General features: G+C 40.5%; 5 protein-coding genes, 1 long non-coding RNA gene and 1 other non-coding gene across 10 annotated transcripts; 3 read left to right on the plus strand and 4 right to left on the minus strand.

Annotated features, from left to right (window-relative positions):
• Positions 1-1,637: 1,637 nt before the first annotated feature.
• Positions 1,638-192,133, plus strand: itga2.2 (integrin, alpha 2 (CD49B, alpha 2 subunit of VLA-2 receptor), tandem duplicate 2). Its single transcript, XM_060822696.1, has 30 exons — positions 1,638-1,869; positions 42,616-42,742; positions 79,979-80,088; positions 82,871-82,962; positions 84,836-84,950; positions 90,610-90,737; positions 91,374-91,522; positions 93,761-93,911; positions 101,174-101,339; positions 105,256-105,335; positions 111,215-111,353; positions 117,444-117,589; positions 121,159-121,302; positions 122,231-122,437; positions 125,298-125,428; positions 133,119-133,282; positions 139,656-139,807; positions 140,460-140,570; positions 140,658-140,743; positions 150,601-150,724; positions 152,136-152,219; positions 153,625-153,701; positions 153,786-153,875; positions 161,864-161,966; positions 162,210-162,314; positions 163,310-163,411; positions 167,760-167,873; positions 170,948-171,034; positions 186,666-186,779; positions 190,358-192,133. The coding sequence occupies exons 1-30, from the start codon at positions 1,821-1,823 to the stop codon at positions 190,448-190,450; spliced, it is 3,540 nt and encodes a 1,179-aa protein (XP_060678679.1). The 5' UTR covers positions 1,638-1,820; the 3' UTR covers positions 190,451-192,133.
• LOC132820943 (5S ribosomal RNA) lies at positions 156,181-156,299 on the minus strand. The gene has a single exon (XR_009645259.1). It is a non-coding gene; the product is annotated as a 5S ribosomal RNA (ribosomal RNA).
• Positions 192,134-197,968: 5,835 nt separating the features above from the next.
• Positions 197,969-258,480, minus strand: LOC132818851 (molybdopterin synthase catalytic subunit). Its single transcript, XM_060829992.1, has 4 exons — positions 258,360-258,480; positions 210,394-210,547; positions 200,636-200,759; positions 197,969-198,762 (listed from the first exon to the last, which is right to left on the minus strand). Exons 1-4 carry the CDS (start codon positions 258,478-258,480, stop codon positions 198,688-198,690), a joined length of 474 nt encoding a protein of 157 aa, XP_060685975.1. The 3' UTR covers positions 197,969-198,687.
• A 4,629-nt stretch (positions 258,481-263,109) lies between these two features.
• LOC132818858 (molybdopterin synthase sulfur carrier subunit) lies at positions 263,110-276,259 on the minus strand. Of its 2 annotated transcripts, XM_060830004.1 has the most exons (4): positions 276,033-276,065; positions 268,853-269,031; positions 268,617-268,738; positions 263,110-263,236 (listed from the first exon to the last, which is right to left on the minus strand). In XM_060830004.1, exons 2-4 carry the CDS (start codon positions 268,868-268,870, stop codon positions 263,110-263,112), a joined length of 267 nt encoding a protein of 88 aa, XP_060685987.1. In that variant the 5' UTR covers positions 268,871-269,031; positions 276,033-276,065. The 2 variants fall into 2 exon arrangements, with proteins under 2 accessions (XP_060685987.1, XP_060685996.1); XM_060830013.1 differs by lacking the exons at positions 268,853-269,031; positions 276,033-276,065 and adding an exon at positions 276,151-276,259.
• A 24,199-nt stretch (positions 276,260-300,458) lies between these two features.
• On the plus strand, positions 300,459-476,397 carry LOC132833419 (sodium channel protein 60E-like). The gene is made up of 23 exons (XM_060852087.1): positions 300,459-300,466; positions 301,836-301,848; positions 309,383-309,531; positions 312,679-312,807; positions 318,897-318,982; positions 320,376-320,579; positions 325,639-325,699; positions 331,414-331,558; positions 332,710-332,898; positions 349,132-349,317; positions 359,308-359,475; positions 363,501-363,680; positions 368,825-369,080; positions 372,928-373,100; positions 378,986-379,363; positions 391,306-391,483; positions 395,909-396,021; positions 432,627-432,899; positions 437,711-437,764; positions 442,954-443,095; positions 448,256-448,359; positions 466,580-466,850; positions 475,313-476,397. Exons 1-23 carry the CDS (start codon positions 300,459-300,461, stop codon positions 476,317-476,319), a joined length of 4,467 nt encoding a protein of 1,488 aa, XP_060708070.1. The 3' UTR covers positions 476,320-476,397.
• Positions 476,398-479,234: 2,837 nt separating this feature from the next.
• LOC132811157 (uncharacterized) lies at positions 479,235-486,834 on the minus strand. Its single transcript, XR_009643248.1, has 4 exons — positions 486,661-486,834; positions 481,708-481,858; positions 479,779-479,832; positions 479,235-479,431 (listed from the first exon to the last, which is right to left on the minus strand). It is a non-coding gene; the product is annotated as an uncharacterized LOC132811157 (long non-coding RNA).
• fsta (follistatin a) lies at positions 484,024-490,265 on the plus strand. Of its 3 annotated transcripts, none has more exons than XM_060822734.1 (6): positions 484,024-484,203; positions 485,457-485,648; positions 486,059-486,277; positions 486,692-486,919; positions 487,986-488,213; positions 489,436-490,265. In XM_060822734.1, exons 1-6 carry the CDS (start codon positions 484,119-484,121, stop codon positions 489,534-489,536), a joined length of 1,053 nt encoding a protein of 350 aa, XP_060678717.1. In that variant the 5' UTR covers positions 484,024-484,118; the 3' UTR covers positions 489,537-490,265. The 3 variants fall into 3 exon arrangements, with proteins under 3 accessions (XP_060678717.1, XP_060678726.1, XP_060678739.1); XM_060822743.1 differs by having other exon boundaries at positions 489,457-490,264; XM_060822756.1 differs by having other exon boundaries at positions 489,243-489,524.
• Positions 490,266-502,607: the final 12,342 nt, after the last annotated feature.

The following is a 502,607-nucleotide window of genomic DNA, read 5'->3' on the forward strand; positions in this document are numbered from 1 at the left end:
ATCTGTACCTGATCTGTATGGAATCTCTCAGTCACGCAACTGGAAATATGTCAGGAGAGTAACCGAGGCCATCTGTGCACTGGTTCATTTTGGTTCCTGATGATGATGTCAGTGCTGTATTCTGGGCAGTATGATGTAGAGTAAGAACTGGCATACCCCAACTGCAGGATGCCATTGACTGTACACATGTGGCACTGAGAGGACTCGAGCACAACACCACAGAATTAATCAATATTCAGATGGTCTGGGATCACTATTACCACTTCCTGCCCACCAGTATAGTCAAGACACGGTTTGCCACATTTTCATGCCCAGCACAAACGGAGCAGGCAACAACACGATGCAGGATGCATATAAACTGGGGGAGCAGGGTCAGCCTTCTGAGGAGGAGCACAAGGACACTGGGAGGAGGAAGCTGACCTTGTCCATGACAAAACTCAGCTGAACTGGTTGCTTTAAACCAGACAGAGCCTCATTGACAGTCACTACCAATAAAAAAAGGGTGCTGCAGACAACTGCAAACTATTTTCATCATGATGGTGAAAACTGGTTGACATTTTAGGGGCAAAGTTCAGAGGAAGGGTCACTGGACTCAAAGCATTAAACCTGTTTCTCCCTACAGATGCTGCCAGACCTGCTGAGTTTCTCCAGCACTTTCTCTTTTATGTTTCATATTTCCAGCGTCGACCTTTTTAAAAATTTTATTTTAGTTTCTGTTCCCTTTTGCATTCTGTAAATAGAAGCTCATGCCTGTGTTTGTTTTATCCAATTGTTTGCCTGTGTGTGGTGTTCCATTAGTGGACAATGACAGGATTTGATTTTACAGTGGTGGGGGTAGGAGTGCTGACTTAGAGAGGTTATTCAGACAGGTCATAGCCACAGACAGGCCAACATGTAGCCTCGTGGTTAAACAGCAACTAAGGTGAAAGACTGGGATTGTATATACGAGGGAGTATCAGCCATGACAACATGGCTTCATGGCTGGCATGCCATTCTCTTGCCAGTGAGGGGAATACTGGCTTGCTAATGTTTCATTGGGTATGTAGCAACCCTTCAAAGATGGCACAAATACAAGGGATGGCAGAGTTTCAGCAGATTTCTAGGAATGGCACATTGTAAAATTGGGCAAAATTGGGCTTCAAAAATGCCATGGGGAGTGTAGATAGTTAATGACAGCCAGTTTAGTCAGATCTTGCTAAGATAGGATGAGAAATCTCACTAGGCTTCACGGTGAAAAAACTTTCAAAAACCCTGATGTAACTTGGACACAACCAAAATAAAAGATTCTGCCCTGAAATAGAGAAAAATAACACAAGTAAAACATGATGCTAAAGAAAAGTTGAGAAGTTGTTAGATAAAGATGGAAGAGAGGTAGTTCAAATAAAGGAATCACAAAATTTCTCATCTAGCCTTTGTCAAATAAGAGAACTGTAGTTCCTTAGCCAAGAAGAAGGAATACCAGTAACTGCACTGCAAAGGTATGTTTCCCCTCGAAGGAGGGGTTTTATGACCAGTCAGTGAAGCCACTAACTTCCAGTGGGCGGAGCCATGATACTAACAGGCTGAATGGATTGAAACATTTCCTGTGTGTACAGAAATGATTAAAAGCTTCTCAAACTTTAGTTTTCAAAGGTGTGCCTCTGAGTCAGGAAATAGCGTCATAGCCAGACAATAAACACTGACTTAATCAAGATAGAAGCTGTTTAACGTAGATAAACACAGTGTAAAAGTAGCTGAACAGTAATCAGCAACAAGTGATCATTCAGAATCTTTGTGTCAGAGGCAGAGGAACAGTTTGCATTTGAGTGAACTCACCAGTTATGGATTCCAACAGACAAGGAATTATTTCTTTCTTACTTCTTGTTCAAGGTAGGAATGTTATCAGTGTCAGTCTATATTGTATTTCATTTTTCTGAAAAGTTTGGGTTATGGAAATATCTGAGAAAGATATTTTTGGAGTGACTTGATTGTTTTACCTACAGTATTTGGGCATATTCTGCATTAAATATGATAATTAAAGTTATGAAAACTTACAGTTTTTAATGTGTTAGCATAATCTTAGTTTGTACTTTTATTGATCATAGATTTTGGTTTGCTTTGTTTGTAGAAAGCTGACCTCATTTTTGCACTGTTGGGAGAAGTGTCTCTGTGCGTAATGCTATTGTATGAGTCAACTTCAGTGTCTGTTTATAACTCCCATTTATATTGGTAAAAGTGACTAAAATCCTTAAAAAGTGACTACAGTTCAAGTTTTTAAATGCATATTTATTCATGTGAAAGTTTAAGTTTGTCTCCTCCAGACTGATAATCTGTTGGTAAATATTCCTAAAATAAAGGAGCAAACTAAAAGAATGAAGTGTTCTGGAAAGCTGATATCTTCAACTATTTTGGTAACATTTAAATTGTCTTCTAAATTCCACCAGAATGAATTGATTGTTCAGAGCTTTAAGAGAGAGATGTGTTTTATTTTGACTCCTTTACTGATTTCTCTCAAGGTTCACAAACAATAAGCATATAGCACATGGAAATGAAGAAAGACCAGTAAAGCTAAAATACAACTTTCCTACTACTTTTTGTACCTCAGTGTGAAACTTTCTGCGTACTTTAAACATGGAAAACAAGCTACCTTTTTTTAAATACTCCCAACTGCATGTGCACCATTGTACAGTCATTTACTGCAACCTAATCCTGAAAATTTACCAATGAACAGTCCTTTTGCATTTGTTAACTGAACCTGAATTAACAGGAGGCACATAGGGTATGACAAAGACACTCGCTTATAGCTCAATGTCATGTTTGTTCATGTTTCAAATAGGCGTGTTACTAGATGTTTCAATGGTTTGTTTGCCTTCAGGCAACGTTTTTTTTTGCAATAACGGGGTTGTGTCATTGTACTTTGAGTTTGAAACTATACAGTTGTGAAATGGTTATGTGATATAGGAATCAATCTGTAAGGATGAACTATTCATTCAGAGAATCCAGTCAGGATTTTATGAGCCCCCTGAAACTGACTGGGAGGTGGGAGAATAGTAAAATGGCATCTACATTTATTGGGAGGGATGCCCAGTGTCTTTCCGCCTCCATGACATTTTCCCAAAAGTGGGAACTGCAACTGCTCGGCCACCTGCCAACTAGAAACGCGTGGCAATGAAATCCACTTAGCTGTCCTGTTCATAGTTATTTTATCAGTGTTAATAAAGCAGCCATCTACTGTCTGGGACTATCAGCGTGGGGGGCATCAAGCTGACTTTGCAGTGGCTTTGCAGCATTGGGTGGTGGTGTGTGCGGGAAGTCTTCCTTCCCAGGGGATCCATGTCACGTTTAGGGTTCACTCTGACCACTCTGCAACTCCAACACAGCCATTGGAGAGCTCCCCTTCCTGGTTGCTCTGCCCTGCCTGACCAGTCTTAACACATTCAAAACTCTTCCTTCTCATCTTTAAGGATGCCTCATGGGCACCTTTTTGTTCTCTCGACAGTCTCAGAACTGTCATCTGGTAAGGTGGCAGGGTGAGGCTGGCACTGGTTGGGGTTCACCATTGACATTTGGAAAGGTGTGGCAAGCTCTGATGCTGACCTAGATCTCAGTTGGATTCTGGGAGTGGGAATCTGATAGAGTGCAGCAAGCCTGGCAAAAGCAAATTTGAGCAATTTCATTGAGCTAGGAAGAGTACTCTTGGTTTTGTTGGCTGTAACTTTTAAAAAGTTTCTGCTGTTTCTCCATTGATCTCCAGACAACTCTCCATGGAATGCTGGTGAGATCACCCAACACCTTGTACTGGGTAGTGCTTGTAGATCACAAACTCCACTCACTTGTACACATATCGAAGCTGAAGTCCTGAAACTAATTTTAGGACATTGATTTGTTCATGCAAATGAGATACCCGAGATAAATAAAAGGAACCCGATCCCTCAGGACCCAGCTCTGTTGCAGAGCTGCTCAGAGACAGGAGACTGACACATGAAATTTACAGCCAATCATTTCAGACTTGAAAACCAGACAAAATAATTAAAACTTCTCCCTCATTTTTCTCAGATGTGTCTTTATCTCACCTCTCTCCCACTCATGGCGTCACTCACTGAGACCTACTACATGTCCTGTACAATGTAAACTGGCAGCAAGTTCGGATTTGTACATTCCTGCAGTGTGTGCCTCTTCTGCATAAAATGCCTGTTTAAACTTCCTAATGAAAACCCCAATGATAGTACACTAATCTGCAGAAGGGAATTGTTGCTGGAACTTTACAAGTGTATGCTTCAAAAAGATAAGCAGTACTGGTATAGATTGTTGTGAGAGTTCATAATGTTTTTCCACTTTTCAAGGAAACAACGATTGTTTTGTGCTGCCTTTTCTGAGCCTTTCCATTCATGCTGCCCAGCATCTAAACTTCTGCAAATGCACAATAATCATTTCTGAATGCTTCATCCTGTGCCCATCTGCCAGGATAAAGTTTCCTTTGTCACCCTTAGGTTACCATTTTGAACATGGATGATTACAGACTCACTGTATTACAGAAATAGTCCTCAGAAAGTGACATTCGAAAAGGGAATCAAACAAAGGACCTTTATTGTTTGCTGTTCTACAGCAAAAGAAGGCTTTCTTTTCTGCAGTCACTAATGATTGATCAAGAACAGAGTGTAGTACAGTGGTGTCACAAAACAAATTCTGGTATTGCTTTCTTTGCACTTAATGCATTGCCACAATCCAAGTCATTTGGTGCTGGAATGTGGATTTTTGTTTCTTTTTGTAGACTAATCATTAGTATTTAGTAATTGTCCTTGCAAGGTAATATTCAATTACCTCATCCCACCCATTGTTAACTACCAATGAAGTACAGCAGCTGTGTAGGAGGATTCCAGCTAATTGTTCACTGACTGTTCGATGGAATGGCTGCTGGAGGCACAATGTCTCAAATCAAGGAAAAAGTCAAGTTCTTTCATCATATTATTTTGTCATACTATCTTCACTAATGAAACACGCAGAGCAGTGACCTGGTTCCACTGTAAAACCCACAATTTCTCATCTGTCAAAGCACAAAGAAGAAGACCCAACAAATACTTTGTAGAAAGATTCACATTTTAAGAAATATTGAAAGACAATGTGTCCAGCTGCCTGGGCTTTAAGCTGTGGACTACCCTCCATAAACCACTCCACCATGCTTTCTTTTTCTTCTGTCTTAAAAAACTCCTCAAATTATTGCTGATCTGTTATCTCCATCAGGAGCTTGATGTCAAATCTACTTCAGTAATGATGTGCTGATATAATGTATTACATCAGATTAGATTCCCTACAGTATGGAAACAGGCCCTTCAGCCCAACAAGTCCACACCGACCCTCTGAAGAATAACCCACCCAGACCCATTCCCCTACCCTATATTTACCCCTGACTAATGCACCCAACGCCATGAGCAATTTAGCATGACCAATTCACCTGACCTGCACACCTTTGGATTGTGGGAGGAAACCAGAGCACCTGGAGGAAACCCAGACACAGGGCGAATGTGCAAACACACCAAACAGACAATTGCCCAAGGTGAGAGTCGAACCCAGGTCTCTGGTGCTGTGAGGCAGCAGTTCTAACCACTGAGCCACTGTGCCACCCATATTATTATGCTAATTGCACTGTCCTATCCATATTATTTTATTGTTGGAATGATGTGGCCAATTTCTACACATTTATTTATGAAATAAAGGAATGTGGTGACGATCAGATTATCTGTTGTTCAGTGATATCTCATGATAAATAATGGCCAGAACACAAGTGAGAATTACCTCAAACAAAAACAGAAATTGCTGGAAAATCTCTGCAGATCAAGTAGTATCCGTGGAGTGAATCAAAATTAATGTTTCAGGTCCAGTGACTCTTCCACAGAATGGGATTGAGAATTTTCTGCTCACTTTCAAAATAGTGCCAAGGATTTTTTACATCCACTTGAGAAGGAAGAGAGAGATTCAATCTGACATCTCATCCAACAGCAAAGCACACCTAGTATTCTACTTAAATGTCAGCCTCATGATCCAAATCTTCCAGCATCTTAAACTTTGGAGAAGAATGTAAGTGGAAGTTGCGTGTCAGGATGTTAGGCCTGATACATGCATGTACTGAAACTGCCCAACAAGTTTACACTTACAATAACTGATACAAGTGACTGGGACACTACAAAAGTGCCTTTGACTCCGAGATGGGCCAAATAAATGAGACTTACCTCCAGTTTTATCCTGGAAATGTTATGCGGGTCAGAGATTAATTTAACTGAGACCACAACAAAAGCTCACCACTGATACCAAACATGACCCAACTAGTCCTGGCATACCCAATCCAATATCCAAACCACTATTCAACACCATTCCCTCTGACCACCTGATGACTTCCCAAAACTCTCCAACCATCCAGCTACCTCCTGAACACTCAGCAACCCACCAATCACCTGACTACTGCCTTTACCTCTCCACTACACATCTGCCATGGAACTATCTGCCAAGGGGAATGACATGGCATAATTATTGCTGTGAACTGGAAGATCTGGCCCCATGTGTTTAAGTCTCTGGAATGGGATTTGGATCGGAAACAAGGGTGAGAATAACTGACCCGCAGCAGACAGATGATACCTAATAGTTTCACAGTTCAATTAAAGAAGCTGTTGAATGTAACACAAAGACAAATAGAAACAGGATTAGGCCATTTGGCCCCTCAAGCCTTCCCTACCTGTCAATAAGATCATGGCTGATCTGCCCCAACCCTCAACCCCTCTTCTATGCCAGATCCTCATACCTTGCCATTCCTCAATATTTCAAAAATATATGTTAATACCTCCTTAAAAATGTTCAATGACCAACCCATCTAACTCTCAGGGATAGAGAACTCCAGGTATTCAGTACCACCTGAGAAGATCTTCTTTCACATCTCCATTTTAAATGAATATTGTCTTATGCTGTAGCTATAAGATTTCCCTTGTAGCAATTTCTTTTCAACAACTACCCTATCAGGACATCTCATAATCTTTAATATTTCAATAAGATCACAAATCATTCTTCAAATGAATAAAGACCTAACCTGTTTATCCCTCCTTTAGAAGTCAACCCTTTCACCTAGGAATTTTGTTTGAACTACCTTTAGTGTTAGTATGGTCTTTCATGGACACTGGGACCAAAACTGTACACAGTATTCCAGTTGTGTCCAGCCTGACATCCTTTGCAGTTGTGCAGGATTTCCCTGTTTCTCACTCACACTTCCAAATAAGAAAGGCCAAAATTATATTATTCTCTTAATTGCTTGCAGAAACTGCAAGTTATATTTTGATGTTTCATGTATTAGAATACCAGATCGAACTGTTCTGCACCTTTTTGTAGTCTCTCACTATTGAAGCAATTGTCTGCCTTTTGATTCTTCCTACCAAATTGCAAGACCTCACATTTTCTTATATAAAACTCATCTGCCAGACATTTTGCTCATTCAGTCAATCTGTTCAGATCCCCTTGCAGATTTTAATGTATTAATCAGAAAATTACCTCTCTATTTTTCAATCATCATTAAATTTGGATACATTACACTCCAACCCCTTCTCCTAATCACTCGTGTAAATAATAAATGATTGAGGCTCTGATTGATCATTGTGGCACTCCACTCAAACTTAGGGCCTTTCCTCCCATTAGCACCTTGCTTCTTTGTTACATTTTGGATGTTTATAGGGTTCTCTACCGTGAAGACTATGCACAATATTATGTTAAATTGCCTGTCATTTTCCTGTTCCCATTATAGATTCTCTGTCCTCCAAGTGTCCCACACTTCATTTAGCTTCTCTCTTTTTATATACACACAGAAGCTCCTGCAGTTTGCTTTCATGTTTCTTGCCATTTTAGTTTCATAGCCCATTTTCTCCCTTTTTATATTGTTCTAGTCATTTACTATTGGTTCCTTAAAAAAAAACTTTGTCCTGTCACTAGCTTTCATCACTTTTAATGTTGTAGATTTTGATTGGATACTCTTCTTGATTGCCTTTGTTAACTATGGACAGCTCATCTTTCTCATTGAGATCTTCTTTTTGCCAGAACACTTTTAGTATGAAATGTCTATTTAGATGCCTGCTACTACTCATCTTTTGATTATATCCTTAATCTATTTTCCCAGCCTGCTTTAGACAATTCTTTCTTCGTATCTCTGTAATTGCCATTATTTAAGTTGAGGACTGTGGTTTGGGGATTGAGTTGCTCCATCTCAAGCACAGGATCCTTGTCTATGAGATCCCCTATAAATTGTGTCATTACATGTTGATGGCACAAACAGAATAAATGAGTTTGACGTGATAGCTATAATAGACACATGGTTGTAAGGTTACCAGGACTGGGAACTCAATATTCAAGGCTATTTGATGTTTCAGAAGAATAGGCATAAGCAGGAAAAGGAGGTGGTTAGCTTTGTTAATATAGAAGGGTTTCAGCGTGATGGTAATTAGTGATATAGATGCAATAGATTGTGGAATCATTTTGTATGGATAGACCAAAGATATTCCTGGGTAGTCTGTGAAACAACTTCTGATATACTCCACAAATTTGTTTTCTATATTTCCATTGCTTATCTGACATGTCCAGTCGATATGCAGATTGAAATCATCCTTGATAACTCAGTGACTTGATAGTTCACACCTCCACTATTTTGTGATTTATATTTTGGCCTTCAGTGAAGCAGGGACCTGTGGACGATTCCCACTTGTGACTTCTTTCTCCTGTTATTCCTTATTTCCATCCAAAAAGATTCCACAATCTATTGCACTTGTATCGCTAATTACCATCACACTGAAATCTTTGTTCTTTAACAAAGTTAACCACCTCCTTTCCCTGTCTATGCTTATTCGTCTGAAACATCAAATACCCATGAATATCGAGTTCCCAATCCTAGTAACCTTGCATCCATGAATCTATTATAAGTATCAAGCCAATCTCATTTGTTCTGTTTGTGCCATTAAAGTATCCATCTTGTTACAAATTCTGCATGCATTCAGATAAACAGCCTCAAGCTTTGACACTTTCCCATTATTAGTTATTTTGATTCTAATTTCTGCTGTATTCATCCACTTTTATTGTAAGCCCCTTTCTGTTAAATTTGATTATTGCTTGCCTCTTCTCTGCCTTACACCCTGGCTCTCCTTTTTTGGCATTTTAAACTTCCCTTAATTAAATCCTTACCCTTACTAATTAGTTTAGAGCTCTATCCACCGTAAGTCATACAGTTGATGCTTTATTATTTTAAGCCAAAGTATAATTATTTACATTTATGAGACATATTTAACCTCCATCTTGTTTTATCATGCGCTAGCGATGATAAGTTATTTTCTTATTAAGGAAACAGTTAGAATCAACGTGGCAAAGGATGGCAATCAAAATGTAATATTACGAATGAAGGACAGTGTGATTAAAGACTGAAAAACACAGATGGCTCTAAAGTAATAACAGCAGAATATTGGTAGACAAAATAAAAGGAAATATATCATGTTCTAAAGTAGGAGAAGAGCTTATGCCCAAAACGCCGATTCTCATGCTCCTCGACTGCTGCCTGACCTGCTGTGCTTTTCCAGCACCACACTCTCAACTAAGATCTAAAGTAGTTTTACAGGGCCTGTATGTGAGCACAGGGAACTCACAAGTAATGTTGGTGAGTCCCAGGTGCAGAAACACATGGGCACATATGATGTTTTGACAATAATCTTGACTTTATTACAGGATGTGTAAGGCCAAGACATACAAAACTATGAGTGAAGTGCTAGAAAATGGGATTAGAACTGTCAGGTGGCTGTTTTTGACCAGCAAAGTCTCAATGGGTCAAAGGGCATTTTTCTGTGCTTTAGACCTTTATGACTCTATAACTAAGTCCTTATTATTTCTAAATACAATATGTTGAGGAACTATAGGAAATGAGGAGTGGTGGCTGTACTGATTAAAGAGCTTTTGTTTTAAGTTGTTTTTAGGATGTGAACATTATTGATATGACCACTATTTATTACCCATCCATACTTGCCCTTAGGAAAGTGATAGTAAACTGTGTTCTTGAACCACTGAATTTCATGTGGTGTAGATGTACCCACAATTCTTTTATCCATAGTAGTTTCAATACAAATAGGCCATTTCAGAGGGCAATTAGAAGTCAAGCACATTGTTGTGGATATGGAGTTGCAAGTAGACCAGACCACGTACAATGACAGATTTTCCTACTTTCAGGGCATTAGTTGAGAGATTAAGAGAAAATTTGGTCAACAAGGCATACAAAGGTCTGGGCTCTGTAAACAGAGACATAGGATACAAAAGTGAAGTAAGTTATGGTAAATATTAATAAAGCAAGGGAATACATGGAACTATTCTGTGAAACAAGTACCTTCTTAGTAAAATGAGCTGGCAATGCTTCAATGCTTTGCAGACCTGCATTAAATCCAAGCATGCAGAGTTGTATGCATGCCTGTTACATGTGTGGCTATAACAACCTAATAGTGAAAATTTTAGATGAATAAATCCCACCACGGCAAGATATTATACTGAATTCAAAGTGGGAGGCTTGGGTGTGTGCTGGGGCAGAGGTAGGAATTAGATATCATATAAATTAGTGAAATCAATACCATTGATACAGCAGTATCAGTTGGTGGCCCTGCCGTCCTGATAACACACATTTTTCTCCCCACTAGGATCTAGAGGTTTGTGCAGTAAACCCAGATAAATGACTATGCAAACTGCTGGATTGTCATAAAATCCAATTAGTTTATTAATATGCAGGGAGTCCCAGCCACCTTTACCCAGTCTGCCTAAACATTGCTGCGGTCCCATAAAATTCTCTGTCATCCCCTCCATCCGAGAATGCCTTACAAGCTGGCCGTATAAGCTTATGTATAATATTTTAGATCTGTGACCTTTCAGACTGTCATCTCTGACGCCTCATGACTTGTTGCATTTTTCCAGCATTTTAACTTTTCTTTTGGTTTGGGATTTCTAGCATGTGCAATATTTCACTTCTATGGTAAATACAGGAAGGGGCCTTGACTGACAAAGTTGATTATTATTAGTTAATAGGTGTCATTTATTACAGTTTTAATTAATAAAACTGATAATTAGTAGCTGCTGTTTGTTATCTGTGATAGTTATAATTGAGAAAACTGGCTGTTCTCGCAAGCTATTTCTTTCAATTGTGTCTATAGATGTTTGTCCCACACCCACTGTTAATGATTAGCAGAGAGCATTGGCCATCAGAATTGTATGTTGGAATTTCAACTGTTTCAATTAAGGTTTGTCTTTGTCAGTCTCACTAGTAACTACTGGAATATAATTTCCATGGTTACCATGTGCAGCTTGCAAGGCAAACACGACCTGAATACCAAGTAGCACGTTGCCTGTAGTTACACTGCAGCATGTGTATGTGTAAGAGGCGTGAACTGCTGATATTGTTGAAACACATGTAAAGAAAGTAACACTTCAGCAGGAAATGATTCCAAAGTTTCAAAAGTCAAATTGAACTGAAAACATAATCCCTAATTGAACTGAAGACAACCAGGAATGTTAAATACTATAATTGTGGCTGAATTTGTTGTAATTTTTTTTTAAAATTGTTTATTCTATAGATTTAAGTAATAAGCACTTACTGATTTTGTTTTTACTTTGTGACTTTCTAGGTTTTAAAACCTGTCTAATAGACTGTTATTTGATATACATTTTTCTGAAATGTTGTTATTATATCAATATGTCTGTGTTATAAGTAAATTATTAGTCATGCAAAGAAGTTTTAATTAAACAAGTCATTAAATGCTAAAACATTAAAAAGTGACCAATTCAAGCTGAAATTCATGGATTCATATAAATCACAACATTAGAATTCGATTGACATGGTGTAAGTTGATATTTCAGTCAACTAAGATCTTGTTTTCTAGTTCGTCATAGAATCACTGAGGTCTATAAAAAGAACATTTAGCCCATTGAGTCTGCGCCAGTCTAAAACAAGCATTTAACTATTATAATCCCATTTCCATTTCTTGGCCCATTGCTTTGTGTGCCTTGGCATCACAAAAGCATGTAAGATCCAACAATGCAACTTGTTTGGAGGAGTTGCCAAATGTCCTGGACATCAGATATTCCTCCAAGATCAGCTTCAAAAATAAATGAACTTGCCATGACTTATATTAATGTTTTGCCATTAAAAACTAGCTGCTGAATACAGTGACAAACTTCCACAAATGTAATTCATTGGTGGAGTTGTGGATAGTGAGGAAGGAAGTGGTAGGTTACAGCGGGATATAGATAAGTTGCAGAGCTGGGCGGAAATGTGGCAAATGGAATTCAATGTAGCTAAGTGCGAAGTCGTTCACTTTGGTAGGAATAACAAGATGATGGATTACTGGGCTAATGGTAGGCTACTTGGTAGTGTGGATGAGCAGAGGGATCTTGGTGTCCATGTACACAGATCTCTGAAAGTTGCCACCCAGGTAAATAGTGCTGTGAGGAAGGCATATGGTGTACTGGGCTTTATTGGCAGAGGAATTGAGTTCCGGAGTCCTGAGGTCATGTTGCAGTTGTATAAGACTCTGGTGCGGCCTCATCTGGAGTATTGTGTGCAGTTTTGGTCGCCATACTATAGGAAGGATGTGGAAGCTTTAGAACGAGTGCAGAGGAGGTTTACCAGGATGTTGCCTGGAATGGTAGGAAAATCTTATGAGGAAAGGCTGAGGCACTTGGGGCTGTTCTCATTGGAGAAGAGAAGGTTTAGGGGAGATCTGATAGAAGTGTATAAGATGATTAGGGGTTTAGATAGGGTAGATACTAAGAACCTTTTACCGCTAATGGAGTCAGGTGTTACTAGGGGACATAGCTTTAAATTAAGGGGTGGTAGGTATAGGACAGATGTTAGGGGTAGATTCTTCACACAGCGGGTTGTGAGTTCATGGAATGCCCTGCCCGTATCAGTGGTGAACTCTCCTTCTTTATGGTCATTTAAGCGGGCATTGGATAGGCATTTGGAAGTTATTGGGCTAGTATAGGTTAGGTAGGATTCGGTCGGCGCAACATCGAGGGCCGAAGGGCCTGTACTGCGCTGTATCCTTCTATGTTCTATGTTCTATGTTCTATGGTTGTAAATAATGCCAAAATATGTTGAGGATTTGTAATACTTGGTGGATATATATCTTAATTCGTGAAACAATCTCATGGAAATTTAGAACATGTTTATAGCAGTCTATTGATCAGAAATGAAAACAGGAGCAAATTGTTTTGTTTCTGCTTTGAGATATTGTGTCACTGAGCTGTGTTGGCTGGATGGCTGGTTGACAAGGTTGGGTAATGCTAACAGTGTGGGTTCAATTCCTGCTCTCTCTGAGGTTGCCATGAATGATTCTCCTTCTCAATCTATGCCCTCACCTGAGATATGGTGACCCTCTGGTTGAACCATCACCAAACACTTCTGTCTAACAAGACAGCAACCCCATGGTCAGGTAAGACAATAATAACTTTAACTTTATTGGATTAATTCTAGCTTCATCTTCATTATTCTCCTGATAATTTTTGTAATACGAACAAGTGACTGTGTTATGTTAGATTAATTATTAGTGATGAATGACTGCCAGCCATTTTGTTGCACTTAACTATATATTCACCCCACATTCAAAAACGAACTTAATAAAATACCTAGATACAAGAGATTTTTTAAAACTTTAGAACCTGCCTATGTTAGCCTTGCATTTTCTCTAATTCTTTCAACTATTCACTAGACAATTAAAGATTGGAAAGCTTAATTGCATAATTTGCAACACAGAATGAGGTCCTTGGGAGTATTGCTGTACAAAGAGACCTTGGAGTACAGGTTCATAGCTCCTTGAAAATGGAGGCGCAGGTAGATAGGATAGTGAAGAACACATTTGGTATGCTTTCCTTTATTGGTCAGAGTATTAAGTATGTGGATTGGGAGGTCATGTTGTGGCTATACAGGACGTGGCTAGGCCACTGTTGGAATATTGCATGCAATTCTGGTCTCCTTCCTATCGGAAGGATGTTGAGAAACTTGAAAGGGTTCAAAAAAGATTTACAAGGATGTTGCCAGGGTTGAAGGATTTGAGCTATAGGGAGAGGCTGAATAGACTGGGGCTGTTTTCCCTGGAGCGTTGGAGGCTGAGGGGTAACCTTATAGAGGTTTATAAAATCATGAAGGACATGGATAGGATAAATAAGCTAAGTCTTTTCCCTGGTGTGGGGGAGTCCAGAACTAGAGGGCATAGGTTTAAGGTGGGAAGGGAAAGTTATAAAAGCAACTTAAGAGGCAAGTTTTTCACTCAGAGGGCAGTGCATGTATAGAATAAGCTGCCAGAGGAAGTGGTGGAGGATGGTACAATTGCAACATTTAAAAGGATGGGTTTATGGATAGGAATGATTTGGAGGGATCTGAGCTGGGTGCTGGCAGGTGGGACTAGATTGGGTTCGACTGTCTGGTCAACATGGATGAGTTGGACTGAAGTGTCTGTTTCTTTGCTGTACATGCCTATGATTCTATGACTCGATGAACCTTCCTGCATCTTCCATACTCAGAAGTAATGGGTTCCAGGTCATCAACACTTACAGCATATAAAACATTCTTCATATTTACAATATATCTCTTGCTCAAAACCTTAATTCAGTATCTCTAGTACTTTTGCTACCACTTAATAGGGAATGTTTTTCATTGTATACCTTAACCAAACCTGGTCACAATCTTAAACATAGCAAATGCCTCCTCGAACATATCAAATACCTCCTCAACTTCCTTTGCTTAATTAAAAAAGATAGATTTACCATGCCAAAGGCAGGCCTGCAATGCTACAGCTGTGAAAAGAAACTAAGACGTTCAGAACAATTATATTGGGGAAGAGACTTAAATTTAATACTATCAAGGATTTAGTACTATGTACGATTTTAATAGACTTAATAGGGAAAAACTATTTCATCTGGTTTGGAAGTCAACAAAGCCAATTTAAATAATCAGTATGGCCCAGAATTTCTTGATGTGATTTTCATTGTTTTGGCATTGTTTAAGTAAGCATTGCATTACTGCTGATCTGGTGAAGAACATGTGGATATTAATTTGCATTTTCATGAACAAAGGTGCAAAATTTGGCAAACAGCTATTCTTGTGCAAAACTTCTCTGTTGTTTGTAACCTGTCAATTACTATTGCATTTGAAGTGAGATATGAACATTCCAGTGCTATCTGTGTCCAGCGTACAGCAAGGAGTGGCATTAAACCCAAAGAGAAGTATTTGTAATTTTGTTATTCCCTGGAAATGCAGACATGACTATCCCAATTGCCAAATGAAAGAACATCCATGCCATTCCAGCACCACTAACGCATCAGAAATGGTGAGAAAATTTAATCTCTAAGAGAAAGTGAGGGAAAAAAAAGATTGGGCAAATTTCTTCACATTGAGACTTGTGAAAGTGTAAAGATGATTTAGCAAATGGGTGGCATGGTGTCTCCATGGTTAACACTGCTTCCTCACAGCACCAGGACCCCGGATCCAATGCCAGCCCTGGGTGACTGTAGAGTTTGCAGGCTGTCTCTGTGTCAGTGTGGGTTTCTGCTCTGGTTTCCTCCCTCAGTCCGAACAATGTGCAAGTTAGATGCACTGGCCATACTAAATTGCATGTAGTATCTACTGATTTGTAGGCTAGGTGGATTAACAACAGTAAAGTTAAAAATCACACAACACAAGGTTATAGTCTAACAGGTTTAATTGGAAGCACACTAGCTTTCGGAGCGCCGCTCCATCAGGTGATAGTGGAGGGCTCAATCTTAACACACAGAATTTATAGCAAAAATTTACAGTGTGATGTAACTGAAATTATACATTGAAAAATTGATTGTCTGTTAAGCCTTTCATCTGTTAGAATACAGTGATAGTTTCACTTCTTCCATGTGTAAATCACAAAACCCTTTTTTTTAAAGTTGCATTCTCGGGTTAGCTGTTAACAATGATGATAGCTAGACAATATGTTGAGGGTGTTAGCCCCTGTGTTCTCTGTCTATGACCTGATGTTTAGATTGATTCCAATCTAAAGTGAGATAACAGAGTTTTACATAAATTCATGCAGTTTTTGAGCTCAGAGTTCTACATGAATGTGCAATGTAACTCAAAGTACAAATTCACCACACAAAATATATGTGTGCATGTGGGTCTTTGTCTGTCTGTGTGTGTCTATCTGTCTGGGGTGGGGGTTGTGAGTGTGAGAATGTGTGTGTGTGTGTGTGTGTGTGTAGTGAGTGCAGAGTGTCTTAAGTCTCTGAGGGGTGCATGTGTGAGTGTGGGAGTGTGTGTGTCTATAAGGGTGTGTGTGGGTGTGTGTGTGCACGTCTGTGTGTACCTGTGTCCGTGTGTATGTGACAGTGTGTGTGTGTGTGTAGGAATATCTGTGTGTGTGTGCAGTGCAATAATGCTCACCTGGAGTCTGACATGGACCCAAGGTCCCAGTTGAGGCCCTCCCTATCGTTACCGAACTGAGCTATCAGCCTCTGCTCGGCCACCTTCCTCTGCTGCCTGTCCTGAAGTCCACCTTGGAGGATGGTCACCCGAAGGTCCGAGGCTGAATGTCCTGGACCACTGCAGTGTTCCTCAACTGGGAGGGAACCCTCCTGTCTGTTGATTGTTGTGCGGTGCCCATTCATCCGTTGTTGTAGCCTTTGCTCAGTTTCCCCATGATTTACAAATGAAAGAAGTGAAACTATCACTGTATTCTAACAGATGAAAGGCTTAACAGACAATCAATTTTTCAATGTACAATTTCAGTTACATCACACTCCATCACCAGTAAATGTGAGATTAAAGGGATAGTGTTAGGCTGAGTCCAGATGGAAAGCTCTTCAGAGAGGTTGGTGTAGAGTTGAATGGCCCCTTTCTGCTCAGTAGGTATTCTGTGACCATCGAGTTCTGAGAAAGACAAGAATTTAGAAAACTGAATAAACATCCAAAGATGGAGAAGCCGCAGGCTTGTGGAAAGAGTGCAGGGGAAGAGAATTCATTTGGCATTACTCTAGTAAATAGATATAATGCTCTCCTTCTAAGCTGTAAACTTCTGGTGGTTTTCTAAAGAGCAGAGTAGAATAGAGTAGCTTTTATTTGTTGTTCCTACCATATACAACTGAAATGGTAAAAATGAAACAGCTTTCCTCCAGAACTGAAGATGCTGCATGAACAGCTCAAACTACAGAATCGTACATGGCATAAAGATTACACCATTCTAAGAGGGAAGGGAACATACACAAGGGTTAGATCTTTCCTGGGTCTTTGGCCTCACTGATCTTATACTGCTGTCACTATGATCAGACTTGGTGACATTAAAATGCACATGATACATTACTGGTGTATTGGAGATGTTAAGGAATAGTATTGACCAGCTTCTCCTGTGACACCATATAAACATTGACATTTAACAACTACTGACTTTAAAGCTAGTGTCCTGGATCATTTATTTTCCTCTTAGATGTCACAATGCCATGCGAAGTACGAGCAGGAGTTGTCTATTTTCCTGCTCTGCTGTTTCATATTATCATGACCAATGTGATGGTGGCCTTAACTTCACTTTCCACCTCATCCGTCAATAAGTCGTGATTCCCTCAAATTACAAATTTAAAGTTTCAGCTTGTTTGCTATTTTCTGAGTGGAAGTGGTTTCCAGCATTGCTGTTCACCTTGTATATTTCTATTTCACAATGTTCAAATGTGCTAAGAAGCAAATTAATTCAAATCCTATGTCTCCATTAGTGTTCAGTGTGGTAGCCAAAATGTGCAACTTTGTTGAAGTGATTTTATCGTTTTTCATCCCTTTACTGCAGCATTATTAAATGTGAAGTCCAACCACCATTAAAGGTCAGTGAGGTTCAGTAGTCGGTTTCTATGTTGTATATGTATGTTATTTTATGTAATGTCAGGACAGATTATGTGCACTACCACCAAATGAAGGAAGGATTCTGCCAGTCAAGCTGCAATTGTATCAGGACCATGTTACTTTCATGCCCCAAAATGCTTGAAGCACAAATGCCAGTTGGAGAGCAGTTGGGTTGAGTGGCTTATTTTTGTGTTCTAGATTCTTCACAGTGCTGTGCAACTTTGACCACAATGCTACCATGGAACTTAGACAGAACTTTGCCACAATCTGTCACCTCAAGATATATCTTTCTTGACAAAGCAGCACCAATTGCAATTAAGCCCTGTTACAGTACTCAGGGTTATGTTTGTTTTCCTCAGCATTAGATGAATTAGCAGTGTCCAAGATTTTCTACATGTGTTCTCAACTCATGCTCACCCTCCCAGCTATCAGAGAAGCATTGCACCTTGAGAAAAAGCAGTGATTAACATGATTTCACAACATCAGACATGCATGGTTGTTTGTGCTGGTACTTATCCTCTAGAACCTACAGAGGTTCCAAGAAATTAAGATAAGCAAATACTTGCTTTTGAAATGGCTTTGTGAAATACAATTGATAGTAGAAATCAGCCTTAGCTTTATTTTCTTGAGCAAACAATTTATTTTTCTGCTGGTGCCATAGAGCACTCAAGTAAAAAGAGTTAGAACCTTATGCTCATGCCCTCTAGTGAAAGTGGTTCTGGAAGATAAAGATAATAATTAAAAGCTACCTGCATTGAATTACACATATGGCAAGCAATGCACATGCTTATGTCTGTTTACAGGATTGATAACACACTGTATAGCTATATTTTACTTGGCTATCACATCCCAGAGAAGAAGCACAGAGGCAGAATCGTGATCCATTGCACTACAAGTCACAGGGAAGTAAATATTCAGGGATGTACATCCGATCAAAAAGACAAGCAGGTTGGCAGAGGGGGTGGGGTTGCCTTATTAGTAAGAAATTATATTAAATCAATAGTAAGACACAAAGTAGGGTCAAATGGTGTAGAATCTGTGCGGGTGGAATTGAGGAACCACAAAGGTAAAAAATACCATAGTTGGACTATTGTACAGGCCTCCAAACAGTAGTCAGGAGCTGGGGCGCAAGATACACCAGGAGATAGAAAAGATGTGTCGGAGAGCCAAAGTTACAGTGATCATGGAGGAGCTCAATATGCAAGTGGACTGGGAAGATCCAGTTAGTAGAGGATTGCAAGATAAAAATTGTGGAAAGTCTACCAGATGGCTTTTTAGAGCAGCTTGTGGTTGAGCCAATGAGGGAACAGGCAATACTGGATTTAGTGTTGTGCAGTGAGGCAGACTTGATAAGGGAGCTGAAGGTGAAGGAACCCTTAGGAAGCGGTGATCATAATATGATTGAATTTACTCTGCAATTTGAGAAGGAGAAGAGAGAATCAGAGGTAACGGTATTACAGCTGAATAAAGGCAACTACAGAGGCATGTAGGAGGAGCTGGGAGAATTGACTGGGAGAGGAATATAGCAGGAAAGACAATGGAACAGCAATGGCTGGAGCTTCTGGGAGTAATTCAGGAGACACAGCAGAGACTTATCTCGAGGAAAAAGAAGCACAGTACAGGGAGGATGAGGCAACCATAGCTGACTAGGGAAGTCAGCAATAGCATAAAAGCAAAAGAGAAAACATATAATATGGTGAAGAGCAGTGGGAAACCAGAGAATTGGGAAGCTTACAAAGACCAACAGAGAGCAACAACAAAAAAAGAAAAAAGGTGGGAGAAGATTAAATATGAAGGTAAGCTAGCCAGTAATATAAAGGAAGATTGTAAATTACGTACAGGCCTCCAAACAGTAGTCAGGAGCTGGGGCGCAAGATACACCAGGAGAGAGAAAAGATGTGTAGGAAAGCCAAACTTACAGTGATCACGGAGGAGTTCAATATGCAGGTGGACTGGGAAAATCAAGTTAGTAATGGATTGCAAGAAAAACAATTATAGACATATAAAGGACAAAAAAGAGGCAAATTGGAAGTTGGGCCACTGGAAAATGATGCTGGAGAGATAGTGGTGGGGAACAAGGAAATAGCTGAAGAACTGAACCATTACTTCATGTCAGTCTTTACGGTGGATCATGAGTTATATCCTAAAAATTCAACAGAGTGAAGGGGCAGAACTGAGTATGGTGGCCATCACCAAGGAGAAGATGCTTGAAAAATGAATGGCCTGAAGGTGGGTACGTCACCCGGACCAAATGGACCAAAGTTCTAAGGGTAGGGTTGGGTTCTGGCCCGAAACGTTGAATTTCCTGTTCCTTGGATGCTGCCTAACCTGCTGTGCTTTAACCAGCAACACATTTTCAGCAAAGTTCTAAGGGAGAGACAATAGAGGTGTTGGTGATGATCTTTCAGGAATTGCTAGAATCAGAAGGATCCCAGAGGACTGGAAGCTTGCTAACACGACACTCATGTTTTAAAAAGGAGTAAGGCAAAAGATGGAAAATTACAGACCAATTAGTTGAACCTCGGTCATGGGTAAGATCCTGGAATCTATTGTGAAGGATGAGATTTCTGAATACTTGGAAGTGTATAGTAAAATAGGGCAACGTCAGCACAGTTTCATCAAGGGAGGTCACACCTGACAAATCTGCTAGAATTCTTTGAGGAAATAGCGAGCAAGTTAGACCAAGGAGAGTAAATGGACTTCATGAAGGCCTTTGACAAGGTGCCGAACAGGAGACTACTGAGTAAGATAAAGGTGAGGCAAGGTGCTAGCATGGATAAAAAGGTTGTCTGGCAGAGAGCACAGAGTGGGTATAAATGGGTCCTTCTCAGGATGGCAGCCAGTGAGAAGTGGTAGGCTCAGTGTTGGAACCAAACTTTTCACTTTATACATTAACGATCTAGATCAAGGAACTGAGAGTATTTTGGCTAGGTTTGAGGATGATGCAAAGGTAGGTAGAGGGACAGGTAGCATTAAGGAGGTGGGGAAGCTGCAAAAGGATGTGGGCAGGTTAGGAGAGTGGGCAAAGAAGTGGCGGATGGAGTACAATGTGAGAAAGTGTGATGTCATGCACTTTGGTAGGAAGAATAGAAGCATGGACTATTTTCTAATGGGGCAAAAATCAGAAGTCGGAACTACAAAGAGATTTGGGAATTCTAGTTCTCTCAAGATAAATTTGCAGGTTGAGTCAGTAGTTAGGAAGGCAAATATATCGCTCTTATGTCTTATGGTCTTGTTGTAGAAACATACTTCATCAAAAATACCGCATAATACAATGGGGAGATAACAGCCTAGTGATATTATCACTGGACTGTTAATCCTGAGACCTAAGTAATGTTGATGGCATTTATTTTGAGACAACTTGAATATGAAAGCAGGGATGTACTTCGGAGACTCTATAACACTCTGGTCAGACTACATTTGGAATATTGTGTGCAATTTTGGGCCCCATATCTCAGGAAGGATGTACTGGCCCTGGAGCATGTTCAGAGGAGGTTCACAAAAATGGTCCCAGGAATGAAAATCTTAACATATGAAGAACATTTGAGGTCTCTGGATATATACTCAATGGAGTTTAGAAGGATGAGGACAGGATCTAATTGAAACATACAGAATACTGAATAGCCTGCACAGAGAAGATGTTGGGAAGATGTTTCCATTGGTAGGAGAGATGAGGACCTGAAGGCACAGCTTTAGACGAAAGGGAAGACCTTTCAGAACCGAGATAAGGAGAAACGTCTTCAGTCAGAGAGTGGTGAATCTATGGAATTGATTGCCACAGAAGGCAGTGGAGGCCAGGTCATTGAGGATATTTCAGGCTGAGTTCGATAGGTTTTTGAGTATCAAGGGGATCAAGGGTTACGTGGAGACAGGGGGAGAATGGGGTTAAGAAAATTATTAGCCATGATTGCATGGCAGAGCAGATTCAATGGGCTGAATGGCCTAGTTTCTGTTCCTATGTCTTTTGGTTTTATGGTCATAAGATGTGCTGTATAAACATATCACAGCAAGAATACAGCATAATACAACAGGGAGATGACAGCCTAGTAGTATTATCGCTGGACTGTTAATCCAGAGACCCAAATAATGTTGATCGAGAGACCCATACATACAAAAGATAGAACAAGTTGGATATTAAAAAAAGATCAACAATCAAGGAAAATAACAACCAAACTGTAGAGTGCTCTGACCAGACTGCAGCTTGAACACTGCAGCTAATTCTAGTCACTGAGCCACAAGTGAGATATTGAAGCCCTGGGGGCAGGGAGAGTAGAGGTAAAATAATGTATTCCTGTGTCAGATTGATGATACATTTCTCCGGAATGTGCAGAAACGAGTTCACAAAATACCTCAGTTAAGACAATCCAGTTGTAACTTGTTGCTCGTTCAGTGAAATTATTAACAACCTTAGTTTATCAAAAACACTCAGCACATTCTCATGCAAGTAAGTTTTTAAAATCTCCCACACACTATTACTGTGGTTAGACAAAACAGTCTACAAATTGTGATTGCCTAGCATTCTGCGTTGGTCAACACAATAGTGAGTTGCTACATGCCATGATTGAGTTGGTAACAAAAAGAAAAATTAAGAGAAAACTAATTACAAAGTTTTTTTTAATTGCCCTCTACAGTGGCTAAATTTTCCTGCCATTCATCTTATTCTTTATCATTTCCACTACTCAGTTAAAAATTAACTTACTTCTTCAATCATTTTACACAATTTAAATACTTTTAAATTCACGATTGAAACAGAGCAATCAAATAAACTCATTTTCCTCAACATGGTAGCAGAGAAATCTGGCAATGGATTCTCTACTGCTGTCCAGTGAAAGGTTATGTTCACCAATTGTAATTCCTACAGTTCCAAGGTGACCCTATCATGAAAAGAGTCCTGGCCATTCGCTCATCGTTTCAACTGAATGCAGATATAGTCAATATCCTGTTAATCTGAACAAAGGACACTATGAGTGTTTAAGGAGCAGGTTAGCCAGAAATTCAGAATAGGTAATGAAATACTACAATGTCTATGACAGATGTACATCCTTCTAAGGCATGAACACCCAAAAGGAAAGGTGAATTACCATATTCAGCAAAAATATTTGAAGATTGCTTTAGATCAAAAAGAATACAAATAAATGGAACATAAATGCAGACTGTAAAAACTTGTGTTGATATATGAAAGGAAAAAGATCAGTGTAGAAAAATGTAGGTGCATTACAAGGAAGGAAAGGAGAATTTATAGTGAGGAACACAGACATGGTGGAAAACTAAACAGTTATTTTGCTACTAACTGCATGGAAGAAGATACAAAAAATCTCCCAGACATACAAGGTGACTACTAGGTTTGTGTAATTGAAGAGCCAGAGAAATCTATATTTGTATTAAGTTGGTTAAAAATTAGTTGAAAGAATTAACGGGATTGAAGGTTCATAAAGCTTCTGAGCCAGATGAGCTTCATACCAGATTGTTAAATGAAGCAGCAATAGAAGTATTTGTGCTTATTTTTCATAATTCTTTAGACTCAGGGCAGGTTTCTGCTGATGGGAAAGCAGCAAATATAATCCTACTATTGAAGAAGACAGATATAGAGAGAATAGAGAACTACAAACCTGTTAGACTGATGAGCTGAGAAAATAGCTTAAAAGATTTGAGGGCTGAACATTTTGAAAATAATTGACAAAATTGAGACGTCATCGTTATTGACGATTTGGATAAGAACATACAAGGTAAAGTTAGTAAGTTTGCAGATGACACTAAAATCGGAGATAAAAGTTTGTGAGAAGATTTGTAGCTCAGGTGCTCGTTGTTGTGGTTCCGTTCGCCGAGCTGGGAATTTGTGTTGCAGATGTTTCGTCCCCTGTCTAGGTGACATCCTCAGTATCCTGTGAACCACTATAAATGCCGGAGGAAACATCACAGAAGTGCTTCGCAGGAGGCTCCCAAGCACTGAGGATGTTACCTAGATGGGACGAAACGTCTGCAGCACAAATTCCCAGTTCAGTGAACAGAACCACAACAAAATAGGAGATATCATGGATAGGGAGGAAGGTTATCAGAAATTGCAGCAGGACAATGAACTGCCAGAGGAGGTGGTGGAGGCTGATACAATTGCAACATTGAAAAGGCATCTGGATGGGTATATGAATAGGAAAGGTTTAGAGGGAGATGGGCCAAATGCTGGCAAATGGGACTAGGTTAGGTTAGGATATCTGGTCAGCATGGACGAGTTGGACCAAAGGGCCTGGTTCCATGCTGTACATCTCTATGACTCTCTGATTTTGATCAACTGAGGAAGTGGGCTGAGAAATGGTAAATGGAGCTTAATATAGATAAGTGTGAGGTCTTTGCATTTTGGAAAGTCAAATCAAGATTGGAGTTTCATGGTGAATGTTAGGACCTTAAGGAATGTAGTGTAACAGAGGAACTTTGGAGTTCAGATGCATGGTTCTCTGAAAGTGTAGTCACAGGTGGACAGGGCAGTGAAGAAGTTTTTGTCACACTGGCCTTCATCAGTCAGGGCATTGAGTATAGAAGTTGGGAAGTTACGTTGCAGTTGTACAGGACATTAATGAGAGCACACTTGGAATCTTGTGTTCAGTTTTGATCACCTTGTAATAAGAAGGATGTTATTAAACTGGAAAGAGTGTAGAAGAAATTTACAAGGATGTTGCCAGGACTCAACTGTCTGAGCAAGAGGGAGACATTGGACAAGCTAGGATGCTTTTCTTTAGAACACAGGAGACTGAGATGCGGGGTGGGGGAATCTTATAGAAGTGTATAAGATCGAAAGAGGCATGGTTAGTTTTTTCCCAGGGTTGGGGATTCGAGGACTAGAGAGCACCAGTTTAAGGTTAGAGGGGAAAGACTAAAACGGAACCTGAAGGTCAACTTTTTTGCACAGAGGGTGATACACATTTGGAATGAACTGCCAACACTTTGGTTGGCATGGACCAGTTTGGGCCAAAGGGCCTGTCTTCATGCTGTAGGACTCTATCAATCTATGATTCTATAACATGGTTTTATGAAGGTGAAATCATGTATTATAAATGTGGTAATTTTTTGTGGATTCAACTTGTGCTGTGGACAACGAATACCTGTGCATGTGGTGTACAAAATAACCTCGGTTATCTGAACATCAATTTATCCAAATTTCAGATTATCCGAGCAAGATCTCAAAGTCCCATAAAAACGTTACATCAAAGAGAGTCCCCACTATTGAAGCTATCGACGGTTTTCATGGAGTGGAATGAAGCAGCCAATAAGAGCAGTGACAGATATATAATAATACTAATAATATTCACCTCCGTTGCTGTTGTGAGCAGTTGTTGGTGGGTAACAGTTGCAAGGACTACGGCGCTTTATTCACAAGGCAACAGTTGCTGCCGCTGCCGCCCGCTTACGCATGCACTCTCCCTTTCGCACTCCGTCTGTGAGCCGTCCAATGGCCAGATGGCAGAAAGCTGGCCGTCAGTGTCATCACACACAACAGTGTAGTTGCGCAGTATTCTCTGATCAACTTTTGATCCTCGCATGATTTAAGGAGGCCTTGTGCGTGAATTCTGCCTGGTGCCTGCTTTTTGTTTTGTTTTCTGACATTAATTATCCTGATCTGTGTGCAGCGTGGACCTCTTCTCAACATTTCTCTGTCCTCTATTTCTACCTTTGCAGTACAATCAGTTATCCAAACAATCAGTTATACAAACAAAATACTCTCCGCCCATTTCGTTCAGATAATCGAGATTGTTCTGTATTTAGATTTTCAGAAGACTCCTCATAAAGACCCATACAGGAGATTAGTAAATAAAGTTAAAGCAGAAGGAATTGGGGGAATGTAAGAGTATGGATTGAGAATGGGTTGGTAGAGAGAAAACAGACATTAGTCATTCTCATGATGGAAAAGTGGTACCATAAGGTTCAATGCTGAATGCAATTCACAATTTATATAAATGATTTGGAGGTAGGGACCAATTATAACATTTCCAATAGCACAGGCCCAATCTTCTCAATCTCTCCTCCTAAGGCAATCTCTCCACACCTGATATCAGCCGAATGCACCAGGTTCTCCTCCACTGATACTTCCTGTTTTGAAATGATGTAGATTTTAGTTCTGTAGTAGAACTGGCAGCTTTGTTATGAAAACTGTTTGGTTATGAATAGTTGACTGAGTTTTAAAATATTCTGAAGAACTTTGAAAACTGGACCAGTTTTTATGAATAGAATAACTCTTTGGTGTGGTTTCATATTTGTTCACAAATCTAATAGTTGGTTAAAGGATTGGAACTTCCTTTCCCTTTTGGATGTTGTAGTGCTATATTGTTATGACACAGTGGTGAACACCTCTGTTAATTAAATAAAACACCCAGAAAAGTTCATCTCGCCTCATAATCTGTTAAACTGTGAGTGACAGAGAACTCTCAAATTCCACTTTTTAAAGAAAATAATATCAATTTATCCTTTAACTCTGAAAGTGAACATTAAATAACAACTACTCACAATTCTAAGTCCCCCTTTCTCTTAACTGCTTTATACCTGCCTCCAACTCTGTAACAATATACTGTTCCAATAAAACACTTAATAAAATTACACTAACTTAATTTCAAAACCATACAGGGGCTGTTGTCTTCGGTGTCTGTCTTCTTCTGGCTGAAGATCTCCCTGGGTCATCTTCTTCCTTTTTACTCTGAAGATGTTTCATATGGAAAAGTAACTTTGATAGAGAATATTTTAATGCCTTGGGTCTCTGTCTTGATCTCAGCTGCTGTCTTATTTTCAAAGTGCCTGCCTTTTTTTAATATCCCCAATATTGGTTCATCTCATTGGTTTGATGTTGGCAAAACAATAAATTCAAACTCGATTGGGTTTTACTGGCCTGAAGCATAGTTTAAACAGATTGGTTAATTTTGTATTGTTGTCAAAACAGCAACCAACTCAGATATCTATTTCACAGCCAAATGTTACATATTTTCAGTTTTCCAGTACACTCTGAGACTGCTCTTGTAAGCTCTCAGAGCAGAGTAATATTCACTGCCTCTTAAAGGTACAGTACTAGCCTTTAACTTCATAACAATGTGAATAATAATGAATTTGAGTTCAAGGTTTCCTTCGACCTTAGGTTGTCTAATTATGTTAAAATACTTTATAGAACATAGAACATAGAAGGATACAGCGCAGTACAGGCCCTTCGGCCCTCGATGTTGCGCCGACCGAATCCTACCTAACCTATACTAGCCCAATAACTTCCAAATGCCTATCCAATGCCCGCTTAAATGAACATAAAGAAGGAGAGTTCACCACTGATACGGGCAGGGCATTCCATGAACTCACAACCCGCTGTGTGAAGAATCTACCCCTAACATCTGTCCTATACCTACCACCCCTTAATTTAAAGCTATGTCCCCTAGTAACACCTGACTCCATTAGCGGTAAAAGGTTCTTAGTATCTACCCTATCTAAACCCCTAATCATCTTATACACTTCTATCAGATCTCCCTTAAACCTTCTCTTCTCCAATGAGAACAGCCCCAAGTGCCTCAGCCTTTCCTCATAAGATTTTCCTACCATTCCAGGCAACATCCTGGTAAACCTCCTCTGCACTCGTTCTAAAGCTTCCACATCCTTCCTATAGTATGGCGACCAAAACTGCACACAATACTCCAGATGAGGCCGCACCAGAGTCTTATACAACTGCAACATGACCTCAGGACTCCGGAACTCAATTCCTCTGCCAATAAAGCCCAGTACACCATATGCCTTCCTCACAGCACTATTTACCTGGGTGGCAACTTTCAGAGATCTGTGTACATAGACACCAAGATCCCTCTGCTCATCCACACTACCAAGTAGCCTACCATTAGCCCAGTAATCCATCATCTTGTTATTCCTACCAAAGTGAACGACTTCGCACTTAGCTACATTGAATTCCATTTGCCACATTTCCGCCCAGCTCTGCAACTTATCTATATCCCGCTGTAACCTACCACTTCCTTCCTCACTATCCACAACTCCACCGACTTTCGTGTCATCCGCAAACTTGCTTACCCAGCTTTCAAGTCCTTCCTCTAGATCATTTATAAAGATAACAAAAAGCAATGGTCCCAAAACAGATCCTTGTGGTACACCGCTAGTAACTGCGCTCCAAGATGAACATAATCCATCAACTACTACCCTCTGTCTCCTTCCAGCCAGCCAATTCCTAATCCAAACCTCTAATGTATCCTCAATGCCATACCTCCGAAGTTTTAGCATTAGCCTACCATGGGGAACCTTATCGAACGCCTTACTAAAATCCATATACACAACATCTACTGCTTTACTCTCATCCACTTCCTTAGTCACCTTCTCAAAGAACTCAATAAGGTTTGTGAGGCACGACCTGCCCTTCACAAAACCATGCTGGCTATCCCTGATCAGGTTATTCCTACCCAGATGTTCATAAATCTTATCCCTTACCATTCTCTCTAAGACTTTGCCCACCACTGAAGTCAGACTCACTGGCCTATAGTTACTAGGGCTATCCCTTCTCCCTTTCTTGAACAATGGGACCACATTCGCTATCCTCCAGTCCTCTGGTACTATTCCCGTTGACAATGACGACATAAAAGTCCAGGCCAATGGCTCTGCTATCTCCTCCCTAGCTTCCCATAGGATCCTGGGGTAAATGCCATCAGGCCCAGGAGACTTATCTATATTCATCCTTTCCAATATTCCCAAAACCTCTTCCCTGCATATTTCCAGGGCATCCATTCTAATTATTTGTGATTCCATATTCACATCAGCAACAGTGTCCTGTTCCTGAGTGAATACTGATGAAAAGTACTGATTTAATGTCTCTCCAATCTCCTCCGCCTCCACACACAACTTCCCACTACTATCCTTGACTGGACCGATACCTACCCTAGTCATCCTTTTATTCTTGACATACCTATAGAAAGCCTTTGGGTTTTCCCTAATCCTACCAGCTAAAGACTTTTCATGTCCCCTTCTCGCTTTTCTTAGCTCCCTCTTTAGCTCCTTCCTGGCTACCTTATAACTCTCAATCGCCCCTACTGAACCTTCACGCCTCATCTTTACATATGCCGCCTTCTTCCCTTTCACAAGGGACTCCAATTCCTTACTAAACCACGGCTGCCTCACAAGGCCCTTTACACCATGCCTGACTGGTACATACCTATCGAGGACACGCAGTAGCTGCTCCTTGAACAATCCCCACATCTCATTAGTGTTCTTCTCTTGAAGCCTGTTTTTCCAATCCACACAACCTAAGTCATGCCTCACTGCATCATAATTTCCCTGCCCCCAGCTATAGCTCTTGCCCTGCGGCGCACGATTATCCCTCTCCATCACTAAAGTAAAAGTCACCGAGTTGTGGTCACTGTCCCCGAAGTGCTCACCTACCTCCAAGTCTAACACCTGGCCTGGTTCATTACCTAGAACCAAATCCAATATAGCCTCCCCTCTTGTTGGCCTGTCGACATATTGTGTCAGGAAACCCTCCTGCACACATTGTACAAACACCGACCCATCTAATGAACTCGAGCTATAGCTTTCAATTTCCATTGCATGGCTACTCAGAACTATGCATATTACATCCAGGATAAGTGACTATTGTAGATCCATGGGGTCATAGAAAAATATGGGAAGGTAAAGGTGGCATGGGAAATGTGAGATAGCATGGGGTATGTGAAGCGTGATGTTTGAGAGCCTTTTAAATGATGTTGGGGAACCGAAGCTGGCATTGTAATTGGCTTGCCTCCACTCCCACACCAATTACAGATCTTAAAATGCAATGCAAACCTGTCATCTATCTGAAAAACCAAAAATATCTTCTATTTGGATATCCATTTTGCAAGTTGCGAAAATGCATAGGTTGGATTTTCCCAGAACAAGAGGAAAATTCAGCCTATGGCTACGTCTGTATAACATCCCTATTAATAATTGAATACAGACAGTTCTGATATAATGCAATGTTTCCATTCTTGTGCAATCTCGCATTATGAGAAAATCCACCTCATTTAAAGTAATGAGGCTGGAATCACATTATAGTCAATGCAAACAAGGAAAGTTCACATTCCGCAAATAGTGGTCTAAATTCTTGAATTGCTTTAAAGCCAATTCACATTGAAGAAGCACATGTTATAGCAGAACCGACTGTATGACTTCCTTCTTGGGATTACACATATTGTAGTAATTTCGTGTCAAGATGATCTCTTATATTGCTTTGTTTATCTTCAATGGAATCTTTTGCAGAGTCAGGAATTAAAAGGAATTGTGTATTTCCAAACCAACTTGAATATTCATTCACGCATAACTATGGCAAAGAAGATAACAAGCAATACATTATTAAAAAGATTCAATATCAAATATATTTATTCCTTATTATCTGAAGTAGTTTGTGTCATGTCTGTTGGGCTTGGAAAATTGAAGTTTACTCAATCGAACTGGAATGCTTATGTAGTAAAATTTAAAATTTGCTCGATACAAACTAATCTACAATAGTAGCCAAAAAGAACAGTTTTGCTTGTCTTCCGTGGGTCTGCAGTAAATATATTGATTAAGTTTCTAATTGCTCCTGTTGATCAAAAGTTAGAATGTAACAGGAAATAATCCCAAGTCATCAAAGAACAACTGAAGCCATTTATAATTGTGGAACTGTTGAGTTCAATCAGGAGAATAAAACAATCACAATGTTTCTTGGTTTATGCTAAAACTGGGGAATCCACAAAAATATGCAACTTTTGTGGGTTTCTTGAGATTGTGATGTTTTGATCAAAGTGTTGGCACAGGAAAAAAGCTGGTAGATGGTGGACTCGTCACCAATTAGAAATTACAGATATTAGTATTGTCACTAGGTGTGGATTAAACAATCCTATTGGATGTGTGATCATATTCATTATTGAAGTTAATATTAAAGGCGGGTGTCATAACTGCATTACATAAGATTTTTTAATAAAATGTTGCTCTTCAAGTATATGCTTCTGGATTGGAGGTAACATTCTATTGGGGTCAATATGAGAAAGAGAGAGGAAAAGTCGGCTGCATTATGAGACAAAGAAATAAATGAAAATCAACATGATTTTTGGAAACATAATTGAAATAATCAATCACGGTTTATACAGTAAGCTAATTAAAAATACAGATAAGAGCAAGACAGATAACAAAGTGATGGAAGTATTAAACTGCATTTATTTCAATGCAAGATGTCTTACAGGTAAGGCTGATGAAGCAAGGCATGATTGGGAACATTAGACTAGGAAGTCAAAGCTCTTGCTGAAAATTGGCTGAGGGATGGACAAGACTGGCAGCTCAATGTTCCAGGTCTCAGATGTTATAGGAAGGATAGAAAGGAAAGCAAGGGAAGAGGGGGAGTGGGTTGTTGATTAAGGAAAACATTACTGCTCTATCTACAGAAGATATTTCTGAGAAATTATCCAGTGAATGTATACAGGTTAAAATTAGAAATAAAAAAGGAATGATCACTTTGATAGATTTGTATTATAGGTCCCCCAATAGACAGAGGGAAATTGAGGAACAAACATATGTGGCGTCACAGACCCGGGTTCAATTCCTGACTCAGGCGACTGACTGTGTGAAGTTTGCACATTCTCCCCGTGTCTGCGTGGGCTTCCTCTGGGTGCCCTGGTTTCCTCCCACAGTCCAAAGATGTGCAGGTCAGGTGAATTGGCCATGCTAAATTGCCCGTAGTGTTAGGTTAAAGGGGTAAATGTATGGGCGGGTTGCGTTTCAGAGGGTCAGTGTGGACTTGTTGGGCTGAAGGGCCTGTACCACAGTGTAAGTAATCTAATCTAATCCAAGTAAGTAACCTAATATAGAGAAATTGCAAATATATGTAAGAATAATAAAGTTGTGACAATAGAGGATTTTAATTTTCCAAACATTGACTAGGACCCCCATTGTGTTAAAGGCTTGGATGGTGAAGAATTTGTTAAATGTGTTCAAGAAGGTTTTCTGTATCAAAATGTATATGTTACTACCAGAGAAGGAGCAAAACGTGACCTTCTCTTGGGTAATAAGGCAAGGCAAGTGGTGATAGTAGGGGAACACTTTGGGTCTAGCGACCATAATTCTATTAATTTTAAAATGTTTATGGAAAAAGATATGCCTTCTATAAAAGTTAAAATTTTTAATTGGAGTAAGGTAAATATTAATGTTATGTGTCAAGAACTTTCAAAAGTTGATTCGAGTAGACTGTTCATAGGTAAAAGGATGTCTCACAAGTCGGAGGTTTGCAAAAGTGTGATAATGAGAATTCAGAGCCATTTTGTTCCTGTTGGAGTAAAAGGTAAGGTTAGTAGCATTAGGGAACAATGGACGAATAAAGATATTGAGATTCTAGTCAAGAATAAAAAAGAATCATATATTAGATTCAGACAACTGGGTTCAAATGAATCTCTTGATCAGTATAAGAAATGTAGGGCAATCTTAAGAGGAAAATCAGAAAGGCAAAGAGGGGATATGAGGTAGACTGCGCTTTTCTGCAACACATTTTCAGCTCTGATCTCTAGCATCTGCAGTCCTCACTTTTTCCCATATGAGGTAGACTTGGCAAATAAGATTAAGGAGAACAAGAAGAGAGAGAGAGTAGGGCCCTCTTAAAGATCCAAGGTCTTTGAGTTGAACCTCAGGAGATGGGAGAGATATTAAATTAATATTTTGCATCAAATTTTACTGTGGAGAAACAAATGGTAGATAGAGAACACAGGAAAATAAATATTGATGTTTTGAAAACCGTTTACATTATGGAAGAGGGTATGATGGAGGTCTTAGAAGCTATAAAGGTGGATAAATCTCCGGGACCTGATCTAGTTTAGTAATCCAGTTTGGGACTGTGGTCAGCATTGACTGGTTGAAGAAGAGTCTGTATCTGTGCTATTTGACTCTATGATTCTAAGATAATAAACAAACTACGTGCTGAAGGTCACTGACTGGGTTTGGCGGTATCTGTGGGAGGGTGGAGAGAGAGAAAGAGAGAGAGAGAGAGAGAGAGAGACAGTTAATGTTTCCAGTCTAATGTGCCTGTTCTTCAAAAGTGCATTCTCTGAATAATAGATAGACAGGTCTATTGGTACCTTTTGTTGTAAATTTTGAACAAAACAGCTCTGAGAATACTCTGAAGATTAAAGCAGTTGGACTCAAATCAAAGAATGACGTTAATGGAGTTAATGATTTCAGAGGTGCTGGAAAAGCACAGCAGGTCAGGCAGCATCCGATACTGGCTGACCTGCTGTGTTTTTCCAGCATCACTCTAATTTTGACTCTGATCTCCAGCAGCTGCTGTCCTCACTTTTGCCAATACGGTTTCGGAGAACAGTGTAGTCCAAGAGAAGATATAATACTGAATTTTTCCTTGGGTACAGTGTGATTAAATGAAGAGTGTACAAGATGTCAGTAGCACTACCAGGTTTTCATGAGAAGGACTCAGCAAGCCAGTGATATCAAGGCAATATTTATCCAGATGTGCCACAAACTGTTCTGAGGAAAACTGAAAACACTTTGGTTGAGGTCATACCAGTCTCAATGAAAAATGGTTGTGGTTGTTGCTGACACATTGGCATGAATTTCTAAGAACACATGGGATTACAGTGGGAGATGCTTCCACCATTCCCCATGGTCCTTTATAACCCCTATGACAGCTTATCAATACATGCCCTTAGCTACCACTCTTTGCTCTTATATCTACTATTCTCACCCAATATTCATCACACGTAGATCTCAGGACCCAGGCTGAGTGTCTATTGACAAATTCACTATTTCAAATCAAAAAACTCGTTGAAAAACATTCACATGATTTATCTGAATTTAATCTCTTACAAAGCAAACACTAGAATCTATAACCCCACTATAGTATTTAAATCGTTTGGGATATATCAATCAAACTGTGTAATTCGAGGCATCAACCTATGATAATCAAAGGTTGTAAAATCAATCGTACAGCACACATCTAAATCTCTGGATTTATATCAATAAAGTAGGGAAACAGCAAACATTGATCTTTTAACAACCCTGCAGTATTTTAAGACCATAAGACATAGGAGTGGAAGTAAGGCCATTCAGCCCATCGAGTCCACTCCGCCATTCAATCATAGCTGATGGGCATTTCAACTCCACTTACCCGCATTCTCCCCGTAGCCCTTAATTCCTCGTGACATCAAGAATCTATCAATTTTTACCTTGAAGACATTTAGCCTCCCGGCCTCCACTGCACTCTGCGGCAATGAATTCCACAGGCCCACCACTCTCTGGCTGAAGAAATGTCTCCGCATTTCTGTTCTGAATTGACCCCCTCTAATTTTAAGGCTGTGTCCACAGGTCCTAGTCTCCTCGCTAACGGAAAAAAATTTCCTAGCGTCCACCCTTTTCACATATTTGATGGAGAACAGAATCAAGTGGCCCGACAGCTTGACTGTTCCTTTTGATATTTTCAATCAGTTTAAACAGTTTGGACAAATGTTGATGTTTACCTTTAACCATCCAAACTGGAGCCCACTTATTGTAGAGGGCATCTAACTTCGCAGAAAGGAAAGGATACCATAGCTCTTCCAACAGACTCCAGCCACTATTGACATTCTCTTACTGGATCAAAAGTGTTGTAGACATGCAACTAGTGAAAACTGGTTGAGCCTGAGGCTGTTTCTTTTTAACATCTGTGAACTGTGCAAATTGGAACCTCACTATTTTCCACTTTGTGAAAATGGAAGGGGGGGGGAGAGTGCTTGGAGATGGAATTTGATGATTCAGGCATCCAGAAATACTTTTGCAACAATAGAGAGGCTCTCTATTTTTGCTAAAATTCAGGCTAATTGCTGCAGTGTTTCTCAGGATTGTGTCCTAGGCCCAATCATCTTAAGTTGTGCTAACAATGACCTCTCCTTCATCTTAAGATCAGAACTGAACAGTTTTCCAATGTCTGCATTGTGTCAATCTCCAGTGGTAAGGTATCATTCAAGGCACAATGTTATAAGGTGATGATCTTTTATTATGAAAAATAAACTAACCACCTCCCACTGATGTCCAATTGCATTAGTAAGTTCCGGGGGGCCTGAAACACCTTCAGAGTTCCAATGCATATGGCATTTCTACAAGAGGACGTCTGAGACTGAATATTCTTCACCAAATGATATCAGTTTACATCAGGAGAAAGTGAAGTCTGCAGATGCTGGAGATCAGAGCTGAAAATGTGTTGCTGGAAAAGCGCAGCAGGTCAGGCAGCATCCAAGGAACAGGAAATTCGACATTTCGGGCATAGGCCCTTCATCAGGAAAACCTCACTCCATCTTTGTTAATGTACTGTGGGGCCATTCCTTTACTATTACTCAATCATAATACATTCCTCAATTTTACAATTCTGTCTTAGCAGTGAAAAACTTTACGAACCTCTGCTCATACTATTAATATTTAATCTAGGACCAATTAACAGAATCATGGAATTAAAGGGGATAGAAAGAGAAACCTTAATCTAGCATTCTTGTGCCTGTTTGTTGGCACAATAGCCCAATTGGAACCATTATCCTGCTTTCTCTATGTAATTAGTTCTCCTTTAATGCACATACACACACACACACTCTCACACTCTCTCTCTCTCTCTCTCTCACTCTCTCTCTCTCTCTCTCTCTCTCTCCCTCCCGCTTACACACTCATAAGTCTACAGAGTGAGCTTGCATTGCAGATTTGTATTTGGAGATACAGTCTATTTTGTTCAAAAAGCACACAATCTGTAGGCAGTCAGTTTTTGTGACATTGTGATCAGGCTCTCACTGACAGCTTTTCAGTTAAGAGGCCTTGTAAAATCATCATGTTTGTCTTTCTGCCACTCCCTGCCTGCCCCATCTATTGTTAAGATTTGGGGAGGGAGTAGTCAGATGAGAACTGAGTCCACCCAGCTGCCATTGTCATAACTGACGCACTCAGGTGGTTGTTATAGGAGGGAAGGAGGGTCTGAAATGCTTAAGAAACACCCACTATGTTGATGTTATATAGACCTGGTTATAAAACAGTTTAAGATCTTGAAAGGGTAAGATCTACTGTCCAGGTCTTCCCCATAGTCTCAGTCACAGTATCTTTCACATCAATGAACTGGTACAGATAGTCCCAGAGTTGGGAATAGGGTTCCATTATTGATTCTGTTCACAAATTGATTTGTAGGCAAGTCAGAACACAATATAAGACTGTATAAATAGCTGTTCATAAGTACAGAGATGGTTTGTATGTTATATATTTAAAATTACATCCCTGTATGGGATTGCATTCATAAAATGAGCATCCATAAATCAGATATTTGCAAATCTGTATTTAGTTGCTAAAATATAATAAGTCACAAGTTATTTAAGACACGAACCTCCTTTCATTAACTAGCAAGAAGTTTACCTCTACAAGACCAGAGTAATCAGGGACAATAGAATCATTACCATAAAATAGGAGGGTAGGAGATTAGTAAACAATGACACAGACAGCCTCATATAACATGGTAGTCAGTGATAAAGATTGATTAGCTTAGATTCCCTACAGTGTGGAAACAGGCCTTTTGGCCCAACAAGTCCACACCGACACTCCAAAGAGTAACCCACCCAGACCCATTTCCCTCTGACTAATGCACCTAACACTTCGGGCAATTTAGCATGGCCAATTCACCTGATCTGCACATCTTTGAACTGTGGGAGGAAACCAGAGCACCCGGAGGAAACCCACGCAGACACGGGGAGAATGTGCAAACTCCACACAGACAATCACCCTAGGCTGGAATCGAGCCTGGGATCCTGGTGCTATGAGGCTACAGTGCTAGCCACTGAGCCACCCTGCAATAGATTGCAGAATTCCTACAGTGTGGAAAGAGGCTATTTGGTCTATAGTCTGCTCCAACCCTCCAAGTATCCTACTGAGACTTGGCTCCCAATCCTATCCCCATAATCCTGAATTTACTTTTGCTAATCTGCCTGACTCACCCAGCTTTGCACATTCTGCCAGTGCCTGCATGTTTGCTCTGGTTTCCTCCCGCAGACCAACGCCCAAGGCAGGAATTGAACACATCCTGGAGATGTTACATAGTAAGGTAATGAACATCTGGAAATGAATCTTTCAGCTCAGCGAGCAAACCTATGTCCAAGAATTTCTGTTTTTGTTTCAGATTTCCAGAATCTGGAGGTCTTTGCATTTTTTGGCATCCTAACCGGGTCTGATCTACGATTGACTCCAGACCCACTGCAATTCAGGGCAGCACAGTGGCTCAGTGATTAGCAGTGCTGCCTTACAACACCAGGGACCCAGATTCAATTACTGTCTGTGTGGTGTTTGCACATTCTCCCTTTATCTGTGTGAGTTTCCTCCAGGTGCTTTGGTTTCCTCTAATCCAAGGACATGCAGGTTAGGTGAATTGGCCATACTAAACTGCCCATAGTGTTCAGGGATGTAGATTAGCTGCATTAGTCAGGGGTAAATGTAGAGTAATTGGGTAGGAGTATGGGTCTGGGTGGATTACTCTTTGGAGAGTCAGTGTGGACTTGTTGGGCTGAATGGCCTGTTTCCATACTGTAGGGATTCTTGATCATTCTGCTTTAATTCCCCATATCACCTCTGCTTCTTTTGACAATTACACTTAAAATTATAATTATCTTTAGCTAAGATAGTTCATAATTGTTTAATGCAAAGCCAGGATGAATTACTTCACACATTTACTTGCAATCAAACCAATGTTTCCTCAGTACTGTGAATCCTCACAGCTACCAAATATTCATGAGCAGACTGTTCACATCATTAAGTTGCCATGCAATCTTTTTTAAAGGGACCAGGCACTTGGGCAAATTGCCTGCATTCTTCAATAAAATGAATTATGGCTGACACCAGATCTGGTAATTGTTTATTGTTCTATTGATTCTTTATTAAAAAAATGTTTAAATTATACTTTACGAACACATTGTTCAGAATGGCATGGAGTCGTAGTGGTTTATAATATAGATGCATTTAAGGGAAAGTGAGGTAGTTATATAACGGAGAATGGAATAAAAGGCGTAGGTGGAGATACTCATGGAGTAGGTGGGAGGAGTATATAAAGGCCTATTGATGAGATTGGTTTCTTTGCTCTAAATTTAACATTTATTCATGGAATTCCAGAATATTTTTGATTATTAGGGAAAATGGTTTGACCTCTTCTGGATTTAGTTTCCTGGATGCTTGGGAATGAAGGATGCATCTAGTTGGTTATTGTAACATTTAGTTATATAACCTACATACGTTCAAATTCATCCTACTCATCTGTACTGTTCGGAGTTAGTACTTGAATGACAAAGCAGGCGGGAGCAGCTGAGCATGTAAACAATGAAAATTTCTCCATTACAGATTGAAGGGTGCAGCAAATGATTACTTTTGAATACACAGCTGATTCTGATATAAGTTCTTGTGAAGTGACATAGAAGAAGTTCTGCTGTCACAACTTCCTGAATAGTGTTTCCTCAGATATCATGACTAGCAGTTTACAACAGCATTTCTTGGAAATCTCATAAGTGTTATTCAGAATGTTAAAATAGGCATGTAACAACAGTGTAAATGATCAAGATATCAAGATGCTCAGAACTATTCCTTCATGTGCACTAGCAGTTGCATTTCCGAAAGTGCAATGCTTGAAACATTTAAATTTTTGATCATTTTGATGCCAGAGAAATGCGTTTAGAGATCCAGAACATAAAATGTAGTTTGCAAAGAGGAGAAATAAGAAAAAAAATCATTTTAGAAATTCACCTTAAATACGTACTATCCAAAATTTTTGCCCTAAATGTAAGCCCATTCAGAGCTACATGTATTGTAAATGCAAGTACATAACAGTCTCTTGTCTGTGCATACTGTGTATAATGTTGATAATTAGTCAAGGATTTCAATGGAAGCTTCATGAATTGATGCAAAAATTGAGGTGGAGTGTAAAATGATCCATTTTCTCTCACATTCATTTGCTTATCAGAATTCTTCGAAATGAATCATTTCCCTGCATAGACTTTGGGCTGTTTTTAAACAGATGGCCCAGTGGAAATTGTAAGAATATCAGGATTAGATAATGTGCATGAATTTATCATCGTGCTCTTTATTTGTTACTATATTTGCTCAGCTTTATACTGAGTGAGGCAAAAACCCACTTAAATCTGGTAAGTATTTCAAAAGTGATGGAAGTCTAGTTGCTCTGTCAAATAAAGGATCCATACAATATCAAGGGACACATGATTCTGCTTGCACTCTCTGCCATTTACAAACAGTAGCCCAAAGGAAGAGGTAACTAAAAGGGAAGGGAAAACCTGTTTATTTTTCCCTGAGGCCAGCAGGACTAGCGATTCTTCTTCCGGTTCCTTGATACCAGATCTATCTGCTCCCCAAGATCCACAAGCCCAACTACCACCACTGACCCACTGTCTCGACACTTCCTCCCACCCCATATCCTGCAAGGACTCCATCCCATATTCCCAATTCCTCTGCCTCTGTCGCACCTGCTCAGATGAGGAGACATTCCACTTCCAAGAATCCCAGATGTCCACCTATTTGAATAACCCCGTCCCCCACCGTCATCCAGACAGCCCTCCAGTGAACCTCCTGCATTCCCCGCTCCACCACTCTAAAACCACCCCTCTCCAAACACAATTAAGACAGAGTTCTCCATGCCTTCATCTACCACCCCACCAGTCTCTGCATCAAACGTATCATCCGTAAACACTTCCACCAACTCCAATTAGACCCCACCCCCAAGAACATCTTCCCCTCCCCAACCCTCTCTGCTTTCTGCAAGAACTGGTCCCTTCGCCAATCCTTGGTTCGCATCATGCTTCTCACCATTCCCACCCCCCCCCACCCCGAACCCTCCAACCCTGAACTCCCAGATACCTTCCATGCAACCAGAAAAGATGCAAAACCTGCTGGCATACCACCCCCTCACCTCCATCCAGGGCCCGAAACAGACATTCCAAGTGAGACAGAGGTTCACCTGCCTCTCCTCCAACCTAGTTTACTGTATCCAGTGCTCCTAATGTGGTCTTCTCTACATCAGGGAGACCAAACTCAGGGCAGGTTTCGTCGAGCATCTCAGCCAGACCTACAGGTGCTGACCTAACCTCCCTGTCACCGCCCATTTTACTTTCCTTTCGCACTCTCTTTCTGACATGACCATCGTCGACCTCCTCTATTGCCGCAGCAAATCAGTTCGCAAATTGGAGGAACAACACCTCATCTTCCGCCTGAGTAACCTACAGCCTGGAGGACTCAATATGGAGTTGTCCAATTTCAAAAGATCACCCTTCCCATTCCACGACTCTTTCCAGCCCCTCCTCTTCCCTTCCATTCCTCTGACCCACCCTACCTTCCAGCTACCAACCAATCCATTCCTCCCATTGAATAACCAGGCTGTACCCTCCACCAGTCTTCATCTATCCCTACCGCACCACTCTGCCAGTACATTTTGGAGAGGAGAAGGTTTCCAGGAGGTTTGATAGAAGCTTTAAAAATCATGTGGAATCTGGACAGAGTGGGTAGGGAGTTCCCACTGATAAAAGGATCAAGACATCAAAGGCACCATGGAATTCAGGAAAGAGAAAAGTGCAATCACTATGATGGTGTTATTTGCTAGGCTTCCCAATAGCCAATGGGTGACAAAGGAATAGATATGTAAGTCAATAACACAAGGATTTAAAAGCAACAGGGTTGTAATCATGGATGATTTTAACTTCCCAAGTATTACCTAGGCCTTTCTTCATGCCTGGGACTTACAGGGGACAGAATTTATTAGGTGCATCCTGGATGCTTTCTTGAAACAATTTGTAGATAGTCTAAGGAGAAACCATATTAGATTTTGCACTGGGGAATGAGTCTGGCCAGATGATTGAAGTTTCAGTGGGAGAGCAATTTAGGAACTGTAATCATGACTTTAGATTATTTAAGATAGTTATGGATAAGAATATGAGTGGACATTGGGTGAAAGTGCTAATTTGGGGGAAATCTAATTACAAGAATACAAGGTAGGAATTGAAGAAATTAGATTGGGGTGGCTGTTTAAGGGTAAATCCACATAGAACATGTAAGAGGTTTGCAGGTCAGTTGATCAGAATGCAGTATCAGCATGTTCTCAAGAGGATAAAAGATATGGATGACAAGATTTGGGATGCATGGATGACAAGGTATTGAAAATTTAGTCAAAAAGAAAAAGGAAGCACATGGATGGTTTTGGAAACTGAAAGCAGACAAAGCCTTTGAGGAATAGAAATGAAGCGGGAAAGAACGTAAACAAGGAATTAGGAGGGCAAAAACAATTATGCCTTTGGTAATAGGATTAGGAGAATCCCATGGCATTTTATAATATATTAGGAGCAAAACGGTAGCTAGGGAAATGGTAGGATCACTTAAATACAAAGAGGGGAGCTTACACGTGGAGCCATAAGATATGAGTGATGTCCTTAATGAGTACTTTCCATCAGTATTGAACAAGGAGAAGAACATGGAAGATGGTAAAGTTAGGGAGGGGTATCTTAATATTCTAGGACTTGTTGATACTGCTCTACATTCCATGTTCTTTTCAATTGTTTTACCAAAAACACAACTGCGAGGTTATAAAGAACTCTTTCAGATCATGAGTTAGTGAAAGAAATGCACTATCTAGAAATGTGGTGGAGGCAGGATCAATCAGGGCATTCATGAGCTTCCGGGCTCACTCCCCCGAATCACAGGCTGGGCCGAGGCTCCAGGTCCACAGATAGGCCCAGGCACCTGAAGGAGCAGGAGCTTCGGCAAAAAGAACGGATGGTAGATTGGTGGCAGCATCTGAAGGAATGTTGGATGAGGATCAGGAGGCATTAAAGCAATCATCCCCCAGTCCCATGACTCCAGCTTGGATACAGCAGTCATGGGAATGGTGGTAGCGGAGACTTATAACTGAGACCTCAGAGCTCATCACAGAGACCCAGCAGAGACTGGAGGAACAGCAGAGGAGGAACAAGAAAAATAGAGAAGGATGAGCTCTGCTGCAGTAAATCTTGCGTTATGGTCAGTGGTTCAAGATGGCTCCAGCTCATTGCGACAGTTTGTTAAGACATGTGAAAACTTTTCACCATATTCTTAAAGATGTGAGAATAAATCTAAAACAATGTGCAGGGTTATGGGGAAAAGGCTGGAGAGTGGCATAAAGTTAAAATGCTCAGAGAGTCATTGCAGACGCGATGGACTGACTGACTTCCTTCTGTACCTTAACAATTTGGTGATTCTCTGATACGGGTCACTGTTTCCTGGGCCCCACCTCTTCCACAAACACAACTCTTCCTACTGATGGATGGATGCACCATCATGCCTACCAGATCAACCCAATACATAGCAGGAAGTGAGCTGCAGTCTGGCACGCATTGGGGCAACCAGCTCTCCATAGGCATGGGAACGAACGGGGGCCTTCAAAAATGCTGGGGCCTCTGGATATCTGGATAAGAGAGCTGGTCCACATTTTCCATCAGCTGGTTGAGCAAGAGTAAAAAGCTGTATTGCCAAAGCAAAGACATATCTGATGCAAGAAGAGATCTCCAGCTCTGAAATTATTGATCAGCCCTCACATTTCTAAAGCAAAAATGTTTAAAAATAAAATAAAAATCTATAAAATGGCTCGAGTATCAGTTTTCAAATAGGCTTGAGAAATGCAGAATATTTGATATTGTAACAATTCTTCGGAAATATTTATTTTCTTCTCTATCTAATTGTGATGTTATGTTTTGTGCTTTATTTAGGTAGTCTTCTTCTTCAGCCATCCCAGGCCTTTAATGTTGATGTGTTGGATGCCAGAAGGTTGTCAGGCCCTTCAGATGTTCAGTTTGGCACCTCCATTCAACAGTACTCCAACTCTGATGGGCAATGGTAAAGTAAAATGTATTCTAGCATGTGTTTTGAGGACACTGTCTTTGGAAAATGATTCACCACCTCTACAATGTTCAATTTGGACACTGTTAACAAAGCAGAAGAATGGATGACTTCTTAAATGTATATCAACACATTTTATCATTCTAAAGAAACTCACTTGTTGATATGTAACAGAAATAGAAATCAGAAGTGATACTTTTCCATGATTTTAATTTCTCTGTTTTTTTTCTGGTCATGGCATTTAAACAGATCTTATCCGTTCTGGAGAGTTCAAGTTTACTTCATCAATTTGTGATTCCCGCCCTATAGGTTAAGGCTCTGCAAACAGCCATTAGAGACATTTGATGGAACCACTAAGCTCAAATGGACCTGTTGAATTGGGGTTTCCATCTTGCAGTGTCCATTTTCTCCCACCAGCAAAACGTGAATCTGTCAGGAATGTGGGCTAGTCTTCTGTTCCTGTACCACTCACTATTTTGAATGGTTCATAGGGCATTTCTGAATCAGCAAAAATTATGGTCCTCAGTAAAAACATAGGATAACCTGATAGCTGCACAAGAAAACATGCAGCAGAATCTCAATTGAATACATTCCGAGACAGGAGGGAGACCAGAGAAAATTGGGAATTCAGTTGTTGTTGCATCAAGCTTAGATTCTCAGGGGTTTTGAGAAGATTTGGAGTTCAGGTTGAGGTTCTGGATGTAGGTTTGCTCACTGAGCTGGAAGGTTCATTTTCAGGTGTTTCGTCACCATACTACTTCAGTGAGCTTCCGGCTTCATCTCGAAATGAAGACATTACCTAGTATTTTGATAAAGTATCTGAAAATGATATTTCTGCCCAGTGACCAAACCTTAGATTCTAAGGTTTCAGAAGCTACAGAAGTGGAAAGAAGACTTAGATGGTGCCCCACCCACCCTACTAGTCTATTGCTCTTTCCTATAGGCCTAGCTGTGGGACCTGAGAAATTAAAATCTGGATAAGTTGTTCAATGGATTAAGTACCTCAGGCCTCTAGTGAACATTACCTTGATAACCACTGACAAAGTGTGCTCACTTCGGTCAGAAGACTGCAGACGTTGGCTGTGTCCTACCATGAAAATTTACATCTCTTAGGGTATGGCTGCTCAGATGATCCAAGAGAGCAGATTTCTCTGCCTGCAGACTTGGCTTAAAAGTTTTATTTGCTTCCTGCTAAATCTCCATATCTCTCTTCATGTTCTTATGGAATGGTGTATGGATGAGGGATGACTGCTACTGCTGGTGTTGATGGGCTTAATCATAATGATGCTGGTGTTGATGGTTTTGATCTTAATGCTGCTGGTGTTATTGCTTCAGCTCCTCTTGTTCTTTACAAATGATTCAAGTTTAGAAATGCAGAGTCTGATCCCATGTGGTGGTGAAGGCTGACAATAATTTAAGACAGGGGACCTGAATTTCAAAAATTTGGCTAAGCAAGCTCTCAAATGAGGGTCTATCAAAACCAATTTCTCAGCACAGGATACTTCCAGCTCTTTGTTTTTATTGTTCAAGGTCTTCCCAACCAGTCATTTTCACAAATGAAGCAAACCTTGCGGTGTTCTTGCCTGGTTGGACTTGGCAACTCATAGAAAGCTGAGAAAACCTGTGAGCAGGCTATTAAATCCAGTAATCCTGAGATAACTTCATCTTTCCATATACAGATGAACCTCAATTATTTGGTATTCGATTATCTGAATATCGGATTATGTGGCATGATTGCAAGGTCCTGGTGCTCAGCTAAACTATGTTATAGCATTCAAGCATTTGGAATTCAATTAACCAAATGAAATACTGCCCATTCATCTCCTTTGGATAATCGATGTTCCTCTGTATTGATTATGGAGATTTCCAATTCAGCTTCAAAATTGTTCAAGTTAAACCTGAAGCTGGATGAGATCATGTCGAGTTCCTGACTTGAGGCCACTTTTCAGAGATTTAAACAATCTGTGCACCCCCCCTCCCCACCCCACCCCACCCCACCCCAAACCCACCCCTGCCTGAATCCCAACCAAATCCACCACTTCTTAGCAGTTAAGATTCTGCTCTCAGGTTGTCATCAGTTGTGTAACTTATATCTTTCTATCTATGTTTAAGAAGATTCTTTCCTGTATTTTCTCTCAAACATTAGGAGTTCAACAGCACTCATTCTATTTCAGTCTTGATCATGATAATGGTATGATACTGTGGCTTTATTTCACATTGGCATTGGTTGTATTCTCAATTAGCTAAGCCACAAGACTCAAAAGCAAGCCAAGTTGCTATTCAGATTAAATAATGAAATCATAATTCATTGTGAGCAGTGCAAAGCTCTGATCCTGGAGCTCTCCTTGCTTCAGTGGCTGATCCACAAATGTCTAATACAGTCTCAGGTAGACAGTAAACAAAAGAACTTAGATATTATCCAAGCTCTGTGCCATAATACTTTTATAATGATTGCCCAAATCTAAAAATCTTTGCATTACAATGCAACAAAACACCTCGGCACCGTGATTCCTATGACTCCGTGTTTTCCTGTGCAGAGACTTTCAACATTAAATAAATAGTCCCCTTTAAGAAAAGAAAATTGACTGAAAATTGGTTCAACTGAATCCAGTATTCTGTTCTAAAACTAGCCTAACTAACTCAACCCTAGCCAGACTGCACCTAAAACTCAGCTCAATGCTGAACCAAATTTTAAATCTAAACTGAAATAAGCCCAAACCTAACTCGGAAACTAAAAGCTGAAAAATGTGTTGCTGGAAAAGCGCAGCAGGTCAGGCAGCATCCAAAGAGCAGGAGGATCGACGTTTCGGGCATGAGCCCTTCTTCAGGGCTAAAAGTCGCAATCTAAACATTTTGTTGCACTCTTATTACCATAGAATCATTTGGCCCAGCAAGTCCACACCAACTTACCAAAGAGTAACACACTCAATCCATTCCCCTACATTTACCTCAGACTAATGCACCTCACCTACACATCACTGAACACTATGGGCAATTTAGCATGGCCAATTCACCTAACCTGCATATCTTTGGGAGGAAGCCAGACTACCCAGAGGAAACCCACATGACACATGGAGAATGTGCAAATGACACACAGACAGTCACCCAAGGTCGGAATTGAACTCAGATCCTTGGTGCTGTGAGGCAGCAGTGCTAACCATTGAATCACCATACCAAGGTTTCCAAGCAGTCTAAAGTATATGTTCTCAGGCGCGACTGAAGTTTATAATAGTCTCATAGTTTTGGACTTTTGACTTCAAAATTTGAGTTCAAAACAATTGCAAAGGTCCAGGAAAGGATAGGCAGATGAGGTTTCGCACACATGTAAAATTCTGAAGTGAAAATATTAAGTAGGCAAAATATTTCAGATGCTGGAAATCTGAAACAAACACAGAGGATGCTGAAAGAAACTCAGTTGGTTTGATAGTGTCAATGGAGAAGAATTATACCAGACTTAAAACGTTAAGTTTCTTTCTCCTCGAATGCTGAGTTTCTTCAGAATTCTCATTTAAATACATACAATTGGTGTAATCTGGTGACACTGATGAAGCTACTTTCTATTTTAGGAGTCAATTCCTTTAGTCAGTTATCTACTGACAAGATAGGGAAGAATTAACATTTTATAGCTATTTCCTGATTCAATGCTTTCACAAGCTTGAAAATTATTGATGTTTTTCTCTTAATTGTCCTAGCATAATCTATCTTTTTCCTCCTTTATGTCCTTTATTCTGAATAAATACATTCAATAGTTTCATTGTATGAGCTACTGGCAGCTTTCAACTTGCAATCAACAGAGCAAAACAGAAAAGCAACAACTTTTAAAATGAAGTCTCTATTTATCATATCAAGCGCAATATACACAAACATTGTACTAAAATTCAATTGTACCTATAGCTAACTGTAAAAACGTATGTTCTCATTTTCTGTAAAGTGCAGATATTTCATGTATATGCATTAATCTATATATTACAAATAAATATTGTACGGTTCTTCTTGGAACATCATGCACAATATTGTAAATAGAAATCAGCAGGAAGAACTGAATTCACCAGTCACTCAAATTCTCTTCTTTGTTCCTGATATTTGTCAGCTATATTAGAAACTAGAGATACCAATACAACAATCTGCAAATATGAAGTGACAGATCAGGGTATCACTGTTTTGCAGAATAATCATTCATCAGTGGTAAAACCAAGGAGCATTCATTGCAGTTCTAAAACAATACAACTGAGTTCTCTTGTTCATTGAATTCAAATCTTGATTCAAATACCTGTGGGGACATCTTAGATTAGATTACTTACAGTGTGGAAACAGGCCCTTCGGCCCAACAAGTCCACACCGACCCACCACCCACCCATACATTTACCCCTTACCTAACACTACGGGCAATTTAGCATGGCCAATTCCCTGACCCGCACATCTTTGGACTGTGGGAGGAAACCGGAGCACCGGGAGGAAACCCACACAGACACGAGGAGAATGTGCAAACGCCACACAATCAGTCGCCTGAGGCGGGAAATGAACCCGGGTCTCTGGCGCTGTGAGGCTGCAGTGCTAACCACTGTGCCACCATGCTGCCCATATGGCATCCCCAAATTCATTGATAAAGGCTCTAGCCCATATTAATTGTGATTTTTCACATCTGCAATATTTAAGGATTTTCAAGTATTCAATAATGCAGATTTTCTCCATTATCTTAACAACAATGTTCCATTGCCTATTACATGTTAATTCTATTGTTATGTTCACAGCTAATGGTAATACTGGACAATCCAGATTCCAAAGTGAATCTTAATTGCCATAAGTAATTCTTCTGCAATTTGTTTGTCTTGGTGGTCAGTCACCGAATATACTCATAACAGGCTGCAAGTGTATCTTTAACAAAAGAATATCAAAGCTTATTATGCACTAAAGGAAAGTAATCATGAAATATTGTACATGATATAATAAATACTTGAAACAATTATTTATTAATATCAGAAATAGAGATTCAATCCTTATATTCTCAACAACAACCTTACATAGACTCAACCCTCAGGGCATGGTCTCCCTGTTTTCACTTTAAGGTTTCTCATTCAGTTGGCATAAATGCACTTTGTTTCTTTTTGGCAAATGTCTACATTCACTCAATGTTATAATCTTTGGTTACTGTCTCTTCCTGAGACTCTTAAACATACTGCTAACACAACTTATCCTTAACATGTAGTTCTTAATTTCATGCTTTCAGTGTTCTAGGATGTCATCCTCTCTGAGATGTTAATGTCTTCTATTTCTCAAGCTTATCTCTTACAAAGTCTGACCTCAACGATGGTGAAACTATTAGGAGCCGTTCAGAGGAATAAAACAGCACGCAAGACTCTAGCTGTAGCCTAATGAAAGTTCTGTACAGCTCCAAAATGACCACCCTACTCTCTAATCTATGCTATGACTGGTAAAGTTAAGTGTCCCCAACACCTTATTAACTACCCTGTTAATCTGTCCTGCTGTTTTCAGGGATCTCTGGACAAGCACGCTAAGATCCCTCTGTTGCTTTGAGCTTCCTCGTGTCCTGTCATTCAGTGAGTACTCCCTTACTTTGTTAGCTCTTTCAAAATGCCTCACCTCACATTTGTCAGGATTAAATTTCATCTGCCTTTTAAGTGTCCATGTGAACAACCCATCTACATCTTTTTATAACCTATGGTGTTCCTCCTTTATGGCCAATCTTTGTGTCATCTGCAAACTTTCTTCTCACACCCCAGCACTCTCATTAGCATCATTTATATATTTATCACAAAAAATAAAGAACCCACACTGACTCACTGGACACCCACCTCAGGTCACACAAATCATCCTCTGTCTCTTACCATTAAGCCAACTTTGGACACATCTTGCCAAGTTACCCTGTATCCCATGTGCTTTTACCTTCTTCATCAGTCTCACACATTGAAACTTGTCAAAAGCCTTTCTGAAATCCATATAAATCATATCAACTGTACTACCTTCAATTATATAGCTGATCATGTCCTTGAAAAGTTTGATCAAATTTGTTAGGCATGAACTCCTCTGATAAAGCCAAATCTGGCCTCTCCAAATGGAAATTAATTCTCTCCTTCAGAATTTTCTCCAATAGTTTCCGTCACACTGATGTGAGACTTGCTGGTCTATAATTACCTTGCTTATCCCTATCTCCTTTGTGGAAAAGTTGAACCACATTAGCTGTCCTCCAGTGTTCTGGTAACTCCCCTGCAGCCAAAGATCATAGTATTTTTCTCCCTTGTCTCCCACAGTAGCCTGAATTCCAACTCATCCTCACCTGGAAATTTATCCATTTTAAGCCCGCCAAAACCTCCAATACCTCCTCACTGCCTATGTCCGTCTCTGCTTGAGATGCTCTGCACCTACATTCAGCTGCTGAGTGAAGACTGAAGGAAGGTATTCATTTAACACCCTATCAATATCCGCCGGCTCCAATACGGAATATTCCCTTTGTGCCTAATAGATCCTATTCTTTCCCTTGTTATCATCTCTCATTAGTATACTGATAGAATATGTTCGAAGTTTACCTGGCTTCTTTCATGCCCCCTCTTTTCTCTCCTAATGACTTTCTTCTGCTCCCCCTGCATTTTCTATCTGCCACCAGAGCGCCAATGTTTTTCATCCATGGAACTGTTCAAAGCCTCTCTTTTCCTATCTTGAATTACGAAGCCACTCAGCATTTGTTTCCTATTGTCTTGACTGTTTTGGAGACAGTTATATTGATTTAATAGTTACACCATTGATACTATGGGTCTTTTCTGCTGAGTGATTAGCTTAGGTGGCATGGTGGCTCAATGGTTACACTGCTGCCTCACAGCGCCAGCAACCTAGGTTTAATTCCTCCCTCATGCAACTGTCTGTGTGGAGTTTGAACAATCTCCCTGTGTCTGAGTGGGTTTTTTCCACATGCTTTGGCTTCTTCCCACAGTCCAAAGATGTTTAGGTTAGGTGGATTGGCAAACTAAGTTGCCCATAGTGTCAAGGGATGTGCAGACTAGATGGGTTGGCAATTGTAGTAAATGCAGAATGAAAGGGTAGGTTTCGTGGATCTGGGTGGGATATGTTTGGAAGGTCAGTATGGACTCGATGGGCCAAATGGCCTACTTTCACACTCTAAGGATTTTATGATTGTCTTCAAATTTCACCTACCCACTCACTGACTTTCTGGGATGATTCTGTCTTCTTAAAAGAAGCTCCTCCCATCTCGCTGTATGATGAGATCTTGATGCGAGGAAATAGCCTGTTCTTTTCTCTATTTTCCTAAAGTACTGTATTATTCACCTCAAGGGACTTCTAATACTTTATTTAAATACATGTGAATGCATTTACAGACAATTAGTGCCACTCACAGAACTCAAGTAAAATTAGGGATTAATCTTTTCATATTTTGGCAAGTGTCATTTTTATCAAATTTCATGGAAGGCCCATAAGGCCTACTGAGATGTCTTGTGTTATCATCCCAAACTCACCTCATTAATGATCTATCATGCATCAATGGCAATTCTTTCAATCAATGCAATCCTGATTCTATTACTTAGTGAGAGGTGGGTGTAGGAGCAGATGTAAAGTGAGTGTGAGGTGTCTTGCGTAAAGATGGTGGCACTTATTTTGTCAAGGTGAGAAGGTCATTGATAGCGAGTTTTGAGAAGATTTGTAGCTCAGGTTGAGGTTTTGGATGTAAGTTTGGTCACTGAGGTGGAGGTTCATTTCCAGATGTTTCATCACCCTACTAGATAACATCTTCAGTGGGCCTCAAGTGTAGCAGTGTTTATGATTCCTGCTTTCTATTTATATGTTTGGGTTGGTGATGTAATTTCCTGTGGTGATTTCATTTCTTGTGGGGATAGCATTTCCTGTTCTTTTTCTCAGGGGATAATATCACCATCCCAAAGAAAGCCAAACATATAAATAGAAAGCAGGAATCATGTACACTGCTTCACCTGAGTTCCACTGAAGATGTTACCTAGTAGGGTGATGAAACATCTGGAAATGAACCTCCCAGCTCAGCAAGTAAACCTACAACCACAAGGTCATTGATCTTCTTCCTGCACAGCTGGGCCTTCCTCCAGTCAGCTGAAATAGCACCAATCTAGGTGACAACCTTGGATCAGGCTGACATGGTCTAGTGTTGTGGCCTTCTCTGCTGGTCCTGGGGAAAGAGGACATCCTCCATTTGTACCACCTTGCCCAATGGGACCTCCAGGTCCCCATCACAAACCAGGATAGCAAATTTCTCTTGTCTGCCGTGTCTGGGGCAGACCTCAGAAACTATGTACAGCAGCTTCAGACTGTCAATGCTTGTACCAGTGCACAACAGCCTTGTAAAGATGGTGTGGGCAACAGGGATGTTATAAATTTGAGGATTTGATTTGGTCTTGGAATGTCACATGGTAAAACAGGGCTAAAATTGGATATAAGGTATGCCATAGGGACAGAATAATCATTTCTGAGGCCTGTTTGTAAGATAAGGCAAGAAATCTCATGAGACCTTGTAGGAAAACTGTTCCAAAAAACCTGATGCAAATCACACAGCTAAAGAAAGGTAAGATTCAGGCCAATGATTCCACGCCTTTGATTAAGGAGGCTCATCAGATCTGAAAGCTAGCTCATCAGATTTCCACTCTCTGCTGAATAAGTCTTCCAAATAGGAACAAAATATAAATCAGAGCTAACAAAATTGTAATTGCCTGAAAATATGTTCAGTGAAGGACTATGTGAATTTTTTAATGTCAGATTTTTCATGTCATTTTTTTGGTGGCATTTTTGTTGTGGGCAACTTCATCATCTAATGTTTTAAAAGGTCCAGACAAACATCAGATGTCTTGGCTGACCTTACCTTCATTGTTAACTCCACTTAATATATGTATCATTAAAGGAGCTGTTAGTGCATTGGTTGATTATGACATTTGAAGGCTTGTTTCCTGTTGCCATTCATTGAACAAAGCTGTGAGCAATTCATTGAGCAGCTGAAGATCCATGCTACTGCACTGAGAAAGCAGTCTGAACTGTTACTTTCATGTTAGAATTTATAATACTCTTTGATCACTTTCCTCTTATATACTTATAGTTCTGTACACTGTAGTTTGAGAAACAGATCTTTTAATTAATAGGACCTTCAAAATTACAGTGGTATTCTCATCCTCTTCTTGCCATTGATCCAGAGGAAGGAATTGTTTGATCTCATCGAAACAACACTGTTCAAAGTTAAACTTAACAAAACCTTAATCCAAAATTGTGGATTCAGCATCAGCCAAGAGAAACATGCTTGGGACCAGTTCAGTCTTGCTACATTACATTGATCCGTACTAACTCGACTGCTATGACAAGAAATATAGCTTTTCCACACTGATGGTTTTCAATTATTTTATTCGGATAGTTCAATTTTCAGTTTGAGGGCTTTAAGTTATTTTGCTTCTGTAACAAAATGGTACTGCAATATTAAAGAAGTGTCATAGGGTCATAGAGTCATAGAGATGTACAGCATGGAAACAGACCCTTCGGTCCAACCCGTCCATGCCGATGAGATATCACAACCCAATCTAGTCCCACCTGCCAGCACCCAGCCCATATCCCTCCAAACCCTTCCTATTCATACACCAATCCAAATGCCTCTTAAATGTTGCAATTGTACCAGCCTCCACCACATCCTCTGGCAGCTCATTTCATACACGTACCACCCTCTGCATGAAAAAGTTGCCCCTTAGGTCTCTTTTGTGTCTTTCCCCTCTCACTCTAAGCCTATGCCCTCTAGTTCTGGACTCCCTGACCCCAGGGAAAAGACTTTACCTATTTACTCAATCCATGCCCCTCATAATTTTGTAAATCTCTATAAGGTCATCCCTCAGTCTCCGACACTCCAGGGAAAACAGCCTGTTCAGCCTTTCCCTATAGCTCAAATCCTCCAACCCTGGCAACATCTTTGTAAAACTTTTCTGAACCCTTTCAGGTTTCACTACCTCTTTCCATTAGGTACATCCACATACTGAATCAGAAAACTGTTATGTACACACTTAACAAATTCCTCTCCATTTAAACCCTTAACATTATTGCAGTCCAGTTTATGTTTGGCAAGTTAAAATTCCCTACCATAACCACCCTATTTTTTCTTACAAATAGCTGAGATCTCCTTACAAATTTGTTTCTCAATTTCCCTCTAACTATTAGGGTGTCTATAATACAATCCCAATAAGGTTATCATCCCTTTCTTATTTCAGTACCACCCTCAGCACAGCTGTAATGCTATCCCTTATCAAAAAGGCCACCCCCACCCCACCACAACCACCCCTCCTATCTGCTAGGCCCCTTGCATTGAAATAAATTCAGTTTAATTCATTAGTCCTACCTTGTCCCTGCCTGCTTGACTGTTGACTCGCTTCTGTTCTCAACTGCACCAGTCTTAGATTGATCTCTTTCCTCACTATCTCCCTGGGTCCCAACCCCATCCCCCCTCCCCACTTTACTAGTTTAAATCCTGCCGAGCAGCTCTAGCAAATCTCCCTGCCAGTATATTAGTCCCCTTCCAATTTAGGTGCAATCTAACCTTTTTGCACCCCAAAAGAGATTCCAATGATCCAAAAATGTGAATTCTTCTCCCATACACCAGTTCCTCACCATGCATTCATCTGCTCTACCCTCCTTTTCCTGCCCTCACTAGCTCGTAGCACCGGGAGTAATCCAGATATTACTACTCTTCCAAAAGAACTGATTGTTGTTCTTCTGTTGTAATTTCCCAAGGTAGAAAGACTGAACACAGCTATGGATCATCTAGTGACTCTCAAACTTATCAAACAACCACTGATTAAGACTGAGAGATTCATTGCAGAGCAGAAACCTATCTTTCTACTTCAAAGCTTCAAAGTTGGGCCTTGAGGAAATCCTGTCTGTAATTTAAATAATTGTTTATAGAGGGCATAATAAAATCCATTTGTAACCATTTCTACCATGTAAGTCTGCAATCTATGTATATTGTAGCATTCAGGACACAGGCTATTTCATTGCTGTTTATATTTAATCCTGCCCAGGAGCAAGGATAGTTCTTACTGCGGGACTTTTTAAGTGAGAGTAAAACGTGAGGTCTGCAGATGCTGGAGATCAGAGCTGAAAATGTGTTGCTGGTTAAAGCGCATCAGGTCAGGCAGCATCCAAGGAACAGGAAATTCGACGTTTCGGGCCGAAACGTCGAATTTCCTGTTCCTTGGATGCTGCCTGACCTGCTGCGCTTTAACCAACAACACATTTTCAGCTTTTTAAGTGAGAGGCTAATTCAAAATTCAGTGAATACCAGTGACAGATCAGTCAGTTTTTCAGTAAGTCAGAGTCTAACAGGGTTATTTCATATTAAAATGCTGCTGTTTTCTGGCTCCATTCAGCTGGATGGAAGGACTGACCATGAGTAGCAGGGTTCTGCACAGAGCAGCCAGAGAGCTAGAATCATACAATGATTAGAATCCTGAATGCACACTTTGAGAAACCTAGTGGGATGAGATCTGGGGAGAAGTAATTGAATAGCTCGAAGGTGAACAGTAGTATGGTGGAGAAACAGGCACTGTGTATCTTGTTAGAGGCTAGAGAATAACCAGGCCAAAAGAGTGGAATGTAGTCAAAAAAGTAGGTCAGATCAGCTAGAAAAGAAGGCCAAGAATATTTTAATGGGTTGCACGTACTCTGTTTTTCTCCTTTATTCATGGGATGAGGACATCACTGTCAGGGCAGCATTTATTGCCCAGAGGGCAATTAAGAGTTAACCACATTGCTGTGGGTCCAGAGTCACATGTAGACCAGGTCAGATAAGGATGGCATCTTCCTTCCCTGAAGGACTTTAGTGAATTAGATGCTTTTTCCTGACAATTGATTCATAGTCATCATTACATTCTTCAATCCAGATATATTTTATTGTATCCAAATTCCACCACCAGCCATTGCAGGATTTGAACTTGGATCCTCAGAATGTTATTGGATTAACAGTCCAGCTATAAGGCCACTACACCATCAGTAGCCCCACATCCTGAGGGCTGTCCAATCAAAGTTTTCCTGTTAACTCATATTTATTGCATATTAATTCTGAAAGTTAGAGCATAGGGTTGTATAGTAAAGTTACTTTGTTTGTGATTGCATTCTCGTAGTAAGTAGTTGGGATTTCAAAGGTGGCTTCCAAGGAGAACGGCCCAGTTTCAACATAGCTGAAGTCCTTTATCCCTAAAACCGTTCTCATGAATGTTTCCCACACACCTTCTAATGTGCTCACATCTCCCAAAACTGTAGTGCTCAAAACTAGATGCAATACTCCAGGTGAAGTTAAACCAGCATTTTATATAGGGAGGGTTTAACCTTCATGTTGTTATAGACTATGGCCCTTTGTAAAAGTTAGAATGCTGTATGCTTTACTAACTGGTCTCACTACTTGTCTCATATACACATGAAATGCTTAGGTTCCTCTGCTCCTGCACCCCCTTCAGGATGCACACATTATTTTATATCGTGGCCTTGATTTTTACCACAATGGAGAAACTCTCTCTTGTGGCAAAAATAGCTGTTGAGCCCAGAAATTGCAATTCTCACCTCAGCCCATGGCACTTCCCATTTTCATGGTGGCAGGAACGGTGGTACATTGGGATTTACACATGTTTCATGGAGGCAGCTGACCATTTAACTGACTCCAGTCAAGGTGGATTTTACCATTCAGTGGTATGAAACCCAAAGTATGCAGAACAAACCTGGTAAGTGGGAAAAGGATACAGGACAGAGCTTTGCATGGTGTTTATGAGGGGCCATTCAGAATGAGTACACGTCAAAGATAAAAGTGCTTGGCATGGAGGATTTGTGATGATAGTGTGAGTGCAGGAGTTTAATTGGAATGGAGGATATGAGGAACATGGGGGTAGGTAAAAGGGAATAGGTTTGCATTGATGTTATAAAGGTATGTTATAGGACTTGATGTAGCAAAGATCAGCATTGAGGGATGAGTAGTTAGGAGTTTGCTAACAAGTTATGAGCTCGTATGTATGGGGTGTGGGGTGGGTGTGGGGTTTGAGGAGGAGAGGGGTGTGAGGGCTGGAGTAATGTGTCTTGTTTTATTCTGTCTTTAAAATAGCTGAAATGCCAGAGCCCTGAGGCAGTCGTTCCAACTAAACCACCTCCACATCCAGCAACCCCCTCAAACCAAAACTTGCAGATAGCCAAGATTACTTCCTATTCCATTTTCTTATTGCCAAACAGTCAAACAAAATGACCAGCCAAGTAACCAGTAAAGTTTCCATGAAGTAGAAGGTTGACATGGACGAATTTGTGTGTTTTAAGGCAAAACATCATCAAGCCCCTGAACTGAAAACCATAATAATCTGATTACTGTTAGTGAAAAATAATTGTTACTGCAAGTGAAGATGTAATTATATAGCTGTCAGTTTTAAACATGCCAAGGTTGTATGGTCCAGGCATGTACTCCCTTGGTTGATTCAGACACTTAAATGCCTGCTAATGTTATTTTTTTAACCTTGTCTCACCAAACTATCACAGGATGTAAGGATTAATGTTACTTATTTTCCTAGAATTCTGTGTATGTAGTTCAGGTGGCAGATTCCTACTCACGCTTAGCAGAGTAGTCTCTGCTGCCAACGAGACACAGTTGTCTTCTGCATGTGGGAATGTTGGTGACTGTAAGAGAATGGACTGACATCTAAGTGCAGAGTTGGTAGATTTGTGCTAATCTTACTCAAATGTGGTCCATTTAAATGCTCCAGAGTTACAGAGCAGAATGTGACTGCTCCTGGAAAGTCGGATCATATTAGGAGACTGGCGGGATCATGGGGAGCCAATTGTAATTGGCTTCCCCGTATGATAATTTGCTTCAAGCTATTGTACCATCAGTGGAACTGACTTTCATAGAATCCCTACAGTGTGGAAACAAGCCCATTGACCCAACAAGTTCAGACCAACCTTCCGATGACCCAACCAGACACCATTCCCCTACCCAATATTTACCCCTGATTAATGTACCTCACCTACACATCATTGCACACTACAGGCAATTTAGCATGGCCAATCCACCTAACCTGCACATCTTTGGATTGTGGGAGGAAACCCACACAGACACGAGGAGAACATGCAAACTCCACACAGTCGCCTGAGGCTGGAATCGAACCCGGCTCCCTGGCACTGTGAGGTAGCAGTGCTAACCACTGAGCCACCGTGCTGCCCTCTAAAAGTATCTGTACAACAAGGTGGAGGGAAGCAAATATAAATATTGCAATGGTCTATTGATAGTCATTTTATTGACATTTTTTCAAGAGCAGATCATCCCCTTGCTACACAGGTAGGATGTCAGTTGAATACCAGTAACACCTTTGTGAGGAGAAAATATTGTTTTCATTCAGAGGGCCCAAACAAGGCAGGTAGTCCCTGTGACCCTTGCAGTTGCTGCAGAGGGGTCTCTCCTCCATCAGTCCATTTTAAAGTTTTTAAACATTTTTCCATCAGTTTTGTGTAGGTTTCAGGTTTTCTGCATGTTTCTGCAAGCAGTGAGCACCATTCCTAGTGGGGCTCCTGTGCTGCCAACTCTTTAATTTGGTTGGCAGATCCCATGGGTGGGCACCCCTCCTTTCACCTCATACAGGACAGAAATGATGGTGGCAACTTATTGATGCCCCTGCTGAAATTAAAATTGAAATGTCCGTCCCACTGTAATATCAGTAATATCCTTCAGAAAAGGAAAATTACCATCCTCACCCAATCTCATCTTCATCTAACTCCTTAGCAATTGCCATGGGGTTGACTTCTAATAGCCCTCAGAAATGGATCAGAAAGCCACTCATTTGCATCAAATTTGAACAATAATTAACAGAGGATTCCCCTGCATTGGTGTGAGTGTTGGCAATGCCAAATGCACACCATGCCTTTACCAGCCTGCAAAGTACTCCTTGCTGGCACAACAGGCTTGTACTAAAATTGGGAGAGCAGTCTCACAGACTAGCCATGCAGCAGCCTGTTGCAGTTATATTCACTGAATCATATCTTACTGGCAATGGCCCAAAGTCCTGCAACACCATCCATGTCATATCCTTTCCCACTGGTAGGATGGGTCCATCAGATTTAATGATATAGGAGGGAGGGAGTGTTCCCATGGCATCAGATCAAACATGAGCAACAAAACATCCCACTTATTACAATCTACCACTACAAGCTCCTGACGTCTCTCCTGCCCACCACAGTTGATGAGTCAGTGCTTCTTTATATTGCACATCACTTGGAAGAAGCACTGAGGTTGGCAAGGGCATAGAATGCACTCTTGGTGGGTACATCAGTGTCCATGACTAATAAGTAGCTCCATTACTGATTGAGTGCAAAGACCTGAAGGACATATCAGCCAGACTGAGGGAAACAACAAGGCAGAATAATTTACTACATTTTTATCAATCTACCTCTTACAGATGCATCTGTCTGTGATATATTGGTATGAGTGACCATTGCACAGTTATTGTGGAGATGAAGTCATTAATTTCACACTGACCATAATCTCCATTGTGATAAATGGGATGCACTCAGAATAGGTTTAGCAACTTAAAATTGAGCAATAATAAGGCACTATGGGTCATCAGCAACAACATTACAATCTGTAACCTCATGACCCAGGCTATTCCCCACTATGCCAGCAAGTAGAGGGATCTACCTAGTTCTATAAAGAATGCAGGAGGGTATGCCTGAAACAAACTCCAGCCATACCATGTCAACAGGATGAAACTACAACACAGGGCAACTTGCATGTTAGAAAGTAGAAGCAGCATGCAATTGAGATAGCTAAGAAATCCCACAACTATTGGATCAGATCTAAGCTTTGCAAACCTGAATGATGGTGGATAATTATGCAGCAACGGTAACAGGATGTTCCATCAAAATACCCACCCTCAATGATGGGGGCTATTCATGCACATTAGTGCCACATGCAAGGATCTGCAAGCATCTTCCAGCTGAGGTACTGAGGTGCTTGATCCACATCAGCCGGTCCCCAGCATCATAAATGTCAGTCTTCAACCAATTCCATCCTCTCCACATGATAGCAAGAAATGGCTGAAGGCATTGGACACTGCAAAGATCCTGACAATATTCTGGCAATACTATTGAAGACTTGTAGCTAAAGCTAGCCACGCACCAGTAACGGCAATCTTAGCCAAACTGTTTCAATATGGTTACAGCATGGACACCTACCATATGGAAAATATCCCAGCTGCATCCTATCTACAGAGAAAAACAGGAAAAATACAACCCACCCAGTTACTGCCCTATTAGATTACTCTTGACCATCGTTGAAAAGTGTGGTACTGGAAAAACACACCAAAGTGATGGCAAGTGTTGTCACCAGCACTATCAAATAATATTTAGTCAATAATAACCTGCTCACTGATGCTGAGTTTGGATTCCACCAGGGCTACTCAGCAACTGACCTCATTACAGCCTTGATCCAACCATGGACAAAAGAGCTGAACTGAAGAAGTGAGGGGAGAATGATTGTGCTTGATATCAAGGCAGCATTTACCATAAGACTATAAGACTGACATCAAGAGATTCTTGATCAGCAGGGGAATCAAGGGTTACAGGGAAAGGGCAGGGAAGTGGACGTGAGAAATGTCAGATCAGCCATGATCCTATTGAATGGCGAACCGACTCAAGGGGGCTGAATGGCCTGCTACTGTTCCATTTTCTTACGGGCTGGAAGCGTTTGGTCCCAATTATTTATTTTATGGAGTGCAGACCTCTGAGGTGCATGCACAGCTGCAGCCTCTGAGTCTGGAAATCAGTATGTCAGCTCACTGATCAGCATAAATAAAACCAAGGAGTGACTATGTAGCTAAGCTCCCATGATCCCCCTACAGAAGATACTCACTTCAACATGCGCAGAAACATGCAAATTGCCAGAGAAGCGCAGATTAGTTGAAGGGTCACTTGGCTGTGTTTTTTTCATTTCAAAAATATACTTTATTCATAAAATTATTTGGATCTCTATACAATTGGTCATGCCATTCTTGTGCACACATTACATTGCTTTACATACAGACATCAAAATTTATTTTTCCTATATACAAGTCTGTACATTTACTATCCAGCTCTTCTGCTGCGGCGTCAGCAGAGCCTAAATGACTGTGTGGGCCCCCTGTTCTTCTTAGGCAGGCAGATGTTACACGGTGGTCTTTCCCCACCGTGCCTTGGCGGCAGCTGCCCCAAGCTTCAGCACGTCCCTCACCACATAGTCCCGGACCTTGGAATGTGCCAGTCTGCAACACTCAGTCGGGGTCAACTCCTTCACCTGAAAGATCAACAGGTTTCGGACTGCCCAGAGAGCCTCCTTCACCGAGTTGATGATCCTCCAGGCACAGTTGATCTTCGTCTCGGTGTGCGTCCCGGGGAACAGACCGCAGAGCATAGAGTCCCACATCACGGAGCTTCTCGGGACGGACCTCGACAAATACCACTGCATTCGTCTCCAGACTTCTTCTGCATAGGCACATTCCAGAAGGAGGTGTGTGACAGTCTCGTCTCCCCCACAGCCGCTTCGAGAGCAGCGTGCGGTGCGGCAGAGAGTCCGGGCATGCATAAAGGATCTCACAGGCAGAGCCCTTCTCACCACCAGCCAAGTCATGTCTTGGTGCTTGTTGGCAAGTTCTGGCAATGAGGCATTCTGCCAAATGATTTTGATAGTCTGCCCAGTGGAGCGCTCAACAGGATCCACCCTCTCCTTTTCCCGAAGGGTCTCAAGGACACTACGTGCTGACCACTTCCTGATGGATTTGTGGTCAAAGGTGTTTTTCTTCATAAACCTCTCCACGAAGGACAGGTGATATGCGATGGTCCAACTACTTGGAGCGTTCGGCGGCAGTGAAGCCAGGCCCATCCTTTGCAACACCGGGGACAGGTAGAACCTCAGTACATTTGGCTGTGTTGGATGAATGGATCAGATGAGAGCCATCATTTGATTGCTGTGCTGGATGGGATGGCTCAGACATGCCTCATCGTCCTGAAGGTCATTGCAGTGTGGATTGAACTCTCCTTCAGGGAGAAAACCCAAGAAGACAAAAAGGCTTCTAACATTGTTTATTTTATATTTCAATGTACAAGAATTTGTTTGCTGGTAAACTAAAATTCCTTTGCTGCTCTTCATTCCCCTTGCAAATAAACTGACCTGAATTTGCATATGGACATGTAAATTCAGTCCAGAAGTAGGCCAGTCAACTCTTGAGCATTGTTTGCCTTTCACTGAGTTTGTGGCTGAACTGTTTGTGCTCGGAATTCCACATTCCCAACTGCTCCTGCCAGCCCTCGATTTCAACATTGCTAATTCGGTCACTGCCATTTTTAGAAAGTTGTGTTGTACTTCCTGCAATTGTTGATTCCACAAATGATGTAGGTTTAAATCAATTCAGAGTTCAGCAGGCATATGTGATGCTGCAAATATTTGCTGCTAAAAGTTTGCCAATATCATACAAATGTTTATTTTTTTTACTAAATTCACAAATCACTTGAAACAAACCCTGAAATGGAGCTGGGATGGGAACTATTGATTGAACCATGTCCAGAAAGTTGAGGGGGGCATGTTGAGTCCACAATTTCCAAAGTGTATGTCCTATTGATCAAGCCTCTGTCCAGAGAGTATAGTGCTGTGACTTCAGTACATGTGGATTAGACTTAACTCTATCCGATTGCTGTTTTCTAGTTAATCACTCTCAAAGGAAGCTATTTAGTTCTTTTTAGACTCTTTACCTCCAGATTCCAAAAAAACTAAAGAGGGAAATTATTTCAAAATACTGCTGTCTTTTATATCTACGACTTGTTGCTTTAGACATGCAGTGTTGAATAAAGCAGTCACTTACTCAGTGCCTGTCATTAAATACATTGGTGTTTTTCTGTCTATTTCTAGAAAGCACAGTTTGTTCTGTACTCGATGAACTTTACAAGGGTGAGAGGGTGATTTCATTGAAACTTACAGAATGCTGAGAGGCCTAGATAGACTGGATGTGGAGAAGATAGTGAGAACGACTAGGACCTGAGGGCATAGCCTCAGTGTGAAAGTGTAATCCTTTAAAACTGAGAAGAGGAGGAATTTCTTCAGGTGGTTAATCTGTGGAACTCACTGTCACAGAAGGCAATTGAGTGTACTTAAGATTCAGATAGATAGGTTTTTGATTGGTAAGGGGAGAAGGCAGGAGAATGGTGTTGAAAACTATATCAGCCGTGATGAAATGGTAGAATATTCTCAATGGGCCGAATGGCCGAATTGTACTCCTACATTTTGTGTTCTTATGATCTAAGAAGCACCACTTAATTTGAGAAACATTGGTATATTTTTGCATGCACATTTTTAATGGAAGAAGGGCAGGCTTGCTTAATTATCAATAATATGATCACTGATGTTGAGTTTAGATTCTGTCAGGAACACTGAGCTCCTGCCTTCATTACAGCTTTTGTGCAAACAGAGGATGAACTTAAGACGGGAGGTGAAGTGACTATCCATGATATCAAAGTAGCATTTAATCAAGTATGGTCATCGAGGAGTTTGTGTAAAACTGAAGTAAATTCTAATCAGAGACAATTGTCCACTGTCTGGAGTCACAGCATGAAAGCAGGTACAGTCTAAATATAATTGTAAATGACTGGAATTGCAAGCTAGTTGCAGCAAAGGTGACATTGAAACTATCATCAATTTCAGTAAAAACCCTTTCTCTTCATTAATGTTCTTAAGGGAGGGAAATCTACCATTCTTACTGAGTCTGGCTGACATGTGACTCCAGATCCAGAGCAATGCAGTTGATTTTAACTGCCCTGTGAAGTGGTCCAGTGCTTTAATCAAACCAATTATGGATGGGCAACAAATCTGCTCACGTTCCAAGAAAGAATAAAGGTTATTGAAAAAAAACCTTGGCCTGAAGGAAAATGATTTTGATTGTTTGAAGTTAGTCTTGGTACTAAAACCACCTCCAGATGTTTCTCATTGATCTTCCCTCTATCGTAAGGTCAGAAGTGGGGATGTTCACCAGCGTTTGCACAATGTTCACCACCATTCATAATTCGACAGCTACTGTAAGGGTCTGTGTCCAAATACAGGAAGAACTGGTCAATATTCAGGCTTGGGCTAATAGCTTGCAGATACACAGAAGTACCAAAGAAGTACCATCTTACCTCAAAGGGAGAAGACAGACGTGGTAGTGGAGGTTTGTTTTTCAGACCGGAGTCCTGCGACTAATGGTGTGCCACGAGGATTGTTGACAGGTCCACTGCTTTTTGTCATTTATGTAAATTATTAGGATGCGAACATGGAAGGTATAGTTAGTAAGTTTGCAGATGACACCAAAATTGGAGATGTCATGAACAGCGAAGAAGATTATCTCAGAGTACAACAGGATCTTGATCAGATGAGTCAATGAGCTGAGGATGTGCAGATGGAGGTTAGTTTAGATAAATATGAGGTGCTGCATTTTGGAAAGGCAAATCAGGGCAGGACTTATACACTTAAGGTCCTAGGGAGTGTTGATGAACAATGAGACCTTGGAGTGCAGGTTCATAGCTTCTTGAAAATGGAGTAGATAGGATGTGAAGACGGCATTTTGTATGCTTGTCTTTATTAGTCGGAGCATTGAGTATCGGAGTTAAGAGGTCCTGTTTCAGCTGTATAGGACATTGGTTTGGCCACTTTTGAAATATTGTGTGTGTGTGTGTGTGTGTGTGTGTGTGTGTGAGTGATAGGTGAAGGAGACAGGATGCCAACTTGGGGAACGTTTCAAAGAACATCTCCGGAACACACGCATCAATCAACCTCACCACCCCATGGCCAATCACTTCAACTCCCCCTCCCACTCTGCCAAGGACATGCAGGTCCTGGGCCTCATCCATCACCAAATTCTAGCCACCCAACACCTGGAGGAAGAACACCTCATCTTCCACCTTGGGACCCTCCCAACCACACTGAATCAATGTCAATTTCACCAATTTCCTCATCTCCCCTCCCGCCACCTTTATCCCAGATCCAACCTTCCCACTCGGCGCCACCCTCTTGAACTGTCCTACCTGTCCATCTTCCTTCCCACCTATCTGCTGCACCCTCCCCACTGATCTATCACCATCGTCCCCAACCTTCATCTACTAATCGCATTCCCAGCTACCTTGACCCATCCTCCCCAACAGCCCCACCCCACCTTCCCATTTATCTCTCAGGCTACTTGGCAATCCCCCTCTCCCCAATATTCTGATGAAGAGCCTATGCTTGAATTACCAACTCTCCTGCTCCTCGGAAGCTGCCTGATCAGCTGTGCTTTTCCAGACCACACTTTTTGAGTCTTAGCTTTCTGGACATAAGTGTCAAAATCATAGTGTTGTGAAGAAGACCAACTGGCCTCAGTTAGTGTTCCATTCTGTGTTCACATCCCACGTCCATTTCAGGATGTTTTTTTTCAAGTGATTTGTGAAATTTGGTAAACAGAAAGAGTAAATCAACAAAAGGTGAATTATAGCATATTTCCATCTACTAATGATCAAGGAGGGCAGTCTAGATAGTACACAACCCCTTGCATTTGTCCCTTGGCAAGGTAATTTGTGTCTCATGTCCACCATGTAGTTTATCAATCATGTTTTAACAATGCTGATTTGAACATTGATTTTTTTTTATTAGGGACATCAAACAATGATCATCCACTGTGTATGTCATTAGAATAGGTTTTTTTCATATTTGTCCTTATATCTTTGATACTAAAGGGAAAATAAAGTTCTCACACAATGAAGTAGTGAATGAATTACCTGGGAATATAGTGGAGGCAGGTTCAATCAAAACATTCAAATGGAATGAGAAGAGATAGCTATCTAGACCGTGTCCAAAGGTGTGGCGCTGGAAAAGCATAGCAGGTCAGGTAGTATCCGAGGAGCAGGAAAGGCGATGTTTCGGGCATAAGCCCTTTATCAAAAATTCCTGATGAAGGGCTTATGCCCAAAACATTGATTTTCCTGCTCCTCGGATGTTGCCTGACCTGCTGTGCTTTTCCAGCGCCATACTTTTCAACTCGGATCTCCAGCATTTGCAGTGCTCTCTTTTTCATCTCGACAATGTCCGTCTATTACAATCAGCTTTGTAAAAGCTTTGCATGAATGTTTGTGGACCCAACTACAAAAAAAACAGGCTGTTTGTTTGACAGTCCTCCATTCAATCTGGAGAATGCAACCTAGGCATTCCTAATTGAATTTCTCAGTGCTCTTGTCTGCTGTTGTTGCATGGCCGACATGATAACTGCTCCATAAGTCAGGATTTCTGTTCACTTGTCCAAGTCTCTGTTGTCAAACACTCCCTGCAGTAGTCTGTAGACGTCTGAGCTGGCACAACTGATCCCATATTCGAGGTCCTCATCAATGTCACCTTTTGAGAAATACGACTGACAAGATACTGGATGTATCAGCAAATTGTAGAATCTCTCCTCCAACACCTGTGGGGTGGAATATTTATCTGCCCAGATGTGGCTTGATATATGAGGGTTATTTTGGCAGTGTTAAAGGACTGGGGAGTTTCTCAAAAGTAGTCTTAAAGAGATTGGGTGTGATTTGCAACTCTGGAGCAGAGTAGATGTTAATGATTATGGTCAGTTTTATTCTAGTAACAGACATTTGGGCTGGATCTTAACATGGGGATAGTGGCCCTGGTGGCCAGGTGGAAAGTTGTTTTAGAATGGGCTCTCCAGAAAATGAAAAAAACAAAAAGAAAAGAAGTATTCCTCATTCACTCTCTGTTCAGTCTCACAGGACATAAGGGAGGTACATCAGAGAGTGAGTCACTGAGGTTGCTCTGATGCTGTCACAGATCTCCACAGAGTAGATTACCAGAGCGCTAACAACCTGGGAGCAGTCACAGGCCCACACTTCAAGTCATAATATAGGTTGTGTTATGGAAAATTGAAAAGAGAAAAGGGAAAGAATTGTTAATAACAAAATGATCGGATCAATCAATAAAGAAGCGACTGTTACTCCTTGAAGTAAGAATTCAATTTTATTGTATTGATATTTTGTCAATAACTTCATAAAAGACATAGTATTGCTTAAATTTCAAAATCACTTACCTACACAAATATCATATTGTTTTGCCCATACTGCCACTTTTTTATTTATCAGAGTAACCATCAATGCTGTGTGACCTTCTACATGCCTCTATGCCAAGGACAGTTTCTTACGGAGCTCAGATCCTGGAAACTGGTGCAGCATTTATTAACTGTATTGTGGAGGTGGAGGAAGGAAATGAGTAACATTAACGATGAGCTGTTTCGTATGTGTCTTCAGCCCACTCCCTCGACTTCGTACTATGCACTACTATCTCTTCACAGAATGAATCACAGTGAATCACAGGCCATGGATATCAACTTCTAAGTGTTTACTTTTAGAAACTAGGCCTGTTTTCAGCTTTAGTAGGTGAGACCCCATCACTAGACTATGGATATACTTATTTTTTGTCTAGAATGAAATTAATTGATCATCTGTCTTAGTCAAAAGATTACAATGCACTACAAAGCTCATTGAATCCATGAAGGTGCCAGCTTAGTCTCACTATGTTTTATTGTGATTAAATAGTTAAGCACAGACATGAAAGAAAATCCTTAAGGAACAAGAATCCTTCCACTGGATGATTATTGATTGACATCCCAAATCAAAAACAAACCCAATGAGAGCTCAAACTCTTCTTTCGAATCAGCAGTGTTAACAGACATTTTTGCTAAATTATGAGTAGTAATATTTCTTGCTCTCAGCAGAAGATCTGGCATTCTGTACCTCTGAACCTTTTCTATTCTCCATCCCCACTATTTACAAAATGGGTTTTCACCTTAAATCTACCCATGAAGCACAGCAAAAAGCAGTGTTGAGAGCAAGTACATTCACGGTGTCCTGTTGCTATTTCCACTTAGACATGAACTGCAAAGTGATTTCCAAAGCTACAACTGTTATCCTAAGCATCTCAGATCTGCTTAAATTCAGGGGATTATGTGCTATCTAGACTGTCCTTCTTAGTCTTTAATAGCTGCATAGATGCAGTGGTTCTCCTTTTCTTAATTTATTTTTGCATGGGATGTAGACATTGCTGACCAGGGTGTTATTTCTGGCCAATCTTCAATTGTCCTTGAACTGAGTGATTTGCTAAGCCATTTCAGAAAGCGGTTAAGAGATAGCTACATGGTTATGGATCTGGGGTTATATGTAAGGCAAAGAGATAATGATGAAAGATTCCCTTTTTGAAAAGGACATTAGTGAACCAGATGGGAGTTTGCACAATATTCTGTTGTTAAAAATGAGACTAACTTTGCCATTCCAGGTTTACTAATTGAATTTAAATTCTACCAGTTCCCTTGGTGGGAGTTGAAACCACAGACCAAGAGAATTAGTTGGTCCTATGGATAATGTCAAATTACATTATCACGACATAATCATCTCCCAAAACTGGCATTGGTTCCCCATTTGCTGATGTAGGCTTTTGATTGTCCCTCAAGCTTCTTATCCTCTTGCCCACATTTCAGCCTGCCATTTGTGGCATCCACACCCACTCTTACAAAATCCCGTCCTTCCCCAAAGGGGCACACCAGGGATCCAAAACATTTCCTAAACTGGGATGTTGCACTGTCCCTGCTAACTGCCACTGATAGGCACCCCAGCAACTGTGGGGCCTAGTGTGACAGTGTGATCTCACATCTATATATATCTCCATCCCATCAAAAATTTACTCGCAATTACATCATTAATATGTCGGAGTTAAACTATTCAGGTCAATATTAGTGATGGCACCTTCTTCATTATTTATGAGTTAGGGCAAATAGTGAGGATTAGAATAACATCCATCAAATGTTGAGGAGAGTTATTTAGTCTGTCATTTGTGCTGGCACTTTCGCTAGATTATATGGGAGCTTCTGAGGTGTTAAAGACTTATCTTTCAACAAGAGTTGGGTGAAGAGATAGATTGGCTCTGTTGGCGCCCGATGTAATTTATGTCTTCAAGAACAGAACACTTACAGCATTAGCTGCAGTCTTACAACAAAACAGTGCAATTGTACGCTTCTTGTTTCTTAGTTCTAGCCAGGTTGACTTTATTTCTGAACCCTTTGTGCTGTCCTCTTTCTTCAGCATTACAATGCTTTCCTTAGCCGAAGAGTGTGGCACTGGAAAAGCATAGCAGGTCAGTTAGCATCTGAGAGCAGGAGAGTCAATGTTTCGGGCATAAGCCATTCATCAGGAATGTTTGGGAGGCGGTGTGGAAGGGGGCTAAGAGATAAATAGAAGGGTGAGGGTTGGGCTGGGGGCACATCCACCCTCCTGGTCTACAGTGTCTGACCAACACCTCAAAAGGATAATTAAGCCTTGTATGATACTCAGCTATCCTGTCATTGACTTGAACAAAATCTTCAGAACATGTCGAATCCAAATAAATGGTCTCCTGAAGTTCTAGATCTAACCCAAAGATGAGACAGCTTGGAGAAGAGCTGTTATATGCTCACAAGTGATTGATTGGTTAAATCTGTCATGAAGGGTGTGTTTGAATTATTTGTATTTTCTATAATTTTCTAGAAGGTTTGGTAGGTGCTGCCTGAGGATCATTGGTAAATGTCTGTAGTGCATCTTGGACACAGAACACACGGCTACTGAGTGTTTATGGTGGAGTGAGTGGATGTTTGTGGATGTGGTTGCAATCAAACAGTCTGGATGGTATCAAGATTCCTCAGTGTTGTTGGAGCTGCACACATCCAGGCAAGTGGGGAGTATTCTATAACACTCCTGACTTGTGACTAGAAGCTGGTGGGGAGTCAGAAGCTGAGTATCAGTGTATACCTAGCCTCTTACCTGCTCCTGCAGCTACAGTACTTATGCTGTGAGTACAGTGGAATGCTTGGTCAATGGAAAGCTCAGATTTTGATAGAGGGGGTTTTAATGATGGTAACCTCATTATATTTCAAGGGGAGGTTGTCTCACATTGAAGATGGTCATTGCCTGCAGTTGTATTACACAAATGTTACTTGCCACTTGACAGCTCAGGCTTAGTTATTGTCCAGGTCTTGTTGCATTTGAACATTGAGTGCTTCAGTATCTGAGGAGTCACAAATGATGCTCGACATTGTGCAGTCTTTGTAAACATCTCCATTTCTGACCTTATGATGAAGGGAAGGTCATTGATGAAGTAACTGAAAATGTTTGGGTCTAGGACAGTACCCTGGGGAACTCCTGCAGAGATGTCCTGGATCTGAGATGACCACAACCACAACCATCTTCCTAGGATCCTTGATGCCACACTCAGTCAAATGCGGCCTTGACGTCAAGGGATGTCACTCTCACCTTACCTCTGAAATTCAGCTTGTTTGTTCATGTTTGAACCAAGTTGATAATGTAGTCAAGAGCTCTGGCAATAACCAAGCTGGGCGTTACTGAGCAGGTTATTGCTGAGCAGGAGCTGCTTGACAGCACTGTTGATGACACCTTTCATCACTTTAATGATGATCAAGAGTAGACTGATGGGTTGTTAGGTGCCTGGGTTGGATTTGACTTGCTTTTTGTGTACAGAACATATCTGGACAATTTTCCACATAGTCAGGTAAATGCCACTGTTGTAACTGTATGAAAGCGTTTGGCTGGGAGAATGACATATTTTGGAGCACAGGTCTTCAGTGCTATCTCAGAAAAGTTGTCAGAACCCATTGTCTTTGCATTATCCAATGTTTCCAACAATATCTTGATATCACAGGAAGTGAATCAAACTTGCTTAAGATTGTGATGTTGGGGACCACTGGAGGAGACGGAGTTGAAGCACTTTTAACTGAGATCGTTCTTCATTCTTCAGCCTTATTGTTTGCACTGATGTGCTGAGCTCCACCATCAAATATTTATTGAGCATCTTTTTTAGATTAGATTAGACTTACAGTGTGGAAACAGGCCCTTCAGCCCAACAAGTCCACACCGACCCGCCGAAGCGCAACCCACCCATACCCCTACATTTACCCCTTACCTAACACTATGGGCAATTTTAGCTTGGCCAATTCACCTGACCCGCACATCTTTGGACTGTGGGAGGAAACCGGAGCACCCGGAGGAAACCCACGCAGACACGGGGAGAACGTGCAAACTCCACACAGTCAGTCGCCTGAGTCGGGAATTGAACCCGGGTCTACAGGCGCTGTGAGGCAGCAGTGCATCTTCTTCAATGAGTTCCTTAATTGTCCACAACCATTCATGTCTGGGAGCTCAGATCTGATCCATTGGTTGTGCGATCACTTAGCTCGGTCTATCACTTGCTATTTATGCTTTTTGGCACGCTTCTGTTTGGTAGTTTTCCTATCCATATGTTATTTCCTTCAATACTATGGATGAAGCCCATCTTGTCTAGGAGAATCATTAACCCTCAATCCTGCTAATTTTCCAAATACTACTGTTTTCTATTTTCCTTTAGCTTTTCAGTTACATATATTGGACACCTAATATTTCTGGGAATTTTCTATATCTTCTGTGCAACAGGACACAGTATGTTTATTATTTATCTGCCACCTTCTTACCCTCCAATATAAATCCTCAATCGTAATTGGTTCAAAGTAATCCATGCCAATCTTTAAATTTTCAAGAATTGTTAGAAGGTTTTACAGTTTGTCTCTGTGTTTATTGAAAGCTTGCTTTAATTTTCTTTTCTTCGCCCTTTTCCTATCAGGGTGTTTGTCCTCCTTTGCTGTGCATCAGTTTGTTGCCAATTCTTAGGTGCCACCAGCAGCTTTAGCATTCTTATAAGCATCTCCCTTTGATCTAATCTTTTATTAGCTATGGTTGATTCAGCTTTCCTTTTGGGTATTTGTGCCCCAAAGGAAAGCATATTTGTTGCAGACCTTGTGGTAATCCTTTAAGTACAAGCCATTGCCTGTCTACTGTTATGCCTTATTGTGTATTTTCCCAATCCACTCTTGCCAACCTTCCTCTCATGGAACATAGGTAACAATCACACAACACCAGGTTATAGTCAAGAGGTTTATTTGGAAGTACTAGCTTTCGAGGCACTGCCTCTTCGTCAGGTGGTTGTGGAACATGACTAATCAACACAGAATTTACAACAAAAGGATAATTTATATTTGCAGAATTATATTTTATTTTGCTCAAAAACTGCATAAATCCATGTAAGATTCTGTAAGCCCCACTTTAAAAGTAGAATTGACTCAACATTGGTTCAGACTTTACCTTCACACATTTAATGTATTTTCTGAGCTGAGCTGACACTTATTATTAGATAAGCTGATGCCAACTTGCGAATGTAATTCTGGGATTTACATATTAAAGAACCTAAACCACCATATCTCTTTCTAAAAGATGAAAGACTTCATCTAAATTTATTTGAGAACTGTAACCTGGTGTTGTGTGATTTTTAATTAAAGTTGTTTAACATATCTCTGCAACTCCATGACACTGTAACCCTTTTGCTATAAATTCTGTGTCTCATGGCCATGTTCCACAACCACCTGATGAAAAGGCAGTGCTCTGAAAGGTAGTACTTCCAAATAAATCTTTTGTACTACAATCTGGTGTTGTGTGATTTTTAACTATGTCCACCCCAGTCCAACACCGGCACCTCCAACTCATGCAACATAGAACACTACAGCATAGGAACATGCCCTTAAACCCAACATGTCTGTGCCATTCATGATGCTATTCTGAGATAATCCTATCTGCCTACACATGGTCCACCTCCCTCTGTTCTCTGCCTGTGTATGTGTCTGTCTAAATGCCTCTTAAACTTTGCTATTGTATCTGCCTCTACCACTTCCCTGGCCGTGCATTCCAGGCACCTCCTACCCTCTGTTTTAAAAAACTTGCCCCGCACATCTCCTTTAAAATATCCCTCTCTCATCTTAAACCTATGCCCCCTAGTATTTCACATTTCCACTCACTCATACCCTCACAGCTTCCCTTTCTCAGAATGTATTGCCCTATGTTTGCAATGAGTGATTTTGTGTAGTCTGCTTGAAGCTGCTGCAAAGCAGGTTGTCATGGGATTCGAGGATTCAAACCTGATACTTCTCAGCATTTGGGGGTTGGTTTTTATAATTGATGGTTTTTCCATCCTCGACAAATTTCCTCTTTCGTGGGTTTAGTCAGAGGAGGCTTCTATTCCAGTTTTTGTTTGAGGTTTAGTATTATTTAATTTTGAATCGCCCAGCTGTGTCAGGAGAAGCTGTACTTTCCAGTTCTACTTTAGTATGTTCTGGTCTAGTTGGCACAGTGCCTATTCTGCTTTCTGGGAACAGTAGCAATGCACGCGGGCAGATTTAACAGTCTGATTGTTATACTTCCATTTTGTTTTCTGCTCTTTTCTCACCAGAGGCATTTGTATATTGACTTTCTTCATGGTAGTCCATCCAAAGTACTGTTGATTAGGCCATTGATTTTGTAGTACTATTGAGAACATTTGAATTCCACGGCATTTCCCATATCTTACCAGGAAATGTCCACGATGCACACAATGGGCAACATGCAGTTCATTTAGTTTTCACATTACCCAAATGTGTCCTTTTAGAAAAGCTGATTCCTCTTCTCCTTAACCAGATTTTAATGTGATTTTTGACTGTGTTTGTACATCTAGAACATCTAGAATCCTAGAATCACTACAGTGCGGAAAGAGGCAGTTTGGTCCAATGACCCCCCCCCCCCCCCCCCCCCCCCCGCCCCCCCAGCCAACTTTCCAATCTTCAGGCTCTCTGCCTGTATTTCTGATGAAGGGCTTTTGCCCGAAACATCGATTTTACTGCTCCTCGGATGCTGCTTGAACTGCTGTGCTTTTCCAGCACCACTAATCCAGAATACACTTTGAAAATGAAAACCTGTCAAACTGCTTAATTGTTTGCAAAGTGCTTTGGGCATTGCTGAAGTCATAAAAGGTGCTATACAAACACATGTCTTTCTTTCTACATCTGCCGTTTTCCAAACAAAGGACTCCAGTGGCATCATCCAGTACACAAGGCTAGGAATCACACCAACATTTGATAACTAAGACTAAAAAGCATGTTGACTGTTGTTCATCGACGTGCCCTTCTACAAATAGGTCACTATTCGGTCAGTAATGACTACAAATGCAATAATTTGAGAATATTGTGACCACATCATGGGACAGGATTTAAATTCCTCAATTAGAACCTTAATATCACAATGAATTCCAGACCTAACTCCACATCATCATGTAAATGCACATGTGCAGTTATTTGGATATGCAAAGCATTCCACTGACCAGGAATCCCGTTCAATTAATACCTATATGAAAGAGACAAAACCAAAAATCAAAAACAACAATCAAAACAGGAATGGATCCAACTTAAAGGATGTGTAACAACTGTTACAGAAGTGCTGCTCATCAGGAATGTAAAGGAATACTCCTCACTTGTCTTGATGAGTGCAGTACCAGCAAACCTCAGCAAGCTTGTTGCCATCCAATTCAAAGTTTGCTTGGTAATACATCACAAACACTCACTCCCTCTACCATCACCAACACTCAGGAGCAGCAGTGTGTGTCACATACATGATGCACTGAGGAAATTCACCAAGGCTCCTTAGGCAACATCTTCCAAACCCATGACTACTACCATAAGGCCAGCAGCTACATGTGAAAACCTGTAAGTTGTTCTCCAAACCTAGAGCAGGAAAGTGAAGCGAGAATAACTATAGTGTATTTTTGATGATAGAAACTCGATGGACTGAAGGTCCTCTTCTGTATTGTATCATTCTATAATTGTATGATATTGTGAAGTCATTCACCATCCTGATTTGGAATTGTGTTGACATTCCTTCAGTATTACTAAACCAAAATCCTGGAACTTCCTCCATAGCAAAATGTGTAAGCATTCCTGGACAAAATAGGCTGCTGTGATTCAAGGAGGGAGCTCACTATCACCCTTTTATGGCATTTTGGGATAAGTAATAAATGCTGCCCCAGCTAGCAATACCCAAATCCCATGAATGAATAAATAACATTCTGTATTTTCCAATGTTATCATATGCAAATCCACATTCTGGCACTGGCATGATTAACAGATTCAGATTAATGAGCAATGAACACACTTCAGTAGTTGATTTAACTAGTTAGCACAGATACATCTGGAAATGATCCTATGTATTAAACAAATTGATACAAATTCCTCACCTATAATTTATTATTGATCATGGGGACCCTTGGTTCTTCCAATCATCTCTATAACTCTGCCTTACCTCAGCCCATCAAATGTTGAAACATTTATCATGTCATTTTTAAACTCAAATACACAATTGCTTCTACAAGTTAGATTCAAAAGTGTGCCCATCTCCCATTCTTCCAACCTTATAACACATCGGAATTATAAATGGCCAGAACATTTTAAAAAATTACTTAAATAATCAGCACCCATGGAAATTGCCAAATTTAAACTGTATATTTTACATCTTTATGTACAAACGTTGAAGTTTCAATACATTCAACTATGACTTGTGCAGATTGAAACACATGTGATCCATGATCCCAGCAATCCATAATCAAGTCTGCTTTTCAATTTTTAAAGTACAATAGAAGGCTGTCAGCCAAATGGACATTCAATTCTACTTGAGGCACTGGTCACGGGTTCAAATTCCATCAGTTGGAGGTCTTGAAATAAAAAAATCTTCCCTCAGGAGGTATGGAAATAGCGGGGCTATGAATTTTTTTTAATTTTTATCTCATAAAATGCATTAAAAGAAACAGGATGGTCTAGTGAAGATATACAGTAAGCACATAAAAGTTGAATTTAAATGCTAGAAAATATGGTCATTACTTTAAATAAGGCTCTGTAACATAGGAACAGTCAGTTTATAGGAACAGGCAAATGATCAGATGGTAGTCATATTAGTTCAAGGGTGTGTAGATTATACATGTGTAGCATGTTTTCACAATGATTTGCTGCTTAGTTACATGTATCTGTGGATTCAAACAGAGGAAATTCAGTGTCCTAATCATAAGCACACAGTTACCACTGTTATACAATTATCAATTTATTTTTGCGTGCTGTTGGAATCACAAGTGTTAGACTATTAAATAGTATTATTTGTGATAATTTCATGCTGATAATTAAATAAATTATCTGCCAAAATTTAGAAGACAAATGATCCATTTTCTATGACTAGATTCAGTTGAAGGGAAGATAAGAATTATGCAGTGGAGAGAAATGTTCTAACCTGCTAAAATTTCTTCAAGGAAATCACTTTTAGAGTGAAGGGATTTCAGATAAAAAGGCTGATCCTTAGATTGGGGGAGACCTTATGTAGCAAATTGCTGACTGTAAAGAGTAATGCTTTTATTAAACAGCTGCTCCATGCAAACTGACAGCTTCCTGAGAATGGCTGAACTCTGCTCCCACAACCCCAGCCCTGTTAGGAGTATCTCCATAAGAAACAATGGAGCTCAACTGTTCTTTAAAGGCAATGGATCAACTGCCATGGTAGAAGGTGAAGCAAAACATTAGGGGAATCTACAGAGCAGAATACTGCAGCTGTCTGGTACAAGATCATGCAAAGCCCCCACTTCAATAATGTTTGTAGGAGTTATATGGAATTAAGGACTTTAAACCGAAAGCACATCTGCAAACTTCCTCCTCAAACCTAATGATATTCCTGTATCCTGTACAGGAAACAAAATCACCGTATCCTGTTCAATAAGCCAAACCGAGCTACAGCAAAATAATGTCAAATGAATTGATGATAGTTTCCTGACAATTTATTAGAAGTTGTCAATCTGTTTTTGTTCAGTGATAAAGCCCATTAACTATTTATTGCAATTTTCCTTCTAGTATCCGATAAAGCAGCCAAACCACTTCTGTTAAATAGAAGATTCCTATTGGGATAAGTCCCTTCAGCAGGGTTTCCAGTCTACCACCTCACGATGTGCACTCCATATTTGCTTTCCTTTTGCTTGTTACAGTGCTTCTGCATCAAACTAGATAAATAATTGACAGCAAAAGTTCAAGCATTAATTTGTGCAGCAATCTTAAAAAAATCAGCAAAACCTCCATGGAATTTTTCATGAAGTCACTAAATAAATGTAAGTTATTTTTCTTATTCTCTTCTGTCAACAAGACTCATTCTTCTAAAGATTAGTAATTCGCTATTCATTTTTTTCTTGAAACTCCTAATCCACTGAAAAGAGGTGATTGATAAGGTCCAATTGTAGACACCAAATCCAATGAGAGCAGATGGGCAAAGGGTTAACATTCCAGTAGCAAGTTTCACCCCAATATGACATCTTCACCTCTTCATCATCAGAACAAGCAAGGTTTGAGAAGCCGTAGAGTTAATGTCTCAGGCAGACCATTGGAACTCACAGACATTCAAAATTCAATGCTTGATGAAATATTTCATGCCCTGAGGTAATGTGGAGAGTGAACAGTTTGAAGTTGGCTCTGGCTTTCTCTCAATGCTGCTGAGATAACACAATGCCGATAGGAATATAAAATGCCACTAAAGAAATGTCATAACTTTTCCATATCTCGAAAGAAACTAATATTTATATATTTTTTAAAATTTTCAACTTTTAGCATTGTTATCAGCTTTCAAGGACAGAAAGTCTGATTGTTCTTGTTCACGTTATTTTTGCCTAAGTGATCACCATTTAAAGATGGCAAAAAAATTAACTCTATAATCCACACATTCCTAAAAGAATTTTATCACTATAAACCTCTATCATTGACATTTTCAAAGTGTTACCTTTTAGTGGCTCAATGCACTGATTCTAAAAGTTATTGTGGCTCTGTCATATGTTCAGCCAGAAACTAGGGATTTCAGAGTCACACATTTCAGAGGAAGTGTGTTTAATCTTGAGTCTCTACTGAACAGTATGGTACAATTAAAGTGTTAGTAGAAACTTAACTAGCTTTGAGATTCCTGGTACATGTTGGAGAAACTTTTCCAGGTTCCTGCTCTTGGTTATTCTCCAGGGATTAAGTTAGAATGTGTGTGATTTTGCATGTGCGTGTGAGTATGCATGTGTGTACACACATTTGTGTGTGACTGTGAGCGCCAATGTGCTTTGATGTGTTTGAGTTTGAATTTGTGTGTATTTATCACTTATATTTTTCTATCGATTTGTGTAGGTGTGCATGAGTGTATGCATTTGTGTCTGTGAAGATATTACATGGCAGTATCTCCAAGGCAATTAGAAAAGTTATCTTAAATATTTTAATATCTTTGTTAAACATTATACTTGAATTGTGAATGAAGAGTCCGGAATTGGCTGCAATACCAGTGTGGAACCTGATGACACCTGCAGAGGTGGTGTTGGAGACAGAAACAAGAGGGGAATCAGAAATGCTCGTGATGTATCCCTGAGTTGACATTGTAAAGGGTTAACTTTTGAGCATATATGGACACAGAACTGGCTTGGAGGTAGAAGACAGAGGGTGGTGGTGGAGGGTTGCTTTTCAGATTGCAGCCCTGGGACCAGTGGAATGCCACAAGGATCAGTGCTGGGTCCTCTACGTTTTGTCATTTATATAAATAATTTGGATGTGAACATAGGATGTACAGTTAGTAAGTTTGCAGATGACACCAAAATTGGAGGTGTAGTGAACAGCGAAGACATTTAACACAGAGTACAACAGGATCTTGATCAGATGGGTCAATGGGCTAAGGAGTGGCAAATGGAGTTTAATTTAGATAAATGTGAGATGCTGCATTTTGGGAAAGCAAATCTTAGCAGAACTTATACACTTAATGGTAAGGTCCCAGCGAGTGTTGCTGAACAAAGAGATCTCAGAGTGCAGGTTCATAGCTCCTTAAAATTAGAGTTACAGGTAGATAGGATAGTGAAGAAGGCATTTGGTATGCTTTCCTTTATTGGTCAGAGTATTGATGCAGGAGTTGAGAGGTCATGCTACTAACACTTTAATTATAAACTAACACTGTTCAGCAGAGACTCAAGATTAAACACACTTCCTCTGAAATGTGTGACTCTGAAATCCCTAGTTTCTGGCTGAACATATGACAGAGCCACAATAACTTTTAGAATCAGTTAAAAAAATCACACAACACCAGGTTATAGTCCAACAGATTTAATTGGAAGCACACTAGCTTTCGGAGCGATGCTCCTTCATTAGGTGATTGTGATGATTTTAGAATCATTTTAGAATCAGTGCATTGAGGCACTAAAAGGTAGCAACAGGACATTGGTTAGGCCACTGTTGGAATATTGCGTGCAATTCTGGTCTTCTTCCTATTGGAAGGGTGTTGTGAAACTTGAAAGGGTTCAGAAAAGATTTACAAGGATGTTGACAGGGTTGGAGGATCTAAGCTGCAGGGAGAGGTTGAATAGGCTCAGGCTGTTTTTCCCTGGAGAGTCAGAGGCTGAAGGGTGAACTTATAGAGATTTATAAAATCACGAGGAGCATGGATAGGGTAAATAGACAAGTCTTTTCCCTGGGGTGGGGGAGTCCAGAACTCAAGGGCATAGGTTTTGGGTGAGAGGAGAAAGACATAAAAGGGACCTAATGACAAGCTTTTTAACTCAGAGGGTGCTGTATGTATGGAATGAGCAGCACAGGAAGTGATGGAGGCTGGTACAATTGCAACATTTGATTACATTCCCTACAGTGCGGAAACAGGCCCTTCGACCCAACCCAGTCCACACCAACTCTCCAAAGAGTAACCCACCCAGACCCATTCCCTCTGACTAATGCATCTAACACTATGGGCATAGAACATAGAACATAGAACACAGAACATAGAAAAATACAGCACAGTACAGGTCCTTTGACCCTCGATGTTGTGCTGATCCAAGCCCACTTACCTACACTAGCCCACTATTCTCCATATGCCTATCCAATACCCGTTTAAATGCCCATAAAGAGGGAGAGTCCACCACTGCTACTGGCAGAGCATTCCATGAACTCACGACTCACTGAGTAGAGAATCTACCCCTAACATCTGTCCTATACCTACCGCCCCTTAATTTAAAGCTATGCCCCCTCATAATAGCTGACTCTATACGTGGAAAAAGGTTCTCATGGTCAACCCTATCTAAACCCCTAATCATCTTGTACACCTCTATCAAGTCACCCCTAAACCTGCTTTTCTCCAATGAAAACAGCCCCAAGTGCCTCAGCCTTTCCTCATACGATCTTCCTACCTTACCAGGCAACATCCTGGTAAACCTCCTCTGCACCCGTTCCAGTGCCTCCACATCCTTCCTATAGTATGGCGACCAAAACTGCACACAATACTCCAGATGCGGCCGCATCAGAGTCTTATACAACTGCAACATGACGTCAGGACTCCAGAACTCAATTCCTCTACCAATAAAAGCCAGTACGTCATATGCCTTCTTCACAGCACTATTTACCTGGGTGGCAACTTTCAGAGATCTGTGGGCATGGACACCAAGATCCTTCTGCTCCTCCACACTACCAAGTATAATTTAGAGTCATAGCATGGCCAATTCATCTGACCTGTACATCTTTGGATTTAAGAGACATTTGGATGGGTCTGTGAATAGGAAGAGTTTGGAGGGAGATGGGCCAGGTGCTGGCAAGATTAGGTTAGGATATCTGGTCAGCATGGATGAGTTGGACCGAAGGGTCTGTTTCCATGCTGTACATCTCTATGACTCTATATATATATATCACATATATTAGAAGCTATGTTAATGATGATGTATTATAATGGCTTCACATTTCATTATATTTGTGAACTTAAGTATGCAAGGTTATGAATTTACTGGACATTTTTAAAAAATAAATGAAAAGACTTATTGCGATCTTTTTTGCAAAGCATTTCTTGGAAACCACATGATTCTGCCCTTTATAAATCTCTCAGCTTTGGCCATCATCTGTGCTGATTTAGCTCATGGCTCTGTTGGGCCTGTGGCCCCAGGAACCACTCACTTAATGGGATGGGGAATCTGAAGAAGTCTAATTCATTGGCAGTCTTGGGAAACACTTTCAGGTAGGGCCACCTCATGGATCAATGACAGTACTTCCCAAATTTTTCCCCAACAGGTAGCTATTTCCACATCAGGTGAGATTCAATCTATAGAGAGCTGTCAGTACAGCAAATTTTTTTGTCAACATGAGTTAATGATTCAGGCATGACAGGGTAAATATGCTAAATTCTTCTGCTGATGATTCAGATGAATGTGAAGCAATATTGTGTCACTATTTTCTGAATCACCTAACATCTTTGATTTATTCTCACAAACATGTTCCCCATTTACAGGTTGCTGGTCGGGTCACCATGGAGTGGTTCTCCTGACAATCGCACAGGAGATGTATACAAATGTCCTATCAATAGTGACAGTGCAACTTGCGAGAAACTCAACTTGGGAAGTAAGTATAATGCCACAATAAACGTGAAAAATGTTATATCCATTGGTGACATATCTAACAGCTGTAGGTAGGCACACACCCAGCTGAGTTGGTTTGAAAATTGTCTACTATCTTTTTCTGTTTCAATCTTTTTCCTCAATATCACCCAATACTGAATAGAATTATGTCCCATAATATTTTCAATTATACACGAACATACATCCTCTGAAACGCTTTCAATTACCTATAACCTTTAAACAGGAAAATGAAATCTGTTATAAAAACAGAAAATGCTCGAGAAACACAGCAGGTCGAGCAGCATCTGTAGAGAGAGAAATAGAGTTCTGATTATCCCTTCTGAAGGACAGTCATATTAGACCACAAGCATTACACTGTTTCTCTGTTGCCAGAGTGGTTAGCACTGCTGCTTCACGGGACCTGGGTTCAATTCCCACCTCAGGCGACTGTCTGTGTGGAGTTTGCACATTCTCCCCGTGTCTGCATGGGTTCCCTCCGGGTGCTCCGGTTTCCTCCCACGATCCAAAGATGTGCAGGTTAGGTGAATTGGTCATGCTAAATTGTCCATAGTGAAAGGTGCATTCGTCAGGGGGAGTGGGTCTGGGTGAGTTGCTCTTCAGAGGGTAGGTGTGGTCAATTCATCTGACCTGCACAGATGGGCCGAAGGGCCTGTGTCCATACTGTAGGGGATCAATTTAATCTGCTGAGTTTCTCCAGTGTTCTCTGTCTTTGTTTCAGATTTCCAGTATTGCTTTTCTTTTAATGTGGAGGCCACTGGTTGGATTCTGACAGGGCTGAAAGTTCTTTTTATTTTGCATTTGTCTCGTGGAAGTACTGTACGACTTGCCCAAGCTAATGAGGATGCCCCACAACTTTATCATTGTTGCTTCACGTTTCCCCAACCTCTCAGTTAACCTTGCAGTTAAACTGTGGTTTTGGGTAAATGTTAGACTGCTCACCTCCTCTATCTAAATGATCCCATGGTTCCAGAGACAACAAAGTATATCTCTATGGCAGGTAAATATCTTGCTCTTCTCCTGTGGGCTTGAGGAACAGACAGTTTTTGAGAATGTTTCCTCAGTTCTCACAGTTACAGCCTTCATGGTTGGATTTCATGGAGATAATATTGATTTAGTCGGACAATAAAAGCAGTCATATCAATTCAGCCATTGATGATACCTCTTCCTTGATATTGTATTGGGAGAAATGTGCACTGAGAGTTGCTGAATTAATTTCATCCAATTAACATGATTACACAAAGTCAGAATGATCCCCATGTGTGACAATTTTATCATTTGATTGAATTCATTGATTCATTTGTTAATGTTTTCCCGATTTCTGTTTGTACTCATCAACCACCATGCATTTTCTGGTATTTGCCATAGTAAACACCTCCCACATTTTACAATGTTAAATATTTACAGGTTGCTTTTCCAATTGGCGTCATGTCTGATCTGAACAGTCGTCTGTTTTGAGTCACACAATATTGGAACCGGATCTTGTTAGTTTTTGGAATGCTTTTACTCTGCATACTCAATATTATACCATTTGCAGTGTTTCAGGTGATTTCCATCCTACTTGCCTTTGTTGTTCCAATATCATTTTACCTTTCTATAGTCAAATACATGGCTCCTGGCATTACGTATTTTAAATTCCCAAATCATGTTAAATTTGTTCACTCTGCTGCTGCTATCTGTACTGATGTGTGAAACACTCAGATCCTAGAATTTATCAAGAGTTATCTGAAAACCTGTCAAGATGAACACTACCTCTTGTCTTTCTTGATGGACTGAATTATACCACAAGCCACATATACTGACTGAAGTTTTTTCAACTTTGTATTAGATTGATTCATGCTTCATACTCACAGCAATTATTTTATTTTTTCTATTTTTATAAACCTCTTCTGTCCCTCATTTTACTAGGAGAGAAAATCTCTCATTTTACCCCATATTTGTGGTAACCTATTTGTTCATGGCATAACTAGCAACACAAAGATTATAAGCTCAAAGTCATCAGAACAAGTTATGAAATTTAATTCTGGAAATCTAAACAATTTCGGGCTAGTTCCAGACAATATAACCATGAAAGCTGTTTGATTTTCTTATAAACATGGCTGTTCATGATTGCAGATCAGCTGCCCAGTCAATAGAGCTGGAGCCAAATTCTAGGCTGCTATTCAGCATGATTTTTCAAGCAGGCCTATATTTTGCCACCAGTGAAGTATCATCTCCAATTCTCCTCTTCGTGAGATTGAACTTCCAGCTCCTATGGACTCCCATCCAGACTGCTGCTGGAAAGGTGCCTTCAAAACCTCAGATCGCCAGATAAAATAGTGTGCAGGAGGAAATCGGAGTTTTCTCCTCCACTGAAAGTGGCAAACTTGACCTCAGTGGGCATAGAGGTACATTTTGCATATTAGACATTTTCAAGCCTTAGAAAGTCCAGAGAAATATCACATGGAGTCAGGAATGCAATTGAATTCCTCCAGGCCATTTTTATACTGAACACATCTCCACACCCAGATGAAAGTTTGATCCTTAGGGTATGCTTAAAAAAAACTGCACAATAAAGTTTAATTGTTAAATATATATTTGGTGAAGTTATTTACTTTGTTACACTGGGCATTTACTGATATCAAACACCATTTAATTGATTGAAAAGATTTCATTTCCCTTGGCTCTCAAAATGAACTGTCCCTCCACTACTGGTGAATGCAATGCTACTTGTATTGGACGAATGCTAAAATATAATATTTTATTAGATCTTTTGCTTGATTTTTCAGATATAATGACTATTCCAAATGTGACTGAGGACAAACAGGACATGAATGCTGGTTCCACACTGATCAGAAATGACAAAACTGGTGGATTTTTGGTAACTGCAAATTTTGAAACTGGATATTTTGCAAAATGTAATACTGTGATGTGATACTAATAACATACTTAACTTTAAACTTTGCACAATTCACTCAGATTGTGAGTACTCTTGAGTAGTATTAAGTACTGTTGTCAAGATCACATTTTAGAACCAGGTGAGAAACATAGAAAATAGATCTGCTTCAGTTCAGCTACTTTTGTTTAAATTTATACAAATATTGAATTTCTAAATTGTGGTCCAAATTTTCTGACAACCTGTCGTTATCACTAAGTAGATGAGAGGTAAGTGTGGGGACACTGCAGAATCCCTATCATAGCACACTACACTATGAAGGAATTTGACATTGGATTTCTATACCTCTAGCTCCCTGAAAATCTCCCATTTCAATTGGAGACTTCAGAGGACTCTAATAAGCAAATATTTAGTCAGGAGAAAGTAAGTTATGAAAGACATAGTCCTATGCCTAAGCAACTATTCAACTGACCCCATATTTACCTGGATCACCACCAACTACAACTCCCACAAATCCCTTACACCTCCACCACATGATTTGACACCAATAATCCCTAAGGACAACCTTTTCACACAGAGGTGGTGCGAGTAAGGAATGAGCTGCTAGAGGAAGTAATGGAGGCTGTTATAATTACTACTGTTAAAAGGCATCTAGATGGGTACATGAATGGGAAGAGTATAGAGGGATATGGGCCAAGTGCTGGCAAATGGGACTGGATTAATTGAGGATATGTGGTAGGCATGGATAAGTCGAACCGAAGGGTCAGTTTCTGTGCCATACATCTCTGTGATTCTACATCCAACTTGCTTGTTACCTCTACCATCAATACTCAGTAGAAGCTGCTGCTGAAATTTGTCAAAGATTATTAAACAGCACCTTCCAAACTCATGACCACTGCACCTGCAAGGACAAGGGCTACAGTCACCATCGTGTTCCTTCACTGTTGCTGGGTCTAAACCCTGGAATTTCCTCCCAAAGGACATTGTGTGTCAACAGGTCAGGCAGCATCCAAGGAGCAGGAGAATTGATGTATTGGCATGAGCCCTTCTTCAGGTTCATGAGCCTGAAGAAGGGCTCATGCCCGAAACGTCAATTGTCCTGCTCCTTGGATGCTGCCTGACCTGCTGCGCTTTTCCAGCAAAACATTTTCAGCTCTGACCTCCAACATCTGCAGTCCTCACTTTCTCCTAGAAGATTTTAACTTACAGACTGTGCCAGTTCAAGAAGACAGCTCACCAATACCTTTTCAAGGGTAACTAGAGATGGGCAGTAAATGCTGACAAGCCAGCGATGGCTATGTCCCACATGTGAAATAAATAAAAACACTTGACACACCATGCACTCCCAGGTCTATGCCAACCATTAGACCCAGGCATTCTTAATAATCCCTCACATCCTCTGTACTAATGCATGGCACTTCTATCCATCCCCAATAGCCCTTCATACCTGCCTGAGACTCCATAGAACTCACATGCTCATTCACTCTGTATATCCTCAGTACAGAACAAATGGACCCTGTAAGAGGAATAGCATATGTAGTATTTCAAAAAAATGCCCATTCAAAATTTTCAGAAAACAACTTTTGTTGCTAGAACCCCAGAAAGGTGTATATCAACCCAAAAACAATAACAGAAGCTTTACATACTTGACACCTCTTTCTCTTGTGAAAATAAACATTGAAGCATTGATTAAGGAGATTACAGAGGAATAAAAGCAGATTCAAACAACTGCAATGTGTCTTCAGCAGTTGGTCCACCTCCATGAAAATTGAGAGGTACCAGGTGTGGCCTACCCCTGGCTAGGTCAAGATTGCAGTATTTTTATCAACAGAATTAATTTATTTTTTCTTTCTTTCAGACTTGTGCTCCATTATGGGCACAGAAGTGTGGCACCATGAATTATCCAAGAGGGTTGTGTGCAGATATAACTTCAAATTTCAAAATATCAAACGCCTTTTCACCAGCTGTTCAACGTAAGCTTCAACTTCAGATGCTGAGTGTTACAAAATGTCAAACATTCTAGAAATAACATCATTATTATCACAGAACTTTTCAACTCTTATTTAGAGTCATAGAGTCATAAAGTTGTACAGCAAGGCAACAGATCCTTCGGTTCAACTCATCCATGCAGACCAGATATCCTAAATTAATCAAGTCCCATTTGCCAGCATTTGGCTCATATCCTTCCAAACTATTGGCAATCATATACCCATCCAGATGCCTTTAAAATGTTGGAATTGTACCACTTGCATCACTTCCTCTGGCAGCTCATTCCATACATGCACCATCCTCAGCATGAAAAACTTCCCCTGAGATCCCTTTTAAATCTTTCCTTTCTCAGCTTAAGCCTATGCCTTCTATGTTCCCTCAACCTTGGGGCAAAGACCTTGTCTATTTATCCTATTCACACCTCATGATTTTATAAACCTATATAAATCACCCCTCAGCCTCCAACACTCCAGGCAAAATAGCCCCAGCCTATTCAGTGCCTCCTTATAGTTCAGACCCTCCAACCCTAGCAACATCCTTAGAAATCTTTTCTGAACCGTTTCAAGTTTCACAACATTCTTCTTATAGCAGGGAGACCAGGATTGAATAGAATATTCCAAAAATGACCTCTCCCATGTTCTATCCAGTTGTAACATGGCATCCCAACTCCTATACTCCACAGACTGATCAATAAAGGCGACCATATCATATGTCTTCTTCACTATCTTGTCTACCTGAGCATATTCCATGGTTGAGTACCTCTAATAAACAATTCGACACAATGAGTTCCCAGAGTGTGTAAGCACATATCCCCTTAGATTTGTATTACCATGGCTGATTTCAGTCCATTAAGTGGTTAAAATCACTATATGATCCTAATGTGGTGTTTTCAATAACCAGAATGCAATGTGAGGTATAAGTTGTACACCTTGGGGAAAAATGCCAAATTTCAAATAATCTCATCAACTAGTACTATGGAAGAACAGAGTGCTAATTTATTGACAATTAATTCATAAAGAAATGTTGCTAAAATTACATAAAGCATAGTGGGACTACATCTGGATTATTGTGTCCAGTCTTGATCTCCTTACTTGAGGAAGTGTGTGGTGGTACTAGAGCCAGTTCAGAGAAGGCTCACCGGATTGATTCCAGGATGAAAGTGCTGTCGGATAAGGAGCATTTGAATAGCTTGGTCTTGGTCTTGCACTGGCTGGAGTTCAGGGGAATGGGGAGGATCTGACTGAGATTTATAAAATGCTAAAGTGGCTTGATAAGGTGGATGGTGAACAGATGTTTCCTTCTGTGGGAAGTCTTGAATATGAGGTCATAGATACAGAGTGAGAGAAGGTAGGGTTGTGAATCTGTGAAACTCACTGCCCCAGAGTGCAATGAAGGCTGAATCAATCAACAGATTCAAGAAAGAAACAGATATGTGTCTGATGAACAGTGCAACAAGGAGCTATGGGGTAGACCAGCAGGAGGCTGGAGGAACACAAGACGCCAGATAGCATCAGGAGGTGAAGAAATCGGCCATTTTGGGTGTAACGCAGATCTGAAGAAGGGTTATGACCTAAACATTGACTTCTCCACCTCCCGATGCTGCCTGGCTTGCTAAAATCTTCCAGCCTCCTGCATTCCTACCTTGGATTCCAGCATCTCCAGGTTTTTTCTGTCTCTGAAAGGTCTTTGGGGAGCAGTAGGAAAGTGGAGTTGAGACCAGGATAAGATCAGCTGTGATCATGTTAAATGGTGGAGCTGGCTCAGAGGGCTGAATTGCCTGCTCCTACTCCTAATTCTAATATTCCTGTGACAAGTCAACTATTATTGACAAAGTGCAGCCATGGAGAAATCAATATGCTCACCAAGATGCAAATGGAGGATATAAGCAAAAATTGCTGGAGAAACTCAGCAGATCTGGCAGAATCTGAGGGGACAAAGCAAGGTTATTGTATCAGGTTCAGATACCCTTTATTAAAACATGGATGAGACATGCAGAGAGGGTGTACATACATACAAAGTGAGAACATACTCTTCACATTTGCAGTAAAGGGGTCATTTCATATCAATGTCTGTTATTTCTAATGTAATGCAAGTGTAAATGAGGCATATTACAAGCTCAGCTCATTATCTTCAATTTCTCCTTAGCCACACAAATACACACAACAGTCCCAATAAACAAACTCTCTTTAAAACCCAGTACAAATAGAACACATACTTATAGGTTGAAGTTGAAGGGCAGAAAAGAGAGAGAGACTTTTCACATAGCTCCCTGTCTGAACTTCCCAGTTCAGGACTCAACTGAAAAACAGCTCAGTTCAGCTAAAGAGCTGACCACTTCCCTTTCTTTGTACAAGTCACTTCTAAAACATGACCACTTTGGCCTGAAGTCTCATCTGTTTACATATAAACAAAAAGCCTCTCAAAATCCTTTTCAACTCTGTGCCAAACCAGACTGATCGGAGTCCAGCTCAGTTTATTACCCTCTGAAACAAATCAAGGACAGAGACTTCTTGAGCCAAGGAACAGCTTTTAGAAAAAAGCAGCACACTCTCAACTCTGATCTCCAGCATCCACAGTCTTCACTTTCTCCTGCCAATGTTTAGGTCAACATTGAGTATAGGAGTTGAGAAGTCATGTTGAGGCTGTGCAGGACGTTGGTTAAGCTAGTTTTAGAATGCTGCATTCAATCTGATGTCCTAGCTATGGGAAGGATATTATGAAACTTCGAAAGGTTCAGAAAAGATTTACAAGGATGTTGTCAGGGTTGGAGGGTTTGAGTTTTGGGAGAGGCTGAACAGGCTGGGACTCTTTTGCCTAGAATGTCAGAGGCTGGGGGGTGACCTTATAAAATCATGAGGGCATGGATATGAGGAATAGCTAAGGTCTTGGTGTGTGTACGGAATGAGCTGCCAGAGGAAGTGATAGAGGTTGATAGAGGTTGGTACAATTACAACATTTAAAAGGCACCTTGATGGGTTCATGAACAGGAAGGGTTTAGAGGATTATGGGCCAAATGCTGGCAAATGAGACTATTTTAATTGAGGATATCTGGTTGGCATGGGCGAGTTAGACCGAAGGGTGTTTCCATGCTATTCAGCTCTATGACTCTACGACTCTATGAATAAGATCTAAAGCATGCATCCACCCACTGATCCTGAAGAAATTTACTAACATAATTTCTCTGGCCACCACGCATTGTCATTGGACTTGAGTTGTTAACTTGGCTCCTCTTACAAATGCTACCAAACTTTTTGCAAATGTGACCAAATCTATTGAGTTTCTCCTGCTCTTTCTGTTTTTGTTTTAAAACCATGAACCACCACTGCTTTTCCTGACCATCAGCTAATTTTTCTATTCATCTTATTCCCATCCCATTTATAATTTTTGGTCACAGATCTGTTGTGCAGTACTTTATCAGATCCTTTTGGAGGTCCATGTATATCACATCGATAGCATAGCCTTATTTATGTCCTTTGTAACTTCACCCAAAAAAGCTCACATAGATTCATTCCAACTTTATGATATTCTTTAGATTGTAAACAGTGTCAGTATCTGAGTGGTTGAATATAAGCTGAGGATGAGAATATTCATCACCATTGTATCCTTGTTGTTCTATTGCTATATGGATAGTTTGTTGTTCTTGTGTATCTGAAAAGAGAAAGGTATAGTGGAAGGGTTATGTTTTGTGTCCTGCTTCAGCTTGTAAACCAAAAGAAGCTCTGGATTAGGAAGAAAGTAGAATGTAAATAGAATTTGTGATGAAAATACCATTCTCCTTCCTGGCTTCAGCCCTGCTTCTGGCTATATCACCCACAACGGGCATCTCAATGATGGTAAGCACAGTCTCGTCTTGACAATTTAAACACTAGCTCCTTGTGGGTTGGCCTGCTGCATCTAATTGTGAACCAAAGTTATCATGCAAGAGAGGAAAGGAAGTGTGTCAATGAGTGTGGTTCAATCTGATAGATTAATATAGCTCTTCTGAATGTTACTTGGCATTGGTTCAAGCTGTGAAATGTATGCATGAGATTTGCTGAAATACCAACTGTGTATGGTTTTTGTTGGGCAACTGCATGTCAGGTACAAATCCTGATGGTTAGAGATGTGAGTAGGTAAAGGATGGATGTTCAGTGAATTGCACAATTTCTGGAACCAGGAGTGCAGTTGTGAAAATATTGCATTTGAAGGTATGGACATTAATCTTTGCCAGTCTAGAGAGATAATTGGAGTACTTGAGGCACTACATGCAGGTCCTTAAGGCTTGATACTTGGCATTGATCTCCATGGCTATCTATTTCAATTTCCATACAAGCAAGGGTCATGAAAGCCTCCTAATCCCTTTTAGTTCTAAGACATCACTATTCTTTCTACCTCCTTCCCACTAAGACCTTCACTGAATTGTCCAAAAGCCTAGGAGTGTACTGTAATTTGTCATTATTGATTGTTTCCTAGGTTGGATACACTTCTTGAACAGACTGTGGCCCAACCATAACACAGCTTCCCTTTAAGCTGTGCAGCCTTGCTTGGAATGATACTAATCATTGGCATCTTTGAACTCATATTTATACCTCCAGCCAATCAATTGCTTGGTTAGCACAACTGGATACTGAAATCATTGAATTGAGTTGACTGCATGAAGTTGGCATAAAAATGTAAAAACTAAGAACAGGAGTAGGTAATTCAGTCCTTTGAACATGCTTTGTCATTTGATATTATCATGGCTGATCACATCTTCGCCTCAATTCCACTTTCCTGTCCATTCTCCATAATCCTTTAAGCATTATTAATTTAAAATCTGTCTATCTCCTTCCTAAATGTATTTAGTGTCCCAGTGTCCACCACTCTCTGCGATAGTCAACTGTACAGATTCACAACCCTTTGAGAGCAGTCATTCCTCCTCATCTCTGTTTTAAATTTGCCACCACTTTTCTTAAAACTATGACCACTCATTCTAGATTGCCCCACAAGGGGAAACATGCACTCTACATCTATTTTGTCAATTCCCTTCCATATCTTTTATACATCGATTATATCTCTTCTCATTCTACTAAACTCTGACAAGTATAGGCCTAAACTGCTCAATTTCTCCTCATAAGACAAGCCTGCCATCTCTAGAATTAATCTTGTAAACTTTCTCTGAACTACCTGCAATACAATTACATCTTTCCTCTAGTATGGAGATTAACACTGTATGTAGTACTCCAGATCTGGTCACACTACTGCCTTGCACGTGTGCAACAATGCTTTCCTCCTTTTATTCCTTTAACAATAAATGCAAAAACTCCATTTGGTCTCCTTATTACTTGCTATCCTGCATTCCAGCTTTCTGCAACTCATGCATGAGGACAACCATATTCCTCTGCACTGAAACATTTTGAAGTTTCTCACCATTTTGATAATTTGTTGTTTTATTTATTCTTCCAACCATAATGGATAAACTCATACTGATCCACATTAAACTCCATCTGCCAAATTTTGACCCATTTACACTAACTTATCCATATCCATTTGTAAATTTCCTATTTCAACACTGCAATTTCATTTCCCATGCTGCCTGAATTAAAGTCAACAGGCATGGCTTAATCTCAAATCATTATGTATAAGTCCACAGTACAATTAACATTGCATTTATTCTATTTATAGGTTGTGGATCCTACATGGATCTTGTGATAGTACTGGATGGATCCAACAGTATCTGGCCTTGGGGACCAGTCCAAGATTTCCTGAAAAAATTAACAGGAAGTTTAGACATTGGCCCTAAAAAAACACAGGTAACTTCATTTTTTCAGTTTTGGTATATATTTGGCTTTCTAAAATATGGCTTTACTAAGGATATGGATTATAGTTTCTATTATGTACATTGTGCATGTCAGTATCTGTCATAAACTAAGAACAGTGTACGATGATTTGGAAGTAATTACATCTGCATACCTTTAAGTAACTAAAGAATTAAGAAAGGCTGAAACTAAGACCAACTCGTATGTGAAATAGCACTTCAGGCTTTTGGGCATGGCAAGGAGCTCTACTTCACACTGGACAAAATAGATGAGGTTTTAAATGAAACCCAGCTGCCAATCAGTCCTGTATCTAGCATAGAATAGTTCCAATATAAGAGGAAAAATGAAAAGACAGCTTCAATTCAACCCCTTCATTCCTTTTAGTACTTTACCTTGCCTAATAACTGATCCCAGAATCTTCCCTTTTGTACTTTGCTCCCATTTCTCTTTGAAAGACTGGTCTCCAACTTTTTCCAGATCTGATCAAACATGATCAAACTGGAATATGAACTCTGCTTCTCTCACCATAGACCTGCCAGGCCTGCTTCGCATTTTTACTTGCATTGAGTCAAAAAATGTCCTCCTGTCATTTTGTCCATGAAAGGTAATTAAAGTAATTGCTCCATATAGGTATCTGTTGTACAATATGGTGAAGATGCGAGATTTGAATTCAAGCTGAACACTTTCAAAACAACGGCTGAAGCTGAACAGTTTGCTGAAAACATCAAACAAAAGCAAGGAAAAGAAACAAACACAGCTCAGGGAATCAACTTTACAAGGTAAACTATGCCTCAAAACCAGGCCCATCAACTATTTCTGATTTGAGGGAAAGATATTGTCAAAGTAATTCCGAAGATCAGTGGCAGACCCGTTCAGCTGGGAACTTCAATTGACTTCGAAGAAATGGCTGATTGTCTGCAGTTGAGGTTTCTAATGAGTTGTCCCAATCCCCTTCAAAAGCTGCTGGTCAGATTGTTAGTTCTTCAGTCCCAGCAGAGTCACTAGGATGGGTGATTTCTGCAGAGATAAAGTAAGGCATAGACAGGACTGAATCAATGAGCCCTGGAGTGCAGGAAAGCCAACTTAGGCTCACCAAGGCCCACAGGCTAGCAGTGGCCAAGGCTCTCAGTGTTATGTTTTGTTCATTCATGGGATGAGGGAACCTCTACCTAGACCAGCATTTATTGCCCATCCCAGAGGGCAGTTTTGAGTCAACCACATTGCTGTAGATCTGGAGTCACAAGTAGACCGGACCAGGTAAGGATGGCAAAATCTTTCCCTAAAGGACATTAGCGATCCACGTCGATTTTTCTAACAATTGACAATGGATTCATAGTCATTATTAGAGTCTTAATCTTGGGCTTTATTGGATTCAAATTCCACCATCTGCCATGGCATGAAATGAACCCTTTACCTGGGTTTCTGGATTAATAGTCCAGTGATAGAAACGTTAGACCATCACCTCCCCTATTGGGCAAGATATGCAGCAGGAAGTTTAACTGCTGCAGCAAATGGTAATGAGCTGGAACTCCTTCCCAGGTAAGTGGTGCATGGGTTTGGGAATCAAGCAGGCTACTGGGATTGACAGGATTTCTTCATAATGGGCTACCATGGATGGTCTGGTCTACTGTGATGCAAATGACTTTAAGACTCTAAATGATGCAGTTTACCTATGGCTAGTTTTTCTGAGATGATGTTCTATCTTGCAGGCCTCCACCAGTGGGTTTGTGAATGGAGTCCTGTATAATTCTCCATGTAACCTTACTGTCACCCTCCCTGCTGCCAACCACCAAACTGCAATTGAAAAGGATTGGGCAAGGCCTACCTAATCCACAAACACTTGCCCAGCTGATGCTCTTCAGTAGCCAATTCATACTCACTTCCCCCAGACAGGTCATTCCACTTGGAAGTGAGGGATAAGGATTGGTGGGGGCAAATTATTTCCATCACTGGCTCTTTTTCAAGACCCAAGCTCCATCTCAAGTCCTAAGGTCTACCCTGGAAAAGGTGGTAATAAATAGCATTCCTGAACTACTGCAATTCATAGGGCTCCACCCACATTCAGTTAGGAAGATAGTTCCAGGATTTTGACTCAACAACTGTGAAGGAAACATGGTACATTTTCAAATCAGGTTGCAGTGGGACTTGGAGGGGAAGCTTCTGCTGCTGTTGGTAGAGTTATCATACATCCACTGCCTTTCTCCTTCCAGATGATGATGATTGTGGATCTAGAATTCTAACTGATCTCCAATGGAAGTTCTCTCAAGTCATATACTGCTGTAATATTAAGCAGTTTAATGTCCTGTTAAGGTTATTATACAGACCATTGCTTTGAGGAAGTGTTTTAAATAGAGAGCAATTATTGTACTTTCTGTCTCTTCTTATAGATTTGTCAAAATCTATTCTAGGCTACCTCAAAATCAGAAAAAAAATGGCAGAACACAAATGAGTTAGTCTCCCTTTTTGTATATATGTCCAAATATTGTTTAGTTAGCATCAATTGACTATTAATGAAAGATATTATCTGAAGTATTATAGAGTGTGACAGAAACTTGAGTTGTTTATATGAGTAGACAAGTAATGAAGCAACAAATTGTGGTCCTCAATGACAGCACTTTACTTTTGGGAAATATCATATGACATGGAAATACGGATAATTTAAATAAACAATGACAAAGCAACTATGAATAATGACAGAGGAGCTCATGCTAGGCTGTAGACCTTTACATGTCTATTGAACTAACTATTAATCGTAGATTTGGAAATAAATATTATTGGCCCCAGGTAAATACATACAGCCTATACTAGGTCTTGTACACCATATAATTCATGTTTAGTGTTATATATCCTGACAAATGAACTCACATAATGCTCAACTGTATGTTGATTGAAATATGTAGTTTGAAGTGATGTTAACTTATAGAATAAATTGGGGTAATTAACTTTGGCAGTATATAACTAAGAAGTGGATTAGTTCTGTTCTTTGAAATGTGTTAAACCAATTTGTCACATTTCAGGGAAAATGCATTCTTACCTCAAAATGGTGGAAGACCAAAAGCGACAAAGGTAATGGTTGTTGTAACTGATGGCGAATCTCACGACAAGGCCAAGTTGCCAGAAGTAATTCTTGAATGTGAGAAAGAACACATTGTTCGATTTGGGATTGCTGTAAGTACATTTTTAAATGTCATCAATGTAAACACTCATTATTTAACAAGTATGAAGTATTTTGTAAATTTGTGCATTGCGCAGTAGGAGCTTTATAATTACATGCTCAGGAATTTCAATTTATTGGGACAGTCAAAGAAAATTATTAGCTGTGGAGCCAGTGCTGGATATATCAGTAGATCAATATTCAACATAGAGGAGTGACAGTGCTCTGTCACACTCTTATTTTTCTTTGTTTATCACACTCTTTCCTATTAAATTGATGCAAATGTTGTTAAAATTGCAGAGTAAGTGTTATCATGCCAACATTAATATTCATTGAATGAAATGACCAACTTTAATCTTACATTTGATAATTTCATGAAGTCCAGTACAATGGGTTTTATTCTCAAATTGCTTCAGGTAAGTAGAATTTGTGTCACAAAACTAGAGCAAACGTAAACCTATATTGTGGATTAGTAGTGTTGAAAGAGCACAGCAATTCAGGCAGCATCCGAAGAGCAGTAAAATCGACGTTTCGGGCAAAAGCCCTTCATCAGGAATAAAAGCAGAGAGCCTGAAACGTGGAGAATAACCTAGAGGAGGGTGGGGGTGGGGAGAAAGTAGCATAGAGTACAATAGGTGAATGGGGGAGGGGATGAAGCTGATAGGTCGGTGGAGTGGATAGGTGGAAAAAAAGATAGGCAGGTAGGACAAGTCATGGGGACAGTGCTGAGCTGGAAGTTTGGAACTAGGGTGAGGTGGGGGAAGGGGAAATGAGGAAACTGTTGAAGTCCACATTGATGCCCTGGGGTTGAAGTGTTCCTAGGCGGAAGATGAGGCGTTCTTCCTCCAGGCATCTGGTGGTGAGGGAACGGCGGTGAAGGAGGCCCAGGGCCTCCATGTCCTCGGTAGAGTGGGAGGGGGAGTTGAAATGTTGGGTCACAAGGTGTTGTGGTTGATTGGTGTGGGTGTCCCGGAGAAATTTTCTAAAGCGCTCTGCTAGGAGGCGTCCAGTCTCCCCAATGTAGAGGAGACCGCATCGGGAGCAACGGATAAAATAAATGATATTAGTGGACGTGTGGGTAAAACTTTGATGGATGTGGAAGGCTCCTTTAGGGCCTTGGATGGAGGTGAGGGAGGAGGTGTGGGCGCGGGTTTTACAATTTCTGCAGTGGCAGGGGAAGGTGCCAGGATGGGAGGATGGGTTGTAGGGAGGTGTGGACCTGACCAGGTAGTCACGGAGGGGACGGTCTTTGCGGAAGGCGGGAAGGGGTGAGGAGGGAAATATATCCCTGGTGGTGGGGTCTTTTTGGAAGTGGCGGAAATGTTGGCAGATGATTTGGTTTATGCGAAGGTTGGTAGGGGGGGAAGGTGAGCACCGGGGGCGTTCTGTCCTTGTTACGGTTGGAGGGATGAAGTCTGAGGGTGGAAGTGCAGGATGTGGACGAGATGCGTTGGGGGGCATCTTTAACCACGTAGGAAGGGAAATTGTGATCTCTAAAGAAGGAGGCCATCTGGTGTGTTCTGTGGTGGAACTGGTCCTCCTGGGAGCAGATACGGAGGAGGCGGAGGAATTGGGAATACGGGATGGCATTTTTGCAAGAGGTAGGTTGGGAAGAGGTGTAATCCAGGTAGCTGTGGGAGTCGGTGAGTTTATAAAAAATATCAGTGTCAAGTTGGTCATCATTAATGGAGATGGAGAGGTCCAGGAAGGGGAGAGAGGTGTCAGAGATGGTCCAGGTAAATTTAAGGTCAGGGTGGAATGTGTTGGTGAAGTTGATGAATTGCTCAACCTCCTTGTGGGAGCATGAGGTGGTGCCAATGCAGTCATCAATGTAGCGGAGGAAGAGGTGGGGAGTGGTGCCGGTGTAATTACGGAAGATCGATTGTTCTACGTGCTCACCTTCCATCGTACCAACCTTTGCATAAACGAAATCATACGCCGATATTTCTGCCACTTCCAAAAAGACCCCACCACCAAGGATATATTTCCCTCCCCACCCCTTTTCACCTTCCGCAAAGACCGTTCCCTCCGTGACAACCCTCCAGGTCTACGCGCCCCTACAATCCACCCTCCCAGCCTGGTACCTTCCCCTGCCACCGCAGGAACTGCAAAACCTGTGCCCACACATCCTCCCTCACCTCCATCCAAGGCCCGAAAGGAGCCTTCCACATCCATCAAAGTTTAACCTGCACATTCACTAATATCATTTATTGTATCCGTTGCTCCCAATGCGGTCTCCTCTACATTGGGGTGACTGGATGCCTCCTAGCAGAGCGCTTTAGGGAACATCTCCAGGGCACCCGCACCAATCGACCACACTGCCCTGTGGCCCAACATTTCAAATCCCCCTCCCACACTGCCGAGGGCATGGAGGTCCTGGGCCTCCTTCACCGCTGTTCCCTCATCACCAGATGCCTGGAGGAAGAACGCCTCATCTTCCGCCTTGGAACACTTCAACCTTAGGGCATCAATGTGGACTTCAACAGTTTCCTCATTTCCCCTTCTCCCACCTCACCCTAGTTTAGATTAGATTAGATTACTTACAGTGTGGAAACAGGCCCTTCGGCCCAACAAGTCCACACCAACCCACCGAAGCGCTTCCCACCCATACCCCTACATTTGCCCCTAACCTAACACTACAGGCAATTTAGCATGGCCAATTCACCTGACCCGCACATCTTCGGACTGTGGGAGGAAACCGGAGCACCCGGAGGAAACCCACGCAGACACGGGGAGAACGTGCAAACTCCACACAGTCAGTCGCCTGAGTCAGGAATTGAACCCGGGTCTCAGGCGCTGTGAGGCAGCAGTGCTAACCACTGTGCCACCATGCCAGCTCAGCACTGTCCCCATGGCTTGTCCTACCTGCCTATCTTCTTTTCTACCTATCCACTCCACCCTCTCCCCGCCCCCGACCTATCACCTTCATCCCCTCCCCCACTCACCTATTGTACTCTCTGCTACTGTCTCCCCACCCCCACCCTCCTCTAGCTTATCTCTCCATGCTTCAGGCTCTCTGCCTGTATTCCTGATGAAGGGCTATTACCCGAAACGTCGATGTTACTGCTCCTCGGATGCTGCCTGAACGGCTGTGCTCTTTTAGCACCACTAATCCAAAATCTGGTTTCCAGCATCTGCAGTCATTGTTTTTACCTAGTAAGCATATATTGGTTTGTAGATGAAGAGAAACAACCAACCAACTCAGTAGTTAACACCCAAGTTAAAATAATTGGTGTTTGTTCATTAATATTCATTAATATTCATTAATATCGATGCTGTAGTCAATGTTTGATGCTGATGGTCACTGTTTCGGATGCTGACACGTCAGTAAAATATTTGCACTGACAGGACATTTTACAGAATATATGATCTTTGTTGCATTGTTATCACTGGTTGTCCCTCAATTTGAGTATCATTTCTACTTAGCAACATTGATTTCTACTCTGTGTCTTCATGTGACTGAATAGACTGACTCTCAACAAAGATCTTTGGGCACGTGTGACAGGATGTTCAACAACATAGTGGGATATAAAGTGCAGAATTGCATCCTTCTCTTTCCTTCTCTGCTAGCACTCTGCCTCATTATTAAGGTATTTAGACTTGAGACACAATGCAATTTGATAGTCAAGTTGCCACTATTTTGAAATATTAGTAGTAAGCTGTTTCTTGTCCTGGTGAAATGTTGGTCATTTGAGAGTTGAGTAACAAGAGTCAGTGCTGGGCCCTTTGCTATTTGTTATCTATATCAATGATTTGGATGAGAATTTACAAGGCATGGTTAGTATGTTTGCAGATGACACTAAGATAAGCAGTATCATAGACAGTATCAAAGCTTATCTGAAATTGCAGCAGGACCTTGATCAGCTGGGGTGGTGGGCCAAGAAAAAGCAAATGGAGTTTAATATAAATAAGTGTGAGGTTTTGCATTTTGGAAAGTCAAATCAAAGTAGGAGTTTTATGGTGAATGGTAGGGAATTAAGGAGTGTAATGGAACAGAGGGGCCTTGGGGTTCAGGTGCACGGTTCTCAGAAAGTGAAGTCATAGGTAGACAGGGCAGTGAAGAAGGCTTTGGCACACTCATCTTCAGTCAGAGCATTGTGTATAGAAGTTGGGAAGTTATGTTGCAGTTGTAGAGGACTCTGCTGGGGCCGCACTTATTGTGTTTAGTTTTGGGCACCTTGCTATAGGAAGGATGTCATTAAACTGGAAAGAGTACAGAAGAAATTTATAAGGATTTTGTTAATGGTCTGAGTTATGGAGAAAGATTGGACAAACTAGGATTTTTTTCTTTCGAGCATGGAGGCTGAGGGGGTTCTTAAAGATGTGTATAAGATCTCATGACAGGCATAGATAGGGTGAATGCACTCAGCCTTGATCCCATGGTTGGGTAATCAAGGACTAGAGGACATCAGTTTAAGGTGAGAGGGGAAAAAATAGAAGGGAACTTGAGGGGCAACTTTTTTATACAGACAGTGGTATGCCTATGGACTGTGCTGCCAGTGGAATCGGTTGATGCAGATACATTAACAACATTTAAAAGACATTTAGACAAACACGTGGATAGGAAAGGATTATAAGCATATGGGCCAAGTGCGGGGAAATGGGGTTAGTGTTGATGGACATTTTAGTCAGCATGGACCAGTTTCAGCCAAAGGACCTGTCACCATGCTGTAGGATTCTATGACTATGACTCTAAGACCTGACCGGGAAGACATTTTTCAGCCTGCAGGATAGACTATCCATTCAATCCTAGTATGTTTTGAAGGAATGTTACGTGAATGCGTATGGAGCTTCTTTCAAGAAGAACAACAGGGCTTGCTCAATGATGCTTCCATTTCACCTGGAGATATTACTAGTGCCCTCATGTGCTGCCAATACACAATTCATTTCTCACTGCAGTATAGCACTAAGGTGATGACAGCTGTTTTGTAGTTCCAAACTTTTGTTAGTTTGTGGAGGGTGTTGTTGTCAAACACACCCTGATATCGTTTGCAGATGGCAGAAGTAGGAAATGGATGTAATTTTGGATCTCCCTTTCATTAATGGCCTTTTGAGAGATGGCTGTCTAAGTGTGGGAAGTTCTCAACATATTCCTTCAACATGTATGGTTGGTGGAATGCTTTTCTGACTAAGTCTGGATTGATACGATAAAACAAAGAACCGCAGATGCCAGAAATAAGAAACAAGAAACAGATGCTGCTGGAGAAACTCAGCAGGTCTGGCAGCATCTGTGGAAAGAAAAAACTGAGTTAGCATATCAAATCCAGTGACCCTACATCAGCTCCAACATTTCCTGTTTTGTTTGTTTTATTTTAATGGATTGATGTGAGTTTAGTTTCAGCAATATTCAAGGATAACCAAGCTTTTAGTTTGCAGAAATGAAAGATGAAGAGTGATTTGCAAATCTGGTGCAAATTGGCAATATCAGTGCAGTCATCTGCAAATTATAGGCCTTGCATGTTTATGGTAGTTAGCTTAGTTTTGGGATGAGGTTAAAGAATGTTTTTTTAAATAGATGATATTTAATACTGACATCAGAAGGTATTTGATGTTTGATGAGGCAAATATCTACTGTCAGGAGAATTGAAAATATATGGGGCTATCCAACTACCTTCCTTGATACCACTCTAGATTTCTGAAGATGTCCCTTTCAGATCGCCATGTCAGACAGTCACAGCTTTATCATTTGGAAACAGTTCCAGAAATGAAATTTCTTGAACATTCAAATCTTTGGATCACAATCAACAAATATTGTAATATACTGTGCATCATGTATTGGCCAGATCGAGAGGTGTGCTGAAGAGTTTCTGCCGTTTTTCCCTGGCATTTTTTAAACCTTTGTTCCCAGCTAAATCCATGTTGGAAATGTATCAGAAAGGTCTGAAGCCACACTGTCTCTGGGAGGATTTCCTCATTTCAGAAAAGCTTGAATTTTCTCCAGGTGGAGAGGTTCGCCATTTTTCAAAAGTAGCACAAACGGCAAGGATGAGGAAAACCCACCCTGAATGCTGCCCCCAGGACTTTTTTGAGCAGATGAACAGTTCTAATTTGAACACCCCACTGTGGTTCACAAAGACAGCTGTACACGTTAATATACAACTCCCTTCAGTCAGAACCTATTTTCACTTCTGGGATGTCGAAAACATACATCGTACACTTTAGATCTGCTGGAAGAGATTTGAAGCTGCAAAAGGAGATTCGAGGAGATAAGGTACTCTTTGGAAATGGTCCAGGAATGCCAATGTGAGTGGTCATGTACTCTTTGGAAGAGGTTGCAAGTGTACTGACTCTGTGCTCACAAACTTGTGCAAAATCTCACATAGATGTAAGCAATTCAAAACATTTCATATCAGGATTTTCTCTGCTTCAGATCAGAGAGAAATTCCTCAATAGCTTTCATGGCTTCATTGAGCTCACTTGTTGAAGATAGCCTCATTGTTATAATCTTTAAAGCAAGAGAAAATTCCTTTTCCTCCTAAATCTGTAAGGTCAGTGCAAGAGTCTTGATGTGAGATTCAGTCCTCCATTGTCAACTGGAAGAGCATCAGGGCTGCAAGCTGTTTGTTTTTTCACTTATTTGATTGCTTGTTGCTGCTTTTCCATTGTTGATGGTTCACCTATGCGTTCTGCCAGAGACACTGGGGATATCAGCTGCCATGCTTACAGTGTTGTTGGAAATGTTTCTTCCAGTATTAATGGATGGCATTGTCATCCTTAAAAAGAAAGCACACCATCCTGCAAGTTAAGGGAGACTTTGTCAACATAGCCTTGATGTAGATTTGCCCTGTCCCTATCCAAATTGTTCCAGTATAGCTACAACACTGAGATCTATCCAGCAATGTGGAAAATTGCCCTGTTCACTAAAGGTAGGACAATTTCAACCTGGCCAATTATCCATACTCTATTTTCGGTCATCAGTAAATTGATTTCAGAGAGCAAAACAAAAACAGAGATCTCTTCACAGATGCTGCCAGTTTCTCCAGCAATTTCTGTTTTTGTTTCTGCTATATGTTATAGAGTCACATAGCACAGAAACAGACCTTTCAGTCCAACCAGTCCATGCCGACCATAATTGTTTTCATTTATTGATGGAACGAGTCATTGTCAGTGCTAACAAATGGAACAAATTGCTCAGACATAATTACCATGCTTAGTTTGTGTTCTGCCAGGACCAATTAGTTCCTGACTTCAAAACCTATCTGAAATTGGAGCAGTTAGTAAAATTGTTCATTTCACTATCATGTAATGGAATTCACCATTTTTATAACTTCTATAGGTTCTTGGATATTACAACAGAGAACAAATAAACCCAGAAAACTTAATCAAGGAAATCAAGTCCATTGCAAGTGATCCAAAAGAGAAGCATTTTTTTAATGTATCCTCGGAAGCTGCTTTAATAGAAATAGCTAGTACTCTCAAAGAACGTATCATTGGTATTGAAGGTAAATCTTTATTTCTGTTTTCTTCAAAGTATTCTGTTTTATTTTTATGTTGCTCTAATGGTCTTAATTTTCAAACTGTTTATCCATCTGAAGGGCTGCTACAATGATGCTGAGTGCAGTTTTGAACCATAGAAAGAATTTTGACAAAATAGTCAGTACTCAACATATAGTTTTCATGTGACACTTCCTCATTTCCGTTGTCAGGAATTAGAAAAAAAACTTGCAAAATTGGGGCTATTTTCATTAGAATAGAAGAGATTGTAAGGTGATTTGGTTACTTGGGGCTTGTGCCAAAGCTGAAGGAGATACAAGAAATCTTCTAGAATTAGGGAATCCACATGACTAGGAAAAAGGAGGAATTGATAGGAATTAGTATTAGTAAGAGATTATACTTGAGAAATTTATAGGGCTATATCCCAGAGTGTTAAAACAGCTGGCGAGAAATAATCAATGCATTAATAATCATCTTCCAAAATTCCACACAGTCTGGAATGAGTCCTGCAGATTGAAAATTTAAAAATGTCGCTCCACTATTTAGGAAAGAAGCAAGAGACGTTTTTCACAACCCATATCAATGATTCAGGCATGAAGGCAAAAAATCATATTTCCAAATGTGTAGATGATACTAGCACATACTGTGAAGAAGATGTTTTCAGGAAGATTTGGACTGCCTTCATGTATGTGCCAAGACATGGCAGATAGAATATAATGTAAAAAACTGTGACATTATCCACTTTGGTCAGAAGAGGTTGGTGCAGAGCATATATAGAGCCATAGAGTCAAACAACACAGAAACAGAACCTTTAGTCCAACTTGTCCACGCCGACCAGGTTTCCCAAATTAAACTAATCCCCTTTGCCTGTGTTTGGCTCATATGCCTCTAAATCTTTCCTATTCATATATCTATCCAAATATCTTTTAAATGATGTGAGGTTGGAAAGTGTAGATGTGCAGAGGGACTTTGGTGACCTTGTTAATCGATCACTGGAGCTGCAGTATACTTTTAGATTAGATTACATACAGTGTGGAAACAGGCCCTTCAGCCTAACAAGTCCACACTGACCCTCCGAAGAGCAACCCACCCAGACCCATTCCCCTACACCTAACACTAGGGGCAAGTTAGCATGACCAATTCACCTAACCTGCACATCTGTTGGACTGTGGGAGGAAACCAGAGCACCCAAAGGAAACCCACACAGACATGGGGAGAATGTGCAAACTCCACACAGACAACTGCCCGGGGCAGGAATTGAACCCAGGTCACTGGTGCTGTGAGGCAGCAGTGCCAACTACTGAGCCACCGTGCCGCCCTTTAGGAAGGCTAATGGAAAACTGACCTTTATTGTGGGAGGATTTGAGTACAGGAGTAGCAATATTGGTTTCAAATCAGAGCTTGGTTTGCCAGAAACGGAGTGCAATGAAGGCTCACCAGACTTGTTTTCAGGTTCATGGAGCTGTCCATTCAGGTTGATTGGTCATACTGATTGGGATATCATGTTGCAGTTTTACAGGACATTGGTGAGGCCACTTTTGGAGTACTGAGTGCAGTTCTGATCAACCTGCTGGAAGAAACATATTGTTAAATTGGACAGGGCTCAGAATAGTGATGTTGCCAGGAATGAATGATTTGAGTTATAAAAACAGGCTGGATAGACTGGGACTTCTTTCACAGGAGCATAGGATGTTGAGGGGTGACGTTATAGAGGTTTATAAAATCATGCCGGGTTTAGTTGAGATGAATATCAAGCTTCTTATCCCTAGAGTGGGGGAGCTAAAATAGGGGGCATATTTTAAGGTAACAGGAGGAAGTTGTATAAAGGATGTGAGGGGCAATTTTCTTACTCAGAGTGGAATGAACTGCCAGAGGAAGTGGCAGATGTAGGTACAGTTACAACATTTAAAAGATATCTGAATAAGTACATGAATAGGAAAGGTTTCAAGGGATATGGACCAATCGGCCAAATGCAGGCAAATAGGATTAATGTCTGTTTCCAGGCTGTAAGACCCCATGACTCTGTTTCTATGACTCTATAACTGCTTCATATTCTTTAGAGTTTCAAAGAACAAAAGCTGATCTCATTGAAACTTGCAGAATTTTTAAAGGACCGGACAGGGTAAGTGCATCTTGGTCCAAAGACATGCACATTAGGTGGATTGGCCATGCTGAATTGCCCATAGTGCCGAGGGGTGCGCAGGCTGAGTGGATTAGGCATGGGAAATGCAGGGATACAGGGATAGGGTAGGGGTGGGGTCTGGTGGGATGCTCTTTAGAGGTTTGGTAAGGGCCTGATGAACCAAATGGCCTGCTTCCACACTGTAGGGATTCTATGATTCTATGATTATATGGTTGGGGAGTCTAGAACTGGCATCAAAATTTTTAAAATTGAGATGAGGAGTCAGAGGGTGGTGAATCTTTGGAACCCTTTCCTCCAGGGAGATGATGGAGCCTCAGTTTTTGAGCATTCCTAAAGTGATGGTGGATAATTTTTTGACTATCAATGACATAAATAGTTATGAGAATGGTGGGAGTGGAATCAGTCACAATGGTATTATTACTGCAGCAGATTTGACAGACTGAATGGCCTACTCTTATTTCTATGTTCTTATGGAAGACCTATTTATCAAGCAACAGTTTGAGATTGGCTGTAAAATATGGTTCCATGAGTATGACTAGATGCCAGATCTGTCCCAATAGCAAGGCAGACTCACAGTGATATGCAATTAGTAGCACAGGTAGATGCAGGTACAGTTACAGGTAGCAGCACAGTGATATGCAATCAGTAAGGTTTTACTGGGAGTTCTCAACATTGACTCCAGACCCCCTAAATTCTCATAGTATTGGTGAAACATGAGCAAAGACACCATCCGCTGATTATTACCATCCACACCCCCCCCCCCCCCCCCCCCCCCCCCAGCTCATGACCCAGATTTTCTCCATGATAAATTCCACCTGGAGAAAGCATTAAGGGTGTCAAGGGCACAGAATGTACAACAGTTGGGGGGGACTTCAATCACCAAGAGTGGTTCAGTAGCACTGCTTCTGACCGAACAAGTCATAGCTTTTAGTATGGAGCTACATGAGCCTCATGGGTCATCAACAGAATTGTATTTAACCATAAACTGTAACCTCACATCTCAGCACAACTGCCAGTTTACCATTAACACCAAGCCATCATTTAATGAACAGTGCAGGAGAGAATACTAAGAGCTTTATCAGGCATTCATAGAAGTGAGGTATCAACTTGGTGAAGTTACAGTTCAGGACTAACAACAGAATGCCAAACAATAGAAACACAATGCAATAGTCATGGATCTACAGTCCATTCAGTCATAAATGTGGAGAATAATTAAACAACTAATACAAGATGGAGTCTCAACATACTCAAAAATGGGGGTGCTCAGCACATCAGTGCAAAAGGTGGAGCTGGAGCATTTAGGTTGGCATGGTGGCTCAGCGATTAGCACTGCTTCCTCACGGCACCAGGGACCCAGGTTCAACCCTACCCTCAGGTGACTGTCTGTGCCAGTTTCCTCTTACAGTCCAAAGATGTACAGGTTAGGTGAATTGACGATACCCCATAGTGTCCTGGATGTTTAGATTTACCTTGGTAAAAGATGGGATGTGGTAGGGGCTGGATCTGGATGGGATGCTCTCTGGAGATTGGTGTGGACTTGATGGGTCCAATAACCTCCTTCCACACTGTAGGGATTCTATGATTGACTTGTATATTCTTCATCCAGACATATTGAGTAGATGATCCACGACTATATTGTGGTGCCAATATTATTTCAAGAGCCAGGAAATCAAGCTGATTGATCAAAATTACTCAAAAGTATGAAAATAACAGAATATAGGGTAAGGATAAGACAACTTATAGTTGTGTAATTGTATATTTTCATGATCTCATTCTTCTAGGGACAAGCAATAAAAATGAAGATAACTTCCTACTGGAAATGGCACAAGTTGGATTCAGTGCACACTTTGTACCCAACCAGGTATTCATGGTTTTTGGGGTGATTTTTCAGTCTCTATTATCAAGGTCAACAACTAATTGAGGAAGTTTTGCTGAAAATAGATGCATGCATTATACGCATGAAGACTGAAATCACAAAATGATCAAATTTTAAAGGGAACAATGCATGAGAAGATGAAATTGATTGGTTGGCAAGTAGACTCTGATTGGGACACACCTTGCCAGTCCAGAAAGGTCAACTTTAGTCAAGGTATTGCTAGCTTTTTTTTCCAAAGACCCCGATGTACTTCCCATGTTAATGTCTCTCCCAGTCTGAGTTATCTTGCCAGGTATGAATTTAAGTAAAAGCTTGGCAGTTAACTGTTCCCTGCTGGATACTTCATGACAATGCCACTTCCAATCAGGTGTACTTCTGAAATTGTGAGAGTTTGAAAATGCACATGTCCAAAGGGTGCCCTTGTCAATGAGTCACTGAAGGCTAACATGCAGGTACAGCAAGCTATTAGGAAGGCTAATGGAGTCCACTTGCTGACCATCTGCACCCTTTCTCAAGCAATATAATTTGTTGTTCTTCTGATTCTATTCTAATGAGTGCAAGATTAAAAGCTTCAACAGCATATGAAGTGACTGAAACAAATTCAGCCAGGTGGACCTCAGAGAATATGAGTTCCCTTATTGGGGCTGTTAATCTGGTCCAATCAGGGAACTCTGGCTGACAGATATAAACAAGCATGTTGTAGGCTCTATTCATTCTGAAAGCTGACTCTGATGGAACTGGATCAATGTCAAGGACTTCCTACATGTAAATAAAGGGTGACTTGGTGATGGGATACTGGCCTCTGTGGAGTTATTCCAGTGGTGATGCAAGTAAAGCATGACCTGAAGAAACTCATTCGCAACAGTCACCTTTAAGTTGGAGTAATCATTGCTAGCATCATGACATTGTTTGGAAAGCTTGATTTATTTGATTCTGCTGCCGAAAATGTGTGGACCAGTGTGTGGAAAGAAATTTTTTCCAGGCAAATGACATTGGGGCAGATGAAAAGCGATGAGTAATTCTCCTAACAACTTGTTGACCTGCAGCCTTATCAATTATTAGGAGCCTAAGTTTCCCTGATGTGCCAGATACTAAAACCTTTCCAGAGTTGATGGATCTAGTTAAAGAATATTACGACCTCAATTTCATCTGATTCTGAAATGTTATTGGTTTTCCTCAGCAATTCGAGAAACAGGGAGTCATATCAGGATTTTTGACAAGATTAGGACTGGCAGAAATGTGTGACTTTGATTTAACCCTTAATGAGATGCTGAGAGAATTTGGTACGTGGAGTTAATGATACAACCATGGCCCACCCCCATCCTATTTAGCTGTCAGCCCCATTGTATCGCCCCACTCCCTGCCCCACCAAATTCCTAATGAAAGTCTTTTGCCCGAAACATCGACTCTCCTGTTCCTTGGATGCTGCCTGACCAGCTGTACTTTTCCTGCGCCACTTGTTTTGGCTCTGATCTCCAGCATCTGTAGTCCTCACATTCACCTACTTGCTGAAGCCCAACTGGATATCATGCAGGCACTACAATTGACTTTACCATTGGAAACTGTGGCAAGTGGAGCATATGAATTGCAATGTATTCCAATGGACGTGGACATACTCACCTGTCCGACTGAGCTTGGGAAACTTGAGTGGAAGCAATTGCACAGCCTCACTCAGGGCATACCTTGAACAGAGGGACTGTAGGTCATCCCACTGCTAAACCCCAAAATAAAACCAAGACTTGGCCAAATGGTTAAAATTTTCTTCAGAATCTGAGCCACCAAGCCATTGTAGTTGCTGCTGATATGTGAACTCAAAACAGGAAAACAGTCCCATTGGACCTAAACTGAGTAAGAGAAGTCTTAGGCTAGTACATAAGAGAATGCACATCCTACATCTGGTTTGGAACAGTTAAACTGCTTAGCAACATCCAAATCAGAACCAATCAAAATAAACATATGGTTAAACAGTCACCCAGTTCTTATGGTGATTGAAGCCAATATGGCCATTTCAGAAATCGCAGAACCAGTCTTTTACAAAATTCACTCTGGACTCCAAGCCTTAAGTTTGCACAAGACACCAGCAAGACTAAGAACCTATACCGAGGATTTTTTATGGATTAAAGGTACAAGTTCAGTTCCAGTCTCTTCGGAGAAGTGGCTGGTTCAGTTATCACTAATTGCAGTAAAAGGCTCGGGCTCAAGCTTAATGGGACAGAATTGGTTGAGAAAGTTTATATATTTATTGAAAAAATGTTACTCTTTTACAAAAAAGAAAACAAAAGGTATAAAAGTACAACAATACAGAGAAGTAGAAATAATATTACAGTAATGTGAACAATAAACCACCTACTACTCTTAGGGATACAATCATCTCATATTTATTTAACTTAACCCAAGTTAAAATAAACTCAAATTAAATGAAATAGTATTAAATTAAATTACAATCCAATAAAAGTAAATTACATAACATTACACTAATTTACTCCACTTGCCACACCTTCACTGAAGCTCCTGTACACAGTTATTATACCCACTTTTACTAGGCCTCCTCCCCCCGGGGTCCCCAGATCATCATATTACAGTCCTCACGATTATTCAAAGGCCCTAATCAGTACTGCCAATAGGCCCATGTCTATGTAACTTAAAAATGGCCGCCACGTCTTATAAAATTGCTCTGTTCCATGGTGCACCATACTCGTCACATAGTCTGTGCCCACACCGCAAAACCTGGAGGTTTTTCTGATATCCAGTTCATTAAAATGTTGTTCCTCACATAATGTGTAAGAATGTTAAATAACCTCAACCCGTGCTTACCCAGAGAGGCAGATTCATTAATCCTAAAAGAAGGGATAACAGATCCGCCTTATCTTCAATTCCCGGGATCTTCTCCAGCTCACTCACTATGGCACCCCAGTATCCATGAATCTTGTAACAGGATCAAAAGCAATGTGTGAGGGTGCCTATGTTGATTTTATATTTGGGACATTTCAGAGAAGATCCTTTCTTAGACTTTGCTAACCTCTCTGGTGCCATATAGGCCCTGTGAAGGATCTTCAAATGCATCGCTGGTGCTTTATTACATATTGAAATTTTCTTTACATTCCCTTACATGTCCTCCCATGTTTCCAATGAAATTTCATCCCCAATTCCTGATTGTAGATCCCATGGAGTCTCTCCATATCCCCAAAGCGCTCCCCCTCTGCATGGTATATGGTACTAACCGAGAGAACATTCCCACATCAGCACACTCTTCTCTCTATATCCAACTTGTACATCTGAGCCAAGAGCATGGTCTTTATCTCTATATAATCCCTAACCTGGAAGTATCGTAAGATATCCCTATTAGGAATCCAGTATTTCTGACTTCATTAGTTGAAAGACATCAAGACCTCTCCCTTGAATATGTCTCCCAAACAGGAGATTCCTTTACCCTCCCATGCTCGAAAGCCGAAGTCAATTGATCCCGGTCTAAATCCTGGCACTCCCACTAATGGGGTTAACGGCGAAGTCTTAAGCAAATTGACCTCACCCTGCCGCATTTTCCTCCATACTTTCACCATATTTAAGATAATTGGGCTCTCACGGTGCTCAGCCATGGGTCACACCTTGTCCACAAACAGTAAGTTGATGAGAGGACATCTCGCCTGCAAGGCCTCAATATCAAGCCATATCAGCCTTGAGTGGTTGGGAAGGATTAACCTAGATTGGCTCAATATTTTTCGATTAGAAAATGGTGCCTGAGTGAAGCCCTAATTAAACCCAGAAGTCTTTCAGGAAGGTTGAGGGACTATCAAAGGAGCCAAGGCCTGCTTGCACGTTGACCAGGAAGAATTCCATGATTCTGTAAGGCCTGCTCAGTGCCATTTGCCTCCTGGGCAAAAGTAGAGGCAGAAATCAGAAGGCGGGGAAGCGAAGGAATCATCAGACCAGTCTAGGTGGTGGAATGGGCAACACCGGTCATAATCATTGTGAAGCCCAGGGGTCGGTTCGCCTTTGTGGGGATTTTAACCAAATGGTAAACTGCTTTTTGCAGCCTGATAAATGCCCAACCCCTTGGATAGTGGATTTATTTGCAAAGCTGGCAGGGGATCTGTCCTTCACGAAGTTGGTCTTCATGAGCCATGTATACTTGCAGTTGCAATTACTTGAGGATTCCCAGAAACATGCTACAATGAATGCCCATACTATACGTGTCTGACATTTGGGGTATCATCAGCCTGTGCAATATTTCAGTGGATGACGGAGAACATTTTACAAGGTCTACCCCAAGTCACTATTTATTTTGACATGCCAATAAGAGGGAAGACTAATAAGGAGCACTGAGAGAACCTGGACAAAGTTGTTAGATGTTTCTCCCAGGTGGGCAAATGCCTCAGTAGCGAAAAATGTGTGTTCCAGGCACTCCAAGTGACCTACTTTGGCTGCAGAGTTGACCAGATAGGGTTACACCCATTGAAAGATAAAATGAGGGTGATCAAAGATGCCCCAGCTCCACATTTGTACCAGAGCTTAGGTCTTTCCTTGAGCTGGTAAATTATTACAGAAAGTTCATACGTAACCTGGCCTCCATCCTGGCACCTTTGCATCAACTCTTAAAAAAGGGCCAGCCTCGGAAAAGGTCACAGAGCCAAGCCATAGCTTTCAGGAAAGTGAAGAAACAGCTCTCATTCTCTAAGGTGTTGGCACAGTATAATCCCAAGCAAGATCTGGTATTGATATGAAATGCCTCCCTGCATCGAGCTGGTGTTAGCTCATAGGTGACCCAATGGAAAGGAACAATATGCATATGCAACCAGGATTTTGGCCAATGCAGTGTGGTAGATAGAGAAGGAAGGTTTGGTGGTCATATTTGGAGTCAGGAAGTTCCACCTGTACCATTATAGGTCATAAATGTATAAGAATAACAGATAACAAACCCCTGGTAGGCCAACCTAAAGAGGACAAGGCAGTGCTGTCCATAGCTTCAAGCCAAATTCAACGGTGGGCTCTAATACTAAGTGCAAATAATTACACATTGGAACCATGTCTGGGAGTCCAAGTAGCAAATGCAGATCCATTCAGCCACCTTCAGCTGGTAGGTACACCAGCAGTGGTACTGCCACTGGAAGAGTCTGTAATAATTACTTATTTTCTAGACACACTTCCAATCACAGCTGATAATATCAGACTTTGAAGACAGAAAGATCTGGTCCTGCCAAAACTGAAACAGCTGGTGGTGATGGGGGAAAACAAAAGGACTTCACAACCAGAATTAAAACCTTTTTCAACCCGGAGAGACCAGATCACAGGAGGGGAAGGCATAGTATTATGGGAGGCAAGGGTGATTGTCCTGAGCAAAGGTCACCACAAAATACCGGCTGAACTCCACCAGGGTCATCCAAGAGTCTCCAAAATGAGGATGTTGGTGAAAAATTTCATTTAGTGTCCAGGATTGGATGCAGATAGCCACATTGGCAAGGCAGTGCCCAGAGTGCTAACAAGGACAGAAATTACCACCAGCAGCTCCCCCCCACCATTTATGGGAATGGCCAGGTAACCCTGGACTCACACGTTGACTGTGCAGGTCCTTTCATGGGCTCAGTGTTCTTAGTCACTCAAAGTGGGGGTGCTGGATGTGTATGGAGTACATTTGTCAAACACGGGGACAACGACAGAAAAACTGAGTGCATTTTTTGCAATACACAGACTCCTGGGAGAGTGGATCACAGATTCCGGGCCATCGTTATCCAGCCAGGAATTTGAGTATTTACGGAAGTCAAATGGTATTTGACATATAAGGACAGCTCCATACCATTAAGTGTCCTGAACAACAAGTAATTTCTTAATGTTGCACTTTAGTCAAAACAATCATCTATTTTTTTCAGGATGTGCTGATGTTGGGAGCTGTAGGAGCTTATGACTGGACAGGCACAACAGTCCATAAATCATCTGACAAAATTACTATATTTGAAAAGAAGGTTTTTCAAGATATTCTGCAAGATAGAAACGACAGTTCATACTTAGGTAAGCTTTAATTTTATCCCACTCACTTTAACATCAAAGTTCTGTGTTCATTCTGACTGACTGACTGACTGACTGATTCAAATTTAAGGTAAACAAGGAGGCATGTGCAAAATTTATACCATTATAGATGTTGAGAAAAGTTGCCATCAAGTCATGGCAGCCCTAGTAGCACTGACATTTATAAATAAGATGAAATTAAACATCAAGGTGGGCTGCAAGTATACACTTGCAGATTCAGTGACACAAAATTTTCATGTTTCTTTGTTAAGCTCAATCTAGATATTTCCCACAAAAAAAAAGTCCCAAACTTCTTTCCCAAAACCTGTCACTGGTTTGATCTGGAATTACTCTGATCCATAACTTATTCAATTCAGTCATTACTTGAATCCTAACTTCTTCTTCAGAAATGAGGCAATTGTTCCTCCATTTTATCTGAGGAATGGTTTGTTCATCAAACATAGAATGTTACAGTGCAGTACAGGCCCTTTGGGCCTTGTTGTTGCACTGACCTGTGAAAATAATCTGATGCCCATCTAACCTACATCGTTCCATTATTATTCATATGTATGTCCAATGCCCATTTCAATCGCCTTAACATCAACGAGTCTACTACTGTTGCAGGCAGGCCACTCCACGCCCCTACTACTCTCTGAGTAAAGAAAATATCCCTGATATCTGTCCTAAATGTATCACCTCTAAATTTAAAACTATGTCCCCTTGTGTTCGCCTTTACTATCTGAGGAAAAAGGTTCTCACTGTCCACCCTATCTAACCCTCTGATTATTTTATACGTCTCGATTAAGTTACCTCTCAATCTTCTTCTCTCCAATGAAAACAGCCTCAGTTCCCTCATAAGACCTTCCCTCCAGACCACGCAACATCCCAGTAAATCTCCTCTGAACCCTTTCCAAAGCTTCCATATCCTTCCTGTAATGCAGTGACCAAAACTGAATGCAATACTTCCGGTGCGGCCTTACCAGTGTCTTGTACAGCTGAAGCATGACCTCATGGCTCCAAAACTTAATTCCCCGATCAATAAACTCCAATACTCATAAGCCCTCTTAACATCAACCTGGGTAGCAACTTCCACGGATTTATGCACCAGGACACCAAGATCTCTTTATTCATCTACACTGCCAAGAAATTTACCATTAGACCAGTATTCTGCATTCCTGTTATTTATTCCAAAGTGAACTACCTCACACTTTTCCACATTAAACTCCATTTGCCACTTCTCAGCCCAGCTCTGCATCTTATCTCTGTCCCCCTGTAACCCACAACATCCTTCGGCACTATCCACAGCTCTGCCTACCTTAGTGTCATCCGCAAATTTACTAACCCATCCTTCTGCACCCACGTCCAGATCATTTATAAAAATGACAAACAACAGTGGCCCCAAAACAGATCCTTGCTGCACACCACTGGTAAATGAGCTCCAGGATGAACATTTCCCATCAACCACTGCCTTCTGTCTTCTTTCAGCTAGCCAATTTCTGATCCAAACCACGAAATCACCTTCAATCCCGAAGCTCCGTATGTGGAACCTTATCAAATGCCTTACTGAAGTCCATGTACACCACATCAACCGCTTTACTTTCATCCACCTGTTTTGTCACCTTTTTCAAAGAACTCAATAAGATAGGTTAGGCACGACCTACCCTTCACGTGTTGACTATCTCTAATCAAATTATTCCTTTCCAGATGATTATAAATCCTATCTCTTATAACCTTTTCCAACACCTTACGCACAACCAAAGTAAGGCTTACTGGCCTATAATTACCAGAGCTGTCCCGACTCCCCTTCTTAAACAAGGGAACAACATTTACTCTCCTCCAGTCTTCTGCCATTACTCCTGTCGACAATGATGATGTAAAGATCGAAGCCCTGGCAATCACCTTCCTGGCTTCCCAGAGAATCGGAGGATAAATCCCATCCAGCCCAGGGGTCTTATTTATTTTTAGTACCTCCTCAGTGTCAACCACAATCCCAGAAGCTTTGGAGAGGGTGCAGAGGAAATTTACCAGGGTGTTGCCTGGAATGGGGAATAGGTCGTACGAGGATAGGTTGAGAGTGCTAGGCCTTTTCTCATTGGAAAGGCAAAGGATGACGGGTGACTCAATAGAGGTTTATAACATGATCAGGGGAATAGATAGAGTAGACAGTCAGAGGCTTTTGCCCCGGGTACAACAGAGTGTTACAAGGGGACATAAAGTTAAGGTGAAGGGTGGAAGGTATAGGGGTTTTGTCAGGGAGTGGTGGGGGCATGGAATGTGCTGCCTGTGGGAGTGGCAGAGTCAACATCAGTGATGACCTTTAAGCGGCAATTGGATAGGTACATGGATAGGTGCTTAAGCTAGGACAAATGTTCGGCACAACATCGTGGACGGAAGGGCCTGTTCTGTGCTGTATTGTTCTATGTTCTAATATAACAGCCTGTTTCTCCATTTTCTCACTAACACTGCCCTTTTCCAATGTGAATACTGACGAAAAGTATTCATTAAACGCTTCCCCTATATCCACACACAACTTTAAACTACTATCTCCGATTGGCCCTAATCTTACTCTCATCATTCTTTTAAACTTAATATACATACAGAAGGCCTTAGGGTTTTCCTTGATCCTATCCACCAACAACTTCTCATGTCCCCTCCTCACTCTTCTTAGCCCTCTCTTTCGATCTTTTCTGGCTAACTTATAACTCTCAAGCCCCCTACCTGAGCCTTCACGCCTCATCCTCACATAAGCCTTCTTCTTCCTCTTGACAAGAGGTTCAACTTCTTTAGTAACCCCTGGCTCCCTCTCTTGACAACCAGCTCCCTGCCTGATAGGTATATACTTATCAAGGACCTGCAATAGCTGTTCCTTGAATAAGCTCCACATTTCAAGTGTGCCCATCCCCTGCAGTTGCCTTCCCCATCCTATGCATCCTAAATCTTGCCTAATCACATCGTAATTGCCTTGCCCCCAGTTATCACTCCTTCCCTGTGGTATATAACTACCCCTGCCCATTGCTATTGTAAACATAACTGAATTGTGGTCACTATTGTCAAAGTGCTCACCTACCTCCAAATTTAACACATGGCCAGGTTCAGTCCCCAGTATCAAATCCAATATGGCATCACCTCTTGTTGGCCTGTCTACATACTGTGTCAGAAAATCCTCCTACATACATTGAACAAAAACTGATCTTTCTAACTTGGGTAGTCAATGTTGGGTAAGATAAAGACTCCAGAACGGCAGCATGGTGGCTCAGTGGTTAGCACTGCTGCCTCTCAGCACCAGGGACTCTGGTTCAATTCTAGCCTCTGTGTGGAGTTTGCACGTTCTCCCCATGTCTGCGTGGGTTTCCTCCAGGTGCTCTGGTTTCCTCCCACAGTCCAAAGCTGTGCAGGTTAGGTGAATTGGCCATGCTAAATTGCCCGTACTGTTAGGTACATTAGTCAGGGGTAAATATAGGGTAGGAGAATGGCTCTGGGGGGGGGGGTTACTCTTCGGAGGATCCGTGTGGACTTCATGGGCCAAAGGGCCTGTTTCCACACTGTAGGGAATCTAATCTAATAGCAACTACCCTGTCACTCTAGCTCCTATTGGGAATCATCTTTGCTCTTCTTTCCTCTACATTCCTGGAAAAATTTGGAGGCCAATAGAAAACCCCTAACAGGGTGACCTCTCCTTTCATGTTTCTAACCTCAGCCCAACCTAATTCAGTGGATGAGTCTCAAATGTCATCTTGGCTGCTGTAATACTACCCTTGATTAACAATGCCACAGCCCCTACCTTTTACCATGGTCTCTGTTCTTACTGAAACAACTAAATCCTGGAACCTGCAACAACCATTCCTGACCCTCCTCTACCCATCTCTCTGAAATGGCCACAACATCGAAATCCAAGGTACCAACCCATGCTGCAAGTTCACCCACCTTATTCCGGATGCTCCTGGCATTCATGTAGACATACTTCAAACCAACACCATGATTGCCAGTACCCTCTCATGACCTTGTAGATCTATCCCTGACCTCACTACCTTCAACCTCCGGTACACTGGAACTACAATTTAGGTTCCCACCCCAACTGCAGCATTAATTTAAACCCTTCCCTCCCCCCCCTCCCCCCACCTCCCCCCCCCCCACCCCCGCAGAGCATTAGCAAATTTCCCACCCAGGGTATTGGTACCCCTCTGGTTCAGGTGAAGACTGTCCTGTTTGTAGAGGTCCCACCATGGTGCAAAGAAGAAATTGGGGCAGATAGCCATTATTCCAGCCTTTATCTCACCCACAGATTTCTAGGGTTACTTCAAAAATAGGTGCCGGAGTAGTTGTACTGTCAGAGTAACGAGAAAGACAGGAGACAACTACCCTGCCCCTCCCCCACCCATTTCACCACTCAATCACCTGACCCCAGCTCAATAGAGGATATTTCTTTTGTTGGGTTTCCAGAAAATACTCAGAGAATGCATTAATTTATTGCTGTAAACATACATGAACCACAAATAGCAGAAAGTAAAGGCCTTAGAGGAGAAATGCCCCTTTTCCTACAGACACCACATTTAGTTCAAATAAATGTGATATCCTGCATTTTGGTAAGGCAAACCAGGGAAAGACTTATCATGGATAGGATAAATAGACAAGGTCATTGGGGTAGGGGAGCCCAGAACTGGAGGGCATAGCTTTAGGGTGAGAGGGGCAAGATATAAAAGGGGCAACTTTTTCGCACAGAGGGTGGTGCATGTATGGGATGAACTGCCAGAGGAAGTGATGAAGGCTGGTACAATTACAGCATGTAAAAGGCATCTGGATGGGTATATGAATAGGAAGGGTTTAGAGGGATATGGGCCAAGTGCTAGCAAATGAGACTAGACTAGGTTAGGATATCTGGTTGGCATGGACGAGCTGGACTGAGGGTCTGTTTCCCTGCTATACATCTCTATGACTCTATGATTATGACTTAATGGTAAGGTCCTGGGGAGTATCGCTGAACAAAGAGACCTTGGAGTGCAGGTTTATAGTTCCTTGAAAGCAGAGTCACGGGGGTAGACAGGATAGTAAAGAAGGCATTTTGTACGGTAGTCTTTATTGGACAGTGCACTGAGTATAGAAATTGGGAGGTCATGTTGAGGCTTTCTAAGACATTGGTTAGCTACTTTTGAAATACTCTATGCAATTCTGGTCTCCCTGCTATAACAAGGATGTTGTGAAACCTGAAAGGGTTCAGAAAAGATTTGCAAGGATGTTGCCAGGATTGGAGGGTTTAGGCTATAGGGAGAGGCTGAATAGGCTAGGGCTGTTTTCATATGGAGTGTTGGAGGCTGAGGAGCAACCTTGCAGATGTTTATATAATCATGAGGGGCAATGATAGGGTAAATAGACAAGGTCCTTTCCCTAGGCTGAGTCCAGAACTAGAGGGCATAGGTTTGCAGTGAGAGGGGAAAGACCTAAGGGGCAACTTTTTCACACAGAGGGTGGTATAGTTGCTATAATTACACCATTTAAAAGGCCTTTTGATGGTGTATGAATAGGAAGGGTTTAGAGGAATATGGGCCAAATGCTAGCAAATGGGAATAGATTAATTTAGAATGTCTGGTCAGCATGGACAAGCTGGACCAAAAGATCTGTTTCTATGCTGTACATTTCTATGACTCTATGACGCTATCACAGAAGCCCAGTATTCTTCTCTTCTTACAGGTTTTTATTTGGACAAAATATGCTTTAATGTGACTGTTAGCTCGGCTGTATCCACTGTAAATCAATGGCCTTTTCCATGTGCAAGGCCCTGACAAAACTGATACACAATTATTGTATATAACACAGTGGATTTTGATGAGAGCAGATTAAACAGGCTTCAGATACACTCACGCTAACTAGCACCAAGGCTTAGAGGCAAAGGGAGCAAGCCTAATAAGCCAAAAGTATTCTGATACTCTCATCTACAAAACACATGCTTTTAAATTAAGCACTTAAAATACAATCTAAGAATTTAAAGCATATTTATATCATATATATTTTATATATTTGGTTTATTATTTATACTTTAGCAACCAGCTATAACTTTTGCAGTAATATTTGGTCTGATATATGTATTTTTCTTTCCAGGTTACTCAGTGACATCCTTGATTACAAATTACTCTGTGCTCTATGTTGCTGGAGCACCACGTTTCCAACACACAGGACAAGTAGTTGTATACACAGTCGGATCAAATGATGAAGTGACAATTAAGCAGACTGCAAAAGGAGAACAGGCATGTACAGTGCTAACCCCTTATTTTCTTTATTATTTTGATTGGCCTTTGTATAATTGCATAGCCTTCTGTTTCTGTTTTTGAGGATAAGGGAAATGAGGGCACAAAATAACTGCATTTTTTTAAGGAAGAGAAACTAAGTTAATTCATCAGAAAGGAGAAAGTGAGGAGTGCAGATTCCGGAGATCAAAGTCAAAAGGTGCTTATGCCCGCAATGTTGACTCTCCTGTTCCTTGGATGCTGCCTGACCTGCTGCATTTCTCCAGCACTTTTTGACTGTAATTCATCAGAAAGCCGAGCCTTGCATTCTATGATTTATCGAGGGAAGCATTGACTTGATTCAGCCTGCAATCTTTGACACCATTATAATTTTCGAACAGGAAACTACTTGCTAAACACAATTTTAGCTCATTCATTGACGTACCATCCATAAGTAAAAAAAGAACTTGCCCTTGACATAGGGTCCCTCTCATTGCTGCAGGACAATAGGGAAGGATGTTATCTGCACATGTCTGTTTGACACAATGCATCTATTTCCATTTTTCAGGCACATGACAGTCCAGGCAGATGATATTTCTTTTTGACTGAGCAATGTGCTTCAAAAAATCAAGAAAAAAATCAGATGCTGTCTTATGTCCTATGTTTGTATCATTTTCTGTTTGATACGAAAGTAGAGCCCTGGGGAGGCAAAATTAAATAACAACTTATTGTTTTGCCACCATATCTTCAAAGTGCCCTTCAGGCAATTATGGACACTTCTGTTGACAGGAGTAAAGGGAAGATTGGAATACCAGTCATACAGCACGGAAACTGACCCTTGTGTGTACGCCAACCAAGTTTCACAAACTAAACTAGTCCCATTTGCTGCATTTGGCCCATTTAGCTCTAAAGCTTGCCTATTTATGTACCTGTCCAAATGTCTTATAAATGTTGTAACTGCACCTGCATTAGCCACTTCCTCTGGCAGTTCATTCCACATACAAACCACCCTGTCTGTGAAAACATTGCCCCTCAGGTTCTTTTTAGATCTTTCTCCTCTCACCTTAAAATTGTATCTTCTATTTTGAATTCCCCTACCTCAGAGAAAATATCTTTGCTATTCACATTACCTATGTCCTCATCGTTTTATAAAACTCCATAAGGTCACTGCCCAACCATCTACAGGTGGTCAGGGTGGTGAATAAGGCATTGAGCATGCTTGTCTTCATTGCTCAGACCACTGAGTATAAGTGCTGAGAATTATGTTGTGGTTGTACATGATGTTGGTGAGGCCTCTTCTGGAGTACTATGTACAGTTCTCATCAACCCTGCTATCAGAAGGATATTATTAAATTGGAGATTTACATTTCAACTCCACTAAAAAAAGACACAGCCTATCCAGTCTCTCCTTATAATTCATACCCTCCAGTCTCAGTAACATCCATATAATATTTTCTGAACCCTCTCCAATTTAATAACATCCATCCTATAGGAGGGCTGACCAGAACTCTACATAGTACTCCAAAAGAGGCCTCATCAACATCGTATACAACCACAACATAATTCTTAACACCTATACTCAATGGTCTGAGCAATGAAGACAAGCATGCTTAATGCCTTATTCACCATCCTGACTACCTGTGACACAATTTGCAAAGAACTGTATGCCTGAGCCCCTAAGTCTCTCTATTCAACAATACTTACCAGGGCCCCACCATTAATTGCGTAAGGTAAAAACAAGGATTGCAGATGCTGGAAACCAGAGTCTAGATTAGAGTGGTGCTGGAAAAGCACAGTGGGTCAGACAGCATCCGAGGAGCAGGAAAATAAACATTTTGGGCAAAAGCCCTTCATCAGGAATAGAGGTAGGATGCCTACAGAGTGGAGAGATAAATGAGAGGGGTGTGGAAGAGTGGAGAAAGAAGTATAGAGTACAATAGGTGAATGGGGGTGGGATTGGAGGTGATAGGTCAGAGAGGAGGGTGGGGGAAGGTAGCAAAGAGTACAATGGATTAATGGGGGTGGGGATGAAGCCCTGTCCTTGTTCATCTTACCAAAATACAACAGCTCACATGTATTTAAATTAAACTGCATCTGCTGCTACTTGGCCCACAGGCCCAATTGATCAAGATTCCTTTGTAATCTCAAATCACCTTCTTCACTGTCCACTGTACTACCAATTTTAGTCTCATTTGCAACTTATGAACCATGCCTCCGAAATTCTCATCCAAAGCATTTACATAAGTAACAAACAACAGTGAACTCTACTGTTTATGGCTGCTTAATTAATTTTAAGTGCCTGAACAACAGTTTCTGTAGAAAATAAGTCAAAAGAAACCTTTCTCTGCTTTGATCTAATACTGCAATGTAGGGCCCCCAATACTGAAGACAGGGCATTTCACTTTGTCCTACTTCATCCCCAATCTACCACTTTGCATTACAGTGTAGGTGGGAAGTGCTACCTCTCCTATCCTAATATTGCATTTTTTTTGGCCTGCTCCTATTACAAGGCAGGCTTAGTAGTATGCAAATACCTCAGGAAGCATCAGGCCGCAATAACAAATGAAGAGACCTGACCATGGGTCTTTGCTCCTTTCCCATCAGTGCTACAGCTGGTGAAAAGCAGAGGAGAATCTGTGGTAACAGAATAAAATTGCTAAAAAGAGATGTGTTGCCAAAGCTTTATATTTTGCATTCATCAGGCCGAAGAGAGGAATATCAAAATTCAAATAACTTAACAAATGAAAATGGTGGTGTTTGATTGGCAAGTCACCAAAATTCACCAAGGTATTGCCATGGAGAAAGCTAAGAAGATACCTATGCTTACCAATCTTCAGTGTAATTTAAATAAGGGTCAAGGCTTGTAAATATTCCTTTCACTCACTGAGAATTGGTCCTGTCATCTGAATACATGTCACATCTAGCAATTATGAATGTGGCATATAATGAGCTTGACTGATTATCTTAAATTGGTCACTTGTAAGGTAAGTAACACAGTCATGATTGTCCAACAAGTGCTAGCCAATCATGAATCCCAGCTAACAGGTTGCTTTTTGTATTGGGCTTTGTACACATGGCTGGTTGGGTACTTTCTACACTCCGTCTATTACAAACACCAAAGGGGCATTTGACTCAATCAGTCAATGCTAGGATATAGGACATCTTTATTTGACATCATTCCAACTTTTGTTTCACCATTGTAACACACTAGTCAATTAGAGTTGTCTTACCAACCAGTCCACCCCATTTTACCTACTGTATAAATTAAGGTATTTGTTTAAAATTTGGTATCAATGGGGACAAAAGGAAATAGAGCAAGTGCATAACAGAGATCTAATAAGTAAAGTATATCATTTATGGGGAGAAATGTCTTTGTATAGCACTTTTTCTAGCCGTGGAGATGTGCATTGCTATCATTGGAGTAGACAATGCTGTTCTTTAATTATAGTATATTAGTATGAATATAGGAAGTGCTTGCCACTGGGACATCAATGTAATTCTAACAGTGCTGTGCAAGCAAACATATCCATTTAAATTATGCCTATTTGTTTCATCATTTAAATTGACTGATCATCTGCTTTCCTTTTTAGCTTGGGTCCTATTTTGGAAGTGTATTGTGCTCTATCGATGTTAACAAAGATTTGTTTACGGACGTACTATTGGTTGGGTCACCTATGTTTATGGGTCAACACAAAAATGAAGAAGGAAGAGTGTATGTATTTTCTGTCAATCAGGTAAAAACAGCTTTCTGTAGAATCTAGTTGCAATTACTTGACCAAAAGCTGCTTTGCAGAAACACATTTTGTGCCAATAAAAATCATTCAGTTGACTTGTATTGAATTTTTTAAAAATCCTGTTGGAATAACTTAGACTATAAATATTTCCTAAACATTTACACAAGCATTTTATTTAGCCTTGCAAGCCTAATGACATCAAGCTGTAGCACAGCAGCAAAACATTACTCGATAAAAGAACAGGAAGTTTATAAGTCTGTAAAGATAAACTTAGATTGCAGCTCACAATGTGGTAAGTTTGTAAAGATCTATAGGGCCCACTTGGTCTAATGTGGGGTAGAAAAAATACTTATAGCTCTAACTAGAATAGGCTATTGTATTGAACAAGAAGTCATTTATTGCATGCTGGCAATTAGTAAAGGTTGCATTGTTGTGATAGACATTGTTACAAAGACTGTGTGGAGGAGCTGTATGTTAGGATGTTCTCCTTTGAGATCCTAAGCTGCTGTTGACCACAAGTCCCTGTGACATTATCATACTTGGTGATTTTTAAGGCATTCCTTCGTATGAACGTTTTCACACCATTATACCTTGTACAGTACAAGTCAAAACATATGTTATTTAATCACACTGAGTGGAAGTATCCTTACCAAAAATTAGTTAGTTGGCTCATAACATAGAGCCTGGAGCACATTAGTAGAATGGATGGCATTGATTCAAACTGCAATATTAAACTGAATAATACGACATTTATAATGTAATGAAATCAGTAATCCAGAAAGGCCTTTTTTTTATCTGAAGCAATGAAATGGTAAATATGCTGCACTAATATTAAAAATAGCATTATCTTTGAACCATGTATCATTTATTTGTGCAATGGATCAACACCAATGCAGTCTAACACAATACAGGTAATTGTGTCATGCAGCAAGGTAGCCTGGAAAAGCGAGGCATCTTAGAAGGGCCAGTTGATGGTAAGAACACTCGATTTGGAGCTGCTATAGCTGCTGTTGCTGACATCAATCTGGATGGCTACAATGACGTTGCAGTTGGAGCCCCTGTAGAAGATGAACAACATGGAGTCGTATACATTTTTAACGGAGACCAAACATCGATCCTGTCAAAACATACACAAGTAAGAACTTCCTGATAATCCTGATTTAAACTGAGATCTTGGCAGAAACATTTCACGCTATAACATTCAGAGGCCAATGCTGCAGAAGCTGGAGGGATTGAAAGTTGCAGGTACACTGCGTGACCTGCGCTTTGCAACATTTAGAGTCATAGAGATGGACAGTATGGAAACATGCTGTCCAACTTGTCCATGCTGAACAGATATCCTAAATAAATATAGACCCATTTGCCAGCATTTGGCTCATATCCCTCTAAAACCTCCCTATTCATATACCCATCCAGATGCTTCTTAAATGTTGTAATCATTCCAGCCTCTACCACTTCTTCTGGCAGCTCATTCCATGTCACCCACTGCATGAAAAAGCTGCACCTTCGGACCCTTTCAAATCTTTCCCCTCTCACCCTAAACCTATGCCCTCTAGTTCTGGACTCCCCTACCCTAGGGAAAAACACCTTGTCTATTTATCCTACCATGCCCCTCATGTTTTTTTATAAACCTCCATAAGGTCACCCCTTAGCCTCTGATGCTCCAGAGAACATAGCCCCAGACTATTCAGCCTCTCCCTATAGCTCAAACCCTCCAACCTTGTAAATTGTTTTTAAAACATTTCAAGTTTCATAATATCCTTCCTATAGTAGGGAGAATTGCACACAGTATTCCAAAAGTGGTCTAGCCAATGTCCTATACAGTGGCAATACAGCCGCCAACTCCTGTATTCAATGCACTGATCAATAAAGAAAAGAATACCAAATGCTGCCTTCACCATCCTGTCTACCTGCGATTTCACTTTAAAGGAGCTATGAACCTGCACTCCAAGGTCTCTTTGTTCAGCAACATTCCCCAGGACCTTACCATTAACTGTATAAGTCATGTTCAACATTTCCATTCCAAAATACAGTACCTTACATTTATCTAAATTAAACTCCATCTATCACTCCTCAGTCCATTTGCCTATTTTGGTAAGGACACAATTAGATGGGTAGGTCATGAGGTCAAACTGCATCAAACACTATTCGTCCTGTCAATTTTAATCACATGGATTCAGTTAATGCTTTCATTATTACACACAGCTGCCTATTCCCTTACCCTCTACGGTACACATCCAATTTACAAGTGAGGAGCTTTTGTCTTCCTGTTAATTTTTCAAGAAGTTTGGCTGTGTTTCTGAAGGGATCTTAGTGACTTATTGGATGTTGAATAGATTATCACTCTTTGCTGACAGGGATAAGGTAAGAGGGTTCTTTTATCCTGTTGATAATCCAGATTTAGTTTGTAGTATTCTCACCTTCGTGTGCAACATTTTGGATTCTATGTTACATTCCAGGAATGTGAGCACAGAATTCTTGACCTGAGGCACTCCTTCAGTCCTGCTGCTGTGTTAGTAATGCCAATTCATTTTGTCTGAGATATTAAAGCAAGGCCTGTGCCTCCCCTCCCATGACATGATTTCGAAGGAATGGTGTTCTGGACAATAATTGACCTTGCAACAAACTCAAAAAACAGGTTAATTGGCATAATCATATTGCTGATTTTGGGATTTAGTTGTACACAAATTGGCTGCCGTGACTCTTACATTGCAACCATGACTACAATTCAACAATGATGATTTGCCATAAATTGTTTTGGGAGATTCTGATGTCATGAAAGACTCTATGTAATCATCTGTTCTCTTACATCAAAATGTATTCTATTTTGAAATATTCATCTGTGTTATGAAATATCTGGATAAATTTCATGTATTTTTTGTCTCTCAAATTGTGCAAGCATGTGTTTACTGTTAGGGATGAAAAAAGTCTCTAAACATCTGAGGAAGGCATACTCTGCTATACATTAGTCTGGCACAGTACATGGATCAAATCGATCAGCTTGTAGATGCCATCAAAACTGGCCATGTTTGATCATGAGGATAGCTGTAGACAACAGGAAATTATCAATGGAATTCAAGTTTGCTGAAGATTGTTAAATGGAATTCATCTGCAAAGTGGTAAATGTGGGGAAGTAAAACAATGAAAAATAATATACTGTTAATGTTAGAATGTGACAACGGGCAAAGAAACTATGGGATCTTGCAATGAATGTCCACAGTTCCCTGAAGGTAGGATAGGTCAGTAAGTTAGAAAAGAAGGCACAAGAAATCCTTGCCTTTATTAACCAAGATACAGAAAATAAGAGCATGGAGGTTACACTGAATCTATATAAATCATTAGTTAGCACACAACTTCAGTGCCATGTGCAGTTGGTCATCTCATTACAGAAAGGACATCAGTGTACCAGAGAAGGCACAGAGACGTTCTATGAGGATGTTGCCAGGTCTGCAAAAAAAATTGCAACAATGAGGAAAGATTAAATTGATTGGAATCATACACTTTGGAACAGAGGTGTCTCAGGGGAGATTTAATTGACATGTATAAGATTGTGAGGTTCTTGGATAGAGTGAATGAGAGGGCTTAATTGCTTTAGCAGAGACATCAGGGACTGGGGGCAATTGATTTAAAATTTTTGGTAGAAAAGTAAGAGGGGAGATAAAGACAATCTTTTTCATCCAAGAGTTGGGGGAGGTGGAGGGGCATGGTAAGTAGGGGTCTGGAACTCACGGCAGAAAGGATAATAAAGATAGAAATACATAACTAATTTAAAAGCTTTCTGGATAGAGACTTCAAGTGGTATAAGCTGCAGGACTACTGGGCAAATGAGTGAAAGTGGGATTTGACTAGGTGGTTCATTTTTCACAGGTTACATATAAGTGACCTTTTTCTATGCTCTAAACTATCCATGATTCTATAAAATTGCATCCTTTATTTCCATCATACTATTCTATCTCCAAATAAACATTCTAAACATATTTTGATCTGGTTTCTAGAGAATACAAGCCTCAAAGATCAGCCGTCAATTGCAATATTTTGGATTATCCATTGATGGGCAGAAGGATTTGAATGGTGATACCATCACAGACTTGTCAATTGGATCCATTGGAAATGTTGTGCAACTCTGGTAGGTGACTTGATGACTCTTTTCAATTTCTGATATGTTATTTGAAGAAGTACCATGGCATTTTCTGTGAGTAATTAGGGCCATAGAATATGGTGTCTGATCGAGTTTTGAGAAGATTTGTAGCTCAGGTTGATGTTTCGGATGTAGATTTGCTCGTTGAGCTGCAAGGTTCATTCCAGACATTTCGTTACCCTAATAGGTAACATCTTCAGTGGGCCTCACACAAAGCAATGCTGAAAATCCTGCTTTCTATTTATATGTTTGGGTTTCTTTGGGTTGGTGATGTCATTTCCTGTGGTGAAGTCACTTCCTGTTCCTTTTCTCAGGGGGTGGTAGATGGGGTCTAACTCAATGTGTTTGTTGATAGAATTCCGGTTGGAATGCCATGCTTCTAGGAATTCTCGTGCATGTCTTTGTTTCGCTTGTCCTAAGATGGATATGTTGTCCCAGTCAAAGTGGTGTCCTTCCTCATCCGTATGTGAGGATACTAGTGAGAGCGGGTCATGTCTTTTTGTGGCTAGTTGGTGTTCATGTATCCTGGTGGCTAGTTTTCTACCTGTCTGTCCAATGTAGTCATTTACAGAATACCGTGCAAGGACTGAAACAAACACCCCATTGGAAAAAACAGGCAGAAAACTAGCCACCAGGATACATGAACACCAATTCCGAAATGGACTGAGGGGACCCAGGAGGGGGCATGAATACGGCTTGGCAGAAAGGATTAGGGAGAACCCAAAGGCATTTTACTCATATGAGAGGAATAAGAGAATGATCAGGAAGAAGGTAGGGCCAATCAGGGATAACGGAGGGAACTTGTACGTGGAGTCTGAACAGATAGGGAAAGCTCTAAATGGTTTTTTTGCTTTGGTTTTCATCAAGGAAAGGGAACTTGTTGCAAATGAAAACTTAGAGGAGGTGGGATACAGTCTTGACCAGATCAAGATTGATGATGTTGACGTACTAGAAATTTTGGAAAACATTAAGATTTATAAGTCCCCACGGCCAGACTAGATTTATCCTAGGCTGCTCCGGTAAGCAAGAAAGGAGGTTGCGAAGCCACTGGCGAGGATATTTACCTCCTCACTCTGCACTTGAATTGTACTGGAGGATTGGAAGGATGCAAATCTTGATCTGGTCAAGACTGTATCCCACCTCCTCTAAGTTTTCATTTGGAACAAGTTCCCTTTCCTTGATGAAAACCAAAGCAAAAAAACCATTTAGAGCTTTCCCTATCTGTTCAGACTCCACTTACAAGTTCCCTCTGTTATCCCTGATTGGCCCTACCTTCTCCCTGATCATTCTCTTATTCCTCTCATATGAGTAAAATGCCTTTGGGTTCTCCCTAATCCTTTCTGCCAAGCTGTGTTCATGCCCTCTTTTCAAGAAGGGTAATAGGGAAATCCCTGGCAATTACAGACCAGTCAGTCTTACGTCTGTGGTCAGCAAAGTTTTGGAAAGAATTTTGAGGGGTAGGATTTATGACTGCTTGGCAAAGCATAGTGTGATTAAAGGCAGTCAGCATGGCTTTGTGAGGGGCAGGTCATGCCTCACAAATCTTATTGAGTTCTTTAAGGAAGTGTCAAGACAGGTCGATGATGGTCAAGCAGTGGATGTGGTGTATATGGACTTCAGCAAGGCATCTGATAAGATTCCCCATGGTAGGCCCATTCATATAGTCAGGAAGTATGGGATACAGGGAGATTTGGCTATCTGGAGTCAGAATTGGCTGGCTGCTAAAAGGGAGAGAGTGGTTGTAGATGGAAAGTATTCTGCCTGGAGGTCAGTGTTGAGTGGGGTCCCGCAGAGCTCTGTACTTGGGCCTCTGCTCTTTTGTAGTTTTTATAAATGACTTGGATGAGGAGGTTGAGGGGTGGGTTAGTAAATTTGCAGATAACACAAAGGTTGGAGGTGTCGTCAAAAGTATCGAGGGTCACTGTAGGCTGCAGCGCGGCATAGACAGGATGCAGACTGGGCTGAGAAATGGAAGATGGAGTTCAACCTGGATAAATGCGAAGTGATGCATTTTGGAAGGTCGAACTCGAATGCTGAATATAGGATTAAAGATAGGATTCTGAAGAATAGAGGGATCTGGATGTGCAAGTACATCGATCCCTCAAATTTGCCACCCAAGTGGATAGGGTTGTTAAGAAAGCATATGGTATTTTGGCTTTCATTAACGGGGGATTGAGTTTAAGAGCTGTAAGGTTTTGCTGCAGCTCTACCAGTCCCTGGTGAGACCATACTTGGAATATTGTGTCCAGTTCTGGTCACCCTACTATAGGAAAGATACAGAGGCTTTGGAGAGGATGCAAAGAAGGTTTACCAGGATGCTGCCTGGTTTGGAGGGCTTTCCTTATGAAGAAAGGTTGAATAAGCTTGGACTGTTCTCTCTGGAGATAAGGAGGAAAAGAGGAGACCTGATCAAGGTGTGCAAAATAATGAGTGGAATAGATAGAGTCAATAGCCAGAGACTTTTCCCCAGTGCAGGATTATCTGTATGAGGACTCATAGTTTGAGGAATCATAGTTTGAAGATATTAGGAGGAAGGTATAAAGGAGATGTCAGAGGTAGGTTCTTTACGGAGAGAGTTGTGAATGCATGGAAAGCGTTGCCAGCTGTGCTGGTGGAACCACAGTCATTGGGGACATTTAAGCGACTGCTGGACATGCACATGGATAGCAGTGAGTTGAAGGATGCATAGGTTAAGTTATTATATTTTACATTAGGATTAAACCTCGGCACAATATCGTGCACCAAAGTGCCTGTTCTGTGCGGTACTTATCTATGTTCTATGTTCTATTTAAACAGGTCGGGGTCATTATGACTTTGAGTAGTATTAACCTGTTGCCATTATATTCTCCCTCAATATTTTTTCTATTGAAGTTAGTGTATAATGGAAGGATGAATCAATATCTCCCATTTTATATCATAACCCTATGTCCAAACGACTTGAGAACTATTTACTTATTATTGACTGAGTTTCAACATGTTGTTGAAAATTCTTAAAGCTGCAAAATCACATCAGAAAAACCACAATATCTTTCATAGGAACAAATGTCGACACTTTTACAATAAATTTTGCCATAGATAGAGAGTGCATAGACTTTTCAGTGCATTTTCTCATGAAATGTTCCACTGAGCTCAATGTTTAAAATATGTATGAGAGACCTTGGAATAAAATGGACAGTAACAATTTGGAAAGAAGATTTGGTGAGCAATAAGAAACTAACTGTGGTGGTGAACCATAGTTCTATTTTGAACAAGAAGAAGGTTTATAGTGGAGATCCCCTGGGATTGATGTTCAGGCATCATATATCATGGTCATGTTCACCTGAACCATTTGGGCTGCTTTGAGTAGACTCACAACCAGCAATCCTTTTTATTGGTATTAGCCTTATTTGCTGATACCATGTGGGAAAGGAAGTCCACATTCCATTTTTAGCAGAGAATAGGCTCAGTCTTAATGAACAGAATTACATGTTGCTTAACAGTGCATTATATCTGAGATACATTGGAGTCCTTGGTATGATTTCAGCTTCTACCTAACAGTAAGGTTACTTAATGTATCTGAAACATTTTCATACAGACCTGGCACTGAAGAACTGCTTAACCTTCCCAGGAACAATCCTTTTCATCCTGTAGGGTGGAACTTATCTCATGATATCAATTAACTCTTTCAGGTTTCATAGTCACCAGCCTGGGGTGACTATGTGGAGTTTGCACATTCTCCCTGTGTTTGTGTGGGTTTCCACCAAGTGCTCAGGTTTCTTCCCATAATACACACCTCTGCAGGTTAGGTGGATTGGCCATGCTAAAAATCACCCATAGTATCCTAGTGATGTGTAGGTTTATTAGTTTTTTCATTAGCTTGATTGCTCCCATAATTCCACGTCTGGCAGTCTCCAAACTGGTGTACTATCTTCCTGTATCCAGTAAAAGGTAAAGTTACCATAGTCTTACCACACCTTAGGACTGCTTTCCATTACAGAGGTGGTGGCTTAACCTGAGGGTTACCATGCCTTAGGCAAGAGGTTGAAAGGGAGAGTCCTTCATGTGAATCTCAGTTAGGGCAGCATTTGAACATGCACTGCTGGTGTCATTCTGTATCACAAACTAACTGTCCAAGCTAACTATTGTCTAGTATTAGATGCAAGGAAGACTCCTGATGTTTTTGATTCAATCAGAGGAACAACAGCTCTGAACCCTGAGCGGCGCCCCCAGGACAGGTGTTCACTGTTGTGACATACAGTTTTAAAAATAAATAAAGACCAGAGGAAACTCCTTCCCGAAGTTTGTTGAAGTGGGGGGCACTCCCTCCAGCTTGCAGACCTACTTATTGGGACACTGAGACTCCAGCTGTAAAAGCTGCCATCAGACAACTACCTACAATTAGTTAGCAGCCTGCTATCCCAAACATCAGTAGCCAGTAAAACATCATAACCTTGTAGGGTCACCAATTGGAGCTCTGTATTAACCAGTTGTTACTTCCTTGGAGCAGGTAATTGTGCTGCATGTGTATTTGCAGCTGGTAAAATGTCGCAGTGGCCAATCTCCTCAGAGAACTGACCTGATAAGGCACCCAGTAGTTTTACTGTATCACCCTCCCTCCACTGATAATCCCCCTGGGAGGGGCTTGTAAACTACTGGGCACTGGTTCATGTCTGTGACCTTGCGAGGAAATTTCAGACCGCTCAACCCTGCAGAGTCTAAGGGACTTGATGACTGGCTACAATACTACACTCTTATGAACATCACAACACCAGCCAAACCTCCCAGTCCTCTGGCTTTGATGCAATTCCAAGTTGCAAAATTACTCACATGGATCAGTTTACCACAACCTGTCATTTAAAGCATCATGTCTTTCAACATTCCAGATTGATTCATAAACATCCCAAGTGTGTCTGTCACAGTTGCAAGATTAATCCGACATATGTAGGCACACAGTGGTTTCTACTTCTGAGGCTCGATAAGGCTCTGGTCAGACCACATTTGGAGTATTGTGTGCAGTTTTGGACCCCATATCTCAGAAAGGATTAGATTAGATTCCCGACAGTGTGGAAACAGGCCCTTTGGCCCAACAAGTCCACACCAACCCTCTGAAGAATAACCCACCCAGACCCATTTCCCTCTGACTAATGCACCTAACTCTAAGGGCAATTTGGCACAGCCAATTCACCTGACCTGCACATCCTTGGACTGTGGAAGGAAAGCGGAGTAACCGGAGGAAACCCACGCAGACACAGGGAGAATGTGCAAACTCCACACATACAGTCGCCCATGGCTGGAATCGAACCTAGGTCCCTGGTGCTGTGAGGGAGCAGTGCTAACCAGTGAGCATAATGAACTGCTCTGGAGAATGTTCAGAGGAGGCCCATGAAGATGGTTCCAGGAATGAAAAGCTTAACATATGTGGAACATTTGAGGACTCTGGGTTTATAGTCGATGGAGTTTAGAGGATGAGGGGGGAATTTAATTGAAACTTACAGAGAACTGAATGGCCTGGACAGAGAGGATGTTGGGAAGATGTTTCCATTGTTAGGAGAGATAAGGACCTAAGGGCACAGCCTTAGAGTAAAGGGAAGACCTTTTAGAAAAGAGATAAGGCAAAACCTCTTCAGCTGGAGAGTGATAAATTTATGGAATTAATTGCCACAGAAGGTGTGGAGGCCAGGTCATTTCATGTATTTAAGACTGGGATAGATAGGTTCTTGATTGTCAAAGGAATCAAGGGGAGAAACTGGGAGAATGTGGTTGAGAAACTTATCAGCCATAACTGAGTGGCAGCGCAGACTTGATGGGCCGAATGGCCTAAGATCACAAACTCTCGCTGTTAAACATCACTTGAAGATGTAAGGCATGCATGGGTGTGGTACATAATATAGTTTAGTCAGTAGAACATAAATATCAGTCACCGAAGATGCCTCAGTAGTACATCAACTAAGCTGGCCATGTCCTGAAGGATGTATCTACTAGAACAAACAGACAGAAAATAGCGGAAGAACCAAAGCAAGGAACTTACATACTTGACCTCCTTCTCACCAACCAAACTGTCCTGTGTATATCTATCTGCAATAGGATTGGTGGAAGTAATCATCATACAGTCCTTGTGAAGGCAAAATTAGATTTACTGGATGCACTGTCTCAATTGACTTAAGATAACTGAAATAACTGGAGATACACATGAGGGACAAAGTCATGGGAGACCATTATTTATAGGTTCTCATCATGTCAGATACTTCTATGCTATGGAGGTGAGGAGTAATTCCTTCACTGTTGATGAGTTGACGTCCTGAAATTTCTCACATAGTACCATGCGTGCATGACAGTATTACAAGGACTTTAACTTTTCACGGGGAATGTGGAATAATTAAGAATGAACATGAACTCTGCCCTAATCAATGCTCTCTATAACCTGAAAATAAATTTGTGCAGAGATAAGGGACAAAATCACATTATTGTGTTGCCATCATAAACTGTTATTGCTGTTTGCGATTATCTTGGATGTTTAATTTAATGTTTTGGTATAAATTCAGCTTGCGAGATAACAGTTATGAAAGTCAATGGTGAGACTATCCAGATTGGGCAATTGTACGCGCTCTGAGTTAATCGATATAACAAAACAAAGAACTGCAGGTGCTGAAGATCTGAACGAGTATCTGTAAAAAGAAAGATAAGTTAACTCCAAGTTCAGTGTCTCTTCATCAGAAGTATCAGCAGCTGGGAAGAAAAGTGGGATTTCAGTTTCGGGGCTTGGGTGAAAAGAGTAGAGGTAAACGGAGAGGTTGTGATAGAGCAGAGAGAGACATGAAAAGGGATAGGTAAACAAGGAGATTATCGACAGCAGGCCAGGACAGATATAAAAAAGAACTGAATAAATGATAAGAGCTAAGAGTAGAAGATAATGGGTGAGCTGTACTGAATGCAACTTATACTATGTGATAATGGGTCTGGGAGTATGTGAGAATGGGTGACTATGATAAAAGCAACCTGTGTCATCAGTGGACTGAGTGTGAGGTGGGTAAATACATGGAAGGATGAAATCAAACTCTAAAGGTATTGAACTTATTAACATTAGTGGTATTATCACTGGACTGTTATTCTAGAGACCCAAGTAATGCTGTGGGGACCTGGGTTTGAATGCTGCCATGGCAGATAATGGATTTTGAATATAATTTTTAAAAATCTGGAGTTAAAAGTCTAATGATGATCATGAAACCAGTTGTCAGGAAAAGCCTGTCTGGTTCACTAATTTCTTTAAGAGAAACTGCCCCTTTACCCGGTCTGGCCTACATGTGACTCCAAGCCCACAGCAATGTGATTGACTCTTCACAGTCCTTTGAGTAATTGATGATGGGTACTAAATGCTTAATCAGTGATGTCCTCATTCCATAAATGAATGAAGAAAAGAAGTCGATATGAGGTCCCAGAGGTTTCTAGGTCCCCAAACGGAAAATGAGATACTGTTCTTTGAGCTTGCAGCAAGGCTCGCTGGAACATATTGCACCAGGCCTGTGGCAGAAATGTTGGTGTGGGAACACAGTGGTGTGCAGGCAACTGCAAACTCAGGGTCGTTTTTGCAGACCCAACACAGATGGTCACCCAGTCTGCATTTTATAATTTAACTGATGCTGCTTTGCCATTTAAGTATTGATAACCACCATGTATAACAGAGTTTTTACTACTCTTTCAGGTCACGAAGCATTGCAACTGTAAGGTTTACAGTGGTGTTTGAGCCAACCAAATTGTCAATTTTAAACAAAACTTGTCAGATCAATGGAAACCAGCTAATTTGTGGCAAAGTCAAAATATGTTTCCAAGCAACAATCAAACCAGAAAACTCAGTATCATCAATCAGTAAGAATCATTAAATGATGTTCTACTTTTATTGGATAAACTGTCATATACTATAGCAATATCAGTTATTTTATTTTATATAACCATATTTACACTAACAGCAAAATTAGCATTGTCCTAAAGTTCTACTTGAATCATCGCAGTGTCACACCATAACCCCAGCTTACTTTCCCATGATTCTTCATGGGTTTCTACTTATTAACTACCTGAGATAGGACGGAAGCGTGGGACTTGCAGAGTTTATTTTATCTATTGATTTTATTTTATTATTGCATATTTATAATTTCTAGTTTAGCAAGAATTCATAACCAATTTGGATGTTGGTTAAATGGTTGTTCTTTTGGGAGCCACCACACAGACCTCCAAACCAAAATTTCATTTGGATCTCAAATAGTCAGATGTCATACAGTCCTATCGTAGGTTCTTCACACTCACCCTATTTGGTATTCATAATTAAAAATGATTCCAAAGACAGAAGATATGGGAGCAGAGGCGGGCCATTGAGCCCATTAAGTCTACTATGCCATTTAATGATAACGTTTAATGATGTGGAAATCTTCAACTTCATTTTCCTGCCTTTTCCCCATAAGCCTTGGTTCCTTTACCGATTAAAAAATCGATCTCAGCATTAACTTTATTTAACAAAATAGCCCATACAACTCTGTGATAAAGAATTTTACAAATTCACTGGTCTCTGAAAGAAGAAATAATTGGGTGATTCCTTACTCTGAAATTAAGTCCTCTGGGGTGAGACAAACCTATAAGGGGAAACAACCTTTCAGCATCTAATCTGACAAGATTGAGTTACAATCCAACAGGTTTATTTGGAAATACAAGCTTTCGGAGCGCTGCTCCTTCATCATGTAACTAGTGGGGCAGGGTCATAGGACACAGAGCTCATAGTAAAAGACCAAAGTGTCATACAACTAACGTGACCTATTAACATATTCAATACATTGTGTCAATTGTATGATACTTTGATCTTTTACTATAAATTCTGTGTCCTATGACCCTGCCCCACTAGCTACATGATGAAGGAGCAGTGCTCTGAGAACTTGTACTTCCAAATAAACATGTTGGACTATAACCTGGGGTTGTTGTGTGATTTTTAACTTTGTTCACACCAGTCCAACACCTCCACATTTTGTATGTTTGAGTAAGCTCATCACCCATTCTTCTATATACCAATGAGTACAGGTCCAACTTATTCAACCTCTCCTCTTACCAAGGATCAGCCAAGTGAATCTTCTATGGACTCCTTCTAATGATAGTATATCTTTCCTTAAATAAGAGGCCTAAAACTGTTCATACCATTCTAAGTGTGGTCTGACTAATGCCTTATACAGTCTTAGCAAAACCTCCCTACTTGCATACTCCATTCCTTTTGAAATAAAGGCCAACATTCCATTTGCCTTCCCCATTAGCCACTGAACTTGAATTCTAGCTTTATGAGATTCATGGGCAAGGACTCCCAAATCCCTCGATGCTGTAGCTTTCACAGTTTGTTGCTGTTTAAATAATACTCAGCAACTCCATTCTTCCTGCCAAAATGTATAATGTTCCATTTTCCCACATTATAGTCCATCTGCCAAGTTACTGCCCATTCTTACATCTGTCTATGCCTCTGTCTACTCATAGGTCATTCTCATCACTTGCCTTCTGGTGCCTGGAATAGGGTGCCTCTAAGACCCAGCAGACTCCTCAATCAGTGTACACAATATTAATTTACCCAGGTACCTTAGCATGTAGGAAAGGAATTTGTAGCAGGAGTCTGCAGTAAATGAACCAAGTCGCAACTTCATTTGAAGACAACAAAGGTTAAGAGTTAAACTTTACACTTTTAAAAATTCTAATCCTAACTGTCCGATTCTTTAGAAACTTGAATTACTTCCCAGATACTCATGACTTTGCTGGTCTGACAAGTTTTTGAAGGGTTTTTGCCTGAAACTCTATTCTCCTGCTCCTCAGATGCTGCCTGACCTGCTGCATTTTTCCAACACCACAATCTTGACTCTGATCTCCAGCACCTGCAGTCCTCACTTTCACTTTCTCCTGGTCTGACAAGTTGTTCAGTCTGTTCCTGACTTCACAAGTTGACTCTCTCTCTGCAAATACTGGAAATCAGAGTCCAGATTAGAGTGGTGCTGGAGAAGCACAGCAGGTCAGGCAGCATCCAAGGAGCAGGAAAATCAACGTTTTTTCCTGCTTCATTTCTGATTAAGGGCTTTTGCCCGAAACATCAAATTTCCTGCTCTTCAGATGCTGCCTGACCTGTTGTACTTTTCCAGCATCACTCTAATCTAGACTCTGATTTCCAGTATCTGCAGTCCTCACTTGTGCCTGTATTTCTGCTTCCCCTCCTAATGACTTTTATTTCATTTGAGCAGTCGCAGGCTGCTACACTTCTGACCTAATTTTATATAATCTACACACCTGGTTATCGTGCATTCATTTTCCTCATGCAAGTTATTCATATATATTGTAAGTAATTATGACCACAACACTGATCTCTGTGGTACTCCAACAGATACAGGTTGCCATCTTAAAAATGCCCTTTTTTTTCTCAACTTCTGGCACTTAATTTTTTAGTTAGTCAATCCTATATCTAAGCTAATATACTACCGCCAACACCTTTGGCTCTTATCTGATTAAGTGGCCTAATATGTGGTACCTTGTCTATTGCCTTCTGAAAATCCAAATATATTACATCCCTGTTTCCCCTTTATCCACCCTGCTTTTTACTTTCTGAAAGAATCATAAGAATTATAAGTGGTGGTACAGTGGTTAGCACTGTTGCCTCACAGCGGCAGAGACCAGGGTTCTATCCCTGCCTCAGGCAACTGTCTGTATGGAGTTTGCACATTCTCCCCGTGTCTGCGTGGGTTTCCTCCAGGTGCTCCGTTTTCCTCCCACAGTCCAAAAATGTGCAGGTTAGGTGAATTGGCCATGCAAAATTGCCCATAATGCTAGGTGAAGGGGTAAATGTAGGGGAATGGGTCTGGGTGGGTTGCTCTTTGGAGGGTCGGTGTGGCCTTGTTGGGCTGAAGGGCCTGTTTCCACACAGTAAGTAATCTAAAACAAAATTGGTCAGGCATGATTTTCCCCTCATGGAGCCATGCTGACTCTGCTTGATCATATTATGTATTTCTAAATGCTGTGCGATTGCATTTTCTATTATAATCGATACCATTTTCCCATTAACAGAGGTTACGCTAACTGAGACATAATTACCTTTTTTTAATCTCCTCCCCTTTTTTCAATAAAGGTGTTATATTGGCATTTTTCCAGTCTTCTGGGACTTATCCAGAATCTGAAGATTCTTGAATGATTAGTACCAGTACCTTCACTGTCACTGTAGAACTTTTATTTAATTGCCTGGGGTGGGGCATAATGATCTTTAGCCCTATATGTTTCCCTAGTACTTTCATTTTAGTGATTGATATTGTATTTATTTCCTCTCCTCCATTATTATTTTGTAATTTTGGAATGTGAATCATATCTTCTACTGTGAAGACTAATGCAAAATATTTATTCAACTCCCCTGCCATTTCCTGTTGCCCCATTATTTCCCCAGCCTCATTCCCTACAAGGTCTATGTTCACTTTGGCTTCTCAATTCTTTCTTATGTATTTAAAGAAGCTCTTGCTGTCCATCTGATATTATTTTCAAGTTTACCTTCAAAGATTATGTTCACCCTCTTTATATTTTTGGTTGTCTTCACAGGTTGGTTGTATTGGACACTCTGGACTGACTGTGTTCAAGCCTCTGGACTGATACTGGAGGTTACCCCTGACTTACTGTGCTGGGATCTTCTGACTTGACCAAAGACTACTCCCCTTAGACTTTTAGACGTGGCCATTTAGTTCATGCATATGGAGTGTGTTTGCGGTGTACACTGCCAGCAAGTGGTTGAGGTGTGAGATTGACATAGAATGGTACCATCCAGAAGCATGTCCATCACCTTGAACTGATCACTGCTGACCACCATGATGACTGGCTTTGTGTCTGTTACAAAGCAAGTCATGACAGAAGTGCTGGGAGCCTGTAAGCTCTGACTGAGGTGACAAAGGACAACAAAACAAGTCATGGAAGATATGATGAAGGCCCTCCTGATGAAGGGCTTATGTTCGAAACGTCGAATTCTCTATTCCTGAGATGCTGCCTGGCCTGCTGTGCTTTGACCAGCAACACATTTTCAGATGTGATCTCCAGCATCTGCAGACCTCATTCTTTACTCAAGGAAGATATATTGCAAGTACCAAGTTGGTACAAAGAAAGTGACCACTAAGAGAGAAAGCAAGCTTTGAGTTACACCCTGGTCCAATCCAGGAGTTTGGTGCTTGTGCCTGCACACAGTATTCCAATGATAGGTACAATTCAGAGAATAGTATTGAAGGGCAGAAATGTATTGTGAGCAGATTGAAATGTGCCAGGATGGTATGGTAATTCTGGTATGTATCTGATGCCGCAGACAGTAGAAGGTGGTGTATGTCTGTCCATAGAGAGTGGCCTTGGATGTTGGAGACTGTTGTCCAAGATGAGGATCCAGAGGAGCATGCAGAACATTAAGTAGTCAAGTTACTGCTCTGACTTTCAAGTCAGTAATTGTCGCCATCTAATGGTGGGAGAATTGGAAACTACATTTAAATAAGGCAAGATTAACTAATAATAACTTGCTAATCCATGCAAATAGTTACAAATAAGCATCTCACCATTCACTGGCGAGGAACCTTATTCCCTTGACACCAAGGTCACCTTCCTGTCGATATCACCCTATTTTCCCATCTTTCTTGCTTATGCCCCTTATCAGTCAGTCGCTGGGAAGATTCCACCAATGACCTTGTCCACATTGGAAGTTAAATTTTAAAAGCAGGAAATATTTGTTGGAAGGAAGAACAAAAGGGATACCCAAACAAGGCACAAATAGTGGGCCAGAAATCAGAAGACAGAGTGTGTGGCTAAAGAGATGGTGCAGGGGGAAGGGCTTCAGATATCTGGATCACTAGAAACTCTTCCAAGGCAGGAGGGTCCTGTATAAGAAGGATGGATTGCACCTAATCTAGAGAGGCACCATTATCCTTGCAGGAAGTTTTGTGAATGCCATGATAGGCTTGAATAGTGTGGATAGTTGTTTTCCCACGCTGAAAATGTCAAATACTATAGAGCAGAAATTTAAGGTGAGACGGAGAAAGTTTAAAGAATATGTGCAAGGCTAGCTTTTTTTTCACACAGAGAGCTGTAGTTGGATGGAATGTTCTGACAGGGGAAGATAAGAGGCATTTAGATAGACACATAAACAGGTAGGGAATAGAGGGTTACAGACCATGTGCACATAGATGAGATTAGTTTAGAATGGCCAGCATGAGAAAGTGAAGAAAATTTCAATATGCAATAAAGCACAAGCTAGACAATTCAAAATCCTTCATAGGACCCATATGGCACCAGAGAGGTTAGCAAAGTTTAAGAAAGGATTTTCTCCAGGATGTCCCAAATGTAAAATCAGGCACCCTTACACATAATTTTGGTCCTGCTACAAAACTTGTGGATATTGGGTGCCATAGTGAATGAGCTGGAGAAAATTCTGGGAATTGAAGTTAAGGCAGATCTGATATTCCTTCTTTTGGGATTACTGAATCTGCCCTCTCTGGGTGAACACGGGAAGAGGTTACTTAACATCCTTACATGTTGTGCAAGGAAGAACATTCGAATGAACTGGACATCAGAAAAAAACCCCAGGTCTTGCAGGGTGACGCAGACTCGTGCTGGAGTTCGTCCCCCCAAGACTATCTTCCAAATGTGGTGCACCGTAGAACAGAGCAATTTTATAAGATGTGGTGACCCTTTCTAAATTATATAGACATGAATCTATTGGTGGTGCTCATTAGGGCCTTTATATAGATGTGAGGGCTGTATATAGAGGTCCAAGGACCCCAGGGGGAGGAGGCCTAGGAAATGCGGGTATAATAACTGTTGCTGCCATGGACAGGAGTTTCAGTGGAGGTGTAGCAAGTGGAATAATGTAATTTAATTTAATTTATTTGTAGTTTCATTTCATTTTAATTTAACTTGAGTTAAATAATTATTATATCCTGTAGAGTGTAGGTAGCTTATTGTTAATGTTATTGTAATATAATAAAGTTGTATTATTTCTGTTTTTCTGTACCTTTGCATTTTTGTAATTTCTTTTTGTAAAAGAGTAAAAATGTTTTCACAAAAAAAAACGAGCATGGTTGGCACAGAAATGGTGGGGTGAAAGGGCTGTTCCTGAGCTGTGCTGTACTGTTGTCAGTATGAAACAACAATAACATTAATTTATCATGGTTAGTCTGCAGAAAAGTGCATTTTTAAAAATATTTCTTTTCCAACTCTACAGATATTACGTACAATGCAACGTTTGATATGAGTCTCAAGTCATCTCATGCTACTTCACGAGCATTGTTTCAAGCAAACCATATGCGGGAAATACAAAATGACATTTCAGTTGATACACTGGAAAAATGCAACACATTTTACTTTTATGTCAATGTAAGTATGATGCTAAATTATCTGTCATAATTTGGAGAATATGTCAGTCTCTTCATTTTCTGGGTTCTTGAATATTTTAGTAAGTCAGTTTGCATGCAAGTCAGAACACAAAGCAGTACACTATAAAGTAGCTATTTATAAGTATAAGCAAATATTTGCATGTAGGATCTTCAAAATAAATTAATATTAATATGGGATATTGTTCATAAGTTTGATGTTCGTAATTTGGGGACCACCTACCATGGCTGGTCAATTGCTTACACATATTTTCTAGTCAACCTATTCAGGAATATTGTGACAAACTTCTGAAACACATGGATCTGAAATCTGGGCCTCCTGGCTCATGGGTAAGAACACTACCACTACAGTGTCCTGAAGAAACGTAGACATTCTTGTTCCTCGGATGCTGCCTGACCTGCTGTGCTTTTCCAGCACCACACTTTATTGACACTACCATTGCACCACAAGAACCTGTTTGTTTGCCTATATGACGGTTAAATAAATTGGAGAAGTATTACAAAACAACTTTATAGCAAAACATTTTTGTTAGCAATTACAATTAATTTTAGCTCAGACATATTATATTTGTGCAATTGCAGTGTATGTTCCATAGTGTTTTAATTAACTTGTGTTCTAATTTTTTCCCAACTAGGAAAAAATTGATATTGTGAACCCACTTAGTCTACGTTTAGACTTTGCTCCCAAAAATACTGAAGTTGGTCCTAGCCTTGATGCCTACACAACAAGGTCCAAGGAGTTTTTTGTAAGTCCATGGGGAAATCTTAGATTTTATTCAATATTGAATTATTTATGCATGCAATTCAATTTTCCATTAAAACTACTTGTGCAGATTCCATTTTCCAAAGACTGTGGTGATGATGAAGAATGCATAACAGACCTCACTATTAAGGTTCACTCAAATATTCCAAATAACAGGTAGGAACAATTATCTGTACTTGATTAGTTAGACCAACTTGCCTGCTTCATTTAATGGGGCATTTACTGAAGAATAAATATCTTAGTTTTGATTGGGAGAGTCAACACATTCTTTTCCATTCATAGTGCTGAGGTTTCTGTTTTGCTCTTAAGTTCTTAAATACTGTGCATTCCAAATATATCAGGGAGTTTAATTAGGTGCATGTACCTGAAAGACACTGAGCCTGTGAAAATTTGAATCTGCATTTGGATATTGCATGGCCCCCACTCCCAAAGTTCAGAAAATCTCTTGGCTAATCCAGGATGTATAAACACAGGTCTGATTGGCACACAATAATGTGTACTGAAATATTATCTGAAATAGCACCAAATAATTCCCATGATTGAACCCTAATCTGATATTCTTATAAATATACTGACTTTTATTAATGGGAGCTAATCAACTTTGGTTTGACCTGATTCAATATTCAATCGCTTTTTTCTGGGCACTCACCAACTAGTGATGAATGCTCTGTTTATATATTGTATTACTGCTTTTAGCCTCTTCGAAGCAAAGAAATGCTCAGAAGAGAAGAGGTCATGTAGGGGAAGCAATGGCATTGTGATAATATCACAGGACTAGTAATCCAGACTTCTAGGCTCATGCACTTGGGACTTCTGGGTCAGATGGTGAAACTTGAATTCAACTAATAAATCTGGAGTATAGTAGGTCTGGCCTACAACTAACTGCTACAAAACCTAAGAAAAGGAATATGAAACTGGATGGACACTCAACATTGACCAATGATGGAAAATGTCAATTATGTGCCAAGTTCTACTTATGAATGTCTGAGGGTTTATGTCAAATATGGCAGAGCAATGCCATGGAGTCATAGAGATTAGATTAGATTACTTACAGTGTGGAAACAGGCCCTTCGGCCCAACAAGTCCACACCGACCCGCCGAAGTGCAACCTACCCATTCCCCTACATTTATCCCTTTACCTAACATTACAGGCAATTTAGTTTGGCCAATTCACCTGACCTGCACATCTTTGGACTGTGGGAGGAAACTGGAGCACCCAGAGGAAACCCACGCAGACACGGGGAGAATGTGCAAACTCCACACAGTCGCCTGAGTCGGGAATTGAACCCGGGTCTCTGGCGCTGTGAGGCAGCAGTGCTGACCACTGTGCCACCGTGCTGCCCACTACAGTATGGAAACAGACCCTTCAGTCCATGCCGACCAGATATCCCGGAGAATTGACGGAAATAAGTAAACCATCGGCTTTACCTAGTCATGTTCACAGAATCATACTTTATTCACAATATCATTCTTTACCTTAATGCACCAGAAGGTAACGTCGCCACTCCTTGGTTTGTCTACACACAGGAGACAGTTGCTTTGGAAGAACTCAGCATTGGCTCCAGACTGCACGAAGTCTCATTGGCATTGAGGCAAACAAACATGTTTCCGATTAGCTGGTACCATAGCCCAGTTGCTCATTCCTGGATAATGAATCAGTCCTCCTTAATTTTGAATACCAATTGGAAGAAACACTGAGATTGGCAAAGACACAGAATTTACTGTGGGTGGAGGATTTCAATGTCCTTCATCAAAAGTGGCTTAGAAGCATCATGACTGATTGAGCTAGCCAAGTCCTGAATTAAATCTGCGGCAGCAGGTGAGGGAATCAGCAAGGGGGTAAAAACCTACTTAACCTCATCCTCACCAATTTACTTGTCACAGATGCACTGTCCTTCTGGTGACAAAGTCCCATTTACATGTTGAAACTCCCTTCCATCATGTTGTGAAAGCAATAAGTGCTGAGAATCACAGCAGGCCAGGCAGCAAACATGGAGAGAAAACAAGCAAATGTTTTGAGTCTAGATGTAACTCCTCATCCGAGCAGCATTTTGTAATAGTTTGGGGAAGGGAAGTGCTGGGGGAGAAAGGGTGTTGATAGCTCAAACTAAGTAATTGACATGTGAGAATGGCAGAACAATGGTGTGTCTAACTGCCGGATTAGAAAGAACAGATAGTCCCACTGGGGTGGGGGAAGGGGAGAGAGAACAAAGCTAAAAGGAATGAGTTCACAATTTGAACGTGTTGAACTCAATATTAAGCCCAGAAGGTCGTAAAGTACATGAACAGTTATACACGCCATTGTTCTGCCATTCCCACATTCTGATCACTTAATCTGAACTATCAATTTCCTTTCTCCCCCAGCACTCTAAACCCCCTTCACCCCACTATTGCTGAAAAACTGTGCCCTCCACATTTCATTTCAGCTCTGATGTTTTGAAACATTAGCTTTGTTCTATCATGTTGTGTGGAGTTACCATAGTGTTGAGTGGAATTAATTTTGAACAGATCTAACAACTCAAAACTCAAAACATTCATGAGGCACTGTGGACTATCAAGAAAATTGTATTCAATCTGTAAACTCATGGCCCAGTATTTTTCCTAAATGACCATCACAATCAAGCCAGGGGATTAGCCTTGATTCAATGAAGGGTGTAGGAGAACATATTAGGAGTTATACATAGCAAAGATAAAATAAAGAGGCATCAACTTGGTGAAACTGGACTATTTGTATGCCAAGCAGCATAAAGAATCAATGGATCAAATCAAAGATCTGCAGTTCTGCCCCATTCAGGCATGATTTTTTTTTCCCTTTTATTTGTGAGATGTGGACATCGCTGGCTGGTCAGCATTTATTGGCTGTCCTAAACTGTCCTTGAGACGGGGGTGGTGAGCTGCCTTCTTGAACTGCTGCAGTCCACTGGCTGTATGTTGATCCACAATGCCCTTAGGAAGGGAATTTCAGAAATTTGACCCGGCAACAATGAAGGAATGGCAATATATTTCTAAATCAGGATGTTGACTGCTTGGAGGGGAACGTGAAGATGATGATGTTCCCATATATCTGCTGGCCTTTTCCTTCTAGACGAAAGTGGTTGTGGGTTTAGAAGGAGCTGTCTGAATCTTTGAATTTCTGCAGTACATCTTGGAGGTGTTATACACTGCTGCTTGTAAGCATTGGTGGTGAAGGGAGTGGATGCTTGTGGATGTGATGCCAATCAAACAGGCTGCTTTTTTCTGGATCATGTCAAACGTGTTGAGTGTTATTGGAGCTGCACTCATTCGGACAAGTGGAGAGTATTCCATCACACTGTGACTTGTGTCTTTTAGATGACTGATACAATTTGTGGTGTCAGAAAGTGAATTACTTACCGCGTATTCCTAGCTTCTGACCTGGTCTTGTAGCCATTGTGTTTATCTGATGAGTCCAGTTGAGTTTCTGATCAATGAGAATCCCCAGGATATTGATAGTGGGGGATTCAGTCATGTTAACAACTTTGAATTTCAAGGGATTTCGGTTAGATTGTCTCTTATTGATGATGGTCATAGTCTGGCATTTGTGTGGCACAAATGTTACTTGCCACTTATCAACCCCAGTCTGAATATTGTCCAGATTTTGATGCATTTGGACATGGACTGTTTCAGTATCTGAGGAGTTGTGAATTGTGCTGAACAATTGTGCAATCATCACACTTCTGACCTAATGATGGAGGGAAATAATTGATGAAGCAACTGAAGATGACTGGGCCTAGGACACAAAGCTGAGGAACTCCTGCAGTGATGTTGTGGAGCTGAGGTGATTGACACCCAACAAGCATGAACATTTTCCTATGTGTCAGGTATGGCTGGAACCAGTGGAGAGTTTGCCTCCTGATATCCATTCATTCCAGTTTTGCTAGAGCTCCTTGATGCCCACACTTGGTTGAATGCAGACTTGCTGGCAATGTCTGTCACTCTCACTTCACCTCTGGAATTCAGCTCTTTTGTCCATGTTTGAACCAAGGCTGTAATGAGTTTCTTAGCTGAGTGGCCACAATGGAACCCAAAACTGGGTGTCACTGAGCAGGTTATTGCTGAGCAGTTTTGATGACACCTTCCATTACTTTACTGATGATTGAGAGTAGACTGATAGTGTGGTAATTGGTTGTGCTGGATTTGTCCTGCTTTTTATGTACATGATATACCTGGGCAGTTTTTCACATTGTCGAGTAGATGCTTGTGTTGTAACTGTAGTAGAACAGCTTGGCTAGGGGATTCGCAGGTTCTGAAGCCCAGGTCTTCAGTACTTTTATCGGAAGGTTGTCAGGGTCTGTAGACATGAAACACCACCATCTGCAAGTTCCCCTCCAGGAGATTCACCAACCTGACATGGAAATACACCACCATTCCTTCAGTGTCACTGGAACAGAATCCTGGAACACTTTCCCTCAAAGCTTTTTGGGTCGTCTATTTACACCAAATGCACTTCAACAGTTCAAGAAGGAAGTGACTAGTAGAGATCAATTAAACAACTCACTGTCAATGGGCCCTGACAACAATTCTTTTCTTTTAATTGTGATGTGGACATCACTCACTTAGCTGGGATTTATTGTTCCTCACCAGTAATTATTGACAAGGTGGCAGTGAGCTTCCTTCTTGAACCATTGGAGTCCATTTGGTGTACGTAGGTCCAAAATGCTTTGAGGGAAAGTGTTCTAAGAATTTAACCAGCGACACTGCAGGAATGGTTATGTATGTCTATGTCAGGATGGTGAGTGGCCTGGAGGGGAACTTGCAGTTAGTGGTGCTGCATGTCTCTGCTGCCCTTTATCATTCTAGTTGGTAATGGTCATGGGTTTGGAAGGTACTGCCGAAGGAGCCTGGTGAATTTTTGCAGTGCATCTTGTGGATGGTGTACACCAGTCATGAGTGGATGTGGCAAGACTGAAGAGTTCGGATCCGGATATCTGATTTTCTACTATTCCTTTTGTGGTTTCTACACAAAATACTTGTTAAATGTCTCTGCTATTTATTGTTAATTCCGAAGTCTCAACCTATTAGGAATCAACAGTCACTTTAATAACTCTTTTCCTTTTATTATTCTTGTAAAAGCATTTACTATTCATGTTTAGTTTTTTTTAATTTTCTCTCATTCTTCTTTCTTTATCTACTACTTTGGTTCATGGTGAAGGTGAATTGGCCCAGCACCAAAAGATGGCGCCTGACGATTGGCAACTTCAATGTTAGTTGGGTCTGGTGAGATGGTGGTGGTTCTGAGCCAGCTCAGAAATCATAAGCTCATGGACTTCTTTTTAAGATAAATCTTTTCATTTTCTCATATTCTTTTTTTTGTAGATATTTTTATTGGAAATTTAACATATTTACAAGTTTACAAAAATGAAAAAAACTCTCAAGTACAAACATTGATATACAATTAAGTCTTAAATAAATAATAACCAAAATTTAACAAAAGAAAAATACCGAGAAAAAAAACTCAACTAACTACTAATCTAATCTACAACTAACCAGAGTGTATAATTAAGTCTCTTACATTATTCAAATAAGAGAAAGAAAAAAAAACAGGTAACACAGAAATTGGATAGTGAGATACATGCTCGGAATGTGTTAACATCAAATGTAACAAAACCTGTATTCGTGTGGGATTCCTCTCTCAAGGGGCCCCGGACCAGCCAGGTTCTCAATCTCAGTTAGATAAAAGCCCTTGTTAGGATAGCCGAAATATCTGTATTTATATCATTCAAGAAGTGCTGCCATATTTTATGAAATAATTCAGTCTTTCGGTGCACCATATTTGTAAGGAAAGCAAGGGGAATACATTCCATAATTAATCTGTGCCAATTTGAAAGTCCAGGGGGGCCCTCAGCCACCCAGTTCACCAAAATATTTTTCCTTGCACAGAAAGAGAGAATAGAAAATTATCTCTTCCCGTGCATATCCGGGGGGGGTAAGTTCAAAAAGCCCAAAAGGAGACATACAGGGTCCACTTTAATTTCCGTTCCTAAAATTTCTGTCAGAGTACTTGCTACTTAAGTCCAGTATCTGTGGATCTTATGACAGGTCCATAGGCAATGTACAAGAGTGCCCACCTCTATTTTACATTTGGGACACATTGGAGATGCTCCTGCCTTAAATTTTGCCAATTGATCCGGTGCTATATGGGCCCTATGAAGTATCTTCAGCTGCCCATATCTCCCGATACTTCATCATGTAATAAATGATAAATAGTAATGACAGAAGATATCCCCATTGGCCATAGCACTCTACATTCTCTATCTGATTTATAAAGACTATCTAATAACGTAGTCTTCTTCTGTATATAATCTCAAATTTGAAAGTATCGAAAGAGGACTCCATTAGGTAATCCGAATTTCTGACGCAGCTGTTCAAAAGACATCAGGACCCCTTCTTTAATAGATCCCCTAAACGTGAGATACCCCTGGATCTCCAGAGTTTAAAAGTGGCATCTGTAACCCCTGGTTGAAATCCCCATGCTCCCACTACTGGAGCATAGGGGGATGTTTTATGTGAGTTGCCCTCATTTTTGCCACATTATATTCCAAGCTTTAATTGTGTTTAGTATTATAGGGTTTTTACAGTAATCGGTAATGATTTTCCTCTTGTCTGAAAATATAAGGTTAATAAGTGGGCATTTTACTTGAGAAGCCTCGATGTCTAGCCAGATTGATTGCGAGTCAGCTATGTAACGTAATAGGGAACTTGGCTGATATTTCCTAAAATCTGGGAAGTCCAATCCTCCCCTTGCCTGTGGAAGCTGTAGCTTCTTCAGCTTAATGAGGGGCTAATAATGTGATTCCAGATAAAGGAACCCAATCAGCCATATAATTTACGTAGTGCCAGCCTCGTCAGCATCACCGGAAGCATTCTCATAGGGTATAGGAGACGGAGCAGGACATTCATTTTAATTTGTGCTATTCTACCCAGCCAGGAAATTGGAAGGTCTCCCCATCGCTGGAGGTCCTGCCTTATCCTTTCCAGTAAACGCACAAAGTTAGCCCTGTATAACTGACCAAATACTGGGGCAATAAAAATGCCTAAATATAACAAACCGTCCAGGGACCACCGAAAGTGAAAGTGTGATCTGTCCACTAAGTGGGGTATCATAGCAAGGCCACCCATTGGCATAGCCTCCGATTTTGAGAAATTAATTTTATAGCCTGAGAATGCACTAAATGTATTAATAACTTGGATTAAGCGAGGCACAGACATCAAAGGATTACTGAGGAATAGAAGAACATCATCTGCATAAAGGGTAATTTTATGTTTACCCGTACCAATCTTCGGGGCCGTTATATTAGGATCAGCCCGTATAGCTTCTGCTAGTGGTTCAATTATTAGCGTAAATAACAATGGCGAGTGAGGCCATCCCTGACGGCAGCCCCTACCCACACTGAAGCTATCCGAGCCTAATCCATTGGTAACCACAACTGCTTTGGGATCACTATACAATGTTGAGACCCATTTGGTAAACACTTTTCCAATGCCAAACCTTTTCAACGTGTAAAACAAATATGACCATTCACCCCTAACGAATGCCTTTTCTGTGTCTAATGAGACTATAAGTCCTGGTATCTTTCCCTGATGGCAGGCTTGAATCATATTCAAAACCCATCTAATATCATTGGATGATCTTCGGCCCTTAATAAACCCCGCCTGATCCTCCTTTATGATATGTGGCAATACCCTTTCTAGTCGCAATGCTAGCATTTTAGAAAGGATTTTAAAATCTACATTTAGCAAGGATATTGGTCTGTATGACACGCAATCTTCTGGGTCCTTTCCTTTTTTAAGGATAAGAGAGATACTTGCCTCTTTCAACGAAGGCAGGAGACAACCCTAACTATATGCGCAGTTATACATGTCCATAATTCTCTCCCTCCCACTCCACCGAGGACATGCAGGTCCTTGGACTCCTCCACCGGCAGAGCATAACAACACGACGGCTGGAGGAGGAGCGCCTCATCTTCCGCCTGGGAACCCTCCAACCACAAGGGATGAACTCAGATGTCTCCAGTTTCCTCATTTCCCCTCCCCCCACCTTGTCTCAGTTGGTTCCCTCAACTCAGCACCGCCCTCCTAACCTGCAATCTTCTTCCTAACCTCTCCGCCCCCACCCCACTCCGGCCTATCACCCTCACCTTGACCTCCTTCCACCTATCACATCTCCATCGCCCCTCCCCGAAGTCCCTCCTCCCTACCTTTTATCTTAGCCTGCTTGGCACACTCTTCTCATTCCTGATGAAGGGCTTATGCCCGAAACGTCGAATTTCCTATTCCTTGGATGCTGCCTAACCTGCTGTGCTTTAACCAGCAACACATTTTCAAACATAATTGGACCAGCCAATATTCCTGTAAATTCTTTATAGAATTCAGCTTGAAAGCCATCTGGGCCAGGTGCCTTACCGCTCTGAAGTTGCCTGATTGCATCAAGTATTTCTTGGACTGTTAGGGGAGCATTTAAGACCAATACCTGTTCCGGAGTTAGGTCCAGAAAGGTCAATTTTTTTTAAAAAATGATTGCATCCTCCTAGTCCTGTCTTCACAATCCTGCAATTTATATAAATCAGAATAAAATTTTCTAAAGATTGCGTTAATCCTTTTATGATCATGAGTCAGAATACCCTCACTTTCCTTGATAGACATAATAGTTTGAGGGGCCTTTTTATTCTTTGCAAGAAATGCTAAGTATCTACCTGGTTTGTCGCTAAATTCATATAACCTTTGTTTTGCAAATAATATTTCCTTCTTAGCCGTTTGGGTAAGCGTGGTGTTTGGAGCTGTCCTAAGAGCTGTAATCCTTTGCAATTTGATAATAGAAGGTCTATCAGCGTATGCTGTTTAAGCAAGCTTCGAGCAGACGCTGTTGTTCTCCCTTTAATTTTTTCTGGGTCGCTGAGTATAAGATGACCAAACCTCGCGCATAAGCTTTGATGGTCTCCCACATCATTGATGGGTTGCTAGCCGTACCTAAATTAATTTCTAAAAAAGTTTTAAATTCTTGAGAGAAGTATTTTACAAATTTACTATCTTTCTTCAGGAAGGGGTCCATACACCAATGCCGAGGGGATGTCCCATTGTTCTCTCATATTCTTAAACTATCAAAATGGTGCCAGATTTTGGCAACAAATGAAGTATTTTACAGTGAAAAGCTATGTGACAATCATTTATTAATTTATTCATTCATTTTTATTTGCTAACTTCTAAACCACCATAAATATTTGCATCATTATACACCTTTTTTTTAATGTAAATCAATGCTTTATTTCCTCTGTTAGCCATGGACAGTTCTTCTTTCTCAGAATCTTTTTCAATTGAATATTCAAGATTAATAAGGCAAATATCTTCAATATAATGTGCATGTATTTTCTTTAAATGTATCATTGTCTTGATCTCTAACAAGGTTTGTTGTACCGCACTGAGATACAAGGAAAATATATTCAGTGAACAGTAAGTAACTTGTCAGTCATTACTCAATTCGCAGCACTAATATTTGAGTCAGAACATTCTTGGTTAAGGGTTTAGACACAAAAATGAAGCATGACCCTGCAGTAGAAATGCTACAAGGTTGCAAATGTTGCCTTTCAGCTGATATGTTCAACCTAGGCCAAGATCTATTTACTCTGATGAATCTAAGAGATTCTATGGAACTATTTTGAAGAAGAGGGAGGAGTTATCCCCGAAGTCATGGTCAATTTTTATTCCCTCAAATAGCATCACTGAACAGATGATCTGGTCATTGTTGCAATGCTGATTGTGAGTTTGCTTTGTACAAATCACTCCATTTCCTTCCTTCAAAACAGCTTCTGCACTTCAAAAGTATTTCTTTAACTCTAAGTGCTTTGAGATGTCAGGTAGCCATGAAAATGTTATCCACTGCAAGTTTTCAATAATAGTAATTCTTCTTTATGCCTTTACTTGACTACAATTTATAATTTTGCACTGAATATCATCTAATGTTTATCTTACATTAATTAATGTCTTATTTCTACCAACAGTAACTACATTGTTAGCAGCAAGAAACAGCAGATGACAATTAACGTAGAGACAGAGAACAAGAAGGAAAACGCATTTAATGCTAAAGTGATAGTTCATTTTTCTGATAACATCTTTTTTGCATCAGTGAGTAGACCATTTAAATTGCACGATAATTGCACGATTTACTAAATTTGATTAGTAAAATCAAAAACATACTGATTCATGTTCTTTCCACTTCAGTATTAATAAAACCTCTGAGGAGGATGGTTGGGAGGTGGATGTGGAGGGGAGAAGTTGGGGGGGGGTGGGTGTTGGCTGTTGTATGGTGGGTGGGGAAGTTGGGCAGAGATGTAGACACTATTTCCAAAGATCACTTTCATGTTATAATTGCTAGAAAATGACCAGTTCCAACAGAAGACTGACCTTTCCCATGCCCCACACATTCATTCTTAGATTGAGCTTTAAACTGAAGTGGAGTGTTCATCTACCAAACGGGCCAGATTTTTTGGTACTTCCCACAGTGGACCCCCAAACCTTTTAGCAACAAAGGAAACAATGGTTCCTACATGACTCCATTGTGTCATTGTGTCATTATTTCCTGCCATCACCCTGAAGGCAATGTTACTGAATAAACAGCACATGTAAAGTATCACAAAGAGCAGAAACAAAACTCAGGTCATTCTCAAGTGGCTAGGAAATAGCTGCCTGTCTAAAGATGGTGCTGCAGTAGCCAGTAGGGCAAAATAAAAAGCTTTTTTTTTAATCTCTATTCTTTGTAACATCTCAGTGCTTCTCCCTCCTCACAACCTCCCTCTCCCAGTGTCCCCACGCCCTTCTGATCTTCCACCAACCTTGTTGTCACTCCCAAGTAAAAAAGGCATTTGATTCCCAGTGCAGGTCTCTCCCCTGCTCCCATTGCAGGCTTAACCTCCCATCCCAACCCCTCCTCTTCCTGGTGGTGGTCAGTCCCCTCTCTGCTTCCACACCTAGTGCAGGTCTCCCCTTGCCTGCCTGCACCTTCCCCCACTTCCATTATCCCATGTTCCCACTCCCAGTACAGACCTTCCCATCACACCCTGTGCCCCCCACCCCCAGTGCCTTTCTTTGTCCTTATTGCTACTGTAACACCAACCTCCCTGAAACCTTCATCAGCAATACGTGCACCAGATGTTTCCTGCGGCTTGTCCTGTCATGGCCAGCTAACATTTCAAGCCATTTCTGCATATTTGAGTATTATGAATAACCACTGCACATCCGAAATTGTGCTTCCAAGCATTCTTCATGGTTTTAAGATTCAGCTGTCTTGACAAGCTTGTAATCTGCTCAGAGAGAATACATTTCATTTCCAGGGCCCTCAATTAGTGTAGGGCCAACATTTTCCAGTTTAATAAAATTCTGTAATACTGTCTCCCATAGTTATTTCCCAAACAATGATTCTATCGAAATAGATCAACACATTATAAATACAAGTAGACAATCCTATTGCATAGTCATTAGAGTAAGAAGGGTGTATATTTAAACTGACTGATGGATGTTTACCTTTTCATTTTAACAGGCACCGAACACTGAGTGTAGTGAAGTAAACTCAACCTCAGTATCCTGTGACATTGGGAGTCCATTTTTAAAAGGGGGAGATAAGGTGATCGCTTTTAAACTTCCTTAAAAATAATTTTAAATCTTAAAAAGAACTCATCAATAATTCATGATTGCAATAGAAATTATGATATTTACATGTAACAGAGGGAAAATGATTAAGTCTACCAAAAAGGAGGGAAGCTATGCTGGAATTCCTTTCTCAGCTCTTTGAGTGTACCAAAGACAAAGGGTCAGCACAGAAGCTGAAATCAATGAGAAATTAAGCAACATTAATGATGAAGTTATCATCAGATGACCCTCAGAACTATGAAAGTTCCACATTCGGAAGTTAATAGGGAAGGCAAATGGATGTTGACCTTTATTTCAAAGCAAATGGAGTTCAAACATAGATATTGCTTGATATTGCTAAAACTGTACAAGGCACTAGTCAGACTGCAGCTGGGGAACTATGGACTGTTTTGGTCCCCTTACATAAGAAAAGAGGCAGTCCAGAGAGAGTTTATGAGGTTGATCCGATATATGGTGCAAATTTGTTCTGCGAAGAGGTCGAGTAGGTTAGGCCTGTAATCATTGCAGTTTAGGAGAATAGAAGATTCTGTCAGGCTTGATAGGATACATGAGGAGGCTTCCCCTTGTGCAACAGTCTAGCACTACAGGGCAAAGTCTTAGAAAAAGGGTACACACATTTAAGAGAAAGATGAGGAGGCACTTCTCTCAGAAGATAGTGAATTTGTGGAATTTTCTATTGTAGAGGCTGAGTCATTGAATATATTCAAGACAAAGAAGATTTTTAATCAGTAAAGGAATTGAGAGTTATTGGAAAAGGCAAAACAGTGGAATTGAGGATTATCAGATCAGCCATGATCTCATTGATTGGTGGAGCAGACTTGATGGGCTGAATGACAAGGTCTGCGCCAATGTCTTATAGTCTTATGGGTGGCTCCCGGGAGATCTGACTTCACTGCTATAATGCTGACTGTACACACTTCATAAATCCTCATAATCCAACTGAGTCTGCCTACAAGTGAGTACCTTAGAAGACAATTAAAATTAATATTGCTCAGAAAGATACCTCAAAATAACAATATTGTGCTGTACAGCTCCAGGAAAAGGATTTGAATTTGAAATAGTTGAATAGCAGCAATAGCAGTGACAGTATCAAAAAGAACAGCAAGATTAGAAAACATGATTAGCCAATCACTAAGCAGCCTTGGCTAAACAGTGTGCAGGGCTGTGATTTAAAATATTTTCAATGAAGAACATAATTTACAATTCAGCATGGGTGCGCATGATTTTCCCTAAAGCCTTAATTTAGACTAATTCCTTGTGTTCCCTTACAGTTATTCTTCAAGAAATATTTATTTACCCTGTGACTAAATGCTGTAAAGTTAGAGCAAAACTAAAAGTTAAACATACTAAACTCCATTTTTCTTTTTGCTTGTTAATAGATCTCTTTTGACATCTACTTTGATTTTAATGTCAACAAGCCACAGAAAGATACATATGTGAAATTCCATGCTAAAAGGTGGATGCTGATTCTCATAATTCAAACAATTTTTAAAATGTTTTTCAATTCCTACACTGAAGTAACATGTGTTTCACTTTACAGTGGAAGCAATGAAAACCCAGAAACTGAATTTGACAATGAGGCAAACGTTATCTTTACTGTGCAGTATGATAGTGAAATTGTCTTCTCAGGGTATGTAGAGCATGAAAGAAATGTTTATTGTAAAGTATTATCTTGAAGTTTATTATTTGAGTAACCGTTTAGTGACCTGATGTCATTAAAATAAGGAATGGCTGAGATTAGATCAAATTTATTTTTCAATGTTAACTTCACCGTCCTCATAAACTACAATCCTGCCCCTAATCTTTTGTTTCTCTCCAATATCCTTGAACGTATCCTCTTTTCTAAATCTCTACCCATCTTTTCTGTTTAAATCTCTGCACTGCTGTCTCTCTCCCTATCATACCACTAAAATAGTTCTAACCAAGTGACATTGTCTAAGGGTCGAACTGCAAAATATTGACCACTAAACTATCCTCTTTGAATGCCTCTACTATATTGTCCAGTTAATAAAACTGTCATTATCTGGTTCCACTCTTTTCTATCTCAATATTTGTACCAACAGCTTGTCTTCGCAGCTCCAAAGTACCATTTCCAAAGACTCTAACTATCTATCCTTCTTCATGTCCTGTTCTTGATCTACACAGAGCCATACAGCACATGTTGTCCTTGGCAGCATTATCTGCAGACATTGGGAATTTCTTTATTTACGCTGCTACATCCAGCACCAAGTCTTTCAAATCTTCCATAGACCCAATGCAATCAGACTGTTTGACATCCTGCCTGAGATGAGTCGATATTTTCTCCAGCAATACATAGGAAATCACAAATCCACCGTTTTGAGTATATCCCACGAACTGTGAATTAAAAAAAACAGAAAAATGCAGATACTGGAAATCACCAACTAAAAAAATTGCTAGAGAAACTCAACAGGTCTAGCAGCATCTGTGGACAGAAAGCAGAGTTAATATTTAAGATCTGGTGACCCTTTTTCAGAACCTCAAGACCACAAACCCTGAACCTCAGTTGTGGAGAAATGTACTCCATGGTTGTTTGTTTAAATTTGCTTAGGGTTAACTGCTATGATCTAACCTCTACGCAAACAGTATCTAATTAACTTAATTCATTCTTTGACAATGACCAGAGAAAAATGTTTAAGATAGTATAGTAAATATTGTAATTGCGAACTTCCCAAAGAAATTGCAAAAAGGAGATTAATTCAGAAGATGGAAGCATGTGGAAATAAGTAGTAAGTGTTGGCATGGACTTTTCTCAATGACAGAAAACAAAGGATAGTAGTGATTGACATTTTTCTCACAGGGAGGTAGTTCACCCAAGAGTCAGTTTTATGTTCTTCATATTATCTCTTTGCATACATGATTGAGAATTGTTTAGAGATGATAATGTACACCCATCAGTGAGTGGTAAGAGTAATTATACAATTCAGGGTAACAGACTGGATGGTGAGAAAGTTAGACGCTTGGAACATGGAACTCCATATGGGAAAAAGTTGCAGTTTGGAGAACTAAAATGGAAAATCAATATATATCCAACAAATGACATACTTTTTGAGAAATGTAGAAGAGTTAGAAGGTTATGTTCTCATATGCATACACACAAACTCTTAAAGACAGCAGAGGGACCTCTTCTGTATGACTCTATGATTTTTAGACAATAAGCTTGTTTGAAAAGCATATGGATCGCTTGAAATATAAATTGGAGAATAAAAAATAAGCAAAGCTATGATGCCAGCAATCTTTCTGCTAAACTGCATCAGTGTGAAGTGACACGGAATGGTGCAACACAGACAGTTTACTTTGATAAACAATGCCTGTGCGTAACAGCACAACCAATTTAAAGAGGCTATGCACTAAAATATTTGGGCATGTACAACAGAAATTTACAAGGACTTTGATGTTAAAACATCATAAATCATTGGTTAGATTTCTGAGTGTCATGGACAATTCTAAGCACTGACATTATAGAAAGATGTAAAGACTGTAATGGGTATAGAGGGGGTTATGACAGAGATAGGACCTCACCTATGATGAGAAGTTAGGAAGGTGAGGACTGCTTTCCTTCGGAACAAAGAATAGAAAGTTTTTAGATTTTTAGATTAGATTAGACTTACAGTGTGGAAACAGGCCCTTCGGCCCAACAAGTCCACACCGACCCGCCGAAGCGCAACCCACCCGTACCCCTACATTTACCCCTACCTAACACCACGGGCAATTTAGCATGGCCAATTCACCTGACCCGCACATCTTTGGACTGTGGGAGGAAACCGGAGCACCCGGAGGAAACCCACGCAGACACGGGGAGAACGTGCAAACTCCACACAGTCAGTCACCTGAGTCGGGAATTGAACCCGGGTCTCAGGCGCTGTGAGGCAGCAGTGCTAACCACTGTGCCACTGTGCCACCCACTTTTTTTTTATAGCCTACTGCACCTGGTATTCCCAGGCGGTCTCCCATCCAAGTACTAGCCAGGCCTGAGTCTGCTTAGCTTCCGAGATCAGACGAGATCGGGCGTTTTCAGACTAGTATGGCCGTAGGCTCAGACTAGTATGGCCGTAGTTATTCGAAACAATGAGAAAAGAAAAAACACATTTCACTTTGGCAAGTGGGTTAGTGACCAGGGGCTGGACTTTATGTCTATTAAGTGTGTGCTATTAGTCATTTTGCCATTATCCTGCAGCAGGCTAGCATCCATTAGCACATCACTGGCCCAGCCATTCCCAACCTACTTGAGGAGGAAACAATTCCTCCATTGCTGCTGACCAAACAAATGTCTGGTAGTGTCCATTCCTAGCAGCATCAGAGCGTTATGGCTTTTATTCCTGATGAAGGGCTTTTGCCCGAAACGTCGATTTCGCTGCTCGTTGGATGCTGCTTGAACTGCTGTGCTCTTCCAGCACCACTGATCCAGAATCTGGTTTCCAGCATCTGCAGTCATTGTTTTTACCTAGTGTTATGTCTGCAGCCAGTCCCTGTCACTGGAACCAAATGGAGGTAAATGGAGTGTGATTGTTACCAATGCCTGGCCCCAGTAAGTAGTTCAGGGGGATCATGATATGAAATCGGGGAAATGAAGGGGTGATCAAAGTATAGGGTGTACGTCAATGGAAAAAAGTTGCTTGAACCTTCACAAACTGTCCTCCCCTCTCATCAGCAGCCATGTATCCTTGGGAAATCCAACAACTAATTGCAAAGCATGTGAAACAGGTGACTTCTGAGCTTCACACTCCATTAAAGCATTTATATAAACAAATTAGAGCTAGCTTGCGGTTGAGTTTGAGATGAAATTTTAACTTCTAACTTGACCTCAATCCACTTGTCTATGAGTATTGAAATATAACCTTATGGTTTTATAAACAATCCTTATATCAATGAATCTTGTTACTCAACCAAAGCATCATAACTTCAAATCACAGGACTACAGTAGACCTGGAGTAGTTGTATCCAAATTTTGGAAGGTGGCAGGTACATTGAGAAAGTGAGTGAAAAGCCACACAGCAGGTCAGGCTTAATAAATAGAGGCAAAGAATGGAAAAGCAACAAGTTATGTCAACCTTTATAACTCACTGCTTCAGACTCATCTGGAATAATAGGTATAATCTTTTGAGCCCAGAGGCTGGACTGGACTTACTTTGGCAGGATGGCAGCGTGCCATAACCTCATTAGCAAAGTTGCCAAAATACAGTGCATTGGATCCATGGATGAGGGAACTTCAGCTTTGTGGATACATTGGAGAAGTTGGGTTGTACTCAGGCAAAGGAAGATTAAGAGAAGATTCAATAGTAGTTTTCAAAATCATAAGGGATCCAAACAGAAATGAAATTACCTCCTTATGTTGTTCAATACCTTACAGTCAATATGTCAGTAGTTCATTATTAAATATAGGGTATATCCACACATTTAGGAGACATGCTCATGATACTATCACTATATTAAAAGGTCCGATATCATCTTGTCAGGGATCACTTGAAGCATCACATGGTACTATAAACATGCTTTTTTTTAACATTTCTTAATTAATATTAGCCAGACATTGATGTGCCTGCAAACATCATGTTAGTATACACTTAGTTGTCATAAATGTCTGTTGGATTCTTCAATACCACAATAGCCACGTTTAGTTTCTTTGTCAAGGGAGATAACTACTGTTGCCTCATCAGGTAAAACACCCTTCGGAGGCAAAATCCACATCTCCTCCTGTGTTGTAACTGTTCTATAATATTTCTGTACTTCCTGGAAGGTACCAGATATAACACCATTCCATTTAAATATCTTAGATATATAGTTAAAAAGGAAACATATACAGGATTGGATGCCAAATATGTTACATACAAATATACACATTAGGAACAGAAGTAAGCCTCCTCCACCATTCAATAAGATAATGGTTGAATTGATTCTGGCCTCAACTCCACATCCCCCCCTCTATTTTGTGATCTTTGATTCCTTTGTTAGTCAAGAATCTATCTACCTCTGACTTAAAACTATCCAGTAAATCTGCTTTTTCATCAGAAGTGAATTGAAAAAGCCCATGAGCATCTGAGAGAGAAAGCAATTCTCCTTAACTTTATTTTAAATGGAAGACTCTTATTTTTAAATGGTATTTACTAGTTCTAGTCTTTCTCACAAGGAGGAGCATCCTTCTGGCAGCTGTCCTGTCAGGTCCTTATGGGTTTTAAGATTGCCTCTCTTTTTTTTATATTCTGATAGATACAGGCCGAGCCTATTGGAACTTCCCTCAGAATATAATCTCCCTCATCCTAGGTATCAGTCAAGTGAATTTTTTCTTAAACACATTTACATCCAAGACTGTACAAATAACTTCAGACATGGCCTCATCAAAGCTCTATACAATTGTAACCAGCCATCCCTAATTTAACGTTTATTCCTCTTGCAATAAACAGTAATATTTGCCTTTCAAATCACTTGCTGCACTGCATATTCACTTCCTGGTTCACATACTGAGACACTCAGATCTCTCTCCACAACAGAAGGATCCAAAATCTATCTTTTTTTTAATAATATGCTGCATTTTGATCCAATAAGTGGATAAGTTCATTCTTTCGTCATTATACTTCATCTACCAAATGTTTGCCTATTTACTATAGATATTCCTTTGCCAACTCTTTTTGTCCTCTTCACAGTTTACTTTCCAACTAACCTTTGCGTCATCAGCAAATTTTAGTCATGCATTCCGTTGCCTCATCCAAGTCGTTGATATAAATGAAATAGATGAGATCCTAGCACTGATCCCTGTGACACTCCACTTGTCACATCTTGCCAACCTGAAATGACTTATTTCTGCCCACTCACTTTCCTCTTAGCTAACAAAGCTCTATCCATGTTATTATGTGAACCCCTATACCATGAGCTCTCACTTTGTACAGCAATCTTGGATATGGCATTACCTTTATCAATATTAACTTTTACATTCTCAAAAAACTCCAACCAGTTAAACATGATTTCTCTTTCACACAGACACACTGACCCTGCCTGATTGCATTGAGATCTCTAAATGCCGCATTATATCCTGTTTAGGAAAATATTCCAGCATTTTCCTTTGATAGATGTTACACTAAGTCACCTGCAGTTTCCTGCATTCATCTGGGTCCTCTCTGCCTTTCACTTCCTGGTTCACTATTATTTCCGTAATGTTGTTTGCGTCCTCTACAATGATTAATTCCTCAAATTCACTTTGTAATGGACCAATGCTAAGTTTACTTGCTCTCTTCCTATTAAATATATATAGAACCTTTGCCTGGTATAATATTAATTGCTCACTTTCTCTCATATTCTAATTTCTCCTTTCTCATTAATATTTAAGTCATTCTTTGTGCATTCTCCCCAATCTTTTGAGTTGTCACACATCTTTGCAGATTACATTGTTTTCCTCCAACTAAATACTGTCTTTAACTTCAGTTAGCCACGAATGGTGCATCCTACCCTTGGAGTTTTTTCTTCTTATTTGAATGTATCCTTTTTATTCGCCCCTGGGGATATGGGCACCACTAACCAGGCCAGCATTTATTGCTCATTCCTAACTGCCCTGAGAAAGGTGATTGTGAGTTGCAATTCTTGAGATGTAGACATACCCTTCATACTCTTGGAAAATTAGTTCCAGGATTTTGACCTAGTGACATTAGTGGCAGCATCAACAAAATGGTGATATAGTTCTAGGTCAGAATGATGTATGGTTTGAAGGGGTACTTGCAAACGATGTTATTTCCATGGGATTGCAGCTTTTCTACCTGCATTGGTCAGAGGAGTGGAAGATACTAGCAAAGGAGCCTTGGTGAGTCACTGCAATATGACTTGTACATAGTACGCACTACTGCCACTGTGTGTCAGTGGTGAAGGGAGTGAATGCTGAAGATGATAGATTGTGTGCTAAACATGTAGGCTGCTTTGTCCTGAATGGTGTCAAATGTTTCATGTTTTGATAGTGTACCATCACACTCCTGAATTATACTTTATAGATAGTGGACAGGGAGACAGGACTGGAGGTGAGTAACTAACCACAGAATTACTCATCTTTGACCTGCTCTAGTAGTCAGAGTATTTATATTGCTGGCCCAATTCAGCTTCAAGTCAATGGTTATCCCCAGGATGTTGATAGTGGAGGATTCAGTGATGGTAATGCCACTGACTGTCAAGGGGTAATGATTAGATTAGTTCTTACTGGAAGTAGTTATTGCCTGTTACTTGTGTGACATGAATGTCACATGTCTTTTTAGAGTCCCACCCTGAATGTTGTTCAGGTCTTGCTGCATGTAAACACAGACTGTTCCAGTATCTGAGCAATTATGAATGGTGCTAAGTATTGCGTCAGCAAAGAACCACATTTTTTACCTTATTTTTGGGGAAAATTATTCATCAAGTATGTAAAGATGTAATGTTTAGGAGATTACCTTGAGAAAATCCTGAAGAGAATTTGGACTGAGATTATTGTCTTAAACAATCAGGACCATCTTCCTTTGTGCTAGGTTAGATTCCAACCAGCAGAGAACTTTCCCACATGCGAGTATTCTGAAATATCTTTTAAAATATCTGCCACTGCATTTCCACCAACCTATGTTGTAACTTCACATCAGCTCTAGTGAAGAGTCTTCTCAACTCGAAATGTTAGCTAACTCTCTCTCCATGGATGCTGCCTGACCCACTGTGATCTCCAGCATTTGTTGTATTCCAGCACCTGCAGTAATTTGCTCCTATCTTGTAACCTAATTTCTCAGCTCACTTCAACCAGCTCTGTATTCATTCTCATATAATGACCTTTAATTAAGTTTAACACAGTAGATTTAGGTCTAAATCTTCTCTCCCTCAAAAGAAGTGTGGTTTTCAATCATGTTGCGAACAACGCTGTCTAGGGGTACCTTCACAATGAGGTCATTAATTCATTGAACATTATCAGAAATAGTATAAAGTTCTCCCTCGTTGCCTCTAGAAAATACTACTCTAAGAAGCTGTCCTGAAAGCAATCCATCGACCATTATCAAGACTCTATTTGCCAATCTAATTCATCCAATCTAAATGTAAATTTAAATCATCGATTGTTAGTGTCATACCTTTTGCTCAAATTCCTATCATTTCTTCTTGTATAGGTTAGCTGACAGGCCTTCTCTCTGTGTTGTCCTAATTTAATCTTTTATCAACAAAGCTACACCTTCGCCTGTTCACGCTTTCCTGTAATTCCGAAACATCTTGTATCCTTCAATATTCAGATTCATTCCCTTGTCACTCCTTGCAACCACATCACTGCATTGAGTATCAAACTATACATATTAGTGTCTATTTTTGTGGTCAATTAATGTATTTTGTTATGAATGCTATTTGCATTCATTTACAGGACCCTAACTTCTGTCCTTTTACTATTTCCTTAAGCAGTGGCCCTTCCTGTTGGTGAACCCTTAAATTTGCACATTCTGTACCTGCCTGCCATTCTGTGATCATCATATAGCTTATTGCCATCTTATTAATTCTCTAATTAATGTTTTGTTAAATAATAAAATATAAATGAATTAAATTGGTGAGGGGTATTGGTATTTGTAATTCTATTTTCCAATTCTAAGCCACAGCATTGATACTTTATTTTTTATGTTCCAGAATTAATAACAAAAATTTCTATGAAATAACTTCTAAAACATCAGTTAACAAAACAAGACCTCCATTAGATCAAATTAGTCCAGAAAATGTTATTACACTCACAGTAAGTATGCGTTGCATTTGGATGTACATTGATTGGTATTTTCTGTTCAATATTCTCCACTCCTTTCCTAAAGGACAATAAACTTCATGAAATTGTTCAACATGATGTCAGTGTTTGCAAGAAATGAATTTCATATGAAAGCCTTTGCTACCAAAATGATTTTGAAAGCTCATTATAAAATTTGTTTATCAGGATATGAATATCACAATGATACAACTAACTAATTTTTATTATTTTTTAAAGGTCAATACTGGACACTTCCCCATACAGACTGCCTATGTCATGGTTGAAATACCAGTATCTACAAAAAAGAACAATCGACTTTTATACCTTACTGATATAAACCACGTATGTGTTTATCATTTTTAGTAGTTCATGTCTAGCAGGATTACAGCAGCACTGAAGTGGGCTATATGACAATTGCAACTTTTGTATGAAGAGCAAAGAACCTCAAGATTTATGAAAATCTAATTAACATCCTCCTCAGTGAATGGAATTTCTTGTGCCAGGATAAAATATATTAAGGATAATTTTGACTCCAGGATATGATATTAGATGACCGATATTGATTTTGATTTCAATGGAAATGGAAATCAGTTGCTTTCCACTATCACTTGAAGTCAAACCCCCTGCCATCTGCCTGATGCTAGCTCATATATCAACATTCAGTTTAAAACAAAAACTAAGCTCTATCCAGTAAAACATGAGCAGATATTTGATTTTCATCTTCTGTCAATTTGGCATCTATTACCTGTTTTTTTTATTGCTGACTGGAGCTAATACATGTAATAATGTGAGCTTCAGGAAAAAATGATGTGTATAAACAAATTTGTTGGTTCTTCTTATGAGTGTAATTTCTGCCTGTCTATGCATTTCACTGTTTATGTTATTCAACGCATGTTCTAAGCTCATACTTGTACCTGTGGTGGACACCTGTATTAATAAGCAGATCAAGGGCAATTTCTCTGATGTAGATATTCAGGTTATTCATAAGGAATGTTGGAAGGGCATTCACTCCTTATTAATTGAGCAAGTTCTGGATAAGGATCTGTATTGCTGGCAGGCACTGCTCAAAGCTGAAATAGGATTTCATAAGATGACCCCATTTGGAAAGTTCAACAGTCATTGGCTGATTGGGGGCATTGTAACAAAAGATGGATCTATTACCAGTGCTCTAGCAGCAAAGAAAACTCACTCCTAAGCTACAAGCATCAGTCATAATTCATCACTGCTATTTATTCAGCGGCCTGCCTTTTACATTTGACATTCATTAGCAATTAGGTTATTTGTGATTTTCAGTTGATCATTCATTATAATGATCTATTTTTCCAAAATGATCGCAGAGCAACAATATCATTTGTGATGCAAAACTTGATACTCTGGACATCGCCGATTATCATTCCACAACTTTTAAGACGGAGAGCTTCAGCAGTTTCAACGATTTGGTAAGTCAATATGCTATAATGAGAAAGTGAGGACTGCAGATGCTGGAGGGTCAGAGTCAAAAACAGTGGCACTGGAAAAGCACAGCAGGTCAGGCAACATCTGAACAGCAGGACAGTCAACATTTCAGGAATAAGTTCTTCATCAGGAATGTCATTTTGGACCTAGCATTAACTTGGAGCTTATCATTTTATTCACGTTTAGTGATTTTTGTAAATATTCTTAATCTGTTTTTCACCTCTACCATCTGGGATCTAATTTCTGGCAATCATGAGTCCCAAAGCCAACCTAGCAGATCTCTTTTCAAGTTATGGGTATCTTGACGATTAATCAGTAATGTGGAAGAACTTAGTCAAATGGTTGAAAAATGTGTTAATGTTAGGGGAAACAATTATCTGTAGAACTGTTCTCTAAGCCTAATTCTAAACTACTCACAACAGCTGGATCATATAAGTTTCCTCATTAGTACCTCTCCTCAAAAGTATCAGTGCTAGTTCCAGTCAAGTGCTTGTTATAGAGCAGTGTTATATGCATCATAACTTGATATGGGATTCTGGCATCAGAATCTGTGTTGCAAGACTCCAGTAATTGATATATGGTTTCCAAGCCATTAAATGTTAATGAGCTGTGTTGGATCAAACAAATGGGGAATGGAGGATTAGTGTGAGGTAAGTTTGTTGTGGCAGATGCAGATGCTAGCAAGATAACTAACCGCTGGTCAAAGTTCACAATATCACAGTCTTTACTACTACTTGTGACTCCGTAGATACCAAAGGAGTCCATGTCCAAATGTAGAAAGTTCTTGATCACATTAGAATTTGAGCTGACAAGTGGCAAGGGCCATAGATGCGGATTATATGTCATCCTACCACATAAAAGGATCCCACTGTTCCAAACATATTAATTAGACCTTTCAGCCCTTGAGCTCTCTTCACCATTCATTAAGATTATGGCTGATCAGATTGTAATCTTATGTCCACATTCCCGTCCATCTCTAATAACTTTGCTATGCCTTGCTTAACAAGAATCAGTGTCATTTTGCCTTCGAAATATTCAAGGACTCTTTTTTCAGTCTCTTATCAGGGACAGAGTTCCAAATTCTCATGGCCTTCCGAGAGAATAAATTCACCTAATCTCTATTTTAAATGTAAAATCCTTGACTTTTAAACAGGGACCCCTAATTCTAGATCCTCTCAAAAGAGGAAACATCCTTTCAATATCAATCCTGTCTTCAAGATTTTAAATAATTCAGTCGTCATTGCTTAATCATCTGAACTCCAGCAATTACAAGTGTAGCTTGTCCATCCTTTCTTCACAGAATATCCTGTCTAATCCAGATTATTAAACTGGGAAACCTTATATGAACTGCTTCCAACACATTTATATCCCTTTTTAAATAATGGGGCAAATACTGTGTACCTGTATAGTTTTCTAGTCACAGACTCACCAGTGCCCTACTTGGCTGAAGTTAAAGCTTCCTACTTTTGTATTCAATTCCCCTTTGTAATAAATTATAATGTTTGACTAGCTTTCCTAATTCTTTGTACCTGCAAACTGACCTTTCATGATACGTGTGTGAGGGCAACTAGACACCTCTGTATCTCAGCCCTAAAACACCTAATTTTACATGTACCTGTACATGGAAAATAAGTCAAATAACACCTTTTGAACCACAAAATTCACCTAACAGATTAGTGTTTTACTTATCACACATAGAACATTACAGCTCAGTATAGGCCTTCTGGCCCTCAATGTTGCACCGCCCTGTGAAACCTATCTGAAGCCCATCTAACCTACACTATTACACTCTCATCCATAGGCCAATTTAAATGCTTGTAAAGTTGGCAAGTCTACAACTGTTGCAGGCAGTGCATTCCACGCCCCCTACGACTCTCTGAGTAAAGAAACTACTCTGACATCTGTCCTATATCTAACACTCCTCAATTTAAAGCTATGCACCCTCACGCTAGCCATCACCATCCTAGGAAAAAGGCTCTCACCATCCACCCAATCTAACCCGCTAATTATTTTATATGTCTCAATTAAATCATCTCTCAACCTTCTTCTCTCTAACAAAAGCAGCCTCAAGTTGCTCAACCTTTCCTCATAAAATTTTCCCTCCATACCAGGCAACATCCTAGTAAATCTCCTTTGAACCTTTCCAAGCTTCCACTGCCTTCCAATAATGCAGTGACCAGAACTGCATGCAATAGTCCAAGTGTGGGTGCACCTGAATTTTGTACAGCTACAGCATGACCTCATGATTCCAAAACTCAGTCCATCTACTAATAAAAGCTAATAAACCGTATGCCTTCTTAACAGCCCTGTCAACCTGGGTGGCAACTTTAAACAATCCATGTTCATGGACACCAAGATCTCTCTGCTCACCTACACTACCAAGAATCTTATCATTCGCCCAATAATCTGCATTCCTGTTAGTCCTTCCAAAGTGAATCACCTCACACTTTCCTGCATTAAACTCAATTTGCCTCCTCTCAGCACAGTTCTGCAGGTTATCTATGTCCCTCTGTAGCCTACAACAGCCTTCGGCACTATCTACAACTATACCGACCTTGGTGTCGTCCGCAAATTTACTATTCCATCCAGGTCCTTTATAAAAATGATAAACAGCAGTGGACCCAAAACAGATCCTTGTGGTACACCACTAGTAACTGAACTCCACGATGAACATTTCCCATCAACCACCACCCTCTGTCTTCTTTCAGCAAGCCAGTTTCTGATCCAAACCGCTAAATCACCCTCAATTCTATGCCTCCATATTTTGAGCAGTAGCCTACCATGGGGAACCTTATCAAACACCTTACTGAAATCCATATACACCACCTCAACGGCTTTACCTTCATCCACCTGTTTGGTCACCTTCTCTAAGAACTCAATAAGGTTTGTGAGGCACGATCTACCCTTCACAAAAACGTGCTGTCTCTAATCAATCCTTTCTAGGTGATTATAAATCCTATCTCTTATAACCTTTTCCAACACTTTACCCACAACCGAAGTAATCGTCTATAATTACCAGGGTTGTATCTGCTCACTTTCTTGAACAAGGGGACAACATTTGCTATCCTCCAGTCTTCTAGCACTATTCCTGTAGACAATGACGACATAAAATCAATCTCCTCCCTGGCTTCCCAGAGATTCCTAGGATAAATCCCATCCAATCCAGGGTCCTTACCTATTTTCACACTTTCCAGATTTTCTAACACCACTTCCTTATGAACCTCAATCCCATCTAGTCTAGTCATACCTTTTAACAGAGTGCAAAGTTTCAAATCTCTCGTATGTGGTGTGTTGTAAAGATGTGAAGGAGTTAAAGAAAAGCCTCGACAGAGCAGAGCCCAAATGACAAACAATAAAGATAGCACACAGTCACACCCAGTTGACACCTATTATATTTTTAGAAACTTTCAGAGACTTTATAGGATAACTAAGACACCAACAATTATAGTAATATTCAAACTGTACAAAGCAATGCCAGACATCAGATAATGCCTAACACCAAAAAGAGAGAATTTAATCATCTCCCCTAGTCATTCAACAGCATTACCTTAATTGAATCTTCTGCCATCAACATCCTAAAGGGTACCTTTGTTATAATCACCATATGCTACCAATAACTTTAGAAAGATAACTGAACTACCAGTGAAATAAATATTCACATGATAAAACTTAAAATTGTAAGACTTTGACCATAAAATGAATTAAGAGCAACACTGACTAAAGAGTATTTTTGTATTCTTTAAATTACAGAGAAAATCGACCATTTAACTGTTAAAATAACTGGAAGTCCAATTTCATGATTATACTTTATATCTACTCTGCTTCCTGTTAGCCAGCCAATCTTCAATCTGTGCAAAACTTGACCCTCTACAGCCTTAGTTTTCATTTTCCACTGTAACATTTGATCTGATGTCTTATCAAATACCTTCTGGGAATCTAAGTGTAATATATAATTTAGTTCTCCTTCAGCTACAATGCAGGCTACTTCTTCGAAGATTTCAAATATATTGGTTAATCATAATTTCCTTTTCACAAAATCATGTTGAACTTGCTTGATCACATTGAACTTCTCTAACGGCTGTGCAATAATATATTTAACAGTAGTCTTCCCTTTGGCAGATGTTGATCTAACTGGCCTTTGGTTCCCTGCTTTCTGTTTCCCTCCCTTTTCAAACAAAGGAGTGATCCTCACTATTTTCTGACCTAGTAGAAGCAAATCCAATCTAGAAAAGTTTGCTTATTACTTGAAAGTCTGGATGTTTTCTGAAATTGCATTTACATAGTTAAAAATCTCTGCTATGCTTACTTTAACAATTTTCTTTGCTTCTGAAGAATTGTGAAAATGTCAATTGTGAGAAATTTTTATGCATTATGAACAATCTCAAAATGAACAACCAATACACAATCAAAATTGCTATGAGGATTTGGCTGAAGACATTTATAAATGTAAGTACTCATCATAAAATTATTTATAATAATGACTTTGCATCCACGTTTTTAAAGGTGCGCTTTCTCTTTCTCTTGAAAAACATTTTTTTTTGATTTGTTGAATGTAGAATTCACTAGCTGGACCAGCATTTGTTGAGCAATCCTAAGTGTAGTTATGATGTTTTCTGGGACATTGTCTGTAAAGTGCAGTTCTATGATTATGATTACGTCAAGCTGATGTCTGACTAGTCTATGAAACAGTTCTCAAATTTGATACTAGTTCTCAGATGTCAGTGTATTGTTAGGCTGAAAGCACCACACAGACTTTTTAAAGTCTGATTGAAAAGAATAAAAGACACATGTGCTTCAATACATAGCAAATTTATTAGCTTAATCTTAACATATATCCAAACGAATGAGCAAATCTATTAGCTTAAACTATTGTACATAGGCAAACTAATGAGTCTCACTGCCTGCAGACTCATTGGGATTGGTAACTGTGGCACTCGGGGCTCTTTCTCGGATTCCATGCCATTGGTCTCACAAACCTGCTTCAATGGTGAAAGTCCAACTAGTGGGGCAAAGTCCCTGATACTAATGCTATCAGAATCTCATGTTAAGTGCTGCACCACCCTTTCTCAGTGCTTCCAGTAATTTTCCAAACATTCCATTGTGAAAAAAAACAACTCCAGGTGTCTGTATTAACTGCACAATAGTCTGTTTCTCAGTTATCTTCCAGCCAAAACAAACTGTTTTTGCACTGGGTCTGCTTTCCATATAATTTTCCACTTTCTTTAATTTCTCATTATCGTGTCCAATTAATCCTTAATAATCTGGTTTGGAGATATTTTTTAAGCTGAGCACTACGGTTAATCAGGTGGTCTTTGGTGGACCAGCAAGACTTAGATTGCCATTGTTATTTCCAATACCTCCATCGATGTCAGATTGACTGTTCAGTTTCTTTCTTGTTTGACACATTTTAGCTATTTGACCAACTACAGGAGAACCTCGATTATTCGAACGTGATGGGCGGGCACTATTTCGTTCGGATAATCGATTATTCAGTTTTCAAAGTCTGCTCCCCGTTCAGGAGACTGCAGCAGCACACAGCGCACGAGGTCCCACCACAAACACTGTCTATCGCAACCCAACCCCATCCAACATCGCCCCCCGGCCCCGACCCCATGCAACACCTCCCCCCACCCCCAACATGGTCCCCCACCTCATGCAACACCTTCCCCCACCCCGTGCAACACCTCCTCCCCTTCAACACCACCCCCCCCCACCCCCAACAACTCCCCCCACCCCAAACCCCATCCAAAACTGCCACCCTGCCCGCCCCTCTCCAGGGCAGCTGAACTGGACACCAACAACATGATTGCTGTAGTTGCCTTTGTGGGGTAAGTCTCCAAACAGCACGCACGCGCACGCACACACACATCTTTTTACTGCGACATTTACTGGGGATGGGGGAGTTTAGGGTACAGCCCTGTGTAGAACTCCAGGGAAAGTGTGGGGAGAGAGGGAGGGCGGGCAGTCAGTCATTTGGATATGGTGCCTGTTTAATCACTGTAAACAAATGACACGAATCACTGTTGGAAACACGCCTTTAATGTAATGTTCCATCGGGACCTTGAGATCTCCTTCGGATAATCAGATTTTCGGATAATTGGTATTCGGATAATCGAGGTACCTCTGTAAATGGCTTGCTAGGCCATTCCTGAGTTCAACCACTTTGATCCATCGTTTTGAGCCACACTTAGCCCAGAAGAGAAGAGATAAGGACAGCAGCTTTCCTTACCTAAAGGATATTAGTAAATCAGATGTATTTTTAACGAGAAGCATCAATGGTCTCATAATCATTATTGGACTTTTGCTTTCAGATTTTATTGGTTTGAATTCCACCATCTGCCATGGTGGGATTTGAACCCTGGCATCCACAGTATTTCCTTGGTCTCTAGATTATTGGCAGAGTGACAATACCACAATGTCATCAGCTTTTTCATTACAATGCTACTCGAGTAAAAAATCCTGAAAATGGCTATTTATGAATTTTTCCAAAAATTCTAATTTTAATATCTGACAGCATTTGTAGTTAATCTTATTGGCAATTGTGACTGAAGACTTTAAGAAGTTGTACCAAATTCTGTGACATATGTTGGTTTATTTTTGCACAACTGGTTTGGATTCAAAACAGAGAGCAATTATGGTACATACAACTAAATTTTATATTTCATTGTTAGTCCTTTGTAAAATTTATTGTACTGTGTGTTTTCTAACTTTCCCATTATCATCTTTTGCTAAATTTCAGCATTGCCTGATTTCTGTCCTTCCAATTGAAGGCAATGAAACCAAGAACAGAAGTATTGCCCCAGCTGAATAAACATTCAGTAGCAAATTGCTATTGATTACCGGGGAGTTGTTCAGATACATTCTGCCTTTGTTGTCTGAGCAAGACTGAGCAAGACTGAGGGAGACATGCAACGTAACTGGATTTTAATGATGTACTGCTTCATAATGCTGACTGATCTCTAGCCCTGGAAAAACTACTTTATATTTATTTCCATTATTATAAAATAATTCAAATAATTTATTTAAAAAAGCTGAAGTTAATTTATTATATTTTACTTCTATATGCACATTCCAATCTATCATTTTGCTCTCCATGGAATTATTAAACGTGGACAATAGTTGTAAACTTGCTGTTTGTGAGAATTATTTACGTTAATTGGTTCTTTAGCCTGTTTAAAAACATCAATATTGGTGAAAAGCAGAAATCCCCATAAGCTGGCGATTGAATCAAAGCAAGGAATGGAAATAGATAATTCTTACGACAGTATTTTTTGTCCTCTGCTCTCTGTGATTAATATAACCGGGAACTGGATAAGTTATTTTGTTTCAACCGACCATTTTTGGCTGTTGTCCCTCAGTGGTAGTTTGGTTTAAGGATGCCACTAAAGATGTTAATTCTTTAGCATTGTTAAATAATTGATAGGTTACATTTTTATCATCTTTTATGTACACTTCACATATTTAAGTCACTTGAAACTAGTGCAATTTTAATACTTCTACTTAATTTTACTTTGTTTTAGGCTGACTTTCAAAGAATAACACTAACTCCATCAGCACAGATTGAAACAAGGAATCCATTGTTCATCATCAATGCCAATAACGTGACAGTAAGTGACTTCAGAATTACTCAGAACTACTAAATAGTTGAAATGTGAGATACAATGAAATCGATCTTGGAACATAGCTAAGAGAATGGGTGGCATGGTGGCTCAGTGGTTAGCACTGTAGCCTTACAGCACCAGGATCCCAGGCTCAGTTCCAGCTTTGGGTGACTGTGTGTGTGTAATTTGCACATTCTCATGTGTCTGCATGGGTTTTTTCCAGTTTCGGCCCACGGTCCAAAGATGTGCAGATCAGGTGAATTGGCCATGATAAATTGTCCATAGTGTTAGGTGCATTAGTCAGTGGGAAATGGGTCTGGGTGGGTTACTCTTCAGAGGGTTGGTGTGGACTGGTTGGGCCGAAGGGCCTGTTTCCACACTGTAGGGAATCTAATCTAATCTAATAATGAAAGAAGAAGGTACACTTGGACAATTTAAACATAAACACCTTGAAATGACATGAAAATATTATTATTTTAACACTCGATCATTTTACCAAACTCGGCACAGTACAAGTATAATTTTCAGGGATTTTCATACGAGGTTTCTCTCCATGAGTTCTACCAAATTATTTCAAGCAATTTTATACTGTTTACCTCATTATGTAGGTGCCACACTCAATGACACCACACTCTCTGCTACCAGGATTTCTGCCACAAGCACCATATTTAAAGCCCAGATATGCACCAGGTTAATTACAAATAGCCCTTCACAGTACACTGAGTGGGAGGAACATGATAAACAAAAATACTTCTGAGGGTACATAGGGATTCAGGTCCCACCATTAAAAACTGAAGCTCACATTTATAAATATATTTCCACTTTTCATCATCTGATTGACTGTCATTATAATTGCAGCTGCAAGAATCAAGTGACACATCTCTTGGACCATTTCATGATTGAACTCTAAAAGAATGCTACCTTTCCCTAACCCCCAACATAGCATAACATCTTATCAATGTTCAGGATTGCTCATGGCTCATCTCATCAACTTGAAAAGACAGCCTGGACTGCGAAATGACCAGTTGTCTGACTGATCACTGTGCAGCTCCCCAGCTGACTTACCACTAGTTCCCAGTCTGGTTGCACTGGACCTGCAAGACTCACTATGCCCCCTGACTGGCAACAGTTCCACTAGAGGAGCAACACCTCGTTATCTGCCGAGGTACCTTACAGCATTCAGTTTAACAATTTCAGAGCACAAACACCATCCTCCCTGTCCATTACCTGCCCCACCCACCCCAGGTTGTGTCTGGTTTGTGTTGCTCTCAGCACAGCCACACTATTTTCAACCATTCACACTTCTCGTTAGCACCCTACTCAGCATCAGTATTCACATTGTCTTATCATCAGTATTCCCATTATTTGTCTCTTCTTTCCTCTCTGTCAGCACCAGTTCCACATATTCTATTCGCTCCTCACACCCCTCATCATCAGCATAAATGCCACCTTTTCCCAACTGCTTTCAGTTCTCATGAAGGGATTTGAAACTTTAACCATTTTTCTCTCCATAGATGCTGCTGGACCTGCTGAGTGTCTCCAGCCATTCTGTTTTTGTGACCATTCCTCTCGATTGAGGACTACTCTCCTAAGACTTTGAGACATAACCATTTGGTTGAAGCATATTCAGTGCTTTGGCCACATAAGCCACTGGTACATATTGAAAGTGTAATATTGACATAGCATAATGTTGTGTAGCAATGCTCCCTTGAAATTGTCACAGCTGATTTTGTGTCAACGCCAGGAGACAATGCAAGGCAGAAGTACAATGAGCCTGCCAGTACTGAATGGTGCAGCAATATACAAAAAGCCAAGGGAAGGCAGAGATATCTAAATGGGTGCAGAGTCAATGTGCACTGAGAGAACAGACACAAACCCTTGGATATGCACTGTTCAGAGGTGTGATATGGATCCCTGACTCTGCAGAAAAATATAGCATTGCAATATAAGGTGTCACTGCATTCCAAAGTACAGCATTGAAATAGTGAACAGTATTACAAGTTAGACCAAAAGGTAACAAAATGACCTGGTGAGACTGGCGTGTGTCCAATAATTTCAGTGCTAGAATACAAGGTATGAAACTGTGTTTGTATCAAATGGGTGACTGTGATTTGGCAGTTGGTTGTGCACTTGCCATGAGGAATATCAATAAGAGTGTACATTTATTTGTAATATTCATTCAGGAGATGTGGACATCACTGGCTGGGTTGGTATTTATATAGAGTGAAAAATATTATTCATGGGTTTACTGTGTTGACCCATGTCCTGACAGGACCAGAGTGTGGGAATGAGTAAAAACAAAATGGAAGGACTAATGACAGATGCAGGAAGAGAGATCCTGCGAAGGGAATTTAAGGAAGTAGGGTAGAAAGTTGAAAAGCAGGACCTGTAGGTGGTAACCTCACAATTATTCCCCGTCCCATGTCTTAGTGAGGCCAGATATAGGAAGATAATACAGTTGATTCCATGGCTAAAGAGCTGGTGTAGGCAGGGGTGCTTCAGATATCTGGATCATTGGGATATTTTCCAAAGAAACAGGAACCTGCACAAGAATGACGGGTTGTACCTAACCTGAAGGGGCACCAACATCCCTGCAGGGAGGTTTGCTAATGCCACTAGACGGACCTTAAATGAGTGGTGGGGAGGTGGGAAAACAAAGCAATAATTCAGTATGTAGAGTGTTTCAAGAGATGAGAGGGGATAAATCAAGTAAGTCTAGTAGGAAGTACAGGCAGGCCAGGTTAGTGAGCATGGTAGGTCTTGCAGTCTGAAGTGTATTTAGTTTAATGCAAGGAGTATAACAGATAAGGCAGATGAGCTTTCAGCATGAACTAGTATATGGGACAACTATGTGGTTGCCGTTAAGAAACTTTGTTGACAGAGTTTTGATGGAATTAGACAGGAGCTTGCAGGAGCTCTTTGGAGTAGTTTGTTTGCAGGCAAAGGGACCTCCGGCAAGTGGGGGGCCTTTAAATGTGTGATAGCTAGAGTTCAAGATCTGTACCTTCCTGTGAGGGTGAAGGGCGAGGTTGGCAGGAATTGGGAACACTGGATAACAAAAGATATTGAGGTTTTGACCAGAAAAAAGGAGGCATGGCTCAGGTAAAGGCAGCTGGATCAAAGGAACCTCTGGAGATATATAAGGGACACAGGAGTTTAGTGAAGAAGGAAATCAGGAGTGCAAAAATAGGGCATGAGATAACTTTGGCTGTGAAGATTAGGGTGAATCCTCCAAGGAGATTCCCTAAGTGTATTAAAGGAAAAAGAATAACTAGAGAGAGAGAATAAGACCAAAGTGGATATGTAGATGTGGAACCACAGGAGATGAGCGAGCTTCTTTGTGTTTACTGTGGGGAAAGACATGAAGACTTGGGAACTTAGAGAAGTTAGTGGTGATATGCTGGGGACAGTCCTATCACAGTAAAGGAGGTGTCGGACGTATTAGAATATACATGATGGATAAATCTCCTGGTCCTGACCGTATATCCAAGAACCCTGAAAGAGGCTAGAAAAGAAATTGTGTGGGCCCTGCAATCATTGTCAGTCAAGAATGAGTTCCCGGAAAACTGAAGGGTAGCAAATGTGTCCTTATTCAAGGAGTGCTGTAAAGAAAAACCTGGGGACTACAGACCAGTAAGCTTAACATCTGAGGTGGGTAAGTCACTTGAAAAGATTCTGAGATAAGATATGTATGCATTTGGAAAGACAAGGTTTGATTAGTCAGCATGGCTTTGTGCGTAGGAGATCATTCCTCATAAATTTATTAGAGTTGTTTGATGAAGTCAGCAGGAAGGTTGATGAGGGCAGGGCAGTAGACATAGTCAATATGGATTTCAGTAAAGCCTTTGATAAAGTTCCAAATGGTAGGCTGCTCTGGAAGGTTAGATTGCATGTAATCCACAGGGAGCTGGCAAATTAGACACACAATTGGCTTAATGGTAGGAGCAGAAGGTTATATTGGAAGGATGTTTGTCGGACTGGAGGCCTGTGACTAATGGTGTGCTTCAGGGCCAGTGCTGGGCCCATTGCTGTTTGTTATCTATATCATGATTTGGATGAGGATGTACAAGGTACTATTAGTAAGCTTGCAGATGACACTAAAATAGGAGATATCGTGGACAGTGAGGAAGGTTGTCAGAATTTGCAGCAGGACCTTGATCAGCTGGGGATGTGGGCCAAGAAATGGCAAATGGAGTTTAATATAGATAAGTGTGAGGTGTTGCACTTTGGAAAGTCAGATCAAAGTTTTGACGGGGTTAGGCAAGAACTTTAAAAAGCTGATTGGGGGCAGATGTTCACAGGTAAAGGGTCAGCTGGAAAATGAGAAACCTTCAGAAATGAGATAACGTGAGTCCAGAGACAGTATATTCCTGTTATTGTGAAAGGAAAGGCTGGTAGGTGTAGGGAATGCTGCATGATTAGAGAAATTGAGGGTATGATTAAGAAAAAGAAGGAAGCATTTGTCAGATATAGATATGAGAGATCAAGTGAATCCTGAGAGTATAAAGGCAGTAGGAGAAATCTTAAGAGGGAAATCAGGAGGGCAAAAAGGGGACATGAGATAGCTTTGGTAAATAGGGTTAAGGAGATTCCAAAGTGATTTTAGAAATACATTAAGAACAAAAGGATAACTAGGGAGAGAAATAAGGCACCACAAAGATCAGCAAGGTGGCCTGTGTGTGGAGCCACAGGAGATGGGGGAGTTATTAAACGAGTATTTTGGCATCTGTGTTTATTGTAGAGAAGGACATGGAAGATATAGAATGTGGAGAGATAGATGGTGACATTTTGAAAAATATCTATATTACAGAGGAGGAAGTGCTGGATGTCTTGAAATGCAAAGAAGTGGATAAATCCCCAGGATCTGATCAGATGTACCTTAGAACTTTGTGGGAAGCTAGGGAAGTGATTGCTAGGCCTCTTACTGAGATATTTGTATCATTAATAGTTACAGGTGAGGTGCCAGAAGACTGGCGGTTGGTTAACTTGGTACCACTATTTACGAAAGGTGGTAAGAACAAGCCAAGGAACTACAGATCGGTGAGCCTGATGTCGATGGTGAGCAAGTTGTTGGAGGTAATCCTGAGGGACAGGATTTACACACTTTTGGAAAGGCAAGGACTGATTAGGGATAGACAATATGGCTTTGTGCGTAGGAAATCATATCTCACAACTTGACTTTTGAAAAAGTAACAAAGAAGACTGATGAGGGTAGAGTGGTGGATATGGTCTCTATGGACTTCAGTAAGGCATTCAACAAGGTTCCCCATGGGAGAGTGGTTAGCAAGGTTAGATCTCATGGAATACAGGGAGAACTAGGCATTGGATACAGAACTGGCTCAAAGGCAGAAGACAGAGGGTGGTGGTGGAGAGTTGCTTTTCAGACTGGAGGCTTGTGACAGTGGAGTGCCAAAAGAATCTGTACTGGGTCCACTATTTTTCATCATTTATATAAATGATTTGGATATGAACATAAGAGGTATAGTTAGGAAGTTTGCAGATGACACGAAAATTGGAGGTATAGTGGACAGTGAAAAAGATTACCTCAGATTACAAAGGGATCTTGATCAGATGGGCCAGTGGCAGATGGAGTTTAATTCAGATAAATGCCAGGTGCTGCATTCTGGGAAAGCAAATCTTAACAGGACTTATACATTTAATGGTAAGGGCAGAGGGAGTGCAGGTTCACAGTTCCTTGAAAATGGAGCCACAGGTAGATAGGATAGTGAAGGCGACGTTTGGTATGCTTTCCTTAATAGGTTGAAGCACTGATTATAGGAGTTGGGAGGTCATGTTGCGGCTGTACAGGACTTTGGTGAGGCCACTTTTGGAATATTGCATGCAATTCTGGTCTCCTTCCTATTGGAAGGATTTTGTGAACCTTGAAAGGGTTCAGAAAAGATTTACAAGAATGTTGCAAGGGTTGGAGGATTTGTGCTATAGGGAGAGGTTGAATAGGCTAGGGCTGTTTTCCCTGGAGTGTTGGAGGCTGAGGGGTGACCTCATAGAGGTTTATAAAATCACGAGGGGCATGGATAGGATAAATAGACAAAGTCTTTTCCCTGGGGTGGGGAAGTCCAGAACTAGTGGGCATAGGTTTAGGGTGAGAGGAGAAAGATATAAAAAGGATCTAAGGGGCAGCTTTTTCACACAGAGGGTGGTAAGTGTATGGAATGAGCTACCAGAGGAAGTGGTGGAGGCTGGTACAATTGCAACATTTAAAAGGCATCTGGATGGGTATATGAATAGGAAGGGTTTGGAGGGATATGGGCCAGGTGCTGGCAGATGGGACTAGATTAGGTTATGATATCTGGTTGGCATGGATAAGTTGGATCAAATAGTCTGTTTCCATGCTGTACATCTCTATGACTATGACTAGGAGTTTCATAGTGGAAAAAGTGAGGACTGCAGATGCTGGAGATCAGAGTTGAGAATATCGTGCTGGAAAAACACAGCAGGTCAGGCAGCATCTGAGCAGAAGAATAGATGTTTTAGGCATAAGTCCTTCATCAGGAATGAAGCTTGTTGGCTGGGGGCACAGAGCTAAATGGGAGTCAGGTGGGGCTGGAGGCAAGGTAGCTGGGAGTGGGATATGTGGATGAAGGTGGGGGAGAAGGTGATAGGTCGAAGAGGAGGGTGAAGTAGATGGATGGGAAAGATGATGGACAGGTCAAGAGGGCCATGCCGAGTTGGGGGCTTGGGACTGGGATAAGTGAGGAGAGGGGAAATGAGGAAACTGGTGAAATCCACATTGATCCCATGTGGCTGCAGGGTCCCAAGGCGGAAGATAAGGCATTCTTCCTCCAGGCGATAGGTGGTTTGGGTTTGGCAGTGGAGGAGGCCCAGGACCTGCATGTCCTTGATGGGGTGGGAGGGGGAGTTGAAGCGTTCAGCCATAAGGTGGTGGGGGTTGGTACGGGTGGCCCAGAGATATAAACAATCTGCAAGTTGTCGTCCTGTCTCCCCGATTTAGAGGAGACCGCATCAGGTACAAGATACTGTAGATGACATTTGTGGAAGTACAGGTAAAGTTCTGTCGGATATGGAAGGATCCTTTGGCGCCTTTGGAGATGAGGGGGGACGTGTGGGCACAGGTTTTGCACTTCCTGCAGAGAAATATATCTCTAGTGGTGGACTGTTTGTCAGTGGCAGAAAATGACGCGACATATCCAGAAGTTGATGAGGTGGAAGGTGAGGACCAGGAGGTTCTATCCTTGTTGCGTTGGGAGGAGTGGGGTTCCAGGGCAGTGATGCAGGAAAGAGAGGAGATGTGCTGGAGGGCATTGTTGACCATGTAGGAGAGGAAATTGCAGTCTCCGAAGGAGGCCATCTGGGATTTTCTATGGTAGAATTCGTCATCCTGGGAGCAGATGCGGCGGAGGAGGAGGAAGTGAGAATAAAACTTGGTGTTTTTACAGAAGGCAGGGTAGCAGGAGGTGTAGTCCAAGTAGCTGTGGGAGTTGGTGGGTTTGTATAGATGTTCGTGGTTAGTCAGTCACCAGAGATGGAAGAGGTCCAGGAAGGGAAGGGAGGTGTCTGAGATGGTCCTGGTGAATTTGAAGTTGGGGTGAAAGGTGTTTGTGATGTTGATGAATTGTTCAACCTTCTTGTAGTAGCATGAGTCATCGATACAGTCATCGATGTAGCAGGGGGTGGTGCAGGTGTAGCTGCGGAAGATGGACTGGTAGGACCTTAAGGAGTTTTCTAGAACAGGGGGACCTAGGAGCTCAGGTGCATAGTTTTCTGAAAGTGGAGTCACAGGTAGATAGGGCAGTGAAGAAGGCTTTTGGCACACTGGCCTTCATCAATCAGAGCACTGAGTATAGAAGTTGGGAAGTTATGTTGCAGTTGTACAGGACTTTGGTGAGGCTGCACTTGGAGTATTGTGTTCAGTTTTGGTCACCTTACTATAGGAAGGATATTATTAAACTGGAAAGAATGCAGAAAAAAATTACAAGGATGTTGCCAGGACTCAACAGTCAGAGTTCTTGGGAGAGGTTGAATACCAGGTTGTTTTTCTTCAGAGGGGATCTTATAGAATTGTATAAGATCATGAGAGGCATGGATAGAGTGAATGCACTCAATCTTTTTCACAGTGCTGGGGAATTGAAAACTAGAGGGCATCGGTTTAAGGTAAGTGGGGAAAGAATAAAAGGAAACCTGTGGGGCAATGCTTTTACACAGAGGCAGGTATATGAACAACATTTAAGAGGCATTTGGATAAATATACGGATAGGAAAGGATTCGAAGGATATGGGCCAAGTGCAGGGAAATGGTGTTAGTGTGGATGGGCATTTTGGTTCGCATGGGCTTGTCTCTAGGACTATGACTCCATTAGAGTAGGACTGGCTGCTAAACATTCCAGACATGATAGAGATGGATGTAAAAGAGGTAGGGGAGTTGTGTTACTGATTAAGGACAATGTCAGAGCTGCACTAAGAGAGGACATGGTGGAGCACTCATCCAGCAAGGCCGTATGGGTAAGAGGGGCACAATCACTATGATGAAGTTATATTATCAACTTCCCAATAGCCAACATAAGATTAACAGATACGTCAGCAGATCCTGGAAAGGTGTAAAAACAACAGGGGTATTCTAGCGGGTGATTTTTAATTTCCCCAGTATTGACTGCGGCTTCGTTAGTGCCAGGCACAGAATCTGTTAGGTACGACCAGAAGAAATTCTTGAAACAACAGGTAGATAGAATCCCTACAGTGCAGAATGAGGTCATCTGAGACGTTGAGTCCACATTTCTGAACAGGATCCCACCCAGACCCAGACCCAAACCCCTATCCTATCCTTCTAATAGTCCATTTCCCAAAGCTACCCCACCCAGCCTGCACATCCCTGGGCAATAAGGACAATTTAGCATGGCCAATTCTCCTAATATGCGCATCCTTGGACTGTATGAGGAAACTGAACACCTGGCAGAAACCCATGTAGTCACAGGGAGAATGTGCAAACTCCAAACAGTCATCCGAGGAATGGAATCAAACCTGGGTCCTTGGTGCTATGGGGCAGCACTGCTAAACACTGAGCCACCATGCTCCCCCAGACTGAGCCATTGTGCTGCCCCAATGAGACAGTGCAACTAGGAAAGAGGCCACACTAGACCTGACACTGGGGAATGAGCCTGGCCAGGTTATCAAAGTTTCAGTGAGGGAGCATATTGGGAGCAGTCATTATATTTTCGTACATTTTTAAGATATTTATGGAACCGGATAAGATTGGTCCTTGGGTGAAATTGCTAAATTTGGGGAAGATTCATTACAACAGTATAAGACAGGAAGTGGAAAAATTGAATTATGAGCATTTATTGAAGGTAAATTCACATTTTACACGTGGGAGTCTTTTAAAAGGCTGTTGATCAGAATTCAGTGCCAGAATGTTCCCATGAGGACAAAGATGAGGGTGACAAGGTTTGAGGAATCTTGGATGATGACATGTTGCAAGTTTAGTTAAAAATTTAAAGAGTATTTTGCATCAAGAACAGCATGGATTATTCTAAGTCTGGAGAGGGAGTTTTTTGATAGTCTGGTTGGTATTAAGGAGGTGTTCGTGTTGGGTGCCTTAAAAAACATTAAGGTAGACAGCACGCGAGGGCATGATGGGACCTATCTGAGAATACTGATGGAGGCAAGGGAGGAGATTGTTGAAGTGTTGACAGAGAACTTTGTATCCTCTGTAGCCACAGGCTAGGTCCCAGAAGACTGGAAAACAGCCAATGTTGTTCCTTTGTTCAAGAAGGGCAACAGGGATAATTCAGGAAAGTAAAGGTCAGTGAGCCTAACATCAAAGGTAGGGAAGTTATTGGAGAAGATTCTTAGGGACAGGATCTACTCACATTTGAGATAGAGATCTTACTAGAGATAGTCAGCATAGCTTTGTGTGAAGTCTCGTCTCACAAATTTGATTGAGTTTATTTGAGCAAATGATGAGGATCATTAATGAGGGTGGGGCAGTGGATGTTGTGGACTTTACTCAAGCATTTGCAAAGGTCTCCCATGGTAGGCTGGTCCAGAAGATCAAATCACATGAAATCTAGGTGACTTGGTAAGTCGGATATAAAATTGTCTTGGCTGTAGAAGACAGATTAATTGTGGGGAATTGTTTTTCAGAATGCAAGTCTGTGACCAGCAGTGTTCCACTTGGATCATTGCTGGGACCTCTGTTGTTTGTAACATATGAATGATTTGGATGAAAATGTCAGTCATCTGATTAGTAAGTTTGCAAATATCACGAAAATCGATGGAATTGCAAATAATGAGGAAGGATATCAAAGGATATATATCAGCCAGAAAATTGGAGAAATGGCAAATGGAGTTTAATCCAAACATGTATGAAGTGAAGCGTTTGGGAGGTCAAATGCAGGGGGAAAGTATACAGAAAATGGTTGGAGCTTTAGGAGCACTGATATACAGAGGGATCTTATAATCCATCTCTATAGCTCCCTCAAAGTGGCAACGCTAGTGGATAAGATAGTAAAAGAGACCTACGGGGCAACTTTTTCACAGTGAGGGTGATACATGTATGGAATGAGCTGCCAGAGGAAGTGGTGGAGGCTGGTACAATTGCAACATTTAAGAGGCATTTGGATGGGTATATGAATAGGAAGAGTTTGGAGGGATATGGGCTGGTTGCTGGCAGGTGGGACTTGTCTGGTTGGCATGGATGGGTTGGACTCAAGGGTCTGTTTCCATGCTCTTCATCTCTATGACTATGAATCTATGTCGAATCTGTCTAAGTCTTTGGTTCGGCCACATTTGGAATCCTGTGCACAGTTCCGATTGCCACACTATTGTAAGGATGTGAACGCTTTGGAGAGGGTGCAGAAGAGGTTTACTGGGATGTTGCCTGGATTGGAATGTATTAGCTGTAATGAGATGTTGGACAAAATTTGGATTGCTTTAACTACAGCATCAGAGGCTGAGGGATGGCCTCGTAGAAGTACATAAAATTATCAGAAGTATGGATAGTCGGAGTCTCTTCAGGGTGGAAATATCAAAAACTAGGGGATACAGGTTTATAAAGAAAGGAGGAAAATTTAAAGGAAATATATGAGGAACGTTTTTGTTTACACAGAGGGTAGTAAATGCCTGGAATGCACTGTCATAAGAGGTCATACAAGCAGGTACAGTAGCCACGTTTCAGAGGCATTTAGACAGACACAGAACCATGTGGAGGCAGATGGGATTAGCTGAGAATAGCATTTGGGTTGGCACAGACATGGTTGGGGGGGGTTCCATGTTCTAACAGTTGGTCACTCCTAAGGCTCAGGACAAGGATAGATGGGTTACAGTTGGGCGGAGGAAAGGGGACAGACAGACAGTGCAGAAACCCCCTGTGGACATTCCCCTCAGCAATAAGTATACCGTTTTGGATACTGCTGGGAGGGGATGACCTACCAGAGGAAAGCCATAGCAGTCAGTTCTCTGGCACTGAGCCTGATACTCTGGCAAAGAAGGGAAGGGGGCAGAATAGAAAAGTACTCGTGGTAGGGGACTTGATAGTCAGGGGAATCGACAGGAGATTTTATGGTCAGGATCAGGATTCCCTGAAGGTATGTTGCCTCCCTGGTACCAGTGTCCAGGACATCTCCAATCGGGTGTATAAGGTTCTAAAAGGGGAGGGCGAACAGCCAGAAATTGTATTACATATTGGCACTAATGATATAGCCAGGTAAAAGATCGAGGATATAAAAGGTGATTTCAGGGAGTTAGGATGGAAGCTGCAAAGCAGGACAAACAGTAGTGTTCTCTAGTTTACTACCGATGCTACGAGATAGTGAGGGGAGGAACAGGGAGCAGACGCAGCTTAACACGTGGCTGCGCAGCTGGTGTAGGAGGGAGGGCTTCAGATATGTAGATAATTGGGATGCCTTCCGGGGAAGGTAGGACCTGTACAAGAAGGACGGGTTGCATCTGAACTGGAAGGGGAACAACGTCCTGGGTAGAAGGTTTGCTCGAGTAGTTCGAGAAGGTTTAAACTAGTATGGCAGGGGGGTGGGAACCTGAGCTGTATACCAGAGGTGAGAGTTGATGCAGATGAGGCAATAGCAAGAGGTAGACCAGCTAGTGGGAAGGATTTTCCTGGGAAGGAACCAAAAGATCAGTTAAAGTGTGTTTGCTTTAACGCAAGGAGTATCAGGAATAAAAGTGATGAACTTAGAGCATGGATCAGTACCTGGTGCTATGATGTTGTGGCCATAACAGAGACATGGTTTCTCAGGGGCAGGAATGGTTGCTGGAATTTCCAGGGTTTAGAGCATTTAAAAAGAATAGGAGGGGGGGAAAAAGAGAGGGTGTAGTACTACTAATCAGAGAGGGTATCACAGCTTCAGGACCTTCCGTTGTCGAGGAAGATCTGTCTACCGAGGCAGTATGGGTGGAAATTAGGAACAGCAAGGGAGCAGTCACATCATTAGGGGTTTACTACACACACCCCAACAGCAGCAGGGAGATGGAAGAAAGCATAGGTTGGCAGATTTTGGAAAAGTGTGGACGTAGTAGGATTGTTGTAATGGGTGACTTTAATTTTCCCAATATTGATTGGAACCTCCTTCGAGCAGAAGATTTGAATGGAGCTGTTTTTGTAAGGTGTGTTCAGGAGGGTTTCCTAACTCAGTATGTTGACAGGCTGACGAGGGGAGAGGCCATTCTAGAGTTGGTGCTCGGAAACGAGCTGGGGCAGGTATCAGATCTTGTGGTGGGAGAGCATTTTGGTGATAGTGACCACAACTGCCTCACATTCTACATAGCTATGGAGAAGGAGAGGATTAGGCAAAATGGGAGGATATTTAACTGGGGAAGAGGAAACTATGATGCGATTAGACATGAGTTAGGAAGCATGAATTGGTAGCAAGTGTTCCATGGTAAAGGCACTATAGACATGTGGAGATTGTTTAAGGAACAGTTGTTGCTAGTGATGAATAAATATGTCCCTCTGAGACGGGTAAGAAGTGGTAAGATAAAGGAACCTTGGATGACAAGAGCGGTGGAGCCTCTCGTCAAAAGGAAAAAGGTAGCTTACATAAGGTGGAGGAAGCTGGGGTCAAGCTCAGCTATAGAGGGTTACAGGCAGGCGAGGAAGGAGCTCAAAAATGGTCTGAGGAGAGCCAGGAGGGGGCACGAAAAAGGCTTTGCAGAACGGATTAGGGAGAACACAAAGACATTTTACACTTAGGTGAGGAATAAGAGAATGGTCAAAGAAAGAGTAGGGCCAATCAGGGATAGCATAGGGAATTTGTGTGTGGAGTCTGAGAAGGTAGGGGAAGCCCTAAATGAGTTTTTTGCTTCTGTCTTTACGAAAGAAACAAACTTTGTAGTGAATGAAACATTTGAAGAGCAGGTGTGCATGCTGAAATGGATACAGATAGAGGAAGCTGATGTGCTGAAAATTTCGTCAAACAATAAAATTGTTCCAAGTTTAAAGGGTGTAAATCTTCCTTCTTTCTATTCAAAGAAAGTAAGTTCATTAACTGCCAAATCACAATAATGTATGCAATGTTAAATGGTGCAAAGGTAAGCCCAGGATGTTTTAGTGCAGAAACAGACACTTCAGCCCACCGACCCTGTGCTGACTAAATGCAGTATGCCAAGAATAGAGTCATAGAGGTACAGCATGGAAACAGATGCTTTGGTCCAACTCGTCCATGCCGATCAGATATCCTAACCTCCTCTAGGCCCATTTGCCAGCATTTGGCCGATATTCCTCCAAACCCTTTCCATTCATATACCCTCCAGATGCCTTTTAAATGTTGTAATTGTACCAACTTCCACCACTTCCTCTAGCAGCTCATTCCATATACGCACCACCCTCTGTGTGAAAACGTTGTCCCCCTGAGGTCACTTTTAAATCTTTCCCCTCTTACCCAAACCTATGCCCTCTAGTTCTGGACTCCCCCAGACTTTGTCTATTCATCCATCTATGCCCCGCATGATTTTATAAACTTCTGTAAGGTTACTCCTCAGCCTTTGACAATGCAGTGAAAAAAGTCCCAGCCTATTCAGTCTCTCCCTGTAGCTCAAATCCGCCAATTCTGGCAACATCCTTGTAAATCTTTTCTGAACCCTCTCAAGTTTCACAACATCCTTCCTATAGGGAGGAGATCAGAGTTGCACACAATATTCCAAAAGTGGCATTTTTGGAATGTATAACCAAAAAAAGTAAATATACAACTATATGAGAAAGATAAATGTTTCTATTAATAAAGATGCAAACAAGAAGTTATTCGGATGCAATAATGCAACAGATGTTTTCCTGAAGCTCTGCCTTCATTTGCTCAAAATGGTCCTTACCTCCTCCGTAACAGTTTTATGTCTTACATGTAGAGTTTGGAAGGAGATAGCTTCCACTAGGCAGAAAGTAAATGTTGGTTACACCAATTTAATCGAAGTTTACCTCTCCCATATTAATTAAGAATATCTGCTGCCATAGCTACCAGTTGTCACAGTTCCAACCTCAGGCCTATCACCCTCACCTTGACCTCCTTCCACCGATTGCATTTCCAACGCCCCTCCCCCAAGTCCCTCCTCCCTACCTTTTATCTTAGCCTGCTGGACACACCTTCCTCATTCCTGAAGAAGGTATAAGAAGGTCTTCACTGGCACTGAGTGCATGTCGCAGTAAGTAAGCAACTTGGTGATTTCCACTTGCATTGTAATTTGAGCTCTTTAAAAAAAATTCATTGAATTTTGAAAACAAGCACGAATTATCATCTATAATTTGTTGACAGTTAGAAAATGTGAGCATTCAAATTATTAACATCAATTAGATAGACTGTGAGAGAAACACAAAGACAGGATTTCCTCATCCTGATTTTAGTTTTATTATTTTAAAAAGCTGAAATTTGAAAGTACATAGAATCACAAATTAGAATACCTCCAAAACATTCAAACCTTTGTTGTGAGAATATATAAGCACCTTGACTACTGAGACCTGAGAGACAGCTCAAGAAACAAAGTAAAAAAGAGAGAGAGACATGAGTGCAAGTCAAAGAAACAATCACAAAGTAACAGATGTTTGTACAGATTTCTCAAAGTTGTAAATAATTCCTGTCCTGTGTCCACCAGGGATTCCTGATCCTTTTCCATGCCATCCGTTTTGGCTTTCTCAACTTAAAGCACAAAAAAAAATCTACCTGCAGCTGCACCTTACAGACTGCCATAACTCTTCCAGATCTCAGACTTCCTATTCACAGTTCAAGCAAATAGGAGTTCTCTCTTTATAACAGTCCTAGACCAAATGATTCACCAACAAACTCACTGGCAAACTGTGTGTATCTAACTCCAGTTCGGCTCAGATTTACACTTTAATGCCACCAGAGCTTAAGACCATCCCTAGGTGATCCTAAAACCCTGAACTACCCCAAAAAGTTAAACCCCATTCTTCCCATTTAGTACTTCTACAGTTCTTTGTGTAAAGGCAGATGCTACCCTTGGAACTATAATATCCACTACATGTCGGCCCAGGAGGCAGGTCCAACTATAACAGGGATCAAACCAATTAGTACCAAACTTATCCACTCCAAAGGAGACTGATCAATTTATACTTCATTTTTTTAAAAATCCATGTTCATAAGTTTGTCAAACTTTTCAACAGAATTTATGTATAACTTTTTTTTAAATTTGACTTTTAGATGCCAGTTGAAATATCAAAACCAATGAAGAAAGAAGTTCCCATCGGAGTGATTGTGGGGAGTGCGATAGGAGGACTAGTTGTACTTCTGGCATTGACTGCTGTCTTGTGGAAAGTAAATATTTTTTAAGTTTTCTAACCTTCACATAATTCAAATAACTTCAGATAGTTATTTTTGGTTCATCATAAAAGGTACTGTAATTCCTGTAGCTATGCAATTCTCAGTCATGCTCACAGAATCATACTTTACAGAGAACATCCCACACACCACCGTAACCATCTCTGCATATGTCCTCTCCCACCAACAGTGGACAAACTCACTAAAAGTATGCAGTGTGGAAAGGCTGGCCCTGGTAATCTTTAATCTTTATTCTGGACCCTATGAAAGGTCATGGGCAAAAAAACATCCTCAGTTGCCACTTAGATTCAACCTCAGTTAATGAATCAGTACTCCTCCATGTTGAACAGCACTTGAAGGAAGTACTGAGGGTGGCAAGGGCACAGAATGTCCACTGAGTGTGGGACTTCAATTTCCATCAACAAGATTAGCTTGGCAGCAGAGCTACTGACTGAACCAGCTGAATCCTAAAGGGTATAGCTGCTAGACTAAGTCTCTGGCGAATTGTGAGGGATCCAACATGAGGAAAGTATCTACTAGACCAAGTCCACACCACTCCACCTGGTGAGATGCAACTGTCAACAAAGATAGGAATATCCACCACACAGTCTTTATAGAGACAATGTCTCATCTTCACATTGAGGATACCCTCCATCATTTTGTGTGCCACTAGCACCATACTAAATGGGACAGATTTGGAGTAGACCTTGTAATTCAAACCTGGGCATCCCCAAAGCTCTTTGGGTCATCAGCGGAAACACAATTTGCATTCTCATATCCCCCTCTCTACTATTACCACCAAGCTAGCATGCCAGGAACAGTTCCAGACACATCTAAAAATGAGGCGTTAACAACTACACTATATGACTACGTGTATGTCAAACAACAGAATCAGCTTGCAACAGACAGGGCTAAGCCATCTCACAACCAACAGATCAGATCTGTGCTCTGCAGTCCCACCACATCCAGCTGTGAAAGGTAGTGGACAATTAAACAACTTAGCGAACGAGGAGTGTGCACAAATATCCCCATCCTCAATAATGGAGAAGCCCACCACATCAGTACAAACATCAACGTTAAAGATTTCAACTACCACCACCAGTGAGTTGAGTGGATGATCCACCTTGACCTCTTCCAGAAGACTTTAGCATCACAGATACCCCCTCTTTAAAGAATCCTATTTACTTCATGTGCTGCCAACAAATGGCTGAAGGCACTGGATTCTGCAAAAGGTATGGGCCCTGACAGCATTCTGTAAATATTACGGAAGACTAGTATTCCTGAACTAATCACACACTACCAAGCAGTTCTAGTGCATCCACAACACTGGCATTATCCTGATAAGGTGAAACATTGCACCGGTATGCCATATTTACAAAGAGCAGGATAAATCAGTTTACTCAGTCCCCATTAGTCTACTCTGGAGCATCAGAAAAGGTTCATTCATCAACTGTGCTATCTGTGCTTAGGAATAAATGCTCACTGACATTGGGTTTGAGTTCCACCAGGGCCACTCAGCTCCTGACCTCACTACACGTTTGACACAAATATGGAAAACTAGGTGAGTTCCAGAGATGAGGGGAGAGTGACAGCCCTCGACATCAAAGTAGCATTTAACTGAGTGTGGCTTCAAAGATCCCTAGCAAAACTAGAGTCAATGGGAATCAGGGAAAACTTACTTCTGGTTGGAGGCATATCCATCAAAAATGACTGTGGTTGTTGGAGATCAGTCATCTTGGCCCCAGCACATCCTTATAGGAGTTGTCAGGGTAGTGTCCTAGACCCAACATCTTTAGCTACTTCACAAGCAACTATCTCTCCATTATATGGTCAGACAAGGGGATATTAGCTCATATTTACACTTTCCAGCACCATTCATGATACCTCACATATTGAAGCAGTCAATTTCCATATAGCACAAGACTTGGATAGCAGCCAGGCTTGGACTAACAAGTGGCAAGTAACATTAATGCCACCCAAGCCCAGGTAATGACATTCTCCAAGAAGAGGGGAATAGCCAATACCACATGACACTACCCTTGCTGAATACTCCACTAGATCCTGGAGGTTACAACTGAGCAGAAACGAAACTGATCCATTATAAAGTTCTGTAGCTATAAAAACAGGTCAGAAGCTTGTACCTGTGCAGTGAGAGACTCCCCTCTTGTACCCCCAAAGCCTGTCCACTATTTACAGGATACTAGGCAGGAGCATTATGGAATACTCTACACTTACCTGGACAGAGGAGTGGGATGAGGAAGTGTGGGTGGGGGTTTGAAGAGAAGGCGTGATGCAGCTAATACTCCAGAAACTTGATATCATTAATACAGCAGCCTGCTTAATTGACACTCCATCCACCATCTTCAACATTCACTCTCCTCACCTCAGAAGCAATGTGGCAGCATTGTGTATAAGATGTACTGCGACAACTCTCCAACAGCACCTTCTAAACTTGTGACTTCTACCAGCTATAAAGACAAGGACAGCATATGCATTGGAAGACCCAGCCCGATCAACAAGTTCTCATCCAAAAGACACACCATCCTGACTTGGAAATATACTGACATTCCCTCCTTTTGACATGGTGGATCAATCTATATGATTCTCAATGCTTCAAGAAGACAGCTCACCTCCACCTTCTCAAGGGCAACTGTGGATGGTTAATAAATGCTGGCCAGCCAGCGATGCCCATATCCCATGAATGAATAAAAAAATTCTTCCCCGTCATTGGATCAAAATCCTGATGCACCCTTCTTCACAGCACTGTACCTACATTTCAATCCAAGAAGGCAGCTCACCACCACTGCCTTCAGAGCAACTACAGGATGGTAAATAAGTGTTGTGCCAGTCAGTGACAACCACAGTCCATGCATTAATACAACTTTTAAAATATTACAAAATGTTACAGTTCAGAAGGTGTCATTTGGCACAATGTTTGTGGTAGCTCTCTAAAAACAAACATTTTTCTCATTCGTGTGGCAAATCTCCATACACATTTAGGAAGGTGGAGCTTCTTTCTTGCTTTTCTTGAAGCAGATTTATCCCAGTATTAGAAGTGGAATTAGGTTTAGTGTTTCGTGTACTCAAGTTACAAAAGAACAGGAGTACAGTAAAAAGTGTACAATGTTGCCAACACCATCTGAGGTACAAAGCACAACCTGTTCTCCTGTAACGAGATGGTTTTGTTCTTGTTATAGAAAAATCACACTTAAAGTGTTGGCAATTAAATCATGTTCCAGCCAACACATGCTTTAAAAGCTTGCGCTGTAGAAACAGCATCCCCACTTCGTCAATCGCGTTACAGCAAATTCGCGTTAATAAAACGCACATTATAGCTGAATGACTTGTATCCAACTTTAAATCTTAGGTACAAGAAAATAGAGAAAATAAAGAAAAAAAGTTACACTATGTATATCTGTACTGTAATGTAAGTTGGATCACCTACAGTATTACCCATAAAGGGAATTACATCCTAAATAGCAGTTGAGTGGATCCTATTGACGGATTTCTTGAGGAAATGTGATTTTTAATTTGATCAATGTGTGACCTTTCCTTTTCCTCTAAAAAAAAAACAGCTTGGATTCTTTAAAAGAAAATACACCAAACTGCAAAAGGATGAAGAGGACAATGAAAACAATGGTGACCAAGATGCTGAAGAAGAAGAATGAATGATATTTGAATCCACTGTGAATTTTTACTTGTTCTGTTTAGCACTATGTTTTTGCAGTGAACAGCTAAAGTATCTGCTCACAAAATTATATGAACTATCAATTCACGATCGAAAGAGTTTGACAATATTAGAAAAATATTCATGTTCCATGCATTCGTTGTTTACGTTTTATGGGAGTGAAATTTCTACTTTGAAAGGAAAATAAAATGCGCTTGTTTTTCTTTGTAATTGACACACTAAACAAACCATAGAGGTACATGGCTTTAAAATGTGGCATTTCTAAGATGGCAAGTTAATTTGTGCATTGTCAATTATGAAGGAAAATGGACAATTTTCCTGGGAATTTCACCATTAATCCTTCAGATTTTAAAATATAATGTCACTGTTCCAGTTTTACAAAATACGCTTGATGTTTTAAGTGGGTGATACCACGGTGAGTAATCGACAGTCACTGAATTTTGTTATACAATATCCATACTGTAAAAGAGAAAAATAACAACATTTACACCTCAAGATATTTTAATTTCTAACTAGGATCAGCAGCAACAAATAAAGGGTAACTGTGCTGTGTGGTACTTTACTGACTATCACTGAGATACTGAGTACAAATCTCTGCATCGCAAAAAGATTGCACTTTGAGAGTGAATCTCAGATATATGATACATGCATGCAACACTTGTCCAAGTTTCTAAAGTGGTGGCCCAAGATTCCTGCCAACAGCACATTAGAAGTTATCCCCACTGTCTTCACATGTACAATGACCAAGTATAAATACTGGATCTGATCAAAAACAGTACCATAACATGGGCCCAGTAGTTACACACAATATGATACCAAATTACAAATATGGAAAGCTAATTCCAGATTTAAACTTGCATTGCAATTCAAAGCATTTAATGTTGTCAGACTGCAGTGACATACTATTAAACTTTACACTTTACACCCACTTCTCTGCACTGTATCGTATGTTTTGATATTTCAAATTTGATCAGAGCAGGAATTCATCTGAAAGTTATGACATACTCTAAGCTCAAAGTGGGTTTCTAACAACAATAATAAAAACCCACTGTGTGATGGACTTAATTTATAAAAGCTATTGTCATGGAGGGGTTATGTTCAATGGTACTAATTATGTAAATAAAACTTTCCTAATTTCTTTTGCACAATATTTGTTAAGGATTGTTTTTGTACAATTTATCTTTGGGATTAGGTAGGAATCATAAGAAATTTTTTTGACAAGAAAAAAGATTTCTCAAGTCTGGTACTGTTTTAAATAATGTGATTAGCAGTTTATGTTTCATGTGGATTAACATTTCTGCCTCCAATATGAGATTGTATTTTTTATTGCTTTTGAACAGTGTAAAAACTGCCAAAAACAAAACCTGCTGAAAATTAAGTATATTGATCATTCTGGTAGTTTGAATCCTTACATAAAAGTCAGCTATGGTGCACTGGTGGGGACTTTGCTATTTGCACTGGTACGTTTTTATACATAGAATTATTTGAGTTTTCTTGTATTAAGTTTTCAATTAATATTTATTGGGTTATTTTTGCCTCAACTTTACATTTGTGGCTTTCATCGTGAAATGAAAATCTAAATGATTTTCCCATTATGCATTAACTCCTTTTTATATAAATTGCTGTAGCTCCTGTGACTACCAGACTTTAATAAAAAAAACAATACTGCACCTATGTGTTGACTTTTACTCTGAATGCTATTATCATTGTAGAACAGTATTGTGAACTTAATTTTCTTGGGTGTTGATTCCACAGGGGTTTTTATACATCCATTACCCTTCTCTAGTTTTGTTCAGGGTATAATAAACAAAGAGGGAGAGAGAGAAATGAACTCCAAGATTTCAGATGCTGCAGAGCAAGTTCATTTATTTTGACAGTAAGAATAAAAAAAATTTTTTTTAAAAAGCCCTGATATCTCTAAATGTTAAGATTTAGTGAGAGTTGGCTGTACAAAGAATGTTAAAAATGTGCAAAAACAGCAAACAATTAACAACACTGGCTTCGATTACAAGGCGGCTGGAATATGAGAATAAGCTGCAATTGCACAGAAGGCTTTGGCGAGACTATCTCTGGATGGCATGTAATTCTGAACTCCACATCTAAGGTAAAACATCTCAAATCACATTCAAATAAGATGACGAAAAAATATATGATAAATTTAAAAAGGAAGACTCAGCTCTGAGCAAAGATTTGGAGAGAAAATTATTAAGGTATTACGCAAACATATTTAAACCAACACTTATTTAAGCCTACCCAATAACAAGCAGTCTTGTGGAAATAAGTCAATATCTCTGCAAAACATCCCAGGGCAGAATTTTCCCTCCCTGGATTGGCATGGCCAGGGCTGAGAAAGTTCAGAGTATGGCGAGAATGGAAAAATGAGAATCTTAACATAGAGAAAAATTTTCACAACTTTCCCCCTTAAGCATTCCAGGAGTGACTTCAGAATCTTACTGTCACATGCAACTACCTTATTTTCATGCTATTAGCTGAACTTGCCTTATTTCCATGTCACCTCCAATTCTCTCCTTTCCTGAGCAGCTCAGCAATGTACATTTCCAACTTGTAAACCAGAGTGTGGAACTGGTGACTGCTGTTGGCCAACTGATCGGCCCCACTGTCATCAGTCTTCTTCACTCTTGGTCCATGCATGTCGGCGTGGGTAAATTATCTGCCTGACCACATCAACGATCTGTGCTCACTGTCCAATTCAGACCCTTTTCAGTTGTTTAAGAGCTCACTATGGAGCTCAGGAAAAATAGAACTTGCATGCCTCTGTAAGATTACTTTGTGCACAGGGACATTTACACATCATATCCATTGAAACTGAATGCATCTTTTGGCTCCTAGCTTTATTTCTTAGCAAATAATCACTTTGTGCTTACTTGGCAACCAGCAATCACTTACTTTGTTTTCTTACGCAGGAGGAAAGGCAGGCAGCATGTTACAATTGGGAGCACTGAACAGTCAAGTGGGAGGCCTTTAAAGTGAGATATATATGTTCCTGTGAGAATGAAGGGCAAAGCTGACAGGAATAGAGAAACCTGATGACATGAGATATTGAGGCTTTGACGAGAATAAAGGAGGAGATATGGCTGAGGTACAGGCAGCTGGGATCAAGGGAATCCTTGTTGGTATACAGGGAATACAAGAATTTATTGAAGAAGGAAATCAGGAGGGTGAAAAGGGGGCATGAGATAGCCATGGCGATGAAGATTAGGGTGAACCCAGAGATACTTTCAGTATATTAAACAAAAATGAATAACTAGAGAGAGAGAATAGGCCCCTCAAGGACTAAAGTAGACATGCATGGGCAAGGTTTTTAATGAATATTTCACCTCTGTGTTTAACGTGGAGAAAGATAAGAAGACTTGGGAAAGTTAGTGGTGATATCTTGAAGATGGTCCATATTATAGTAGCGGTGTTGGATGTATTAGAGTGCATGAAGATGGACAAATCTCCTGGTCCTGACCAGATATATCCAAGAACACTGCTAGAGGCTAGAGAAGAAATTGTGGTGGCTCTGACTGATATATTTGGATCGCCGTTAGCCACAGGTGAGAGCCCAGAAGACTCGAGGGTAGTGAATGTTGTGCCCTTATTCAAAAGGGACTACAAAGAAAAACCTGGGAACTATTAACCAGTAAGCCTAACCTCTGAGCTAGGTAAGTTACTTGAGAAGGTTCTGAGAGATAAAATATATATGCATTTGGAAAGACAGGGTTTGATTAGGAGTAGTCAGCATGATTTTGTGCGTGGGAGATCATGACTCACAAAATTGTGCAGTTGTTTGACGAAGTGACCAGGAAGAGTGACAAGGGCAGGGTGGTAGACATAGTCAATATGGATTTCAGTAAGGCCTTTGGTAAGGTTCCACATGGTAGGCTGCTCTGTAAGGTTAGATCGCTTTGAATCCAGGGGGAACTAGCAAATTAGATACACAATTAGCTCGCTGGTAGGAAGCAGAAAGTAATAGTGGAAGGATCCTTGTCAGACTGGAGGCCTATGAATAGTGGAGTGCCTCAGGGGTCGATACTGGGCCCATTACTGTGTGTTATCTATATCAATGACTCGGATGAGAACGTACGAGGTATTATTAGCAAGTTTACTCATGACACTAAAATAGGTGGTATCGGAAGGTTATCAGAAATTGCAGCAGGACCTTGATCAGCTGAAGAAGTGGGCCGAGAAATGGCAAATGGAGTTTAATATTGGTAAGTGCGAGGTCTTGCATTTTGGAAAGTCAAATCAAGGTAGGGGTATCATGGTGAATGGTAGGGGTATCATGGTGAATGGTAGGGCCTTAAGGAGTGTAGTAGAACAGAGGGACCTCTGAGTTCAGGTTCATAGTTCTCTGAAAGTGCAGTCACAGGTAGACAGGACAGTGAAAAAGGCTTTTGGCACACCGGCCTTCACCACTCAGGGCACTGAGCACTGAACTTGGGAAGTTATGTTGCAGGTATATAGGACGTTGGTGAGGCCGCACTTAGAGTATTCTGTTCAGTTTTGGTCACCTTACTATAGGAAGGATATCATTAAACTTCAAAGAGTCAATGGTCTGAGTTAAAAGAAGAGCTTCAACAAGCTAGGACTTATTTCTTTAAAGCATAGGAGATTGAGGGGAGATATTACAGGCATGGATAGGATCAATCCACTGGGTCTTTTTCCCAGGGTTGGGGAATTGAGGACTAGAGGGCATCAGTACAAGGTTAGAGGGGAAAGAATAAAAGGGAACCTTTTACACAGGGTGATATGCATATGGAATGAGCTGCCAGCGGAAATGGTTGAGATGGGTGCATTAACAACAGTTAAAAAGGCATTTGGACAAATACATGGATAGGAAAGGTTTAGCAGGATATGGGCCGAGTGCAGAGAAATGGGGTTAAGATGGTTGGACATTTTGGTTGTCATGGACCAGTTTGGACAAAAAGGGCTGTCTCCATGCTGTAGGACTCTGACTCTAAAGTTACCAGGGTTTGAAAATTGCAGCAACAAGGAAGATTGGATAGGTTAAGGTGTTGTCCTCAGAACAGAGGAGATGGTGGTGAGTGGTGTTCACTTAATTGTGGTGTGCAAAATAGTAAGAGGCTTGGACAGAGTGAACAGGCAAGATCCCTTTCCCCAGTACAAAGGTCAATTACTAGGGGTCACAGATTTAAAGTGAGTGGTAAAGGATTAGAGGGGACAGGAGAAAAAAGTTTTTTCATTGAAGGTGGTGGGTATCTAGCTAGTTTGCTGGTTAAGATGTAAATCCTCAACCCCTTTAAAAGTATCCTGCATCTGAATTTGAAAGACTGTAACCTGCAAAGTTACAGACCACCTGCTAATAAATGGGTTAAGAATGGGTGGCTAATTTATTCAGCTGACAATGGACCAAGCATTTCTATGGTTCTAAATGTTTGAAAATTATTAATCCTCTGTTGGCAATTGCCTGGGAAGCTTAAATTTCTAAAAGATCACAAAATAATGGAGAAATGAGCAGGTCTGGCAACATCTGTTGAGATAGAAATAGAGTCACATTTCAAACCAGTTATGACACTTCTTCATTTGCAGAAATTTCTGATAGGCTAATTACCTACTACCTGAAATCCTTCCTGAGCTCAAGGTGGAGACTTGGACCAGAAACATGGGATTTAACTAGGTATGAACTGGTTGGACTGAAGGGTCTGTTTCCATGCTGTATGACTTACCCAGAATAGGTAAATACTTGCTCCAAACACCTTGGTAACACAGTCGAGAGCATAGTGCTGGAGAAGCACAGCAGATCAGGCAGCATCTAAGGAGCAGGAGAATCAATGTTTCAGGCAAAAGCCCTTCATCAGGAATGAAGCTTGTGGGCTGGGGGTGCTGAGAGATAAATGGGAGGAGGGTGTGGCTAATGGGGTGAAGGTAGCTGAGAATGCAACTGAGATTACCTACTGTATTCCCAGATACCTTCCCCTTCACCCCCACCCCCCCAAGAACACCCTCCTCCCATTTATCTCTCAGCACCCCCAGCCCACAAGCCTCATTCCTGATGAAGGGCTTTTGCCCGAAACATTGATTGTTACAAACAAACCCCACCACTAGGGATATATTTCCCTCCCCACCCCTATCAGGGTTCCAGAGAGACCATTCCCTCTGTGACTCCCTTGTCAGATCCACACCCCATCACCAGCTCTCACGCCACTCCCAGCACCTTCCCCTGCCACCACAGTAAGTGCAAAACCTATGACCACACCTTCCCCCCCTCACCTCTGTCCAAGACCCCAAAGGATCCTTTCACATTTACCTGTACCTTCACAAAGGTCATGTGCTGTAGAGGTTGCACCCGAAATGGTCTCCTCCATATCGAGAAGACAGGGCGCCTTTCTTGCGGATCATTTCAGAGAACATCTCTGGGACACCCGCACCCATCAACCCCACTGTCCCGTGGCTGAACACTTCAACTCTCCCTCCCACTCCAACAAGGACATGCAGGTCCTGGGCATCCTCCATCACCAAACCTTAACCACCTGACACCTGGAGGAAGAACGCCTCATCTTCCACCATGGGACCCTGCAACCACACACATCAATGTGGATTTCTCCAGTTTCCTCATTTCCTCTTCACACCACCTTCTCCAGTCCCAAGCCTCCAAACTTGGCACCACCCTCTTGACCTGTCCATCTTTCCCATCTAACCACTCACCCTCCTCTCTGACCTATCACTTTCTCCCCCCACCTTCACCTACCTATTGCATTCCCAGCTACCTTCCTCCCAGCCCACCTCCCTCCCATTTATCTCTCAGCCCCCCCACCCCAGAAAGCTCATTCCTGATGAAGGGCTTTTGCACAAAATGTTGATTCGCCTGCTTCTGGGATGGTACCTGAACAGCTGTGCTTTTCCAGCACGACAATCTTGCCTCTGATCTCATGCATCAATTTCTCCTAGCTTGGTAACACAATTGAGTGCTTGGGAACCGCATATGATCTATACAACCACTAGGGGTCACAATTCACCTATTCTGCAATAGAGTCTAAATATTGGGAAGGAGGTGTTTCACATTTACAGTGAACTGTGTTTAATTCCTTCTAGTTCAAAACAGTTATGAAAGATCGTTGAAAATAACAATTTGTGGCCAAATGGCTGTGGGTGAGTCTGGTTAATTTCTGTGAGGCTCTTGCCATTTTGAAGCCATTTGGGGCTGTTCTACCAATTAGGTAAGTCTGTGCTGAAATTCGCCCTTACAACAATGTTCTTATTCTCTCCCACAGCAATGACATATTCAACAAGAAGTAGGGGCCCACTGACATGTAAATGCCTTTATTGCAGCAAACCAGCCCCAATGAAGATGCACTGGAATTCTACTAAGTCTAGAGTGTTCTTATCAAAAAGACATCCAACAAGTGGCCTGGTTTTTTTGTTTAAATATAGAAATCATAAAATTTGCTTCAATGATTCTGAATTCAACTTTAGAACAATTTTCCTTCCCACATCTAATATTTTAGCTCTCAATGTACTTTTCAAATTGCTGCTATACAAAAAAAAGCAAACCAGTTAATATACAATATTGTTATGAAAACTCCAGTTGCACATGTTGTAAATCACAGAATAATTCATAATTACATCATAAATGTTCAATGTGGCAAAAATATATTTTTCATACATAGGTTGCGGTCATGTACACTAAAATTAAATTTTCATTACTATGTGGTGCAGAGCACTGCAAATCAATCATATGCTAAAAACATCTGACAAATAGTTTTCATGCTGGGTAAATTACATTTTTAAACAATTTTTCTGTAATTTTTAATGGAGGAAAAAAGTATTATACTTTTATTTTTAGAATGAAATAGATTTACAAAGTGAGTGAAGTGAGCAGACAACAGCTTTTGCATGTTAAAATTAATAGAAAAGATTCCTTTTATGTGATCATAATTACCTTCAGAATTTTTTGACCAACATTATTGCATATGCTTGTTTAAAAATGTGCTTGAGCAGAAAGAAATTAAGTTATATTAATAAGACATTTACTCAGCAGATTTCAACAGATTGTAAAATCCATAACATGGAAAGATCTTACATTTTTTAATATAAAAGTATAGCATTATGTAGAGTATGCTTGTCATATGTCATGTTTGTACATACAACTATAGTGCAAAGGCAAATCACCAATTTCAATTAATTCATTAATCACTTAACTTTGACTCAAAGTTTCAGCATCAGATCCTTGATAAGTCTTCCTTCAGGAACTAATTATTTCTGTCCATTTTGTGCCCACAGACATTCTCTATTTTCCTTCCATGTATACTCTTCTGTGTCATAAATCTCCTAAAATTGTAAGTAAATATATTTTTTTTTTAAAAACTCAAATTATCCCATGCTTAACATATGCATTTCTAAATGGTTGTTTTATTATTGTGTTTCTGTGATGAAGGAATTAAAACCATGCATGAGTATGACAGTGTTGTTTCTCCATTCTGTTGATTCACATTCTCACTGATACCACTGCTATCACTGAATAAAGAAATGGTAATATCATAGATAGGCTCCACCTCACAGACTGGTCTCACTTTATCAGCTAGCTTTCTGAAGATGTAAAGGCAGAAGCTAGTAACCTCATGTACCTTAAAGCACATCATGCCATTCAGTCTAACTTGTTAAGCATGGTAATACAGGTCAGAGGAGCAGTGACGGACATAAAATAGCAACGGATGGTGGAGCTCTCCCTCCTGACTGCTGCACAATTGCACTATTCCAATAATTACATGCTGATGACTTCACGAATGCCAGAAAATAGCCAGAGGTGTAAAGAGAAAGAAATTAAGTTACATTAATAAGGCATTTACTCAGCATGTTTCAACAGATTGTAAAATTCGTAACACGGAAAGATCATACATTTTTTAATATACACAGATTCAGCTGGATGGTCTTGGAAAATTGCAGAACCAACACAAAGCCAGCGGCCTCTCGTTGACAAGAAGCTCCCAGCCACCTGTGCCACTCCCAGAAACTTGAGGCACAACAGTTACAGTGAGATGAAGCTCAAGATTATGTAATGTAACAATAAACGTATTAGAAAAGTGAAGCACAGAGAGGATGCACTGGAAACAGAGGCAAAGCAGTTTTGATTTAAAATTTGGCCAGACTTGACTTGTAGAAGTACAAATCTGTTTAGACTTGCATATCTGGCACTGGAGCATGTCCAGCGGAGATTCACATGGATGATCCCTGGAATGGTAGGTCTAACATATGAGGAACGGCTGAGGATCCTGGGATTGTATTCATTGGAATTTAGAAGATTAAGGGGAGATCTAATAGAAACTTACAAGATAATACATGGCTTGGAAAGGGTGGACGCTCAGAAATTGTTTCCGTTAGGCAAGGAGACTAGGACCCGTGGACACAGCCTGAGAATTAGAGGGGGTAAATTCAGAACAGAAATGTGGAGACATTTCTTCAGCCAGAGAGTGGTGGGCCTGTGGAATTCATTGCCGCAGAGTGCAGTGGAGGCCGGGACGCTAAATGTCTTCAAGGCAGAGATTGATAAATTCTTGATGTCACAAGGAATTAAGGGCTACGGGAGAATGCAGGTAAGTGGAGTTGAAATGTTCATCAGCCATGATTGAATGGTGGAGTGGACTCGATGGGCCAAATGGCCTTACTTCCACTCCTATGTCTTATGGTCTTATCTCTGGGAAGTAACTATGTAGTTGAGAGGACTGAGATGGGTAGCAAACTAAGAAATTTGCTGTTCAATGAAAGGAGATGGAAATTTACTTTAGGAAAATGGAGGGAGAGCTTTCATGCAGAGGGTGAAAATAATAAATAATTGGGTGTCATCTAAAGGAAAAGACTACAAAGTGTTACTGCAGCAGAATCCTCAATTTTTAATGATGTTTTGTAGTGTTTTATCTACATCTTGACATCCTAGCCCAATCCCAACCTTCAAGTCAGTTGGTGATTAAAATTTGAGAAACAACTGTGCACTGGATCAAGCCGTCCTTATTTCTGTTGTTTGGACAATCAGATCTTGATAAGAGGTTAAATAAAAAGAGAATTTGGAAAATATTTTTCTGAAGTAGTATCAGGTGAGTGAAATGCATCTTTCAGTGTGCTGTATCAAGGGCTAGCCAATTTGCTGAAGTCAACATTGCACCACTGCCACAGGCAAAGTCTCATCCATAGATGTCAAAGTACATACCTTCTTCCATATTGGTACTGTTGCTTTCAAAGTTGCAATGCAATATTTCACTGCTTCAAGAGACTCACTTCTGTGTGGAGATGAGATGGCGATGATCACACTTGCTTCAGTTATATCAACTACTCTGCAAAATTACAAAGTTAAAAATGGAATCAGAAACAATCTAAATGAAAAATATTTTGATTAACAAAGAAATTTAAACCCAAAAATAGATGTTCAAAATCACATCAGTCAACAAGTCACTTGTGTAATCTTCAAATGTTATTTACATGAAAACACCGATTTCTTTCATCATGCTTCACTTTTCAGTGTAGTGTTGTGCTGTTTAGAACCAGAACATCTTGTCATTTTCACTGTCTCAATTAATTCCATACATTAGGCTAGCAAAACCATACCTGCTGGAAGGGCTGGTATCTGAGGTTCTTGGGAGTGAAGAAGAGTGGGACAAAGTCATTTAATTCTGCAAAAGGTGAAACATCAGTTTTCTGCATGGGGTAGGTGAAAACTGAAATTTTGGAGTTAGGTTGTTGGGGATTAAAGGCAAATCAAGTTGCCCAACTGCAAGCAAAAGGAACTATTTTTAATTTATTAGTATGTCCTACATATTCAAGAATCATTGGTTGCTAGACTAAATTATACATTTGTGATTAAGTCAGCAGCAAACAAGAAACATATGCCTTCAGATTCACAACAGAGTAAAAGAGCAGGATGCAAGGTTGTCTTCCAGTTGGGTTTGGAGAGAGTAGGCACTGCTTTTCCTGCTGGATCAGAGAAGAGGAGGCTGAGCTGTCGCCTCGAGTTCAGGTAGACAATGTCCAGGGAGGTCAGGACATGGCCATTTGTAGGAAGGAGAGTAGTCAGAGGAGGTTGAGCATGGCTGTCCAAGGAAGACAGCTGTATTGTAGTGGCTCTAAGTGGAACAGTATGGATAGAGGGAACAATAATCTTTAATAAAGGCAGCTCAAGAGGGAAGATCGGTTGAGGGAGAGTTGAGGATGATTGTTGTCAGATCAACTGCTAGAAGGCAGTTCAATGTTGGCAGACGATTGTTGTAAGTTGACAGTTGTTCAAATGAAGGTGGCTATTCTAAGGTCATGGAAGGCACGGTTAGGTGACTGAGGGAGAGTTGAAGGTGATAACCTAAAGCTCCAGTCGGAGTGTGGGAAGGGGCGAGAGGTGGGAAAGTGTTGTGACAATTTCAATAGTTACAAGAACAAATAGCATTCTTTGAAATGAGGAACAATAAAGTGCAGAGCAAGGGACATTTTAAAACTAGCTTAAAAGGCTGTCTGAAAGGAGTCATTGTGTAAGATTTTCAGATCAATAACGCTGGGAGAGGTATTGCAGAAACCAAGAACTACTAGATAAATTGAAGAACAGGACCTCAAAAAGTACAACTTCTACATTAGTACCTATTCCATGTACAAAGTGACATAGGAATAAGCAGATTACTAAGGTAAACAGGTAACTGAATGAGTGATGTGGCTAAAAGGAATTCTATTTCAAGGGACAGTGGCACCAAGACTGGAATAAGATAGGACCTCAGTTCGATTAAGCTCCACATATTGGAACCAAGATTTGAGTGAAAAGGAAAAATCAGGTATTCACAAAGACTTTAAACACTGATAGGTAAAAAAGTAGTAATAATGCAAAAGGAATGAATGGGAAGAAAGTAGAGAAAACAAAATAACAAGCTGCTTTTTATGCAAATAGAAAGCTAAAACTGTAATTAAGCAAGAAGGGAAAAATAAGCAACATACATGCAAAACACGTGAACTCCAAAACAAAATAGATGACCCCTACAAGTTTTTCTGAAAAAAAAACCAAAAAGACTGAACTAATTGTAAATATAAATCAACTCAGAGTAACCATGGTTGAGATGTAGCTACGTGACGACTTGGACAAGGAACCAAATATACTTGGTTATATAGTCTCCAGGAAAGAGAAGAAAAATGGTGGGGGTTAGGACTCTTCTTACTAATCAAATATGAAATCACTTCAATAGTGCGAGAGGATAGGATTAAAGGAAAGCAGTGGAGACCTTGAATCAATTTTTTTTTAAAACAGAAAAGGGTTTAATACTGTACTGGAATCGTAAAGAGGCATTTGTTCAGAACTGTGAAACAGTTAATTGTATAAATGCACAGATGAGACAAGTAGACTTGAATATTTCAGAAACAGAGTGACTGCCTTGAGAACATCCATGTGTTTTCTGCAATACCAATGCCTTGAATCAACAGGGGAGCTGTTCGGAATATTAAAGTTAGTAATGATTCAGAAAACAGATGTCTAACAGCATGTGGATATTTATCTAAAAGCAATTATAGTATGATTGAGGTTTGTAGAGTGTTTGAAAGAGAGAAATGTGAATCAGTTACTCAGAGTCTAGGTAAAATTGATTTTGATGTATTGAGACAAAGGCTGTTCACAAAAAATGAGCTTAGTCTGTTATCATAGAATCCTTGCAGTGTGGAAGCAGCCAATCAGCCCATCCAGTCCTCAGCAACCATCCAAACAGCATCTCACACAGACACAAGGAAAATGTGCAAACTCCACACAGACAGATGCCCGAGGCTAGAATCGAATCCAGGTCCCTGGTGCTGTGAGGCAGCAGTGCTAGCCACTGAGCCACCATGCTGCCCGCATTATGATGTAAATGAAGGCAGATGAGTGGAAGGAATTCAAATAAAAAAGTTGCATCAAACTTACTTATACTTCTCAAACTACTTACAAAAGTAAACAAGCAAGACAAAATGCATACAAAAATGTAAAAACAAGCACAGATATTGGCAAATGCGAAAGATACAATGAACAATGAGTCACAAAACAAAGGTATTGATTAGAGAAAGTGGGCCACGTGCAAACCAACGTAGTGTGTCGATGGGAAATGGAGGGGTTAAATGACTTATATCTATTCCTACGTTCTTAAGATGACAGTGACAGGTGTCCTGATGGGGTGATTCAAAATGTTGGGAGTGTTACAAAGATATGCTTGAAGTCATTGAAAGGCAAAACAAGACTGGCATAGTTGGTGCAGAGCAAGGAGACAGAACAATCTGACACGGAGGTGATGATGGCATTGGCATTGTTTCCTGGGCCAGTAATCCAAGGACCAAGGTAATGTTCTGGAATCCAGTTTAGATCCCATCACTGCAAATGGTGGAATTTGAATTGATTAAAATCTGGAATTAAAAGTTATAACCATAAAATCACGGTCGATTGTGACAAAAATACATTTGGTTTGCTAATGTACGTAAGGGAAGGCAAATTGTTACCTGGTCTAATCTGGCCTAAATGTGACTCCAGTCTGAGAGCAATGTGATTGACTCACAACTGCCCTATGAAATTGTCTAGCGAGCGACTCAATTGTATCAAACCACTAAAATGTTTCCAAAAAAAAGGAAAAAAAAGACAGACCACCTGGCATCAACCCAGATCCTCCAACAACAATGGCAAACTCAGCCCTGCCAAGTCTTCAAAGCTCTCCCTCCCAAATTCTAAGGTTTGGTATTCAAAATTGGAAAAGCTATCTCCCAGACTAGTTGATCAACAGGCTAACAGTGTCATATTTTCAGAATCATATCTTACTCACAAAGTCCCAGCAGCATCTCTGGTATATTCCAGCAGCAGGGTAGGCCCATCAGATATGGTGGCATAGTGATACACGCCAGGAATTACTCTCAGAAACCTCAATTATTGCTTCAAACCCCACATGATCTCATAGCATCAGGTCATACATAGGCAAGGAAACATCCTGCTGATTACCACATACCCCCTTCTCAGGTGACAAAGCAGTAATCCTCCCTGTTGAACATCACTGGAAGAATAAAAGGAGGCAAGGGCATAAAATGCACACTGAGGAGACTTCACCATCATTAATAATGGTTCAGCAGCACCATTACTGACCAAACTGGTCAAGTCCTAAAGGACATACTGCTCAAGTAGGCCTGCCGTAAGTGGTGAAGAAACCAAGAGGAAAATATATACTTGGCCTCATTCTCACCAATCTGCCAACCGCAGACTCTTCTGCCCTCCTATTTCAAGGTCTGCAATTTCCCCTCTCACATGATCGACAATACCCTCCATTGCATATCCTCCACTTCCCACACATCTGCCCTCAAACCCCACTCCTCCAACCATAACAAGGTCAGAACCCCCTTAGTCCTCATACTCTACCCCAAGAATCTCCAATACAGCGCATTATCCTCTGCTATTTTTGCCACCTAGAGTCAGACCCCTCCACCAAACACATTTCTCTCCTCACCCGCATCTGTGATCTGCAGAGACCATTCTCTCCACGCCTCCCTCGTTGGGTCCACACCCCCAGCAACCCACCTGGCACCTCCCCCTTCGCCAATCAAGGTGCAAAACCTGTCCCATTACAACCCCACACCCCCCTTACCTCCATTCAAAGCCCTAAAGGGTCATTGCAAATGCAGCAGAGATTTTCCTGCACATCCACACACCTCATCTACACCATCCATTGCTCTTGATGTGGTCTCCTGTACATTGGGGAGACAGGACACCAACTCACGGAGCAGTTCAGGGAACATCTCTGGTCTGCATGCACCAAACAAACCCAACGCCCTGTGGCCAACCACTTCAATATCCCCTCACAGTCCCCCAAGGACATGCAAATCCTGGGCCTGCTCTGCTGCCAAATCAAAGTCACCCGCCAACTGGAGGAAGAATGCCTCCTCTTCCACCTCGGGACCCTACAACTACACGGCATCAAAATTGACTTGACCAGTTTCCAAATCTCCCCTCCACCCCACCTCAAACCAGATTCAACTGTCCAACTCGGCACCACCCTCTTGATCTCTCCATCCTCCTTCCCACCTATCCGCTCTGCCCTGCCCACCAGCCTATCACAATTTCTTCCAACCTGTATCCACCTCTCGCCGTCCCAGCTATCTTTCCCCTGACTGACTCAGTATGAGTGAGCACCACACAGTACTTATGGGGACGAAGTACTGCCTTCACATTGAGAATACCCTCTATCATGCTGTCTGATACTGTCACCGTGCTAAACAGGATAGACTTCGAACAGATCTAGCAACTCAAGACTCTCATTCATCAGGTGCCGTAAGTTACCAACAGCATCAGAATGGTACTCCTGCACAAGCTGCAGCCTCGTGGCCTGGCATATTCCCAATTCTAAGACAACTGACAAACCAGGATCAATCCTGATTCAATGCAGAGTGCAGAAGGTCATGCCAAGAGCAGCATCGGGCATACCTAAAAATGAGGCGTCAACTTGAAACTACAACACGTGCCAAACAGTAAAAGCACCAAGTCATCGAGCTAAATGGCTCTACAACCATCAGATCAAACCCAAACTCTGCAGTTCGGAGATATTCCAGTATTGAATAGTGGTGAATAATTAAAAACTCACTGCAGGAAGATGCTCCATAAATATTCCCATCCTCAAAGCAGGGAAGCCCAAAACATTAGTACAAAAGAGAAGACTGAAATTTTGCAACAATTTTCACATAGAAAAGCTGAGCAGATGATCCATCTTGGCCTTCTCTGCAGATATCCCAGCATCACAGATCCCAGACTGCAGTAAATTAATTCACACTATGTGATATTGAAAAACAGCTGAAAGGACTGGATGTTGCAATGGCTATGGGCCTCGACAACAGTCCAAGAAGAAATACGCTTAAGAACATACCGCTACCCTAGCCAAACAGTTCTAGTACAATAGCAAAACTGGTGTGTACTGAACAAGGTGAAAAATTGCCCAGGTGTAAAGATGGCCGAATAAATCGAACCCAGCCAATTATCATCCCATCAGTCTACTCTCAATCACCAGTAAAGTGATGGAAGGTGTTATCAACAGTGTTATCAAGCAGCACTGGATTAGCAATAACCTACACAGACACACACACAGTTTGGGTTCCATTAGGGCCATATAGATCTTGACCTCCTTGCAGTCTTGGTTGAAAAATGGAAAAAGAGATGAATTGCAGAGATGAGGTCATAGAGATGTATTGCATAGAAACAGACCCTTTGGTCCAGCTCCTCCACGCTGACCAAATATCCCAACTCAATCTAGTCCCACCTGCCAGCACCTAGCCCATATCCCTACCTATTCATATACCCATCCAGATGCCTTTTAAATGTTGCAATTGCACCAGCCTCCACCACTTCCTCTGGTAGCTCATTCCATACACATACCATCCTCTGTGTGAAAAAGTTGCCCCTTAGGTCTCTTTTATATCTTTCCCCTTTCACCCTAAACCTATGCCCTCTAGTTCTGGACTCCCCCACTCCAGGGAAAAGACTTTGGCAATTTATTCTATCCATGCTCCTCATGATTTTGTAAACCTCTATAAGGTCACCCCTCAGCCTCTGACGCTCCATGGATAAACAACCCCAACCTGTTCAGCCTCTCCCTGTAGCTCAAATCCTCCAACCCAGGCAACATCCTTGTAAATCTTTTCCGAACCCTTTCAAGTTTCACAACATCTTTCCGATGGTAAGGAGACCAGAATTGCATGCAATATTCCAACAGTGGCCGAACCAATGTCCTGTACAGCCGCAACATGACCTCCCAACTTCTGTTTGGAGGGATATGGGCCAGGTGCTGGCAGGTGGGATTAGATTGGGTTGGGATATCTGGGCGGCATGAACGGGTTGGACCGAAGGGTGTGTTTCCATGCTGTACATCTCTAGGATTCTATGCTTCCTTCTTTTTCTTAACCAAACCCTCAATTTCTTTCGTCATCCAGCATTCCCTATACCTACCAGCCTTTCCTTTCACCCTAACAGGAATATACTTTCTCTGGACTCTCATTATCTCATTTCTGAAGGCTTCCCATTTTCCAGCCGTCCCTTTACCTGTGAACATCTGTGTCCAATCAGCTTTTGAAAGTTCTTGCTTAATACCGCCAAAATTGGCCTTTCTCCAATTTAGAACTTCAACTTTTAGATCTAGTCTATCCTTTTCCATCACTATTTTAAAACTAATAGAATTATGGTTGCTGGCCTCAAAGTGCTCCCCCACTGACACCTCAGTCACCTGTCCTGACTTCTTTCCTAAGAGTAGGTAAAGTTTTGCACCTTCTCTAATAGGTACATCCACATGCCGAATCAGAAAATTTTCTTGTACACACTTTAAAAATTCCTCTCCATCTAAACTTTGGTAGAGCCAGTGTATGTTTGGAAAGTTAAAATCCTGTACCATAACCACCCTATTATTCTTACAGGAACTGAGATCTCCTCACAAGTTTGTTTTTCAATTTCCCTCTGACTATTAGGGGGTCTATAACACAATCCCAATAAGGTGTTCATCCCTTTCTTATTTCTCAGTTCCACCCAAATAACTTCCCAGGATGTATTTCCAGGAATATCCTCCTTCAGCACAGCTGTAATGCTATCCCTTATCAAAAACACCACTTTCCCCTGCACTCTAGCCTCCCTTTCTCTCCTTCCTGTAGCATTTGCATCCTGGAACATTAAGCCACCTGTCCTGTCCATCCCTGAGCCATGTTTCTGTAATTGCTATGATATCCCAGTCTCATGTTCCTAACCATGCCTTGAGTTCATCCACCTTCCCTGTTAGGTCCCTTGCATTGAAATAAATGCAGTTTAATTTATCAGCTCTAACTTGTTCTCGGTTTTGTTCCTGCCTGCCCTGACTGTTTGACTTGCCTTTGTTCTCACCTATACCAGTCTCAGATTGACCTGTTTCTTCACTATCTCCTTGGGTCCCAAGATATTACTACTCTCAAGGACGTCCTTTTTAAATTCCTGCCTAAATCTCTGCAATCTCCCTTCAGAATCTCAACCTTTTTCCTTCCTATGCCGTTGGTTCCAACGTGTACAATGACCTCCTGCTGGTCCCTCTCCCCCTTGAGAACATTCTGCGCCCTCTCGGAGACATCCTTGATTTGGGCACCAGGGAAGCAACACACTATTCTGATTTTCGCTGCTGGCCACGTCTGTTTGTACCTCGGATTAAAGAGTCCCCTAAGGCTATCGATCGCTTGGAACCCAACATATCTCTCATTGCATTAGAGCCAGTCTCAATACCAGTTCGTGCTACATTCTCCTGAGAATCCATCATCCCCTACATTTTCCAAAATGGTATACTTGTTTGAGATGGGGATAACCACAGAAGATTCTTGCATTAGCTGCCTACCTCTCTTACCTTTCCTGGAGTTAGCCCATCTATGTGACTGTATCTGAGATGTTTCCCCCTTCCTGCAACTGCCATCCATCACATCCCCTTGCTCTTGTAAATTCCTCAGTGCCTCCAACTGCCTCTTCAACCGATCCATTCGATATGATAGGATTCGCAACCAATGGCATTTATTGTAGATACGAGCCTCAGTAACCCGTAAACTGTCCCTAAATTCCCACATCCGACAAGGGAGCATATCACTCTACTAAGGGCTATTTTTGCTTCTTTCAATCTATGGACCCAGAAAATAGCATTGTCTTATTCCTCAACAAAACACTGCTCCAGGTTAAATTAATACTTATGGCTTACATTTTAGGTTTAATCAAGAGACATAGCCCAATAAAACATATAATCAATAAAGAACCCACTCTACTCACTACTGCAGACTTATTTTAAAGCCACACTTAAAACAGCTATTTATCTGTTTCTGTGCTATGCCCTCTCCCAAACAGGCTCCTCCAAGATCAGTTGTGAATTTCACTGTTTTTTTAATTTTCCCAGACAGACTCCGATGTCCAGCGATACATGAATTCAAACAGCAAAGGCAGTAACTGTGCAGGTTCACTGCTCTGTCAGTTTCTTTCTCTCTCTCTCTCTCCTGCACTGACCTTATCATGTGCTTCCTTTGTCTGTTCTTCTCCCTTTTAAAAGTGCTGCGGTTTTGACATTTTTTTCTCCAAAGTTCCAAAACAATGCAACAGCCCAAAAAACAGTAATTGCTGCTCCTGGAATTCGAGGAAATCACCTCCAGCACCTAAAATACCTCAAAAAGGAGCAGCTGTTACAGCCAGAAATTTTTCCTATCCTCCATCTTGGATTATTGAGAATCCTCGAGATAACAGTGCCTTTAGCATTAAGGCTGTATTTGAGTGAATGTGACATCAGGAAGCCCTAGCAAAATTGAAGTCAATGGGAATCAAGGTGAAAACTCTGTTGGATGCAGTCATACCTGGCACATAGGAAGTTACAATTGTTGGAAGTCAATCATCTCAGTTCCAGGCATCTTTATCAGAGTTTCTAATGTACTGCTGTCTTAGGCCCAACCATTTTCATTTGATTCATCAATGGCCAACCCTCCGTATCAAGTCAGATTTAGGCTAACAAATGTTGCAGCAGTTGTAGACTTGTCAACTTTATGGACATTTAAATGGATTTTGAATAGGCATATGGACAAGAATGGAATAGTGTAGGTTAGATAGGCTTCAGAATGGTTTCACAGGGCGGCGCAACAGAGGGCCAAAGAGCGCGTACTGCACTGTAATGTTCTATGTTCTATGTGTCAAGTAACACACATACCATAAGTGCCACACAATGATGATTTTCAGCAAGATAGGGTTTGATCATTATCCCTTGACATTTAATAGCATTAATAATTTGCTGATTGCAAAAGCAAATTAATTTTATCTTATATCTGTATTTATGCACTTTATACAGGATAGCACAGGAAAACACAAGTTAAAATCTGTTCTAATCAGTGATGCTTTTTCCTTTTACTGTTGCTTTCCCACCCAGCCCCCTCTCAATACCATATGAGATCCTGAACACAAAATATTCAATATTAATAACTTACCCAAGTCTATGGTAGATACTGATGTGCTGAATCATTGGCCATTTATGCCTTATATCTCTGCAAATCTTCTTTATTTCAACTTCAGCCATTGAAATATAAGCTTCATATTCAAGTCGAACAACTTTCTTTCCTTCAAACTTGTTCCTGGTTGTACCTACAAAAATGGGGAATGAATGCAAGATCTGTTAATGGAGCATAGAAATCATTTCATGAACAACTCGGAGCATCAAGGATCTTCAACAAATCTCTAAGTTCTAGCCTTCGACTTTCTTTTTATATGCTAGTTTTCAGCTTCATTACCATGTTGTTCAAAGTTAATTACATGCATGATTTATACCTGTAGTTTCCTCAAACTTATTCACACTAAAGTGCTACCAAAAGGACACAGGAACATAACTATTTAGCCCATCAAGTTTGCTCTGTCACCTGATGAGATCATGCTCATCTGATAATCTTCAACTGTGCTTTCCTGCCTTTTCCTCTTACTCTCGATTTCCTTAATGATTAAAAATCTGTCTTTCTCAGCCTTCAAAGAACTTAACTCCCCAGCCTCAACAGCTGTCTGTAGTTAACAATTCCACAAATTCACAAGCCTCAGAAGACATTCCTTCTCCTTTCAGCCTTAAATATGCAATACCTCATAATCTGGGATTATGTTCTCTGATCCTGGACACTCTCACAAGGGGAAACAGCCTTTCCACATCTACCCGATCAAGTCCTCTAAGAATCTTGTACGTTTCACTAAGTTTGCCTCTCATTCTTTTATATTCCAATGAATACACATCAAATCTACTCAACCTCTCCTCGTAAGGGTGTCGCAGGGAGTCAGTGTTGAACCCGCAACTGTTCATGATTTATATAATGATTTGGAGGAGCAGACCAAATGTAACCTATCCAAGTTTGCTGATGACACTAAATTGAGTGGGCAGACAAACTGTGCAGAGGATGTGAAGGGTTTGCACAGAGATTTAGATAGATTAAGTTAGTGGGCAAGGGTCTGGGAGATGGGGTACAATGTTGGGAAATGTGAGGTTATCCACTTTTGAAGTAAAAATGGTAGATCAGAGCATTATTTAAATGGTGAAAGATTCCAGCATGCGGTTGCGCAGGGGGTCTTAGGAGTGTTCGTACATAAATCACTAAAAGTTAATTTGCAGGTGCGACAGGTAATCACGAAGGCAAAGGGAATGTTGGTTTTCATTGCTTGAGGGATTGAATTTAAGAACAGGGAGATTCTGCTACAATTATAAAAGATATTAGTGAGGCCGCATCTGGAGTACTCTGTGCAGTTCTGGTCTCCTTTCTTGATGAAGGATATACTGGCTTTGGAAGCGGTGCAGAGGAGGTTCACCAGATTGATTCCAGAGATGACAGTGTTACCCTATGAGGAGAGGTTGAGCCCCTTAGGACTGTTCTCACTAGGATTTAGAAGAATGAGAGGGGATCTTATAGAAACATATAAAATTATGAAAGTGATAGATAGGATAGAAGCAGGTAGTTTCCACTGATGGGTGAGACTATCAGGGATATCGCCTCAAGATTACGGGGAGTAGATTTAGGACACAGATGAGGAGGAACTGCTTTTCCCAGAGAGTAGTGAATCTATGGAAATCTACCCAAGGAAACCGTACAGTCAGCTTCATTAAATATATTCAAGACACAGCTGGATGGTTTTTGCATGGTAGGGGAATGAAGGGTTATGGGAACAATGCAGGTAGGAGGTGCTCAGATGATGGATAGATCAGCCATGATCTTAATGAATGGCAGAGTAGGCTCAACGGGTCAAATGGTCTACTCCTGCTTCGATTACTCTGAAACTATGAAAGACAGTACCTTCGGGCCTGGTATCAGCCTAGTGAACATTGCCTGGACTATCTCCATTCCCAGAATATCATTCCTTAGATTAAGGGATCCAAAACTAACATCTAACTTCCCTTCCCTGTCCATGCAAACTGACATTTAAAAGTTGTTCAAAACACAGAAATTCCTCCCAAAACATTAACTCTGCTTTTTGTCCACATATGCTGCCAGACTTGCTGAGTTTTTCCAGCAATTTCATGATTTCATTTTTAATTTCCAACATCAGCAGTTCTTTTAGGATTCTGTTTAAAATTGGTTCATTTCCTTAAGCAGTGTCCACATATTTTAAAATGGCCATCTCCTTTCCCTTTGATTAAAGTACATTGCAATTGCTTGTTTTTCTTTAGTTTCTAATTAGTGACCTTTGTTTTTCTTTATACCCTTCACTATTCAAGTCCAAACTGTCTTTCTCTGACAGATCACTTTTCTTTGCTCCTCACTACTTCTGCCTCGCCTACCTTCTCCCATGCTCTTCTCAACTGTAAAACTGTATTTCATCTTCATTCCCTAAGTCCAAAAGCATGGAAGACAATTATCTTGATTGTATATTAACAGCATCTATTATTGATGTTATGGTGTATATGTAAAAACAATCACAACTCAAAACTCATCACCAACATGGTTTAAACGTTTTCCCCATTTCCTACAGAATAAGATTGCAAATTGATGCTTTCATTTACATAATACTCAAACGCCTTGCTTTATTAACTGTGCTTATGGCAGCAGTTCCTACATGTGAATAATTTTGTATCACCAGAATACAACCTTCCCAGCGAACTTGATTCCATACAATTCAAAACGAAGTAGTCATTCTGACTTTCAGAGCAGTGCATTGTAAATTGCTTACATACACCAAATTAAAATGATATGCTTGTCAATTTTATTTGCAACACATATATATTGTAATTTTAACAATTACAAAGGGTATACATTATGGCTTTAATAATGATCTAATGCCTGCAGTTAAATATCAAAACTTAAATTAAGTTAATAATATTAAAAACCACATTAATGCAAACTTTAATTTTTATTTTATCCTTAATTTCAATTTCAATTATCCTTAAAATCAATTTCAATACAAGTGATCATATTTTACCTTATTCTGTGACATAATAAAATATCACAAGTCTTCTCATCATATACAAATGTGAAATTAAAAATAGCATTAATTAAATTTGCTTGACAACTATTTGTTCGGCATGTTAAGATAACCTGATTCAATTATGTATGAGAGATAAAGGAAACAATAAATTTAACTTAAATAAAAACAAAACAAAAAACAAAACTGGAACTACTTGAAAGGTAAATTTGAAACATTATGTCAGCTTCTCTCTGCACTGCCTGACCTGTTAAGTATTTCCAATATCTTCAGTTTTTATTTCAGGTTTCTAACATCTGCAATATTTTACCTTTCTTTTAGAAGTTTCACTGGTCATCCAGTTCCTCTATTTAGATGAATATTATGCTATCAAAACCATTTTTATTAAACATTGGCTTGGTAACTATAAAAACATCTGTATTTTCCCTGAATTAAAATATTTGAAGCAGAATAATCATTTAAAGATAATGTTACATATCATTGAAGTGAGCTGATAAATATGGGGATTAAATTAAATACATCTTATTGCACAGATTATGTCCAGTCAGTCATAGAGATCACTGGTCATTAATATTAATGAAGGTTTGCTGGGGTAACTGTTTACTGTCATCAGGACAAATTCTACAGAAAACAATACCAAAATAATTCTAATTAGACCCTTTTTACCAGTAATGTTAGTTTAAAGTTCTATTCAGAAACTTGGGTCAAGATTTAGATCTTTTAAAAAACTAAAGGCTCTTCATAAAATAAATGTAAAACTATTTTGACATGCAAAATTTTCAAGTGTTCAAATAAATTGTTGACTGTGATTATTAATTTGCATTTTCTGCATAGACCATTTTAAAAATCCAAATGCGACAAATAGAGGAAGAGAAGGGTGTCTACTGACCAACATTGTGACATTCAATTGGTTCTCGGGAAGAAACTCAATCTATTTGCAAGCATGTTATCCAATATTCATTATAAAATATTCATAAACAGTAACTGCTTGCAATGTAGTACAACAAACTATTCTGTAATGTGTTCCAGTGACAAGATTTTAAATGAATACCACTAGATTCAGACATTGGACATTACTTTCACATTGCAAAATAATTAAGGTAAGAACAATCATACTGTGCATTTTTAAAGAAAGCAATTTATGTATGTTATATATTTATGAGACAAGATAGATTTTTACTCAATTACAACTAAAGTATTTGTCACCTTTGTTATATTGACTATACATAAATCTTAATATGCTGTGGTCATTAATTCATAGTGGAAAATTAAACCAAAGATGTTAATTTCATAATATTCAGAACAAAGTATAATCTCCTGAAAAATTAGGCATCTTTCACAATGCATAAACATAACACAAGTTGTTGCTGGTATAAATAAAACTTGAATAAAAATCGTCTAGTCAGTAACTAACTTGAATTTTGGAGGAGTGGATCTTGCATAATCTTAAAATTATTGTGAAGAAATTACAGACAATGCTTTTATTTGTCCATACGTTATGTAGACTCTGGGAGGGCTGCATTTATTTCCCAGGCAATGATACTTTAAATAGTTGATGGGATGAATTCTTAAATCAATGTAGTTCTTTTGGGGTTGGTTTCTCATGACAATTTTTGGTAGGCAATTTCAAGACATTGACCCAGTGACAGTGAAGGAACAACATCATGTAGATAACATGTACAGTTACTTTAATACGTTACTAACAGAAGAGGTAGTTATTGAATCTCGTGACAGGACTCTCATCAAGACAACTGTTCAGTCTTGGGTCGTAAAAAATTTCTGGAATTTTTTTGCAATTTCACCAATCTAGCTTTATAGTCAATATTGCATCACACCCCTATATTGAATCTTAAAATGAATGTGAAGAAACTTTAGAGTTGGGAAGCGAATCATTTGAAGAATTTCATAAACATTACATGGGAGGAAAATCAAGTTAATTTTTTGAAACAGTTCAGCGGACATTAGGTAAGAGCATGAAGTAATACGAAATAAAAACAGGTGATTTCAGTTGAGATACAGAGCCATCATGATCTTATTGAGTGGCAGTGCAGTGTCTGACATATCTCTACAATTAGTTCTCTCCTACCCTCTGTTCTAATTTAGGATTTGGACAAATGGCCTTTTCTTCTTAATACCTTAACCATGATTGCAGAATAATGCAACCCCTGTTTTGTTCTTGAAGCTATAGTTGGTATAGATGGACAACTCTCATCACTTTAGCCCTTACACCCATATCTGGATAGAGACTGTAAAGATGTCTGTAGCTAACTGGTTCTGGCAAAATGCAAACTGAATATCTGAGGGCAGGTTATTTGTAAATAGATGCAACTTGTGGACATAGTTGATAACTCATTCCATCCAAGTACATCTGAAATTGTCGGTACTTGATTAATTGTTGTTTGTCGGTATAACATAGCTGGGCAATTTCCCATATTGCTGCATGGATACCAGTGTTCTAACTGATGAAATCAAAACAATCAAAAAGGGTATAATGCAGAAAGTGGCCACTTGGCACTAGAAATTTAGCTTGTCACACTCCTGGCACTTACCCTGTATTTTTCCCCTTCAGAATTCATTGCTTTCTGAAAACCATAATTGAATATACTCCACCACCCAGCTCTAACCATGCATTGCAAAAATAAGTGAAACTCAAATGAAGTCATTACATGCCCGAAACAGCTCAGCTCAGGGAAAGAAGCTGGACCTAAATGCAAAGCCTTATATATTAGATCAGGAATGGTGTCTGGACAGATTGCCTTTGTTTTATTCAGTGCATTTGGATACTTTTTAATGTCACATGGAATTAACTGAGTTGGCTTTAACAATGGAAGAAATCCATATGTCATCGGATGGATAAACTTCCAAAAACTAAGGTCACCAAACTTCAAAGATAAAGTCATTATATGGGCTTTGCAACTGGCTGAATGGGTGCTCGAGGTTACTATGGGCAAGTGAAATATTGGAAGAGCTCGGTTTCTGAATGGAGACAACCTCTGACTTCTTTTCTCTAATGCCTCATTTCTTGTCCCATCTCCTCCAATCCAAATACGAACACTGTTAATCATTCACTCTCATAAGACTGCTGTTCCTCTTCCTTTCAAAACCACTACCACCCCATTGTTCAAGTTCCTTAACCGTAATGCCTTCATCAGCTGCCACACCAATTCCAATCTCCCTTTCCTTGCCAATGTTCATGAGGCACTTTCCACCCACAAATCCTCACCCATCTTTTCCAAACTCCATATTTGGATCCTTCTAATCAAACTTCCGTGCCATCACAGTACCAAACAAGGTTCTTAACAAATCAAAAATGACATCCTAGCTTACTGTGATAAACTATCCCTCTACAAATTTCTCAACCTGTCTGCAGCCTTTGGTATAGATGACCACATTATCTTCCTCCTATGTCATTCAACCAATGTTCAGTTAAGTAGCACTTCTCCCAGCTGGTTCCAGTCTTAGGTACTTTGGCATCCAGCAAAGATCTCTCTTTGAACCACTATTATTTCTCAACTTCATGTTATTCCCGAGCAACATTATTTTTAAAAAATGCAGCATCAGTATTCCCATATACATTGATGTGCCTATGTATACATTTGTTTAAGGATTTATGCATTATGACAAAGCCAGCATTTTTGCCCATCTCTTGTTACTCAAGGTGACAATAAGCTGTTTCCTTCAATCACTGCAATCCTTTTGGTCTGATTACGTGCACAATTGCCTGGAATTCCCTTTATAATGCATTTGATCCATGTGACAATCAAGGAATAGCAATGTAGTTCCTAAGTCAGGATAGTGTGAGGCTTAGAAAGGATCTAGAAAGCGGCAGTGTTCTCATGTGTATGATGGACTTACCATTCTGGGTTTAAAGTCATAGTTGAAAGGTGGTGTTGCAGTTGTTACAACTTGGTGAGTTATTGTAATGCTCAACAGTGGTGGATGAAGTGATTTTTGACACGGTGGATGTGTGGCAATCATGCAGACTACTTTGTCTTTAATATTGTTGAGCCTCTTGAATTGTTTAAGCCACATTAATCCAAGCAGATGGAAAATCTTTTATCATACTCCTAACTTGTGCCTTGTAGATGGTGAACAGGCACCGTGGACTCAGGAACAGAGTATAGCCCCACAGAATTGCTAGCCTCGGAACTGCTCTTAGGGCCAAATTATTTGTATGGTTGGTCTAATTCAGTTTTGGATCAATGGTAAACCTAATGTTATTGTTAATGGGGAAAGGATAATGATAATGCCATTAAATATCAAGAGGAAATAATTAGATTCTCTACTGTTCAAGATGGCTATTGTCTGGCATTTGTGTGATACAAATGTTTCTAGCCCCTTATGAGTAAAAGCTTGAATAGTGCCCTGATTTTACTGCATATGGAAACAGACTGCCACAGTATCTGCGAAGTTATGAATAGTGCTGAACATTATGCAATGATCAGCAAGCATCCCCTCTTTGACTTTTTAATGGAAGCAAGGTCTTTAAAAGAGATAGTTGGAAATGCTTTGGCTTGGGACGTGGCCCTGAGGAATTCTTGCAGTAATACCAAGTCCGAGATGATTAACCTCCAACAATAAGAACAATCTTGCTTTCTACTAGGTATGACTCCAAATGATGAGGTTTTCTTCCCATTTCCCACAGATATTGATCTTGAGTACTTGATGTTGCACTCAGTCAAATGCTGCCTCACATCAACTTTCTCAATTTCTCCAACTGGATCAGCAAACATTTCCTGCATTTACCTACTGGGAAGACAACACCATAATCTTTAGAAGCCACTACAAATACAGGTTTCGTAGTTTCTTTCCCAGCTAACCAATTCCATGCCTCTTCCTCACAATTATCCAGCGTAACAAAATCACTCACAACATGTCTGTCTTTGAGCTTCCGACTGCACATCTGTGCAAACACAGCCTGACGATTTCCACCTCTGGAATACTACTCTTGCTTCTGCTCAACCATGGTTGAATCTTCATCTATAACATCCAGACTTTACTATATTCCAAAGTATACCTGCGAAGCCTCCACATTTAACCCTCTTTAAACTGTCTTAAGTCCCTCCAAATACCATTCTATCACCATGCCTGGTCTCACTAATCTTACTGGCTCACACTTCAGAAATGTTTTGGGTTTGATACGCACTTGCCTAATTCTGGCTCCAGCACTGCTCACCATGCCTTAGCAACCTATATTCTAAGCTTCGGAATTCCCTCCCCAAACTTCTCCACTTCTCTTCCCTCCTTTATGGCACCCTTCAAATATAACTCTTTGACCAAAAGAAATGAATTCAAGAGGATAAGTGAGGGGTTAAGGCAACATTTAGCCAAAAGTGGTGTCAGGGAACCTCAGCTAAACTAGAGAGAACAGGAATCAGATAGAAAAGTCTCTATCTGATTGGAGTCATACCTAGCACAAAGGAGGTCAATCATCTTAGTCCAAGTACATTACTGTATTGGTTCCTCGGGGTAGAATTCTCGGCTTAATATCTTCACCTGCTTCCTTCCATCATAAGGTCAGAAATGAGCATGCTCAATGATGATCAGACAATGTTTAACATCATTTGCAACTCCTCAGATGCTATGGCAGTTTGTATACAATGCAGTGGGACTTAGACAATAGTCAGACTTGGGCTGATAAGTGCCAAAAAGTTTGCTTCACACAAAGTGCCAGGCAAAGCCATCTTCAACTAGAGAAAATTCAGTGATTGCCCCATGACATTTTATGCCACTACTTTTGCTGAATCTTCCACTATCAGCATCTTGGGGATTACTAGTGACCTGAAACAGAATCATCAAGTCATATAAACATTGTACTACATCGTATCAGAAGCTGGTATGATGGCATCAGGTAATTCAACTCCTGCCTTCCCAAAGCCTGCCCACCATATTCAAGGCTCAAGTCAGTAATGCAATGGAATATTCTCTACTTGCTTGAATGAGTGGAACTCAAAAAACCCTCAAGGAATGGGCATAAAATGCAAGCCTAGCCCGTAATGGCCACACCCCACGAACAAAAAAAGATGAAAAACAATGTTTGGCCATCAGCTTCAATATCACTTTGTGGCTCGGGGATAAACTCTGGATTATTATACTACTGTTCAGTGCTTGGGAAGTTTTATAATGTTAAATTGAGGTTGTTGTTGGAATACTCCATGAATCAGTGCAATTACTTCTCTAGTTCTTGGTTAATACGTAAAATTGGACATTCATTACAAGACACTCACTTCACATATTTCAGTAAATTTTGGACATTGTGAACTCTGAATTAGCAGAAAGATCTCACAAAGATGCTCCAACAGAGCTTGCGTGCAGGCTCAAGACCAACAAGCAAATTTCAAATTTGATTGGTCCTAAGGGAGTACAAGGCAGTAAATGAAGTACAAGAATAAAGAGGTCTTATTAAATGTATGTATGGTTTTGGTGAGACCACATCTCATCAATCTTGGTCTCCACTTTGAAGAAAGTTACTTGCATCAGAGGAGTTACAATGAAAGTTCACTGATTTAATCTTTTAGATGAGGAGATTAGTTGCTCTATGATGACAGCCTGTGCAAATTAAGTCCATGTACTCTTAAGTTTTGAAGAATGTTAAATGATCTCAATGCAACCTACAAGATTCTGAAGGGGCTTTACGGAATTGATATGGCCAGAAAAACCTAAAACACTGAGCCAGTGTCTCAGGATAATAAGCCAATCGTTTAGGACTGAATTAAAAATAATTTTTTCTAAGGGGTGTGAATCTCCAGAATTCTCTTCCGCAGAGGTTATGAAGTCTTCATTGTCTAATACATTTAAGGCTAGCCCAAGAGGTATTTTTTGGTCTCTCAGTAAATCAAAGTGAAGTGGACAGGAATGATCATTCATTAGAATTTTAGATAATGGAGCAGGCGCAATAGACAACTTGAGATATTCCTGAACTTAGGTTCTTGTAATCACTAAGCCTTGTCCTTACCAGTGAAAAACACATCCTTTTAAAAAAAATGTGCAGCATCTGATACTAAATATTCAAAGCAAAATTACGAGGGACAGATAATTATGGGATAAAATTTTCACTCCATCAGCAAGACAAAACTTGCCAAGACAGGTTGAAAGATTGCAGCGATATTAGTCAACTCACCACCTCAAACACTGTGTACACTTCTTCCACCTCTTCCCATTTGGCAATCATCCAAACTCAATGATAATTGCAAGGGAATAAAGCTTATAATTGGAATCAGGATAATTCAATAAACTAGCCATTTTCAGTTTCAAAACAATACATCTCAGAGGTATATTTAACAGAATAGCAAAGATAAACATAAAATTATATTTAAATATGCAAAAGCAACCGAACATGATGGCATTCATAACCGTAATCTGTGTCCAATCTAAGAAAACGCCAGTCTTTCTTTCCATAGGAACCCTAGGTCCTGCATGAGCACTAACTTCACCCCACATGAACTAAATAAATTTTGAAAGCTGGCAAATCCTTTAATTACATATATTTGGCTGAAATATAATCAAGAACTGAAGCAAATTCTCCAGATACCATACATTACACTTGTTCCAACAAAAAATTTATTTACGTAATGGGAAGAGAATAGAGGAAGCAATGTACCTCATCCGCAAGATGCATTGTAGCAACTCGCCAAGCTTCAATGGCATCTTCCAAACTCTCAAACTCCACCATGCAAATGCACAAGGGCAGCAGACACATGGCAATACCACCACCTGCAAGTTCCCATCAAGTCACATGCAGTCTTGACCTGAAGAGATATTATTCCTCATTCACCATGACTGGATAGATAATGTAGAACTTATTTCCTGACAGCACTGTGATTCCACCAACCCAAAAAGGATTTTAAATGGTTCCAGTCAGTGTATCACCATCCTCTGAGTTCACCCTTGAACTCTCACAAAACGGCACCAAAGAAATGAAAGATGGCATGGAAAATTCAAAATGTTGCAAGAATAGTTGCCATTGTGTATTCGCCTGAAGTAGCAAATTTGGGGAAATCAAAAGCTCCTCTTTCAATTGCAAACAGTCTTTCTTATGTTATTGCACCAACTGCTCCAATGACAGGCTTTCTTCTTTGCTGCTGTTTTTGCTGCTTTGCCAGAGACAAAATCTATGATTGGAAGAGCAGCAAGACAGGCTAGGAGTCTGACTGGAAGTCAACAGTCACATTAGCCTATCGAGCCACATGTCGGTAACTTCCAGCAGAGATGGCTCCAACCACTTTGAGCAGCTGTTGGACAATGAAAGGAGGGAGGAAGCAGCCAGAAACTTAATTATAAAATGCAGAGGACATAGTAGGTCAAGTTTCATTTTAGGGTTGGTGGATTGAGTGTGATCAAAAGCTCAAAAAATCTTCCTTGTACCTTTCCATCTACATTATGAAACAAAATTTCTGAAGGTTATAGGTGTGTTCCTAACTTTTTGTTGAAGAGAAATTTCCCAAAGAAAATTTCTAATGTTTCGCGATTATTTTCAGCTTAAACGAACAATCCGGTTTGAGGGAATGGAATGTTTACTCGCTTCAGTCTGGCAAAGATTGAATGTACAAAGTAAACAGCTAAACTTCATCTAGCTTTTCCTAAATCAAGATAATGATCCACTGTGACCTTTCCATTTTACATAATAGCAACTCACATGACATATCAGATTGTAGTTGCAGACTGAAGTTTTACTTCTTAGACTGACTGGCCTCAGTACTAGCCTAGTATGTATAAATTTATTACCACGTTACATTAGTAACTACAGTTCAAGGTTAGGAAATTGGCTACAAAGTGCTTTGAGTCAAATATGTGACGCTGGAAAAACACAGCAGGTCAGGCAGCATCTGAGGAGCAGGAGAGACAACACTTCAGGCATTAGCCCTCCATCAGGAATGTGGAGGGGAAAGGCTGCTGAGAGACAACACCTACCTTTTCCCCAGTCCCAGTCCCAGTCCCACCCCCACTCCGTTATTTATCTCTCAGCTCCCTTCCCCCTCCACATTCCTAATGAAGGGCTAATGCCAGAAACCTCGACTCTCCTGCATCTTGGATACTGCCTGACCTGCCGTGCCTTTACCAGCACCATGCTTTTCGACTTGGACTCTCCAGCATCTGTAGTCTTCACTTTCTACAAAGTGTTTTGAGTTCTTTGATGTCATGACAAAATGCAATATAAATACAAGTTTGTTTTGATTTGAGGATTTCCATTGTTCCATGTGAAAAATGGCCATTTTGGACAACATTTGCCTGTGATTATTTTATACATACAAGAATATTACGGATGAGGAACAAATACAGATGTTGTCATTGACTTGAAGATCGATGAAAGTTCATTTTTATTTGAGTCCAATTAATGTTTATATTGTACCACATCTGATTGTTTCAGATGCATCTTGCAAAGTTAAATTCCTTCTTCATTGATTGGAAGATATAATTTTTGAGAATACATATCCTTCACCTATATTGTTATGCAAAGATTTAGGAAAAAGGGAATACTCAAGGCAAAGGAACTTAGGATAAAGTTCAGTGTGGAAATCAATTTTATAACAAATAGCAACTGAGAATATCAGACAAGGTGCCAGCAACAAAAATGTGTAATCTCAGAATCAATGATATGAGTAGCTTTCATAATTTGATGTGAAGCTACACATAATTTAAGGGTTTGTTATGTGTTCTTTTACAGCTATATATTCAACTGGGTCAGAAGTAAAATTGGCAGTCCATCTGATCTTGAAAAATAAGTTCAATGACATAACCAATGAAAATGGAACTTTTTAAGAGGTTGCTCTTCAGTGGGATCTTGGTCTATACTTCAATCAATTGGTATGTTAAGCTCAAGACTTTTTTTTTTATCTAAACTACAGTTGTGTGTAGGATGTGACATGGCTATTAATGGTAAAAGTGATGAGCAGGGAATGCAGAATGTTTTCACACCAAAAACATGTAAATCTCAGTCACTTTATGCCTTCATTTATAAAAACCAAAACATGCTTTAAAAAGTCAATAAACCAACTCAAGGTTAATGTTGAATACATCCATTCCACAAAGCCTGTTTGCAAAACAATACTACTTTGTGTTCTTCGATAAATCTTCTGTTGCCAAAGTAAGCTGCTTTTTTTTTTAAAAAACTGTGTAGTAATCTGCATATTTCCAGTTTTATGGTGTCTGGAAATCTGTGATCACAGTAGCTTATGAGCTTATGTGAATGTGTACATAAAAAACTGTTTTTGCGTGTTCTGGCACATCCCAAGCACTTCACTAAAACAAGTTAAACATGGAGAGAATCAATGTGGATATACTTGAAACCAATTTGCACACAATTTGGGTACACAAACATCAAATCACCAATGACCAGTTAATTTACTTTTGATAGCTCTGGTTCAGGAAAGACTATTAACTAGGAAATCTTCAAATATGGAATATTTACATCCACCTGAATAGGTTGATGCAGCTCAGTTCAATATTCAATGTTCTGGTCATATGGCATCACCTTAGTGCTACATTAAAACAGAAGCTTTGTTAGTTTTTAAGTTTTAGAATTAGACTCAAACTCACAAAGCTTTTGTCCTGTTAAACCAAACTAATTCCTGTCCAAAAATCCAAGGGTTTTAAAATCAAAATTTATGCTACGTTTAAGCTGAATTCTAAGAAGCTCCATTTACGACAATAAATATCATATGGTTACTTCCTATAAAACATAATTCTTCTTCTTTATCTCAAGGTAGGCTTTGGCATAGTTTGGTGAATAATCACTAAAATGCCATTTATTTTGAAAAAGGTGATGTAGAGAACAAGGATTAAGACCTATACATTTTTGTAATTAATTGGTTGAACTGGTTCAGAGAGGTTATTACACTCCTCTGGAACAGGTGAGTCCAGAACCAGGCCTCCTGGGTCAGAGTGATGAGCATTACCAACACACCTCAAGAACCATGAGCAAGTCCTATGCTTAAGCATTAATGTGATCTAGATGCTTTCCATCATTAAGTGAGCTGCCAGTCTCCAAAAAATGTAAATACAAAACAATATCAGTAACTTCACCCATTGGATGGGCAATGGCATTATAGAAATACTTCAAAAACTAAGAGTAAAGTGTGTTAGAGGCAAGAGCTCAGGTGGTACCAAAATTATTATTATTTTCCATTCCAAGCACAGGGAAGCCATTTCAGAACATTATGAGAAAATACAAAACATATGTTTTTTTAAAAATGGAAGCTACGCACCCCTGCATCAATCTTACGCATGTGGGCCAGACGGATTCGTTCCGAAAGGAAATTTAAGGATGGTCACATAGTTTAGTCCAAGTAGTAACAGTAAGAGTACAAAAAGAAATACATTCAAGCCATGAGTGATTTTGTTCAACTGAGCTGTACGGAGGAGCATAATGCTGAAACAAAGCTGCAGCATCTCTCAGCAGGAGGGAAAGGGGCAAGTGAAATAAAAAAGGTAGATATGTCCAGATAAGTATGGAAGCTTGCCATATACAAGTTATTATTATAAAACAAAAGAGAACTCTACTTTAGCCTGCTCTCTGATCCACAGGCATCAAATCAGGTGTCAAGAAAGAGAACCATGTGTACCAATCCTGCTGTTCATCATGCATACTGAATGACTTTGGATGGTTTCATGCCTCTTTCCAAGTAATCAAGCAATGTCAGTTCCTATGAGATTGTCTTCTCTCATGTTTTGCCAAACTTTTGTTGATCTGTCAACACCACCTCTTCTATCAGGTTCTGATTTTAATGTTTAGCTGGATTTTCTGGAATATACATCCAGCGCACATAATCCAGCCAACTGATAGGTTTTTTTTCATATGTTGGCTTACTGGCAGTTGTTTTGTTCTCAAATCCAATTATCTTGCTCTCCAGTTTAGCTATCCAGCTAACAGAGTAAGTTGCATAATTTTTCAAGTTCACAATTATTGTTTTCTATTTTCAGTTCACTGGTCTCATATTTGCATTGAATTCCTAAAAACACTATTTCGCTGATATTATTAACCCATTGTTATCGAGTGTCAATGTTAACTCAATAACAAGCCTTTCATCAAAAGATCTGAGCACACATCAAGGCTGAAACTTTTGTACAATACTGAAGGAGTACTACGTCAGGAGACAATTGCATACAGATAGGAAATTATACCAAAGACCTGTCTGTCCTTTCAGGTGGATAGGAGTTAATCTTAGACTCAGAGTCCTACAGCACAGAAACAGGCTCTTTGGTCCAAACTAGTCCATGCCGAGCATCGACCCCTGAGGTACTCCACTAGTCACAGGCCTCCAGTCCAACAAGCATCCTTCCACTAATAACCTCATCATGCCAATTTTGTATCCAATTTGCCAGCTCGCCCTGGATTCCATGCAACCTAACCTCCCAAAGCAGCCTACCATTGGAACCTTATCAAAGCCCTAAATGAAATCCTATAAACTACATCTAACCCCCTGCCCTCATTAACCTTCCTGGTCACTTTTTCTAAGAAACTAACAAGTTTGTGAGGCATAATCTCCCACTCACAAAGCCATGCTGCCTACTCCTAATCAAATCCCAATTTTCCAAAAACCTAAGGCCTATCTCTAGGCCAACATCTTTCCTTAAATCAACATTAAAAATAAACCAGGTATATAGCCACTGTTGCATTAAAATATGGGATTTTCAATTTCGTTACACTACAATAATGACTACATTATAAAAATACATCTTTGGTTGCAAAGTTGGGACATCCAGAAATCATAGAAACGTGTACAAACGTTGCTCGAGTCAAGTATATTTTCAGCAACGGCACATTCTTCTATTCCATCTCTACTTCTCACTGCTCACATGCATCATTAGTTCAACTACCACATGCATTAGTGTGGCCAAGCACACCCTTAGAGGACACCTGTTTTTAGTTTGTATATTCCAACTGTGCTAGCTACCATGTTAACATAAATACTATTCATTATGGTGTTATTGACAGAAATTTCCTCACAGTTGCTCCCACACTATCACCAAAACTGCAAAGCAAGTGCAGCATTGGCCTCAGTTAAAGGTATTTAAAAATACAGCTTAGAACCATTTATTTCCAATTTGACAAGATTCAGACACGTTAATTTTTCCAGCAGAATTAAGCTAATTTGCTTTAAGCAGTTACAGAAGCAAATCCAGGATGAAGTAAAATAGTTAGACTACCAATACTTCCTTGAAATTTTCAGGAAGGAAACGTTTATAGCATGCTATCCTTTTTACTAAGTTCTACAACATTGTCATCACTTGCGAGAAAATCACAGACAAATACAGGCTACAAAACTAATTTAAAAGGTAATTTGTATTTGGAGATGCTGTTCATAACTTCAGGACATTCCAAAGAGCTATATGAGGCAGCCATTGTTACACACAAGACTCCAAAAAAAAATTGGGGCAATGGCTATGCCATCTGCTTTTTCTTGATAATACTTGAAGAATAAATATTGGCTAGGATGTGAAGAAGAACTCCAATGTTTCAAGCAGGAAAGTGGGAGATTTTCCATCCACTGGAAAGGACAGATAGGGCCTCGCTTTAATGCCTCAACCAAAAGAAAACATCTCCAATACTGCAGCACTTCCTGAGCATTGCATTTAAATATCAGCCTTGATTATGTCCTTGTATGTGTGAATTGAGACTTAAAGCTATAATCTCAGATGCACTGAGCCAGATGACACCCATGTTGATAACAAAAATAAATTCAGACAAAGTGACAATCATACAAATATTCAAAGATGCAGAAAGCATTTGACGAAGTCCTACTCAAAAGCAATATGATATTATAGTGAGGCAATCCTTGGTAAACTTTGGAAGGGAATAAGGATTTCCATGAAAAAAAACAGAAGCTGCAGGGACTAATAGTGTGAGCTGAGACAGATCTACTGAATGAACACTCCAGTAATCAGTTTTGGGGCTAGTCAGTGTGAAGTTCTGTAAAATTAATAGCTGATACTAAAGTGGGGAAATGGAGATGGGTGTGTGTCATGTATCACATATTAACCAAGGAACTGATATTTACACGCAGGGGATGATAGCATGGGACAGGGATACCATAGTGATTACAGAGACATGGGTCAAGGATGGGCAGGACTGGGAGCTTAACTTTCCAGGTTATAGATGCTATAGGAAGGATAGAAAAGGAGGAAAGAGGGAACAGGGAGAGGCATTTTTGATTAGTGATAACATTATGACTGTAGTTAGGGAGGATACTCCCAGGAATGTGTCCAAGGAAATTATTTGAGTGGAACTGAGAAATAAAAGTCCAGATAATCACATTACTAGAATTGCACTGCAAACTCTCCAATAGTCAGCAGGAAATTAAGGAGCAAATACACAGGGAGATAAGCTGGAAGAATAATAGCGTTGTCATAGTCGGGGATTTTATGTTTCTAAATGTAGATTGGGACAGCCATAGGGTTAAGGGCTTTCATGGAGAGGAAGCTGTTAAGTGTACAAGAAAATTTTCTGATGTAATGTGTGGACGTACCAACTATAGAATGTGTAAAACTATCTGCAAAACTATGGGCAAAATTAGGAAATAAGGCAGGACACGTCAGTGACTTGCCAACAGGACAGCACTTTCAGGCCAGTGACCATAATTCTATTAATTTTAAAACAGTGATGGAGAAGGATAGACCAGATCTAAAAGTTATACTTCTAAATTGGAGGAAGGCCAATTTTGACAGGATTAAGCAAAATCTTTCTAAAGTTGATTGGAAGTGGATGTTCACAGATAAAAGGAGAGCTGGAGAATGGGAAGCTTTCAAAAATGAGATACTGAGAGTCCAGAGACATGTGTTCCTGTTAGGGTGAAGGGTAAGGTTGGTAGGTGCAAGGAATGCTGAAAAACTTGAGAAACTGAGGGTTTGGTCGAGAATAAGTAGTAAAGCATATGTCAGGTATAGACAGCAGGGATTGAATGAATCCCTTGAAGAATATCAAGGCAATAGGAGCATACTTACAAAGGAAATCAGGAGGGCAAAAAGGTGACAGGAGATTTGGCAAATAGGGTTAAGGAGAATCCAAAAGAATTTTACAAATACATCAGGGACAAAATAGTTGCTATGGAGAGAACAGGGCCCCTTAAAGATCAGAAAAATCATGCATGTGTGGAATCGCTGGAGAAGGAGAGATACTAAATGAGTATTTTGCATCAGTTTTTACCTTGGAAAGATAGAGTACTTGGGGAAATAAATAGTGATTTTTTTTTAAAAAAAACGTCTATGTTACAGAGATGGTGGCGCTGGACATCTTAAAATGCACAAAGTTGGATAAATCCCACGGATCTAATCAGATGTACCCTAAAACTCTGTGGGAAGCTAGGGAAGCATTGCTGAGATATTCAGATCACCGATAGCAAGAGGTGAGGCTCCAGATGTCTGGAGGTTGGCTAACGTGGTTGCCACTATTTAAGAAATGTCATAAGAGAAAGCCAGGAAACTACAGACCAGTGAGTCGGACATCAGTGATGGACAAATTGGTGGAGAAGATCCTAAGGCTCAGGATTTCTGAGTATTTGGAAAAGCAAGGACTGATTAGGGATAGTCAGTATGGCTTTGCATGTGGAAAATCGTGTCTCACAAACCTGATTGAATTTTTTGAAGAAGTAACAAAGTAGATTGATGAGGGCAGAGTGGTGGACATGATCTATAGGGACTTTAGTAAAGCGCTCAACAGGGTTCCTCATGGTAGACTGGTTCGCAAGGTTATATCACATGGAATACAAACCTATCGAAGGTCGAAGATGGGCAGTGGGGAGGGTTGCTTTTCAGAATGGAGGCCTGTGACCAGTGGTATGCCAGAAGGATTGGCACTAGGTCCACTGGCTTTGTCATTTATATAAATGACTTGGATGTTTGCAGATGACACCAAAATTGGAGGTGTAGAGGACAGCGAAGGTTAATGGGCTGACAATTATGAGGTGCTGCGTTTTGGAAAGGTGAACTAGGATTTATTCACTTAATAGAAAGTGTTGCTGAACAAACAGAGATTGGAATGCAGGTTCACAGCTCCTTGAAAGTTCCTTGGAGTCCCAGGTAGACAAGATAGTGAAGGGGGAGTTTGGTACATTGCCTTTGTGGTCAGCACACTGAATACAGGAGTTGGGAGGTCATGTTGCGGCTGCAGAGGACATTGGTGAGGCCACGTTTTGAAGACTGTGTGCAGTTCTAGTCTCCCTGCTATAGGAAGCATGTTTTCATACTTGGAAAAGGTTCAGAAAAGATTTACACAGATGTTGCCAGGGTTGGAATTTTTGAGCTATAGAGATAGACTGAATAGGCTAGGGTTATTGTCTCTGGAGCAGAAAAGGTGTTGCTGGAAAAGCGCAGCAGGTCAGGCAGCATCCAAAGAGCAGGAGAGTCGATGTTTCGGGCATGAGCCCTTCTTCAGGAATGAGGAAAGTGTGTCCAGCAGGCTAAGATAAATGGTAGGGAGGAGGGACTTGGGGGAGGGGCATTAAAAATGGGATAGGTGGAAGGAGGTCAAGGTGAGGGTGATAGACCAGAGTGGGGGTGGGGGTGGAGAGGTCAGGAAGAAGATTACAGGTTAGGAAGGCAGTGCTGAGTTCGAGGGATTTGACTGAGACAAGGTGGGGGGAGGGGAAATGAGGAAACTGGAGAAATCTAGGTTCTCTCCTGTTCCTTGGATGCTGCCTGACCTGCTGCGCTTTTCCAGCAACACATTTTCAGCTCTGATCTCCGGTCCTCACTTTCTCCTATTGTCTCTGGAGCATCGCAGACTGAGGGGTGACCTTATCAAGGTTTTGAAAATCATGAGCGGCATAAATAGGGGAGTAGGGGAGTACAAAACTAGACTGCATAAATTTAAGGTGAGAGGATAAAGACTTAAAAATGATATAAGGGGCAACTTCTTCATGCAGAAGGTGGTACGTGTCTGGAATGAGCTGCCAGAGAAAGTGGTGGAGGCTGCTATAATTACAACATTTAAAACACATTTAGATGGGCATATGAATAGAATGGGTTTAAGAGGAATATGGGTTAAATGGTAGCAAATGGGACTAGATTAATTTAGGATATCTGGTTGGCTTGAGTGATTTGGACCAAAGGTCTGTTTCCATGCTGTACAGCTCTATGACTCTATTATTTATGGTAAACTAAAATTCCAAATAAATAGGTGAAAGATAGACAATAGACAATAGGTACAGGAGTAGGCCACTCGACCCTTCGAGCCAGCACCACCATTCAATATGATCATGGCTAATCATCCACAATCAGTATCCTGTTACTGCCTTATCCCCATAACCCTTGAATCGACTATCTTTAAGAGCTCTATCCATCTCTTTCTTGAAAGTACCCAGAGACTTGGCATTCACTGCCTTCTGGGGCACAGCATTCCATATATCCACCACTCTGGGTGAACAAGTTTCTCCTCAACTCTGTTCTAAATGGTCCACCCCTTATTGTATAACTGCACATCTAGTAATGTAAATCAATTACACTGAATTAGTTTGGGGCACTTTAACTTTTGAAAACAAGGTGAACGAGTGTTAGAGATGATTGAGAGGTTGAGGAATACTAAATAAGGCAGAAAAGGATTATTTTAGGGGACTATATCAAATTGGACCATGATTGTTTAGTTTTGCAATTACCTAGTTCAACCATTTAGCTAATCACCATTCTATTAATTTAGTCTCCTTCATGAGTCAGATCTCCACATCCACTCCACTGACACAATACATTCAAGCAACACATTTGGCTCAGGCATGTTCCAAACTGCTGAAGTACCATCAGTTCATTCAGCAAAAGGTTCACTCATAAGCCACCTATCCTTTCAAACTATCATCCGATTACTAAATTACTTTCCTTCACAAGAACCTTGCTGTTTTTGTGGCCTTTTCTATTCAGAACGCTTCATTTTAATTTCTACATGACCAATATCATTGCATTAATTTCTGCTCTGAACTCTATAATCTAATCCCATTAAACTGCTGATGTAGGCTGAACCTTCCTGCACTCTACCTTGGTAATCTTACTACATATCAGTTCTCCTCCTGAATTGTCCGAGGCTCCCATATACTCTTAAGCATGTAGTTCCAAAATATTGACTTAATGATCATGAAGGAACGGAACTATATTGTCAAGTGAGGACTGTAAAGAACTTGGAGGTCTCATAGAACATAGAACAGTACAGCACAGTACAGTACAAGCCCTTCGGCCCTTGATGTTGTGCCAATTGTGTAAAGAACCTACTTCTGACATCTGCCCTAAACTTTTCTTCAATCTCCTTAAAATTATGTCCCCTCGTGATAGCCATTTCTTCCCCGGGAAAAAGTCTCAGATTTGGAAGTATTGCCAAGAAGCAATGTAGGTATGAAGTGTTATTGCAGTGCATCTGATAGGTAGTACATACCATCAAAGCAATGATATGTCAGTAATGATGATGGATAAGTGAGTTAGTGGATAGAGCGGATTTTAACATCAACTCAACCTCTCTGTTTGAATGGTGTTAAGTTTAATCCAATGTTGTTGCAATAATTACTGTTTACCTGTACGACTGCAACAAAGTACTGATTGCATTTGTGGAGGATTGTGAGGTCAGTAGGCAAGCAACTCAGAAACATATAAAAGTTACAACAGAGAAAAAGATAGCTCAACTTGTGTACATTTGTATTTATCCTCCATGCTAGCACACAAAATTGGAGACAAACTTGTTAAATATGCTAATTATTGATTTTTAGGTAGGAGATAGGGCAAAGGTTAATTGTTATTTAGTGTTGATCTTCACAATGATGGAAATTTCATTACACCGATTTGCTTTTTGTAGATGATGGGAAGGTGAATCACATGCTGTAGTATACTTCACACTCATTCCATTTATTTTCCTATGTCTGTTTCCCACTTCCCTCTTGTTCTGTTCAACCTTAAATGTTATTGCTTTGTAATGTCTTCCAGTCATTAAAGGACTTGAAAGCTTTATATCTGTTTCTGCATGGATGTTGCTTTATCCAGAGTGTATGCTATCTGTTAATTTTATTTTGTTCTCAAGTAATACAAGAGTCTAAGTTGTTAAAGGAGTGTACTTAACAAACAATCCATACTCATTTAATGTGAAATGTTCATCATTAACAAGAGACAGTAGCACCTTTGGACTACGTTGAGAAGCTAAATCAAATTACCGATTTAAATAAACAAAGTTATTTTATAAATTCATCAGAACCAGTGATCCTTTCAGCAGAGATCCTATGAGTTTCAGTTAATCATCAGGCTATGCCTCCAACTATCTAGACTTGAAGTTTTCTACCCAATCTCTGTCCCTCTCTAATCTTCTTCTCCAGACACTCCAATAAGCCTACCTCTTTGAGCAAGCTTTGTTTACTTGTTCTAATATCTCAAGTAACTTAGTGTCAAATGTTATTTGATACCATTCTGAGAAGCACTGTAAGACAGTTTACAAGTTTTATTGTTGTAGTTATGGTTATTGGAAATCAATCATCTCAGTCCCAGGACTTTGCAGCAGAAATTCTTCAGCTCAGTGTTCTAGGCCTGATCATCTGCTGTCACTTTATCAATAACTTTTATTTAAATTCATTCAGGGGATGTGGACACAGCTGGCTGGGCATCACTTACTGCCCATCCCTAGTTGCGTTTGACAAGTTAGTGGTGAGATGTATTCTTGAAATAAGAAAGCAAAGATTCTATCACAAACATTATGCCTGATTTGTCAAGTCAGAGCAGTTGATTGGATTCCTGACACATGAGTTATTGAGAGACAGTCTAGCTGCTGAACATCTTCTACTACACCCAATGTCTACAGTGTAATTATTATCATCTTTATTTCCATCACAGTTTATATATGCATAATCTAGTACTTGCATTGAAACTAAAATGTAACAAACACTCTTTCTTGATAACATTAAAAGGACATTATGACCAGAACTTACTCCACAGAATGTATTCAATTTCAAATTCTGGTGAAATTATTACCTTCATTTGAGTAGGTGTACTTGTTATTTTGAGTAAAGGAAATGAGGTTTTGTAATCATGGGGAGATGTGTTTCTCAATTAAAGTGTTTGTTTTTTTTGTTCATGTAATTATTGCAATCTGCCGTTTCATAAACAGCACTTGAAAGAAGATAACAGCTGTGGCATTTTTCATTCTCAAAGTTAGAGTTTGTTCTGTTAGTAACAAAGAAGTACAAACTTAGTCTTTCCAGTGTTCAGAATCACAGTTATTTGTGTTATGAGTGTTATGAAACTTGAAAGGGTTCAGAAAAGATTTACAAGGATGTTGCCAGGGTTGGGGGATTTGAGCTGAAGGGAGACGTTGAATAGGCTAGGGCTGTTTTCCCTGGAACTTCTGATGCTGAGCGGTGACCTTATAGAGGTTTATAAAATCATGAAGGGAATGGTTAGGGTAAATAGACAAAGTTTTTTCCCTGGGGTGGGAGAGTCCAGAACTAGAGAATTGTACCAACCTAATTTTAGGGTGAGAGGGGAAAGATATAAAAGAGACGTAAGGGGCAACGTTTTCCACGCAGAGGGTAGTACATGTATGGAATGAGCTGCCAGAGGAGGTGGAGGAGGCTGGTACAATTGCAACATTTAAAAGGCATCTGGATGTGTATATGAATAGGAAGGGTTTCAAGGAATATTGTCCAGGTGCTGGCAGGTGGGAATAGATTGGGTTGGGATATCTGGTCGGCATGGACGAGTTGGACCAAAGGGTCTGTTTCTGTGGTGTACATTTCTATGACTCTATGCTGCAATCCATTTTGTGTAGCTGCACACTGCCATTCGGGACGAATTTTTATCCAGTGCACAGAAGGAATCGTAATATATTTTGAAGTCAGGATGGTGAAGCTTGGTGGGAAACGTACAGGAGGTGACGTTCCCACCCATCTGCTACCCTTCTCCCTCTAGACAGTAGTGTCTGTCGTCTGGAGAATACTGTCAAAGAAGCCTTGATGAATTTCTGCAGTGCAATTTGTAGTTGGTGTACACAACTGCTCCTCAGCATTCATGGTGAAAAGTGTGAATGCAGTGCCAATCGAGCAGGTTACTTTGTCTGGATGTTGTCAAGTATATTCAAGGCTGAGATCATAATGTCTGAAGTGGGGCTATTCATTGATTATTATACACTATTCATGACTCCTAAGATACTAAAGAAGCCTATGCTATTATACATCAGGACTGAGAGAAACTTGAAGTTTGGGATAATAAGTAGCACTTAACATTCATATCACACAAGTACCATGCAATGACCATTTCAAACGTGAGATAATGTAGGCAAGTAACACAGTGGTTTCCACATCCACCTTTCACAAGGCTCAAGTGAGGGGTGTGTTGCAATACTCCCCATTTGCCTTATTGGGTGCAGCTCCAACAAAACTCAAGATACTGGACACCATCCAGGTCAAAGCAGCCTGTTTAAGTTGGACGACATCATCACCTTCATTCTCTTCACAACTAACACTCAATGGCAGTGCGTACCTTCTACAAGATGCACTTCAACAAGACACTAAGGCTTAAATGCTTAATCTCTTCCACCTAGTCAGACAGGGTTCGCAGTTAAGTAGGAACACCATCAGCTGTAAGTTCCTTTCCAAGCCATACACCATCCTGACTCAGATGTATCACTGTTCCTTCACGGTCATATAGTCAAAATCATAGAACTCCCTTCCTATCAGCACTATAGACTTATCTACACCTCCAAGGGCAACCAGCAACAAGGCCATGGTTCACCACCACCTTCTCAAGGACTATTAGGGATGTGCTATAAATGCTTGTCTAGCCAGTGATGCCTACATTCCATGAATGAATATTTTTTAAAAAGCTGTTTAATTTTTAAATCAACTGTTACTTGCCTCAGTTTCTTTTTTTGTTGTCACTTAAATGACATGGCAATGAATCATATTACAAAGGTATGGGTGCCAAATTTGGCCCTTCAAGCTTGCATCTGATAAATTCTTTAAGGGCAGCATCACATGACAGGAAGAGAAGATGAGGTCATTCTCTTAAAGTATGTATCACATGTCATTGAGAACGCCCTACTTTTCAAGTATACCATTGTGATAATGGGGAATCTCCTACAACTCTTATCATATATAGACCTTTATTTAAAATTACCACATGAATTCCTCATTGTGCCAAAACTGGAAAAAATTATGACTTAAAGGCTCAGCTCGATAGTTGAAAATGCTGCTAGTATCCTGGTGTCACAGACGAAAGTTAACTACACATGTCACCTTGTGAATAATTCAAACCCAGTCCTAAATGTGAATGAAATTTTAGAGCAGTAACATGATCTGTGAAAGCATTCAATGGAAATATGTAAATTATTAATGGGCACTGTATTAACACTTTCTGAAAAGAGAGCCAATTATTCCAAAACCAATTGTTTACAACTGTGATTAAATAGTAAGGTTTAAAAGACAAGGTTTCAATCAGTACTGTAATTACTGTTGGTAGCTTACTTCCTTCACCAGCATACAACTCAGACTGTAAACCAAAAGAAACTTTGCACCTACTAAGTAGCAATTCTTTTTATTTTCTATTTCATTATAAAATTTTCACATTTTTCATGTAAATATACAAGAGACAATAAATTTCTATTATAGAAACTCCATACTGATTAAAAATTCTAAATTTTATATATTCATCCCAACTGTTTTAAAGTCACAAATATCACAGACACCTGAAAATTCACAATAATGGCTTTGCTTAACTGTTGTTCAGGATTTAAAAGTTACTTTCATTTTCTCACAGAAGAATGCTCACAAACCTAATAAGTGCACAAAACCAGCTGTCAGTCAGAATGTCTCTCAGGAAGACTGGTTATTCCAACTCTTCAAATGTACAGATAGGGTAATTATATCAACAATCTAGAATGACAGCCAGCCCAACAAAAAAATCTTGATGACAATTTCTACAGCAAGCTTTTCCAGCTTCATTTATATTTAATAGGATTCACCAAGTTTGAGACAAATAACAAAGTGACCTAGTTTTATGTGTTCTAGTTATTTAAGTTGATTGCAGTCTAACTCACTGTTTCATCCTTAAAAGTCGAGCCTGGAAGGGCCCACAGTAGACAGTGAAAACGAGAGAGGATAAAAAGCATACATGATACCATCCTCACCTAATTTCTTTTCACAAATAAATCTATCCATGATTACATTAATAAGAGTGAACAATGCATTCCCAGTGGTGATAATTTCCCATCCTCACACAAAAGACATTCTCCAGTCACTGTGTGTCACTACGACTGTGTTAAATTTATTAATTTCAGAACAGATCAAGAACTCAAAGCACCGAAGAACTTTAGCAGGGAAGAGTTGTATTCCATCACAATCTGTAACTTCACTGCCCATCCCACACAGTACCATTACTATCAAGCCAAGGAAGCAAGCCTGGTTAAAGCAGTGTGGGAAACCAGGTCCCAATCTCATGAAGTCACAATACAGGACTTGAAGTATGCAATTAGTGGAAGTAGTATTTGAGGACAGAGATGAACGATCACAGAACGAGCATTGTAGGCCTGCCACGCCCAGTATTTTTTAATTATTCATTCACAGGGTGAAGGCATTGCTGGCTAGGCCAGCATTTATTGCCCAGCAGAGAAGGCAGTTAAGAGTCAATCACATTGCTGTGAGTCTAGGATCACATGTACTCCAGACCAAGTAGGGATGACAACTTGCTTTTGTGAACCACATGGGTTGTTCTCCAACATTGACAATGAATTCATGGTGCTCATTAGATTCTTTTTTCCAGATTATTTTCAAAATTAAATTCAAATTTCAACATCTGCTATGCAGAATTCAATCCATGAGACATTACCGGAGTGTCTAGATTAACAGTCCAGTATTAATACCATTAGGCTATTACCTCCCTATACTTTGTATTAAATGGTATTAGACAGCTAGGCAGTGGGAGGCAGCTACATCTGCAGTAAGTGTTTGCAGTTTGAGGAGCTCAGGGTCAGAATTAATTAGCTGGAGGCCAAATTGCCGACCTTCTGAGTCATTGGGTTGGATGGGGTGGGTTAAGCTGGGCCAGTTATCAGAATGCATTCACACCCCTTAGGTTGGTGTCAACTGATTCTGTTAGCAGCTGAAGGGTGTCACTGAGTCATGAATATAAGAGGCTCTGAATGAGAGTGAAGGAGCTTCTATCATTGCAACTGAGCAATTCACGATTGAGGGCTATTGTGTGAATCAACAGACTGACTAGGACACCAGAAAATAAGAATGTAGGGCAGTTAAAAGAAATATAGCAATATGTGTCAGTATGTTAAGGGGGTCTGACACTGTTCTCTACAGCCATCAACAAGAATCCAGGCAGCTGTGTTATCTGCCTATGCTAGTGTTCAGGGTGTCTGTTCAAGCTCGAGATGATCATGCAGTGGTAGGGGAAGGATCCAGTTGGCAAAGTCCATTTTAAAACTAACACTACAAAGGTGACTAGTTCAGAGATTCTACACAAGCAGTATAATAGCCTATGCAATAAATTTAAAAGTAAATTCTCAGAAGTGATCATCTCTGGTTTATTACTAGGCTCTCATGCAAATTGGAATAGGGAAAGTCAGATCTAAAAAGTAAAAGATGCAGTAGGAATGGATTCCAGTTCAGAGTGCTGACACCAGTACTGGGGTAAGTAAGAACTATACTGCTGGGTAGGGCTTCACCTGATCTTGGTTTGGAACTGTTGCTCTTGCAAGAAGCATGACTAGGACAGTAGAGAGGGTTTTAAACTAAACTGGAGAAGAGGGAAGGAATCACAGAGTGAAATAAATTAGAAGGAAATAAAACATCAAAAAATACCGAAAGAACTATGGATGTTATAAATCAGAGACAAAAATAGAAACTTCTGGAAAAGCACAACAGACGATGGGGCAGGATGACACAGTGATTGCCAAGTTATGATCAAGCCAACAGATAGAACCAAGAATTTACAAAAAGTGTAAAACAACACTAAATGAAGGACTCTGCACTGAAATGCCCACAACATTGTCAATAAAACATGGAATTGCCAACTCAAAAACAAGTTTATATGTGTCACTTGACAACCATTATAGAGATGTGGCTAAGGAAACCAAGACTGTGACATTCAGGACAGACAGGAAGTTGGAAAACTGCAGTGGGTCTGTTCATTAAAGAGGACATTAATACCACAGTGAGAAATTATTTAGTTCTGAAGCTCATAACAGAGTCAGTTTGGATGGAACTAAGAAACAGTAAGTGTCAGAAAACTCAGGAGTGAGAGTTGTGGTTATATATGAATCAGGAAATTAGAAGGAATTCAGTAATTATGAGAGATTTCAATTTACATCTAAACAGGGTAACCCCATAGAGTCATAGAGATGTACAGCACGGAAACAGACCCTTCAGTCCAATTCGTCTATGTCGACGAGATATCCTAACCTAATCTAGTCTCATTTGCTAGGACTTGGCCCATATTCTTCTAAACCCTTCCTATTCATATACCCATCCAGATGCCTCTTAAATGTTAAAATGGTACCAGCCTCCACCACTTTCCCTGGCTGTTCATTCCATATACACACGACCCTCTGCGTGAAAAAGTTGCCCCTTAGGTCTTTTTTATATCTTTCCACTCTCAACTTAAACCTATACCCTCTAGTTCTAGACTCCCCAACCAGAGGGAAAAGACTTTGTCTATTTATCCTATCATGCCAATCAGTTTTAGGAATAATTAATATCAATATTTGAACTTCCACATTTGCACAGAACCTTAAAGGGAAGAATTGTTGTAAACTATATATTAATTCTTACATGCAAACTATTACCTATCTGGCATGTCATTTAATGTAGTTTCTGAATTCATCCTGGTCAAATTGCCTCTTGTCTCTTTCCAAAGGCTCCTTCAGAATTAGATCATTAGTTAGTGCTTTTCCATTGCAGAATCCTAGATCTTGAATAGTTCATTCCTGAACATCCTACTCCAGAAAAGCATACATTCCAACATCTGTCCCCTCATTAGATGATTAGGTTTTACAAGTGTACCAAATTAAGAGCAAAATCAACTGTGTGGGATGAGCGTATTTATTGGTTGATAAGTTTTATCTGGTTGTTAGAGTTGTTGCCATAGCCTATTCACCAATTAGTGATGACTGACAGTTAACTGTCAGGCTTTGTTTAAATTTTAATCCAGGCAGGTTGACTCTGATTGGTCAGGGCACTATCCCGAGAAATAAGTCAGGGAATGGCTTTCACGTATTTTATTGAGCTGGTACAGGCACAATGTATTTACATGTTCTTTCTGTCTATGAAATAACAGGGCGCTGTGCATTTTTGTGCAATCTTGTAAATTGTCCTGATGAGTGAAACACAGTCAGCTCTGAGAAAATGTGTCTCATTTCTGCTATACTCAGCTTCTGTACTCCTAAACAAATGTTGATATTAAATTTAAAAAATTGGTAAGACTTAAAAGTAAGTAAAAATCTGAATCTAATTATTTGCCACAGAATGGTAAAATAAGTAGCTGCTGAAATAGTAGGTGCACTGGTCATCATCTTACAAACTTCTGAGACACCCTGGAACAGTCATGTAAATTGAAGGGTTTCAAATTTTACCATACAATTTACGAAAGGGAGCGAGAGAGAGAGACAGAGAACAATGAACTGCAGACCCTATTAGCTAAATATGAGTTGCAAGGAAAATGCTAGAATCTATAAAATAGAATTTAATAATATGTCACTTGAAAAATGGTGGTTTGATTGAGCAGGGTTAACATGGATTTATGAACAAGAAACCTTTGTAATTTTTTGAACATGTAATTAGCAGACTAGATAAGGAAGAACCTGTAGAACTTCTAGATTTACATTTTCAAAAAAGTTTTGATGAGCCCCACACAAGACATTAGCAAACAAAATTAGAGCACATTAGATTAAGGGGAATAAACTGACAGGGTTAAGAACTGAGTAATGAATAGAAAACAGAGTAGGTATACATGGTTCATATGTAAGGCTGCCAGACAACAAGACAATAAGAGCAGGATTAGGCCAGTCAATGCCCCACCATTCAATAAAATCATGGTTAATCAGATAATTTTCAACTCAACTTCTCTGCTTCAGCCCAAAAGCACTCAATTTCCTTGTTGACAGATTTTCAATCTTAATCTTGAATATACTTAATTAATCAGCCTCTACAATCCTCTGCAGTAAAGTATTCCACAGATTCATGATGTTCAAAGAAAAAAAACATGAATAATCATTAACTGTGCTGTCTGATCCTGGACTGTCCCAACAGAAGAAAACCTTTCTGCATCTGCATGGTCATGCCCCCTAAGAAACTTGCGTAAGGTCACCTCCCATTCTTTTAACCTCCAATGAGAACACACCTAACCGACTCAACCACTCCTCAAAAGAAAATTCCTTCATACCCAGACTCATGTGAGTGAAATTTCTTTGGTTTTTCCTGACCAAACGTTAGTGCATAACCATTTTCCTGTATCATATCCCATCTGCCAAAGTTTTAGACAGTAACGGAGTAGTCAATCTCCTTCTGTAGACTATTTGTGTCACCTTCACTACTTAATTTCCCATCTATGTTTGTGTCATTGATAATCTTGGCAATAGTTTATTAATTTCCATTATTCAAATCATTAAAACAGATTGTAAACGATTGTGGCCCCAGCTAGTAGAACTAGTTATAGGTTGCCATCCTGAAAATGCTCCCTTTATCCAAACTGTGTCTATTTGTTAGCTAATCCTCTATTCATATTAATAAACTATCCACAAAAACATGGCCTCATCTTATTAAGTAACCTTATGTACAGTACACTATCAAACACATTTTGTAATCTAATGAACTAGTGGGCTATCTTAAGGATTGATACTTGGGCTATTCACAATCTACATCAATGTTTTGCATGTGGGGATTAAAATTTTCCAAGCTTGCAGATGACACAAAACTAAGTGAAAGCGAGAGATGTGAGGATCATATAATGATACTTGAAGGGGATTTGGAAAGGCTAAGTGAGATGTCAAAAAATTGACAGGTAGAACACAAATGAGTAATAATCTACTTTCAGGAAAACAAAAAAGGTGTACATCTTTGTACTGAGAGGAAGTGTGGAAGTGTGAAACTTTAGAATGACTTGGGTTTCATTGTTCCTGAGTCACTTAACATGCAGACACAGCTAAATGATGTGTTGCCCTTTACAACAAGAGGAATTGAGTGTAGGAGTAAGACTTAATGCAATTGTAGATGGCCTCATTAAATGTACAAAACTTGACAGTATAGAAGCAAAAGGGTGGTTCCCCTGGCTGGGGTACTAAAATTAGAGGACACGGTCTCAAAGTAAGAGACATACTATTCAGAATTGAGATCAGGAGGAATTTCTTCAGATACAGGCTGGTGAATCATTGAGATTTTATTCCTTAGAGGGCTGTGGGGACTCAGTCTTTGAATATGTTTAAATAGGGTCAATAGTCCTCAACATAGTAAAAACAATAAGGGGGAAAAAACAATGCAGTAAAACAGTGTGAGGTAAATAATCAATGAATAACGGAGTGGAGTCAAAGAACTGAATATTCTATTCCTGCTCCAAATAAAGACACTGAAACACTTGTCGTAATCTTCTTTCTGAACTATCATGCAAATAACGGTTCTTGGTAACCTTCTGGGGTTCCCATCAGCACAGAAGTCAGGATTATCCAATTCCTTTTACCCCATGTGATAGAGAAACATTCAAGTGCATTGATTGATTTAATGACTAGGGGGTTCAACAACATACCAGTTACTGCACTGAAGGCCTATTCTCCAGAACTAGCCATGGCACTAGCTACAACAACACTGCCACTTGGGCAAGAATTTGGAAAATTGCTCACAATTACCTGCAAGAAATGGGACAAATCCAACGCAGCTGATTGCCATAGCATCAATGTACTCCTGACCATCAGTAAAATGATGAAAAGAATCAAGTTGAAATTTTAACCAATAAACTACTCATCAATCTTCAGTTTCAGTTCTTTTGGGTCCTGCAATAATCACTTGATTCTAGACCATATTCATACATTTTAGACCAGGATCAATAATCATCTGATTTCATTACATCTTTGGCCCCATCAAGAAAGAACAGCTAAACACCAGACGAGCGATGAAAACGACTGCAGTTGACATCAAGGCTACATTTGACAAAATGTAGCGTCAAGGTGCTCTGGCAAAATCGGAGTCATTGGGAATCATCGCAAACTCTCCACTAGTATGAATCAGATCTAACACAAAGCAGAAAGAATGTGACTGTTGGAGGTCAATCATCTCAGTATCAGGACATTACTGCTGGATCTCCTCAGGGTAGTTTCCAAGGTCCACCTTCAGTTACTTCAAAGGACATTCCCTCCATTGTACAGTCAAATGTGGAAAATGTTTGCCAATGTCAGCACAATATTCAGCATCATCTATGCCTCCTCACATACTGAAGGAGAATGTGTTCATGGGATGTCAGCCATTGCCTACAGGGAGCAAGATCCGGACATCATACAGGCCAGGGTGAAAGAAGTATGAGGTAGCATTCATGCCATAAAGTGTCAGGTAACAAGCCTCTCAAAAAGAGAGAATCTGCTTTTGACATTCAATGGTATTGCCATCATGGAATATCCAGATAACATCAACTTGGATGTGTTGTTCAGCCAGAGAGTGGTGGATCTATGGAATTCATTGCCACAGAAGGCTGTGGAGGCCAGGTCATTGAGTATATTTAAGACTGAGACAGATAGATTCTTGATTGTCAAGGGGACCAAGGGTTACAGGGAGAAAGACGGAGAATGGGGTTGAGAAACTCATCAGCCACGATTGAAAGGCAGTGCAGACTCGCTGGGCTGAATGTCCTAATTTGTGTTCCTATGTCTAATGGTCTTACAGTTTATCAATCACCAGAAACTGATGGATAAGCCATATAAAATACTGTGGCCACAAAGGTCAGCGATTCTGCAGGTATTAGTCACTAATGTGATGAAATATTCTCTACTTGACCAAGTGAGTATACTTCTAACAACACTGCAGAATCTTGACATTATCCATGATATGACAAACAACCCCACTTGAGTGGCACTCCATCTATCATCTTCAACATACACTGCCCACAAGATGGGCACATTGGTAATGTGCACCACCTACAAAACGCACCACAGCAACTTGCCAAGCCTCTCCAGCACTTTCCAAATCTACAGCATCCACCACTGAGAAGGACAGATGCATGGGAACAATATCACGACAGTCAAGTTCCCCCTCAAATCACATATCCAACTGACTTATAGAGTCATAGAGATTGAAAATATATAGCTGTACCTTCATTGCTACTGGGCCAAACATTTATTCAGTGAAAAGTAAAAATGTTGCAGCTCTGGTTCAAACTTAGGAAAATGGTCTGAAATACAGACATGAGATCAAAGTACCATGTGCCCAGGTGTGACAAGTCCAAGTAAAATTGGAGTCAATGATAATTAGAGCAAAATTCTCCACTGGTTGGAGTCACACTAAGCACAAAGGAAGATGTTGTAGTTGTTTGAGATCAATCATCTAACTCCCAAGAACTTCTCAAGAGATGGGCAATAAATGCTGGCCTAGCCAGTAATGCCCACATACTGTGAACAAATTGTGAAAAATCTGGTACAAAGGACAATGGTAATGATGTGAGAAAAATCCTCTCAGCCCGGAAACTTCTTAAGGTAGTGTCATGGACCTAACTATTTTCACCTTCAATGACCACCTCTCATCTAGGATGTGGTGATATTTGAAGAACAAATGTACTTGCCACTTGCCACTTTTCAGAACAACCATACACACATCCAGCACTACCTTGAAAACATTCAAGTTTTGGTTGATTAGTAGCAGTTAATATTTATTCCACACAAGTGCCAGACAATGGCCATCTCCAATTACAGAAATGCATCAGTTTGGCATTCAATGGCATAATATCATTGAGGCATTCAAGGCTATGAACCAAATGGTAAAAAATGGGATTAGATAGTTGTTTTGACCAGTGTAGATGTGATGGGCTAAAGGGCCTTTTTCAGTGCTACAGATCTCTATGAATGTGAATCGCACCTTTGATCAGAAACCAATCAGGACCAGCTAATATAAATACTGTTATTACAAGTGCAGATATTGCTTTGTATCGTAAGTGACTCACCTCTGGACTCTCCAAACCTATCCACAATCTACGAGGCAACCATTTACTTACCTAAGCGCAGTCAAGGAACTCAACACAATGCAAGACATAGCAGTCCTCCACCTTAAGTAATCAATCACTCTGTTCACTACCAGGTCAGTAGCTGAATTCACCATCTACATGAAGAACTGCTGGAATTTTCTAAGATGTCCATGGCAAGACTTTGTGCTTACATCTCTGATTTCAAAAATTATTCATAATCTGGACCACAGGCTGCTATTTATTTAACAAATTATCGCAGATCTGATTAAGGCCTCAAGTTCACATTCCTGCCGACCCACAATATTCTTCAACTCCCGTCACTCAGAATCTAACTCAGCCTTAAAGATGTATCACAGTTTCTGCCTCCACTGCTCTTTAGATGAGGAATTTCAGTCTTGCAACTCTCAAAAAAATGGTACTCAGCTCCACCTTATATAGAAGAATCTATATTTTTAAACAAAATCACAGGAGAAACCCAACAGGCCTGGCAGCATCTGTGGAGAGAGAAACAGAGCCAAAGCTTTCTGTCCAGAATGGCTCTTCTTCAGAACTCATTATTTTTTAAATTGTGCCCCTTTTGGTCTAGTCTCTCCCATAATATCAACAAGCTGGAGGAAGAGAAGATCAAACAACAGGATCATTGCCAATTTCCACTTAAAAAAATGGAAAATGCTGGAAACACTCATCCTGCTGGGCAACATTTCTATAACTTGAAGGTATGGCTAACATTTCAGATCTACAAGAGCAGACTTTAAAGCAAAAGCATTCTAAGTGAAAAAGAAACAAAGAATGCAAAAACCTAATATCCACGACATCTTGTTAATTCTAATTAGTCTGGATTTATTTTCAAATAAAAGCAATTCACAGAAGCAACATTAAGCAAATACAAAAGTAGACAAGTAGAAAACTGTTGTTTAGAAAGCATTAATTATACCGGTTATTCCAATCATTGGAACCGTTTCTACAATTAATTCATGCCCTTTTTTATTGCTACGTATACAATTCTGAGCTTTTGGACAAAAGTAAGCTTCTGAATAGCTGTGCAATCTGGTGAATTCTCAAACAAATTACTCATAACGTAGATGTTAACATAGTTATTACTTTCTCGATCAGGCCAATAAGATTAGGTTATCTTCCTTTTTTTTATGGCTTCAACACAACATCCAAAAATGTTACAATCATAGAATCCCTAAAGCATGGAAACTAGCCCTTCAGCCCAACAAGTCCACATCAACCCTCTGAAAAGTAACCCATTCAGACCCCTTCCCCTACCATATTACTATGCATTTACCCCTGACTAATGCACTTAACCTACACATCCCTTAGTACGATGTGCAATTTAGCGTGGCCAATTCACCTAACCTGCACATCTTTGGATTGTGGAAGAAAACTGGAGCACGCAAAAGGAACCAATGCAGACACAGGAAGAATGTGCAAATTCCACATAGACAGTCACCCAAGACCAGAATCGAACCTAGGTCCCTGGCGCTGTGAGGCAGCAGTGGGAACCACTGAGCCACCGTGCTGCCAATGTCGATTGTGATCATGCACAGCACACACTCTGCAGTTACTTAATACTATTTGGAGTGTATCAATTTGTCTGTATCTACTTGTCTGTCGGGTCAGGGATGTCACCGATCGGCTGCAGAGCATTCTGAAAGGGAAGGGTGACAGCCAGTTGTCTTGGTGCATATAGGCACCAATGATATTGGTAAAAAAAAATGGGATGAGGTCTTACAAGCAGAATTTAGGAAGTTAGGAGCCATGTTAAGAGGAGGACCTCAAAGGTAGTGATCTCAGGATTGCTACCAGTGCCACGTGCTAGCCAGGGTAGAAATGAAATAAGAGGCAGGATAAACACGAGGCTTGAGGGATGGTGTAGGAGACAGGGGTTCAGATTTGTGGGACATTGGGACCGGTCTGGGGAAGATGGGGTTATTACAAATTGGACAGTCTACACCTGAACCAGACTGGAACTAATGTCATTAGGGGAATTTTTGCTAATGCTAATGGGGAGGTTTTAAACTAATGTGGCAGGGGACTGGGAACCAGAAGAGAAGACTACTAGACAGTGAGGTGGAAACTAGAGACTGTAGGAATCATAAAGTTAGCATTACAAAGGGGAAGAGTAGGCAGAGAGTAGATGAACACAAAGGAACTGGCGATCTGAAATGCATATACTTTAATGCAAGGAGTATTAGTGGGTAAGGCAGATGAACTTAGGGTTTGGATTGGTGCCTGTATGACGTTATTGCAATCATAGAGACTTGGCTGAAGGAAGAGCATCTATGGCAACTAAATGTTCCAGGATATAGATGTTTCAGACAGGGCAGGAAGGAAAGTAATAGGGGTGGGGTGGGGGGGGGTGGTTGGTGGTTGTTACATTGCTGGTCAGGGATGATATCACTGCTGTGCTAAAGGAGGATACTATGGAGGGCTTGAGCAATGACACACTATTGCTACAGCTGAGAAATAAGAAGGGTGCAGTTACACTGTTAGGGCTGTGTTGCAGGCCTCCCAACAGCAAGTGTGAGGTAAAACACCAAATAGGTAAACAGATTATGGAAAGATGTAGAGGCAACAGGGTGGTGGTGATGGGAGATTGTAATTTTCCCAATATTGACTGGGATACACTTTGTGTCAGAGGTCTGGATAGTGCAGAATTTGTAAGGACCAGCCAGGAAAGTTTTCTAGAGCAGTATGTCAATAGTCCAACGAGAGAAGGGGGTCGTACTGGACCTGTTGTTGGGGACTGAGCCAGGCCAGGTGGTATACGTCGCAGTGGAGGATTTCTTTGGGAATAGTGAACACAATTCTGTAAGTTTTAGATTACTCACAGACAAAGATGAGTGGTCCTAAGGGAAGAGTACTAAACTGGGCCAAGGTCAATTATGCTAAAATCCCTAGAACCAGATGGGATCTATCCTAGGTTGCTGAGGGACGCGAAGGGGGAAATAGCTGGGGCCCTGATATCTTTGTAGCATCCTTAAACACAAGTGAGGTGCCGGAGGACTGGAAGATTGCTAATGTTGCCCCCTGTACAAAAAGGGTAGTAGGGATATTCCAGGTAACTACAGACCAGTGGGCCTGACAGTGGTGGGAAAGTTGCTGGAGAAGGTACTGAGGGAAATGTGGACTGGGAGCAGCTATTGGAGGGAAGTCCACATTTGATATGTGGGAGACTTTCAAAGAGAGTTGAAGATAGTGTAGGATAGGCATGTCCCTTTGAAAACAAGAGATAGGAAAGGCAAGATTGGTGAAGCATGGATGGTAGGAGAAATCATTCAGCTAGCCAAGAGGAAAAGGGAAGCGTACATATGGTCCAGGCAGCAAAGAACAGAATGGGCCTTGGAGGAATATCAGGAGAGTGGGACCAATGTTAAACAAGGAATCAAGCTGGCTGAAAAGGGTCATGAAATAACTTTAGTTAGCAGAATTAAGGATAATCCCAAGACCTTTTATTCATATATAAGAAGCAAGAGGGTAACAAGAGAAAGGGTTGGTCCATTAAAGGATAAGGAAGAAAGGTTGTGTCGAACCTGAGAAAATGGGCGAGATTCTTAATGATTACTTTCATCAGTGTTCACGGAGAGGAGGGACATGATGAATGTCGAGATTAGAGATAGAAGCTTGTTTACTCTGGATCACATTGATATAAGGAGAGAAGATGCATTGGGTAGCCTAAAAGATATTAAGGTTGACAAATCCCCAGAACCAGATGGGATCTATCCCAGGTTGCGGAGGTACGCGAGAGGGGAAATAGCTAGGGCCCTGATATCTTTATAGCATCCTTAAACACAGGTGAGGTGCCGGAGGACTGGAAGATTGCTAATGCTGTCCCCATGTACAAAAAGGGTAGTAGAGATATTCCAGGTAACTACAGACCAGTGGACCTAACGTCAATGGTGGGAACGTTGCTGGAGAAGGTATGAGAGATAAAATCTATTTATATTTGGAACAGAACGGGTTTATCAGTGATAGGAAACATGGTTTTGTGCGGGGGGGGGGAGATCGTGCCTTACCAACCTAATAGAGTTCTTTGAGGAAGTGATACATGAAGGAAAGGCTGTAGATGTCATATACAAGTACTTTAGTAAGGCATTTGATAAGGCTCCCCATTGTAAACTAATAGAGAAAATAAAGCCACATGGTGTGCAGTGTTCTAGCTAGGTGGATAAAGAACTGGTTGAGCAACAGGAGACAGAGACCAGTGGTTGAAGGGAGCTTCTCGAAATGAAGAAAGGTGACAAAAAACAATGATCTGGAAGTGGGCATTGTTGGTCTGATCAGTAAATTTGCAGATGATACGAAGATTGGTGGAGTAGCAGAAAGCATGGGGACTGTCAAAGAATACAGGAGGACATAGATAGACTGGAGAGTTGGGCGGAGAAGTGTCAGATGGAGTTCAACCCAGGCAAATGTGATGCGATGCATTTTGAAAGGTCTAGCTCTAGAGCGAACTATACTGTAAACAGAAGAGCCTAGGAAAAAGTTAATGAGCAGAGAGATCAGGGAGTTCAGTCCATTGAACCCTGAAGGGGGCTGCAGAGGTGGATAGAGTGGTCAAGAAGGCATATGGTATACTTGCCTTCATTGGATAGGGTACTGAGTATAAGAGCTGGAAGGTCATGTTAAGATTGTACAAGACTTTGATTCGGCCGCATTTAGAATACTGTGTACAGTTCTGATCACCACATTACCAAAAGGATGTGGACGCTTTGGAGAGGGTGCAGAGAAGGTTTACAAGAATGTTGCCTGGTATGGAAGATGCTAGCTATGAAGAGAGGTTGAGTAGGTTAGAATTGTTTTCACTAGAAAAAAGGAGATTGAGGTGGGACCTGATTGAGGTTTACAAAATCATGAAGGGTATAGACAGGGTGGATAGAGATAAGCTTTTTCCCAGGGTGACGGATTCAATAACGAGAGGTTACGCGTTCAAATGAGAGGTGAAAAGTTTAGGGGGATACATGTGGAAAATACTTTACACACAGGGTGGTAGATGCTTGGAACGAGTTGCTAGCAAAGGTAGCAGAGGCAGGCATGGTAGCTTCATTTAAGATGCATCTGGGCAGACCCATGAGTAGGTGGGGAGCAGAGAGAGACAGATCTTTAGGAATTGGGCGATATGTTTAGACTGTGGATTTGGATGGGCACAGGCTTGGAGGGCCGAAGGGCCTGTTCCTGGGCTATAAATTTTCTTTGTATGCTGGGATCTATAATGGGGACTTCTGAAGGAAATTGTGGAGATTATTATCAACTCAACATTTAAGACATTTACAAATGTTTCAGCCTGGTCTCTTGCAAACATATGCTGACCTACATGACGGCTAAAATAGGAATGTTCATGAAGCTGCTTTGTGTAGTTAGTTGAGTTAGCAGTAACTCTTGGTCAATGTGGGAGCTCAGGGATGTCCCTGACTCCTTCACATGCAAGAAGTGTGCCCAGCTGCAGCTCTCGTTAGATTGCATGATGGTAATGGAGCTGCAGATGGACTCACTTTGGAGCATATGCGATGCTAAGGGGGTCTTGGATAGCACATTTAGCAAATTGGTCACACTGCAGATTAGGATTGCTGAGGGAGAAAGGGAATGGGAGTCCAAAAGGCAGAGAAATAGCAGGGAGGCAGTGCAGGTGTCCCCTGCGGTCATCGCTTTCCAAAACCAGTATACTGTTTTGGATACTGTTGGAGTAGAAGGAAGCAGTAGGGAAGGCAGCAGTAGCCATGTTCATGGCACCGTGGCTGGCTCTGCTGTACAGAAGGGTGGGAAAAAGAGCGGAAGGGCTATAGTCATAGGGGATTCAATTGTAATTGGAATAGATAGACGGTTCTGTGGTCAAAAACCAGACTCCCAAATGGTATGTGGCCTCCCAGATGCACAGGTCAGGAGTGTCTAAGCTTAGCTGCAGAACATTCTGAAGAAGGAGGGTGAACAGCCAGTTGTCGTGATGCACATAGGCACCAATGATATTGGTTAAAAAAACAGGATGAGGTCTTACAAGCAGAATTTAGGAATTAGGAGCCAAGTTTAAAAAGTAGGACCTCAGAGGTAGTAATCTCAGGATCTCTACAAGTGCCACGTGCTAATCAGAGTAGAAATTAAAGAATAAGCAGGATGAATGCATGGCTTGAGAGACAGTGCAGGAAGAATGGTTCACAAATTTGGGACACTGGGACTGGTTCTGGGGAGTTGGAACTATTACAAACTGGACAGTTTACACCTGGGTCAGACTAGAACCCAATGTCCTTGGAGGTGCTTTTGCTAACGATGTTGTGGAGGGTTTAAACTAATGTGGCAGAGGGATGAGAACCAAATGAAGAGGTTGGTGGACAGGAAGGACGTAGTAACTAAAGCCTGTAAGGGACTAGATAATGAAGCCAGCGTGACTAAGGGGAACAGTAGGCAGGGAGCAGATGATGAAAGCAAAGATATTGGTGGTCTGAGGTGCATTAAAACAAATGCAATAAGTGTAGTAAGTAAGGCAGATGAACTTAAAGCTTTGATTAGTACCAGGGTATGACGTTATTGCTATTACTGGGACTTGGTTGAGGGAAGTGCATGATTGGCAACTAAATATCACAGGATATAGATGCTTCAGGTGGGATAGATAGGTAAAAGGGATGGAGGAGTTGCATTACTGGTTTAAGAGGATACCACAGCTATGCTGGAGGGCACTATGGAGGATTCGAGCAGTGAGGCAATTTGGGCAGAGCTCAGAAATAGAAAGGGTGCAGTAACAATGTTGGGGCTGTACTCCAGGCCTCCCAACAGCGAGTGTGAGCTAACATTACAAACATGCAAACAGATTATGGAAAGAGGATGGGCGATTTTAATTTTCCAACATTGACTGGGATTCACTTAGTGTTAGAGGTCTAGATGGAGCAGAATTTGAGAGGAGCATCCAGGTGAGTTTTCTAGATCAGTAGTAAATAGTCCAATTCAGGAAGGGGCCATACCTAACATGGTGTTGGGGAATGAGCCTAGCCAGGTGGTTGAAGTTTCAGTATGGGATTACTTTGGGAATAGTGATTACAATTCTGTAAATTTTAGAATACTCATTGACAAAACAGAAGTGGTCCTAAAGGAAGAATGCTAAACTGGGAAGGCCAAAACTAGACCAATATTCGGCAGGAGCTGCGGAATGTAAATTGGGAGCAGCTGTTTGAAGGTAAATCCACATTTGATAAGTGGAAGGCTTTTAAATGGAGGTTGATTAGAGTGCAGGAGAGACATATTCCTGTGAAAATGAGGGATAGAAATGGCAAATTAGGGAACCATGGATGACAGGTGAAATTGTTAGACGAGCTAAGAGGAAAATGGAAGCATACATAAGGTCTAGGTGACTGAAGACAGACGAAGCTTTGGAAGACTATCGGGAATGTAGGAGTAATCTCAAATGAGGAATTTAGAGGGCTGAAAGTTTTGAGCAAACAGGATTAAGGAAAATCCCAAAGCCTTTTATTCACATATCTAGGAACCTCGGTTATCCAAATTACACTGGCAGGGAGTATCTTGTTGAGTTAATCAAACTCCGGATAATCGAATGCTGGATAACATTGTTTAGCTCAGCATCGAGACCTTGCAATCTTGCCGAATAATCCAATATTCAGATAATCGAGATTCCTCCGTATAAAGAGCAAGAGAGTAATTAGAGAAACAGTTGGCCCATTCAATAACAAAGGACAGAAGTTATGCGGAGTCAGAGAAAATGGGTGAAATTCTTAATGAGTACTTTTCATTGATATTCACTGAGGAGAGGGACATGATGGACGTTGAAGTTAAGATAAATGTTTGATCACTCTAGGTCAAGTCGGCATAAGGAGGGAGGAAGCATTGGGTATTTTAGAAGGCATTAAGGTAGGCAAGTCCCCAAGTCCGGATGGGATCCAACCCAGGTTACTGAAGGAAGCGAGAGAGAAAATAGTTGGGGCCTTATCAGATATCTCGTCCTGGAACACGATTGAGGTCACAGTTCTGGAGAATTGCTAATGCTATCCCCTTGTTTGAGGAGGATAGTTTAAGCAGGTAATTACAAATGGGTGAGTCTGACATCAGTGTTAGGGAAGCTGATGGAGAAGATACTGAGGGATTGGATCTATTCCCATTTGGAAGAAAATGGGTTATCAGAAATAGACAACATGGTTTTGTGCAGGGAAGGTCATACCTTACCAACTCAATAGAATTATTTGAGGAAGTGACAACATTGATTGATGAGGGAAGGGCTGTACATATCATGTACATGGGCTTCAGTCAGGCATTTGATAAGATTCCCCATGGTAGGCTATGGAGAAAGTGAAGTCACACGGGGTCCAGAGTGTACTAGCTAGATGGATACAGAATTGGCTGGGTAACAGGAGACGGACTGTAGTAGTGGAAGGGAGTTTCTCAAAATGGAGACCTGTGACCAGTAGTGTTCCACAGGGATCCATGCTGGGACCACTGTTGTTTGTGATATACATAAATGATCTGGAAAAAGGTGAGGTGATGTGATTAGCAAATTTGCAGATGGCACTAACATTGGTGGAGTAGCAGATAATGAAGGGGACAGTCAGAGAGTACAGCAGAATATAGATAGATTGGAGAGTTGGGCAAAGAAATAGCAGATGGAGTTTAATCCGGGCAAAGGCAAGGTAATGCACTTTGGAAGATCCAATTCAAGAGCGAACTACACAGTAAATGGGAAAGTTCTGGGGAAAATTGATGTGCAGAGAGATTGGAGTATTCAGGTCCATTGTTCCCTGTAGGTGGCAACGCAAGTCAATAGAGTGGTCAAGAAGGCATACGGCATGCTTTCCTTCATCAGACAGGGCATTGAGTACAAGAGTTGGCAGGTCATGTTACAGTTGGATAAGACTTTGGTTTGGCCACATTTGAAATACTGTGTACAGTTCTGGTCACCACATTACCAAAAAGGTGTGGATGATTTGGAGAGGGTGCAGAGAAGGTTCACTACAATGTTGCCTGGTATAGAGGGCGCTAAAGAGAAAATAATTGAGATTTTCACTAGAAAGACGGAGGTTGAGGAGTGACCTGATTGAGGTTTACAAAATCATGAGAGGTATAGACAGGGTGGATAGCAAGAAGCTCGTTCCCAGAGTGGGTGTCTCAATTACCAGGGGTCACGAGTTCAAAGTGAGAGGGGAAAAGTTTAGGGGAGGTATGCATGGAGAGTTCTTTAGCACAACATGGTGAGTGCCTGGAACGTGCTGCCAGCGGAGGTAATACAGCAGGGCACAATAGCCTCATTTAAAATATATCTGAACAGATACATGAACGGGAAGGGAGCAAGGGGATACAGACCCTTAGAAAAAAGGTGACAGGTTTAGATACAGGATTTGGATTGCTGCAGGAATGGAGGGCCAAGGGGCCCTTTCTTGTGCTGTAATTTTCTTTGTGGTTTGAGTGGCTTTACATCACAATTCTTGCCTGAATATGGTAGTGTTAGAAAACGTTAGCCTAATGTATTTGTTGTAGAATTGCTTTATCTCTCACCAGATTTCTTTTAATTCAGCATGGAACAAAATAGATACTTAAATGCATACTTTAATGTTGTAAAAACAGACTGAAAAGTATGGTCAAAATTTGTCAAAGTCTAACACTGAATCATATATAGTGAACTATTAGGTCAGATGGAGACAGTGAGGTCTGCAGATGCTGGAGATCAGAGTTGAGAGTGAGTTGCTGAAAAAGTACAACAGGTCAGACAACAGGTCAGGAGCAAGAAAATCAACGTTTCGGGCCGGAGCCCATCATCAGGAATGAGACTGGGTGCCTTGGGGGTGCAGAGATAAATGGGTGGAGGGGTGGCTGAGAGAAGGTAGCTGAGAGTCAGATAATCAAATGCCCAGTCACTTGAAATAACAGAAACATATAAAAGGTAGTGAGCTTAAAGGGAGGAACTTCCGGAGTTTAGCACAAAGAAGGCTGAAACCACAGTGTTCCATGATGAAGCATAAAAGTTTGAATGTGCAAGAGTCAAAATTGGACAAATGCAGAGATTCCATAGGGTTGTAGAGCTGAAGAACTTACAAACAGAGAGGGAAGTGAGGAGACAAGAGGGATTTAAGCACTTAAGACAATTGGAAAATAAATAAGGTTGCCATAGTCTTAACAGACCACAGGACTGTTCTCCCAGCAGACAGAGACAGCTGGTGGTGGTTTGATTGGAGGTCGCAATGCGTCAAGCAAGAGAAGAGGTTGAGAAGGAGAATCTGTCATGGTAACCTCAGTTGTTGCAGAAATTGAATCCATGCAATTGGCAGCATTCTGCATCACAAACCGGACATCCAGCCAACTGAGCAAACTGACCTCTGACTGAATACATTTTCAGTTATGAAAGCTTCATATTTAAACATTTTCGTGGACTTGAAGGATTGTAGATACCTGGATTGTTTTCTTTCAAAGAGGTGAATGAAACAACATGGTAAATTTTGTGAAATCACGACATTTCTTTTTGGACACACATCTTGTGAAAAGTTTCCAGCTCAGTCCTATTACTGATAAAGGACCCTTGTCATGGGTCCATTATAATATCTGAAATCCCAGTCCAGCTGCTTTCACATGAGAAGCCTCCAAAAGAATTTGTTGCTATTTCCAACTGGATCTACAGAAGTCCACAAAGACAAATGCACATGTTCAGTGACATCAGTCTTCTAGCACCAGAATGTCAGATTGTCAGTCAGTTGAGCATATCAAATCTTACCTTTTTTGCCTTCAAGAATTCAGAGATATTGACAAAGCTTTTTTTAAATCTTGCTAATAAATCCATGTTTTTCCCTTTTACATAGATTCACACAATGTGTTTGTTTGTTCACATGTTTGGGATTATTTGGAAGTGTAAAAATTTTATTTTCATATTTCAAACAGCTTACACTTTCATGAAAAAGGTTTGGTTTCACAAAAATCAAAAATTACGTATATTGAAGAAGTTTGGTTGTTTTTTTTATTCTAAGTCTAATTTAGCAAAAAAGCATACCACCGATCATACCAAGTACTGGGCAAAATATTTAAATAGATATTGTGATCTGTGGATTAGCGAGATTAGAAAACAACACTGCACTCTTCCCATCTCAGTAATAACAAAACTGAAGCCTCTAGCAGGATTTCTAATGAGGACCACATTTATTTGAAAGTTGCTTAATTGCAACTAGGTAAGTAAATGTAACAGAGGTAGAAGGGCTTTTGCCCGAAACATCGATTTCGCTGCTCATTGGATGCTGCCTGAACTGCTGTGCTCTTCCAGCACCACTGATCCAGAAGTAAATGTAACAGGTTTCTCTTGAATTATTAAAGCAAATGGCTTTGACAATTGTTAAAACACTTCTGGAGTTGGAAGTTTTAAGCCTGAGTGGATTGCAAAACCAGGATATTAGCAATGGCTGAAAATTAAAATTGGAATTAAAAGCAGGAGCTGACATAGCAGATATAATAGTGAAAATAGTGCAGCATTTGAAACTGAAAGAGAAATAAGATAATTCAGTTGATGATACAATTGAATTAACAAGAATTTTGTTGCAGAAGAAGCACAGTGAATAAAAAAATGAAATGATGAAGCTTAAACAAGAAAGACAATTAACTTCAAAGACTAATAAAACATTCAAAGGAGATAAAAAAAAATAAAAAGGAAAGAGCATTTTACTTTTGGGAAAGGAAAAGAGAAAGACAAGTAAGTGAATAATAGAGGGAATACTGACTTGGGGGTTGCAACACCAAAAAAAAAGGATCTGATTCTTGAGAACATACTGATGAGAAATGCCCTCAGTCAATCCAAGACCAATTGGGAGAACAAATTAAGCTTGTGTATGCCTTTCCAATATTTGATGAAAGGAACAAAGAAGCATTTTTTTTTAATTTATTTTGAAAAGAGAGCCAACCAGATGAAGTGGCCAAAAGACAACTGGACAGTGTCCATAGAAACCATAGAAACTGATCTCTTAGCTTTAGAGATAGAAATTTAGGACAAACCCATCAACCATGTTAAAGCATAAAGGAAAATAATTTTGACTGTTTGATGCAGGCATTAAAAGGTAAAGACTGTATGTAATCCTCAGGAGAAATGTTTCTCTTGGAAGAATTTATAAGTTCACTCTCCCCATTCGCAAGAACTCAGAACCAGAAGATTGCAACCATAAGACAGGCAGCTGAGAGAGATGACAATTAACAGATGGTCAACAAATTCAATCTCTTTTACCATCACTCCCACAAACCCAAAAAGGACACAAGATGGGTAGGGAAGGGACAGCTGGGAATGCCAGCTCCAGGTCTGCTGCTCCATTTAAAAAAAAAGTGTGCAGATGGTGGAAGTGATATTTGAAGTCCCAAATGTTACCTTTGTATAGATTGCTCGAGGTCATTTGTCATTATTATTGGGAAAAATCAGGGTGATTCAAAGAAAGGAGCCACAACAAAATATGAAAGATCAAACTGTAACTCTAACAGCAGCTGTGAGGCCAAGTACAAACACTGCTGAGAGTGCAGGGGAGGGAGACCAGATACCACAGTGATTCAGGGGAATTCTTGTCAAAAGATAAAGTAACTTGTTATTTCTCATACTGCCACACTAAGAGATACAGGAATCACCCAAACTTTTGCTGAGAAAAGGCAAGTCTTTTCTAGCAGACTGCCTTACAAATGGCAAGAGTCACACCCATCTTGTGTCCTTCTCGGGTTTGTGGGAGTGATTGAAAAAGAGATTAGATTTGTTGACCATCAACTGTCATCTTTCTCAGCTGCGTGTCTTATGGTTGCAATCTCCTGGTTCTGAGTTCTTGCAGATGGGCAGAGTGAATTTTTAAAATCTTCCTAAAGAACCATTTTCCCTGAGGACTGTATACAGCCTTTACCTTTTAATGAATGATATTAGCTGGGTGTATATGGCCATCCCTTTGTATCAAGCACGTGAAGTGTGAACTAACATCTGGAACAGTACATATAGGAGTTGTCTGTAGTTTACCTGTAAACAAAGTTGGCTTACTCCAAGGAATGATTTGGAAGAAGTAAATATTGTAGCATTTCCAATAGTCATAGAAAGGCCAAATGATATCAAGGAGACACAACAGTTCCAGAAAAAAGGTTCCAGAATTTTTCCTTTACAGTGAACTAAGCAAGGGCTACATAAAGTCCATTTTACAGGGCAAATTGGTACCACAGGCAGGTATTTGGAATCTGATTGATGAGTCTTAATCTTACAGCTAATACGAAAAACATACAATTGACCACATTAAAAACCATATCAAATAACTAAATTTATGTTGAGGCCCATGATGTTGTGGGCCTAGGGAAAGATAATGCATTCTTCCCATCGTGATCATAACAACTTGAATGGGGAAAATGTGTATTGGAAAATGTAGGGTTATGGGGAGGATAAAGCAAATGGAACACAGTGAATCTTTCTTTTAAGCTGCTGACACAGGTACAATTGGCCAAATGATCTCCTGAAGTACTGTGTCATTCTATGAATATATTAAATAAGGTTGATCCTTTCTTTTGATGTGATCAAAGGAATACGGGATATATCTGACCAGGAGACTACAGACTGCAATCAGATACTTTTGACGCTGAGTTATCAGTTTTGTCGTGACTATTTACAACTTATTTGCTTGTGACTCTTAATATCCTAGCAAGCCACCTAGTTATTTTTCTGACTTTACAACAACATAGAAGCTTTCAGGATTACTTTTCCATTCCACTATTTAGCAACTCAGCATTATGGGATTTTAACTCACTTTTGGGTTATTCACCCAGTTTTATAGTCACAAGACACACATATTGTCAACTAAAATACTTAAAACTTAAGTCTTGAGTTCATCAGTTCCATTCAGTAAAAATCTATAACTAGGAAAAGAAGTGAGTAATTGATTACACTGTGCTTGAATTCCAGCTAGACAATTTAACAACTTACCAATAAACAAAGAAACTGCTCCACAAGATGGAGATTTGACTGTTTCTGCAACTTCATCTGTGGAAAGTTTCTCATATGTCACTTTTATCAAATCCTTTGGTTTATCTTCCAAATCATTCATGGTAACTAGAAAAAGAAAACAAGTACGAAGTTCATTTGCTGGTGACAGGACTGACTGAGTGGTCTCTACAGATCAATTGTTATCCTTTAAGAGTCTTCCGTACCAGGGTCCATTAGCACATCAAAATAATCCAAAGATTCCCTTTTTTGGTTTACTTCAACACTTTAAATATTTAATGTGCATTGTTTCGTTCCTTCTCTCCTGACAAGTAAATAAACATATTAAACATAATGGAAAATACTTTCCAATACAAATTATATTCTACATCGTTTTCAAAAACGGAACATCTGGAATCTAGGTAGCTAAAGGCATAGCTAATGATAGTTAGGGACATGTAAGGTGCTAGATTTGGAGTAGCAAAGATCTTGTAGGTTGTTGGACTGAGGAAGTTACAGAGATAGGTATGGGGCAAAGGCCCATGAGGATTATTTCAGAAAATTCCAATGGAGATGCTGCAGACTGGGAGCCAAGACAGGTTCGTGAGAATAGGCAAGATGTGTGAATGCGACTTGGTAAGAGGAAGGATAGATACAGCAATAGTTTGGATGAGCTCACAATTGACAGAGGATCCAAATGGTGGGCCCATGAAGAAAGCATTGGAAGAATCAACATTCTTTTCAGCTCCAGGTCCTGATGAGAAGGTAATAGCAACTTGAAAGAATATATAAACAAAGGAGGAGCAAAGAGAGAGTTTCAGTGCCTCTTGATTAAAATGATAGTGATTAAACCTGGGTTTGTCACACAGAAACAATATTAGGTCAAAAGAAAAAAGGTTTTTGTTTATCAAAGTCCCTGGTATTGAAGTCAAATGATGAAAGTTGAATATTGATTGTCTGTTTTCACTTTGATCTGCAACTCTGCAGCTGTAACACTATATTATGCACTCAGTTCTATTCTCCTGATGTACTTACGTTGGGTATAATTTGTCTGGCTAGCACACAAAACAATACTTTTCACTATCATCTAACAATGTGACAATAATAAATTGAATCAAATAATCATATCATCAGGATTTTGCTAATTGCACAATGAGAAAATTCTGAGTGCAATGAAACAAAAGTTGCTTCATCATCATCTCTGGATTCTCTTTGGAGGGGAAACTGCTACAATTACTTAGAAGTGACAATAACATTAATGACTTGAACGTAATCCTGTATAGACTAGAAAACTCCAAGACTTAAATAAGATCAAAATTAATGGTTCAAATGCCTTTCCTGCTGGATCCGGTACTATCTTACATATAAAATATAAAAGTAATTTTGACAAATTTAACATTATTTATGACTGAATGGAATGATAAGAATGCGTGAACATTAAATAGAACTATCATGCAGTCTTGGAAAGTAAGTGAGATGTCTGCTCCTTTATTCCCAAAATATCAAGGGACCTTTATTCTGTAAACTAACACAACATCTGTAATTTTAAGATTTTTAATACGAACACTGGGTTAAAACATAAGAAAATATTCTGTTAGAACATAGAACAATACAGCACAGAACAGGCCCTTTGGCCCACGATGTTGTGCCGAACATTTATCCTAGATTAAGCACCTATCCATGTACCTATCCAATTTCCACTTCAAGGTCACCAATGATTCTGACTATGCCACTCCCACAGGCAGCACGTTCCATGCCCCCACCACTCTCTGGGTAAAGAACCTACCCCTGACATCCCCCCTATACCTTCCACCCTTCACCTTAAATTTATGTTCCCTTGTAACACACTGTTGTACACAGGGAAAAAGTCTCTGACTGTCTACTCTATCTATTCCCCTGATCATCTTATAAACCTCTATCAAGTCACCCCTCATCCTTTGCCGTTCCAATGAGAAAAGGCCTAGCACTCTCAACCTATCCTTGTACGACCTATTACAACTTTAGCCTTCCTTTCAAATTGTATTTAAAACTTGATACAAAATCCTTCAAAGCAGAATTGTTTACTGAAAGGAAGATTGAGGGAGAAAATAACAGCTGTAAAGCATTAGGATGTTTCTAATATTAGTGATGGAAGATGTAAAATATGCTACAGGAACCAGGCATCCTACACCTATTTAAAACTATCTTTAAAGTAAAATCATACAAGCTCACTAAGCAACAATGGTACCTAAATGCTTGAGTTAAAGCAGAAAACTTTTCAATGTGCAAGGTTAAAATCGGTAAATATTTACTATCATTGCTATTTTTTTGGCTAGTTCCATACATATGTTGCAGATATGCTCTGCTTCATCATCATACAACTTTCAGCAGATATGCCTTTACAGTTCTCAGTGAACTGGAGAATATACACTATTAAAATGGCAATATACATGTTGCTACTGAATATCATGTAGGCAATCTCTCCTATTATTGCTCACAAGCAAAAACCTATCTTGATAACGCTTTGCTTCTTTCCCATTAACTTTTGGCAAAATTTACTGTGCAATAATACTTTGTACAAGAGACTTTTATTCAAAATTATACTCGCTGGATATGTTGGCCCAATTCATTTTCTCAATTTCCTATGAAGATCACTATTGGAAACAAAAAAAGTAATATGGAGTCAGTGGAGGATGAGGGTTTTAAAAGCATTTAGAAGACTTCAACAGATATCAGTTTAAACTATAAACCTATTCACATAAACAAAGAATTAAATATTGCCAAAATAGTTACAAGTTTCAATATTTGCTCACACATCTCATTAACACTCAAGGTTTAATGCATCAGGATTGATACTGTCTCAGAAATAACAATGGCACATAGGATGCTGCCATTTTTTAATGCAAATTCATTATTCTTTCAACTTTTTAAATGGAATCCATGGTAGCTGTTTAAAGTTTATAACATGAACGAAATGTCACTATACTGTTAGAATAATGAAAGATCATAATTCAAAGGAAATATTGCAGTCAACTTTTTAAGATACATGGAGGTAATACTGTACTTTCATTTCTTAACACAGAAGAAATTGAGGAGTCTATTTCGAGGATGCCACATCAGTAAACTAAGTATAAATAAGGTCAAGATTTGGTCATCAGTGCTCTAAGATTGAAATTACTTTTGGAAAAGATAATGGTGGTTCAGTAATAACAGAGCTGAAAATGTGTTGCTGGTTAAAGCACAGCAGGTTAGGCAGCATCCAAGGAACAGGAAATTCAACATTTCGGGCCAGAGCCCTTCATCAGGAATGAGGAGAGTGTGCCAGGCAGGCTAAGATAAAAGGTAGGGAGGAGGGACTTGGGGGGAGGGGCGATGGAGATGTGATAGGTGGAAGGAGGTCAAGGTGAGGGTGATAGGCCGGAGTGGGGTGGGGGCGGAGAGGTCAGGAAGAAGATTGCAGGTTAGGAGGGCGGTGCTGAGTTCAAGGGAATCGACTGAGACAAGGTGGGGGGGAGGGGAAATGAGGAAACTGGAGAAATCTGAGTTCATTCCTTGTGGTTGGAGGATTCCCAGGCGGAAGATGAGGCGCTCTTCCTCCAACCGTCGTGTTGTTATGTTCTGGCGATGGAGGAGTCCAAGGACTTGCATGTCCTCGGTGGAGTGGGAGGGAGAGTTAAAGTGTTGAGCCACGGGGTGGTTGGGTTGGTTGGTCCGGGCGTCCTAGAGGTGTTTCCTGAAACGTTCCGCAAGTAGGCAGCCCGTCTCCCCAACATAGAGGAGGCCACATCGGATGCAGCGGATGCAATAGATTGTGTGTGTGGAGGTGCAGGTGAATTTGTGGCGGATATGGAAGGATCCCTTGGGGCCTTGGAGAGAAGTAAGGGAGGAGGTGTGGGCGCAAGTTTTGCATTTCCTGCGGTTGCAGGGGAAGGTGCCGGGAGTGGAGGTTGGGTTGGTGGGGGGTGTGGACCTGACGAGGGAGTCGTGAAGGGAGTGGTCTTTGCGGAACACTGATAGGGGAGGGGAGGGAAATATATCCCCGGTGGTGGGGTCCGTTTGGAGGTGGCGGAAATGACGGCGGATGACACGCTGTATACGGAGGTTGGTGGGGTGGTAGGGTTCTGTCTTGGTGGCGGTTGGAGGAGTGGGGCTCAAGGGCGGAGGAGCAGGAAGTGGAGGAGATGCGGTGGAGGGCATCGTCGATCACGTCTGGGGAGAATCTGCGGTCCTTGAAGAAGGAGGCCATCTGGGCTGTACGGTATTGGAATAACAGGCAGTGATCTCTAGATGAGAGTATTAAAGCAATGACTGAAGCACACCTAGCCAGTGATAACCTTAAATTTGTAAATTCATTCAGCATTATTGAAATGCTGCAGATACGCCTTCAGTCTGCATCCATCTTGGCACTAATTCTGACAAGCCATGCAATACGTTCCATATGTCGGAATTGACATCCACCAGGCCCATTCCCTTCTCCAAATGCAACTCCTATTGTAGTTGTTAGCATTCAGTACCTTTAAAAAAAAATTGACTAATATGAAAATGTATTTATATTATTACAGTGAAACTGCATAAAAGCAGCATGGCTCCATATAATAAAGATACAAAGCCAAATGGGAACAGACGAAAGGGAAAATTCAAAAGGCACCTAACAACGGAATCAATGGACCTCGCTAAAATTAAAGACTCCATCAGGAATTTTAATGTGCGGCCTCCTGCACCTGAAGTCATTTTTGAGGAGAAATTAGAAATACCTGCATATGTATGCCAGGAGCTAGCCCCCACTAATCGGGGGGATGACTGCGATCTCGTCGCCTGGCTGGAGGAACAAAAGCTGATCTCCCAAGATGATGTATTCCTGACGAACAGCAAGAATGATGTGATCCCTTATGGTACCAAGCCTGTGGATTCGGTAAGAAAAGAAAAAACCATACCAAATATCAATAACATTTAGCATTTAGCACTAAATGTTTCACTGCATTTAATAGGATTTTCCCTTTCTCTGCATATTAATGGTCAATAATGCCCTCCAAATATGGTTCCAGGCCCTGCAATTAAAACAGTTTAGAGTCACTGCAGCCTGTCTGCTTCACTTAGGCAGTTAGCCAATTCTTGACAAGGTAGTTAAATGCTTAAAAATGTGTTGCTGGAAAAGCGCAGCAGGTCAGGCAGCATCAAAGGAACAGGAGAATCGACATTTCGGGCATAAGCCCTTCTTCAGGCTTATGCCCGAAACGTCAATTCTCCTGTTCCTTTGATGCTGCCTGACCTGCTGCGCTTTTCCGGCAACACATTTTTAAGTTCTGATCTCCAGCATCTGCAGTCCTCACTTTCTCCAAGGTAGTTAAATGAAATGTTTTATGTAATCAAGCTACTTCATCGACTGGAGTGACAATGGGTAAGCTACATGGGTAATATGTATAGAACATTCTGAACTTGGCAGCATTAACGACTTCTGTAAAGAAGTCCGTTGCAAAGAACAAAATTTGACTTCCCAACTGACAGCATTCTGTGAAAAAGAATATGTTAACTAAGAAGAAAAACCAAGCAATATCTCAACATTTTAAAAATAAATCTCTCGTTTTCTTCCAAACCTGACATAATGGAGCCATACTACGTTTATTTCAATTATTTATTTATTGGCAAAATAACATAATGGTGAATTTTCAACAATTATATGAATTAGAAATGTAACATGGTTTATAGCGATCCATCCAATAGTAATTATGTTCTTCTATGGATGCTTCTCCAAAGTGAACAGAGTTTGCTAAACTATTCTGTGCATTGTTACACATATCACAGTTTACGACACCGCAGCCTTCATCTCAACATTAGTTCCCAAAAGCTTCAATAGTGCATATGCACCACCTTTTGTACTTAACCCATGCTTCTGTTTTTCCCTATTCCTATATCTACCTGTATCATGCCATCATCACCTAAATATGGCCTATCTGCAACCAAGCAGCCTCAAATGTTATGCAAAACTGGATGACAGGATAATATAAAACTGAGCTGTGCTGAATTTCCCTCAGATTTTCTTTCCATGTCCTGTGGGAAGACAGAGTAAAGTCTCTCTGTCCTACGGCCACAAGTATATCCTGCCCACCAAAGGCAGTACAAATCCAATCCAACCAATTTCATCTCTCTACTCAGTTATCAGTGAAGGCTCCATCAACAATATCTTCTCCCTTTGCTATTTATGGAACCTAGTTCTTTGATTTGGTGGGGACAATGTTTCTTTATATCTTCTAACAGGAGGCAAGCATTGCCAACTATGAAAGCATGTGTTGCCCATCCTTACTTGCTCCTTACTTACTAGAAAAGACGACAGCGATCCACTTGCTTGAACCACTGCAGTCCATCTGGTATAGGTATATCCTACTAGGTACTCCCCCCCCACCCCCTCCAACCTATAATGCTTTTAAAATAGAAGTTATGAACATATGAATATACAACTTGGGAATAGACCGTTCAGCCCCTCATTCAACATTATGGTTGATCTAATTGCAACCTCCAATCTACATTCCTGCTTATCTTTGATAACCTTTGACGACTGCTTAACAAGAATCTATTCACCTTTGCCTTAAAAATATTCAAGACCCTACTTCCACTACCTTTTCAGGAAGAGTTCTGTCAGGTAGTTAAGAGTCTAGAAAAGAAAAACAAAGTATCAAATGGAAAATACCTAGTTTTTAAACAGTAACCCCCAATTTTGATTCTCCCATCTACAATCTCTCATGATATGTTTCAGTCTAACTGCCACTTACTCTTCTGAATTCCAAGTGATACCAACCTAGTCTGTCCAACATTTCATCATAGGACGACCTGGCCATTACAAGTATTAGTCATGGTAAAATGGTATCTGAACTACAGCCAATTCATTTATATCCTTCCTTAAATAAAGTTACCAATATCTTGCACTATACTCCAAATACCGTCTCACCAGTGCACTATACCATTGAATAATAATCTCTCTAGCTTTGCATTCAATTCCCCTCATGATATATAATAATATTTGAATGGCTTTTAGCTATTTGTGCACAGGACACCCAGATCCTCTGCATCCCATATTTCTGCAACCTCTCACCATTTCTCTTTTTTTTAAGGGAATTAGGAAGAAAGTTAAAAAGTAGGACCACAAAAGGTAGTGATCGCAGGATCACTCCCAGGGCCATGTGCTAATCAGAGTAGAAGTAGCATGACATATCAGATAGATATATGGCTGAAAAGATTGTGGGGGGGGGGGGGGGGGGGGAAGGTTTCAGACTGCTGATTCATAATGACTAGTTGAAAAAGGTGGGACAACTGTAAACTGGCCAGATTGCACAGGACAGGATCGGAACTGATGTCCTTGGGGAGTATTTGCTAGTGGTGTTGGGGAGAGTTGCAACTGAAATGGAGGAGGATGGAAACCTATACAGGGAGACAGAATAGAGGGTAGAAAGGGCAAAAAGAAAAGACAGAATGGGAAATAATTATGATAGGCAGAGAATTCAAGGACAAAGGTCAAACAGAGGCATGATGTAAAATAAAACGAAAAGGATGAAGAGTGTCAAAAAGACAAGCCTTAACACCATGCAACTTAATGCGTAGAGCATTCACAATAAAGTGCATGTACCAGATCTGCTAAATGATTTAAAGAGGTATGATATAATTGGGATTATGGAGATGTAACTGCAGGGTGACCAGCAACAGGAATTCAACAAGAATTCAACAATGAGAGTAATCAATGATACTAAAAATAAAATCTAGAAGTATAGGTAAAGTGTCACCATCAGCTTATACTATAGAACAAATTGCTAAATATTAAAAGCTTTTCTTATCACAAACAAACACCTTTCTAAGATGTTTGTATCACCGATAGCCATGGGTGAGTTGCCAGAAGATTGGAGTTTAGCTAATGTGGTGCCATTATTTAATAAAGATGGTAAGAAAAAGCCAGGAAGCTACAGATCAGTGAGTCATAGAGTCACAGAGATGTACAGCATGGAAACAGACCCTTCAGTCCAATTCGTCCATGCCGACCAGATATTCCAACTCAATCTAGTCCCACTGCCAGCACCTGGCCCATATCCCTCCAAACCTTTCCTTTTCACATACCCATCCAGATGCCTTTTAAATGTTGAAATTGTACTAGCCTCCACCACTTCCTCTGGCAGCTCATTCCATACACGTACTACCCTCTGCGTGGAAAAAGTTGCCCCTTACATGTCTTTTATATCTTTCCCCTCTCAGCCTAAACCTATGCCCTCTAGCTCAGGACTCCCCTACCCTATCCATGCCCCTCATGATTTTATAAACGTCTATAAGGTCACCCCTCAACCTCCGACGTTCCAGGGAAAACAGCCTCGCCCATTCAACCTCTCCCTATAGCTCAAATCCTCCAACCCTGGCAACATCTTTGTAAATATTTCCTGAACCCTTTCAAGTTTCACAATATCTTTCCAATAGGAAGGGGACCAGAATTGCACCCAATATTCCAACAGTGGCCTAACCAATGTCCTGTACAGCCGCAACATGACCTCCCATCTCCTGTAATCAATACTCTCTGGCATTGTATGGGCAAGGTGTTGAAAGGGAATCTGAGGGACAGAATTTACATGTATTTGGAAAGGCAAGGATTGATTAGGAATGGTCAAGGTGGCTTTGTGCGTGGGAAATCATGTCTCATTAACTTGACTGAGTTCTTTGAATACGTGACAAAGAAGACTGATTATAGCAGAGTGGATGTTGTAATTTTTGGACTTTAGCAAGGCATCCAAAAGATTCTGCATGGTAGACTGGTTAGCAAAGTTATATCACATGGAAGACAGAAAAGGCTAGCCCTTTGGATCCAAAATTGGCTTGAAGGTAGGAGACAGAAGGTGGTGGTAGAGGATTGCTTTTTGGGCTGGAGGTCTGTGACTAGCAGAGTGCCACAAGAATCGATGCTGGTCCACTACTTTTCATCATTTATATAAATGATTTGGATGCGAACGTAGGAGGCGAGGTTAATAAGTTTGCAGGTCGCACCAAAATTGGTTGTGTAACAGATAGCGAAAAAGGTTACCTCAGAGTGCAATGGGATTTGAAGCCGAGGAGTAACAAATCGGGTTTAATTTAGGTAAATGTGAGGTGTTGCATTTTGGTAAGGCAAATCAAGGCAGGGCTTATACACTCAATGGTTAGGCCCTGGGGAATATTGCCGAACAAAGAAAAATGGGATGCAGATTCATAGTTCCTCCAAAGTGAAATCGCAGGTAGACAAGGTAGTGAAGGAGGCGTTTGGTATGCTTGCCTTTATTGGTCACCATTGAGTATAAGAGTTGGGGGATCATGTTGCAGCTGTACAGGACATTCGTTAGACTATATTTGGAACACTGCAATCAATTCTGTTCTCCCTGCTATGGGAAGGATGTTGTGAAACTTGAAAGTGTTCAGAAAAGATTTACAAGGATTGCTAGGGTTGGAGGGTTTAAGCTAAAGGGAGAGGCTGAATAGACTGGTGCTATTTTCTCTGGAGTGTCGGAAGATGAAGGGTGGCCTTATAGAGGTTTATAAAATTATGAGTGGCATGGATATGGTTATTAGACAAAGTATTTTCTCCAGGGTTGGGGAGTCCAAAACTAGACAGCCTACATTTAAGGTGAGAGGGGAAAAATTTAAAAGGGGCACAAGGGGCAACATTTTTATGCATAGGGTGGTGCATGTATGGAATGAGATAGTGGTAGAGGCTGATACAATTACAACATTCAACATGCTTCTGGATGGGTATAAGAATAAGAAGGGTTTAAGAGGGATATGGGGTAAATACTGGCAAATGGGACTCGATCAGATTGGGATAGCTGTACAGCACGAACAAGTTGGACCAAAGGGTCTGTCTCCATGCTGCACATCTCTATGATTCTATGTTGAACACTGAAGCATATGAATTCCTTTCAGTCGGTAAGTTCCTGCAGTACATGGTCAACAACTTGTATCTTTGACACAGGAAAGCATCCCAAAGAGTTTCACAGGAGCATGACCAGCCTAAACATTGATATAAAGCCAAAGGAAGAGATAGTAGGAGACTGGTAAGCTTCATGAAATAGTTTTAAAGGTGATCAGAGATCCAAGAACTACTGAGATTTTTAGTTTAATTTAGCAGGGCATCACTACACAATAAACATAAATCTTAATTGCTACTCCATCTTCATCACATAAGCAGCACATAGGCACTTCACACTGAAAGGAAAGAACACTAGATCAGATCAACAACATTGCTAAGAAGAAACAACAATGGATTTCTCTAATAAGCTGTACCTTGGATGTCTCTTAACAATTTCCTGCCACAGCTGTAATGAAGTTAGTTGCTGTGGTACAGAAATAGTCTCCGAACGAACCCCTGACAATTCAGCACTCCTGGCAAAATACAGCACAGAGACCTATACAAAAGAGAGAAAAATTAAATCTTGAGAAAAATGTGACTAGCTCATGACCTAGCACTGAAACACATTTTTTCTAGGAAAAAAATTATGAAGATCAGAATCAGAATTTACCAAATAAACTGGCCTCATCAAGCCATACTTCAAGTTGTCAAACTTTCAGTTCAGGAGATTTTAGCGAGGCTTCCACCATTGAATACCTACCAGGCCATTACATAATATACTGCCAATCTACAATTCTATCAATCTCCTGGGATTAATGTTTACTCATTTTGTCTGGATGACAGTGAGGACTGCAGGGGGAAAGGGTTTAGATTAGATTAGACTTACAGTGTGGAAACAGGCCCTTCGGCCCAACAAGTCCACACCGACCCGCCGAAGCGAAACCCACCCATACCCCTACATTACCCCTTACCTAACACTACGGGCAATTTAGCTTGGCCAATTCACCTGACCCGCACATCTTTGGACTGTGGGAGGAAACCGGAGCACCCGGAGGAAACCCACGCAGACACGGGGAGAACGTGCAAACTCCACACAGTCAGTCGCCTGAGTCGGGAATTGAACCGGGGTCTTCAGGCGCTGTGAGGCAGCAGTGCTAACCACTGTGCCACCGTACCGCCCGCTTTACTGACCATGGCACAGTGATACAGGACACTATTCAAGAGGAGAGAATGTACTATTGATATGGGACAATCAGATTAGAGAAATACATGTGTGGACCAAAGACTGTCGTGGTGGAAAGGCATTCCAGTTCATGGAGCACTGCACCTGCACTGGGGAAAATGGGATCAGGATCAACGACAAAGTCTCTATCTGAACCTTGCTCGGGCCTGTGTTCTTTCCAACCACTTACGGAAGTAAAAAGGATTTTAAAACTGAATAATGGAGGCATGGGATCAAATTTGGAAATCTATAGTGAATCAAAAGATCGATACAAGGATAAAGAGAAAGGTATTAACATAGGACAATGCCAAATAGACTGCGATTAGAAGAGATAGAGAGTATATATCCAAGAGTAAACCAACAGATAAGATTAGCATTTTCAAAGGGAGTGTATTAGATAAATCTGAGGATCAGTATACTGAATGAACTGACAGCACAAATAGGCTGCTCAGAGAAGATTCATTAGACTATAACCTGGAATAGCCAGGTGATTTATGAAGACAAACTGGACACACTCGACTTGTGCCAGCTGGTATTTAGAAGAGCAAGAGGTGACTTGATTAAAACATAAAATTCTGAGGTGTCTTACGAAGGCGGATGTGGAGAGGGGATGTTTCATCCTATAGGGGATCCTGGACCTGGATTACTGCTGACAAATCAGAAGTCACCCATTTAAGAGAGAGATTAGAGTTTTTTTTCTGCTGAGCAGGTCATAAGTCCTTGGTACTCTCAATCAAGAATATAGTTAAAGCAGAGTCCTTGAATATTTTTAAGGCAGAGAGAGATAGCCTTTAAACCCACTGTTTAACAAGAATCTATCGGGGTAGATGGGAATAAGGTCAGCCATGAACTTAGTGAATGGTAGAACAGGCTCAAGCGGTTGAATGCTACTCCTGATTCATGTGGCTATAGTGATACACATCCCACAGTCTAAATTACACTGAAGCTATATATATCGGTAGGTTTTCTATTGAACCAGGAAAGCTCTCCATATGCTTTGTTATCAAATGTGCAGAAGTGCACTCAGAAATCAGCAATGTGTTCAAGCTTTGGTAAGACAAATGGAAAAGTAGACATTTCCATGACATTTAGAGATCTCTACTGGGCAATCTGAAAGGTTTATTTTGTCTTAAATATTAAATTTTGAAAGACTGATATGAGCAGCTCATAACCTAACCATCAGTTTGCGTTACATGAAAAAGTAAAGGAGTGAGAAATAATTTCATCTAACAATTGTTATGATCTCACGACAATAAAGTTCAAGTGGTTCCTAAATAATTAAAGTAAATTCCCTACCTTTGCTACTGCGTTAAATGCAATTTGTTAACACTTGTCCACAAGTGAAGCAAGTTAAGCCAGAGATTTAAAAAAAAACATTGTCATGGTGCACACAGAGGTCATTCAACCCATTTTGATCTGCACCTTAACCCTGTACGCACTTCCGTTTATATAATTATCCGATGCCCTCTCCAATGCCTCATTTGAACCTGCTTTCACCATTATTCCAGGCTGTGCATACAGTAACTACTTACTGTGAGATAAAAGGTTTTTCTTCACCACACATTTGCTTCTTTTGCAAAACTCCTAAAACCACAGTACAGAGGAACCTAGATTATCCAAATATCAATTATCCGAAAATCGGATTATCCAAAGGAGATCTCGAGGTCTCGATGGAAACATTACATCAAAGACGTGTTTCCAACAGTGATCGCATCTTTTGTTTCCAACAGTGATTAAACAGACACCGTCTCCAAATGACTGACTTCCCGCCCTCCCCCTCTCTGCTCACACGTCCCCTGGAGTTCGACATGGGGTGACCGTAAACATCTCCTCCCCCTTCCCCAGATAATCTCTACTGTACAAGCAAAGGTGGAACCTGTCAAAAAGTTGTGTGTGGGTCTGTGGCTGTGGCTGCATGTGTGTGTGTGCGCACGCTATTTGGAGACTTACCCCACAAAGGCAACTGTAGCAGCCTTGTTGTTGGTGTCCAGGCCAGCTGCTCCGGAGAGGGGGCGGGGGCGGAGAGGCGGGTGGGGGGGCAGTGTTACATGGGGTTGAGGCGGGGGGGTTGAGAGAGGCGATATTGCATGGAGTTGTGGCGGGGGGGTGAGGGAGGCGATATTGCATGGGGTTGGGGCGGGGTTGCACGGGTTTGGGGACGGCGCAGTGTCAGACAAAGGTGGGGGCGGGGTCTCACACGCTGCACAGACTTTAAAAACTCCAAGCTCCAGAGGAAAGGTATTTAACCGATTAGCCAAATAATTGATTATGCGAACGAAATAGTGCCCCGCCCATCAGATTCACATAATCGACGTTCCCCCGTACACCCTATGGTTCTTGATCTGTTCATAAACAGAAATAGTTTCTCCTTATTCATTCCGTCCAGACATTTCATGATCTTGAAAACTGTTAAAACTCCCTTTTGTCTTTTCTATTTCGAAGAGAAAGCTTTCCCAATATCTCCAATCTTTCTTCATAATTGAAGGCATATCCCATCTTGTAAATCACTTATGTACTCTATCAAATATATTCACATCTTTCCTATAGTTTAGAGTTAGATTTCTTACAGTGTGGAAACAGGCCCTTCGACCCAACAAGTCCACACCAACCCGCCGAAGCGCAACCCACCCATACCCCTACACCTAAAACTATGGGCAATTTAGCATGGCCAATTCACCTGACCCGCACATCTTTGGACTATGGGAGGAAACCGAAGCACCCGGAGGAAACGCACGCAAACACGGGGAGAATGTGCAAACTCCACACAGTCAGTTGCCTGAAGCAGGAATTGAACCCGGGTCTCTGGCGCTGTGAGGCAGCAGTGCTAACCATTGTGCCACCGTGCTGCCCACGTGTGGCATTCAAAACCATACAATACATGAGCTAAACAGTCACAGCACAGAAACAGAGTTTTTAGTCCAACCTGTCTGCGCTGACTAGATATCATAAACTGATCTAGTCCCATTTGCCAGCATTTGGCCATATCCCTCAAAACCCTTCCTACTCGTACCCATCCAGATGCCTTTTAAATGCTGCAATCATACCTGCCACCACCAACTCCTCTGGCAGGTACCACTTCCTCAGATCCTGTTTAAATCTTTCCCCTCTCACCATAAAACTATGCCCTCCAGTCTGAGTCATATTTTATATGTTTATCGTAACATCCCTGCTCTTGAACACTATGCCTCTGAATATAGGTTTGCTCACTGAGCTGGAAGGTTCGTTTACACATTTCATCACACTAGATAACATCTTCAGTGAGCCTCCAGATGAAGCACTGGTGGTGTAGCCTGCTTTCTATTTATATGTTTGGATTTCCTTGGGTTGGTGATGCCATTCACTACGGTGGTGTCATCTCCTGTTATATTTCTCGGAGTGGTGCTTGTTACAGTTCTTGCAAGGTATTTTGTAAATTACATTAGTTTTGCTTGTTGTCTGTATAGAGTCTTTCAAGTTCATGAGCTGCTTTTTTAGTGTGTTGGTGGGTTTGTGGGCTACCATAATGCCAAGGAGTCTGAGAAGTCTGGCAGTCATTTTCACGATAACTTTAATGGAGGGGAGAGTGGCTAGGGTTTCAGGGTGTTTTGACTGCTTGTTTGGGTTTTTTTCTGAGAAATCGGCGGACTGTGTTCATTGGGCACACATTCTTTTTGAATACACTGTATGGGTGATTTTCCTCTGCTCTGCATTGTTCTTTTGTGCTGCAGTGTGTGGTGGCTCATTGAAATAATGTTTTAACACAGCTTCATTTGTGAATGTTGGGATGATTGCTTTTATAGTTCAATATTTGGTCTGTATGTGTTGTTTTCCAGTAAATGCTGGTTTGAAGTTCCCCATTGGCTGTTCGCTCTATTGTAACATCTATAATGGCATTTTGCTGTTGTTTTCCTCCTCTGTAGTGAATGTTATGCCAGTAAGGGTATTATTGATGATCTTGAAGGTTTCCCCTCATTTATTTCATTTAGTGATGCCAGTATCATCAAGCTAGTGGACCTATGCCTTACCACCCACTTCACCTTCAACAACAAAACCTACAGACAAACCAACGGAACACCCATGGGATCTCCAATATCAGGGTTTTTAGTAGAGGCAGTAATGCAGAGACTCCAACAGCTCTACCAACCATCCAACCCAAACTTTGGGTCCGCTACGTTCATAACACCTTTGTCATCACTAAATGAAACAAATTAAAGGAAACCTTCAAGACAATCAATAATACCCTTTACTGACTAACTATGCCTCTATTTATTAAGTCTAGAAACTGCATGCTTTATAGGAAATCAGGAGGGCAAAAAGGGAACATGAAACAGCTTTGGCAAATAGCATTAATGTATTCGTAGAATCCCTTTGGATTCTCCTTAAGGACAAAAAAGGGTAAGTAGGGACAGAAGAGGACCCCTTAAAAGATCGGCAAGGTTGCCCATGTATTAAGCCACAGGAGATGGGGAAGATACTAAACAAGTATGTTGCATCAGTGTTTTCTGTGACGAATGACATGGAAGATACAGAATGCGGGGAAATAAATAGCAACATCTTGAAAAATGTCCATTTTACAGAGAAGGTAGTGTTGAATGTCTTGAAATGCATAAAAGTGGACAAATCCCCAGGACCTGATCAGGTGTTCCCTCGAACTCTGTGGGGAACTAGGGAAGAGATTGCTGGGGCCCTTGCTGCAATAGTTGCATCATCGATAGCCACAGGTGTGGTACCGGAAGACTGGAGGTTGCCTAACATGGTGCCACTGTTTAAGAAAGGTGGTAAGGAAAAGCTATGGAACTACAAACTGGTGAACTGATATCAGTGATGAGCAAGTTGTTGGAGGGAATTCTGAGTGACAAGATTTAAATGTATTTGGAAAGGGAAGGACTGGTTTGGGATAGTCAACATGTCTCTTTATGCAGGAAACTGTGCCTCACGAACTTGCTTGAGTTTTTTGAAGTAGTAACAAAGAGGATCGATGTGGGATGAACGTGGACGTGACCTACATGGTCTTCCGTAAGGCATTCAACAAATTCCTCATGGTAGACAGCCTAACAAGGTTAGAACACATGGAATACAGGGAGGACTAGCCATTTGGATACAGAACTGGCTAGAATGTAGAAGACAGAGGGTGCTGAAGGGTTGGTTTCAGACTGGAGGTCTGTAACCAGTGGTGTGGCACAGGATTGGTGCTGGGTCCACTACCTTTCGTCATTTATATAAATAATTAGGATTTATAGGAGGTATTGTTAGTAAGTTTGCAGATGACACCAAAATTGAAAGTGTAATGGATAGCGAAGAAGGTTACCTCAGAGTACAATGGGACCACAACGAGTTTAATTTAGATAAATGTGAGTGCTGCATTTTGGAAAGGCAAATCAGGGCAGGACTTATACACTCAATGGCAAGGTCCTGGGGAAGAGTTGCTGATCAAAGCGACCTTGGAATGCAGGTTCATAGTTCTTGAAAGTGGAGTCATAGGTAGATAGGATAGAAAAGGCGGCATTTGGTATGCTTGCCTTTATTGTTTCAGGCATTGAATATAGGAGTTGGGAAGACATGTTGTGACATTGGTTCGACCACTATTGGAATACTGCATACAATTCTGGTTTCCCTGCTATAGGATGTTGTCAAACTTGAAAGCGTTTAGAAACGATTTACAAGGATGTTGCCAGGGTTGGAGGGTTTGAGTTACAGAGAGGGACTATTTTCCCTGGAGCATCAAAAGTTGAGGGGTGACCCTATAAAAATTTATAAAATTATAAGGGGCATGGATACAGTAAATAGACAAGATTTCTTTTCCTCCCCAAGGTGGGGAGTCCAGAACTAGAGGGCATAAATTTAAGGTGAGAGGAGACAGGTTTAAAAGGGTCCTAAGGCGCAACTTTTTCACACAGAGGGCGGTGCGTATATGGAATGAGCTGCCACAGAAAGTGGTTGAGGCTGTTTTTATACAACATTTAAAAGGCACCTGGATGGGTATATGACCAGGAATGGTTTAAGAGGGATAGGGCCAACTACTGGCAAACAGGACTAGATTTATTTCAGATTTCTAGTCTACATGAATGAATTCAACCAAAAGGGTCCGTGTCTGTGCTGTATACTGTATTTCTATAATTGTAATAACAACTGTCAAAGTGTGGCGATGGGAAAGGGCAGCAGGTCAGGCAGCATCCGAAGAACTGGAGAATCGACGTTTCGGGCGACAGCTCTATTCAACCAGCCCACTTTGTCAAGGGCCTTCTAAAGTTTATCCTGTCCTCACGGTCCTCAATTCACCCAAATCTGCAAACTAGAAATTTCCCTCACAAATTACTCATTAACCTTTGCTCTCCGATTCCTACCCCTCAGTCGATACTTTCCTCAGAAATCTGTCCTGTGACACTGTATCAAACACCTTTTGGAAGTCCCTCTATTGGGATTTCCCAACCTGGGAGAACAAAAATTACTAACGGTCATAATGTACTCCGAACAAGTTGTAACGTTGTTAACAAAATAGAAAACAAAGGTGTCCCACTTCCAGGTGAATTACAACGCAACATCTGAGACCTATCTATCTCTTCATGACAAGTGGCAGTATTCCCCTCCCTCCTGCGAGGCCCAGCCACCGCCGCCTTCTCGGAAACGCGCAGCTGCGGATTTTACCAACCAGAGGGAGACGGACTGGGCCCGGAGCCGGGACTCCTGCCTCCCCCTCCCCAAGGTCTGAGGCCCCGGAGGTCGGTGTGCGGCTCCCGTGTAGCGAGAGGCCGTGCCCGCGCTGTTACCTGGGTGACCATGTCCTGTCCTGGTCCTGTCCGGGCTGGGCCGGTGCAGCGGGCTGAAGGCTCCGGGCGGCTACCTCTCTCCCTCTGCTCAGGTCCCCCAGCTGCTGTCAATCAATCAGAGGCAATAAAAACAGAAGTGGCTGGAAAAGCTCCGCGGGTCTGCCAGCATCTGCGGAGAGGAATCACAGTCAACATTCCTGCACCAGTGACCCTTCCTCAATGTTAACTTTGATTTCTCTCCACAGATGCTGCCAGACCTGCTGAGCTTCTGCCAGTTCTGTTTTTGTCCCCATCAAAATAAACAAAATCACTGTTCAACACCATCCTCCTTTGGTGAGCCGTAAAGATTAGTAATACACAATCATAAATGAAAACATGAAAAAGTATTTGCCTGAAACTTTTACCTTTGTTTCCCTTTGCCAGGTCTGCAGGGTATTCCCAGCATTTTTCTGTTTGTATTCCTCATTTCCATCATCTATTTGCCTTGCTCTTAGGGAAAAGGTAGCATGCAGGTACATAAATTACAAATACCAAATACTACGTTAGCTCTAAGGTGTTGGAAAATGTGAGCAAAACATTATCCCTTTGATACCCAGGATGCAGTGGTAGTGTCTCAATATATGGCCCAGTTTGGGTCCAAGTCTCACCTGAACCAGGTGTGGTTGATCAAGTAGATGTAAAAATCTCTACTTAAATTGGTTAAGACCTGAGACTACAGGAATATCTTGAAAGCTTCCTCATATGTAGTGTTCTTATAAATACAAAGTACTGAAAATGCTGGAAATATGAAATAAAACCAGAGTTTCTAGAGAAACTCAACAGATCTAGCAGCACATGTGGAGAGAAAAACACAAGTTACATTTTGAGTCCAGTAAGACTCTCATTCTGTTCCAAACTTTTTTGGAGTTCTGAAGAATCATATTGGGCTCAATCATTTAACTCTATTCTTTTCTCCACAGATGCTAGCAGACCTGCTGAGTTTTTCCAGCACTTTCCATTTTTATTGAAAATGTTTTTGTTTGATTAAGAGTGCCAAATGAAAGAATATTCTCACATGAAGTCATCTGTCCCATCAGTTAAGTGTGGCTGGAGGAATTAAGGGGAATGCAGGTATCCAAGATGAATAAATAGTCAGAAAAACAAAGTAGGGGAGAAAATAAAAAGAGAATAAATGGAAAGTAGGAAAAGTCAGAAAGAGTAAAAGGAGGTGAAGAAGATTCTGTACTTTGTTAATTAAGCCCTATTAAACAATTATAGGCACACACATCCTCCCTAACAATCCCTCAAAAAGCACACAATAGCATTAGTTTGTACCTTCTGCAAGATAGTCTGAAGCAATTTACCCAGGCTTTTCCAACAAGATCTTTCCAAACCCAAAACCTTTATCATCCAGATGCAGAAGCTGATGACACTTGGACCACTACCTTCAGTCCTGTCTACAAATTTCTGTCCAAGTCAAACACGTTCTGTTTTGAAACTAGATCACTGTTCAATCACTGTAACTGGGTCAAAAACCTGAATTCCTAACAGTATTATGGATACATTGTCATCAGATGTAGGTCTAGAAGGCAAATTACCACCACCTTCTTAAGGGAATTAAGTGAAGGGTAATAAATGCTGACGTTGGCAATTATACTCACATTCCATGAATGAATAAATAAAACTAATATCCTATTATTCTTAGGGTTTGATCTTTTTGTTCATTTAAATATTGGACTCATGAGACCTTCCCTCATGTCCATTTGAAATAGTCTCTTTCTTCAAGAGCTGTTTATAAATGAACCAATAGCTCCCATAAAACCATTCTGACTTCCTTTCACTTCGTTGGGATAAATGGCATTTGAACAAGCAGCTCAATAATCCTTAACTTTACCTTTAACTCTAGTTATGTAATTTCAATATTCACTTCAATCAAGTCAAGGTTAGGAGTCCACTTTGATGAGATCTTGTCTTGTATTAAGGTCAGCCTTCTCCCCAAATTGAATACTTTTGTTTCTGATATACCTTTCTCCTTTTCCATAGCTACCTGAAATCTTACAAGATGGTGGTGGCTATCATCGAACTACTTCCCCCATTGACTGTTCTATCACTTATCTGGCTTCATTTCCAAAAACTAGGTCCAACACCATAGTATGCCTTCTGGGGCTTTCTTTGTGCTGGCTGAAAAAGCTCTCCTCATTACATTTTAAGCATTCTAACCCCTCTAACCCTTTCATGATTTGTCTATCCCAGTTAGTATTTTGGAAGTTGAAATCCCCTATGATTATTACCCAGTTTACACTTCTGAGATTTGCCGATGTATCTATCCTTTAATTTCTCCCTGACTGTGTAAGGGTCTATGGCACACCCCCAAGCATTGTGATTATCCCTTTTTGTTTTTTTAAGCTCTCCCCATATGGCCTAATTTGAGGAATAACATAAGGTAGCATCATTTCTTATTGAAGTAAGTGTCTCCTTGATCAATATTGTCACATCTATTTTACATCTCTGTGCCCTTGTTTAACTGATTGATTAGTAGTTTAAAGAAGTAACAAGCAGCTTGGATTAAAAGGTGGCCTGTAGCTGTGGTCTACTTGAAATTCCAAAGCCATTTCGTAAGGTTTCATATCAATGGTTATTACACAAGACAAGAACACACAAGTATCATGTTAACATTGATAAACAATTGGTAAGTGAACAGGAACCAAAGAGTGGAAATAAATCAATCCTTTTGTCAATAAATCATTCAATCAGTTTTTCAGATTAGGAAGCTGTAACAAGTGCCAAAGCAATCATTTCAGGAGTTTCATCCATTTACAATCTGTACCAATGACTTGGATGAATGGATCAAATGAATGGTAACTAAAAGTGCCGATGATATCAAGATGGACAGGAAAGTAAGTTGTCAAGATGAGGTAAAGCGTCTGTAAAATACAATCTACAGGTTAATTCAGTTGTAAGAATTCCACACTTAGACAGTAATACAGGAAAATGTGAACTTGTCAACTTTGGCAGAAATATTAGAAAAGCAGTATATTAATTAACAAGGAAAGACATTGCCAAACTTAATCATACAGAGGGATCTAGGTATCCTGGTATTTAATTCAATTAATATGCAGTTAACAAAAAGTCAAGTTCAGCAAGTAGATTGAAAGACTATCTATCACTATTTTAGGATATCAGAATATAAAAGTTGGAAAGATTCATTTCAACTGCTCAGGCCTTGGTGACAGCAGCTAGGATAAGGTCCTGTAGTGTGAATGTAGGGAGTTAGGTAGGAAGTTAAAAAGCAGGACCTCAAAGGTAGTAATCTCTGGAGTACTCCCAGTGCTAATGATGGTAGGAATAGGAGAATATGGCAGATGAATGTGAGGCTGAGGAGCTGGTGCAATGGGCAGGGATTCAGATTTTTGGATCATTGGGATCTCTTCTGGGCAAAAGTGCCCTGTACAAGAGGAATGGATTGCACCTGAACTGGAGGGGGAGCTGATGGGGAGATTTGCTAGAGCTAATCAGGAGGGCTTAATCTAGTCTGGCAGGGAGGTGAGACTCTAAGCAGTAATGAACCAAGAGTCAAATTTGAGTCTTGTACAGAAGTTAAAGACAGCAAGTTAAATAGGCAAGGCAGGTATGAGCATGGCAGAGAATCAGGGAAGTCTGATGAATTAAAATGCATTTATTTCAATGTGAGATGTCTGACAGGTAAGACAGATGAACTCAGGGATGGATGGGAACATGGAACCAAGATATTATTATGACAGAAATATTGGCTGAGAAAGGGACAGGACTGGCAGCTCAATGCTCTGGTGTATAAATGCTATAGGAAGGATAGCAGGGTAAACAAGAAAGGAAGGGAAGTTTTGTATTAGGGAAATCATGACTGCAGTACTTAGAGAAGATATTCCTAGGAGATCATCCGGTGAAACTACATGGGTGGAACTGATAGATAAGAAGGGGGTGATCACTTTGTTGAGACTGTACGATAGGCCCCCAATAGTCAATGGAAAATTGGGGAGAAAAATTATACAGAGATTGCAGATAGCTGTAAGAATAATAGCCGGGCAATTTAATATAATCTGGGACAGTCATAGTATTAAGGACTTCAATGTGGAGGAATTTGGTAAATGTGTTCAAGAAAATTTCCTCAGTCAATATGTAGGTGGCCCTACTAGAGAAACTCTTCTTGGAAAATAAAGCGGAATAAGTGATTGATGTGTCAGCCAGGAAGCACTGACACCAGTGACTATAATTTGGTGGCACAATGGCTCAGTGGTTAGCACTGCTGCTTCACAGACCAATAAAGCAGGTTCAATTCCAGCCTCAGGTGACTGTTTGTGTGGAGTTTGCATATTCTCCCCGTATCTGTGTGGGTTTCCTTTGGGTGCTCTGGTTTCTTCCCACAGTTCAAAGATGTGTGAGTTAGATGGATTGGCCAAGCTAAATTACCCAGAGTGTTCAAGGATGTCTAGGTTAGGTGCAGGGAAATGTAGAGTAATGGGTCTGGGTGGGTTTTCGGAGAGTCAATGTGAATTTGTTGTGCCAAGTGACCCATTTCCAGACTGTAGGGATTCTATGGTAATTCTATTAGTTTTAAAATAGTTATGGAAAAGGATAGGCTTGGTCTGTAAGTTATTTCTTTAAATTGACCCAAGGCCAATTTTGATGGCATTGGTTAGGAACTTTCAAAAGTTGACTGGGGGAGACGGTTAACAGGCAAAGGGACGTTTAGCAAGTGGAAGTCTTCCAAAAGCGAGATAACAAGAGTTCAGGGACAGCATGTTCCTGTTAGTTTGTAGGCCAGGACTGGCAGAAAAAGGAAACATTGTATGACTAGAAATATTGAGACATGAGTCAAGAAAAGGAAGGAGGCACATGTCAGATATACACAACTGGGATCAAATGAATCGTTTGAAGAACACAGTAGGTGTAAGAGCACTAAGAGAGAAATCAGGAGAGCAGGAAGGGGATATGCGTTAGCTTCGGCTGATAAGGTTAAACAGAATCTGAGATTCTCCAGTATATTGAGGGCAGAGAACAGAGCTCCTCAAAGATCAACAAGGCCACTTAGGTTTGGAACCACAAGAGATGGGTGAGATCCTACATTTTTAGTTTGCATCAATATTTACTCTGGAGAAAGACGTCGAAGCTGGGGAAATCAGAGAATTAAAGAGCGATGTCTTGAAAAGAATCCACATTATAGAAGAGGAAGTGCTGGAGGTCTTAAAATGAGTTAAGGTAGATAAACCACCAAGACATGACCAAGTGTATCCCAGGACATTGTATGAAGCTAGGGCAGAAACTGTGGAGTCCATAGCAAAGATATTTGTGTCATTGATAGCCACAGATGAAATGCTAGAAGACTGGGGGGTAGCTAATGTTGTGCCATTATTTCAGAAAGGCTGCAAGGAAAAGCCAGGAAACTGCAGACCGGTGAGCCTGGCATCAGTGGTGGATAAGTTGTTGTAGGGAATTCTGAAAGAATGGATCTACATGCAATGGGAAAGCCAAGGACTATTAGGGACAGTCAGCATGGCTTTGTTCATGGGAAATTGTGTCTCACAAACTTGATTCATTCTATTGAAGATGTGGCTAACAAACGGTTGTCATTTATGTAAACGATTTGAATGAGAATATAGAAGGCAAGGTTGGTAAGTTTGCGGATGACACCCAAGTTGGTGGTACAGTGTATAGTGAAGAAGGTCATTTATGAGTATGATGGGATTTTAATCAAACGGACCAGTGGGCCCAGAAATGGCAGATGCAGTTTAATTTAAGTAAATACAAGGTACTGGATTTTCATAAGACAAATAAGGGTTGGACTTATATATAATAATCAGGCCCAGGGGAGTATCGTTGAACAGAGAGACCAAGGGGTGCAGGTACATAGCTCCTTAAAAGTGGCATCACAGGTAGACAGAGTGGTGAAGAAGGCTTTTGCCACACTTGCCTTCATTGGTCAGTCCATTAGAAAATCAGGTTACGGCCGAATAAGACATTTGTATGGCCACATTTGGAGTACTGTATACAATTCTGATCTCCCTGAGTACTCACCTCAGAACTGTCCCTGGATAGACTGGGACTTTTTTCCTGGAGCATAGGAGGCTGAGGGATGACTTCATAAAGATTTATAAAGTCATGAGGGGCATGGAAAAGGTGAATAGTGAAGGTGTTTTCGCCAGGGTAAGGGAGTCCAAAACTTTAAGGAGAGAGGGCAAAGATTTAAAAGGCATCTGAGGGGGCAACATTTTCTCTTGAATGTGGTGTGTATATAGAACAAGCTGCCAGAGGAAGTCATAGAGGTGAGTGCAATTACAATATTGGACAGGTATATGGATAGGAAGGGTTTAGAGGGATATGGGCCAACACAAGAAAATGGGACTAGTTCAGTTTAGGAATCCTGGTTGGCATGGATAAGTTAGCCTGAAGGGTCTGTTTCTGTGTTGTATGATTCTAAGACTCTATGAATATTGTGTTACAGTTTTTTGTCTCCTTACTTGACAAAAAAATGTATAACTGCATTGAAGCAATTTAAAGAATGTTGACTTCATTTATTCAGGGATGAAGGGCATGTTTGATGAAGAAAGGTTAAAAAGCAGGACCTCTTCTTTTGAACATTCTTCCATTCTCTTTGTGTCTTCACAGATGCTGCCAGACCTGCTCAGTTTCTCCAGCATTTTGCTCATTTTATTTCAGATTTCTAGCTTCAACAATATTTCACTTTTATTTGTAATCCTGAGGTGATTTGATAGGATGGATACCAGGAAGATGTTTTATCATGTGGGGAATCTAAAATTAGGGAAAATAGTTGAAGAATAAGGCAAAATAATAAGACCATCTCAGAGTACTGCTAATATGTGGGCTTTTTGAAAATTGATTAAATGTTGTCATGTGCTGAGATACAGTGAAAAGTGCTGTTTTGCTTGCTATAAAGGCAGATCGTACCATACAAAGTGTATCAGGGTTGTAGAATAGAGTGCAATGTTATAGCTGCAGAGAAAAAGATCAGAATTATCATTTGGAAGGTTTATTCAATTGTCTGATAACTGTGGGGAAGAAGCTGTTCTTGAATCTATTCATACTTGTATTCAAAATTTTATATCTTTTGCCCAATGGAAGAAGGTGGAAGGGAGTATGACCAGGGTGGGAGGGGTCTTTGATTATGTTAGTTGCTTTCCCGAGGAAGCTGAAAGTATAGGGGAGTCAATGGATGGAAGGCTGGTTTGTGTGATGGACTGGGCTGTATTCACATCTCTGTAGTTTCTTACAATCTTGGGAGAAGCAGTTGCCGTACCACACTGTGATGCCATCCCAATAAGATGCTTCCTATGTTGCATCAATAAATGTTGGTAAGAATCGTTGTGGACATGCCAAATTTCGTTAGCCTCCTGAGGAAGTAGGGACGTTGTTGACCATTACATGGGTGGACCAGGACAGATTGTTGGTGGCTATCACTCCCAGGAACCTGATACTCTCGACTATTTCCACCTCAGTACCTTTGATGCAGACAAGGGTGTGCCCTCCACTCTGCTTCTTAACATCAATGGCCAGCTCCTTTTCCGCAGAAAGCTGTAGAAATTAGGCTATTGCATTAATTTAAGTCTGAGTTAAATGGATTTTTACTAAAGGTCAAGGGTCTGGTGTGTAGACAGGAAGGGAGAAAATGAGGACTGGAGATTCGAGTCAAGAGTGTGGTGCTGGAAAAGCACAGCAGGTCAGGCAGCATTCGAGGAGCAGGATTATTGATGTTTCAAGCAAAAGCTCTTCAAGCTCGAAACGTTGATTCTCCTGCTGCTCGGATGCTGCCTGACCTGCTGTGCTTTTCCAGCACCACACTCTCGACTTGTGTAGACAGGCTGGTTAAATTGAAACCATAGATCAGAGATCAGCTAAAGTCTGACTGAATGATGGAACAGCCTCAAAGGGCCAATGGATCTATTCCTGCTCCTGAATCCAATAATCTTACCTCTCCATAATATATGTGCCAGTCAGAAAATAGGTTCTACTATGCTGGAATGGTGCATGAACAGGATCAAACTGGAAACTGGTGGAATTCAAGCATCAGGGCTGCAGCTATTTACAATATTTATAAATGACTTCAAATACAATATAGTCCACATTCCTGATGAAGGGCTTATGCCCAAAACGGCAACTCTCCCGCAGTTCAGATGCAGCCTGATCTGCTGTACTTTCCCAGTGCCACACTTTTCGATTCTGACTTTCCAGCATCTGCAGTCCTCACTTTCTCCTATTTAACCGAGTATGTCTATGTGTGGATTGTGTGCTAAGTAATTTGAGCAGGATTTGTCAATGTGTAGAGGTGTAGTTAATGAAGTTCATCACCTGTACATGTAAAGTAATAGATTTGATAAAAGAAATAAAACATCAAAGTTTGAATTGTGTGGTAGTTTTCTAAGCAACATTTATGACTCTGAGCTGAGCTTCTGACCCCAAAAGTCATCTTACTTCTCCTTAACAAGGCTTCCAAGCCTCCCTCAGTTCATGTGCTGGAGAAACCATTAACTGTCATAGGAGAAATGGGACAGTATATAACATTATGGCTAGCCATAATTATGTGGTATCTGCCTCTGCTGTATGTGTATATATAGCAGCTTGTAGCACCCATTAAACATATTACTTGAAACATAGTGTCAGGAATAGTGCAGCTGACATTATATGGATTTTCAGAGCTGTAAGAGGGCTTGACTACTCAATGAGACAGCACAGAGGTAAAGAAAAAGCACTCAACAACTTTGACTGAACTCTGTGGGAAGCTAGAGAAGTGATTGCTGGGCCTCCTGCTGAGATATTTGTATCATCGAAGACTGGAAATTGGCTAATGTTGTTCCACTGTTTAAGAAGGGTGGTAAGGACAAGCCACGGAACTGTAGACCAGTGAGCCTGACATCGGTGGTGGGCAAGTTGTTGGAGGGGATCCTGAGGGACAGGTGGTACATGTATTTGGAAAGGCAAGGACTGATTAGGGATAGTCAACATGGTTTTGTGCATAGGAAATCATGTCTCACAAACTTGATTGAGTTTTTTGAGGAAGTAACAAAGAGGATTGATGAGGGCAGAGTGGTAGATACGATCTATGTGGATTTCAGTAAGGTGTTTGACAAGGTTCCCCTTGAGAGACTGGCTAGATCTCTCAGAATACAGGGAGAACTGGCCATTTGGATACAGAACTGGCTCAAAGGTAGAAGACAGAGGGTAGTGGTGGAGGGTAGATTTTCAGACTGGAGGCCTGTGGCCAGTGGAGTACCACAAGGATCGGTGCTGGGTCCTCTACTTTTTGTCATTTATATGAATGATTTGGATGCGAGCATCAGAGGTACAGTTAGTAAATTTGCAGATGATACCAAAATTTGAGGTGTAGTGGACAGCAAAGAGGGTTACCTCAGGTTACAACAGGATCTTGACCAGATGGGCTAATGTGCAGAGAAGTGGCTGATGGAGTTTAAGTCAGATAAATGTGAGGTATTACATTTTGGGAAAGCAAATCTTAGCAGGACTTATACAGTAAATGGTAAGGTCCTAGGGAGTGTTGCTGAACAAAGAGACCTTGGAGTGCAGGTTCATAGCTCCTTGAAAGTGTAGTCACAGGTAGATAGGATAGTGAAGAAGGCGTTTGGTATGCTTTCTTTTATTGGTCAGAGTATTGAGTACAGGAGTTAGGAGGTCATGTTGCGGCTTTGCAGGACATTGGTTAGGCTACTGTTGGAATATTGAGTGCAATTCTGGTCTCCTTTCTATCAGAAAAATGTTATGAAACTTGAAAGGGTTCAGAAAAGATATACAAGGATGTTGCCAGGGTTGGAGGATCTGAGGTACAGGGAGAGGCTGAACAGGCTGAGGCTGTTTTCCCTGGAGCATCGGAGGCTGAGGGATGAGCCTATAGAGGTTTACAAAATTAGAGGAGCATGAATAGGATAAATAGACAAAGTCTTTTCCCTGGGATTGGGGAATCTAGAACTAGAGAACATAGGTTTAGGGTGAGAGGGGAAAGATATAAACAAAACCAAAGGGACGACTTTTTCACACAGAGGATGATACGTGTATGGAATGAGCTGCCAGAGGAAGTGGTGGAGGCTGGTACAATTGCAACATTTAAGAGGCACTTGGATGGGTATATGAATAGGAAGGGTTTGGAGGGATATGGGCCGAGTGCTGGCAGGCGGGACTAGATTGAGTTGGGATATCTGGTCGGCATGGACGGGTTGGACTGAAGGGTCTGTTTCCATGCTGTACATCTCTATGGCTTTATGACTGGATGAGTCAAAATAGCTGTAAAGTTTCTACTTCCTACTGCATGGAAATGAATAGAAGGACCACCATATGTGGTTAATTAGAAAGAGATTGTCAAAATTGTGCAAGGATAAATAACAATGGACAGAAGATTGGACAAAAAAATGTTTAAAAAACAATAAACAATTAAAAATATTAATAAGAAGGGAGTTGGAGTATGAGAAAAAGCTGGGCAGAAATATAAAAAACATAGTAAAAGTTAAAATATTAAAAATGTTTCAAAAATGTTACAAATGAACATTTTAACAAGAATGAGCATTGGTCCCATAGAAAATAAGTTTGGAAAATTGTTCATAGAAACTAAAGAAATGTCAGATGAATTGAGCAGATATTTTCCATCAGTCTTCACACTAGAGAATACAAGTAGCATCCCAGAATCAGAAAATGGAAGGAAGCAAATAACTCTGGAAAATTACGAAAGAAGTGCAGGATAGTGAGATAGTTGAAGCATCTGTTTTACAATTCCAAAACACAATCAATTCAGAGAAGATCCCATTAAAAAGGCAGATAGCAGATGTAATTCTTTTGGTCACAAGTGGAAAAAGAAGGCAGGAAACTATAAGTCAATTAGCTTAACATCTGCCTTTGGGAAATAGTGGAAGCTATGACTCAAGAAGTTATAGGAGGACACTCATTTAGTTCAAGGTAATCAGACAGAGTCAGCATGATTGTGAGAGATGGAAATTATGATTGGCCAATGTAATGGAATTCTTTGAGGAGGTAACATAGGCTGTGGATAAAGGGGAACTGGTAAAAGTATAGACATAGTAATGTTTAAGAGACACATTGACGAGTATGTGAATGTAAGGAGAAAATAGCCTCATGGTTTTATTGCTGGGTTACTAATCCAGGAATTCAGTTAATGTTCATGAGATCCGAGTTAAAATGCTACCATGGCAGATGGTGGAATTTGAAGTCAATAAAGAATATCAAGAATGATAAATCTACTGATGACCACGTAACCATAGTGATTGGCAGGAAAAAAACATCTGGCTCACTAATGTCCTCAGGGATACTTTTACATGGGCCTCCATCGCTGCAAAGTCTCATCAAAGGAATGAAACTAAATAGATCTAGGGACTGAAAAAGACAATGGCAGAAGCAGTCTTGTCAATCCTGCAAAGTCCTCCTTACCAACATCTGGGGGTTAGTGCCGCAATTGGGAGAGCTGTCTCACAGACTGGTCAAGCGGCAGCCTGACATAGTTCTACTCACAAAAGAATACCTGTGAGACAATGTTCCATAAACCACTATTACCATCCATGGATATATCCTGTCCCACTAATAAAATAAGCTCAGCGGAAGTGGCATGGCACACCAGTAAACAGTCAGGAGGGAATTGGCCTGCGAGTTCTCAACATTAACTCTGGACCCTGTGAAGTCTCATGGCTTCAGGTTAAATATGGGCAAGGAAACCTCCTACTGATTAGAACATACCATTCTCCTTTGGCTGATAAATCAGTACTCCTCAATGTTAAACAACACTTCAAGGAAGCAGTGAGGGTTGCAAGGATCCAAATGTATTCTAATGGGGGATTTCAATGTCCACCACCAAGAGTGGCTTGACAGCAGTATCACTGATCAAGCTGGTCGGGTCCTCAAGGAAGTAACTGCAACACAGGGTAAGCAGTGGGTGGTGAGGGAACTAACAAAAGGGAAAAACAGACTTGACTTCATCCTTACCAATCTGCTAGCTGCAGACACATTTGTCCATGATGGTATCGGTAAGAGTGATCACTGTGAGTCCTTATGGAGAAGAAGTCCTGCCTTCACATTGAAAATAACCTGCCCTGTGTTATATGGGACTATCATCGTGCTAAATTGGACAGATTTTGAACAGATTTAGCAACTCACAACTGGGCATCCACAAGGCACAGTGGGCCATCAACAACAGCAAAATTGTACTCGAGCACAATGTGTAACCTCATGTTACAGCAAATCCCTCAGTCAGCCATTACCAAGCTAGGGGATCAACCCTGGTCCAATGGAGAGAGCATGCCAGGAATAGCACCAAGCATACCCAAAAATGAACAGTTAACATTGTGAAGTTACCAAAACTTGACAGCTAAGCAGCAAGTTATAGACAGATTGTAGATATCCTCTAAACAACAGATGATATCTAAGCTCTGCAGTCTTGCCACATCTAGTGAATGATGTTGCACAATTAAACAACTCAGTGGAGGAGGAGAGTCCACAAATATCCCCATCCTCAATGAAGGAAGAGCTCAACACATCAGTGCAAAAGACAAGGCTGAAGTATTTACAGCAATCTTCAGCCTGAGGTGCCCACTGGATGATCCATCTTGGCCTCCCCCAGTGGTCTCCAGCATCGCAGATGTCAGTCTTCAGCCAATTCAATTCACTTCAGTGGTTTCAAGAAAAGGTTAGAGACACTGAATACTGCAAAGACTATGGGATGTGACAACATTCTGGCAATAGTAATGAAGAATTGTGCTGCAGAATCTGTTGCTCCCCTAGCCATGCTATTCCAGAACAGTTACAATGCTGTCATCTATCTGATAATGTGGAAAATTGCTCGGGTATGTCTTGTACACAAGAAAAGGCAACACAAATCTAACCCAACCAATTACCGCCCCATCAGTTTACTCTTGATCATCAGTAAAGTGATGGAAAGTGTCATCATCAGTGCTAGCAAGCAGCACCTACTCAGCAATAACCTGCTCAGTGACATCAATGTTTGGGTTCTACCAGGGGCACTCAGCTCCTGAACTTACAGCCTTAGTTCAAACATGGACAAAGGAGCCATGGTGGGAGTGATGGCTCTTGACATCAAGGCCGCATTCACCTGAGTGTGGCATCAAGAAGCCAAAGCAAAATTGGAAATCATGGGTATCAGGGGTCAAACTCTGAGCTGGTAAGAGTCATACCTGACAGATAGGAAGATGGTCATGGTTGTTGCAGGTTAGTCATCTCAGCTCCAGCACATCTCTACTGGACTTCTTCAGGATAGTGTCCTGTGTGTAACCATTTTCAGCTGCTTCATCATGACTTTCCTTCCATCATAAGGTCAGAAATAGGGATGTTCACTGATGATTGCACAATGGTCAGTGCCATTCATGACTATTCAGGTACTGTCCATGTTCAACTGGGCAATATCCAGGCTTGGGCTGACAAGTGGCATGTAACATTCATGCCACACAAGTACTAAGAAATGACAATCTCCAATTAGAGACAATCTAACTACTGCCCCTTTATGTTCAATTGTGTCAACATAAATGAAACCCTCACTATCATACCCTTGCCATTACTATTGACCAGAAATTCAACTGGGCATGCCACATAAATGCAATGGTTACAAAAGCAGATCAGATGCTCTGAATACTGCACGGAGTAATTCACCTCCTGATTTCCCAAAGGCTGTCCATTATCCACATGCACAATTCCAAAGTGCAATGAATATTTCCCACTTTCTTGGTTGAGTGAAGCTCTAAAACACTCATGAAGCTGGACACCATCTAGGACAAAGCAGCCTGTTTGATTGGCACCACATCTACAAATATCTATTCCCTCCACCATCAATGCTCAGTAGCAGAAAGGTGTCTATCTAGAAGATGGACTACAGAAATTCACCAGAAGTTCTCAAACATTCTCTTTCAAACCCACCACTACTTCCATCTAGAAGGACAAGGGCAGCAGATACATGGGAACACCATAACCTGCAAGTTCCCTTGCAAGCCACTCACCATCCTGAAAATATATTGCTGTTCTTTCACTGTTGCTGGGTTAAAATCCTGAAATTCCCTCTACATGGAGTGCACTGGTTCAATAAAGCAGCTTGCAAATGAAACCAGCTTTGCAAATGCAACCAGGAACAGCAATAAATGCGATAGCCAGCGACATCCACGTCCCACAAATAAATACAAACAGGTGGGGAATAGAGGGATACAGACCACGTGGAGGCAGACGCATTTTAGTTTATAAAAAACATAATGTGTTGGCACAGGCTTGGTGGGCCGAACACCTGTTCCGGAGCATTACTGTTCTTTGTTCTTAGATGTACTGAACTTTGAAAGAATTCACTATCCCTTGCCAACCATTTAATATTTTGTCAGTACTTGCAAGAGAAAGATCTTCACTTGTCTGAATATAAAGGATGATTTTTGAATCTGGATGCAAGCAGAAGTTTTTTAACTACATTCTAGATGCCATTCATTAAGAGATACAGATGTTTGAAAAAAAATACTTAGCATTTTCATTTCTTTGATAATGTATCAACACAGACAGTATGAGATAGTCAGTGATCTACCCAGAGAGGAGCTATTGCGGATGTTCTGCTGGTCCATGGATGCAGACATATATTGAAGAAACCTTTGCAGATCATGTTCATAAACTAGCATGACTGCTAGAGAGAGCACAACAGGTGACCCTGAAGCTGAACGAGAAAAAAATACAATTGAAGATGCCTGAAATCAAGAACCTAGGTCAACGACTGACAACAAACAGACTTTGCTCAGATCCTAATCAGGGGGAACTACATCAAATATGCAGCAACCAAAAAATGTGAAGCAGTGCAATGGTCTGTTAGATTTTTGAAATGGTTGTATTCATTCGTGGGATATAGGTGTCACTGGCTGGGCCAGCTTTTATGGTCCATCCCTAGTTGTCATTGAGAAAGGCAATTACTTACTAAGTTCTTGCCTAATTTGTCCCCCACATCAGAAGCACTATGCAAGCTCTTTACTAAGGACATGTGGTGGTATTCGTAATCTATATAAGGACACAGAACACAAAAAAGCTTTGACAGGATTCAAGCTCATGACAATAATGCCAATGCCAAGGTGCTACAATGTCAATGATGAATTTACGTTACAGTTTAATGTCAGTGAGGCAGTGGTTGGAGCAATGCTTATGCAACAAGAAAACCAATTACTTTTGCATTCCGGGTGCTTGCATAAAATGAATGACACAGTGCTGAGATTGAAGAAAAGTGCATAGCTATTGTACTCGCTTGTGAGTATTTTAGTCAATGACTATTTGGGAGCAACAAAGTGACATTGGAGTCCAACTTGAAGGCATCTTCCTGAATCCACTTCTTTCTACTGCAAAGGGTCTGCAAAGAATGTTACTTCATTTGCAGAGATGTAATTTTGTCTGTGACATTTAAGCAAGGGAAACAGATGTACATTGCTGAGGTGATGAAACAAAAAGCAAGTTGAGGGTATGAATTCTTCCAGATTCTATAAGAAACAACAGCTTGACATGCTCTAGAAGTCATCAATTCAGGAGTGATATTACATCTTGCTCAAATGAAGTGAACTGCCCAACAAGTTGCAATTTTCCTAGTGCTGCTGGATGTAGTGATGAAAGGATGACCTGAAAGTATCAAGGACTCGACAGTTACTCTCCAACAGCTTTGGGCATTACAGAGATGAAGTGCTAGCCCAAAATGACATATTGTACAACAGAACTAGAATCACTATCCCAAGGAGATCAGAAAGGAGATGCTGAAGTACATCCATATCAACCAAAAAGGTATTCAACATAGACTGTCGAAGGCAATACATGTGCTGTTCTGAACAAACATGAGCAATGTGATACCAGGCAGCACAGTGTTTTTAACAAATATTGAAGTAAATGAGCGTTTAACCAGGGCTTTAGTGATAGTGCTACTACTTCCATCTGTGATGAGTGGAATACTATAATGTGCAGGACACCATTGGGATGTGGTGCACATGTAATGAGGTGTGTTTGGATAGATACTGGAAGAAAACATGCAGGGAGAAAACCCCCTCATGAAACTTGGCCGACTTTACATAAGATTCAGCCTAAAGTCTCTTTTTGCTGGTAGCATCAAGGTAGATGGTAGATTAAATGGTTTAGATGGCAGCAGTGAACTTCAAAAGGGCATGGATAGATTAACTGAGCAGGCAAAAATGGGTCAAATAGAGTTCAGTGTGCAAATCCACATTGAGCCTAAGGTAGCTAGGTCAGAGTGTGTTCTAATGTTGAGGAATTATTGAGAAATCAAGCTATGTTGGACTAGGGTGGACAAAGTTTAAAATCACTCAACACCGGGTTACAGCCCAAGAGGTTTATTTGGAAGCACTAGCTTTTGGATCGCTGCTTCTTCATCAGATAACTGTGGAACAGGACCATAAGACATAGAATTTATTGCAAAAGATTACACTGTCATGCAACTGAAATGATATATTGGTATATTGTTTAATGTATCATTTCAGTTACATGATACTATAATCTTTTGCTATAAATTCTGTGTCTTATGGTCCTGCTCCACTAGCTATCTGATGAAGGAGCAACGCTCTGAAAGCTAGTACTTCTAAAAAACACTGTTGGATTATAACCTGGTGTTGTGTGATCTTTAACTTTGGCCACCCTAGTCCAACACCGGCTCCTCCACACCACAGTTAACAAAGCTTTTTTTTAAAACAGAAACAAAGCATCTTTAAAGGAATAGAATGCCCAGCACATGTCTGCAGCTTTCGAGTTCAATTTAAATGAGGCCCCTGGCCAAATTTCAGTTGAACATCAGAACCACCTAATCAAGAGCAGGAATTACATCGGCAGGCTGAAACTGCAATTTCCATTCCACTGATGCAAACATGCCTTCAGGTTTCAGCAGTCTCTTGCTATAATTCTGGTCTTGAGACCATAAGGGTTCTCTATGATCAGAAAGATTGCCAATCTTCCAAAATTGTCTGGCAGACTTTAGTAATCAAGAATCTATTTCTCGGAAGCAGCTCCAGACATCCACAGGGGCCAAATAAAATGTGAAGATTGCTATCTGGGCTTCTGGGATATTTCATGTGACCATTTCAAGCTCTGGTGTCAAACCCTTCCTGATGTCAGTGTCAAGAAGGGAAATTTGTAGGCTGCAGTCAATGCTGAGTGACATGAATCATTTGACCAAATTTGCATCAAGTACAAAAGCAGGCAAGTGATGCAATAGATCCATAAAATATGTGAAGCAAAAAATAATAGGTTTTAGGACAGCATTAACTTCAAACCACAATTTATCACAAAAATAATAGAAAAGTATTGATTAGAATTTGGATCTTGCTACCACAAGGAGTAATGAAATAATGAAATATAGATGCATTGAAGGCAAAGCAAGATAATCATGAGAGAGGAAGAGAAGGGACAAGATACTCAAGTGCAGCATAAGCATCAGCATGGATCAGTCAAGCTGAGTGGCTGCTTGGTGCTGTTCATTGTTTAAAAAATGCAAGACGCCCAACTTGCATTATTTCAGTTTGTCTCCAATGTATGCGAAGGTCACTGCTGTTGTATTGTCCTGATCGCCACTGCTGGAACCTTGTCATAGCTAACCCCTCTGATGTTATGTGGCATAGAGTGAAGGTTGTTTGAGGTAATCCATGACAACAAACCTTCCTTTGTTTATGATGTATCGAGGGCCTGCCTCATTATTGATGCAGTAGGGTAGATCCATGGTGAGTCTGAAGAGGCAGCCCCTCATATTGAAGGAAGGATCCTTTAGAATTGAAATAAGCAGAACATCCTTTCGCCAGAGTGTAGTTAACCTGTGGAACTCATTGCCCCAGAAGGTCATGGAGGCCAAGTCATTGAACATATTTAAGACAGAACTGGATAGGTTCTTAAATAGTAAGGTAATCAAAGGTTACAGGGAGAAAGCAGGAGAACGGGGTTGAGAAGCATATCAGTCATGAGCAAAACATGGAGCAGACTTAATGGGCTGCATGGCCTAATTCTACTCCTATATCTTATGGTCCAAGAGGGACTTGTCTCAGTAACATGGTGGTTTATTGTTATTTATTGCACAAAAGCAAAAAGGATAGTTTACATTGCTAGTCAGACATAATTACAAAGGGCTTGTGGGAGCTGTACTGAACACATGTGCTCCTTCCAAAGTGTAAAGCTTCCTGTCTCCACCTAAAGCCTGGATGTCATCATCACCATTGGGTGGAGCTAATTCAACTTCAACATTAACTCTTTCAGAACCATCACTTTATACAACTATTTTCCCAAATCTATTAACATTTCAGTGTACTGGATAAACATCTGTAAGGTATATGTTGTCACTTATTCCTTCAGGGTTACATTAAAGATAACTATAAAGATATTATTCATACCATTATACTTTGCACAAACCTTTAGTGAAGTCAGACATCCAGTGCTACATTTTAAGAGCAGACTACGGATTACTGATTCAGACATTGTTTCAAAAGCCATTGAAACACCCTTGGAACTACACAACTCCCTTGGTCATGCTATTGCTTCTACACGAGAAGGACAGGTTGCAGCTAAATGGAGGTTTTATAGTGAAGTGATTGAGGAGAACATTGAGGAGTTTGGTCAAGCAAATCTAAAGGGAAGAACAGGTAGGGCATGATTAATGAACACGGCAGGACTGGCAGTCTGGCATAATTTATTTTAATATAAAGTGTAGAACAGGTAAGTCAGATGAGCTTAGAGCCTGGATTGGCAATGTACAGCCATTGAAGCCATTACAGAAGCTTGGCTGAGAGAAGGGCAAGACTGGCAGTGCAATATTCCAGGGTTTAATTCCTTCAGGCATGATAGAAAGGGATATAAATGGGTGGAGGACTTGCATTACTGATTAAGGAGAATGTCACAACTGCACCTCGGCCACCCTGGAGGGCTCAGCCAGTGAGGTCAGTACAACTCAGCTTTATGGCAGGTACAATCATTATGATGAGGTTATACGCTACAGGCCTCCAAACAGCCAACGGGAGATAGAGGAACAGAATATGTTGGCAGACGATGAAAATATGTAAAAATAACAGAATTGTTGTAGTGGGTAATTATAACTTCCCTTAGTTCCCGGGGTTTACATGGGGCAGAATTTGTTAGCTGCATCAAGGAGGGTTTTTTGAGACAATATGTAGAATGTCCAACGAGAGAATTGGCCGTACTGGACCTGGGGTTGGTGAATGAACCTGGCCAGATGATCGAAACTTCAATAGGGGAGAATTTTGGGAATAGTGACTATAATTCTGTAAGTTTTAACATAGTCATGGATAAGGATAAGACTGGCACTCAAGTTAAAGTGTTAAATTGGAGGAAGGCTAATACAACAGCATTAGGCAAAAAACCTAAGAAATTAAACTGGAGTGGTTGTTTCAGGGTTAAACCACACTTGGCATGTGAGAATCTTTTCAAGACCACCTCGTCAGAGTTCAGGACCAGTATGTCCTGTGAAGATAAAAGATAAGCATGGTAAGATTTGGGAATCCTGGATGACAAAAGATATTGAAAGTTTAGCCAAAAAGGAAAAGGAAGCGTAGGTAAGGTTTAGGAAACTAAAATCAGTCAAAACCCTTGAGAAATATAAAGGAGGCAGAACAGAATTTAAACAAGGGACCATGAAATGTTCTTGGCAAATAGGATTAAGGAAAATTCCAAATCATTTCATATGTATAATTGGAGCAATACTATAAGTATAGTAGGGTATGTCCACTCAAGGACAAAGAAGTGAACATGTGTGTGGAGCCAGAAGAAATGGGTGAGTTCCTTAATGAGTACTTTGCATCATTCATCAAGGAGAAGGACATCAATGATAATAAGATTAGGGAGGGATATATTAATATTCTAGGGAATGTTGATATCAAGACTGAGAAACTGTCAAGTATCTTGAAAAACATTTAGATCAGTCTCCAGGGTTTTCTCCAAAAACGCAGCCCTCCCTGATGCACTCGATGCTTTCTGTGCTCAGCTCAAGCAGAACACCAGCGATACTGTGTCACCTGCCCCGACAGCTCCAGATGCGCCTGTTCCCTCCGTCACTGCTGCAGATGTCACATCAGTTTTCCTGGGAGTCTACCCAAGGAAAGCAACGGGCCCAGACTGAGAATCCTGGGTATGCGCTTAGATCCTGTGCGGACCAGCTGGCGGAAGTATTCACCAACATATTCAACCTCTCCCTCCCACAAGCTGAAGTCCCTACCTGCTTCAAGAAGGTGACCATCATTCGGTATCACAGAAAAAAATGCAACATGCCTGAGTGATTATCGCCCAGTGGCTCTGACCTCCAGAATCATGAAGTGCATCAAGAGGCTCGTCATGACCCACATCAACTTGAGCCTCGCAGTCTTCCTCAATCCCCTACAATTTGCCTACTGGCAAAACAGGTCCATAGCAGAAGCCCTACACTCATTCCTGGTTCATCTGGACAACAAGGACACCTATGTCAGACTCTTACTCATCAACCACAGCTCCATCTTCAAGTCCAGTATCCCCTCCAGATTAATCTCAAAACTCCAAGACCTAGGTATCGGCTCCGCCCTCTGCAATTGGATCCTCAGCTTTCTGATCCACAGACCGCAATCAGTGAAGATAGACAACTGCACAATAATGCTCAACATTAGAGTCCCCCAAGGAGGTGTTCTCAGCCCCCTACAGTACTTTCTGTACACCCATGGCTATATAGCCAAATTCGAAATGAATGCCATCTACAAATTCGCTGATGACACCACTGTGGCAGGATAGATATCAAACAATGATGAATTAGGATGCAGGAAGGAGATAGATTATTTGGTGTCATAGTGCACTGATAACAGCCTCTCTCTCAACGTCGGCAAAACAAAAGAACTGATCATTGACTTCAGGAAAAAAGGAGGTGGGCACGCTCCTATCTACATCAGTGGAGCAGAGGTTGAGAGGTTTGATAGTGTCAAATTCGCAGGAGTGACGATAACTGACAACCTGTCCTGGACTTCCCACATAGGTGCCATGCTCAAGAAGGTACAACAGCACATCTTCTTCCTCAGGCAGCTTAGGAAATTTAGCATGTCCATAAGGACCCTCACTAACGTTTACAGATGCACCTAGAAAGCACACTGTCTGAGTGCATAATGGCCTGGTATGCAACTGCTCTACCTAGGACCATGAGAAACTACAGAAGATTGTGTGCACAGCCCAGACCATCATGAAAGCCAACCTCCCATCCATGTACTCCATTTATACTTCCAGTTGCCATGGAAAGGTTGCCAACTTCATCAAAGACCCCTCCCACCTCAGTAATACTCTCCTACAACCTCTTCCGTCAGGCAGAAGATACAGAAGCTTGAACACATTCACCAACTGATCAAGAACAGCTTCTTCCCTGCCCTTATTAGACTGATGAATAAACTATCTAACTTCAAATAATGCTAATCTTGTGAATGATGATCTTGCTTTGTGCACCTCCTGCACAGTGTAACCTGTATGCCTCACTCTTTTTCAGCACACTTTGACTTCTACGTCCTTGTTTGCTATGATCTGCCAGTACTGCTTGCAAAACAAAGCTTTTTACTGTATTTAGATACATGACTACCAGAAATCAAATCAAATCAAATCAGGGCCCGATGGGATTTACCCAAGATATTGAGGAAGGCAAGGCAGGAGATGGCTGGGGCCTTGACAAAGATCTTTGTATCCTCTTTGGCTACAGACAAGGTCCCAGACAACTGGAGTATCCTTTGATTAAGAAGGGCAACAGGGACAATCCAGGAAATTACAGGCAGGTGAGCCTTACATCAGTGGTAGGGAAATTATTGAAAAAGATTCTGAAGAACAAAATCTACTCACATTTGGAAAAGAATGGACTTATTTGGGATAGTCAGCACAGCTTTGTGTGGAGAAGGTGTTGTCTCACAAATTTGATTGCAATCTTTGTTGAGGAAGTGATGAAGATAATTGATGAGGATAGGGCTGCAAAAGTTGTCTACATGGATTTTGCTAGAGCATTTAAGAAAGTCCGTACTGATAAGCTCATCCAGAAGATTAAGTCAGATGGGATCCACAATAAGTTGCTAAAGTGGTCAAAATTGGCTTAGCCATAGATGACAAAAGGTAGTTGTGGAGGGCTGTTTTTCTGACAGGAAGGATCAGTGTTGAGACCTCTGTTGTTTGTAATATCTAAATGTAAGTGGCCTGGTTAGTGAGTTTGTAGACAATGAAAATTGGAGGCATTGTGGATAGTGAGGAAAATTATCCAAAGATACAGCAGGATATAGATTGGTTGGAAAATTGGGTGATGAAATGGCAGATGGAGTTTAACCCGAACAAGTGTGAGGTTATGCATTTTGGAAGGTCAACGCCAAAGGAAAGTACACAGTATATATACAGTACCATACGTACAATGACATAGAGAGTGATCATAGTTCCCTGAAAGTGGCAAAATAAGCAAATAAGATGGGAAAGATTCATATGGCATGCTTGCCTTCATTGGGGTTAGGGCATTGAATATAAAAGTTGGCAATTCATGTTGCAGCTGTATTAAACTTTAGTTAGGCCACATTTAGTTTATTTTGTGCAGTTCTTGCTGCCAGACTACTGAAAGGATGTGGAGGCTTTGGAGAGGGTAAACAACAGGTTAATCAGGAATTTGGCTTGATTGGAGTATATTAGCCATAAGAAGAGGTTTTCCAAACTTGAATTGATTTCGATAGAGCATCAGAGGCTGAGGGATATCCTGGTAGAAGTATATAGATGTATGAAAATCATGAAAATAGCGGATAGTTAAAGTCTTTTTCCCAAAGTTAAAATGTTAAGTACTAAGGTGCATGACTTTAAGTTGAGAAGGGAAAATTTAAAGGAGATATGGGAGGCAAGTCTTCCACACAGGGGGTGGTTGGTGCCTGAAATGCACTGCCATTGAAGGTATGAGAAACAGGTTTGGTAACAATGTTTAAGAGGCATTTAGATAGATACATGAACATCCAGAGAATAGAAGGGTACAGAGCATGTGCAAACAGATGGGATTAGCTTAGAATGACATCATGGTAAGTGCAGAAATTGTAGCCAAACAAAATGTTCTTGTGTCTATATGTTGTAACAGTGACAACTTCTACCTTTGTAATATTATTCACCTTCACCCTTCCTCGGTTTATCTACTCCTGAAACTTTCATCCAATTCTCTTCTACCTTTACACTTGACTATTCCAACATTGTCCTGGATGACTTCCAACTTTCAACCTTCTCTGAACTTGCGTTCATCCAAACCTCAGATAATCATGCTCTATCTCTCACCAAATCTTGTTTGCCATCACCCCTGTTCTCACATTGGCTTCCAATTAAAATCACAGCCTGTTTTCAAAATTCTCCACATTTACAAACATTGCCTATTTCTGTCACCCTATCAAACACAGCAACCCTCTGAGACATCTAATCCATTCTGATTCTGACTTACTGAGTATTTTTGCAGACAGCAGTGAATCAAACTTAGAAAAGGAAATGCATTTTTTTAAATAAAAAAGAAAAAAAATTAAACTGTTTTCAGTGCAATAAATAGAAGAAAACAGCACTTTGCCACGTTATTGTTTCCTCGTGCTGCTTCTCTATCTCTATAACCTCCAGCATCCTTATTTCCCTTCAAGATTGTCTAATTCTGGCTTCTCAATCATTCCCAATTTTAATCATACTACCATTGGTGGTGGACACCAGGCTGTGTATGCCTCATGCTCTGGATTTAACTTGTCAAGCCCCTGTGTCCCACTTGATTTCCTTTCCTGCTGCATGATACTCTTTGCTTCCTCCCTCTTTAACCAGAGTTTTGGTAATCTGAACATCAGTGTCAGCTGGGATTCAATTCTTCGCACCATCACATCTGAGGAGCAACAGATTCTGGATTCAAGCTGCACTCCAGGATTAAAAAAGCAGCAAAATCAAGGTTGACACTCCAGTACAGTACCAAGGAATTGCAACACTCTCAGAGGAAAAAATGCCAGGAGTGATCTCTAATGCCCTAGCATATATATGTCCCTCAATCACCATCACTAAAAATAAATCATCTTATCATTATTACATTGCTGTTATGGGAATTTCCTGCGTGCAAATTGACTTTCATTTCTTCTATATTGCAACAATTACTACACTTCAAGTTTATTTAATTGGCTTTAAAGCACTTGAGATGTTAGGTGATCATAAAATCTTTCTATATTTGCTTCAGTATCGAATTTTGTTTGACAACATTCCTGTGAAGCAGCCTGAGGTATTTTCCCACACTGTGTTTAGTAAATGCAAACAATTGCTGTTCTTGAGTGCATTTAAATGCACTGGCAATGATGAACAAGTAAGTTACAAATATAAATTCATTCTGTTTAGATGTTAGGTTTGTGTCAAATAAAATCATATACCCCTATTGTCCTTAGGAGGAGATCTCATTGAGTATTGCCAAACATTTTTTCCCTCTAATACATGTTTGAGAACCAGTTAACATTCTTGAAACATCTGGTTAATACTTATTATTAAATCATGTCAATGAGATATTAAAAACAAAATTAAATGCAGTGTGAATGATCTTTAAGTGCCAACTATAATAATATACATTACAAACCTAGAACTCCCCAGGACATTAAAAGCATTTCATCTTTAACTATTTGCACTAATTAGAGCAAGACTAAATTTGAAATCCTCAGGGAGCTCAAATGTCTGTATGTTTCTACATATTTAATTATTACCTCCTGATGTGGTACAGTTGTGTCAGCACATTCTAGCCATGCTTGGTTAATGTTCTAAATTGTGTGAAGAGAGCTGCCCATTCATTCATGAGAAACTGTCTTTCTATGTCCCTTTCCAACATATTCACAACATAATTCTATTCATAGCAGATTCCTATTTTGATTAGTGAATTTACTTTCTGTACTGTATTTCTTCCATTTCACTTTCCTGTGACTCACTTTCTTTTTCCAATCTAATCCTTGACATATGTTCATTATAGACTTGGACCTTCCCCTCACTGATCCTGAATGATAAAACTCACTTTCGTTAATATCAATGAATTTTGAGCTTGACATGATGCTGAAATATTTTCCATATCCTTAGCCTCCCTGCCCACTTATTTAATAAGGGGCCTCCCCCACCCACCTAGTCAATCATATCACCCCTTTTCAAAATTCTCCCTCCAGCTAAACCTTTCTTCTAGTCTCTTTCCTTCTTTAGTGAAAACTACTACTGTAGCATTTGCCATCTCAGTTTCCCTGCGCCCCCTCTCATTTTAACCGATCTCCCTCTGAAATTGTAACACTCTATTCTCTATTAGTCAAACTAACTTTGTTATCAAATCTGCTGACAAGAGTGGAGTTGTTGTTAGTTTGTCAACCTAACGGAGGTCCAACATTGAGTGTCTGGCTCTTCCTCTGGCCTCCCCTCAGACTGTGGTCCAATCACTGAAAATCAAGCTAATATTCCCAATAATGCTAATATTGTTACTGATCTCAGGAGATTTTCACTCCACACCTCCAACTTCATAACCCCCAATCCCAATTCACCCCCTTCCAGCTCCATCACATGATTCAATTCAGGACTGTCCTGATAGCTCTAATATTTCAGCCTGTTCTTCCATCTGATTTCTTCCATCTTGACTCCACTGATAATATCCCAAGTTACAATAGGAATACACAGAAGTGTTAAATAATTATTACATTATTTCTATTTTGCAGCAAAATAGAACAGGTAAGTATCCAGTGAATGATGAGAACAGCGATGAGATAAACATAAATTTAATAAGTAAAGTGTGAATAGCTCTAAATTGGAATGTATTGAAGCTGTCAGCTATTCGTGCTAGCAGAATAGTAAATCCAACAGAATGATGCCATGAGGTTAGGCAAAGTTCTGGACTGGTCACTTCAGACTAGCTGAATCTGTGCAAGCTTGTCTCTCTGTGAAAGGATGTTTAAAACACAAGTATGGCTAAATGCATGAGGAAGTTAAAAGTGTTGTTGATCAGATTTGATGCACTGAGTGTATAGCACAATGCAAAAAGTGGACATGACTAGGAAATAGGAGCTTCCATCAATGAGGTTTCAATGATCTGAAGCAAAGGTCAAGCCCATTGAAAATTTTAACAACGAAGTATCTTCCCAAGCCAGGAAGAGGATAAGAATGGTTGCCCAAAGTTGGTATGATCTGCTACCATTGTTCGTAAAACCATAAATTATAGGAGCAGAATTAGGTAATTCCACCCATCAAGTCTGCTTTGCCATTCGATCATTGCTAACATGTTCCTCAAACCCATTATCCCAATAACCTTAGATCTCCTAACTAATCAAGAACCTATCTATCTCTGTCTTAAGTACATTCAATAAGCTGGCTTTCACAGCAATGGGTTCCACAGATTCACCATCCTCTGGCTAAAGCAATTCCTCATCATCTCAGTTCTAAAAGGTAGTCTTTTCCCTCTGAGGCTTGGGCCCTATTCTCTCCTCCTATGGAAACGTCTTCTCCATGTCCAATCTATCAAGCAGTCTCAGTATTCCATAAGTTTCAATGAGAAGTTTCTAAACCCCATCGAGTGTAGATCAGAGTCCTCAACCGCTCCTTACATGACAAGCCATTCAACCTTGGGATCATTCTTGTAAATCCCCTATGGACCTCCTCCAAAGCCAGCAAGTCCTTCCTTCGGAGCTGACCACAGCCTTATGTAGCCTTAGCGGTACATTCCTTCTTCTGTGTTCTACCCTGTTGAAATTAATACTAACATTGCATTTGCCTTCCTAACTGCTAACTGAACCTTAAGAGAAAAGGACTCCCAAATGCCTTTGCACCTTAGATTTCTGAAGCCTTTCCCCATTTAAAAAAATATTCTAGGCCTCTATTTTTCCCACCAAAGTTGATAACTTCACATTTTCCCACATTGTATTCCATCTGCAACTCCTTTACCCACTGTCCTAGTCTATCCAAGTCCTTCTACAGCCTCCCCATTTCCTCACCACTACCTGTCCCTCTAGCTATCTTTGTGTCATCTGGAAAAGTGGCAACAATGCCCTCAGTTTCTTTGTCCAGATTGTTAACGTTTAGCATGAATCGTTGTGGTCCCAACACTGACCTCCATGGACTCCCATTAGTCATTAGCTGCTATCCTGAAAAAACACCCCTTTATCCCCATTCTTTATCTTCCTCCATTCCCCTTTGTTGTCCTCAGTCAACAAAGGGGAATGGAGGAGGTTTGGTGTCAACAACAGAGGTGTGGATTCCTAAGGATTTGTCTGTTGTTTCTGGTTGGATCCTTCATTAGGCTCAGAATGGCCAACAATGAATGACACCCACAACAGGCCATAGGCATACCTGCCATGATTCACCTGGAGGCTCATCCACAAAGCATTGTTCTCCCCCGCCATTAGTGGAACAACACCAATGGTAAGATCAAGTCCTTAAGTAGCTACTTTGGTCTCCTGGTGAGAGGATCGCCCTCCATCTTCCTGCCCTTAATTTAACTGGTGAGTCTGAAAGACAAAGGAGTCCATCTCCACCCAACATTTTCATCTCCACTTTATGGCCCACATTGTCTCCCAGCCCATCTCCTGGGGCAATAGTAAATTCTCATCACTAATTCATGATTCTCTTTTCACAGATGCTGCTGGACTTGCTGAATATTTTCGGTATTTTCTATTTGTTATTTCAGGTTTCTAGCATCTGCTTCATTTTGCGTCAACAATTCCTCAACTCTTCTCATGAATGATTAATGAGTCAATGTCCATTCTCTTTAGGTGTGGCTTTGCTTAGTATTGTAGAATGGAGATATTATTTCAAACAATTGGATACTGTTGTTAAATCTGGTACATCTCTGCTGACAAGTATGACTGAATTTCAGGACTGATGATTTTATAAAACTAATTGTGATCAAAAATATGACACCTAGTCTGTGTTCCATGAGGGCCACTCAGGTCCTGACCTCATTTCAGACTTGGTTCAAACATGGACAAAAGAGCTGAATTCCAGAGGTGAGGTGAGAGTTACAGCCCTTAACATCAAGGCTGTATTTGATTGAGTGTGGCTTCAAGGAGCCCTAGCAAAACTGGAATCAATGGGTATTTGTGGGGGGCAACTCCCCGATGGGTGGAGTCATATCTAGTGCATACGAAGATGGTTGTGGTTGTTAGAAGTCAGTCATCTCAGCTCTAGGACATCTCTGCAGGAGTTCCTCAGGGTAATGTCCTAGGCCCAACCATCTTCAGCTGCTTCTTCAATGACCTTCCCTCCATCATAAGGTCAGAGGTGGGGATGTTCGCCAATGCATACATAGTGTTCAGCACCATTTGCAACTCCTCAGATACCGAAGCTGTCCATGTTCAAATGCAACAAGATCTGGACTTGGGCTGACAAAACAATAGTATCATTTGTCAGACTATGACCATCACCAATAAGCATCAATCTTATGTGTCTTGACATTCAATGCTGTTACCATCACTGAATCCTCCATTATCAACATCCCGGGGGGATTATAATTGACCAAAACTCAACTGGATTTGCCACATAAATACAGTGGCTATAAAAGCAGGTCAGAAGCTACGAATACTGCAGCAAGTAACTCATTTCCCGACGTCCTAAAGCCTATTCACCATCTAGAAGGCACACAAGTCAGAAGTGTGATGGAACACTCCCCACTTGCTTGGATAAGTGCAGCTCCAACAACACTCAACAACTTTACACTATCCAGGGCAAAGCTTATGCACCAAATCCAAAAGCATCCAATCCTTCCACCGCCGATGCTCAGTAGTAGCAGTGCATACTATCTTCCAGATGCACAGCAGAAATTCACTGTAGGTCCTCAGATAGCATCTTCCAAACCCATGACCACTTCATTTGGAAGGACAAGAGCAGCAGATACATGCACCACCATTTTCAAGTTCCCCTCCAAACCACTCACCATCCTGATTTGAAAATATATTGCTGTTCCTTCACTGTCACTGGGTCAAAATCCTGGAATTCCCTCCCTAATGACATTATTGATCAATCCACAGCAAATGGACTGCTGCAATTCAAGAAGGCAGCTCACCACCATCCTCTCAAGGAAAACTAGGGATGAGTAATAAATACCGGCCAGCCACGAAAGCCCATAGCCCAGAAATGTTTTTTTTAAAAAGCCTGTTAGAAAAATGTAATTTGAATGAAGTTGTTATATACTATTGAATTACTAAAGTATTTTTCTCACTGCTCCATTATTAATGTTATTGATAATATTATATTGAAGTTATTATTGATGTTCAATTGAATATTAATCCAAAAACATTGTCACCCTCTCATCTACAGTCATTATGCCAAGATTGTCATGCATGCTGTATATTATTGTATCATCATTGTGAGATTTTTACTGGACTTAATAAATTTCCTCTGATGTATTGGTGATAATTTAATCACCAGATAATTATAGATGATAATCATTTGTTTGAATATTCAATGCAGAAAGATTCTATAGTTTCCCATTGTGACATCTAATTATTTCTGAAATAGCTTCAAGAATTATGCACTCACCATTCCAGATGTATGCCGCAGTCCTGCCTCAATGTTACACAAACTAAAACTGTATGTTCTACTGATCCTGAATGATGAGGGTTTATTGCCATGTTTTTTGATATGTCATTTATCTATAACTTTAAAAATTAACTGAGAACGAAGTATTCATTCTGTGTCCCCTCATTAACTGATCTTCTGCTAGGAGAAACAGATCTTCCCTGATCATGCTATCCAACTCCTTTTCCCCACACCGTGCTCCCCCCACCCCCACCCCCAATTTTGTACACCTTCATTAAGTCATCCCATCAGTTTCCGTGTTCCAAGGAATACAATCTTAGCCAATCTAATCTTTCCTTATACCTGCAACTTTCAAGTCCTGGCAACACTCTCCTTAGAACTCTTTCTAGAGGAATTATGTTATTCTTGTAATGCTGTCACCAGAACCTTATATGAAACATTAGCTGTGTCCTTACCAGTGCCATATATACTTCCAGCATTACAACCCTGTTCTTGTATTCAATACTTTGCCCAAAGAAAGAAAGCATCCCAAGTGCCACTTTTACCACCTTATTTATCTGTACTGACACTTTCAGGGACCTGTAGATATGATTGCCAAGGATTTTCCTCTCCCTGTCTCAATCCCCTCTCATTTAGCTTTGTTTGCCATCTCCAGATGTAAATATTCACTCTTCTCCAGATTGAACTCCATTTGCCACTTTTCAACCCACTAACTAAACCATTGCTATCTTTCTTCAGTTACGTCCTTCACTAATAATTGCTCAATAAATTTCTGCGTCTTCTATAAATTTCCCAATCATGCCTCTCACTTTGAAGTCAAACATCTACAACACAAAAGCAAGTGATTCAAAACTGAACCCTGCAGACCAGTAGAAACCACTTTGATTTGCAATATGTCTGTCAACATATCACTTTGTTACATGTCATTCAACCTATTCTGGATTCAGCTCACCACACTCCCTATGTCCCATGAGTTTTACTTCTTCTTAACAGTGTGCTATGTACAACCTGAAGAAATGTCTTGCTAAATCCATGTAGATAACATCCAGTGCATTACTTTCACCAGTCTTCCTGTTACTTCCTCAAAAAATTCAATGAAATGAGTAAGACATGACCTTAATAATACTACAGCTGAAAATGTGTTGCTGGAAAAGCGCAACAGGTCAGGCAGCATCTAAGGAACAGGAAATTTGACGTTTCGGGCATAAGCCCTTCATCAGGAATGCTCATTCCTGCTGAAGGACTTATGCCCGAAACATCGAATTTCCTGTTCCTTGGATGCTGCCTGACCTGCTGCGCTTTTCCAGCAACACATTTTCAGCTCTGATACTCCAGCATCTGCAGACCTCACTTTCTCCTTAATAATACTATACTAATTATTCTTTATTAATTGGTGCCTCTCCATGTAAGAACTAATTCATTCTTTCAGTACTTGATTCCAGTAATTTACCAGGTAAAAACAATGACTGCAGATGCTGGAAACCAGATTCTGGATTAGTGGTACTGGAAGAGCACAGCAGTTCAGGCAGCATCTGAGGAGCAGCGAAATCGACGTTTCGGGCAAAAGCCCTTCATCAGGAATAAAGGCAGTGAGCCTGAAGCGTGGAGAGATAAGTTAGAGGAGGGTGGGGGTGGGGAGAAAGTAGCATAGAGTACAATGGGTAAATGGGGGACGGGATGAAGGTGTTAGGTCAGGGAGGAGAGAGTGGAGTCCTGCCTATCTCCTTTTCCACCTATCAACTCCACCCTCTCCTCCCTGACCTATCACCTTCATCGCCTCCCCCACTCACCCATTGTACTCTATGCTACTTTCTCCCCACCCCATCCTCCTCTAGCTTATCTCTCCACACTTCAGGCTCACTGCCTTTATTTCTGATGAAGGGCTTTTGCCCGAACCGTCGATTTCGCTGCTCCTCGGATGCTGCCTGAACTGCTGTGATCTTCCAGCACTAATAATCCAGAATCCAGTAATTTACCCACCACTGAGGTTAGACGGACTTGTCTGTAACTATTTGGCTGCACCCATTTAGAATAAAGGTACATATTCATGGAACTCCAATCCTCTGGCAACTTACCTATATCTAATGAGGATTGAGAAATGATCCTCAGAGCATCTGACATTTTCCCTGGCCTCCTTTGAGCAGCATACAATGCAACTCAATCCACCCTGGTCATTTATTCTACAATATTAAGGTCTCTTCTTATAATTTTTCTGTCTAATAGTTAACATTTGTCCACTTTAATTAAGATGCCTCCATCATCCTTCACCTCAGAACAAAGTATTCATTGCAAACCTGGCCCACATTTTCTACATTCATGCACAAGCTGTAATGTTCATCCCTGCTAGGTGTAACAATTCCCTTAGTCATTCTCTTGCTGTTAATGTCCTAATAAAACATTTTTGGATATTCTTTGGTTTTACCAGTCAATACTTTTTTCATATCCTCTTTTTACTTTCATAATTTCCTTTTTCACTTTATACCTTTATTTTACTTCACTAAGCTTCAAAAAGTATTATTTTTTTGAGATTGCCATAAAGCTCCTTGATAACCAGTGGACTCTAGCTTTAACAATACTACCCTTTTCCCTTGTGGGGCCATGTCTACACTATGCCCAGAGAATCTGTTTTTTCTATGTCTCACACTGATATGCCCCTGACTTTTATTCATGCAGCTGCAACCGGACTATTTTTGCCAAATCATCTGTCAGCTTTATAAAGCTTGCCTTTTCCCAATTTAGAACTTTCGCTCATGTTCTATCTCTTTCCCTTTACATAACAACATGAAATCTAATTTTACTATGATCACCAGCTCCAAATGTCAACCACTGCCACTTTATTCACCTGCCCAATGTCATTTCTTAATTAATAAATTTAGAAATATGACCTCTCTCATTTGGCTTGTTACACGTTGACTGAAATGCTTTTCTTGAATGCAGTTCAACAATGTTGTGTCTGCTGTGTCTTTCATAATGTTTATATCCTTGGTACTTAGGATGTTGTCCACAATATCCTATTGTTTTGAGCTCAGAAATGTGCCTCCATATTTGCTTCTCTTACTCTGCCGCACTATGTGGTTCTATAGTATACTCATAGAAGTGTGGCTGCCTTTCATTTCTGAGCTCAAGCCATATGGCCTATTTTATTGCTTCATTTAATATATTATATTTCCTCATAGTTATTTTTTAACAAATCATGCTATACCCACCCTTCACAACTTTAACCTATTCTATATCCCCCCTGAAAACCATACACCCAGGAATGTTGATCTGTAATCCTTGCACCCATATTCATACAAGTTTTGAATTGTAACTGTTGCACTATAATATTGTCCGTTGTAAAAACAAATCAACAAACACAATACAATGTCCTTTTAAAGAGTAAACCTTAGTCATATAACTTACTTTTTTACTGACATTGAGTAACTTGGTTCTCCCTCACTGTACAAGGAATTCTAACAGTGAAGCTTAAGTGGAGCTTAAATTACATGTTACATGTATGACCCTTTAAAATATGCTTTCTCATGTAATATGAACATGCAGTGGATCTAGAAGCTTTAATTATGTACATGGACTATAAATTGTAAAGATTTACAAACGTGTTCAGGGAAAAATTCAGTGATGGGAGGTTCTGCTGACAACTTATAATATAATATTGGAAACATTTGCTTAATTCTTTTTATCAGGTGCCAACAACCAATGCTGTATGACTGTTGACATGTTTATCTTATCTTTTCAGACCTTCTGTGTACTATCCACAAGATTCAACGCCCAGTACTTGTTTCGTTTCAGCTGCCAGAAGTCTCTCTTTTTGTTTGCACATAATCATCCAGTGAGAAAAGTGGCACTTCGTGCTATGACACACGAATATCCTTTATCATTAAAGTGGTTTGTTCAAATTATTTGGCATTCTGTATTGCAATGCTTGTGTAATTTCAAAATAATCACACCATGTCTGCCTCTATACAATAAAACTTCATTATAATAAAGCAGTGATCTAAATGTTCAATAACTTTGTCATACTTATCAAGCACAAAATAAATGCCTGAGTATCCAGAGAAGTAGGTACTCAGTGCTAGAATACACCATGTTGAGGAAAGGCAAGAAATGAATCTGAGCAGTCATTCGGCCCTTTCCCTATACAATGTTGAGACTTTGTTTGCAAAACTGGGTTATCAAATTGCCTGAATTTGGAGTTCAAATAAAGTTTTGGAAGATACACATACCTGAATGTAGAGTGTGGAGGTACAGGAGTGTTCCTTCTTGCTTCACTGCAGTTCCTTAAACTGTTACCAACACCACAACCCCCCACCACCACCACCCCCCCCCCCCCCCCCCCCCGCAAGGCCCTTTTGCATTGCTCTCTTCCCTCTCCGTGGTTTCTCCCCTTTTCTGATCATCGACCCCCTCATTCCCAACCGTCATTTACATTTTCTACTAGGCCTGATATGAGATAGAAATTATCTTTGTGGGTGAGTTACCATATGATGCCCAGTGGACTTTTGCAGTTCACTGACTTCATATAAACAAGAGCCAAGGCCCAGTATCAGGTGTGCCACATATTTACATGTTCCCACTCTGAAATGATCACAGTGCATAGTTTGTATAATACTGCCAGCATGAATCAATTTCTAGTTCTTTCTCTCCTAATAGATCACATATGTTCAAGAACTGGCTCTTCAAGAGTGCCTCAGGACTCTTCTGTTGCAGAGAAGCCTCTTTCTCTTGCAAGTTTTGTCCCATAGCAGGAAAAATGACATCATATTTCAAAACAGATAGTTTTAAAAATATGACTTTTGCCTTTCCTTCACGTTGCTAGATTTTTTAAATGCCCAGAAACTATATTATAGGCAGTTATGGCTGTACAGGGCACTGGCTAGGCCACTTTTGGAATATTGTGTGCAATTCTGGTCTCCCTCCTACAGGAAGGATGTTGTGAAACTTGAAAGGGTTATGAAAAGATTTACATGGATGTTGCCAGGGCTGGAGGATTTGAGCTATAGGGAGAGGTTGAATAAGCTGGGGCTGTTTTCCCTGGAGTGCGGAGGTTGAGGGGTGATCTTTTAGAGGTTTATAATATCATGAGGGGCATGGTTAGGGTAAATAGACAAGGCATTTTTTCTGGGGTGCTGGAGTTCAAAACTAGAGGCATAGGTTTAGAGTGAGATCTGAAAGGTTTAAAAGGAACCTAAGGGGCAAATTGTTCAGGCAGAGGGTAGTGCATGTATGGAATGAGCTGCCAGAGAAAGTGTGGAGGCAGATACAATTACAACATTTAAAAGGCATCTGGATGGGTATATGAATAGGAAGGGTTTAGAGGGATATGGACAAAGTGCTGGCAAATGGGACTAGATTAATTTAGGATATCTAGTAGGCATGGACGGGTTGGACTGAAGGTTTTGTTTCCTGTACATCTCTATGACTCCATGACAAGCAAACTCGAATGATTTCTCTGTACTGTACAGATGATTGGACTCCACACATAGCCTGAAAATATCATAATTCTCCATCCCAGATAATCTTGTTTATGCTCAAGCTGCCATTCATAACAGCATTACCTTTAAGACATCTATGGCAATAAATCCTTTGGACAGAGAAATGTTACTTTGCTTACTTTATCACAGTGTAAAGTATAGGCTTTCATTGTTGTTTCTTTAAGAGCACAGAACTATAACATACAAATACTGTTCTAATCATATATTTCTGCCAATAATACAGATAAAAATAAACTAACATACATCAGATATCACCAGTGTTTGGTCATCATTAGACAACTAAGCATATTCAGGATCATTTGCTTTCTCTGATGATTTAATCTTTGTCCTTGAAAATTAAATAAAGTTGTTGCAAATAGGTTGATTGTCCTTTAACACAAATATCATTTTCAAGACATTTTTTAAAATGTGCATGTTTTTGAATGAGTTCTAATCACTTTTCCTTAATATGAAATTACATATTTTAATTTAGTAATCATTGGAACAATCTTTGTGAATATGTTATTGCTGGCAATGAATAAAAATTTTGCCATTATTGAGTGAGTATGTGCAGTATATATTGTGTATATTATGTAATGGTAATTTAGTTACAGTATTTAGTCTTGATGTAATATTGCATTAGTTAGGACAACAGGGTATTAAAGTCCTTTCTTTAATATGTATTTCTCTAAAAGCAGACTGTAGATTCAGGATAATTCTACAAAATAATCCTTTCTACAAAGAATAATAAATGTCTGGCAGTGAATTCATTTATAACTTTTTTTATATAAAAGGAAGAGGTGGAACCTGAAGGAGATAAAGTAAAAGGTGATAGAGAATTATCAGGAGGGAAATAACACAAAGACAGATATTGAGATGGGACAATATGACACATTGGAAAATCAGAAAAGCACAATCACAAAAAATCTACAATGTTGTGTAGATCCACTGACTCAAACACTGACATCCTAATGTGGGACAGCAGCCTATGTAGCTGCTCTGTACTGATTGAATAACCAGAAACTTATAGACACCAGTCCTGCATCTACTTCAAGTTTACTAAGACAACTGACTAAGCATAAACATTAAGCCATTCTAAATTGAATGATATGTTCAACATTGGGGAATACACTAACCAACTATATGATTGATAATGAACATTTAAGGTGCTAATATGGAAGAAGGTTTTTTTAAAATAACAGATATTCATGGATAGGCAAAGATGGTTTTCATGCTAAAACAAAATAAAGAGCTGAGTTATAGTTCAAATGTATTTAAGCAAACAGTTGCATTAATACTAAATAAGAAAGTTCGTAATTTAATTCAAACTTTATGATATTAACTATTATTTGTGTCTTAAGTCTCCATATTGCATCCAGTTGTTTTTCTGTTGGTCTTTTCAACAATCACTAAGTGCTAAACCTTACTTGTGAATGTACAGCTGATATTAATTGCGGCCAGAGCTTAAAGAAAAATGTAAAAACAATTAATTTAAATGAGTAAAGTATAGTGGAGAGAAATTACTTTTCTGATGTTGTCTTAATGTTATTTGTTTGTTCAGTCTCATCTTTACAGGAATATATACATTGGAAGTAATTATTAAGGTACTGTCCCGAGGCTTTGTATTGCATACGTTTTCATACCTCAGGAACCCATGGAACTGGTTGGACTTCACAGTAGTTTTGTTGGCGTGAGTTAAAGCTTGTTATTGTTCTAACAGTAATGGTCTTTTCTCAAGACCATTTGAAAGTTGCATTGTAATTATTCACATGTTGCTGGAAAAGCGCAGCAGGTCAAGCAGCATCCAAGGAGCAGGAGAATCGACGTTTCGGGCTCTTCAGGAAGGGCCCTGACCTGCTGCGCTTTTCCAGCAACACATGTTTCAGCTCCGATATAATTCCAGCAACTGCAGTCCTCACTTTCTCCTTGTAATTATTCATGGTTGATTTTCAGAGGACTCATTTTCAGCACAGGCTTTTTGCTTCAATGACAACAAAATATGATTGTACACCATTAATGACAGAATAATTTGAAAAAGTAGAATGAAATTAGCAATGATAAAATGATTTAAAGAAGAAAATGGTAAAACTCTAAAGATTCTCTCCTTTTTGCTATGATATTTTCAGGAAAACAAAATAACCTATTCGCCCATCAACTAATTAGCATGACATTTCCTCCTCAAATTTTGACTTATTTACATTTAGCTTATTTCTTATTTATATTCTTCTCCATTATCTCACTGATGCATAACATTTTCAAACATTGCTATCGAAAATACCAGGGTACTTCTTTCTGGACAGCTATGAGTTAAACAACGTAATGTACCAGTATCTAACAAAATCTTTTAAGAACTAAATTCTCCTACAACTCTGCCAATGTGCAAGATCAATGCCAGATGACACACAATCCGGTTTCTATTCTAATTAATTGAAATGGATAGAGTCTTAAAGGTTCACAGCAAGGAAAGAGGCTCTTCGGCCCATTGTGTACACACTGATCAACAAGCACCTATCCTACTCTTGGAGAAAGTGAGGACTGCAGATGCTGGAGATCAGAGCTGAAAATGTGTTGCTGGAAAAGCGCAGCAGGTCAGGCAGCATCCAAGGAGCAGGAGAATCGACGTTTCGGGCATGAGCCCTTCTTCATGAGCCCTATCCTACTCTTGTCTTATTTTCCAGCACTGTCCTAGAGCCTTGAATACTGTGGCATTTCAAGCGATCATCTAAATACTTATAAATATTGTGACAGTTCCTGCCTCTAGAACAATTTCAGAGAATGAGTTCCAGGTTCCCACCAGTCTCTACATGAAAATATTCTTCCTAAAATTCCTGTCCTTTAATTTATTTCTGGGATTCCCAGGTTGTTGATCCCTCTACTAAAGAGGAAAGTTTCTTCCTGTCTATGCCACTCATAACTTTGTAACCTCAGTCAGGTTGCCCCTCAACCTTCACTGCTCTATAGACAGCAACCACAGCCAGTCTAGTCTCTCTTCATAGCTGAAACACTCCAGCCGGCAATATCCTGATGAATCACCTCTGCACCCTCTCCGATACAATCACAACCTTCCAGTCGTGTGATGACCAGAAATGCAAGCAGTACCCCAGCTGTGCCCCAACCAACATTTTATTCAACTTCAGCATAAACTCCCTGCCCTTCGCCACTCCTTGGTTCACGCCACACTCTCCAATCAGAAGACGCAAAACCTGCTGGCACACCACCCACCTCACCTGCATCCAGTGTCCCAAACAGTTCCTGCCTGTGAAACAGAGGTTCAGCTGCCTCTCCTCTAACCTAGTATACTGTATCCAGTGGTCCTTATGTGATCTTCTCTACATTGGTGAGTCCAAACATAAACAAGGGAACGTTTCGCCGAGCATCTCAGCCAGGCCTGTAAGGGCTAGCCCAACCTCCCAGTCACCACCCATTTCAACTTCCCTTCCCACTTCCTTTCCACCATGTCCATCCTCAGCCTCCTCATTGCTGTAGTGAATGAGACCACAAATTGGAGGAACAACACCTTATCTTCCAACAGGGCAGCTGACAGCCTGGATGGCTCAACATTGAGTTCTCCAATTTCAAATAACCTTTCCAACCCATCCCCCAACTCCCTTTCAAGCCCCAACTCCTCCATTCCATTCCAACTACTGACCCTTCCTTCCTGCATAAAATGGATTCATTCCTCCCATTAACCAGCCAGATTGTACCCTTTACCTGTTTTTACCTATCACTACCTCACCACTCTGCCCCTCCATCTCTATCTCCTGATGCTGCCTGTTTTACTGTGTTCTTTGAGCCTCCTGCGTGTCTACAGTGTAAACAATAACTCAATGAATAAAGGTTGCCTTCAAGGAGCTGTGGACATGCACATCAAAGTTCCTTTCAACCTTTGTACTTCCTAAGTTTCTACAACACAACAGCTAAACAATCAAGTTGTTCTCACAACTCAAGGTCCCTCAGAACATTAAAATCAAATTGCATTTACCATTCTGTCTATATACTAGGTAACTCCCTCCACCCACTTCTGTTTAAATTTATTACCTGTGTTTATGTGAATGTCTCATATCATATTTTCATTACCCTTTTGGGTAGCAGGTAATAAAATTATTTATTTTATTGAAGAAAGTCTTATAATTTGGCTCCTTTATTTTAATCTATTATATTATGCACTCAGTTTGACTGAAGTGCAATAGCAATATACTAAAAAGAAATAAAAATTTGCTTGTGACCAACCAAGAGAGAACTTAACTGTTCACAACAAACTGTACCTAACCATATTTGCAATACTTCAACATAGGATTGAATATAAAATGTGATTCTGAAATTGGTCAACATTTGCTGGGCAATTCTGAGTGTGCAAAGAATTACACTGACAACTAATTTAGGATTGTTCACAGTGTGGCACACTTGTGTGTACTAGAAGTGACATATCTTAAGAGGCAAGGCTCTTGTTTTGCAAACAGAGGAACATTCCCATGCACTGCAAATGTTCCAACCCAATAAAGGAAGTGGCAGTCATTCATTGATTCATTTCTCGGGGAATGTCTGACCAATCAGAGTCAAACTGCTTGGTTTAAAATGTGAACAAAGCCAACAACTGAGTTTACGTTTGTTTGGAAAAGTCAAAAGGTGGTTTAAGCATGTATGGAGTGCAATTTCAGGTAAACACCCTTTGTTAGTCTTGTTTAATTTGATGCCCCTTCAAATCTGGATCATACCAATCAACATTTCAATCCAGCTTGGTTCAAATCCATTTGTTTCTGTTCTAACATACAGTTATAAACAAACTAATCTTTGGTGATTTCCTCATTTTAGTTCAATAGATTACCTGGTGTCAATATACTTAGCATCAATAATTTGGAGACTGGGTCCTGATCAGTGTTCTTTCAATTTTCCTTGACTACACATAGCTCATTTTTAATACCAAGAAGTCCTTTTAAGTTTATTGTATGGAAATGCATGCAAGTGTAGAAGCTAATGTATTGCAGATGAAGTATCATGTGGATGAATATGAGGTTATCCACACTACGAGCCAAATCAGGAGGGTGGATTATTATCCGAATGGTTATAAGTCAGAAAAAGGAGAGATACAATGAGATATGTTTGTCCTTGTACACCAGTCGCTGGACATAAATGTTGCAGGTGCAGCAAGCAGTGAAGAAGGCAAATGCTATGTTGGCCTCTAAAGTGAAAGAATTTGAATACAGGAGCAGAGATGTCTTGCTGCAAATGTATAGGACCTTGGTGAGATCAAACCAGGACTACAAAGTGCTATTTTGGTCTCCTTATCTGAAAGGATAAGAAGGAAAGATGTTCTGGTTATGGAGGGAGAAACAAAATTATATCAAATTAATTCTTAAGATGACAGGATTGATGTATGAAAAGAGATTGGATCGTTTAATACTGTATTCACTGGAATTTAGAAGAATAAGTTAGGAATCTCATAGAAACCTATCAAATTCCAACAGGACTGGACAGTGTAAATGCAGGAAGAATGTTCCTGATGACCAGGGAGCCCAGCCAAAGGTTTCAGGATACGTAATAGCCCATTCAGGACTTAGATGAGGAGAAATGTCTTCTCCCAGAAAGGGGTGAGTCTGCAGAATTCTCTGCCACAAAAAGTGCTTGAGGCCAAAGCATATAATGGTTTCAAGAAGGAGATAGATGTAGTTATCAAGGCCTAAAGGATCAAAGGGTATGGGGTGAAAATAGGAACAGACTAGTGAAATGGATGATTAGACATGAATATATTGAAGGGTGGAGAAGGTTCAAAAAGCTGAATTGCCAAATCCAATTCTGATTTTCTGTCCGTGCTTTTCTTTAGAAAGGGCAATGATTCCAGATGAAGGGCTTTTGTTCAAAATGTCGATTTTTCTGCTCCTTGAATGCTGCCTGACCTGCTGTGCTTTTCTAGCACCATTCTGATCTAAACTTTTCTTTACAAAGTCCGTTGACTGTTTGTGGGTATTTGGTTCCTTACGCAACACATTCCTGATTGCTGTTGATCCGTGCACCTGCGCTGCTTAGAGGAACTGTTTGTCTGTATGGATTTCAGTTGTTCCAATTTAATATTATAGACCATATATAATAAGCACACTGTATTACCTTCCCACTATCGTTCCCATCTCCAGGTTTGGGTTGATAAGTGGGCAAGTTGCGTTTGCATCCACACAAGAGCCAAGCGACAGCTATCTCAAACAAGCAAGAACCTAATCATCTCCCCTTGACATTCAAAGCAAAAATCAGAAATGTGAAGCATTATTCTTTACCTGCCTGCCTGATGTTGAGGAGAGTTCAGGAGAATTTTTTTATGCAGAGGGTGGTGAGGTTTGTCCCTCATCACCTAATAAGATGGACTCTCCAGCATGTGCAGTCCTAACTTTCTCCTGGTAGCAATAGAAGCCTTTATCACATTTTTAAAAATTACTTTGAGATAAACCAAGGTAACCTCCAGAGTTATAGACCAAGTGGTAGAAGGTGGGATTAGACTGGATTGCTCATTTCCTGCTGCTGTGAACACAATGATCCAATCATCTCCTTTTCTGTTGTAGTAAATCTTTTTGCTTGTTTATAAGATTATAAGTTTTTTTGTATAATGAATCATTAGCTTTCACTTTGGCTCAGAACTGATGAATCATAAGCTTTGATCAGTCTTGACATTTGACATTCTGACAGGAATGTTTTCTTCAGTTTTACAAATGAATTTGGCCCAAGAATCATTTCTATTGTTTGATCTAATGCTGCAACAGATGGAAGTGGAGCATTGTTTTTTTTTAATTTGACTACACCATCATTTCATATACAAAGTATTTGCAAATGTCCTAGTGAACATTCAATTCTTGTGATTAAATGTCCATGTAGAAAATAATTAAATGAGAAAGAAACAAAACCCAAGGTTTATTCAGATCGGTTACCATCTTCCCAAAGAAGAATCTTGAAAGGCAGAGTAAGGAACATTTCATGGATTTCTCAAGGATATTTCTCAATTTATTCTCAAAATTTGGTAATGCAATTCAATGCCATGGAGTATTTGCTATACATTTACTGACCACTACTGTCTAGATTTGACAGTGGTAAATCAAAATATTTTTGGCAAGTTTTTTTGTGAAATTTAACAAGCCGTTTGTGTAGTGGTCCCTCTTTCCTCAATTAGTACTTCTCATGCACAATCCTACATTATGTGCAGGATAGTTAATGTGAAAGGTTAGGTTATAAATTTAATGTAATTTGAAACAATGTGAATTCTCGGTAAATTATAATCATACCATACTATTTTCCAGCTTTTCAAAACTTCTAGCCATTAAGGTCTCAGTTTACTTTCAGTTCAAATGAAGTGATACAGAACCTACAATGTCATAGGATGTAGCAATGGCACATTCACTGCACCACTCGTTGACTTTATGACAATGTCGCACATGCAGAGACATCAAATATCATTCCCTAAAATATTTCCTTCTGAAAAGGAAAGTGCCAGTATGACAAATTAAATTTATTTTGTCAGATACTTGAAAAGTTAATATGAAAGATACAGCAGGTGAAAAGTAAAGAAGATTTTTGGACAGTTTCATTATCTTTACTGGCAAAACTAATCCTAACCTCAGACCACTATCAGAAGTACAAGGACTTGCAAGAGGCCCTGGGTCTGTAATTTCCCAAATGTGCTACTAGTGTGTGAAACTCCATTGGTGGTGATATGAAGTCAGAAACCAGACACATTGTAATATTAATGTTATACATGCTAATACTGGAGAGTTGTTTATGACGTTCTTTCTTCATTTTCAGTTATTTGACACTGGCATTTCCAACAATTCCTGGACTATCAGCGTTAAGGGCTTTCCGAGCTCTTAAGATGATTGCAATTTTACCTGGTGAGGCCATTTAAACAACTTTACAGAATATTTGTTCAACAATAAACTTATGTCTGGCAATAGAAATTTAATTGCACACTTTTAAGTGTCTGCCTGTTTTTGTTGGATTTATACCTTTAATATTCTGGTATCATAAAGAGTAAAAATTCACTCCTAAACTCCTTGGAGATTCACTCTTCCAGCAAGAATGCAACAAGTAAAATCTTTGCCCACTTAGGTCAGAGGCACATCCTGAACCTTCAGATTTGGAACATTTCCATGGCTGGAGTAAGCTGCTGGCGCATACACGTACACCTAAGAAGTACCTCTCATTCCCCCTTTGTAATATGGCATGGTTCCATATGTCCTGTATCTGAGGCTCAGTGCTGAAACCATTATGGTATCATGCCCTCACATGTACTACTTTCCACAATTGCTTTAAGGGTGATCAATTCTTTGTGTCAGCCAAGTCTTACAAGTATATATTGACTCACATAAATTTTAAATTCATGATTGTGATCATGCTGCCATTTTATATGTAACATAAATACTAAGCAGTTGTTGGAAGTCACTGTTAAAAGTTTGTTATGCCAAGTTAGGTCAAACTATACTTCAACTGACCCAATAGATTAACCTTGAACAGTTCTCCAAGGTTCACTGGGTCCAATGAAGCAAAGGAAGCATTTGAAAATTAAGCTCAAGCTATAAATGCTCAGTATGCGTGCCAGGAACCTCCACTTTTGATCCCGCTGTATGTCAGAGAGAGGTCCCTGCAAGACATTGGCAGCAGCTGCACCTCTGCAAAAACATCGAAACCTCCTGCCAGGTTGTGAGTCAGAAAGCTTCACTGAATGCTTGTCTGCCAGGGAGTGCAAGACTTAGTCAACAACTGGGCTCTATGTTCACCATTCTATAGCCTGGTAGTGTGTACCTGTGATAGCCATATTTCTTCAGGGCCAGAAGCCTGAAAAGTAGAAATTGTAACATTTGAGGTGTCTGCTCCTAGCCTCATCCTTTTTATGCCACTTCTTTGTGAGGTGTAGGAAGTGGTTTCTCATATTACAAGACCAAGTAAGACGCTGACTTTGACTGAAGTCTCAGCTGAGGTTCAAACCATTTTGGTACCCTGTCACCAAGGTTGCCACGGCAGTATGACACTGGGATTATTTGTAAGCACAGTTTCTCAATTAGTCAATATAGATAATTTTCTCACTGATAGGCCTAGTCTCATACAGATAGTTGTGCACAGCTAATATGATCTAATCCTGCATATGAGCAATACAATGTTAATGGAGTATAATTGGTAGCTAATAACTACCAAATTATAAATTTTATAAAGACTCCAACCGTTATAGTAACTGTGATATAATTTTCTGAATGTCTCATTCAAAGCAATATTTATCTATTTTTGCAGGGCTCAAGACTATCATTGGTGCTATATTCAAGTCTGCGAGGCTGCTAATGGAAGTCCTTCTTCTCATGATGTTTGTTCTCCTAATAATTGCATTGTTTGGACTTCAAATTTTCAAAGGCGTTCTGACACACAAGTGTATAAAAAACATGGAACCCAGGGTTAACATTACTCATGCAGAATGGGACAATTATATTCAAAACAAATGTAAGTGTTGGAGCACTTATTTATAAATGCTGTATTGTTTATGAAAGATTACTGCAATGTAAATGTGTGGTGACAACATTTAACTTGAACATGGAACATAGAACAGTACAACAGAGTACAGGCCCTTCAGCCCTCTTTGTTGTGCCGACCTTTTATCCTACCCTAAGATCAAACTAAACAACATACTCTTCATTTTACTATCATCCATGTGCCTTTCCAAGAGTTGCTTAAATATCTCTAATATCTCTGATTCTGCTGGCAGTGGATTGCACCCACCCACCACTCTCTGTATAAAGAACCGACCTCTGACATCTTCCCTAAACCGTCTTCCAATCATCTTAAAATTATGCCCACTAGTGACAGCCATTTCTACCCTGGGAAAAAACCTCTGGCTATCTACTCTCTCTATGCCTTTCATCATCTTGTACACCTCTATCAAATCACCTCATCCTTCTTCAGTCCAATAAGAAAAGCTCTAGCTCCCTCAATCTTTCTTCATAAGACATGCCCTCCAGTTCAGGCAGCATCTTGGTAAATCTCCTCTACATCCTCTCTAAAGCTTCCACATCCTTCCTACCATGAGGCAACCAGTACTGAACACAATATTCCAACTGTGGTCTAACCAGGGCTCTATAGAGCTGTAGCATAAACTCACGGCTCTTAATCTCAATCCCCCTGCTAATGATAGCCAACACACTATACACCTTCTTAACAACCTCATCAACTTGGGTGGAAACCTTGAGGAATCTATGGACATTGACCCCAAGATCCTCCTGTTCCTCGACACTGCCAAAAATCCTCCCTTTAACCCTATAATCTGCATTCAAATTTGACCTTCCAAAATGCATCACTTCACACTTTTTACAGGTTGAACTCCATCTGCCACTTCTCAGCCCAGCTCTGCATTCTGTCAATGTCCTTTTGCAACCTAAAAAAGCCCTCCACACTACCCACAACTCCAACAATCTTCATGTCATTGGCAAACTTATTAACCCACCCTTCCACTTCTTCATCCAAGTCATTGATAAAAATCACAAACAGCAGAGGTCCCAGACCAGATCCCTGCGGAACATCACTAGTCACCAAGCTCTAAGCTGAATACTTTTCATCCACTACAACCCTCTGACTTCTATGGGCCAGCCAGTCAAATTTCCCTCTATCCCATTCCTCATTACTTTCTAAATGAGACTACCATGAGAAACCTTTTTTAATGCCTTGCTAAAATCCGTATACACCACAACCACTGCTTTACCTTCATCAATGTGTTATGTCACAACCTCAAATAATTCAATAAGGCCTGTGAGGCATGACCTGCCTCTCACAAAGCCATGCTCACTATCTCTAATCAAACTATGCTTTTCCAAACAATCATAAATCCTGTCTCTCAGAATCCTCTCCAATAATTTGCCCACCACTGACATAAGACTGAAGGGTTTGTAATTCTCTGGGTTATATCTATTCCCTTTCTTGATCAAGGGAATAACACTTGCCACCCTCCAATTATCTGGTACTACTCCAATGGACAGTAAGGAGACAAAGATCATCACCAAAGGTGTGCAGCAATGTCTTCCCTCACTTCCCATAGTAACCTTAGGTATATCCCGCCTGGGCCGGGGTCTTATCTATTCTTGTGTTTTTCACTTTTTTCAGTACAACTTCCTTCTTAACATCAACCTATTCGAGCACATCAGCTTGTTTCATGCTGTCATCACAAATGACAAGGTCCCTCTCACTAGTGAATACTGAAGCAAAGTATTCATTAAGGACCTCTCTTACCTCCTCTGACGCCAGGCACAAGTTCCCTTCAGTATTCCTGATCGGCCCCACCATCCCTCTGCCCATCCTCTTGTTCCTCATACGTGTAGAACGCCTTAGAATTTCCCTTAATTCTACCTGCCAAGGCTGTGTCATGCCCCCTTCCAGCCCTCCTAATTCCATTCTTCAGTTCCTTCCTGGCTACCTTGTAACCCTCTAGAGCCCTGTCTAATCCTTGCTTCCTCAACCTTCCTCAAGTAGGCTTCCTTCTTCCTCTTGGTTAGATGGTCCACGTGTCTTGTCATCCAGGTTCCTTCACCTTACCATCCGTTCCTTGCCTCAGTTGGACAAACTTATCTGGTTAGACCACTTTTGGTCTACTTCCTAACAGAAAGATGTTGTGAAACTTGAAATGGTTCAGAAAAGATTTACAAGGAGGTTGCCAGGGTTAGAGGATTTGAGCTATAGGGAGAGGTTGAATAGGCGAGGGCTGTTTTCCTGGGAACATCTATAAACCTTATAGATGTTTATAAAATCATGAGGGGCATGGATAGGGTAAATGGACAAGGTATTTTCCCTTGGGTGGGGGAGTCCAGAACTAGAGGGTATAGGTTTAGGGTCAGAGGGAAAAGATATAAACAAGACCTAAGGGGCAACTTTTTCACACAGGGGGTGGTACGTGTATGGAATGAGCTGCCAGAGGAAGTGGTGGAGGCTGGTACATTTGCAACATTAAAGAGGCATCTGGATGAGTATATGAATGGGAAGGGTTTGGAGGGATATGGGCCGGGTGCTGGCAGGTGGGACTAGATTGGGTTGGGATAACTGGTCAGCATGGATGAGTTGGACTGAACGGTCTGTTTCCACGCTGTACATCTCTATGACTCTATGACTCTATTGAGCACTCGCACCAAGTGCTCCCTAATCAACCTCTACATTTCTGTCATGCATTTCTCTGAGATTATCTGCTCTCAATTTATACTCCACAGTTCCTGCCTAATAGCATTGTAATTCCCCCTCACCCAATTAAATATATTCTTATCCTGTCTGCTCCTATCTCTCTCCATGAGTATAGTAAAGGTAGGGAGTTGTGATCACTATCATCGAATGCTTTCCCACTACGAGATCTGCCACCTGACCTGGTTCGCTGTCAAGCACCAAATCCAATATGGCCTCCTCACTAGTCAGCCTATCTACATATTGAGTCAGAAACCCTTCCTGACACACCCGACAAAATCTGCTCCATCCAAACTATTTGCACTGAGGAGGTTCCAATCAATATTAGGGAAGATGAAGTCACCATGACAACAACCCTGTTACTTTCCATCTATTATCACCCTCTGTCTTCTATGGGCCAGCTAATTCTGTATCCAGACAGCCAACTTTTCAAAATCTGCCTCCCAATCTACTCCGCCATGGTGCTATTCAAGGGTGTATAGAAAACTTCCAATAAGGAGAGTATAAGATCATGAGAGGCATGGATAGGGTGAATGCACTCAGTCTTTTTTCCCAGGGTTGAGGACTAGACAGCATCAGTTTATGGTTAGAAAGAAAAGACTAAAAGGAAACCTGAGGGTCAACTTTTTTTTACACAGAGGGTGATATGCATATGGAGTGAGCTGCCAGCGGAAGTCGTTGAGGCGTACATTAACAAATTTAAAAGGTATTTGAACAAATAAATGGATAGGAAAGTTTTAAAAGGATATGGACCAAGTGCAGGGAAATGGGGTTAGCGTGGATGGACATTTTGATCAGTATGGAGCAGTCTGGGCTGAAGGGCCTGTCTCCATGGTGTAGGACTCTGTGAGTCTACTCAGCCTGTCCAAATCACACTACAACATCTCTGCACCTCCTCTCAGCTCAGTCTCCCACCCAGCTTTGTATTATCTGCAGATATGGAGATCAGCCTCCCGAATGATCCGAAGTTCATCCTGCTCCAGTTCCCTAACATGGTCTATGAGTTGGGTGCATATATTATAGGTAAATTCAGCGGGGACACTGCCTGAATACATTAGTTCACTTACCCCGTTTGTACTTGTCATCAATTAATCAGTTGTAAAGTTATCTTGAATGCATTTACATAGGGCTTAATGTTAGTCCAGAAATGACGAACCAAACTGCGAAACAAAAAGAACTTTATTATTGACAATAAAAATGGAAAGTGCTGGAAACTCACAGAGTCAGGTAACATATGTGTGTGAGAAATAGAGTTCACATTTCAGATCAGCACTTTTATGACCTTATGTTGCTGTAGGATTCACCTGTAAGACATCACATCTGAGCTTTCACAAAAACAGGAAATACAGTGAGTGGCTGATTTGAAGTGGAATTGACTAGTAGGAGTGGAATTGGGTGTAAACCAAACTTATCATCAGCTTCAACACAAACATAACAAGAGTAAGAGAGCAAATATTTGCCCCTCTTATTTGTTAAGTGACAGACATTGCAAAAGATTTGTTATTAATTGTTTAGTTTCCAGTGTTTAAGCTCCAACTGCTATAATACGAGAGATTATTACCTTAATTGGTAAGTATACACAGTAATTGTTAGAAAATTATTCATTTCTCCATTACCAACCACTTCCTTAAGTTTTTCTCTCTGTACAAGTAGTTATTATTCTTGTTCTGAGCAAGAACACAGTTGGATTCCATCCAATCCTCCTCATTCCTGAAGGCATTGAGACTTGGCCAAGTTATATTGGCATTTGTATGCTTCAGTATCTCATATAAATATCAATTTTCCTCTTGACAGAGGATTTTGACAAATTATGGAACCAGAGCAAAGTTGAGCATAATCCTATCTATACCTACGTTCTTACCCACGCATAATTTCCAATGGAGATAACTTTGTGTAACATTGAATAAATGTAATCCTTGCTAAAGTCCGAATGTTGATTGCTGAGTCCAACCATCACTGATCTGTTTGAGATTAGCAACCCCAGTTCAGAAATTAAAGTGGAAATGTCTTGATTTGTGTGGTTGAGTTACTCATTGGGTAAAAAAAGCCATTGACCTAGCCTAGCAACAGGAACTCAAACTAAATGTTATAGTCCCATTTCCTAGCTCAGGGACATTGAAACCAGTTGCAATTGGTCTCCAGTGCCAAGGTCAGCTAACTTAGCAAAAGGATCTCTCTTATTTATTTGGTTCAACAACAAACTAATTTTTGATATATGTGACAACCATTTGAGTCCAGGAAAAAGAGAAGAACAATACTTAAACAAAACTTAAAACAATACTTAAACAGATTTCATATGTATTTCACTGTATGTTCCCTTTTTAAATGAAATCCTTTTTTTTAACAGCTAACTGGCTTGTTATTGAAGACGTCGATACAATGGTTTGTGGAAATGGAACTGGTACTGGGTAAGCACCTTCTGACTATTACATTGAACTTGTTAATATTAAACAATAAAGCAAGCTCTTTATTAAGTAAACAACAAATTTCATCTTACCCTGCCAGTCCTAAGAGGCTGAACTGAAGTGTTTATAATATTTGTGATATATTTTTCCTTCCAGCCATTTTTAATTAATATTGCCTACTTACAGCTGTCTAACATTGCCAAATGATTCTCCTCCCTCAGCTCATCTGCTGCTGAAATTTTTATTCATGCCTTTGTTAGCTCTGAAATTGACAATTCCAATACACTTGGGTTAAGGATAGAAACATAGAAAATAGGAGCAGGAGTAGGCCATTTGGACCTTCAATCCTACTCTGTTATTCAACATAATCATGGCTGGGCAGGCAACATCGAGGAGCAGGAGAATCAACGTTTTGGGCAAAAGCCCTTCATCAAGAATGATACTGGGAGCCTAGAGGGTAGTGAGATAAATGGTGGGTGGTGGGGGTAGGTAGCTGAGAGTGCATCGGTAAATGGAGTTGGGGGTAATGGTGCCAGGTTAGAGCGGAGGTTGGAGCGGACAGGTGGGAAGAATGATGGGTAGGTAGGACAGGTCATGAGGGCAGGGCTGTGTTGTAAGGTTGGATTTGGGATAAGGTGGGAGATGGAAAATTAGGAAACAGGCGAAATCCACATTGATGCATGTGGTTGGAGGGTCCCAAGCAGAAGATGAGGCGTTTTTCCTCCAGGTGTTGGGTGGTTTGGGAATGGTGATGGAGGAAGCTCAGGACCTGCATGTCCTTGGAAGAGTGGGAGGGAGAGTTGAAGAGTTCAGCCATGGGTGGTGGAATCAGTTGGTACAGGTGTCCTGGAGATGTTTTCTGAAGCGCTCTGTGAGTAAGTAGCCTGTTCCTTGACTCTTTGATTCATGTAGTCTGAAGAACTCTCTCTAACTCCTTCTTGAAAACGTTCAGTATTTTGGTCACAATTAGTGTAGTGAGCACAGAACATGCTCACCATATTCTGAGTAAAAACAAATTCTCCTCATCAGCCTAGCTCATATCCTTAGAATGTGACCCTTGGTTCTGGAATAGAGAACTTCCTTCCTGCATTTACTCTGCCTAATCCTATTATAATTTTGAAGACTGCTATGAGATCCCTCTCTCACTCTTCTAAACTCCAGTGAGTATAAGCCAAACCGATGGGTCAGTCCTTCCATCCAAGGATTTAGGAAATCCAAAACAGGAAATGTTGGAGGAACTCAACAGGTTTGGCAGCATCTGTGGCAAAAAAGCAGAGTTGACATTTCAACTCTTGTGACCCTTCTTCAGAACTGCTAGTAGCAAGAGAAAGGTGATACATATGCTGAAGACAGGTGCTGGGGGAAGGGAAGGGAGAGGGGTTAAGGGAGTGAGAGGGTAGACGAAACTACAGCCAAGAAAGTGAGAACTATAGTTAAGGAAACAAAGTGAAGATAATAGTCTGCCAAGGAGAAAGGAAAGCTGATGATGCGGACCATAATTAGGTCAAAGTATGGCTGTGCTGAAAGTATCTAAAGTCATGATAGGGCTTGGGTTGTTGGGTGGGTGAAGGACACTGAACAGTTGTTCAAGTTCTAAAATGATTGAACTGAATATTGAGTCCTGAAAATGAGATATTGTTCTTTCAGCTTGAGATGAGCCTTGCTTGAGTACTGCAGCAGGCCCGAGACAGAAATGTTGGCCAGATCCCCTGGTATTGTGTTGAAATGGCAAGGAACAGAAAGTTAGCGATCATTTGCTTATGTTGGAACATTAAATCTGCTTTCTCTCCACAGATGCTGCCAGACCTGCTGAGTTTCTCCAGCAATTTATGCCCAGGTGTGTCACAAAAAACAGGACAATACAAACTTGTCAATTACCAGTCTATTCTCAATCATTAGTAAAGTGACTGACAACATTGCGAAAGTGAGGACTGCAGATGATGGAGATTAGAGTCGAGAGTGTGGTGCTGGAAAGGCACAGTAGGTCAGGCAGCATCCGAGGAGCAGGAAAATTGACGTTTCGGGCAAAAGCCCTTTATCATGAATGAGGCTGGGAGCCTCGGGGGTGGAGAGTGCAATAGGTGAATGGAGGTGGGGGTAATGGTGATAGGTCGGAGAGAAGAGTGGAGTGGATAGGTGGGAAGGTGGGACAGGTCATGAGGGAGGTGCTGAGCTGGAAAGTTGGAACTGAGATAAGATGGGGGGAGGGGAAATGAGGAAACTAGTGAAATCCACCACGGTGATTGACAACATTTTCAGTAGTGCTTTCAAGTAGCATTTACTCAACAGTGATCTTCTCCCTGATGCTCAGTTTAAATCCCACCAGGCCCATTCAGCTCCTGATCTCGATTCAGCTTTGGTCCAAATATGGACAAAAGAATTTAGAAGGGAAGTGAGAATGACTGCCTTTGACACCATGCCAGCACTAACTAACCAGTCAATTATGGCTAACAGAAGAGAAAATGCTTATGGTGTTGAAGGTCAATCATCTCAGTTGTAGAACATCACTGCAGGAGTTTCTCAGGATAGTGTCCTCATCCCAACCATTTTCAGTTGCTTCATCAACAACCCTCCCTCCATCATAATTCAGAAGTATGGTTGTTCTATGATGATTGCACAATGTTCAGTACAATTCATAACTTTTCAGAGACTGAAACAGCCAATGTCCAAATGCAGCATGATCTAGACAACATGCATAGTTAGGCTAAGGAATGTTTAAAGCATTCATGCTGCAGCAGTGCCAGGCAATGACCATCTCCAACAAGACAGAATCACCCCTTCATATTTAGTAGTTATCATCACTGAATCTCCACTATCAATATTCTAGGGGCTACCATAGAGCATGGAGTGGGAGAATGGTCTAGTGGTATTATTGTTGGACTGTTGATTCAGAGTTTAGTGTAATGCTCTACGACCCAGGTTCAAAGCCCATCACAGCAGGTTGTGGAGTATGAAATCTTTTAACAATCTGAAATTAAGACTCAAATGATGACCATGAATCCATTGTTGGTTGTAGGAAAAATACATCTGTTTCATTAATGTCCTTTAGAGAGGAATACCACCGTCCTTACCTGGCCTGGCCTACATGTGACTCCAGACTCACAACAATGTGACTGAATCTTAAGTGACTTCTATGGATGGACAATAAATGCTGGCCTAGCCAGTGATGCCCCCATCCGATGAATGAAAAAAAAGAAACCTTCAAGGTGCAAGAATTCCAAAAATCTCAGTTGTGGTTGAGAAAGAAAGTTAAGGATTGTACACTGCTAAATGAAAAAGCTTATAACGTCGACAGAAATGGTAATATTTCTAAGGTTTGGGAAGTTTTTTTAGCAGAAGACCAAGACACTGATAAGGAAAGAAAGAATAAAAATTGAATGCAATCTTGCAAAATTTGTTGTTTTCATGATATTTCGATGATAAGGTAGTTAGGAAGTTTGTGAATGATGCACAATTTGGTTATGTGCTAGATATTGAAGAAGAAAGCTGTAGATTTCAAAAGGATATCAATGGACTGTTGAAAAGGGCAGAAAATTGAATCAAGGAGTTCAATCTAGAGAAGAATGAGGTTATATATTTGAAATATTCAAATGGAGCAAGAGACTGTAGGATAAATGCTATGAGATTGAGAAATGTAGAGGAAAACGAACATTGAAGCTCATGTCCATAATCACTGAAGGTGATATACAATTGATAATGTAGTTAAGAAGGCACACAAGATACTTTATTAGGCAAGACTTAGAAAGTAAAAGCAGGGAAGTGATGCTGGAACTGCTGAACCAGTGCAGCTCTGGTGCTGCATGTAGGTCTAATTGCTGGATTACAGAAAGGATGTGATCACATAAAAGGTGCAAAGGAGCTTTATGAGAAGATTGCTAACCAAAGGCTGGGAGGGCAGGGTGCTGTGATTCTTGAACACACTGTCAGGAAGGACAGACAGGCAGAAACTCACATTACACTTAAAAAGTACTTCGATATTCATTTAATATACCATACCTTTCAATGGTTCAGATCAAATCCTAAATAGTGAGATTAAGCTGGATAATTCTAGATCTGAGGACAGTCTTTGACTTTCTTTATCAGCGCCAATCTGTAAAGAACTCAAACTCTTTGTATGGAATCAAACCCCATGTTAAAAGACTGAGCACTTGTTATGAGTGTTACTTGCCATTCGTTGTCTCAGACTTAAATGTTGCCTAGGTCTTGCTGAAGGCAGGTACACATAGCTTCCTCAACCAGAGCCTGTCATGGTAACTTGGTACAGAAGGTGAAGTCATATGGGATTCGCTGACAGGAATTGGTAAGGTGGATACAGAAATGACTTGGTCATAGAAGACAGAGAGTAATGGTGGAAGGGTGTTTTTTTCCAAATGGAGATCTGTGACTGGGTCTTTTAACATGAGTTTGTTTCGCAGGGACCCATGTTGCTTGTAATATATATAGAAACTATTTGGAAGAGAATATAGATGGCCTGATTAGTAAGTTCGCAAACATTTCAAAGGTTGGGGGAGCTGCTGATAGTGAGAAGGACTGCTAGAGAATACAGAAAGATATAGATCAGCTGGAGACTTGGGCAGAGAAAAGGCAGATGGAATGTAAGAGAGAAGTATACATTAAATGGCAGAACCTTTAGAAGCATGAACATTCAAAGGGATTTAGTGTATGGGTCCACAGTTCCTTGAAAGTGGCAATGCAAGTGAATAAGATGGTCAAGAAGGCATATGGCATACGAGCCTTCATTGCTAAGGACATATTGTATAAAAACCTCCCAGTCATGTTCCACCTATGTCGAACTTTAGATAGACCGCATTTGGAATATTCACACAATTCTGGTTGCCACACTATCAGAAATATGTGGAGGTTTTGGAGAGGATACAGAAAAAGTTTACCAGGATGTTATCTGGTTTGGAGGATATTAGATATGAGGAGAGATTGGAAAAATTAGGTTTATTTTCTCTTGAATGTCAGAGGCTGAGGGGCAATCCGTTAGAGGTTTACAAAACTATACAAGGCATAGATTGAATGGATAATCAAAGTCGTTTTTTTCCCAGGTAGCAATGTTAATTACAAGGGGACATAAGTTTAAGGTAAAAGAAGGTAATTTTAAAGAAGATGTATAAGGCAAATTTTCGCACAGATGGTAATAAGTGCCTGGAATGCACAGCCAGAGAAGGTGGTAGAAGCAGATACAATACCAATGTATAAGAGGCATCTTGACAGATAAATGAATAAACAGGGAATGGAGAGATACAGACTATGTAGAAGTGATAGGTTTTTAGTTTAGAATGGTGTCATATGTCAGTGCGAACTTGGTGGGCGAAAGGGCCTGTACCTATGCTATATTATTCTTTGTTCTAACTTGTGAATGGAACTAACTCAGTAATGGACTAATTGGATAGGCCACACTCTGAATTCTATTATTCTGTACGAGTGTATAACCTAGATGTAGTGCAATGCTGAGGAATCAATTTATTGCTGGAGATGCCAACTATTTGACAGAGCTACAATGAACTCTTTAGTTTGTAAAAAAGTTGAATTGATGCACCAATATAAGAAATAAATGATATGAATTTAAATTCCTGTCAGCTGAGTAAAGGGCTTACAGTGGTTTTCTAGCTGGAGTAAAAATATCACAATGGTTGCCACCAATTTTACAAATTCTTAAATCAATGGGCAAACATGACATCAAGGCAAAACTATGTATTACCACTTTACAGGAGATGCCCCACAAACTTTACATGTCTCCCTGGCATAGGATTCAATCCAAACAATGGATATACAAATTTTGATAATATTGGATGGGCATTAATCACAGCTTTTCAACTCATCACACTGGACTACTGGGAAAACACGTATAACTTGGTATGTACTCGAATGTGGAATCTACTTTAATTTATTTGTAAAGTACATTTGTTCTATGTATATACAATATCAGTCATGTTTAATCTGGTGCAATAAGCCCAATATATGTTTCTTGTTACCTCTTGCCATACTCTTATTGTTTGCTTCACAATTTCTGAATATTGCAGATCACTTAAGCAATGAAAATATAAGTAATTAAATTAAATAATAATTGAGTTTGATTTATTGTTTGCTCTTCAAGAAAGTTTAAATATGCAATACAGATTTCTTTACAAGACAGGAGACAAGTATGTGCTAAGCACAGTTTGCCTTTTTACACTTGACATTTTAGCTCAAGAGGACCCTAAAGTTAAGCTTTTATTTACTTCTGTGGACCTTATGAGCTGTTCACCAATCACCTGGGCCTTTACTGGTCTGGACTTCTCCCTTCTTTTAAATGCCCATTGCACCAATCTCCAAAGTGCCTTTATCAGATCCTGGCTAGCATCAGGCCTCTCAACATTGTGTCCACCTGAACACCTTCTTCTACACACAGCCTGCAGGGATTTGATAATGCTGTTTAGCCTTTCATATTGACCAGATCACATATCCGTACTATTGGATAGCTGGCTAGCTCATTTTGTCAATCAACCACCAAAATTTAGAATCACACTGTGCCTCAGATTGAACCAGGAGAACCTGTGAAACCAACTGCTGGTTCGGTCAACAAAAAGATAGCCCGTACGTCCAGCATTCAGGACACGCTCAGTTCCTGCTAAAAGATTACTATCACAGCTCTGATGGCAGATTCAAATCCAGCCAGGAATTGATATACAAAAATATATAATAACACTGCTGCCAATCTGTAATCAATCTCTTAGATCATCCAAAAGCCAAGCCACAGAAGGAAGTTTATTTACCAACGTGATGTGCCATGAATATAATGTGCATAACATTATTCACTCTGTAGAACAGATATAACCACTCCCAATGTTTTTTTTTTGTTCAAAGAACAACGTGCAGCCATCACACAACAGTTGGGAAATCCCAAGAACAATTGTGCAGGGGTGATGGTGCAATCATCTGTGGTAAAACCCCAGTTTGTGCCAATTATTTTTTGTCCATTATTTATGTTGACATTGAAGAATTCACTTTCCTCTAACTCATTTCAGGTACTACGTGCCAGTGGAGCCTTTTACATTATCTTCTTTATAGTAGTCGTCATGTTTGGTGCTCACTACATCGTAAATTTGGTGCTAGCAGTCGTGGCAGCTTCCTATGAAAAGGAAGCCAAAAGAAAACAAGAACTAAAGGAAGAAGAGGAACGGATTTTGGAGTTACGGCGACAGAAAGCACTGCTGGTATGTCTCAGAAAAGATGAAAATTAAATGAAACAAAATTTATGTGGAACCTTTCATGAAGTAAAACATTCCAAGGCAGTTCACAAACATTTTGGTTTGGATTCACCTCCCCAGTATGCTAATAGAGTGAGGGGAGCTGGGCCTGGGAATAAGGCCTTGGTCTGACACCACTATTAGTTCAACAGTTTCCTCCTTCAGACTCCAGTACCCATTGCTATGATATCTGCTTCTCCCACCTCCCCTGGCAACACATTCCATGTAAAAAGTGAGGTCTGCAGATGCTGGAGATCAGAGCTGAAAATGTGTTGCTGGTTAAAGCACAGCAGGTTAGGCAGCATCCAAGGAACAGGAACATTCCTGATGAAGGGCTCTGGCCCGAAACGTCGAATTTCCTGTTCCTTGGATGCTGCCTAACCTGCTGTGCTTTAACCAGCAACACATTTTCAACACATTCCACGTAACCTACCAGCTCTATGTAAAACATTTTTCTTGACAAATCCTTTAAACTTTCCCCTCTCACCTCAAACATATGCCCTCTAATAACTAATATTTCCATCCTGGGGAAAAGAGTTTGACTATCCACCCTACCCATGCCTTTCATAACTCCACTTAGTTTTATCAGGTATGTCAAGAAATGTCATATAGAACCAAGTACTACTCATTCAGTTCTGAGGAAGATTCACTTGACCTAGAATGCTAACTCTGATTTCTCTCCACATATGCTTCTAGACCTGTTGATTTTTTTTCCAGCAAATTCAGTTTCTATTTCTGATTTACAGAATCCATAGTTCTTTCAGTTTTTAATACCCATTCATCATTATTTGCCTTCAGTGAATAGGAAGAGGTGTTCATAATTTTGTTTAATGACTCATAGGCTGGCCAACGTGTATTGTCCATCCCAAGCTGCCCTTGAGAAGGAGGTGGTGAACTGCCTTCTTGAACCCTTGCAGTCCATGTTCTGTAGGTAGACCCACAATGCCATTAGGGACAATGAAAGAACGGCAATATGGTGAATGGCTTGGAGGGGAATTTGAAGGTGATGACGTTCGCATGTAGCAGTTGCCCTTGTCTTTCTAGATGGAAGTGGTTGTGCATTTGGAAGGAGCTGCCTAAGGATCTTTGGTGAATTTCTGCAGTGCTTCTTGTAGTTAATACACACTGCTGCAACTGCGTGTCAGTGGTGGAGGGAGTGGATGTTTATGGATGTGATGCCAATCAAGCAGGTTGCTTTGTCCTGAATGGTGTCACAATTTTTGTGTATTGTTGAAGCTGCATCCATCCAGGCAAGTGGGGAGTATTCCCTCGCACTCCTGACCTGTGCCTTCTAGGTGGTGGACAGGCTTTGGGGAGTGAGGAGCTAGGAATTCTGCAGCAAGTAACTCACCTCCTGTTTCCCCAGTCTATCCACTACCTACATGGTACATCTCCACTTGCCTGAATGAGTACAGCTCCAATAACACCCAAGAATCATCAGGATAGAGCAACCCGCTTGATTGGCACCTCATCCACAAATATTCATTCACTCCATCATTGACGCTGACTGGCAACATTGTGTATTATCTACAAGATGCACTGCAGAGATTCACCAAAGCTCCTTCGACAGCAACTTCCAAACCCATAACGCTACTACAGAGAAGGGCAAGGGTAGTACATACATGGGAACAACATTGCCTATAAATTCCTCTCCAAGCCACTCACTATTCCTGACTTTGAACTATATAGCCATTCTTTCAGTGTTGTTGGGTCAAAATCCTCAATGTCTCTCCCTAATATCATTGTGGGCATACCTAGATCAAATGATTACAGCAATTCAAGAAGGCAGCTCACCACCAAATTATGTTTTCCATCCATTTGAAACTGAAAGAGTACAGCTGTCAGTCCTGTAGAAGATCATTTGCAGAATGATAAAAGCTAGCTCAGGTCATCGTGAGCTGTTTTCAGGTTTCGTAGCCTTCAGTTGTGAAAATTCAGATCTGGTTTTGGGTTGAACTTCACAGCCTCCCAGTTCCTGAGGAAAGATCGCCAGACCCGAAACATTACCTTTGATTTCTCTTCACAAGTGCTATCAGACCTGCTGTGGTTTTCCAGCAATTTTGTTTTTGTTCCCAGTTCCCTTCCTCTGCAAATAAAAGTAAATCAGGACAAGCTACTGTGATACTGTGATTGAGAGTGAACAACTCTGGTTCTGGAACACAAGTTTCAGTGACTTTTCTCTCTACCCATTATGGGTTGCATTCAGTTTTCCTGGGACCTTGAATTCTTTACTAACCGGCTCACACGGTTTTATGTTTAGTAGCTCAAGGGAACTACTCTCAAATTATTCTCAAACTATTCCCATGATTCAAAGTGCCCTCACCTGTTGCACCTGTTCCTAACTTAAACTGTATCTTGCTTGCCTCAGCTGGGATATCAACACTCCTAACTTCCTCTTGAATCCTGGATCTCTAAAACAAAAGGCATCTCAGTATTATGCTTATCTTCTATTTCCTGAATTTTGCCATCTTTTGAGGATATCTCTATTTGCTATTTCTGTCATAGCAGCAACATACAGCTTGGAAGTGACCTTTCTTCTTGCTGGTACATTTGTTGTATTGGAGGCTTTTTTTTCCCTAGCACAGTGATAACAATTAATGGGGGGAGTTGCTGGACCCCTCCCTTCCTCCACTGCTATGGTATAGCTACCTCTCCACTTTTCAACTGAATATGCTCCACATGATCGATTTTGTAATGGTGCTCCGTGTCACCCCAACTCACCAATCGATATTGCCTCCTGACCTCAGCTTGTCTGTTCAATTGAATTGCTTTTGTTAATGCTAAGTCATCTCTTGACTGTAAGGGGTCAGACAAGATCTGATCTATGATGCCACAACAATTCTGTCCCTGATTATTCTTCCTTTAGCATTTATACTTACAGTTCTCTGCAGGTCTGTACACATCATTGATGACAACATTGATATCTTTCCCATGTCAATCAGTATGCTTTCTTAAATTTAACCTACTCAAAATTGTTATTTTCCTCACAGATTGAAGTAGGCATCAAGTGTTTTTTTATATAACTTTCACTTTGTTCATGCTGTAATTAACTAGGAAATCATGTATACAGCCATGCAGTGCATAAAGTGGTATCCTGCCCTGGTAACTGCTTGGTTTCACACTGAGGTCAATTCCTGGCATGACAGGACTACCTTACGCTGAAAGACTGAAGCGACTGGGCTTGTATACCCTTGAGTTTAGAAGACTGAGAGGGGATCTGATTGAGACATATAAGATTATTAAAGGATTGGACACTCTGGAGGCAGGAAACATGTTTCCGCTGATGGGTGAGTGCCGAACCAGAGGACACAGATTAAAAATACGCGGTAGACCATTTTAGGACAGAGATGAGGAGAAACCTCTTCACCCAAAGAGTGGTGGCTGTGTGGAATGCTCTGCCCCAGAGGGCAGTGGAGGTCCTGTCTCTGGATTCATTTAAGAAAGAGTTGGATAGAGCTCTAAAGGATAGTAGAATCAAGGGTTATGGAGTTAAGGCAGGAACAGGATACTGTTTAAGGATGATCAGCCATGATCATTTTGAATGGTCATGCAGGCTCGAAGGCCTACTCCTGCACCTATTGTCTATTGTCTATTGAGGTCACTGCGGGACATTCAAAATCTGAGTATGGCACCAACTTCCAGAAGTGGAAGTCAACAAATCTACACACAGAACAGTATGTGTAGACCCTCTATGTGACTGCACAGCCATGTGGCCCAACAGTTTAGAGGGAAACATTGTCTCTGATCTGCTTGAATCTCATCAGTTACGACAGAGATTTATCTGCGCTATTCTTTCATTGGTGATAGTGTGGACTACAGATGCTGGAAAGTCAGAGTTGATAAAATGTGGAGCTGGAAAAAGCACAGCAGGTCAGGCAGCATCAGAAGTGCAGGAAAGTCAATGTTTTGGGCAGGACCTTTCCTCAGGACTGGAGAGGGGGAAGGGGGCTGAGAAATAAATAGGGAAAGGGGGGGGACTGGGGGAAAGGTAGGTGGGATGGTAATAGATGTTTGCAGGTAGGAGGTGATTGTGATTGGTCAGTGGGAAGGGTGGAGCAGATAGATGAGAAGGAAGATGGACAGGTTAGGACAGATCAAGGGGATGGGGTGGAGTGGGAGGGCTAGACTGAGGATGATGTTGGGGAGTGGGGAGATTTGGAAACTGGTAAATTCTATGTTGAGGCCATATGGTTGTGAGCTACTGAGGCAGAAGGTTCTTACTTCAGTTTGCACGTGGCCTTATTTTGATGGTGGTGGAGGCTTGGGATGGACGTGTCACTCAGGGAGGGGGTGTTCAAGTAGCTGCCAACTGGAAGAGAGCTGGTTGGAACGTGTGGGTCATAAATTTTCTTTCATTGAATAACACCTATAATAGCATGGACTCATTGTGGAGCAGAATAATATTTAGTCTCCTGGGGTCAGGAAAATATTAATTTTAAGAAATAAAGAATTAAAAATTAAGAATATTTCTTCATAACTGACAAATGGAGTAGTGGAGGCTGCCATAATTAGAACAATTAAAAGGCACCTGGATGGGTCCATGAATAGGAAGGATTTGGATGGATATGGGTCAAATGTTGGCATATGAGACTAGATTAATTTAGGATATTTGGTTGGCATGGACAAGTTGGATGGAAGGATCAGTTTCCTGTACAATTCCAAGACTCTATAACTTGACCATTCCTGTAGCTTCATCTTGGCACAAGGCTGCAAGAGTGAGCAAGATCATGTGACATTGCATCACTTCAGATGATGTGAAGAAATGTGTTTCTTTAGCATTTACACACATGTTACAACATGGTGGTGAACACTTCTGTTAATGAAACCAAACACCCAGAAAAGCTCACCTCACCTTGTAATCTTTCAGCTGAAGATCTCCCTGGATGGCCTTCGGTCTTTTGTTGCAAAGATGTTTCATATAGAAAGATACCTTTGATAGAAAGTGTTTTGCTAGCAGATACTCTGATGATGGCAGTTGGTCACTCTCTCTGGCTAACCCTCCAAAATGCCGGCTTCTTTTATACCCCAAACATCAGATCGTTTTATTAGTTTAATCTTGTCAAAACATTAAATTTGATTTGGTTTTAGTATCTTGGGGCATAATTTAAACAGATTGGTTAAATTCAAACTGTTGTGAAAACATAGCAACCAAATTCAGGTTATTTGTTTCACAGCCAAAGGTTACATATTTTCAATTTTCCAGTATACTCTGAGACCGCTCATCAGTCACATGACGGGTGCTTGCATTTACACTTTCTTGAAGGTATAGTACACACCTTCAACTTCATAACACACATGTACTTCACCCCTTCCACAACCGTAGTCAGCAGTATTCCTGCTGCCTGCTCAAAAGCATGGCAAAAGTAAACTTGATTGGTCCATCATCTCACAATGTTATCAATACAGCAGTAAATTGTACAGTGTCCCTGCTAGTCACTAGGAAGTTGAATAACAATTTAATTATTTCAGGAATGCAATAAACTTAAAATATGATCCTCTTAAAGGGAGAAACAGAAGTAGATATATCTATGAAAGGCATTCATTGCATTGATTTTGATTCATATTTTCAACAACTATAAATTGTGTCCACAAGGTGGCAGTGGATGAGCAATCATTTTACTTTTTGTTCACTTAACGATATTACTTGCATTGACAAAGCATCTTTAACATTGTAAAACATCACAAGGTTTTACACAGGAACATTATCAAATAAAATTTTGGAATCAAACTACATTAGAAGAAAATACTTGGTTAGTGCAACATGTTTTAATGAGTGTCTGAGGGGAGGAAAGCCAGGTCAGGAAATGAGGGAATTCTAGAGATAGGATGGTAGCAGCTGGATGACAGTAGTGGAATGAAGATCAGAGGTGGTCAAAAAGGCCAGCACTGGAGGAGCACAGAGGTCTGAGATTTCTCTTCTGGCTGGAAGAATTTACAGAGGTGGGGACTGGGAGAAGAGAGGCTGCAGAAGGATTTGTTTACAGCAAAGAAAGAGGCAATTCAGCCCATTGTGTCTCAGCTGGTCTTCGGAAGGTGCAATTCACTTAGTCCCATTCTCCTACCTTTTCCCTATGATGCTGCACTTTTCTCTTTTCAATTCCTTTTTCAGTTCCTTTCTTGAAAGCTCCAATTGACTTGCTTCTAACACACTCTCAAGTAATGTGTTCCAAATTCTGACTACTCTTCATATGAAAATAACATTTCATTTCGTCAATTGTTCCTTTTGTCAATTTATTTAAATCTATTTCCTCTAGTTCTTAATCCTTTCATGTTGCTTTATTCATTTGTGGGATTTCGGCAACATCGGCATTGAATGCCCATCCTAAAATGACCTGGAGAAGTTGGTGCAGAGCTACATTCTGAAAGTTCTACTGTCACTAGGGAGTCAGAATACTCACAGAGCTATTAAGAAACAAAATGAAGAACTTTAACCCAGCATCGGTGATGTACTTCCAAAGCAGGATGATGTATCTTGAAGACGAATTTGCAAGTGGTGGTGTTTCCACGTATCTGCTGTCTTATCCTTGGAAGTTGTAGGATACATGTGCTGTCGGAAAAGCTTTGGTGGATTTCTGCATTAAATTTTGTAGATGGTACACATTGTTGTGACTGCCTCAATGTGGAGGGAATGGTTATGGTAATTGGATAAGACGTGCTCATTAAGTGGGCTCCTTTGTCCAGAATGGTGTCAATCTTCTTGAGTATTTTTGGAGCCGCACTCATTCAGACAATTCCATCATATCCCGACTTGCATTTTGTAGGTGATGGACTGAGATTGAGGAGACAGGAAATGGGTTACCTGCTGCAAAACTCCTAGTCTCTGACCTGCTCTTGAACCACAGGATACATTTGCTGGTTCAGTCAAAGTTCTGGTCAATGGTAAACCTTAGATGTTCGTAGTGAAATGTTCAGGGATGATGATGCCATTAGTTATATTCTCCCTTGTTGAATATCTTCATTGCCTAGCACTTGGATAGCACAAATGTTATCAACCCGAGCCTCGATGTTTTCTGGATCTCACTTTATTTAATCATAGACTCAGTGTCTGAGGCATTGTGAGTAAAAATAAATATTGAAATCATAAGTGAACATTCTCAATTCTGAGGAGACAGTGAGGTCTGCAGATGCTGGAGATCAGAGTTGAGAGTATGTTGCAGGAAAAGCACAGTAGGTCAGGCAGCATCCAAGGAGCAGGGGAATCAATGTTTCGGGCCAGACCCCTGATGAGGGGCTCTGGCCCGAAATGTCTATTTTCCTGCTTCTCGGATGCTGCCTGACCTGCTGTGCTTTTCCAGCACACACTCTTGCCATCCTCAATTCCAATCCTATGATGGTCATGATGAAGCAGCTTAAGAAGGCTAGGCCTAAAACATTGCCCTGATAAACTCTTCCAGTGATATCCTTGGATGAAAATGATTGACTTCAGCAACCACAATGATCTTATTTTTTGCCAGCGATGACTGCATCCAGCAGAGTATTTTCCATTTGTTTCCCATTGACACCAGTTTTGTTAGGGCTGTTTGATGCAAATTTCAGTCAAATTCTGCATTGATATTAAGGGTAGTTATTCTAACCTCACCTCACAAATTCAGCTGTATGATCAAAGTTTTGATCAAATGAGGTCAGGAGCCTAAACTCAACATCAGTGATCACATATCAGAACAAAGCTCCTCTCAACCTTCCCTTCTCTAAGGAAAACAGCTATAAGGAAAGCTTCTATTTTTTAAAGTTTCATAAGAGAGGGTTTCAATGATAGTATGCAATGAACATCATGGGGCAATGGTCATATTCTATATTGTTGGAGATGGTCACTGCCTGACATTTGTGTGGTGTTAATGTTACTTGCCACTTGTTCGCCCAAGATTGGATATTGTCCAGTTCTTGTAACATTTGGAAATGGACTGCTTCAGTATCTGAGGAGTCACAATGGTGCTGAACATTGTGCAGTCATTGACAAATATCCCCACTTATGAAGGAAGGAAGGTCATTGATGAAGCAGCTGAAGGTGGTTGGGCCGAGGACACTACTCTGAGGAACTCCAGCAGAGATGCCCTGGAGCTGACATTATCGCTATCTAACCATCTTAACCATTTTCCTTTCTTCCTGAAATGACTGCAGCTAGCAGAGATTTTTTCCAACAATTTCCATTGACTTCAGTTTCTTTTTTAGATTACTTACAGTGTGGAAACAGGCCCTTCGGTCCAACAAGTCCACACCGACCCGCCAAAGCGCAACCCACCCATACCCCAACATTTACCCCTTACCTAACACTACGGGCAATTTAGTATGGCCAATTCACCTGACCCGCACATCTTTGGACTTTGGGAGGAAACCCACGCAGACACGGGGAGAACGTGCAAACTCCATACAGGCAGTCGCCTGAGTCGGGAATTGAACCCGGGTCTCAGGCGCTGTGAGGCAGCAGTGCTAACCACTGTGCCAAGGAGTCTTTGACAACATACCTAGTTAAGTGTGATGTTAAGAGCAGTGACTCTCACTAACTCTGCATTTCAGCTCTTTGTCCATGTTTTAACCAAAATGCAAAGTCCCAAGCCATGAGGGCTAGCTTTTTGACTAGCCACCTGGCCATCTATATTTCTGTTTGCAGAGTTTATGGCCCTGTTCTAGAAGAGTTGCTGGGCTATCACCTGGAATTATGGATGGTAATAGAATCAGAGAGTTATACAACACGGAAACAAACCCTTCGGTCCAACTTGCCTGCAGATATCCTCAACTCTTGGCCAAAACCCTGCAATGAAAGCCCCAAAAGAATTATTTCCATAATATCTTTCTGTGACAACAGATGTAATTATAAGTACAAAATTTAACTGTTTACCATTCTGAATTCCATTGGTGCCTGCTTGGGGTTGAATAAGCCTGGCAAAATGCTCCTACTTAGATCTACCTCAATGTCTGATGGAAGGAATTGGTCATGGTGGCAGCTGTGAGTTTGACAATGCTGTCCTGTAAAGTGAGGGCATTAGGCTTGTGTTTGATGCAGCCACTGCCATATGCAAAGGCAGTGCCTCAGTAAACTTTTGAATGACAGTTTGCTGGACAGCATGCATGCATCCTTGAGCATGTAGATCCACAACCATGTCTGGGCCTGCATGACACCAAGCATGGATCTCTTAACCTCTTCTCAGCTTCCACTGCAGCAGCCAGACTTTGGATTTTCTGGTGCTCACCGAGGGCCTGCATCTGCTCCTAGATTGTAAAATGCAATGCTGATTGAATCATAGAATCAATGTGGAAACAGGCCCTTCTGCTCAACAGGTCCACATCCACCCTCCAAAGAGTCACCAACCAGACCCATTCCCATATTACTCTACATTTATCCTTGACTAATGTACCTCACCTACACATCCCTGAACACTATGGACAATTTCGCATAGCCAATTCACCAAACCTGCACATGCTTGGACAGTGGGAGGAAACCAGAGCACCCAGAGGAAACCCACGGGGAGAATGTGCAAACTCCAAACAGACAGTCACCCAAGGCTGGAATGAAACTTGGGTTCCTGGCGCTGTGAGGCAGTAGTGATAACCACTGAGCTACTGTGCCACCCCAAAACCAAAACTGCACTGAAAACAAAACTTCTATAAACCATAACTTCTATAGTTTGATGCTGGTTTTGCACCATTTTATTACTTGTATTGACTAACGTAAGGTATAACACTGTCTTTCAAAAATAAATTATGTTTGCTGAATTATTTTCTAGCGTGCAAAAGAAAGTGCTCTTAGTCCAAGGGAAAGGTTTCGTCAGTGTGGAAAAAAGCTAACTCGGGGTTTTTCTATGGATTCTGTAATGTCCTGGGCAACAGAAATTTCCCAGCTCGGTGAGTTTACATTCAAATATTGACTTGATTTTTATTTGTATTTGTCCCACTTGCACTGCTATACTCATAATAACTTTCAGCCCTTTACACATTGGTTCAATCACTTTTGTCTTGACATTGAAACTACTTAAGTTTGGTCATAATAATGTTGGAAGTTTCTGAATTTTAAATAGGGTTCTATTACTGATCAAAAATTAGCAAAGCTATTTCACTCTGGGAATAATTGAAATACAGAAACATATTTTAAAATGACAGCAAGTTGCTCAATATTTCCAGAAATCCCAAAGACAATATTAACTTGGATTAGATCACTTACAGCGTGGAAACACGCCCTTCGGCCCAACAAGTCCACACACACCCGCCGAAGCACAACCCATCCAGACCCATTCCCCTACATTTACCCCTTCACCTAACACTACGGGCAATTTAACTTGGCCAATTCACCTAACCTGCACATTTTTGGACTGTGGGAGGAAACCGGGACATCCAGAGGAAACCCACGCAGACGTGGGGAAAATGTGCAAACTCCACACAGTCGCCAGAGGCGACTTGCTGTTATCAATGGTGGTAATGTTGGACTGCAAGCTAATATTATGTCATAACATCTTATGAAATTAAATTCAATAGCCTGGAATTTGCAGTCAGCACCAAAACAATGGTTTTTAATGAATTTCACTAGAATTCACAATATGGGATTGTATCATCTCTTAAAGCAACCTGTCACATTAAAGAATTCTCTCACACAAACAACAACAGAGACAGAAATTGCTGGAAAAGCTCAGTAGATCTGGCAGCACCTGCAAAAAGAAATCAGAATTAATGTTTCAGAACCAGTGACCCTTATCCAGTTGTGAGATCTGATTTATAGCGCCTGCAGTTCTTTTGGTTTTTAAAGAATTCTCATAAACTGGCAAACAGGAAATGGATAACACTAATCTCAAATTAGTTTTTGAGCAGTGAGTGCAGCTCCAACAAACCTTTAGAAACTCAATACCTTTCAGGACAATGCAGTCCGTTTGTTTAGCACCCCATCCATTGACTTAATTACGAATGCACATTGACAGCTGTGTGTCTAATGTACAAGATACACAGCGGTAACCCACCAAGACCTCTTTAACAGAGCCTTCGAAACCCATGACCTAAACCACCAAAAAGAACAAGGATTGCAGATGCATAATACCCTCCTCAGGGGTATTGTGAGTCAACCTACAGCACATGGACCACAGTGGTTCAAGAAAACAGCTCAACTCTTACCAATGGTAACTAGGGACAGGCAATAAATGCTGGCCAGCAGTGATTCCCATGTCTCACAAGTCAATAAAAAGAATGCATAAGGACATAATGACCAGAAAGAAACCCCAAGCCACAACTATATCACTGTTATTGCATTGCTACTGAATCAAAATTATGGAACTCACTTCCTATCAGCACTGATAAAAGAGAAGTGCTCTGAAAGTTTGTGATTTCAAACAAACCTGTTGGACTATAACCTGGTGTGGTGTGAATTCTGACTTTGAACATGCCAGCCCAACACTAGCACTTCGACATCACAACAGCACTGTAGGTGCTGATCATATGGATTGCAGCACAAAATCATACTCTTCCTTTTTACAGTATAACTGTTGGTTTTCCCATTTAATTGGCATTCTCGCAAATTGTCCTGATGAATGCAAGATGAAAAGATTTTACAAAATATGTCCTTTTACAGCAATAGTCAAGTTCTGTACGATGGAAAGAGTATTAATGTAAGTTCACTTCGATGAAATTAACATTCTGAATCCAATAAGTCAGTACACATCTGTTGGCTCACTGTTGATCATGTATATTGTAGCTTTAGTTTAAATGAATGCTGCTCAAGTACAAAACTGCTGACAAGAGATCAACTTGAAAAATTATTTCTTTTTCTCCATACAAATACTGCCAGACCTATTAAATACATCCAGCACTTCTTGATTTTATTTCACTGTATATTTCATTTATTTAATTAAAAACATTGACTCTGAGTGCTAGGACAGGGCTATTTATTTCATTTTCAAATACTTTATATGTTATCTGCAGATGAAGAAGAAGAAAATGATAAACAAAAGAACTCACGGTGTTATGCTTTCAAAAAAAGATTGAAGCGAAAGTTTTGCTCTTGGACCTGTTGCCCAGCATTTTTAACACTGCAGGAATATTTAGTGATCCTTGTTTCACACCCACTTTTTGAAGGGGTGATTACTATCTGCATCCTAATAAATACTCTTTTGCTGTCGATAGACTACCATCAAGCACCTTATTCTCATGCCCTAGAAAGTGGAAACACTGTAAGTATTGTGCAATAAGCCCATAATAAAAGCAAGGTATGTAACTTATCCATAATATTCAATGAAATAAAATTTCAAAGAAGCACACCAGAATGCCTGTAGATTTCTATAGCTGCTTTGGCTAAATCTACCGGAATGGTCAAAATTAGATGAGGACCCAGATACATAGAATTCCTGATGAGCTATTGAAGAAAAAGCCGCTGCACATCCCATCAATAGTCATAGTCAAAAAGGATATTCCTCCTTCAGGCACTTCTGCCTTCTAGTTTCTCAGTGAGATCCAGCATGTGATCAGTGGAGATCGACATTGTCAGACTGATCATACTGCTGGTCTGAGGAGCTGATATGGGGCTCAATTCAGGTTCAGGGCTGAGATTAGGACCTGAAGCCCGAGTGAATAAAGAAAGGCAGGAACTCCTTTTTTGTAATGAGGAACCTGCACTGAGGTAAATCCCATCATACATTTGAAAAACCAATATTTTTCAGTTCAGAATTCATGATCAAATCAAGATGACTTTTAACTTTAAAGCTGGTGTGGAGTCATATTTCTTCTGATATAGACTGAGAAAAAAAATTAGGCGAAAGTGAAGACTGCAGATGCTAGAGATTAGAGTCGAAAGTGTGGTGCTGGAAAAGCACAGCCGGTCAGGCAGCATCCAAAGAGCAGGAAAATCGACGTTTTGGGCAAAAGCCCTTCATCAGGAATGAGGCTGGGTGCTTCAGGGATAGAGAGATAAATGGGAGGGCAGTGGGGCTGGTGGAGAAGGTAGCTGAGAGTGCAATAGGTGGATGGAGGTGGGGTAAAGGTGAGAGGTCAGAGGGGAGGGTGGAGTGGATAAGTGGGAAGGAAGATGGACAGGTGGGCCAGGTCATGAGGGCAGTGCTGAGCCGGAAGATTGGAACTGGGATAAGATGAGGAGAGGGGAAATGAGGAAACTAGTGAAATCCACATTGATGTTATGGGTTCGGACGGTCCCAAGGTGAAAGATCAGGTGTTCTTTCTCCAGGCATCGAGTTATAAGGGAGTGGAAATGGAGGAGGCCCAGGACTTGCATGTCCTTGGTGGTGTTGAAGTGTTTGGCCACGGGGCGATGGGGTTGGTTGGTGTGGGTGCTCTGTAAGTAGGTGTCCAGTCTCCCCAATGTAGAGAAGATGACATCGGGAACAACGTATACAGCGAAGTTGATGAACTGTTCAACCTCCTCATGGGAGCATGAGATGGCACTGGTGCAGTCATCAATGTAGCGAAGGAAAAGGTGGGGGATGGTGCCAGTGTAACTGCAGAAGATAGACTATTCCACGTAGCTGCAAAATGACAGGTATAGCTGGGGCCCATGTGGGTGCCCATGGCTACCCCTTTTGTCTGAGGAAGTGGGAGGATTCAAAGGAGAATTTGTTGAGGGTTAGGACCAGTTTAGTCATACGAATTAGAGTGTCAGTGGAAGGTTACTGGTGTGGACATAGGTAAAGTAAAAAATCGGAGGGCTTGGACGCCCTGGTCATGGCAGATGGAGATGTATAGAATCTTGATTTCCATGGTGAATATGAGGCGTTGAGGGCCGGGGAACGGAAGTCTTCATTAATGGGCCTGATCTCATAAACTGACACCTTACTATGTGTTGCACCAGACATTTATCTGCATCCTTTGGTTCAAAAATCTTGTTTTCATAACCTACTAGAACTGGTAAGTTGTAAGTGGTGCTGTGAGGGTGAGCCTGAGAGCATCTGCAATCTTAATGAACATGGGATTGATATTTTTTGCCTGTTATAAATAGGAATTAAGGAGTTTTTAAAACAGAGATACAGAATGTTAATTAGAGAAGCAATAAGAGGGCAAAATATTAGATTATGGAAAAAAGTAAAGATTGAAAGAAAAAGTAAGGAAAATAATCTAAAAATAATATAATTAAAATCTTCAAGAACAATTTTGCACCTAAAGAAATGAGGATTCACAACTATATATGATTGATTTCTGTAACAGAAATAGACTGGTTCAGCATTAATAACTATTACTTTATTCAAAAAAGTATAAACTGTTAATTCCAGATGTAATGTTCCTCATTAATGGGTAAATCAGCATGTTGCTAAATGTAACGAGGAACCTTAGGATGAGATGCCATTTGTGTGAAGCATTGTAATTAATCCACAAGTTACAACTCTAAGTGAACTTAATATCCTGAACTACCTGGCTGATTTGTGCATTGATGACAACATTTCTAACATTCTGTTATTTCTACATCAAGATGTGGACAATTGATTTGGGATGGAGGTTCACTGCAGAAAACAAAAAGCATAAGCAAGTACTAACATGTCAATGTATTTCATCAAAGAGAAATTATACAGGAATTACTCAAGTTTTTAAAAGCACAGAGCTCAAAATTGGAATGCATATTGCCACTGCAGATAATGTCACAGAATTGAGAAGTTGTGACTCTTTTTGCTTTTGCCATGTCTGCCTTGTACTGTACTGCATGCTGGGAAGGGTGCTCAGCTATTGAAGGAAGCCTCTGAACTAGTGCTGTAATGACATCACTCGGTTCCACTGATGCTTTGATGGTTTATTTTCAAACTTGAAGCAAGGTCCCGTTAGACCACAACTGCAAAACTATGAGAAAATGAGTCTGGGGTAGCAAGAAAGATGTCCATCATTACACCATCTACCTTTTGCATACCATGCCAGACAGACTTGATGAAAGTGAGCTGGGAGTTGGGAAGAAAGTTAAGCTGAAAATGTACTGTTACCCTCTCTCAGTGATACCTGTGGATAACAGGGCTCAGGAGATATGGACAGGCTTGTCCTTTACCTGCTATGTTTGATAGTTTTATAGTATATGCCACCATGTCCTGAAAGAGAGAAAGAAGAACATCAGTTATGTTTGTTTGATGTGCCTATCCCATCTGACTAGCTGGATGTAAATGGCACTAGGCATGAGGCTGGTATCAAGGAATGATTGTGACGTTAAGGTGAAATATCTGGATTTTAGGTGTGATTCTTCGGTGTAAGGAACTGCTATTGGGTGAGTGATAGGGATGAGCAATGGTGAGTTTTATAGTGTGCTGGGCAGTAACTGTCAGAAGAAGGTGCATCCACTGACTTTCAGCATCCGGGTGAGGTCCTCAGATTCATTATGGTTCTGCTACAAAGTCCTTGACTCCAGTCTCTGGACAAAAATAACTAATGTGGGGGAGACTATACCTGAGTCAGACATAGACCAAGTGTGGCAGCAAATTTGGTTCGGGTGGGAACCGTGCCCAGAAGATAAGAAGTGCTTTAATTCCTGTTTATTGTCACAAGTAAAATGTGTAAAGTATTGTTCACATTTTTCAATTTTAGGAAGGTTTATTATTAATTGTAAGATTTATTAGTGTTGACAAGGGTTCTTTTATCAGTAGCAAGGTTGACTAATAAATAAAGGGTTGTTTCAGCCCACGGATGTATGTCTTTTGCTATTTGGAACATCAAGGCATTTCCCATGTTCTAGATAATCATTTCTGCAAGAAATGTTTAATCCTTCCTGGACACAGAAGAGATATCAGAGATTGAACCGCATCTGGTGTACATAGCTTCACCAGAGCTATCAGAACATGCCGTGTGTTTAGGAAGCCAATAGTGTAGACCCCATGCTCAGACCAACATTACAATTCACTGAATGAAAAAGTAGCAGGTAACTGGTGCAGGAAGATCATGAATTGCAAACACCTCCCCAAATACAGCATGGATTCATTAACTTACTATATTTGTAGTCACATATCAATAATCTGTGACATATTGTAAGATATTATCATTGAATAATTTAATAGCATATTTATTTCGCTGTTAAACTCTTGCTAGTAGTGCAAAAAGAATTGCTGAAAACTATTAGCTACAATGTACCCAATTTCTTAAAGCGTCACCAAAATAGCAATGTAATTAATTTCATATGAACATACATCACACACAGTATTCATTATGATTATCATTTTATTAAAAGATGTTTGACACTTTAGCCTCTGTTGCATTTCTTAGTTTTATGTTTGTTGCTGACTCTCCATAACTGTTTCTTGTTTAATACAGGTTTTGTCAATTATTTTTATAATAGAAGCTATTCTGAAGGTGACTGCACTAAATCCCATGCCCTATGTGAGAAATGGATGGAATGCATTTGATTTTATTATTGTTCTGCTGACTTGTTTAGAATGGATACTCTCCACAGTAAATATTCCAACACTTAAACTTTCCATGATACGATCACTGAGAATGGTAAGTACAACTTTTGACTCCATGAAAAGTTCACACATTTGCTTTTCTACATTTGCAGTCCATATGTGACTGTATTGAAAATGTTATAATATTGATCTGTGTGTACATTTTAAAAATATACTCTTTTTTTGTGTTTGAGTATCTATATCTATGCATGAATGAAAATTATATTGATCGCATCATGCAACCCAGATTTCGTTGACAAACCTCATGTAAGAAGCAATTTCTTGACCTCTTAAAGCCTTTTTCTTCTACGTTGGTTGCAACCAAACTGTCAAACCTTCCCAGATGCCCATTATTTCAGGGAAACAGCAAAACTCTCCATGGTATTGTGTGTCTACCTACAGCAAATGGACAGCAGCAGTTCAAGAAGACAGCTCACCACCACCTTCTCAAGGGCAACTAGCAATAGGCTATAAATGCTGGCCTGATGGTTCCTGGTGAAGGGCTCTGGCCAGAAACACCGATTTTCCTGCTCCATGGATGCTGCCTGACCTGCTTTTCCAGCAACACATTCTCAATTATAAATTTTGGCCAGCCAGCGATGCTCACATCCATGAGTGAATGTCAAGGCAGCAAAATTTTCCAACCTACATTTTGTGGCCTTTAGCGTGTTTTTAATGTTGATTTGGCCATTTTAAAATTGTTGTAAATTGCTGCTGCTGAGCGTTGCTAGTGGAGTGACTAGTGTCTGTGGATGTGGTGGAAGAAAAGTGAATTGTTTTGCCGTGGATGATGTCAGGTTTCTTGAATATTGTTGGAGCTGCACTCATTAGGAAAGTAGGTGTGCTCCATCTTATGTCTTGTAGCTGTGGATCACTCCCACTGCATCACACACTGCAAGAGCTTCCCTTTGATCCTTCTGAACCAGAAGACATGAACCAACTTTCAATAAGAATGTTTTCAGGAGTTGATGAGATCCCATCTGCAATATTCAAGTACAGAGCAACTAACGTGGTTAGGAAACTCATCAGTGTCCTTTGTTGAATTTTTGCCGCATGGCTACAAGGAGATCTCTATAACCAAGGTCTAAAAATGGAAAAGGGGCATCTGTAATAGTCATTGTGGAACATCAACATGAGGAATATGTCTTACAAGGATTATTATTATTTAGGTCGTCACTCACCTCTACGTATCAAAATCATAAAATGGCCTCCATGCAGGCCAGCAAACAGTAGACATGATCTCCACAGAACATCAAATTCATTAAAAGAATGTATATAAAATAAAGACCTTGATATGTAGTTCATTGAACTGACCAAAGCCCCCTGTAAACCTGGAAACTGTGTGACTCTGGTTCTATCTATTATACACTTCCAGCCAAGCTCTGGCAGCCAGACAAAGATTTAAACACAAAGGTGCATATTCATTTCAAGAGGTTCGGCAACCTCTTCAAATTGTAAAGTCTCGTGGCTTGCAGCAAGGTTACCCCAGTGAGCCCTTGTTCATGAATGATAGCACTTTTATAGCACATACTCTGGAGGAAATTCAATTTCTTGTTGATCACTTTGCCCAAGCCTCAGAATACTTTGGCTTTAAAATAAGTCTGAGGAAGACAGCAATCTTGTCTTAATCTTCCCCTGAGCATGTACTCAAAGATCCCACAGTTACTATCAACCTCATGCTCCTCTGCTCAGTAAAGAGGTTTTGAAATCTTGGGAGTATCATCTCAAAAAACACAATACTGGATGCTGCAATCAATCACTTGCAGACTTTGGAACAAGAATGGAGCTTGTTTCAAAACAAAGATCAAAGTCTACCAAGCAGTGATTCTTACATCATATCACTCCCATATGTTTCCAAGAGTAGAGCAACCTACGCGCATCAAAGTGTTGGCTTTGAGACTATGCTGATTGGAGGTCAGTTTTACTGGGTCAGTCAGAAGGATTTCTGTCTCCCAAAGACAGTACTTTGTAGCCAGCTGAGCACAGGAACAAAGGATGCCCAACACTTAGAGTAAAGAAACCTGAAAGCCAATCTTTGCGTTTTCAAGCTGCATCTGAATAGATGGAAAGAAACAACACTGGACAGATCTAATCTGAGAGATCGTTGTCATCAAGCGATTTCAGCATTTGAGGAGAACAAAATCAAATGCCTTTTTGGACAAGTGATTGCATCAAATAAACAATGTCTCCTCCATCCCGCCGACACTGACTTCACATGTGGTGTTTACGATTAATTATGCAAATCGAGACTTGGCCTACAATCACGTGTGTGACAACATCAAACTTGACTCTAGCCCAGACGTTTACATTTTTTTTGCTGAACACGTATTTGTCAAAGTGATGAGAGAATCCATCAATAACTTTATAAACTTGCTTTTCAATAAATAATCAGAAAACATGACTTAGGAAAGGCATCTAAACCTAAGTAACTGGCAGAGAAGAAAGCCAGCCAAATTTAGATTCTCCTTAGAAAATCTCCATAAACATCGGTCCTTTCCAATTGCTGAATTTGCATTACTGCCTGACCTGTAAAATTACAACCATGATATTCATAACATTTGTGCATAACAAATACGTTCTTGCCTTTCAATGATAATTTCTGATATATCTTTTATATATAAGCACCCTTGTGCTTTGGCGAATAAATTCTATAATAGCACAGTCATAAATTTCAACCAATTTACTGAATTAATTGGAAAGAAGAAATTAATCAGATCATGTTATTTTATTCTGTGCAGCCAGATCAGGAAATAGGATGAAAGAATAACTAAGATAACGTCAAAATGTAACAGTTGTGAACTATCAGGAAGAAAGAATAGCTGGGGGGCTTTTCTGAAAATAAAAAGAGAAGATAACAGTCTTTCCAGTTTTTAATGGCTAGCATAAAGCAAATATTTTTGTCTTATGCTGGGGGGGAATGTCAAAGTGAGAGCTATAAATATGAGATAGTCACTAAAACAGTACTTCAAGACAAACATTGATACACAGAGTGGTTAGAATTTGGAATATGTTTCCCCGTGGAGTAATTGAGAAGATGAGTTTGAATGCCTTGAATGGGAAGATAGATAAATAAGGGAGGGAGAAAGGAATGGAAGGTGATATAGTTAGTGATTAAGGAAGGAGGGTGCATGGAGCCCTGGAAAACACTTTACAAATGCACATCACGCTGACAGCAGTAAAACTGATAAACCTTCCCTCCAAGAAACAGAATTAGCATCCAGCAGCACCCAGCACAGCCACTGAAGTTTAAGTTAAAAATCTCACAACTCCAGGTTTTCGTCCAACAGGTTTATTGTAAGTACTAACTTCCGGAGCACTGCTCCTTCTTCAGGTAGCTGCAGAGCAGGACTATAAGGCATAGAATTTATAGCAAAATACCACAGTGTCATGCAACTGAACTGATACATTGAACAAACCTAGATTGCTGTTAAGTCTTTCATCTTTTAGAATTCGTTACAGGTTTTGGTTCATTAATATGTAAATCCCAGAATTTCCTTCAAATCATATTCTCAAGATAACTTAGGGTTTTATAAAAAAGGTGACAAGTCAGTGCAGATAATGCATCAATGGTGTGAAGTTAGAGTTTGTCTGTATCACAATTTGAGTCAGACTGGTTCTATTTACAAAGTAGGAATTTATAACATGTCACATGGATTGACTGCCTGCAGATTGTGTGCTTTTTGAACAAAATAAAATGTATCTACAATCACAACTCTGCACCTTTTTTATAAACCTTTTTATAAATGTTTTTAATAAAACCTTAAGTTATCTCGAGAATGTGATTTGAAAGAAGTTCTGAGATTTACATATTAATGAACTTAAACCTATAACCCATTCTAAAATATAAAAGTCTTAACAGCAATCTAGGTTTGTTTAATACATCATGTCAGTTGCATGACATGTGCTAATCTTTTGCTATAAATTCTGTGTCTTATGATCCTGCTCTACTACTATGTGATGAAGGAGCAGCACTCCAAAAGCTAGTATTCCCAAATAAACCTTTGGACTATAACCTATTGTTGTGTGATTTTAACTTTGCCCACCCCAATTCAACACCGACATCTCCACTTCACTGAAATTTAAAACAAAGTTAAGCAGAAATGGCAGCTATGTTCCCAGACTAAAGCAAGTTGACAGAACAAGTCAATAGACTCGTGAAAAGCAGGAAGACCAATTGGCACAGGCCAGTACAGACAAACTCGGGTTAAAACCATTGAAACATTGAGAAAACCCGAAAACATGGAGATAATGATCTCCAGTAATAAGCAAAGCTAAAAGGCATCCACTCTCCTATGGTAAGCGAGTTTGGAGCGTGCAGAGCAGACAGACCCTAGCAAGAGGCAAAACTGGCAAAATGTAAGGCAGACAGATCCTAGCAAGAGGCAAAATTGGCAAAATGTAAGGCAGACAGACCCCAGCAGTATGTGCACCTCAGAATAGGCAGACTCCAGCACTGAGCTAAATCAGAAAAACTCAAAGCAGATGGACCCAGGGGTGAGGTCAACTGGCAAACATCAGCACAATCTGCTGCAAAATAATCTTGTGATAGAGAAGAGCACTACCTGAGCTGCTCCATCTCTCTCTGAATGTTTTTAGATTAGATTAGATTACTTACAGTGTGGAAACAGGCCCTTCGGCCCAACAAGTCCACACCGACCCGCCGAAGCGCAACCCACCCATACCCTTACATATACCCCTTACCTAACACTACGGGCAATTTAGCATGGCCAATTCACCTGACCCACACATCTTTGGACTGTGGGAGGAAACCGGAGCACCCGGAGGAAACCCACGCAGACACGGGGAGAACGTGCAAACTCCACACAGTCAGTCACCTGAGGAGGGAATCGCACCCAGGTCCCTGGCGCTGTGAGGCAGCAGTGCTAACCACTGTGCCACCGTGCCGCCCCTTATGCACGCCCCTATCTCATGCAGGACCCAGTCTAGGCCATACAATGGCACAATCGATTGCAAAGATTCCAATGTTTCAGAGACACTACAGGCCTTTCACACAAACCAGACAGACATGACTGCACTGGTTCAGAATTCATTATTTGTGAAATACATGTAACAACATATAGACAATTACAACTATGGCTGCTTGGGAGAATCAATCATCTGAGATCAAATCATTGTGGTGGTTTCCTGTCAGTCTTCCTGCATTCCAGATTGGATCTCACCTTTATTGAAATCAGTGCCGTTGCCTTGGCAGTGAGATCTGTAAAACCTGAACAAGCACTCAATTAGAAATAAGCAAGATCCTTCAAATGACCAGTTCACGGAGTTTGTACAGTTCCTCAACTTCTCGGGTGTCCAGTAACACAGAGGTACAACAGGACAGGGCACCACAGCCAAAGTACCTCATGTTTCATTTCTTGTGACAACAGAACACATTGGTGCAAAGTATATGCTACCACCAATGCAAATGGTCATGCCTGCAAGTGAAGGGGCTATACTGCAATGAAATGCCTCCACCTTCAAACTACAAGTCTGCAGCAGGGACTCCTAGATCTTTCAGTATGAAATAATTAGAAAACTCCCAGCTTTCTGAACAGATTTAATTTAGATTGCAGCGGATTTACAGAGCACAGAGCTCTTTATCAATGGACATAATGCAGAATTGGAAATTAATATGGGAGCAGCAGATTCAAATCTATCAGATGCACTGCATTAACTGAGACCAAATCTCCCCAAATGCAATGGAGTATGCCTACACAGCTCAAAGGGGAATCTCATTGAAGATCTTAGGCTGAGTGACTGTGACACTCTGGCACAGGAGATAGGAAATTTCACAGTCCTTCAAACTCAACATTATTGTTTGATGAGGAGAGACGCCTGTGGGGCATTACAGTTTTGTCACTCACTGGAGCAGAAGAAGCCCAACTGGGTAGAGCCCCTATTGACAATATCTGCACCATCAGCCTCAGTGAAATGTTCCAAATGATACACTACTGTTCAGGGAACTGAGAGATGAACATGCAGACCACGGCATCACTACTGTTAATAATAATGAGCCACAGCTGGAGAATCTGAATATCACGTTATTCTTTGAAAAGATAGTGCATGGGGAGAGCTGCCAAGACACCACAGAAATAGTACAACACAGCTTTTCAGAAAGGCCAGGAATAGACCCTTGCATAACCAGTTGGTCTGAAGAGCAGACCAGACCACAACTACTGAGGAATCAACAAGAGCAGGTACCAATCCAATCCAGATTTTGACTTGAGGACATGGGTCTCTGGAATACCAGTCCATGTGAAGCTAGAAACATATGGAGACAACAGTAGTGGTTGTATCCAGTGTAGTGATCCAGGAGAAACCACTTTCAGACAATACAATGAATATGACTGATCCTTGGAAGACCAGTTAATCATGAAATCCAGCTGAGAGCAATATGTGAAAGTAGAAAGCTTGAAAATACCACACAATTAGAAACTTCTCCAGTATGATCCAGACCGTCTCAAAGTAGAGGCTGACAAAGGGGATGGAAGAATTTCTGCAGAACTCTGCATCAAGCAGAGGAAAGCACAGGAAGGGGATCCATACAAACCACTTCAGGGGAGGACATCAAAGGGCTACCCAGAAGACCAAGTTTTTGGCAAGTGCAGGTGACATATCTTCTGGGGAGGTCAAGGCACAACCTTGGTAACAGAGAGCAGAAGAACTAACCAGTTCACCAGAAGACATGAAGGGGGAGATCATCAAAGCAGAGGGTGTGACAGAAGCAACTCACCAACACTAGAGGATCTCGCAGCACTCCACAGAGCAACTCTGCCAAAGAATTAGTGCATTATGCATTAGCAGGAGCCTATTGAAAATGGCTTTCAGCTATCCTTTCACCAGTCAACTGATACTATGGCCAACCCATGCACAAACTGGACTGGAGTATAGCTAGCCAGATTCAGCCAAATGACAATTGAGGGATCATGACCAACAGTTCATCCTATAAGCAGCATGGCATTCCATTATGGAAATGCTTTTCCCTAAAGAAAAAGTAATGGACAAAAAAAAAAGCATGCAAGCAGGACACAAGCTGACTAACTTTCAGATGAGTTGATAACACAATCAGCAATTGAACCCTCTCCATGTGACTTGGTGGGGAGGGGACTAGGACACAGACTAATGAATGAAATAGCAAAAATATGTCTTGGTCCCCCATGACAATGCTATGGTCAAGAAAGCACCCCAACGCCTCTACTTCAGAAGGCTAAGGAAATCCAGCATGTCTGCAATGACTCTTATGAATTTTTATAGATGCACCACAGAAAGCACCTTATCAGGATACATCACAGCTTAGTATGGCAGCTGCTCTGCGCATGACTGCAAGAAATTAGAGTTGTGAATGCAGGCCTGCCTATCACGTAAACCAGGTTTCCTTCCGTTGACACCATCTGTACTTCCCGCTGCCTCAGGAAAGCAGGCAAAATAATCAAAGTCGCCCTTCCACCCTCTTCCATTGGACAGAAGATACAAAAGATTGAAAACACGTACGAAAGATTCAAAAACAGCTTCTCCCCCATTGTTATCAGATTTTTGAACAGACCCCACATGTATTAAAATTGATCTTTCTCTGCAAGTTCTCTGTAGCTGTAACATTATATTCTACATTGTATTCTATTACCCTGATGTACTGATGTTTAATTTGCCTGGATAGCACACAAAACAATACTTTTTACTCTATCTCTGTACATGTGACAATAATAAATCAAATCAAATCAAATGTTGGGATACAATATAAGAATATAGATTAATTCTCATAGTGAACTATTAATCTTTAAAATCTCATTACCTAATCATTGGACTGTGGTTTCAGGAACAGTAGTTAAAATCCTTAAACTAGCTGCTAAAGTCAACTCAATTGAAAATAGTCAAGTGCCACAGGAATTTCTGAAATAATGTCCAAATGTTGTGGCTTTAACTGTCTACCACACCCTATAAAGGATATCCATGACAATAAAATTCATCTCTGGGATAGTTTAAACTGAGGCTTTCAAGTGTCTCTGGTGGTGAGACATCCCTACTACCTATTGCTGGAATGAGAAAAATCTTGTGAAACTCATTCTGTGCAGAGGAGTTAAAATCCCAATCTCCATAAAAGGATAACTGAGAATCTCTGACAATGGATCATCAAAACACTTCATCAAAAATAAACGGTCCATATTGTGAGCCAATAGCCAGTATCCCCAAACAGAAACCCCTCCTGTGGAAGCTCTGAATTTGTTACAGAAAACAGTAATATCCATAACATCAGAAATAAAGACTCTTCATAGAATTAAGATCACCTTTCTGTCACTCCAGAAATTTTCAAATGAAGACACTGTCTCTGTTATAAGTTGTAAATTATGGCATGGAGAGAATATAAAACTAAAATGAAACTAAGTGCCACAAGATCAACCATTCTGGAAAGTGGAATAATTGCTGTCTGAGTTCAAGAGGACAACTGCTCAGCCACAATCCCAATAGATTGTCAAGATCAATTGTAAAGCATGTAATTCCCCTACCTGAGGATTGTGACTCCTTTTCAATTCCACCTCACCTCACCACACACCTTGTTCTTTTGTCTGCACACTAGCATGTACATATGTGTGGGTGTAGCTGCAGGTCACAGAATCCAGGATGTGTTTTACCTTTTTAGCAAGGTTCATAACGTATCCAAGTGAGTTTACAATAAACTGACTTCTTAATTTTGTCGGGCTGGTCCTTCAGAATTTTAATACATGTTCAAAAAACACATCTTTTAAAAAGAAATCAAAGACAACAAGACAATGAGACATAGGAGCAGGAATTAGGCCATCCAGCCTTCTCCACCATTTAATCTTGGCTAATAGGTTTCTCAATCCCATTCTATGCTTTCTCTCTGTAACCCTTGATCCCTGTTGATACTCAAGAACCGATCTATCTCAGTCTTAAACATACTCAATGACCTGACCTCCACAGCCTTCTGTGGCAATGAATTCCATAGATTCATCACTCTCTGGCTGAAGAAGTTTCTCCTTATCTCCATTCTAAAAGGTCTTCCCTTTACTTTTCCTTTACAAAGCTCTGTTGTACCAACTTCAAATGTGAAAAGACAGAAGTTTTTCACCACTCCAAATTTAAATTTAATATAATGAATAGAAATGTAAACAAATTGGGACACAGTATCGGTCTAATGGGTAATGTCATAATTTAAAAATGTAAATTTTCAGAGATAGAATAAAGAGCTGGGCTGAAGGGTAAGGAGCTGTCAATAGGACAGCTGATGACATCGCCAGCAGTGATATCAGATCATGTCAAAACGCTTACTCTAGATGGTCATGTATGAATCACTCCCTAATTTGCATATGATATACATATAGTTCAATTGTTCTGGCTAAAAAAAACTGTTCCACCTCCATCTCTGAGCAGGCTGAGAATAATAAACAACAGCACACCAGAATGGTGGATTGGCCTGTTTTTTTATGGTAAATTTAATGTAAAAAACACAGATAGAGGATTGTGCTTTACAGAAGATGGCATTCATCTTGGACTCTCTAGAGGAGCAAAATGAGCAAAAACATTTGTGACTTGTAGACCTCATAGAGTTGTAGATAAGTCTCTGAGGGGATCACATAGAAAATTAGTTGCTTACAGAATCCATTCAGCCAGCAAAGTGACAAACCAATCTGTGATGGAATTCCAACTTTGTTTCCCAACCCATCTGTTGGATTTCACATTGCTTCTATTTAAATAATCATCTCATCTGGATTAAACATGCACACATGTGTGTTCTCCTTCAGTTCTTTACTGTATTATGCTAATACCAAGATAATTATTTTCTGGCAGGGATATCACTGGTGCTGCATTTTGAAAGCTTCATAATCAAATGGACATGCATGGCATATTCTACTCAAGTTTTCAGTTCACTTCGTTAGTCATCGAAAGCTATGAAATTCCCAAAGTATTTATTTGGCCAAATCAGAAATAAAACAAAATTATAATGTTAATATGCTTTTATTCATAATATATTGTGAAACCTCTCAAAATTCTAACTCTTCTGAATTTTGCTATTTTCTTTTAATATCAGCTTAGAGTCTTCAAACTAGCAAAAAACTGGAAAACACTGAACACATTGATCAACATTATATTCAAATCTTTAAAAGAGATGGGAAATCTGACACTTATTGTCATCATCGTGATTTATATATTCACTGTAATAGGAATGCAGCTTGTTGGACATGACTATGAAAATAAAGTAAGTATGTTAAAACAATGACTTATTTTGCTCCACTGTCAAACGAGGTAATCGTTCTGACTCTGATAATAAATCTACAAATTCCATTGCATGCTACAAATTTACCCAAACTTTAATTAAAAATGGATTCCAGTAAAGTAATTTTTTGATATATACTTCTCCAGGGATACTCCATATGGTACAGAAAGCTGGTCTCATAAAGCAGCCTCAAATGAAAACATCACAATGACATTCCTATGCAAATATATTCAATCAAGGTTAGTTGATGAGTTGCAGGAGGTAGTACTTCACAAAGCAAAAGAACACGATTACATAAGACTACACAGAATATAAAGCACACAAACAGGAAATTTGAAGAGTATGGCGCTGGAAAAGCACAGCTGGTCAGGCAGAATCTAAGGAGCATGAGAATTAACGTATCGAGCATAAGCCCGTCATCATTCCTGATGAAGGGTATATGTTCAAAACATCGACTCTCCTGCTTGCCAGATGCTGCCTGACCAGCTGTGCTTTTCCAGCACCGCACTCTTTAACTGTAATGTCCAGCATCTGCAGGCCTCACTTGCTCCTAAACAGGAAATTTGGGTCAACCAGTCAAATCAGGAGGCCATTGAAAGCTACTCTGTCTATGTTGTGACATTCTTCAAGATTTTCCAGGACAGAGTCACTTTCTGTACAATTGTCACATCTGCTACAGACACAATACACCTTTACCTTAAGCTATGTGAAGCCCAGTTTTAAGCAGTGCAGATTAGTTTTAAGTGACAAAGCCATTATTATACAGGCCTTCATCAGTAATTAATTCTGACTGATGCAGAACTCATTGAAATAAGCTGATAGCATAAAGTTGGTATTCTACCTACATGACAGAGTTTAATTGCACTCTGAGGTACATCTATTCAGGGGTCCTCATTTAATATTCAGTCCATGTCTTCTTTCCTGCTCTCTTCAAATACTTGGCTTTCACTGTTTAAAATGTGTTGCTGGAAAAGCGCAGCAGGTCAGGCAGCATCCAAGGAACAGGAAATTCGACATTTCGGGCATAGATTCCTGATGAAGGGTTTATGCCCGAAACGTCAAATTTCCTGTTCCTTGGATGCTGCCTGACCTGCTGCGTTTTTCCAGCAACACTTTTTCAGCTCTGATCTCCGGCATCTGCAGACCTCACTTTCACTGTTTAAAGTTCTGCATGTGTCGGTAAACCTCAGCACCTCACCTCAATGGCCATTCTTTGCATATAAGTTTCGACAGATATTTGACTGCATAAAAGCTGGAGACTGAGAGTTTTCTAAAAGAAATGATTCGTTGCGATGAAGAAATAAAAAAAGTTAAAAATCACACAACACCAGATTATAGTCCAACAGGTTTAACTGGAAGTACACTAGCTTTCGGAGCGCCGCTCCTTCATCAGATGGTTGTGGAGGACACAATTGTAAGGCACAGAATTTATAGCAAAAGTTTACAGTGTGATGTAACTGAAATTATACATTGAAAAATACCTTGATTGTTTGTTAGTCTTTCATCTGTTCGAATACCATGATAGTTTCACTTCTTTCATATGTAAATCACAAAACATTTTTTTAAAAGTTGCATTTTCAGGTTAACGGTAATAATTGGTGTTAGCTCGACAATATGTTGAAGGTGTTAGCCCCCTGTGTTCTCTGTCTGTGCCATAATGTTTAGACTGATTCTAATCTAAAAAGTGAGATATGAGTCTTACATGAATTCATGCAGTTTTTGAGCAAAGTACAATGTAATTCAGAAAGTACAAATGATCCCACTTCCTCCAAACAAAAGGGGTAGCCATGGGCACATGCATGGGCCCCAGCTATGCCTGTCTTTTTGTAAGCTATGTGGAGCAGTCCATCTTCCATAGTTACACCGGCACCACTCCCCACCTTTACCTCCGTTACATTGATGACTGCATCTGTGCAACCTCGTGCTCCCACTTCACCAACACATTCCACCCTGACCTTAAATTCACCTGGACCATCTCAGACACCTCCCTCCCCTTCCTGGACCTCTCCATCTCCATCAACGGGAACTGACTCAACACTGATATCTTCTACAAACTCATCAACACCCACAACTATCTGGATTGTACCCCCTCCAACCCTACCTCCTGCAAAGATGCTATCCTTTATTCCCAATTCCTCCGCCTCTGCTGCATCTGTTCCCAGGAGGACCAATTCCACCATAGAACGAACCAGATGGCCTCCTTTAAAGACCACAATCTCCCCTCCCACATAGTTGATGATGCCTTCCAGCACATCTCAACTATTTCCCACACTTCCGCCTTTGAATCCCAACCCTCCAACTGCAACAAGGACAGAACCCACGCGCCCCACCCCAACTCCCCAGTCATCACCTTCCACACCACCAACTTTTGTATACATCGCATCATCCTCCGCTATTTCTGCCACCTACAAATGGACCCCACCTCTATCCGCTTTCCATATAGACTGTTCCCTCTGGGACTGTCTCATCAGGTCCACGCCCCCTAACAACCCACCCTATCCTCCCAGCATCTTCCCCTGCCACTGCAGGCATTGCAAAACCTGCGCCCACACCTCCTGTCTCACCTCAGCCCAGGGCCCAAAGGAGCCTTTCACATCCAAACAAGTTTCACCTGCACATCCACATGGTATTAACTGTATCCCTTGATCCTGATGCAGTCTCCTTTACATTGGGGGGACAGGACGACTACTCACAGAGCTCTTCTGAGAACAACTCCGGGACACCCGCACCAACCAAACCCACTGCCCTGTGGCCGAACACTTCAATTCCCCCTCCCCCTCTGCCAAGGATATACAGGTCCTGGGCCTCCTCCATTGACACACCCAACCACCCGACGCTGGGAGGAAGAACACCTCATCTTCTCCTTGGGACCCTCCAACCCCATAGAATCAATGCAAATTTCACCAGTTTCCTCATTTCCTCTTCCCCCATCTTATCCCAGTTCCAACCTTTCAGCTCAGCACCGCCCTCATGACCTGTCCTATCTGTCCATCTTCCTTCTCACCAATCTGCTCGATCCTCCCCTCCGATCTGTCACCTTTACCCCCACCTCCATCCATTTATCGCACTCTCAGCTACCTTCACCTCAGCCCCATCCCCCTCCCATTTATCTCTCGACCCCCGAGGCTCCCAGCCTCATTCCTGATGAAGGGCATTTGCCCGAAACATCGAGTCTCCTGCTCCTCGGATGCTGCCTGACTTGCTGTGCTTTTCCAGCACCACACTCTCAACACAGCTGATTGAGTCCACCCTGCCATTCACTGAAATCCTGGCTGATCTAATAAATCCTCAATTTAAGATTACTTTGTGTGTGACATGCCAGTAAGACTAGGAATAGAACATATTACAGTTAAATACATGGCTAAATAGCTGGTGTAGGGGGGTAGGTTTGAGTATGTGGACCATTGGTCTGTCTTCTGGGGCTGGTAGGACCTAAATTGGAAAATGTCCTAATGAAGCAGAATAATCATATCACAACATCAAACATTCATACTAACCCAATTACTTTTATGAAACAATATCATGAGTAGAAAGAGCTCCTAATTAGTGGCAAAATGGAGGATTTTCAAAACAGTATTGAGTTTCTTTTGGTAAGAGGCAGCCGAATCTTAGAGTAATTGTACCAATTCGACTTTGTAAACATCTCAAGATCACTGTTGGTGATATTAGTAGATCAAATTTTAAAAATGCTTCTATGTTGTCATCAAGACTTAATTCCACGAGAGAATTAAAGGAATGTCACTTAACCAGGTTTTATGTTTACTGACTAGTATTAAAAATAGCCATATTCTTAGGCTTATAAGAATTGTTAACAGAACACAAGTAGAAAACAATGATTTTTCATGGTTCCATAGGTTGTATAATATTTCATAACTTGTTTTGACTTTAACAAACCAGATTAAGTAAACTTTTCTCACACATGGAATAAGATGAGTATTACATAATTACCTACTCTACAATATTCATCTGTTTTGTTTTTCATATGACATTATATTACCTCATAGGAGGCATTTGAAGGCAATCAAATACCAAGATGGAACTTCAGAGGCTTTTACAATTCCTTTATAATGGTCTTTCGAATTCTATGTGGAGAATGGATTGAACCATTGTATGATTGTATGCGCTGCTCAAAGATGTACTTTTGTCTACCACTGTTCCTGCTTACATACATAGCTGGAAACTTTCTGGTAAGAACACTTAATGCGTCGATTCAGATTATATCAAACCTGCTGTCTTTTCCCATGATATTTTTAAGACATTAGTATTTACAAAAAAGGAATGTTTGCCAAAAACGCCGAAAACAATGTTTTATATATACACAATATATCCGTATGTTAAGCTACAACTAACTATAGATCTGATTTTTAAATTCTAATTAAAGGTGTAGAATTTGAGATTTAACATGAATACTATTCATATCTTATTCTTCTATATTCATTAATGTAATCTACAGTAACATTCAAAATTTATAATTGTTTTGCATATATTTTGCAAAATGTTGCAATCAACACAGCAACTGTACTTCATTGTGGCTAAAGAACTGCAGGGAGCTTTTCTAATGCAACAATTTTATTTATTTAGTGCCCTTTAATGTAACAGGAAAGCTCAATGGTGCTTTGTTATGAAGTAAAATTTGAGATCATAAGCACATTTTCCGACAGATGGTCAAAAGCATAGCTGAAGAGATAAGTACGAAAGCAGTGGTGCCCAGCCGGTTTGCAATGGTGGGCCACATAGGCAAGGGGATAACCTTACAAGGGCTACAAAAATATATTAGGGAAAATTACACATAATTGGAAAAGTTCTAAAAATACTCAGTTTTTAATGTCCATCTGTTTGAACTCAGTTCAATGAATGTTTAAGGGATTAGTGGATTTCTTTTTGTTCCCCTATGTATATGACCATTTCTTTAAAATAATTTGATTTGAAGCTATAACAATGTATTTTACAGCATATACAAAAGTAAAAAGTATCTGCCTGATTAAAATTTGACATCAAACAGATTTTGGGGCAAATGGTCAAAAACACGTAAAACTTAACCAAATAGCAAAATGAATCAATGGGAATCAGGATGAAACTTCTTCGCTAGTTAGAGATATAGCTGCCATAAGTAAGATGGTTGTAATTGTCGGAGGTCAGTTATCTCCGCTCTATGATATCTCTGCAGGAGTTCGTCAGTGTAGTATCCTTGGCCCAACCATTTTCACCTGCTTCAATAACACTCTCTTTGTCATTTGGTCAGAAGTAGGGATGTTTGCTGATGATTACACCATTCATGACTCCTCAGAAACAAAAGTAGTTCATATCCAAATGCAGCAATGCTTGAACATTATCCATGTTTGTGCTAACAAGTGGCAAGTAAAATTTGTACCATACAAATGGCAGGCAATGACCATCATCAACAACAAAGAATGTAACCATTGTCCCTTGACATTTTGTCGCATTACCATCACTGAAGCCCCACTATCAAAATCCTTGGGGTTACCATTAACTAGAAACTGAACAGCACTAGCCATATAAATACAAGGCGACAAGAGCAGGTCACAGGCTAGGAATCCTACAGTGAGTAACTCCCAGCCTAACTCTACAAAACTGTCCATCATCTGTCAAGGCATAATCAAGAATGTGATAGAATACATTCCATTTGCCCAGATATGTGCAGTGGCTCAGTGGTTAGCACAGCTGCCCCACAACATCAGATTCCCAGGTTCAAGTCTAGCCTCGGGCAACTGACTGTGTGGAGTTTGCACATTCTCCCTATGTCTGCGTGGGTTTCCTCCAGGTGCTCCGGTTTCCTCCCACAATCCAAAAATGTGCAGGTTAGGTGAATTGGCCATGCTAAATTGCCGTAGTGTTAGGTGAAGGGGTAAAATGTAGGGGAATGGGTCTGGGTGGGTTGCGCTTCGGCGGGTCGGTGTGGACTTGTTGGGCCGATGGGCCTGTTTCCACACTGTAAGTAATCTAATCTAATCTAATCTAAAAAATAGGTTGATACCATCCAATACAAAATAACCTATTGTCATCACATCCACTCTCTGCACCACTGATGCGCATAAGTAGAAAGTCCTTCTTAATTAGTGACAAAATGGAGGATTTTTAAAGCAGTATTGAATTTCTTCCAGTGAGAGACAACCGACTCTTAGAGTAATTGTAGCAATAGCAGCAGTGTGTACCACCAACAAGGTGGTAAAATTGCAAAAATTCACCACGGTTCCTTAGATACCATCTTCCATATCGATGAATGCTTCCATCTTGAAAGACAAGGGCAGCAGATACATGGGAACACCACCACTTACAAGTTTCGCTCCAAGCTTCTCACCTTCCTGATTTGGAAATATCATCCTTGAAATATCAAACTTGCCATTCCTTCAGTGGCACTACATCAAAATCCTTGAATTCCCTCCTTAAGAGTATTGTGGGTCTACGTTCAGAACATAGCCTGCAGCAGTTCAGGGAAGACGCTCACCACCACCTTCTCATGGGCAACAATAAATATTAGCAACACCCACCTCCCACAAGTGAATATTAAAAAAAATTATCTGCTTCCACTCTGTCTGTCTCTTTAAGTATTTGTATCTTTCAACGATAACATCTCACATTTGTCAAAATTCTAGAGAGTACAGCATCAGTTTTCACAATCTGTCTTTACTGGACAATCTCACTGTCTGGGAACAAATCTGGTGAGATTTTGTTGAAAGTCTTCTCTTGCAATAGTATTCTTCCTGAGAAAAGGCAACCAAAACTGCACATAGTATTCCAATCTAACTAAGCTCCTATACAATGATGTAAAACTTCACTACTCCTATGTGCAAAACTTCTTGCAATAAAGGCTAACATTCTGTTAACTTCCTCATAGCTTGCTGTATCTGCATTACTAACCTTCAGTAATGTACTGACAAAAACCATCCAATTCCCTTTGTACATCCAAATTTTCCAATCTCTTACCAGTTAAGAAATACTATGCATATCTGTTCCTTCTACCAAAGTGGATAGTGACACATTTTGTATTTTATGTTGCCCACTCATCAAGCTTGTCCAAACCCTTGTGAAGTCACTTTACACTTTCCTCACAACAAAACATTTTGATTGTATTTCCCACAAATTTGAAAACATTACATTTTGTCCCCATAACAAATTCATATATTTATAGCGAACAACTAAAGCCCAATTGCTATTCCTTGAGGGCTGCTCCCTCATTACAGAAAGACAACTAGTGGTAGTTTAAACTGAGAGTCACCTTGCCTCAAGTGGGTCCTTATGATGATCTCAGCTGGTCCAGGATTCAAATTTATGTTGTTGGCATCATACTGCATGGAAAACCAGCTATGTAGCCAACTCAGTTAACTGACCTCTACTGATTCTGCCTTTACAGACTCACATTCATCTCAGCCAAACCACTTGTTGCAGTTGTGTAGAGCACAGCCTTGCAAAGGCTGTGATTCACATTCAGTAACATGTTGCACAAGCCCCCAGCCCTGTCCATGCATGGGAACTTTATCTTAAAGAAACAGCAACTGGAAGGATTGCATTGTATACATGCTCAATCGCATTCAGGGGCTTGCATAAAGGAGTTGTCACTCCATGGATGGACAAGGTGGTCTTTGGCTCACACCAGCCATCTTTGGAAGGCAAATGAAGGAAGAACCTGCAAGTTATATACAAAAAAAAACTGGCATTATGGAATGATCCAGGATGTCTGGAGCAGATTTCCAAAATGCCAGTATTTTTTATAACTTTCCAAAATATGGTCACCATAATATCAGATGAGTTGAACATCAGCCAAGTGGAAGTATTTGTGATTAACAAAGACAGTTATGCTCACCAATATTGTATATATTCTTCAGTGTCCTTGGAATGCTTCAGCAGATGTCACAGTTCACAGCAGATGACAGTGTCCTGGGATCATTCTAATTTGGTCATGGCATGTGTTACTCTTATTTGGAGGACATTCCATCTAGAAGACCAAAGGCTGTGGGTTTTCTGCATTTTTTCCACACTGTGAGTGGACATTTGGCTGGATATTCTACATATAACTGTTCCACATCTTGTGGAGGCTGATGCTGGTCCTGGGCTCCCAGACACATGTGTTCCTCATCACTTTCCGTGCTGTTCATCGTGCTGAGGCCATAGAGATGATTATAGCTGCTGTGCCTGGATCCAATGATGAAAGCTTCAATCAGCCTGTGGCAGATTATTGGAAACAAAGCAACTTCTTATCAATTTGATCAGTCAGTAGTCGCAGTAAATACAAGTGACAGTTTACCGTGGTTCATGGAGGCCTCTGCCAAAAAGGACAATAGGATGCAACTACATGGATCTTCAACATAACAGACCTCATTCAAATGTAGTCTGCATAAGCTACATCATGTATACGTAGCAGGAAATTGCAAGCAATATAGGACCACCAACACCTTCTCACAACATCCCCCCACATCACTCAAAGAGGACATTGTGAAATACTGACAGCTCAATTATCAAGAAAGCATCTCTGGTACTTTATGCAGCCTGAGATCTTGGAATGTGTTTGTGAATTGTGGAATCAAGGCTTTGCAACTTCAAAGCTTGCTTGAAAATATTTCTGTTTCACAGAGATTACTGGAATGGTTTGTAATGATCAATGTCATGATCAAGATTACTTCTGGCCAGGATTTCTATTTCACATTGATGGTCACTGCCTAAGGTACACATGCAGTATTTTGCAATCATGAATGTCTTTGACCTGAACTTTGTAAGTTCCTGATTAATGCAATTCCACTTGGACAGTTTCACATCTCACAAAAGTACAGCCTCCTCCCTTAGACAAAAAAAAACTATTTGGCTGATGAACATCATCCAATTGGAGAGAAAGGCAGTGCACTGTAAGGATGGACTCTTGGCCAATGATTTAATGACTGAAATATGGAGGTCATATCTTCAGAAAGAGATTCAATTACAGTTAACAATTTTAATCTCTGCCCTCAACATTGTTTCGAAGAAATTAATTTGCTAAAAAGCCAAGCAAATTATTAAGTATTAGTGATATGATTTATCTATTCCATTTGTGAAAGCTCGGCCATGCAACATTTAACCGAATGGTAGATGCACAAGAGTGACTTAAAATAAAGCATTGCATATTATTCATCAATTCCGTTGACAAAGAACAAAAATTTAAGTATTATTGTCATTTATTTATATATTGGCCACAGCTGAAGAAGAAAGATTAGATTAAATTAATATCATCAGTTGTTCTTCTGAAATAGCCTGAACTGTTAGTAAGGCATTTTGTGAAATTTCATATTTTTGTCATCATGAACACCAAACTGGTTTTACATTCCTCAATGTTGTTCTGCAGGTGTTAAACTTGTTCTTGGCTCTTCTTCTCAACTTCTTTTCTGGGGATACACTTACTGCAAATAAAAAGGAAGAAAAAACAACTCCATATAAAGATTATATTAAGAGCTTCCTGCTTACGCTATCTTGCCGAAAAAGAAATAAATCATCTTTGGGGAAAATACAGCCAGATGATCAAACGGATACTTCAGAGACAGACAATGCTCACTTTTCTAATGATGTCCCTTTATCAGACTGCAATATGAAACATCAGATGAGTAAGTATCAGAAAGCTTTATATGTCCGCATTTAAGCACAAAATAAATTGTACTCTTAATCCTTTGTTGTAGAATAAGTATTGCAAATATGTTTAAATATATTTGGATAAAACTTATTATGGTCTGGGTCTGAGCAAAGTATTAATTTATATGTATTCCTATGATCACCAATTCAAGAGAAACATTTATCAATACCTCAGTTGAGGTAGCAAAGGAATGCCTCACAAATGTAGCCAACAAAATCACACATAATTCCTAACTTAAAGTTTTTATCCAGTAGGTTCACATTTAGTATATTTCATGTATTCCTGATTGGCACTGAAGAATATGAATGATGAATACCAAGAATCAAAATGTGCAATTTATGGATATATAGAATAGTAGAGCACAGAAAGAGGCAATTAACCCCATCATGTCAGTTCTGATTCTTTGATAGGGCTATCCAAATAATCCCAATCCTTGTTTTCTCCCATAGTTTTGAACTTTCCCCTTCAAACATTCATCCAATACTCTCTTGAAGGTTACTGCTTTTACCACACATTCAGTACATTCCAGATCACAACAACTCACTGTTTGAAAAAAAATGTTCCCACACTATGTTCTCTGCCTCATCCCATCTGGATCATAAAGTGTAGATCTTTTCTCCATTATCCCGTTGTCCTATATTCTCAATTTGGCTGTTGCACGTTATTAACATAGCTCCAAGAGTCTGAACTTGTATGTATTATTAATAACATCTGCAACTTCCCATTTGAAGATACAGATAAAATCAATTTTAAAATGAATGTTACCAGTAGAGAAATGGCAGATGGAATTTAATCTGAATGAGGTGATGCATTTTGGAAGGTCTAATGCAGGAAAGAAGTATACAACAAACAGCAGAACTCTTAGCAGCATTAACATGCAGAGGAATCTAGGCATACAGGTCCACAGTTGGCTGAAAGTGGCAACACAATTGCATAAAATGGTCAAGAAGACGTATGGCATACTTGCCTTCTTTGGTTGGGACATAGCGTATAAAAATTGGCAAGTCATGCTGCAGTTGTACAGAACTTTAGTTTGGCCACATTTGCAAAATTGTGTACAGTTCTGCTTCCCACACTACCAGAAGGATGAGGAGGCTTTGGAGAGAGTACAGAAAATGTTTGCCAGGATGTTGGTTTATTTGGAGGGTATTAGCTATGAGGAAAGATAGAACAAACTAGGTTTGTCTTCTCTCGAATTTCAGAGACTGAGGAGCAATCTGATCAAAGATTTCAAAATTATAATAGGTATGAAGAGAATGGATTTTCAGAGATGTTTTGCCAGGATAAAAATATCTATTACTATGGAACATAGGTTTAAGGTAAAAGGGAAAATTTCTAAGGGGACAGAAAGTTTTTTTTACATAGAGGGTGGTAAATGGCTGAAATGCACTTCTAAAGGGGTTGGTAAAAGCAGATACAACAGCAATATTTAAGAATCATCTTGACAGGACATAAATAGGCAGGGAATAGAAGGATATGCACATGTAGAAGCAAAAGGATACAGTTTGGAGCCAAAGGATCTGTTCCTGATCTGTACTGTTCTTTGTTCCATGTTAATATAAGCACTATAACCCCATTTACTTTGAATAATCATGCAGCTCTTAAAGTTAACATACAGCACAGCAAAGTTGATTGAATTTTTAGCAAGATAAAATAAAAAGATTCACTTGACATCTAGTTTGTGACTGCATTTAAAATAAACTGATCCCTAAAAAATGTCTTGGGCTTCACACAGGTATGCAATCAGCAGTTGTGTGCTTCACACCAAACATCCATTGGGTTTGCTGACTAAAATAACTCTCAGTACACCTACTACAATAAACCTCATTACACCAACTAAAATAACCCTCATTGCACCTACTACAATAATCCTCATTACACCTATTATAATAAATCTCATTGCACCTGCTAAAATAACCCTCATTACACCTACTAAAATAACCTTCATTATACCTACTATAATAACCCTCATTACACCCACTAAAATAACCCTCATTACACCTACTAAAATGACCCTCATTACACCTACTAAAATAACCCTCATTACACCTACTAAAATGACCATCATTACACCTACTATTATAACCCTCATTACACCTACTAAAATGACCCTCATTACACCTACTATAATAACCCTCATTACACCTACTAAAATGACCCTCATTACACCTACTAAAATAACCCTCATTACATCTACTATAATAACCCTCATTACACCCACTAAAATAACCCTCATTACACCTACTATAATAACCCTCATTACACCTACTAAAATGACCCTCATTACACCTACTATAATAACCCTCATTACACCTACTAAAATGACCCTCATTACACCTACTAAAATAACCCTCATTACATCTACTATAATAACCCTCATTACACCTACTAAAATGACCCTCATTACACCTACTATTATAACCCTCATTACACCTACTAAAATAACCCTCATTACATCTACTATAATAACCCTCATTACACCTACTAAAATGACCCTCATTACACCTACTATTATAACCCTCATTACACCTACTAAAATGACCCTCATTACGCCTACTATAATAACCCTCATTACACCTACCAAAATGACCCTCATTACACCTACTATAATAACCCTCATTACACCTACTAAAATAACCCTCATTACACCTACTAAAATGACCCTCATTACACCTACTATAATAACCCTCATTACACCTACTAAAATGACCCTCATTACACCTACTAAAATAACCCTCATTACATCTACTATAATAACCCTCATTACACCCACTAAAATAACCCTCATTACACCTACTATAATAACCCTCATTACACCTACTAAAATGACCCTCATTACACCTACTAAAATAACCCTCATTACATCTACTATAATAACCCTCATTACACCTACTAAAATGACCCTCATTACACCTACTATTATAACCCTCATTACACCTACTAAAATAACCCTCATTACATCGACTATAATAACCCTCATTACACCTACTAAAATGACCCTCATTACACCTACTATTATAACCCTCATTACACCTACTAAAATAACCCTCATTACACCTACTAAAATGACCCTCATTACGCCTACTATAATAACCCTCATTACACCTACCAAAATGACCCTCATTACACCTACTATAATAACCCTCATTACACCTACTAAAATGACCCTCATTACACCTACTAAAATAACCCTCATTACATCTACTATAATAACCCTCTTTACACCTACCAAAATGACCCTCATTACACCTACTATTATAACCCTCATTACACCTACTAAAATAATCCTCATTATACCTACAAGAAGTGCTACCTGGCCTTCTGTTGACGTGTTCCTTCCCTTTAAATGGGACAAACTGAGTTTTCATTTTGTGCTTTCCACTGATTCATGTCTAAGATTGAAGAATTAGCATATGGGATCATTGATTCAAATCCATAACCTGTGTTTCCAAGAACAGTGTGTTCAATCTGTAATGCAATTTATGTCAATATTTTTGTACCCACAGTTCTGATGCTGGTACAATCAAAAATCTAAATGTAAAGTTTGGAAATTGCTGACCAACTTTAAATTTGCTAATTTTATACTGGGTGGTTCTTGTGATTTTGGGGACAATGTAAGATGACTTCTGGTAGTAACGGCGCTATACAAAGAATAATGTGACATTATTTTCAGCTAAAAGACTTCAAAAATGCATTTAGTTTTTGGAATTTATGAAGACAGGTGATTTTTTTTAAAAATGGAATTCTGTTGTACAATTTTAAATCTGTTGATACTTTCCAAATCATCTTTTTTGTTTGAAGCTAACTATTGTTTCTTGTAGGTATGCAAAATGAAATTAACTTGTCAAGGACTGTTGAGTCAACAGCTTCGCCAACACTGTCAAATAGTGTTGAGCTCCCTTCAACAGGCACAAATGAAGTGCCTACCATCAGTGCTATGTGTGATCCAGCCAGCAGTGGACGGAAGTATGAAAATGGATCAGCAGTCTTGATGGTAACACATGAATGTAATTCTATACAATATCTAGTCTTATAGTCACTGAGGCCAAAATGACTTGATGGCAGCTCCAACAGTGGAGACACAGCAGAACAGAACCTATATTTGTTTTTGCAGTAAGTCACAGTCTACATCTGCAATTGTGAGATTGTCAAAGGGGATTACATCACTTTCCACCCCAATTCATATTTGTAAAGCTCTTTTGAACCAAAGGTAAAAATAAACTTTGGCGTGTTCAGCTTCCAACTGGCAGAAGGTAATGTATTACCTTCGTGTTGAAAATACTTAAAGCCTTTCTAAAATCCCTAAAGTGATCCAGATATCTTGTTTTTTTCTGATGTCTGTAAGTAGTATTCAGTAGTGGTCCTAGAGAAATCCCCAACGTTCTGGGGGAAAAGAAAGATCTTCCTAAATTCCACACCACTTGATCAGAAAATTGTTGGAATGACAAAACTGAATTATCACAAAGTCAGATTTCATTGCAAATGCCACTCGGTCTCTGATCATGGCTGAAATTTCAATGTCACGATATTTTAATTAATTAAGCATTGTGGAAAAAGCCTTTAAAATAAAGTAGACAATACCTTCTGTGTTTCAGATAAGTATTCTAAAATGGAAGTGCAGTTTTTATACAAGCAACTGTGCAGACATTTTACATATTGAGTGAGATTCCACAGAGAGAAATGTCTTAACTGCTTATTTGTCAAATTGAAATGTTCTCTTTCAATTGCTATGGTACATAGCCATCTAGACATATTTATAAGGAACTTAAAATTAAAGAGCTATTAAGATTTATCTATTAATCTGGGCAACTAAAGCGTAAGAATACTTGTTGTACTTCCTTCTATAAACAATGATATTTTACAAAATAATTCATTCTTTTGTTCATTTATGGGATGCAGACCTTACTGCTATCTAAGGCACACAATAGTTGTCCTAAGAAAATGATCATGAATATTTTTCTTGAACTCTACGTAATGGTTTGATACAGCTTGGTTCCTTGCAGGATCAACTCCCAGTGCAGTAAACAGTTAACTACATTTGTATGAACTGCAGTTACATATAGACCACGTTGGTTGAGTATGGCAGCTTTACTCTTCAAATTGAATTCAAATTCTCAAATTGCCATGGTCGAATTTCTATCCATGCTCTCTCGAATTATTTAGTTCATTAATGTAATCATTTCTCAACCAAATATCTTCTACGTATTACTTTATGAAATATGTTTCTTCATGTAAAATAAAACACATTTATTGGCCACAAGAAAAGCTTTATAACTAAATTTTATACAGGCAAGGAACGAGTTTTGTTCATGAACTTTAAAGCAGTTAAGAACTCAGTATAAATTTATCCAATGAGTGTACACAGGATGCACAATGTTAATGTTCTACTCAGTTGCATCTTTACCAATCAAATTCAGCATTTAGGAAACTAGGAGTCTTATAGAAAGTGCAATGGGACACAGACTTGTAATTTTGGATGGGGGCATACCCGTCATTCCATCACAAGGACAATTATCTGAAATGGTGCTTTAAAAATTATGGGCAAAAGTGCGATCACTGAATGCATAAGAATTAATTTCTAGATGATGCATCCAATTGCTGCAGTGTGAAATGCTGTTTACATGTAGAAGGGCACGAGAGAAGTAATAAGAGAGACTGAGATAGGATTTGGAGATTGCAGCAGAGGTTCAAATGGGGATATGAAGCCAGGCAGGGTAGGATTGCTGAGAAGGAGTCAGCAGCTGTGATCCAGATTTTGGTTCAAACCAAGATGCTGTACATTCCTTGAAGCTGAGATCATGGATGGTGGAGCCTTTGTTAGCAAGGACATTGACATTTTATAACAAAACTGAAGTATTTATCAGTATCTAGATTAGAATGGTGCTGGAAAAGCACAACAGTTCTGGCAGCATCCAAGGAGCAGTAAAATCAACATTTCGGGCAAAAACCCTTCATCAGTATTACAGGCAGAGAGCCTGAAGGGTGGAGAGATAAATGAGAGTAGGGTGGGAGGAGATTGGATAGACACTAAATCAATACTTTTCGTCAGTATTCACTCAGGAACAGGACATTGTTGCTGATGTGAATATTGAGTCACAAGTGATTAGAATGGATGGCTTTGAGGTATGTAGGGAAGAGGTCTGGGGAATACTGGAAAGGGTGAAAATAGATAAGTCCCCTGGACCTGATGGCATTTATTCTAGGATCCTCTGGGAAGCTAGGGAGGAGATAGCGGAGCCATTGGCCTTGATTTTTATGTCGTCGTTGTCTACAGGAATAGTGCGAGAAGACTGGAGGATAGCAAATGTGGTCCCCTTGTTCAAGAAGGGAAGTAGGGATAGCCCTAGTAACTATAGGCCAGTGAGTCTCACTTCTGTTGTGGGCAAAGTCTTAGAGAGAATTGTAAGGGATAGGATTTATGAACATCTGGATAGGAATAATGTGATCAAGGATAGTCAGCATGGTTTTGTGAAGGGCAGGTCGTGCCTCACAAATCTTATTGAATTCTTTGAGAAGGTGACCAAGGAAGTGGACGAGGGTAAAGCAGTAGATGTAGTGTATATGAATTTTAGCAAGGCGTTCGATAAGGTACCCCATGGTAGGCTACTGCAAAAATTACGGAGGTATGGCATTGAGGGTGCATTAGAGGTGTGGTTAGGAAGTGGCTGGCTGGAAGGAGACAGAGGGTAGTAGTTGATGGTGTAGGTACATCTTGGAGTGCAGTTACTAGCAGTGTTCCACAAGGATCTGTTTTGGGACCATTGCTGTTTGTCATTTTTATAAATGACCTGGAGGAGGGGCTTGAAGGCTGGGTGAGCAAGTTTGCGGATGATACGAAAGTCGGTGGAGTTGTGGACAGCGAAGAAGGATGTGGCAGGTTACAGCAGGATATAGATAAGCTGCAGAGCTGGGCAGAAAGGTGGAAAATGGAGTTCAATGTAGCTAAGTGTGAAGTCATTCACTTTGGTAAGAATAACAAGAAGATGGATTACTGGGCTAATGGTAGGCTACTTGGTAGTGTGGATGAGCAGAGGGATCTTGGTGTCCATGTACACAGATCTCTGAAAGTTGCCACCCAGGTAAATAGTGCTGTGAAGAAGGCATATGGCGTACTGGGCTTTATTGGTAGAGGAATTGAGTTCCGGAGTCCTGAGGTCATGTTGCAGTTGTATAAGACTCTGGTGCGGCGTCACCTGGAGTTTTGGTCGCCATACTATAGGAAGGATGTGGAGGCATTGGAACGGGTGCAGAGGAGGTTTACCAGGATGTTGCCTGGCATGGTAGGAAGATCGTATGAGGAAAGGCTGAGGCACTTGGGGCTGTTCTCATTGGAGAAAAGAAGGTTTAGGGGAGATTTGATAGAGGTGTACAAGATGATTAGGGGTTTAGATAGGGTTGACAGTGAGAACCTTTTTCCGCTAATGGAATAAGCTGTTACTAGGGGACACAGCTTTAAATTAAGGGGAGGTTGGTATAGGACAGATGTTAGGGGTAGATTCTTTACTCAGCGGGATGTGAGTTCATGGAATGCCCTGCCAGTATCATTGGTGGACTCTCCCTCTTTATGGTCATTTAAGCGGGCATTGGATAAGCATATGGAGGTTATTGGGCTAGTGTAGGTTAGGTAGGCTTCAGTCGGCGCAACATCGAGGGCCGAAGGGCCTGTACTGCGCTGTATTTTTCTATGTTCTATGTTCTATGATTGTAATTGTTGGAGAGCAATTATTTCAGCTCCAAGACATCTCTGCAGAAGTTCCTCAGGGTAGTGTTCTAGGTACAACCATCTTCACCTGCTTCATCAGTGACCTTCCCTCCATCTTAAGGTCAGAAGTGGGGATGTTCACCAATGTTTAGCACAATTCACAACTTCTCAGATACTGAAATAGTCCACATTCAAATGCAACAAGACCTGGGCAATATCCAGGCAAGTAACATTCATGCCACACAAATGCCAGGCAATGGCCATCTCCAATAAGTACCAGCACCCCTTGACATTCAATGGTGTTACCATCACTGAATCCTCCCTATCAACATCCTGAGCGTTTTTAACAATCAGAAACTCAAAGATTTACCAGTGGCTTCAATAGAAGGTCAGGGCCAGGAATACTGCAGTCTATCACTTATAAGGCACAAGATCATCAACTTAAAACCTGACATCTATAAGACACTATTGGTCATTAGCACCAGCACCATTGTATTCAACAATCTGTAAACTCAGGCCCACTAAATCCTCCACTTGACCATCACCATCCAATCAGGAGTTCGACCCTAGTTAAATGAAGTGTGCAAGACGGCATGCCAGGAGCGGCACTTGGTGCATGTGAAAATGAAGTTTCAATCTGCTGGAGATATAACGCAGGAATAATGCAGGCCATGCAGGAGAAATAGCAAATGATAGACAGGGCTATCTGATCCCACAACCACTACATTTTACAGTCCTGCCACATCCAGTCATGAATAATGGTGGACAATTGAAAATTACACAAAAATTAAAATGAGAACTGCCCACAAATATCCTCATCCTCATTGTGAGGGAGTCCTGCAAATCAATGCAAAAGATAAGGCTAAAGCATTTGCAACAATCTTAAGTCTAGTTGTTAAGTGGATCAACCAACTCAACCTCCCCCTGAAGCAGCTGAATGCACTGGATAGCTCAAACACTATGGTTCCTGACTGCAGTAGTACTGATGACTTATACTCCAGAACTAGCTGTGGCCCTAGCCAAGCTTTTCTGGTACAGTTATAAAACAGGTATCTAACACTGCTTGGGAAGATTAAGGCTCTCTCAGGGAGTGTTCTAATGCTGAGCACTACTCCTTCAAACAGAAGAGAAGAATAATCCTTTGATCTTTGGACAACTAAACCCCAAACTTTCATGCCACTTGTCCAATAATGGAAGCACGAGCTGTCACCTTTCATCTATGTGCATCCAAGCTTCATGGCACATCAGCTGCTGTACCTAACAGGTCTTTTACTTTCCTGCTCACTCCTTCCCCTCAGAGAGTCACTTTGCTTGTTGCTGTCATGGCAGCCACATTGTTCTAATGATTCCATAATACTCAATCTATCTGCAAAGGAGGCCGGAGACTCTTTTCCTGCATTGGCCTCTGGTGGACCTCACAGCTACTGGACTGCACTACAGTCTTCACCCAGAATTCCTCAATCAGACAGAAGGGTCTTCTGATGCCATTGGTGAAGAAGAATGCCTCCTGTCACTCTTAGCAGTCCTGGAGGAGAAGCGACATAGAAGGATTGCTGAATTATGAGCTGATCCTTTGTCAGTCATGAGCCAGTTTCAGATGGACATTCCCTCCTTAAGGCCAAGCACAGATTAGGATATACAAAACAGAGTCTAGAGATCTGGCTGATGATCTTGGGTTCAGAAGAATACAAGAAGGCTGAGCCTGGAGATTTGGGCAGAAATTGGATTCCTGTCAGATTATACAGTGTTGAAGCTGCTGGCTTGTAATCATTGCATGCATGTTCAGATGCTACTTTAAGAGATGCCCATTCTACTAATAGTGGAATCAACAATTTCTGCCTGTCTCTTTTTACAAAATTGGCTGGCCACTGCCCCTCCACCATAGCTTTTGATCGACCTGCAAATACTCATATTCAGTTAATCATTGCGAGCAGATGTGACATGCACTTTCTGCTCTCCTGATCTTCTGTTTTGCTCTCCACTGATGGGAATGCCGAATGTTCTCAATATTTTCTGTTTACACATTGGTAAGAAGTTTGTCACCAAACTCTGAAGCTGTAGACCATATTATATACTATTATGTAGCTATGTATAACTGGAAAAGTTAACTTGTGATGATCATCATTTTTGCATCATTGGACAAAGTGGTTCAACCCATTATTCTTTTCTTACATTAGCTCGAGACGGTGGAGGAAGAGCAGCAGGAAGCAGAACGTGAACGCTATCGTCCATCTGGGAACACAGGTTGCCCAGAAATAACAGAGCAGTCAAACGATAAACCTGTTAATGAAGATAATAAAACCGATGGTGAGAAGCCTCTATGCTCAGTTGAAGAGGAAGGCATGGAGGATGAAGAACAAAAAACAGAAGTCAAAACAATGCAGCCCTGCTTGCCAGCCATGTGCACTGAAAAATGCATTTGTTGTAATGCACTTAAAACAACCTTCTTGGGAAAGCTCTTCCTTTCACTGAGGACACTGATGTTCAAAGTGGTGAATAATCGTGTGTTTGATGGCAGTGTACTGTTTGTCATACTTTTGAGTACAATGACACTGGTAAGTTCTAATAGATTGAAAGAAAATCTATTGTTGGCCTCAACATTTATAGACAAGTGGTCACAAACCAGTGTAGCGTTGGAGTTAACCCTGGTTTCGATCTGGTCCTACTTTAAAATTGAATGTTTTGGCAGCCAGGGCTTTTTTTTTGTTTTCTTTGTCATCAGACCAAATGCGTATTCAAAAATATGATTGTTCAAATATATATTATGTATATAAACTCAGAACTCTTGGCATCAAATTTAGCTTCAACTCCCATGTCACAATTAATATTCTTGCATGATTCCACTGACTTTGCATATGTTTGGCCTCCATAGAATTTAGTTTGTTTTGGAATTAATAATCTAACACTAGGCCAAAGGCAGGTTAGTAACTTAGAAACTGTTCCTTGACATGTGTTGAGAATTTAATGCTCTTCTCAATTCATAGAGTGGTTAGAGTGTAGTCGAAGCCCTATTGATGGCAGACCAATTAAATACATATTTTGTTCTATCTTCACAAAGGAGAACACAAAAAAGGTCACAAAAATTATGGGGGATGCCTAGTCTACTGAGAAGAAGGAAGTGAAGGAAATCAGTATTAGTAGGGAAATGATGTTGGGGAAATTGATGGGAATAAAACCTGACAAATCCCCACTGCCCAATAATCTACATCCCAGATTACTTAAGGAAGTGGTCCTAGAGGTAGTGGATGAATTGATGGTCACCTTTCAAGATTCCATAGATGCTGGAAAAGTGCCTATGGATTGGAGGATACCTAATATAACTTCACTACTTAAAAATGGAGGTAGAGAGAAAACAGTTAGCTTGACATTGACAGTTGGATAATGGTTTATTTCTTTTAAAAGTTTTAACATTGCACACTTGGAAAACAATGCCGGATCGGACAGGTTAGCATTGGTTTACAAAAGGAAAATCATGGTTGACAAATCCCCTGGAATTTTTTGAGGATGATAACTAGTGGAGTTGATTGGGGAGAATCAATGGATATGGTTTCCTTGGACTTTTAGAAGGGTTTTTGATAAGGTCCCACATAAGGAATTCGTATGTAAAATTAAATTACATGGGCTATGGGGTAGCGCCCATGAGTAACTTAACAATACATCCGTTCCATTCCAAATATCATATTCATGCTCATTGTCCAGAAGTATACACAAATAATTGTTCTTTGAATCAGAGATTCATAGAGTCTTACAGAACAGAAACTGAAATTTGGTCCAACTCCACGTCAAACACATTTCCCAAACTAAACCCATCCCATTCGTATGTGTGAACCACCCTCTGTGTGAAAAACTTGCCATTTAGGTCCCTTTTAAATTTTTTTGCACTCACGTTAAAAATATGCCTTCCAGTTCATGAGGTACCAGAATGCAGCTTTGTTCATTAAATCATATCCAATTCTTGTGTCTTTAGCAGAGGTGTGGATCAACTAAAAAGGAAAGTATAAAAATTAAAGAGCATTATATATATATAGCAATGAAAATTTTATAAGGTAAAAAAAATGACAGTAATCTCAACAATTATGGAGAGAAGAACGGAAGAGATGATAGGATTAGATGGAAGACACTGTGGTATAATCATCATATTTTCACCTCATAAAGTCAACCTATGGTCCTTTCAATTCTTGCAAGATATCCCCTCACCCTCTCCAATGTCCACGAACATGCTGTTTCCTCTCAAATCTGTGTCTGTCATTCCCAGAACTCCACGCCTGAAGCACTGCCACAGTATTGAAATGGCTCTCACCAAATCACAGACAAAATCCTATGTGACTGTGAATACAGTAAACTATCCTTCCTTGTCCTTCTCAATCTTTAACATGGTTGACTACACCACCTTCTTGAAACTTTCCATTCATGCAGCTAGGCGAATGCATCTATCTAACTCCATTCTTTTTTCATCTAATCATAACTCAATTATTAGTTGCATTATCTTCTCTTCTTACACCTGTATATTACCTCGTATGAAGCCCAAAGATACACCCTTTGCTTCCTCCTTTTACTCATCTGCCCCTCAGTGACATCATTAGTTTTCACATTTATGATAGCTGAAAATGTGTTGCTGGTTAAAGCACAGCAGGTCAGGCAGCATCCAAGGAACAGGACATTCAACGTTTTGGGCCAGAGCCCTTCATCCTGGAGAGTGTTCCAGGCAGGCTAAGATAAGGAGGTCAAGGTGAGGGTGATAGGCTGGGTTGGGTGGGGGCGGAGAGGTCAGGAAGAAGATTGCAGGTTAGGAGGGCGGTGCTGAGTTCGAGGGAATCGACTGAGACAAGGTGAGGGGAGGGGAAATGAGGAAACTGGAGAAATCTGAGTTCATCCCTTGTGGTCGGAGGATTCCCAGGCGGAAGATGAGGCGCTCTTCCTCCAACCGTTGTGTTGTTATGTTCTGGCGATGGAGGAGTCCAAGGACCTGCATGTCCTCGGTGGAGTGGGAGGGAGAGTTAAAGTGTTGAGCCATGGGGTGGTTGGGTTGGTTGGTCCGGGTGTCCCAGAGGTGTTCCCTGAAGCATTCTGCAAGTAGGCGGCCTGTCTCCCCAATATAGAGGAGGCCACATCGGGTGCAGCGGATGCAATAGATGATGTGTGTGGAGGTGCAGATGAATTTGTGGCGGATATGGAAGGATCCCTTGGGGCCTTGGAGAGAAGTAAGGGAGGAGGTGTGGGCGCAAGTTTTACATTTCCTGCGGTTGCAAGGGAAGGTGCCGGGAGTGGAGGTTGGGTTGGTGGGGGGTGTGGACCTGATGTGGGAGTCGCGAAGGGAGTGGTCTTTGCGGAACGCTGATAGGGGAGGTGAGGGAAATATATCCCTGGTGGTGGGGTCCGTTTGGAGGTGGCAGAAATGACGGCGGATGATACGCTGTATACGGAGGTTGGTGGGGTGGTAGGTGAGAACCAGTGGAGTTCTGTCTTGGTGGCGGTTGGAGGGGCGGGGCTCAAGGGTGGAGGAGCGGGAAGTGGAGGAGATGCGGTGGAGGGCATCGTCGATCACGTCTGGGGGGAATCTGCGGTCCTTGAAGAAGGAGGCCATTTGGGCTGTACGGTACTGGAACTGGTCCTCCTGGGAGCAGATGCGGCGGAGACTAAGGAATTGGGAATATGGGATGGCGTTTTTACAGGGGGCAGGGTGGGAGGAGGTGTAGTCCAGGTAGCTGTGGGAGTCAGTCGGTTTATAGTAGATGTCTGTGTTGAGTCGGTCGCCCGAGATAGAAATGGAAAGGTCTAGGAAGGGGAGGGAGGAGTCTGAGACAGTCCAGGTGAATTTGAGGACGGGATGGAAGGTGTTGGTAAAGTTGATGAACTGTTCAACCTCCTCGTGGGAGCACAAGGCAGCACCGATACAGTCATCGATGTAGCGGAGGAAAAGGTGGGGGGTGGTGCCAGTGTAGTTGCGGAAGATGGACTGTTCCACATATCCTACGAAGAGACAGGCATAGCTGGGGCCCATGCGGGTGCCCATGGCAACTCCTTTAGTTTGGAGGAAGTGGGAGGATTGGAAAGAGAAGTTATTCAGGATGAGGACCAGTTCAGTAAGTCGAAGGAGGTTGGAGAGTGTGCCAGGCAGGCTAAGATAAAAGGTAGGGAGGAGGGACTTGGGGGAGGGGCGATGGAGATGTGATAGGTGGAAGGAGGTCAAGGTAAGGGTGATAGGCCGGGGTGGGGTGGGGGCGGAGAGGTCAGGAAGAAGATTGCAGGTTAGGAGGGCGATGCTGAGTTCGAGGTAATCGACTGAGATAAGGTGAGGGGAGGGGAAATGAGGAAACTGGAGAAATCTGAGTTCATCCCTTGTGGTTGGAGGGTTCCCAGGTGGAAGATGAGGCGGATTTGGATGAAGGGCTCTGGCCCGAAACATCAAATTTCCTGTTCCTTGGATGCTGCCTGACCTGCTGTGCTTTAACCAGCAACACATTTTCAGCTCTGATCTCCAGCATCTGCAGACCTCACTTTTTACTCGAAGACTTCACATATATGATACCCAAGTTTACCTCACCACCATTTCTCTCATTCCTGAATGGTTCTGAATTGTCACACAGCTTGTCCAACTAAAGTTTTTAAAAGCTGCTGCTATTTGTTTTTTGGAATTCCATACACTTTGTTCCCTAGCCACCACTTTATCAGCTCCCTGAAAATGGTCTGAGGCTGAGCCAGATTACTTGCAACTTTAATGCCATATTCAACCCTGCGATGAGTTCTCAATCACAAATCTGCACCATCACCAATGCTGTTCATTTCCACCTCTATAACAACAACTCTTAACTTGCACCGATCCTTTTCATCCAATGCACATGGCTATACATTGGCTCCAAGTTAAGAAAATTATTGTATTCAAAATGTTCATGCTGTTTCATAATCCCTCCATGATATTACCCCTCAGCCACATCTCCGTAAATTTCATGATACACAGAACCTTCTGTGCTATCTGCATTGCACCAGTGCTAGCTGCTTGAACAGCCTTGACTATAATCAGGTGGTGGCATTTCCTTAGCTGTCAAAGCACTAATTTTAGACATCTACAGTTTTCTTTCCTCATTTAGGACAGTCCTTAAAACTGAACACCTTTTCCAAACTTTTATTTGTTTGCTTTACTATTCCCTTACATGGCTTAGTTCAAATTAAATTGAATAAGGTTCCTGCAAAGCACCTGGGGACGTTTTACCACTGTAACAATGCTGTATATAAGTTGCTGTAATCACTAGCCATTAGTTTCAGATTCTATGTAATTCAATATCATTCAAGCTGGCATGATTAGGTAGTAGGAGTATGCATAAGAGGGAAATCAGGAGGACAAAAATGGGATATAAGATAGCTTTGACAAATAGTGTTAAGGAGAATCCAAAGGGATTATATAAATACATTAAAGTCAAAAGGATAACTAGGGAGAGATAGGGCTCCTTAAAGATTAGCAAGGCCCCTATATATGGAGCCACAGGAGAGGGGAGAGATACCAAACAAGTATTTTGCATCAGTGTTTACTGGGGAGAAGGATATAGAAGATATAGAACGTGGGGAAATAATTAGTAACATCTTGAAAAATGTCCATATTATGGAGGAGGAGATGTTGGACATTTTAACATGCAAAGAAGTGGATGAATCCCAGGACCTGATCAGGCGTACCCGAGAACTCTGTGGAAAGCTAGGGAAGTGATTGCTGGGCCTGTTGCTGAGATATTTGTATCATTGATAGCCACAGGTGAGGTGTTGGAAGACTGGAGGTTAGCTAACGTGGTGCCACTGTTTAAGGAGGGTGGTAAGGACAAGCCAAGGAACAATAAACTGCTGGGGATCCTGAGGGGCATGTGTTTGGAAAAAGTGAGGACTGCAGATGCTAGAGATCAGTGTCAAAAAGTATGGCACGAACTGAATAGGGATAGTCACCATGGCTTTGTGCAGGGAAAATCATGTCTCATGAACTTGAGTGATTTTTTTAAAGAGGTAAGCAAGCTATTTGATGAGGGCAAAGCAGTGGACATGATTTTTATGGACTTCAGTAAGCCATTCGACAAAATTCCTCATGACAGACTGGTTAGCAAGGTTAGATCACATGGAATAAAGGGAGAATTAGTCATGTGGATACAGACTGGTTGGAAGGTAGAAGACAGAGGGTGGTGGTGGAGGGTTGCCGTTTAGACTGGAGGCCTGTCACCAGTGGTGTAGCACAAGGATCGGTGCTGGGTTCACTGCTTTTCATCGTTTATATAAATGATTTGGATATGAATATAGGAGGTATAATAAGTAAGTTTGCACATGACACAAAAATTGGAGGTGGACAATGAAGAAGGTTATCTCAGAGTACAACAGGATCTTGATCAGATGAGCCAATGGACCGAGGAGTGGCAGATGGAGTTTATATAAATGTGAGGGGCTGTATTTTAGGCAGACAATTCAGGGCAGGACTTATACACTTAATGGTCAGGTCTTGGGGAGTGTTGCTGAGCAAAGAGACCTTGGAGTGCAGGTTCATAGTTCCTTGAAAGTGGAGTTGCAGTTAGATAGGATTGCGAAGAAGACATTTGGTATGCTTGTCTTTATTGGTCAGTGGATTGCGTATAGGAGTTGGGAGATCATGTTGCGGCTGTACAGGATATTGATTAGGCCACATTTGGAATATTGTGTGCAATTCTGGTCTCTCTGCTATAGTTTGGATGTTATGAAACTTGAAAGGGTTCAGAAAAGATTTGCAAGGATGTTGCCAGGGTTGGAGAAATTGAGATATAGGAAGAGGCTGAATAGGCTGGGGCTATTTTCCCTGGAGTGTAAAAGGCTGAGAGGTGACCTTATAGAAGTTTATACAATTATGAGGGGCATGGATATGGTAAATAGACAAGGTCTTTTCCCAAGGGTGGGGCGTCCAAAACTAGAGGGCATAGCTTTACGGTGAGAGGGGAAAGATTTAAAAGAGACCTAAGCAGCAACTTTTTCATGCAGAAGGTGTGCGTGTATGGAATGGGCCACCAGAGGAAGTGGTGCAGGCTGGTACAATTACCACATTTAAAAGGCATCTGAACGGGTATATGAATAGGAAGGGTTTAGAGGGACATGGGCCAAGTGCTGGCAAATGGGACTAGATTTATCTAGGATATCTGGTCAGCATGGACGGGTTGGACTGAAAGGTCTGTTTCTATACTGTATATCTCTGTGATTCTATGCTCTGTATCTCACTAAAGACAAATATAAATTACATTTGTTAAAATAATCAAAGCAGGAGTTTCATACAGAATTGTTGAAGGATTTGTGAAATAATTTATTGCACACAGTAATTTCAATTCCTTAGCCACAAGGAATATTAAGCAACAGATTAATCAGGAGTGTCTTCACAATATGTAACATAATTCCATATTTATTGTTTCTACATCAATCAATATTTTGACCTTATTCAAAATGCCTCAGATTGAGTCTAACATATCCTCCATTGCTCAAACTTTTTCAAGAAGTCTGACTTCTTTCTTCATTTTAAATACTACTTTAATCCTGAATAACAATTCAGCTTTTATTCTCCTGCCCAACTCCTGCTAATCCTTGTCTCCAATTGTTATACTCTGGGAGGTTCTTCAAGTACTTTTCACATGACTGAACAAATATGTTTGTTATCTTACAAAAGATACTTCTGCTGTTTCAAGCCTGTAACCACAAAACCATAAAACATATAAACAGAAGTAAGCCAGAAGAATAGCCTTCGAGTCTGCTCTGTCATTCAATAGCATCATGGCAAATCTGATCATCCTCGACTCTATGTTCCTACCTTTTCCTCTTGACCCTTGATTCCCTTACTGAAAACCTGTCTACGTCAAATTTCAATATGCTCAGTGGCCCAGCCTCAACAGTTATGTGTGGTAAAGAACTCCACAGGTTCACTATCGTCTTAGAAAAGAAACTCCTCTTCACCACTGCCTTAGAGAGATGACTCTTACTCTTGAGGTTATGCCCTCACAAGGGGAAGCAACATTTCTGCATTGACCTGACATTTTGCCACAATATATGTTTTGCAATTAACCTTTCTTTGGCACCATCATTTCAGAGCTCCAACAGAAAGTAGTTAATTAGCTTTTTAATCCTGTCCTTGTGATGATGTTGCTGTAACTTGCCAAAAGGAGCTGAAATGTTCCTCTTTTTATTATTCATTCATGAGATGTGGGTGCCCTGGCCAGGCCAGCATTCATTATCCATCATTAATTGCCTAGAGGACAGTTAAGTGTCAACCTCATTGCTGTAGATCGAGAATCACATGTCAGCCAGACCAGGTAAAGGTGGCAGTTTCCTTTCTTGAAAGATATTAGTGAATCAGATGGATTTTTCTGACATTCAACATGGCCATCATTCATCTTCTAATTCCAGACATTTATTGAATGCAAGTTCTACCATCTGCTACAGAACATTAGCAAGGTTTCCAGAATAATCTAGCAAAATACCACTGGACCATCACCGAACCTTTACACTAAAGCACAGTTTAGACCAGGAGCTCTAAATACTATTTAGTGCCAGCTTTGATCAGATGTTAGTGTGGCTGCATTGAGACAAAAGCTTGTCTGTATATGAACCATTGCAGAGATTTGAGCTTAAACGTATATGTTCACACTTGAGTTAACACAAGAGAACTGGAAGACTGCATTATCAGAATTTCCATCTATCAGATGAATCTTTAAATCAAAGCCCCATTAACCATCACTGAGATGTAAACAGTAACACTATTTCAGAATAGTTTGTGGAACCTTGCTATCTACAAATTGCATGTCACACTCTTACATTACGATAAGGACTTCATTGGCTGTGAAGTGACTTGATGTATCTTGAGGTCACAAAATGCACTAAAGTGAAATGTAAGTCTGTCTTTTTTTCAATGTTAGACATTTGCTCATCTTACCTTGTGACCACTTTCTCGTGAAGAATTTTGTTGGGTACTACTTTGGACATGCGGCATGTTATGTCACTATTTTATTCAGAACTCAGAAATTCTAAACCACTAAAATGTGAAAGGATTTCAGAGAGTAGATAGAAAATATTACCTCGGGGTGGGGGGTGGGGGTGAAATCAAGAATAATTGGATATAATGTTAAAATTGGAACTGAATTAATTTAAAATATAACCCAGAAATACTTCTTGATGGAAGGATGGTAGAAATCTGGTAAATTTTTTTTCCCTCAGAAGGTCGTGAATGCTAATTGCTGCTTTCAATAATGAAATCAATCATTTTTGATATAGAGTTAAGGCAGGTAAATGAGGTTAAGACACAGATCTGGGATAATCTCATATGTAGGGGCATAGAAAACAAAAGCAAGATGAGGTATTTCAGCCCATCAAGCCTGCTCCATCATTCAATATTACCGTGGTTGATTCTCTACCTCAATGCCATACTGCCTCCCCCATCCCATATCCCATAACACCTTTCTCTTCAAGAAATAAACCAATATCTGCTTCTTAAATATTCAGTTAGTTGACCTCAATCACCTTATATAGTACAGGATTCCACAAGATCGCAAACCCCTGTGTGAAGAAATTTATTGAAAAGGCAGACAGATAAAGATAAACTATTTCCATTTTTTGGGGATTATACAACTAAGGGGTATAGTCTGAGAATTCGGGCCAGACCATTCCAGAGAGATGTTAGGAAGCACTTCTACACACAGAAAGTGGTTAATGTTTAGAACTCTTCCACAAATGACAGTGGGTGCTGGATCAGTTGTTAATTTTAAGTCTGAGATAGATCATTTTTGTTTTGCAACTGTGTTAGTGAAAAGGGCCAAAGGTAGGTAAATGGAGTTAGGCTACAGATTAGCAGTTGAATGGTGGAATGGGCTCGAGGGAATGAAGGCTTGCTTCTGTTCCTCTCTTCCTCAGTTCTAAATGGTTGACACTGTATTCCAAGACCATGGACTCTTAAAACAAAAAACAATACAGCACAGGAACATGCCCTTTGGCCCGCCAAGCCTGCACAACCACATTTTGTTCTTCCATGCTAAAACAGTCTTCAATTACAGGACCCACATCCCTCTATTCCCTTCCTATTCATGTATTCATCCAGGTGCTTCTTGTGTCTGCTTCCACCACCTCGTCTGGCAATGCGTTTCAAGCACACACCATCCTTTGTGTGAAAAACGTGCCTCACATACCTCTTTTAAGCTTTCCCCCTCACATCTTGAGCCTGTGTCCCCTAGTAACTGACTCTGCCAATCTGGGAAAATGCCTCACACTTTCCACTCTATCCATGCCATTCACAATCTTATAAATTTCTATTAGGTCTCCCTCCAGTGAAAACAAACCCAGCCTATCCAAACTTTCTTCATAGCTAAAATCCCCCATATCAGGCAACATCCTGGTAAAATCTTTTCTGTCAAGAGTGTGGTGCTAGAAAAGCACAGCAGGTCAAGCAGCATCTGAAGAGCAGGAAAATCGACTTTTCGGGCATAAGCCCTTCTTTCCTACTTTCCTTACATAGTTCAAGGGAAACATCATCTCTGCTTCCAGTAGGTCCACCCTGTCATTCTATACATTTCATTGAGATCCCCTGTCATTTTTCTGAAATCCAGTAAATAAAGGCCTAGTCAACCCAATGTCACTTTAGCCAACAAACCCGCCATTCTGAGAACACATCTGCTGAACCTTTCATAGAACATAGAACATAGAAAAGTACAGCACAGTACAGGCCCTTAGGCCCATGATGTTGTGCCGAGACTTAATCCTAATGTAAAATATAGTAACTTAACCTACGCACTCCTCAACTCACTGCTATCCATGTACATGTCCAGCAGTCACTTAAATGTCCCCAATGACTTCACTTCCACCACCTCAGCTGGCGACGCATTCCATGCATTCACAACTCTCTGTGAAAAGAACTGACCTCTGATGTCTCCTTTATATCTTCCTCCTAATATCTTCAAACTATGACTTCTCGAACCAGTCAATCCTGCTGTGGGGAAAAGTCTCTGGCTATTGACTCTATCTATTCCTCTCATTATTTTGTACACCTCAATCAGGTCTCCTCTCTTCCTCCTTCTCTCCAGGGAGAAAAGTCTGAGCTTATTCAACCTTTCTTCATAAGGCAAGCCCTCCAGTCCAGGCAGCATCCTGGTAAACCTTCTTTGCACCCTCTCCAAAGCCTCTGTATCTTTCCTCTTGTAGGGCGACCAGAACTAGACACAATATTCCAAGTGTTTCCTGAACTCCCTCTACGATGAGTATATTTTGCTACAGGGAAAGGAGACTAAAACTATACATAACACCCCAGGTGTGGTCTCACCAAAGCCCTGTACAGCTGCACTAAGATATCCTTGCCTTGAACTTAAGTCTTCTTCCAGAGGAATCTAACACACCATTTGCCATCCTAACTGCTTGCTACACATGTATACTTGCTTTCAGTGACTGGTATGCAGGACATCCAGGTCCCTTTGCACATCAACAATTTCCTATTTATCGTTATTTATACAACACTCAGCCACTCTGTTTCTCTTACTGAAGTAGACTAATTCACTCTTAGCCACGTTATATTGCACATGTACTTACCCACTCACCTTTTCTAAATCATGTTGAAACCTGTTTACGTCCTCCTCACTACTTATACTTCCTCCTATTTCTGAGTCATCAGCAAACTTGGAAATATTACATTTAATTCCCTCATCCAAGCTGTTGATATATATTGTGAATAGCTAGGGCACTAGTACTATTTACCCCATCAATCATTACCCTCCACTGCTAAAATGACCCATTTATCTCTGTGCCCTAGTTCCTATCTTCTAAACAAGTCTCAGTGCATGTCACTGTGTCATCTCCCATCTCATGTGTTAAATTTTGCACACTAACCTCTAATATGGGACTTTATCAAAAGCTTTCTCAAAATCCAAATACACCGCATCCACTGTTCTGCCTCATCTATTCCACTAGTTATGTTGTCAAACACCCCTGTAGGTTTGTCAAACATGATTTCCCTTTCATAAATGAATCCATATTGATTTTCTGTAATGTTGTTGGTATTTTCTAAGTGCCCTATTATTATATCCTTTACAAAAAGACTCCAGCATGTTCCCTACTACTGATGTAATTTGCCCTCCCTCTTTTTTTCATACAGTGGACTTACGTTTGCCATCCTCCAATTCATTTAATAGTGTCCATCATTGCCTTACTTCCCAGAGCATTTTTCATGGCACACATTTGACTTTTTTTTAACTGTGAGACAGTATCAAAAGCTAAGTGGGGGTGGGGTGGGGATTGGAGAAGGGGGTTGGGGAAGGGAGGGGGAAGAACCATATCTTGGCCACCTTGGGGGCTTTTTGACAAATTACATATCTAGGGCAACATTTACCCTCAGTTGTGGACACATCCTTCTAATTGCTATACTCATGCTGTACTAATTGATGAAAGGAAAAAATCAAAGATCCTGACTACTTTTAGATTGACAGAGTTGTATTGCTGAATGCTGCCTTATGTTTCGGAATGTTTCTTTTCTCCCTTATAGACTTTAGATGATAAATACTTACAAAAAGATGCAAAAGTCCAGCTGGCACTGCGGTACCTGGATTACTTTTATGCCTTCTTTTTCAATTTTGAAATGATTGTTAAAGTGCTAGGCCTTGGTCTTACAGACTATTTTACCAATGTCTGGACATTACTGGATTTCTTTCTTGTTGTGGTAAGTTTTTGTTTATTAATTCAGTATGTTCTTTGCAGAAATAATTTTAAAATCTTGTTTCAAGTGCTTTACATGTTGTTCATAAGAATGCAATTTGATTTTGTTCTCAGGCTTGCGATAATGAGATAGCATCTGTACATCATTTCACAACATGAAGCATGGTTGTTTATTCAGAAGACATTAGTGTTCAAAGAACAATGTGTTTTTTTAACAAATGTAAGCTGGATGGGAATTGCCTGGAGTAACAGCTCCACACAAAACACCTGATTCACATCTGTGGGTTGGCTGTCTAGTGGCAATAGTAAATTGTCACATTGAAGCCAGATGCCTAACACAGAATAAACAGATCTGTCAAGACCAGACAAATTATTTTGATTAGAAACATCCTTCACAAGATTTTGTTTTCCTTCACTTCATGTAGTTTGAATCCTCTTCTTATTAGAACTATCTCTTTGACTTCTCAAAATTCTCCAATGCCATGCATTATTTCCTGACTTTTTCCCTCTAGAATACACAGGGATACTGATAAGGTAAATTATCCACACTGTCTCTTTGTCTCTGAAGAGGAAACTCTTTGAATTCGTTTGTGCTGCCCCCCAATGGACAAGGAAAGATCAAACACTCACTACAGGTACATTGAAATCACAGCAGTAATCTAGAAGATTATCCTCTTCTTACAGAGTACTGATGTGCACCAGTCACTGTGTTGCACATTGCTACCAAAATCTATCTCACATATCATGAAGTTCATACATTAAAATTAATAATTAGGAGGCACAAATAATATAATAGTGTGCAGGAGTAAGATTGGCACGGACACTCCAATGTTAAAAAGAGGAGAACAGAAGGAGCTGGAGTTCCTACACTTCACTGCCATCCAATTTCACCTTGAGCATGTGTGTGTGTGTGTGTGTGTATGTGTGTGTGTGTGTGTGTATGTGTGTGTGTGTGTGTGAAGGTCAAGGGAGCTCAGAATCAGATTCAATTGGCAGACTCAATCTGGGCTCTCATATCACCACTTTATAATGCTGGCACCATGATGGATCCAGTCTGATATTTTTAGAAGTTTATTTTGAATGTCAAAAATGACATCCAGTAAATTGTACAACATGTGGCTTTTTGGATCAGATTGGAAACATCAGAGTTTTGCTCATCCTACCAATCATCAGGGAGTTTTACTCTGCACACTTACTGACAGATTGGAAATTAGATGGTCATTGAGTGAAGAATGAATTAGAATTGCTTTAATGACACATGTACTCACATGAGTACAATGAAATGTATGCAAGTTGCCATTTACAACACCATTTTAGGTACAAGGTACCTATGAACAGAGCTTTGATTACAGATTCTTAGGAATAAATCAGAAAGATATGAAAACATAGTAATAAAATACAAAAATAAAGGAATGAAAAGTTCAGAATTATAGTTCTTCCAACCCCAGTTGATGCTGGCACCTACCCTTGAGTCTACAAAAGGAATTTTTTAAAAAGTTAGTTACTTTAGAATAAATTGCACTCTTTCATGTTCAAAACCATCCCCTTACATTCTAGTTAGCATGAGGTTATTTACCAGCATTATCACACTCTCCAATAAAACATGCAGAACAGGAACGTTCAGCGCAACAACAGTTTATACACTGCCATGTGCCACAATGATTACAGAGATGCAGACAGACAAATCTGGCTGCACCGATGATTCTCTATGCTCCCATTCATGTAATTATTGAACATTAGGCACAACGTCTTATATCAAAGCAAGAGAGAAGGCTGTCCAAAGTGATCTTTAACAAAAATAGCAGGTTGTAGTCAGTTGTTATAGTTTTTTTGCAATTCTTTTTATTGGAAGTTATATCTGGTTTATTGATATAATGTAAACTGGTGAAATGAAATTTTCTAACAGTGAAAAACCATTTAATAAGGATGCTAGCTGAGATTTGGATTGCATTAAAGCCTACTTCTATCCAAACATGGATCAATTATTTCAGCACACATACTCCATTAAATTGAAGGTATAAAGTGACTGCAGAACAGTAACTTTTATCCAGCAGTGTCATGACTCCTCAATCATATGTTTGTTAACTCTAAATAGAGCTGTTTTCAAAGTTCTCTTTAGCTGACAACATATGAACCACCCTTCATAAATTTCAGTACATCCTACACTGTGATGCTAAATCGCGCCATGTCCTGGTCACTTGTCTCCCTGTGTTCACCACTTACTCCTGGTCTGGTATTCCCTCAAATGAAAACTTCTCATTCTTGTATTCATATACCTTCACAGCTTCATTCCTCCCTATCTCTCTAAACTGCTCCAACTCTTCAAGATCTCTGCACTCCTCCAATTCTGGCTTCTTACAAATCCATGAATTCTGTCCCCACAATTGGTGGTTGTGCATTCAACTACTTTGGCTGTAAGTTTTGGATTTGTCTTCATATATCTCTTCACTTTTCCCCTCACATAAAATATTCCTTAAAATCTAGCTCTGCTTCATAAAATATCCATGTGGTTCATCTGGTGTGAGAGAGGGGAAATATAGTGAGGCAAGTGGTGGAATTGGGACAACAGATAAAAGGAGAAGAGGAAAGCCCATGACCAGTTGAAATGATGCAGTGGCAAGAAACATTAACATGGCAAGATTCGAAGCAGCCTGGGGGACTGACACGCGGAGATGGAAAAGGACAATTTGCTAGCATATTACTTTATTAAAACAGGTGGTAATGCTATACAAAGCAGAAATTGGAGGTATTCGAAAATTCAGGCTGTTGTATAGCAATCCGAGTTGGAGTTACTCAGAGCTCCATAATGCAAATAATATTGTCATAAACTGGAACTATTTGAGGCACTGAACTTTGGCATTTTGTAAGGTGCCACATCAAAGATTATTGTGCAAAATAAAAGCTCATGGTGTATGGATATTATATTGGCATGAATAGAAGATTGGCTGGCTAACAGAAAGTAGACAGTAGGCATAAATTGGTGTTTTTCTAGTTGGCAAAATGTAACAGGTCCTGTGCCACAGGGGTCAGTGTTGAAGCCTCAACTTCTTACAATGTATATAATTGACATGGATGAAGGGAATGATGGTGTGGTAGCTGATGACACAAACACAGGTAAAATGTAAATTTTGAGTAGGATATGAAGAGGCCACAAAGCAATATTGATAAGTTATTTGAGTGGGCAAAGATTTGGAAAATGGAGTATAATGTGGGAAAATGTAAAACTGTTCATTTTGGCAGGAAGAATAAAAAAGAAACATACTATATAAATGATTAGACATTGCAGAGCACTGAGATGCAGAGGGATCTGGGTGCCATAATGCATGAACTGAAAAGATTAGAATGCAGGCACAGCAAGTAATTAGAAAACTTAATAGAATATTCTCCAATATTGCAAGGGGAATTGTAGGTAAGGTTATTCCCTCAGTTACACAGGACACTGGTGAGAGTATATCAGAGTTATTTTGTACAGTATTATTCTCCTTTTTGAGGATTTAAATACATTTGAAGAAGCTCAGATTGGATTTAATGGATTAATATCTGGATTGGGTAAGGTTTTTTTAATATGACATGTTTGGACAGGCTAGTCTTGTTTCTGCTGGTGTCTAGAAAAATAAAAGGTGATTTTATTGACTCATGTAAGATCTTGTAGGGACTTGAAAGGATGGGTGTGTTAAACAATGTTCCTTCTTGTAGAGAAGTATAGAAATGGGGTCACCATTACAAGATAAGTAGTCCTCCATTTAAAAAAGAGACAAGGGAGAAAAACTTATGTAAGAAAGATGTAAGTCTATGGACTCTTGTTTGAAAAGCAGTGAAAGCAGAAACTTTGAATATTTTTAAGTCAGTAGACACATGACACTAGGCTATAGCCCAACAGGTTTATTTGAAATCACAAGCTTCTGGAGTGTAACCCCTGCGTCAGGTACACTTCACCTGATGAAGGAGCAATACTCCAAAAGCTGGTGATTTCAAATAAACCTGTTGAACTATAATCTGGTGTCATGTGACTTCTGACTTTGTCCACCCCAGTCCAACACCAGTGCCTCCAAATCATGAATATCTTTAAGGCAGAAATAGACAGATCCTTGGTTAAAAAAAAACGGGTGAAACATACTAGGATAATAATGTGGGGTAGAGGTTAAATCAGACCAAGCATGATGCTATTAGATGAAGGAGTAATCTTGAGGGGCCAAATGACCTACTCCTGCATCTAACTTGTATTTTGTATGTGTTAAGCCACATTGCTCAGCTGTACCTTATATCTATTTAAGTATTTCTAAGAAATATTTCTCCCAAATGGAAATTCCCAAAGTTTTAAAAGTGAGAAACCGGTTGAAAAATAATAGTTTATATGTATTTATCTGTGTTCAGATAATCATGTAAAATAATTTATTCAAGATATCAACAATGACTTTTTTTCTTATAGATAGGTTGGCTCAGTATGTTAGGCAACAGCATTCAAGCCTTCAAATCACTGCGATCTCTCAGAACACTGCGTGCTTTGAGACCTCTACGAGCCATTTCTCGTTGGGAAGGAATGAGGGTTGGTAGTGTCTACTTTTATTTTAGTTTGCATATTATAAAGTTTGAAGCAAGTTTATCTAATAATTTATATAATGAAACATTGGTTGGCACAGTGATACCGAGACATGAAATCACCCTGCCATAGAGGGAGTCCCTCTTACTCTTTGAGTGAAGATATGGGATGAAAAATGGTGATCTGGTTGCTGAAGCAGAGACAGCCTCTGAATGAGGCTCCACACTACAAACCTCACTGTCTCTCATCCAAGCATACTGGCCTACACGGATTGGTAATCCTTTTCAGCATATTGGGCAACCTATAGCTTCAATTAATGCATTCCAATAACATTAATATAGGTCACATTGAGCTTGCTGCACTTAATATACAGGAATGATGACATGAAATCAAAATTTCCATACATCAAAAAGAGTCATAATTTTCATATGCTGTTAATTCAGTAGGTTTTCCCTGACCTTAAGCGTTAACCAGATTTCATTTTATTTACAGCCATTTTTGCATTCTGTCAACTGTTAATAAAACTGACAGGGAAACTTAGGAATTAGAAATTGATACAATGATGCATAAATAGGAGTAATTTCAAAGGCATCTTCCTAATTACATGCTTTCCCATGAAATCCTATCCCAGAACCTACACTGATGTAAATCAAACTAATTATTCTTCCTCAATTAATTTTTAGAAGGGATTGGTGAACTTTCTTGTGCATTTCCTAATGGATTAATTTACTTCAAAATGACTTTTCATAACCTGATTTTTCTTCAGTAGTTTGAACACTTTTCTCCCCAGTTCTGTGATTGTCGTGAGAGTGAGTTGTTTTTTTTAAAAAGATGTCATCGTGAGATATGTAAGTCACTGGTTAGACCAGCATTTATTGTCTATCCCTAATTGCCCTTAACAAAATACTAGTGAGCTGCCTTCCTGAAACATTGCACTCTTCAGCTGTATGACCCCCCTCCTCCAACACCCCCCCTCAAACCGCCCCCCCCCCCCCACCTCTGTGATGTTGAGGAGTTACAGGAATGAAAGATAGGTATATAGTTCCCAGTCAGGATAATGTGAGACTTGAAGAGGAACTAGCAGACGGTGATGTATATTTCTGATTTCCCCTACCTCCCTGTGATTAATTAACTGAGCACCATTTTCACAATGAAATGGCTGAAATTGATCCTTCAGAATAAGAGAAGACTTTGTCCTGTTGTTATTTATAGCAAAATCATAAATGCATTCTTTACACATGTGTTTACAATTGAACCACAAATAGCAAACAGCGAAATCCTTATTCCATATGTGGAATTGTGATGATATATCAGCATACTAGAATTCCACAGCACAGAGCAATGATGCCGAAATTCACTGTACCACCTCAATACCCCTCCATTTTCCATGCTTTTTCGTTAGTATACCACAGATTAGCATTTTTGGTATACGTGTCTGTACTGTACATACAGTACAGTATCTTCTGTGCTGGAATAAATGCTATTAATGTTAACAACTTCTGAGTGCAGAAGGATTTTTATGTATAAAATTAAGAAAATATTAATTTGAGTGTTATCATCATTGAAGAGGAAATGGGCCATTTGTACTTAAATATGAGTATAATGCAGAATATTAGCATGCTAGAAGATCCGTGAGAGAATGCAAAGCTGTACTCATTAAAAATTAAGAGAAGTGCATACGTGTCAGCCTTAGTTTAATGATAAATCTTGCCTCAGAGTTGGTTAAGGTTCACATCTTATTTCAAACATTTAAATGGAAAATCTAGACTGATACTCCAGTGTAAAACTGAGCAAGCACTGACACAGGTGAAAATGAGATGTCACAGCAAAGTGCCATCTGCCCTGAATGTTTAAGATTCCATGCCACCATTTGAAAGAAAAGCAAGGAAGTCTGCCCGGGTGACACTACCTCAACCAATATAATTAAAACAGATTAACTGGTCACTATCATATTTTCAAGCTGTGTCGATTGATGTTTGTCCTACATTACATCAAGAACAACATTTCAAAAGGAGTAAATTTGGCTGTAAAACACTTTGGTACATCCTGCAATCATGAAAGATGCAAATATTTCATTTTTCTTTAAGACCATAAGACAAAATATTGGAGCAAAATTAGGTCATTCAGCCGATTGAATCTACTCCAACATTTGATCATGTTTCATAGACTCATGGAGACAGGAGTCATACGGCCCAGAAACAGGCCCTTCGGCACAACTAGTCCATGTCGATCAGGTTTTGCTAAACTGAACAAGTCACACTTGCCTGCGTTTGGCCCATATCCTTCTAAATCCTCCCTATCCATGTACCTACCCAAATGTCTTTCAAATGTTGTAATATATTTGCCTCTACCACGTCCTCAGGTAACTCGTTCCATATAAACACCCCTTGTATATATGAAAAGGACTCAGGTCCTTTTCAAATCTTTCCCCTCTCACCTATGTCCTCTAGTTCTGGACTCCTCTGCCCTGGAGAAAAGATCTTGGTTATTAACCCTATCCATGCCCCTCATGATTTTATAAACCTCTATAAGGTCACCCCTCAGCCTCCTACACTTCAGTGAAAAAATACACAGCCTTTCCAGCCTCTCCTTATAACTCAAATCCTTCAGTCTCAGTAACCTCCTTGTAAACCTGCTTCTTTGCATCCATTCCAGTTTAATAACATCCTTCCTATATTAGCATGCAGTACTCCATATGTGACTCTACCAATGTCTTTTACAGCAATATGATGTCCCAATCCCTGTATTCAATGCTCCTGCTGAGGAAGGCAAGTGTGCCAAATGTCTTTTTCATCACCGTGTCTACTTATGACACTACTTTCAAGGAACTAGGAACCTGCACCCTTGGGTCTCCCTGTTCGACAACACTCCCAAAGCTCTACTATTAACTGTTTAATTCATGTCCAGATTTGTCTTAACAAAATGCAATGCCTAGCATTTGTCTGAATTAAACTCCATCTGCCATTCCTCGGCCCACTGGACTAGTTAATCAAGATCCATTGTGCCATTAGATAACCTTCTTCACTGCCCACTATACCTCCAATTTTGGTGTCATTCACAAAATTACTAAGCATTCCTCCTTTTGTCTTATCCATATTGTTTATATTAGTGACAAACAACAGTGAACCCAGCATCAATCCTTGCGCCACACCACTGACCACAAGGCTCAAGTCTGAACATCAACCCTCTACCACCATTCTCTGTCTCCTAACGTCAAGCCAATCTTGTATTCAATTGGCTAGCTTTCCCTGGATCTCATGTGATCTAACCTTACTAACCAATCTACTGTGTGGGCCTTTGTGGAAGGCATTGTTAAAGTCCATGTAGACAACCTTTACCACTCCACCTTCATCTATAGTCTTGGTCACCTCTTCAAAAATTCAGTTAAATTTGTGAGACATGATTTCCCATGCACCAAGTCATGCTGACTATCCCTAATCATTCCTTTTCTTTCCAAATACATTTAGGTCCTGTCTCTCAGAATCCCCTTCAACAACTTACCAACCACTGATGTTAGGCTCACCAGTCTGTAGTTTCCAGACCTTCCCTTGCAGTGACTCTTAAATAATGGCATGACATTAGCCCCTGAAGTTTCTGGCACCTCACCCATGGCTACAGACAATGTAAATATCTATGCGAGGAACTCTGCAATTCTTTCTCCAGGTTCCCACAATGTCTTGGAATACATTTGATCAGGTCTTGCAGAGTTATCTATCTTTACGCACTTTAAGGCCTCCAGCACCTCCTTTTCTGTAATGTGGAGTCTTTTCAAGACATGACTGTTTGTTTCTTTGGGTTCCCTAGCTTCCATGTCTTTCTCCAGAGTAAATACTGACGTGAAATATTCATTTAGTATCTCATCCATCTCCTGTGGTTCTACACGTAGACAAAGTTATTGATCTTAAAGAGGTGCCATTCTCTCCCTACTCACTCTTTTCTCCTTAATACATGTGTAGAATCCCTTTGTATTTTCCTTTACCCTATCTGCTATGGCTGATATATTTCTCAACCCCATTCTCCTGCCTTCATCTTGTGACCTTTGTTCCCCTTAATAATCAAGACCCATCTATCTCTGTCTTAAATACATTCAATGACTTGACCTCTGCGGCAACATGTTCCATGGATTCACCACCCTCTGGCTGAAGAAATTCCTCCTCTTCTCAGTTCTGAAGAATTGCCCCTTCACTCTGAGGATGTATCCTTGGGTCCTAGTCTTTCCTACTAGTGGAGATATCTTGTCTACATCCGTTCTCTCTAGCACTCTCATTATATTATAAGTTTCAATTAGATTCTCCCTCAAACGTCTAATCTCAATCGAGTACAGGCCAAGAGTCCTCAACAGCTCTTCATATGACAAGCCCTTCATCTCTGGGATCATGCTCGTAAACATCTGGACCCTTCCAAACAGCACACCCTTCTCAGATACGGGTCCCAAAATTGCTCACAATATTCCAAATACAGACTGACCAGAGCCTTATATGGCATCAGCAGTACATTCATGCACTTGTATTGTGGCCCTCTTCAAAGGAATACCAACATTGCACTTGCCTTCATTTTATCAAATGAACTTGCCTGTTAACCTTAACAGAATCCTGAATTAGGCCTCCCAAGTCCCTTTGTACTTCAGATTTCAGCAGTCACTCCCTATTTAGACAATATTCTACATCTCAATTCTTCGTATCGAAAGGTATAACTTCACACTTTGCCACATTATATTTCAGCTGCCACTTCCTTGCCAAAACCTCTACAATCTCCTCAGCTATCTTCTTCAGAACTTTGTAGTGTAGTCCATCGGGCCCATGTGATTTATTCACCTTCAGACCTTTCAGCATCCCCAGCGTCTTCTCTTTCGTAATGGCCATAATACTTAATTCTGCCTGTCAGCGTCTTGAAGTTCTGATGTCACTCTGTGAAAACAGATGAAAAATACCTATTCAGTTCCTCCATCATTTCTTTGTTTCCCATTAACTACTTCTCCAGCCTCAATTTCCAGTGGTTCAATGTCTAATCTTGCCTCTTAAATATTTAAAAAGAGAAACTATTGTAATCTTCTTTGATATTACTAGCTAGCTTACTTTCATATTTCAGCTTCAAACCCCCTTATTGCTTTTTTAGCAATGCTGGTTTTTAATGGCTTCTCACTCCTCTGGTTCCCACCAATCTTCACCACACTGTATGCTTTATGTTTTGCTTTTCTACTGTCCCTGACTTCCCTGGTCAGTCATGATTGCTTCATACCCACTTCTCCCCCACTTTTAATTTGTTTCTTCTTCCTTGGGTTGAATTTCAGTTGTGCCACCCAAATTACCCACAGAAACTCCTGCCATTGCTGCCTCACTGTCTTCCCTGGTAGGCTTCCCTTACAATCAACTCTGGCTAGCTCCTCCCTCACGACTTTGCAATTACTTTAACTCAATTATAATACCAAGACATTTGATTGCAGCTTCTCCTTCTCAAACCACAGGGCGAATTCGATCATATTATGGTCACTGCCCCCAAGGAGTTCCTTCACCTTCACTGATTCAAGTCTGCCTCAAATCCAGAATTGTCTGTTCATGAGTGTGCCCTATCATAAGCTGCTCCAAAATGCGCATTTCATAGACATTCCATTAAGTCATTTTCTTGACATCCACTTCCAATCTGATTTTTCCAGTACACCTGCATATTGAAGTCCCCATAACCCCACTATTTTCATCCCCACCTCCTGACTACAGCGAGAAGGCCTGGACACAACTCTCATCAGCATCTTTTCTCCTTTGCTGTTCCGTAACTCTATCCATACTGATCCTATGCCTTCTGACTCAATATTAAGTCTTGCTATTGATTTAATTTAATTTCTTACTAAAATGGCAAGTCTAGCCCCATTGTCTACCCTTTCAAAAGGATGTGTATCCTTGAATAGTTAGTTTCCAGCCCTGATCCCCATGCAGCCAGCCTCTGTGAGACTCACAGCATCATACCTGCCAATTTCAGTCTGCATTACAAGTTCATTTATCGTGTGTATTTTTGCACATTCTCCCAGTGTCTGCGTGGGTTTCCTCCAAGTGCTCCAGTTTCCTCCCACTATCCAAAGACGTGCAGGTTAGGTGAATTGGCCATGCTAAATTGCCCCTAGTGTTAGGTGCATTAGTCAGAGGGAAATGGGTCTGGGCGGGTTACTCTTCGGAGGGTTAGTGTGGACTTGTTGGGCTTAAGAGCCTGTTTTCACACTGTAGGGAATCTAAAAATAAAAAATAAATAAATAAGTATTCCATCCTCAGTCTGCATTATCCCTCCTTCTTATTGTTTTCCCCTTTTTGGGATGCCTGAATGTAGTTTCCTGACTTTTTCCATTCTCACTGTCCCATGACTTGGTCTGGAAACCACACACACACACACACACACACACACACACACACACACACACACACACACACACACACACACACACACACACACACACACACACACCGTTATATAGTGTAAAGCCCTACCCACAGCCCTCGTTATATGATCCGCCTGGACCCAGGTCCCAGTATGATTCAAGTGCAGCTCATCCGAAGCCTCCATGAACAGTAACAATTAGAAACTTCACACCTATTTTAAAAAAATATTTTTATTCTATTCTTACTACCAAAGTGCACAACTTCACATTCCCTCACAGTCATTCCGTCTGAGCACTCAACTATTCTGGCCATACCTTTTTTGCGGACATTGTACACATCTTTTTTTAAATTGTTCATAAGATGTGGACATCACTTGCTTGGAGGCATTTATTGTCCAACCATAATTCCCTTCGAGACAAACTGCTGCACTCCTTAAAGAATTTTTTTCTTTAATCATTTGTGGGATGTGGGTGTCACTGGCTGGCCAGTACTTTTTTGCCCATCCCTATTTGCCCTTGGCAAGGTGGAGGTGAGCTGACTTCTTGCAACAATTAAACAAGCAGTGGGGGGAGGGGGGGAGGTGAAGATGAAATATGAGAGTTAGCTAGCTAGTAATATCAAAGGAGATTGCAAGAGTTCATTTTTAGGTATTTAAAAGGTAAGGGAGAGGCAGGAGTGGACATTTGACCACTGGAAAATAAGGCTGGAGAAGTAAAAATGAGGAGTAAAGCAATGACACTGGAGGGGCTCCAGAGGAGGTTTGCAAGAATGATCCAGGGAATGAAGGCTTTGTCATATGAGAGATGGTTGAGGAGTCTGTGTTTGTACTCAATGGAGTTTAGAAAGGTGAGGCAGATGTCACTGAAACTTACAGAATACTGTAAGAGACCGGGACCGGGAAAGACGGGGACAGAGTGGGCGTGGAGAAGAGGTTTCCACGAGTCGGAGAGACTAGGACCTGAGGGCATAGCCTCAGCGTGAAGAGAGGACCCTTTCAAACTGAGATGAAAAAGAGTTTCTCCAGCCTGAGGGTGGTTAATCCGTGGAAGGGACCCTCTTGTGGTGCGGCAATATTTTTCCCTACCTCAATTATCTCCTGCAGAGATGTGCAATAACAGCTCTGATAAGGTTGATTAGAAAAATTAGTTAATCTGTGAAACTGATTGCTGCAGAAAACTGTAGAAGCCAAGTCATTGAGTGTCTTTAAGACAGAGATAGATAGATTTTTGATTAGTAAGGAGATCCAACGTTATGGGGAAAAGACAGGAAAATAGATTTGAGAAATACATCAGTTATGAATGAATGACAGTTTTGATGGGTTGAATGGCCTAATTCTGCTCCTACATCTTATTGTCTTATGGTCCTACATTGGGACAGTGCTGTTAGGAAGGGAGTTCCAGGGTTTTGCTACAGGGACAGTGAAGGAACAGCAAAATATTTCCAAGTCAGGATGGTGTGAGGCTTGTAGGTGATGCTGTTCCCATGTATCTGCTGCCCTTGTCCTTACAGGTATTAGAAGTTGTGGACTTGGAAGATGCTGTTGAAAAAGCCTGACTGAATTTCTGCAAACTGCTGTCATTATGCATCCATTGTGGAGGGAATAAATGTTAAGGAGGTGGTTGTTGTGCCAGTCATGTGAGCTGCTTTGTCCTGAATGATGTCAAACATTTTGCATGCTGTTGGAACTGCATTCATCCAGGAAAGTGGAGAGCATTCCATTATACACCCAATTTGTGCCTTTTTGACGGTTGACAGACTTTGGAAATACTGAAGGTGAATTACTCACGACAGACTTCTTAGCCTTGGATCTGCTCTCATAGCCACAGTATTTTTTTTAATGTGGACGGTGAGCCATAGTATATATGGGACAGGACCAATTTAGTTTCTGAACCCATGGTAACCCAAGATGTTGGTAATGGGGCATCCAGTGATTGCAATGTCACTGAATATCAATGGGCAATTGTTAGATACTGAATTATTGGAGATGTCATTGCATGGCCCTGAAGTGGCATGCCTTTCATTCTGACATAACTTTGTACGATCAGTAAGCTTAGATAAATTACATTGAATCTGTTCAGCTGAGTCGTTATTAAAGATTGTCTGCTTGATGTCCATAAACCAGCCTTCCATCCATTAATGCATCACACATGAATTAACCCTCGTGATTGGCACCAGAATTATTATCTCATGGAAATCCAAGCATACTTTATCTATGCTTGAAGGATTCCTGAAGAAGGGCTTGTGCCCGAAACGTTGATTCTCCTGTACCTTGGATGTTGCCTGACCTGCTGCGCTTTTCCAGCAACACATTTTCAGCACACTACATCTATGTCCATGTTCCCTCTATTGCCGTCTTCTGCTGTGCAAATTGAGTGGAACCTTGATATGTACCTGTCCAATGTAGTTTGTAAAAGACAGTGGAGTTAGATTTGAAATATAAAAATTAGCCAGTTTTCAGGAAATTGCTTTAAGCAATAAATGTGAAAGGAAGCAACCTGGACTGAACATGGCAAAGATACAGAAAGTTCCATTCACACATTCTCTCAGTTTCAGTTTTTGCAAGCAATTAAAAATGAAAAACCAATCATTGCTGACTAACAAACTCATCCAGAGAAATCACCTCATGGATTCAGCTCACTGCTTGGACCACATTAGAAACAGTGCACCAAGAACCCAGGCATGCTCCATGGGCTATGGCCATTCAATCCCACATCCACAGACATTGGCACCCAAAATGTAGTAGAAAGTGCAGATGTTGGAGATCAAGCTCGAAAGTGTGGCGCTGGAAAAGCATAGCAGGTCAGGCAGCATCCGAGGAGCAGGAGAATCAGCATTTTGGGCATAAGCCCTTCATTCCTGAGGAAGAGCTTATACCCGAAATGTTGATTCTCCTGCTCCTAGGATGCTGCCTGACCTGCTGTGCTTTTAGATTAGATTAGATTACTTATAGTGTGGAAACAGGCCCTTCTGCCCAACTAGTCCACACCGACCCACCCATACCCCTACATTTACCCCTTACCTAACACTACGGGCAATTTAGCATGGCCAATTCACCTGACCCGCACATCTTTGGACTGTGGGAGGAAACCAGAGCACCCGGAGGAAACCCACGCAGACACGGGGAGAACGTGCAAACTCCACACAGACAGTTGCCTGAGGCGGGAATTGAACCCAGGTCTCTGGTGCTGTGAAGCAGCAGTGCTAACCACTGTGTCACCGTGCCGCCCCAAGCATCCAACACGTGTCAGCCCCTGAGAACCCTCATTGCAAATCTCCAGTCCATTTACAAGATGCTTCCGAACTTCAGTTCTGTTGCTTATATTGCACTGGCAGCAATCATAGTAATGCTGCAGCAAGAACATTTATCAGGGATATGCACCCAGCTCACAGACAAAAAGCTGAATCTCCCAATGTTAATCATATTGAAATAAGGCATTTCATTTCATACCACACATGAGATGGAAAACTGTGACTATAGTGGTTTCACTGAAATGTTTTCTACTGCTATCAAAACTGAAGATAGTTCAGATTTCAAGTGGCAGCTACGTTTGAAAAGTGCAAACAAATAGGCAGCATTTAATTGTCTACAGAGGTTAGATGGGGAAGTATCTGTCAGATGCAGAGTCAGATTGCAAACGAATATGGTTTTCAACTATCTAATCTAAATCGGATCTGCCATTATGGGCTGAGGCGATTAAGAAGGGGCAAGTTCAAGTGAAATGTGTGATCCCCTCACCTTCAAAAGAATAATTCCCAACAACAACATGACCAGGAAACATAATTGAGGAAGTGAAGATTGAGGTGGAAGGAAATAGCCCAAAATATCCAATAATTTGAAGAACTATGTCCATCTACTTCAGCACAGATCTACAGGTAGAATGAGAATCAAATTCCACTGACACAAATTGAAGATGTTGTGCATATGACTGCATAAAAGTCACCACAAAGAGTCAAACAAAAAGCAAAAATCCAAAATACTGCAAACAAAAGCCTGATATAGCAGGGACCACTCTGACAACTATAAATAATAGAAATGGAAAAACAAAATCCTCTGCAAATTATATACAAGAGGTTAACAATCCTTCAATTGAAGGGAGAACATAGGCCTTAGACTAATAAGAGGACAGTCCATGTCAACTACCTTTTTCTGATCAAGTTATCCTTCTTGTAATGAAAACTCCAGGGCATATAGAGAAGCACCCACATCATCTGGATTTATAAAGTCAAAGGTTTGAGGGGAAATGGAGTAGTGGTAAATACAAACATATAAACAAGTGTATAACAATAATAGTTTGAGGCAAAAAACCTTGAGGGCAATGTCTCATATTGGTCTGAAAGGATTATTACATTGAGTGAGTGTGTCAATCATCACTCACTGTGTTAGGGCACAAAGGCTTGAGCAGAGTAAAGTATGCATTAATAAGGGACAGACCTGAAACCATTGTGCTTTTAATAATCATATTCATAATGTAGGTCATATCTATTGACTATGTAAATGATTTGCAATAATGTAACTTTTTAAAATTCATTCATAGCATGTGCACTTTAGGCTATTGAGAAGCTAGTGGTGAGTTGCCCTTCTTAAATCACTACAAACAAATTGGTTTAGGTTAAGTAGACCCACAATGCCATTAGGGAGGGAGTTTCTTGATTTTGACCCAGTGCCGTTGAAGGATCAGTGCTATATTTCCAAATCAGTGTAGTGTATGGCTTGGAGTGGAATTTGTAGGTGGTGATGTTCCCATGTATCTGCTGCTGTTGTCATTCTAGATGGCAACATTCAAGGGTTTGGAAGATGTTTTCTCAGGAGCCTTGGTGAATTTCTGCAGTACACCTTCTGGATGATATGCTGCTACTTAACATTGGTGTTGGAAGAAATAAAAGTTTGTGGATATGGTGCCATTCAAGTGAGCTATTTTGTTCCAGATGGTGACAAGCTTCTTGAGCATTGTTGAAGATGCATTCATCCAGGCAAGTGGAGGTTATTCCATTACACTACTAACTTGTGGTTTTAACTTGGACAGGTTTGGAAAGTCAGAAGGCGAGTTAATTGCTACGTGTTAGATCTGTTCTTGTATCCATTGATTTTGTGTGGCTAATCCAATTCATTTTCTGGTAAGGATGTTGATAGTGCTGGGATTAAGTAATAATATTGTCATTGAATGTCAAGGTAAGATGGTTAGATTCTTTCTTGCTAGTGATGCCACAAATGTTAGTTACCACTTGCCAGTCTAGACAGGATATTGTCCATGTCTTGATGCATTTGGATACGAACTACTTCAGTATCCAAGAAGTTTAATTATTAGCAAACATCCCCATTTTTGACCTTGCGATGGAGAGAAAGTCAATGATGTAGCAGCTAAAGATATTTAGACCTTGAACACAATCCAGATAAATTCTTGTAGAAATGTCCTGGTGCTGAGATGGCTAAGATCGGACAGCCACAACCATCTTTTTATGTGCACATATGACTACATCTAGCAAGAATTATCTCTCTGATTTTCTTATTCCTGTTTTGGTAGAGCTCTTAGATGGTCTTACACTTGGTCAAATGTTGCCTTGATGTCAAGGACAATTACTCTCATACCCTCTGAAATATTGCCCATGTTTGAATAAAGTTGGAAAGAGGTCAAGGGTTGAATGGTCCTGACAGAATCCAAACTGGGCATCACTAAGTGGGATATTGCTGAGTAGGTGCTGCTGGATAGCACTGTTGATTACACCTTCCATCACTTTGCTGATGAATGAGAGTAGACTGATTAGGTGGTAACTGACCAGGTTGGATTTGTCCTGCTTTTTGTACAGGACATACCTGGGCAATTTTCCACGTTATTGGGTAAATGCCAGTGTTGTAACTGCTCTTGAAGAGCTAGCTAAGGAGAGATTAGGTTCTGGAGAACAAGTCTTCAGTACATTTTGTGGAATGTTATCAGGGTCCACAACCTTTTGAATATCTAATGCCTCCAGCTGTTTCTTGCTTTCATGTGGAGTGAACCGAATTGACTGAAAACTGGCACCTGTGAGGTTGGGACCCCACAAGGATATCAAGGTAGATCATCAATTCAGCATTTCTGGCTGAAAATTGTTACAAAAGCACAACCTTATCTTTTGCTTCGATATACTGAGATCCCCTGTCTTAGAAGATAGCGATATTTGTGGAGCTTTTGAATAACCTGCCACCATCCATGGCTGGATGTGACAAGAATGCAAGACTTATATTTAATCCCTTAGTTGCAAATCACTTAGTCCTGACTATCATTTGCTGTTTATGTTGTTTGGCACATAAGTAGTCCAGTGTTGTAGCTTCACAATATTCATGCTTCATTTTTGGTTATGTCTGGTGCTGCTCCTGGTATGCCCTCCTGTATTTTTCACTGACCTAAAGTTTGTCCCTTGACTTAATGGCTGTGATAGAGTGGTGAATATGACAGGCTATAAGGAAAAAACTGACTGGAAGTGCAGTTTGGCTGCTGCTGATGGTTTAAAGCACTCATAGATGACTATTACTGAGCTGCTAGATCTGTTCAAAATCTGAGTGTGGTGCTGGAAAAGCACAGCAGGTCTGGCAGCATCCAAGGAGCAGGAGAATCAACGTTTTGGATCGATTTTCCTGCTCCTCGGATGCTGCCTGACTTGCTGTGCTTTTCCAGCACCACACTCGCAACTCTCATCTCCAGCACCTGCAGTCCTCACTTTCACCCTGTTCAAAGTCTGTCCTATTTAGCGCAGTGCTAGTAGTTCACAATATGATGGAAGGTATTCTCAATATGAACGCAAGCCTTCATTCCCACAAGGACTATGTGATGGTCACTCTTCCTGATACTGGCCTACAGAAATGCATCTGCAGCAGGCAGTTTGGTGAGGATGAGGTCATTTGTTTTTCACTGTTGTTGGTTCCCTTACAACCTGTCAGATCCACTCTCGTAGCAAAATCATTTAGGACTTGACCAGTTCTGTCAGTAGTGATGTTGGCAAGCCACATTTGGTAATAGACATTGAAGTCCCCACCCAGAGTACATTCTGTGCTTTTACCATTCTCAGTGTTTCAGTGGGATTCGAGATGAGCTTGCCAATTGGATACAAAATTGGCTTAACTGCAGGAAACAGAGAGTGATGGTGGAGAGTTGTTTTTCGGACTGGAAGCCTGTGACCATCAGTGTTCCACAAGGAATGGTTCTGGGTCCACTTTTGTTTGTGACTTACATAAATAATTTAGATGAGAAGATAGAAAATTTGCAAATGACACCAAGATTGGTGGTATAGTGGACAGTGAAGAAGGTAATGCAATATTGCAAAGAGATCTTGATCAATTTGGTCAATGGACTGAAGAGTGGCAAATGATGTTTAATTTAGTAAAACAAACAAAGACAAGACTTACACAATTAAAAGTAGGGCCTTGGGCAGTGTTGTAGAACAGAGACACTTAGGGGTCCAGGTACATGATTGTTTGAAGTTTGCATCACATATAGGTAGCGTGGTTAAGAAGGTGTTTTGCCTGCTTGACTTCATTGCTCAGACCTTTGAGATGGGACGTCATGCAGAGTATTGTGTTCAGTTCTGGTCACCCTATTATAGGAAAAGGATTCAGAAGAGATTTACCAGGATTTTGCCAGAAATGGAGGGTTATAAGAAAAGGCTGATATGCTAGGACATTTCCACTGGAATGCAGGAGGTTGAGAGGTGATTTTATAGAGGTTTATAGAATAATGAGGGTTACAGATAAGGTGAATGGCAGGTGTCTTTGTCCTCGAGTGGGGGATTTGAAGATGAGGGGTGCAATTTTAAGGTAGGAGCAGAAAGATTTAAAAAAGACGTGAGGGGCAATTTTTTTTGCACAGAAAATGGTTCATGTGTGGAATGAATTTCCAGAGGAAGTGGTGCAGTTACAATGTTGTAGAACAGGTAAATGTTGTTTAATAGGTAAATACATGAATAAGAAATGTTTGGAGGGATATGGGACAAGTGCAGGCAGGTGGGAAGAGTTTAGTTTGGGATTGTAATCAGCATGGATTGGTTGAACTGAAGGGTCTGTTTCTGTGTTGTAAGATTCTATGAATTCAATTTTATATGAAGAAAGAAGATAGAATGCTAAAAGAACACTATATTTGGGTACTGCATTATGCATTTTATTGTGTAGCTTTGGAATTCAGTGTACGTGGATGTGTTCTGGAATAGAACGTGCAAATTTTTGAACATTTAATGAAGCATTTTTTTATATAATATTCCAGTCTCCACAGTCCCTTCTCCCCACCATCAGAAGTTAAACCTCTCTCATCATTTAAATTTTCAAGTATACAGGCTGTACATCGGGTTCCTACACTGACTCTGCCATTACATAAGAGTTGGTTCAGTGCTAGCAATCATCTCTGGAATAGGCAGATTCACATCTGCTCTCAAAGCTGCAATCCACAATCTTGAGACTCAGTGCATTATCAGGTGCTTGGTGCTCTATCAGAGCTCAAATTTCAGAAGGGATCATGCAACTTGGGAATCGATAACAGCATTTAAAATATAGGTTATTTGGTCATATTCCTCTGGTGTTTTTGTGTTCTTGCTTTGAGCAAATTCACTGCTGAAGTTCTCAATATTAGCATTGTAACTACAAGTTATAAGAAGAGGCTGAATAGGATGGGGCTATTTTCCCTGGAGCGTCTGAGGCTGGGGGGGTGACCTTATAGAAGTTAATAAAATCATGAGGGGTATGGATAGGGTGAATAGTCAAGTTTGTTTTCCCTTGGTAGGGGAGAGCAAAATTAGAGGGCATAGATTTAAGGTGAGAGGGGAAAGATTTAAAAGGGACCTAAGAAGCAACTTTTTCACACAGAGGGTAGTGCGTGTATGGAATGAGATGCCAATGGAAGTGGTGGAGGCTGGTACAATTACAATATTTAAATGGCATCTGGATGGGGATATGAATAAGAATGGTTTAGAGGGATAGAGGCCAAATGCTGGGAAATGGGACTAGATTAATTTAGATTATCTGGTTGGCTTGGATGAGTTGGAGCAAAGGATCTGTTTCCATATTGTGCAACTCTATAACTCTATGACTTCAGAAATTACTCATTTACTGGGGTACACACTAAAGTTGTGAAATACGCTTTATAAATGCAACCTTTTTCTTTGTTTAAGATGTTTGGGCACAATATTTCAATCTTTGAATGTCCCTTCCTGTAGTACATTCATCTGTCATCATGGTACATATGGATTCAATTTACATACTTATTCTATTTTCTCTTGTAAAACATTACTTGCTAAATTGTTGTTAACATTTCAGTGTCAGTAAGCGTTGTTTGCATTTTTCCAGCTTCAGCTATCCCTCATGGGCATATGTCCTATATCTCTACTTTGCAACAATATTTATGCCTTACATTTGTACTTCTCTTTAAATCATGGACATTTTTTCCAGACATCTTGTCAGTGTTCCAAATGAAGATTACATTCATATTGTCAGTGACATGTTGCCATGTTTAGTACCATTTTCTGTTGGTCCTGTAGCACTGAAAAAACTTGCATTAGGAAAACAACTGGTCAAAGGTGATGGAGAACTGCTGTACCATTGTTTTCCTATTGCTAGATTCTTAGAGCCCTTGCTGCTGGAAGGTAGTGAATAAAATGTAGTCCAGACCAGCTCCACTAAAATTCGAACCCAATGATGTGAAGTTCCATTTAGGGACCTACAAATGAATCAATAGTTGCCTCCATCCATTTCAAGGGTACTTCTTCAGAGGAGTTGCCAGCATCTCCCAGGAAAGTCTGTCTAGTTCAATCTCTATCAGGTCCAACTGAGCCTTCACTTGAAGAGAAGATTTCTAGTCAGGTTTGATAGAATGCCCCAAAATGCTGGAAGGGTTCCATTACCTTGCAAAGCAGCTCAAAATAACTCTTCTGGGAGAAATAGAGAGCTTCTCTTTATTCTTGTGAGGCAGTTCTTAAGCTAGCACTCAGCTGCAGTGATATGTACTTCACTTGGGATAAATGCCAGTTTTTTGCATGCCCTGACATTTTAAATGACCCTGTGCTCTCAGTTTGAGAGTGCAGAAGGTCGAATGGAATTTCAGTTACTTGCAGTCAGTAAAGATAAAGTAGTCAATCAGGAACTTCAAACGTGTGGGAAGATCATTTCAACTATTGTTTTTACTTTTACTTTTTCATAATTTTTAAGAATCATATGTTGCACATTTATCATTTACAAACATCATGCCATGCATTTTTTTAAAAATTCATTCATGGGATGTGGGCAATGTTGGCTAAGCTATCGAAGAGGGCAATTAGGAGTCAACCATATTGCTGTGAGTTGGAGACACATCTAGGATGGCAGTTATCTTCCTCAAAGGGCATCAGTGACTGAGATGGGCTTTTCTTGACAATGACTTCATGGTTATCATTAAACTCTTAGTTCCAGATTTTTATTTTATTGAATGCAAATTCCACCATTTACCATAGCAGGATTCAAACCAGAATCTTCAGAACATTAAGCTGAGTTAACAGTCTATCAATAATACTACAAGGCTATCAGCTCCCACTTTATGTTATTAAAAGTCTGAAAAGTTGCAAAAATATGATTTATGTACATAATTTCTTGAGGTGTCATAGGCTCCAAGGGAGACACATAATAGACATCAAAACACGTATAAAAATATGTAATAAGGGTTTTCGACAGACTTTGGAATCCCAAGATTTTTATGACCAAATGAGGGTCTGTATTTGTCAGATGGAAGATGAACTGAATGCTATTCCTGGAGTAGTCTATTCTTGGAGGTAGTCTGTTCATAGATTGCCTCCAGGCTCATCATTCTATTCAAGGAGACTGACTGGGCTTTCAACCCTGAAGGTCCCGTCAGAGGGTTGGCAGTTCTCGAGCTTGACAAAAAAGGTGAGTGTGACGGAGACCAACACAAAATGAAGGCACCCTCAGAAGTATAAGATAATTGATATGAAGATTGTAGAGGAGCCAAGCTCATGTGTCTCTCAGAGATGCGGGAAGATCCTCACCCCCTTAGATCTGTTACATTTGGGGTTTAGGTGCAGCCTTTCCCTACTGTGACCTCCTCTTTGGGTCTCTAGCTCCAAAAATCCCTTGACCTTTGACATTTGGGCCATCTCTATGATGTTGGCAGCCCTCACACAAACTGGGGGTGCTGATCTGGCACTGACAAAATGCTGATGGCTCCCTAATGTAAATTTGCTACTCCCTCCCACCTACCCACAATGGAGCAGGCAGCTGGTCTACTTCTCAGGTCATTCTGGAAACATTCCACTGGCAGGAATTCATCAGGGAGCCAGCCTTGACTTGACATCCTTATTGTCTGCCCACACAAACACCAACTGCCCCAAAGCCAGGCACCAAGGGAGCTAGGAAAATTCAGTCCATTCACCCATGTGAATGACAATCTCAATAGACAGGACCTTTAAGAGTGCACTCTGCCCTCAATTGCACCTGAATATCCAGCATGCTCATAAAACGATAAGATAAACTAGAGCTGAAGATAAGCAACTTGCAGCATATAATCAACAATGTTTAATCAAAGAACAGGATGTTACAAAAGTTGATATGAAAATATGTTCATCATCTCCAAGGTTCAAGATTTGAACTCTGCCTTGGGAATAAGCGTTAAAGAATATACAAAATCCAGATGTTTTTGTACCAGATGTTCTGCCATGTATATTCTGAAGAAAACAAATTTAAAAATTTAATTTACAGGAAAATAAATCCAGCTCAGGGACATGAAGTAATTTTCTCTTTGTTGGCTGTGCAAAAACTGTTCCAAACTAGACAATTGATTTGTGCTTGCTTGGCTCTGGGGGAAATGGGCAAGAGTTTATAACACTCCTCTGGGTCCTTAAGAATGGAAATTAAATTATTTCCACACTTGTTTCATCACATTGGATTAGTGACATCACTAGCCCAAAAATATGGGATAAATCAGAAACTTTAAGGAGTACAAGAGAAAAAAATTAGAGCAGAAATTTTGCTTTGTTTGCCATCTGTGGCAAAAGCAGAACATATTTTAAAATTCAATACAAAAAGCAAAGAAAATATTTCTTCTGTGTGGACATATATTGTAGCCAGGTGAGGAAACGTCAAATGGCTCTCCTTTATTCCCAGTCCTCATTTGACCACAACAGGCCTTTTGTACAAGGTTCAGTGTTGACGCACTAATTATTTATAACATACATTACTGACCAGGATGACGGAAGTGTATGCAGAATCACCAGATTGGCAGACGACACAAAAATAGGTGGGAAGGCAAGTCGTGAAGATGGCACAGGAGTCCACAAAGAGATAGATAGGTTAAACAAATGGGCAAAAACTTGGCAGATGGAATATAATGTGAGAAAATGTGAACTAGAAGGAACACTTTGGCAAAAAGAGTAGAGAGCTGAATATTATTTTAATGGACATAGGTTGTCGAAGGATACAACACAGAGGGATTTGGGGATCTCATGCATGAATCACAAAAAAGCGAGCCTGGAATTTCAAAAGGCATGACTGAAGGCAAATGGAATTCAAAGGGAATGAGTATAAAAATCTTGCTACAATCCTACAAGGCACTAGTCAGACCACATCTAGAATATTGTCTGTGAAATTCTTTACCACAGTGGGCTGTCAAGGATATATTGATAAGACAGAAATAGATTTTTAGAGTAGGGGACTCAGGAATTATGAGAATAAGGCAGGAAAGTGATGTTGAGGATTGTCAGATCAGCCACAATCTCACTGAATGGCAGAGCAGACTCAATGGGCCAATTGCCCTACTTCTGCTGCTATGTCTTGTGGTCTTATGAGCTTGTGAAATAAAATATGTACAAATGTTGCCACAGACCCTCGAGATCTGCACACATACAAATTCAGATTATAAAGTGGGGAAGGATACTCTGGTAAGTGGCAGTACATGAAACAGTAAACAGTTCATGGTTTGGTGACTTGCTGGCTTCAGGTTGAATTCAATGGCCTTAATGCTTTCAACTTCAAGATGGAGATAGTTGAGTTGATGACATCTCTGGAAATGCAAATTTGGAGTTGAGTTCTTCCTTTAAAATCTTTGTTACACATGCAGAGAAAGTCAACAGGCACTATAAACAACCCAAAAGCTTGCAACTTGTGTGGAGAGAATAGAGGGTGAAAAGAGTAGCAGAAGTGGAAAGACCCCACTTCACTTCTTAACTACATGTTCCACACTGCAGTGTGAGTATGTGTTAAAAATATACCAAGGTGGTGTCTTGTCATGTGACTTTCTCTCCAGCTGCTAGTAATTCAAACACGATTATATTTTCCAATTGAAACTTGATTAGCTCATTGATCAGCTCATGTAGGGAAAGCAATCTTAAACCAGGTCACATTGTTCAAGCAATTAGTCTTTGAAGGTCCAACTCCAACAATGCTTGTGATACAGTGGGTTGTTTTCCTACACCCAGGCCAAAGAACTTGGGTTCACATCCCACTTTATGCCAGACATGAGAGACACAACTTGTCTGAATGACATTCTTAAAATAACTAGAAGATGAACTGTGGGATCTTTCACACACTTCAGGGGTAATTAAAGTCACAGGGATCTACAGCACACAGACAGGCCCTTTAACACATCAAGATTGCACTGGTGAAACACAACCACCTAACTATTCTGATCCTGTTTTCCAGCAGTTGGCCCATAGCCTCTAATGCATTGACCTCACAAATGTATATCTAAGTGCTTCTTAAATATCTGGACAGATGCTGACTCTGCCACCCTCACAGGCAGTGAGTTCCAGATTCCCATCACCCTCTGGGGAAAGAATTTTTCCTCACATCTCCTCTAAACCTCCAGTACCTTCCCCAGAATCTCTGCCCCAAGGCCATTGATCTCACCGCCAAAGGGAAAGCTTTTGTTTTATCTGTTTATCTGTGCCCCTGTTAATTTTATACATCTCAATTGTGTCTCCCTCTAACCCAACTCAGCCTCCTCTTCTCCAGGTGATATAACCCCCGTCGATCCAATCTCCCTTCACAGCTAAAATGCTGCCGCCCAGGCAGCAAAACTGTGGTAAATCTCCTCTGCTCCCTCATCAGTGCAACTACATTCCTCCTGCAATGTCGATTCCAGAACCTCACACAAATTCTAGCTGCGGCTTAACCAATGTCTTATAAAGAGCAGCATCACCTCCCTGCTCTTAAACTCTATGCCTCAGCTAATAAAGTTAAGTGTTCCGTGTGCCTTTTTATCCATTTTATCTACCAGTTCTGTTACCTTAAGGAAGTGATGAACATGCACATCAAGGTAGTTCCCAGGTTCCCAGTAGTTCCCAGGATCATACCACTCATGATTTATTCCCTTGCCTTATTTTACCTGCCCAAGTGCATCACCTCACACTTATCCAAACTGAATTCCATTGTCCACTGATCAGCCCATCTGACCAGTCCATCTATATCCTCCTGTAATCTAAGGCTACCCTCCTTACTATTTACCACCTCACCAATTTTCATATCAGCTACAAACTTACTGGTCATTCTACACATGTCTGAACAATTCATATATACTACAAACAGCAAGGGCCCAACACTGATCCCTGTGGAACCCTGAATGGACACAAGCTTCCCAGTCACACAATCATCCCTCAACCATCACCCTTTGTTTCCTGTCAAGATTAGAGTGGTGCTGGAAAAGCATAGCAGGTCAAGCAGCATCCTAGGAGCAGGAAAATTGACGTTTCGGGTAGGAGTCCTTCAGTAGGAATGAGGCTGGAAGCCTCAGGGTGGAGGGATAAATGGGAGGGGGGTGGGACTGGGGAGAAGGTGTCAGTGCTGGTCCATGTGAATTTAAGGTCAGGGTGGAATGTGTTGGTGAAGTTGATGAACTGTTCAACCTCCTTGTGGGAGCACGAGGTAGTGCTGATGCAGTCATTCATAGAGCAGAAGAAAAGGTGGAGAATGGTGCCTATGTAACTACAGAAGACGGACTGTTCTACATAGCCTACAAAGAGACAGGCATAGCTGGGGCCCATGCGGGTGCCCATGTCTGCCCCTTTTGTCTGGAGGAAGTGGGAGGATTTGATAGAGAAATTGTTGAGGGGGAGGACCAGTTCACCCAAACGAATGAGAGTATCAGTGGAAGGGTACTGTTGGGGACATTGGGAGAGGAAGAAATGGAGGGCTTGGAGGCTCTGGTCATGGTGGATGTTGGTGTAGAGGGTCTGGATGTCCATGGTGAAGATGAGGCATTGGGGGCCAGGGAACCGGAAGTCTTGGAGGAGGTGGAGAGTGTGGGTGGTGTCCCAAATATATGTGGAGAGTTCCTGGACTCGGAAGGTGAGGACAGTATCGAGGTAGGTGAAGATCCCTGACAAGATGTCTAATCCCTTGGACTGAAATGCTAGGCTGCCTTTGACTCGGTGTGCTAGGCCCCCTTGACTGATAAATGCTACCATTTCAATGAGGACTACTCCCCTATTACAGTAGACATGGTTGCTGCTTGCTGCACATGATGGTGCATTCTGCAATTCAATTCAGCACTTCCGGAGCACACATTTAGTGCAAACAACATTGGTCAGGATAGTCACGGTGGCTAGCAAATCCTGATCTCATCACTTGTAACCAGTACAATGCTGCTTCCTTTTCTATTTTCCCTCTCCTTCCTAAATTTGAAGTACCCCTTGATAGTCACTTTCCATTCTTGGTCACCCTGCAGCCATGTTTGTGTACTGACAATTAGATAATTAGTATCGAGGTAAGTAGAGATGAGTTTGGTGGGGCAGGATCAGGCTGAGAGCGCAATGTGCAATAGGTGGATGGAGGTGGGGGTAAAGGTTGTAGGTCAGAGAGGAGGTTGGAGCTGATAGGTGGGAAAGAAGATTGACAGGTGGGACAGGTCATGAGGATGGTGCTGAGCTGAAAGTTTGGTACTGGGGTAAGGTGGGGGAGAGGAAATGAGGAAACTAATGAAGTCCACATTGATGCCCTGGGATTGAAGGGTTCCAAGGCAGACACTGAGGTGTTCTTCCTCCACACGTCAGGTGGTGAGGGAATGACAGTGGAGGTGGCCCAGGACCTGCATGTCCTTGGCAGAGTGGGAGGGGGAGTTGAAATGTTCGGGTATGGGATGTTAGGGTTGATTAGTGTGAGTGTCCCAAAGATGTTCCCTAAAGCACTCTGCTAGAACGTGTCCAGTTTCCCCAATGTGAAGGAGACTGTATCGGGATCAAGGGATACAGTTAATGCCAAGTGGAAGTGCAGGTGAAACTTTGATGGATGTGGAATGCTCCTTTGGGGCCTTGGATGGAGGTGAAGGGGGAGATGTGGGCGCAGGTTTTGCAATTCCTGCAGTGGCAGGGGAAGGTGCCAGGAGGGGAGGGTGGGTTGTTGGAGTGCATGGACCTGACCGGGTAGTCATGGAGGGAATGGTCTTTGTGGAAAGCGGATAGAGGTGGGGAGGGAAATATATCCCTGATAGTGGGGTCCATTTGTAGGTGGCGGAAATGACAGCTAATGATACGGAGGTTGGTGGGATGGAAGGTGAGGACCGGGGGGCTCTGTCCTTGTTGCGGATGGAGGGGTGGGGTTTGAGGGCAAAGTGCAGGTCGTGGATAAGATGCATTGGAGGGCATCTTAAACCACGTGGGAGGGGAAATTATGGTCTTTAAAGAAGGAGGCCATCTAGTGTGTTCTGTGGTGAAACTGGTCAACAGATATGGTGGAGACAGAGGCATTGAGAATACGGGATAGCAGTTTTGCAGTAGGTAGGATGGGAGGAGGTGTAATCCAGATAGCTGTGGGAGTCAGTGGATTTGTAAAAAATGTCGGTATTGAGTGGGTTGTCATGAATGGAGATGGAGAGGTCCAGGAAGGGGAATGAGATGTCAGAGCTGGTCCATGTGAATTTAAGGTCGGGGTGGAATGTGTTGGTGAATTGATGAACTGTTCAACCTCCTTGTGGGAGCACGAGGTGGTGCTGATGCAGTCATCCATAGAGCAGAGGAAAAGGTGGAGAGTGGTGCCGGTGTAACTACAGGAGACGACTGTTCTACATAACCGACAAAGGGACAGGCACAGCTGGGGCCCATGTGGGTGCCCATGTCTACCCCTTTTGTCTGGAGGAAGTGGGAAGATTTGAAAGAGAAATTGTTGAGGGGGAGGACCAGTTCACCCAAACGAATGAGAATGTCAGTGGAAGGGTACTGTTGGGAACATCACGAGAGGAAGAAATGGAGGGCTTGGAGGCTCTGATCATGGTGGATGTTGGTGTAGAAGGTCTGGATGTCCATGGTGAAGATGAGGCATTGGGGGCCAGGGAACCATAAGTCTTGGAGGAGGTGGAGAGTGTGGGTGGTGTCCCAAATATATGTGGAGAGTTCCTGGACTCGGAAAGCTAGGACAGTATCGAGATAGGTGGAGATTCCTGACAGGATGTCTATCCCCTGAACTGAAATGCTAGGCTGCCTTTGACTCGGTGTGCTAGGCCCCCTTGACTGATAAATGCTACCATTTCAATGAGGACTACTCCCCTATTACAGTAGACATGGTTGCTGCTTGCTGCACATGATGGTGCATTCTGCAATTCAATTCAGCACTTCCAGAGCACACATTTAGTGCAAACAACATTGGTCAGGATAGTCACGGTGGGCTGGCAAATCCTGATCTCATCACTTGTCACCAGCACAATACTGCTTCCTTTTCTATTTTCCCTCTCCTTCCTAAATTTGAAGTACCCCTTGATAGTCACTTTCCATTCTTGGTCACCCTGCAGCCATGTTTGTGTACTGACAATTAGATAATTAGTATCGAGATAGGTAGAGATGAGTTTGGTGGGGCAGGATCAGGCTGAGACGATGGGTTGACTGGGCTAGTTTGGCTTATGGATCTTGGAAGGAGGTAGAATCGGGCAATGCGGGTTTCCCAGACTATGAGGTTGGAAGCTATGGGTGGGAGATCTCCTGAGGAGATGAGGTTGTGTATGGTCTGGGAGATGATCCCAGGTCCTTTGTTCCCTTTCAATTCTGGATCTAATTTGCCAAATTTCTTCAGATCCCATGGGCTCTTAATTTCACTTTGAGTCTCCCATTAGGAAACTTATTAAAAACCTTGCTGAAGTCCAAGTAGACTCCACGATAGCAAAGAATAGCAAAGATGATTCTCAATAGGAGCAAGAGTAACAGGGTAGTTGTTATGGGGGACTTTAACTTCCCCAACATTGACTGGGAATACTTTGTTCAAGTAGTTTATAATGGATCAGTTCTTGTTCAATGTGTGTAGGAGGGTTTTCTGACACAGTATATAGACAGGCCAACAAGGGGCAATGCCATATTAGATTTGGTACTGGGGAATGAACTCAGCATTTTGGTGATAGTGACCACATTTTGGTTATGTTTACAATAGCAATGGGCAGGGATAGGTATATACTGCAGGGAAAGAGATATAACTGGAAGAAAGGCAATTATGACGTGATTAGGCAAGATTTAGAATGCATACGATGAGGAAGGAAATGGCAGGGGATGGACACATTTGAAATATGTAGCTTATTCAAGGAACAGCTACTGCGGGTCCTTGATAAGTATATACCTATCAGGCAGGGAGGTATTTGTCAAGAGAGGGAGCCATGGTTTACTAAAGAAGTTGGAACCTCTTTACAAGAGGAAGAAGAAGGCTTATGTGAGGATGAGGTATGAAGGCTCAGATAGGGGGCTGGAGAGTTATAAGTTAGCCAGAAAGGATCTAAAGCGAGGGCTAAGAAGAGCCAGAAGGGGACATGAGAAGTTGTTGGAGGATAGGATCAAGGAAAACCCCAAGGCATTCTATAGGTAGATCAGGAATAAAAGAATAACTAGAGTAAGATTGGGGCCAATCAAAAAAAGTAGTGGAAAGCTGTGTGTGGAATCTGAGGACATTAGGGAAGCACATAATCTTTTCGTCAATATTCACATTGGAAAAGGGCAATGTTAATGAGAAAACGGAGATACAGGCTACTAGATTAGATGGGATTGAGGTTGACAATGAGGAGGTTCTAGCGATTTTAGATGATCTGAAAACAGATAAGACCCCTGGGCCAGATGGAATTTATCCTCAGATTCTCTGAAAAGCCAGGGAGGAGATTGCAGAGCCTTTGGCTTTGATCTTTATGTCATCATTGTCAACAGGAGTAGTGGCAAAAGACTAGAGAATAAGAAGGGGAGTCAGGACAGCCCTGGTAATTATAGGCCAGTGAGCCTTACTTCGATTGTGGGCAAAGTGTTAGAAAAGGTTGTAAAAGATAGGATTTATAATCATCTAGAAAGGAATAATTTGATTAGATAGTCAACATGGTTTTGTGAAGGGTAGGTCGTGCCTCACTAACCTTACTGAGTTTTTCGAGAAGGTGACAAAACAGGTGATAAAACACCTTCAGTAAAGTGTCTGATAAGGTTCCACACTATAGGCTATTGCACAAAATACAGAGTTTCAAGATTGAAGGTGAATTAGTGATTTGGATCAGAAATTGGCTAGCTGAAAGAAGGCAGAGAGTGATGGTTGATGGGAAATGTTCATCCTAGATTTCAGTTATCAGTGGTGTGCCGTAAGGATCTGTTTTGGGGCCACTGCTGTTTGTCATTTTTATAAATGACCTGGATGTGGGTGTAGAAGGATGGGTTAGTAAATTTGTGGATGACACTAAGGTAGGCAGAGTTGTGGATAGTGCTGAAGGATGTTGTGGGTTACAGAGGGACATAGATAAGATGCAGATCTGGGCTGAGAAGTGGAAAATGGTGTTTAATGTGGAAAAGTGTGAAGTAGTTCACTTTGGAAGAAAGCAGGAATGCAGAGTACTGGGCTAATGGTAAAATTCTTGGCAATGTAGATTAACAGAGATCTCGGCGTCCAGGTGCATAAATCCCTGAAAGTTGCCACCCAGGTTGATAGGGTTGTAAGGAAGACATATGGTATCTTGGCATTTATTGGGAGGGGGATGGAATTTCGCAGCCATGAGGTCATACTTGAGCTGTCCAAGACACTGGTAAGGCTGCACCTGGAGTATTGTGTGCAGTTCTGATCACCGCATTACAGGAAGGATGTGGAAGGTTTGGAAAGGGTTCAAAGAAGATTTACTCGGATGTTGCCTGGTATGGAGGGAAGGTCTTACGAGAAAAGGCTGAGGGAACTGAAGCTGTTTTCATTGGAGCGAAGAAGGTTGAGAGGTGACTTAATTGAGACATTTAACATTATCAGAGGATTAGATCGGGTGGACAGTGAGAGCCTTTTTCCTCGGATGGTGAAAGCTAAACATGAGGGGATATCATTTTAAAAAATTGAGGGGTGATAGATTTAGGACAGATATCGGGGTAGTTTCTTCACTCAGTGAGTAGAAGGTGCATGAAATGGCCTGCTTGAAACTGTAGTAGACTCGCCGACATTAAAGATATTTAAATGGGCATTGAACATACACATGGATAATAATGGAACAGTGTAGGTAGATGGGCATCAGATTAATTTCACAGGTCGGTGCAACATCGAGGGCCGAAGGGCCTGTACTGCACTGTAACGCTTTATGTTCTATGTTCTACGTAGACTACGTCAAATACATTGCCCTCCAAAAAATTCAATTAAGTTGGTCAGACATGACCTCCTTTTAAGAAACCATGCTGACTGTTCTTAATTAATCCCTGCCTCTGCAAATGCAGATTAATTTGTCCTTCAGAATTGTTTCCAATAGTTTCCCCACCACTGAGGTTCAACTGACTGGCCTCATTTGTCTTGGTTTACCTCTTTCTCCCTTCTTGAATAACAGTACCACATTAGCTGTCCTCCAATTCTCTGGCACCTCTCCTGTGGCTAGAGAGGAATTGACAGTGCCCCTGCTATTTCCTCCCTTGCCTCACTCAACAGCTTGGGATACATTTTACCCAGTTCTGGAGATTATTCTATGTTTAAACCTGCCTGATCACTCAGAAATTCCTGCCACACTAATTTCTTGATGTATATCACAGTCTTTATCTGGGATTTCTATACCCACACTGTCCCTCTCATTGATGAATACAACTCAAATTATTTATTTAGGACCCTACCTATATCCTCTGGCTCCATGCACACATTGCCATTAATAGGCCCTTCCCTCTCCCTAGTGAGCCTTCTACCCTCAAAGTACTTGTAAAATCACTTGGGATTTTCCATTATTTTACCTGCCATTACTCTCCATGCCCCAATTTTGCTACCTCAATTTCCTTTCTAAGTGTCCTCTTGCACGTTCTGTATTCTTTGGTTTTGAGCACACTATCTGCTATAAGCCTCTCTTTTTCCCTTTATCCAATTCTGTTTGTCTCTTCATGTCCAGGAAACATGGATTTGTTGGTCCCAACCTTTATATTTGTCGGAATATGTTGGCCTGGTACACCCCCTATTTCCTTATTTACCAAGAAGTATCTGCTCCCAGTCCAGTCTGGCCCAATCATACCTGATCTTATTAAAATCAACCCTCTCCTTTAGAACTTTGATTTCAGGCCCATCCTTGTCCTTTTCCAGAATAATCATGAATCATTGGAAGTTATGATCGCTAACTGCAAAATGCTCCCCCACTCGCCCAGCTTCATTTTCGGCAATTAATTCTAGGATTGCCCCCTCTCTCTTGCAGGGCTTTCTACATATTGGTTTATAAAGTTGTCCTGGATATGCTTTAAGAATTTTGCTCCCTCTTAATCTTTTACACTATGACTATCCCAGTTAACATTGGGAAAGTTGAAATGCCCCACTATTATTGCCCTATTGCATTGTTTTTGGAGGGTTGACAGAGTTGCTGTCTTTGCTCCAATGGGGGTGGAGTGTGTGCTAATGCAAATTAGGTGGCCAATCGAATTATAAACTCAAATTACATTTAGTATATGTTTTTAAAGAGTCTGTTTTTCAAAAGTTCAATTTCATGTTTCCAGCCAGTAGATTAAGATGATTATTTTACACAAGCCCAAATTCATGACAAAGAGAATTCTGAATTATGGATGAGAATTTCCATTTTCAATTTAAAATCTTAGATCGTGTCATTTCTGCCATAATCTGCAGTGATCTTCTGGAGCAATCAATTGCATTTCATCCAATTCCATATGCAAGTAGGTTTTATGGAGACTTCTTATCAAACCACATGTGACCTACAGGCAGAGATTCTCTTCCCATTGACACCTCCTGCGGTAGGAAGTTCCATCTTTCCCATACGCCCCTTCACTTGATCTGTGCTGAGAACCCTATAGCAACCTGCAGTCATTGGTCTATCCACTACCCTTCTCCCACTGGAGATGGCTGCAAGTTGCCAGGATGTCCTCTTCCCTGCTGATGGGCTAAAGAAGCTTTCCTATAAGTTCCAGATGGTCTGGGTCCAGGTTGCACAGGGGTCTAGTATCTCAAGCAGATGTACAAGAAATAGGACCCAGTGCGAAAAGAGGAGGAATATTTCCTGCTCCCCACAAGGATAAGTGCCACTGTCTTTTTAATACAAGCATGCACTCAGGGGCTAATCAGTCATTAGATTGTGCCACTATACAGTGAAATCAGAAAGATTGCCAAACCCAGCATACATGTACGATGTGCATTAAAGGGCTTATACCCAACCTATGCTGCTCATCAGCAAGTAAAGCCTCTGAGACACTCCACTTCCTACTCACTACCAGGCAATTCTATTCATGCTCATCAAGTGTTCCTACACACATTCACATCACATACCCTTCCCTTTCTCTCAATACACACAGTAAAAAAGAACCTGGCAGAACGGTTCTGAACTCTGCCTCCTCACCTGTTTTGAACAAGGCACAGCCGAGCTGATGAGTGAGGACCAAGAGTAGTCCTGCTTCCCTGACAGTGATCGGCCTGGCACGAAATGCCAGTGAGGAACGTGGCTATCTGCTCCTCTGAAATGTTCAGTCAGTCTCTCACATTGCTGTACCTAAGGGCTGGGCTTCCTCACCAACAAATTCACTTCACTCCCACAGGTATGAGCAGTGAACAGACAGCTAAATGCCAGGAGACACAGAGGCTGCCCACAGCTTCCACCAGCATAGAGCTCATCATTTCAGTTCGTGCTGTAACTAGTTTAGATGCATGAATGCAGCCTGGTGAACATATCCCTACCATTTGTCCACAGCCACCAGAGGAACAAATGACCTGGGTCTCTGAGGCACAGGTGACAGGAAAGATCAATCATCTGCACAGCTCAAGGCAGTAGTTGCGCTCTTGCATTTGATCATAAGTGACAAGGTCAAACCACAGAGGCAGGGAGGGAAGCATCAGACTGGAACTCTGGAGGTTCTCACAAGACTGGGGGAGTTCATCCATCCTCTGTGTCCTGCTGTGGCTCTGACAAATGCCTGGCTGCCTTCATGGAAAGGGTGACAGTGGCCTTGGAGGTTCAGATCTCGCTGTAAACTCAGTGGATTTCAGATAGGTGTAAGCAGCTGCCCTCCATCACCCTTGGCATGAACGTTGTGTATCAATAGCAAGGATAAAAGGGAGAAAGGAGGCAGCTCAATCTTCCTCCAGGTGCTCTTTCTGCTCAAAGAGTCAGGGTGGTGCCCACAGTGAATCCTGACAGCTTCACCTCAGGACACTCCAAAATGTTTGGTCATTCCATGCAGCAGGTCAGGCTGAGCCATCTTTACAAGAGACACTCAGCAGCCAGAGGTCTTCTCAGCCCTGAGCACTTGGATAATCTGACAGTTTTCACAGTCACTGAGTGACTCCTCAACAACTGTGGATGTCAGGCCCATGCCTAGATTAACTAGTCTACAAAGAAAGAAGGAAACCTTTTGCAGACACCTCGTTGGCATGTAAATGTGTATTCTCTTTTATTTTTCAGTAACATTTGCTTTGGTCTCACTTGAAGTGACTCCTGTGCAGCAGCATCCTGAGATATGGCCTTTCCCTTGGGAAAGCAGTGAGTGTTCCTGTACTCTATCTCATAACCCAATGAACCATGGAGCTGGCTTTGGGCAATCCAGTCAAAGATGCAGAGGTGATGCACACATTGCACATCAGGGGATATTGCCCTGGGACAGCCACGCAGTTGGCTCCACACAAGGTAGTTGTGGAAATCCTGTAGAGAGATGACTGTCATCCACAGGGTGTAGAAACCAAAGATCTTTTCTATGGCTAGAGTTCTCATGGCCTCCCATGAAACTTTTCATTCTCAATACGTGAGTGGGCAATGCACAACTGAAAGGTGTCTCTCACCATTACTTAGTGGTGGATAGTGTGAAGTATTCATGTTTGCGCACCTCATATACAGGAAACTCACTCACTGAGAATGTGTGCCATGACTCCAGTACAGAGTTGGATCGTAACATTGTACAGGACTGTAAGGGGAGAGAGGGGAGGAGAGGGCAGAGTGGGACTAATGGCATCAAGTTGTGAGAAACCTGAGTGCTCCCTGATCTTCTCTTTCATTGAGGGATGGAAAGGAATAATGCAGTTGTGTGTGTGTGTGAGAGAGTCCAGAGTGTGGCGCTGGAAAAGCACAACAAGTCAGGCAACATCCAAGGAGTACGAGAATCGACGTTTCGGGCATAAGCTCTTCATCAGGAAGGCTTCTTAATGAAGGGCTTATGCCCGAAAGGTTGATTCTCCAGCTCCTGAGATGCTGCTTAACCTGCTGTGCTTTTCCAGCACTACACTCTCATTTCTGATCTCCAGCATCTGCAGTCCTCACTTTCTCCTGTGTGTGAGAGTGCCCACTTTGTAGCAGCTGCAGGTCCATCAGAGCTTAGGATCTTTCAGTTCGGCTTCGTTTTTTTAGTTTTCCTTTGTGGGATATGGGCATCACTGGCTGGGCCAGCATTTATTGTCCATCCCTAGTTGTCCTTGAGAAGGGGGTGGTGAGCTGTCTTCTGGAACCACTGCAGTCCACCTGCTGTGGGTTGCCTCACAATACCATTAGGGAGGGGATTTCTTGCCTTGGAATTATCACGTCACATCCAGAGATGAAATGAGTTCTGTTTTTATAGCAAACATGACAGAAAATGAAATCCTTCTCAGTCCACTTTGTGTAGAGAACACAATGCCTCCACAGCCAGCCTGTCCATAACAAACCAAAATGCAACACGTCACTACCACCCAGTTCCCCCAGAAGTGGGTGGCTATGAGGTTTTCACAGACCTCCTGCCCTGTCATAGAGTCATAGAGATGTACAGCACAGAAATAGACTCTTCGGTCCATCTTGTCCATGCTGACCAGATGTCCTTAATTAATCAAGTCCCATTTGCCAACACTTGGCCCATATCCCTATAAACCCTTCCTGTTCATGTACCTTCCAGATGCCTTTTAAACATTTTAATTGTAGCAACCTACACCACTTCCTCTGGCAGCTCATTCCATATACACCTCAGTATGAAAATGTTGCCACTTAGGTCTCTTTTAAATCTTTCTCCTCTCACTCTAACCCTTTGGCTCCTATGCAGTAGCCTCCCCCATTACAAAGAGTATATGTGAAGATCCTCCTTGACTACCTCAGCATTCACAGTAAGAACTTCCTCCCCAGAGGAGACCTCACACTTCTCCATCTTGTCCTATCCCAATAAAACGCCACTTTGTCACATCAGGTTGAGTTGGATACAGTAGGCAACTATAATGTAGGACACATTGGGTGCACTGCATTTCACCACCTGACTAGCCCAACCATCCGAACCTTATCTTCAGGAGCTTAGTGATCTATGTTCCAATGGGCCTTGTGGAAGCTCGATCAACATTATGGCTTCTCCTCAGTGCCAGTCTGTAGATTACTGACACATGCCATGAGCCAGGGTTTTAAAGAAGTCTCCCTTGTCACCAACCCCGAGTGGGCCTGAAAGATGTGGACCTCTGTGAGTGTTCCAGAATGTGGTCATAGTGACAGCTGCCTGGAAAACATGCACATACCCCCGGTGTGCTTGCTGAAGATCTATTCATTTAACCTGCAGAAATTTAGGCTGTTCATGAACTGATCTGGTCACTGATAAGGATGATCTGATGACTACATGGGGAAGGATAATGTGTGCTCAGTGGCAGTGTGCATTGTCTGGGGTATTGGAAGCATGCCAGTGCATATCTCCATAGACATTAGTTAGCTGGCATTGAGGGAGACTGAAGCAGAACCCCTTGTGAAGTGATCTCAAAATGGTTACATTGCAAGTAAACATGTCCACCTTTCCCCTTACTGCCTAGTTCCTGCCACTCTCCCCTTGTGTGAGACTGGTACCCAGCCGGAATGCCAGAACTTGCAGCCTACACCAACACAGCAGCTCACAGATTGCATTTGCCCCCTTTGTTACATTGCTCACAGCAGATTTCAGCGGAATGGAGTGACCATCAGGTGAAAATGTACTTTAGCTCGTGGCATTCGAAAGATCTCATTTGAATATGATTACTCAAGCACTTTAAGATGTAGTTACAGAGGCAAACATTCTGGATCTTCCACTCACTGGACTCCTGGTAAATAGGGACTTTATCATAACAGGCATATTCTGTTACTTGTCCCAAATGAAATTCCTGTCCCTTTTGTTGCTGCTGTCGCCATTTTGAGTGTTGAACAGTAAGGTTGATTCTCTTTCAGAATGGTGAGATTCAGCTATTTATTGGCCCTTTCAAGTACCAAGCCCCATGTGGCCCACTACTTCTCTCAAATCTGTTACATCCTCACTGATTCACTATTTCCCTCCATTCTGATATCTTCACTGATTCACCCTCTTCCTTCATTCTGTTACATCCTCACTGATTCGCCATCTCTCTCCATTCTGTTGAATCCTCACTGGTTCGTCATCCTTGTTGCCCTTATGCCCCTTTGTCCCACCTCCTTACTAACACCAGCAAACATAAAGGTTCTCAATTTCCCCCCAGAGCCAGCCCTTGAACATCAGGATGCCACTGTCTCTGCTGTCTCCTTGGCCAAAACCACTGCACCCTGTTGTTCTTTAACCTCCTTATAAGACCATAGGCTCTCCATCTTGACCTTCCAAATCTCCAACTACAACAAGCAACCTCTGTTCATCTCTGTGACCATTTGCCCCACTTCATCGGCTCCCAACCTCCTTGACGCCAAGTCCCAGATAAGAATTGGCCTCACTCTGATTGATGCACTGAAAAGATCCTTCAGCACCCTACACTGACTGCAAACCAACACCCCTGACACACTAGCACCCAGGCCCTGGATTGGCTTTCTACAGCACAAGACACGGCACTGACTAAAGCACAAAGCCATCCCCCCAGTTTATCAAACCGCTTGTTGCCTAGACTGACTGGAGCACACTCCCCTCTCCCTGCAGAGTGACTGAAACACCCACACCCAACTCCATCCTAGGAGTGACTGGAGAACAACACCCAGCCCAGACTGAGTGTCATACATTTACCAATCACACTCTCAGCGGACTAACCAGAGTACTCACCAGAATAAGCAATCACACCCCCCCCCCATTTCATTCCCTTCCCTCCCCCACTCACTGCCATGGGATTGGCTAACTGGAGACCCCCATCCCACTCTCCCACTTCCCCTCCCCCTCATCCCCACCCCCATCCCTGCAGAGTTAATTGGGAAGGTGAAGACCACATCCATCTAGAAGGACAAGGACAGCAAATACATGGGAACACCACCATCTACAACCTCACATCTCAGCAGCACATATCCCCACTTGGAAATATATTGCTGCTCTTTCACTGTCACTGGATCAAAATCCTGGGATTTGCTCCCTAAGGGCATTGTAAGTCAACCTGCAGCACATGGACTGCAACAGTTTGAGAAGGAAGCTCACCATTACCTTCACAACGGGAACTAGGGATGGGCAATAAATGCTGGCCAGCCAGCGATGCCCATAACATTTTTAAAAGTTCATTTCAATTCTTTTTGACATATGAGCAACCAATGCATGTGGATAAGCCTCTCTTGAACTTGATGGTGACACACCCGACCCACCGACTGGAGAAGGAGAACTTAATCACTGACGTTTATCTTGGCACAGACAATTTCATTTTATAGCCAGAGGTGCTTTTATATACAACGCAACATTTTTTTTCCCATCACCAAATCTCTGTGACCTCTTTTTTCATTATTAGCTATTAACCGCCACCACACAATCACCTAAGAGAGCGATTTTTAATTTTTGCCTTTTATCTGATTGAGTTCTCCACTCATCATATCAGAAAGTGGAAAATCAAATTCTATCAATTGATTAAAATTTTGACTATAATTCACTTTGAGCTTTATTCCTTTTGAGTAGTAGGGATCTTTTTCAGTCAACCTAATACCTGACACGTCAGAAAACCCATCACAATACTTACAAGTCTTCCAGACAAATGACCAAGGGAAAAGTCAAGTTGTTTACAAAGTGCTTGTCTGGTATTAGATGCAGAGGGCTTCCATGGAAACACATGATATATAATATAAACCCCAAAATTGTAAGCACAGCTTAACAATTGTGAAGACTTGAACAGCCATATGTAGAGATATTGCTGGAATTTAATCTGCTGACTGGACTGCTTACCAGAACAAAACAGTAATATCTTCTGGTGACATCTTGTCTGGCAAAGTCCACATTATTCCTCAGTGCAAAGTATTCTGGGTATCCTGGATTTCCTGGATTTCATGGGAGGAATCTAAGTTCCTATTAATAGCTGTTTCTCTCCAAATCAAATTAAAATGTCTGTATCACCTCAAAATGCTGCTGCCCTATCTGCTCAATCATCAAATTACCAAAACAGAAAACTTGTCCAGTAGCAGTGAATTTCATGTTGGGCCCTTAATTGTACCATGGGCAAATTATTTAAATATGTAAATGGTAGGCTTGTTTCTCAATGGTGTGATTCTTAGCTTTCCCAATATCCTCCAGCACACAAATGCTAACAAATCCATGTGCGACAGCTTGGAGTCACTGATTCTGCATTTCACAACATAAGACACACATACTAGCTCTTTTCCACCCATCATTGTGAGAGTTAAATATCAAGGTCATCATCCCAGCAAGGTAAGTCTCTCAATGGCTATTAGGCAATAAGTATACACCGTATTACATTTTTTAGAAATCAGGCAAAATGATTTGTAATGAGTGGGAAATAGCTTTCATAGTTTAAACAAAACAGAATATTAGACAGTTACTACAGGCTTGAAATCCATAATTCGTTTGGGGCAAATGCAACATAGTTTTGGTGCAGGTGGCAGGGATTTGTGACAGACGTTGAGTTACACCATTCTGAAGTACTGTACCTGCTAAATTCCAGTGCAACTGGGTGCATGCATGTATACAAATGACATGAGATAGAGAGCTAAAGCTGCTCTTCCAGATATTATGTTATCATGCTTTTCACACAAAATTTCCATTGGATTTCTGTCTGTATAAAAGAGTCATAAGTTACCTGTAACTTATCAACTTGGTAGCACTGCTGTATGTTGAATCATCTCAGATATTGGAGTTGTGCAGAGCATTGGACTTTACTGTGACATTCGCAGTCTTGCTCAGCTCCTTCAGGATGGTCTTCAGTACATCATTATAAATATGATGCCAATTCAGTTTTCTTCCACAGCAGGGGACTCATCCAGCGTGCTTTTTTAAAGAGTCAAGCCCACAGACTCTTGAACCAGAAATTGGCTCATTTCTTTTTTGGCTGAGTCTTGGTTCTTAACTGTCAGGTCCTATTTGAACCTCTGTCTTCATTAGAAAATTCTTGTGTTGTATCGCACCCAGTGAAGAGAATGTAGAATATTTATCCCTGCGTGGATTTCTCGAGATTGTTGAGCAGGACAATCTGCAGCTGCTCCTCTGCCCAGTAGACTTCTGGCTCTTGCGTAAGTCAGCCTCATAGCCAAGAAGACATCTGTGTTACAATGTCCTTGAGGGAGTAGTGTAACAGTACACTTACCCCTTAAGTTACATCTCCAGTTCTGCCCTGATCCTGCTGGGCGGTGGGAGGGGATAGTTTAAATACTCTCTGTCTTTAAGATAGTTTGACAGATGTAAACATCTGCCTTGTATTTATTTATATTAAAATTTTCTCAAAGTATTTGCAAACATTATTATATTACCAAAATATAAATTGTTTTTTAAATATACAGTCCTAATACTTTGACATTTATTTAAATGACAATGATACTCATGTAACAATTTTGGGTAAATCACATTGCTAATATAATCTTAGTTAGGGAATTTAGAAATTAACATAATAAGTGCTAGCCCAGCCTGCAATGCTCATTCCCAATTACAACTAAATAAAGTTCTTGATAATTTTGTGCACTGAAGATTTGTTGTTAAAGTAATTTATTTTTGTTCATTTTGCAGGATATACAATTCACTGGGTTTATTTTTGCCTTACAGCTTGTTGTTAACGCCTTGGTTGCTTCAATACCATCGATTTCTAATGTCATGTTCGTATGTCTTGTATTCTGGCTGATATTTGGCATTGTTGGTGTTCAGATCTTTGGTGGAACTTTCTTCCAATGTGTGGATCAAAATAATGACCGTCTTCCCATTAGTATTGTAAATAATCGATCTGAATGCAATGCATACCAAGATCTCGGATACCAATGGGTCAACCCCAAGATTAACTTTGATAACGTATTAGCTGCTTACATGGCTCTCCTGCAGGTGGTAAGTAAGCAAAGATACATTTGCTGAGAATTTTCACTCTATGATTTAAGATATTCTGCATTCTGCTTTGCAAGAGAAATTTATATCAACTGTGAATGAATAACATTTCATAACCTTATGACAACCCAAGGGATGCTATGGAATCTATTCACAAATTTTCTTTGCTTTCTGGCTTTGGAGCATGCATTAATAAATTACAAAGTTGAGAAGAAATTATATGTTATTCCATGTTGTTGCTAAAATTGCTAATTAAATTGAATTTCACTTTAAATTTTGTTTTAAATGTAGTGTAAAGGCACATCTTTATACATCATTTATATTCTCTAGGTTATTTCACTCTGCCCAAAAGGCAAGCTTTCAGTTAATTGCCTGCTCCTGATCTAGATTTCATGGCAGTTTCCTTTTGCCATTGCCTTTCACACAAGAGCAAGGCAAGGAGACAAATCCAAGTCTATCTCAACGGAATGATGATTGAATCCATGCCATTGATGTTATTTTGAGCCATGCATTAGCCGTCTAGCCAATTGAGTTAACCAGCCTGCATCCTCTGAATAGTAAAGCAAATCAAACACTGGCACCATTTATGGTTCAATTTTTGTGGCAGATGCATAAAGGAAATAACTCAGTTGGCTGGACAGCTGGTTCTCAATGCAGAGTGATACAAACAGTGTGAGTTCAATTCCTACATTGGCTAAGGTTCCCACAAAGCACTCTCCTTCTCAACCTCTCCCCTCAGCTGAGGTGTGGTGACCCTCAGATTAAACCACCACCAGTTGTCTCTCTTTGATGTGAAAACAACCCTATGTCTGCTAAGTTTATAGCATAAAGGACTTGTATTTAGTGTTTTTCAGTCGTGAATATTACCAGTGGCCCCTTTTGTATTGGAGATATCATGTTAGCTTGTTCAAGGATTCTGTTAAGCTAATAAAAGCAAGTTTTACTAATAGCATTGTGCAAACTACGAATTTATGGTTGTCTACTCAAATACTGTCTTTTTTTTAAAAAAAAATTAGCGAACAGCTAATTCTCCTGTTCTGAATTTATAAAGAAACTTTCACAGCTTCAAAACATTCAAAGCTTTTCACAGCCATTGAATAACTTTTTTGTCAAAGCAATTTGTTTTTGATTAAAAGTGTGGCTTTACTCATACTGCAGCTGCTGTCACCCCAAGTGATGTGATCATTTCTTCCTCAAGGTGTGCTCACACCATTTGCCAAAGCCAAAACTTGATTCATACAGTTTTTTTTTTCTCTTGAGCTTAAGCTATCTCAAAAATACTTCACAGCCAATGAATTGCTGTTGTTTTTGGCAGTCAAGTCTGAGCAGAGCAATGTCCCACAGAAGCATATGACCAGTTAATTTATTTGCGGGTCTACGTTGAGAGCTGAACATTTGCCAAGAAACCAGGAGAGCTTCCTGCTCCTCTTACACAAATGTCATGGTATTTTGTACGTCTATCTAAACAGGGAAAAGGACCTTGGACGGGAGATAGTGGCCCAACTTTTTGCCGTGAATGAGAACATCCCCATCATGGCAAAAATGACGGATCAGCCATGAAATCAGCAATCCCTTTCCTGAACATTCCATTTTTACCAGACAGGAATGGGGCGGAATATGATATGTGAATTTCATGGAGACAACTAGTTCTCAACTCTGCCTTCATCAAATTGACATGTTGGTTGTCCTAGAATGTTTAACCCAAAGTGTGCAGATTAGACCTATTCAGAGCTGAACCTGAAGCTAGGAGCTTAGGTGTGAAGTTGATGCATTTCTTTAGATTGGTAATATCCTCTTTTGAATCTGGTCTTGGGGCACTCTTGGTAGACATCAGGTGCCCTTTGGGGAGGCAAGGTGTCCTTTGAAATTAGTAAAAGTTGACATAATTGTTTGTAAGCCATGCGTAAGCCCATTCCTATCATTTGGATCTGTCAACAGATCTATAGGAATGAATTGTCAAAACTGTCTTTAAAGCTATCTGTCTAAATCTTGACATGGGTCTATAGGAATTATTATGTAAGGAATGAGGGGCCAGAGTGGTTAGTCAGTGGGCATACCTCGGCATCAGGACATGATGGGCTACGGGAGGAAAGCAGAGGAATGGGTTAGCATGGAAAATGCCTGACTGTGTGAAATATAGTGCTGGAAGGATATTTCATATTTATTCTTTATTTTTAAAATTGCTGCCACAACGGTAGATCTTCATGACAGGCCATCTGTCCAGCCTGGCTTCAAAAGTAAGAAGCCCTTCCAGGGTCACCTACTAAGCCAGCCTGCACCCATCCTGTCTGAAAATTCTGGGCAGCCATTTTTAACGGGCAGGCTCACAGAACCAAAAATTATCCTATCTTTGCACATCCAAACTGGGAGTGAACACTTGACCCAATGCCATGGACAATAGTATGCTCCCTCAACATTTTGTCATTTTAGATTGTGTGTTAAGACAGGAGCAAATTTTGAACCTGTAACTTTCTGATTATGGAGTAGCAGTCTTAGAAATTGTTACAACCAGATCCAAATCAACCTCAATTAAGCAACAGTTGCCAAATCTGGTTTGACATAATCCTGCAGGTGTTCATCACAAAACCTTCTGTCTCCAACAACACTTCCCATCCAGTCCTGTCATTGATCATCCAACTCTCCATTTCACAGTTTAGTATCTTTCTCCAGTTAACTGGAAAGCAAATAATCCCTTCATTACCTGGGTAAATGGTTCATGCTTATCATTTAAAGAGAATCGAAAAATGTGGTGCTGGAAAAGCACAGCCAGTCCAGCAGCATCTGAGGAACAGGAGCATCAACATTTCAAGCATAAGCTCTTCATCAGGAAGCTCTTCATTACTCTTGAGCTCTTCCTGATGAAGGGCTTATGCTCAAAGCCTCAACTCTCCTGCTCCTCAGAGGCTGCCTGACCGACTGTGCTTTTCCAGCGCCACACTTTTCTACTCTGATCTCCAGCATCTGCAGTCCTCACTTTCTCCCTATCAGTTAAACAGTCTCTATATGCCGTTTTCATTATTTTTAAATTAATAAGCAAAATTGTTCAAAGGAATTATGAATTAAAAACTGTATTCATTGCTAAGAATAACCTAGAATGTTGCAAAACATTGAGCAATGACCAGGGGATTAGTCTTTAATTGCTGTAGTTTTCTAGGTAACCCTGGAAAGTTGGCATTTCTATTGCCAGATTTTTGCTAGATCTTGTTGACTTCACAAAGCTTTATAAGTGACAGGCAGAAGTCCTGCCCCTATTTCTGAATGATCTAAGTTTTGCCATCTGAGGAAGAAGGCAGGCTGTGACTCACCTGTGTAGGAAACTGTAGTTTATCGGGGCTGATTGAACTTAGTACTGAATTCAACAGGTTCCACGTTGTCTGGTTCCAGGTCCTTAACTTGGATTATGGGAATCACAAATTTATGTAGCAGACATAAATTCCCTTAAAGAGTATTTGAAGTCTTTTTAATTGACATGATCTGAGCTTTTTCGAATCCTATACTCTTTAAACATGGAAACCTACTGAAGCTGGCAGTGAGAGCTTAACAAGAAATCGCTGCTGGACTGCTTTACTTGACAGGCCGTCTGGTGGAGGTTAGAAGACAAGGCTGCTATCTGTCCATTTAGTTTCACCTAGGATCTGCTTCTAGGATTAGTGGACTTGTCATGAGAACTTTTTTTCTAATTTTATTCTTTTGTACCGCTAATCTCTCATTAATCAACTAATTAATTTATCCCTTAAATGTTGACTTGTTGAAATTGCTTTGATTACATCATTCATGATGCTCTTTTTATTGCTGGGAGGATTTCTGATCTATTTATTCCTCTTATCACTGTACTCTGTTTCTTCTTAGGTCACAGGAGTTGTATTTTATTCTCCATTTCAGTGGGGTAATAAAAATCAAATCCCAATGGCACAATATTGTTTATCTGAAGAGGATGTCTCTGTTGGGAAATTGAATTGTTTCCTTTCTCTGTTGTTTCATCTCAAATCTTTATTTCAAGATCAGCACTGCTTAGTAGAGTTCTAAACTGGATAAGTTTGGGTATGAATGGCCTGTCTGAAAATTTGCAAAATGTAAACTGGATGCATACTTGACAGTTGTGGAATTTGCCACATTTACATCATCCTGGGAACACTCTTTGAAGCCGAGTCGAAGACCCTTTGAAGTAAGTTATTAAGAGTCTATAACCAAGGACTCTGACAAAGTCTATTTTGTGCTCAGCGACAGGTCCTAAAACCCAGACTGAAAACAAGCAATCGGCTGTAAAATAGACAACAAGGTGCTGAACATAATAGCATCGTTTGACTACCTGTTTCCTTAAAGTTGTGGGTCTGGAATGTTGCCTTTTCTTGATGCCTTTTAACTGAGCAGGCATTATTAAAGCATAATTCACACAAGGTGAAGGCAGTTTCCATTGCTTATCCATACCTTGCAATAGGATAACACTGAATATCCAACATAACCTGGGTGGCATAGGAAACAGACCAGAATGTTGCAGTCCATAGAACACAGCATTTTACAAGTAATGGAAGTACAAGTCATAGTAATTTAGAAAGACTGGAACTTCAATGCCAAGAAGAATTCAAAAAGCAAAATATTGTGGATGCTGGAAATCTGAAATTACAACAGAATGTACCAGAAATACTTCATAGACTCAGTAACACTTGGAGAGATAGGAAATGACCTTGCTTCAGAAAAATTGCTTCAGCAATAAAATAAAGTCCTACATGAAAAATTAGTTTCAGGTATAATATTAAAATGCTTACAAATTTCATGGTAATCACATTATTTTGTATTTGTTTTTATATTTACAGGCAACATTTGAAGGTTGGCTAGAAATTATGGCAAATGCTGCTGATACTCGTGGGGTAAGTTTCTGAATCTTGTGTCCTGAGGCACTGAGTTCATATTTTATATTTTATATTTTTGCTAGTTATGCTGACATTATGCTGTTGGGTATGGTGATGTTAAGTCTTCCAGCTTTATGTTTAATCTTAAGATGGGTACCATCTCTAACTTAATTCTTGTAGCTGCAACTGAAATAACAGTTGATCACAGCTAGTGATGTAAAGTGAATGTATATTGACAAATGCAATATTCTGTTTAGAATAAATTGTCACATGTGCCACCTTTGTGCTCTCGGAAAGTTTTGCTGTCTGTTCCCTCCCAACCATATCTTGGTGCAGTACCAGGGTCCACAGCTGAATTGGAGAGAGTCTGGCCAAAAGTGGAATCTGTTGGCCCTGAAGATTTAAATGGACAATCTGTAGGTACTTCTGACTTGAGGATCCAAACTTGTTCAGAGCGCCCTGGTCAGATGCAAGCTCGCCCTTCTTGGCTTGAGCTCCCGCAGAGTTGAGAATTTCTAAAGTATGGAGGTGGAGGGAGTCGGCAGCTCTGAAGTCAGCAGCTTTAGAGGCTCCTGAGAAGAGAGTTCTGGAAGACCTGACTCTGGTTCCTCCTCTGGTTGGCACCTCCTAGTTACTGCCCTGTCTCCTTGTGAAGTCAAGTTCCCTCATCATCCAGGTGCTGAGCATCAATGGCTACAGCAGTGTAATGCAGGTCAGTGCACATATCCAGCAGTCATTCAGTTTACTGGACCTGGATTTCCATGAAGATGCCATTCTGTCTATGAAGTCAGCAGATGTACACAAGCCAGAGCCAGAATGGTACAGATGTGATGGACTTCTCCAACCTCTGCTCCAGTATGTCAAGTGTCTCTGTCAACCCTACCTACTCCTCCTTGAGCTGAAAATGTGTTGCTGGAAAAGTGCAGCAGGTCAGGCAGCATCCAAGGAGCAGGAGAATCGACGTTTTGGGCATAAGGGTTTATGCCCGAAACGTCGACTCTCCTGCTCCTTAGATGCTGCCTGACCTGCTGCGCTTTTCCAGCAACACATTTTCAGCTCTGATCTCCAGCATCGGCAGACCTCACTTTCTACTCCTCGTTGATAAGAACTAAAAACATCATACTTATAACTTTTGTTTTGTCAACAAGCAATAATTTTCTCAAAGGCATCCTTTAAATTCCTTTGGCATGACATTACATCCTGCCACTGCACTTGACCTTGTTAAGTTTACAAGAAAAACTATGAGTGGAAATAATCTGTGTAAGTGGGTGAGAAATGCAAGTAATTGGGCAGCAGGGCAATGGGGAATACAAGCTGAACTGCCATTCAAATATCAAATAATCTGAAAAGAAGAACATGGGAATGTTTCCATCATGTGGGTCCTCTTGGCCACAATCAGCAGTATGGCAGAAGACTCTCAGCAGGTCAATGGGTACAGATTGTTTGTAGCTGATAGAAACAAGGCTCACGGAGGCCAAGAGGGAATTGATAGTCTCAGGAAAGAAAACGAAAAACAATTATAGTGATCTATTATAATAATAACATGTTTCTTTGGAGCAAAGTAAGTTGTACCTTTGAAAAACAGCATTTCAGGGAACTCCTTCCTAGTACAATGTACCAAGATGTCAAGATGTCAAACAGGATCAGGAGCAATTAATGAACTGGCATTAAGTTCTCTGCAAACATGTAAAAATATCAATAACATCAAGGCAGAAGCTGCATCTAAAAAGTATCTACTGACTGATCAAGCAACAAGCTTTAAATTTTGAAAATAAATCTCCTGAATAGCATGTATACATAGCAGTACAGTACACAACACTGGTTTCTTATTACACTGGGGCTAAAAGTATTTATTTCACATAAGCGGTATCCTTACAGCTGACTCCTGGGCTGGGATTTTTAATTGCTGTCTTTGAAAATAGTATTTCTGGATGAAATAGCTTTGGCAAATAGAGTTAAGGAGAATCCAAAGGGTTTTTACAAATATATTAAGGACAAAAGGGTAACTAGGGAGAGAATAGGGCCCCTCAAAAACAGCAATGCAGCCTTTGTGTGGAACCGCAGAAAATGGGGGAGATATTAAACGCATATTTTTCATTAGCATTTGCTGTGGAAAAGGATATGGAAGATTTAGAAAGTAGTGAAATAGATAGTGACACCTTGCAAAATGTCCAAATTACTGAGGAGGAAGTGCTGGATGTCTTGAAATGCATAAAGGTGAATAAATCTCCAGGACCTGATCAGGTGTATCCTAGAACTCTGTCGGAAGCTCGAGAAATGATTACTGGGCCTCTTGCTGAGATATTTGTATCATCAATAGTCACAGGTGAGGTGCCGGAAGACTGGAGGTTGGCAAACGTGGTGCCACTGTTTAAGAAGGGTGGTAAGGACAAGCCAGGGAACTATAGACCAGTGAGCCTGACATTGGTGGTGGGCAAATTGTTGGAGGGAATCCTGAGGGACAGGATATCATGTATTTGGAAAGGCAAGGACTGATTAGAGATAGTCAACATGGCTTTGCGCACGGGAAATCATGTCTCACAAACTTGATTCAGTTTTTTGAAGAAGTAACAAAGAGGATTGATGAGGGCAGAGCAGTAGATGTGATCTATATGGAATTTAGTAAGGCGTTCGACAAGGTTCCCATGGGAGAATGATTAGCAAAGTTAGATCTCACGGAATACAGAGACAACTAGCCATTTGGATACAGAACTGGCTCAAAGGTAGAAAACAGATGGTGGTGGTGGAGGGTTGTTTTTTCAGACTGGAGGCCTGTGACCAGTGGAGTGCCACAAGGATCGGTGCTGGGCCCTCTACTTTTTGCCAATTACATAAATGATTTGGGTGCGAGCATAAGAGGTACAGTTAGTAAGTTTGTAGATGACACTAAAATTGGAGGTGTAATGGAGAGCAAAGAGGGTTACCTCAGATTACAACAGGATCTGGACCAGATGGGCCATTGGGCTGAGAAGTGTTTAGTTCAGATAAATGTGAGGTGCTGCATTTTGGGAAAGCAAATCTTAGCAGGACGTATACACTTAATGATAAGGTCCGAGGGAGTGTTGCTGAACAAAGAGACCTTGGAGTGCAAGTTCAAAGCTCCTTGAAAATGGGGTTGTAGGTAGATAGGATAGTGAAAGAAGACATTTGGTATGCTTTCCTTTATTGGTCAGAGTATTGAGTACAGGAGTTGGGAGGTTATGTTGCGGCTGTACAGGACATTGGTTTGGCCGCTATTAGAATATTGCATGCAATTCTGGTCTCCGTCCTATAGGAAAGATGTTGTGAAATGTGAAAGGGTTCAGTAAAGATTTACAAGGATGTTGCCAGGGTTGGAGGATTTGAGTTATGGGGAGAGACTGAACAAGCTGGGGCTGTTTTCCCTGGAGCATTGGAGGCTGAGGGGGGTGACCTTATAGAGATTTACAAAATTATGAGGGGCATGGATAGGATAAATAGACAAAGTCTTTTTCCTGAGTGGGGGAGTCCAGAAATAGAGGGCATAGGTTTAGGGTGAGAGGGGAATGAGCTGCAGAGGAAGTGATGGAGGCTGGTACAATTGCAATATTTGGATGGGTATATGAATAGAAAGGATTTAGAGGGATATGGGCCAGGTCTGGCAGGTGGGACTAGATTAGGTTGGGATAGCTGGTCGGCATGGACAGGTTGGATCAAATAGTCTGTTTCCATGCTGCACATCTTTATGACTATGACTATATGATGGGTCAGAGTCTCTCTTGGATGGAATTGTCAAAGTGAAGGTCGTGTCAGGGGAATCAGCCTGCTTGCTTCCAATTAGTGGGCTGTTCATGTTCGAGAGGAGCTTGTTGAAGGTTGAGGAAGACAAGAAGGCAACTTTCAATTGGCAAACCATAAAGCCAATGTCTGGTACCTACTGGTGCCTAGCTGCTAGGCTCAAAGCAGGATACAATTAAACCTGGAATTTTGCCATGCCTTGAGCAATGTAGACAATGGTGAAAAATGTGGGAAAATACAGTAAGATTAGAATAATCTAATTCCTAATGCAAGATTTTTTTTCCAAATTCACTTTTTGTCTTTAGGTTTCAATGACAAGATCAGAATCTCGGTGATAAGTGGCAAATATCTTACTTCCATGTATTTGCATCTCATTAACACAACAACTTGCCTCACTTCTATGCAGTGTGTAGTTGATCTCTTGAGAAACTAGACAGTAACATTTCCTAACTTGAAAGTCAAAGTGGTTACCTGGTGGATACTGCTCTCCATAGTCCATGGACAATGTTCTCTTCTCCCTTTTGTCCACAGAAGTCAGCATCAGTAAACCATCTTGGATAATCTGGAACTAACTCAGCATTCAATACAACCCTTTAGGACTTCATTTTGGAGTTCATGAACACCTTTGATCTGCCTGCTCTTGCCAGATTACTTTATGCACAGGGACATATAACCATCTCATCCATCTACATTGGATTATAGCACTTAGTTAATTTCTTACAGCTCACTCAGTTTGCAATTAACTGAAGGCTGCCAGTATCTATAGATTGAGTAACATTTTAGCCAAAAGGCAAGATGGGTTGGTAGCCATGGAAAGTGAGGTGGATGAGAGCCTTTGTGTGGAGATGCTAAAGGCAGTAGTGAGGTTGGCAGTCTATGAGCTTTAGTGAGGCAGGTGTGCCGTAGCAGAGTTTGAGGGAGAGATAGCAGAGAAAAGATGGTGCTATTTAACCCTTGCACAGCACAAATGATCATTGATGTTTTCCTGCACTGCTGTGCATAACATCTAATTCTGGAGCCGTCACTGACCAGGCAGCTATCAGTTTATGCTGGCTATGTTTGGTGCCCTGACTTCCTGGTGGTCCAATGGGTAGACAGTGGCCTCCCTCTCAAACATCCCATCCACTAGAACTTCCATGTCACCATCTGAAAATAGGGGATCAGATTCCCTATCTGAGGCATTTTGATTTCCTAAAAGGACAATGGGTGAGATAGTTCCTGGTTTTCAGCTTTTAAAGTGGTATGCATCTTGACTTAAATATAGCATCAGCAGCTTGTATGTTAGAAGGTTCCATCAACAGTGGGAATGTTGTCTCTCCTGCCTCAAGATTGTCAAAGACAGATATTAATTGTTTGCCAAGTTAGTGGCAATTTGGATTTTTTATTAAATCTTGCAATGTATTGACAATTTTTACGTGCATTCACATTAATACTTGTAATGTGTTCTGCAGATTGACCTTCAGCCTGAAATGGGTGCAAATCCATACAGCCTCTTCTACTTTGTAGCTTTTATTGTAATTGGAACTTTCTTCACATTGAATCTTTTCATTGGTATAATTATTGATAATTTTAACACCATGCATAAAAGGGTGAGTACTGTATTCCTCTCTCATGCATTTTGATAATTGTTCAAAAATGACGCATAACTTTAAAAATCACACCTTAATGTGCATAATTCAAATAGAAACTAGTTTCTAGTCAAATTTCTAAGGTGCAGAGGATTCACACAATGACAGATATGTCAACCTTCAGACTCCAGTCATTTTAAGATTCCGATTGTATCATATTGTTGTGACATTGTACTTATTTAAGTGACCATGATTGAAGTCAACAAATGAAAGGTCCATTTGATGATAATTCTTGATCTTCTTGTGCCATAAATTAAGCATTCTGCTGTCTTGATGAAAAATTGAAATGAGAGCTGCAGAATATTTGCAATGAGTTTGAAGTATCCAACATTTTCCAATGTAAAAAAGAAGGGCAACTGTTCATCACTAGCATTAAAATTTAAATTGCATTTATAAACAAAGGACTTTAGCTTAATATATTTTATTTACACAAGTGCCCCCTCAGATTGAAGGGTAACGTGGGGCAGTAGCACTTTATCTCATTGCATGTGTTTTGTAGGCTCAAACTATTATATTTGAATAACATTAGGTCATAATTTATAGTTAGCAGATAATTCTATAATTTGTACAATAATTTGGACGTGTCCTAAACGAGTGAGAAGGCAGCTCAAAGGGCATGGAGGGTTAGTTCTTTATAAAGCAGAGCTAGGGATAGGTCTGCAGAACTGTCTAACCCATGCTGGGACTAGGCTTTACATGCCAGGATTAGTGGTTCTACTTTGGTGTTCAGCAACAAAAGATGTCCCTTTCCATTCAGGCATCCTGAGTTATCAGAGTTTCTTTAACCAATCAGAAGTATTGTTAATGAGCAGCACAAAATCGCAACCAGGAAGTGTCCATTAGTGTATCAGATTCAATGTCATCAAAACTACAAAAAGCCAGATCAAGAGAGGGAAAAGTAAGATTGGTTTAAGAGACAGAAAGAGAATGCTTCTAAAAAAAACTTCAACAACAATTAAGCTTTAAAGGAATAACAGTTCAGACTTGTAACAGTGAATTCCCATTGACAGTGAAGTTGGTTGGTTTGAGTTAAGAATTATCATGCCATTAACAAATGTAAAGAGACTGAAATAGTAAATTCACATCTTTCTGTTTTGAGCTTTATCCATATTTAACAGACAAGCACAGGAATTTCATACCAATTGAAACATTTGAATGGTGAGGCAGACAAATAAAATGTAAGGAAATATTAGGACTGAGGAACAGAATCTAGGACAAGATAGTTTTAGTAAACAACTTAATGGAGGTGAAAAAGGTAGAGAAACAAGCTGCAATGGCAAAGAAAGTATTGCAGAAAAGTCCAGAGTTCCAGCTATACTTATTCCCAGGATCCCAACTTTTGCTGGTGTGGAAATCTAAACTGCACACAATTTGATGTCTCCATGGCTAGAGCAGACATCTCCGAGATCTCACTTTTAATGGAACCAGGCCAGTTTTTCCTTGACTCATGGATCACAGATCTTAGAGGGTTCTTGGGGCACCGGTTACTTCTCCAAAGAAGATTTCTGAATTTTTTTTAACAGTTCCGCATGTTTCACTGGTACTGCCTTTAGAGTACACTGGGTGAATGGCCACAGAGAGCCACATTCTTGGTCAAGGAGAAAAAGAGGCATTTCACCTTTAACTTAGTTAACTAGCATTTTATGTAATCAATCCAATTTAATTTTATCATTTAATCAACTTATTTTTATCAGTTAATTTAACTAGGTTAAATGAATAATTTAAAAAGTTATAATTTATTCTTAATTTCTATTTATACTATTTATTTCTATGTTATTGTAGTTATCTTTAGTAGCTTTTAAGTTTGTTTTCCATATTAACATGCATCAAACACTAAAACATGAACAAAATTACAATTTCTTACTTCCTAAGTTTGCACACATCATTGCAAACATTTAAGGTGGAAGCATTCCCATAACCATTACTAAGTTTCAGCTGTCTAAGTGGATCAAGAACAATGTGACCAATGGTTTACGCCAAATGCCGTAGGCGTGCAATTACCCCTGATCATCCCTTTCAACTTGGCTGGCTGTCAATTATGAAATAGAGACAAAAAAATTGAAATGAAGCGTCAGTTTTAAAATTACTCATATTTCCAGATATCCCAGCTATTAAAAACCCAACCCCTTCTTTACCAGCCCATAAATATCCAGGTCCAAGGAACAATACGTAAAAACAAATTCTTGTTTCTTATAATCACTTCTGCATCTTTTGATTTGGAAACCTGAATTAGGTATGCTTTGAATTTAGAACAGCAAAACTGAAAACCCTTAGGGATGGCTTTTAACTTTGATAACTGAATGATAAACTTGGCACTGCAGGCTGGCCTACGTTATATATTTTGTCCATGTCAATGAACTGGAGAATATATGTTGGAAGATAGCCTCTAATCTCCAAACAGCTGATTTGAAACTTTGACTCATTGTAAAATGACCTTCTGCCAATCAGGATTTTGGAAGGAAAGAATACTGCAATCATAAGCAACTGGGGTTTACCAGACCTTGCAAAAATGGTTAGTACCATCTTTTGATCAAACCAGCAATATCGGTTTCTCGCCATTCTCACAGGTTTTTTTCTCATGCAATTGAAATGCAGTGATTAGGATACTTCTAAAGGGCCTACTAGCATAGGGATTTGATAGGCACTGCCATACTGCTGCCATTGGGAGGTCCACTGGCACTGCTATTGTTTGAAAAAGTAGCCATACCAATGTCCTCAAAACTGAGGTTTGCTATCCCTCAGGAACAGAAAGACAAAGGGCTGGGATACATTAACTAAAATCAAGTAGACGCCTTACACAGTGAGCATTTTGAGGAATTGAATGCCACCATATGTCTGCATGGCTAACTGTATCACTATCTTCTCAAATTCAGATGAAAGATGACTATACAATTCTTTCCCAAGACTTGTTCTAAGAAATGCCATTTTCAGTGTGTTAGTGCACTGAAATGAACTGAATTGAATTGAAGTTACTGTCACTGAGACACAGTGAAAATCTTTGTCTCGTGAGCATTACAGGCAGATCGCAGAGTTAAATAGCATAGATAAGTAAATAATAGGTAAACAGCAGCAAAAACCAAAACACAGATACAGGCGAATGCTAAGAGTCTGTGAGTCCATTCAGTATTCTAACAACAGTTGTGTAGAAACTGTTTCAAAACCGGCTGCTGCATATGTTCAGGTTTCTGTACCTTCTCCCCAATGGTAGAGGTTGTAGAAAAGCATTGCCAAGGTGGGATGGATCTTTGAGAATGCTGGCAGCCTTTCCTTGACAGCAGGCCTGGTGGGTGGAATCAATAGATGGGTGATTGTCCGGGCTGAGTTCACCACTCTCTGTAACTGTCTCTGATCTTGAATGGTACAGTTGCTGTATCAGGTAGTGATACATCCAGCTCGAATGCTCTCGATGGCGCACCCATAAAAGTTTGGCTATCATGCCAATTTTCTCAGCTGACTGAGGAAGAAGAGACATTGTTGGGCCTTTGTAACCAGTGTGTCCATATGAACAGGCCAAGAAAACTTGTTGTTGATGACCACTCCCAGGAGCTTGACACACTTGGTCCATCAATGCGTAGGGGGCACGCCGCTTTTAATGGGTGGCACAGTGGCACAGTGGTTAGCACTGCTGCCTCACAGCGCCAGAGACCCGGGTTCAGTTCCTGCCTCAGGTGACTGACTGTATGGAGTTTGCACATTCTCCCCGTGTCTGCATGGGTTTCCTCCGGGTGCTCTGGTTTCCTCCCACAGTCCAAAAATGTGCAGGTCAGGTGAATTGGCCATGCTAAATTGCCCGTAGTGTTAGGTGAAGAGGTAACTGTAGGGGAATGGGTCTGGGTGGGTTGCACTTCGGCTGGTCGGTGTGGACTTGTTGGACCGAAGGGCCTGTTTCCACACTGTAAGTAAACTAATCTAACATCCTGCCAAAAGTCAACAATGAGTTCCTTTGTTTTGCTGGCATTGAAAGCTAGGTTGTTCTTAGTGCACCATTTTTCCAGGTCTTCCACCTCCCATTGGTAGTCTGTTTCATTGCCATCTGAGATTCATCTGACTATAGTGGTGTCATCAGCGACATTGTAAATGGCATTAGTCTGGTATTTGGCGACGCAGTCATGGGTATACAGTGCGTACAGTAGGGGGCTGAGTACACACTCCTGGGGGGCTCCAGTTTTGAGTGTTAGTGAGGATGACATATAGTCCCTAATTTTCACTGATTGTGGCCTGTGGGTCAGGAAACTGAGGATCCAGTTGCAGAGAGTGGGGCTTAGTCTGAAATCACGAAGTTCAGTAATCAGTGTCGAGGGGATAATAACGTTGAAGGTTGAACTGTAATCAATGAGTAAGATTCTCACGTAGCTGTTCTTGGTGTCAAGATGTTCTACTGAGGAGTGAAGGGTAAGTGATATGGCATCTGATATGGACCTGTTGGTCAGATAGTCCAATTGGAATGGGTCAAGGGTAGTGGGGAGGCTGGAGTTGATTAATGCCATAACCAACCTTTCAAAGCATTTCATGACCACCAACGTTAGGGTCACTGGGGAGTAGTCATTGAGACATGCTGCATGTGCCTTCTTAGGCACAGGGATGATGTTGGTCCTCTTGAAACAGCCAGGGACAGTGGCCTGCTACAGGGAGAGGTTGAAGATGTCTGAGAAGACCTCTACCAGTTGATCTATGCATGCACTGATCCAAAAAACAAAGAAATGTAGATATAAGTCTTGCCAGTATCAGCTTCTACAGTCAATTCTATTGTCTTTTTCTTTGTTTGAATCCAAATGTGAACCTTAACTGTAGCAATTAAAATTTGTTTTATTTTGTTGAAGCACCTCATTTGCATTGCTTAATCTTGTTTATTTATGTTGACATTGGGAATTGAGTTTAATGATGGATTATCCTGTATGATTTTGTAATTGAAAACAGACTTGTATTTCTTTGTCAAGGATATTATCATTGGGAATACTGATAAACGAAAGAAAACACAACAGAAATTGCACGTATCACAAAAGGCAGACAATATTTTGTTAAAATGCTGTAATAAGAGCTGAAATCTGTGATGCGATAAGTACAGATTTTGTCTTAGTTTATGCATTTCTGAATTTCCTTTTGCTTTTGTTGCAGTCACGAAAAGAAGGAGCTTTAGTCACAGTTCTAACTGAAGATCAAAGAAGGTTTTATGGCACACTTAAGCGTCTGTTTAAGACTAAACCATTTAAGAAAATTCCAACTCCTAAGGTACGCTTTGACAAAAAGAGGTTGCTTCATAAAAATACATATGAAATGCATTTATTTTGCAAAATATAGCTACTATCCAGCTGTGAAGCATCCATAAAAGGCTGTAATTTTGAAACTATACATTTGATTTCCATATTCATCATGCTGTTAGATGCTTCGACCTGGGCACTTGCAAGAGTTGCTGAAAATGTGTTGCTGGAAAAGTGCAGCAGGTCAGGCAGCATCCAAGGAACAGGAGATTCGACGTTTCAGGCATAAACCCTTCTTCAGGAATCCTGAAGAATTCTGAATCCGGAATGAATCCTGAATCATTCCTGAAGAAGGGCTTATGCCCGAAACGTCGAATCTCCTGTTCCTTGGATGCTGCCTGGCCTGCTGCGCTTTTCCAGCAACACATTTTCAGCTCTGATCTCCAGCATCTGCAGACCTCACTCTCTCCACTTGCAAGAGTAGGTCTGGTTCCTTATTTATTTATTAATTCATCCATGTTTGTGGGTTAGGTTTTGACTCTGAGTGAACTTGTGTGCCAGGCAGTGAAAGGACCAAGCCTCAGGGAGAGTTGAGGCAGTTATGGGTAGCAATAGTCAAAGTAGATTTTATGGAAGAACTGAATGGAGAAGGTACAGCCCCACCCAGTCCCACAAAAATAAACACAAACTTACCTGGTGACTGTTCTATACACCATGAGCAGGCTGATATTGTGTAGTGTGTACTTTTGGATTTTGCAGTCCCCAACAAGGCGAGAAAAATGGTGAACAGGTAAAATTAGTCAGGTGAAGGCAATAAAATCAGAGTCTTGCCATTAAGATAAACTTCAGTGATTAAGGTCTCCCTCTTAAGTGATGGATCAAGTCTTGTCACCAGTAGGTGGCGAGAGGCCTATCTCCGTGCATTGACATTTCACTAATGCTACAACTCACAAGAATTAACTTCAACATATTCAATAAACTGAATGGCTCAGAAACCTGACAGCAGAAAGCAGGCATTTACCTAGTGAGTTGCACTTCTTCATCCACCTAAAATGTTAACACTGTTTCTCGCTGCCAAAATTGCTGAAATTTTACAGAAAGTTTTATTTTTATTTATTTCCTTCTATTTATTTTCCATCTGCATCTAATTAGATTATAATCCAAACCTGTTCCTTTACTGTTATTTTACTGCCTCATTTTCTAACCTTACATCACATTTGTTAAGGAAATAAAATACTGATTCCATGAATCATCAAGGTCCCTGATTCGCACTTTGCTCTCTCAGTTCCAGCAGACTGAAGGATGAGGGAGAAAACCTAACCAATAGAACCCAAAATGAGATTGAAATAACTCCATGAAGGCAGATATCCTGTCACCAAGTTGCCCTTGTTTATACAGGCATATTGGAGGACACTGATCCAGCTAGCACAGAGCCGGCTCCTGGAATGAACAGAGCCCCAACACTCTGTTTATATCTGTCAGCCAGAACTCCCTGATGGTTCAGGTTAACAGCCCCAACCAGGGAACTCATATTCTATGAGATCAACCTGGATGACCTCATTCCAATCGCTACAGAGATATTCAACTCCAGCAAATCCAGACCTATTCATTTACTGGGCCATTAGTTCCCTTCATAATAGGCTGCAAATCTTGTTAAAATTTCAATGATCTTTAGAAGTCTAGGACACAACTCCAGCTCCTTATATTTCCAACACCATCACTTTTACCAGGCATTCCAATTCACAAAGACTCAATCAACCAGCAAGTGACTAATGAAAACAAAAATTGCTGGAGATCACAGTGGGTCAGGTAGCATCCATGGAGAGCGAGCAAGCTAATGTTTCAAGGCTAGATGACTCTTATGATCGCCAACACTTTTTGTTTTCAATGCAGATTCCAGCATCTACGGTCATTTCTTCCGACAGAAATTGATTAGTGTTCTTATGTCTTTTCCTTATTGTTATGTTTCGGCCTGCTACAATCGAGGAGAAAGTACGCTTATTGCTCATGACAACCAATTCAGCTGTATGTGCCCAGTTGATCAGCCATTTTTCTCATGTTCACAAGGAGGAATACATTGAGCTTTGCTTTTCCCCGGCGGCAGTTACTTAAACCATGATGCAGCTTAAAATTAAACAATACCTGGTAACACTTGGGGCCTATTATTCATACTCAGACTCTGGCAACATTTTCAGTAGACTTAATTGAAAAAAAAAGGCTCTTATCCAGTGTGTGAACAGGAGAAATATATTAATATCAAGATTAGGCAGGGAGTGCACTCCATGGGGATTTACCCTGGCTGATATCACCAGAATGAGCCAATTACACTTCCTTAACAACTGAGTGTTTCTTTGAGTGTTGCAGAACGGCATTCCAAACACATTTTTCAAAATGAGCTGCCTGGAAAGTATCGACTGGGATGTCAGATTTAAAGTATGTACAAACTATGTCTAACAACAAAAGCAAAATATTACAATTGCTGGAAATCTGAAATAAAAATAGAAAATGCTGGAAGATTGGATCAGGTCACAGAGAGAAACAGAATTATACATCAAATCATTGACCTTTTGTGAGTTTGGTGCCAGTTCACCAAATGGGGCATTTTCAAACTCAGTCATTCAATTGCTTTTTTTAATTATTTATCCATGGATGTGGGTATCACTGACTGGGCCAACATTTACTGCCCATCGCTGGAGACTGGCAAATGTTGTACCCTTGAACAAGAAAGAATGTAAAGATGAGTTCAACAGCTACAAGTCAGTTCCACTTCAGTGGGTGGGAAATTTCTAGAAACAATATATGGGACAAATTGATGATCACATGGAGAATTTCTGCTTAATTAAGGAGAGCTAATTCAAAGAAAATGGCATTAACTGGAGTTTTGTGAAGTGGTAGCAGAGAGTGTTGCTAGGGATGATACAGCTGATGTTGTGCATGTGGACTTCCAGAAGTGATTTGCCACGCAAAAGACCTGTAACCAAAGTTAGAGATCATAGGATAAGAGACATTAGCAGTATGGATATGGAAAGGCCAAGTGACAGGAAACAGGCAGTAGTGGTTAATGCATATATTAAGAGCTGAAGGAAGGCTGAAGGTTCGAACCACATTGCTGTGGGTTTGGAGTTATATATAGGCCAGGCCAGGCCAGGTAAGGATGGCATATTTCCTTCCCTGAAGGATTTTAATGAACTAGATCAGTTTTTTCAATGGCAATTTGTTTCATGGTCATTGTTAGATTCTTCATTCCAGATTATTACTGAATTCAAATTCCACCATCTGCCATGGTGGGATTCGAACTCAGGCCCCCAGAACATTACCTGGGTCTCTGGATTAATAGTCTCGCAATAATACCAGTAGGCCTACCCCAATAAGCCAGCTATTCAATCCTAGAATCGTGGCTGTGGGGTTTTTTTTGTCAAAGCAAATCAAACATAAGTAGGATTAGCAGTAGTCTGAAGAACTAGGAGGAGAAAGCATTGGGAAACAGTGAACTAAGACATTACCTTTGATATGTCACTTCCAGTACTCCCTTTAAGAATAGATCTGAAAACATTGAGTGGGGCATTGATATTCTCAGTGAGATCAGTGCCTGCTGAATTTAGAGACAGATTGCTCAAGCAGATGCTAGGACCATAGGATGGTTACAACACAGAGGGAGAACATTCAGACCCAAGCTGATTCACTGTAAATCCAATTTAGTTAATCCCTCTCCCCAGCCGTTTTCCAATAATCCTAGAATATTTTTTTCTGTTCAGGTGCTTATCTAATTTCCTCTTGAAAACCATCATTGAAACTGCTTCCATTTTCAGGCAGAGCTTTCAAAGTCTTAAACACTCACTGTTTATAATAATGTTAAATTAGTTGCTCTTCTGTCAGCCCTCTTAAAATCTTCTTAATGGCAGACCCTGCATGATTCTGAATAATTTTCAACCTTCCTCTTTTCTCAGGAAAACAACTTTAACTTCTCCAAAGGCATTTAGGCAATGTTTGTTGATACCTGCAACTGAAGACACGTGCTCATTCAGGACATGTGCGACATTCCAAATATAATATGTCTTCACCTATCATCCCCTGAACTCTACTCTCAATCTCTCCCTCTCCTGGACCACATTCCCACAGAAACTGTTTGCACGTGCACGCACGATTTAAATTAGCACGTAGCACACAGGTGCTGGAGGCAACAAATGCGGCCATCCATTTAACTAATGTTCCCCATTCCTGAATACTCCTGTCTGTATTCTTTTTAAAGCCTTCCCTTTTTTTGATACAGTGTTACGATTACAATTAGGCATAATAGTCCTTGCCAAGACTAAACTCATGCTTTGCATAAATTCATCATAACTTTCTTTTTTCTTACTATATGCCTTTACTTAGAAAGCAAAGGATTCCTGTACCCTTGTAACCACTTTCCCTGATTAGAATGTTTTCGGACCTCAGGGTTGTTGTATGTTGGCTCCTAGAGTATTTTCACACCATTACCGGCACCCAACGTACTTCCAGGTTTGAGATTTGGAGATACCGACATTGGACAAAATCACACAACATCAGGTTATAATCCAACAGGTTGAATTGGAAGCACTAGCTTTCAGAGCGCCGCTCCTTCATCAGGTGGTTGTGGAGGACACAATTGTAAGGCACTGAATTTATAGCAAAAGTTTGCAGTGTGATGTAACTGAAATTATACATTGAAAAATACCTTGATTATTTATTGAGTCTTTCATCTGTTTGAATACAATGATAGTTTCACTTCTTTCATGTGTAAATCACAAAACTTTTTTTAAAAGTTGCATTCTCAGGTTAACTGTAACAATTGGTGTTAGCTAGACAATATGTTGAAAGTGTGAAACATGAAAGAAGTGAAACTATCATGGTATTGGAACAGATGAAATCAAGATTTCAACAGACAATCAAGGTATTTTTCAATGTATAATTTCAGTTACATCACGCTGTAAACTTTTGCTATAAATTCTGTGCCTTACAATTGTGTCCTCCACAACCACCTGATGAAGGAGCGGCGCTCCGAAAGCTAGTGCTTCCAATTCAACCTGTTGGACTATAACCTGGTGTTGTGTGATTTTTAACTTTATCCAGGTTTAAGAACCTAGTTGCAGGAAAAAAATGTTCAAAAATTGCTTCCCAACTTCTATTTTTCATCGCAGTATGCAATGACCACTTTCTCTCCGCAATATATATGTATACCTTGTAAAATTTAATGAACTGGCTTCTTCATGATTGTCTTCAGAAATTTAAGGCCATTCTCCTCTAAACATTGTGCATAATAGAAGGAATCTTTGCATCCATTCATGACAACTGTTGCTTTAATATAAATACTCTAGAAGCATAACAATTAGTTGGCTCTTTTGAACTGAAAGCATATATAATAAACTTCATTGATTAGATCGTAATTCCATACTTCATGGCTAATTTCCCTTCACAAGCAGTGCAACTGATGGAAGTTCCTATCATATTCTTCACCTCAAAGGTACTGACATGCCTTTTCCATAAAGATTTATTGACAGTTTCGCGGCATTCAACAAGTTAGGCAGAAATTTACCCAACTATTTCACTCTGTAACTCTGACCAGCAGAGAAATGGATCTTTGGTTTTCCCGTGTATTTGATTGTTTCACTTTTTAAAATTCCTTTTGTATGTGTTCAATGTGTCTGGGTTACATTCCTGTAGGAAAGCACTTGTTCTTGTTTAGCATAAGGACCTTTTCTTTCATAGGTCATATTTTATTCATTGTTTCCTAAAATCAGGATATTATCTGTAACAATATTCATTCTTTTGCTGTCATGCTGCACCTGTATCATGATGTATTCAATACTTTCCACAGCTGAAATGACCCCAAAGGGCATATCTGCCAAAAGGATTAAAAAGTTAAACTTTGATAAGTATAGTTGTTCTTTTCCATCATTGTTAACTTTGATGCTATGTCCTCAGTGCTTTATGTTGGTCAATATTCTTCTCTGTAGCTTTTCTTTAATGTTTGATTTTTAATATTTAACTTTTACATTATTTTCCACTCATCCATTATGTAACATAACCACTGTTACTATAATTTTAACCCAATGACTTGGATCTTTCACCTTCTTTATTACCTAATTTTCTTCATTCTAGCTGGAATGTAATGAACTTTAGCACAAAGTGCAAATAACATTCTTTTTGTTGAGCGAATGTATCTGTAATCAATTGTAACCAATATCTTATTTGCCTCAGATCATCACCTATTTGACATAAGTAATTGTCTCATTCTTATCCTCAGATGGCTACAATTTGCTTTAGGTTCTTTGATTCATCAGGATATTTTATTTTACTTATCATAAAATTAAAACAATGTAATTACCATGACATACATACATTTAGCTATAGGTTAGACATTGTTTACTTGACACAATTAACCTCAACTTCAAATTCAAAATATTTTTTTGATTAACTAATTCTGATTAGCTTTACTGCTTGTAAAGGAAGCTCTATTCCAGTCATTTATAAAGGTGCAAACATTTAATAAATGTTCAGTTATCCTACGATGCACTGCAAATATCTGCTTCCTGCAGATCTAAACTCTTTTCTCCTGAATTATCTGGCTGTGATTCAAACAACTTTTGGTTGAATTAGTTGCACACTCTGCTTTCCTGCCACACATTGGAAGTTTTTAATTGTATCAACATACCTTTCTGACACTTTTATGCTCTTATTGACTACAATATTTCTTTGATCTGCCCTATTATTGGCATGTGCAATGTGCAAGGACTGGCTGTTCTCACAGTTCCATAATTGGAATTCTAGATTTTGGTGCTTTTCTTTATCTTTCATGCACAACATTACATTTTCCTATTGCTTGATGTTGTGGTCCAAGTTAATTACTGACTTTGTATTAGATTTGCATAATATTGTACTTGGCTTCTTATAACCTACCAAAAGATAGCATAACATTAATTGGATTAATTTGATATAAACAGCAATGTAATTGCTTTATACTTAAAATCATCATCGGTCCAACATCTTGCCCGTCTGATATTTCAGCAATCCCCTATCCTTGCATTACTGACATCTAATCCTTCTAAAGTTATTAGCTGACTAACGTCCTATTTGATTGACAGAATGACTTGTCTGCCATCCTTACCTGTTTCATTTTCACTCTGAGACTGTCATTCCACAGAATGAATGCAGTTTTGGTTCTTGTTTGGCTCACAAGGATAATTTTCTTTTCCTTATTATGATTTAGCAAAATGGTTTTATCTTATCACCTCACATTTGGCATTAGGGTGGGCATTGTCCATTTCATGAAATTTAACTGAACTTGCAAAGATACTTCAATGAAAGCAAAGAACTGCAGTTGCTGGATATCTGAAAGAAAACCAGTAAGCGCTGGAGAAGCTCAGCAAGTCTGCAGTATCTGCAGAAGAAAACATTTAATATTTGACCCCAATGATTGTTTGTCGGAACTGAAAATAACTGGGAAAGGATGGCATTTATGCTGATGGCAAGATTGGGGAAGCAAATACATGGATTCAAGGTCCAGAGAGAGAGAAAAAATGGATAGGCACAAAAAAGAGATACCTGATGATAAGCCAAAAGAGATAAATGCTAGGGAGGTGCTAACAGAAAGGGTAAATGATTGAAAATTGGTTGGCTGTACTGGAGCAAGAGTCAAGAGTGTGGTCTTGGAAAAGCGCAGCAGGTCAGGCAGCATCCTTGCTTTTCCAGCACCACACTCTTGACTCTAATCTCCAGCATTGGCAGTCCTCAGTTTCACCGGAGTGGAGCAACCCATACAAATCAGGACCTAGGTATGTGGGGAAGGGCAGTGGACACAGAGGAGAGTGTTCACATTCTGAAATTGTTAAACTCATGTTGAGCTCTGAAAGCTGTAAGGTCCTCAGGCAGGAAAAGGTGTTGTTCTTCCAGCTTACGTAGAGCATCACTGTAAAACTGCAGCAGGACCTGGGACAGAAATGTTGCGATAGGAACACAGTGCTGTGTTGAAGTGGCAGGCAACTGGAAGCTAGGGGTCATTTTAACAGTAGGTATTTAGCAAAGGGGTCAACCAGTATAAGTTTCATCTCCCCAATGTACAGGAAACTACATTGTGAGTAGCAAAGACAATAGGCTAGATTGAATAAAGTACAGGTAAATTGTTGCTTCACCCGGAATGAGTGTCTGTGGCGTTGGATAGTCAGGACGGAGAAGGTAAATGGGCAAATATTGTACTTCCTGCTATTGCATGGGAAGGGATGTGCAGAGGTGTTGGAAGTGGAGGAGGAGTGAACCAGTGCTACTCCAGCACTTTCTGCTTTTGTTGCAGTGATACTTCATTTGTTTCATCATTCAAACTTCCACTCATATTACTTAAAAGACTTCTGGCATTGTATAAATCTTCTGGCTGTCTTTTATTGACTTCTGCTGATCTGCACATATATTCTCCCTGCAGATCCAGATTTTTTTTTTCTTTAGTAACATGCTGTGACACGTCCAACTCATATTTCAACTAATATTCTCTCTCTAATGATGCTTTCCACAGTGATCTGTATCCACATGGCTTGGCATCAAATCTAATGCATATTAGCTAGTTCTTCCTGTTTGGGATTAAAATCTTGTGGTGAACATATTGCCTTCTCTGCTATGTCCATTAGTCGTACCAGATTCCAGTTCTGCTCTCACTCAGCTCCACCTCTTGCCTCGTTTATCAAGTAAATAGCAATAAAGTGTTCTATAGGGTTTCCAAGACCCATGGTTGTATTAAAATCAGAGTATTTTCTTTATTTTACAGCAGTGCTGCAATAATTGATTAACTAGTCAACACTTAGTAAACAAAGAAAGGGAAATGAAGAAGGAGTGAAAGAGTAGTTAAGCAAACGTGTGTGAGCAAGACAGGTTTTCTGATTTATCAATAACAGTTTCCGTTGCTGAAAAGGCATAACGGACAATCAGAACATTTTGGCACATGTCAACAACACACACATTTGATTGCTTGAGTCTGCAATATAGAAAATAAAATGGGATCCTTTGAAAAAAAAACTGTCAAGAAAACATTTCTACAACTGTATTATTCCTCCAGCAAATCCTGTGTCCATTGCTCATTATTAAGCAAAAAGTTCTCACATATTAATGTGACTCCACAAGCTTTGAGGCTTAATGGAGTTTTGTTTGGAATTCCAGGCCATTATTATGAACTTCATGCTGAAAATGGAAATTATATTCACATTGATACTACAGTGAAGAGTTTTGACACTATTTTAAACAATTTATACAGCTTTGAATTCAAAATTATATCTTACCGATTAAAGTCTGAACTGCTATATCAGTTGCACACATTCATTGCATGAAAATGTGGCAGGGTGTAAATCAGATTGTCTATTAGAAGGACAATCCACATATGACAGATGGTGAAAATCTGAAATAAATCAGAAAACATAAAATATTTCTCACAGTTTCTAGTATTATTTCAGATTTTCCATTTCTGGATGACATTACTTGAAGTCAGAGAAGGTTAACCTAATCAAATTATTGGCTCAGTTTTAACATAAGATGGGCACATTGGACTATACATCAAGGTTTTTAAGTGTTCTATCCTTGGTGTCTGGTAATAATCAAATGCTTAGATGTTTTCAGCTTAAATTACTCTCAATTTGTCTGTAAGTGACCTCTTCTGAAGAAGCCTGATATTGTGCTTTGTACCATGTGAATGATTATTATTTATCTGGCATTAGCAGCCATTGCAAGGCTTGACTAGATCTTGGTGAGAGGCCCAAAAAACCTTAACTTTTCCATTTGTACATCAGTGATACAGCATGATTTACTTCAATTTAAATCAATCGTAGCTTGATATCAACATAAAACTATATAACAGAAAAACAAGATCATCCAAATTGATCTAAGCTCCAATTGATCTGTGGCCAAAGGACCTTAAAAGACTTTCTCAATGTCTTTCCCTGCTATGCAAGAGTCGAATCTACCATATCACCCGATTGCTCTTCATAACCCCAAACAACCAAACTTCCTGCAACACATACATCCCATCTGCAAACCCCTACACATTCGATAGCATTACCATCATTAAATCCCCCATGATCAATATCCTAGGGGTTAGCATTGATCAGAAATTGAACTGGTATAACCATATAGATACTGTAGCCCCAAGGGCAAGTCAGAAGCTAGGAATCCTGCAGTGACAAACTCACTGCCTGACTCCCAAACATTATCTCCCATCCACAATATACAAATCAATATAATAGGGAGGGCGGGGGGGGGTGTGATTTCCCAGTGATATTAATGCTAGACTATTAATCCAGAGACCCAGGTAAAGTTTTTCTGGAGATCTGGGTTCAAATCCGCTATAATAGATGGTAGAATTGAATTTTTTAAAAATCTGGAATGAAACATCTAATGAATCCATTACTAATCATTGTGGGAAAACCCATCTGATCCATTTAGGGAAGAAAACTATCATCCTTACCTGGCCAACATGTGACTCCAGCCCCACAACAATGTGATTGACTTTTAATTGCCCCCTGCACAATTAGGGATGGGCAATAAATACTGCCCTAAGCAGTAAGGCCCTCATTCCATGAATAATTAAAATAAAGACATACTTTCTGCTTTCCTGGATGAGTGCAGCACCAACAATACTCATCACCCAGGACACAGCAGCCCACTTATTAACATCACATCTATTAATATTATTTCCCTCTACCACTGACGCACAGTCGCAGCAGAGAGCAGCATCTACAAGACATAAAATTCACTAAAAGGCTTCCAAAACAACTTCTTCCAAATCACGGCCACAAACATTCAGAAGAACATTGACAGCAAACACTTGGGAACAGCATCACCAGCAAGTTCCCGTCATCATCCATACTGAGAAAAATATTGCCGTTTGTTCATGGTGCTGGGTAAAAATCTTGGAATGGCCTCCCTGATGGCTCTGTGGGTATCACTACATCCCAAGGAAATCAGTAGTTCAAGAACAATAGGCTGAAGTAATAAAGGTGGCTCTTTGAGGCTAGGAAGTCTCTAATTGACTCTCCAACATTGAGAACCTGACCATCACCCTTAATTGGACAGGCAACCTCTTTACATGCCAATTATGATTCACCCACATGAAAAATCTTAACTTTAAGCAATTTCCCCAGGAGAAAGATTTCTGATTTAAAAATTATCTTGATTCTACCTGTGACAAAAGTTAATCCTAATTCAGCTGCATGATTCTACATTTAAGAGTACAATACAATGCTTTATAAAGATTTAGCAAGCTCCTTACTTTTGTACTCTTTGCTCCTGAAAAAAGCCAAGGCTCCCACACTTTACATATCATTTTAACAACCTTCTCAACATACCCTGCCACCTTCAAACATTTGTGACACCCGTCCAGTTTTGTCTGGTTCTGTGCCTTTGAAGTTGCACTAAATAGGACAACAATTATCATCAAAAATTGATAAATTCAATTGTCATCATGTGTGAGGATTCCATAAGGCCATAGGTATAGGAACAGAATTAGGCCATTCAATTCAATGAGTCTGCTCCGCCTCTCGGTCATGGCTGATATGTTTCTAAACCTCGTTCTCCCACCGTCTCCCTGTAGCTCCTGCTCTCCTTACTAATCAACAACCTATGTATCTCTGTCTTAAATGTACTGAATGACTTTGCATCCACAGCCCTCTGCAGCAATGAGTTCCACAGATTCACCATCCTCTGGCTGAAGAAAGTCATCCTCATCTCAGTTCAAAAAGATTGCCCCTTTACTTAGAGGCTGGGCCCTCAGATCCTAGTTTCTCCTATGAGTGGAAACATCTTGTCCTCATTCACTCTATTCAGGCCTCTCAGTATCTGGTAAGTTTCTTTGAGATCCCCCAGTTTTCCTTCAAAACATTGACTATAGCCCGAAAGTGCTCAACTGCTCTTCATCCCCAGGATCATTCTTGCAAATCTCCTCTGGACCTCTTCCAATATCAACATATCGTTCCTTAAATACAAGGCCCAAAATTGCTCACAATATTCCAAAAGCGGTCTGACCAGAGCCTTATACAGCCTCAGCAGTACATCTCTGCTCTTGTATTCTAGTCCTCTTGAAATGAATGCTGACGTCGCATGTGCCTTTCTAACCGCCAATTCAATCTGCAGGTTAATCTTAAGAGAATCCTGAACGAGAACTCCTAAGACCATTTGTGCTTCAGATTTCTGAAGCCTTTCCCCATTTCAAAAATAGTCAATTCCTCTATGCTCCTTACCAAAGTGCATAACCTCACACTTTGCCACATTGTATTCCAGCTGCCAATTCTTTGCTCACTGTCCTCACCTGTCGAAGTCCTTCTGCAGCTTTTCCACCTACTCAACACTACCTATCTCACCACCTATTTGTGTGTCATCTGCAGACTTTGTCCAGATTGTTAATGTCTAACGTGAATAGTTGTGGTCCCAATACTACTGTCTTCAGAACTACATTAGTCACCAACTACCAACCTGAAGTCTCCTTTATCACTACTCTTTGCATTCTGCCAGTAAGCCAATTATTTATTCATGCAGTACCTTGCCCCTAATGCCATATGCTCTTACCTTATTTAGCTGCCAAATGTACAGAATCTTGTCAAAGACCTTCTGGATATCCTAACAGTTCGGGGTATATGAATAGGTAGGGTTTGGAGGGATATTGGCCAGGTGCAGGCAGGACTAGATTGGGTTGGGATATCTAGCTGGCATGGACGAGTTGGACCGAAGGGTCTGTTTCCGTGCTGTACATCTCTATGACTGTGACTCTATGACAATGACATCCACTGAATATCCTTTGTCCAACTTGTTATCTCCTCAAAGAATTCTAACAGAACTGTCAGGCATCTTATGATTCTATGACCTCCTCTTGACAAAGTTGTGTTGACTCAGCCCTATGTTATTCTGCACATTGAAGTACTTTGCAATCTCATCTTTATTAATGGACTCTAAAACCTTACCAACAACTAAGGTCAGGTTGACTGGCCTATAGCTTCCTGTCTTCTGCCTCCCTCCCTTCTTAAACAGGGATTTTACATTAGTCGGTTCCAATCCCCGGGACCTTTCCTGACTCCAGTGATTCCTGAAAGATCACCACCAAAGCCTTTACACTCTCCTCAGCAATCTTCTCTAGAATTCTGGGGTGTAGTCCATCCAATCCATGTGATTTATCCACCTTCAGACTTTTCAGATTAACCATCACCTTCTCCTTTGTAATGGCCACTCACCTTTTGCCTTCTAACTCTCTTGAAGTTCTCAAATGCTGCTGGTGTCTTCCAAAGTAAAAACTGATAAAAAGTACCGATTCAATTGCTCAGACTTTTATTTGTTCCCTATTACTACTTCTCCAGTTTCATCTTCCAGTGGCTCAATGTCCGCTCTTGCCTCTCTCTTACTTTTTAAATATCTTGCTATCTTCTTTTATATATGTGCGAACTGACCCTCATATTTCAACTTCTCCCCCTTTGTTGCTTCTTGTGTTGTCCTTCACTGTTTTTTTATCATGGCTTCCCAATCCTCTGGCTTCCCACTAACCATCACCCAATTGTATATTGTTCCCTTTGCTTTGATGATGTCCTTGACTTCCCTCATCAGCCACAACTGCCTTAACTTCCCCTTAGGATGTCTCCCGCAGAAAAATGGCCCTTTTCAGCAAAAACTAGACAACATATGCCAGTGTATCTTTACAGTTAATTACAGTTGAATTAACTTTTTTTTAAGTTGACCAAGATGTGTGATTCCCTCCCCAAACCACCCAACCTCTCAACCTCCCTTTACCCATTTAAGACTCTTCTTAAAACCGATCATTTTGACAAGGCGTTCAGAAGGAATGTTGTTCCAACAATCCTCACTACTCTTTTGTTTCTTGGTAGTACAGGTCACAGGATGGAGAATAATAGTTTTCTATTCTGTACGGTCCACTTCTGCCTCCTCAGCAATTGTTGCTGACTCAGCAAAGAGTGAGCTTGTGATCCTAAATCCTCATCTCTTGACCTCACTGGGAAATTGGGAACCCTTGCTATAGATAGTACATTCTGAAATATCAATAAATCTACATTGTTCTGGGTGTGGCAAGCTTCATGAGCATTATCAAAGCCGTACTAATTCATCATATTCATGTTGAATTATTTAATGGCAGATTGACTTTGGTGATAATATAGGGGTACTTGTAAGATGCTAGTCACCAAGTAAACAGACTCAACTTACTTCAACAATGTAAAGCTACAGCTACCATAGCCTTACTAGACCGTAAGGCTGTTCTCTCAGGAGAGAGACAATTAGTGATGGTTTAACCTGGGGTCATCGTGCAAGAGAGATTCCTTCATGGTAATCTCTGTCAGTGTGGGAATTAAACTCATGCTGTTGGCATCAATTAACAATACAAACCAGCTGTCCAGCCTACTCAGCTAACCAATCCCCTCAGCCTGAGTCTTACAGCCTATGTTAGTGATTAGACTGATCCAGTTAGTGGTCAGTGTTGACCAATTAACAATCAGAACTGGGTCTTCCTTTGGAAGTTTTCATGGATTGCAGCATTGATGTCTGGTTCTGGAAGTTGCTGCAATGTACAGACCTTGGAAGCCCATGTAGCCAGTAAGAAAATTAGAGAAAAGGTGGCTGTCCACCAGCAGCAGCAGCAGCATGACAACCATCACAATCCCCTGCCACATTGCAAGCCTGAAGGCTGGGGCAATGGAGTGAATGTTTGTGTACATCTCCAGCAGTCCCTGTGGAACCAGTCCTAGTTCTCCAGGGCAGCCACCAGTCAGACAATTGTATGGTCACTGCACTGCTACAGCCTCAGGGCAATGAGGGCCATTACATCTCGGATGCCTTTTTGCCACTGCTGCTCCTCCTTGTGGATTTGGATGAAGTCACTGATTGCCAAAACCACAGGGCCCTTTTCTGATGGGGATTGAGCCAGTGTCTGGTTTCCAGCAGAACTCTGAATGATAGTAGCCTGGGGCAAATTTTTCCATGGCCAGATTATGTATGAACGTGCTCTCTGTCCACAATTCCCAAATTATCTGGGTTGTTGGAATGGCAGGAGATAGCTTAGATGATGTTTGCTCTGATGCTTCAGTACTCTTGTCCTCAGAGTCAAGATGGCCACTTCTGAGGGAATCAACTGTTTCTCCACAAAGAGTAATGGTTAGGAGGCTGGAGAAAGCTACAAGATACAAGTGAGAGAAGGCTTCATGGCCAGTGGTTTATAATGATGCGTAATGTTTGAGAATGAGAGTGTGGTTAACAGGAGAGTGGCAATGGGATAAAAAGGTTTGGAGGGATGTGGATGTGTTGGCATCCCCACAGGAATGGTCCCAGCATTCTCCGTGAGAGCAAGGACTCCCTCCTTATAGGAATTAAGAAGCCGGATGTCGGGCAGCAGCTCTATCCATACCCACTTTACCTTGTCCTTGTTGTCTTCACCTTTAATGACAGAAAGTAAGGAAATGAGAGGGATAATAGTGATTGGCAAAATTGTTTGTGTTGGAGTATTTGGGAAAAGTTGGTTATGTGTTCTGAAGACCTGACATAAAGGCCATACAATATTAATGGTGTGAAGGTTGGAAGGCAACAAGAATAAGTGAGGAAAGTTGGTACAAGTGATGGTTTGATGGCTGGGTGGGAGATGGGTGCAGTAACAAAGGTAGAGTGAGTGTGAAGTGGCAAAGAGAGGTGTGGTGCTTACCCTGGCACAGCAGAGGACACCAGAGAGTCATTGAGCCATTGAGTCATACACAGCATGGAAATAAACACTTCAGGGTCATTGGGACAAAGTGAGGACTGCAGATGCTGGAGATCAGTATTGAGTGCGATGCTGGAAACGCACATCAGGTCAGGCAGCATCCGAGGATCAGGAGAATTGACATTTCGGGAATAAGCCTTCATCAGGGAAGGCTCAAAATCATTAGCCTTCTTTCTGCAGAGCCAGCTGTTTCTCTGCATCATGGAGATGGCACCGTTCTGGGTGGCAATATTGAATCAGGCTGGGAGAGTCTGGTGGTGTGGCCTCCTCTGCTAGTCCTCTGGAAAGATGATACCTCTCAACTGTGCCACCCTGTCTACCAAGACCTCTAAGTTTCTGTCAAAGAAATGTGATGCCATCTTCCCTTTCACCATCATGCCTGACTCTGCCTGTTGTGAACAAGACAGCTTTGCAATGCTAGTGTTCATCCAGGTGCACAATTGCCTGTTGAACATGGTCCAAATGAAAAGGGTATGGTCCTTCAGCAGATATCTAGTGATTGGTGTGTGGGAATGATGCATAAGCTAGAATAGAAATCACATGAGAGTTACCACATGGGTGCGGTAAGTAATTAATCAGGTGGGTTTGGTAAATACGGCAAGAAACTTGCTCAATCTTGTGGCAACAAACCCTCTAAACTACAGAACTTTGGTGAGATCACAGCTGGAGTACAGTGTGTATTTCTAGCCACCACACTACAGGAAGGATGTGATTGCACTGGACATGTTTCAGAGGAAATTCACCAGCATGTTGCCTGGCTTGGAAAATTTTATCTATGAAGAGAGGCTGGATGAGCTCAGGTTGTTTTCTTCTGTGTAGAGAAGGTTAGGGGAGGGGGGGACCTGATTAAGGTATATAAGATTGGATGCGATTGCCAGGATTGGAGGGCTTGAGCTTATAGGGAGAGACTGAATAGGCTGGGGCTGTTTTCCCTGGAGCGTCGGAGGCAGAGGAGTGACCTTAGAGTCATAGAGATGTACAGCATGGAAACAGGCCCTTCCATCCAACTCTTCCATGCCAACCAGATATCCCAACCTAAACTAGTCCCTCCAGCCATGACCCGGCCCATACCCCTTCAAACCCTTCCTATTCATATACCCATCCAGATGCCTTTTAAACGTTGCAATTGTATTAGTCTCCACCAGACCTTACAGAGGTTTAAAAAATCATGAGGGGCATGGATAGGATAAATAGACAAGATCTTTTCCCTGCGGTGGGGGAGTTTAGGTTTAGGGTGAGAGGAGAGATTTAAAAGGGACCTAAGGGTCCACCTTTTCAAGCAGAATTTGGTGTGTACATGGAATGAGTTGCCTGAGCAAGTGGTGGAGGCTGGTACAATTGCAACATTTAAAAGGCATCTGGATGGGAAATGAATAGGAATGATTTAGAAGGATATGGACCACATGCTGGCAAATGGGACTAGATTAGGTTGGGATATCTGGGGAGCATGGGTGAGTTGGTTCTGTTGTTCTGATCAAAGGTTCTGTTTCCGTGTTGTATATCTGACTCTATGACTTAATTGAGAGGTATGGACAGGGAATTTAGGAAGGGTCAATAACAAGGGTGCAAAGTGAAAGACTGAAGGTTGAGAGGGATTTGAGGAAAACTATTTTCACCCAGAGCGTAGGGGAGTCTGGACTGCACTACCTGGGAGTGTAGATGAGGCAGTAAACCTCACAACTCTTAAAAAGTATTTGGATGAGCACTCGAAGTGACATAACATTCAGGGGTATAGGCCTAATGTGTGAAATTGAAACCAATACAGGTGTAAGCATATTTTTGGAAATACAAACTATATGGGCCAAAGGGCCTCTTCTGTACTATATGATTCTATGAATCTATGAATGCAGCAACCATCAGTGGAACACTTTTCATTGCATGTTACAATATTCAGATTGCTCACTTCCTCAGCACAAGTGAATATAGAAGGATGGATATTACCACAGTACAGTGGCTGCACCATGCCTTAATATTAGCTGATGTGAATACTATGTAACATCTGCATCTATGTGTCACATTTATAAATCAAAATGGCACACTTATACTCTAATTTAACTATATTTGGAGCGGTCAACTCAATGGTTAGCATGTAGTTCAAAATAACACAAACACACATTTCTCTGTCTCCTGTTCTGGATAAGTTAAACTTGGTGACCTGCCGCATCCACCATTCCCTTGGGAGTGGAAGGCAATGGCAAACTACTACTGACAAAAAATGACAAGAAAATTGCTCAAAGTGAACTATCAGCAGACAATGAGCTAGGAATTTGCTTTTGACCATTGCATACATGAATGTATGAATAGTTGTATTTATCAACACAATATCAAACAAAAGAAAGCAGAAGCAAATATGGAATTTAACTTGCACTGTTTCATTTTGGTTGTTTTTCTAAGTTCTTGATCTTGTATTTGTAAATCTTAATTAAATTGCAATTTTTAGAGCCAAAGATTTTTCTAAATATGTGACTGAGATTCATGTGATTTATTTTCCTAATTCTTCATTTCTCTTCCCTAGAATGTGATTCTTTACAAGTTCTACAAGTTAGTGAGCCATAGATGGTTTGAACCATTCACCATTTTCTTGATAACATTGAATGTGCTGGTGATGGCATGTGATCATTATGGACAGACAAAAAGATTTGCCTTAGTTTTAAATTGGTTCAACGTAATATTTGCAGCTCTATTTACAGTTGAAGCAATTTTAAAACTGTTAGGCCAACGCCAATACTATTTCACTCAAGCTTGGAATATCTTTGATTTTCTAGTCGTCGTTCTTTCCCTTGTAGGTAAGCCACATTTTACTCCTGTTCTTTCTGATTTAATAAAAATCACTTTTTTAGGGAGATGATGTTCAACAGAGGGAAGGAAAAACAACTTTGTGGAGAAATGCTCAGACACAACACCAAGTCAACCAGCCAAGAAACAAATTAAATTAATTTCATGGAGATCCTCCTCATTGATATTAAATACACTAAGATATATTTTAAGATATTTTTCATAACTTTTAAAATGGTTAAAACTTTCATTTTCCTTATGATGGTGGGGTAAAGAAAACCATTCAATCTTTGTTATAAAAGCGGATGGTTGAGATCTAAAATAAAAACCGAAAGTACTGGGAAAACTCGACGGGTCTAACAACATTTTTGGAGAGTGAAAATCAGAGACCATTTTTAATTCCAATATGATGCTTCAGAAAAGCACTTTCTGTTTTTATACAATCCTATCAGGTATTTGCTAATTTCTTATGTAAAACGTTCTTTCCTCACAATACTGAAAAAAATATGTTTCGAAATCTTGTATTGAGTATCCCCATAACATGCATTGCACATTCTGCAATGTGTAAAGTGATGTTTTCATTATTTCAGTTACTGGTATTATTTATTCTTGGGATGAGCTCTCTGTACACATTGTCTTTTCAGTTTTTTTTTGCCTTGTGGTCTTTGTTCAGCCCATATTCCAAAAATGCACAAGTAATGAACCATGGTTGTTTCTTTGAAAATTGTTATCTTTGTTTTACATGAAGAATAATGGATGTTTCTATATCAAAGGAAATTTTACTCAGGAAAGAACTTATGTTCATTTCTAAAACATAAATATGCAACCCTACAAAGGTCATATTTATATTTTCCTCTCACTAGGGGCCTTGCTCATTGGGAGCATAGATTCAAAATAGATTGTAATACAAGTCTGATTTCCTGCCCATTGGTTAAAATGGTTGGGCAATGGCATAGAAGTGATGTCACTGGTGTCATAATAAAGAACCCCATCTAATGATTTGCAGTTATCACTTGAATTCTGCTATGGCAGACGATGAAATTTGAATTCAATAATAACTGGAATTAAAAGCTGACCTAATTGTGAACATGTAACCACTGTCGATTGTTGTAGGAATCTAGATAGTTCATTAAAGTCTGTTTGGGGAAGGAAATCTGCTGTCCTTACTTGGCCTGGGTTACATGTGACTCCAGACCCACAGCAGTGTGATTGGTTCTTAGGTGTTGCATGAAATGGCCTAGCAAGTCACTGAGTTGCACTAGACTGCTAAAATCAGGAAGGAATGACTGGAGGGACTACCTGGCATCAACCTAGTTGCTGGCAATGACATTGGGAAACCATTCCTGATAATTCTGCAAGGTTCTTCTTGTCAACATGTTGGAGGCTCATGCCAAAATTGAGAGAACCATTCCAAAGACAAATCAAGCAACTGCCTAGTAAAAACATACTCAGAGTCATACCTCAGACACTGCTAACACTACTCTGCCCTCTCAGAGGTGGCAATACAATGAAGAAAGTTGTCACAGAGGTCTCAACAATGACTAAGATCCCACAAAATCTTGTGGCACCAGGTTAAACATGCACAAGGAAACCCCCTGCTGATTCCAACCTATCTCCACCCACTCCCTGAGATGACAAAACAGTGCTCCATCACATGGAGGAAGCACTGGGAGGGTATGCCTCAGAATGTACTCTGCATGCAGGATTTAAAATTCCATCACTGAATGTGGCTCAGTGGGACTGAGCATCTTAGCAGCTAGAAAGGGTCTGTGGCAAGTAGTAAGGGATCCAGCAAGAGGGAAATATCTACTTCAAACAGTTCAAATAGATCTAGCAATTCAGTACCTGGATTGCATAAAGTGCTGTGGGCTGCATCAGAATTGTATAATCTGCAAATTCATGGCCTTCATATCTGCCATGCTATCATTATGATCAGCTGGAAAAGCACTCTTTTTTCGATGCAGAGTGCCTGATAGCTTTCCAGGAGCAGCAGCAGGTACACCTAAAAACATGTTGTCACCCTGTTGAAGCTACAACTCAGGGCTACTTACATGTCAAAAAGTGGACATGTAATGGACCTGACTAAGTGATCCCACAAACAACAGTTTAGATGTAAGCTCTGACGTCCTGCCACATCTAGTTGTGAAAGGTAGTGAGCAATGTAACTGCTATCAGGAAGCGAAGGCTTCACGAATAACCCCATCCTCAATGATAGGGGTGTGTGTGTGTGTGTGCTCGCGCGTGTGTATGTGTGTGTGTGGGGTGTGGAGTGGAGCGGGGTGGTGTGCAGAGCATCAGTGTAAAAGCCCAGACTGAAATATTTGCACACATTGTCAGCCAGCAATGCTGACTGGATGATTCATCCTAAGGTCTTCAGGATCACTGATTCCACTCTTCAAACAATTGGATTCATTTCATGTGCTATTAAGAAAAGGCTGAAGGCCTGCAAGAACTCAAATATGGTTTCACAACAGTCAAGCAATAATACTGAAGGCTTGTGCTTTAGAATTAGTCAAGCCCCTGGCTAAGTGTTCCATCGCAATTACAACATCTGTATTTCCCAAACAATGTTGAAAATTGGTCAGATATGACCAGTGCAAAAAGTAGGACAAATCTACTCCAGCCAATTACCTCCCAATCCACTTACTCTCCATCATAGCAAAGTGATGGATGGGGAATTGGCAATGCTATGAGACAGCACTTAGAAATGAATTATCTGCTCATTGATGCTCATGTTGGACCGTCAGCTCCTGACTTCATTCGAGCCCTGCTTGAAACATGGACAAAAGTGCTGCACTCCAGAACGGGGATAAGAGTGCTCGTCCTTACTAACAAAGCCGAATTTCAGTGAGTATGGCATCTAGCGGCCTGAGCAAAACGGGATCAATGCGAATCAGAGGGAAACTCTGTACTGGTTGGAGTCATATCGAGCACAAAGGAAGATGATTGCAGTTTTTGGAGGTCAGTCATCTCAGCTCCAGAACATCTCCGCAGGAGTTCCTCAGGACAATGTCCCAACCTCAACCATCTTCATCTGCGCCATCAATGGCTTTCCCTCCACCATAAGGTCAGAAAACATGGTGTCATAGTTTACCAGCATTAAAAGTAACCCTTCAGCCCACTGTGTCCACACCTGTCATCAAGAATCTATCTACTCTTATAGAACTTGACACATAGTTTTACATGCTATGTTGTTTCAAGCACTCATCTTGTCAAAATACTTCTTAAAATACAGTGATGGCTCCCTCTACCACCTTTTCAGGCATTGAGTTTCAGATCTACACACTTGCTCCCCAAGTGCTTTCTGACCCCTAATACTTTCAGTGTGCACACCATTGCCTTGGTATTTTTCTTAAAATGCATCACCTCACACTTTTCAGGATGAAATTTTATTTGCTTGACTGCCTAAAGCCTGTCCACATCCAGAAGGTAGAAGTCAAGAGTGTCAAGAATACTTCCCACTGGCCTGAATGAGTGCAACTCCAGTAATACACAAAATCCTTGACACCAACCGGGACAAAGTAGTCAGTTTGATTGGTAACCAATTTACCAACCTGAAAATTCCTTTCCTTCACCACTTATGTGTCAGTGGCAGCAGTACATTCCATCAACAAGATGCTCTACAGTAACTTATCAAGACTTGTCTGACACAACCTTCCAAACCTGCACCTTCTAGCACCAGGAAGGACAAGGGCATTGATGCATGGGAACAATACCACTTGCAAGTTCATCTCTAAGGCAACATACTCTCCTGGTTTGGAATGACATCATAATTTCTTGACTGTCACGAGTCAAAATCCTGGATCAAATCCTTCCTAAAAACACAAGTGACAAAGGATTGCAAATGTTCAAGAAGGCAGCTCACCATCATCTTCTTCAGATCAACAAGTGATGGGCAATAAATGAAGACTTAGCCAGCAACATCCATATGCCATGAAAGACTGTTAAAAATTCATATGTAACTCTGCCTAAATTTCATTTTAATATCTTTTGATGGCTTATGCCTCTAGAATGTTAAAAATCATGCAATACCAGGTTATAGTCCAACAGGTTTATTCGGAAGCACTAGCTTTCGGAGCGCTGCCCCTTCCAAATGTGATTGTGGAGAATAAGATTATAAGACACAGAATTTATATCAAAAGTTTCCAGTGTGATGTAACTGAAATTATATAATGAAAACGATCTGAATTGTTTAAGTCTCTCAAGTTACATTACAAGTTACAAAAGTAACTTTTTAAAAGTTACATAACTTTTTAAAAAGTTTTGTGGTTTACATATGAAAGAACTGATACCAACATGGTCATTCTAAAAGATGAGTGATTGAACAAACAATTCAAGTCTTTTTTCAATATATAATTTCAGTTACATCACATGGAAACTTTTGCTATAAATTCTGTGCCTTACAATCTTATTCTCTACAATCACCTGATGAAGGAACAGTGCTCTGAAAGTAGTGCTTCCTAATAAAATTGGTGGACTATAACCTGGTGTTGTGTGATTTTTAACTTTGTCCACCCCAGTCCAACACCGGCGTCTCCAAATCATGCCTCTAGAATGTTATTGGAAAATGGCCTTTCCCTAAATGCAGCTGATTTGTGATTTATAACCACTGAATATTTTCTGTATCATTCAATTCAAACTATCTAATTATATTATAATCAGTGGTAAGCCATATCTGGGTCATATCTGATTCTCATCTACCAATATTACATCCACTAAAATACTTACTAAAACCACAAAATAACAATAATAAATTGTAGATCAGATTTTTAAAAATTCCAAAATCAGGTCATATTGAGCACATGCCTCAAGCTTATGCCATTGGTCAAACTGTTACTATAATCGCATTCATAAACAACACTTAGATAATAACAAAAAAATGTGTTTAATAAATGAAATTCAACAGTTTAAGATGAATATGATCTCTTCAGTCATCATAATCAACAGAGACAAGTAGAATTTTAATAAATCAATCCAAGTTAAGGATGATAAAGTTTAGACTGAACAACCTTCATCCAATTTTTACTTGCCTATATTATGCTGTAGATGTACAATGAGGATTGAGAATGTTCGTGCTACTTTTTGATACCACCCTCATTCAAAAGACAGATTTTATTCATTCTGGCGTTAGTGCTGTGCTTGCTAATCAATACTCTGAAGTATCACCTCATTGCCATAAAATCCTTGCTGTATAACTATACAATCTGGAATGCAGCAGACTTTGTCAGATACCCAACAGTCTGATTTTTGTTTTCACTGTTTCAGGAGACTTTTTGCAGGGCTATATCTGTTTTTCTTTGCGTATTCTCGATGTACATTTTTTCATGGTTTGTATTTTAATTCATAACATGATTTTGAATTGCATTTTGCTCCACTTTTGTTCCAAATACTCTATATTCTGAGTTTGATGCAAAAAGAGAGCATTTCTCTGGGAATTCCCCTTACCTTTGGGAAATTGAGGAAAGTGTCATGTCTGTAATAGTCAAGTGAAATTGTGCCTATCCAAAGAGTCTCAAACCTAATACATATCACATATACTTGTACACTTACTCTTACATGATGGAGTTCGTGCTGCAGTATGGTGGATGACATTGAGTATCTAATAAAATGATACAGCAGTGCTAATTAAGTAACATATTAGCTCAAAGTGCAAATGAAGGAATAATTCCAAACAGGAAGAGAAAGATGCAAGAATGGAAATTGACCTAAGAGTCAAGTGGCTCTTGCTAACTACTTTAAAGCACAGAAATAATCATTTTAATGTCACTACCTCTTTTGTTTGAAATCACCTGCAAGTTTAACAAATTCATATTAAGTTTAGAAACTCAAGTCATTGATAGTAAATGAAATTAAAAATCACACAACACCAAGTTATAGTCCAACAAATTTATTTGGAAGCACTAGCTTTCGGAGTGTCGCTCCTTCATCAGGTGACAACCACCTCGAGCTTCCAAATAAACCTGTTGGACTATAATCTGGTGTTATGTGATTTTTAACTTTGTCCACCCAGTCCAACACTGGCAACTCCAAGTCGTAGTAAATGAAAATAGTAGTGCTCCCACTACTATTGACCTCTGCCAAACCTTAGTTTATTTCTTCAGCCAAGTGTGAGCCTTGTAACCAGTAACAATTGATTTCTGCCCTACCTTTCAAAGAACAGCAAGGTTCCCTGGCCAATATTTCTGCTTCAGTTAGCATCATCGCAAAAAACAGATACCCTAATCATTACCACCTTATTTTTGTGGGCCCTTGCTGAACAAAACTTGACTAAAATACTTTCTTTAATACACAAGTAGCTACACTTCTAAATTATTTAATTGACTTAAAACACATTATAACATCCTGAAAGAAAAAAAGTGCTACATTAATGCATTTTTAAAATTCTAAGAATATTGTATTTTATTGTATAACATTGTTATAATCGGTCACCTTGCCTATACAATCTTAATAAATACATTTAGAATGTCTAAGTATGCTCTAAATTTACTATTTTCAGTTTAGATTGTCACTTTACAAAGGAATCAGGGAATTTTGTCAGAATTTTTTTCTCACCTGAAGCCATGCTGTCTGATGTTTGTTGAATTATTGTGGGCTGGAAAATCCTTGTGTTGCCTCCTGAAAATCAAGTCCATTATAGACCACAGATATGAACTAAGACTTATGGATCTGTAGCTGCCTGTGTCTATTTTTTCACTATTTTAGAAATAGACACTATATTAACCTATTTAAGTATCCTTTGACTTTTCCGCTCCATTATAATGATTACTAGTGTCTCAACAAATCTCCTTAACAGTTGCTTCCAACAATGGATGAATACCTCATTATCCTCAGAATGAATTTGTTTTCAGTTCCTTTGGCACATATATCACTTTTATTGATATCACGGTCTTACATTATGACTTGATAATCTTTTCACATTCCAGGTCTTCATATGCATTTTTGGTAGATCAACTTTCAAAAACTCCTGATCAATTGGCAACAATTTATTTCCATTTTAGTTTGTTCTTCTATTAAAGGCACCGAGATATTTCTATAGCATTTTTAAAAATTGTCTGAGACTGCAGTTAAGGAGCATTGACTCACAAAATTGCAGTGTTCTGAATTAAAGAAATAGGAAAATTTCTTTAAAGAAAACTCTCAAATAGAATTATCATTCTATTCAAATTACCACTAACTTGTAGAAGTTTTAATGTCATTTTACCCATTTCAAAAAGTCCAAATCCCGAAAACACAAATTCTAAGCTATAATATACCAATCAATGCTTTTAAGGGATGAACAAAGTTTGCACCGACATTTTAATACAGATAAGGTTGAAAATTTGATAACAGAACTGGCTATATATGTAATTAAATAAGCTATAAATAGGTTTGATTTTTATTACATTGGCGAGTGTTTAGTGTTCATAAATAATGTTAAAGACTGCATTTTTAAATGGTTAACATGTTTTACACAATATTCCAGGACTGACCCTTATATATATCTCTAAAGGAAACCATTTCCGTGAGCACAGTAATTAATCTTGTTTGGAGTTTACTACCGTGTGCGTAATGGGTTTTTCCCCCCTTCGTTCACGGAATGCAGGCATCGCAGCTCTGACATTACGCAGCCCTAAAAGTGTCAAAAAAAAGCTTTATTTCAGGTCGTGTGATTATGAATTGTACCGAATACAAACAAATACAAATGCTGAAGAATGTGTAACTCAATGTCAACAATCGAATCAGAAATTGCTGGAAAAACACCGCGTTCTGCAAAAGAGTGGCTGGACCCGAAACTTTAACCCTGCTTTCTCTCCACAAATGCTGCCAGACCTGCTGAGTTTTTCCCCCCCAGCAATTCCTGATACGGTTTTTGATTTCCAGAATCCGGACTTTTTATAACTCAACCTATCCCTTATGCTCCTATCTGATCATTGTGATTGTAATTATTTTCAGTCTTTATTGCAAATTTTCAATGTTGCCAGTGTTTCAATTTAGTCTTTTAAAAACAAAATCAATGGCATCTGGAACCTGTATACATGCTTTTTTTTCGTGTTTCTTCTACTTATCAATGATCAATGCTTCAAATGTCGAAAACGATCCCCCCCCCCCCCCCCTCTCAGAAAGGCAGAGTCCACTGAGCTTAAACCAAGTTAGATGCGAATGATTATCTGAGAGGGCAGGAATACATCCCAGAACTGAAAATCTTCGCCTAGCGTTGAAGAAATATTGTTCTACATGCAATTACAGCATGTGCATCCATTCTACTCTATTGAACGGTCCCAGGATCAGACAAAACAAATCATATCTGGATTAATGCATTCGTCATTCCGGAGTGAAAATCTTCATCATATTATTTGGATTGGTTTGCTTTAATGGTGTTAACACTGATAAGGAGTCAGAACTTAAATATGCGTTTAAAATTAAAGTGCGTGATCATTTGGAATTTAACTACTCCCGCTTTTGTACTGATCATTTTCCTGTTTTATTCCTTCAGGAATCTTGTTGGATTCATCCGCATCCAAAAAGCAAGGGGTTTCTCCGACTATTTTACGCGTGTTCCGAATTGTAAGGCTGGCGCGGTTGTTGAGGTTGGTGAGATCCTTGAAGGGGATTCGGAAGTTGCTGTTCACGTTGGTGATATCCATCCCGGCCCTTTTCAACATCGGCCTGCTCCTCGGCCTGGTCATGTTCATTTATTCAATCTTGGGGATGAGTTTGTTCCGAGACCTTCCGAGAGAATCGCCAATAAACGACATGGTCAATTTCGAAACTTTCGGCAATAGTATGATGCTTCTGTTTAGACTGACAACAGCCGCCGCTTGGAATGAGATTCTCCACGTGATGATTAACTCCCCTGTCCAGCGGCAGTTTGTATCGTTCACCTACATGACATCGTACATCGTGGTCGCGTATATCGTGATTATCAATATGTACGTCGCTGTCATTTTAGAAAACTTTCACGAAGCCCAAGAGCAAGAACTCGCTGGAGTGACAGATGAAGACGTGGACATGTTTTACGAGGTCTGGAGTAATTATGATGTGAAGGCGACACAGTTCATCACATACGACCAATTATCTGATTTCCTAAATGAACTCAAATCTCCTTTACGAATACCAAAACCTAACGCAGTGAAAGTTGCGGCTCTCAACCTCCCATTAACTAACGGTGACAAGCTGCACTGTCTGGATGTGCTGGAAGCTCTCAGTGCTGTTATCGTTGGCAAAGTAACGGAGTCAGAGCCTCTCAAGAAGCTAAGTGGAGAAGTTTTTAAAATGTCAGTGAAAGTATTCCCCATTCGGAACACCTTGGAAACGCTCACGACCACGTTCATGTTACGAAAGGAATTCAAGGCTGCGTTAACCATTCAGAAAGCGTTTCGAAAGTGGAAATTACGTCAAAACCATACCACAGCCAAAATGAAACTTGAAAGATCTTTCAGCTCCTTGAGAAAATCGCTCCGAAGTCTCCGTTCCAGCAGGCCGACCTCTCCTTTAACATGATTTTCACCTGGTTATTAGTAGAAGCGTAGACAGTGCGAAAGCGGAACCCTTCACTTTAATGGGTGTCTTTTGGTGATTTAAAAGCAATATGTTAATCACCGTTACGTTTCTTAATCCTCTTGTGTCATTGTTATGTACGAATTTGACTTTATAACCTAAATATACCGTTTATTTGGGAAAGTTCATCAATGACAATGGATTATCGAAGGCGTTGGCATATCAACTAAATGAAGTATCAGTCGTCCAATTGCAGTTACATGGACAGCAGTGTCTTCGGGGAGAGGACAATAGGTCATGGTCAATAAATATGAATATATCATTAATTTTAAAAAGGTTAAATGAATGTAAATAGTAATATCTCATCAATAAAAAGTCGAAATGAATGTTGGAGCCATAACCAAAGTATGTGTTTGCGGCCCATAACACACGGAAGTAACACAGTGCACAACAGGCAGCGCAAAAAGTTAGTCTTGTAGTTTGTACTTGAAAGGCGTGATAGTTCCATATCTCAGTAAGACCTTTCTTCGGAGCCCCTTTAAAGCCTCCCAGCAACGTCACATATCCTTCAAGGAGCGAGAATACTTGACCTTTGTCAATGATCTTGAATGGCAAATAATTTATCATAGTTCAAGTGCCTTTTCGAGTAACGCTTGCACCGTTAGTTCACTTCTTTTGATTTCTCTACTTGGCAGTTCACCGAAGATTCCAACTTGAACCCAAAGTCCGAATTTTGGAAAATTTTAGTTTGCACCAGATTTGTGACACACTAGCATTTTTGTAAGGATGGGGTGATTTCCTATAGGAATTTATTTTGAAATTAAGTATAACATTGTCGAAGACATGTTGTTTAAACCTTTCATTTTGCACTCCTGACAACAAATGTAAGGTTTCCAAATTTCACTGAGTCGTAACGAATTAAACTACAGGAGAGATGGGTGCTGATTGGTTGGCATGACAACTCTGATTGGCCAAACCATTACCAAGGGCAAAGCAAATGGGAACCTTTCTCTCCGTTCCCAGCCAAATAAAAAAAACACACCCTGCTTGAACATACTTCTTTTGTTTCCAGAGAATTGATTCCGCATTAGTGTTCCATCTCGCAAGTACAAATACACCACGTTATGATCTGAACTGATCATTGTCAGTGTAGCTATTCGTGACGTCAGGATCGCTGGGCAATGAAGTTCATTTGCAGAATCATATCTAAGAGTAATACTTTGGTTTTGGGTTTTGCAAGTAGAACTGATCAAGTACGGTCTGTCCTCTGCCTTCTCTGAACAACAGAAGAAGTATGATGGTTGATTCAACCAGGCAAAAGCCGGGATACACAACTTTCCCTTCTGAAATCCCACTGGCACTCGAGTTCAAATGCAGCATTGCTTAACTGCATGGTTTTGCGATTAGATTGCACTTTTTAAACAAATTTGCGTGTGCTAATGGCTACACTAACAGCCAATTTACAATATTTATCCAAGTTCATAAAGTGACTTTTATACTTGCAACAAATCGTACCCATTTTGTATAAAGAAAAGGAATACGTTCAAGCTTTGCATCTTTTGTGAACGACCTGGAAGGAGGATGCCGGTAATTCCCAGTAGTTTTCTCCTTAGCAATGCCTCAGCCAATCAGAGTCCCCTTGCCAACTGCTCAGCATCCTTTTCCGATGTTGTCTAAAATTACTGTGATCATTAAAAATGCGACATTCTTGTATTTGACCTGATGAGAGCAAAATGAAAAAAAAGCAACGTATATCTTTCATTTGAGCAAATTTCAAATTTTGTACCATCAAGTGCAAGAGTGATATAGAATGGGTACCTGAGTGACGAACAAGTAGGGTCTGTATCTGTAATCTTATGTATATCAACCCTTTTATTTATTTAAATAAAACAAGGCAAAGCACTCAGTTGTTTTTTTACAAAGAACTGCTACAAAGCCAACTTTTTTAATGATAACAATGTAATGAACGAATACAGACAGTGAAAACGGTAAACATTGTTTTATAATGCGATCGTGTAAAATAACGAGGGGATTGGATAGAGAAGAGACGTCATTTACCGATGGGTACAACTTTAAGGTAGTTGGTCGGAAGATTAGTGGGATAGAAGAAAATCTTTTTTATCCAAAGCGTGACGGGTATCTAATTATTTACTGCCCAATGTATTGATTGAAGAGAAGACCTATCAGCAAGTTCTGAAAAGTGGGAGTAGAATGGGCAGCTAGCTTATTCCGCTGAAGCAGACGCAATGAGCCGAATTACCTCCTTCTATGCCGTAACTTTTCTTTGACTATGTTGTTCTTTGGTCACTTGAAAGTTACAAATTATGTCCCAAGATTTTGCTTATTTCTCAACAATAGGGGAAAACAGTAACTTTGCGTGCTGTCCAGAAATGGATCATTATTGCATTATATCAGCATTGTGCAAGCCTCCCTCCTCAGTTCTTCCAGTGGTTTGAGTCCATTCAACCGATTGCCAATGCATGCCTATCCAGCGGGTGGCCTTGGATGTGTCATTATACGGATGTCTATCAAAACACCCAAGACAATCACTTGTGTTGAAATTGGAGGTTCTTGTCTTACATGTAGCTTCTGGAAGGTGTCTCTCTTCAATCTGACCGTACTTTGGAATACTTGGTTTGTCACTTTTTGATCTTATTGGTCTATTTGCTGAAGCCCGGGATACAGCCCTCATTCCGTGATCTAATTGGGCCATTCGCTAGTTTCTTCACTAAACTAATAATTGTTGTTTAAAATAAACCTTTCGTTAAAAGGGAAGATTTTGAAAACAGAAGAAAAGTAAGACGTCAAGGATAAATAGAAACAGCAACTTTCCTTTATTTGACTGTTAAAGGCAGGGAAACCTTTAAAGAGCGTTATCAAACAATATTTGGCGTGATTAGTTTTCGTCACATCCACAGGATTACAATAAAAACCCGTCATCTTTATTGTCCAGCACCTTAATTGCAAAAACATGAAACCTGTCTGACAGTTGTATCCAGGAGTGTGTTCATGGCTAGAAATCAGTCAATCGATTCTTTGACTTGACATTCTTCGGCACGTTGTACAAGTCGGGTTTGCGCTCATGATGACAGCATACCTCAGATGTCAGCTCAACCTGCGGCGTTAAAATTAATTAATGTCCCAGAAGTAGATTTAGTGATTACATTCATCAAAATATTATAGGCAAATTGTTAAAAAGTCGGTGTAATCAATAGAACAAGACAGGGATTAATATATCATAAATATGAAAATGTTTACATTCAGTAGCAGAGTCTCATCTTTATTGGGTTTCTGGTCATCCTTCAACCTTATTTATTAACAGCGAATATGTCAAACGGTCAGGAAAATCCACTGATGAAACCCCCGTACATTTACCTTTCCCTTTTAACGCATGTTTGTATTGTATAATGAATTTGATGTAATAAATCCCAACTTGAATCTGATTTTTAAAAAATACTGAACCTTTAAGCTGCCAGTCAAGCTTCACGTTTCTTTGATTTTGACCTTTAAAACAATCTGCAATAAGAGATTTTGAACGTATGTCAGATTAAATGTAAAGGAGTTGTCTTGACACGCACTGAACAGCAAGATTTTTATAGAATTTATTGACGTTCAACAATATGACATTTTATTTATGCCGACACATACTTGGGATACTTCGTGGTCCCGGAGGTAACACATTCAACGAAGTTGGATATTACATCAAAGAATCTATAGTTTCCCGTCAGTTTTGTATTAATCGAAATCTATGTGAGAATTTGCCTGATAACATCTAGCAGAACAATCCAAACCTTCCTGTTGATTCATTTGAAATACATGCTCATGGTGGGGTGCTATCCAAACGCCACATTTTGTTTTGACTGGTGACAACCTCTTTCGGGCAACTACGTCACTTGTAGACGTGTTAACGGCTACTCAAATTAGTCAAAAACAATTGTTTGGTGGTCTGCGCCACCTCCTGAACATGTCCATTTGTTTTGTTTTATCGCTGAACGATTTCAGATATTGAAGACTATTAGTCATTTCATGTCAGTCAATATCTGTGAAAAGCAATTGACTACGTCAGAACCTGGTAAGTGAAAACACACGCACCATCAGAAGAACGCTCTCTCCAGATGCTGATGGACCTGCTATATTTTCCCGTTATTTCCTGCAGTTATTAACTGCATGATATTTGTTAGTTTTCTTTTGTTTATGGATGATTTAATAACAAATGTCTCCTTATGGATGTAAATTAGTAAAGACTCGCCTGATCCTCGTGCAGCTATGAAGACGTTTAAATCTCTCGGAGCACTTATAGCAAGTTATTGGAAAATGGCTGGGGTGGGGGGGGGGGTGGAGGTACAAAAGCTTTTTCGAATAAAAGCTGACACATGTTGGCATTTATCTGTTAGAGGCAGACGACCTAAACCGCTGATTTCAATTCTACATTAAATGTTACCTAGCAATTAAAGGCCAAAACCCCTTACTGTTCGTAAAAATATTTACTTCCATGCAGTCAATAGACATAGAAAGAGAATAAAGCTAATTTGCTTCATTTAATTTTGCAAAATAATTATTTGATATAGATTGTGTTCAGATCTTAGAATGAACTAAACAACGTTCTATATGTTAAAAGCATTAAGTAGGCCTATGCTGCATGCCGTGTTGTAGTATCTAAGGAAGTATCCATATTCATAATCAGCTTAGAAATACAAATGTATTGATAAATATTATCGGATTTGTATTGAAACAATTCTGATTGCAGAAGAACGCAAATTCCGTTCCACATTCGGATTGGTGAATGATTAATTAATAATGATGCAGTTTTGTGAAAAACACCAAATATTGTAATTACCTAGGAACTGCAGATTAATTATTTCGAACGTACTGAAACTAAAAAGGAGTTTGTTTTTCAAAGTTGAAGCAATGGATTATCTTAAAGCCTTTGATTGTCAAACTAAAATGTTGCTAGTCATCATAACTGGCCACGTTGACTCAGATTCGTAATTCCTTAAGTTTACTATGAAACATATTATCATCCGTGGAACTTCCAACAAGCACCTGTCGGATTCTGGAAACTGGGTCAAAAATGTGCACGAGCGCATACAACTTTCGTCCTGCAGAGGTCTCACTTTAGTTTCCTTTTAGACATGCGGAGATTGCATTTCAGCGCCCTACATTTTCATTCTCACAAGTTTCTAACCTCGCCATATCTGTTTCCCGTCCTCAATATCTTTTCCCTCATCACTATCTCACTTCTCTATTTTCTATTTTTCTTCGTTGTGGCATTTGTCCTTGATCTTCATTACAGGACTTAATCGTCTTTAACATTTATGAATAATGATTTACATTGTGCAATATGCATTTTCCATTATTTCTCACACTCTTCTATTTGCCTCCAATATTCACCTCTTCAATTCTGTGTCAACTCTGTTTTTTGAAAACTCTTGCTTTTCCTTTTATTGTTTTTGCGGATGCAAATTGCTCAACAGTCGGTATTATTCGCCAGATGTATCAGGACAGTGTGAAATTGCCCAGTTCGTCAGTCTTCATCTTCAATCTGGAATAAATATTTGTTGTTAGATTATAAACGTTGAGTAGCCATTCGCCATAGTGACACACACATAAAACAAAGAACAACCCGAGAATATGTGTGCTGTTTCTGGTGGAAGAGGATTTCAGAAACAAATAGGCATATGAACAACATTGGCAAGAAATACAGGGCACAATAGTCGTACAAATAACTTCACATTGGTAATTTCCACGAATGTATTTAAGAACTAAATATAACGTAATGTGATGGCCCATGTCTACCTAGTGTTGTCTATTGCTGCGCAGTTTGATTTGGAATGGTAGGTGTATATAGGTATGCTTTAGGTTTATTTTGGTTGTTTACCAGTATCTTCTCAAACCCAGACTTTCTTCACTAATGGAAAGTTACATCCATATTTCAACTCTACCAACAAAACACACAATCTTGATTTGGCAATAAGGGAAATCTTCAGTCGTTTTGCTGAGATAAACTGGAAATCACGAATGATGCACAATTTAGCTGCAGTTGCCCTGTTTGTATCGTTAGGGGGCTGCATTAGTGTTTTTTTGATCGCATCAAACCACAATTCCGATGTTATGGAATAAGAACCCAGGATGATCTGGGACAGAAAATACGTTTCGCAGCATTGAAAACGGAAATAATCTGCCTGGAATTGTCTTGTAGAAGAAGTTTTCCTACTGTCTGCTGGCATGGCATTGCCAAGTCTATTTTGAACGCTAAATATTGTAAATACTATCAGCAGACTGAGGCACCCAAACAACTGTCTCTTCTAATATTAGAACGATTGCATTTCTGACGATTATTATAAAGAGACTTTAAGAGTCTATTGTAATAAGTCTTTATTAAAGGATTACCACTCTAAGCCGCAGCTGGTGGAAAATGTCTGTTATCGCGGAGTTATTTCTAGTCAGATCACTGCACCTATCAACACTAATAAAAGTTGTCTGATTCTTTGTAGTTATTAGGCTGAGTCGGACCGTGAGCTTCATCTTTTTCTTGGGGTAAGGTTTCGGACCGCACGTAATAGAGCCAAAACGGTAATGAAACAGGGAAGCGTAATCCCTGAGATAGGCGGCGACAGATCGCCTACGTACATTTTTCTCCCTGCCAAAAGCAAGCTCATTGAGCAACACTAAAATTCGACTTTCGTGTCACAATCTCTTAACTGGAGAATACGAGACCGCCTACGGCATTTCATGGACATGCGAAGTCTGCTCCAGTTACAGAGGCGCGTAACTTTGCCAAATCTGGATATTAAATCTAACTGCTTTTCCAATACCTACTGGCTGAACACACCCACGGTGTCAGTGTCCTTGGTTCCCACTATAGTTATTTATTACAATGATGCATTTCCAGAAATAGTCAGATGGCAATAAATTAGTAATATAAATAATAAAACTGAAGTATTAGTAATAATGTAAACTGTAGGCGTCTGCAAGAAAATACTGCAATGGAAAAACCACCCCATGTGCTTTTTGATGCTGGGATAGTGGAGGTTAGTTTTAACAATAAACTCTTTTCAGTGTAATCAACCCTCCGAGACATAGACATGAGACGAAATATCGACATTACGTACACAGGTTATGGGCGAGCTGGGGGTGGAGTTGTCGCTTTACCAGAGAAATCGGATTAGAAAAGCTAGGCTCCATTTACTTTGCCATGCTTTTGTATTTTCTGATGGATAGATTGGACCGGGTGCTTTCACCCACAGACGCTGTCTGGCATCTGTTTTCGGGATATAGCTTGGTTAAAAAAATCAGCAGGTTAGAATACTTAATGTACTGTAGATATAAAGGTGACCCAATAGGAAAATAAAAGAAAGCAGAAGTCTTAATACACTTAGGAACAGTACATCTTCCTTCACCCCCTTCCCTCCCCCGCATTGTTTCTGTATGAGCTGGTACAATCTTGTCAATTACAGAGAAATTGACACTGCGACCTGTAACCAGACTCGAATGTTATAGAAATGCGTTTGTGAAATTGACTGAGATTTCAAGCTGAAAAGTTTAGAGGAGGCGGTGAAATGTCACCTGATTAAGTTTCCGTCCACCTTAACTTTTTTTTTATCACTTTCTCCTCCCCCATCCTGCCAAACACATCACCATGCCATCAGAAGACCGCCCACCAAACAGACTAGCCAAGACCCCTTTCAGCCAAAATATTTAAGAGTGACTGCATTCACAGATTGACGTTCATTCAACACAGCGATCGGACTTGACTGGTGCTCTCAGATCAGTACTGAGCTGCGGTGAAACTGCGTGCCACAATGCTAAGGATGCTAAACAGCAGAACTGCGTCTCTCACCGTTTCACTTTTCATCTTCCTCACCATTGGAGACCAGCGAGTGCAGGGTAAGTTAAAGCAGTTTGGAGACCTCTTATCTGTATACATTTGTGAACATGGCTCTGAGTTTCATGTTTTGTCTGGTCATGTACCTTGTGCGTTATTTTCTCGGGTGAAAATACTGAAGAAGCCCAACGCTGATTCGGTTTGTTGTTTCCTTTTATTCCAAAGTTTTCAGGTCAAAATGCGATGTAGCAAGTTACGAGGCGCACACGTGTTTCCGCACTTTATTCACAGTTACCAGAATGTCGTCGTACAGAATTAAAGCAGGGTGCAATTTAGCATTGTCTGTTAGCAAATACTGGAGCTACTTAGAAAATAAATAAGATGCGATGGGATTCCGAGAGTCAAAGTTTACTCTGTACAGTTTCTGTATAGTGAGAAGCAAAGGGGAATTGCAGAGAGAGAGAAAACGTCTCATTGATGTTGCAGATGAATCGACGTGTAAACGTCCGATCGAGCTGTTAAATGTTGCTCACATCGGTAATACCACGCGACTGAAGCGAGATTAGGAAGCGGGTGTGATTACTGGGTCCAATGGAAATAATTGACTTGTGTGTTGTCAAATTTGCCTATTCTATATTGCTACCTCTTCCATGAAACTGAAAACTCGATATACAGTATATATTTAGATTGATATCAGGCGGTATCAACAAGAAGTCTAGACTATCCAGAAGAGGCAGCAGAGTTCAGGCATTTTTGGAACGAGTTAATACCACAGAAAATAGATTATGTTTCTATTCCGGAGTGACTGTATGAATAGATAGAAAAATCAACGCCAACGCTTTATACACAGCCGACGCTGAAGTTAAATACTGATTAAATCCAGACGCTTGTCAAACTGTCAACCATAGTTCGTTTTCACATGAGTCTGAGATAAGTAGACCGCTAACCATTTATTTATTTCGGATTTTGCCCTCTGTTTTTCGTTGCAAGGATGAGTTCTGGCAGGTTTTTTTTGTCCCACTGCACGCGTGTCTACAGTACTTCAGCTTGTGCTGTTTTGGGGCAGCGCCAAGTCACTTTCCAAGTAGAACAAATCACCATTCAAAGTGAGAAGGAGGTGATGGCATAGAGATGTTCATTTCGGTGGCAACCTGGTTGCTGTTGGGAAATGTCGGCGGTTTCGGGCTCCTCGGTTCACCCAGACTGAGACAGAAAAAAAAAACCTCAAAAGTAAACACTCGGGTACCGTCAATACAAAGTGCACGTGTTGTGTCTGTAGCCGTGAAACTGACACTGCTCTGACTGTGTGTTGCAGCTGGGAACTGCTGGCTCCAGCAAGCCAAGAACGGCAAATGCCAGGTTCTTTACATGACCGGGGTCAGCCGCGAAGAGTGCTGCAAAAGTGGGAGGTTGGGCACAGCGTGGACCGAGGATGATGTGCCATCCAGTACCCTTTTCCGATGGATTATCTTTAACGGTGGAGCCCCGGGTTGCACTCCTTGTAAAGGTACAGATTTCACTCGGTCTATGTGAATCGAAACTGTTTGTATTTGTCTTCATTGGATCCTGCAAGGTGTATTAAAGTTTACAGATCGCTCACGAAATCATTCTAATGCGCCCTTTGCTAACCACTCTCTCAGTCTCGACTCACTGGAATAAATTGCTTAAGAGAGAATCTCTTGATTGCCCTGGCTTTCGGTGCGGTTTGTTAAGATGGCGACTGAGTCTGCGCTGTTTTACTAAACCTTTCATTAAACATCTGGAAACAGAAAGCTCATAAAAATGCAAAACGTCTGTCATAAAATGAATACGTATTCAGTTTAGTTAATACGAATGAGCATTTATCCCTACATTTCGAACACTACTTTGATGCATGGAAGTAATTTGCAGAAAACTGTATTTCTTCCCCTGTAATAGAAACCTGTGATAACGTCGATTGTGGTCCAGGTAAAAAGTGCAAAATGAACAAAAAGAACAAACCTCGATGTGTCTGTGCACCCGACTGCTCAAACGTCACTTGGAAGGGCTCCGTTTGTGGAACTGACGGGAAAACATACAAAGAAGAATGTGTCCTGCTGAAGGCGAGGTGCAAAGGGCAACCTGAACTGGAGGTCCAATACCAAGGCAAATGTAAAAGTATGTGTGCAACAAGTACATGCTCAATAACAAGATTCTGCAAGGCAATGAGCCACTCGCTTAAAGAATGCTTGCATTTCATTATCCCACAGTGCGAACTAACAGATTGCTCAGCTCACTAGCAGTGTCTATTGTTGAGATATTCCCCACACAGCCCCCAGAATAATTTTCCCTCACATTTTGTTCTTAAATTGTGTTCAGTATATGTCTGTAATTAGGGAAGTATAGAAAGTGGATTATTTCACCGCCAATGTTCCAAGTTATTGCCTATTAAATAAATATTGCAAATTTAAAAACAGTCTGTGTTTACTATAAACACTAAACTTTCACTTCATAAAATCAGACGATTGTATTGCGGGAAGATTACTTGCAGTGGTGCTCACCTCGCTTTTGTTTTTAATTGCTGTCTTACAGAATCGTGCAGAGATGTCTTGTGTCCAGGCAGCTCTGTGTGTGTGGTAGATCAGACAAATAGCGCCTACTGTGTGATGTGTAACCCGAGAATTTGCCCTGAACCTTCGAGCCCCGAGCAGTATCTGTGCGGCAATGATGGGATCACGTACGCCAGCGCCTGCCATATCAGACGCGCCACCTGCTTGATGGGCAGATCCATTGGAGTGGCGTACGAAGGGAAATGTATAAGTACGTACCACGAGACCTCACAAAGTGGAAACTGCAAACCATTACGCAGTTACGAAACGAGTACTAATACAATGTGGGAGGAGTTTTCTTTTTGTCCGTATAATTAGGGTACAATGGATAAATGTCAAACCAAACCGAACAAATTACATTTGGATATTCGATTTTGAGCTCTAAAAAGTACATTGATATCGCGGAGAAAAGATCATCTGTACTAATTAACATAATTTTGTTATCGTTTCTTTTAAACGTATTCTTAAATCTGAGAAATGAAATTGTCAATCATGGATTTTTTAAAATTTCCGAGATTATGTTAATTTTATAAAGTTACATTTATAATTGCAAGTGTTGAAGGCTGGGTGACTTTTTAACTTATAATTTTTCAACTGGAGCTATGGTATTTAAAAATACTCTAGCACAATATCCTGGATTATTGCATTACAGAAAAAAGATTCAGAATTGAATCTTTCCGTTTGCGGTTTTTAACGCTGAAGTGTTTGTTGCTGGGCATATGCCTAATAGCTTCAACGTTTTCCAAATTCTTCAACTGCCAGATTAGAAATGCAGCCTCAGTGTGTGTGGGTGGAGTGCATGTTTGCTCATGTGGACTATGACCTTTCAATGCTAGAAGTAAATGTACAGCTTTGCTAATTGGTTTAAATATTCAACTCATTCATGTTTACTTTGGAAAACATATTTCTGAGTGTTTTTAAACTACTGACTTAAAGTCATATGTACAAAATGGAGGTCTTTAATTACAGATATATACATATAATGCTGGATGCTAGCATCATTGGTGGACCTCTTTAGATGTGTTGTCTGCCCTTAATAGAGAAAAAAATGACAAATATATTAAACATATTGTATTTATCAAGATCCATATTCAAATTTGAACAATGAACACAGTGAGGGTTGTAGGTTAATATGGTTTTCATTCTGAATTCTGTCATATAAATCATTGTAATTGAAGAGTTTAAATTTACTTTCTGGTCCAAATATTTGACTGTATTGTTAAAGATTGAATGAATCATTCTATTCATAAATATGAATTTGGTTTTCTCTTTTTCAGAAGCCAAGTCCTGTGATGACATACAGTGTAGCCCTGGAAAAAAGTGTCTCTGGGATAGCCGTCTTGGCAGGGGCCGGTGTGCTGTTTGTAATGTGTGTCAGGGTGGACGCTCAGATGAGCCAGTCTGTGCCACTGATAACACCACCTACCCGAATGAGTGTGCAATGAAAAGTACAGCCTGTTCCTCTGGCACCCTCCTGGAGATCAAACATACAGGATCGTGCAATTGTAAGTAACTTCTATTCCACAATAAGATTCACTGTGTATGCCAGATTTTATGTTATCAGCTTTACGAACATTTTGCTGTACCAAATATAATCTTGCCATTTGTACCTATAAAAATATGCATACCTTTCATGCTGCTATAGGGGCAGTGCCAGACAATACATTTGTTAATGATAAACGTGCTTTAAGATTTTGTCACATGTTGATAACAGGATGTGCCCATCTCCTCCCCCTCCCCACCATCAACAGTCTCAATGAAGAATTACTGTTTTCACTGAGCAGTTAGGAAATTTGACACAAGGATTTGAGCAATGTATGATAGCAGTCGTACAGGTACTTTCATCATTGATACAGAGAAAGTGTATCGTGTCCATTCATCTATGCTCAATCACTACATTTCATTAGGATTATTGCCCACCATTATCCATTCCTTCCATTTCTGATACCATTTATTAAATGCTGCCAATGTTGTCTAACACAACAATCTTATACACATACGCTTTAAGTATTGTACATTTTTCATTTGGAAATGGCATATGCTCTTTTCTTTCCTGAGGAAGAATGTCTAATTAAGGATCTAGTGATCATGGTGTGAAAGTAAATTACATAATATTTCAAAAACATAACTAGGCATCAGAGTATCTTGCTGTCACTGCAGTCAAAATTAGTTGATTTTGAAACTGCAATGAGTTTTAATTGTGTTGGATTAAATTCCAAATAAATGTTATAGCTAATAAATGGTGAAAGTTTTTTTTAACAACCATGCAATTGGTACTGAAGAGATTGCTGTCCACATTGAGAGGAAGAAGATATCATGAGGGATTAAAATGCCATGTTAGTGATAGATTGGAACTATTATTTTTGAAGCTGATGCTTCCTTATCAGTAGTAATCTTCCAAAGGCTTCACCACAGTTGTTTTGGATTTTAAAGCTATTAAAATAGTTGATAGGTTTAAATCAGTAGCACTGAGGAATGCAATGGATGATTACAATGTAAATTTAGAACACAAGAACACTTTTATGTAATTCCAGGAAACTGCCATAAAGCCTGATCATTGATTCTTCAGAACACACTGCAATGTTGCTATTATGTAAAATTACTTCATAATAACAAATGGTGCAAATTCCATTCTTGTGCCATATAAGAGACTATTGTGGCTATCCAGAGAGATTTGAAAACATGCACTGAGGTTCTGCGCTGTTGTGATCCTTATTTATACAACAGCTACCATATATTCCCCCATAGCCATAAATGAAGAAGATGAAGATGAAGAAGATGAGCAAGAAAATAACACCTTTCCTAAATCTCCATTTCCGATTTGGTAATTTCCTTCAGCTTTGGAAGAGGAAGGAGTCGCTGTACTTATATGTAAATAAGTGTACGCTTATTTATTTTGAAGAAGTATACATAGTTAAGTTTAGTAGATTTTTATTTATACTGTCATGTTTTATAATTTATGCATAAAATCGGTTAACTATACCTGTTTTGGAAATATATTCATCAAGAGAGCAGTGTTATCATTAATTTATTGTGACGTATGATGCTTGTAAAGTACACTCTTTCACGCAACCTGTAAATTGCATAATGGTAGCTGTAAATGTGGCTGGTCATTTTTGTTTTGTACTACAAATTTTTAGTTATGTTATTTGCATGTTTTACCCGGTTTATTTATTTATTGGAATATGTTACACATTACTGTAAATAAAGCTCCCTCTACTTTTTACCGCGTGCCATATAACTGACCAAATGTGCTGCATTTGGAACTTGTCAACTTGAAATGCTCTGCAGCTGTGTGGCTGTCAGATCACTTTCTGGCCGCATGTACTCTGATTGACTTTAGTGGTTTGTTTCTCTAAATGTTTTAACATAATGCAAATATTTCAGGGTTTTCATTTTGCTTAAGATATTATGTTGCAGATACAATTTTATATTTTCGAACATGACAGATTTAAATTCATCTAAATATATAGTTTTGTACTTTTTCTATTATGTAAATGTGCATTGTATATAAAAAGTAATAACATGGATTTGTAAATACATAATGAATAAACAATAAAACACAAGAATTTTCATTTTAAGCTGTTTCTTTGTTTGTACTACTCAATTTAAAGAAATAAAGTCTTCACATGAAATGAAACAAAATACTAATTTCTACAATAATAAGAATGCTTATTTTACATTCCATTCACATATAATATTGAATGCACAGAAGAAAATATATGGGTGCTCATGCTATTCTCTAAAATTGGGAGCTAGTTGTTCCACTTCAAAATCTTGCACCATTTCTGTTCTCCTCATTTCAGAACCATACTTCCCAGAGCATGTGCCCAGTCAATGTACATTTTTCATCATAAGCATTACCAAGTTACATGGTTATGATTAGAATAATCTTTGCAGTTGGTGGATGCAGACCTCTTACAATTTACATTCACATCTCCAATATATATATAACTTTAGTTCTATGGTATTAAGAATAAATTATTAACATTGCAAAAAGTGCAAATATGATTGGAAAAAGACAGTAAATAGAATGACAATCTTAATATCTTCCTTCACTTTTCAAAATTGACAGTCTACATGGATTTATAAAAGAAGTGCAATAAAGGAATTGACATTTCTTTTATGATTCATACTAGTTTCCTTCTGCCTTCCTTCATTTAACTTGCCATTCCAAGTATTTACCTTCCTCGCAAATGCATACTTACAATATTTGTCATATTTAAATTTTTTTATTACTTTTTATAAGGTGGAATAGCCTTACTATTAGAAAGAAATAGTAGGGTGTGATAGCTAATATCAAAATAAATAATCATAAAAGAAAGAAAATAAACTTTTATTTTACTATAGACACAGTGCTAACATGTGAACATTTTTCAAATATTTATCTTTTATCAAGAGACTTTAAAACTCAATGTGTCCTTAAACTGTGTGTGTGTGTGTGTGACAAAATGTTATCATCGACATTGAGTCAACATTGGACTATTTTCGCTGATTTATTTAAAAGCAGACTTAACATAGTAAAACATCCCTAGGTACTCTACAATTTGACACAAAGCCAAGTAAGGCAACATTTGGGCAGGTGATCAAATGTTTGGCTGAAGAGGTGGGTTTTAAGCAGCTTTTCAAAGATAACAAACAAACAATGTCAATTTCCATGTTTGCGCCAAAGAAACCCAGCTTTACTGTACCATCATCTTTTCGTCAATGTCTCTCGGTTCTCAGACCACTGCCTGACATCTAGCACTGAAGGAGCCCAAATTTCCTTCATTTAAGCATTAGGAGGAACAGAATCTTTACCTAAAATCTCTGCTATGAACTGCATGTTATAGCTACTGACTCTCTCCACTCTGGCAACTGCCTAAGGCTGAATCAGTTTGCAACCTTGTCATCTTTGACCACAAATGAAGTTCAGACCACTTGTTGCTCCATCACCAATATTGCCTATTTTCATTGATGTAATGAAAATCTTTCCCATGGAAGAGCCTTGGGAAAATTGGATGGATAGAGAGATCTGGGAGTGCAGGTCCATTATACCCTGAAGGTTGCTGCACAGGTGGATAGAGTAGTCAAGAAGGCATATAGTATGCTTGCCTTCATTGGATGGGGTATTGAGTATAAGAGCTGGCAAGTCATGTCAAAATTGTATGAGACATTGGTTCGGCCGCATTTACAATATTGTGTACAGGTCTGATCACCACATTACCAAAAGGATGTGGACGCTTTGGAGAGGTTGCAGAGAAGGTTTACGAGGATGTTGCCTGGTATGGAAGGTGCTAGCTATGAAGAGAGGTTGAGTAGGTTAGGTTTATTTTCACTAGAAAAATGGAGATTGAGGGGGGACCTGATTGAGGTTTACAAAATCCTGAAAGGTATAGACAGGGTGGATAGAGACAAGCTTTTTCCCAGGGTGAAGGATTCAATAACCAGAGGTCATGCTTTCAAGGTGGAAAGTTTAAGGGGGATACACACGGCAAGTACTTCACACAGAGCGTGGTGGGCATTTGGAACGCATTGCCAGCAGAGGTGGTAGAGGCAGGCATGGTAGATTAATTTAAGATGTGTCTGGACAGATGCATGTGTAGGTGGGGAGCAGAGGGATACAAATGCTTAGGAATTGACCGACAAGTTTAGACAGTGCATTTGGATCGGCTCAGGCTTGAAGGGCCGAAGGGCCTGTTCCTGGGCTGTAAATTTTCTTTGTTCTTTGTTCTTTGTACATTCTGCTTCAGTTCATCTGCTGCTGAAATCTCATCTATTCCTTTATTACTTCGTATTTTAACTATTCCAATACAGTCGTGGTCAGCCTCTCTGTTGTATCCTCCATAACTTGAGCTAGCCCAAAACTCTGTGGCCTAATGTTTACTTGCACCAACTTCCATTCACACTCACATTGTGCTCACACTGGCTCCAGCAAAAACAATGCTTTAATTTTATAACTCTCATCCATATTTCATTTCTTTTCCATGCCCTTGTACTCTTTTTCTTACCTCCACAAACTCTTCCAGCTCCATAACACTCTAAGCCACCCATTCACTCCTCAAATTCTGGATTTTTATGCTCTCCTGATTTAAATTGCCCCACTTTTCTACAGTTGCAAATCTGAAACCTTTCCACCTCTCCACCTCCTTTCCACCTATTAACATGCTTCTTAAAATGTAGCTTTTTATTGACCATTTGATCTTCTGATCTAATATCTCCTTTTATGACTCGGTGTGAAATTTCACCTTAAACATGCCTGCTGGGTCCAATTGGACATTTTATTACATCAAAGGAGTTACATAAGTACAAGTTGTTATTATTGGATAGAGAAGCAGACAGATTTAGAAAGGGAATTCTCGAGCTCAGGACCTAAGCAGCTGAAAGCATATCTGCCAATGGTGCAGCAATTAAAATTTGGATGTGCAAAATTCCAGAATTGATTGTAAGCTCTAAGCAAGGTCAAATGCAAGCTAAAATTTTGAACAGTTTGCTTCAATCTCAGGCTGTTGTCAGAGAGAGGATGTAAACACTTCGATCGGTCTCATGTGACATAGTTTATAATAAGTAGTTAAAAATCACACAACACAAGGTTATAGTCCAACAGGTTTAATTGGAAGCACACTAGCTTTCGGAGCGACGCTCCTTCATCAGGTGTTATCATTGTGTTGTGTGATTTTTAACTTTGTACACCCCAGTCCAACACCGGCATCTCCAAATTATAATAAGTAGGAATGAATGCTGATTTTTAAGGGCAGAAACATTGCTGCATATTATTCTGCTTTTGAAATAGAGCTGAAAATGTGTTGCTGGAAAAGCGCAGCAGGTCAGGCAGCATCCAAGGAGCAGGAGTATTGACGTTTCGGGCATGAGCCCTTCTTCAGGATTCCTGAAGAAGGGCTCATGCCCGAAACATCGATCTTCCTGCTCCTTGGATGCTGCCTGACCTGCTGCGCTTTTCCTGCAACACATTTTCAACTCTGATCTCCAGCATCTGCAGTCCTTACTTTCCTTTGAAATTGAGCTCCAATCTTTAAGAACACAAAGTCTGATAAATCTAAGTTGATAAACATTGAAGTCAAATTAAGATTCCTGACACAGATCCATATGCATTTTTTTAAAAACCTGTATCCATAAAATAGAGTCAGAGAGTCATAAGCATGTAACCAGACCTTTTGATCCAACTCATCCTTTAGAATCATAGAATCCCTACAGTGTGAAAACAGGCCCTTCAGCCCAACACGTCCACACAGAAGTCCTCTGGAGAGTAACCCACCCAGACCCTTTCCCCCTACCTTATTATCCTATATTTACCCATGACTAACATACCCAACCTACACATCCCTGAATACTATGGGCAATTTAGCACAACCAATTCCACAGCTGTGGAAGGAATTGGAGTACCTGGAGGTCACCTGAGGCTGGAATCGAACCCAGGTCCCTAGCACTGTGAGGCATGGTGCCACCCCATCTAGGCCCATCAGACATTCCAATCTGACCTAGGTGCATTTGCCAGCATTTCACCCATAAACCTCTACACGCTTTTTAATCATAAACCCATCTAGATAATTTGATAGTTTCACAAAGATATCATTTGGACCAGATTTTCAATATATTATTGTCATCCTGTAACAAAAATGTCTCTATGAGCATAATTTTAATCTAAATTTCTAAAAGGTGCATTTCAATAGTTTTAGCAAAAATACCAAGTGTCTTACTAGTAGCAGCTATGCCTTTGAATCAGGGTGTAAATCCCACTCCAGACGCTTATGCACAAAATCCAGACTGATTCTCCAGAACTGGTGTCTTTTCAATGTGATGCTAAACTGAAGTCCCAGCTGTTCTCACAGGTAGATATTAATGATCCAATGGCACTCTTTCAAAGAAAAATGTTCTCTATTTATAAAGAACAAGAAGTGAGTAAGGGCAGAGGAGGACCTCTAAGTTAGAAAGTAAAAAGGAAATGTGTGCATAGAGGCATAAAACAAGCATGGTTCTTAATAAAACTTTTGTTTTGTCTGCAGATTGTCTGATTCAGACATTGTTAGTTAAATATTTGATAGGATAAGCATAGTAAGGAGTGAAATATTAAAGAGTTCAGCATCTTTGAAAGTAAATAAATCATCGGCCAGAATGTATCCAAGACTGCTAAGAGAAGGAAGAGAGGAATTACTGGAGACTTGGGTGATCATTTTCTAATCCCCTTTAGCTACAGATGCAGTGCTGGGAGACTGGAAGACTGCTAGTACTGTTGTTTTTTTAAACAGTGAGGAAGGGATAGACTAAGTAATTACAGACCCATCAGTGGGAAAATTATTGGAAAACATTCAGGAGGATAGAAAAAGAAAGTTGTTTGGAAAGACAAGTTAATCATGGAAGGTCAGCATTGATTTGATAATGTGAAGTTATGTCTAAATAATTTGGTTGGATTTCTTGAGATAGTAACAAGGAGTGCCAATAGGACAGACTGTTTGACATAGTCTTTCCGCCTGCATTCCAGTACAATTTGGTAGTAGATGGGGTCCAAGAGAAGATGAAAATCGGAATCAAAATTGGCTTCAGGGCAGGTAGCCAACGGTAATTGTTAATGGGTGTTTTTGTGATTGCCTGGCTAATTATTATGACATGCTGCAATATTCAATGCTAAATCTCTTGCATTTTGTGATTTATAATCAATGAATTCGTCTTAAGTGTGAAGTGTGTAAGTAAAAATGTCTTGTGGTGATATGAAAATTGGCTGGGTAATTAATTAGAGAGAAGGAAAGCTGTAGATGAAGGAAGATATGGAGTCATGGAGTCATACAGCATGGAAACAGACACTTAGGTCCAGTTCATCATTACCAACCAAGTTTCCCAAACTAAACTAGTCCCACTTTCCTGCATTTGGCCTCATCCCTCTATACCTTTCCTATTCTTTACTTGTCCAAATGTCTTTTAAATATTGTAACTATATCTGCATCTATGACTTCCTCTGGCAGTTCATTCCACATACGAATCACCCTCTGTGTGAAAAGGTTACCCCTCGGATCCCTTTTAAATCTTTCTCCTCTCACCTAAAAATATGCCATCTAATTTTTAACTCACCTACCCTGGTCACCCCACAACCTCCTTCACTCCAGTGAAAGATATCCAAGCTTATCCAGCCTCTCCTTATAACTCAAACACTCCAGTCCCAGCAACATCCTGGTCAATCTTCTCTAAACCCTCTCAAATCTAATAATATCCATCGTATAGCACAGCAACCAGAACTGTATGCAGTACTCTAAAAATGGCCTCACCAACATCCTGTACATCCTCAACATGATGTCTCAACTCCTATATTCAATGGTCTAAGTAATGAAGGCAAGTGTGCTGAATGCCTTCTAAATCACCCTGCCAATCTGTGATGCAACTTTCAAAGAACTATGTACTTGAACCCCGAGGAGTCCCTGTTTGACAACACTACCTAGTCAATGGACTGGTCATATGGGCACAAAGTTGCAAATGGAACTCAATACAATAGGAACATATTTGGGGAGAAAACACTGTAACTGGAATATGTAATATGTGGGAAGACTTTAAGAAGTGTAGAGGTACAGAGTGAATCATTTTGGTCAGAAGAACAAAGTGTTGCAATATGAAATAAATGGTATTCTAAATGAACACTAAAATCAAAGGACTTGGGGAAAATATATATATAAGGCAACTGAGCAGAAAATAGTGAGAAAGATAAACACATAGATATAGAAGCAGGAGAAAGGTTTTGGTCATTTAAACCCATATTGCCATTCAATATGATTGTGGCTGATCTTCTACCTCAATGACTTACTCCCATTCTTTTTCACATCCCTTGACACATTTAGTTTCTAGAAATATATCTATTTCCTTCTGATATATATTCAGAAATTTTGCTTCTACAGCCTCTAGGCTTGAGAATTCCAAAGATTCACCACCCTCTGAGTGATGATGTTTATATTCATCTTCCCTTGCTCCTACACTGAAAGCTTCTTACAATAAAGGCAAACATACCATTTGTCTTCTTAGGTGCTTCTTATACTTGCATACCTCCTTTCACTGTTTTGTGTACAAAGACTCCAAGTCCTTTTGTACATCAAATTTCTAACCTACATCATTAAAATAAATGTTCTGAGAAATATTAACTCTGATTTCTCTTCACAAATGCTGAGCTTTTCCAACAATTTCAGTTTTTGTTTCTCATTCACAGCATTTGTAGTTCTTCCAGTTTGTGTTTAAATAATATTCTATCATTATATTTTTCCAACCAAACTAGATAACTTCACACATCCAAGATATCTGCATCTGCCTTCCATTTACCTGCTCATTTAACTTGCCTTAACAGCCCTAAAGTTCTTTACATCCTCCTCACCATTTACAATCTAACTAGTTTTATGTCGTCATAGAGTCATAGAGATGTACATCATGGAAACAGACCCTTTGGTCCAACCTGTCCATGCTGACCAGATATCCCAACCCAATCTAGTCCCACCTGCCAGCACCCAGCCCATATCCCTCCAAACCCTTCCTATTCATATACCCACCCAAATGTCTCTTAAATGTTGCAATTGTACCAGCCTCCACTACTTCCTCTGGCAGCTCATTCCATATACTTACCACCCTCTGTGTGAAAAAGTTGCCCCTTAGGTCTCTTTTATACCTTTCCCCTCTCACCCTAAACCTATGCCCCCTAGTTCTGGACTCCCCGACCCCAGGGAAAATACTTTGTCTATTTATCCTATCCATGCCCTTCATAATTTTGTAAACCTCTATAAGGTCACTCCTTAGCCTCCGACGCTCCAGGAAAAACAGCCCTGGCCTGTTCAGTCTCTCCCTATAGCTCAAATCCTCTAACCCTGACAACATCCTTGTAAATTTTTTCTGAACCCTTTCAAGTTTCATAACATTTTTCAGATAGGAAGGAGACCTGAATTTCACGCAATATTCCAACAGTGACCTAACCAATGTCCTGTACAGTTGCAACATAACCTTCCAACTCCTGTACTCAATACTCTGACCAATCCACTAAAGCATACAGTGTCATTGGCTTCATCAATATAAAGACAAGGCTGAAGTATTTACATTCATCTTCAGACAGACGTGCTGATTGGAATATCCAGCTCACCCTCTGACTGAGGTCCTCAGCAAAATAGATGCCAATCTCACTCTGCTCTTCATAATATGAAGAAACGACTCCTGGCACTGTTTACTGCAAAAGTCACATTTGCTACTATACTCCAGTAATAATGCTGAAGACATGTGCTCCAGACCTAGCCCTGCTCCTATCCAAGCTGTTCTTGCACAGTTCCCAGACCTCCATCTACTTGACAATATGGACAATTTCCCAGGTAATTTCTGTCCACAGAAAGCAGGACAAATCTAATTTTACTAATTAACACCCAATGAGCCTACTGTTTGATCCGCAAAATAACAGACATAGTCAGTCAACACTAAGCAACACTTGCAAAGCAGAACTTGCTCACTAATGCTCAATTTGGGTTCTGGCTTTATAGGAGAAAGTGAGGTCTGCAGATGCTGGAGTATCAGAGCTGAAAATGTGTTGCTGGAAAAGTGCAGCAGGTCAGGCAGCATCCAAGGAACAGGAAATTCGACGTTTCGGGCATAAGCCCTTCATCAGGAATCCCGAAACGTCGAATTTCCTGTACCTTGGATGCTGCCTGACTTGCTGCACTTTTCCAGCAACATATTTTCAGTTTTGGCATTATAGCCTTGGTCCAATCATTGACAAAAGAGCCAAATTCTAGAAGGGAGGGGAGAATGACAGCCCTTGACAATCAAGGCTGCATTTGACTGAGTATTGCGTAAAGCAGCCTTAGCCAAACTGGAGTCAGAGAATTAGTGTGAAAACTCTCCAGTGAGTTTGAGTCATACTTTGAACAAAGGCAACACAGTCAATAAAGTGTGGTGCTGGAAAAGGAACAGCAGGTTGAGACAGCAGGGCGGCTCAGTGGTTAGGACTGCTGCCTTCCAGTGCCTGGGGCCCAGGTTTGATTCTAGCGTCAGATGACTGTCTCTGTGGAGTTTGCACATTCTCCCTGGGTCTGTCTGGATTTCCTCTGGTGCTCCAGTTTCCTCCCACAGTACAAAGGTGTGCAGGTTAGGTGAATTGGCCGTGGTAAATTGTCCCTAGTGTTCAGGGATGAGTAGGTTAGGTGCATTAGTTTGAGGGAATGGGTCTGGGTGGTTTACTCTTTGGAGGGTCAGTGTGGACTTGTTGGGCTGAAGGGCTGTTTCCACACTGTAGGGATTCTAATTAAAGAGGTCAGGCAGCATCTGCATAGCAAGTGAATCAATATTCCGGGCATAAACCTTCATCAGGAAGGCATGTTATTAGTGGATGAAAGTGAGGTCTGCAGATGCTGGAGATTAGAGTCAAGAGTGTGGTGATGAAGGGCTTTTGCCCGAAATGTCGATTTTCCTGCTCCTCAGATGCTGCCTGACCTGTTGTGCTATTCCAGCACCACAATTTCGGCATATTATTATTGAATGTCAAGCATCTCTGTCCTCAAAGATGTTCTGTTCCTCCTGTTCCTCCTAGGCCCAACCATCTTCAGCAGCTTCATTAATGTCATTGTCCCCTTCAAAATGTGAGAAGCAGGGATGTTCACTGATTGCACAATAGTCAGCAAAATTTGTCACTTCTCAGATATTGAAGCTATCCATATTCAAATTCAGAAGCACCAAGGAACACCTAGGCCTGGGCTGAAAAGTAGCAAGCAATTCATGTCACACCGAGTTGGGCAGCTATTAAACAGGTATTTTGCATAAGTATTTACTATGGAAAAGGACATGAAAGATATGGAATGTAGGGAAGTAGATGGTGACATCTTGAAAAATGTCCATATTACAGTGGAGGATGTGCTGAATGGCTTGAAATGCATAAAAGTGGATAAATCCCCAGGACCTGATCAGGTGTACCCTAGAAATCTGTGGGAAGCTAGGGAAGTGATTGCTGGGCCTCTTGTTGAGATATTTGTACCATCGATAGTCACAGGTAAGGTGCCACTGTTTAAGAAGGATGGTAAAGACAAGCCAAGGAACTATAGACCAGTAAGCCTAACATTGGTGGTGGGCAAGTTGCTGGAGGGAATCCTGAGGGACAGGACGTACATGTATTTGCAAAGGCAAGGACTGATTAGGGATAGTCAACGTGGATTTATGCATTGGAAATCATGTCTCACAAACTTGATTGAGTTTTTTGAAGAAATAACAAAGAGGAGTGATGAGGGCACAGCGGTAGATGTGATCTATATAGACTTTAGTAAGGCATTCGACAAGGTTCCCCATAAGAGACTGGTTAGCCAGGTTAGTTCTCATTGAATTACACGGAGTATCCAAGGAGCAGAAAGATCTACATTTTGGGCAGGAGCCTTCGGGCATTTGAGGGGCAGGAGCAGACTGAAGATGGATCGACCCGAGAATCTAAAATCTGGCCTTAGGCTGTTGTCAGGCGCAACCATTTTATACCCATCCAGATGTCTTTTAAATGTTGCAATTGTACCAGCCTCCACTACTTCCTCTGCCAGCTAATTCCATACATGTTCCACCCTCTGAGTGAAAACCTTGCCCCTTAGGTCTCTTTTATACCTTTCCCCTCTCACCCTAAACCTATGTCCCATAGTTCTGGTCTCTCCCACCCCAGGGAAAAGACTTTGTCTATTTATCCTATCCATGCCTCTCATGATTTTATAAATCTCTATAAGGTCACCCCTCAGCCTCCGACGCTCCAGGGAAAACAGCCCTAGTCTATTCAACCTCTTTCTATAGCTCAAAGTTTCAACCCTGCCAACATTCTTATAAATCTTTTCTGAACCCTTTCAAGTTTCACAACATCTTTCTAATAGGAAGGAGACCAGAATTTCATACAATATTCTAACAGTGGCCTAACCAATGTCCTGTATGGCCCTTTGGCCCAACAAGTCTACACCGATTCACCGAAGCGCAATCCACCCAGACCCACATTTACCCCTTCACCTAACACTACGGGCAATTTAGCATGGCCAATTCACCTATCCTGAACATTTTTGGATTGTGGGAGGAAACCGGAGCACCCGGAGGAAACCCACGCAGACACGGGGAGAATGTGCAAACTCCACACGGAGAGTCGCCTGAGCCGGGAATTGAACCCAGGTCTCTGGCACTGTGAGGCAGCAGTGCTAACCACTGTGTGCTTTTATTAACCGCAAAATAGCTTCTTATGCAAAGTAACATAACAAAATAGCTTCAGGCTGCAAATTAACACTATGTTTAAAATGGTTTCTCATCCAGCTAAAGGCTACATTCCTGCCTTGCTGAGCTAATCAATCAAAGATAAAGCAGAACAATGGACACTTGACAGAATGGAATTAACTAAGCGAGATAGGACATAACTAACCATCCAAGCTACCCTTGAAATGCAGGTTGGAAGAGAATGAGTGGGAAAGGAAATATCATGGGATTAACGTGCTACCTATTATGTCATTTTATTACACTTTATTGGATTCACTCTGCAATTAAGGTTGTACTATATCTTAAGAAACATATAAAATTTGTCTTTGTTCCAAGTGATATTGCACAGTTTCTCCAAGGAACACAAAAGCTGTTAACTAGGAAGTAGTAAATGCAAGTACAGTTGCAACCTTTAAGAGATATTTTGATAGGTACATGAATAGGAAAGGTTTAGATTGACTTAGCAAATGCAGACAAGTGGGGCTAGTTTAGTTTGGGAAATCTGGTCAACATGGATGAGTTGGATCGAAGGGTTTGTTTCTGCGCTGTATGACTCTAAACTTAGTGGCCGTGGTCAGTGCAACATTGCGAGCCGAAGGGCCTGTTCTGCGCTGTATTGTTCTATGTTCTAACTAGCCATTCAGATACAGAACTGGCTCAAAGGTAGAAGACAGAGGGTGGTGGTGGAGGGTTGTTTTTCAGACTGGAGGCCTGTGACCAGTAGAATGCCACAAGGATTGGTGCTGGGTCCACTACTTTTCATCATTTATATAAATGATTTGGATGTGAGCATAAGAGGTTTGGTTGGTAAGTTTGCTGATGACACCAAAATTGAAGGTGTAGTGGACAACGAAGACAATGACCTCAGATTACAATGGGATCTTGATCAGATGGGCCAATAGGCTGAGGAGTGGCAGATGGAGTTTAATTTAGATAAATGTGAGGTGCTTAATTTTAGGAAAGCAAATCTTCGCAGGACTTATACACTCAATGGTCAGGTCAGAGGGACAGTTGCTGAACAAAGAGACCTTGGCGTGCAGGTTCATAGATCCTTGAAAGTGACGTCACAGGTAGATAGAATAGTGAAAAAGGCGCTTGGTATGCTTTCCCTTATTGGTCAGAATATTGAGTATAGGCATAGGGAGGTCATGTTGCAGCCGTACAGGACATTGGTTAGGCCACTGTTGGAATATTGCGTGCAATTGTGGTCTACTTCCTATCAGAAAGATGTTGTGAAACTTGAAAGGGTTCAGAAAAGATTTATAAGGATGTTGGCAGGGTTGAAACTTTGAGCTATAGGAAGAGGTTGAATAGGCTAGGGCTGTTTTCCCTACAGCGTCGGAGGCTGAGGGGTGACCTTATAGAGATTTATAAAATCATGAGAGGCACGGATAGGATAAATAGACAAAGTATTTTCCCTGGGGTGGGAGAGTCCAGAACCACGGGACATAGGTTTAGGGTGAGAGGGGAAAAATATAAAAGAGACCTAATGGGCAACTTTTTCATTCAGAGGGTGGTACGAGTATGGAATGAGCTGCCAGAGGAAGTTGTGGAGGCTGGTACAATTGCAACATTTAAAAGGCATCTGGATGGGTATATGAATAGGAAGGAGTTGGAGGGATATGAGCCAGGTGCTGGCAGGTAGGACTAAATTGGGTTGGGATATCTGGTTGGCATGGATGAGTTGGACCGAATGG

Source organism: Hemiscyllium ocellatum, chromosome 1 (assembly GCF_020745735.1).
Source record: "Hemiscyllium ocellatum isolate sHemOce1 chromosome 1, sHemOce1.pat.X.cur, whole genome shotgun sequence".
Classification (NCBI taxonomy): domain Eukaryota; kingdom Metazoa; phylum Chordata; class Chondrichthyes; order Orectolobiformes; family Hemiscylliidae; genus Hemiscyllium; species Hemiscyllium ocellatum.

Coding starts and splice junctions, on each gene's coding strand:
- itga2.2 (XM_060822696.1), top strand. CDS start 1,821: ATGGATTCCAACAGACAAGGAATTATTTCTTTCTTACTTCTTGTTCAA. Junction 122,438..125,297: donor TCCTGTCAAAACATACACAA/GTAAGAACTTCC, acceptor TCTGGTTTCTAG/AGAATACAAGCCTCAAAGAT. Junction 167,874..170,947: donor GGCTGAAGACATTTATAAAT/GTAAGTACTCAT, acceptor ACTTTGTTTTAG/GCTGACTTTCAAAGAATAAC.
- LOC132833419 (XM_060852087.1), top strand. Junction 309,532..312,678: donor TATCCTTTATCATTAAAGTG/GTTTGTTCAAAT, acceptor TTGTTTGTTCAG/TCTCATCTTTACAGGAATAT. Junction 349,318..359,307: donor TGATACGATCACTGAGAATG/GTAAGTACAACT, acceptor TTTTAATATCAG/CTTAGAGTCTTCAAACTAGC.
- LOC132818858 (XM_060830004.1), bottom strand. Junction 263,237..268,616: donor ATTGTTAAGAGACATCCAAG/GTACAGCTTATT, acceptor CCGAATCCACAG/GCTTGGTACCATAAGGGATC.
- LOC132818851 (XM_060829992.1), bottom strand. CDS start 258,480: ATGAATGATTTGGAAGATAAACCAAAGGATTTGATAAAAGTGACATAT. Junction 210,548..258,359: donor AGCAGTTTCTTTGTTTATTG/GTAAGTTGTTAA, acceptor CCATTTTTGTAG/GTACAACCAGGAACAAGTTT. Junction 198,763..200,635: donor CAGTACCAATATGGAAGAAG/GTATGTACTTTG, acceptor TTACAATTTTAG/GAGATTTATGACACAGAAGA.
- fsta (XM_060822734.1), top strand. CDS start 484,119: ATGCTAAGGATGCTAAACAGCAGAACTGCGTCTCTCACCGTTTCACTT. Junction 484,204..485,456: donor TGGAGACCAGCGAGTGCAGG/GTAAGTTAAAGC, acceptor TGTGTGTTGCAG/CTGGGAACTGCTGGCTCCAG. Junction 488,214..489,435: donor ACATACAGGATCGTGCAATT/GTAAGTAACTTC, acceptor TTTATACAACAG/CTACCATATATTCCCCCATA.